This window comes from Chlorocebus sabaeus, chromosome 15 (assembly GCF_047675955.1).
Source record: "Chlorocebus sabaeus isolate Y175 chromosome 15, mChlSab1.0.hap1, whole genome shotgun sequence".
NCBI lineage: Eukaryota > Metazoa > Chordata > Mammalia > Primates > Cercopithecidae > Chlorocebus > Chlorocebus sabaeus.
The window spans coordinates 2,170,235-2,746,950 of NC_132918.1; the positions used below are offsets into that span (position 1 = coordinate 2,170,235).

At 41.1% G+C, this 576,716-nt stretch overlaps 5 protein-coding genes, 3 long non-coding RNA genes, 2 other non-coding genes and 6 pseudogenes across 35 annotated transcripts; 7 read left to right on the forward strand and 9 right to left on the reverse strand.

The window, feature by feature from the left end:
• Nucleotides 1-232: 232 nt before the first annotated feature.
• Nucleotides 233-116,473, reverse strand: GOLGA4 (golgin A4). Of its 8 annotated transcripts, none has more exons than XM_037988455.2 (26): nt 116,283-116,473; nt 108,377-108,466; nt 95,827-95,925; nt 89,250-89,315; nt 83,262-83,549; nt 79,486-79,533; nt 76,253-76,309; nt 70,485-70,583; nt 69,345-69,477; nt 66,541-66,728; nt 66,185-66,268; nt 63,256-63,403; nt 49,770-49,948; nt 46,176-46,307; nt 43,501-43,656; nt 37,681-41,915; nt 36,987-37,108; nt 36,428-36,558; nt 30,407-30,520; nt 28,405-28,425; nt 27,834-27,902; nt 26,470-26,545; nt 19,473-19,576; nt 11,609-11,695; nt 5,438-5,500; nt 233-905 (listed from the first exon to the last, which is right to left on the reverse strand). In XM_037988455.2, the coding sequence occupies exons 1-25, from the start codon at nt 116,352-116,354 to the stop codon at nt 5,471-5,473; spliced, it is 6,828 nt and encodes a 2,275-aa protein (XP_037844383.1). In that variant the 5' UTR covers nt 116,355-116,473; the 3' UTR covers nt 233-905; nt 5,438-5,470. The 8 variants fall into 8 exon arrangements, with proteins under 8 accessions (XP_037844383.1, XP_007969971.2, XP_037844385.1 ...); XM_007971780.3 differs by having other exon boundaries at nt 83,262-83,576; XM_037988457.2 differs by lacking the exon at nt 95,827-95,925.
• LOC119620695 (uncharacterized) lies at nt 116,353-179,281 on the forward strand (annotated as a pseudogene).
• LOC119620696 (uncharacterized) lies at nt 148,549-155,933 on the reverse strand. Its single transcript, XR_005237241.2, has 3 exons — nt 155,672-155,933; nt 153,383-153,484; nt 148,549-150,495 (listed from the first exon to the last, which is right to left on the reverse strand). It is a non-coding gene; the product is annotated as an uncharacterized lncRNA (long non-coding RNA).
• Nucleotides 164,595-164,698, reverse strand: LOC119620785 (small nucleolar RNA U13). The gene has a single exon (XR_005237334.2). It is a non-coding gene; the product is annotated as a small nucleolar RNA U13 (small nucleolar RNA).
• Nucleotides 179,282-185,114: 5,833 nt separating the features above from the next.
• LRRFIP2 (LRR binding FLII interacting protein 2) lies at nt 185,115-317,303 on the forward strand. Of its 14 annotated transcripts, XM_073023372.1 has the most exons (28): nt 185,118-185,418; nt 186,854-186,920; nt 212,053-212,197; nt 238,918-239,004; nt 246,794-246,850; nt 246,949-246,993; nt 250,600-250,668; nt 253,377-253,418; nt 255,514-255,579; nt 257,442-257,516; nt 258,796-258,846; nt 259,812-259,859; nt 260,368-260,424; nt 263,614-263,682; nt 266,597-266,686; nt 273,373-273,417; nt 275,050-275,166; nt 278,534-278,605; nt 284,693-284,863; nt 293,978-294,070; nt 296,521-296,613; nt 303,106-303,207; nt 303,488-303,620; nt 305,667-305,716; nt 310,944-311,064; nt 314,775-314,854; nt 315,434-315,538; nt 315,967-317,303. In XM_073023372.1, exons 3-28 carry the CDS (start codon nt 212,108-212,110, stop codon nt 316,075-316,077), a joined length of 2,139 nt encoding a protein of 712 aa, XP_072879473.1. In that variant the 5' UTR covers nt 185,118-185,418; nt 186,854-186,920; nt 212,053-212,107; the 3' UTR covers nt 316,078-317,303. The 14 variants fall into 14 exon arrangements, with proteins under 14 accessions (XP_007969991.1, XP_007969992.1, XP_072879473.1 ...); XM_073023361.1 differs by lacking the exons at nt 296,521-296,613; nt 303,106-303,207 and adding an exon at nt 207,006-207,053 and having other exon boundaries at nt 185,120-185,418; XM_037988462.2 differs by lacking the exons at nt 296,521-296,613; nt 303,106-303,207 and having other exon boundaries at nt 185,120-185,418.
• LOC119620697 (NEDD8-conjugating enzyme UBE2F pseudogene) lies at nt 220,756-227,004 on the forward strand (annotated as a pseudogene).
• LOC119620761 (U6 spliceosomal RNA) lies at nt 227,035-227,138 on the reverse strand. Its single transcript, XR_005237313.1, has one exon. It is a non-coding gene; the product is annotated as a U6 spliceosomal RNA (small nuclear RNA).
• Nucleotides 232,298-234,553, reverse strand: LOC140713524 (ubiquitin-conjugating enzyme E2 D3 pseudogene; annotated as a pseudogene).
• LOC103221080 (cyclin-dependent kinases regulatory subunit 1 pseudogene) lies at nt 264,651-265,587 on the reverse strand (annotated as a pseudogene).
• Nucleotides 317,304-317,550: 247 nt separating the features above from the next.
• On the reverse strand, nt 317,551-374,323 carry MLH1 (mutL homolog 1). 4 transcript variants are annotated; one of them, XM_007971804.3, is made up of 19 exons: nt 374,014-374,323; nt 370,954-371,044; nt 367,321-367,419; nt 363,887-363,960; nt 361,325-361,397; nt 359,498-359,589; nt 356,748-356,790; nt 356,512-356,597; nt 354,364-354,476; nt 351,351-351,444; nt 348,518-348,671; nt 342,973-343,343; nt 340,045-340,193; nt 328,993-329,101; nt 326,944-327,007; nt 322,235-322,399; nt 321,326-321,418; nt 320,919-321,032; nt 317,551-319,438 (listed from the first exon to the last, which is right to left on the reverse strand). In XM_007971804.3, the coding sequence occupies exons 1-19, from the start codon at nt 374,127-374,129 to the stop codon at nt 319,271-319,273; spliced, it is 2,268 nt and encodes a 755-aa protein (XP_007969995.1). In that variant the 5' UTR covers nt 374,130-374,323; the 3' UTR covers nt 317,551-319,270. The 4 variants fall into 4 exon arrangements, with proteins under 4 accessions (XP_007969995.1, XP_007969994.1, XP_007969996.1 ...); XM_007971803.3 differs by having other exon boundaries at nt 356,512-356,600; nt 374,014-374,322; XM_007971805.3 differs by having other exon boundaries at nt 356,512-356,600; nt 370,954-371,039; nt 374,014-374,319.
• A 137-nt stretch (nt 374,324-374,460) lies between these two features.
• On the forward strand, nt 374,461-380,107 carry EPM2AIP1 (EPM2A interacting protein 1). Its single transcript, XM_007971802.3, has one exon. The coding sequence runs from the start codon at nt 374,602-374,604 to the stop codon at nt 376,423-376,425; it is 1,824 nt and encodes a 607-aa protein (XP_007969993.1). The 5' UTR covers nt 374,461-374,601; the 3' UTR covers nt 376,426-380,107.
• Nucleotides 380,108-380,373: 266 nt separating this feature from the next.
• LOC140713461 (uncharacterized) lies at nt 380,374-383,106 on the forward strand. The gene is made up of 2 exons (XR_012095537.1): nt 380,374-380,715; nt 382,453-383,106. It is a non-coding gene; the product is annotated as an uncharacterized lncRNA (long non-coding RNA).
• Nucleotides 383,107-391,113: 8,007 nt separating this feature from the next.
• LOC119620743 (protease-associated domain-containing protein 1 pseudogene) lies at nt 391,114-397,506 on the reverse strand (annotated as a pseudogene).
• Nucleotides 397,507-420,794: 23,288 nt separating this feature from the next.
• TRANK1 (tetratricopeptide repeat and ankyrin repeat containing 1) lies at nt 420,795-538,451 on the forward strand. 3 transcript variants are annotated; one of them, XM_007971810.3, is made up of 24 exons: nt 420,795-421,081; nt 458,103-458,234; nt 462,941-463,067; nt 466,937-467,087; nt 470,459-470,577; nt 473,262-473,345; nt 473,885-474,023; nt 476,270-476,401; nt 490,864-491,034; nt 500,558-500,719; nt 504,192-504,446; nt 506,732-506,908; nt 507,568-510,444; nt 513,315-513,514; nt 513,805-513,942; nt 518,302-518,448; nt 519,252-519,408; nt 522,776-522,864; nt 526,772-526,875; nt 526,983-527,115; nt 530,278-530,423; nt 531,296-534,342; nt 535,560-535,658; nt 536,900-538,451. In XM_007971810.3, the coding sequence occupies exons 1-24, from the start codon at nt 421,059-421,061 to the stop codon at nt 536,998-537,000; spliced, it is 8,910 nt and encodes a 2,969-aa protein (XP_007970001.3). In that variant the 5' UTR covers nt 420,795-421,058; the 3' UTR covers nt 537,001-538,451. The 3 variants fall into 3 exon arrangements, with proteins under 3 accessions (XP_007970001.3, XP_037844402.2, XP_007970004.3); XM_037988474.2 differs by lacking the exon at nt 500,558-500,719; XM_007971813.3 differs by lacking the exons at nt 420,795-421,081; nt 458,103-458,234; nt 462,941-463,067 and adding an exon at nt 463,128-463,579.
• Nucleotides 441,067-443,986, reverse strand: LOC140713525 (uncharacterized). The gene is made up of 3 exons (XR_012095640.1): nt 442,854-443,986; nt 442,625-442,772; nt 441,067-442,350 (listed from the first exon to the last, which is right to left on the reverse strand). It is a non-coding gene; the product is annotated as an uncharacterized lncRNA (long non-coding RNA).
• LOC103221086 (chromobox protein homolog 3 pseudogene) lies at nt 484,683-490,857 on the forward strand (annotated as a pseudogene).
• Nucleotides 538,452-576,716: the final 38,265 nt, after the last annotated feature.

Consider the following 576,716-nt stretch of genomic DNA (forward strand, 5'->3'; position numbering starts at 1 on the left):
AGAGGAGGCGTTTCCAAGTTGTCAGAATCCTAAAACAGACATCATGGGGGTATTATTTCCATGCTCCTTCTAACTTGGTCATACCAAATCTGAACACGAAAATTCTTGTCAAATGCTCAGCATTTAGTTATATTGACAAATAATTCCTCACTATATTCATCCAAATAGAATATGCATTCTTAACCACTGTAAAACTAGATCTCAACTGAGGAAGAAGTACAATAAACAAATGTTATATAGTAAATAAACTTTATTTATCTGTTTCTCAGAGATGACACTGCCAACAATCACAGATCTGCATACAATACAGTTATGTATTGGCTATTCACAATTTACAGTAGTGTTTTTTTCCTCTGAAAAATATAAGTACAAAAGCTAAGTAAACAATGAGGTACTGCCATTTGGGATTTATTACATGTCTTAGCTTAAAGAACTGGTCTTTAGCAAATATTCAACAGATCAACCTGAATAAAATAGTCAATTAAATGCTCTAATTTATCAGAAAAAATCCACTAAGTTTCACCTCAAAATGTATTGCACAAGTCTTTTTTAAAAAATCACCCTAAAAATAAATAGGAAAGGTAAGCCGTTCTTTAAAAAGAATGGATGAAAGGAATATTACGTAAGCCCATAAAGCAGGTTAAGTCATTCAAAATATTTTTTAAACAACATAAAACTCTTCCCAAGAGAAAACTGAAGAAAAAACTATCACCATTTCTCCACTGATGAAATCTATTTTAAAGGCAGTCTGCAACATATCTGTGGGCCAGATTTTTCTTGGTCTTTTGGCTACATGAGGGGCCCTGAATGACAACTTCATTCTCAAAGAGTAGCAAGTGTGGACAGTTTTCCAAGCAGCAGTCGCCCAATGTCACTCTTCTTCAAGATGAAGATCGGAGCCATGACTGGAAAAGAAAAAAAGGAAAAGAGAATAAAGGGGGGGAAAAACCCCAAAACATTTAGGTTGACTTTTTGAGAGATGTGCTTTTTCAAGTTTGAAATAAAATTCTATTCCATAGTCTAGAGACTGCAGTAAGGAAGGAGAAATAAGGCTAGGTGTGGTGGCTCATGACTGTAATCCCAGCACTTTGAGAGGCCGAGATGGGAGAATCACTTGATACCAGGAGTTCGAGACCAGCCTGGTCAACACAGCAAGACCCCATTCTTAAAAAAAAAGTAGAAATTGTTTAAATACTAAATCTTAAAGGTTCTTCTAAAAATTAACATTCTTGCAATTATGTAAACCAACCTATAGTCAGCAATCCTGGAAAATGGCATTTCTAAGTGAAATCTGGAACTGCAACCATTCACCACATATTGAATGCTACCAGTTTATACAGTAACCCAGGAGTAAACACGCTGACTTGGTTGAATCTCACAAATATTGGATTGGAATGAAAGATGACAGGCTGGACATGGTGGCTCATGCCTGTAATCCTAGCACTTTGGGAGGCCAAGGCGGGCAGATCACTTGAGGCCAGGAGTTTGAGACCAGCCTGGCCAACATGGCAAAACCCTGTCTCTACTAAAAATACAAAAAAATTAGCCAGGCGTGGTGGTGCTTGTACTCTCAGCTACTTGGGAGGCTGAGGCAGTAGCCTCCTACTTGGGAGGCTGGGTTCAAGAACCCAGGAGGTGGAGGTTGCATTAAGCCGAGATCACACCATCGTTCTCCAGCCTGGGCAACAGAGCGAGACTGCCTCAAAAAATAAAAAATAAAGATGAGAAAGAGCTCTTTCCTCTTATCCAGTATGCTGATTATTCTACATATTGCAATTCTCCCAGCATGACATAATAGCAAAAGACAAACAGCATTTTGGTGTGAAAATTTATGTCTCATCTGGAATTAAGAAATTTAATTTAAAAATTAAAAATAGCCAGGGCAACATAGTGAGATCCCATCACTACAAAAAATAGAAAAAATTAGGCAGGTATGATGGTGTGTGCCTATAGTCCCAGCTACTCAGGAGGCTGAGGCAGGAGGATCACTTAAGCCTGGGAAGTCAAGACTGCAGTGAGCTGTGACTGTACCACTGCACTCCAGGCTGGGCAACACAGCAAGACCTTGTCTCAAAAAATAAATTAGAAATGCTGGCTGGGCATGGTGGCTTATGCCTATAATCTCAGCACTTTTGGGAGATCAAGATCGGAGGACTGCTTGAGCCCAGGAGTTCAAGACCAGCCTGAGCAACATGGCAAGACCCTGTCATCTACAAAATTTTTTTTTAAAAATAGTTAGGTGTGGTGGCATGTGCCTGTGGTCCCAGCTACTCAGAAGGCTGAGGCGGGAGGATTCCTTTAGCCCAGGAGGTCAAGGCTGCAGTGAACTGTGTTCACGCCACTGCACTCTAGCCTGGTATGACCATGCGGAGGGGGGGGGGGCGGGCGGGGAAAGCTATGACAAAGCCAAAGTCTTCCTCATAATGTTTCTCAAATGAAAATGCTGGCCAGGAGTAGTGGCTCACACCTGTAATTCCAGCACTATGGGAGGCTGAGGCAGGTGGATCACCTGAGGTCAGGAGTTCGAGACCAGCCTGGCCAACATGGTGAAATCCTGTCTCTACTAAAAATACAAAAAATAAGCTGGGCGTGTTGGCGGGTGCCTGTAACCCCAGCTACTCAGGAGGCTGAGGGAGGAGAATCACTTGAACCCAAGAGGCAGAGGTTGCAGTGAGCTGAGATTGCGCCATTGCACCCTAGCCTGGGCAACAAGAATGAAACTCCGTCTCAAAAAAAAGAAGAAAAAAAAAGAAAAGAAAAGGAAGAAAAAGAAAACGCTAAAACCAGTAGTCACATCGAGGTATGAGTTTAAAATCCCATAAAAATAAATTACCAAGTAAGATTAATAGAGGTAAACTTTCCATATATATTAAGTGGATAGGGGAAGGTTTAGTCTTCTCAATTTGTAAATGAACAATATGATTCACCACTCATAATATACTACTAATAGTATATTATTTATAAAACTAGTTCAACAATCATGTTGATCCTAGGAACCTAAAGAAGACATCAAGAAGATCTTCTGTTATATGTAAATTCCTTTGTCAGTTATCATTTTGAAACCTTAGCTTGATCTGTTGTGGGAAACAAAATTCAAGATCAGTTCAACAATGCTGCATCATGAAAGACAAAAAAGCTAGGAGAAGTTTCTAGTTTAAAAAAGACTAGGAAAATATGACCACTAAATGTAAAGTGAAATCTCTTGAGTAGATCCTGGATTCTAAAAAATTATGGGAGACATTATTTGGAAAACTGGAAAAAACTGAGTATTATGTACTATATATTAGTATGAGCCAATATTAAACTTCCTAAGTGTAATAACTGTACTGTACGTAGGAAAACGTCCTTGTTTTTAAAGATACATGCTAAAGTACTATGTTTACAATTGTCAAATGCTTGCAAGCATGTCGGTAAATAATTGCCAAATGTTACAAATGGGGAATAATATATATGGAGAGAGAACAAGAGTGAGAACAAGTGAGAAAATCTGGCCAAACATTACTAGGTGAAGGGTATATGGGTGTTCACTGTACTATTTTTGCAAATCTTATGTCTGAAATGTTTCAAACTAAAAGTTGAGGAGACAGTCAATTAATAGAAATGCTGCACAATATATATTTCCTGTGATAATCGATATTTAGTTGCAATAATATAACAAGTGCAATGCAGTATTTATAATATTGTTTTTAAAAGGAAAACATTAAGACTTAATGGGTTAGCTATTGAATTAACAGTTTTTCAATGTTCACATTTATTATCAAAGTAACCTAACAAAACTATGCACTGTACTGCCAGCCATTGTAATGTGGATGACAAAAATAAGACAGTTCTGGGTAATCACTAAGGCAAACCAAATAATATATATTAAAATCAAAAGGAAGCTCAAATGTAGGCATAGAAGACTTTTAAAGATAAACGCTTAGAGGGCCAGGCGCAATGGCTCACGTCTGTAAATCCCAGCACTTTGGGAGGCCAAGGCAGGCGGATCATGAGGTCAGGAGATCAAGACCATCCTGGCTAAGACAGTGAAACCTCGTCTCTACTAAAATACAAAAACTTAGCCGGGTGTGGTGGTGGGTGCCTGTAGTCCCAGCTACTCGGGAGGCTGAGGGAGGAGAATGGCACGAACCCAGGAGGCGGAGCTTGAACCCAGGAGGCGGAGCTTGCAGTGAGCCAAGATTGCGCCACTGCACTCCAGCCTGGGTAACAGAGCGAGACTCTTTCTCAAAAAAAAAAAAAAAAAGCTTAGAAGCTGAGGTAGGAAGATCACTTGAGCCTGAGGTAGGAAGATCACTTGAGCCCAGGAGTTCGAGACCAGCCTAGGCAAGATGGTGAGACTCCATCACTATAAAATAAAAAAAAAAATCGACAGGAGCCTTGTAGTCCCGATTACTTGGGAGGCTGAGGTGGCAGGATCCCTTGAGTCCAGGAGCTGAGGCAGCAGTGAACTATGATCACACTACTGCGCTCCAGCCAGGGTAATAAAGACTCTCCTTATTTAAAAAAAAAAAAAAGAAAAAGAAAAAGAAAAAAAAAGGTAAAAGCTTAAAAGAACGGAGAAATGTTGTATCTTGCCATTTTAAACCTTGATAGTATTATTAGCTGGATATTAACAATCACTGAGAGTATTTATTTTAATTATAGTGAAGCCCTATTAATTGTGATCTGTTTTGGTTTTGTGAAAATTCTAGCAAAGGCTGAGTGAGGTAAAGATGTATGCTACATTTTTAGGGGGTACTAAATCAACCTAACAGCATGAAAAATATGTAGAGATGAGGGGAGAGGGTTTAAATCATGAAGACAGTCAACTGCTGAAACGTTTTGTATGCCTCCATTTCACTGTAATATGTTAATCAGAAAGAATCACGTACAATTAAAGTGGGCTGCCTAAGGGTCTCTCCTCAGGACAAATGTGTTGTCTTGTGTTAAACTGTCTGATCCCAGGAAGTAATAAAGCTATACTTTAAAATCAATCTTACTAGTTTTCATTATTTCTGACTAGCCTTGACTCTACTTAGGCTAGTAGGATTAATTCTCACGAAATATACCACTTCACTTTTATCTAGAAAATGATTTTCACTTCTCTCTCACAATCATAATTTCAAAGATCATTCTTGGAAAATTAAAAACAAAAGGGAAAATAAGTTACATAAATACTTTTTTGGATTATTTAACAAAATTTCAAAGAGTAATTTTCAAACTTTCAATTACTCTTTAAAGAAATGAAATTTCCTAAAATTATATAACTCTTACTGGTGGTAATAATTTTTAACTATTATTGATCCATATAACATAATGAACAGAAAATACTTGTATTAACCCATAGCATAATCATATGTTCATTAAACAAGAGCAAAAGAATTCCAGCAAAATGGTTAGTATCATGCAACACATTCGATTTTTGCACAAAAGACACAAGACATTGTTCTTCACTCACCACATGCTAACTAAGCACAGACTGATGGTTTACTCAGAAGATACCACTGCGAGGTGAAGTAAACTACAAAGCCAGGAAGAAAAAAAGCTTATTGGGTTAGTTTTAAGACTTAATATAACACATAGATTCTATGTGTATATGAAGTTCATAGGATTACAGACTATACTTAAATTTTTCTCAAATCTCCCCAAATCGAGGGTGCACAGGCAAGGAATAAGGAATCTGTAATACCTCCCCCCATATCCTAGGTAAATAAAATACTATGTCGCTGAGATTTTACTTGCAACTTTCATTTAAAGACTTAACATAATGAAAGGTGTACTGCATATTTTAAGTACATATTTACCAGTTAAATTATGGGGCAATTATTTGCTTTACAAAAGGATCTTTCACAATTCCATGAAAGTACACATTAAAATTTGATTTGCATAATCCCAATTTACCCTAAAAAGTTTTTGGGAAAATGATGATGAATTTGAAGAGACATGTGTCTATATGTTGAATTCTCATTCCTAACATATGTCAATTTTATCACTGAATAATTATCTTGTAATTCAACAATGTATCAGAAATGGTTTCAGGAACGGTGACCCAAACTGAAATTTCAATTTAAGGAAACTCAATCTCAAATACAGTTTTTACTGTGACAAACTTTAAATAAATTCTATGCCCAATTGTAAGATGATCATAGTCCAAAATCATTAATTACCTTCACGGTGATTTAAAATGGCAGCATTAAAAACAAAGATTGTTTATAAAATCTGAGTCTATTCTTGGACAGTGTGGCCAACCTCAGAAACCTCATTTTATTTATTTTTCATATTTAAAGTTAGTAAAAAGCAGCAAAACCAAAAGACAAGCTAGAAAATAATATGTACAACACACACAACACAATGAGGTTAATATATCCACTCTGGCAGAAGTATACAAAACCCATGTATATGGATATTCCCTATGTCTATGCTTGTTAAGTACTGAAAATCTTGAAAACAACGTAAGTAAATGGAATGAGCAGGAAACTGGTGAACTAAACTGTAGGACATCCATCTAATCGTACAATCAGCCATTGAAAAGAATGAGAACAATTTGTAATTAGGTAGAATAATATAAAAATATATTAAGTGAAAAAAGCAAGCCATTGCATACTCTCATTTTTATAAAATAAGTGATAAAGGAATAACTATAAATATGTAATTATATGGCTTAGAAAACATGGAGATATTTCCCAAGCTGTTCACAGAGATGATACTGGCATACCAGAAGTAGTCTGGAGGCTGAAGATCATGAGGGACTCCCTTTCTATGTTTCTGGCTTACATTGTTTTTTCCAATGATCACATATTACCTTATTCTACCAATACCAGAATAAAAATCACTCTCAAGAAAACAAATACGTATTTGACACGTGCAATATTTTCTACAATGTGTCAGTTTTATTTGTATGTGTTTCCTGAACCCACCTTGCATGCATCTTCTGAGCCCATGCAAAGGGAAAGGGTAAACCTTGTGTAGGAATGGAAAACTTCTGTACCTAGCAGTGCTGAAAAGTTCTGATGATTTTATTAATTCGGAGGAAATTTTGAAAATTCCAACAAAGGAAGAAAATGAGACGTTAATAGAATACAAGACTGGTCCAGGGCAAGGAATGATGAAGAACTATATACAACACCAAGAATCAGTGTGAAAGCAAAGCTGAAGGAGAGTCAACAAAAGAGCAATTGAAATACATGACTAGAATGGACAGAGAACACAAACAAGCCAACCTTCTCCATCAAAGAAGAGAAATTTTCTTTAATAGAGTCATCAGGAAGACAGTGGTGTCAGTTTATGTCATTACATTTTGGCTAGCACTCTAAAGAGAAAAATGTCTAAGAAAACTTTTAAAGAGGGGTTTCCATATAACAAAGGACTCTCTCAATTCTGAAATTACTTGTTACCCAATTGCAATAAACTTTCCTAATGAAATTATCTTAAAGAATGTAACAACATTCTCCTTTAAGAAAAATTAGGGTGTACTTCTAGGGCAGTTTTATTCAATAAAAACACAAACAATTAGACAAGCCAAGGACTTATGTATTCACTCTTGCCCATACTGTGGTACTCAAATATCCAGTCTACTCTGGCCATCTAAGCTACCTAAACCATCACAAAATGAAATAGCAAGGTATAGTAAACTAAAAATTGAGAGGAAGGAAAAAAGGCTGTTCTAGGAAAAAAAGAGATATGTGCATTTGGTATGTGCATTTTGTTTTAACTTCTGCCTGCTGTTTAGAGGCAATTCTTTTTCCTACTTGAAACAAATCTAAAACAAAATTTTATACTTTATGGGGAAAGAAACCTTAGAGAGAGTATAATCCAACAATCTCATTTTACCAATGAGGGTCAAAAATATGAAAATGGTTTGCTCTAAGTCATACAGCAATCAAGCTGTTGAGCTCTAGGCTTTCATTCCAGCAATATCGCATGTGGTTGGCACTCTAAGGTACTGAAGCTGGAGATGCGGGCATTTTGTGGGCTGGTGTCATCCTGTGACTTGACTCTCCTACTGAGGTCTTTAATGGTTTTTATTATACACATAAATGATTTGTTTACCTTTCCAGTCTCTTTTTCCAGAAAAGACTAGTTCTACACATTGCTATAAGGAGGCTAAATAATCATCATCACCATCCCTACATTATCACTCAGCACAGACAACTGTACTATAGTTCCCCGACAATCCTAACAAGATTATGTTAGTTTTGTGAAGAAAAGAGGCTCTGAGAATTGCCTGAGTTTCCACAGCAAGTCAACAAAGGACTAAGATTCCTTCCCTATACACCAAGACCCTCAAATAAACCAGACTGTAATTAGGCTCTATAATTTAACCTTACTTAACAGACAGTGATTTCTCATCTATAAAATCTACTCGAGATTAGGTTAAACTCTGAAAACAGTAATAACTTGTATCCTCTAATGAGGTTTTATACATAAAGGGTATAAAACTCACTGAAGAGAACAAAGTATAGTAAAGATAAGATATATTGAAAAGTACCTCACCAGCAGTCATAGAAAGTTTCTGATTAGTGCTAAAAAGTAAATGTATAATCATCATGGTCAAAAAGCAAAGTTTTAGAATGTATTCCTCTGATAATAGCTGATAAATAATGTAAAAACTAACATGGGCTGTATACTGTCAACAAGAAGTACGACCCACACTCTTGTAAGCATCCCAAATATTAATCTGACAGAGGGGGTAGCTCGGCAACATATTTTAGGTTTGTTTTGGTTTTCTTATACCACCTTTTCAGCCCTTAGGCAAAAATAACAAAACACTTAGGATTGCTGATTTTAACAGAAGTGAAACCATAGCTGCACAGTTACAAAAACTTACAGAAAAGATCCATTTTGATGTATACATTTAAAATTAATGTGATTAAATCATTTAAAAATGATTATTTAATAAACTCCTACAGTTTTGTTTTCTATACATTTCATCATGTGCACTTTCTATTGGAAAAAGAAAAGTCATTTTCATACCTGTGTTTTGTTCTAATGAGCTACAGCTCAATGGACAGAGAGGTATGAAATTAGCTGAAATTTCTTCAAGAGACTTATTCAAAGACAGTGATTCTTATTGCTCATTTTATGAATGATGGCAATCTCTCACAAAGGTAACTCCTGCTTCAACTTTCTTATACTCGTGAAACAATCATGAGTCACATTATCAAGTATCAAGAATCTCCTTAAACTGACAAAAGTTGACTCAAATTGATTAATTCATGTCATCTCATATTTTGGGGACTTCCTCATTTCATGTTCATCATAAAATTTCTTATTTCCTAAGCATCTTTATTATTTGAATAATATTACTTAAGCATATCTTTTTATTCATGTATGAATGGATGAATGGATATTACCCCTTCCCTCTAAAATGAAAAGTTCCACAAGGTCAACAACTAATGTCTTCTATATCTTCTATTTTCCTATATTTCCCGTAACAACTAGAAGAGTAGACGACTGCTGACTGAACTTATTAATTAAGCAAGAGATAATGATGGATGAGACTTGCTTAAAGGAGTAGTAGAAAAGTAGAATATTCTTTCTGGGCAGGTCAACCTCTGGGATAAAGGAAGATTGTTTCAGGAAGGATAAGTCAGCCACCATTTCATCCCTACCTAGAATGAATACCACTGTATTCAGGAAGAAAACAGTCTGTTTTTCAAAGACTTTTTTAAAGTTAACAAAAAGAAACTTTTTTATCTGCTTTAAAAGAGTTTTATTGATTCACTACCTACATTTACCAATTTGATTTGTTTTTCATCAAAGCAAATCAACCAAAGACTGCATGTGTATATGGAATGAAGGGGAATGTTTCCTACCACATTTGCTACAGCAGTGACTTAAGATGAGTCTACACTATACAGCAAATCCTGAGAAAATGCAGTAAAAGTAAAGTCTGCCATATTCCAACATCAAGATGATAAAGCAGCTATGGGAGAATGAATACAGATAACTATATAAAAGCCCTTTTGTATCATTTAAAATTATTTTCTTAAACTGGACCATAATGACAAAATTATGTCAACAGGCTCAAACTGTATTAGAAATTTTTATCTTCACAAAGATAGCTATTTTACCCAGTAAAGGAAAAATTTCTACTCATGGATACAAAATTTCACACTTGTAGAATTAGATGTTCATTATAATTTAAAATAACATTCTACTGATGAATGGTATACATTATAGTGACATACTTCGTTATCAAAAATATTTATAACCAGAAATAACTAGAGCAATGCTTTTCAGGCTACTAAATGCCAGGGAGTGGCGGAGGAGGGATTTTTACAAAAAACAATTAAATGCTAATATAATAGCAATTAATAGCAATTACCTCAGAAAACAGGCAATGAAGTATGTAATACAAAACAATAGCAATTACCTCAGAAAACAGGCAATGAAGTATATAATACAATACAATATACAATGAAGCATTGGGACAAAGGTCAGGGAAAGCTAGGATGAGCTTAGAGGAGACCAAGAAGTGGTCAGAATGTGCCTGAGACATTGGGGTCCCTTCAGGGCTGACCTTGTGCAGAGGGTCAGAGGAACCTCATAAAAGGCTGTAAGTGTAAGAGGTATTATTTAGCCGGAATGGGGAAAACCCCTCCATCTAGGTCATCCCCAGATTTTTGGTTGAGTTCTATGAGTTAGAACCAGAACAAATAGGTGATCATGTAGAGAAGGAGATTTGGGTTCAAGAGAATCAAGAACTTTTGTAAGAAAACAATCTGTTGGGATATGATGAGATGCTTTGGGACTTACTGACTTATGCTCTTTATTGGAGATGCTCAGACACACGCTAACCCACCATTAAGGAAAAGATGTTGGCTTGCTTTAGTGAGGGGAGAGAGAGAAGAAAACCAGCGCTGGTATGATGAAAGAGGTTAAGAGATTGGGAGGAGGAGGGTATTCACGGAGGGCTCTACAGGCTACTATCAAGACAGGGAAAGGAAGCAGAAAAAGAGAGCTGAATGCAGGACCCAAATTTTTCAAGTTTTACACTCTGCCTAGAATGGATCTTATTAAATTACTGGCCCAGGGCAAAACTAACTGTGGCATGGAGAATTTTGTATAATTTACACAGTGTGTGTTTCTTTCATTTTTCAATTACAGCTGACTTCACACTATGTTTTTAAAAATAATTCAGTCGTTTGTCTGATTTCCCCTGTAAGGTATCAAAAGCTCAAGAATGCTTAAATTATTTCACCCAGAATTAATGTATTTGGAAATCAATTGGAATGAAATAAAGAACTATAATATATAAAACATCTAACATCATGATATAATTTGGTTTAAAAAATTAAAAAATTATTACTGGATATCCCCGAACAAATGTCTTTTCCATCCTTTCCAAAAAAAGCCCAAGTTCTGGAAATCCCATATGGCATATACGGGTGTCAACCTCTTATATGGTATTAAATTAGACTGTTCCTTCCCTTGAGGGCATCCATTCACATTTACCCTTGGTTAAATGTCTTAGTGTAAATTCACTCTCATTTTTCAGGCTGTGATATAATAAAGATTTGAAATCTTAAAATTTATTTTACCAACTCAAAAGTCCTTATAAATGAGACAGAATATAAACAGATGGGATATCATCTTCTTCTATCTAGAGCCTACTTCTAGAACTTACCATTAGCCGAGCATCTTCTCTTTCCAAAATTTTCTGGGTCTGATCATCAGGGAACTTCAGTACAGTGGTTATAACTTTTGCCATGGTCTATAAGAAAAGCAAGAGATGATCACTAACAGACAGTGAAGCACATAAAGTCTCAACCCATTCTGACATGTTCTGCTGGTGGGATTCTTTAGTGCTCTCAATGAAAGCCACGAACAAAGAAGTATGATGTGAAGGTATTAAGTCAAGGAAATAACAACACTAGAATTTCAATTTAAAAGGACTCCTTACAATGTCTAGATTTATATTATTTTAACAAGATGCATTTATAATAGCATGAAGCTATATAAAATTCTAATGCCTTGGTCCCTTTATTAAAATAAAACTTTATTATACATTCATTTTAAAAGGCTTATTTGCAAAAATCTATCTGGTAAGTGATGTATTGCCAAAACATATGCTCTAAATAATCAGATTTTAAATACCCCCATGTTCAGCTTTAACTAAATCACATCATATATCTCATAAACACGGCTACTGCATGAACATGAACATGCTCAGTAGGTATTTTTCAAGACATGCAGCACATCAACCTAATAGAAATACAAATTACATTTTAAATAAACACAAGATGTTTTATTTGGTAGAAAACATGATGAATCAAAACATTACACATGGCGGCTTGCAAAACAAGATTATAAATTGTGCAGATCTAAATAAATATACCGTAAGTCAGACTGTCACCCATAAGCTCCTGGAAAATTCTCCTCAAAGGTTGAAACTCCCTATTTTGTATCAAGATGAGATGTTTTGAGGGAGACAGAGAGGAAAGAAGATACCACTTATGAAATAAGTAGGATAACAACTTCAGTGCTTACATACAAAATCAGGTGGTAGTATTCTCCTAAAGATTCCTACAGCAGATGGAAGGGTAGCCCGGAAAACTGACTCTAACATTCCTTGATCATAGTTACACAGACTTTGCGTATGGGGGAAGAGGGAAGGGTGGAAGTGATCTGGGGAAGGTCATGAAGGAAAAGATAATATAGTTAACCAAAAATTTTGGAGACTCATGTCATTAGGAAAAAAAGTATCAAAATTATTTCCAGGAAGGAAAGGAACTAGCTTTTTTAAAGTTCTTATTATATACTAAGTCTAGGCAAGACACTTTACATATTTCTAATATTTATTTCTACTAACAGATCAACTAATACTATTCCTCACTCACAAATCCCACACATGGCAAGATTTTAGTTTCAGACCTCTTCTTCCTTTTGTCTTTCGTCTTCTCCCATTTTGGTCATAAAAAAAAAGTTTAGTCGGGTATGGTGGCTGACAAATATGTAATCTCAACACTTTGGGAGACTGAGGTGGGAGGATCACTTGAGGCCTGAAGTTTGTGATTAGCCTAGGCAACACAGTGAGACTCCCACCTCTACAAAAAAATTTTTTAAATTAGCCAGGATTATGGCTATTTTATTTATGGCTATCTCTACAAAAAATTTTAACAATTAGTCAGGTGTTATGGCTCATGTCTGTATTCCTAGCTACTTGGGAGAGGTGGGAGAATTGCTTGAGCCCAGGAATTTGAGGTAGCAGTGAATGATGATTGCACCACTGTCACTCAGGTGATAGAGTAAGATCCTGTCTTAAAAACTACAACAACATCAACAACAAATATATATATATATATATATATATATATATATATATATATATATATATATATATTTAAGACAACTCAGTTCTTGGAAAATTCCAAAGGCATTTTACAAAAACCCTCATCATTTAAATTGTACTGCCTAGAATCTTGTGTGTTAAACTGCAGTCCAGAAACGAAGTACAGGCATACCTCATTCGATTGCGCTCCACTTTACTGAGCTTCACGGAAACTGTTTTTTAGTTTTTGTTTTTATTTTACAAATTGAAGGTGCGTGGGAATCCTTTGTCAAGCAAGTCTATTGGTGCCATTTTTCTAGCATGTGATCACTTTATATCTCTGTGTCACATTTTGATAATACTTGCAGTATTTCAAATCTTTTCATTATTATAATATCTGTTATTGCACTCTGTGACCTTTGATGTTATGATAGTCACTGTGTTGGGGCACCACAAACCATGCCCATGTAAGACAGTAGACTTAATCCGAAAATGTGGTTTGTGTACTGCTGAGCCCCCATCTCTTTCCCTTTCCTTGGGCTTCTCTATTCCCTGAGTCACAATAATATTAAATTAGGCCAATTAATAACCCTACAATGATCTGTAAGTATGCAAGTAAAAGGAAGAGTTGCATGCCTCTCACTCTGAATCAAAAGCTAGAAATGATTAAGCTTAGTGAGAAAGGCATTCTGACAGCCAAGACAGACTGAAAGCTAGGCCTTGTATGCCAGTTAGCCAAGTTGTAAACATTAAAGAAAAGTTCTTGAAAGGAAATTAAAAGTGCTACTCCAGTGAACACACAAATCAGAATGAAATAGCCTTATTTCATTTAATGGTCTGGATAGAAGTTTGGAGAAAGTCTTAGTGGTCTGAAGAGCAAACCAGTCACAATATTCCCCTTGCCAAACCCTAATCCAGAGCAAGGCCCTAACTCCCTTCAATTCTATGAAGGCTGAGGGAAGTGAGAAAGAGGTAGAAGAAAAGTTTAAAGCTAAAAGACTGGTTCAGGAGATTTAAGGAGAGAAGACATCTCCATATCATAAAATTGCAAGGTAAAGCAGTGACATGGTTTGGCTCTGTCCCCACCTCAAATCTCATCTTGCAGTTCCCATAATCCTCACATGTTGTGGGAAGGACCCAGTGGGAGGTAACTGAATCATGGACACAGCTACCCCCATGCTGCTGTTCTTGTGATAGTGAGTGAATTCTCACGAGATCTGATGGTTTTATAAGGGGCTTTTCTCCCTTTTGCTGGGCACTTCTCCTTTCTGCCATCATGAGGAGAAGAATGTGTTTACATCCCCTTCCACCATGATTGTAAGTTTCCTGAGGCCTTCCTCATGTCATTAGTTCAGCCCTGCAGAACTGTGAGTCAATTAAACCTCTTTCCTTTATAAATTACCCATTCTCAGGTATGTCTTTATTAGCAGTGTGAGAAGGGACTAATATAAGCAGTAAGTGCTGATGGAGAAGGTACAGTAAATAATCCAGAAGATCTAGCTAAGTTAACTGATGAAGATGGCTACACTAAACAACAGATTTTCGGTGTAGATGAAACTGCTGTCTATTTGAAGAATATGCCATCTAGGACTTACATAGCTAGAGAGGAGAAGTTCAAAAGCTTCAAAGCTTTAATACATAGGCTGGCTCTCTCATTAGAGGCTAGTGCAGCCTGTGACTCTCAGCTGAAGGCAATGCTCATTTACCATTCCGAAGATCCTAGGGCTCTTCAGAATTATGCTAACTCTACTCTGCCTGTGCTCTAGAAATGAAATAAGACCTGGATTACAGCATGGTTTACTGAATATTTGAAGCCCACTGTTCAGATCTACTGCTCAGAAAAAAAGATTCCCTTCAAATATTACTGCTCATTGATAACGCACCTGGTCACCCAGAAGCTCTGATGGAGATATACAAGATTAAATTGTTTCATGCCTGCTAACACAACATCCATTTTGCAGCCCATGGATCAAGAAGTAATTCCAACTTTCAAGTTTTCTTACTTAAGGAATATATTTCATAAGGCTGTAGTTGCCATAGGTAATGATTCCTCTCATGACAGTGGGCAAAATGAAGAACTTCTGGAAAGGATTCACTGTTCTAGATGCCATTAAGAAGATTGGTGGTTCATGGGAAGAGATCAAAATGTCAACATTAATGGGTTTGGAAGAAGATTCTAATTTTCATGGATGACTTGGAGGGATTCAAGACTTCAGTGGAGGAAGTAGTTGCAGATATAGTGGAGCTATCAAGAGAACCAGAGCCTGAAGACATGACTGCATTGCTGTAATCTCATGATAAAACTTTAATGGATGAGGAATTGCTTCTTTTGGATGAACAAAGAAGTGGTTTCTTGAGATGGAATCTACTTCTGGTGAAGATGCTGTGAACATTGTTGAAATGACATCAAAGAATTTAGAATATTAAATAAACTTAGTTGATAAAGCCACGGCAGAGTTTGAGAGAACTGACTGCAATTTTGAAAGAAGTTCTATGGTGGGTAAAATGCTATCAAACATGCTCATGAAAGGAAGAGTCAACTGATGTGGCAAATGTCACTGTTGTCTTAGGAAAATGCCACAGATACCCCAACCTTCAGCAACTACCACTCTGATTAGTCAAGAGCCATCAACATCGAGGTAATATCCTCCACTAGCAAAAATATTACGACTTGCTGAAGGCTCAGATGAATGTTAGCATTTTTTAGCAACAAAGTATTTTTAAATTAAGGTATACACTTTTTTGAGACAAAATGCCTATTGAACACTTAATAGGCTACAGTACAGCATAAATGTACTTTATACGCACTGGGAAACCAAAATAATTTGTATGATTTGCTTTATTGTGATATTCGTTTATTGCAGTGGTCTAGAACTGAACCTGCAATACCTCCGAGGTATGCCTGTAAATATGTGGCATGAAATGGCAAGAGAAATATGAAGTAGTAATCACTTCCGTATTTTAGTTTCTAGTATACTATCTGTAAAGGTTTTTTTATAAGTACCAAAAAATCTAAAATTCAGGGATTCACAATTATAGGAAGCATTTCTCTAATATCAACACCATGTAAAGCTCCAAGGACCAAAAAGTCCATTTATATTTACTATGAAACAACATATACATGCATGCACAAGCATGTTTGGGGGGGAAAAAAAAGAGCTGTGGCTAATTGTCTCTTCATATTTCTAGACGACATTAAAAGGTAAACCCACCTCTAAATTCATCAGCGATCCAGAATCTGCAGCTCATTACCCAGCAAAGAGTTAAAGCTCGTCCCTGGCTTGCCAGAAAACACTTTGAGAAGCCCAGGCTCTTTGCCACACCTTGGAAAAGATATCAGACTGTCTACTCTACATACAATATCCTCAGGCCCTGGGAAGTAAGGAAAAGTTCAAATGAGCCACCTGATTTAGAAGTGACCTCTCCCGCCAGGTATTCCTTAGGGAGAGGCATCTGCAGAAAAGCTTAGGATGAGAAACACTTTATGTTGAAAAGGAGAACAGGCTGAATTTCAGGTTCAATATTAGCATGGAGGATCAAAACCCAAGAAAAAGAAGTATACGGACAGAAGGAAGGAAGGGAACTTACTTAACTCCATACTACAAGAACGTATGTACTATATACAATCTTCTTTTAAAAGTCATCTGCCTCATAAAATAAAGAACACTGTGTACAAAAGCAGATGAAGAAACACAGGTGAGAAGACATATCAATCCTGCTAGACAAGAAACAACTGCAGATGGTAATCAAATCACAAAGGGCACAACATAATCTGACTTATTCTAAAACCGAAACCTGGTCTCCATTTCAAATTCTTTGTTAATGTATAGAAATTGGGCAAGCCCACAAAAGATGTGTCTAAAAACAGCTCTGATCTTGTCAATCCCTACTTGAAAATTTTCAGGGCTACCCCCTCCCAATACCTACAGGTGAAATTCTGAAAACATTCAAGGCCCTGCACTCAAGTGCAGCCTTAAGTGAAATCACTTCCTCTTCATAAATCCAGTGTTTTAGTTGGACCAGGCTACTTGTGATTTCAAAAACCCACATTCTATTTCTTGCCTTAAACCTTCTGTCTGGGCTACCCCTTCACCATCTGGGCTCATATATCAAAATCTAACATCCCCCCTTAAATCCTAGTATACACACCACCTCCTCCATGATGTTCTCCTTGATCTTCCCACAAGTAGACATGAGGACTCTGTTTCTCTCTTACAGCACTTATTACATTCATCATCACATTACGGTTAAGTGAGAATGGTTCCCTTCCTTACTGCACAGTGAACACCTTAAAGTTAGAGATGGTATCAAATGTGATCTTGCTATCCACCATGGTGATAAAGGGTCATGCTCAATAAATGTGCAGCAACTTAAAAGTAAATACCTGGTATCAATTTTCTATTAGTCTATAAAATGTGATGGCAGAATGATAGACTACCCTTCATTTTTAAAGCCAGAAAAGGAGAATCAGTGCTGAAGATAAGAGGACAGAGGACTACTCCTCAACACAGATTCCCAGCCAGCTTATTAGAAGGGGTTGCTTGTGCCATGAGACATCCCTTTCAGCTACTTCCCAAGTCACACTCTAAGATTAACTGCAGAGCCCTGAAGCACAAGCTTAGACTTGGCTGAACTGGTACTACCCCATAAGCCACTTATGCTAGGACTTTCTTCAGGGTAGTTAAGCTCTGTAGCTATCTATCTCATCTCACATACATTCATAACCTTCAGAAGAAACAGGTTGAGGCAGTCTGTGTCTCCATTTTACAGATCAAGAAAGCTAAATAAAGTATTTAGCAACAACCTTTGCATCATAGCTTTAGATTCACTGATGAGCCAAAGTAGCTAAAGTTCTGAGGAGCTTTTTGTTTTTTAAAGACATGCCTCTCCTCCCCACCCCCAAAACAATAACAAGGTAACTTTAAACAATCTATCCCACCTCAAATATCCCCCCACAGGGACGTAATATACCCTGTATTTGAGGTAAGATAGTGTATGTCCCATAAGGACATAAGAGAAAGCTGTTATTCTGTTAGTTTTGTTTTTAAAAGATAAGGAGAATATTAGTTTTATCTATCCTTGAACTTTTTGAAAAATGGCATTGAGAAAAAAAAAAGACACTGAAGTGCTGTGATTTAATATCTCCCTTCTGTGATACATGTTCACAAAATTAGATATTACTTTAATTTGATATAATGAAATGTGATTTCTACAGATATTAAGGATTCAAATGACTTCTAACCCACTCCTGGTATTTAGTTGAATCTCCAATCTATACATTTAAAATATTATTTTAAGATATTTCCTTTTATAATACTATTTTAAGGTACTTGCTTTTTAGGTTTTAAATATATTTGCCAAATCAGTGCTTGAACCTGCTTAGTATCCTATGACTCAGCAACTCCCACACACCTACACATTAAAACACCAATTGCTTCTGAGCATAGAAAATTCATTATCCCATTCTCAGTCAAGGCACACAGATAATCAAAATTCCTTGAAGGTAAAAAATGTCAAAAACAGAAACTGCTTTAAATGAAATATTTTGTTTGAGGAAAGGCTCATGAATTTCCCTAGAAGCATTTAACTCAATTCAATATATATTTACCAAATGTCCAATAAGGCTCTTTTTAAAACACTGCAAGGGATACAAATAAGAATAAGACAAGACTCTACATTTAAGAACCTTACAACAAATGCAACATTCTAGAAAACAAATTAGCCAAGCATTATTACTTACATGGGGTAATTTTTAAATGATCAATATTCCACAAGTGCAGAAATGATTTTCTTACAGTAACTAAAGTACAATGTTTCTAAATCTCTCCAGGTAGCTATTAATTATTACTATTTCCAATATTATTCATAATATCCTAAAGTCTCCTTGAAAATGAAACTTATTCTGCTAACTTAAAGATACGAAATCAAGAAGAAAAAAAGCCACATGGTTCACCAATTATTCTTACGTTAATGAAATTTTAATGTTTAGTGTTCAGTGTTACCCACAGTATTTTAAAAATTAATATTTTATAAATTTAACAAATATAAGCAAGATCCACCAATTCACTTTGTAAACAGCAATAAAATAATTATCTATTACCTACTATTAGCATGTCTGATGTGCTAATAGTAAACATATGGCATTCATATGTATATTAAAAGTGGAACATATTTCTTTTAAAATTAAGCCACACACCAAATCACAAGACATGATTTATACCTTAGTCTCACGACCCATCATATACTCAAAAAGCACTTTTCGCAAATACTCAAATTCGGTAGGTTCTCCAAAGAGTGAGACATCAGTATGGTACAAATTGCCACCTGTCAAATAAAAAGCAGACCAAACTGTAAAGACAAAACCAGGTAAATTACTTATTACTTATAAAAACAGATTTTAAAAACAACCAATGGAACAGAGAGGCATTGCTTTTACATTGTATCATATTGCATTGATACACATGCACACTAAACATTCCAATTACTATTTTATACTTGGAAGAGAAAACAAGAATCACTATAACAATTTTATTTCTCACATCTCTTTCTCTTCCTCCTCTTTCTTCTGGCCTTTTATTGTAATTATACATTATCTCGGGTTTAGAATTTAAATAACCATTTCTTCAGTGAAAACAAACTGTGTTATGTGTCATTTACAGAGTCTGATGAGCAAAATCTTAAAAATCAGATAATACAAAGCACTGGTGAGGATGTGAAACAATGGAGACTCTTGTGTACTACTAGGAGAGGAAACTGATAACAAGCACTACAGATGACAATTTGGCATTGCTTTTAAAACTGTGTAACATAGATAATAAGCATATTATATGACACAGAAATTCAATTATTAGCAATATAACCTACAGAAACACTTCACATGTACAGTAGGAGTCAATGTTTATTTACACTGTTTATAAAAGCAAAATTGAAACAACTCAAATGTCCACCAAGAGAATATACTGTGACATAAAGATATAATGTATTATTGTTAAATTCAGTGTTGAAAATGGTCAAATTATAGCTTCACACATTAGAATGAATCTCAAAATAACAATATTGGGTTAAAATAAGTGATTTACATAGGACACATACAGTACGATGTCATTTCTATACAGCCCAAAACAAATAAAACATTAAAATCTATTTTTTTTAAGGAACTAGTTATGTTGTAATATAGTAACAGCAGTTACTCTTGGGAAACAACAGAGATATAAGGACTACAGAGCAGCACAAGAAGCCTCAAAAGAAATGGCAATGTTCTGGACGGTGGATTCTGAGGCGTTAAACAGCCTCCATACATTACACGTACGTTACATATACTCACATGTTTGGAATTTTTTTTAAGTGCATACTTTTAGAAGACTCAACTCACTCAAATTATACTTTGCAAGTATAGAGTTCTAAGAACTAAATAATGAAAATACATTATTTCCTATGGGTAATATATCCTTCTATATATTATACTTAATTGTTTTATTCCTCTAGATCTATACAAAATGCAGATCTTTTTTCACTTTTCAGAAGATAAGTAATTTTATTAAATAGGCAGAGTACTTTTTTTTTTTTCTTTTTTTTGAGACAGTGTCTTGCTCTGTCGCCTAGGCTGGAGTGCAGTGGCGAGATCGTGGCTCACTGCAACCCCCACCTCCCGGGTTCAAGTGATTCTCCTGCCTCAGCCTCCTGAGTAGCTGAGATTACAGGTGTGCGTCACCATGCCTGGCTAATTTTTGTATTTTTAGTAGAGACAGGGTTTCACCATGTTGGTCAGGCTGGTCTTGAACTCCTGACCTCACGATTCGCCTGCCTTGGCCTCCCAAATTGCTGGGATAGCTATTTTCCAGGAGAGGGAATTAATATTTTTCAATACTTGTGCCTCTTCTTGATTTCTCCCAAACAGTGGTACAAAAGACTTTATAGCTCTTATTTCTGGTTTTAAGCAATTATTAGAGGAAATTAGTTACTATTCAAATAGGCTTTCCAAATTGTCTACTCATTGCCTCTAATGGGTCTTCCCAAATAACTTCATCTACGTATCACTCAGCATTTTAAAATCCACACTTTATCTGGGCCAAATTCCAAAGTAACTGAAAAATCCACTTGACATTTGACACAATTTTATCTGTGTGTTACAGATAATTTTAAAACATAAGCTTGCTTGGATTTTCCTCAAAAAATGCATCATGCCGTAATGCCTTTAAAATACGCATTTAGTTAGAAAATAAATATTACATTTACAATCACATCTACAAATAAATGTAATAAAAGAGGTGCAAGATTACTACTGAGAACAATAAACATTATTATTTTGAGACAGGGTCTCACTGTCACCCAGGATAGAGTGTAATGGTGCGATCACAGCTCACCGCAGCCTCAACCTCCTGGATTCAAATGATCCTCCCACCTCAGCCTCCCAAGTAGCTGGGACTACAGGTACATGTCACCATGCCTAGCTAACTTTTTTTTTCTAGAGACAGGGTCCCACTACACTGTCCAGGTTAGTCTCGAACTCCTGGGCTCAAGTGATCCTCCCACCTCGGCCTCCCAAAGTGTTCAGATTATTGGCATGAGTCACTGTGCCCAGCCAAGAAACACTATTGACAGATATTGAAGACCTATGTAAATGTTGATGTATACTGTGATTATGGATTGGAGAATCAATACCATATAAATTCCAATTCTCTTTAATTTTTCTATAAATTCAATATAAGCCTAATCAAAATCCTCCCAAGAATGTGTATGTATGCATGTATATAACTTAACGAGGTGATTTTAAAATCTGTATGGACATTCAAAGAGCTAAGAATAGTTAAACAATTCTTAAAGAAAAAGTGGGAGGACTTCCCCAGCCAGACATCAAGACTTATTATGAAGTGACGGTTATTAAGATAGTGAAGGTTGGGCATGGTGGCTCACTCCTGAAATTTCAGCACTTTGGGAGGCCAAGGCAGGAGGACCACTTGAGGCCAGGAGTTCGAGACTAGACTGAACAATAGAGAGAGACCTCATCTCTACTGAAAAAAAAAAAAAAAAAAAGACAGTGAGGTATTAGAGCAGGCATAGACAAACTGATCAATGAAACACACTAGAGGTGCCAGAAACAGATCTTCAAAAATACAGACTAACTGGCCAGATACAGTGGCTCATGCCTATAGTCCCAGCACTTTGGGAGGACAAGGTAGGTGGATCACATGAGGTCAGGAGTTCGAGACCAGCCTGGCCAACATGGCGAAACCCCGTCTCTACTAAAAATACAAAAATTAGCCAGGCCTGGTGGTGTGCGCCTGTAATCCCAGCTACTCGGGAGGCTGAGACATGAGAATCGCTTGAACCCAGGAGGCAGAGGTCCCACTGAGCCAAGGCTACACCACTGCACTCCAGCCTGAATGACAGATTGAGACTCTGACTGAAAAAAAAAAAAAAAAAAAAAAAAAAAAAAAACAAGAAAAGCAGGATAAACTCTGTTTATCAGTTTCAGACTAACTTTACTGTTTACCAGTTTCAGACTAACTGAAATTTATCCTGCTTTTCTTGTTTGAGTTGTACCTCAAGGTAACCATATAGATAATGTGGAAAAGTTCCTATTTATAGAAGAATTCCAATTAATATATGCACAAGAAATGGTGGAATTTTACTAACACCATTATGCAACCACTACTGAAGTAACAGATCAGGGAAGTTACCAATGGACGCTAAAATCTGGTGAAAAGTGATGGCTCACACCTGGAACTGGGCGGCAGATCTTAAAATTGTAAATATGTCATGAAAGTTTTGATATAAGACAACAAGAATTACACAACTTCCTTTATGAGGCACTACTGTCAATGCAAACCTAAAGCTAATCAAACCTAAATCTGATCAAGCCTCTAGTTCTACCTACCAGGGGACAGAGGACTCCATGGAGATGGAATCCAGAAAATTAAGAACGTGGTTCACTCTATATGACAAGTAAGTTGGTTTTCTCATCAAATAAATGATAAAAGCAAAGGTGAAGAAGGACCTAGAGTTCAAAACAGACTTAAGTAATTTATCAATCAAATGTAATGTATGAGCACTGTTTGGCTCTTGATTCAAATTAACCAACTATTTATCACCACCAAAAGAGAACATTTATGAGGCCAGGCACAGTGGCTCTCACCTATAATCCCAGCACTTTGGGAGGTCGAGGCAGGCAGATACCTGAGTTCAGGAGTTCAAAACCAGCCTAGCCAAAATGGTGAAACTCTGTCTCTCCCAAAAATACAAAAATTTGCTGGGCATGGACCCCTGTACTCCCAGCTAGTTGGGAAGCTGAGGCAGAATAATTGCTTGAACACAGGAGGTGGAGGATGCAGTGAGCTGAGACCACGCCACTGCACTTCAGCCTGGGCAACAGAGCGAGACTCCATGTAAAAAAAATATATATATATACATATATATATATATATATATATATATCCAGCACTGATGAGGTGCTAGAGTGGTCAGAAATCTCACCCACTGCTGATGGAAGTGGAAATTACTACAAAAGATATAGTAAACAGTTTGGCTTAACCTAATATGGGATATGCACAAAAATATATCCTATGACTTAGCAATTCCATTCTTATTATATATTCTAGAGAAAAATTTCCACATGTGTACTAGGAAAAATGAAAAAGAATGTACAAAATTAATACAATGGAAATGAGTGAACCACAGCTACACACAATCTGAGTAACTCTCAAACCTTATATTAAGCCAAAGACATAGGTCATACAAGAATGCTTATGGTATGACTGAATTACATAAATTCACAAAGCAAACAAAATCTAAACAAAATATTGCTTGAAAATATAAATACAGGTGTAAATGATAAAGAACAAGATAATGATTAAGAAAAGTCAGGGGAAACAGTAAAAATGATGAGAGGGATAAAGATATTGTAAAGGCAAACACACAGGGACTTCTAAAGAACTAGGAATGTTTTATTTTGTACTACCAGATAGGTGCTCATTTTACTCTCTATTTGTTTTTGAGACAGAGTTGTGCTCTGTTGCCCAGGCTGGAGTCCAGTGGCATGATCTCGGCTCACTGCAACCTCCGCCTCCCAGGCTCAAGCGATTCTCCTGCCTCAGCCTCCCAAGTAGCTGAGATTACAGGTGTGCACCACCACACCTGGCTAATTTTTTGTATTTTTAATAGAGACAGGGTTTCGCCCTGTTGTCCAGGCTGGTCTCAAACTCCTGGCCTCAAGTGATCCACCCACTTTGGCCTCCAAAGTGCTGGGATTACAAGCGTGAAACCCCCCGTCTGGCCTCATTTTACTCTTTAAAGAGGCAGCATGATGAAGAGATTAATGTGCATACTGCACCAGACTGCTTGGATTTTTAAGAGGATTAAATGAGCAGATAAGCTATATTATCCTTGAGAAATCTGAGAAAAATAATGTTTTAAAAAAGACAAAAACGTGTTTATAAGTGTTTAGCACTTAGTATTATGAGTTAGCTATTAAATTATATACATGTATTCACAAAATTGAGAAAAAAAAAATTATGTAGGAAATTCTTAAATGGAAAATAAAAGGAATCGACACTATTCTCCATGCACTGCTGAGTACTGATTCAGTATAGTTCTCCCACCCAAATATTAACCAGGCCCAACCCTGCTTAGCTTTTGAGATCAGATGAGATTGGAAGCATTCACGGTGGTATGGCTGTAGGCTGATTCAGCCTAGTTCTATGCTGAGAATCATATACAGTGACTTAGCTATAGTAAATAATTTTTGCAGCAAGAATCATCTCGGCAGTGAGCATAGGAAACTTCCAGGCTGGTTTTTTCTTCTTTTTGAGGAGCTCCAGTTTGGAAAGGATCGACAGCAAGCCTTTTAATTTAGTTAAAATTTGTGTAGTGTAGTATTTTACATTATTTGATAGCAACGAGAGCTTTCAAAACCACAAAAGAAAAGAATGCCAAATGGTTTTTATGTCCTCATGCTTCCCATGAGAAAGCAGAAAGGTTTACAAAACATGTAGCAAAACAAAACTATTCTTAATACACTGAGGTAGCGAAACTGAACTTTAGAGAATGGTAAGTGTTATATAAGATTATTCAATGATCTCGATTATCTCAAGGGAATTACCACATAAAGACTCAAGCTCATCTTTAAAATCCTTTGGGCCAGGTGTGGTAGCTCACGCCTGTAATCCAACACTTTGGGAAGTGAGTGGATCTTTCCTTTTTTTTTTTTTTTTTTTTTTTTTTTTTAGTGCAGTGGCGTGATCTTGGCTCACTGCAACCTCCACCTCCCAGGTTCAAGTGATTCCCCCTGCCTCAGGCTCCCATGTAGCTGGGCCTACAGATGCACAACATCACGCCCAGCTAATTTTTTTTATTTTTAGTAGAGACGGGGTTTCACCATGTTGGCCAGGATGGTCTTGATCTCCTGACCTCATGATCCACCCGCCTCGGCCTCCCAAAGTGCTGGGATTACATTACAGGCATGAGCCACTGCACCCGCCAGCTTACTATCTTTCTTTCCTTAAAACCAGCTGTTAAAAGGTAAAATATATTCATTGTTGAAAACAGATTAACCACATGGAATACTATTCGGCCTCCAAATAGAAGAAAACTCTGTCACTGGAACAACATGGTGAAGCTAGAGTACATTATATTAAGTGATATAAGCTAGGTGCAGAAAGGCAAATACCACATAATCTCACTTATATGTGGAATCTAAAAAGCTGAACTTAAGCAGGGTAAACTGGTGGTTATCAGGGACTGTGGGCGGTGGGAGATGCTGTCCAAAGGATACAAAATTTCAGTTCAATAAGGAAGAATAAGTTCAAAAGATCTATTGTAAAATATGATTATAATAGTTTGAATAAGAATAAAATTGACTATAGTTAATGTAATAAATAAGAATAAAATTGACTATAGTTAATGTACTGTATTATTCCCCATCCAATATACCGTATTCTTGAAAATTGTGAAAAGAGTAGATTTTAAAGTGCTGTCATCACACACACACAAAAAAGGTAATATGTTAGTTAGGTAATGCACTTAGTTTAACCATTCCACAATGAATACATAACTCAAAATATCATGTTGCACACAATACATATATGCATTTGTCAATTAAGAAAAAATAAAAATTTTTTAATGAGAAAAAAATATAAATTAGCAAAGACAAAAATAAAAATCATGCATGAATCCACCAATAAGAGATAATGGTGAATAACACGATACGAGATCATCCTTACCTTTGTAAGGTGTCCCCACAGTTGTTGCATATACATTCTTTTCATATTTCTTCAAACGGTCTTCTAAATTATGAATCTAAAAATAACAAATAATCAGACCATGTAAGATTCGCAGGGAAAGTGTATGAGATCATGCCACTGCACTCCAGCCCAGGCGACAGAGCGAGACTATATCTCAAAAAATAAAAAAAAAAAAGCCCAACATAAAAGGTCAGGTATTGTATTATTCCATTTATATGAAATACCCAGAATAGGCAAATCCATAGACACAGAAAGCAGATTAGTGGTTGCTAGGTGTTATGGGGAGGAGGTAATGCAGATTAGTGGTTGCTAGGTGTTATGGGGAGGAGGTAATGGGGAGTGACTGCTTAATGGGTATGGAGTTTCCCTTTGGGGTGATGAAATATTCTGGAACTGGGTAACAGTGATGGTTTCACAACACTAAATAAACTAAATGTCAATGAAATGTGTACTTTACAATGATTAAAATGGTAACTTTTAATGTGTATATTCGCACCATAAAAATAACTAATATAAAAATTGTTATGCTAGGGCAGTTTTCAAGATTTGATGTTAAAAGAATTTTAAAGCAGTAATCTTGAGAATAGATGGGAAAAGTTAAATCACTGGTGAAACAAAAAATAAAGTCACATTGGGACCTATCTTTATGAAATTTTTAGAAATATTATGAAAAATTTCAAACATATTCCAAGGAAGTATAGCACAATTAATGCTCATATACCTATCCATCACTCAGTTCTAACAATTATCAAGATTTTTGTCTGTATGAATTTTAAAAGAACTGGGAAAATCCCAGGAGATTTAGCCTTCAAACTCAGTCTGCTGATTTGAGGCACTATTTCTCCTAGAGTTTGGAAAAAGACTTTACTAAAGATCATATACCACATATTCTGGTATGTGTGTACTGCGCATCCTTGAAGGTGTACCACATGGTCCTGTTTAAATTGACTTACATATATTGTCCATCAATAATATATGGGCGAATTAAATTAGGACAATTAAATCACTCGGAAAAAGTACCAAAGATAGATGACTATTTTCTCTCTGATAAAAGCAAAAAATAACTTCTTTGTAGAACATAAATTACTATACATTATACAAATTGGTATAAAAAAAGTTAGGCATTAAAAATAACATGATACAAATGTTCTTGCTTAAATATATATGATCATGAATTTATAAAGAAAACCTCTAGTACCTCTGGATGTGGACATAAAATTTCCTGTGTGTAAGACTGAAAAATTTCAAAGCCAACTATTTAAAAATTAGCTGAGATCCAAGTACATACTAACGTAACTTTAGTTCAAAATAAAAGATACCAATCTTTCATTTTAGGCCTGTACCTGTTCTCTGAACTCTTGCTCTTTCAATTTCGAATCACTGATTAAAGTCGTCTTCTGTGCTAGCTGTGTCTGAAAGAACAAAAAGTCAGATCTGAAACGCACAGAGGTTTCATTATTGCCCAGACACATTTCTGTACTGCTTGGAAATTTTTCCTTGTTAAAATAGTCTCTTTATGTTTTAACTTATAACACTGAATACTCCTAAAATGCACAACTTTCAGACAAATTCAAAGAAGAACTAGTCTTGGTTGGGTGGGGTGGCTCACATCTGTAATCCTAACACTTTGGTAAGCCGAGGGGGGTAATTGCCTGAGCTCAGGAGTTCGAGACCAGCCTGGCCAACGTGGCAAAACCCCATCTCTACTAAAAAAAAATTGGCCAGGCGTGGTGACACACATCTATAGTCCCAGCTATTTGGGAGGCTAAGGCATGAGAATCACTTGAACCCAGGAGGCAGAGGTTGCAGTGAGCCGAGACTGCACCACTGCACTCCAGCCTGGGCAACAGCCTGGGTGACAGAGCGAGACTCTGGCTCAAAGGAAAAAAGAGAAAAAAAAAGAACTAGTCTTACCTGTAGCTCCGTAATTGTTACCTGAAAAAATGGAAAAGAAAGAACATGAGTGTATACAATAATAGCTATAAGAAACAGTAAAAGCACTATAAAGATATAAGGAAATAAGAAATCAGGGTTAAGAGTCTCAAGGAAGTGGTCAGACTTGAGGTAAGGCAACTTTAAATATGTGCTTCTAAACAAATGGTCTGTTTTGTTTTACAAAATATTATACTCTAAATACATATTGCAATTTAAGATATCGAGAAGCACCAGAAGATGCTCCAGAAGGAAACAAATTTATGAAGAATAAAACAGAAAAAAAAATGTTTAGAGTAGGAATAAAAATTAAGTCTTCCTTCCTCCCTCCCTCCTTCCCTCCCTCCCTCTCCCCCTCTCTCTCTCTCTCTCTCTCTCTCTCTCTCTCTCTCTCTTTCTTGACAGAGCTTCACTCTTGTTGCCCAGGCTGGAGTGCAATGGCATGATCTCAGCTCACTGCAAACCTCCACCTCCCTGGTTCAAGTGATTCTCCTGCCTCAGCCTCCCAAGTAGCTGGGACCACCGGCATGTGCCACCATGCCCAGTTGATTTTTTTTTTTTTTTTTTTGTATTTTTAGTAGAGATGGGATTTCTCCACGTTGGTCAGGCTGGTCTCGAACTCCCAACTTCAGGTGATCCGCCCACCTCGGCCTCCCAAAGTGCTGGGATTACAGGCATGAGCTACCACGCCCCGACAAATTAAGGCTATTTTCTTACCTTAATTATGACACAAGGTAAAGGACTCAGAAGTCCTTCTTAATATCTCATAATGTTTCAATACTCTATGGCATCCTGACACAAGTTAAAATGTTACTATATTCAATATTAATACTTTGATACTAAGGAAAAGTTGGTTAAAAACATGTATTTTCTCAAAAGAAGTAATATATAATAGCACCTGGAATACTCAAGTCATGACTACATGACTAAACGGCAAAAAAAGAAAAAAAGAAAGTAAAGAAAATTTAAACAGAACTAACCTAGCTATTAAAGAAACAGAAAATGGTCCTCTCAGCTTGCTCAGTGCTTACACCTGACATATGCCTACTAAGTGACAGAGAAGGAAAGCTCTTTATAGAGGCCCTTTCTCTGCACTGTGGGTAAGTCATCCATGTAACTGGTTGTGTAAAAAATTGTTATCTGGTAACTGACATTCTCTAACAAATCCTCTCCAGGATAAAGTCATAGTGACCACCCACTTTCCCATTACCCGCAAGACTGTGCTATGAAAAGACCATCCTGGATGAGTGAGAACATTTTAGGCAGTAGAAAAGCACAGTGGCAGCCTTCTCCAACTGTGGGTGTGTGCTGCTGAGGTGCACAGCAGGACAAGAACGCACGGAGTAAACATGGTCTACCTTTCATAATGACGATTTTACTTAAGGATTAGGACTCTTTAAAATAAAAGCTTAGATTTGCAAGCCAGTTCTCTTTAAATTCAGTCCAATTTTCCCAAATCATCACATTGTATTTGCATCTGGTCCATTGGCCAAAAAGAAAGAAATTGTTTTTCTTAATGGTATACAACTAAAAACACCATTTTTATGTGACTACAACTAAGGATCTATTATAGAGTAGGATATAAAATTAACGTGAATTTTTAGCACAAAAACCCAAAAATCTAAACGTATTACATTTACGATGGACTATTTTTAGCTATGCTCCAGGGTTATAAGATTCACTTTCCTCCGCTATTGTTTCCATGGAAAAGATGGAGAAGCATTGGTATAACAAAATGCCTAGGCTTTGACGTCTGGTAGATTTGGTTTAAATCCTCACCACAACATTTATTGTGTGAGCTTGAACATTTTATTTAATCTCTTTGAACATTAGTTTATTTGTCTATAAAACAGAGGTAAAAATCTCAAAGGGTTTTTGTTAGGATTAAATGAGATAAATATGTATGTATGTTAGTAGGCTAGTCAAATCACAGAAATGACAATGTTTTCAAGAAACCTGTGCAACAAACTCAAACTCCTCTCACATTATCATTGCCAGGGTTCTCCTCCTGCTCTAGCTTTTGCTGATATTTCTTCTGCAGCTCCTCAAGTTGAGTCTGCAGCTCCATTACTTTTGTGGTCATTTCTTCTTCACGAGCCTTTAGGATTTAAAAAAAAAAAAAAGAAGCGTTAATAAATGAACACATCAAAAAAGCACTCTGGAGAGGCAACATGGTGTGGAGAAAACTATCTCTGTAGGGAAACAAACATTTAAGTTTTTGAGACACACACTACTGTTTTTATTTTAATTCATTATTGTGCTCTAAACACTTTCCTTCATGCCTCACTTTATACTCCAAGCCCTTTCCAATGCTCATTATTCATAGGATATCATTTTTCTCACCCTCACTCCCTCTCTCCTCATCCCAAAAAAGCTCATCAAGCTGTTTATTTCCCCTTAAACTAGGGTTCCCAGGTTTAAGCAACAATTAGGTATATAACAGAATTGTGACAGAACTACAATACATAGCCTGTGTTTTAAGATTTCAGCCTTTTCTATATTGGAATTTGATTTCTAGAAAATATTCATTAAAATAAAGTAGTAGACATTTTTATACACAACATTACCCAATCAGATGGCAATTTACAGATCACAGAAGTTACGGGGTTTTCAGTTTTCTCACCCTCTTTAGTTAGGCTGCGTAAATCAACAGATAGTCCTTTGTTCTAATTTGACAAGCCTGCACATCTCCTATATATCTACCCCCACCAGTGGTTCTCTGAGGTAAAATGTTCTACTAAAATCTATTTTTGAAAAAAAAATTAGTTACTGTCCAATGTGCTGGTAAGCAACGTAATGACTTCCTTTGCCCCAAACTGCAAAAAACAAACAAGGCTGAATTAGAAAGAGCAATATGTGACTTATTGATTCAATACTCCTACTTACAAAATTTGGCATACGAACTGTCCTCTCTTCTGTTTTGACTGCCCTGGTAAAAGGCTGTTTTCCATCCTTACATTCCTTCATTTGTCTTGGTCATTGCCATGATTTATGGTACAGAGCAACCCAGACTTCTCTTTATTCTTATAAATCTTGCAATAACCTTTGTGCTAAAATAATATTTGGAATTGGAATATTGATCTTATTTGAGTAATGAGGGCAAGTGTTTGCTGAGCAAGAGACTTAACAGGAAAAACAATCACAAACAGGTATCTGATTTAACAGATCCTGACTTGCCAAAAACAGAAACATCATTCTCAAAAACAAATGCAAACATAGGCCCTATGGCACAAAATAAGGCAATGAATCATAGGACATCTGGAAAATCTAATTTTAAATACCACTTTTCATGAAATTTTCTTAGACTTAATTGCAAAAACAAATCCCTTTTTTCAACATAAGTATAGCAGAGATCTCTACTAGATATCCTCAGATATCTTAGATATCTTCCCACTGAGGCACACATGAATTTGGCCTCCACCTCTAAAACACCATCAACCCAAAATTGTTGTAAATATGTCACTGCTGTCTTGGTTTGTTGACATTTCTTGTATGGTTGTGTCAATGTGGTTTAGCCTTGTTTGAAAGAATAACCTCTAGAGCTACTTGTTTAGTCAGGCTCTGTTTCTAATATGACAATTAGCTATGTCTGACATTTCCTTTGACATCTGTGGGATACTAATCTAAAGCAATCCCCCCAATAATTAGAAAAGAATCTTTGATGTGTCATTTCTAACTGAAGTAACAGTTATGTAATTTCCTTTATAAAGGCCTTCTAGTCTTCTTTTAAGATTAAAAAAAAGTATATTATTGCTTTGAAGTAAAAACACTAAGAAAAACTATGTTGAATCTTTATGTATATACATGACAGGTTATGCTTTGAAGACTAGTTATTATGCCAAAACAAAATCACTAAAATACAGTGTTAAAAAGAAACCAATTTTGTATCTAATGCAGCCTTTTGTATCTAATATAGTCTCCAAGTGAGACTGCTCTGAGATTGAGATTACGCACCCTTACTTGTGAGTCTCCAACTTGTAAGTCACCATGCCCTCCTCCCAAATGAATTCCACCATGTGTCACCTCCTTCAAATTTATCAAGTGCTAGTATGTGCCAGGCACTAGGCCAGATTCTCAAGACTAGAGAAGAAGAAAATCTCTTCTCTAGAGGGATGCTTATAATCTAAGGGAGAGGACAAATTTATTAATACATTCCTACACACATATGTGTATATGACAAAAATCACATAAGTAACAAATATAGATGAGTACCAAGGAACACAGATGCAATTAATTATATTTAAGAGGTTTCAAAAAAAATGAACAAGTGAAAAAACAACATAGAAAAGCATATTCAAAAAGCTACCTTTTGAGTAGGAAAGGGGAAAAAATAAGAATATATTTCATTTTTGCTTGTTTACATAATGAAACACTGGAGTATAAGAAACTAATGGTTGCCAGTGGAGGGAGAAGAGGGAGAGGACACAGAACACAGAAAGGAGGAATGGGTACAATTTTCATTATACATGTATGCCATCTCCAAGAATACTTTTTAATATTATTTTAATCTTTAAGCCATGTGAATACATTTGATTCAAAAATTTTTTCTAAATAAAAATAAAAATTAAAAATTTTAATTTTTTGTTGTTGTTGTTCTTTTGAGACAGGGTCTCACTCTGTCACCAAGACTGGAATGCAGAGGCACGTTCACAGCTCAGTGCAGCCTTGACCTCCCAAGCTCAAGCAATCCTCCTGCCTCAGTCTCCCAAAGTGCTGGGATGACAGGTATAAGCCACTGAGCCCAGTCACACACATCTGTTCCCCAACATTTTTTTTAGCCAAAAGAGAGATGGTAACGCCTGCATTATTTTATGAAGCCTGAGAATGTGATTTTTAGGCACACAGAAAAGCATGTACAAAGGAAACATCTGGAGAACAAGAAGCTATGGTTGAGTTTGGCTGGAACACAGACCAAACTGGACGAGGTATCACTGTGACAATGGGAAACCACTGCACATATTTAGGAGAAGTAATAAATTCACAGCTTTGTTTCCAGACAGACAATAACTCTGACAGAGATGACTATGTTAGGGGAAAAAAAAAACTGCAGTAAGGGAACTAGGTAGGACATTAATACAACAGATCGGGCCAGATGAAAAAATGGCAGCACAGACTGTGGTGGCAGCAGCAGAGTTCAGAGAAGAGCAACAGGCAACATGACTCTCAGGATGTTTCAAACCATATCCTGTGAGCCCATTATACGTCAGATAATTATGCTGGGGAGAGAAGCAGATTTAATGACCAAATAGGTTCATGAATATATATGTGTATGGTGTTTAGAAACATAGGAAGTGGGAACTAAAGATGTCAAAAGTTTCCAGCTTCTTCAAATGGAATGGTAAGAATGTCATTCAAAGTAGAAAAATGAAAATGTGCCTGTGTTCAAACTTGCTATTAACAAATCACAGAATTATTTTAATAGGTGACAAAAATGCAGCATTCTACAACGTCATCACTGAGACAAATCACCAATCTGATAATAGCTTTTAAGGAGTAAAAAACACTACTACATAATACATACAAATCCCATACGAAATTCCAATCCCAGAAATTTCTAAATGAGAGAATCATAGAGACTATGTCTTTGAATCAAAGCAATATGGTGTTTGCTGAGAACTGCTAATAGCCCTTTTTAGTAGTATTTACATTTTTAAAAAAATTTCTTCAGGATAAGGTATATCTGGGGATATCTGGATGGGGACTGGCTATTTAATTACAAAGTCAGTCCTAAGTCCTGGCAGCTGAAAGTCTAAGCCTACACTATTCAATATGGTAGCCACTAGCTACCCTAAAACCGTGGACAGTGAGAACTTGAAATGTTGCTATTCCAAATTGAGATGAAATGTAAAAACACAGTGAATTTCAAATAATTTATATGTATGTATATATTTTTAATATTGACTACATGTTGAAATGATACTATTTTGGTTATATTGCATTGGTAGCAGATATTATTAAAATTAAGTTTACCTGTTTCCTTTTTTTCTTAAATGTGTCTACTAGAAAACTTCAAATTACAATATGGCTCACATCTGTGGCTTGCTTTTTTTTTTTTTTGAGATGGAGTCTCTGTCGCCCAGGCTGGAATGCTGTGGCACAATCTCGGCTCACTGCAACCTCCGCCTCCCAGGTTCAAGCGACTCTCCTGCCTCACCCTCCTGAGCAGCTGGGATTACAAGCACATGACACCACATCTGGTAAATTTTTTGTATTTTTAGTAGAGATGGGGTTTCACCATGTTGCCCAGGCTGGTCTTGAACTCCTAACTTCAGGTGATCCACCCACCTCAGTCTCCCAAAGTGCTGGAATTACAGGCATGAGCCACCGTGCCTGGCTGGCTTGCATTATATTTCCAAAGGCAGTGCTGGTCCAAGGCACAGGAAGGAACTTGGAAAAGAGTCCATGCCAATCCCTTGCCCACCCTCCACTTCCTGTCCACTTGCTCTACTACTCTAAGCCTGAAGTTCGAAGGACAATTTCATTAACTTCCCTAAAATACAGCAGACTTTTAAGGAGGAACCATGTCAAAGGGTATACAGTAACCTCTTTGTTCCCTCACCTTCTACCTAAAAGGTTTGTCCTGACTCTAGAAAAGTCTACCATCTGCTACCCCACACATCCCAAGACAGAGAAATAGCTCACAAAAGGGAATTCTAGAGCTATGGCACAATTTACTCCCTGCAAATGAATCTCCCTGACTTAATTATCCATGATATATAACTGACTTCTCTAAGTTCCTTTGTTAGGAAGAAGCCTTTTTTTACAAAATGTGTAAAGCTAATGAAGAATCACTGCTCTACCACTCACTATGTAGTTTTAGCGAAATTACTTAACTATACTAAGCTGGCTTTTCCTTCTGAAAAACAAAAACAGAAGAAAAAAAAAAAAGTAGAACTAAACTAGCTTTACTGTATCTTCCAATTCCAACATTCTCTAGGCATTCAAGAAATAATACTGTTTTTTTAAACTTAGCACATATATCCTCTATGGAAGTGTAAGAAAGCGTGAAATTATTTAAATCTTTTCATAATGATATATAAAGCTCAAGAATTATAAAAGGTGGCATTTATAGGTATGTGTCATATCTTGGAATTTTAGCCATTTCAATTACATTTAAAATAATTATTAGAACCTGTTCCTGACTCAGACTTCTGCTGACACAGTCAGTTAAGGCATGATTCTTTGATTTATAAATTCTTAATCACCAAAAGATTATCAGCATATAGTGAAATAAGGCTTAGAGTAACTACAGAATCTGTAAGCCAACCAAAAATAATTTATATTGTGTTACATTTGAAAATGTTTTCTTAAGAGTCCAAAGTACTAACTAGCATTTATGATTTATCTTCACGGTGTATCTTCAGGGCTTATCTTATTTTGCTAATGGCAATGCATTAGTGGCATATTCTACGAACTGCAACATGGCATAAGTAGAGTAAGTACTTTGAAATAACCTTCCATTAAATATAAAAGATTTGGCTTACAAATTCCATTTTTTCCCAGATTTTTTCTCTTGAGACCAATACAACCTCCACATACTGGGTAGAGATAAAGTTAATTGGCCCTCCCAGAAAGATTCCAGCTAAGTTAAGCAGCCACATTTAAATATACACTCACTACCCCATTACTTAAGACTTCACTGAAGCACAAGGTCTTGATTTTTAGTCTGGTTCCCTCATAGTTCAGTCAGACTCTGTGAGGCAGATGGGAAAGAAACTATTCTTTCCTTTAGTATCTATTGTTGCTTCAATACTAGCAACAAGGGGACTGTGCTGCCAGGTTAGCAGAATCTCATCAGGAAACTACAATCCCAGCAGAAATCAACTCAACTTTATAAATCTGCATATAACAGTACTAATTTGAATAATACTGAGTCAAAAAAAAAAAAAAAAAAAAAACACTTTTCGTTCAAAAAAAACACATTTGAAAAGGAAATCTTCGGCACTACCACGAAATCCATTACAGCTAAATTTCAAAAGTGAGAGAGAAGAAATAAGGTACAAACATCAAGGATTTCTTCATATCTTTTGGCTGTTCGTTTTAGATCATCATCTTTCTCGGCAATTTTTTTAAGTAACTGATTTGTCTCTTCTTGATGGCTTTCTAAAAGTTCAGCCTCCACCTCCTGGGCCTTATCTAATAAATAAAAATGGACACAGGCAAGAAAACACATTAGTCAAGAGTTAATATTTACATCTCAGTTTCAGTAACAATTCTCATTCCAATTAATTTTGATGATATTTAATTTTATATAAGCATTATAAGATGTTTAAAGAGACATCTAACTCAACAGTGATCAAACGTTTCCTTTCCCTGAGCAAAAGTGTCTTTACAAGGTAATTATTTAGCTAATATTTTCCGATTGTTTTACCTGCTCCCCCTCTCCTTAAGGTAAGTCATTGCCAGGCAGGGCAGGTTCCCAATAGAGAACGTTATTGGGCAAAGATTATTTCTTCTCCAGTTTAATGACTTAATGCACTTACCACAAAGTGCAGAAACAATAAGCTTAAATTATAGCCTCTGCTGATGTAATTGTTCCTTCTGGAACTTAAACTTTTACTTACTGATAGTTTCTTTTATGGTCATTTCCAGCTCTTGCTCCTTTTGTGCCAGCTGCGTATTAAACTCCCTCATCAGCTGTTTTAATGTGGAATTGTGCTTCAGTTCAAGATCTTCCTGCTCCTGTCTGAGGAACAAAAATTTACAGTTAACTGTGGCCACACAAAGAACAAGCTGCAAGGAACTACCTGGTCTTCAAAACAGTGCATTGAGTTCACTGTATGAAAACATTTTTGAGAGACAGAGAGAGTGAGTGTGTTGTGTGTCCAGGTACAGAAAACACTTCTGGAAGGACACATCAACTATGATTACCTCTAAGGGAGTGGGCCTAGGGACCACAGAATTTTTGTTTTCCATTTTAATTACTTTTCAAAACACATCTATGTTATATAATAATACTGCTAATACTAAAAACAATGAAACGAAAAGAAAATAATTACTTGGATATGTCCCTAATAACCAGAATCTTGTACACAAGAAAAGGTTTTTCTCCCCTAAATGGACATGGAATAACACTGTCACTTGCCCTAAATTGTTTTTACTTCTCCTCATATTTAACATACTGGATTTATGTTTAATACTTTGGGTTGGTGAAACTTACCCAAATAATTTAAAATAACTGTATTAGGCACACACATACAAAAAAGGAGACTTCATTAAGGACTGCCATAAAAATATTCAAGCTGATATAAAACTTACTTGATTTTCTCTTCCCTTTCTTGTTCATATTCTTTCTTTAGTATTTCCAATTCTTGCTGATGTTCCTTTCTCAACATTCGAAGGTCTTTCTGCAGTCTAATAACCTCTTTGCCCAGTTTCTGTTTCTCCTGTTCTGCCCCTGCTAATTTAAACTCCAGGTCATTGTGCTGGGCTTCCATGTTACTAAGCAATTTGGGTTGGACCAAATGTGATTTGGACTTTTCGTCAGTGTTTTCTTCCAAAAGTTCTGTGGGTTTATTTTTTCCATCCATCTGTTGTAAAGCCTGTAATTTTTCATATTTTGAGGTCAACGCTTCCATTTCAACTCTATGTACTTGTTTCTGTCTTACTAAGCAGGAATCCAGCTCTTTTATCTTTTGCTCCAAGATTTGACAGGTTAGTTCCTTCTCCTGGAGGATTTTCTGGACATCGTCAAACACATTTTCCAAGTTTTGCTTTGCCTGTATGTTATTTTTACCTTCTTCTTCCACATGCTGGGATACTATCAAGGAATATTTCTTGTTTTTTTCTTCAAGTTCTTCTTGAAGATGACCTATCATAACTTGATCTTCATGTTGCTTTGCCTCAGCATGTTCTAGCTTTATTAAGAGCTCCTGGTATTTGCACTGCATTTCAGAATGAGAAGAAATGGTCTCTTCTTTTTCCTGCCCTACCCTCGGCAATAGCTTTTCTTTTTCAGTTAAATTTCTTTGTAAAACACTGATTTTTTCTTCATGTGTCTTCTGTATACAGCCTTGGGAATCTGCTTCTTCTTGTTCAGTACATGCTGCCACATTTTTTGCTGATCTGGGTACAATTAATGTTTCTGATTGTGAACTTTCCACTGACTTAAGTTTTTCTTCCAAGATGTGAACTTCCCTTTCTCTTTCCTGCAATTTTGTATTTAACTCACTCAAATGGCTTTCTGTATCTTTTTTATACTGCTCTTCTTTCTCTTCCATTTGAGATAACAACTGCTTCCTAATGGCAGCAATTTTTTGTTCAGCTTTTTTCTTCAACTCTGCTAATTTTGCAGCACTTTCTGACTCAAGCCTATCTTCCAATGCCTTTAACTCCTCCTCTTTGCTTTTCACACTTAAATTCACATGTTCTAATTCTTTCTTCTTAGTTTCAAGTTCAGCTTTCATGGAATAAACTTGGTTTTCAAGTGTTAAGATTTTTTCTTCAGCTTCTTTAACCCTGTTGTCCTTTTCCTCTCCTAACTCTTGAAAATGTTGAAGTTTCTGAACCAATTCTTTGTGTTCAATATCCTTTTGTTGATTGTAATTTTTAAGAACTTCATTTAAGGACTCTATTTCAATCATTTTCTGGGTAATATGGTCCTCTAATTCCATAATTCTTGCTGTTTGAGTCTTTAACTCTGTTTCTAAACTACACTCCTTTTTCTCCATCTTGCTCTTCTTGTCTTCCATTTCACCCCTTAAACAATCAAATCTTTTATTTTGTTGATCAAGGTCTTCCTTCAATAAATTTATCTTCTCATCCTTTTCATGAGCTTCCTTTGATTTTAACTCAAGCTGAATCTGCAATTCTTTAATAGTGTTTTGATGCTGTGTAAATCTTGACTGCGCTTTCTTCTTCCATTCTGAGAATTTATTGGACCAGTGATCTACCTGCTCAAGAGCAGAAATTTTCTCTTTACTCAGAGTATCAACTTTTAAAGATAAATCTTGCACCTGATCCAGCAATTCATGTTTTTCTTCATCATATTGCTTTCTTAGTGATGAAATGGCTGCTTCTTTTTCGGATAGGCTGATACTATTTTGAAGCTGAACATTCAAATCAGTTAGTTGTTTACTAAGACTGCTAATCTCAATTTTTTTTTCTTTAAGCTCTTCTTTCATCAATGTGACAGCATTGATGTTTTCAGATAACTCTTTCTTCAACTGTGTTATACAAGACTCCTTTTCAGAAGCAGCCTGTTGCTGATTGCCTCCTTCCTTCTGTAAGGCTTCTTTTTCTGTTACAAGACTTTCAATATCAGCCTTCATGCTCTTAATTTGATTTTCTTTTTCTTCTAACTGATAAGTAGCCTGTTGAAAAGAAATATTTAGTGCATTCTGTTCCTCTGTCAACTGTCTAAGCTGTGCTTCTAATTCAGAAACTGTGCAAGTTTTAATTAACAGTGCCTCCTTAACTTTAGTTGTATGGTGCTGACAATGAGAAATCCTAGAGAGAATGGCATTAGTTTTACTACTACTAATGTTGATTAGCTCATTTGTTTTAGCTTCTAATAAGGCTTCGGTTTTCTTACAGCAAATATCTAGCTGAATCGCTAGTTCCTCAGACAGTTTTTTAAATTCCAAGCTCTTGTCCTCTAGGCTTTTGTTACTGCTTTCATGTGAAGATTTCAAACTCTGGAATTCTTCATCTGTGGTTTTCAACTTGCTTGTCAACTCAGAAACCTTCTGCTTATCTTCTTCTGCCAGCATCTTCAGTTCAACTAGCTGCTCTTGAAGAAAAGTATTTTCCTTCAGAGAATTATTCAAGTCAACCTCCAGCTTTTCAAGGTGGGCTTTCAGTTTAGTTTCATCTTGTGCAAGAGAATTCACATGGGCAGACTTCTGCTTTAACTGTTCCTGTAATTCATTTAATGTTGTATCCTGTTTAACACCTTCTTCCTTCAGCCATGTTATTTCCTTGTTCATCTCTTCTTTTTCACACCCAAATAGGAGGATCTTCTGTTTCAGTTCTGCTACCTCTTGTTCTTTTTCCTGTAATTGGATTTCATGTATTTCCTGAAGTTCTTCAGCTTGCTGATTAAGTTTCTTTTCCCAGATTGATATGACATCATTGAGTTCTCGTTGATGAACCTCCGTAAGACTTTCTATTTGTTCCTTTTGGTTTGTTTCCAGTCTTGACACTGCATCACTGATTCCAGCTGAGTTAGCCTGTGCCATTTCCAGCATTTTGGCATTAAACTGTTTTTCTTTCTGACTAAGTTCTAGAACAGTATTTTCAAGCTCTTTCTTAAGTTTGGCTTCCTGATCCAGTAATTTTTTCTTTAACGTTTCTTGCATCTCCTTTGCTTTCTGCTTAATTTTTTCCATCTTTTTTTCTTGGTTTTTAAATTTGGTTTCATATTCCTCATTCAAAATATGAATACTGTCCTCCTTGGCTGACAATTTCTGTGTGAGTATCTCAATTTCTTTCTTCTGTCCTTCTCTCATTTGTAAAATCGTATTTTCCTTTTCCACCAAGATTTGCTTTGTCTGTTCCTGTTCTCTGTTACTATCTTCAAGTTTGGACTCATAGACTTGGGTTAAAGATTTTACCTTTTGCTCCATTTCACTATTCTGTTTTTCAAGTTGCTGCATTAAGTCCTGCACCTGGATTTTGTGAGCATCTAACTCAGTACAAACATCTTTCTTTTGTGTTTCAACTTCAGCTACCTGTTTGGTAAGAAGAATTCTTTCTGTTTCCAAATCCAACAACTTCTGCTGCAATTGGGCCAACTGTTCCTCATATGCCTTTGTCTGCTCATGTGTGGCACTCTGGTAAGACTGAAAAACATCCAGCTTAGCAGATGCCTGCTGGAGTTCCCCTTCAGACCTTTTAATATCTGCCTCTAAATTTTCTACATGAGTCTGATGCTCTTTCAAATGCTTGTCCTTTTCCTTCAACAGAAGCTCAAGTTGATTAATTTGATCTTTTAATGCCTTCTCAGTCCCCTGGATAGATACCTCGTGTTCTTTAATGATACTGTCAACTTGCTGCTGGTGATGATTTTTCTGTTCATCCATCTTGGCCTCTAATTCCTGCTTCATTTTATCTGTTTGATCTTTCAGAACAGAAAGTTCCTCTTCTAGCTTCTGACGGGCTTTTAATACCTCTGACAGTTCAGAAGATAATGATTCTAGTTCTGTTTGTTTCACATCAAGCTTCTCTAAAGTCTTTTCATTCATTTCTTCTATGTGGGCCTGGAAGAGAATCTCTTTGTCTTTCAACAATGTTTCTTTTTCTTGTTCACACCTTTCCCTAAGTTTTTCCATTTCTGTCTGATATTGTTGCTTTAAGACTTGGAGTTTTTCAGTCCAAAGGGCATCCTGCTGACGCTTAAGGCCTTCCAATTCTGTCTTGTGTTTTTCAACCATGACTGTAATCTCCTTATTGTGCTTATTTTTTTCAGCTTCCAGATGAACAGCCAAATCTTTTGACTGTATTTTGTTTTCTTGTAAGCTTTTTTCCAAAGAACTTTCCAATTCAAGAATTCTCTGTTAATTAAAAACAGATGCATTTTTATTAAAGTACGTACTTATCTATTAGCAATGATACACAGACATGATGTCTACCACCTACCTGAAGATCAAAATTTACATAAATAGCTTAACATATCATACCAAACACTAGAAAGGACAAAGAATCTGTGCTCAATTACTAAAGGAATCATATAACAAAGAAAAGATTATGGCCAGGCATGGTGGCTCACGCCTGTAATCCCAGCAGTCTGGGAGGCTGAGGAGAGTAGATCACTTGAAGCCAGGAGTTTGAGACCCAGCCTGGCCAACATGGTAAAGCCCTGTCTCTACCAAAAAAATACAAAAATTAGCCAGGCGGGGTAGCGTGCGGCTGTAGTCCCAGCTACTCGGGAGGCTGAGGTTGGGGAATCCCTCGAACCCAGGAGGCGGAGGCTGCAGTGAGCCGAGATTGTGCCACTACACTCCAGCCTGGGCAACAAAGCAAGACTATCTTGAAAAACAAACAAACAAAAAAAAAACAACAAAAAAAAGAAAAGATTATATGCTTAACCCAACTCATAGTTCCAGCCTACATACTATTTTATTATTCTCATAATTTTAGAAGAAAAAGAACATATGATTTTTCCACCTTCAAAATTATCATTTAGAAGGTTCTTTCTTTTTTCAAAAAGAAGGAACTTGCACAAATATAACAAAGATTATTATTATCTCATGAAAATGTAATTTTGACTCTGAAGGAGTTAAGTAAGGCAGACCCACAAAATGTCAGAGCTGGAAAGGTCCTAGGGTCCTAAGGAATTACTGAATCTAATCTCTTCATGAGACAGGTGATGAAATTAAAGTACAATTAAATTAAAAAGCTAACAAGTAGAAGATCTAGGCCTCCTAAGTGTCCATTTCACCCACCACGGAACCTTTTGTAAGTGTTAGTAATGGAAAAATTAAGGATGGTTTAGAACTATGAGTAAGAAGTATGGCTGTTTTACTATCTAAATCAGAGGAAAAAAGCTAACAAGTCTAAACATCGTCAGTTTTCAAAACAGGTTGTACATTTCAAATACTGCTAAGGAAAGGGTCAGATAGGGTCTTTAAAATGTACACTCTGAGACATATATACAAATATGTTCATTACGGGACTATGTTTAGTATGGAAAAACTGGGGAAACCAAATGCAAAACAACACACTAGTGTAATTAAACTGTGATATAAGCAGAGACTGGATTACGTTCAGGACATGGCATAAGATAAACCTGGACAAGCAGGAAGGTGCCAGAACAAGTACTGCCTATAGAATGAGCCCACTTCCTAGACATCAAGGATGAGCACGCAATGGAGATGCTGCAGGGTCAGTGAAAAGCGGCAGACTCAGTGGCTGACAGAAATACAGCCAGCTAAAGGCAGAACCAGGAGCACCATGTAATAAACAGAGCCCAAAGCCAAATCCACTCCCATGCATAGCTCACACTATCTAAAAATGAAGGGCACGTATACATAAATCTAATCCAGTAATCTTTGAAACTTTATACTGACTAGAGAGATAACAAATTTTCATATGCAAATAGTTTCACAACTCCAGAATCTGAGTATCATTAAAACTTACAGTTCTGTAAGTCTCTGCTTCTTGCTGAAGGTCCCGAAGTTTATTTTCACTTTCTGTGAGGATTGCTTTTTTCTGCAACTCTAACTCTTCTAGGGCCAAAGATTCTTGCTGTTCTTTTTCTTGGCTAATCTTCAAATATTCTGATTGACTCTTTTCCTGTGCCAAAAATAATTAATACCACCTTAAATGCATATAAACCTTCAGCATTCGCAAAGTACTTCCCCAGGAATCATTCATTTCTTTTGATCTGCACCCAGCCCTGCTGGATAGGTAATATCATCATCTCTCTCCTCCCATGCTCTAGTCTATACAAACAAGGCACTATGGTTTTTCCAGTGGGGTAATTGCCACAATTACTACTGATATGAAAAATTATGTTCCAATAACCCCACTATGTCTGCTATTTTTCCACTACTTAAATGTTTTACAAAACACTGCTGAATGTGAAAGGTCACCAGAGTTCGGAATTTCTACTCTAGGTCTAGAAACTAGATTTAAGTTTATACAGTTTGTGAGAAATACCTCATTTAGAAAGGGACCCCACAAGGAAAATCAAATTGAAATCAGAAGATTACTTGTGAATATATGGGTAAGATCAAGACAATATCTATAAAACAAAGCTACATTGGTTCTACCACCCTACCAATCCTTAAAAGCTTCTCTGATTGTCCTTACCATGTATCAATATTCAATTTAAAGTGTTTAGTGTTTTGAGAAGAGAAGCTTTAGAGAGTATTTTTAACGGTCGATTAACATATTAAATGTTAATTTCTTAACTGAACTCCAATTAAGACAAGTGTACTTATCTATACCTATTGCTTAGAGCAGATATTGCCAACGGCAATACTTTCAGTTCACTGTACTCAAGTAAAGTGCACCACTTTAATTAAGGAAAGATTTTGTACCATATTATGAGTAGGTTGATAAGAAAATATTAGTTTCCATAGCATTGATTTTAAAATATCCATTTAAATATATTATTTAATGTAAACTATATTTTAAATATATCTCTATATGCCCATAAAGGAGAAAATTTTAATAGTCCACTGAATTAAGAAAAGGGCAGGCACAGGTACCCACACATGTGTATATGAAGGCTGGCTCAGTGTCCCCAAAGGTCAATTACCCCAGCATGAAAACTCAGGGTAGGTCTTTATGACAGGCATTTTTAGTGCTATTTATTTCCCACTTTGTTCCTTAATTTTTTGCCCCTATTTTTAATTTATGTTGTACTGTTACAGTTTAAGTATTCTTGTAAAAGGCTTTAATTCTTTTCTGGATCAACAAAGAAAACAAGTATGTGGCCATATATGTGTAAATTTCATGACCATAGACACCCAATCATACTGTAAATCCATGTGCCCCCACAGAGCAGGTTAGAGAACTTGTTAACTCAATTCAAGAATCACTGCTGCTAGAAATTCTCGGGGCCCCAGAAGCAACTAAGAGTGAAAACAACAATATATGTAAGAAAGAAGATTAAAATCTAAAATACTATTTATTATCCTTTTACACTGAAAGCATTTTTGAGTTACACATATTATCTTATGGATAATAACTTCATACAAAAACATATTACATTTTTGTCACTAACACTTTTTTATGGCAACTTATGTAAAAGGCTTTCATAAGTGAAGAAAAATATTTTTTGTTTTAAACTTTCAAATTACGCTATTTTAAAAAATCTTTCAACAAAAATCTCAATCTGCTTTTCTGGTTTTTGTTAGTTCAGGAAGTTTTTAAATTTAACTCTATTTTTTAAGCCATCATATGGACTGAAAATTAGTACTGAAATTATTCCACTTAAAATAAAAATTACTTGGCCATTTTTATTTCTTCTTCTGTAAAATACAACTCAGCCAAAATTTTCTCAGACTTGAGCTCTGGGTACACTCAGTCTGATGAGATTTTTGACACTGTTCTTGAATTATGCACTCTCTTCTTGAATTATGCAGTCACTAGTTCAATTAATCTATCTTCTCCTTTTCTTGTCCCTAATCATAGCCTACTGCCAGGTGGGAGGGACGGATAAACAAACTGCTTAATGAAAGTGTGTTAGTTATACTGAATATTGACAATGAAACAGAACTACAAATATTGAAAGAAATTGTTAAAATTTTTTAAATGTTTTAAAAAGAAAGCGTGGGCAAGCACAGTGGCTCACGCCTGTAATCCCAACAACTTGGGAGGCCAATGTGGGTGGATCACTTGAGGTCAGGAGTTCAAGACCAGCCTGGCCAACATGGTGAAACCCCATCTCTACTAAAAATAAAAAAATAAAAATTAGCTGAGCTTGGTGGTGTGCACCTGCAGTCCCAGCTACTTGTGAGGCTGAGGCAGGGGAAATCACTTGAACTGGGGAGATGGAGATTATGCAGGCTGCAGTGAGCCGAGATCTTACCACTGCACTCCAGCCTAGGCGATAGAGCGAGACTCCATCTCAAAAAAAAAAAAAAGAAAGAAAGAAAGTGTGTTAGATCAGTAAATTTAATTTTCACACAATACCAAGCTAATAAGCTCTGACAGCTTGCCTACTCCCTATCCTCTCTTTATACCCAAACGTCAAGGCTGCCAGTAGTCTGACCTCTAACTGGAATGCAAGGTGGGAGGATGATAACTTTGTAACTCTGAGAAGTATATCTAGAGCAGGAAAAAAAAAAAAAAAAGGCACTTACAAGAGCTACTTTCATTTGCTCCTGAAATTCCCTTTCTCGGGTCTGAAGCTTCTTGGTCAGTTCCTGCTCTTTTCTGGCTAGCTCCTTTTCATGAAGCTTCTGTAGCTTAGCAATTTGTTCTTCTGAGGATTTCTGAAAATGAGCCAAATAGATAATATAAGGACACCCAGAATAAAATATGTAACTCCACAACTAAATACTATCATAATTTACTCAAACTAATAACTTTTTAAGAAGAAAAAAATCATATTCCTCCTAAAACACATTTCCTGCACAGATCAAAGTCATCAAAGCCATGATAGTTAAAAGAATAACCAGTAGTTTTCCTCTTATTTTAAGACAAGTGCTGCTGCTGCTGCAATAGACTTCATTTCCACATCTTGCAGGGATGTTCCCTACAAGTCAGGATAGGGGAGCACAGCTGAGGAATAAGGATGCTCTCAGAGAGGGCACTACACTGGTGAAGGTGCGCCCTGGCTGCACCAATCAAATTAGGCTTGTACTATTTATTAAAAGGTACAGGCCTTGTTCTTTTTTTTGGATAGGAAACCTCAATCTCATAAAAATGTCAAATCTCCTTATATAAATCTAAAAAGTTAATATATATTTAAAAAACCAGAATGGGGGAGCCCACTGGACAAAATAAACATGGAAGAATAACAAACACTATTCCAAGAAATAAGAGTAATAAGAAGAAGCTACCAAATAGCATATTATAAAATTAGAGTAAACAGCTGCACATGGTCAGACAAAGCAATAGAACAGCACAGAGAATGAAGGAAAAAAAACCTCACATTTAATACTTTAATAATTTAGTGTGTATTAAAGATAACATGGGCGGGGCACGGTGGCTTATGCCTGTAATCCCAGCACTTTGGGAGGCCAAGGCAGGAGGACAGCTTGAGCCCAGGAGTTCAAGACTGGCCTGGACAAAATAGGGAGACCCAGTCTCTACAAAAAAAAACAAACAAAAAAAGAAGATAATATGGCATATTGGAGGGAGAAATGTGGATTACTAAATAAATGATTTAGAGACCATTTAGTAGCCATCTGGGAAAAATTTAAGTTGAATCCTTATCTCATTCCTTACACTAAATAAATTTCAGTTGGATCAAAGATGTTAACAGTAAAAAAAAATGAAAGCATGAAAGTGCCAGAAGAAAAAATCAAATTTTAAAAAATGACCTCAGGACTGAACATGTGTTTAAAAAAAAAAAAATCCAGATAGCATTTAAAGAAAAGCCTTATAAATTCAACTACAAGGAAAAAAAAATTTCTACAAAAACAAGTTGTAAAGTCAACAAATAACAAACTGAGAAAACTATTTGGCTAAAAGGACCTATGTCCAAAGGGCTAATTCTTATAAACAAAGAGCTTCTACAAATCAATAAAAGACCAATAGCCCAACAGAAAAGTGAGTCAAGGATTTGGGCAAATAACTTAAATAGGAAAAATATGTTTATCATACAGGTAAGAATTATATATATTAGAATAATTTTTTTAACGTATAAAGTTGGAAAGATAAAGTTAGATAATGCCATCTTTATGAGGGGGGAAACATATTCTAACACATTGCTTGTGAGGGTATAAATTATCCTCCACAGACCTCATAGCAACTAGGCAACAATTAAAAATACGTATAGTCTTTGCTTGAGTAATAGTCCACTTGTAGTCATCTACCCTAAAGAAATACAAATGTGAACAAGTATGGATAAGAATATTCACAGGCCAGGCACGGTGGCTCACGCCTGTAATCCCAACAATTTGGGAGGCCGAGGCAAGTGGATCACCTGAGGTCAGGAGTTTGAGACCAGCCTGGCCAACATGGTGAAACCCCATCTCTATTAAAAATACAAAAATTAGCTAGGCATGATGGCACACGCCTGTAATCCCAGCTACTCAGGAGGCTGAGGCAGGAGAATCGCTTGAACCTGGGAGGCGAAGGATGCAGTGAATCGAGATTGCACCATTGCACCCCAGTCTGGGTGACAGAGCAAGACTCCGTCTCAAAAAAAGGGGGGGGGGGGGGAGTGATAATTTGCAATAGCAAAAACAGAAAACAATCTAAGTATCTATCAATAGGAAACTGATTAAATTACAGGACATTCATACAATGAAATCTTGAGCAGCCTTTAAAATAAATGGGGTATCACTATGAATTATCAACTACCAATGGCTAAGGAACAATCTCCTAGAAAGATTATTAAGTGGAAAAGCAAAATATAGAACATTCTATATAACATGCTATCTTTTGTGTTTAAAAAAAGAAAAAACTGAATTTTTAAAAATGATGTCAGGATTAACCATGTGGTTTTTAAGTTAAAAAAAAAATCCAGATACCATTTAAAGGAAGCCTAATAAACCCATCTATAAGGAAAAGAAAAAAAAATTAGAGGAGAAAAGAGAAATTATATACACAGGCTATCTATGGGAAATATACTCAAAAAGGAAAACAGCACTTTTCTGTGGGAAAACAGGGGAATCTTTTCACTATATACTTTATATCCTCTGATTTTTATACCATATGTCTATATTATTACCTTTCAAAATAATACATTATTTTTAAGTTGTTGGAGTCCATGGTAACATTACTTATCACATCATATGACTACTTTAAAACTTAAAATACAGTCAGGCAGTTATAGTTAAGGCCTTATATATCCAATAATTGGCCACAAATAATTTCTACTTTGAAAATTACCTACAGTTGAGCAGGAAGAAGAAAATGAAAAGAAATATAATTTGCCCCCCTCAATGCTTGTTATGCACTCATAAGTAAAATCACAGAAACCTTACCATGAGTTATAGAAATGCATACTGCAACTCTGAAATCCAAGCCTCATCTATTCAGATCTATAATTTATCTTGAGCAATTTTAGTGGCCATAATGAAATATCAAGAATATAAATGGGGAGTCAGTAAATAGGATAAAATGAGCAACGTGGCAAGAAAGGCAAACATGACAGGAGGAAAAACAAGCAAAAAAACAAAGCAGAAAAAAATGGGTGAGGAAGGAAGCTGGGAGCAGGGAGGGGCCATGACGATGACATGTTCATACTTCTGAAAAATTGAAAATCTATGGGATTTAAAAAATTCATTAATTTCTAAGAGATCTTTCCAAAAAGCTAACTTTTAAAGTAAGGTCTATCTATATTAAGAGTAACCAGAACATTAAGTAACAATGATCCTTTAAAACATTTGAACAATATAGTCCCTCAGTCACTACTCCCTCATTCCCTCAACACACACTAGGCAAGTACCTTCTTGGCCAAGTTCTTTGGAGGGTACGCTACTGAAGCAGCTAAGTAGCCTATCTTCAAGGTGCCTAAGCGTCGGGGAGCCACAGAACAGTTAAGGCACATCTCAGTTTATAACATAGTCCACTGGAGAGAAAGCAAAGCTTAAAAGGTTCCAAAGAATTACCTAAGTATTAAATGCATTTATCTATCAAAATTTGTACTATATCCTGAATATCAGGAAACAGTCAATATCTAAAATACAAACAAATTCTTCTTTAAAGTCAAAGAGTGTAAGGAAAAATACACTTAAATTTCAAATTTGTTGTAGCCCATTTCATTACAGAATTATTCTTACTTTCATTACATCAACAACCTCTTGTTTCACCCGACTTAATTCCTGTTGAAGACTGATGCGTTCCTCCTCACTTGTTTTTTCGATAGTTTTTATTTGTTCATCCATTTCTGCTTTCAGTTTTCTCCGTGCTTCCTCTGTTTTTTGGGCTGTACTCAAAGCTTTTTCAAGTTCCTCAAAAGCTATAATGAAAACAGCAGAAAACAAGTATCTCAAGAAATATCACTGAGCTAAAGTGTTTTACATTCAATTTTTGAGAACTAAGAGCAGCAGTAGCAGGACAGCTTTAAAAACTCATCACTGTTCTAAGCCAAGAGATATTGGAGTAGTTCAACAAAGCCACAAGAAATGTTCAGTCACCAAAACCAATTTGTCACTCAGTTCTGGATTAGGATATTAAGACTCTTTATATGAGTCTAAGTTTAGAAGTTTGGAAAAAATAAATGACTGAAGGCTCTCCATTCTCTACCAGTTTCTTTATGGATAGTAAATTTAGAGAAATGAAGACTTGTCCCTATTTCTGTACTGTATAATTTCAATTGCTTTTTGTTTGCTCTATAGTTCTTATCATCAATAATTATGTAATACTATTATATACTCACTATGACACTTTTAAGAACGAAAAAACTATTCTTAGGCATATTTTATTTTTAAAAACCTCTTAATTATATAATAAAAGAGCAGAGATTTTTGTTACTTTTTTAAACATTTACTGGCTGAATATTTTGAAATGAAACTTACTATTTGTATAAGTTTCAAACCAGAGCTGTTTCCAGGTGACTGGAAAGAAATCTTTACCTGATTCAACAGTATTATAGAAAGGCACTACCACAGCAGGGGGTTTTTGGGTAAGATAAGGAAGAATTCAGGCTCTGCAAAAATAATCATCTTGGCTAGAGTAGCAGGGTTTTTTTCGTGTGTGTGTGCGTGTGTGTGTGTGTGTATGTATGTGTGTTTGAGACGGAATCTTGCTGTCACCCAGGCTGGAGTGCAGTGGTGCAATCTCAGCTCACTACAACCTCCACCTCCTGGGTTCAAGCAATACTCCTGCCTCAGCCTCCCAAGTAGCTGGGACCACAGGCATGCACCATCATGCTTGACTAATTTTTGTATTTTTAGTAGAGATGCGGTTTCACCATATTGTCCAGAATGGTCTCAAACTCCTGACCTCAAGTGATCCACCCACCTTATCCTCCCAAAGTGCTGGGATTACAGGCATGAGACACTGCATCTGGCCAGGTCTTTAAAGAGGCCAAACAGCTCAACATTATCAAACAAAATCAGATAGGACGGGTGCAACAGGTGTGTAACTTGGCACCGAAAATACATATATGTGACTGGGCACAGTGGCTCACACCTGTAATCCCAGCACTTTTGGAGGCTGAGGCAGGTGAATTACCTGAGGTGAGGAGTTCAAGACCAGCCTGGCCAACATGGTGAAACCCCATCTCTACTAAAAATACAAAAATTAGCCTGAGTGTGCGGTAGCACACTCCTGTAGTCCCAGCTACCCGGGAGGCTGGAGACAGTGGAATCACTTGAGTCCGGGAGACAGAGGCTGCAGTGAGCTGAGATGGTGCCACTGCACTCCAGCTTGCCCAACAGAGCAAGACTTTGTCCCCAAACAAACAAACAAAATACATATGTGTGTGTTTACATATGTGTGTGTTTACGTGTATTTGTGTACACAGATGGTCCCTGATTTATGATGGTCTTGGATCTGTCAACTTCACAACGGTGCAAAAGCAATACACATTCAGTACACTCCTCCACTTAATAATAAAGTTATGTCTGGATAAGACCTTTACAAGTTGATACTGATATTTTCAACTTACAATTAATTTATCAAATTCTAACCCCATCATAAGTCAAGGAGGATCTGTATATGCCTTTATATATGTGTACATATATGTGAGTTGTATATGTATGTATGTATGCATGCACACACACACACACACGCATTATTAGCATAATGATACCCTAGGAAAGTCCTACTGCTACTGCCATCCTAGATTATTTCCTTTAGTCCTCACAGAAGTCTCCAAACTTCTCTCTACCACTGAGATGGACTATAAACAAAACTCAGTTTTCAAGATGGGTTTGTAATCCTACCAAGAAACATATGCCCCAGGGAGACAGTCGTTTATTGGCACATATAATATTTTCACTTCCAGTGGTATAAGAAATGTGGGAACTTCAACCTATGGCAGCTCAGAAAAAAAGGCCTTTCATTAACAATTTGGTTTAACACAGTGGTTTGGGTACAGGAATTGCAAACCTGAAGACAAACATTTAATCTAAAGCATTTTCTCAAAGGCAAAATTGCCGAGAGAAGAGTGAATTCTGGTAACAACTGGGAAATGCAACTTAGTTTGCTCAATCATTTAAAAAGTAATTTATCTGACAACCATATATATTTTTTTTCTTTTGAGACGGAGTCTCATTCTGTCACCCAGGCTAGAGTGCAGTGGGCGCGATCTCGGCTCCCCGCAACCTCTGCCTCCCGGGTTCAAGCGATTCTCCTGCCTTGGCCTCCAGAGTAGCTGGCACTATAGGTGCCCGCCACCACGCCCAGCTAATTTCTGTATTTTTAGTAAAGACAGGGTTTCACCATATTGGCCAGGCTGGTCTCAAACTCCTGAACTCGTGATCCGTCGCGTTGGCCTCCCAAAGTGATATCTTTTATATAAAAAGCAAATTATCCAATTTATTTATTTTATATGCCCAAAGTATAAAACTGATACTCAAATAAGGTCTAAATTTCAAAGGAATATTAATTAGCTGAAATCATTTATAAAGATTCCTATTGCCAGGTGCACTGGGGCTCACGCCTATAATTCCATCACTATGGGAGGCCAAGGTGGGAGGATTGCCTGAGCCCAGGGTTCAAGATCAGCCTAGGCAACATAGTGAAACCCCATCTCTACAAAAAAATTAAAAATTAGCCAGGCAGGTTGGCTTGTACCTGTAGTCTCAGCTACTCTGAGCAGCTGAGGTGGGAGAATCACTTAAGTCTGAGAGGTCAAGGCTGCAGTGAGCAGTGATTGTGCCACTGCACTCTAGCTTAGGTGACAAAGAGAGACCCTCTCAAAAAAAAAAAAAAGATTCCTATTCTAACTTTACTGGCATTTGCCTGCAAACCCCAAGATAATAATCCTTAGATATAAATATGTTGGAAACAAAAATGGTGTCTTTGGTTTACATATTCTTTTACTATAAATTCTGATGTCAACCATACAGAAAATACAGAAATAATGAACGCTTACTACTAACAAGAAATTAGTTTCCTCACTTAAAAAAATCAGTCAAGAAATAATGAACGCTTACTACTAACAAGAAATTAAGTTTCCTCACTTAAAAAAATCAGTCCAGTAAAGTGACTAATTATGGGAAAGATTCTGAAACAAAGTGCTTACTGCCTAATTAGTTTGTGTTGAAGGTTAAATGCTGGGGGAATGAAAAAAGGTATGATCAATGTCTTTTAATACTTAGATGTCATCAGTACCTTTTCATTATTATTCAGCATATAAAACTGCATCTCAGCATTTCTGAGTAATTCACAAAAATATCTTCAATCAGGCTCTGGAGAAACTGAAGAGTTTTGAAACCCTTTCAGCAAAATAAGAGTTTAAATGAAAACCTTTTGTCAATTAAGTAAAATAAAACAAAACTATGTAGTCAAATCTAGTGAATTTTTTGTTTTCATTTTTAAAATTCCAGAATCCAGCACAGTATAAAAAATAAATGTAATGTTCTCACCTTTTCAAACAACAAAAAATCCATGCCACAAGTTCCTGTTTAGATATAATTTTCTGCTAATTAAGTTTTCTAATCACATTCAATAAATTTCAGGATACTATTCTATATAGAGTCTAATTTTAGTGTTTAATCCACTAAAACAGTTTGTCCAAGTCACCTTATTATCCATTATACAATGATGAAAATAGGATGGATTTGGTTTCAAAGTTCTTTTCATCCTAATTTAACCCTCTCTCCTACTTTCCAGTACCATGTCAGGGAACCAAATAATTTCACACCTAGAAAGAAACCATTGAAATCTTTCATTGAAATATGGTAACTGAAGCATCCAATTTTTCCTTCAGATGATAAATCAACCTGAATATATAAGCCTGATGATAGAACTTTAAAATTGGATTTAAGCAACGATCCTTACCTTGCAATATTTTTAAAAACTAAGAATGCTGACATGGATCAAGCTCTGTTGGGCAATAATATTTCTTACTAAAGCAGAATTTCTGAACCAATCAATTACTAATGGCTTTTAACTCTCAACAAAATGCAATATGTTATACTTCTTTCTGACACAAAACTCACTGCTTTCTACCTCCCCATCCTGCTTTAAGGAAATGTTAAATAGCCAAAAAAGTGGTGGGGAAAGGTATTAAGATTATATATATATATATATATATATATATATATATATTTCCAAACACAGAAAACATATTTCAAACCCATTATGGATTCTACACTGTATCACAAATGAAGCCACTTCCTCACAGGAAGTCTGCCTCCAACACTGATTCTCATCACAATGTTTAAGGAGGATATACCAAGAGTTTACTTACTACCCAGAAACATCTCACCTGACCTTGTAACTCCCAGAAATGGCGTCCACAGCCTATAATATTATAAAAGTGAATTCCCTACTCTTTCCAAAGTGAAAATAGGATTTTAATGTAGTACTAAAAAAGTATGTTCAAAATGTCTACACAATTTATCTTTCAAATTCCCAACAAAAGATAAGTGAGTGAGGAGAAATAAAGCGTGCATCAGCCACAGCTGACAAGTCTTCTGCCAACATGCAAGAGTGCATGGGAAAACCACAGTCACGGCACACATCAATAGGAAGGCTAAGCATGAACTGCCACAGAATCTTGCAAGAACACACTGTGTTCTTCCAAAGCAAAATTCAATGTATCTCAGGCAATTTTTATTTTAAAAAAAACCCACACACTTTAAAAATACTTTTAGGTCAATTTTCAATGAACTGTAAGTATGATCCTCTGTCAGTTAAGTAAAATGCAGGGCAGACCCTTTATTGCTAGCTCCTCACTTTCCACTTCAGATGAGGTTCACTCACATCCATGGGAATTATAAAAATGGGCAAACGCTCTCTATAAGGGTTAAATGAGAAAGGTTGGCAATCTGTAGCTCAATAATCCAACCATTCAGTCATCAAATACATACTTAGCAGCTGTTTACCAACTGCCAAGCATATGCTAGGTATTAAGTGACAAAGAAAATATTTCACAAAAAGATAGCTGAAGCAGTAAGAAAGGGGAATAAAATAACTAATCCTTAGATACAGCTAGGAAGAATGTGGCATTGTTTTTGCTACTCCAGCACCTCTTAGAGGATACTCCTTATCCTGAGTAGCCTAATCAATTATAATAAGAAATGCCAGAATTCTGAGATTTCATGTAGCATTACTATTTTGTTACACTGTCCCAGAGAACACTTTACTACATGGTTAAGAAGACCCACTTCTACTCCCAGTGTAGGAAATAAACAAAAATGCAGAAGTGTGAAAAGGCTGTTAACCTCTAGATTAACTGATGATCCTAACAAGCTTGTTAATGACATGAAGAATGAATAAGTAAGCCAATGCCTGTCTCTATCCCAGCAAAAACAAACAAACAAAATGAGTGAATGAAAAGCACTACAAAATGAATGAAATGCAAATTAACAGAAAAAGCAACAAAAATAATTTTATCAGAATTCCCACTGAATCATCAAGCCTCTCTGGCAAATAAAATCAAAGTCTACAGCAGCAGTTCTCAATATGTGGTCCAAAGATCCTGGGGTCTTGAGACCCTTTCAGAGGATCTGTGAGATCTTCCCTTTTCCAAATACATGTCTACATAAGACTAGATTTTCTTCATATATTTCAACCAAAATAATATATCACAACAGATTAAATGCAGAAACAGGCATGAAAATCCAGCTGCATTGTATTAAGCCAAGCAATGAGATAACAAAAATGTAAAACAAGGCCATTCTTCACACTAAACCTTATTTTGGAAAATACAGGTAGATTTCATAAAAGTATTTGTGCTAACATGTAATGGATTTATAAATGGTTTGGGTTTTGTTGTTTGTTTGTTTGTTTTGAGATAAAGTCTTGCTCTGTCGGCCAGGCTGGAGTGCAATGGCACCATCTTCAACCTCCACCTCCCAGGTTCAAGCAATTCTCCTGCCTCAGCCTCCAGAATAGCTGGGATTACAGGCGTATGCCACCATGCCTGGCTAATTTTTGTATTTTTAGTAGAGACAGCGTTCACCATGTTGGCCAGGCTGGTCTCAAACTCCTGACCTCAGGTAATCCGCCTGCCTCGGCCTCCCAAAGTGCTGGGATTACAGGCATGAGCCACCACACCCGGCCTATAATTAGTATTATTATTTTTGAAACAGAGTCTCGTTCTGTCGCCCAGGCTGGAGTGCAGTGGCGTGATCTTGGCTCACTGCAACCCGCACCTCCCGGGATTCAAGCGATTCTCCTGCCTCAGCTTCCTGAGTAGCTGGGACTACAGGCACATGCCACCATATCCAGCTAATTTTTGTATTTTTAGTAGAGATGGGGTTTTGCCATGTTGGCCAGGCTGTTCTCAAACCCTTGGCACTCAAGTGATCCACCCGCCTTGGCCTCCCAAAGTACTGGGATTACAGGTGTGAGCCACTGCACCCAGTCTATAATTGTTATTTTAAAAACGAATTAAACAAATACTGTTAAAATTTTTACTTTTAGCCAGGCGCGGTGCCTCATGCCTGTGATCCCAGCACTTTAGGAGGCCGAGGCGTGCAGATCACGAGGCCAGGAGTTCGAAACCATCCTGGCGAACACAGTGAAACCTATCTCTACGAAAAATACAAAAAAATTACCTGGGCATGGTGGTACATGCCTTTAGTCCCAGCTACTCGGCAGGCTGAGGCAGGAGAATTGCTTGAACCTGGGAGGCGGAGGTTGCAGTGAGCTGAGATCGCGTCACTGCACTCCAGCCTCGGTGACAGAGTGAGACTCTGTCTCCAAAAAAAAAAAAAAAATTTTACTTTTAATTACTAATACAGTAAATATCAATACATATAACCCACATAAATAAAGCTCTTTGGAATCCCCAATAAATTTTAAGAGTGTTAAGAGGTCCCTGAGATCACAAAGTTTGCAAACTACTAGTCTAGAGCTTACATAAATGAAAATAAAATACTACCACCCAGTGGCATAAATTAGATAGTGCAATGCTTATCTATAAATTAGGGCCTTTGCAGAGATTTAATAAATATTGCATTTGCAAGGGAAATCTAAATTTTAAGCCATACTACAAAATACGTAACAAGATTCATTCTATAAACTGACTATGCTTTGACCTTCAAAAAATTTACCAATTTATCCAAATTTTCTTTCTCTTTCTTTTTTTTTTTTTTTTTTTTGGAGACAGTTTCGTTCTTGTCGCCCAGGCTGGAGTGCAACGGTGGGATCTCGGCTCACTGCAACCTCTTCCTCCCAGGTTCAAGTGATTCTCCTGTCTCAGCCTCCAGAGTAAGCTGGGACTACAGGCACATGACACCACACCCGGCTAATTTTTATATTTTTAGTAGAGACGGGGCTCACCACGTTGGCCAGGCTGGTGAACTCCTGACCTCAGGTGATCCACCTGCCTCAGCGTCCCAAAGTGCCGGGATTTCAGGCGTAAGCCACCATGCCCAGCCCCAGATTTTCATGTACATTTTACATACATATTTATCTATCAAATACCTTGAAAACATCAGGCTAATGTTGAAAAATATTAGGCTAAAGCTAAGTACATTGATTAAATTAGAAATATAATCTTGCACCAAAGAAATGTGTTTTTAAATTATTGATAGTTTCAAGTAATAGTGACATTGTTGGAGACATAAATAACTGCATTTTAAAAGCCATTTTAAATAAATTTTTCCAGCAGTTATTCATTTAGTGCCAAAATACATACATATTACTTATCTAACATGGCATACTTAAAATCTACTTTAATTCATACTTTTTTTTTTTTTTTTTTTGCCTGAGAAACATGGAATTTTCTTTGTAAAGCTTATTCTAAGTACCCATGATAAGAAAAAAAAATAGCCCTTACCCCAGTCCTGTTCATACAAGGCTTGGGAAAGGCACCATGATTCACTTATTGGCATGTGTGGATGCACAAAAATAAGATGTTTTGTGAGACTTAAGACTCCAAGAAAACTGTGTTACATAAATTATCAGCAACTAACAAAGCAGTTAAATACATATGTGATTTTGGTTTGTTATATAAAAATGCATAAATCTTACATACTATTTAAATACATAAAACTATGTTAAAGCGTCCTTCAAACATCAAATAAATATGTTCTAATGAATTTCTTTTGGTATATCAGACCTCTACTATAAAAATGAATATATGAATAAAAAAACATATTTCCTGCACAAACACAACATGACAATAAAAAAGCAAAGAATGTTATGAGTTAGTCCAAGTCTTTAAATGCCACCAATCATATAAAACACACAACTTCAGCAAAGACGAGGTACATGAAAAGGAAACGGGGTTTACAAAAGTTACTATACTCTAGAAACTTTCCTAATCTAAGCAAAATATTTTATTCATTTTGCATAATTGTAGGAAAAAACATTTTAACGGGGGGAGGATTAACGTTGTAGTCTGGGTTACTTTTTTTTTAATGGCTATATATATTTAAATCACTTAAAAGTGGCTAACGAAAACGACTAAAAGTCTGTGGTTAAGAATTTATCCGGAGATAAAATTCAAAGATCTAATAAGCTATATGTCAAAATTGTCACAATAGTATTTGTAACAAAACTATAAAATAATCTAGATGATAAACAGTAAGGAAATGATAACCAAGTAAATGATGTACATGCACTTTGACACAGCCATTAAAACACGTTGGTACTTCAGCAACACGTAAAATTGTCAATAACAATGCTAAATGGGGGAGAAGAACATACAAAATTGAATGTACAGTATTATTACAATAATATAAAAATAAAAATTAGAGAAAACACTACATGGAAATTTACTAAAACAACAGTGATGCCATTTTCTCTATTTTCCAATTTTTTGGTAATATACTGCATTAATAATTAGCTACCCCATCTCCTATCCTGATACACATACACACACACATACACACACACACACACAGAATAGCCAAGAACTAGTGTGAACTTTAGTAGCATTAACATTCCACACTGGTGCTACACTGAGGATATAACTTCCTGGAGAGTTAAAATACAGCATCAGGCACTTAAGCTAAATCACCAAACTTTTCCAAGTTTAAAATCTGGTTAATAGAAGATGTGACCATCTGTTCGTAAGTAACAACAAGAAAGAAACACTATCAACAATTGTAGAAGCGCTTATAACCAATAAACTTATTTTCTGTTTCCTTTATACACTAAAATACATATCTTTAACAAAACAAAAATGCTATGCTATCATACTTCAAAAAATATGCCTAACATTTCCACTAGAGAGGAGACTATTTAAGAACTACAGGTTGATACACCATCCTGAAATCAGTATACCACTGTATTCACAGTCTCAGTATTTTATAATAGAATTATTCTTTTTATGCCAGCATGCAAAAACAGAAAAAGAAAATAAAGAATCATTCTGTTTAAAATCAAAGACATTCAGATTTCCTCTGTCCTCCAACATATGAAAGGCACCACAATTCATCTAGAAAAAAATATGAGGAGCAGCTTAAGAGACTGTTTGCCAAGAAAAGTAGTGGGGAACGTTCTTGAGCTGATTTTGACATCCAGAATAAGTGAGCCAAAGGAATCAGTGATTTGTTTACTGATATCCACATCAAGAATTACTAGCAGTATCAGAATTAAATTTCTTCACAGTTGAAAACGCACTTGGAGAGTTTATTTTCTAGATAACAGTTTTATGTAGATATATCTACTTCTAAAATCCTAATGGTAAGCTGTAATGATATTAGTGTTCCCTTCACATGACCAGTTCTTATGTGTTTAACCTTTGAATTTTAAATCTAATAAAGAAAACAGATATTTAATAGAGCAATTGAATTTTCCAATAGCCAGACTATTTATAGAAATCCTACTTCCTTTACACTGAATTTTTCTTTTTTTTTTTTTTATTATACTTTAAGTTCTAGGGTACATGTGCACAATGTGCAGGATTGTTACATATGTATACTTGTGCCATGTTGGTGTGCTGCACCCATCAACTCATCATTTACATCAGGTATAACTCCCAATGCACTGACCTTTTCTTATGCTTAGTGCTTAATTGAAAGTTTTCTTTCAATTGGCATACACACTTTACATTTGAACTAAGAACCACTTCCTACTTGAACAGTTCTGTTTAGACTCCATTAAGACTATTAAATGAAATACAGTTTGTGTGCCTAAAAGTAGCTTTCACTATAGATGTAAAAGGCATTATCTTCAATGTAGAGCCAGTTTGTTACAACTTTGTATCATAGCCCTCATTTATTATGACTACAAATATAATTTTACGAAATCTATAAAAGCACTTACAACTTTGTTATCTAAAGACTTTCCAAAATAAATATATCCATTAATAATTTAAATCTAGCAGGGCGCAGTGGCTCACGCCTGTCATCCCAGCACTTTGAAAGGCCAAGGAGGGCAGATTACCTGAGGTTGGGAGTTCGAGACCAGCCTGGCCAACACAGTGAAACCCCATCTCTGCTAAAAGTACAAAAATTAGCCAGCAGTGGTGGCACACATCTGTAATCCTGGCTACTCAGGAGACTGAGGCACGAGAATCACTTGAACCCAGGAGGCGGAGATTGCAGTGAGTCAAAATTGTGCCCCCAAAAAAGTAATAATAATAGTAATTTAAATCTTAATTCTTTTAGTATTTATTAATTTTCTATTTTTGACAGTATTAATAGAAAAAATTTTAAACCTTTAGGCTATCAAATATTTATAAAAATATGGTTTATGAAAATCACACTTAAAGACAAAATATATCTGTCTTGGAGAAGCAAGCAAGGGAAGGAAAGCTGTACAACTAAAGGTTTAACTGGAACATATACATGGAAAATTTTATCCTGCATGTGAACGAACTATATATTTTGTCTACCTTTTCACCATTTACCCTTTCAACTTGATATTTATTCATCAGTTTCTATCTCCTCATTAAGTACACCCAATTTCAAAAGAAATTTAATCCCCTTACCAACATTTTCTCTTTACTGGCTACAACAGTCAACAAAAAGCAGTTCTAAAAATGGAAAGGCTTGATATGAGAAGCTGAGGCTCTGCATTAGATTTTCTGTTCACTGAAAGCAAAGCTGTTGAACCAATGTCTTACAACACTCAAACTGGTTCCAGAAAGTCTTCAAAGATTATATTCTGAAAGATGCCATCTACTCTCTCTAAAGGGAAGTTTTCTCAGGTTTGATGAGAACAAATTCATTAACTAAATTCCCCAGTCACTTTATCCATAAAATAACTGCAAGAAGATGGGGAGATATTTATGAAATAGTCAACTACTTCTCTGTGTAGAGACCCAGTCCCCTTCTTAACACCTTAAAATCTGGTTTGTAAAATCATTTCTCAAAACTGTATCTTCCAAATCATATCCTTACCAAATTCAAAGACCTTTTCAAAGTCTTCATCTTACCTTCTCCACTTCTTGAAACACATCTTATATTCCCCAAAAAACCTAACTATCCACAATTTCTATGACTTCATGAGGTAATTTTTTTTTTTTCTCATTTATGTCTCATTGCCAAACTCAAGACCTCTGTATGGTTAAGAGCGCAGACCTGAGTCACAATGCCTGGATTAAATCTTGAGTATATACTTACCCTCTGTGCATAAATGTGGGTAAATTACTTAACTTCTACATTCTTAGGTTTGCTTATTTGTAAAATGAAGATAACAGTATTATTTCACACACTTGTGAGGATGCAACACAAGTAAATACAAGCAAACCAATGGCTAGCAGCAGTATTAACAATAGTAGCAGCAGTAGTAGTAGCAGCAACAAGTGCTAAATAAGTGTCAGTAGAAGCAGCTGCTGCTGTTACTACCACGACTATTACTACTACTGTAAAACTTAACCTTTTGTAGAAATCAGCCTCTCCTAGAGATTTAAACACAGGTTTCAAGCCTAGGCTGACGACTCCTGAAAGATGTTCCAGTTTGTTATTTCCAAATTCCTGCAACTCAATTCCATTTGAAAAGTTCATGACTGGCTCAAATTCAATGTATCTAAACAAACCCATCATTTCACTCCAATTCTCAACTTCCCCATTTAGATTTCCTATTCTAATTCCACACTACTATTCATTAAGTGTCCTAAGCTTAAAACTTTGGAGTTGACTTAGAGTCCTTACTTTTCTTCTGCCTCCCTGAGTTGATCAGATACCAAATTCTATAGATTCTTTCTTCTCCTTCCCAGAACCACCATCCTAGCAAGGTGGCCAAAGCTCACAGTCCCTCAAATCTGGATTTCTGTCTTTGCTTCTAAGTTTGACTTCCTATTTCATTTATTTTCTATGTAAAACCCTAGCTCCCATCATACTATGCCTTCCTATTACTGGCTTCCTGTTACTTTGTATATCAAAGTCTAAACTCAGCTACCTACCTTTTAAGATTTCAATAGTCAGTTCCTTTACAATCCAACTGCATTTCCCACTTCAGCAAGAATGGTTTTCAGCTGATTCACACACCCACTATGATCACTGTGCCTGTTCATGGCATTGTAGCATCTGAAATGTGTGCTGCCCACACCTCTCTTGTTAGGCCCATTCTATTCATTATTTGAGGTCCAATTCAAAATTCACATCTTCCCTGATATGAAGGCACAGTTCATCCTGCCCTCCCCCTTTCAAACATCCCTCCTTTCCTAGCTTTAGTCAGTTTTGTACCTTGTTGAATACTATGCTGGGTTCTGTACTTTATAGCCCAGCATTTATTGTGTCAAAACATGCTATTAACACTAAAGTGCTCATTATTCTCCTTAAAAGCAGACTATAACTTATACTTTTTGTTTACCCTAAAGCAAATATAAGGTAACAATTATTTAATAAATACCATGCTGTACCTTACTGGGAAGTTCTAAAATTTTAAATGTGGATTTTGATACTCTGTCAGCAAACATTTTCTGTACGGGGCCAGATGATAAATATTTTAGGTTTTGTAGATCACATCCGATCTCTGTCATATATTTTTCTTCTCTTCAACTATTTAAAAATTTAAAAGTCATCCTTAGCCTAAGGGCCGTACATAAACAGGCCGTGGGCTGGATCTGGCCCACAGGCCATAGTTTGCCAACCTCTGCCTCCTCTAATAAGCAGATGGGTGTCTTATTAGGAGCATCTACAGTTAAGAATTTTTATCAATATTTAACTCATTTTTTAAAAATACTGGTCAAGCACTTTAAATAACTTTTGAGTTCTAACATAAAACAAGTAACCCTCAAGTTCTTACCAGCTCTTTCGGACTTTTCTTTCTGTTCCCGTAATTCCTCTCCCTGGGTAGTCATCTGTTTGATGCGACTACGGAGTTGAGCAATTTCTTCTTCTTTCATTTCCAGTGTTTCATGCATCTGGCGTTTTGTCTCTGCGATTACCATTCCCTGAATAGAAGTGAAGACTCTAAAACATTTGCATAACAAAACTGCATCAACAGCACAGATAAAACTTAATTTAAAAGGCAGAAAAAGGCCGAGCATGGTGGCTCATGTCTGTAATCCCAGCACTTTGGGAGGCCAAGCAGGGTGGATGGCCTGAGGTCAGGAGTTCGATACCAGCCTGGCCAACATGGCGAAACCCTGTCTCTACTAAAAACACAAAAATTAGCCAGGCGTGGTGGCACATGCCTGTAATCCCAGCTACTCAGGAGACTGAGGCAGGAGAATTGCTTGAACCCAGGGGGCAGAGGTTGAAGTGAGCTGAGATCATGCCATTGCACTCCAGCCTGGGTGACAGAGCGAGACTCCATCTCAAAAAAAATTAAAAATAAAAGGCAGAAAAAAATATTTCTTGCTAAGTACAGCGTAACAATTATTTCAGTACTTCATAAACTGAGATCTGTTTTCTGCTCTAATCCTATTACCTAGCATAACAGGGTATTTTTTTACATTAAAAAATTTTAATAGTTTAACCCTTAATGCATTAAACCATTACTACTTAAAATATTTAATTTATAACCTTTCTACAAATGTGCTATCTGTCTTAGTAAACAGTTTATAATGAACAAAATATAGTCTTCTGAACTTGGCTTGATGCTACAATAAACTACAAGTATTGATCTGTGCTATAACATGGGGATAACCCCAGAGACTGAGAATGGAAGGTGCCTGCTGCCACACGGGATAAAGCAAAATCCCAGGGCACGTCTACCTGGTTTTTCTCTTTCTTCCTGTGACTGTCTCTGGTATCACCACTACTCCTTACTTTGCTCAGTAAGGCATCCCCATTCCTCCAACTTGCTAGTTACTTCTGTTCCCTCTTTCTGGATAATCTACACTAGAAATGGAGCTCAGCAGCGGAAAAAGATAACCAAATTGTATGAAGTAAAAAAGTCATTTAGGACTAACAAAAAATGAGGTGGTTCACTTGTCTGTTGAAAAAATGTTCAGACTTTGTGACAACTATTTCATGGTCTTAAGATTAGCACCCTCTCCACAGGGTTTGCCAACCCTTACTTTAGAGTATGACTCTTCCAGGTGGCTAATATTAATGGAGAGATAGAAAGATAACAACCAGGTAAGTAAGACACTGTTATATGAAATCTCAAAACAAAATCATGGGACTTCAGTTTCTTCAAAAACCAAAATATAGTGGAAAGAGAAGGAGAGAAAATAATCGAACCTTGAAATTAAAAGCAATCTTGAGAGTCATACCAACCAATTGCAATGAAAAAACTTTATGAGGACCCTGATTCATAAAAAAATATATGAGAGACTAGAGAAAATCTGAAACTGACTAGATAGCAGGTCATATTAAAAAATTATGAAATTTTTAGATGTGATCATGATAATGTGGTTGTATTATTGTAAAAATAACATCTTTTATTTTAAAGATATACTAAAATACTTTTGGGAAAAAAATGATAAAATTTCTTGGATTTGCTCTAAAACAATTCTGGGATGAGTAGGACAATGAGAGTTGAGAAGGTACAGATGAAACGAGATTAGTCATGAGATGTTAACTGTTGAAGATGGGTGGTGGGTTCACAGAAATTCATTTTAGCAGCTTTTCTTTTGTAAATGTTTTAAGTTCTTAGTAATAAAAAAAAAATTTTAAATAGGCCCTCAAGAAGTTTATAATCTAGCAAAGCAATATTATCAAAAGGATGAAAAAGACTGCCAATACATTTTAACAGCACGACAGTTCTGACATGTTCTTAATTACATGACCACTTAAAATACTGTAGTGATAACCCAGCATATTAAAGAAACTGGTGGATGGTATGGAACAAACTGGGAGCTGCTTAGAAAAAGGACCCAAGGACTTGGGATTGAAAGACTTAGGTCAAAACTGTTAACCCATGAATTTTCTGGCTGTCTTTGCTGCATAGCTATAGCTGCTGCTCCAACTCCAAACTACCAAAGGTAAGACTCATTCCTTCCTCAATCCTCCAATCTCACCTACACATTCTAAAATTTATTTGTAGAAATTGTTATTTATGCTAATATATACATTATCACTTATTTACTTTTTGTTTTTTTAAGAGACAGGGTCTCACCCGGTCACCCAGGCTGCAGTACAGTAGTGTGATCATAGCTCCCTGCAGCCTCTTACTTCTGGGCTCAAGCAATCCTCCTGCCTCAGCCTCCCGAGTAGCTGGGACCACAGGCATATACCAACATACCCAGCTAATTTTTTACTTTTTGTAGAGAGGGGGTCTTGCTTTACTGCCCAGGTTGATCTTGAATTTCTGGTTTCAAGCAATCCTCCTGCCTCAGTCTCCAAAGTACTGAGATTAAAGGGATGAGACACTGTGCCCAGCCCCTTATTTATTTTTTAGGCAACTTATCTGAGAGATTAATCTGTTTCCATATTATTTGAAAGAACATACTGATATCATTCACATTTAGAATGCCTTAACTATAAATAATTTAACTTTTCTCTGTAAAGTAGTTATGTACTATAAATATAAACTTACTTTGCAACAGTTATTCTAGTCTACAAATCAAAATGCTGACTGGGATCAAGAAATCAGAGAATCAGTTTCACACGATACAAAACTAATGCTAGTAGTTACATAAATCTAGAAATTAAAAAGATTTTTCATGGAAAAAGCTGCAATAATTTTGGAAAATAGAAACAAGCATGAATGTTTCCAACTGTTTCCAAGAGTAAATGTTGGGACCTCTTGACAAATTTTAGTATCATAGGATTTGTTGTTTTACCTTATCTTGTTCAAGCTGTTCAATTAAGTTCTTTGCATCACGTAACTGAGTGATAAGTTTAGTCTTCTCAGCCATATGAAGGTCCTAAAAAAAATTTTGAAATTCATTTCCATCTCTAATAAAGCTTCTTCTCATTTGAGAACTCTAAACATTTATCAAATTTATATACATGTTACAGTGTAGAAGGAGAAAAGTACACAGGAAGTCTCAAGGTATAATAAGTGTTACGTAGGCCAGGGCAAACAAGAATGTCCTTTCCATCCACTCTCCTTTCCCGGAGGTACAAGCCATGCTGTGGAGCCTGTGGATCTAACTTTACAGCATTAAATTAGAACAAAACTCATCTGCTCTTTTACCTTTATCTTTTCTAGTTCTTGAAGTCTTTCATCCAGTTGTTCTTGCAGAGCTTCTTTTTCACTAGTTAATAGTGTACATTGTTCCTTATGTGACTGAATTGTTTCCTTACAACGCTTAAGTAGGTTCTCTTGACGCTTAACTCTTTGCTGGAGTGTTTCCAGTGTTTTAGCAGAAGTTCCATCTTCCACTAACAATAAAGCAGCATAAGGAGGGGCCATCAGTAAGGAATATGAAACTGCCTTTGGAAAATTAAGACTGAGACAGTGAAAGAGATCTAACCTAACTGACTCCATCTTGGTTCTAACCTTTAAGCTGTCATTGTTCGTTCCTGAGTGTAGGCCGAACTAACTTTGGGAGAACTTATAGTTTAAAATAAAGACAATAAAAGCCATTTCCCAAACAAACCTCCTTCTTGCCTGGGGACTAGACTGCCTTTGTAGGACTAACAAATTAGCCAAAAGATTAGAAATTATCATTTAGGAGTCATGCAGCCGAAGGCCACAAGATTCTGACCACCACTAAACGGCTCCTAATATCACTGCTTGAGATATTTTGCAGACCCTGCACTTGATGGATCAGCTGGCAACACCCAGATCGATAAATTGGCTCATCTGATCTTGTGGCTCTCACCCAGGAAGTGACTCAGCATAAGAAGACAGCTTTGACTACCTATGATATCATCTCTGACCTGAACAATCAGCACTCCTGGCTCACTGGCTTCCCCACATCCACTAAATTGTCCTTAAAAACTCGGATCCGCAAATGCTTGGCGAGACTAATTTGAGTAAAAAAAAACTCCGGTCACGTGCAGTCGGCTCTGTGTGAATTACTCTTTCTCTACTGCAATTCCCCTGTCTTGATAAATCAGCTCTGTCCAGGCAGTGGGCAAGGTGAACCCATTGGGCAGTTACAAATATAAGGGTGCTCCAGTAACAGTCCATTAGTACACAGGAGTGTATTCCTTTTTTTTCTTTTTTTTGAGACGGAGCCTTGCTCTGCCACCCAGGCTGGAGTGCAGTGACGTGATCTCAGCGCACTGCAACCTCCATCTCCCTGGTTCAAACAATTCCCCTGCCTCAGCCTCCCGAGTAGCTGGGATTACAGGTGCATGCCACCACGTCCGGCTAATTTTTTTTATTTTTAGTAGAGATGGGGTTTCACCATGTGGGCCAGACTAGTCTCGAACTCCCGACCTCAGGCAATCCGCCTGCCTCAGCCTCCCAAAGTGCTGGGATTACAGCCGAGAGCCACCATGCCCAGCCAGGAGTGTATTCTTACACCAACATTCTGCTATACTCTTAGTCAGATGAAGAAGGGACAACCCTAGTCAGCTAATAAACTGGCACTCTTCCAAAACTCTACTTAGTATTAGTTGTTTAATCTTTATCTGAAGAAGCTTAGTAGTGAATTCACCTCTTTGTGGTTCAACCCCATTCAGAATGGCACAGTAGTCGTTAACTGAATCCACCCTCCATAAAATGACAGTTTGATAATCATCTTTTGTTATTCAAAATTATGTGTCTTAGCTCACCTCCCAAAAGGATGAATAAAGTATAATGTTCTTTCCAACCACATTCTAACATCTTTCTGAGAGAAGTCTGGTAAGTGCAGCTTTCTCCATCACTTTACATTTATGAGTCTGAAGTTTCCACATGTTTGGCGAATTTCGGGAACGACCCCCCGCCCCACCACCCCACCACAGGCTGGCTGCTCAGACAGTTAACTGCTCAACTACTTACTCCAAGTTTATCCTAAGTCCCTTTGAAAGAAAAAGCTAGGAAATAAAAGATGAGAATTTTATTGCGTATATACCTCCAAGCCTCAAAGCAAAGAAGGCTATAACTGAATTTTAAGACAAAATATAGCTATTTCTTCTTTTTCCAGTTAAAAAGCAATTAATAGGAAATAGGACAAATACAAATATCTATGAATATAGAAATATTTAAGCAATATTATTTAAAAACGAAAATATCCAAACAATTACACATAGCACATTTATTAGCATGTAAGCAGAACTGGCCTGTTCATATGACATCTAGCTACTGCTATTAATAAAAGAGTGTAGCATAATAAATGAATTTCAATTACAATGAAAATGTGGTGTTACTCACAGACTATGACATTTTTGCATAGTAAAACAATTATTTTGGTTGGGCACAGTGACTTGCGCCTGTAATCCCAATATTTTGGGAGGCGGAGGCAGGCAGATTACTTGAGATTAGGAGTTTGAGACCAGCCTGGCCAACATGGTGAAAGCCTGTCTCTACTGAAAATACAAAAATTAGCCAGGCGTGGTGATGCACACTTGTAATCCCAGCTACTCAGGAGGATGACGCAGGAGAATCACTTGAACCCAGGAGACAGAGGTTGCAGTGAGCCGAGATCATGCCACTGCACTCCAGCCTAGGCAACAGAGTGAGACACCACCTCAAATAAACAAACAAAAAAAAAACACTTATTTTCTCCTAAATAACAAAGAACCAAAAACAAACAAACAAAAAAAAAAACCCTTGCATCTTCCTGAAACTATTAGGAACACGGACATTTCTACCTCAGCCCACATCTATCAGCTCACATCCTGGAATCTCTCAAAATCCTCCTCTAGGTTTTCTTGGGGTTTCATTTTCGTTTTTTTTTCTTGTGGAGAAGGGTTTTCTCTATGTTGCCCAGGCTGGTCTCAAACTCCTGAACTCAAGCGATCCTCCCACAATGGCCTCCCGAAGTGTTGGGAATACAGCTGTGAGCCAAGGAGCCCGGCCCTCCTCTAGTTTTTAAATTAACCTTCTGACAAAATGAAGCTTACCTACTGGCTCTACATCACTCTCTGGATTCTCTTCTTTAGTCAAGAATTCAGCCTGTGGTTCCAGCTGAGGAAGTGGTTTCAGTACATCAACATTCATCGGGCCATTTCGTAATCGTTGTTTCAGCAGAGAAACCTAATATAAATGTGCTTCATTAGAAAAAAGCCAAAAAAAACTATGGGAGTAGTACAATTGTCCCTTGGTATCTGTGGGGGATTGGTTCCAGGATTCCCTGTCAATACCAAAATTTGCAGGAGCTCAAGTCCATTATATAAAATGGTGTAGTATTTGCATATAGCCTGCATACATCCTCCAGTATACTTTAAATCATCCCTAGATTACATAAACTACCTAAATAATGAAAATGCTATGCAAATAGTTGTTATACTATATATATTTTAGAAAATAATGACAAGAAAAAAAGTCTACATGTTCACTACACATGGTTTTTTCCCCCTAAATATTTCTATCCAGTTGGTTGAATCCACACATACAAAACACATCAATGTAGACAGCTTATTGTATTTTCTTTAAAACAGAGAGAGGATGGATTAAAGGATACTCTTCTTACTAAAGTGGGGGAAAATAAAACAAAAAGTTTACTCCCAATACAGTCGGTTTTTGTATTTGCTATTATTATTATGCAGTTAGTCAAAAGATACAATAAATAAAAAAATATCCTTAACATTAACTGAGGAGCTAGGAGTGGTGGCTCATGCCTATAATCCCAACACTTTGTGAGGCCAGGGCGGAAGGATCGCTTGAGCCCAGGAGTTTGAGACCAGCCTGGGCAACAGAGTGAGACCCCATCTCTACAAAAAATTTTAAAAATTAGCTGGGCACGGTGGCATATGCCTGTAGTCCCAGCCACTCTGGAGGCAGAGGTTGGAGGATTGCTTGAGTCCAGGAATTTGAGATTGCAGTAAGCTATGATCATGCCACTGCACTGCAGCCGGGGTAAAAGAGCAAGACCCTGTCTCAAAAAAAAAAAAATTAAAAATTAAAAAATTGAGGAAAGCAAAAAGTTTTAAAAATAGGTCTTAAAAAAGAAAAAACTTTTGGAACCTTGCAGATATCCAAATCAAACCCCCTCTATTTTTCCTTATCCAAAAAATTCCATACTTTTTCTTTTATTCTTTTACCTGAGTTTGGAGAACACTGATATATTGATCTTTCTCCTCTAAAGATGCATCAAACTCCTCTTGGAGATGTTTCTTTGCCTGCTGGTCCATCTGGAGCTCCTAAAACAAAACGATTTACAGGCAATTTTCAGTATAAAACAAAAAATATAAACTTAAAGTTTTCAAAATTTAAAAACATGTCGAATACAGATTTACATTTCCCTTAAGGTATCAGCGACAATAATTAGAGAATAATCAGCATGTAAAACATTAACATTATTTAAAACATTTGCATCAACAAATGATTTTGTTCCTTAAAGAATGTGAAGATCCAAGAAGAAAAATGTATACTTTCTGGAGCTGTAATGATGGCTGCATTGATAATAATGTGGAGAAAATAAATAATCACTTAAGATAGGCCAGGTGCGGTGGCTCATACCTGTAATCCCACACTTTGGGAGGCCGAGGAGGGTGGATCACTTGAGGTCAGGAGTTCGAGACCAGCCTGGCCAACATGGTGAAACCCCATCTCTACTAAATATGCAAAAATGAGCTGGGTGTGGTGGCAGGCATCTGTGGTCCCAGCTACTCGGGAAGCTGAGGCAGGAGAACCACTTGGGGGCAGAGGTTGCAGTGAATTGAGGCTTGCCACTGCACTCTAGCCTGGGTGACAGAACAAGGCGTGGTCTCCCAAAAAAAAAAAAAATTACTGAAGATAAAAGTAAAACTTTGAGACTCTTACTACTTGTATTATATTATATTCATTTGATCTGAAACCAAATTATTATATACCAAACAGCCAGTAGAGTCTTCCTCCTCCAATATATGAAAGTGTCTGATAGTCAAACCAAATGCTTTCTCATCTGTAAAATGAAATTTCTAGTCCCTGCAATTAGTTAAAATGCTGCTTTCTTTAGGTCATCAAGCCTTCCTAACCAAATCCACTTATTTTTATCTCTCTGCAATACCAGCCACCAGTAATCACCCTTTCATTTTAGGTATACTCACATACCACGTAACAACATTCTGGAAAATGACAGACCACATATACGACGGTGCTTTCATAATATTATAATAACGTATTTTTACTGTGCTTTTTCTATGTTTAAATAGACTTGGATATACAAATACCATTATGTTACAACTGTCTACAGAATTCAGTACAGTAACATGCTGTACAGGCTTATAGCTTAGGAACAATAAACAATACAATATTGCCTAGGTATATAGTAGGTTATACCATCTAAGTTTTTGAAAGAACACTCTGTGGTATTCGCACAATGACAAAATCACCTATGGAAGCTTTTCTTGGCTATATCTGCTGACCATGGCTTTAGGGCTCTTGGCTACATTCCTGTCAATTACAGTTTCCTCTTTGTCCTTCACTGATTCCTTCCAGCCCTCTGGATTCAATCTTGTGTCTTCTATGTTTCTCCCTTAGAATGCCAGAGGTTAGCATATGGAAATATCAAACACTCCTTTATCATTCTGGGATTCCTATACTTCACTAGTTCCCTAAACTCAAAATATTCAAAGTCACATTTTACTTATCTTTGTTAATCCCTGCATATAATCAATACTTTTTATTACTTTTTCTAGAATGTTTAAATCCTATCTTTTACCATAACTATAACCAGAGTCCAGGTGTCTAAAACTTTAGATCAGGGATGTCCAATCTTTTAGCTTCCCTAGGCCACACTGGAAGAAAAAGAATTGTCTTGGGCCACACATAAAATACACCAACTATAGCTGATGAGCATTTAAAAAAAAAAAAAATCACAAAAAAAAAACCTCACAATGTTTTAAGGAAGTTCACAAATTTGTGCTGGGCAGCATTCAAAGCCGTCCTGGGCTGCATGCAGGCCATGGGCTGCAGGTTGGACAAGCTTGTGATAGTTAATTTCCTTCACTAGCCTTCTAGACAGATTCCTTACCTCAAGTCCTCCTGTAATTTAATCCATCCCTCACACATTTGCTAGAAAAATTTTCCTCAAACAATATTTTCAAAGACTTATAAGCAACTCCCTCTTCTTACATTGTTTCAAACTTATTAATTCTCAAAACACTGAGAACTGCCCCAGCAAAACACTGAGGCACTATCTGGTACACTTATAAGTGTTCCCTATTCTGCCCAACACCCACGTTGCCCCAACATCTCCAAGCATATTTTTTACTTTTCCTCTCACAAATGTCTCCTGACTTGACATTCCCACGGCAGTAGTCTCCAAATGCTGGTCATGTCCTAAATAAAGTTTTCAGAGATCCATAGTGAAATAAGAAACAAAAGCCAATGTGGAGAGATTTTCTTAGATCTAAATTCCTTTCATGTAAGTAGCTGTTACTTTGTCCTGGGAACATGTCCTTCCTAATTGCTTTGGTACTAAAACAACTTTTTTTTTTTTTTTTTAGATGGAGTCTCGCTGTCACCAGGCTGAAGTGCAGCGGTGCAATCTAGGCTCACTGCCAAACTCCACCTCCCAAGTTCAAGTGATTCTCCTGCCTCAGCCTCCTGAGTAGCTGGGACTACAGGTGCATGCCACCACATCCAGCTAATTTTTGTTATTTTTAGTAGAGACAGGGTTTCACTATGTCAGCCAGGAAGGTCTCAATCTCTTGACCTCGTGATCCACCCGCCTCAGCCTCCCAAAGTGCTGGGATTACAGGCATAGGTGTGAGCCACTGTGCCCAGGAGCCACTGTGCCCAGCCACAACTTCTTTAATGAAATAATGCCAATAAAAGAATCTGGGTGCTTATTCCTGATGTCTTTATTCCGAAATACAACAGTTAGTGGCCCTATGACAACTCCCTTCTCCCCCACTTCTGGAAGGAACTGGAAGGTAAAATTCATTTCTTCCGAATAATTTCCTACAACCTACCTTTCATGCTCGGCTCTGTTACAGAGCGGTCCTAACAGCCCACCAAAACAAAAAACAAACCAAAAATCACTCCTCGATTTATACTATAGTTTTCAGATTTTGCACGTTTTCATTTCTTCATCTAGACAAAGTTCTCTGATACAAGGGAGCATCATTTAATCATGTCCCCTTCTCCCTCTCCCGGCTACCTATACACTATTTTGTCAATATGTTAGCCCAGTGAGGCTTGGATCAAACTTCCAACATAATGTATTTGTGCTGTGTGAAGCCATTAAGTTGGTGGTAATTAGAAAACTAACACATGTAGGTGGATTAAAAAACAACAACAACACATTCTTCAATCTGTGATTCTGATAAGTATTAATATTTCCTAATAGAGGAAGACAAAGTTACTGCATAAAATTATGGATTTAGACAGGAAAGTTAAAATAGGCCCTTTAGTTCCACATTCCCTTACCTGTGGTCTTTGCCCCCAATATTTCACCAGCTCCTAAAAAATTTAGGTAGAGTTGCAAATCTAACTGGCAGCATTCAGAGTGCTCACAGAGCTCCACCCTCTTTGGAAGGTCAACACAAATGCATTTTACCACAGACAAGCATGACAAGGCATGCTTTTTAGCCAGTGAGCTCTCTCACAGTTTTTCTAAGTCCCTCAATAGCTGCAACTGAGTAGATGAGTAAGGCTGGGGCCTGCTAGCAAAGTCAATTCTTTTTCTTTCCCCATTTGATGTTGCCAAGGAATGCTGGTTCTATAATTTAAATTGGAGAATAGATAGGAGGCCTATCTTTACTAACAGCCAGCAATCACATGGGTGCTTACTCATCTATGAATAAAGTAGATGTGTTTCCCATTCAGCTGTATTTTCTTGAGTATAGCTGCCTCAGACGAGGGCTCCTAGTGGAGAAGGACTGAGCATAGGAAGGAAAAAAAACAGGTATTCCTGTATTTCCAGATGTAATAACATTATAAAGAGGTATTCCTGTCTCTTTATTCAATGCATATTTAAATAATGCGAATGTTTTAAAGAGGATTTATCAGGTTTTAGGCATCAAAACCTGATGCCTAATCTCTAATGTACACTCTCTGAATTTTAAACATGCCTGCTCTCCATTACTATGTGTATCTAATCATTAACTGCATAAAACATGGGCATTTAATTTCTCACCAGAAATACAAGACACCTATCATTAACACCCTTCATTTATTCCCAAAATACAAGACAAGTAAAAAAGAAATGTTAAGCAAAAAGATATTAGCTCAACAGAAAAATCTTTTGGGTAGAAATGCCGTATTATTTGCCCCTCTAGCAAAAGCAAAGGGGCTTTCAGCTGCTAAAAGCACTTTCTTTCTATTAATATAAAGCAGGAGAAACAAAAGAGGATACCCTAGCTATCATTTTCTCACTTTCCACAACCCCTTTGTTGCATACGCCTAACCCCCATGCATACTCTTCTGAGTACTAACACATTCCCAGTCCAACTAGAAAACCAGAATCTTGGGCAGACCAGGAGTTAAGGTTTTGTTCCTTCTCTATAACTTCCAAAGTGGGTATACATTTTTCTAAGTTATTAATCCAAAAGAAGTTACACAAATTTTCATTAATAAAGGACATCTGTAATTATTTGTATTACTGACGCAAATGCTTGGTCTTGTCAGTATAACAAAAGTAAATTAGCCTGGTTTTCAAAGTCATGTTTAGAATGTTTTAAAGAATTTATTTAGGAATTGTGGTAAATTATATAATCTTTCTTTTATATCACAAAAATTCAGTGATTTGGCTACATAAAAAATATTGCAAGAGACTAGAAATCAAACATGATAGGAATAAGAATAAAACTTTAGTGATATAATACATGAAATTCCTATATGATTAATTCTGATTGTTAATTCACGTAATAGTCTGTCATTGACAATAACAACAAAGAATATTCTATGGGACAATATGGCTATATTGATGGTATCATCCTAATCTATACTCCCTTGTTTTTCTTCTTTGTCTCCTCCCACAAATAAACTAGCTTTTCTCAATTACTATTTATAGATTTATTAATTTACCTGACCCTTTTAAGGCTATCTATACTTTTTAAATCTGTATCTTGGACTGATAAATTACACAGTTACAATACCTAAAACATTAAACTTACTTGGATTTGTCCTAAAGCTACCTGTTTCAAACTTCTCAAAATAATACTAGTTTCGTTAACGAATTACCAGAAAGTAACAAAAACCCATGAAGAACATTCATAACAAAAATAGGTAACAAGACATTCTTCAACAAACAATATAAATCAGTGGAGAGAAAGCACCAATAGCAGTAAAATATGCAATTGTTGGGATCTGTATAGGAGAAAGCAGAGGGAAGCAACAAGGTATCAGATGGACCTGACAGCAGGAGAACCCCAAAAGTCAACAGGTACTCATTACAAAATAATTTGAGACAGCGAGTCAAACCAGGAGTGGTCTTGCCTACTCCGATGGCAAGTGCGTACACATGGCCCGCGGGAAGACATTAAGGAATTCAAACAGTCTGCTATGAAAAATTACTCACCCCCTAAAAATTACAATAAACATAATTTATTTTATAAAAAAGACTGATGGTTAGGAAAAACAAAAAGAAGCCTGAAATACTTAACAGAAGAACCCAGTTAACCCTTGGAAGTTGACGCTGACTGTTCATGCAGACAAATGATATTCTGTTGCTAAGACCTTATTTCATTAATTCCGACAACGTATCTTAGAAAAATCATACAAATAAAAACTTTAAGAACTGACCCTCTGGTCTTGGAGGCTGGACTCGTTAGTTATTTGTATAACTAATGAGATGCATATGAAACTACCCTAGGACATACAACAGTTCTGATAAATATGAGATTTAATTACTATTTTCAAAATACTCATCACCGAAACTTACCTCTCTTAATTCTGCAATTCTCCGAAGTGATTTATCCTGACTCTGACTTAATATACCCTTTAATTGAGAGGGAAAAAAAAACTGGTTAAACAGCTAACTGTATGACATAGTAAATACAAAGCAAGTCAAAAATAATTATTTTTAAAATATTACAACCGTTTATCCAAAAATAACCTGAAGATAGAGGACAAGATTAAAATGTTAAAGATGTGACCATATTGAAAAATCTGTTAAAACTTAGATCATGATGTTATAGAACTGTTCTGCATCCTGGCAGTGGGAGTGGTTCAAAATCTATACATTTGTTAAAATGCATGGGCATGTAAACCAAACAAAAAGTCAATTTTACTGTTTGTTCATTTTAAAAAATAAAATTTTTAAAAATTAAATCAAATTCCAACTGCAATTTATTTCACTGAAACCTATAATGTGTGGAACACATCAATTAACAGCCTGTTCTAAAGGTTTTTGTGGCTTAGAAACAAAATAATTGTCTATATTTAAAAATACAAAACCAGCTGGGCACGGGGCTCACGCCTGTAATCCCAGCACTTTGGGAGGCCAAGGCAGGTGGACCACAAGGTCAGGAGATCAAGACTATCCTGGCTAACACAGTGAAACCCCTTCTCTAACAAAAATACAAAAAAAATTAGCCGGGCATGGTGGCAGGTGCCTGTAGTCCCAGCTGCTTGGGAGGCTAAGGAAGGAGAATGGCGTGAACCTGGGTGGTGGAGCTTGCAGTGAGCCAAGATCGTGCCACTGCACTCCAGCCTGAACGAAAGAGCGAGACTCCATTTAAAAAAAAAAAAAATCCAGAAAACTTCACAAAGAACATCAGAAGGCTAAATTAGTAACCATACATTAAAAAAAAATCAAGAAGCTGGCCAGGCATGGTGGCTCACGCCTACAATCCCAGCACTTTAGGAGGCCGAGGCAGGCAGATCACGAGGTCAGGAGTTTGAGACCAGCCTGGACAACATAGTGAAACCCCGCCTCTACTTAAAAAAAAAAAAAAAAAATTAGCCGAGCATGGTGGTGCGTGCCTGTAGTCCCAGCTACTCAGGAGGCTGAGGCAGGAGAATTGCTTGAACCCGGGAGGTGGAGGTTGCAGTAAGCCAAGATTATACCACTGCACTCCAGCTTAGGCGACAAAGTGAGACTTCTCAAAAAAAAAAAAAAAATTGAGAAGCTAATAAAAGACTAATATTGAGAGATGAAATGACTCACCCTTTCCTGGGGTAGGGTAAGGAAGGTACTTTTCTCTAGTAAAGGAAATTAAACTTGGAAAGTTATGGCCTATGGAAACAAAGTAACCATATATCCCTGTACAACATAAATACAGAGGTAAAGGAATAGAGTAATCTGAAGCTTCACTGGTTTGTGTGGACTAACGAGCAAAACAAGGGGATATAGATAGGCAAATGGCTTACTTATGACCAAGGGAGTATGACTGGATTGTATTGTGGGGACTTGTAAGTGAATAAAACAAAACCAAAGTTTTTTCCCCCAAAAAAACCCATGAACACAGGTTTTATTTGTTCAGTTTCAAATATAAAATTTTAAATGCAGGAACATGCCATGATGAGAATGATGAAAAACTGTAGTGCAGTAGTTACAAGCACATGCTCTGCAGTCTAACTGCTAGGAAAAAGATCCTGGCTCTCCTCCCTACCTCTTACAAGCTGTGCAACAATGAACAAGTCACTCTGCCTCAGTTTCTTCACAGGAAAGAGGCTAGAATTAAATATACCAAAATGCATGGCACACAGTAGGAGCTCAATAAATGTTAGCTAGTACAAGCAGCATAGGCAAGAGTGTTGGCAATACCCACAATTTTAATTTCATTGGCTCTATTGAAAAGATATTTGCCTATTTTAAAAGGTTTCTAGGCATGCACACACGTAGAAAAGAGAGCAAAGCATTCAATTTTATCTTTTTTTTTTTTTTTTTTTTTTTTGAGACGGAGTCTTGCTCTGTCACCTAGGCTGGAGTGCAATGGCATGATCTCGGCTTACTGCAACCTCCGCCTCCCAGGCTCAAGCTATTCTCCTGCCTCAGCCTCCCAAGTAGCTGGGATGAAAGGTGCCCGTCACCACACCCGGCTAATTTTTGTATTTTTACTAGAGATGGGGTTTCACCATGTTGGCCAGGCTGGTCTCCTGACCTCAGATGATCCACCCGCCTTGGCCTCCCAAAGTCTGGGAATACGGGCGTGAGCCACCACACCCAGCCAAATTTTATCTCTTAACATTATTGAAATTTGGAACTATGAAACCACAATTCTTTACTGTCACTTAGTGTCAGAATTACTTACCTACATCTAAAAATAAAAATCCATAGGCAATTCACAGAAGAAACACAAACAAGATACCAACCAAACTTAAGAATAAGGTAACCTTTTGAGAATGAATTCATGGAATATTAACAGCACAATGGGTTAAGTCAAAATTACCTCCCACTTCAATGGGCTGCATGTTTCAGAAAACATTATCAAGGCCAGGCGCAGTGGTGCACACCTTAATACCAGCACTTTGGGTAGTAGAAGAGGGTGGATCACTTGCGGTCAGGAGTTCAAGACCAGCCTGGCCAACATGGTGAAACACCGTCTCTACTAAAAACATAAAAATTAGCCAGGTATGGTGATGGACGCCTGTAATCCCAGCTACTCGGGAGGCTGAGGCAGGAGAATCGCTTGAGCTGAGAGGCAGAGGTTGCAGTGGGCCAAGATCACACCACTGCACTCCAGCCAGGGTGACAGAGCGAGACTCCATCTCAAAGAAAAAAGAAAGAAAACATTATCAAATAAACTAAAAACTCTCTGCAATCATCTTATTTCCTATGTTCTACGGACAATTAGAACACTGAATTAACAATAAATAACTGGTGTTACCACTCTGCATGGAAGGTTAGACATGTCTTTACTACTAAAACAAGGAAGCAACCTGTATAGACTGAGACACTAGAAAACATGCTTGAGAGAGGCATGCTGTAAATTCTAACTTCTTAAACATTACAGAGATCTGTAACTCAAGGAAGCTCATCCTTAACAGAGGTAAAATCTCTGGGATCTCATTCACTTTCTCTTTATCAAAACCTCCAATAATGTTAAAACAAGTTTAATACTTTGTTCATATGCACAATTATTTAAAAGGAAGGGTTAGAAATACCTTACTATGTAAGATCTTTCTGATTTAAAAATTACGACTTAATAATACAGTCGACAAATGACTTACTTGTAGCTTTTTCTTCTCTCTCTGAAGCATCTGATAAGCTGTAACAAGCTAAAATATAGTCATCAACATTAGTCATTCTTAAATAAATGCAATTATTCTAAAGTCCACTAAAAAATTCTCTTTATGAAAGTCAAAAAATAAATTAGAAGAGTTCTTATAAGATAACCTATGTATGACAGTCAAAACTAACATAGGACATACATTTCTAAAAAATAAAATGTAAATTTGACAGACATTAAATCTCCATATGACTTCATCTTAGAGATATACCTCTAAATTTTAGTACCTAATTCACAGGTGGTGATTCAAGCCAGCTTGCCTAAAGGCAGGAGGCTACTCAAACTATAGTCACAGACTAAATCAGCAATAGCATCACCTGCAAGTTTGCTTGAAACAGAAATTCTTGGACCCCACCCCAATCTAACTGAATGAGATTTGGGAAGGGTGTGGAGAGACAGGAAACTATGTTTTAATGAGCTCACCAGGCGATTTTTCTGCTTTGGACTATAATAATTGATTTCTAAAAGTTCCTTCTGGTTATAGGGTCTGGGACTATAGCTCTGCAAAAATCTAAGCAAAGAACCTCATAATCAACAGATGAAAACTGGTAATTCAAGTCCTTAAAGAGATATTTAACCATTTAACCTAAATACGGTATTTAAACATTCTAGCACACCCTGATGAAATTATGGATTAACACATCTTTTCAGCCTATAAGTTATAAAACATTACTCATCTAGGGCCGGGTACAGTGGCTCATGGCTGTAATCCCAACGTTTTGAGAGGCCAAGGTAGAAGGATCACTTGAGCCCAAGAGTTCAAGACCAGCCTGGGCAATTTAGTGAGACCTTGTCTCTATTATAATTAATTAAAAAAAAAAAAAAGTTACTCATCTGAAGGCTAAGTACATGGCTCCAGTGAATTCTTTGGACCCTACTTTGGAAGTGCTAAAGAGATAAGCTGCAGATTTAAGAGGAAGCATCCCCTATTAGAGCTTTGCCATTTACCTTGGAAGGCTATTGTGTCCCCCAAATGCCACTAGTGATATCCTGAATCAAAAGACAGGCAGCAATAGGGCCAGGTATGGTGGCTCATACCTGTAATCCCAGCACTTTGGGAGGCCAGGACCGGAGGACTGCTTGAGCCCAGGAGCTGGAGACTAGCCTGGGCAAAAATGGCAAAATGCCATCTCTACCAAAAATACAAAATAATTAGCCAGGCGTGGTGGTGTGTGCCTGTGGTCCCTGTTACTCGGGAGACTGGGGTGGGAGAATCACCTAACCCTGGGAACTCAAGACTGCAAGGTGAGCTGTGATCACGCCACTGCACTCCAGCCTGGGTGAAGGAGTGAGACCTTGTCTCAAAAAAAAAAAAAAAAAAAAAAAAAGCAGCAATGGAAGGTGAGTCTAGCAACAAAGAATATAAAAAACAAAATTCTGCCTAAGACCAGGACTCTCCACTTACTATTATCATAACACCACACAGAAAAACGGTGTTCACAGCCGGGCGCGGTGGCTCATACCTGTAATCCCAGCACTCTTGGAGGCCGAAGTGGGCAGATGACAAGGTCAGGAGTTGGAAACCAGGCTGGCCAACATGGTGAAACCCTCTCTCTACTAAAAACACAAAAATTAGCTGGGCATGGTGGCGCATGCCTGTAGGGTGAGGCAGGAGAACTGCTTGACCCAGGACCCAGGAGGCAGAGGTTACAGTGAGCCGAGATCACACCACTGAACTCCACCCTGGGCTACAGAGTGAGACTCCATCTCACAAAAAATAGAAAAATGGTGTTCACATTTACCAGTGTAACAGTCCTGCACATGCTGAGTATGTATCCCTGAACTAAAAATAAAAGAAAAAGAAAAATGGTGCTCAAAAAACGGGTGGAGGGGGGTGGTGTGTGTGGAAGAGTAACCCAAGAATCAGACGTCATTTACAACATTATTTCATCCTAAGCACTAACAATGCCAAAGAGAGGTAGAGACAAAGTCTATGAGTTCTTTTGATCCCAATAAGCTGCCTGACTCTGAGACAGCATAGAATACTAGAAACAACCAGAAAGACCTAAAATCAAATCCAGACTCTGCAACTACAACCTGTCCGACCATAAGCAAGTTACCAGGTAACATCAGCAAGTTACTATGACTCTCCAATTCTTTTTCTACAAAATTGAGCTAATTAACATCTACAGGAATGGTACAATATTACATGACATTATAAATATAAAATACACAGGACAGGTGTAGTGGCTCATGCCTATAAGAACAGCCCTTAGGAGGCTGAAGTGGGAGGATCGCTTGACCTCAGGAGTTCGAGACCAGCCTGGGCAACATAGCAAAACCTCATCTCTGTGAAAAAATACAAAAATTAGCTGGGTGTGGTGGTCTGCGCCTGTAGTCCCAGCTACTTGACGGGGCTGGGGCTGAGGCTGAAGGATCGCTTGAGCCTGGGACGTTGAAGCTCCAATGAGCCGTGTTTGAGCCACTGCACTCCAGCCTGGGCAACAAAGGGAGACCCTGTCTCAAAAACAACAACAACAACAAATAAATATAAAATACACAGTGTCTAGCATATTTAAATACTACTACCCCAGCTTCAAACTTAAAAGCCATGGTTAAGTTAGTGAAGAAACAAGACTAAAGATTCATGACCATTACTAACTTTGGTAGAAATTTAAAAATAAAAGTTAAAAAAATGTAAAGGAAAAAGGTGCTTGATTCTACAAGTGCCTCATGACATACATGGCTTTAATACCTTCTTTATATCTCTGGGTGGGTTCCAGCCAGCCTATATATTTAAGCCTGATAATTGCTTCCTATTTTATCAGCACTTCATAGTTTAAAAAGATATGTTATCTTGTATATTTCATTTGGGTTTTTGTTTTGTTTTTGGTTGTAGGATAAAATTACTCATATTGTAGTCATAATTGGAAACAGAAGTTACAGCCATCTTTAACATACTGACTCTGAACTTTAGTATTCATTAATTAAAATTAACTACAATGGTGATTTACAAACCATAAGACATTACACATTTTAAGATAAACAAACAAAAAGATATGGACAACTTACTCCAAAAAGGCTTTCCTGAGAAAGAACTGTTTTAACTGCATAGGATGCAAAGGGAATTGAGAGAGGGCAACAAATAAAATTTAGCCTGAAAGGAAGATGCTACATTCCTGAAGGAATGAAAAGCGAAATGGACTAGCATTGACTTCCTTCCTCCCTTAGACTAAACAGGGAGTGTCATTCTCACGGGTTTAGCAATGAAAAGATTGATCCAAGGCAAAGGTTTAAATGTAGGTACAATGAGAACGAACCAAATCTGTCAGATAATCAGGCTACCTAAAACAACTTTAGAGTCAGTAATAATGGGAACCTCATTGGCAGATGAGGTCATTTTGGAGTCGCATCAGTTAGAGAGGAATAAAGGAGAGGATATGAGAACAGAAGATGAACTCCGCACTGGATGTTCAAGTGACCTTGAACAGAGGGACTACGAAACGAGAGGGGAACAGAATATAAGAACCAGAAGGCTACAGACAACAATCTTTTCCAAACTTTTACCAAGAGTCTTGCCAAAGGGCCTCTGTCTTTACTTAACTAGATATTGAAAGTCTTTAACTAAATATTGCCACAAACTACATACCATTAGTAACCAGGATATATCTAGGGAATTAACAGTTTAGCCAATCACAGGAGTAAAGCAATACAGTAATGTGAATGAGAGAACAAGGGGAAGAAATTTTTGTACAGGCAAAAAGATCATGCTCCTACCTCAGAATATTTTCCTCTGTAGCTACTTAAGCTTCGTTCCATTCTTCGCAACCGCTGAATCAACTGTTCTTTGTTGAGACTGTCTGAATTCCCTACCAAGTCTTCAGCCTCGCTATCCATATCGGAGGGTGGATCAAAATTGGCAGTAGAACTGTCCAGGTCAAGTCGATTCAGGGATTCTCTGGAAGACGTTCGTACCAAAGACTCTTTAGAAGAAGACCGGAATAGAGATTCCTTTATTGGACTTCGAAACAAAGACTCCACGGAGGGCACCCGGAGCTGGAGCTTCTGCGCAAAAGACTGTGTGTCACCTGACTGCAACCAAAACCCAACAGAATGTGTGGGTTAAAATATACACATTTAGACTTCTATTACCCCTATCACCAGCAATAATCTAATAAAAGTTCTAACAAGTTGAATTTTACATTCCTGACATTTTACATAATACATTGTTTTCTGAAAAACAAGACACTTGGTTATTGCTGAAAAATTGTTGGACCTGGAGTCAGAGGACTGGGGTGCAGGTCCCACGTCTGTCACCTAGAGATAGAATGCCCTTCAGTAAGTCACTCTCCTTCAGTTTGCACATCTGTAAGAAAGAAAAAAGCAGTACTTTCCAAGCTGACTTCACAAGTGTATTGTGAGGATTCATCCACTAAACTGTAAGATCCTTGAAGGTAGTGATCATCTGCATATCCAGTGTCTAAAATGTAGGTATGTACCATGAAATGTGAAGTGTGTAACTGAACTCGAGTGGGCCTTATCTGGAGGGTCTTTCAAGAAAAGAGGCGAATTGGGGCAGGGGGAGGGTAATATGTAATGAATCCACTTTGTTTAATAAGGGAACGTGAGGCAGAGTTGACCAGTAACAGCCAACTCTGCTCTACTTACCATTTGTCTACTAGGAATAAAAATAGGCATTAACAAATCATGGAGGACAGTTGAAAGGTCTGAGTTAGAGTCCCTCTGCACAGATCAGTAACTCCAATGTTAGACAGTGATAAGCAAGACCTGTCCTCCTAATTAACTGGAATAACAACAAATTAATTTAGTCACAATGAAAAATAATATGACCTAATTCAACTAACTGTTCTAAGCAGTATTATTTTGTTCAGGTCACAGCAGTCAATATTCAACGATGTCTCCTAGAAGCTCATTCTCATTAGCTAACAACAGGGTCACTGTATGATCTCAAAGGTGCCAGGAGTGAAATACTCCAGGGAATCTGACATCATGTGGAGGCAAAAAACACAGGAAAAAAAAAAAAGATTCTCTTCAGTCTAGAGTTTAAAAAATCAAAACAGAAATGTTCTGCTCACAGATTCTAGAGATTTAATAATACTGGGCAAGGTAGGAGTAAGAGCAGATAATATGCCCCAAGCCCTTCATACACCCAGATATATCACAGGTGGTTTAAAAGAGTAAAAACCGGAAATGACCCAAATGTTTATCATTACAGGATACAGTTTATAAATTATAGTATATGGAGAGCACTCCCCAAGGGAACTTGAAAAGTATGTCCTGGGCTATAAAGTATTTTCAAAAAAAAGTTAAAAATAAACAATAATATATGGAAACAAGTTCAAGATATACTATTAAATGGGAAAGGCCAAATTATAAAACGATATATATATATTGTGAACTCATTTTGACTAAGTACTCCTTATCCAAAAACCTTGGAACCAGATTTTGGAATATCTGCATATACATAGTGAGATGTCATGGGGCTGAAACCCAAGTCTAAACATGAAATTCATTTATGTTTCATATACACCTTATACACATAACCTGAAGGTAATTTTTAATATTTTTAATCATTTCTGTACATGAAACGGAGTGTGCATACTGAACCGTTAGAAAGCAAAGGTGTCACAATTTCAGCCACAAATACAATCTGTGGTTGTCTGGCACCACCATCACTCCTGACTCTGAACTTACATGCTACTGATAAGCAATACTTTTCTTATGCTTATTCACCCATAAGTACTTCACAGTAAAAGAAATATATATATGACATACCATTAACACAGTAAAAAAAAAAAAAAACATGTTCAGGGTAACTAAGCAGCACAGCAGCAACATCAGAATATCTGTAATAGCTGTTAAGCAACAGCAACAACAAACAATGGTAAGCTTTCAGTCTCTATCTACGATGCTGTGTTTTGATTGAAAAGTTACTCTACACTGTATTTTCTTTTTTTTTTTTAGGTAAAAAGAAACACCAGAAGCAACTGAGGGACCAGGAAACGGGTCCACTAGGGAGGAGGAGGCATTCTGCTGGATGGCTTTTTAATTTTTTTTTTTTTTCTTTTTTGAGACATGGTCTTGCTCTGTTGCCCAGGCTGCAGTGCAGTGGCGTGATCTCAGCTCACTGCAACCTCCGCCTCTCAGGTTCAAGTGATTCTCGTGCCTCAGTCTTCCAAGTTGCTGGGAATACAGGCACGTGCCACCACACCAGACTAATTTTTATATTTTCAGTAGAGAGGAGATTTCACCATGTTGGCCGGCCTGGTCTCTAACTCTTGACCTCAGGTGATCTGCCCACCTCAGCCTCCCAAAGTACCAGTATTACAGGCGTGAGCCAACATGCTGGGCTTCTGCAGGCCTTTTTGACATTTTCAACAAATCTTCATACAACAGAGCAGAGAAGAAGGGAAAAAAAAAACAGCAAGTAAAGCACGTAAGTCTTGGACCCATGTGGAGCATCATGGGGAACCTGCCCTTGGCGCCATCTGGCTTGCACATGTGCCACTGTGTAACCCTTTGTGGACATACCCATATGAGAGAATCTGGGTATGCCTGGAAAAGAAAATCTTCCAGCTAGAGGGTGGGGAGAGTCTTTTTTCCCTTGGGAACACTGAATAAACTATGTTGTACACCAGTGTTTTGACTCCAACTCATCACGAGGCGAGGTGTGAAGTTTTCCACTTGTAGCATCATGTGGGTACTCAAAAAGTTTCAGATTTTGAAGCTTTATGGATTTCAGATTTTTGGATTAGGAATATTCAATCTGTGTAGGCTACTTTGCCCCAGACATAAGAGGGTCCACAGGCTGCTGTGTTTTAAGAACTCTAGGGTGTGCTTTTTACCATGTCTTCAACCTTGCTGTGAACTATGGTTTCCTGCTGCTGTCAATATGCCCAAATAGAGTAAGATTCCCCCTCGCTTCCTGTATAGACACTGGTTTTAATTTGGTAAACCCAAAATCCACTTTTTAGAAATTTGTTTAAAATAAAAGTAAACAAGCCAAATGTGATGGTTCACATTTGTAATCCCAGTCACCTGGGAGGCTGAGGTGAGAGCACTGCTTGAGCCCAGGAGTGTGAGGTTGCAGTGAGTTATGACTGCACCACTGCACTACAGCCTGGGTGACAGAGAGAGACCCTGCCTCAAAAAAAAAAAACTGAGGGAAGGCATCTTTTTGTTATGAGAACGAATGAGATCATATACGTAAAATGTTTCATATATGTCTAATACACAGTACACAATAAATACCATTTTATTTTTTAAGAAAATATCTGTAATATTTAAGAAAGCACAAAGCCCTCAGTGAGCTTATTTCCTGAATATCACCTACATTCACTCCTTGTCTTAATTAAAATTCTGAATTTGTTATAAAGTTGACTCATTCAAGTTTTTGCATTCATAACTATAGTCTTTTTGGACTATTCCATGAGAGAAGAAAATACGCATTTCAGGCTGGGTGCAATGGCTCATGCCTGTAATCCCAGCTCTTTGGGAGGCCGAGGCGGCTGGATCACCTGAGGTCAGGAGTTCAAGAGCAGACTGGCCAACATGGTGAAACCCTGTCTGTACTAAAAATACAAAAAATTAGCCTGCCATGGTGGCAGGAGCCTGCAATCCCAGCTACTTGGGAGGCTGAGGCATGAAAATCGCTTGAACCCGGGAGGTAGAGATTGCAGTGAGGCGAGATCACGCCATTACGCTCCAGCCTGGGCAAAGAGTGAAACTCTGTCTGAAAAGAAGAAAGAAAAGAAAAGAAAAGAAAAGAAAAGAAAAGAAAACAAAACAAAACAAAACAAAACAAAACAAAAGAAAACAAAAGAAAAGAAAAGAAAGGAGAAAAGAGAAAAGAGAAAAGAAACGAAACGAAACGAACGAAACGAAACGAAAAGAAAATATACATTTTAAATCATACTCTGTAATAGTATCATTTAAAGATCACTGGATATGTTCAGTACAGTGCTGTTTAGACTAATGCCTCCCAATATTTTACCCTTACTTCATGGAACTTATAGAAAATTACGTATTTGTAGAGAATTTGGGATTAACTGGAGTGGCTGCTCAAGACCAGAGTTAACAGACCCAGGGACTTGGGCTGTCCCCAGAACCTGACCAGCCTTACTCACAGTTATGAGGATCTAAGCTCACATGACACCCATCCACAGAGTTTGGGAAGCTCATTTAAACATTTGTTAGACAATACTTCCAAATGTTTTGTCTAGGTAATTTAGTTCACGAATCATTTAGCTCATAAATCAACTTGTCTAGACTCATGCCCTGGGTTCACAGAATTAGAAATACTACTATTTTACATTAGGGACTACTAAGAACAGACAGGATAATGACAATAGTCATCACTAAAACCAAAGTAAACAAATGTTCATCTCCAACACTGCTATCACAAGGTTTTTTTTTTTTTCCTTGAGACAGGGTCTCACTCTGTCATTCAAGCTGGAGCACAGTGGTACAATCTCAGCTCACTGCAGCCTCCACTCCCAGGCTCAAGCAATTATCATGCCTCGGTCCCCTTAATAGCTGGGATTACAGGCGCATACCACCCCACCCAGCTAATTTTTGTATTTTTTCAGTAGAGACAGGGTTCCGCTATGTTGGCTGGGCCGGTCTCGATCCATCCACCTTGGCCTCCTAAAGTGCTGGGATAACAGGCATGAACCAGCGCACCCAGCCTGCTATCACAATGATTTTTTTTTTCTCTTTTGGAAGGGTTCAAAAAAAAGACTTGAGCCCCTCTCTATAAATAACTTTTTAAAATCAAGGACAACCTAAACTCTAGTAGTAAAACATACTTTAAAGTAGAGAATATTTTAAAAGATCTCATTCCTTTATATTCCCCTTCCACCTTATATAACTCAGTATGTCTCTCAATATGGCTACCTCTATGATCTTTTGTAACTATAAACTCAGATCACAGTTTTTCAAAAAGTTTTTACTTTCTCATAATTATTATTATCCTTTTTTTTTTTTGGACAGAGTCTCACTCTGTCGCCCAGGCTGGAGTGCAGTGGCACAAACTCAGCTCACGGCAACGTATGCCTCCTGGGTTCAAGTGATTCTCATGCTTCAGCCACCTAAGTAGCTGCGATTTCAGGCATGTGCCACTCCCGGCTGACTTTTTCTATTTTTAGTAGAGACAGAGTTTCGCCATGTTGGCTAGGTTAGTCTTGAACTCTTTTTTTTTTTTTTTTTTTTTTTTTTTTTTTTTGAGACGGAGTCTCACTCTGTCGCCCAGGCTGGAGTGCAGTGGCGCAATCTCGGCTCACTGCAAGCTCCGCCTCCCGGGTTCACGCCATTCTCCTGCCTCAGCCTCCCGAGTAGCTGGGACTACAGGCGCCCACCACTGCACCCGGCTAATTTTTTTCTATTTTTAGTAGAGACAGGGTTTCACCATGGTCTCGATCTCCTGACCTTGTGATCCGCCCGCCTCGGCCTCCCTGGCCTCAAGTGATCCGCCCACCTCAGCCTCCCAAAGTGCTGAGATTACAGACAGGCATGAGCCACAGTGCCTGGCTTCACGTTAATTTTTAAAATGAGAAATAATACAATCCTGCTTTCATTTAAAACTTTTTCCAAGAAACCATGAGCAAACCTGTATTTACCATATACACTGTACTGAATATTTGGACATTGCCATTTCAATGTGAAGTCAGATGCTAATAACTAATATAGACTGACCAACACTCTGAAATGACTTGTTATTTTCTAAAGTAACAATTAGTAACAGACCTGAGGAATGCTTGGTTCACTTCCATTAACACTGTCAGGAGATTTCGAGGCATGAGTTGATGCATTCTAAGAAAAAGAAAGAAACATTGTAAAGCAAAAGAACAAAAAACTAAAGGTTTAAAACTGTTAAGAATAAAGCCCATATACCAAGATCTATTAGATACATTTATCTACTAAACAAAATTAGTAATTGTTCATTTATTAGAATGTTTTCATGCAAGGCAAAACTATTGTAGTATGGTAAGTATTTTAGAAAATTCATTTTGCTGTAATACATAGAACTCAACAGCAAAGATTAGTATGTAGCAAAACCTATTTCAAGCTAGTCACATACCTCCTCTCATTATGTCCCCAGTTTTTCCCCCATAACAAAAATCAACATCAGGGAATCAATTAGCAAATCTCACTCAAACAGAAAACTATCCAGAAAAGTAAGTAATGTCAATTTTTTCCTACAATAAAATAATACTCAAAATTATTTGGGCTAAGCTCTGAAAAATATATTGACAGCAAGAAATGGTAATGCCTCATTCATTTGAAGTTAGCAATCTAAATGAAATAATGATAATTTTCAGAAGAACTTAAAAACCTCTTCTTCCAGCTGTCAAAGATTTTTGTTTTATTCTGTTCTGTTGGTATGCCAAAGGCTACCAGTTAAGCAACATTCTACCGATTACATCATACTAGCATAGATTTCATGATACTAGATGAGATTCTTTGAGGTTCAAAATTCTACATTGCATTTATAATTCACTAACTAAAATTAGTTAGAACTATAGAAGTAACTCATGATAAAATAACTTCCATGTTTTAAACAAAACCATTCCACCAAATGCCAGCCACTATGTTTCAGTAGTTACATTTTGCAGTTTTGCAAAGGTGTTTTCTACTTTTTGAACACAGATTAGGTAGTTTAATGGTAAGAAATTACTAATTTTTAGGTGTGATAAATAATATTGTGGCTAAAATTTTTTAATCCTTTTTTTCTGAGACAGGGTCTTGCTCTATTGCCCAAGCTGCAGTGCAGTGGCATGCTCACAGCTGACTACAGCCTCAACCTCCCAGCCTCAAGGGATCCTCTAACCTCAGCCTCCTCAGTAGCTGGGACTACAGGTGTGCACTACCATGTCTACCTAATTTTTGTACTTTTTGTAGAAACAGGGTTTCCCCATGTTGCTCAGGCTGGTCTCAGGTGATCTGCCCTTCTCAGCCTCCCAAAATGCTGGGATTACAAGCATGAGCCACTATGCCCAGACATCTTTTAGAGTAGTGGTTCCCAACCTTTCTGGCATCAGGGACGGGTTTCATGAAAGACAATTTTTCTACAGACCAGAGGTACAGGGATGGTTTTGGGATGATTCAAGTGCACTACATTTATTATGCACTTAATTTCTCTTGTTATTACACTGTAATGTATAATAAATAATTATACAACTCACCATAATATACAATCAGTGGGAGCCCTGAGCTTGCTTTTCTACAACTAGACGGTCCCACCTGGGGGTGATGGGAGACGGTGACAGATCATCAGGCATTAGATTATCATAAGGAGCACACAACCTAGATCCCTCGCATGCGCAGTTCATAACAGGGTTTGCACTCCTATGAGAACCTAATACCATCACTAATCTAACAGGAGGCAGAGCTCAGGTGGTAAGGCGGGTGATGGGGAACAGCTGTAAATGCAGATGAAGCTTCACTTGCTTGCCTGCCTCTTACCTCCTGCTGTGCAGCCTCGTTCCTGACGGGCCACGGACCTGTGCCTGGAGGTTGGGAAGCACTGTTTTAGAGATATATACCAAAATATTTACTGATGGAACAGAACTTCTGAAATTTGCTTCAAATACCCAATGGGGTGGGAGTGGGGAAGCCAGGGGGAGCTGCACAAGTAGGCAAGATGGTAGTGGTGTGGTCAGGGAAGTGTGGGGTTAGGGTAATAGATAAAACAAGATGGCCATGAGTTATTAATTATTGGCATTGGGTAATGGATATGGGGAGGGGTTCTTGTACCAATACTATTCCCACTTTTGTAATATGTTTCAACTTTTCCCTAATAAAGACAAACTTTAAGTACCTCCTCTTCCCTCTAATAAAAAGCTTTCCAATTTTATCAGTCTAAGACATTTCCTTAAAGTTAGATAGGGAAGAAAGGTTGGGAGAACATAGGAATTAACTTTTATCTTCCAGTTGTATACACGGCATCTATCCATGTAACATCACAATGAATGCCTTCTAGGTCTAAAAATATAATATACTACACATTATAAAAGAGGGGTCACAAATATCTGGACCACAGTCCAGTATCAACTCATGGCCTTTTAGGAACGGGGCCACACAGCAGGAGGCGAGCGGCGAGTGAGCAAGCGAAACTTTATCTGCATTTACAGCTGCTCCCTATCACTCCCATTACTACCTGAGCGCTGTCTACTATCAGATCAGTGATGACATTAGATATTCAGAGAAGTGTGAACCCTGCTGCGAACTGTGCATGAGAAGGATCTAGGTTGTGCGGTCTTAATGAGAATGTAATGCCTGATGATCTGTCACTGTCTCCCATCACCCTCAGAAGGGACCATCTAGTTGCAGGAAAACAAGCTTAAGGGCTCCCACTGATTCTACATTGTCGTGAGTTGTATAATTACTTCATTACATATTACAATGTAATAATAACAGAAATAAAGTACACAGTAAATGTAATACACTTGAATCATCCCAAAACCATCCCTGTGCCCCCAGTTCATGGAAAAACTGTCTTCCATGAAACCAGTCCCTGGTCCCAAAAAGGTTGGGGACAACTGCATAAAATACAAAACATACTTTATAGAGATCAACAATTCTCTTGGTCAGTTAATATATTGAAAATTAATGGACCAATTATGGAGAAAGGAAATAAGGGGCTCCATAAAATATTTAGCTTAAGAGGAAGAACAGCAAGAGTCCGTATTCTGTTTGAAGTCAATGACTTGACACATGATTGTGGTCCATATAAAAAAGCTACATTGGGCTGGCACAGTGGCTCATGCCTGTAATCCCAGCACTTTGGGAGGCCGAGGCAGGTGGATCACCTGAGGTAAGGAGTTCAAGACCAGCCTGGCCAATATCGTGAAACCCCGTCTCTACTAAAAATATAAAAATTATATTTTTTATAAAATCGTCGTGGTGGCATGCACCTGTAGTCCCAGCTACTGGGGAGGCTGAGGCAGGAGAATCGCTTTAATCCTGGAGGTGGAGGCTGCAATGCGCCAAGATCACGCCATTGCACTCCAGCCTGGGCGACAGAGTGAGACTCCACCTCAAAAAAAAAAAAAAAGCTACACTGGCCGGGTTCAGAGGCTCACACCTATAATCCCAGCACTTTGGGAGACCGAGGCAGGCGGATCACCTGAGGTCTGGAGTTCAAGAGTAGCCTGGCCAACATAGCAAAACCCTGTCTCTACTAAAAACACAAAAATTAGCCAGGCATGGTGGCGAGTGCCTGTAATCCAAGCTGCTTGGGAGGCTGAGGCAGGAGAATCACTTGAACCTGGGAGGCAGAGACTGTAGTGAGCCAAGATCGCACCACTGTACTCCAGCCTGGGTGACAGAGCGAGACTCCGCCTCAAAAACAACAACAACAACAACAAAAAACCAGCTACCCTACAACTGTCAGAAATATCACCCTATTAAACACACAGAGAACAACATTTAAAAACTTCTCCCCACGTATGTATTTCGATTTCTGTATTAAACCACACATCTAAGTAAATGCAGGACAGCTTATGAAAACTATTGGCCTAAGTTGCCCTGTAAATTTACATTAGGAATCTCTAGAAGTAAAATTAGAGACCTGTCACTACTTGTAATGCCTTCTCCATTTCTGCCAAACTTCTGTTCATCTTTCAGCTTTCAAATTTTGTGAAGCTCTGTATGTGAAGCTTTATACGGTTCCTGGAAGGCTAACACATTCCTTATGCCTGTGTGTGTGTGTGTTTTTTTTTTCTATGAAGCCTTAATTCCTTTGTACTTTCAGTGTATGTTGACATGTTTGTCTCCAAAGTAAACTATAAACTCTCAGAGGACAGAGCCCTACATTTTCTTCTCTTTTTTTCTCCCTTCAACTTTTAAGTTCAGGGGTACATGTTCAGGATGTGCAAGTCTGTTACACAGGTATACGTGTCCCATGGTGAGAACGCTACCATTTTCATCTTAGTCCCCATGACCTAATATTCTGCCTGATTAGTAGTAAAGGCTCAACAAATGTATATTAAATCCTTATGCAATTGCTTCCTCTGAAGGCTTTCTCCTAGGGAGGTGCCTGCAGAACTAGCTCAATACATGTCAATACTCAAAACTCACCAATACTTTCTACTGGGGAAAATCAGATAAAAACTCTTTTAAAGTATATTCAACTGAAAAGCACGCACAGGTTCCCTGCCAGGCTTGTCTTCAATTACATATTGTTCCCATCTTTCAACCACCATTGTATTGACTGCTGAGCACCAAGTTTACAGTAATTTTAGAATTTGGGGTAAACAGCTGCATTTTTCAAAAAACTTAACTAAGGAAAAGTCAGTGCCTAGTGAGCCTATAATGGATTAGACCCTCACTAAATTTTTATTCTAATATGGGCTACGCTATGGTTTCCCTTGTTCCATTGGGAGAAATAAGTTTCTGACTAGGCTGGGTGTGGTGGCTCAGGCTTGTAATTCCAGCACTTTGGGAGGCCAAGGCAGGTGGATTGCTTGAGCCTGAGTTCGAGACCAGCCTGGCCAAGATGGCGAAACTCCATCTCTACTAAAAATAGAAAAGTTAGCAAGGTACGGTGGCATGCACCTGTGGTCCCAGCTACTTGGGAGGCTGAGGTGGGCAGATCACCTAAGCTCAGGAGGTAGAGGTTGCAGTGAGCCAAGATCGGGCCACTGCACTCCAGCCTGGGTATCAGAGTGAGACCCTCTCACTCAAAAGAAAAAAAAAAAGTTCTAAAGCCTCCACTTTAACATTAATAGCATTTTAAACAACAGAATAAGTACTCAATACAAATTACTTTTATGTACTTATGGAAGTGGCCCTAGGAGAACCTTTTCTGTTTTTTTTTTTTCTCTTTAATGGCTTCTATTACTACTACATGAAAATATAAAGCAATATCATTTTATGCTTTTCAAAGTAAATTGGGCCAGACACAGTGGCTCATGTCTGTAATCCCAGCACTTTGTAAGGCTGAGGCAGGAGGATCACCTGAGGCCAGGAATTCAAGATGAGCCTGAGCAATATTATGAGACTGTCTCTCTAAAAAGATTAAAATAAGATTAGCTGGGCATGGTAGTGTATGTCTGTGGTCCCACATACTTGGGAGGCTGAGGAAGAAGGACTGCTTGAGTCCAGGGGTATAGTGAGCTGTGACTGCACCACTGCACTCCAGCCAGGGCAACAGAATGAGACCCCACACAAACAAATATATATACATAAATAAACAAAACAGTAAGTCTCTCTAACTGGGACTTCTGACTCCCTCCCAAATCAGTTTTTAAAAACAGTAAGATATTACTTGTAGCCAGAGCCAAGGAGAGACCACTTTTCCCTGAGACCCAAGCTAAGGCATCACTAGAAATCCCATTATCTCCCTAGCTGCTTTCTTTCCTAAAACTGAGTTTACAAAGTAATTTAAGACTGCTGCTGGCCATATGCATACCAAGTCTTTACTGGCTACATGGTTCAAGTACAGAAATGTACTACTTCCATCACCAGCTACCTAATAAGTTAAATCAATTCTTATTGTTTAGAAAAACCTCAATCTGATGGTGTTTGCCACATTTCTCCATTGTAAACTCTGTTTTTGTAATTAATAGATTTGTGGAACAATTTTTTTAAAAAAGAAAGAAAAATCTCAATCCCAGTTCAGTCAGTGTTTAACATCAAAGGCTATCCTTACTGGGCAAACATCTCTAAATTCTAATTTGCTAAATTATGAGCTTACCAGATACTTTCAATAGGATAATATCCACTTTCCTAAGATGAAATTACATACAGGATTCAAAACCGTGTGACATCAGTCAGGTGAAAACAAATGAGACAATTCTCTTCTTTCAGATGTTTAATATATAAAAAACAGGTAATTGCAAAATAAGATGCAATTATCTGTTACAGTAGACTCTACCCACCTATTCAATGCTGTTTAATTATGGATTTACATAACAATGAATTTTTCCCCTAAAAATGTAAATCATATTTCAAAATATTCTTAACCTCCCATCAATAGTAGAACAGAGATATCTAGCACTGCATACCTTTTTTTAGTTAATGAACAAACATCCCCTAGGAAAAAAAGAGGTTAGAATAAGTGAAGGCAGCTTCATTACTAAAGTAGCTACATTAGCAAAAACAGTGTTATTTTTGTTGCAGTTAAAAAGCTACCAGGAAGCACACCAGCCATCAGAATTCAGCAATTTACTCTCTGATTTTTTTAGAGCAGGGTTAGCAACAGGACACTGAAGATACTTTGAGAGATAGTAAGTGGCAAGTAACATGAGATTTGCTTCTACATTGCCAAATTACTTTGCTTCCCCACAAAGGGAATGCAGAAAGCGGTGGAAGGACTCACCACACTGTCACTCTGTGTTTTAGGATGTTTGGAGGAATCCAAAGCAAAGATAGTATACTCAGAGAGAAAAGCAGGCTCTGCTATCATCCCGGCTAGTAGCTGTCTCATTCAGTGTAATAAGCAAAAGTATAAAAATAAAACAAATGATGAAAAACAAATCATAATGGCATGTTGCAAAGTGTTCTCACCACGCAGCATGCATAACACTATAATGGACATCAGTACCACCATCACCACCACCACCCCACCACCATCCCACCCACAGAAATAATAAGCTGCTAGATAAGATCAGGAATGGAGATGAGTGATCAGTTTAGGATCTCAAAATCCAACCTATGAACAACTTGCTTATTGGCATACAAATGATACATGCAACAGGAACCACTGCACACAGAGTGCCTGGCACTCTGTTATAAAAATCAATACCAATTAACAACAATACACGGGCTGGGTGTGGTTACTCAGGCCTGTAATCCCTGCACTTTGGGAGGCTGAGGTGGGCAGATCACAAGGTCAGGAATTCAAGACCAGCCTGACCAATATGGTGAAACCCTGTATCTACTAAAAATACAAAAATTAGCCAGGCGTGGTGGTGCGCACCTGTAGTCCCAGCTACTCAGGAGGCTGAGGCAGGAGAATCGCTTGAACCCGGGAGGCAGAGGTTGCAGTGAGCCGAGATCGTGCCATTGCACTCCAGCCTGGGTGACAGAGTGAGACTCTATCTCAAAAAACAAAACAAAACAAACAACAAAAAAACACATGACGGGACATAGTTTCAGACACGTGAGCTAAGTAAGTTATCGAGATCTTCTCTATAGCATAGTGCCTACAGTTAACAATACTGTATTATAATGTTTAAAAAAAATTTTTTTTTTTGAGACAAGGTCTAGCTCCATCGCCCAGGCTGAAGCACAGTATTGCAATCTCAGCTTACTGTAACCTCCACCTCCTGGGCTCAAGCCATCCTCCACCTCAGCCTCCTGAGTAACTGGGACTACAGGCGCACATCACTACGCCTGCTAATTTTTGTATTTTTTGTAGAGACGGGGTTTCACCACATTGCCCGGGCTGGTCTCAACTCCTGAGCTCAAGCGATTCACCTGTCTCGGCCTCTCAAGTGCTGGGATTACAGGCATGAGCCAGCACACCTGGCCTAAAATTTTCTCGAAAAGTAGATCTTATGTTACTTCCTACCACAAATAGTAACAGTGGAGGTAGGAGAAAACTTTGGGAGGTAATAGATATGCCTATGGCCTTGATGGTGGTGATGGTTTCACAGGTGTATACTTATCACCAAATTCATCAAATTGTATACATTAAGTATGCACAGTTTTTTACATGTCAATCATACTTCAATAAAGTGGGCTTAAAAATGCATAGTAAAGAACACAATGTCTTAGAATAACACTTACAAATACTGACCCATTCATTTTTACATATTCAAAAAATAGCATGAAAACACATGGAGAGAATAAAACATAAAACACTTTAATCATTTATTTGTACTTACAGACCACATTATTTTTCTCTAAAATATGTACAGAAGAAACATTTGAAACTTTATAATAAGTTTAAAGACATTTTCTGTTACACTAGTGCTTTTGGTACATATTATCTTCTGTGCTTTAGTTTTCTTTCAGAAACTGTATGCTACACACCAAAATACTGACAATCATGAATTACATGTATAATACATTATAATCAGAACGAATTTTTTGATGAGGGAGGTCACACAAATCTATCAATTTTTTGATGAGGGAGGTTACACAAATCTACACATTATAATCTTATAATCTTATTGTCATATATGCAGTCCATCACTGAACGAAACATCATTATGAGGCGTATCATATATTTTTCCTTAATCTTGGTGGTTTTGGTAGGATTACTCAGTCTTCTTTTTGTTTTTTAAATGAAAATAAAGAGACATAGGGTTTTGCCATGTTGCCCAGGCTAATCTTGAACTCCTGGGTGCTAGCAATCCACCTACCTCGACCTCCCAAACTGCTGGGATTACAGGCATGAGCCATCACGCCTAGCCAGTGTTCTTTTTGAATTCTATAATTTTCTCTGTAACTGGCATCAGTCTGAGTTTTATTGTGATTTACATGTTTACATCAATTTTTTTTTCATTTCCAGGATTTTTTTTTCTTTCTTGTTTTTTTTTTTTTTTTTTTTTTTGGATGGGAGTCGGTGTCGCCCAGGCAGTGGCGCCATCTCAGCTCACTGTAACCTCCACCTCCTGCATTCAACCACTTCTCCTGCCTCACTCAGCCTCCCGAGCATCTGGGATAACAGGTATGCGCCACCATGCCCAGCTAATTTTTGTAATATTAGTAGAAATGAGTTTTTGCCATGTTGGCCAGGCTGGTCTCGAACTCTTGGCCTCAAGTGATCTGCCCGCCTTGGCCTCCCAAAGTGCTGGGATTACAGGCATGAGCCACCATGCCCGGCCAATTTCCAAAATTTCTAATTAGTTCTTTTTCATATCCATCTAGTCTAGCTTTGTTTTGGCCTGTTTTTCTCCCACAATTTTCTATTCTTTTTAAGAAAATTATTACTTCCTTTTCCTTACTGAAGAAAGTTGTTTTAAAGTAATTTCCAGACTGTTGTATTACTTTAATTTCATCTGGAGTAAATATGTCTTAATCTCTGTTTTTACTGGTTGCCCTCTTAACATTTATTTTAGAATTTTCATTTACAGGCTCATCTTGAAAAAGGTATTATCTTTGTCCTTCCTCCTGTGCTCATCCCTCCTTATCCAGCCAATCTGATACCCAAGGCCTTGGTCCGGGTTTCTTACCTTATGGCAATATAGGGGTTATCACAAACTCAGTCAATAAGCTAACGCGAGGTTGGATTCGATTCTTGGTCATGAGGCCTCCTTAAGGAGAGCAGTTTCCCATAATGGACAATTGAGAGCACTAGGCAGCAGTTAGCAACAGCTTTTTTCAACTTCCTTTCACCAGTGGTAGAAGCCCCACATTAGCTCTCAGCTTGTAACACAAAATCTCCTCTGTATAGAACATCTCCAGTCCTTCTCAACCAGAGTTCAAAGAGAAAATTAAATCCAAATGCCTGCATACAATGAATTAATGTATTTACTATGTATATATAGCATGGTAATAGTTTCATACAATACTTGGAAGAATAAAAAATGCAGTTACTCAAATCATTTTCCACAGAGCTTAATTCTCTCACAAAACCCTAGTTGAAAATGGCTGCCTTTGTCCCAACCCCAAACCCTCTAGGACCAGGGATTCACTCCCTCTCAGCCCACGGAGATGTTTACCTTGTTTGTGAACTCAGATACATGTCTCAATGTTTTTTAAGTTTTATCTACTACTTCTGCGACTAAAACAGTAAGGACGCCTCAAGGGTCAAATCACAGCACAATTTGACTGAAAGTCCTGAAGTCTTCTGGGGAGGAATTAGCATGTTAGGCAGCATGCCATCGTGACTGATTATTTCCAACAACAACCAGCAGCCTTTTTTGTTTTTGTTTTTGTTTTTGAGACAGGGTCTTGCTCTGTCACTAAGGGTGGAGTGCAGTGGCACAGTCATGGCTCACTGCAACCTCGACCTCCTGGGATCAAAAAATCTTCCTACTTCAGCCTCTTAAGTAGCTGGGACCACCGGTGCACACCAGCACACGTGGCTAATTTTTTTGATTTTTTTTTTTTTTGGTAGAGACAGGATCTCACTATGTTGCCCACACTGGTCTCCAACTCCTGGGTTCAAGCATTCCTCCTGCTGCAGCCTCTCAAATTGCTGGGATTACAGGTGTGAGCCACCACATCCAGCCTAGAAGTCCTTTCCCATGTGAAAAAACTTCTTTGAAATTCCTTGAAAAACTTATTTATTTCAGTGATTTTTAGATTCCTTTTTACTCATAGGCAACAAAGGCTTGATTATCATCTCTCATGTATAATACTGGGGGAAGGGCCTAAAAAGTTTAGTGCCTTAGCAAAAAAGTTTAGTGTCTTAGCAACGGTGTAAATCCCTCTTCCTCAAAGACAGATAGCCCTGTTTCTTTTTTTTTTTTTGAGACGGAGTTTCACTCTTGTTGCCCAGGCTGGAGTGCAGTGGCATGATCTTGGCTCATTGGAACCTCTACCTCCCGGGTTCAAGCGATTCTCCCACCTCAGCCTACTGAGTAGCTGGGATTACAGGCACCCGCCACCACGCCCAGCTAATTTTTTGTATTGGCCAGGCTGGTCTCGAACTCCTGACCTCAGGTAATCCACCATCCTCGGCTTTCCAAGGTGTTGGGATTACAGGCATGAGCCGCCACGCCTGGCAGATGGTCCTGTTTCTATCTTCTCAGACACTGTTAAGTACAACTGTTAGTAGAACCCTTATGATTTTGGGTCAATTAAATTCATCCAATCTGTGACCCAGGATGGCTTCGAATGAGACCCAATACAACTTCATAAACTTTCTTAAAACATTATGAGACTTTATTTATTTTTTTTTTAGTTCATCAGCTATTATTAGTGTTAGCGTATTTGATGTGTGGCCCAAGACAGTTCTTCTTTCAATGTGGCCCAGGGAAGCCAAAAGATTAGACACCCCTATAAAAAGTACCTGTGATAATATACTCTACAGAAGATACAAGAATAAAATGGTTTACAGTAGCAGCAGGTGAAGAAATATCCAGTACAGACTGTGGGTAAATCATGTTGATCAAATTCAAGATCACAACTCAAGGCTCTATTTTGTCTATATGGATAGTTTTACTACATAGAAAGCCTTTAAACAAAATGACAGCATAAAAGGACAAGGTAAGTAACTTTCCCTAGTCTTAATCGCCAATGAAAAGACCAAGGGTATATAAGATAGGAAAAAACATGTATCAGCCCAGAAACCAGGAAAGAAGACGCAATTTAGATTCAAGGAAGTTTTGCTAAGTCCAAGACTCCTCAAGCTTAAGTAAAATAAATTATGAAAGATCAGCTTTCCACTCCAATTACGAAAATACTCAGCATATGCAACCAGAAAGTGGAACCAAAGGTTTGTTCTTCAAAAGATCAACAAAATTGACAAACCATTAGCTACACTGACAGAGGGGAAAAAAGAAGACTCATATCATGAAAATCAGGAATGAAGAAATTACCACTGAATTTGCAGAAAAGGATTACAAAGCTATACTACGTGTTAAAAGCAAAGGTTTTTGCCTCATTTGAGAATGGGCTGCTTAGTTAGCAGCCTGCAACTGGCAGACTTGACTACTGTGACTGCCTGAGACTCAGGAGCTGTTACAAAAACTACATTCCTAATTTAGGATTTCAGTTTGCTTATGTACTAAGTTAGGCTACAGTTCCTTACATAGGGACTCAAGATACACAGGTAGCCTCAGGCCAAATTTAGTTTAATTTATGCCAACAAATGAGATAAATGAAATGGACAAATTCCTAGGGATACACAAATTACAAAACTAACTCAGGAAGAAGCAAAATCTGAACACAGCTATAAAAAGTAGATACTGAATTAGTTATCAAAACACTTCCCTCGAAAAAAAGCCCAGGACACATGATTTCAATGGTAGATTCTACCAAACATTTAAAGAAGAATTAACAGCAATTCTTCACAAACTCTTGAAAAAATACAAGAGAAGTGAACACTTTCCAACTCATTTCATGGGGCCTGTATTACTGATACAAAAACCAGGTTATCACAAAAAAAGAAAACTGCAGACCAGCATTTCTTATTAATATAGACAAAAAAATCCTCAACAAAATACTAATGAATCAATCCAGTAATATATAAAAAAATTATATATCAGAAACACGTGACATTTATTGCAGGAATACATGGTTAATTTAACCTCTGAAAACCAATTAACACGACATTCAATATAATAAAGGATTTAGGAAGGAATGTTTATCATGTACTACTTTGAAGATACTTACCAGTAATCTCTAAAACGATGCCTTTAAGCCATATAAGCCTTGAAACATAAAATAAATCTCTAAAATGTGCTTAAGAATGCTCAAAAACTGGGGCCAGGTGTGGTGGTTCATGCCTGTAATCCCAGCACTTTAGGAGTTCAAGGTGGGTGGATCACTTGAGCGCCAGGAGTTCCACTCCAGCCTGGCCAACATGGTGAAACCTCATCTCTGCTAAAAACACAAATATCAGCCAGGCATGGTGGCACATGCCTATAATCCCAGCTACTCAGGAGGCTGAGGCACAGGTTGCAGTGAGCCAAGATCATGCTACTGCACTCCACCCTGAGCGACAGAGCAAGATTCCATTTCATACATACATACATACACACACACATAAAAATCATATAGATATATATATATGTATATGAAAACACACCTAATTCTGGAATTTAATTTAAAAACAATATGCAAATTGTTCATGGATGAGTCCCCAGGATAACAACAGACACGTTTACTATGGCCCCTAATAAATGAGGAAGTGTCTCAGGAAGACAGCAAACCGGAGAGAGCAGGATAGGAGGCAAAGTGAAGCTATCAATCCTTCCTTCACAAATTCAATAGGCAAAGCGACACAGAGATAACATCTCTAGGACCTTAATCCACATAAAGTCCACCTGTTCCCCTCCCCTAAAAAGAGGAAGCAGAGCAGGCCCTCCCCTCTTCCGAGGCTGTCCCTAATAACTTAGTTAGTGCCCACTATGTGCAAATTACCACACTAGAGATTTACATGCCATCTTACTGATAATCCTCAAAACTTCACAAATTTCTCATTACACAAATGAGAAAACCTGAGACTGAAAAGTTAACTTTAATAAATCTTTCGGTCAGCAAATGGCAAAGCCAGGATGTAAACTTAGGCTGATCCAGGTAACACCAAAAACCATCCTTTCTTCATCAGTCTATTCCAGGTCTTATTCCAAACTAATACAGTATATAGATTTTTACTCCCTTAAAAAAAAATCATTAGACTCAGTTATAAAAAGAAAGTAGATACATGCTACAACACAAAAGAATCTTGAAAACATTAAGCTAAGTAAAAGTGGTCAGACACAAAAGGTAACATATCAAATGATTCCATTTATATGAAATATCCAGAAAGGGTAAATCCATTAAGACAGAAAGCAAATTAATGGTTGCCAGGGGTTGGAGGAAGGAGGAATGGGAAGGACTGCTTAATCAGCGTGGGGTTTCATTTTGGGGTGATGGAAATGTTATGGAACTAGATAGATGTGATGAATGTACAACACTGGGAATGTACTAAATGCTACCTGTTTGCTTTAAATGGTTAATTTGTTATATGAATTTAAACTCAATTAAAAAAAAAAAAATCAGGGTCCCCTGAGCCTAAGAGTTGGAGGCCAGCCAGAGCAACATAGTGTGAGACCCTATCTCTGAAAAAGTCCAGGTCCAATCTGGAGTGGGGCAGAGGATAGGAGGATGTTAGCTTCATTTGCTCTAGTTAATCCCTTACAGGATCCTATATTACATATTGCTCTAAAGCAACCCAGACCTAGGAAAGCAAAAAAGATTAACCTCAAACAACAACAAGGACAGGAAGCCCTACTCTGAGGATAGTGGGGCTATGCCTAGGATCACCAGTAGAGAGTGCTATGATCAAACAGACAGATCTGTCATTTGCGCAGGATAGGAGAGTACCCAGAGTAGACTTATGTAGACTTCAGAGTCAATGCAAATTCAGTCTACTCTCCTCTGCCTTCAATGTTTACAATAATACAGATTTTTTATGTCCCTTTTTTTTTTTTTTTGAGATGAAGTTTTGCTTTTATTGCCCAGGCTGGAGTGCAATGGCACGACCTCAGGTCACACTGCAACCTCTGCCTCCTGAGTTCAAGCGATTCTCCTGCCTTAGCCTCCCGAATAGCTGGGAGTATGGTATTGAATCAAAGACAAAGAGAACAGTGGAACAGAATACAGAAAGCTCAGAAAAAAAGCCACTCAAATATGGACATGAATATAAAGCGTGAATGCTGGGAGTATGGTATTGAATCAAAGACAAAGAGAACAGTGGAACAGAATACAGAAAGCTCAGAAAAAAAGCCACTCAAATATGGACATGAATATAAAGCGTGAATGTAAAACGATACTCATTAAGACAGTGTGGTATCAAAGACAAAGAGAACAATGGAACAGAACAGAGAACTCAGGAACAAAGCCACTCAGATATGGACATATGGACACAATTAATGAAAAAATGTACAACAGTAAAGCAGTGTGAAAAAGATGAGACAACTGGATAAACATATTGGAGGCGATGAAACTTGATCCCTACTTCACACCATATTGAAAAATCATTTCCCGGGCTCAAGGGATCCTCCTGCCTCAGCCTCCTGAGTAGCTGGGACTACAGGTGCACACCACTGTGCCTGGCTTGGATTTATTTTAAGTGTTAAGTGTGTTTTTTCTGTTTGTTTGTTCGTTTTGGCCCTGTGTGGTGATTCATGCCTGTAATCCCAGCACTTTACAAGGCCAAGGTGGATGGATCACTTGAGCTCAGGCGGTTGAAGCTGTGGAGTGCTGAGATTGTGACACTATGCTTCAATCTGGGCAACAGAGTGAGACCCTGTCTCAAAAGACAAAAAAATGCTTTTTTTTTTTTTTTTTTAGAAGAAAAATGTGGAAATTTAGCTCAAAACATAAATATTTGTCCATAGCAACAGTAGACACCTATAGTCTACATATCTGGAATGCTTAGGTAGAAGAATGGTTTCATTAAGTTAATTTCCTTGTCAATTAAAAAAAGTTTTGCCTTTTTCTCTATTGCTGAAAATACTAACACGTCTACTTTCCTGTGTTGGTAAATACTGTATATAAACCCAAATAAATCTGCCTTTGTTTGGAGTGCCTTAGGCTTCTTTATAAAAGGGACACAAAGGCCGGGCGCGGTGGCTCACACCTGTAATCCCAGCACTTTGGCAGGCCGAGGCAGGTGGATCACCTGAGGTCAGGAGTTCAATACCAGCCTGGCCAACATGGTGAAATTCTGTCTCTACTAAAAATACAAAAAGTTAGCTGGGCATGGTGGTGGGTGCCTGTAATCCCAGTTACTCGGGACAATGAGGCAAGGAGAATTGCTTGAACCCGGGAGGCGGAGGCTGCAGTGAGCTGAGATCGCACTACTGCACTCCAGCCTGGGTGACAGAGTGAGACTTCATCTCAAAAAATAATAATAGTAATAATGATGATGATGACAACAAAACAAACCTATAAGGATTCTGACTGGGATCGCACTGAGTCTATAGATTAGTTTGGAGAAAATCTTAATATTGCAAATCAAACTTTATCATCTTTTTAGTATTATAAATAGCTTACTACAGTAAGCCTTGTGGATATACATTTAAAATGCTATTGTTCTACAGGACAGATTTCTAGAAATGGGATTTCTAGATAGGTATAAGCTAATTTAAAAATTGTAAAAACACGGCCGGGCACAGTGGCTCGCACCCGTAATCCCAGCACTTTGGGAGGCTGAGGTGGGCAGATCACAAGGCCAAGAGATTGAGACCATCCTCAGCAACATGGTAAAACTCCGTCTCAAGTAAAAATACAAAAAATTAGCTGGGCGTGGTGGTGCCCACCTGTAGTCTCAGCTACTCAGGAGGCTGAGGCAGGAGAACCACTTGAACCTGGGAGGCGGAGGTTGCAGTGAGCCAAGACCGCACCCCTGAACTGCAGCCTGGCAACAGAGCAAGACTCCGTCTCAAAAAAAAAAAAAAAAAAAAAAAAATTGTAAAAATACATACAACTTGTCCTGATGGGGATTACTTTAAAACAATTAAAAAAACAAAACAAAACACCTTTATTTAGATGTTGAGAGCAAAATAAACAAAAGGTACATAGTACAGCTTTTACACTCAAAGTTCATGTCACATACGCTATATCCTTGGTGCATATACTGAAATGATCTGATAAAGTTGCATAAAAGTACAGAGTATATATACAGTCTCCTGAGATCTTATTTTCTTAAGCATTACTTACGTTATTGCATTTACGATTTCAAATACAATACTGTTGAACTCAGTCTATACATGTAACCAATTCGAATGAAAGCTGCAGTACTGAGTTGTAATGCTTTTGCAATCAGTATTAATGGCATCATTTCTATACTCAGCATATTGATTGACATTATAGTATATTAGTTTGCATACAATAAAGTGAAACACTGAAAATAGTGCAGAATTATGCTGATTGCTACCATTGCTTTTTTTTTTTTTTTTTTTTTTTGAGACAGAGTCTCGCTCTGTCGCCCGGGCTAGAGAGCAGTGGCACAATCTCAGTTCACTGCAACCTCCACCTCCTAGGTTCAAGCGATTCTCCTGCCTCAGCCTCCCAAATAGCTGGGATTACAGGCACGTGCCACCGCACCCGGCTGACGGCTACCACTGCTTTTTAAAAATACTTTTTAAAAATCTAGGATGCTTTAAAACAATTTAATTGAATATACTGTTACAAAATAATTACTTCTGAAAGATTTGGTTTTAGTACTCTTTTACAATCGATCAAGTCAGCTAAAGGTATTTCTTTCTTTCTAAATTGTAACAATCCTAGCTAAGAGATGGTTTCGGATAGAATGACAAAGCATTGTCATCACTTCATCTCCTTGCTTTTTAAGCTTTTTTGACAACTTTAACAGGTACTTTGGACCACAGAGTGCAATCTAAACCTTACTTCAACTTATTTTATAATAAAGGATTTTTCAATTATATAAAGTTTTTTATTAAAAGGACATTAAATTAATTTTTCATCATCTCCCTCCACCCTATCTGGTTTCTCATTTTGTTAAACTTCTAAGATAGACGGTACTGTCAGGGATGGGACATAGATGGGACCCAGGCGTTTTCTTTTTTTTCTTTTTTCAAGGAAGCCTAGGTCTTACTGTGTCACCCAGGCAAGCGCAATCATGGCTCACTGCAGCTTTGACCTCCAAGGCTCAAGTAATCCTCCTGCCTTAGCCTCCTGAGTAGCTGGGACCACACAGGTGCATGCCACCATACCTGGCTAATTTTATTTTATTTTTTTTGTAGAAACAGGGTCTCACTCTGTTGCCCAGGCTGGTCTCAAACTCCTGGACTCGAGCAATCCTCCTGCCTTGGCCTCCCAAAGTGCTGGGATTACAGGCATGAGCCACCACACTTGGCCTAAAACTAAGAACTTCTGTTCATCAAAGGACATCGTTAAGAAAATGAATAGAAAGCCAGAGTGGGAAGGTATCTGCAAGATACATATTCAACAAAAAACTCCTATGTATTCTATATTTTTTAAAAACTCCTACAAATCAATTTTTAAAAAAGATAATCCAATAGAAAAATGGGCAAGGGACTTAAGCACTCACACTTAAATGGCCAATAAGCAGATGAAAATGCTCAATCTTGTTAGTTATCAGAGAATGCAAATTAAAACTAAAATGAAAGCCCACCACCAGAACAGCTGAAACGAAAAAGACTGTTTTCCAGCATATTTACAGAGTAGAAAAATAAAGACTCTCAAAAATATAGGGGCAAAAGCAACTTTCATTGGAAAACCATCAGCATTATCTTAAGTGTTAAAATGGAGCACTGATTCTACTCCAAAGTATATACCAACAGATATGCAGGTACATGTACACCAAAAGAAATGTACAATAATGTTGATGGCAACATAATTCATAGTAGCCAAAACCTGCGGACAACCCAAATGTTTAACTACAATGTCTACATTTAGAAAGCATATTTAAGAGGTAAAACTATTAAAAAAAAAAAAAAAAAAAAGCAAGCAAGCAAATACCAAAAATTCAGGATGGTGGTAATCCTTCAGGGGAAAAGAGGGAGCACTACAGTGCTGACAGTGTTCCTTTGCTTGACCTGGGAGGATTCACTTCATGATTAATTTGCTGATCTGTGCATTTATGTTTTACCTTCTTTTTGTACATGTGTTACACTTCACAGAAAAACAAAGTTGGAAATAATGAGTTTTAATGCCAGCTGCTGGTTACACGGAATACGTTCAATAAGTTACTTCTCAGTTTCCACTCACCAGCTTGAAAAAATGATGCTATGTTGAACAAATTTATCAAATTATTCTGAAAACTTCAACTATTAAATCCAGAATGTATTATCCTCTCAAATTAAGGTTCTCAACAAACCAAGTTTACAGAGCATAACTGGAAGAATCACTTGAGCCCAGGAGTTCAAGACCAGCCTGAGCAACACAGTGGGACCCCATCTACAAAAAATTTAAACGTTAGCCAGGCATAGTGGCATATGCCTATAGTACCAGCTACCCAGGAGGCTGAAGTTAGAGCATTACTTGAACCCAGAAGGTCAAGGCTGCAATGAGTAGTGATGGTGCCACTGCACTCTAGCCTGGGTGACAGAACCACATCCAGTCTCAAAAACATACATACATACATATATACATACATACATAAATCATAACTGCTATTTGTGGGAAAAAAAGACTAATTGTGTTACTAATAAAACTCTACCTAGGAATTAAATAGCTGACTTGTCAAAATAGTTTCCCATTTTGTTATCAACAGCATTACATTTTAGATTAATTAGTTTCTTGTGAGAGGTATACTAGAAAAACAATTCCAAACTTACCTCTCTATTGGGTGTACCTTCATCAAGTTGCTCTGTAAATGAAGATGTCCTGCTCCTCGTTCTTGTTGGTGTTGAAGAATTGGAGGAAGCCTAGATTTAAAAATTATTGCACAAATTAGCAAGACTATATCGACTAGTGAACTATGTACTAGGTAGTCCTTCTCTCAGTTCATGCCCAAAGAATTCAGTGAAAGAAAGGAAAAGAGCAAAAACATGAAAAGCAGAAAAGGATAACAAATATAATCAACTAGAAAACCCAGGCTACCTACCAGGTCCCTGGCCTAACTCTGCCACCAACTAGAACTATGATCTTAGCTACATGAACTTTTTGAGGACTATGTGTCTCCAAATATATAAAATACAGTCATGATACTAATGTAAGATGGTAATATTAGAGAAAACTGAAGCCAGGTGAGGGGTACATAAAAACTCTCTGCACTACCTTTATAACTTTTCTATAAACCAAAATTATTCCAAAATTAGAAGTTCATCAAAAAAAGGCTGCCAATTCAATCTTTAAGATCCCTTCTACCTTCTAGCTCTAACATTCAATAGTATGAAATGCAGATAAACAGCACTTGCCCACCTAGTTAATGGCCTTGCTTTGAGCCTACTTTGAATACCACTGCTAAATACTGAGATGCTATTCCATTTAGCTCTGTAATTGACAGCCTGACTCCTATAATCCTCAATGCAAAACAACTCAGGAGAAAGGGCTCAAAATTTAAACTAGGGGTCTGGGGTCTACTTTAAGGTGACCTAAAAACAACCCTAGAAGTATAAAACCAAAACTTCGAGATCCCCCTACACCCATAGCAAAATAGATCTGAACTCAGCTCTATTTTGAGAAATGAATGAGTCATGATACCTTACCTCTTTTTGTAGTCTGCACTTTACAAAAGGTAGTTAATAAATATTTGTCAAATAAATGAATGAATGAATAAACAAATGGAACTCTGGTCTGTCATATCTGTGCACAAATTGCTGTGGCTAGGATGGAACTGAGAGGTTGTGAGGAATAGTATACAAACATACATATACTCTATATACACATATATACACACATATATACATACTCTATATACACATATATACATCTAGACAGACATACATATTTAGCTTATGATAAAAATAACATTTTGCATCAGGATAGACATTCAATAAATGTTGGGACAACTGGCCATCCATATGGGGCAAGACACACATATCAGATTCTTACTTCATATTTAAGCTATATTAAAGATTTAAGTTTTTTTAAATTGAAATACAAAAAATACAAGAGTCTATTTCTACAACCTCTGAATGGGAAAGAGATTTTTACATGAAAAACAAATCAAAGCAGCAGTTTAATTGGGAGGTGAGGAAAAGCATCTACAAATATGACAAAAGTTTAATAACCTTTTTTCTATAAATAGCTCTTATAAGTCCATAAGTTAGAACTCAGAAAACTTACTAACCCAATCTTCTTTTTATCTGAGACAGGGTAACCTGAGCTCCACCAATGAAACACATGAGACTTCGAGTCATAAGTGAGTGATGTGAAAAAACAGACATGCAAATAAAGTTCATCATCTGATGACAACGGAGACAGAAGTTCATGCATCCACGCAGATATAAGCTGTGAAGTGAAAGACGCGATGCCGGTGCCAAGATGAAGCAGCTGCAACACAGAGCAGTCTCCCCAGTATAACTGAACATAGCAATCAGCTCAGACTTTTAGGACCTCAAGGAAATTCTGTAGGCAAAAGAGTCTTCAATAAATTATTTTTCTGCTTAGACTGACTACGTTTTTGTTGCTTACAAGTAAGAACTCCAACACCTTCTAAAAGATGAACCAGAAAAATCAAGACAACAGATGAAATTAGCTATGTGCAGAAGTCACTTTCAGGGATGAGATATCCTCTTCCACCAAAGACAAAGCAGGAAGAATAAGGACTTAAAAATACAAACAAGAATGGTGGTGCACGCCTGTAATCCCAGGTACTCAGGAGGCTGAGGCAGGAGAATCGCTTGAACCCAGGAGGCAGAGGTTGCAGTGAGCTGAGATTGCGCTACTACGCTCCAGCCTGGGTGACACAGCAAGACTCCATCTCAAAAAAAAAGTATATAAACAAGAAAATTAATGAATGTGAAATAAAGTTGAAGCCTTAGCAATGGTTTAAATGTCTAGAAAATATGTGACTAAAAGTCAACACTGCATTTAGAAAACAGCGAGGGAAAGCACAGTCACTGTGTAGTGTTAGTCTCAGTCTTGGAGATAATTTGAGCCTACCTTGAACACCACATTCAAATTACAAATGTTCAAAGAACATCAGAAATAGCTTTCATTAAAGCTGAGATAAATTCAGTAAACCCTTCCCACACCTAGAGCCATAATTTGCAAACCTTGCCAGCGCCAGCTTCAAAGGCTGTAGGTGCCTCAAAGGCTGCCACTATGGGGGCAATCTTTTGTATCTATGTATTTATAAATGAGTATATGTAAGAACTCCTTTAATAAAATGGTCACTGGGTGATAAAAAGTTAGAAAAGTAATTAGAAAAGTACTACTAGACTACAGGAAATATCTCTTGACTAATCAACTCTCTCTGTTGTGATTCCATCAAGTCTAAGATTCAGCTTTTTTATTAATTCAGCTTTCCAAATATCCAGATGCCAGGAAAGGGCTACCTTAGACAGTGACCTTCCAACTGCTTAAAAAGTATACCTCACTGCAAATCTTTAAAACTGGCATTACGTCTTACACTTTGGCCTCATATGTTCTAATCAGTAACTGAGAGCCTCATCAGCTCTGGAGAAACTGACAAAAAATCAAACAACAGGGTTTACAAAGTTTAACAGGTTCTAAAACATACTCTCCCGAGAAAAGTAGTACTATCTGGCAAAACGTGGCCTGATGGCTTGTTGATCTTCCTCCAGAGTTGTAAGAGTAAGGATTATACGGGAAAATGGATGTGAGTATAAAGTATAAAACAGTGCATAAAGAACTAACTACTTGAGCATTTGTCCCAGGTGCCGGGTTCCTTAATGGGCTATCCTCACTTCAAGATATAAAGGGATTTAGGTTCCTTCAAACCAAACTTGAGCTGATTAATTGCAATAGCCATAAGAAATCTGAGTCAGCTTTCTAAGCTGCTAACCAAAAAACCTGACAGCTACATCCAGACCCACAATTAATATTTTATCGCTCACTGCCTAATTATTAACTGACCACAGTTATACTCAATTTCAGTATAAGAAAAACCATTTTGGCCATGCACAGTGGCTTATGCCTATAATTCCAACACTCCGAGAGGCCAAGGCAAAAGGATCACTTGAGGCCAGGAGTTCAAGACAGCCTGAGTAACATAGTAAGGCCCTGACTACAAAAACTTAAAAAAAGAAAAACCATTTTAGTCATTGTAACAGGCAAAATCGTAAGATGACCCCAAATGACCCCTGCCCTGTGAATATAATGAGATACCACTCCCATAATTGTTACATTACAGGGCAAAGGGATTTTAAAGGCATATTTAAGGTTACTAGGTTACTAATCAGTTGACTATGAGTTCATCAAAAGATTACCTGGATAGGTCTAAACTAATTACATAAGCCCTTCAAATATGGGTCTAGAGGGCAGAGAGATGTACTTCTGCTGTTCTGAAGAAAGCAAAATGCCTACACGGGCACGTGGCAAGGAGCTGCTGGTAGCCTCTAGGAGCTGAAAGTGGTCAGCAAGAAATGAAGGCCCCAGTCCTACAACCAGAAAGGACTGAATTCTACCACAACCACGTGAGCATACAAAAGGGTCCTGAGCTCCAGATGAGAACGCAGCTTGGACAACATATTGATTTTAGCCTTGCAAGACCCTGAGCAGAGAACCCAGTTATGCCATGTCAGATTTCTGACCTACAGAACTATAAAATAATAACTGGGTTATTAGGCCTTAAGGTTGTGGTAACTTGTTATGCAACATTAGAAAACTAATCCAGTCATCCTTAGGAGGAAGTCTTGAATCCCTTGTCCCTATACCACGACTTTTCATTATCCATCGAGGCTCTACTCAAATGTCACCCTGATCTTCTCCAGAAATGCCTTATTTTGCACAACCACAACACCCTGTACATACCACCATTACACTGAAAGTACTTGTCTCACAACTCCATTGTGTAGGGACTACATAGACCCTTCAAAGCAAATGCAACATCCAGCAGAGGGCCTAGGCATTCACCGTTCATAACTAATATCTGGTTCATTTCACTCTCCCTGCAACAACTATGAATTAGTCACGGCAGAGACATAGCCATTGACTCCTCATCACAGCACTGTTGTAAGTCACTGCCAAACCAATTTGACATCCCAGTTCTAAAAGAGCAGTCAAAGTAACTTGAGGTTAATTCTTCAAATAAACCTTTATATTTTAGGTACCAAACTTATTAAAGCCTTTCATCATGTTCTTAATAAACTCCTTCTGATCTAAATGTTTTCTCTGGGACTCATGCTTTCCCCAGTTTCATGACTGAAACTATTTAGTAAACCTGGATTTACATTAAGGCTATGTCCTTTCAGAAAGGACTCTTTTCCCTGTTATCTGTGGAACTGTTTGCTGGTTTTGTTTTTGTTTTTTAAATTTGTATCACAAACTATTATTTTGCGGTCTCACTCTAAAAGAGTGAGGTCAGCAGCCATCTCTGAGCTGAGGGAAAAAAATAAGGGATGATTCTGCAGGCGTAAGGAGGGGCCCATATGTTGATTTTTTTTACTTAATTTTTTTATCGTGATAAAATATACATAACATAAAATTTACCAGTTTAAACATTTGTAGGTATACAGTTCAGTGGCATGAAGTACATTCACACTGTCGTGGAATCACCACCGTCCATCTCCAGTACATTTTCATCTTTCCATACTAAAACTCTGTACCCACTAAACAGTAACTCCCCATTCTCTCCTCTCTCCAGCCTTTGGCAACAACCATTCTATTTTCTGTCCCTATGAATTTGACTATTCTAGGTACCTCAATTAAGTGGAGTCATGTATTCATCCTTTTGTATCTGTACTTCTAAATTTTTAAGTTTTAGCAGTATTTGAAAAGGCTAAAAATGTTTTAAAATATTGTATTCATATATCCCAAGAAATTACAATGTATTACTTCTTAATGTTTCTTTCATTGACTTAGTTCTGCAAGGAGTTTAAAAATCCAAAATAGGTATTTGTTGTTAAAACATAATTTTTTTTTTTTTTTTTTTTGAGACCGAGTCTCACTCTGTCTCCTAGGCTGGAGTGCAGTGGCACGATCTCAGTTCATTGCAACCTCTGCCTCCCAGGTTCAAGCAATTCTGCTGCCTCAGCCTCCAGAGTAGCCAGGATTACAGGTGTGCGCCACCACGCCCCACTAATTTTTGTACTTTTAGCAGACCTCAGGTGATCTACCCGCCTTGGCCTTCCAAAGTGCTGGGATTACAGGCGTGAGCCACGGTGCCTGGCCAGAAATGGGATTTTGCCATCTTGGCCAGGCTAGTCTTGAACTACTGAGCTCAAGTGATTCGAAGTGCTGGGATTACAGGTGTGAGGCCACCATACCAGGCCACATTTTTTGTTTCTAAGATCATAACAATTCACAAGCAAGGAGAAAGATATATGGCAGGCAGAAAGGAAGGTTACAAAATAATTACCAAAAGTAGACCACGAATGGCCAGGCGCAGTGGCTCACGTCTGTAATCCCAGCATTTTGGGAGGCCGGGGCTGGCCAATCACCAGAGGTCAGGAGTTCAAGACCAGCCTGGCCAACACAGTGAATATACATATAATCCAAAAGGATTATTTTAAACCTTTTGTACACAAAGTGATTTTATTTGATCCAGATGCCCTGTCTCACCAGAAGCATTAAGCTATAGAAACAGAGCTCTTACATCTTAGCTTGTGACTAGCTTATTACTAAAAACAACCTCTTTGTTAATGAACAAAAACAACTCATTTTCATGAAAAGCTAAACGCTACAAATAAGAAAAAGCACACTCAGTAATTCACCAGCACCTTAAAGTATATTACTCTTAAACTAGTTTTACCATGTGTATATATAAACACACTTACATACAGATTCTTTTTCCCAAAACTGGGATCACATTTTACCTGCTGCTTCTGTCTTTTAACACAAATATCTTTCTGTGTTAATACTTTTCTGAAGTCTCTAACACTAGCTGCGTAACATCAAGCAAGTTACTTCACCTTTTTGAGCCTCACTCCTTCATCTATAAAAGAGGAATTATAGTATTATCTACCTCACAGGCTTATATGAGATTAAATAAAATAATCTGCGTAAATACTAAGCAAAATATCTGGTACATACTAAGGACACAATAAATGCTGACTTTTTATGGCTGCATAATAACCTATCAAGCATAACTAATTACCTGATAAAATTTAACCAATTCTCTATTGGTGGACATTTCTGGCTAGTTTTTAACCTATTAAAACAACATTGACATGAAAATCCACAGAGCTAAATCTTTAATACATCCTAAATTTTCTTAGAATAAATTTCTAGAAATGGAATCCTGGCTCAATTACATTTTATACATTCCCAAATGGAAGTGCCTTACATTCACTAACATGCCCATTTCCTCACATTCCTCATCTCCACCTCACTTTTAAAGTTTATCTTTGTTTCTTAATTAACAGTGTTTTGTAAAATTTTAAAAGACTGCAGTAAATGGTATGAAAAGGACAATCTTTACCACTTAAATTTTAACCACCATTTACACTTGAGGAACGAAGCAACCCTTCAGTGCTGTGTTCTGATGTTTTTCTCAAGCACTGTTTTACTACACATGAGCTTTAAATTTAAAAATAACAACTTCAATTTATAGTTTCCGAATAAACCTAATGCAATCGTTGTATGTTAAGAATTTGGAAATGCCTCCAAGTTAGTCAAAACTTAGCTTTTCTTGCAACCGCAAGCAAAGACCAAAAACCCTAAAATTAAGGGACAGATCTGCTCAATCTGTTGCAATTCAAAAAGGCTGGGAAGACATAAAGCAGAAACCATCATCTTCGCTGTTAAGACCCTGTGCTGCCAGCATCGAAACATCTCCAGTTAACGCTTAGGAAACTGTATCTTTAATACTACTAACACGCCTCCTTTCCCCTGGAAACGCATTTCCTAAAGCAACAGCATTCCTGAAAAACAAACATAACCCTGTCCGCAGAGCAGCAAGACTCAAAAAGCAGAGCAGAGTTCTGGACAGGGAGAGTGTCTCCCCCTCCGCCCGCCAGTCCCGGATCAACCGAGTTATGCGAAGTGACTAACTCGTGACAGCCTCGGGCGCTGGACGCCGGCCACGCCGCCACCTCTTTCATGTCCCACCGCTCCTACCAGCAGCCTGACCCAGGATGGCTCTATTCCCCAGCCTTCAATCCCTAGACCTGGGTTTGGATTTAAGAGACTTCCGTCAAGGGTCAGTTGTGCGGGATCCTGGCCATTTCACACAAAATCTCACGATGGGCATGAGAGAGGGGGACACCTCGAGCAGAGGTCAGATATCACAAGGGACCCGGGTTTTCCAACCCCGCCCTCATTCCCAGCGTGGGGTCTCAGATGGGCGGGGGAACCTCAAATACGGATCAGAAATCATGCAAGTTCGGAGTCTGGCCTTAGGAGAAAACTCTTAACGGAGATGGGACGTCACGAGGGATCCAGCCACCCCCATCCACTCATTACTGGATGGAGTTTTGCGATGGGAAAATCCAGGTCAGGAGTTATGGACGACCTGCACCGCCCAGAGCTCCTTCTGGATCCGGAGTTTGGGAAGAGTCCCGGGCTAGGGGTCAAAGGTCACGGAAGAACTTCCCCACTCCCCCCGCCTTTTTCGTCCGCGGGCTGGTTCAAGGGGTATCGGGAGCCAGGGGAGGAAAGCTGCGGCCATCGTACCTGACCAGGAGCCAGCGCCTGCTGGAGCTGCTGCTGCTCCTCGCTGATCTTTTGCTTCAGTTTCTTGAACATGGCGCAGCGTACGTAGGGTCCTGAGTGTCAATGAGACCTGAGGGGCGAGAGCCCGGGGAGTCCCGGCCGCGGCGGCTACGGCGACTTCTCTACACCAGGGACCGCGGGGACCCGGCCTCGCCGCCTCCTCCTTGAGCCTGCGGGCAAGTCCGGACACTCGTCCTGAGGATGTCGGCGTCGCCGCCGCCGCGTCTCTTTCTTCCGGGTGCCACTGGCTGGCCTCGGGCCCCCATCCAGCCCCTGGAGCCGCGGCGGCGACGACAACGGCAGCAGGTGAACTGTGCACCAAGGGCGCCTGCGCCGCCTACGTGGAGCTCTCCGAGGCTAACTACGGAGCACCGGAGGGGACAAGCACAATGTCGGGGCCTGCACATGCGCGCTCGGCCCGTCGCTCCCGAACTCACTGCACTGGAGGACACAAGGTTTGGGGCTGCCTGATTTCGTTGCGTGCGGCCCTCGCGGCTCAGAAATGGAGCCAAAGCCCTGACTCTCACCTGGGCTTTGGCCCTGCGAAATCAGACGGGGAGAGTACTGCTTCTATTGATGGCAGCAGGGCCGACGGGCCCACTGCAAAGAACACAGGGATGAGCGTCCAGGATGGGAGAAGGGGAGATCCAGAGAACCTGACGCGGGCCCTAATTGATAGTGTACTTTTCTTTAGTAGCTGTAGCTAGGATTCTATGTCTTCGGTTCCAGAGGGGCCCGCTTCCCTTCCCGGAACTCTTCCAGCCTCGGGAAGTCCCTGATACCGGCCGCCAGGGGTCCAAATGTTTTATGCCAATACCGTAAAACCTCAACTGTTTGGACACCTGCTTTATTCTTTTCTTCACCGAAATCGTATATTTCACAAATTCATTCAGAAACCTTTATCAGGCCTTGGAGATTTCACAGCCTAGTGGAAGACACAGATTCCTAATGAGTCCAAATTTACTGCTAACACCTGCAGTCATCCTACAAGATTTTAACGTTTCTGTGCCTCATTTATCCAAAACCCGAAGTTTGGCTGCCTGCGAATCCTCAGGCCCAATTTCAGCAACCCACTTTTGCATGCTGTACCTTTGGTATCATCTGAAACTGCTTACATTGTCTGAGGCATCAGAATCTAACAGTATATGCTGATCTCCACGTTTTAGCAAATTTTGTTTTCCAGCAATAATAGGGGGAACCTGCTCTCGAGAGTCCATGTTCTGATCCCTAAATGTATTAGAGCCAAAGTGGGGCCTGGAACACTGCCTTAACACCTGGGCTAAGTCCTCTTATATCTCATAGTGAACACCTTATGTAAGGGGTCCCCAGCCCCTGGGCCACAAACGAGTACCAGCCCATGGCCTGTTAGGAACCGGGCTACACAGCAAGAAGTGAATCTCTGGCACGCCAGGGAAGTTTAATCTGTATTTACAGCTGCTCCCCATGGCTCATATTATCGTCCGAGCTCCACCTCCTGTCAGATCAGCTGTGGTGTGAGATTCTCATAGGAGCTGGAACTATTGTGAACTAGGCATGAGAGGGATCTAGGTTGTGTGCTCCTTATGAGAATCTAATGCCTGATGATCTGTCACTGTCTCCCATCACCCCCAGATGGGACCATCTCGTTGCAGGAAAACAAGCTCAGGGCTCCCACCGATTCTGCATTATGGTGAGTTGTATAATGATTTCATTATATATTACAATGCAATAATAATAGAAATAAAGTGCACAATAAATATAATGCATTTGAATTGTCCCAAACCATCCTTCCCCATCCCCCAGCCCCACCCCCAGGAAAAAATTGTCTTCCATGAAACAGGTCCCTGGTACCCAAAATATTGGGGACCACTGCCTTATATAATTACTGAGGTTTTTTTCTGGGCTGTTTTGTTTTGTTTTTCAAGAGTACTTAACTCTCAGCCGGGCGCAGTGGCTCATGTCTGTAATCCCAGCACTTTAGGAGGCCGAGGCAGACAGATCATTTGAGGTCAGGAGTTCGAGACCAGCCTGGCCAACATAGTGAAACCCGGTCTCCACTAAAAATACAAAAATTAGCCAGGTGTAGTGGTGCATGCCTGTAATCCAAGCTACTCGGGAGGCTGAGGCAGGAGAATTGCTTGAACCCAGGAGGCAGAGGCTGCAGTGAGCTGAGATTGTGCCATTGCACTCCAACCTGGGAGTCAGAATGAGACTCCATCTCAAAATAAAAATAAAAAGAGTACTTAACTCTCAACTGACTGAAGTTCAATAGGCCTTCAGCTGCTCCCAGCTCCGGATGCCCAATAAACATCTTTCTCCCAACTTTCACAATTGTACATCAAAGTTTGCCAATTTTATATGTATAATATATATGCATGTATCTGTGTTTGTACATATATGTGGGCCCTATCAAAGTCAACTACTATAAATAATAAATAAAAAGGATCCAAGATATCACTTAGAGAAAGACATCAGAAGAGTGCTAATTATGTGAAAAGGGGGATAGCTTTGCCAGGACACAAATAAAGAGACAAGGTTGAAACCCTTCATCACATGTAACACAATGTTGTTAAAACATAAAACCTCCTCACAGCCACATTCTGCTTCACGTCTCTACAAATTAACATGATTTCAGTCAGAAAGAGCAGTCTTTCTGACTGCTCTTAATTAAACCTAGAAATTACTCAATTCTTCAGCTCCTCTGGGTGGCACAAATTTGGATCCAAATCACCTTCTGTAGTGTCAGGTTTTGGCCCACTTCTCAGAATTCTGCACCAATCCAGCTGAAGCACACGGCCTGCCCCTATTTTCTATGTTGGTAATTTGAACTCATTTCCCATCTAGCTGCTCAAGGATTAGCACACCTCACTGCAGAGCAGGACATTTAAAACAGGCTTGCATCTCAATCATAATGATCAAAGACCTCATGAATTTATTTTCCTAGTGGAACTAGTACCCATCTTTTTCAACACAAAGAAGCAATTCTAATAGTTATAGACCAAGCCTAATTGTCATTCTTCCACCCCTTCCAGTTGCACAAAATGCAAATACTATCTCCATGATTCAGAAAATGTTGAGAATAACATTATTGCTAGGGGTTCAGATTGCTTTCCAAGCCTTAGATAACAAAATAGCATGTCAGAAAATGCTTTTAGTCAAGAACCAATACACATCTGAAACCTTCAACTGATTTCCTACTTTCTGACCACAAATGTGTCATCAGTCCTTTTGCGTCGCCACACAATGCATTTTCTTCACCTTTATCAAGAATCCTTGTACCTGCCAACCACAGAGTATAGCATAATGGTTAAGAGCACAGTTTTTGGTTTACATAAAAGTTATCAATTTTTAGGCTGGGCGTGGTGGCTCATGCCTGTAATCCCAACCCTTTGGGAAGCCAAGGGGAGTGGATAACCTGAGGTCAGGAGTTCAAGACCAGCCTGGCCAACATGGCAAAACCCCATCTCTAGTAAAAATACAAAAAAAAATTAACCAGGTGTGGTGCGGGTGCCTGTAATCCTAGCTACTCAGGAGGATGAGGCAGGGGAATCACTTGAACTTGGGAGGCAGAGGTTGCAGTGAGCCGAGATCGTGCCACTGCACTCCAGCCTGGGCAACAGGAACGAAACTCTGTCTCAAAAATAAAAAATAAAGTCATCTATTTACTAGTTCTTTAACCTTTGGCACTTAAGCAAACCACAGTATACAAAATCAAATGCCTAAAGGGAACAGGAGGTTATGAGTAAAGCACGTATACATAGGATTTCAGACAATGGAAAATGTAGGAAAGTAACAAATGACAGTGTGAACCCGTCTAAGAGGATTTTTAAATCAATGCAACGAAACAACTCTTAGAATAAAATTCAGCCCAAAAGCCAGATTGTGACCTCTGAGTCTTAGCTCTCTGCATTCATTTTCCTCATCTGTAACATTTTAATAGTATTTCATAGGATTGTTGTGAAGTTCAAATGAGATGATATGCATAAAGCATACAGTTCATAGTAAATGAAACTTATAAATTCTAAGAGTTTAATTCTCACTCTCCCCCTGTATGTTGAGACCTCCAGCCTACACCTTTCCCCTGAGCTCTAGATCAAGCTTGTCTAACCCGCGGCCCATAGGCTGCCTGTGGCACAGGATGGCTTTGAATGTGGCCCGATACAAACACATAAACTTTCTGAAAACATTATGAGATTTTTTTGTGATTTTTTTTTTTTTTTTTTTTTTTGGCTATCAGCTATTGTTAGTGTATTTTATGTGTGGCCCAAGACAATTCTTCCAGTGTGGTCCAGGGAAGCAAAAAGATTGGACACCCCTGCTCTAGATTATAGTGTCTCTACTGGGCTCTCAGGTTGAGCAGGGCCAAGGACTATGTCTGTCATGCAACTCAGCCAGTGCTAGTACAGAGCCTGACACTACATTTCTACAGAGTTAGTCTTTTTTTTTTTTTTTTTTTTTTTTTTTAAGAGACAGAGTCTTACTCTGTTGCCCAGGCTGGAGTGCAGTGACACAATCTCGGCTCACTGCAACCTCCACCAAAGGGTTCAAGCGATTCTCCTGCCTCAGCCTCCTGAGTAGCTGGGACTACAGGCCTGCACCACCAAGCCCGGTGCCATCAAGCCTGGCTAATTTTTGTATTTTTTAGTAAAGATGGGGTTTCACCACGTTGACCAGACTGGTCTCAAACTCCTGACCTCAAGTGATCCATCCATCTCAGCCTCCCAAAGTGCTGGGATTACAGGAGTGAGCCATCATGCCAGGTTTTTTTTTTTTCAATACACTGCCAATTGGGGAAAAAAAACAGTTAATTAATCTTAATACATCCAATTGCCTTAATGGCCAACTGGGCAACTTCCCTTAATGGCCCTCCTTAATGGCCCATAGGCATCTCACCTTCAACATCTCCAAAAATAAAATCATCTGCTACTATCCCTCTACCATCACCATCGGGCTTGTCACTTCTGTGTTTCCTCTCACCCTCCTGCTGCTTCTCCTTTTCATAAGCTTATTTTTTCATATATATTTTCTACCTTGGCTGGTGTCATCTCCATCTTCCCGGTTACCAAAGCCAAACGTTTGGAAGTCAATCAAGACATCCCTCTCTATACACCACCAGTATCCAGAGAATCACTAAGTCTTGTGTATTTTCCTCGGAAATACTTCTGAAATCCATCTGCTTTCCTAATTTACCCTGCCACTAGTTTCAGTCTTCATTATAGCTTATTTAAATGGCCCCCCAGTTTCCAGTTTTGCTTCTTTCCAATCCATCTTCCACATAGCTGATGTTACTCTCCTGCTGCAACCCCATCAGTGGTCACCTTGTCCTACATGACAGTGTTCGTACTCCCAGGCAGTACTAGAAGCCCTCAGCAGCCTGGCTCCTGCTTTCCCTCTTACTAAACCCTTGCCACTCTTCACGCTTCAAAACTCCAGAAATATCAAATTGACTCAGGGTTCCCTTGGCACATTCTGCTTTTTCTTAAGAGAGGGAGAGAGACAGGGTCTCACTATATTGCGCAGGCTAGTCTCCAACACCTGGGCTCAAGTGTTCCACATTGCCTCAGCCTCCCTGAAGTTCTGAGATTACAGGTGTGAGCCGCCGCACCCAGCCACATCCTGCTTTTATTTTATTTTTCGAGACGGTGTCTCACTATGTCACCCAGGCCAGAGTGCAGTGGCATGATCTCGGCTTGCTGCAACCTCTACTTCCCGGGTTCAAGCGATTCTCCTGCCTCAGCCTCCCTAGTAGCTGGGATTATAGGCAGGTGCCACCATACCCCGCTAATTTTTGTATTTTCAGTAGAGGCAGGGTTTTGCCATGTTGGCCAGGCTGGTCTCGAACTCCTGACCTCAGGTGATCCGCCTGCCTCAGCCTCCCAAAGTGCTGGGATTACAGGCGTGAGCCACCACGTCCGGCCCACAACCTGCTTTTATGTACATGCTTGCCTGTCTTTTTTTTTGGTCTACAAATTATAGACAGTAGTTGTGAAAATCGTAATGAGTATGGAAGTACACTCATTGTCTTCCTTGACAGTACCTTTCCTCCTTTTCCACTTTTCTTCTCTACCCTGGACAACGCTGTGCTCACATTTCATTATCTCTTTCAAGCATTCTCTAATTCCACTCCCCAAACCACTCCCAACACACACATATCAGTGGAGTTAATCATACTCTCCTCCATACAGCCTCAGTCTTACATGCTGTTAATGTATGTATCACACTGAATTTTTATCTTCTTTTCTTACAGAAGTAATATGCTCACTGTAACAAATATAATCTGGTCCCTGCAAATAACCTCTATTAGTAATTCAGTTTTCATTTTTTCAATTTTTCTGTATTTGTGAAATATGTACATTGAATTGTCTATACATAAAATATATGAAATATATACATTTAATTATCTACTTATACATAAATATATTTAGTTTTAATTGTTTTATTTAATGAAAAATTGATTCTACAAAATCCATATCTTACATTCTTCAATTAATATGCCATGAATATCATTTCTAATCAGTATATGTATTTCTTTTTTTTTTTTTTTTTGAGACAGAGTCTCGCTCTGTTGCCCAGGCTGGAGCGCAGTGGTGCGATCTTGGCTCACTGCAAGATCCGCCTCCCGGGTTCCCGCCATTCTCCTGCCTCAGCCTCCCGAGTAGCTGGGACTATAGGCGCCCGCCACCACGCTCAGCTAATTTTTTATATTTTTAGTAGAGACGGGGTTTCACCGTGTTAGTCAGGATGGTCTTGATCTTCTAACCTCATGATTCACCCGCCTCGGCCTCCCAAAGTGCTGGGATTACAGGCATGAGCCACTGTGCCCGGCAGTATATGTATTTCAATCTCTTTAATGGCTGCATAGTATTTTATACTACATATGAATTATAATTTAAGATTTCTAATTGGTAGGCATTTAGCTTCTGTCCTATTTTTTGCTAATAAGAAACTATTAGAAGGCCGGGCACAGTGGCTCACGCCTGTAATCCCACCACTTTGGGAGGCCAAGGCAGGCGGATCACGAGGTCAGGAGATCGAGACCAACCTGGCAAACATGGTGAAACCCCGTCTGTACTAAAAATACAAAAAATTAGCTGGGCGTGGTGGCGGGTGCCTGTAGTCCCAGCTACTTGGGAGGCTGAGGCAGGAGAATGGCATGAACCCAGGAGGCAGAGCTTGCAGTGAGCGGAGATCTCGCCACCGCACTCCAACCTGGGCAACAGAGCGAGACTCCGTCTCAAAAAAAAAAAAAGAAAGAAAAGAAAATAAACTATTACAGTAAGCAACTTTATAAATAAATGTTTGTATACTAGTGTGTATGTTTCTGTAGAAAATAATGAATTTCTGGCCAGGCGTCGTGGCTCATGCCTGTAATCCTAGCACTTTGGGAGGCCAAGGCAGGTGGATCACGTGGTCAGGAGATTGAGACACTCCTGGCCAACATGGTGAAACCCTGGCTCTACTAAAAATACAAGAATTAGCCTGGCGTGGTGATGCATGCCTGTAGTCCCAGCTACTTGGGACGCTGAGGCTGGAGAATCGCTTGAACCAGGGAGTCCGAGGTTTCAGTGAGCTGAGATCCGGCCACTGCACTCCAGCCTGGCGACAGAGCAAGACTCTGTCTCAAAAAAAAAAAAAAAAAAAGAAAAGAAAAGAATGGATTTCTAGAAGTATAATGGAGAGTTCTATCCAATGAGCATGGTTAATGACAACTTGATCTCCAAAATATATAGCAATTTATATTTCTACTGATAGTGTGGGAAATGCCCTTATGAATATATTTTTAATTTTTTGTCAATCAAAAAGATGGTGAATGGTATTTTACTTTTATTGTAGTTTCCATTTGTTTAATATAAGCAATGTTAAAATATCATCTTAAGTGTGTATGTTATCAGAGTTCCTTCACATTGTATTATACAATTCATGTAACCCAGATATTAGCTCTTCCTTTTACCCTAAGGGACAATTCCCTCTAAGTATATTTAGGGAAGTAAAATAGTCCTTGATCTTCCAAGTTGTGTGTTCTTCTCATTGTCTCTTTACTTTTGCTCAATCTCCACTCTGCTATGGGACACTTCTCCGTTTGTTACTGGTCTCAGCCTGGAAAGCATGATTACAGTTCCCTGGGGATCTTGATGCTTATGCTTCCAAGGGCTTTACAGGATGGGAGTTGGGGGAGACGGGGAAATGAGTTGCATTTAGGGTAGGTGTCACGTATTCAATGACCCCAGCTCTTCCTTCCTTCCATTACAGCTATACTCAAGACATGGAGGTGGGAGGAGAGACATTTGTTGTAACAAGTAACAAAGATGTAGAGATTGAAATATTTGTATTACTATATTGTTTTAATATATTTCATCAGAATGCTTCAAAATGTTATGTTGCTAATATTTACTTTTACAAGAGAATATTGTAAGGCTATGTAAATTTCAATTATAAACCCGTTGGAAAACCTCCCATGGAAGAAAGGTCTACACATCGGAGTCTGAACTCAGACCCTCTGGAATTTAGCCAACTTTTCAGCCTAGTATAAGTTATCTTTAAAGGGTTGTTTAAGATGTTTGTTGTTGCCAGGTGCGGTGGCTCACGCCTGTAATCCTAGCACTTTGGGAGGCTGAGGCAGGCAGATTACGAGGTCAGGAGTTCAAGATCATCCTGACCAACATGGTGAAACCCCATCTCTACTGGAAATACAAAAATTAGCTGGTCATGGTGGCATGTGCCTGTAATCCCAGCCACTTAGGAGGCTGAGGCAGGGGAATTGCTTGAACCTGGGAGGCGGAGGTTGCAGTGAGCTGAGATTGCACCACTGCTCTCCAGCCTGGGTGACAGAGCAAGACTCCGTCTCAAAAAAAAAAAAAAAAAAATTAAATTTAAAAATTAAAAAAAAGTTTGTTGTTAATTTAATTCCCATTATTGGCAGAAAGTAAATAAACTACGGAAACATGAAGAGCTACTTCTTACTCTTACTGGCTCTGTTTGACAAATAGACACAAAGAAGAACCAAAAAATTACTTGTCCATAGTAATATGATCTCAGAGATAGAATTGGAAAGTGACTCCAGGCCTTCTTGCCCTCTTTCCTGGTCTCCAGCTGTGTTTAACACTTACTTCACTTCACTGAGTCCCAGTCTACTAATGTTTTTAAGCTGTTCAACTTAATTTTTAACAGTTTTGCATTTGTTTACATGACATGTTCCAGAAATATTTACGTGGCTGATGACTCAAAAATTGAATCAGAACAATCATTTGAAGAGAAAACAACACTGGGCTGATAAGTAAATCTTATTTCAAGAATGAGGTCCCTTGATAAGAGAACTGTTGATGACATAGAAACGAGAAGGTGTCAAATTCCCTACTCCTTACTAAGTAACTACTTGCTAATTAGACTCCTAAGTAACCTAATTCACTCTTGCAAACATTTAAATACAGTGTTTCTGTTGTGTGTGTGTGTGTGTTTTTTTTTTAAAGAGGTGCTTGCCAGTCATGTTGATAATGGGTGATGGGTTCCCGTAGAAAGGCTGGATAGAGTAATGAATAAGCACATTGACATTAAAGTCAACTGACTGTGTTCAGATGCCAACTTTGCCATTGGGGAAAATAACTTCTGTATGTTTCAGTGTCTTCATCTCTAAAATAAAGACATGTAATTGTATCCACCATAATTCCTGTAAGGATTACATGAGTATTTGGGTAATAAGTTAATATATTTTGGTGGTGGGGTGGGAGTGGGAATTAAGTTTGAAAAAAATGAAATTATTGGCTGGGCACGGTGGCTCACGCCTGTAATCTCAGCACTTTGGGAGGCCAAGGCGGGCAGATCATGAGGTCAGGAGATCAAGACCATCCTGGCTAACACGGCGAAACCCCTGTCTCTACTAAATATACAAAAAATTAGCCAGGCGTGGTGGCAGGCGCCTGTAGTCCCAGCTACTTGGGAGGCTGAGGCAGGAGAAAGGCGTGAACTCGGGAGGCAGAGCTTGCAGTGAGCCGAGATTGCGCCACTGCACTCCAACCTGGGCGACAGAGCGAGACTGTCTAAAACAAAAAAAAAGAAAGTATTAAAGTTCTAGGAGAAAATGTAAGATAATTTTATAATCTTGGAGTGCTAAAGGCCTACATATAACACAAGATCCAGAAACCATAAATAAAAAGTTTGTCAATCTATGCAAAAGTTTATTTTGAATTCTTTATATCAAAAATACTGTAATGAAATATGGTGCAATTCATTGCTCTATAGTAATCATAAGACAATATAGATAAATCTTACATTATGGTGAACAAAAAAAAGACAGATGAAAGGATGTTTTAGTGTATATGATTCCATATACAATTCCATATAAGCCAGAATTAATTTATTGTGTTAGAAGTAAAGGAAAATATTGTCTTGGGGTATAGGAAAGGCATAGCAATGGAGATGAGGGTTTCGGAGGAGATTTTCGAGCGCTGGTAATATTTTGTTTCGGTCATTGTTGGAGATTACACTGATATATTTGAATTATTTCTGTTTCCTGATTGTAGTGGTGGGTACACAAATTTATGCATGCATTACAACTCATAGAGCTGTAAATCAAAACTGGAGTTCAGTTTTTCTATATGTAAATTTTAGAATAATAATAGTTAGGCAAGAAAACTAATAAATAGGCACAAAATAAAAAAAGAATGAGGCAGCTCTATACATATGGGTATGGGAAGATCTCAAGATTAATTGTTAAGTGAGAAATCTATAGTGTATACAGGATGCTAGCATCAGTGTGATTAAAAATTATATGCATAAGCATATGTTATACACATTATGTTAGATTGAATCTCATGGAATTGCTGATTTTTTTTAACTTCAAAAATGGCAATTTTGGCCAGGCCCAGTAGCTCATACCTGTAATTCCAGCACTTTGGGCAGCCGAAATGGGTGGATCACTTGAGCCCAAGAGTTTGAGCCTGGCCAACATAGCAGAACCTTGTCTCTACAAAAAACATAAAATTTAGCTGGGTTTGTGGTGTGTACCTATAGTCCCAGCTATTCTGGAGGCTGAGGTAGAAGGTACAGTGAGCTAAGATCACGCCACTGCACTCCATCCTGGGTGACAGAGTGAGACCCTGTCTCAAAAAAAAAAAAAAAAAAGTCTGGGCACAGTGGCTCACACCTGTAATCCCAGCACCTTCGGAGGCCGAGGTGGGCAGATCATGAGGTCAGGAGTTCGAGACCAGCCTGGCCAACATGGCAAAACCCCGTCTCTACTGAAAATACAAAAATTAGCTGGGTGTGGTGGTGCACGCCTGTAGCCCCAACTCCTCGGGAGGCTTAGGCAGGAGAATTGCTTGAACTCGGGAGGTGGAGGTTACAGTGAACCAAGATCGTACCACTGCACTCCAGCCTGGGCGACAGAGCAAGACGCAGTCTCATTAAAAAAAAAAAAAAGAAAAGAAAAGAAAAGAAAAAAGAAACCAGTAACAGTAGTTACAACCAGCGATGGAACTAAGCAGATGGCAGGATCAGTGGTGAAGAGACTTATTTTATATCCTTTTTACCTTTTGAATTCATATCCCAAGCATGTATTAACTATTCAAAAATTAATTTTAACCTGCTAAAGAAGTAGGCAATGGACTGATACCATCAAAACTTTAAAGGAAAATTATTTTCAACCTTGAATTCTTTTTGAGCCAAATATTCAATTACATGTGTCCATAAATGCTTAGGAAAAACATTAAAGCACCAAACCATTAGTTGTGGATAAGTTAACGCTGAACAATGTAATTAATCAGAATTGGAGGGTGGGGGGTGGGAGAGTGAAAATTTCTGAAAATTTCACTTTTCACTTTGTGTGTTTCTGTATGTTTTGAAATTTTACCATGAGAATTTAATACTTTTGTGTAGCCAACATGTAGCTGAGCCCCAAGGGCAGGAGCTATACCCTTCTTGTCTCAATCTTGGAACCAAATCTCCAAAAGAAAACAGACTCTTCCACACACTATTAAAAAATAGATATTTTTTAAATGTAGAATTTGAATGGAGAATTTCTACAGTCTAGGTTTTCTATAAGGAACAAAGGGCATAGTCTACATTGTATAGTGCACAGTATTTACTCCGAATAATCTTATTAAAAGTATCTTTTCTCCCCAAACAACTCTCCCTGCTGCCCTTTGGGTTGCTGTCTTAATCTTTCCCATGCAGACTTTGGCCTTGTTTGGCTCAGCCTTCTCTACCCAGTACAGAGACTTTGGTCATCTTTGTCTCTCCCTTCCTGAAGCAGAGTTTTCTCCACCCCACCTCTCCTGCATTCCTATACTTATCACCGAACCCTGTCCTCATGTGCGGGAGAGGCAATTGTTATGAGGAAGTTACAAGAAAGATTTTGCACTTAGAAAAAAAGAGAAAAAAAAATCCTCTTATTACTAGGAACTGCCTCCCGAGGAGGAAGGAAGGAAAATTTTTTTCTATCATCAATAATTTTTAAAGGGTAGCATTTACAATTTAAGAAAATTAAATCTTAAAAAATAAAGTATTTTCACTGACATTTTCCTAATCATGGAACTTTATTTTCAACACTAAGGATTTTTACAATACTCTTTCTTTTCTTTCTTTCTTTCTTTCTTTCTTTCTTTCTTTCTTTCTTTCTTTCTTTCTTTCTTTCTTTCTTTCTATCTTTCTTTCCTTCCTTCCTTCCTTCCTTCTTTCTTTCTTTCTTTCTCTCCCCTCTTTCCCTTTCTTTCTTTCTTCTTTTCTTTCTTTCTTGAGATGGGATCTCATTATATTGCCCAGGCTGGTCTTGAACCCCTAGCCTCAACTGATCCTCCCACCTCTGCCTCTCAAAGTGCTGGGATTACAGGCATTAGCCACAAAATCCAGCTGAGGATTATTTGTCTCAAGCAGGGTTTCTGGGGTGCTAGGTTTCCTTCTCCTGGGGTGCTAGGCTCTTATAGGAATGGATGAAGTTCAAGGCATTGGGGCATTATTAAAATAATTAGGCTGGACTTTTCAACCCAGGTGCAAAAGGACAAGTATTTCACATTTGAGAGTCTGGGATGTTTATGTCTGCACTTTACAGACCTTCAGAGGGGAATGAGCATTTATGCCCTCCTTCAGTCAGGGGTAATTCCTCAACAGCTGCCCTCCATGGTTCCTGTGGCAGCAGGAAGAGGGTAGGGTCACCCTCTCCTCACACTGGGAGGAGAGCTGGGCCTTGAGTCTCAGCTGAAAGCTCCACCCATGCCATCCCCAAGCCAAGCTGTCTTTTCAGCCTGGGAAAGGTAGAGGAGAGGCTTTTCTTCTCGTGGGTAGTGATTTCACCCCAGATAGCTCCTACACCAGTTAGCTCCTCAACAGGGCACACCCAAGAACTGGTCATTCCAGATTCAACCTCCAGAAAACTCCAGAGACACCTCGATTGAGGACATTCTTACATGTGGAACTTCAAGTCTGCCCAACACTCTCGGACTCAATATTGTCTATACTTCAAGCACAGTATAATTCTCATCTCCTGTCTTGATCATGGGATGCTTTAAAGGTAATAGATTTTTTTTTTTTTTTTTTTTTTTTGTTGAGACAGAGTCTCGCTTTGTCACCCAGGCTGGAGTGCAGTGACCGGATCTCAGTTCACTGCAAGCTCCGCCTCCCGGGTTCACGCCATTCTCCTGCCTCAGCCTCCTGAGCAGCTGGGACTACAGACGCCCGCCACCTCGCCCGGCTTGGTTTTTGTATTTTTTAGTAGAGACGGGGTTTCACCGTGTTAGCCAGGATGGTCTCGATCTCCTGACCTTGTGATCCGCCCGTCTCGGCCTCCCAAAGTGCTGGGATTACAGGCTTGAGCCACCGCGCCCGGCGGTAATAGATTTTAATACATATACACAAACACTTATGCATTTTCTGAATAAATATATTTTACTTATTTCAGACTTTGAAGATGACATTTCATTACAAATCATCTTGCAAAAGTTATGCTCAGTAAACTGGTGTCTCTAATGGTCCCAGAAGTGTGTGATTTCAGAATTCTATTTTTTCTCCATTTGAAAGGGCATTATTCAGAGTACAATAACCTGCTACTGACTTGAACACTCTTTGAGAGAAAAAGACAGTCTCTCTTCTATCTTTTCCTGTTATGTATGAAAGAATTGCCTGTCTTCCCAGGGCCAAAGGACAAATGCCATAGCATAGCAGTGTGGGATGACTGTGAAAATATTGACATTTAACAATAGGCGCCAACCACAAACTGTGACAACTCAGCAGCTGGCCCAACCCAGGACAGGTTACAGATGCAGCCAAAAGAAGCTGTGCTCAGCTTGTTCCCAGATAAAGAGGTTTTTGCTGTGGGGCAAGTCCTCTGACCCCCACCCCAGGAAACTAGATGACAGCACTGACTTATTTGTGACTTACTAACAACCAGAGAGAATCGCTCATATACAGGGAGATGGGCTGTCCTCTGTAACCTGCCCTTTTCTCTACTCATACAACTTCCCCACAACCGCTAGTGTGGAGGACATCTGCTTTCACAGGAAACTGAATGATGCCTAGGTAAGAGCTCATAGACATCAATCTACTGCCATTGCCTCCTGGTCTCTTCTACTTTCCCTGAGGTACCTTGACTTCAAAGTAATCTACCAAGTCAAGTAAATTTTGCCTGTTTCTCAAATGCTCTCCTTCCCCCTATTCCCTATTTTCTGATATTTCCATGTATCATCATCAGTTAGGGTCAAATCAGGAAAACATAGCTTATACCAAGTAAGGGGAACTAATTAAATAGGTATTGGAAAATCAAACGGGATGATTAGCAAGAGCAGGGAGCTGCTACCACCCCTAGGATGAGGAAGGAGAGAGAATACTTGAAAAATAGAAGATTCTTAAGAATGGATGGAAAGGAAAATAGGGTCCTAGGTATAAATGGAGAGATTGGCCTTAGGTGGAAAGAGACAGATCCTGTGTGAAAACAGGAGGGAATAAGAGAAGATATATATAGAAACAGCAGTTTTAAGGTCCAGTAATTTTGCTAAATCCTTTTGATCAATGTTAAATGGATTTTACTTAATATAGCTTTCTCTGCTGATGCTTTTTTTTAAAAGACAGCATCTCGGCCGGGTGCGGTGGCTCATGCCTGTAATCCCAGCACTTTGGGAGGCCAAGGCGGGCAGATCACAAGGTCAGGAGATCAAGACCATCCTGCCTAACACGGTGAAACCCCATCTCTACTAAAAATACAAAAAAATTAGCCGGTCATGGTGGCGGGCACCTGTAGTCCCAGTTACTCGGGAGGCTGAGGGAGGAGAATGGCGTGAACCCGGGAGGCGGAGCTTGCAGTGAGCTGAGATTGTGCCACTGCACTCCAGCCTGGGCGACAGAGCAAGACTCTGTCTCACAGAAAAAAAAAAAAAAAAGACAGCATCTCGTTCTGTTGCCCAGGCTGGAGTGCAGTAACATGATCTTGGCTCACTGCAGCCTTGAATTTTGAGGTCAAGTGATCCTCCCACTTCAGACTCCTGAGTAGCTGGGACTATAGGTGAGCACCACCATGCCCAGCCAACTTTTTAATTTTTTGTAGAGACTGGGTCTCTATAAGCCCAGGCTGGTCTTGAACTTCTGCACTCAAGTGATCCTCCCACCTCGGCCTCTCAAAGTGCTGGGATTATAGGCATGAGCCACTGTACCTGCCCCATACAGAGTTCTTAACTGCTTCCTTCAGAACCTTTAGCATACTAACATATATTGGAAATCACTCAGTCTTCCCAATCATAACTGACCACAGAACGCCTTTTCATGAATCACCTAGGAGTTGTGTGTTCTGGAAGACATTCCTTGAAAAACACTGACTTACCCAATGTATGCCTGGACCTTCCTAGCTATTCAATGGAGACAATAACATCTTATCTGACTATAGTTACTTCATTGTGATGTTGTAAACATGAGTTTGAAAAACGTATACGTTTCATTAATAGGTTCTTAGTGTAGAGATTTCAGTAGGGAAAGGCTTATAGTCTAGGTGGTCATCTAGAACAGACTGTTATCCAGGAAACCTTCAAAGGTGGCATTTAATTACCTTCTGAATTTACCAAAGCTTGCAGACTCAGAAACTGTTTCCTCAAAACACTGACAGCAGACATGTCTCAGAAGCAAGCACACATGGACCAGCATCTCCAGATAGAGATGTAAACTAAAATGTATTAATTTACAACAATGAGAGCTACGTCTGTCACATTATTTATGAAAGCCTTACTCATACATTCAAGAGTATTTATTGATTGTCCATGACATGCTGGGCCATGAAATGGGTGTAAGATGTAAGCAGCACTAATCAGTGTCCTCCAGGGATGCAATACACAGATCTCTTCCTGCTGGCATTCCCCTCCCATCACCCCCCAGGATCAAATCAGTGGTGGAGCAGGGCAGTGAGGACCTGACCTGAGCTGGCTGAGCTGCATATGATAGCATGTGACTCAGGCTGCTGGGGAGATTAAAGGTATTGTAAAGTTCTGTCTGCAGTAAGACAGGAAAAGGTAAATATGTCAAAAAAGTTGTGACAAACTGGCTTGGGAACTGAATGGAGAGAGAGTCTGGTTGACCTTGAGTCCAGAGTTCAAGTCTCTGAGGCCCTAGATTCTTGGGCTCTTCCTTCCACCCTCTAAACTAGCCCAGGATCCTTCCCAGTTATCCGAATCAAAAAAAAATCTCTTTCTGCGTAAGCTGGTTTTACTCAGGTTTCTGTCGTTCATAACTGACCAAGTCCCGACATCCATACCTGGTATGCAACTCGTTTGGATCAGGCAAATTTGAAGTCATTTAGAGCAGCTGGTATTTCGTCGTGATGCATGAACCTCAACAGAGAAGACAAAAGAGACAGGTTAGGCAAGGAGGCTTTTAAGTCTAATATCTGCAAAATCTGAGAAAAAGGACTAAAGAATGGCATTTTCCTTTGTGGCTTTATAAAGCACAGTGTTGCCCCTTTACAAATAAGAAAAATAAGGCCAGGTACATGGGCTCACGCCTGTAATCCCAGCACCTTTGGAGGCCGAGGCGGGTGGATCACCTGAGGTCAGGAGTTCAAGACCAGCCTGGTCAACATGGTGAAACCCCATCTCTACTAAAAAATACAAAAAAAAACTAGCCAGGCGTGGTGGCGGGCGCCTGTAGTCCCAGCTACTCGGGAGGCTGAGGCAGGAGAATGGCGTGAACCCGGGAGGCGGAGCTTGCAGTGAGCTGAGATCCGGCCACTGCACTCCAGCCCGGGTGACAGAGCGAGACTCCGTCTCAAAAAAAAAAAAAAAAAAAAAAAAACTTAGCTGGGCATGGTGGCAGGAGCCTATAATCCCAGCTACTTGGGAGGCTGAGGCAGGGAAAATTGCATGAACCTGGGAGGCAGAGGTTGCAGTGAGCCAAGATCATGCCACTGCACTCCAGACTGGGTGACAGAATGAGACACCATTTCAAAAATAAAACAAAACAAACCAGAAGGATAGAATTGCGCCAGTCTTTTAAATGCTTGATTGCAGAACCAATCAGTACCAGCCTGCCAGCCTGTTTCCTCAATGTCTGTCCACACCTGGGTTTACCATGTCCTCAGCTGCGCCTCAGCCTACCACCCCTAGGTCCAATCATAGCCTGTTAAGAAAGCATTTGACTTGCTCTTACCTCACAAACTATGTCTCAGCATGGATTACTCTATTCTGGTTGCAGTGACCCAGTTCTGATAATTGAGCTCTAGTTTCAACAGGATCACATCCAGCATCCCCATGTGTTCCAATTACTTGACTTCTGCCTTCTCTTTATTTCTAAATTCTTATTCTCGTACTCTACCTAGTACCTCATTATACCTCCTCCTTTGTGGACTATAGATTTGCTCCTTCCCTCAGCATCTAGCCATCCTCTTTCCAATCTCCCTGGATTGTACTCATCCTGAAGTCCTATCTTTCCACCATGCTTATTTATTTATTATTATTTTGATACGGAGTCTTACTGTGTCGCCCAGGGTAGAGTGCAGTGGCATGTTCTCAGCTCACTGCAACCTCCGCCTCCTGGGTTCAAGCAATTCTGCTGCCTCAGCCTCCCTAGTAGCTGGGATTATAGGCACACATTACCACACCTGGATAAATTTTGTATTTTTAGTAGAGGCAGGGTTTCACCCTATTGGCCAGGCTGGTCTTGGACTCCTGACCTCATGATTCGCCCACCTCAGCCTCCCAAAGGGATTATGGTCGTGAGCCACCATGCCCAGCTTACCATGCTTATTTTTAACAGTTTCAGGAGGCTCAATTAATGACCTTCTACTTTCAAGTTCTGAACCAGTTGAGAGAAAAACACAGAAGTCAAACAGATGGCGAACAAAATAGCAGTTTTAGAACTGATAAGAATTATATGGAAGGCCAGGCGCAGTGGCTCACAGCTGTAATCCCAGCACTTTGGGAGGCCGAGGTGGGAGAATCACTTGGGCTCAGGAGTTCAAGACCAGCCTGGGCAACATAATGAAACCCCATCTCTACAAAAAATACAAAAATCAGCCAGGCATGCGGGCGCGCACCTGTAATCCCAGCTACTTGGGGGCTGATGCAGGAGGATCGCTTGAACCTGGGAGATCAAGGCTACAGTGAGCCGAGATCGTACCACTGCACACCAGGCTGGGTAACAAAGTAAGACCCTGTCTCAAAAAAATGAAAATTAAAAAATAAATAAGTAAGAGTGATACGGGAGTAAGTAGCTTGTTGTATGGTCCATATATTTGCTAGTAATCTTCACTCCAGATTTAAACTAACCATGCGGAAGATGTGGAGGCAGAGTGTGCTGCCCCAGTCTCTGCGCCCTGATGATGGTCCTCGGGGTTAGGCCAAGCAGCAGGCTGCCAGCACTATCAAATCACCCAGCCCCCAGTGACAACTGCTCTTGTAGACTTCATCTAATGCCTTAGTTGGGTACCCCCAGAAGCAGATGCTGAGAGTGCAAGGAGTTCATTTGAGAGACAAAGAAACACCAATAGGAGGGGAAGTGAGAAAGTACAGGAAAGGCAGCCAAATAAAGGAGGCATGGGCATTACCCAGTCAATTACCATGAGGACAAATGGAGCTCAATCATGATGGGAAACGCTGGGAGCCAGTGTAGACTTGTACTCAGGTATCCCACCCAAGGAACGATGAGCTTTGGTATTTACACACTAACTTCCATTACTCATTAGCTGAAGTCTACTGGGAGTTGTGGGGAGGAACAGTAATTCCTGGACATCGGCAGCTTGCCACACAGGTGAGCAAAGTGGGCTTCAGTGACCAGAGAACAGCCCTTAGCCAAAGTTGCAGGTGCCAGCAGTTGGAAGTTGGGCTGGTGTGCCCTGAGGGGTGATGTGGTTTAGCCTCTGGATTCTATCTTTGACCTCAAGGAGAAGAATCTGAACGAGAAGCTCCTCTGCTTCCTGCTCAGGGGCGACTATGACTTAGGCTCATAGTTACTTCTCCTGCACCCCCAAGCCCCTCCTGCTTACCCCCCAGGACCAAACCAGTGATGGAACAGGGCAATGAGGACCTGACCTGAGCTGAACCAGCAGCTATTGCTCTGGTAGCAGCTACTGGGAGGACATGGCTAGGAAATCTGAGGACTTCCCTCCAGGCAAGAAGTAACCCCTGATCAAAGAACTGAGAAGGAAGGTAAAGATGAGGCATTTCCCATAGTAAGTTGTGAAGCAAAAAGAAATATTTCTAAAGTAGGAATAATAGGCAAGGCACAGTGACTCAAGCCTGTAATCCCAGCACTTTGGAAGCCAAAGTGGGAGGATCACTTGAACCCAGGGGTTCAAGACCAGCCTGGGCAACAAAGCGAGACCCCATCTCTACAAAAAATTAAAAAATTAGATGGCCGTGATGGTGCAAACTTGTAGTCCCAGCCACTTGGAAGGCTGAGGCAAGAGGATCACTTGAGCCCAGGAGGTCAAGGTTGCACCTATGATCATACCACTGCACTCTAGCCTGGGCAACAGAGCAAGACCCTGTCTCAAAAATAATAATAATAGTAAAATAAAAATAAATACTATTGATAGCACAATAAGGTGATTATAGTCAATAATAACTTAATTGTCTATTTTAAGAATATAATTGGATTGTTTGTAACTCAAAGGATAAAGGCTTGAGGGGATGGATACCCCATTCCCCATGATGTGCTTATTTCACATCACATGCCAGTATCAGAACATCTCATGTACCCCACAAATATATACAGCTACTATGTACCCACAAAAATTTTTTAAAGTCATAAAAAATAAATAAAATTAAAGTAGTAATAGCAAAAAACAAATTGTGGCCAACCATGTAAGAGGAAAGACTGAATTATCTTCTATTCTCTTTCTAGAAGATGGCATTACAAAGTTGGTGTCACATGAAGAGATAACCAAAGAGTAGACAGACATAAAACATACGAAAACATACTATAGAAGTGAGATGGGCAGGGTGGTTGGATTTCAAACGGTGCCAGATTACAGGCCACCACGGGTGCAGTGGCTCATACCTGTAATCCCAGCACTTTGGGAGGCCAAGGCGGGTAGATCACTTGAGTCCAGGAGTTTGAGACCACTCTGGGCAACATGGTGAGACCCCCTCTCTACAAAAAAATACAAAATATTAGCCTGGTGTAGTGGCACGTGTCTGTGGTTCTAGCTACTTGGGAGGCTGAGGCAGGAGAATCGCTTGAGCCTGGGATAGGGAGGTTGCAGTGACCTGAGATTGCACCACTGCACTCTAGTCTGGGCGACAGAGTAAGACCTTGACTCAAAAAAAAAAAAAAAAAAGTGAGATGAACATAGTGAAAAAGTGAAAATATATACCCTCTTCTTTCTTTCCTGTAGGACACAGTGGCTGGATGAGACAGTTCCAGCAGCAGCTTCAAGTTCTGTCCAGAGTCAGACCTCTGTCCCCACCAGTTCTCTTTGACATTCAGGCACTTTTTTTCTAGTTCTTACTCATTGCGCCAGGTCCCTTTCTCCCTTTGAGTCTGCTCTCTGAGCCTCCATTGTCCCCCCTGCAATCTGAGGATCACTGGAGTGACCCGCCTATCAGATATGTTTATATAGTTGGTATGTGTCTGAACTCTACGGATTGTTAGGAAATAAAGGTGCTCCTTAGGAGCAGTCTCGGGAGATTCTAAATTCCCAATGTGGATTAGCAAAAAAGGAGTGTTACCTAACCTCTCCGCCCATAGCATTGCGTGCAGCCCATGTCTGCTTACATACCATGGGTAGTACTCATGATTGGTACTCTCTCCAGATACCTTTAACTGATGGTGAGTTTCGGGCTCCTATGTTTGATGTGGCTGATGACTTTACCTATGAGTTTCTGTGGTCATCGAGCACTTGGCATGTGACTAAAGAACTGAGCTTTAAATTTTAACTCCTTTTAATTAATTTAAACTTAAATAGCTACATGTGGCTGATGGCTACCATACTGAACAATACAGCCCCAGAACCGTCCATGGATCAGGCCAAAGCGAGACTTCACATGCAACCACATCCTTGCTCATCTCTTCCCTTTTTCCTTTTCTATTTCACCTCCTGCTCTACCAGTCTCCTGAGAGCATGACCTCAATAAATCATGTGCACTCAAATCCCTATCTCAGACTCAGCTTCCAGGGAACCCACCTGAGACACTGTTACAATTATTTAACAGTGAATTACAGAAAGCTTAAACCCTGAATCAAAAGTGCACATGCAAATTCAATGCCAGTCAGAATGTTTTTAGCAGAAGGTATAAGAGTCCCAAGCCCATCTGGCTTAAACAAGGAAATGTGTTATTCTACACCTACAAGTCCAAGAATAGGACAGCTCCAGGGTTGGGTAATTCCATGGCTCAATGACATTTTCAAGAACCAAGTTCTTTCCATCTTGTTGCTCTGTCATCCTGCTGGGCAGGCTTCATCTGGGGGCTCGCTTTCCCCTTCTTGTTGCAAGGTGACTGCCCTAGTGCCAACCTTCATATCTGGATACAATCATATTCAGAATAAGAAAAGGCCATATTTTCTTGTATGTCTTTTATTAGGAGCAAGAAAGTCTTTCCCAGAAACCCCCTGCAGATTTCTCCTCCATTATACTGGTCAGAGCTGCATCGATTGGCCTTATCTAAACCGGTCCCTACAATGGGAAATGGGAAGACCATGATTGCCTTTGAACAATCAGGATCTACCCCCTGGGTCTGTGACCATCCTCTCCTGAAGCACATGGTTGAGCAGAGAAGGGTGGGTACCTAAACACAACATAGCATCTGTTGTAGGGGTTGAGGAACTGGATAAAATGAATGGTAACCACAGTATTGGCTGGTCACAGTTTCTCATGCCTGTAATCCCAGCACTTTGGGAGGCTGAGGCGGGCGGATTGCTTGAACCCAGGAGTTCAAGACCATCCTGGGCAACATGGTGAAACCTCATCTCTATTTTATAAAGAAAGAAAATTAAAAAAAATTTTTTTAAAGATAACCACAGTATCAATTACAGGTTTCTTTAGGCCAGCTTCTACAATGTGTTCTTTGAACCACCTACCCAAAGATCATTTAGAGGGCTTGTTAACATGCAGATGATGAGACCCAAACATTGTCTGATGCATAGCAGGAGCTTAAAAGATACTTGTTGGTGAGATACTTTCTGGGAAGCCAAAAATAAAAATAAAAGAGATTTGTCAGAAGGAAGGAAGGGTGGGAAAGAGAGAGACCTTCTGAGTTAGAATCACCTGGCTGGGAGCAGTGGCTCGTGCCTGTAATCCTAGCACTTTGGGAGGCCACGGTGAGCAGATCCCTTGAGGTCAGGAGTTTGAGACCAGACTGGCCAACATGGTGAAACCCAATCTCTACTAAAAGTACAAAAAAATTAGCTGGGTGTGGGTGCACGCCTGTAATCCAGCTACTCAGGAGGCTGACGCAAGAGAATTGCTTGAACCCAGGAGGCGGAGGTCGCAGTGAGCCAAGATCATGTCACTGCACTCTAGCCTGAGACTCTGTCTCAAAAAAAAAAAAAAAAAAAAAAAGGAATCGCCTGCAGATGGTTTTTCTACTCACTAATGCTGGAGAACCACTCACTTAAGTTGAAAATTAAAAATTCACCTTCAGTCCCTTCATTACCAGTCTCTTGGCAGAAGGATAAAGAATGTGATCATGTTGCCACATGTATGCCTCTTTACTCTAACACTCTCAGCGATGTCAAGATGACAGTGGTGCCTATCAGTTGTACTTAACTTACATTATTTACATGGCTTTGAGCTTCACTTGCTGAATCCAGGATTCCTGTTACAGCACCTCATGAAAAATAAATGAATGTGATAATGGATTCCACTTTGTGGACTAATATATTGAAAAACCATCTATGAAGTTTGTGGAAAGCAGCATCTGGGATCATTTTTTTAATGCAGTAAAAGATCTTGGAGGTGATTTTGGCATCTGCAAAGCAGCTGTCACCAACAGGAAAGCCTAGCTGTTTATCTTCTGGACTCTAAATGGAGTTTGATAGAATGCTCACTCTCCAGTTAACTAACATCAATTGCCAGGGGAAAGGGAGCTTGAGAAGGGAGGAACTTGTTGCTAGAGAAGTCAGTGATCAGTTGTGTTTCTATTTACTTTTATTTATTTATTTATTTCTCTGTTTTGAGGCAGAGTCTCACTCTGACACCCAGGCTGGAGTACAGGGGTGCCATCTCGTCTCACTGCAACCTCTGCCTCCTGGGTTCAAGTGATCCTCATGCCTCAGCCTCCCAAGTAGCTGGGATTACAGCCATGTGCCAACATGTTCAGCTAATTATTTGTATTTTTAGTATCCTGGGATTCTTTTTCTTTTTTTTTTCAGATGGCGTCCTGCTCTGTCACCTGGGCTGGAGTGCAATGGCTCAATCTCGGCTCACTGCAACCTCTGCCTCCTGGGTTCAAGTGGTTCTCCTGCCTCAGCCTCCTAAGTAGCTGGGATTATAGGTGCGTACCACCACGCCCAGCTAAGTTTTGTATTTTCAGCAGAGACAGGGTTTCACCATGTTGGTGGTCAGGCTGGTCTCGAACTCCTTTCCTCGTGATCCACTTGCCTTGGCCTCCCAAAGTGCTGAGATTATAGGCATGAGCCACCATGCCTGACCTGTGTCATGGGATTCTTGGGATGTCACTTCACCAGCTGGAAACTTCTGAGGCCAGTGGCTTTTTTTTTGCCTGAGTTTTGCTCAGGCCCACTGGGCTCATTCTGGCTGCTCAGCCTAGCAGGCTGTGCTCATTTTGTGTTATTGACCTGGAGCCCACTGCCTGCCAAGGGCAAGCCAGGCATGGAGCAGCAAGGGGTGTGTGAGCAAGTGTAGGGTCTGGCCATTGCATACAACCAGGCACACCAGCTATAGCAGAGTGGGCAGCTCCAGGTGCTGGCATGGGTCCCAGCTCCCTGGGAGGCTGCAGCTGGACCAGGCATACTGCAAGCAGCTTCCATGGCTGGCACCAGGGAACACAGTGGTGCCCAGAACCTTGGAGATGCCAGGAACCCCAGAGTTCCAAAGAGAGTGTCACAGCCCTGGCTCAGGAAGCTCCTAGATCTCCGCTCCCCAAAGGGCCACAGCTCTTCTCTCCTTCTCTCTTCTCTCCTTCTTGTCACCTGCAATGTGGCAAGCAAGGGGCATGTTTCAGCCCTGTTTGTGTTACAGCTCTTTCAGCCCTGCCATTCGGCAGGTCCTAAGTTCTTGTCCTGTGTCCAGAAAGAATGAGGTATGCAGACAAGTGGAGGGTGAGCAAGGCAAAGAGGAGCTTTACTGAGCGACAGAACAGCTCAGAGGAGACCTGCATTGGATAGCTCCTCTCCACAGGCAAGAGGTCCTGATGAGATTCAGCTCACAGCAAAGAGGAGAACCTGGAGTGGGTAGCTCTTCTCTGTAGCTGGTAGTCCTGACATCTGCTCAGCTCTCAGCAGAGAGGAGACCCTGGGGTGGGTAGCTCCTCTCTGCAGCTGGTCATCACATTGTATCTTCAGCTCTCAGCCAAGAGGAAACCCTGGGGTCAGTAGCTCCCCTTCACCACTGGTAGTCCTGTCATGTCCCCAAGTCTGGCTGAGTCTGGGGTTTTTATGGGCTTCAGAGCAGAGGACGTGCATGCTGATTGGTCCATAGGCAGCCATGGGCAGGCCCAGAAAAAGCACCACAAGTTTCCACTCTGGTCCATGGGACCAGCAGCCTGGCCATCAGGCTTCAAGCTCTCCCCAGCTTGAAGGTGGAGCTTCACTGGAGACCTGTCCTCTTCTGCCCAGGAGCCTCTCTGCCTCTTGCCACAGTTCATGGCATGCCAGGCTGTTTGTGCCAAGGGGTGCCTGCAGACCAGCATCAAGCTGCCCTCAGCCCCCACCTCAGCCTCCCTCCTGTACTCATCAGTGCCCAAAATCCAGAGGGGGCCAACACAGCAGGGGGCTGCTGTGTCACAACCTGGCTGGGCTGTAACAGCATCCAGGCTTGACCCCAATCTTGTTCCAAGATCAGAGTGGGTGCCAGGAGCAGGGAGAGGCCAGGCAGTGGGAACAGACACCTCTGAGCCTGCAGGAACAAGGGGGCCCTTCCTGGCCCCGGAGAGTGCAGAGATGCCTGGATCTATAGCCGCAACTTGGGCAGCTGCAGCTGTGCCCAGGAGGGTGGGGCTCTTGCCTGCTCCCTGCAGAGACAAGAACTTAACTTTTCACTGTGACCTTTTGTAACCTGAATGTTTTGGCCTAGTTAAAAGATAATTATCTGTTTTAAATGTAGACAGACATAGTGACTCTGAAATCAAGACAGGTTAGTTAAGCCATCCCAATACGAAATTCATCTTGTGCCTGCATTTGGGGGAGTACATTCAAAAGCAGGCTGCTCTTCATCACTGGAATCTCTCCTTGATATCATAATTTGTTTAAGTTGCTTTGTAAAGAGAGCCCAATATGTAGAGACCTACTGAACTTGGTGGGCAGGTAACAAATGAGAGAACGTTGGTCACATGTAAAGCTCATGCCTCTAACTAGGATAGAAAAAAGTCTACTTTGTGGTTCAGAGGTGACAAATGCAATAAGTTTCTAATGTGGTTTCTACTGTGCAGTCTTACTGCTCTCAAGATTTTTAGGTCTTTGGTCTGGGAGGATGGGGATGAGAGGATGGAATAATTAGATGATTCTCCACTCCAGAAAATATGCTGCAACTTGGTGTATCCCAAAGGTCAGTGGGACACACATATCTCTGGGGGTACATAAGGTGATTTTAGGTGCTCTTTGGTATTTCCCAAGTACGATCTGCCTTTCATGGTGACCCTTTTCATCTACTGCCCTTTAGGGGAAAAGGTTTGCCAGTTGTCGACAAGGCTGGCAGAGAGAAATATGCTTGCAGAACTGCTCAGAAAGATGGCTTCTTCTGCTAATGGAGGCCTGGTGAGAAAAAACTGTCTCAACACCTCAATCAGGGTCGGAGGAGGGGTGACTTTCCCTGCCCCAGGGCCAGTTAGATGTGTGAGCCCTGGAGCTGATGGAGGGAGGGAGAAGGTACCATGCTACCTGCCTCCTCTGGGTCTGATGCTGCAAATGATGGTGCAGTTGGATATGTGGAAAATGTTATCCTAGATGATGTATAATTCTCTGCAAATTATAAAGTTTAAGGTAATCATATGCCACTCTACAACTCATTTAAATGAGTTGAATATTGGCTGAATACATTTCTTTTTTCTTTTTCTTTTTCTTTTCTTTCTTTCTTTCTTTTTCTTTTTCTTTTCTTTCTTTCTTTCTTTTTCTTTTTCTTTTCTTTCTTTCTTTCTTTCTTTATTTTTTTTTTTTTGAGACAGAGTTTTGTTCTGTCACCTAGGCTGGAGTGCAGTGGCACAATCTCAGCTCACTGCAACCTCTGCCTCCTCAAGTGATTCTCCTGCCTCAGCCTCCCAAATAGCTGGGACCACAGGCATGTGACACCACGCCCGGCTAATTTTTGTATTTTTAGTAGAGACAGAGTTTCACTATGTTGTCCAGGCTGATCTCAAACTCCTGATGTCAGGTGATCCTCAGTCTCCCAAACTGCTGAGATTACAGGTGTGAGCCACCGCATCTGGCCCGAATACTTTTCTTAAATTATTTTCAGATACCTTCCCCGCACTGTCAAGCTACAAGAAGGCTCAGGGCTACTGAGCTGATATTCTCAAGTTTTCTATATTGGTCACATAACATTAACTACATAACCACCTGGGTTCCGGGCTGTCTACTTATTTCAGACTCATGTTTCCATTAAACCTTGGCTTTCTTTCTACGGCCCTGGCCTCAGGCTTGCTGCTGACTGTTTTCAACCAAAGTTCCCTCTGTGGTTCTGTTCTGCAGATAGCAACAGAACAGATATCATCAGGCAGGGGCACTGACAGCCAGACACTAAGAGATGACCAGCCCTGGCTAGGTGCTGTGGCTCACGCCTGTAATCCTAACACTTTGGAGGCCAAGACAGGTGGATCACCTGAGGTCAGGAGTTCGAGACCAGCCTGGCCAACGTGGTGAAACCCCGTCCCTACTAAAAATACAAAAATTAGCCAGATGTGGTGGCACGCACCTGTAGTTCTAGCTGCTCGGGAAGCTGAGGCAGGAAAATTGCTTGAACTCGGGAGGTGGAGGTTGCAGTGAGCTGAGACTGTGCCACTGCACTCCAACCTAGGCAACAGAGCGAGGCTCCATCTTAAAAAACAAACAAAAAAAAAAAAAAAAAGAGAGAGAGATGACCAGCCCAAAGGACAGATCGTCTGCAGAAGACAGAGCATAGAGTGCTGGATTAGATGATAGAATTCAGTTTCAATGAGGGCTTAGTTAGCTAGAATGTGAGTCCAAACTGACAGGAGGAAATTTTAAAGGAATACAATTTTACCTGCTTTTGCTTTTGGTATCACCGTGCCATAGGCATTGATGGAAGACACTTGGCCTGGGAACAATTTTATGTGAAAAATTTCTTGGGGTTTCGATCAGACAACCCAAATGTAAGCCTAGACTATTAATACTGGGCTCAGGAGAATGGGATATAATGAATCCCTTGAACTCTTTTTTTTTTTTTTTTTCCCCCCCCAGACAGGGTCTCACTCTGTTGCCTTGGTTGGAGTGCAGTGGCTTGATCTTGGCTCACTGCAGCCTCAACTTCCCAGGCTCAAGGGATCTGCCTGCCTCGGCCTCCCAAAGTGCTGGGATTATAAGCATGAGCCACTGTACTCGGCCTGGATCCCTTGAATACTACACTTCAGACTACCCCTGGGATATTTGGGTCCTGGTCTGACTATAATGACTGAAATGAGATATGAGCAGAAGGTATACAGATCCTCTTTCCTGGTCACCCATTCCCCACATGCTGTTGAGCGTTGGCTGCTATAGCCCTCCTGAGAATTGCCATTCACTGGGGAAAGTTTCCTCCAACTCCCCTCACCCCCAAGAGCCAACGACTGAGTGTCACAGTATACAAGACGGAACCCCTTGCCTCAAGGTGAGACTCATTCTGTAGTACCACTCAGGATCCAGAGCTCCCCGTGGCATCAGGCTGGGCTGGTCTCTGGCTAAACTGCATCCTTGCTTAGCTCTGCCCTCTTCACCATCTTGCTTCCCTGGCTTCCCTACAGGTTTCTCCTGAGGCCACTCCCCAGTAAATCACTTGCACCAGCATGCCTGTCTCAGACCCTAGATGATGAATGAGGGCTCTGGGAATCATATTATTTAGGGAGAGATAAAGAAGCTAAAATATTTAGGAAAAAAGATTTAGGGAAATATGATAAGCAGCTGCCTCCTTTTTTTTTTTTTTTTTTTTAAGAATTAGAGGGCTGGGTGCAGTGGCTCACACCAGTAATCCCAACACTTTGAGAGACCAAGGCAGGAGGATTGCTTGAGCCCAGGAATTCAAGACCAACTTGGGCAACATAGCTAGATCTTCTCTCTACAAAAAATAATTTTAAAAATCAGCCAGGCAGGACAGCTGTGGTGGCTTACATCTGCAACCCCAGCACATTGGCAGGCTGGGGCAGATGGATTACCTAAGGTTAGAAGTTCAAGAACAGCCTGGGCAACATGGCAAAACCACATCTCTACTAAAAATACGAAAATTAGCCAGCGTGTTGGTGCACACTTGTAATCACAGCTACTTGGGAAGCTGAGACAGAAGAATCACACTTGAACCTGGGAGCTGGAGATTTGCAGTGAGCCAAGATTGTGCCACTGTACTCTAGCCTGGGTGACTGAGTGAGACTCTGTCTCAAAATAATAATAATAATAATAAATTAGCCAGGTGTGGTGGCACACACCCGTAGTCCTAACTACTTGAGAGGCTAGCTAGGAGTATCCCTTGAGCCCAGGAGTTTGAAGCTGCAATGAACTATGATCATGCCATTGCACTCCAGGCTAGGCAACAGACCAAGACCCTGTCTCAAAAAAAAAAAAAAAAAATTAATTAAAAAAAATACCATATGACCCAGCCATCCCATTACTGGGTATATACCCAAAGGATTATAAATCATGCTGCTATAAAGACACATGCACACGTATGTTTATTGCGGCACTATTCACAATAGCAAAGACTTGGAATCAACCCAAATGTCCATCAGTGACAGACTGGATTAAGAAAATGTGGCACATATACACCATGGAATACTATGCAGCCATAAAAAAGGATGAGTTTGTGTCCTTTGTAGGGACATGGATGAAGCTGGAAACCATCATTCTTAGCAAACTATCACAAGAACAGAAAACCAAACACCGCATGTTCTCACTCATAGGCGGGAACTGAATAATGAGATCACTTGGACTCGGGAAGGGGAACATCACACACCGGGGCCTATCATGGGGAGGGGGGAGGGGGGAGGGATTGCATTGGGAGTTATACCTGATGTAAATGACGAATTGATGGGTGCTGACGAGTTGATGGGTGCAGCACAGCAACATGGCACAAGTATACATATGTAACAAACCTGCACGTTATGCACATGTACCCTAGAACTTAAAGTATAATAATAATAAAAAATTTTAAAAAAATTATAAAGTAGAAAAAGAATTGTATAGAAATTGAATAAAAGCAGAATTTGACTCAGTTTCAGAAAGAACTTTCTAATAAGCAAAACTTTACACCATAAGTAGAGCCTGCCTTGCAGAATAATTGGAAACCTGCTATCGGAAATATTCACCCAGAGGACCTTCCTACATCGCCTGGTGAGTCACTGACTAAAGGCACATTGTGATTGTTATTACTCCAAGTGACCACAAGATGGCAGCAGCAGAGAACGTCCCACCGGTGATCAAGTAGAAAAAGTAGAAAATTCTAGCTGTTTCCACAATTTTTTTTTTTTTTTTTCAGGTGGTGTCTCACTCTGTCGCCCAGGCTAGAGTGCAGTGGCACAACCTTGGCTTACAGCAACCTCCACCTCCTGGGTTAAAGCGATTCTCCTGCCTCAGCCTCCCGAGTGATTGGGGTTACAGGCGCCCACCACCATGTCCCGCTATTCTTTGTATTTTTAGTAGAGATGGGGTTTCACTATGTTGGCCAGGCTGGTCTCGAACTCCTGGCCTCAGGTGATCCACCTGCTTCAGCTTCCCAAAGTGCTCGGATTACAGGCATGAGTCACCGCGCCCGGCCATTTCCACAAATTTGATTCTGAACTCTAACCGTGATGATAGGTGTTATGTCCATTATTATAAGCCCTTATAGATTTCTGATACACAAAACTGAGAAAGTAGAAACATTTCCCCCAAATTTTACATCTTACTATTAGAAAATAAGGAATCTGAAGGTCGGGTGCGGTGGCTCATGCCTGTAATCCCATCACTTTGGGAGGCTGAGGCAGGTGGATCACCTGAGGTCAGGAGTTCCAGACCAGCCTGGCCAACATGGCAAAACCCTATCTTTAGTAAAAATACAAAAATTAGCCAGGCGTGGTGGTGCACACCTGTAATCCCAGCTACTCGGGAGGCTAAGGCAGGAGAATCGCTTGAACCCAGGAGGCAGAGGTTGCAGTGAGCCAATATTATATCACTGCATTTGGGCAACAGAGCAAGACTCCGTCTCAAAAAAAAAAAAAAAAGAAAGAAAAAGAAAAGAATCTCAGAGGTAGAAAGAGGTAAGCCCTGATCAGTGAGGTTTATCCTGAATCAGAGAAAATATGCTTCTTACATTCTGATCATGGTGCTACTTCCATCTGACTGCACAGTTTCCAAGCCTAATCATTGTGTACCTTCCAAGAGAGGGAGTCTGTATTTGAAACAGCCTCAATAATGAGGCTGCACATTAGTCTCAGCCTATGTTGGCTTATGGTTCTCACAGAAAAAATTATCCACACTGCTAATCTTCTTGCTGCACCAGCCTCAAAGTCTACAGAAAGACGTCTCAGCTCTAGGAGCTTGAATAACACCTCTACTGGGGAGCTGAAATATACCAGTGATTCAATGAAGCAGATTAGTATCAGAGTTCTCTTTGCAACCCTGATGCCAGTCAATCCTACCAGCCCTTGCCTCCATCTGTGGTGGTCAGCCTCCAAGATGGCCCCCTATGATCTTTTCCTCCTGCTATCTATGCCCTTGTATCGTCCCTATCACACTGAATAATGGCTAGTCTGAGTGACTGACAAGATATGTAGAAGTAGTGGTGCATTTCTGCTAAGGCTAGGCCATTAAAGACACTTACAGCTTCTTCTGCCTTGCTATCTTGGATCATTCACTACAGAGGAAACCAGCTGCCATATTGTGAGGACACTCAAGCAGCCCTATGGAGAGGTCCACATGGGGAAGAACTGGGGTTTCCTGCCAATGGCCAGCAGTTTGCCAACCACATGAGGTCCTCTAGCCCCATTCAAGCTGGCAGATGGCCACAGCCCTAGGTAACATCACAAGAGACCCCAGGTCTAAACTGCCCAGATCTGTTTCTCCTGAATTCCTGACACACTGAATCTGAGATGTTTATTTTTGTTTTAAGCTACTGTGTTGTTTTGTTTTGTTTTTGAGATAGGGTCTTGCTCTGTCACCCAGGCTGGAGTGCAGTGGCACAATCTCGCTCACTGCCACTTCCACCTCCTGGGTTCAAGGGATTCTCCTGCCTCAGCCTCCCAAGCAGCTGGGACTACAGGCCTGTGTCACCACGCACAGCTAAATTTTTTTTTTTTTTTTTTTTGAGACGGAGTCTCGCTCTGTCGCCCAGGCTGGAGTGCAGTGGCCGGATCTCAGCTCACCGCAAGCTCCGCCTCCCGGGTTCACGCCATTCTCCTGCCTCAGCCTCCCGAGTAGCTGGGACTACAGGCGCCCGCCACCACACCTGGCTAGTTTTTTTTTTTTTTTTTTTTTTAGTAGAGATGGGGTTTCACTGTGTTAGCCAGGATGGTCTCGATCTCCTGACCTCGTGATCCGCCCGTCTCAGCCTCCCAAAGTGCTGGGATTATAGGTTTGAGCCACCGCGCCCGGCCAATTTTTTGTATTTTTAATAGAGATGTGGTTTTGCTATGTTGGCCAGGCTGGTCTTGAACTCCTGACCTCAAGTGATCTGTCTGCCTCGGCCTCCCAAGGTATTGGGATTACAGGTGTGAGCCACTGGGCCCGGCTTAAGCTACTAAATTTTAAAGTAATTTGATATGCAGCAACAGGTAACTAATACAACACCCCAAATGCCACCATCCCTGACCATATCCACTGTCTTCTCACTTTTCTCTCTGTACTCTGGCCACTGTCCTTACTATTCTGGCTAAGTAATAATAACCTGCTAACTTTGAAACATAATAGACATTTTCCAGACCTTGCATTACTGCATCTCTCTGCATAATATTTACCATGGGAAGAATCTTCTTGAAAATTCCTATTCTCTCACTTCCTTGACACTGTTCTGACCTTGTTCTCCTGATTTTCTCATTCAGGTCTTCCTGTCCGAATGAAAAAATCATTCAGGTTTTCTCCTGAATTGTTCTCCTGAACAATTTTTCATTCAGGTCTTTCTCCTTCAAAGATGCTCCTTTTCCACATGATACATAACATGTTGGCCTTATGTCAAATTCGATTCCTGTTCTCTCCTTTTGACCCTGAACAAACTCCTTGGGCTGTCTTGCTGTTCCTCTAGTTCCAATGACTGTCACTTTGAAGATGACCAGCAAATCTATCTCTCCAGCCCACATCGCAGTCCTGAACCTCATACCCTTAAATCCACCTACCCACAGGCAGTGGTGTGCTGGAGCCTGCTTGTACCAACTTGTGAGAGCCAAGAGTGCACATCTCTTCTCAATTCTATATTTAGCAATGCCACGTTGGCAGCTTGAATACCAATGTGGGAGTGTTGACATTGTGGAATTCAACAAATGCTACAAATTGGAACTTTTTCCACTATGAGCCAGTTGATAAACATTTGCCAGCACACCACTGCTCTTACCAGATGCTTCTGCCTTCTGTGTCCCATAAATACCTCAATTCAACATGTCCCAAAATGTATTTTCTCATTCATTCAAAAATACTGGCTGAGTGTGTTGCCTCAAGCCTGTAATCCCAACACTTTGGGGGGCTGAGGCGGGTGAATCACCCAAGATCAGGACTTCAAGACCAGCCTGGCCAACATGGTGAAACCTCATCTCTACAAAAATACAAAAATTAGCCGGGCATGAAGGCAAGTGCCTGTAATCCAAGCTATTTGGGAGGCTGAGGCAGGAAAATTGCTTGAACCCAGGAGGCAGGGGTTGCAGTGAGCTGAGATCCTGCCATTGCACTCCAGCCGGGGCAACAGAGCAAGACTCTGTATCAGAAAAAAAAAAAAAAATTATAACTGTTTTTTCAAGTTCTGTGTGAAGGATAAATATTCTCTGCCTTCAATAAACTTATTCTCTGTTGAAGGAGGCAGAAAGGTTCAACAGGCAATCTCAATAGCATAGTAAATGCTGTCTCACGCGTTCTTGTGAAGAGACCACCAAATAGGCTTTGTGAGCATCAAGGCTGTTTATTTCACCTGGGTGCAGGAGGCGGGCTGAGTCTGAAAAAGGAGTCAGCAAAGGGTGGTGGGATTATCATTAGTTCTTAAAGGTTTGGGATATGCGTGCAAAGTACCTTCTTAAGGGCAGGAGGAGAATATTACAAAGTACCTTCTTAAGGGCTGGGGAGAATGTATCTTTTCCGTTAGGGTAGGGCAGGAACAAATCACAATGGTGGAATGTCATCAGTTAAGGCTATTTTCACTTCTTTTGTGGATCTTTAGTTGCTTCAGGCCATCTGGATGTATACACGTAGGTCACAGAGGATATGATGGCTTAGCTTGGGCTCAAAGGCCTGATATTCCTGTCTTCATATATTAATAAGAAAAACAAAACAAAATAGTGGTGAAGTGTTGGGGTAGCAAAAATTTTGGGGGGTGGTATGGAGAGATAATGGGCAATGTTTTTCAGGGCTGCTCCAAGTGGGATTAAGGGCGATATGGGAACCTAGAGTGGGAGAGATTAAACTGAAGAAAGATTTTGGGGTGAGGGGTGATACTGTGGGGTTGTTAGAAGGAGCGTTTGTAGTATAGAATGATTGGTGATGGCCTGGATGCAGTTTTGTATGAATTGAGAGACTAAATGAAAGACACAAGGTCTGAATAAGAGAAGGAGAAAAACAGGTATTGAAGGACTAAGAATTAGGAGAACCCAGGACATCCAATTAGAGAGCGCCCAAGGGGGTTCAGCATAATTATTTGCTTGGTTGGCGAGTTTTGGGGCTCTATCCTTGGGTTTTTTTATGTTGTCATATACCAGGTCAGATTGATTTAGGTAAAAACAACACTCTTCATTTAAAAATATACAGAGTCCTCCTTTTTCAGCAGTGAGTAAATTGAGGCCTTGGCGATTTTGGAGGAAAGAGAAATGCAAAGCCAGCAATTGTTTGTTGTTTGTTAAAGAAGGATTAGAAATGGCTAGGAGAGAGTGAGTGAGATTGATAGTGTGGTGGAGATAGCTGGAGAGAGGTAGACGGTGGCATAAGAACAGGAACGAGAATAAGAGTGAGTATAACAGTAAAGAATAGGACTTCATCAGGGTGAAAGTGTTGGAATGTGTCCTGTCAGCAAAGATCATCTATCCACTCCAAGAGGGAGTCAAGAGTGGAGGATTGGGGATAGATATTCACGATGGAAAGGAAATGACAGGTTTTAAGAGGTGGACTAATGGCTTGTAACCTACATGGAAGAGGTTATGAAATGACGACAGAATAGAATGGGTCTGTGAGGCTGGAAGGAGATATTTTCCTTCGTTCAAGAACAATTTGCCCTGTGTGGGAAGAGATTGATAGGTAGAAACTTCAGTAGGAGAATAAATAGGAGTGACCAACTAGAAGGTGAAAAACTGGCCATGAGGGACAGAAGTTGGAATGCTAGCTGCTTCTTTAGCTACCTTATCAGCATAAGCGTTGCCCTGAATGATGGGATCTGATGCCTTTTAGTGGCCCTTGCAGTGTATGACTCCAGCTTCCTTTGGAAGTAAAGTGGCCTTAAGAAGAGTTTTTATTAAAGAGGCATTAATGATGGAGGACCCTTGCATGGTGAGGAAACCTCTTCCAGCCCATATAACAGCATGGTGGTGCAGGATATGGAAGGCATATTCAGAGTCAGTATAAATATTGACACATAGTCCCTTTGCAAGAGTGAGTGCTCGAGTTAAGGCAATGAGTTTGGCTTGCTGAGAGGTAGTGGAGTGGGGCAGAGTGGTGGCCTCAATGATAGATATGGAAGATACTATAGCGTCACCTGCCTTTGCTGGTGAGTGGCGATTAGGCCTGGTGGAACTGCCATCAATAAACCAAGTGTGATCAGGGTGAGGAACATGAAAGAAGGAAATATGGGGAAATGGAGTGAATGTCAGGTGGATCAGAGAGATATAGTCATGGGGGTGGGGGCCAGCCTAAAACAGTAAGGTCAAGTTGTTTGGACAGAAAGGCTACAGGGCGTGGTCCCGGTTCTTATGTAATAATTTTGGCCACACAGCCCTGTACTTTGGCTGTGTGTAATGAAAAGGGTTGGGATGAGTTAGGGAGAGCTAGTGTGGGGGCAACTTCTAGGGCTGTTTTTAAGGAACAGAAAGAGGAGTGGCGAAAGGATTTAGGATCTATGGGGTCAGCTAGGCTTGGTTTTGTGAGTTTATATAATGGTTTCGTTAGCATGGCAAAACCAGGTATCTTAAGGCAAAAGTATCCTACCATGCCCAGGAAGGAAAGGAGTTGCTGTTTTGTAGAAGGGGTTAGGGCTTGGGAGATTAGCCAGACACGATCAGCAGGGAGAGCATGTATGTTTTCATGAAGAACTATGTTGGAATAGGTAATAGATGAGGAAGAAATGTGGGCTTGACTGAATGGGAGCTGTCTGTGAAGCCTTGCGGCAGTACAGCCCAGGTAATTTGCTGAGCCTGATGCGTATCAGGGTCAGTCCAAGTGAAAGCAAAGAGAGGCTGGGATGAAGGGTGCAAGGAATAGTAAAGAAAGCAGGTTTGAGATCTAGAACAGAATAATGGGTTATGGAGTGGTTGTGGAGGGAGGTATTGAGGATAGGAGAGTATATGGCTTTGGCACCATGGGGTGGATAGGCAAGACAATTTGGTTGATAAGGCACAGATTCTGAACTAACCTGTAAGGCTTGTCCAGTTTTTGAACAGGTAAAATGGGGGAATTATAAGGAGAGTTTATAGGCTTTAAAAGACCATGCTGTAACAGGCAAGTGATAACAGGCTTTAATCCTTTTAAAGCATGCTGTGGGATGAGATATTGGCATTGAGCGGGGTAAGGGTGATTAGGTTTTAATGGGATGGTAAGGGGTGCATCATCCGTCACCAAGGAGGGAGTGGAGGTGTCCTATACTTGTGAATTAAGGTGGGGAGATACAAGGAGAGGATGTGAAAGAGGCTTTGAACCAGGGCAAAAGACGGCAATGAGGTGTGGCTGTAACCCAGGAATAGTCAGGGAAGCAAATAATTTAGTTAAAATGTCTCGACTTAATAAGGGAGTTGGGCAGATGGGGATAACTAAAAAGGAGTGCATTAAAGAGTGTTGTCCAAAGTGGCACCAGAGTTGGGGAGTTTTAAGAGGTTTAGAAGCCTGGCCGTCAATACCCACAACAGTTATGGAGGCAAAGGAAACAGGCCCTTGAAAAGAAGGTAATGTGGAGTGGGTAGCCTCCGAATTGATTAAGAAGGGGATGGACTTACCCTCTACTGTAAGATTGACCCAAAGCTCAGCGTCCGTGACGGTCCAGGGGGCCTCCAAGGCGATCGGGCAGCATCAGTCTTCAGCTGCTAAGCCAAGGAGATCTGGGAAGGAGTCGGCCAAGGAACGTTGGGTTTGGGCTCCAGGGGCTTTAGGAGCGGCGGCGATGTGAGTTGGACAGTCTGACCTCCAGTGGGGGCCGGCACAGACAGGGCACGGCTTAGGAGGAATCCTGGGCTGCCGGCACTCCTTGGCCCAGTGGCCAGGCTTTTGGCATTTGAAGCAAGGTCCACAAGGATGTTTTGAAGGAGGCCCTGGGAGCTGTGGCTTGGATGTTCTGAAATTTTTGTATGTTGGAGACGTGGTTGTGGGTTGTTTTACAGCAGAGGTAATGTAACTCAGAAATGCATTGCTGTCTGGCTACCTCCTCTCTATTATTTACACCTTGAAGGCGAGGTTGATTAATTCCTGTTGTGGGGTTTGAGGGCCGGATTCCAATTTTTGAAGCTTTTTTCTAATGTCAGGAGCTGACTGGGTGATAACATGCATATTAAGAATAAGGCGGCCTTCTGGCCCCTCTTGGTCTAGGGCGATAAAGTGTCTAAGGGTTGCTGCTAAGCAGGCGATGAACTGGGCTGGGTTTTCGTCTTTACCTTAGGTAGTTTCTTTAAGTTTATCATAATTAACAGCTTTGTAAGCTGCCTTTTTAAGCCCTTCAAGTCGGCAGGAAACCATGTAATCTCGCCTAGCTATACCTGGGGAATCTGCCTGACAGTTCCATTGGGGATCTTCTCGGGGACCTGCTCTAATGCCTTCCTGGAGGTCTGGCTCATGAAGCCGGCGATTATCAGCGTGAGATTGGGCTACAGAAAAAACTCCCCCTCATCTGGGGAGAGGGTAGAAGTTAGGATGACACTTAAGTCACTCCAGATCAAATTGTAGGACAGAGATAGATATCAGAATTCCTGTATATATTTAGTGGGGTCTGATGAGAAAGAGCCTAAATGCTGGCTGATTTGGGAAAGGTCTGATAGAGAAAAAGGCACATGTGCCCTGACTATGCCTTCAGCTCCAGCCACCTCTCTAGGAGGAAATAGTTGGGCAGGTGGGGGAGAGCTAGGTGCAGAACGAAACTGTAAACCAGACCAGGTGTGAGGAGGGGAGGTGATAGAAAGATTAGAGGGTGGGGGAGCAGAGGCTGAGGAAGAATTGGGGCCTGGCTCGGCCTGGCGAGGAGCAGCCTGGGGAGGAGGGGAGAGGCCAGATGAGTCTAGAAAAGGAGGATTCAAAGGACTCAGAGCTTGGGGTGGAGACTGAAGGAACAGACAGGAGAGAAAGAAGAGCTATTTGGGATGAGTCACATCGGGAGCAGGGACTAGGGAGGGACCAATGTGTAAAAGAATGCCTGGACATCAGGCACCTCAGACCATTTGTGCATTTTTCGACAAAAATTACCTAGACCTTGTAAAATGGAGAAATCCAAAGTGCGGTTTTCTGGCTATTTCGAACCATTATCGAGTTTGTATTGGGGTCAAGTGGTATTGCAGAAGAAAATAAGATGCTTAGATTTTAGGTCAGGTGAGAGTTGAAGAGGTTTTAAGTTCTTGAAAACACAGGCTAAGGGAGAAGAAGGAGGAATGGAGGGTGGAAGATTGCCCATAGTGAAGGAGGCGAGTTTAAAGAGAAGGGTAGAGACAGGGAGAGAAGGGGTGGGGGGTGCTTGCCCCCCAGGAAAGTGGAAATGGGGTGGGAGGTATTTGCCCCCCAGGAAAGTGGAAGAGGGGTGGGAGGCACTTGGCCCCCAGGAAAGTAGAAAACGGGTGGAGACAGGAAGAGAAGGGGTGGGGGGTGCTTGCCCCCCGGGAAAGTGGAGAGAAAAGAGAGGGTAGAGACATGGAGAGAAGGGGTAGCGTGAGTAGTCCTGGGCTGCAATGTGGTTGAGCAGCCAAAGCAGGCGTCCTCGCAATTGACTTGCCACCAAGGGAATGTGGGTGAATGATCAAGGCAGGCGTCCCCGCGGAGATCAGACACCAATGGAATGTGGGTGAATAATCAGGCAGGCGTCCCCGCAACAACTAAACACCAAGGGAAGGCTGCCTTCCTGAGTCCGTGACCGGCGCCGGAGTTTTGGGTCCACGGATAAAATGTGTCTCCTTTGTCTCTATCAGAAAATGAAAGGAATTGAAATTAAGAGAAGGGAGAGATTGAAGGGTGGCGCCAAAATTGAAAGGAGAAAGAGGCTGAGGGATAGTGAGAGAGGCTGGAGAAGAGAGTAAAAAGAGGTCGCTTACCGGATTTAAAATCGGTGAGATGTTCCTTGGGCTGGTTGGTCTGAGGACCCGAGGTCGTGGGTGGATCTCTTCACGGAGTGAGGGTGAGGACAGGGGACTGGTCTCCCGAAGGAGTCCCGCTGACCTGGGTCTTCGGCACCAAATGTCTCACGCGTCCGTGCGAGGAGACCACCAAACAGGCTTTGTGTGAGCAACAAGGCGGTTTATTTCACCTGGGTTCAGGCGGGCTGAGTCCAAAAAAGGATTCAGCAAAGGGTGGTGGGATCAGCATTAGTTCTTTTTTTTTTTTTTTTTTTTTTTTTGAGACGGAGTCTGGCTCTGTCGCCCAGGCTGGAGTGCAGTGGCGGGATCTCAGCTCACTGCAAGCTCCGCCTCCCGGGTTCACGTCATTTCCTGCCTCAGCCTCCCGAGTAGCTGGGACTACAGGCGCCGCCACCTCGCCCGGCTAATTTTTTGTATTTTTTTAGTGGAGACGGGGTTTCACCGTGTTAACCAGGATGGTCTCGATCTCCTGACCTCGTGATCCGCCCGCCTTGGCCTCCCAAAGTGCTGAGATTACAGGCTTGAGCCACCGCGCCCGGCCGGGATTATCACCAGTTTTTATAGGTTTGGGATAGGTGTACAAAGTACCTTCTGGAGGGTGGCCGGGAGAATATCACATAGTACCTTCTTAAGGGCGGGAGGGGGAGAATATTACACAGTACTTTCTTAAGGGCGGGGGAGAATATATCTTTTCAGTTAGGGTAGGGCAGGAACAAATCACAATGGTGGAACGTCATCAGTTAAGGCTGTTTTCACTTCTTTTGTGGATCTTCAGTTGCTTCAGGCCATCCGGATGTATACATGCAGGTCACAGGCGATATGATGGCTTTTGGGCTCAGAGGCCTGACACATGCTCCGGCTGGAGTAAGCGGTAGATGTTCAGGGAGCACAGAGCAGGGGAAGACTTGAAAGGCGGTGTCTCATCTCAGCCAAGACCTGAAGGATTGACAGGAAGTTTCCAGGCAAAGGAAGAACTATGGAAAGACTCAGTGTTTAGAACAAGCACCCCATGTTTGGGGAGCTGCAATTGCTTCAGGTAGGGATGGGCTTGGTATGAGACAAGCAAGGTCAGTTCATGAAAAGCTAGATAAGTCCTGATAATTGCCTCGGGCTATTCCTGAAAGTAGTAAGAAGTTTTTCGAGGATTTTAAAGGACTTGATATGCTTTGTGGAACATTCACTGCAGTTGTAGTCTTGGAAGGGGGGCCAAATACACCCACTCCCTCCTTTGAGAGACTTTCTTCATTTTGGCTTCCAGGAAAACGTACACTACAGTTTTGCTCCTACTACCTCTGTTCATTCCTTTGCTGGCCTCTTGTCTTCTCCCTGATTGTTCATGTTGGTGGGTCCCAGGGCTTCCACTTTTTTTCCCTCCAATCTACTCCCAATATGGCAGCCAGATTTAAAACATGAGCCAGATCAGTCCTTTCTCTGCTAAGGACTCTCCAATGGCTTGCTGTTCTACTCAGAGTAAAAGTCAAAGTTCTTACAGTGGTCCCCGAGGCCCTACATGATTGATCTCCCTTTCTTTCCACCACCAGCTCACTCTGCTGCAGCCACCCTGTCCTGCTTGCTGTCTCCTGTACACACCAGCAATGCTTCCACCTCACGGCCTTTGCGCTGGCTCTTCTGTCTGCCCAGAATCCTCTTTGCCCAGATATCCTGCGGTTCTGTCCCTGATCTTCAAGTCTCTGTTCAAATGTCACCTTCTCAATGAGACTTTTCCAGACTGCCCGATTTAAAATTGCAACATTTCCTTCTATCCTGACACTTATGATACCCATTTCCCATTCTCTTTTCTTTCTTTCTTTGTAGCCCTTATAACCTTTTCACATCTTATATAATCTCTGAATTTGTTATGTTTATAGCTTATTGACTCTTACTCCCACTAGGATGTAAATTCCACAGAGATGGAGCTCTTGGTGTCTTGTTCACTGATACAATCCAAAAGTCTCTTAGGATGTCTCCAGCTACACCCTGAGGCTTTCCCCAAGAATTCCCCTCTACCTGGAGGGGACTGTTCCCAAGTCCATGAGCCCAGAAGATCCCTCAGAGACCATATAACCTGGAGATGATAAAGCTGCCTAAGACATAGCTGATTATGAAGGAGAGAACCCTGGAATTTGAGCAGATAAGGTGGATGTGGAGTTAACTGAACATTTCCCAGCTCTGTGATCTTGGGCAAGTCACCCCACCTCACTGAGGTTCAATTTCTTTGCCTGTGAAATGAGGTTAATATTTGTCCCTCCTGCCTTGCAGCGTGTGGGGGAAGTGTGGCCTTTTAGTTTAAATCTCTGTGCTTTGGCAGGGCTCGATGGCTCACACCTGTAATCCCAGCACTTTTAGCTGCCGAGGCAGGTGGATCACCTGAGGTCAGGAGTTTGAGACCAGCCTGGTCAACATGGTGAAACCCTGTTTTTACTAAAAATACAAAAATTAGCCAGGTGTTGTGGTAGGTGCCTGTAATCCCAGCTACTCAGGAGGCTGAGTCAGGAGAATCGCTTGAACCCGGGAGGCAGAAGTTGCAGTGAGCCAAGATCCCGCCACTGCACTCCAGCCTGGGTAACACAGCAAGACTACGTCCCCGATAAATAAATAAATAAATAAATAAATAAATAAATAAATAAATCCCTATGCTTCGATATCCTAAGGAAAAGACCCACCTGCAGCTTATGATAACACAATGGCTATGTCTATATTTGTGCCAATTGGCCTTGATGATAAAATGTCTGCTGTGGGGGAGGATATATTTGTGTTCAAAATTCAGAGATCCTGAGAGCATCAGGATGAGGTGGAGAACGAGTGAGATTATGGTGTTCCAGGCAGAATGGGCAATATTCACAAAGGTGGAGGAGGGATGTTCATGCCACGGTCAGGGGCTACTGATATGGGAAACCTAGGCATTGAGAGGATCAACCACTTTCCAGAAGTCCTAATAGACCCTCCATGGACTCTAGGATTTTCAAGTCCCAGGCCAGCACCTTCCTGATCACTCTGTCTTCTCGAAGAGTGATAAATGAAGTTGTTTTCATAATACAGTGACATTTTCAGGTCCATTTCCTCAGACTCACTGCGTACTTCATGAACCATCGCACTCCTGTTCAAGCATCTGGGCTGCATCTGCATCCAGTCTCCAAGGGTCTTATCAGAACAGGAGGTAAACCCAGGTTATTGTCCCAACTTTGCCAGTCACTTGGGTCCCTGACTATTCCACAGCTCTGAGTCATAGATCACCATTTCTCTTTTAACCTAGTGACAGAAGTTTATGACTAGTTGGATCATTGCTTTTTATACCTTATTAGCTTTGTCTAGGGTTTATTAGTCTGTAATTTCAGATTGGGCCCCAGGGGTATTTCTGAATATAATTGTGTGTTTTGTGTGGGGGTGAGTATGCATGCAGGGATAGTCTATGGCTTTAAATCTGAAGTTTAACTGGAAATAATAATAATAATTACTAATTAACAATGTAGATTAATATAAAATTTTATTGATGAAAATAATAGCAGCAGCCATCATTTATTGTGTGCTTATTATTTGCCAGCCACCATATTAATTTGAGGTAGGGACCATTTAAGGGTAAGAAAATCAACCACACAACATCAGTGATGGAGCTGGGATTCAAATCCAGGCTGACCAAAGAGTTCACTCTATTCTTTACAATCACTGCATCCTCAAACAATCCCCTCCTCCATAGCTCTTTTCTTCAGTAATGGTTCCCAACTCTTTGCTGTCTGGACACACTAGACAGATGATATTTGGCCAGAATAACCCAGTTCTGAGGCCCAGCTCCAATTTGTAGTGCATCCTGCCAAGTTGTCTGTTGGCTGGCTCTACCTCCATCTGCAGCTCTCACTGACTATGGCCCAGCAGTGTATCCAACAACATTGTGTGAACCTCTGCTTTAGGAGACAGGCCATACCCTCCAGTCCACTCTGGCTCCACTCCACATCCCCCTCCTAACTTCTCATACCTCCCCCTTTGAAATCTCCCCTTGAGTTAGACCAAGTATGGTTCTGGAGAGGCCTTACAGGTGATGTTCTCCTGACCTGGAATAAGCTCTGTGTCCTTTTCAGCTATTCATGCCACCAGTTCGCGTTCCTACATTTTCCAGGAACCCTTGTTGTACCAAGCAGGGTTCTCAGGTTGCCAACCACAGAAGCAGACCCTTAAAAGATCTTATTGGAATGATATGGGAAAGCTCACAGAATTTACAGAATCTGAACCAGCAGGCCCCAGGAAGAGCAGTTAGGGGACCTGAGGAGTCCAAGTAGCAGGAGTTAATGGGAAGTCCCTTCAGAGAGCTTCCATCCAGGATAGATTTTCCACCCTTATGTTCCTGTACTCAAGATTCAAATCCCAGCCGGGTGGGGTGGCTCATGCCTGTAATCCCAGTACTTTGGGAGGCCGAGGCAGGCAGATCACGTGAGGTCAGGAGTTTGAGACCAGCCTGGCCAACATGGCAAAATTCTGTCTCTACTCAAAATACAAAAATTAGCCAGGGTGGTGGTGTGCACCTGTAGTCCCAGCTACTCCAGAGGCTGAGGCAGGAGAATCACGAACCCAGGAGATGGAGGTTGCAGTGAGACAAGATCATGCCACTGCACTCCAGCCTGGGCAATGACAAAGCGAGACACTGTCTCAAAAAAAAAAAAAAAAAAAAAAAAAAAGATTCAAATCCCTGGAAGAGAGAGTGTGAATGGCCTAGTTTGGGTCTTTGGGCCACACATACCCATTGACCATAGCACTTTAATTCATAGTCCCACCAAGTCCACCCACATGCAACTAGTTGGGGACAGTTTATTAAGGGATAATTAAAGTGCTGCAATCAGGCTGGGCTCAGTGGTTCAATCCTGTAATCCCTGTACTTTGGGAGGCCAAGAAGGGCAGATTACTTGAGGTCAGGAGTTTGAGACCAGCCTGGACAATATGGTTAAACCCCGTCTCTACTGAAAATATAAAAATTAGCCAGGGACGGTGGTGCACACCTGTAATCCCAGATACTTGGGAGGCTGGGGCATGAGAATCACTTGAACCCAGGCCAGCCTGGGTAACAGAGTGAGACCTTGTCTCAAAACAAAAAGAAAAAAACAGTGCAAAAAGAAAAAAACAGAAGAGGGGAGAAGAGATGCTGAGCAGGCTGGACACTAAGGCCACAGCCTTCTCTCCCTTTTCTCAAGCCTTAGACCCACACTGCCATTTTCCCTATTGATGGGCTCTCACTGACCTGCCTTACCTAGTGTTGTTATTTAAACGTGTGCTGCAAAATTCCTGTCATAGCCATCATTGTGCTTGCTTCAGAGCACATATGTTACCTTCCCCCAAAGTTGGGAAACTCCTGGGAGGCAAGAGCTGAGGCTCCTAAGTCCACAGGTTTGCTCAGAGCCAAACTATGGGCCAATTAACAGGTTTTAGGGACTGGCTGAGTGACCAGCTGCATGTTTGCATGTTGGGTGGTAGAGCAGGATACCAAGACGGTGAGGTAAGCGGGAAGCTTTCCCTGGAGAACTTTTTAACCCCCAGAATACACCTATTCTCCAGTGAAAGCAACTAAGTCAAGGGGTTCTGGGAGAATTAGATAAAAGAATTGCAGCTCAAGACTGGCTCCATTAGGCCGGGTTCTTCTAGACTCCCACCATGGCCATATATACTTCTGAAAACTGTTGCTGTCATTACATCTCCTGTTGTGATTCTTTTTTCCCTCTTAGTTTCTTGTTAAGAGCCTTTATGGGGGCTGCGTGCATGGCTCACACCTGTAATCCCAGTGCCTTGGGAGGCCAAGGTCAGAGGAATGCTTGAGGCTAGGAGTTTGAGACCAGCCTGGGCAACATAGTAGACTCCATTTGTGTGTGTATATATATATTTAAAAAAAAAAAATTTTTTTTTTTTTAAATTAGCAGCACAAGGATTGCTTGGGCCCAGGAGTTTGAGGCTGTAGTAAGCTATGATCATGTCACTGCACTCCAGCCTGGGCAAAAGAGTGAGACCCTGTCTCTAAAAACAAACAACAACAAAAACAAACAGAAAAAAAGAAGGCTCTTACAAAAAACATTGGCTTTCCTTCTGCTAACCTGCAGTTTGGGAGAGAGCCTGGATAAAGATTCAGGACATGTGACAACTGGGACCAGCTCTGCCCTTAACTGCTTAGCTGGTCATTCATTCAACAAATAAATACTGAGAACCTACTATGTGTCAGGCATTGTTCAAGACACTGCTAAGGATATAGTGGTGAACCAAAGCGACCAAATCTTCTCCATTTCTGTTCTTTCTTGGAGACAGGAGGCCTTCATCAGCTCTCATGGCTTTTTCAGAGCTATCATTCCACAATTATATGAATGAAGGAAAAACAATTTTCTCTCTCTCATTCAAGGCAAAGTGGTATTCAAGGTGCGTCAGGAGATGAAGCAAGTGGTGGCATTTTCTTGGAAATAGTTCAGAATCTGGATGGATGGAGAGAGAGAGAGATTACGTAATTAAAAGTCCACAAATGTTCATTCGTTGCTGGCACACAGTGAACACAGTGAACACTTAATATCTGTTTGGTGGATGAATCATGTGGGAAAAAGAAGGGGACTTAATGGGTGGCTGCAGGGAGAATTTCCTCACTTTGACTCGAGGCCCTCACATGTCCCTCTTTCCCTCTCTCCTGTCTTGGGAGTACTGCTCCTTCTGTAACTCCCCCATCTCCTCAGGCATTTGGACCCAAGTGTTCCAGGCCTGAGAGTCCAGAATTTCCACTCTCTGTGATACAAAGAAGAGGCCCTGGCTCATTATTGACTATAACCCTAGGGGTTTTCCTCTTATGAGGGAAACCTTCCCTCTCTTAATATGCCGGGTCTTCCTAAGAGGAAAGAATGTCTGCTTCCTAGGCACCTAATATAAACATCCTTAATGGATTTAAGCCTGGGGTCACAAGTTCAAAGGCACACAGAAAAAGGCCAGGCAGGTAATGTCAACTGTGACAGACAATAAGGAATGCTGGGGGCTGTGGTGACCTGGAGAACTGAGCCTCATGTGAACAGAATCATACTTTTAAAAAGTACTGTGTGGGCTAAAACAGTGGCACTCATGTGTGGGTGTTCGAAGATCAGTGAACTATCAGTTTATGGCATCTATTATTAGAAACAAGCCAGAAAAACTTGTCAACTTTTCATTCTTCTCTTTGCGGCATGTCTCCCTGAGATCACATGGCTGCTTGAATGGAGGGAAAGAAGAGGAGGACATGCCCATCGGAGAATGTGGGTTAATATCTTAAATAGTATTCTACCATACCCACGTTTGGCTTGGATAGAATGTTTTCTTGAGCTAAACTCCATAAAATTCCTATAGAGGCACAATTACTGATTCAAACAAAAGCTGCCTTTGACTATTGAGAGAGGAGTGTCTGGGTCAGAAGGATCAATTTTCTGATGAATCAGTGAGCAATTCTGAGTGGAACTAATCAGGTTTGTGTTGTGTCACCCTTTATTTATAACCCACGGTTCAGTGATCTGAAATCTGACCACTCCTCCTCTGACTTCCCCCCACCTCCTTCTACTCTCCTAACGTTTGCAAATGTACCACATGTGTACATACACAGAGAAATACAAAGATGAAGAAAAGCATTTTTCAGAAACAAGAAGGCTCAGAGAGATGCTAGAGCCTTCCTGAACAGTACTGGAAACAACAAAAGATGCAAGGGTGTGATGGCCAGTGGAAGTAATTTAACTCCTCTACCTCCAGGGAATCACAAGGTCTCAGGAAAACAGCCATGAGTAACAAATTAGTTCCCCAGCAAGGCAAATTCCTGGAGGATTAAAGACAGGGAGTGTTCCCAGTAACACTTCTAGCTACTGATGCCTAGGGATAGTAAGGGCAATCAATTAATTTTTCCCTCAGGATTCCAACTGAGATGTTATCCTATAAAGTACTGGGTCATATTTCCAAAGCCACGTTAGGTCAGGCCTTGGTTACCCATCACATTAGCTAAGGTTATATTGGTTTCAGGGAAAAAAAGGAAACTTTGGCTGACTTAAACAAAAAGGAGGATTATTGGGAAGCTCCTGTGGGCTTTGATGAAATCAAAAAGAAAGCTGGATAACCACAGCTCAGCAAGGGAAGAAACTGAGCACCAGGAGGAGTTCATGGTTGTATTGCCATTGATATGATTCTGTTTCAGTGTGCCCAGGCTTCCTGGTTCTTTGGGATAAAAGGATCTTATGGGTCTTGTGACTTAGCTTGGGTTCCCCAAAGGCAGAGGGATTCTGGTGTGATGTACGGAGAGAGTGCTCTCAGGAGAAATCTGTTAAGGGAGTGAGGGAAGCAGGGTGGTACAGAGCTAAGCACAGGTAGACAGAGCTAAGCAAGCCTAGCCTCAGCCTGATCCCATGATGGGACCTGGAGAGTGAATGACATGACTGAGTTATCCCACTTTGAAGCAATGGTGTACCTCTCCCTCCAGGGGGAGAACATACTTTCTCAAGCATTTTTGGGCAAGATGATTCAATAGCAGGGCCACCTGTGAGGTGTTCACAGCTGACATTCACAGCAGCTGGGGGATGGTACACTGCCTAGTCAAGGAGCTCTGGGAAGAGCACCAACAGAATCCACTGCTCCTGGCAGTGGGTAAGGTGTCCACTCAACAGCAATTAGCCATTGAGAGAGAGGCAAAACCTTGAAGTCTAGACATGGCAGCAGGGGCTATTTCCAGAGGAAAGTAAACAGGAGTGATGGGTAGTTATACCAAATGGTGTCCACAGTACTCACTTGAATCACTTCTAATGAAAATGCCCTCCTGGTCAATGTGTACAATTGGCCAGGTGTTTCTTCCTCAGTAAGAAGAATATTTCCCAGGCACTTAACATAATCTCTTTTTTTTTTCTTTTTTTTTTTTTTGTTTTTCTCATGTCAGACAGGTAATATGTTGACATGGTAACAAGGTTCGAGGATGGCTTATCTCACATATGGATGGGAACACCCAATCATCATGCTCATGAACTACAAAAGGATCATCTATTTTTTAAAAAATCTCTCAAACATTGTTTATCATACAAGTAAACCCCAGTTCTCATGATGGGCTTATTGGTAGGATTTCTGGTAGGAAGCATGGGTACCAGGGTCTCTCGATTTTTTGGATTAGTGGTGGTGGAGGTCGGCCACCAGCAGGGTCCAGTCATACTGTATGAGAATGTCTTTGATCTTTGTCTTTGATCTCCTCCTTGGAAAACTCATCCATATACTTCTGGTAATAGGACATCAGGGCTTTAGAGCTAGACTGATGGACAGCATATATCTAGGCCATGTGATCACCACCTTTCACATGGACATGTCCATACCAGCAAATCACTCCTTGTCCAGAAGCAGAACTGGTTCCAGCAGCTCGTATATCAGTGTGTACAGCTCGATCATCTCCAGGGGCCGCCCATTCACCTTGATTGCTGTGTTTGCAGTGTGCCACAGCTGTGGCTGTCTTCTTGCATCTGAAGACCTGCACAAACTGCAATGAGCCCTTGGAAAGCATGGCTACAGGTGTGGATAAGAACTCCTCTCTTTTTTTTCTTTTTGAGGCAGGGTCTTGCTTTGTTGCCCAGGCTGGAGTGCAGTGGAGCAATCTCAGCTCACTACAACCTCTGCCTCCTGTGCTCAAGCAATTCTCCTACCTCGACCTCCCGAGTAGCAGGGATTACAGGTGCCTGCCACGAAGCCTGGCTAATTTTTGTATTTTTAGCAGAGATGGAGTTTCACCATGTTGGCCAGGCTGTCTATTTCATTTTTTTTTTTAACATAATCTTAATAGGGAGCTCTCCAGTTTAAACACAGTGCTTGACACTCCCTATCATCTACCACAATTGATGATATGATAGACTCTTTCTGTGTGCATTTGAGTTTGTGACCCCAGGCCTAAACCCATTAAGGAAGAGTATGTTAGGTGCCTAGGTACATGTGTAGAAGTGGAATTTATGGATTCTGGGGAATGAATGTGTTCAACTTTAGTGTATATTGCCGAAGAGTTCTCCAAAATGGTTGTACCATTTGATACTGCTTTTAACAATATATGAAAGTAGGCTGGGCATGGTGGCTCATGCCTATAATCCCAGCACTGTAGGAGGCCAAGGCAGGCAGATCACCTGAAGTCAAAAGTTCAATACCAGCCTGGTCAACGTGATGAAACCCCATCTCTACTAAAAAAATACAAAAATTAGCCAGGCGTGGTGGTGCATGCCTGTAATCCCAGCTATTTGGCAGGCTGAGGCAGGAGAATTGCTAGATCCCAGGAGACAGAGGTTGCAGTTAGCCAAGATCACACCACTGCATTCCAGCCTGGGCAACAGAGCAAGAGACTGTCCCCAAGCAAACAAACAATGTATGAAAGTTTCACTTGCCCCACATCCTTGTCAGCACTTGGTATTGTCTGTCTTTTTCATTTTACCTATTCTAGTAGATATGCAGTATTGTCTTATGGTGGTTTAAATTTTTATCTCTAGGCCAGGCATGGTGGTTCACACCTGTAATCTCAGCACTCTGGGAGGCTGAGGCAGGTGGATTACTAGGAGTTTGAGACCAGCCTGGGCAACATGGCAAAACCCCATCTCTGCTAAAAATAAAAGGAAATTAGCTGGCTACAGTGGCACATGCCTGTAGTTCCAGCTACTTAGGAGGCTGAGGTGGGAGAATCGCTTGAGTGTGGGAGGTGGAGGCTGCAATGAACCATGATCTTGCCACTGCACTCAAACTTGGGTGACAGAATGAGACCCTGTCTCAAACAAACAAAAAAAAAAAAAAAAAAAAAAAGAAAGAAAGAAAAGAAAAGTATTTGGCATCTGCCTAATAAGTAATGAAGTCAAGCACTATTTGATGTCTTTTCTTGTTGGTTCAGGTGAACTGTTTATGAATTCTGTATATTAATATACAAAGCTCTTGGCCAGGTGTGGTGGCTCATGCCTATAATCCCAATACTTTGGGAGGCTAATTCAGGACAATGGCTTGAGGCCAAGAATTTGAGGTTACAGTAAGCTATGATAGTGCCACTGCAATCCAGCCTGAGTGACAGAGTGAGACCCTGTCTCTTAAGAAAAAAAAAAAAAAATGTTCTTTAAGTAAAAAAAAAACCAAATCCTCTGCACTGTGGCCAATGAATAATTTCATGGCAGAAGGGTGTTGTGCCCCTCCTTTTACACTAATATATAATTATTACATATTGAACATAATACTGAAGCCCAGTGCATTCACCCATTTGGTGAAGTTGAGATTATAGCCCATGTTTCCTGACAAGCTGTGCACACATCTGTTGGTTCTCATTGGCCTGGCATCCCTTAATCCTACTAACCTTTCCTTTCTTCCTTCTCCATTTCAACCAGGGACTCCGGGGAGGTTACCAATCACATTATTCCCTCCCTTTGGCTACCCAGCCATAAACTGGACCCGTCAATTTATTTCTCCATAAAGCTTGAAACTCAAATGAAAGGCTCCTGAAGTCTCATAGATGTGCCCTGAGAAGAGACCCAGGGTCTCCTGCTGGTAAGGACCTGGAGCTTCCCAGTTTCCTGTCCTTCCAAAGATCATGACCTCTAGCTCTTCCCTCAGTTCTGGAACTATTCAAGAATCCTCTTTCTAATAAACCCCTTCTTCCCTTAGTCAGAGTCAGTTTCTACTGTGTGTTAGAGAACTAATATAATCCCAATTCTCTTTTTTTCTGCCACCATCAATGAACAAAATGGGAAATTTTAAAATTATTTAATTGCAATATACTTATTTATATTTTATTTATTACATTTTGTAAATAAGATTTTCATGGCCGGGTGCAATGGCTCATGCCTGTAATCCCAGCACTTTAGGAGGCTGAGGTAGGCAGATCACCTGAGGTCAGGAGTTCGAGACCAGCCTGGCCAACATGGTGAAACCCTGTCTCTACAAAAACATAAAAATTAGCTGGACATGGTGGCGCGCACCTGTAGTCCTAGAAACCTCGGAGGCTGAGGCAGGAGAATCGCTTGAACCAGGAGATAGAGGTTGCAGTGAACTGAGATTGTGCCCCTGCACTCCTGCCTGGGCAATAAAGTGAGACTGTCTCAAAAACAAAATTGGCTTTTAATTTCTTAAAATTGGCTTAGTTGGTCATTGCATGTTAAAACCATAACTGTAGCTACTCAGAAGGCTGAGGCTGGAGTATCCCTTGAGCCCAGGAAGGAGTGGTTGCAGTGAGCCAGGATTGCAACACTGCACTCTGGTTGACAGAGTGAGATCTTGTCTCAAAAAAAAAAAAAAAATTGGCTGGGCATGGTAGCTCATGCCTGTAATCCCAGCGCTTTGGGAGGCTGAGGCGGGTGGATCACCTGAGGTAGGGTATTTGAGACCAGCCTGGCCAACATGGTGAAACCCCATTTCTACTAAAAATACAAAAATTAGCCAGGTATAGTGGTGCATGCCTGTAACCCCAGCTACTTAGGAGGCTGAGGCAGGAGAATCCCTTGAACCCGGGAGGCAGAGGTTGCCGTGAACAGAGATCATGCCACTGCACTCCAGCTTGGCCTGGGAGACAGAGTGAGACTTTGTCTCAAAAAAAATATAAAAATAAATAAAAAATAAACGTAATTTAATTTAAAAAACCATAACTGTAACTTTTTGAAACATGCATCATTTGAGTACCTATATCCCAGGTTTATTTATACTAACAGGGAGCTAGCAACTTAGAAAAACATTTTTATTTCCATCCCTTTGAATCATCTAGTCTACGGGGAGGCAAAATTTTCTATAAAGAGCCAGATAGTAAATATTTTTGTCTTTGTAGGCCACATGGTTTCTCTCATAACTACTCAACTGTTGTTGTAGCCACAGACAGTACATAAATGAATGGGTGTGGCCATGTCTTAATAAATAGACACTGCAGTTTTTGTTTTTGTTTTTGAAATGGAGTTTTGCTCTTGTTGCCCAGGCTGAAGTGCAATGGTGCGATCTTGGCTTACTGCAACTTCCGTCTTCTGAGTTCAAGTGATTCTCCTGCCTCAGCCTCCCAAGTAGCTAGGATTACAGGCGTGTGCCATCACATCTGGCTAATTTTGTACTTTTAGTAGAGACGGGGTTTCTCCATATTGATCAGGCTGATCTTGAACTCCGGACCTCAGGTGATCCACCCACCTTGGCCTCCCAAAGTGCTGGGATTACAGGAATGAGCCGCCCGACCCGGCCTTTTTTTTTTTTTTCCTGAGATGGAGTTTCACTCTTGTTGCCCAGGCTGGAGTGCAATGGCAGGATCTCAGCTCACTGCAACTTCTGCCTCCCAGATTCAAGCGATTCTCCTGCCTCAGCCTCTTGAGTAGCTGGGATGACAGGCACGTGCCACCACGCCTGGCTACTTTTTGTATTTTTAGTAGAGACGGGGTTGGCCAGGCTGATCTCGAACTCCTGACCTCAGGTGATCTGCCCGCCTCTGCCCCCTAAAGTGCTGGGATTACAGGTATGAACGACTGCACCTGGCCAACACTGCAATTTGAATTTTATATAATTTTCAGGTGTCGTGTCATAATATATTCTTCTTTGATTTTTTTTAAAAGACCATTAAAAAAATGTCAAAATGATTCTTAGTTTTCAGGCCATAGTGGCCAGATTCATTCTATGGGGCACACTTTACCAACTTCTGCTCTAATCTCCTGACTGATTATACATTATTATTATTATTTGAGATGGAGTCTTGCTCTGTTGCCCAGGCTGGAGTGCAGCGTTTGATCTTGCCTCCGCCTCCTGGGTTTAAGCGATTCTCCTGCCTCAGCCTCCCGAGTAGCTGGGATTACAGGCACGCACCACCACTCCCAGCTAATTTTTGTATGTTTATTTTTGTATTTTATTTATTTATTTATTTATTTTTGAGATGGAATCTTGCTCTGTTGCCCTGACTTGAGTGTAGTGGCACGTTCCGGCTCAGCCTCCTGAGTAACTGGGACTACAGGCGAGTGCCACCATGCCTGGCTAATTTTTGTATTTTTAGTAGAGACAGGGTTTCGCCATGTTGGTCAGGCTGGTCTCAAACTCCTGACCTTAAATGATCCACGCACCTCAGCCTCCCAAAGTGCTGGGATTATAGGCATGAGCCACCAGGTCTGGCCTGATTATACTTTATTGAGCAGAAGAAATAGTGACTTCTTAAATTCAGATTGTAAAATAATTGGCACTATTTATGGAATAAATAGTAACTTATTTGTCTCCTAAATTGATGAGAATATACTCAAGGATATAAGTATAAAATAGGAACTGGATAAATTTTTTCTTATTCCCAGGAATTCCTATGTAACATAGCAGAACGTAAAAAGATCATACCATATACTAAATTTCTTTGTCGTTGTTTTGGGACTATCTAATTTTATAGCATACTAATTAAACATTTATTGTTAACACAGAATCAAGGAAAATAAGGGGCTTTAAGATGTAAATCACTTAGTCACTTACAATAATAATGATACCTTAGATTTATACAGCATTTGCTAGTTTACAAAAATTATAGTTTTATATATTATCTCTTATGATCCTCACAACAACCCTGGAGGTAGACAGGCAAGGTCTTATTATCCTAATTTAAAGAAGATCAACCTGTCCAAGATTACACAAGTGACAAGGGAGTGGGAGAAATACTCCAGTCACATCTCTGAATCATAGTCAAAAGTTGTTTCCGTAAAATATAATGCTACAATCATACAATTCAAGAACAGGTAATGAGTAAATCCTGCTTCACTAGCTGAGGAACATAAGACATCTCACCATAAGGATTCCTTCAGTTTGTCAACTCAAGCTCCATGTGCCTAGATTAGTGGAAAATCTAGACCTTTCCTTCCCCCATCTTAGCTCAACCTGCTTCCCCTGATAAGCTTAGGAATCACAGTGGTCACAACCACAGCTGATTGCTCTGGAAGGTATCACCCTAACTGCTGCAGAAGTTGACAGCCTGGTGTCACTGCTGATTCTGAAATGTTTTAAAGCAGTATCTTTGTCAAAGTTATACCCTTGAAAAGCCATGCCTTTTGTCAATTTCCACTGCGGACCACAGGATTTGAGCACAGTGTCCTTATGTCTGCTAAAGCCCCAGTCAGAAATAATTGCAGCCCATCTCAAACCCAAGTGACATCTTGCTGACACATAGGCCATCTGAAAGAAATGACTGGATTGAGATTTGTGTCCTTGCTGTGGCTGATGTTGGTACAGCTTCCTTCAAGGCTTCCATTAAAAAAGGAAGAGAGAAGCCTTTTTCCTCAGGATTACACATTTAGACAAGAGCACTCAAAACCAAGTGGTACAGGGATCCCAATATTACAGTTCTTTGGATTCATTCATTCAGTCTCTTCCCCAGGGCATAAGACAAGAGCTGACATAAATTGCACTAAAGCCTTTATTTATTTACTTATGTAAAATTTAACTTCTTGTTATGAAAATGTCCAAACATACCAAAAAAAAAAAAAAAAAAAAAAAAAAAAAAAAAGAAGGCCAGGCGCAGTGGCTTATGCCTGTAATCCCAGCACTTCAGGAGGCTGAAACAGGTGGATCACTCAGGAGTTCGAGACCAGCCTGGCCAGCATGGTGAAACCCCTGTCTCTACTAAAAAATACAAAAAATGACCCGGGTATGGTGGTGCACACCTGTAATCCCAGCTACTTGGGAGGCTAAGGCAGGGGAATAGTTTGAACCTGGGAGGCAGAGGTTGCAGTAGGCTGAGATTGCACCACTGCACTCCAACCTGGGCAACAGAGTGAGACTCTGTCTCAAAAACAAACAAACAAACAAAATGGTATTATGCTTCTCCCCTGCTCCCATGTACCCATCACTAAGCCTTAATATTTATTGACTGGTCAGGCACGGTGGCTCGCGCCTGTAATCCCAGCACTTTGGGAGGCTGAGGCGGGTGGATCACGAGGTCAGGAGATCAAGACCATCCTAGCTAACTCAGTGAAACCCCATCTCTATTAAAAATACAAAAAATTAGCCACATGTGGTAGTGTGCATCTGTAGTCCCAGCTACTTGGGAGGCTGAGGCAGGAGAATGGCGTGAACCTGGGAGGCAGAGGTTGCAGTGAGCCAAGATCATGCCACTGCACTACAGCCTGGGTGACAGAGTGAGACGAAGTGACAGAGTGAGACAAAAAAAAATTATTGACTCTCTCCTAATGTTCTGTGCTGCCACTTCCTTCCCTCAGAAGTATTTTGAAGGAAATACTGGAGATCATATAATTTCATCCTTAAATAATTCAGTATATGTCTCTAACAGAAAAAGACTGTTTTTTGTTTTGTTTTGTTTTGTTTTTCCTTTTTCTTGTCTGAGACAGTCCTTTTTCTTGTTTGAGACAGAGACTCACTCTGTTGCTCTATGGCTCCATCTGGGCTACTGCAACCTCCACCTCCCAGCCTCAAGAGATCCTCCCATCTCAGGTTCCTGTGTAGCTAAGACTACAGACGTGCACCACCACGACCAGCTAATTTTTAAATTTTTTTTGTAGAGATGGAGTTTCACTATGACACCTAGGCTGGTCTTGAATTCCTCCTAGGCTCAAACGATCAGCCTGCCTCAGCCTCCCAAATTGCTGGGATATAGGCATGAGTCACCACACCAGGCCAACTGTTTTCAAAAACACAACCACAGTATCATTATGACATTGACAGAAGTATTAATCTGTAATTAATATTAATTCCTTAGTATCATCTAATATCCAGCCTATAGTAAAATTTCCCCATTGTCTCAGAAATTTATTTTTAAATAATTGGATTATGAAATAAATAATATAAATATAAATAATATAATATAAAATAATATAAATAATATATTCAATTATAAATAATATATTCAAAATAATATGAATAATATATTCAATATAAATAATATAAAATAATATAAATACTATATTCAATTTTTGTGTTTCTTTCTTTCTTTTTGAGACAGAGTCTTGCTCTCTTGCCAGCCTGGAGTGCAATGGCACGATCTCGGCTCACTGCAATCTCCGCCTCCCAGGTTCATGCCATTCTCCTGCCTCAGCCTCCTGACTAACTGGGACTAAAGGCATGCACCACCATGCCCAGCTAATTTTTGTATTTTTAGTAGAGATGGGGTTTCACCATGTTGGCCAGGATAGTCTCAATCTCTTGACCTCGTGATCTGCCCGCCTTGGCCTCCCAAAGTGCTGGGATTATAAGCGTGAGCCACCGCGCCCGGCCTATCATTTCTTTTCAATTTATTAGTTGAAAATAATTTATACAAAAGGACTTTTCCTTTAAAACTCATTGGCTACACTGAAATACAATTTGTACAATAAAGGCAGAACAAATGTTTAGTTATTTCCCTTTGTTTACCAATTACTATTACCATATAATTAGCAACTTGCCATGGCAACTTCTATAGGCAAGTAGTGAATTTCTTTCCTTTTTAAAAAATTTTTGTAGAGACAGAGTCTCATCATGTTGCCCAGGTTGGTCTTGAACTCCTGGGCTCAAGCAATACTCCTACCTTGGCCTCCCAAAGTGCTCAGATTACAGGTGAGCTACTGCACCTGGCCTGAATTTATTTTCTTAGTATCATTATGAACTTGTCAATTTTAATGTCATTGATGTGATAAGTGATTTAAAATACATTCTGTGCTTTGGGAGGCCAATGTGGAAAGATTGCTTGAGTTCAGGAGTACAAGACCAACCTGGGCAACATGGCAAGACCCAGGCTCTATTAAAAAAATAATAATAAAATAAAAATCTAACAATAGGCCAGGCATGGTAGCTCATGTCTGTAATCCCAGCATTTTGGGAGGCTGAGGCAGGTGGATCACCTGAGGTCAGGAGTTCAAGACCAGCCTGGCCAACATGGTGAAACCCCATCTCTACTAAAAACACAAAAATTAGTTTGGTGTTGGCCGGGCACAGTGGCTCACGCCTCTAATCTCAGCACTTTGGAAGGCCGAGGTGGGCGGATCACGACATCAGGAGATCAACACCATCCTGGCTAATGGCTAACACGGTGAAACCCTGCCTAGAGAACCTTTGCCTTAAGCAGAAATATTTTCCTGAAGAACTAAAATGTAAGACCAAAATCTCTAAACATATTGAGCAATATTTCCAGGATTTTCTACCTGTTCTCTGATTTTCTCCTTTTCCTTTATCCAGTTTACTGGCTTTTATTTAGTGAATTTTTGGTGTCTGAGGCAAAAGATTGACTGCTCTGGCACCCCTACTAATGATTTCTTTTCTTTTCTTTTTTTTTTTTTGAGACGGAGTCTCGCTCTGTTTCCCAGTCTGGAGTGCATTGGAGAGATCTCGGCTCACTGCAAGCTCCGCCTCCCGGGTTCACGCCATTCACCCACCTCAGCCTCCTGAGTACCTGGGACTACAGGTACCTGCCACCATGCCCAGCTAATTTTTTTTGTGTGTGTATTTTTAGTACAGACGGGATTTCACCATGTTTAACCAGGTTGGTCTCCATCTCCTGACCTCGGGATCTGCCCGCCTCGGCCTCCCAAAGTGCTGGGATTACAGGCGTGAGCTGCTTCGCCTGGCCCTACTAATAATTTCCATCTTTATGTCATTCATATTACATTTATAAGACCTACTCTTCCTATAACTAGTATTCGCATCTGCATTTTCATAAAATAAGAGTAAATAAATATTCCAATAATTGAACACTACTCAACTAACTGAACACTACCATACCATGTGGACAACCACAAGGATGCTGCTTAAACTGAAGCAATGACTGACAGTCAGTGCCATTGTATGTGAGTACCCCTTGCTTGGTAGCTTAGCTATCAAAGCCAGCATTTGATGTGAAAAGAAGATTTCGGCATTTTGATGGAGGATGCATAAAACCCTGTTATTGACTGACATACTGGATTGTTTCTGTTAGCTTACTTGTTATATCTCCTCTAGACAGTTAATTCTGGGGGAACAGGAGCCACATCTGTATATTTTACTCCTAGCATCTGTACAAACCGTATATGCTTTTTTTTTTTTTTTAGATGGAGTTTTGCTCTTGTCGCCTAGGCTGGAGTGCAATGGTGCAATCTCGGCTCACTGCAACCCCCGCCTCCTGGGTTCAAGCGATTCTCCTGCCTCAGCCTCCCGAGTAGCTGGGATTATAGGCATGCACCACCACATCTGGCTAATTTTGTATTTGTAGTAGAGATGGGGTTTCACCATGTTGATCAGGCTGGTCTCGAACTACTGAGCTCAGGTGATCTGCCAGCCTCGGCTTCCCAAAGTTCTGGGCATGAGCCACCGCACCCAGCCCTGTACATGCTTTTTTTTTAAATGAAAGAATGAATGAAGTATGCAAGACAAGAGAGAAATCTTCCATGGTTTTGAGCAGTGAGAAGCATAATTAGAATTTTTTTTTTGAGACAGGGTCTTGCTTAGTCAATCAGGCTGGAGTGACACGATCACAGCTTACTGTAACCTCGAATTCCTTAGCTCTAGTGATCCTCCTGCCTCAGGCTCCCAGGTAGCTAGAACTACAGGCACATGCCACCATATGTGCATACTTTTTAAAAATTTTTTTGTAAAAACAAGGTTTCCCTATGTTGCCCAGGCTGATCTCGAATTCCTGGGTTCAAGTGATCTTACCATTTTGGCCTCCCAAAACATTGGGATTACAGGATTATAGCCACCTCGCCCAGCCTAGATTTAATTTTTAGTTTTTTATTTTGATTCTGTGGTATTGGTATTTCTCTTAGTCCATTTGGGCTGCTATAACAAAATATAGCCTGGGTGGCTTATCAACAACTGAAATTTATTTCTCACAATTCTGGAAGCTGAGAAAGCCAAGATCAAGGTGCCAGCAGATTTGGTGTCTGGTGAGGACCTGCTTCCTTATAGACAGCTGTTTTCTCATTCTAATAGCACATAATGGACCAGGGAGGGGTGTCTCTTAGGCCTGTTTTATAAGGGCACTAATCCTATTCATGAGTGCTCTGCTGTCATGGCCTAATCGCCTCAGGAACGCCCTATCTTCTGATACCATCACCTTGGGGGTTAGGAGTTCAACATATGAGTTTTGGCAGGACAAACCATAGCAGACCACAACATTCAGACCATAGCAGTAATAGACAACTTTTTTTTTTTTTGAGGCAGAGTTTCATTCTTGTCGCCCAGGCTGGAGTACAATGGCTCAATCTCGGCTCACTGCAACCTCTGCCTCCTGGGTTCAAGTGATTTTCCTGTCTCAGCCTCCCAAGTAGCTGGGACTACCAGTGTGCACCACTACACCCAGCTAATTTTGTATTTTTAGTAGAAACAGAGTTTCACCATGTTGGCCAGGCTAGTCTCAAACTCCTAAACTTGAGTGATCTGCCTGACTCGGTCTCCCAAAGTGCTGGGATTACAGGCATGAGCCACCGTGCCTGGCTGCAGATGTAGTACATTTCACCTTTGAGTATTCTAGAAAATAAAAATAAAATAAAATAACTGATAATTCCATTCCTTCAGGTCAACATTTGGGTGTGTTTTCTAGTATTTTTCTGTATTTGTATTGTTATTATTATTTGTGAGAAGGGGTCTTGCTCTGTCACCCAGGCTGGAGTGCAGTGGTGTGATCAAAGCTCACTGTAACCTTGAAATCCTAGAATCAGGCAAATCCTGCCATCTCAGCCTCCTGAGTAGCTAGGGCTACAGGCACAGGTCACCACACACGCCTGGCTAATTAAAACAAAAATGTTAAATGTTCATCTAGAACATATTGTTTAATAACCTATTGTTTTACATTAAAACATTATCCACTTTCTCCTACAATAGAAATTGTAATGGCTATAATACATGATTATTTCATTATCACATCTCTTTTTAAAGAAACCAGGCCCAAATCTAGTTTCCATAATGTGAAATTCTGATAAACAGGACCACAGAGCAGTGATTTTGATCAGGATCGTGCCTGTTAATAGCTGGCTACCCCATGGCATGCACAGCTCCAGGATGGGAGATTAACTTCAACAACTATTCATTTAGTTTGGTTTGATTTTCTGCCAGTCTTATGACCCACTTGAAGCACGTCCTAGAACAGAGAATGTTATGTTTGGTGTCCAAGGAAGCAGCAAACTAGAGGCGCCATCCCAAATTCTAGAATAATAATCAACAATCATTTCACACCATGAAGTAAATTTTGAACTAAAATGTTAAAAAATGTTATGTAAGGTAGATTAAACGTCATGTGGGGAAAATAACTTGTTAGTGCAAAAAGGAAAAGAAACTGAAGAGAAAACAGACGTATCTGTAGATAAATTTTCCTTTCAAGTTTCTACAGTGTAAATGTACATCTAGAAGTCCATCTAGAAATGTCCATTGTCACTTGCTTCTGAAGTGTTTCCCAGGCACCTTAGTTATCAGCCACCCTGCCCCTAGGGTATCGAGGACAAATAAATATGTTTCAGGTAGCTTGACAGTAGGAAAGAATTATAAGGACAAGAAACTACCTGCAATACCAGTTGGGAGTGTCCCGAAAAGTGATGTGCTAAAATACTGACCATTCCAGCTGGTTAACTTTCATAATCATGCATTTACTTTTCAATGGCAACTGAATATATGACAGCCTGATGATTCAGGGGAAAAAATGCAGTATTGTGTGTGGAATTGGAAGAGATTCAAAGTGAGTGCCATGGCAGTGACTAACTTCTTTCAAAAGCTTAAGGAAGAAACAATGCATAGGCCTTTGAGTTAGTTGGTGTAATAAGTATTGTGTTTTCACCATCAGTGTCCATTTCCATATTTTGGTGATAGTACTCCATTTTTTTCTTCCGGGAACCACTCCTCTCCTATAGTCCATGATCTTTGGGTGGACCAGAGGTAAAGCATATTACTCAAATTTGGCTAATCACAGCACAAGAGTTTTCCTTGCTACAGTAATTTGTTAAAGGATGGGAAGGTAACTCCCTATCCTTTAACAAATTACTGTAGCAAGGTAATTGGTTCAGTGAATCTAGGAGCTACTGGAAGGGATCTCTTTCTTGCTGGACTTGGACCAGAGTGAATTTAGAACTGAAGTTTTTGAGAACTGTCTTGCTGCCACATGATGAAGTCTGAGTATAAGCCAATATGGAGAAGAGCTGATTGGGTTTTTTTGTTTTGTTTTTAAAAGAAATGGGATCTTGCTATATTGCCCAGGCTGGGGTGCAGTGGCTATTCACAGGCACGACTGTGGTGCCATATAGCCTTGGACTTCTGGGCTCAAGCTTCTTAAGGTAGCTGACACTACTACTACAGGCACACACCTGGGCCTTTTTTGTTCCCCCCCAGAAGGCTCTCTTTTTATTTCTCTGACCTGAAATGGGCATAAGTTGCAACAGACTGAAAATTCTAACTCTACCTTTATTTTCAGAAGTGTCTAAATTAAACATTTATAAGAAAATTGATGTTTTATAAAAACAAAAGACATGAAAAGCTCTGTATTCAAATTTTTTATTCTGTGAACACTGTAAATGCCTTCTAGGAATATGGTATTGCGGGGTGTATACAAGAAAATAGATCTTTTCTCAAAAAGCATATACGCTGCTTGGGAAGACAAGAACAACATTTTAAAAATAGCCCTTTAGAACATAAGTGAGTTGTGGACAGTAATACATATAAATAATCTGAACAACAACATATAACTGATAACTATCTACAACCAAAACCAGCCTAGAACAATAGCACGAGTAAGAGGCTTTAGGCTACACTCCTGAGCATTTTCTTTTAATTCTCAAGACATTTGTCCTTGTTTTCCTAATCTTTAGGTGGATTCATACATTTGTATTTCCTACCTGGGTATTTCCTCTAAATTACTAACTTGTAATTCAAACACCACATCTACCCCCAACCACTTCCTACCACTTCCACTGCTACCTGAATTATTGTGATAGCCTAACTGGTCTTCCTGCTCTCGCCTCTGCTCCTCTAAAGTCTATTCACAATGTATCAGTTTAAACTATTCTTATTTTATTAGGAAAAATTTCAAACACACAGCAAAGTTGTGTGTTTTACAGCAATCACTTCTACATCTACCACTTACATTCTACTATTAACAGAATAGTCCTTTAAAAAAATGGCAGATGGGTAGTTCCTCTGCTCAAAACTCTCCCACAGCTTAGCTCTCTCAAAGAGTTTAAAAACCAGGCTGGGTGTGGTGGCTCACGTCTGTAATCCCAACATTTTGGAAGACTTTAGGAGGCTGAGGTGGGAGGATCACTTGTGGGCAGGAGATTAAGACCAGCCTGGGCAACATAATGAAATACCATCTCTTTTTTTTTTTTTTGAGACAGAGTCTGGCTCTGTGGCCCAGGCTGGAGTGCAGTGGCGCGATCTCGGCTCACTGCAAGCTCCGCCTCCCGGGTTCAAGGCATTCTCCTGCCCCAGTCTCCTGAGTAGCTGGGACTACAGTTGCCCGCCACCATGCCTGGATAATTTTTCGTGAAATACCATCCCTTAAAAAAAATAATTAGCCGGGCGTGGTGGTGGATGCCTGTAGTCCCAATTACTAACGAAGCTAAGGCAGGAATATCACTTGAGCCCAGAAGTTCAGGACTGCAGTGAGCTATGAGCAAGCCATTGCACTTCAGCCTGAGTGACAAAGTGAGACCCTGTCTTAAGGGAAAAAAAAAAAAAAAAAGGAGAAAAGCCAATTTGTTACCATGGTCACCAGTATGATCTGGCGTCTATTACCATTCTCCCCACTTGTTCTTTAGTCTTCAGCCTTGTTATTGCTCCTCAAACATGGCAAGCACATTTTTGTTTTAGGGCCTTTGCACTTGCTGTTCCTTTTCTTGAAATGCTCTTCTCCCAGGTATTTACATGGCTTGCTTCTCTTTCTTTAGATCACCTCATTAGTTCTGACTCTTCCAAGTATTAAGTTGAACCATATGACCCTCATGTCACAAAACTGGATTGAACCATTTAAACCTAAGGTGTAATGTCATTCTCAGGTCAAAAATTATTTTTAAAAATCAGTAATTTCATAGGGTTCAAGTTTATAAAATAGCAACTCCACCCTACCCTTTCATTCTCACCCTGTTTCAATGTTCTTATAGCACTATTATCTTATATATTATTTGTATATTGTCTGTATGTAAGATCCTCACAGATAGGGAATTTGTCTGTTGTCCACTGCCGTGTGCTCTGTGTGCAGAATAGGATTTGGTCTATAGCAGGCCCTCAGGATGCATTTATTTAAAGAATGAGTAGCTGGGACTACAGGTATGCACCACCACACTTGGCTAAGTTTTTCATTTTTTAAAATATTTTGTAGAGATAGGGTCCCACCATATAGATTAGGCTGGTCTCAAACTCCTGGGTGCAGGCAATCCTCTCAACTTGGCCTCCCAAAGTGCTGGGCCTCCCAAAGTGCTGGGCTTGGTACCTCCCAAAGAGCTACCACACCTGGCCAAGAATGAATTCTTTTTTTTTAAATTTTTCTTTTTTGAAGCAAAGCCTTCCTCTGTGGCCCAGGCTGGAGTGCAGTGCCATGATCTCAACTCATTGTAGCCTACACCTCCCGGGTTCAAGCGATTCTTGTGCCTCGACCTCCCGAGTAGCTGGGACCACAGCTGCATGCCACTATGCATGAATGAATTCTTAACATTGAAGTCAGAGTGAGCTTTTGAAAATACAAACCATGTTGCTCTCACGAAAAACTCGATTGGTTTGCAGATTTCATAACAAAGATTAGAATCTTTACCACAGCCTCTAAGACCCTGAATGGTGGGCCCTTAACTCTCCAGACTCATCTCACATTCTCTCATTTCAGCCCCTGGGACTCTGTTGGTTCTATCATGAGCTCTGTATGTGCTCTTTCTTGCTCTCCTCCACTTCCGCACGTAGTTTATACTCTGAGGCACTTTTAAATCTCAGCTTGAAACATCTCTTCCCAGAAGAAGGCATTTCTGACACCTCAGGTTAGGTCAAGTCCCAATGCTTTTATGCCCTCATGGCCGCACATACCTACACTTTGTAATACCTGTTAGATTTTAAAGGTACTTTTGTGAGATTGTCTCCCTTACCAGTTTCATGAGAAAAAGAAACAGCTTTGTTTTTGCTTCCCGTTGGATGTCTAGCATTTGCAAATTATCTAGCACATAGTGAGAGCTTAACATGCATTAACAAAATATGTATCAACAGAAACTCTGGCATTCTAGCTCCTTAAGGGCAGAGATTGTTTTGTCCCTGTGTCAAGTACCTAATTGGGTGCCTGATACACAGCAGATAAATAATAGTTTGTTAAATAAGCTGTAATATGAAGGGTGTTTTTTACTCATTTATAGTAAGTATATAATGCAGAAAAACCATCACTTGATAATAAGTGATTAGGTGTTCACAACATAATTGATACCTATACAAAGTCCCAAATTTTCCCCTCTCATTAACCTTTCCTCAAGACTAAGATTGAACAAAGTAATTTACCCTTCATTTTTTTCCTGTTTATTCTCTGGTGGAGGAAAGGGTGAGTGCCCTGGGTAGGAGAATCCATGTAGAACCAGAATTAGCCATAAGTGAGATTTTGCACACTAACAAACCATAGCATTTTTTTTTTTTTTTTTTTTTTTTTTTTGAGATAGGATCTTGCTCTGTCACCCAGGCTGGCTTGCAGTGGTGTAGTCATGGCTCACTGCAGCCTTGACCTCCAGGACTCAAGTCATCCACCCACCTCAGCCTCTGGAGTAGCTAGGACTACAGGTGTGTACCACCCCACTAGCTTTTTTTTTTTTTTTTTTTTTTTTGGTAGAGACGGGATTTCACCATGTTGCCCAGGCTGGTCTTGAACTCTTGGGCTCAAGGGATCTGCCCACCTTGGCTCCTCAAAGTGCTGGATTACAAGGCGTTAGCCACCATGCCCACCCAGTATTCTTGTTTTGACAGTTAGATGTTTAGAAACTTTTTTAAAAAGCCAGTCAAAAATGAGGATGTCTTGTATTCCTCTGTTTTCCTTTGATAACAATCTGTGAAAAAACTGCAGTGGTCAGAAGATGTATTAAAATATACACACACAAGCTGTATAATTTTGCAGGTTTATTAGGGCAGGATGACATGGAACAGTATGACCAGAGAAGGCAACAACCTTACAAATGAATCACTTTCAATTGTGTTGACCCAGATAATTTTAAAAATAAACTTGTAATTCAAGATGAGCAGCAGGACAAGCTTATTAACATTTGCTAATTTAGGAGAGGAAGGGCCAAGTCAAATATAATAGAAATGAATTATTGCAAAATGGAAACTTTTTGATATGAAACATAAAAATAAATTAAAAACCTAAAGAAGACTGTAGTGTGTCAATTTCCTGGTTTTAATAAGGTATGTAAGATACCAATAGGGTATTATAGGTATGTAAGATACCAATAGGGTAAACTGGGCAAATACTACACAGGACTGCTGTACTATTTTTGCAACTTTTTAATAATTATTTCCAAATAAAAAATAAAAAAGAGAAAAATAACAACATGAAAAAATAATAAATCTAGATAGGAATTCTTACAAGGAGAACTTAAAACAAATATACATAGTAAAAGACAGTTACAGTGCCAGGTTTCCACAGACTTGTAAGGAGTTAAATAAAATTAGAAAAATGTTTCTAACACACACACAGACGCACTTTTTTTTTTTTTTTTCTTTTTGAGACAGGGTCCTGCTCTGTCATGCAGGCTGGAGGGCAGTGGCCTGATCACACCTTACTGCAGCCTTGACCTCCTGGGTCCAAGCAATCCTCCCACCTGGGTCTTCCAAGTAGCTGAGACTAACAGGCACATGCCACCATGCCCAGCTAATTTTTTTGTAGAGACAAGGTTTCACCATGTTCCCCAGGCTGGTCTTGAACTCCTGAGTTTACGCAATTCACCTGCCTTGCGTCCCAAAGTAGTGAGATTACAGGTGTGAGTCATTGCGCCTGGTCTAGACACACTTTACTAATAAAAATATTAGGCTTTCAAAAGTGGTATTCTACTTTTAATGTATGAACTAATGATCTTTCACATCTTAGAGATGTGTTTTTTTATTATTATTATTTATTTATTTTATATTATTTATTTATTTTATATGATTATTATAAATTTATTAATTATAATAATAATATACACAGTATTATTGTGTTTGTGAAAGACAACTTTTGTGAAAACCACAAAAATAAGTATTTGCTCTTAAGAAAGGAAAAAATTTATTTCTTGGCCTCATCAAAGAAAACTGAAGAATTTGCTATGAAAGTAACAAAAATGTACAAATTGTACCACCTCATACCCCCAAACTGTATAAACAATCGCAAAATTTTCCTTCATCTATTGATACAACCCCAGAGAAGCCAGTCCTCACAGACCTGGGGGCATTCCCATGTCAGAATATTACAAAAAGATCTAGGAACACATACATTTGGCAGAAAGAAATCAATTAACGTGCCGGGAAGATTGCCCATGAAATAATTTATGGTGATGCATTTAGTAGGGCCAGAGAGATCTGAGTTCAATTTTTGGCTCTTCCAGCTACTAGTTTTGCTACATTAGGTATGTCACAATCTCTCTGAATCTCAATGTCTTTGTTACTAAAATGGGTACAATGATACCCATATCTCAAGGTTAGTCCTAATACTGGAAGAGATATTTAAGTTCCTAGCACAATGCTGTGTAAATAGAAAGTGATCAGTAAGTAAACGGACTACCTCCCAGTCCGTTTTCCCAGAAACACAATGCAAAATATTTCTGCTGGTTTGCATGAATTAAAACAAGTGGCTAAGGAGTAAAATTAAAAGGGCAAGAGAATCTAATGAATTATCCAGACAATCTTTCTTTTTTCTTTTTTTTTTTTTTTTTTTTGAGACGGAGTCTTGCTCCGTCGCCCAGGCTGGAGTGCAGTGGCGCTATCTTGGCTCACTGCAAGCTCCGCCTCCCGGGTTCACGCCATTCTCTTGCCTCAGCCTCCCGAGTAGCTGGGACTATAGGCGCTCACCACTATGCCCGGCTAATTTTTGTATTCTTCAGTAGAGACGGGGTTTCACCGTGTTAGCCAGGATGGTCTCGATCTCCTGACCTCATAATCCGCCCGTCTCGGCCTCCCAAAGTGCTGGGATTACAGGCGTGAGCCACCGCGCCCGGCCCTGACAATCTTTCTATTAATTATGTCGTTAATATTTAATACATGTTGGGTTTTTGGTATTATTCAGATACTGCATCTGAATAGATCCTCTTCGTCTTCAACAAATTTGGCAAAATATGGCATTAATCATTTTATTCAGATCATAACATACCAATGTAAAAATCATAGTTTTAATGTTTACTCATGGCTCTGAGAAATATAGTGACATAGAAACAGTGAAAAGGTAAAGAATTTGTTTCTCAAAGCTGATGGGTATAATTGTCCTTGTCTCTCGAACCTTCTCCATTAGTGCCACAGTGGCAGCCCCCATAAACTGTAAGGGTGATCAAGCCTTCTGAAATTGCAGGGGAAGTGGGCAGCACAGAAACAGTCCTTAGAAGGCTTTAGAGACAGGTACTCAACATGGAATTAGTGGGCTTATTCAGGGGCTTCTGGAATCTGCAGTCCCTGTATGTAAAGTTGTGGTTAGGTGTATTTCGTGCCTTTTTTGTTAGAAGGCTCCTCAACTATCACTTCCTCCTAGAGGTCTTCTCTAGCCATCCTATCCAGCCAGAGGCCTCGTCCACAAAATCTTTTTCATCACTCTGTGTGTTTCCTGCAAAGCCTTACTACACCTGTCATTACCTTGTTTGTTTGCTTCAGTCCGTCTATTCCACTAAGGTGAGCTTTCCAAATGCACAACCCTGGTCCTTCCCCAGTGGCTTGAACCTGGTGGGCCTCGTTAGATACTTCCGGAATAAATGACAAGTCCGTGTCTATCAGATTTTTAACAGACTTTATACTCCTCCATCCATCCCGCTCTCCGTTCCCCACTCCACCTCTCGGGCAAGTATTCTTCTCCAGAAATAATTTTAAGGTCATGGTCTTCATTTTTGAAATGAAGCTTAGGCATTTCGACCACACCCACCCTCCCTCCCTCGCATACTCGTTTCCTAACAGAGCGTTACTCCAGCCCACTTGCCCAAGCCCACCAGGCCGCAGGGTTTAGGAGCAACCAGGGTAAGGGCAGCCCTGAACCGGAACAAGTGTCAATTCACATTACCGGCACTGGTCCTGGTTCGGAAAGTCTGGGCAGGAACCGTGAGACCCAGAGAAGCCACCCGCCCAAGGCCGCCTCCAGCCTCCCCCCCACCAGCAGCCCAGGGCCCCGCCCTACCGGCAGCCGCGCCTCGCCGCCCTTCCTCCAGCTTGGCCCTAACGGCTCGCAATGGCGGAACAGGGAGGCAGGAGCACTGCCGCTTGGGGAACCTCACCCGCCGGCCCAGGGCTCAGCTCGCCGTCTGACAGCCCCGGGTACCTTGCCCAGCGGGGTGCAAGGCCGGCCTGCGGCAAACGCCACTACCGGGCAGTCACGGCCACAACTGCTTCCGGGTGAGCGGGTCGTCGACCCTGTGGCCCCGCCCATCCTTTGCCTCCTCAGTCGGCCGCTCAGGCTGCGGCTCCTCCCGGGGCCGGTTCCCGCTGTCTCAGCCGCGGCGCAGAGGGCACTTCGGCCTGACCGACTAGCCGGCTGCCGGTGCCGGGAGCCGCCGCGTCCATCCCCGCCCGCCTGGCCGGGGGACCCAGGACTGAGTCGTCCAGCTGCGCCCCTCGCCCCTAGCCCCAGCGGGCGCCGGGGCGGGCAAGCCGCTCTTCGGCCCTTCCCGGACAGCGACGCAGTCACAGCGCGCGCTCTAACCCAGGTAAGGGCCGCTCCTCCCGCCAGCCCGGTGGGAGCAGGGAGCAGGGAGTTGGGGACCTCCCTCCCGGCCTCCGCAGTCCCGTGGGATCCGCGCCGCCTCTGACCTCGGCTAGGGGGCCGGGCTTCCCTGGGGACTGGCCGGCCCCCGGCGGGCTCCCGGACTGGGGTCGCCCCCTGCCTGCGGCGTTCTCAGACATCCCGTCTGATTTCTAACGCTCACCCTTCCTCCGCGCAGGGGAAAGGTACGTGTTACTCCCACTGTGGGAGAAATTAAATTGGGCAGCTGTCCCTCCGTTTCGGGTGCCCCAGGCGCCTCCTCTTCCTCCCTAGATGCCACACTCCGGTTCTGTCCTGGGACTAGCACCCCCAGGGAACGGTGTCAGGACGGTGTAGGGCGTAGCATTTTTTTGGGAATTTTACTTCTTCCTTGACCTGAGCTGGAGCGCGGGTTTAACAGGCCCTAGCTGGGTTAATACTTGACTAATATGAGGCGTTGTTGACACCCAGATTAAGTTACAGAGCTCCAGTCAACCCTGCCTGTGAGTAACCAGCAGGATGCAGGAGGACCTAAGGAAACCCACTTCTTTTTCTTTCTTAGAGAGAAAAAAGTTCAAGTGTTTGCTTTACTTTTTCCACCGTGGGAGATACAAATATAGGCTGCTGAGACATGACTAGATAAATATTGTATCCTAAACCTTAACTGTTAGTAGCTGGTTTTCTTTGAGTTTCCATTTAATAACTCAGCATTTCTACTATAAACAAAAAAATTGTAGAGTGGATTGATTGACTAAAAATGATATGTAAGGATAAGAGAGTGGTACTTAATTTTTTTATGTTGTCATAGTTGGAAGAGAATGTGGATGCAGTAATGGAACAGAGAGGGAGAGCAGGGTGTGGATGTATAAGTTCTTAATCAGTGTTTAAAATAATATTTTTTCAAGACAACATTTTATTTTGGGGATAAATCTATATGAAAAACTGCAATTATTGGAGAATGCAGTGTTGCAAATAGAGTTAGTTGGCAGGGACTCCAAGGTTGTTGCAGCACTAACCCTGTTTAACCAACATCATGCTCTGTTTAACAGATACAGAGATAATGACCTAGTATTATAATATACTTATGTAGAATAAGAATTTCGGAAAGTGTGATTCATTTCGAAGGTAGATCACTCACTTTGTGAATCATTGCTATGAATCTGAAAATTGAAATAGAGAAAAGCTAAGTTCGTGTCTGCCTAATGAGATGGCATTCTTTACTCATTTAATAGAAAGTGTTGTATTATGTTTTGTTAGGTCTGTTGCTGGATATTTATCATCATGAAGAATGGTAATGAAATAAAAGTTGAAGTATTTGCAGAATGCTCGAATTTAGAATAGTCTGTTGGTTTTTAAGTGATTGTTTTGGTTTTACCCTTCCCCCCACTTTTTTTTGCCAGATGTGGGAAGATAAATGAAGGGGTCTAGAAGTAAGTGTCAGTGGAAAGGAGAGCTACCATCACTAAGGTATGAAAATGTTCACTGAAAGAATTTGCACTATACAAAATAGTCTTTTGAGTGGAAAGCATCACCTATTTTTGTGATTATGTCTTTAAAAATGTAGAATGAAACTACATGAGTTTTAAGTTCTGTTCTAGAAGAAATTGTGTATTGAAGTTGTGATTGGAATGGATTCACTTTAAACTAGAAATAGCTTTTTATTGCTGAAATATAATTTGATCATTTTTGACTTTCAAATGTTAAGTAAAATAAGGTTGAAATCACAGAGTTCTTGATACCCTTAGCCTTGTTTTTCTTTTCCTTCTGTTGGAGTTCAGCTGATTTTTACCTTGATTTTCATTTATGAAGAACTTTAGCTAGTTATAAAGTAATGGCAAGTCTGTCCTGTTGGTCTAGCTTACTAACTTCCTTTACTTCTTTCACTAAATTTTGACATCTTTTTTTACTTTGGGTATCCATTATATTCAGAGTGTTCCCTAATGTTGCTTTTGATTTTTGTCCAGCTAATAGTGACTAAAGAGTTTCAGTTCTCTGTGAACACAGATTCCCTTTTGGAAAATCCTTTGTGGAAATCACCGTAACTGACAGTCTTGATAGGTAAATATGCAAGGGAAACCTTTCCAGGTCAGGATTTAAGTATCTCCGTAATGAAAGGAAAAGGTGATATGGAGAATGCATTTGGCAAAGTATTTCTGTCTCTCAAAACAAAAACAAATCTTTGTTAGATGTGAATTTAGCAAGAGGGAGGGAGCAATTTCTTGCAAAACTGTTTGTGGATTGTTTAGCCTGTTGCTAGTGTGAGAAGGAACAGAATTGATGATATATAGAAAAAAATAATTCTTGTAGTATGTTGGGAATGTTGACGAGTATCATTCAAAACGAAATAAAATTCTTCTGTCTTTACCTTAGGATCATTATCCATTGCACCTGCAAAATAGAGGCTGTTTCATAAGCTTTTTCCTTTTAGGTAGTTGCTTTCCATCTGGAACATCTAAATTGAGAGATGGTCCTTTAATGGGGAAAATGTACTACTTTGTCCAGTTTGCAAATAAAGAATATAATCTGTGATCATCATTTGAAACTCAACTTTTGGAGGCCAAGGCAGGAGTGCTTGAGCCCAGGAGTTCAAGACCTGTCCTGGCAACATAGTGAGACCCTGTCTCTGCAAAAAAATTAGTTGGTCGTGTGTGCCTGCAGTCCCAGTTGCTTGTGAGGCTGAGGTGGGAAAGCCACGTGAGCTCTGCAGTGAGCCCTGAAAGCACCACTGCATTCCAGCCTGAGAGACAGGGTGAGACTCTGTCTCAAAAATAAATAAATGAAACTCGACTTTTTTTTTTTTTTTTTTTTTTTTTGAGACAGAGTCTCGCTCTGTCGCCCAAGCTGGAGTGCAGTGGCGCAATCTCAGTTCACTGCAAGCTCCACCTTCCAGGTTCACGCCATTCTCCTGCCTCAGCCTCTTCAGTAACTGGGACTACAGGCGCCCGCCACCACGCCTGGCTAATTTTGTTTTTTTTGGTAAAGACGGGGTTTCACCGTGTTAGCCAGGTTGGCTTCGATCTCCTGACTTCGTGATCTGCCTGCCTTGGCCTCCCAAAGTGCTGGGATTATGGGCGTGAGCCACCGTGCCAGCCAAGAAAACTCAACTTTTAAAACTTCAGAAGGAAGGAATTGAACAAAACTTACCTTGTGAAGTTTTCGGCTTACAATAAATTATGCTGGACTTCAAAGGAGTCAAACACTAGGCTAAAAACTGGGTTGATCATGCATTATACTTTTTCATTAGTTCTGTTATTCATTTATTTTGATGGGGAGGTCAAGAGATAATTCCATTTCATAGGGAACATATGTATGCATTTGTTTTAGCCTAGTGGTAGGGAGCGCAGTAGATAAAAGTAGAGATAATTAGGGAGGGGGAAGAAATGGCATTATTTACTTCATAGGTTCAGTAGATGTTTATGGGACTTTTAAAAATTGATAAAACATTTTAAAATGTGGTATATGATGAAAAGAAAGTCTGCTTTCCACCACGAACTCCCAGCCTTTCCTTACCCCAACCCCCAATCCAAGCAACCATATACAATCACATATGTCTAGGAGAAATATACTGTATCTTTCATTCTTATCTTTGACCTATGAAGATCTTTTTGTATTTAGCACGTTTCTTACTTTTTTTTTTAAAGACTGCATGTCTTGCTAGTGTAGATGAACCATAATTTATTCATTTTCCATAATTTATTTTACCATTTTCTACTGACAGATATTTAGGTTGATTTTAGCCTGCTACAAACACTGCTCTAATGAACAATTCATATATAAGTCTTTGCACTAGTTAGTAAGTGTCTATACAAAATGTATTTTCAAAGTGTGACTGTAAGATTGGGACTGAAGTTATGAAAAGTTAAAATTATTTCAATCCTATATTGGCTTTATTTATAATGGAATTTAACTTATTTCTTGGGCTTGTGGAAAGGGAAAGGAGCTCTTACTTACTTTGTATTCTTAATCCATCTCTCCATTTAAAAAGTATTGCAAGTGTATTTTATAAGGTACTTGAAAACATTTGAGTGTCAGGTGATTAATTTTATTTGTATTGGTAAAAGTAGAAATATTGTGGTTTGAAAACTGGTGCTGTTATATAGAAGCATTTATATTTGAAAATAGTTAAATGACTAAATCTTATAGTAGGTTGATTGTTTCAGAATTTTATGACCAGTATCAATTAAAAGCATTGTGTATAGTTTAACTTCTTGCCCTGCATAAGTCGGCTACTATGTTATTAGTCAGGAAAGAAGTAAATAATCTACCTTCTCTTTTCCTTTACCTTCCACATCCTAATCTATACATGATAAAATAAACCTCTGTGGAGTTTGAGATCCAAAAATCCTTTTGCAAACCATAGTGCTATTGATGGATTACTTTCTCAAGGCAGGAAGTAGGTACAGATTCAATCTTTATTCTGCAAAGTGTTTGTAAACAGAATAAAGGAGGCTTAGGTTTTACATTTTAATGTTATACAGGTTACTTGTGGCCAGGAGGAGGTTCAGGATTCTTTGCCTTTTTGAAATGAGAGAGACACTAGAGAGAAAAAAAAATTACATGCTGAAGGGCTATAGTTTGATGAAGCTGGAACTTGTGAGTGGTAGCTTCCCTGGCGTTTGCCCAGGGTCTATTTTGAGACCTTGTCAAAGCTTGCCTGACAGAACCTACCACATAACCATAATCTGGCCTGGTCCTGCTGCAAGTCAGGAAGGCCTGTGGTTTAGGATCAGTAGCAACCGCAGAAGGGGGAGTTAAAAGGACATTTTGCCTTCAGAAGATTAAGGCTAGGTTTTGGGGTGAATATCTACTTAGCCTGTATATCCGAGGATCCAAGTTTTTGCTGCTACCTCCTCCTCCCCTGCTTCTTCCTCTTATTAAGGAAAACTAAGGAGTAAAGGTTTTGTTTGTTTGTTTGTTTGTTTTGAGACAGGATCTCACTCTGATGCCCATGCTGGAGTCCAGTGGTATGAACACAGCTCACTGCAGCCTCGTCTTCCTGGGCTCAGGTGATTCTCCCACCTTAGCCTCCCAAGTAGCTGGGACTACATGCATACACCACCACACAGGGCCAATTTTTGTATTTTTTGTTGAGACGGAGTGTCCGCATGTTGCCCACGCTGGTCTCCAACTCCTGGGCTCACGTTGTTCACCCACCTTGGCCTCCCTAATTGCTGGGATTACAAGCATGAGCCACTGCGCCCGGCCAGGAGGAAAGTTTTTAGAAAAATGTGCACAAGAAAGAGCATAGGGATTGTGCCAGCATTGATGTTATCTTCTGGTTATATGAGAGTGTTTGCCAAAACTCAGTCGAATGTTTTACAATAGGGAAAAAGCATTATTGTTACTGGCATACGGAGGGCCCCAGTTAAAATAGCAGTCCAATTCAGAGACCTTCGTATTTGTCGATAGGATCAAAAGGACTGTTGGAATAATGGACTATTCTACAGGATTATTTTGAGTTCAGATAGATAAATTAGCTTCTTCCCAAATTCTCATTCTGTTTTTCCTGTGGTACTATATAGTATCATGAAGTTTTATCTTTAAACTCTTAGTTTGTACTATGTGGTGTCTTATGAAAACCTTGATTTGTTTATACTTAGTGAATGAAACACTTGAGTTTAAAGTTCTTTGACTGATGTCACTTCTTAGGCTAGAAAGCTGTTAAAGAACTTGGTGTTCCACCCTTAGACCAAGGTTCATGTCACCATATTTAACTGCAGCTTTGTATTACAGTCAAGATTGTTTGAAGAATTTGGCATGGACTCCTTCACCCCCACTTTTTTGCTTTAGATTAGATTGTGACTAGAGGAAATTTAGTTTTCCTTTGCCGTCAGTTATTTGCGGTTGTTCACATTTATGATGATGAGAATGATGGATGATAATGTGTTTAGGATTCAGTGTGAGGAGAAAGAATAAACTCGTATTTTTCTTTCTTCGTCATCAGTTTATTCCCATTTTCTTATTTTCCCTTCTCTGTCTCAGCCTTCGTTTCATCCTCAGGGGAAAAAAAAAGAAAAAAGAAAAAGAAAAGAAATAAAGACCAGCAGAGAAAGAAAGTGGTAAAGAGCTGGGGAAAGCCTTGGAATACATATCAGGGTGCTTTCTCAGAGGTGGACTATAAACATCTTCGTTAAAGAATCATGGATTATCTTTTTCCATTGTTTTCATTTTGAACCCTGTATATCTTAGTGTTCCTTCATTACCACATTTTAGCTACTTTTGATATAACAGATAACTTTACTGCTTTAGGGAAGCAAATTTAATTTTTATGTTACTGTTCTGAGCATGTTGTTCCTTACATGCCCACTTTCCTAAGTAGAAATATATTAATAGCTAGGAGCAATCTTTTGGCTTTCTGTTTTGTAAGTTAGAGTATACTGTACTGTATGCAGAGGATTAGGATGTTAAAATATTTATTTCCCTGTTAAATGGCTTAAATCATGAAGAAACTGAATATATAGCGTTGCCTTTTTTAAAAAGTAAGTATCCCAGTTAAGTGACCCAAGGATTATAGGACTAAATATAGTAAAAAATTCAGCTTTAGATTAGATGTTTTTTCCCCTGTCACAGATAATGCGGTATCTAGGTGAACAGTCAAGGAAATGAGAGGGCATTGTTCTTGTTGTCTTGCCAGATTCATCCTTTGCAATCAAATAAAGTTTGTTTTGTTTTTAAAATTGTGGTAAAATATAGATAATATAAAATTTACTCTGTTGACCTTTTTTAAAATTTTTATTATGGTAAAATACAGTTGTTTGTTGCTTAATGACAGGAATGTCTGGGTAATGCATCATTAGGTAATTTTGTCATGCAAACACCACAGAGTGTACTTCCACTAACCTGGACAGTGTGGCCTACTACACACCTAGACTATATGGTATAGTCTGTGCTTCCTAGGCTATAAACCTGTGCAGCGTGTTACTGTGCCGAATACTGTAACTGTAGACAATTATAACACAATGGTAAATTTTTGTGTGTCTAAACATAGAAAAGATACAGTTAAAATATGATATAAAAGATTAGAAAATAGGCCAGGCATGGTGGTGTGCACCTGTAATTCCAAGGCTGAGGTAGGAGGATCACTTGAGATCAGGAGTTCTAGGCTGTAGTGTGCTATGAGCACACCTGTTAATAGGCAGTGCGTTCCAGCCTGGGCAACATAGTGAGGCCCCATCTCTTAAAAGGGCACACCTGTATAGGACAGCTCCATTATAATCTTATGGGACCACTGTAATATGTGTAGTCCGTTGTTGACTGGAACATCCTTATGCAGCACATGACTGTATACATAACCTAAAATTTATCATTTAAACCATTTTTAAGTGTACAATTTGGTGGTATAAAGTACATTTACATTATTGTGTAACTATCACCTCTATGCATGTCCATAACTTTTTCGTCATCCCAAGCAAGCTCTGCCCATTAAACAATATCACCTCATGCTCATAGCCCTTGGTAACCATCGTTCTACTTTTTGACTCTATGAATTTGTGTACTGTAAGTACCTCGTATAAATGGAATTATGTAATAGTTGTCTTTTGTGTCTGGCTCATTTCTCTTAGCATGATCTCTTCAAGATTCATCCATGTTGTAGCATGTATCAGAATTTCATTTGTTTTAAGACTGAATAATATTCCTTTGTGTGTTTATACCATATTGTTTAATCACCTGTTGATAGTTGGGTTGTTTCCATCTTTCTGCTTTTGGGAATAATGCCACCATGAATATGAGTAAACAAATATCTGTTCGAGTGCCACATTCAATTCTTTTGTGTATGTACCTAGAAGTGGAATTGCTAGTAATTTGATAGTTATCAAATTTTATTTGGTAATTCTATGCTTAGTATTTTGAGGAACCACCATACTGTTTTCCATAGTGGCTACACCATTTTACATTACCACCAGCAATGCACAAGGGTCCCAATTTCTCCACATCCTTGCCAACACTTGTTATTTTCTGTTTTCTTATTGATTGATTTTTATTTATGTCGAGCCAGGGTCTCACTCTGTCACCAAGACTGGAATGCAGGGGCCCGACCACAGCTCACTGTAGCCTTGATCTCCCGGGCTCAAGTATTCCTTTCCACTTCAGTCTCCTGAGTAGCTGGGAGCACAGGTGTGCACTGCCGTGCCCGGCTAATTTTTGTACTTTTTGCAGAGGCAAGGTCTCTCCATGTGGCCCAGGAGGGTCTCAAACTCCTGAGCTCAAGTGATCTGCCAGCCTCGGCCTCCCAAAGTGCTGGGATTACAGGTGTGAGCCATTGTGCCTGGTCCTGTTTTCTTTTTTTCTTTTTTTTTTTTTTTTGTGATGGAGTCTTGCTCTGTATCCTAGGCTAGAGTGCAATGGTGCAGTCTCAGCTCATTGCAACCTCTGCCTCCTGGGTTCAAGCAATTCTTCTGCCTCAGCCTCCCAAGTGGTTGGGACTACAGGCACCCGCCACCACACCCGGCTAATTTTTGTATTTTCAGTAGAGACAGGGTTTCACCCTATTGGCCAGGCTGGTCTCGAACTCCTGACCTTGTGATCTGCCCACCTCGGCCTCCCAAAGTGCTGGGATTACAGGCGTGAGCCACTACACCTGGCCTGATTGTGCCTGGCCCTGTTTTCTAACAGAAAAATGTCTAGAGATTTTAAAATAAAATCTCTAATAGGGTGGTATCTCACTGTGGTTTTGATTTATATTTCCCTGGTGATGAGTAATATTGTGCATTGTTTCTTTTTCGCTTTTCTTTTCTTTCTTTCTTTCTTTCTTTTTTTTTTTTTTTTGACAAGATTTTGCTTTGGCACCCAGGCTGGAGTGTAGTGGCACAATCATGCCTCACTGCAGCCTCGACCTCCTGGGCTAAAGTGATCCTCCCACCTCAGCCTCTCCAGTAGCTGGGACCACAGCACAGGCATGTACCACCATGTTCAGCTGATTTTCTTTTCTTCTTTTTTTTGAGACAGAGTTTTCCTCTTGTTGCCCAGGCTGGAGTTCAATGGCATGATCTCTGCTCACTGCAACCTCTGCCTCCTGGGTACAAGCAATTCTTCTGCCTCAGCCTCCCAAGTAGCTGGGATTACAGGCATGTGCCACCACGTCCAACTAATTTTGTATTTTTAGTAGAGATGGGGTTTCTTCACGTTGACCAGGCTAGTCTTGAACTTCCGACCTCAGGTGATCCGCCTACCTCAGCCTCCCAAAGTGCTGGGATTACAGGCATGAGCCACAGTGCCCCGCCTCTTTTTTTTATATTTTGTAGACACACGTTGCCTAGGCTGGTCTCCAACTCCTGGGTTCAAGCAACTTTGTCCAGGCTGGTCTCCAACTGCTGGGCTCAAGCAATACTCCTGCCTCAGCCTCCCAAAGTGCTGGGATTACATATGTTGAGCCACCAGGCCCGGCTGAGCATCTTTTCATGTGACCATTTGTGTATCTTGTTTGAAGAAACGTCTACTTATGTCTTTTATCTTTTTAATTGGGTTTTTGTTGTTGCTTAGTTGTAGTTCTTTATATCATTCCGTTATCAGCAATATAATTTGTAATTTTTTTTTTTATTCCATGGGTTGCCTTTTTACTTTCTGATAGTGTGCTTTGATGTACACAGTTTTTATTTTATTTTATTTTAAGATGGAGCCTTGCCCTGTCACAGCCTGGAGTGCAGTGGACCAATCTTGGCTTACTGCAACCTCCACCTCCCGGGTTCAAGCTATTCTCCTGCCTCAACCTCCTGAATAGCTGGGATTACAGGCACATGCCACCATGCCTGGCTAATTTTTGTATTTTTAGTAGAGACGGGTTTTCACCATGTTGGCCAGGCTGGCCTTGAACTCCTGACCTCGTGATCCGCCTGCCTCGGCCTCCCAAAGTGTTAGGATTATAGGTGTGAGCCACCGCACCCTGCCTAAAGTTTTTAATTTTGATGAAATCCAACTTACCTTTTCTTTTGTTGCTTATGCTTTTGGTATTATGTCTAAGAAATCATAGCCAAATTCAATATCATGAAGTTTTTCCCATATATTTTCTCCTACGAATTTTATGGTTTTAGCTCATTTGTTTAGTTCTTTGATCCATTTTGAGTTTTTTCTTTTTTCTTTCTTTTTTTGAGACAGAGTTTCTTTCTTGTCGCCTAGGCTAGAGTGCAATGGTGCAATCTTGGCTCACTGCAACCTCCACCTCCTGGGTTCGAGTGATTCTCTGGCCTCAGCCTCCCGAGTAGCTGGGATTACAGGCGCCTGCCGCCATGCTCAGCTAATTTTTGTAGTTTTAGTAGAGACAAGGTTTCACTGGTCAGGCTGGTCTTGAACTCTTGACCTCAGGTGATCCACCTGCCTTGGCCTCCCAAAGTGCTGGTATTACAGGCATTAGCCACCATGCCCGGTCCCTGAGTTAACTTTTCTATATGGTGTAAGGCAGTGATCCCCAACCTTTTTGACACCAGGGACCAGTTTTGTGGAAAGCAATTTTTCCGTGGACGGGGGTGGAATGGGTGGGGGAATGGTTTTGGGATGAAACCATTTCTTCTCAGATGATCATCAGGCATTGGATTTTCATAAAAACACACAATCTAGATCCCTCACATGCACAGTTCACTATAGGGTTCGTGCTTTTTTTTTTTTTTTTTTTTTGAGACAGAGTCTTGCTCTGTCACCCAGGCTGGAGTGCAGTGATGCAATCTTGGCTCACTGCAAGCTCCGCCTCCCAGGTTCACGCCATTCTTCTGCCTCAGCCTCCCGAGTAGCTGGGACTACAGGCGCCTACCACCACACCTGGCTAATTTTTTTATATTTTTCGTAGAGATGGCGTTTCACCGTGTTAGCCAGGGTGGTCTTGATCTCCTGACTTCGTGATCCACCTGCCTCGGCCTCCCAAAGTGCTGGGATTACAGGCGTAAGCCACCACACCCGCCCGGCTGCAAGACAGTCTTATATAATGTAGCATAGTTATGGGAGTAACATCCTATGTAACCTTTGCCATATTCTGTTGGTTAGAAGTAAGTCACAGGACTCACCTACATTCATGGGAGAAGTAATTATACAAAGATGTGAACACTAGGAAGGGGGATTACGGTGGGGAACCACCTTAGAATTTGTTGACCATAACTGATTACAAAATAGCATGTTTTAGAAACTTTTTTTTTTTTTTTTTTTTGAGATGGCGTCTTGTTCTGTCGTCCAGGCTGGAGTGCAGTGGTGTGATCTTGGCTTACTGCAACCTCCACCTCCCGCCTTCAGTTTTCCCACCTTAGCCTCCCATGTGGCTGAGATTGCAGGCACCTGCCTCCGTGCCCGGCTAATTTTTGTATTTTTGGTAGAGATGGGGTTTCACCCCATGACCAGGCTGATCTCGAACTCCTGACCTCAGGTGATCTGCCCACTTCAGCCTTCCAAAGTGCTGGGATTGCAGGCGTGAGCCGCCGTGCCCGGCCATATTAACCAATTTTTGTTTAAAAAATAATGTTATTAAAATAGGAGTATCTTCAGATGATGGGGCTTACTGGTGGTTTTATTGTTGTTTTGCGTTTCTTCACTATTTCATCCCACTTTCCCTCCCTGCAACATTCCAATTTTGAAATTTTAAAACAATAGTTGGTGTTTTCATTATAATGAAATAAATATTGTTTACTGATCAGCCATGTAGTATATCATACTTGTTTCCTTTCTTGTTTAACTTTGTTTTTTCAGGGAGTTAAAATTTGACTTTGACGTTTGCATAATTTTCTGTTTACCTGTTGCTTTCCCCCTAAATGCTCCAACAGATTTTTCAAGAGCCTTTATCTATCTTGTCTGTTTATCTGTTTATCTATGTGTCCATCCATCTATTCTAGCTTACAACATCAATTAATTTATAAGTTATAAAACTAATTTATAATAATTAGTTGTGAACTATAGAGAAATATAAAACAAAAATATAGTTTTAGGAAGAGTAATACATGAACACCTGTGATCTCATTACCTAAGTCAAGAAATTACATATTACAGTTATCCTAGAAGTTTCCTCAAGATATCCTTTAATGGCACCCCCTCCCTCTCAGGAAATCACAAGCCTATTTTAACACATTATTCATTCTCTTGGGACCATTCTCTGCTCAAGCCTGCAATATCCTCCATGTCCATACATGTATTTTTGGCCAAAATGTTTAATTTTGAAAAACTGAAAAGCTCTACTACCTCTCTGAGTCTGTTAGTCAGGATAGGGGATAGGCTGAACTACTTTAGTGAATAATTACCAAATCAGTGGTTTTTAATGCAAAATTTCTCACTCACTTCTTTGCTGTGAGTTGAAAAGCAGTGACAGAGTGGTAGTCTGTTCCACAGAGTCATTGAGGGACTCAGGCTGCTTTCGACTAGTGATTCTACCAACCCCTGGGGCCTCAGAGACTTTGAGTTTCCTGCATCTGGCTGGCAGATGTGAGGACAAAGAGAGGGACTGTGGTAGATTGCATGGCAAGTTTGGTGGGCCAGGCCAGGATGTGGTATACATCTGTTTTGTCCACATTCCACTGGCTAGAACTGAGTCAAATGGCTACACTTAACTGCAAGGAAGAAAAGGGAAAATGCCTTGGTGAACAATAAGCCAATCTCTGCCATGGTATGTATCCCTAAGAAGTATATCATTTTGTTTTGGAAAGCTGAATAGCAAGCATCAGCTGAGGCTGTGAAGGGAAAGGTACATACTGCTGCTATTAGATGAAAGCTCCCAGCAGATAAGCTGAAAAGAGTCTTCCTTGATCCTTTTTGGCAAGTCATTGGGAAAGTTTGTTAGTGAGTCTGGAGAAACACAGGCTCACCATAATCAGGGAATCTGGTGAAACTAAAGTGTTTACAGGATACTATGGTAAATATCTAGAAGAAATGTGATTGGGAGAGTAGATTGCTCTATGTGGTTTTGCTTCTAAGCTAAGCTCATCATGCTCTAGCTCTCAAGAATAAGGAAAAGCAAAACACATCTGTGCTGTGAAATAAGACTTCAGCCCATCTAGGCTCCAGGAACTTCATCAGCACGGGGTCAAGACAAACTAAATTCTAATGAAAACCTGGACCAGGCACATCTCATGTTAAATGGTTGTGCCCCAAAGGCTGTGGGGATTTTGGTAATGAGAGTCCTTCATTGTGTCTCTTGAGTCATATTGCTCTAATCTGTAGCTTTCTTTCTGAGATACCTATTATTCTTCTGGAGATTCCCTTTTGCCCCTCTTCTTTGTTTATTTCCTGTATGCTAAGTTTCCCTCTCTGTGGTTTTTCACTTTTACTTGGTGAAGCCTATCTTCTAGTAGCTTAGTGACAAAGAGTGTAAAAGAGGTAAATTTTTGAGACCTTTCATGTCCGAAAATGTCTTTAATAATCAAGTATGAGAAATAGAGGGATTTGACTGATACAGGCTACTTATAGATCATCTATACTTTTCCTTCAGGAGTTTGAAGGCATCATTCTATCGTCTTCTTGTTTCCAGAATCACTTTTGAAAGTCTTGAAGCCATTCTTAATCCTTGATGTGTGGCCTGACTTTCCCACCCCATGAAAGGTTGTAAAGTCATCTTTGTTCTCATTGTTTAAAATTCTCTAAGATATGCCTTGGTGTGAACTCAGGACTTGTGTTGAACACTTTGGGCCCTTTTAGTCTGGCAACTCATGTTCTTAACTTCTGGGAAGTCATTTGATTAATAATTTATTTTTGTTTTCTTTTTCTCTCTCTGTCTTTTCTTTTTTTTTTTTTGAGACAGAGTCTTGCTTTGTCACCCAGGCTGGAGTACAGTGGCATCAACATGACTCACTACAACCTTGACCTCCTGGCCTCAAGTGATGCTCCCGTCTCAGTCCCCACCACGCCTAGCTAATATTTGTAGTTTTTGATAGAGATGAGAGGAGGTTTTGCCATGTTGCCCAGGCTCGAACTCCTGAACTCAAGGGATCTGCCCGCCTTGGCCTCCCAAAATGTTGGGATTATAGACATTAACCACCACACCCAGCCTGTTTTCTCTTTCTCTAGTTAGTTGAATGTTGGTCCCTCTGGACTGATACTTTAACCTTATATATTTTTCTTTCTTATTTTCTACCTCTCTCTTTTTTTTTTTTTTTTTTTTTTTCCTGTTTTCTGTCAGACTTCCTGAACTTTATTTCCCAACCTGAGTTTTCTAAAACTAATTTTTTTATTCAGGTACTATTCATGTATCATAAAATTTTCCCCTTTAAAGTAGTGACCTTTTCAGTGGTTTTTTAGTGTAGTCACAAAGTTGTGCAGCCATCAGCACTAATTCCAGAAGTGTTCATTACCCCCACAAAGAAACTTCATACCATAGCAGTCCTCTCCATTTCCTCTTTACCCGAGACTGTGGAAAGCACTAGTCTATTATACTTTCTGTCCTTATGGATTTACCTGTTCTGGACATTTTACATAAATGAAGTTATTCAATATGTAGTTTTTGTGTCTGGCTTTTATCACTTTTCAGGATTTACTCTTGTTGTATGTAGCACGAGTTGATACTTTATTCCTTTTTGTTGTTGTTGTTGTTTTCTTTCTTGAGACAGTCTTGCTCTGTTGCCCAGGCTGGAGGGAGTGTAGTGATGCGATCTTGGCTTACTGTAACCTCTGCCTCCTGGGTTCAAGCGATTCTCATGCCTCAGCCTCCCGAGTAGCTGGGATTACAGATGCGTCCCACCGTGCCTGGCTAATCTTTTTTTTTTTTCAGATGGGGTTTCACCATGTTGACCAGGCTGGTCTCCAACTCTTGACCTCAAGTGATCCCTTTGCTTTGGCCTCCCAAAGTGCTGGGATTACAGGCATGAGCCATCATGCCAGGCCCAATATATTTGTTTTTATGGCTGAATGATATTCCATTGTATGGATATGCCACATTTGCTTATCTGTTCATCAACTGATGGACATTGGGATTGTTTTCACTTTTGGCTGTTAGGAATAATGCTACTGTGAATATTTCAGTTACAAGTTTTCGTGTGGACATAAGTTTTCAGTTCTCTTGAGTATATACCTAAGAGTGTAATTGCTGATTTCTACTATGTTTTTAATTTCTGCTATCATGTTTTAATTTGCAAGATCTTGTATTCTCTGAATTTTTTTTTTTTTTTTTTTTTTGAGGCAGAGTTTTGCTCCTGTTGCCCAGACTTGAGTGCAATGTCATGATCTCGGTTCACTGCAACCTCTGCCTCCTGGGTTAAAGTGATTCTCCTGCCTCAGCCTCCTGAGTAGCTGGGATTACAGGCGTGTGCCACCATGCCCAGCTAATTTTGTATTTTTAGTAGAGATGGGGTTTCACCATGTTGGTCAGGGTGGTCTCGAACTCCTGACCTCAGGTGATCCGCCTGCCTTGGCCTCCCAAGGTGTTGGGATTACAGGCTTGAGATACTGTGCCCGACCCTATTCTCTGAAAATTTTAATAGCCTCTTGTTCTTGTTTCATGGCTATAATTTGTCTTAATTTTCTGAAGATATTAATGATGGTTAATTTTGAAGTTTTCTTCTTCCTGTGCAGTTTATTTTCACAAAGTTATTCTTTTGAGTTAGGGGATTTTCACAGACTTCTTGGTTTGAAAGTAGGTGGGGTTGGTCAATGTTGACCTCCCTCGAAGAGCGGTATATATTTTGGTAGCAGGGTGGGTGATTTAAAGGTGGCTGAAGCAGTCCCACATTTCAAAATGCATACTTTCACCTAAGCCCACACTTCCTACTCCATTCCTATTCCCATTGCTCACCCTTCCCTTCCCCAGAGCTCCTTTGTCTTCTAGAACTTCTGATATCCTGGGGAATAGGAGATAAAGTTGAAGCTGAGGTAGTAGCCTAGCAATGGAAAGGGGGACCTGGAGGTCTAACTACTTAATATAAAGACTTTTAAGTGATTTTTTTTTGTTTTGTTTTGTTTTGCCTAGGGCTTACTCATTGGGCTCACGCAGTCCTTCTGCCTCAGCCTTGCAAGTAGCTGGGACTACAGGTGTGAGTCACTATACCTGGCTAATTTTTGTGTCAAAACCCCAGCTGCCTTTTTTTCCCCCCTCTTTTTCTTTCCTTTTTTTTCCCAGAAATTGAGAAACTCAGGTTGGGTACAGTGGCTCACGCCTGTAATCCCAGCACTTTGGGAGGCGGAGACAGGTAGATCACCTGATGTCAGAAGTTTGAGAACAGCCTGGCCAATGTGGTGAAACCCCATCTCTATTAAAAATACAAAAATTAGCCAGGTGTGGTGGCACATGCCTTAGTAATCCCAGGTATTCAGAAGGCTGAGACAGGAGAATTGCTTGAGTCGGGGAGAAGGAGGTTACAATGAGCCGGATCGTGCTGCTGCACTCCAGCCTGGCTGATAGCGAGACTCTGTGTCAACGAAAACAAAAAAGAGAAAGTAACAAACTCATTCTAAAATTTATATGGGAATGCAAGGGCCCTAGAATAGCCAGTGTTAGAGGAAGAACAAAAAATTTGGAGGACTCACTTTTCCCAATTAAAAAATTTACCTCAAAGCTATGTTAATCAAGATGGTGTGATACTGGCGTAGGATAGCCATTAAGCTCAGTGAAATAGAATTAAGTATCCGGAAAGTAAATCCTTTTATGGTCAGTTGATTTTTGACAAGGGTGGCAAGATAATTCAGTGGGAGAAAGAATGGTCTTTTCAACAAATGATGCTGGTACAAATAGATATCCATGTGCAAAAGTGTGAAGTTGGATCTCTGCCTCATACCATACACGAAAATGAACTGAAAATGGATCACAGACTTAAATATAAGAGATAAAACTGTGAAACTCTTAGAAGAAAATGTAAAAATAAATCTTCATGGCCTTGAGGTAGGTTTCTTGGATATGACATCAAAAGAAGCAACAAAAGAAAAAAATGGATAAATTGGACTTCTTCAAAATAAAAACTTTTGTGCTTCAGAGAACCTTCTCTCTGATCTCTTTACCACTTTTATTTTCCCAGTGTTCTCTTTTGTCTACTTACAAGGCAGTGACAGTGCTATGTAAATAGTGCCTTGCAAATTCTCAGTAGATATTTGTTGAAAAGGGAAAAATTAAAGGTACGTGATAGGTTTTATTTTATGAAAATTTCTAGTTTTAGAGCCTCCTTCATATTGATTGCACTTTTTTTAAATATTGAAAAATTATATCCTCCTTACATGTGTTCCCGTTTCTCTTATTTTTTGTTTCATCTTGATTCTTTGGTTCTTTGCTACCTGGGCTTATATTTTTCTTTCTAATACTTCTAGTCCTTTCCTGTTTTCTGCTTTATTTCACGCTTTTTTTTTTTTTTTTTTGGATGTGGGATCTTGCTCTGTTGCCCAGGCTGGAGTGCAGTGATACGACCTTGGCTCATTGCAACCTCTGCCTCCCAGGATCAAGCAATTCTCCTGCCTCAGCCTCCCGAGTAATTGGGATTACAGGCATGCGCCACCATGCCTGGCTAACTTTTGCATTTTTAGTAGAGATGGGGTTCCACCATGCTGGCCAGGCTGGTCTCAAACTCCTGACCTCAAGCAATCCCCCTGCCTCGACCTCTCAAAATGCTGGGATTACAGGTGTGAGCCACCACTGCCTGACCTGTTTCACACTTTTAAGTCTTTCCTACTCTTAGCAATATGTAATTGTCAGTCTTCCTTTCTTTTATCCTCTGATTGTATGTCCATACATCTCTGAGATACTTTAAAAGGTATCAAGAAAGGAAGCTATTTGAATGGTACTAGAAAGTGGTTTGCTTCTCAGAAAATACAGATAAGTGAATTGTTGTTTAGTCTATCTTCCTAATTTGGGTTCTGCACAGTTGATGAAATAGTATAAAGATTTATGTCCAACATATAGCCCATTTATTCTGTAAATGAACATTAAATGAACATAAATTTACCAAGTAAAGAAATGCAACTGCTGGCATGTTATCGTATGAAGAGAGGAAATGGAAAGATAATCAGTTGCATTGGAGATATGAGGATAGTGGGTAGTCAAAATATGAGACTTTAAAAATATCTTCGGTAATTCTTAGGACAACTGACTATAAAAGTAGAAGGAATGATTATGTAGGTTCTCATCTTTGTAAGCATTATTCTTTATGAAGTATGAGTTTAAATGAACCATTATAGTTTCTAATGTTGTTCTGACATTTAGTTTGTGTTTAGCATTTGCCTTTCCTTGTTTTGCCAAGTTTTCCAGTTTTGCCTGTATATATTTTTTTCATTTTGTACTTTGCCTCAATTTCTGAATATACCTTCTATATTCTTCCTGTAGGTTCTGCTAATGATTTATTCATTTTAATGTAACGATCTCATTTAGATATTTGCAGGATTGATGTCTTTAACTGTAATCCCTCCCTCCCTCTTCTTTTCCCCCCTCTCTCCTCCCTCTCCTTCTCATTGTCTTCCTCTCTCTTTCCTTTCCTTTTTTCCTCTTCTGGTTGGAGCCATTTTCTGCCTGCCTATAATCTTTATTTTATCTTACTTTTTCGAGACAAGGTCTCACGCTGTCATCCATGCTGGATTGCAGTGGCGTGATCAAGGCATACTGCATCCTCTACCTCCTGGATTCAAGCAATCCTTCCACCTCAGCCTTCCAAGTAGTTGGGACTATAGGTGTGTGCCATCACGCCTGGTTAATTTTTGTATTTTTTGTAGAGACAGGGTTTCACCGTGTTGGCCAGGCTGGTCTTGAACCCTTGGGCTCAAGTGGTCTGCCTGCCTCAGCCTCCCAAAGTACTGAGATTACAGGCATGAGCCACAGTGCCCTGCCATAATCTTTAGTTTGTTTGTTTGTTTTGAGACAGGGTTTCATTCTTGTTGCCCAGGCTGGAGTCCAATGGCACGATCTTGGCTCACTGCAACCTCTGCCTCCCGGGTTCCAGCAATTCTCCTGCCTCAGCCTCCCAGATAGCTGGGATTACAGGCAGGTGCCACTATGCCTGACCAATTTTGTATTTTTAGTAGAGACTGGGTTTCTCCATGTTGGTCAGGCTGGTCTCGAACTCCTGACCTCAGGTGATCCTCCTGCCTCAGCCTCCCAGAGTGCTGGGATTACGGGCGTGAGCCACCACACCCCACATAATCTTTATTTTTAATGTGCATGTAACTATTGGGTGTTCTTCAGTGCTATGATTACCTCTGCCTTCCTTTTCTTTTTCCCTCAAGATTTTTAATTGCAATTCCTAATTCCCATGCCTTTTTTTTCACCTAGTCATCCACACTTCTTAAGCAGTTACTCTTTCCCCAACATTTTATTATAAAAAATAAAAAATTTTTTTTTTTAGAGACAGAGTTTCACTTTGCTTTCCAGGCTGGTCTCAAACTCCTGGGCTCAAGCAATTTGCCTTCCTCGGCCTCACAAAGTGCTGGGATTACAGGAGTGAGCCACCATGCTTGGCCGATGATAAAAAATTTTAAACATAGCCTGAGCACGGTGGCTTTCGCCTGTAATCCTAGCACTTTGGGAGGCTGAGGCAGGTGGATCGCTTGAGCCCAGGAGTTCAAGATGAGCCTGGCCAACATGGCGAAACCTGTGTCTACCAAAAATACAAAAATTAGCCAAGTGCAATGGTGTGGGCCTGTAGTCCCAGGTACTTGGGAGACTGAGGCAGGAGAATCGCCTGAGCCTGGGAGGCAGAGGTTGCAGTGAGCCGAGATCGAACCATTGAACCATTGCTCTCCAGCCTGGGAGACAGAGTGGGAGACCCTGTCTCAAAAAACAATTTTTTTTAAACATACAGAAAAATTGAAAGAGTTGTGCTGTGAACGGTAATGTACCTACCATCTGGATTCCGTCATTTAATCTTTTGTTGTTGCAGTTTGAAGTAGCAGATCTCAGTACACTTCAACCCTAAATATTTTAGCATGCACATGATTGGCTAGAGTTTAATATTTGTATAGAGGACTTTTTTCTTTTGAGGTAAAATTTACATAGAACAATATGCAAATATTTTAAATACAACGTTTAATGATCTCTGTCTTCTGTTTCAAGTCACTTGTGTTCTACTAAGAAGACTAGCATAACTATTATAAGGCTGCACTCCCAAAACTTGGTTATTCATTTAGAGTTTTAAAAATAAACTTTGATACAAAGTTCCTTAAGAATTTCTCCTTTTTTGTTTTTATTATATACATGTGCTAGACAGCAAAATGATTATAGTTAAGGCATTTATTTTTTCCAAATTGTTCTGTACTATAGCAGAAACTCTTAGCATGGTTTAATGCTATTAGACAGTGCATGCTGGAGGAAATCAAGGATATTTTTGTTTAGTTAAAAGTATGAAATTATAAAGGCCAGGATTGCTTTTTTTTGTCAATTTCACAAGCTAAATATGAAAAACAGGTAGTTAATTCAGAATGCTTTAAATATTTATGGAGTGCTTTATAGTTTGTTAAATGCTTGGATTTTTCTTCATTCATTTGAGCCTCACATTAACCATGTTATATTGATGAAACTAATAAAGAGATGGAGGCATAGAAAGTGGGGAGGGTAACACAGCAAGTGGTAGTGCAATCAATTGAACTTGAATCTTTTCATTTTAAGTTTTGTCAAGTGGCAACAACTGCAATCACACTAAGTCTTTAGTTCAGGGACAATTCCATGTACTGAGATTTGTTTATGAATAACTACAGAATGTTTTCTTGTGCAGACTAGTGTTCACAGTAATGGCAGCTGTGATGCAAAGACATATAGGGACAATATTTTGAATTCTCCATGATGCAATACTTAGATATAAAGGAGCTGTCTATCAGGATCCAGATTAGGCACAGAACTTTCTAAGTGTCCTATATTTAGAATGTGACATACTGGTGCTACATGCACATTCTGTTCTTACAAAAGTGGACAATATCATGATTGAAGTGCCACTTTTACTGTGGCAAAATGCCTGTTGTTTCAGATGTGTATTATATGAGAAGCTCATTGGAGAAGAGAAAGCCTAATTGAAATATCTGTCTGTTTTGGAAGGTTTATATTCCACAAGATCCTGAAGATCCTTTCCTTCTTTTCCTTAAGTAGACAAATGCTTCATGATAAAACCATCCGGGGAACATCAACTTGACACTGTGTGGGTAAAGGACTTGACAAAAATACAGGCAGTTTTGTTCTTATCAATTGAGGAAAAGGTTTAGCTCTTTAAGTTGTTTGATACCACCAAGGAAACACTCGAAGGAGTTAATGTGCTCCTGAAGAAAAGTGTTCTTGAGGAAACTTTGGGGTAGAAATTTACGGCAAGTCCTTTAGGATCAGAAACAAAATAATCTATTTAAGGTTTCCTTTGAGTCTACATTCTCAGTTTTGTCATTTTGTTGAAAGATTTCCCACTGGCTATGTTAGGAATCTTATTTCTTTCAAGGTTTCCTCCATCACTGATACAGAATGACCTGGAGTTACTAGAAAATAGATTGCATGAGAACTGAAAAACCTTTCCTTTTTCCTTTTTTTTTTTCTTTTTTTGAGACAGGGTCTCCCTCTGTCACCCAGGCTGGAGTGCAGTGGTATTATCATGGCTCACCATAACCTTGACCTCCTTTGGCTCACATAGTCCTCCCACCTCAGCCTCCCAGGTAGCTGGGACTACAGGTGTTCATCAACTTGTCTGGATAATTTTTTCTTTTTTTTTGTAGAGACAGGATTTCACCGTGTTGCCCAGTCTCGTCATTTTTCTAATACTGGTAAGGAAACCTGCCTGCAGGGTACAAATAATACAGTTCTTTTAAAAGTGCTAGGTTATCCTTTGAGCTAGGTCATTCTTGATCTGTGTTATGTGAACTGAAAAAGGCAGCTGGACCTGGCCAATCAGTCATATAAACACCTAGGTGCCCTCTGTAGATATGACAAGAAGGATAAGGAAGATAGGAAGTTGTTCCTATTTCCTGCTTATCCTGTGCTGCTTTTTCCTCTCATCTCTTTCTCAGTGCTGCCTATTCTGGAGCTTGTTGAAACCATTTTGTTTGGAAGCAATTTTAAGAAAGAATTTTTTACATAAATCTGTGGTCCAGGAGTACTCTGGCAGGTGTAAGGCTTAGGCATTGTTAGTTGAGAAAGAAAGAAAATGGATCATGGGGATAGAGGAGAAAGAAAAGAAAGATTCAAAAGAATGCTACCAGCGGTGGTTTCAGATTGGTGTCTCAGTAGTATAGCATATTATGTTTAATTTGGATGTGATCCAGTTGGGGGCTAGTTTATTTTTTGCACCTTAGATTGGAATGTTTTTATTTTTATTTATTTATTTTTTTGAGATAGGGTCTCACTCTGTCACCCAGGCTGGAGTGCAGTGATCATGGCTCACTGCAGCCTCGACCTCCCAGGCTCAGTCAGTTCTCGCACCTCAGCCTCCCAAGTAGCTGGAATTACAGGCACATGCCAACATGCCTGGCTAATTTTTTTTAATTTTTGTAGAGACAGGGTTTTGCCATGTTGCCCAGGCTGGTCTCAAACTCCTATGCTCAAGCAGTTCTCCTGACTCAGCCTCCCAAAGTGCTGGGATTATTAGACGTGAGCTACCACGTCTGGTTTCAAAATGCGTCTCTTTTTCCTCAATGCTATTGAAATTTTAGAGAATTAAGAAAAAAATGCATCCATAATGCTATCTTCCTAACAAAACCACTGTTAAACTATTGATATACTTCTAGCCAAATCTATTTTTATTCTCTAATTATTTTTATGTGCCTGAAATTAGAAAATGCTTACATTTTTTCTCCTGCTTCTGTGAAATATCTTTCATTGTGTCCTTGGAAAGCTGACTGATGGACAAATATTGGATGATACCACAGTGCATTCACTAAATTGTCACTGTAGTCTGAAAAGGAACATTGTGTTGCATGTTGCTTTTTTTTAGTAGGTGGCTAATATTTGTATACACCATTACCATTTTTTTTTTTAATTTTATTTCGGCTGGTCATGTGGCTTATACCTGTAATCCTAGCACCTTGGAAGGCTGAGGCGGGTGGATCACCTGAGGTCAGGAGTTCAAGACCAGCCTGGCCAACATGGTGAAACTCCGTCTCTACTAAAATTACAAAATTAACCAGGTATGGTGGCACACACATGTAGTCCCAGCTACTCGGGAGGCTGAGACAGGAGAATCACTTGAACCCGGGAGGCAAAGGCTGCAGTGAGCCAAGATCGTGCCATTGAACTCCAGCCTGGGCAAGAAAGAGCGAGACTCCGTTTCAAAAAAAAATTTGTTTCAATAGTTTTTGGGGTACAGATGGTTTTTGGTTACATGGGTAAGTTCTTTAGTGGTGATTTCTGAGATTTTAGTGCGCCTATCTATCACCCAAGCAGTTTATACTGTACCCAATATGTAGTATTTTATTCCTTACCCCCCTGCGCTTGCCCCCACAACCAAGTCCCCAAAGTCTATTATATCATTCTTATGCCTTTGCGTCTGTATATTTTAGCTCCCAATTATAAGTGAGATCATATTATATTTGATTCTCCATTGCTGAGTTACTTCACTTAGAGTAATGGCCTCCAACTCTATCCAAGTCGCTGCAAGAGGCATTATTTCATTCCTTTTTGTGGCTGAGTAGTATTACATGGTACAGTGTATATACCACATTTTCTTTATCTGCTCGTCGGTTGATGAGCACTTGGGTTTTTCCCGTATCTTTGCAGTTGTGAATTGTTTTGCAATGAACATGTGTGTGCATGTGTCTTTTTCGTATAATAACTTCTTTTCCTTGGGTAGAGACCTAGTAGTGGGATTACTGGATCAAATGTAGTTCTACTTTTAGTTCTTTAAGAAATCTTCGGGTCATGCCTGGTGGCTAACGTCTGTAATCCCAGCACTTTGGGAGGCCAACATGGGCAGATCACCTGAGGTCAGGAGTTTGACACCAGCCTGGCCAACATGGCGAAACCCTGTCTCTACTAAAAATACATAAATTAGCTGGGCATGGTGGCGTATGCCTATAGTTCCAGCTACTTGGAAAGCTGAGGCAGGAGAATTGCTTGAACCTGGCAGGCGGAGGTTGCAGTGAGCCGAGATTGCACCATTGCACTCCAGCCTGAGCGACAAAGCGAGACTCCAATCTCAAAAAAAAAAAAAAAAAGAAATCTTCATATTGTTTTCCTTAGTGGTTGTACTAGTTTACATTCCCACCAGCAATGTATACACTATTACTATTAGTTAAGTGTATAATCTTTAAAATTATGCTGAAGATGATTGGAGACCCCTGAGAAAACTTTTCTGTCCTTTTCAGGAGTTGTTCTAATTTGTATCTGGGATATATCAGCTGCTACATTAAGAAGTACATTTTTTCATGTTTCCTTTTTTTTTTTTTTTTTTTTTTTTTTTGAGACAGAGTCTCGCTCTGTTGCCCAGGCTGGAGTGCAGTGGTATGATCTCGGTTCACTGCTACCTCCACCTCCACCTCCTGGGTTCAAGCGATTCTCCTCTCTCAGCCTCCCAAGTAGCTGGGATTACAGACATGTGCCATCTCACCTGGCTAGTTTTTGTATTTTTAGTAGAGATGGGGTTTTGCCATGTTGGCCAGACTGGTCTCGAACTCCTGATCTCCTGTGATTTGCCCGCCTTGGCCTCCCAAAGTGTTGGTATTACAGGCATGAGCCACCACACCCAGCTGGTGTTTCCATTTTTAAATGAGTTCTTAATAATCATATCCAGATATATCTTCTCTAGTGAAATAAAAGTAATAAACCATCATCAGTCTTTATTCTGGTGGACAGAATAATAAGCTAGCTCTGATGAATGAGAAATGGTGTCAGATAAGTTGCGAATGTCCTGAATCTTTATTGGAGAAAACTTCTTGGTGGAGTAGTTCTGCTTTATTTAGCCTGAATCAAGTAAATTCCAGTACATTAAAGTCATTTAGAATTTCAATATAGCCAATTCTGTGAGGACAGACTTACTTGAGAATTCTTTTGTGATTCATACTGTAATGAAATTTTGCTGGTTTATTTTGTTAAAGGAAGTCAAAATATTTTTAAGTTACGGAATATTTAGCTAAATGAGCTATACTTGTTAGCAATGTGTATAGAAGAAAACAGGTCACGAAATTTGGCTTGCATTCTTTCATGGTAATCTTTAATCTCAAATACCATGTGTTAGAAAGGTTAGATGGTCTTTTTCATCCTTATTATTTAATCCTGGCGGTTGGGTTTTTCTTCTCCCTTTTGTTAAAATAGGTCTAATAAGTAATACTAACAGGTTCACAGATATATTCTTTTTTTTATATTTTGAGAAGGAGTTTCCTTCTTGTTGCCCAGGCTGAAGTGCAGGGGTGCAACCTTGGCTCACTGCAACTTCTGTCTCCCGGGTTCAAGTGATTCTCCTGCCTCAGCCTCCCAAGTAAGCTGGGATTACAGGCATGTGCCACCATGTCCCACTGATTTTGTATTTTTAATAGAGATGGGGTTTCACCATGTTGGTCAGGCTAGTCTTGAACTCCTGACCTCAGGTGATCCACCCGCTTTGGCCTTCCAAAGTGCTGGGATTACATGCATGAGCCACCGCGCCTGGCGATATGTTCTTAATAATTTGACTACATCAGTTTTGTTCATCACTGTACCTTTAGCACCTCCTATAGTACCTGGTAACAACAGACACTCAGGTATTTGTTACATGGACAGTGTTGGTTATCATTAATTGCAGAATAATAAACTTTCATTTTTTTCTTTTTATGGTGGTTGGGTTTTTTTGTCCTTTTTTTTTTTTGAGATAGAGTCTCTGTCACCCAGGCTGGAGTCCAGTGGCATGATCTTGACTCACTGCAATCTCTGCCTCCTGGGTTTAGGTGATTCTTGTGCGTCAGCCACCGGAGTGGCTGGGATTATAAGCATGCACTACCAGGTCCGGCTAATGTTTGTATTTTTAGTAGAGATGGGGGTTTTACCACGTTGGCCAGGCTGGTCTCGAACTCCTGGCCTCAAGTGATCTGCCCGCCTCAGCCTCCCCAAGTGCTGGGATTACAGGTGAGAGCCACCGTGTCTGGCGTTGTTGTGATTTAATTGGAATTTTTCTTAAATTACACTAAAAGGCAAAGTTAGTTTTGTAACTATAAGGCTTAGTAGTAAAACCTCTTGAACATCTTCTAAAAGTTTAGGCTGAGTAACTTCTGAAATGTTTTTCATTCTGGGATGGAAATTGGTTTTAGAAATAACTATAGTTATTTATTTATTTATTTATTTATTTATTTATTTATTTATTTAGAGACAGAGTCTCACTTTGTCTCCAAAGCTGGAGTGGCGCAATCTTGGCTCACTACAACCTCTGCCTCCTGGGTTCTAGTGATTTTCCTGCCTCAGCCTCTCGGGTAGCTGGGATTACAGATGTGCGCCACCCTGCTTGGCTAATTTTTGTATTTTTAGTAGAGACAGGGTTTCACCATGTTGGCCAGGCTGCCCAGCTATAGTAATTTTGAGTGGTTAAGTAGAATTTCTGCTGATGGCAGCTTTCTGAGGCTAATATTATAATACACTCTCACAGGTTGCCGTGGGTAGCATAGTGAAAAGAGTTGGGAGATTTAGTAATTAGTATAAAATTAAATATTCTAAAATTTATTGGAATAATTTGGTAATGGGAAGAGGTATTTGGTGACTGATTTCTCTAAGAAAATATACAATTTCTCTTTTAAAAGTGAATGTATAAATGAACATGAAAATAGCACAGAAAGAAATAAATTATTATGTTTTTGTTTACTTCAGGGCTGAAAACACAGTTAAATCACTTTCAAAGTTAAAAGACTGTTAAGAACACAAGATGGGGACTCCTGGTTCTGGGAGGAAAAGAACACCTGTGAAAGACCGATTTTCTGCAGAAGATGAAGCTCTGAGTAACATTGCCAGAGAGGTATGTTTGGTAAATCCCCTCTCAACACTGAGTTGCACAGATGTATTGTAAAAATGCCGATTTGACAGAGATAGATGTTTACTAATTGAACTAGTTTCAGATGTTTATCATGAGCAAGATGTTATAACTGGTCTCTAAAATAGTGTATTAGAATAAAATATAGTTGGATATTATCAACAGAAATCAAATATAGAGATGAATCTCTGAACAACACGTTTTATTTGAGACAATAGAATTGTAATTTGGGCATACACACAGACTGCCTTGGTCTTTGGTATGTCCAAAGAACAAAGAAAAGATTGAAGTTTTTATTAGAGAAATGTTATGTGTTGTTTTGAAAGAAAATGCATTGGCACTAGCGAAGTTTTTGGGAGCTGGCATGCTCTGATTTGTGAGTGACTGTGGAAGGTAAAACTAGTCTTAGAGTTACAGCATTTCGTTTCCGCAGCTACTCGGTAAAACTGATCTTAAGGTTATAATAGGTCACTTCAGCAGCTGGCTTGCCAGATAATCCCTGGGCAGGTGCTTGTTCCCTAAATGCTTTTCGTTTCCTTTTCTTCCCCCCGGTCTCGTGACTCTAATTTAATTGGGTATGACAAGATAATTCCAATGTATATAATCAATTTTCACAATATCCAATGCATCCAAAATTAATTTTTCTTTATATTTTTGTGGGTTACTTGAGTTCCATGTACTTGTTATAATGTATTGAAATTTATAATTAATCTTTCGAATGTAAACTTAGGATAATTAGAATGTTGAAGATATGAGGACTATATAGACATACTCATTGGGCTATTCTGTTAATATGCTTTAGAGGTGGTATATAAATGTTGATGGAAACAATATTTCTTGTCTGTTCAGATTCAGTGTTTTATTTTTTGAAACATTGCAGTGGAATTTTTATGTTTAATTCTTTTAGTTGGTAACAGAACTTCTGGGGCAATTTTGTTTCAGTTTGTTGTAACTCAGAAAAAAGAAAAAGGGAAGGGGTGTCACCTGTTGAATCACTGGCAACATTTCCTGCAGTATATTGGAAATTTAACATGACTACCAGCTGGGATTTCTTAGTCAATTGCCAACTTTGTTTCAGACTCTATCTGCAACTGCAGACTGACCGTAAACTAATATGGTATGAGAGTTGCTTAGAGCATCATTAAGAGCATCATTAAATTATATTTTTTTTGGTGAGAATTATTACCATAGCACTTCCTCTTTGTTATTAGTAAATAACTCATTTAGGAATAGTGTAGTTTCCTTTTGACACATTACACACTCTTTTGATCCAGCTCATTGTTATGATTTTCCTTTTGGAAGCTACTCAGTTAGCTTTTGAATTAGAAGTCAAATGCTGTAGGAGGCTATTTGAAGCAAAGGAAAGTTACTACCTAAAACCTGATAAGAAATTGTGATATTACTATAACAAAAATACATTAAAAATCAGTGAGAGCGTTTGGATTGATTCCATGTCTTTGCTGTTGTGAATAGTGCTCCAGTGAACATACATGTGCAGGTATTTTTATAATAGAATGGTTTATATTCCTTCAGGTAATAGGATTGCTAGGTCAAATGGTATTTCTGGTTCTAGGTCTTTGAGGAATCACCACACTGTCTTCTACAATGGTTGAACTAATTTACATTCTCACCAACGGTGTAGAAGCATTCCTGTTTCTCCACAGCCTTGTCAGCATCTGTTGTTTCTTGACTTTTTAATAATCGCCATTCTGACTGGTGTGAGTGGTTTCTCATTGTGGTTTTGATTTGCATTTCTCTAACGATCAGTGATGTTGAGCTTTTTTTTCATGTTTGTTGGCTGCATACATGACTTCTTTTGAGAAGTATCTGTTCATGTCCTTTGCCCACTTTTTAATGGTTTTTTTTTTTTTTCTTGTAAATTTGTTTAAGTTCCTTGCAGATTCTGGATATCAGATCTTTGTCAAATGGATAGATTGCAAAAACTTTCTCTCATTTTGTAGTTTGTTCACTCTGATGGTAGTTTCTTTTGCCTTACAGAAGCTCTTTAGTTCGTTAGATCCCATTTGTCAATTCTTGCTTTTGTTGCAATTGCTATTGATCATGAAATTTTTGCCTGTGCTAATGTCCTTAATGGCATTGCCTAGATTTTCTTGTAGGGTTTTTATAGTTTTGGGTTACATTTGAGTTACATCAACTCTCAAATGCCCATCAATGATAGACTGGATAAAGAAAATGTGGTACATACACTCCATGGAATATTGTGCAGCCATAAAAAAGAACTATATCATATCCTTTGCAGGGACATGGATGGAACTGGAAGCCATTATCCTCAGCAGACTAACACAGGAACAGAAAACCAAACACCACATATTCTCACTTATAAGTGGGAGCTGAACAGTGAGAACACATGGACACAAGAAGGGGAATAACACACACTGGGGCCTGTGGAGAGGGAGCACAGTGGGGTGAGGGAGAGCACCAGGATAAATAGCTAATGCATATGTGGCTTAATACCTAGGTGATGGGTTGATGGGTACAGCAAACCATCATGACATATGTTTACCTATGTAACAAACCTGCAGGTCCTGCACATGTATCCCAGAACTTAAAATAAAATCAAAGAGATACTTTTCAGTTAAAAAGATACTTAAAAATGAAAAAGTAGATACGACTTTACAGCGAGTGATCTTAACTATTTGCACAAATGAAGCATTTTGGAAGCAACATAATTGTAGTTGAAAATTGAAACTACCCAGAATGTTTCCTTTCAAAATTGGCGGGATTTACCCTGATTTCTATAAGGGAGGAAAATGCCACCACCTTCTAGTGTCCTTTTGTGTTGTCACTAAGTATTTGAACTTTTTTTTTTTTTTTTTTAAATGTGATGCTTTCTTTAAAAAATTGTATAGGATTCTAACATCCAGCACTTGTTGAGTGCTTACTATGTGGCAAACACTATTCTAAGCATTTTACATGCATTAATTCATTTAATCCTTATAAAATTCTGCAAAAAATTCTGCAATCAGTTTTTTTATCTGCATTTTGCAGATGCAGAAACCGTTGCACAGAAAAATTAAGTAACTTCCCCAAGGTTACATAGCTAGGAAATAGTAGAGCTTGGATTCAGACCCTGAAGCTCCAGAGTCTGTGCATTTAACCTTTTACTATGCCAGATTGTTTCTCAGTCCTCTCTAATTCCACCATTAATAGCTTGTTTTTTGTTTTTCAGTAATTTTTCATGACTTTGAACGCAGTTTCACATCTTGATTCTCTCAAAAGTCTTGAGCTAAGTAGGATAGATATTATTATTAGCCATGTTTACAGCTGAGGAAACAGATGATGTTCAGATAACTGTCTAAAATGTATCAGAAGCAAGGCTAAAAATACAGCCATTTGAGTCATTGTTCATGTTCCAGGAGAGGTAGGCTTTGGAGACTTACAAGTGTGACTTTGAATTCTGGCTATACTAGTTGCTGGTTGAATAATTTTGTTAAAACTTCTCTAGACTTCAGTTTCCTCATCTGTAAAATGGCAGTAATATTATTTTCCTGTCTCACAGAGTTGTGATGGTTAGAGAAGATAAGGCACATTAACCTTTAGAACAGTGTTAGGCTTGCAGTAGGCTATTTGTTGCTTATTAAAAAACAGAAATTGGGCTGGGCGTGGCGGGTCACGCCTGTAATCCTAGCACTTTGGGAGGCTGAGGCAGGTGGATCACGAGGTCTGGAGTTCAAGACTTGCCTGGTCAACATGGTGAAACCCCATCTCTACTAAAAATACAAAAATTACCTGGGTGTGGTGGTGGGCGCCTGCTACTCGGGAGCCTGAGGCAGAGAATTGCTTGAACCGAGGAAGCGGAGATTGCAGTGAGCTGAGATTGCACCACTGCATTCCAGCCTGGGCAACAGAGTGAGACTCCGTCTCAAAACAAAAAACAGAAAAGCAGAAATTGAAAATGATAATAGAAGACTGGTAGAAAGGTAAAATGGACTCTTTTTGTAAAATAAACTTATTACGGTAGGTTTTCTAAAACATGACTGATCATCAGAGTCTCCCGGGGAGCTTTATCAGTGTACAGATTCCCAAGCTATACCTCATACTTAGTAAATCTGAATCTATGGGGGTTGAGTCCAGAAATCTGTATTGATTGGTTGATTGAAGGAGATGAGGTCTTGCTATGTTGTCTAGGCGGGACTTGAACTCCTGGGCTCAAGTGATCCTCCTGCCTCAGCCTCCTGAGTAGCTGGGGCTACAGGTTCGCACCACTACACCCAGGCAGAAATTTGTAGTTAAATACACACATACACACTCTCTCTCCTCCCCGCCCCAACTCCTTCCTATGAGATTCTGATGGCCAGCCAAGTTTGGGGACCATGAACCCAAATATACAGATGATCCTATCCTGAATGGTCACTTTTTAATACTTCCAGGTTATTATCCTTCCTTTATGCAATTATTTTGTTATGAAATAACTGAGTTTAATAGTTATTCTATTAGAATGTATGCCATAATAATAAAAATTACTACTATAAAAGGATATAAAAAACCAATAATTCTAGTTTTTATTTATATCTTCAGAGCTCTGAACATGCATATGGCAACTTTAGTAACAAGATAAAAAGGCTCAAGTTTAACTTGAAACCTGGAAAAGGACCAGTTTTCATTGTTAAGATTCAGGACTTTATTTGCATGATGAGTGTCTAATATGTGATACAGTACTTTTAAAACTGTAGAGGAAATATGTTTAGCTGTTTTTTGTTTTGTTTTGTTTTGTTGTTGTTGTTGTTGTTTTTGAGATGGAGTTTTGCTCTTCTTGCCCAGACTGGAGTGCAATGGTGTGATCTTTTTTTTTTTTTTTTGAGACGGAGTCTTGCTCTGTCGCCCAGGCTGGGGTGCAGTGGCCGGATCTCAGCTCACTGCAAGCTCCGCCTCCCGGGTTTAAGCCATTCTCCTGCCTCAGCCTCCCGAGTAGCTGGGACTACAGGCGCCTGCCACCTCGCCCGGCTAGTTTTTTGTATTTTTTAGTAGAGATGGGGTTTCACCGTGTTAGCCAGGATGGTCTTGATCTCCTGACCTCGTGATCCACCCGTCTTGGCCTCCCAAAGTGCTGGGATTACAGGCTTGAGCCACAGCGCCCGGCCAGTGGTGATCTTGGCTCACCATAACCACCGCCTCCCGGGTTCAAGCGATTGTCCTGCATCAGCCTCCTGAGTATCTGGGATTACGAGCATGTGCCACCACACCTGGCTAATTTTGTATTTTTAGTAGAGACAGGGTTTCTCCATGTTGGTCAGGCTGGTCTCGAACTCCCAACCTCAGGTGGTCCACCTCCCTCGGCCTCCCAAAGTGCTGGGATTACAGGCGTGAGCCACCGCGCCCGGCCATTTAGCTGTTTTAATAGTTCTTTCATATGTTCCTTGTTAGTCTTTCTTTTTCCTTTCAAGTTTTCATAGCGATTCACCCATACACTGTTTATTCATACACTGGATGGTTGACATTCACATACGGTTCCTAGTCCTCATTTTCTTTAGTAGGATTGTCCTTTTCAGCAAAAACATTGCCTTAAATTGGAAGCAAACAAAAACTAACAAAATCCCCACAACAACAAAAATGACAAACTGCTTAATCTTTTTTGTTGTTGTTAAATCTTAAGAGTTTAGTTTATCTTTTCCTAATTTCAGATTGTTTTTTGAATTGAACAGGGAATGCCATCAATAAAGAAAAATAGCCTCTTTTTCTCTTGCTGCTTAGGATTTGCTCAGGTTTCCATGCTTCTCAATTGGCCAAAAAGCAGGTAATCTGAATAAAGAGGAAAAGAAGCAAAAAGCATAAATATGGTTTATAAACGGAATAATTTGTGTGCTAAAATATGGAACTGAATGCATTTTAATAATCTTAGTAAAATAAGCATAATAGAAATTTTACCATTTTAACCATTAAGTGTATACTTCTGTTGCATTAAGTACATTTACCTTGTTGTGCAGCCATCACCACATCCATCTGCAGAATGCTTTTCTTTTTTTCCTTTTTTTTCTTTTTTTTGAGATGGAGTCTCGCTCTGTCGCCCAGGCTGGAGTGAGTGACGCGATCTTGGCTCACTGCAAACTCCGCCTCCCGGGTTCACGCCATTCTCCTGCCTCAGCATCCAGAGTAGCTGGGACTACAGGTGCCCACCACCACACCCGGCTAATTTTTTGTACTGTTAGTAGAGACAGGGTTTCACCGTGTTGACCAGGATAGTCTCGATCTCCTGACCTCGTGATCCGCCCACCTCAGCCTTCCAAAGTGCTGGGATTACAGGCATAAGCCACTGTGCCCAGCCCAGAATGCTTTTCATATTGAAAAACCTGAGTGCATTTTTATGTTTAATTTTATTATTGTTTTTTTTTTGAGACAGGGTCTCTGTCGCCCAGACTGGAGTGCAGTGGCATGATCTTGGCTCACTGCAACCTCTGCCTCCTGGGTTCAAGTGATTCTCCTGCCTCAGCCTCCTGTGTAGCTGGGACTACATGTGAGCACCACCATGCCCAGCTAATTTTTTACTTTTAGTAGAGGTAGGATTTCGGCGTGTTGGCCAGGCTGGTCTCAAACTCCTGACCTCAAGTGATCTGCCTGCCTCCACCTCCCAGAGTGCTGGAATTACATGCATGAGCCACCGCGTCCGGCCTCTGAGTGTGGTGGGGTTTTTTTTTTTTTTGAAACGGAGTGTCATTCTGTTGCCCAGGCTGGAGTGCAGTGGTGCCATCTCTGCTCACTGCAATCTCTGCCTCGTGAGTTCAAATGATTTTCCTGCCTCAGCCTCCCGAATAGCTTGGATTACAGGCATGTGCCACCATGCACAACTCATTTTTGTATTTTTAGTAGACACAGGGTTCTACCATGTTGTTCAGGCTGGTCTCGAACTCCTGATCTCAAGTGATCACCTGCCTTGGCCTCCTCTAAGTGCATTTTTAAAAGATATTGAAATGTTTGAAGACTATTCTGTGAAGGCAGGAATGTGAGTAGATTTATAAGTCCTGTCTGTCTGTAATAGGCATGTTGCTGTTTAGCTCTGGGAGCTCAGGCTATTATAGCTGTAGGAAGAACTCAAAAGAGCAAATGTCGGAAGGGATCATTTTCCCTAGGGTTTCAGAAGACCAATCTGAATGCTTACCTTTTGTGTGTGTTTGGCTTTGATATTTTCATGGGCTTGTGAAAAATGCCATTTCAGAGTTGACTTTCAATGAAATTGTCTGAAAGCACATACCTGGTGTATCAAATTGGGGACCCTTAGTTACCTAGCCTCTCAAAAGGAGAATGATGAGGGTAGAGTGAAAGCTAGTTATGCTTCCTTACCATAGTCAGTTTGGTGAGTGTTAATGGTGAGTTTCCTTTTGAGAAGAAATCGAAGCCTCTTGAAGGGTTTGCAAAGTCTTTTTAAGGCATCACGGAAGCCTGGAGTATTATTGCTTTTCTTGTTTTAGAGCTGAAATTATGAAGAAAACACATTTTATGCATACTTCTTCAAGTGAACGTCACAAGAATGTTTTTTTTTTTTTTTTTTTTTTTTGAGAGAGAGAGTCTCACTCTGTCGCCCAGGCTGGAGTGCAGTGGCGCCATCTCGGCTCACTGCAACCTCCGTCTCCCAGGTTCAAGTGATTCTTGTGCCTCATCTTCCCGAGTACCTGGGATTATAGGCGTGTGCCACCACACCCAACTAATTTTTGTAGTTTTAGTAGAGACAGGGTTTCACCATGTTGGCCTGGCTGGTCTTGAACTTCTGACCTCAGGTGATCACCCGCATCGGCCTACAGGCATGAGCCACCATGCCCAGCCACAAAAATGTTGCTGATTTTTGTCCCTGATGATCTGAGATTTTTTTTTCTGGGTCTAAAATTCTGTGATTTCTTCCAAAGTCCAGAACCCAAAGAAAATTGATGTTCTTATGCATAGTTCTCTTAAATCTAGAGAATGAATGTCAGACATAGAAACTGATTATCTTTTCTAGATTAGAGGATAGGATCCTGAAGAGGAAGTCGTAAGTGACTTCCCCGAGGTTACATAGGTAAGAAATAGCAGAGCTTGGATTCAAACTCGTGAAGGTTGGCTCCAGAGTCTGTACATTTAATCTCTTACTATGATTAATAATTATTTAATAATAATTATTTTTAATAGAGACAGGGTCTTGCTGTGTTGCCCAGGCTGGTCTCGAACTCCTGAGCTCATTCAGGAAAAGATCATAAGAATTGGAGTCTAGTAAAGAGTATCCAGAGATTTTTTGTGTTGAGCAGAATTTACACATAAACATAATTGGTTTAACTGAGTGTGGTGACATGTGCCTGTAGTCCCAGGTACTCAGCAGGCTGAGGTAGGAGGATTGCCTGAGCCCAGGAGTTCAAGGCTTCAGTGAGCTGTGATCCTGCCACTGCACTCCTGCTTGGGCAACAGAGTGAGACCCCCACCTCTAAAAATGAAAAATATGGCGTGTAAATTTACTTGTAAGAGGTAAGAAAGGAAGCTCCATGGCTGTTTCACATTTGTGTCTGCTAGAACATTTGGATTTTTTTTTTTTTTTTTTTTTTTTTTGAAGCGGAGTCTTGCTCTGTTACCCAGGCTAGAGTACAGTAGCATGATCTCAGCTCAGTGCAGCCTCTTCCTCTCAGGTTCAAGTGATTCTCCTGCCTCAGTCTCCCGAAAAGCTGGGATCACAGGTGCGCGCCACCACACCCAGCTAATTTTTGTATTTTTGGTAGAGACGGGGTTTCACCATGTTGGCCAGGCTGTTCTTGAACTCCTGACCTTAGGTGATCCCCCCATCTTGGCCTCCCAAAGTGCTGGAATTACAGGCATGAGCCACTGCACCCAGCCTGGATTTCTTTTTTTAAAGTGTGCAGTTCAGTGATATTATCCCATGTGTTTGGTTCGGATTATTCTGTGTAAATTGGATTTGTCTGAAAAGAAACTCCACAGGAGGCAGAATTACTCTTATTTAAAATACTCATGTTTTCAGTGGTGGTACACAAAAATTCATAGAAGATTATGAAATGACCGGGTGCAGTGGTGCATACCTGTTAGTCCCAGCTACTTGGGAGGCTGAGGTGTGACGATTGCTTGAGCACAAGAGTTCGAGACTAGCCTCAGCAACATAGCAAGACCCTGTCTCTTAAAAAAGAAAGAATATTATGAAATATGAGGTTTTTTAAATTATAAAAAGTGAATGTTTTTCTGTTCATTTCTACCCGGTTAAAAAATAATTATCCTCCTTTGTGCCGATTGTTTTTATTAGACAGATTCTTTGAAAGAGCGAATCTAAGTTGTGGTTTTAGTCATTTAGGATTCCTTCAGGTGGTGTTAGTACATGAATTCAGCCAATTCTATTTGTTTATTTGTTACTATTATTAATAATAACAATAGAGACAGAGTCTTGCTGTGTTGCCCAGGCTGGTCTCAAACTCCTGAGCTCAAAAGATCCTTCTGCCTTGGCTTCCCAAAGTGCTGGGATTACAGGCCCTCAGCCAGTTTTCTTTGAGTGCAGACTCAGTGTTTTCTCCATTTACACACTGGAACTAAGGCAAAAGAGGAGGGTAAGGGATGTGATTGGGGTTACACTTTGCTTGTACTTTTTCCCTACTTCTAGAGCCTGGTCCTGTACACTTTTTGTGATAGCCAGTGTTACTCTCAGCATCTCACTGTCCCTTGATTTGTTCCTCTTACTGGAATTAAGGGAGGATTATTGAGCCTTAAAACTTAGTTTTGTCTTAGTGTGACTGAAAAGTATTGGTATAACTTTCCTTGTCATAATCTTTGCCATTCATGTGACTTATAGGGATTTGGAGAAAAATATTCAGATAGCACAATATCATTAACCTAAATTTGAAGACATTACTAGCAACACCTTTTTTTCCCCCATCACAAGTATTTTTGTTAGTCCCCAAATTAGTATTTTTGGTTAAATATGTCATTGCAGATCCAAAGTTTTACTTTTTATATACTGTTTATTGGGTTGTATAAAGTCGTCTCTCATTCCAAAAGAATATTTTTGCTGTCAAAAAGTCTCTGAGTAAATGGAAGATATAGTTGTTTGACATCAGAAAAAGATGAGTTATAATTTCTATAGTTTATCTACTACATGTTGGTGTTTATGCTCAGAAAAATTTAAATATTTGTCCTCAACTACCAAAAACTTAAAGTGGTTAAACATAATCATGTTGTAAGATTTAATTAAAAATTTTTGTACTAAAGGGAAGTTGCTAGGAAATAGAGCAATAATTTTTGTTAATTTGGAAACCATGGCAACACAGTAAATATTATGTCTCCTAATTTGTCTTTCAGTGTTTTTTTGGCATGAGTGTCATGGAAGAGTAAACAAAATTAAACACAGTGAACTCTGAGTCTTTGCTACCTGAGTTAGTCATTTTCTTTGAATGTTTTACTTTCTCAAATTTTGTATTTCAAATTTCTTGAAATTAAAGCATAGTCTTTAAAGGCCTAAATTGTACATTATCTCTCTTTTGTCCATGCCAGTTGCATAGGTTTTATATTATGGATGTATGTGCGGCTGGCAATTCCAGACCTTGTTGGCTCAGTTTGGTGCATTTCTGTCAAATTATGAGTTGTAAATTTGCCTCCTGTAAAATAGCAGTTTTAGCACCATCAACACTGTGATACAAAAGTTTTAAAGCTAGAGGATTTTCTTCTTTTAAAGTCATTTGAGTGTGTTTTCATTTACTACTGTAGTATTTTGTTTTGTTTTGTTTTGTTTTTGACATGAGGTCTTGCTAGGTTGCCCAAGCCAGACTCGAATTCCTAGGCTCAAGTGATTCTCCCACCTTGCCTCCTGAGTAGCTGGGATTACAGGCACCACTACCATGCCTGGCTTGTTTTTGAAAAACATTAAGATTTTGGCAATAATATAAGTATCCATGAGTCCAACACCCAGCATTATCAAATGTTAACATGTTGTCACAGTTGTTTCAGATCTTTTCTTTAAAATATTAGGAAGAAAGGAAGGGAGAAAGAGATATAAACCAAGTTTAAGGTCCTTTGTTTCGTTCCCCAGGCCTATCGCCCTCCTTCCTCCTATTAAGGAATCAGTGTGATAAAATAAAAATGTGCCCTTCCTGTTCATGTTTTAAAAGTTCTAATGACTTCTGGTCCTGCCACCTGGAGCCAATGTCGCTATGAGGGGCCGTGTCTTGCCACCACTGCCCAGGCCAGGCATGGCGTTGGGTGTCAGGCCTGCCTCACATGTCTTGGGGTGCCCAGGGTAAAGGCAGGAGTAATACTGACACCTGTAAGCAAACTGAAGTGCAATGACAGTCTCAAAGGGTCTGGGATGTCAGCCATAGCATCTGGCCCCACTCAGAGGGTTCTGTGAGAGACAAGTTGATTGTTAAAGAGGTTGCAGAGCTTGAGCTTATTTACCTTGTACACGTCAAGTGTATTTCCTGATCTAAAAAGCTTCATTGCTTTCTGCTGACTGTAACCCCAGACAAGGGTTACTACCAGGGTGGAAAATTTCAGCTCGAAACTGGACTTCCTAATGCATGTAACATGGTGCCTTCCAAAGTCAAATGCCTGACCAGGATCTGGTACCCCAACATCACAGAGATGGGGGAAATACATCTAAAGTTTACTGAGGACATTCGATTGACAGCACTGGCTGGGCTCCCACGAGAACATTGAAGGATGTTGTTTGGAGATTAAATTATTTGTTTACTAATCTTCTGAATTTTGACGATCCACTGAATGTTGAAGCTGCAGAACATCATTTGTGGGACAAGGAGGACTTCTTGAATAAAGTAGATGACTATGTCAAGTGTTAATGCCAGATGATAAAAGAAGATTGCGGGCCCGTGGATTGTGTGTTATAGTTTGTCTCTAGCGTGAAAAAGCAGCAAGAGGCAGCGCCTCCTCTCCCCTGTCCCCTGATTCTCCCTCTCAGTCCCCCTGCATTGTCCCAGTCCTGTGACCATGTTGTCCTGAAGAAGACCATCCTCATGACTGCCCATTGTAGATGGAGAATTCAACATAAAGACAGCAAGAAAACGTATTTGGGTTTCTAAAGAATTATCTGCTTACCTTATGTTTTAGGCTGTTCTTTCATTGCTAATAGACAAGACTGAGTAATTTATAAAGAAAAGAGGTTTAATTGGCTTATCGTTCTGCAGGCTGTGCAAGCATGGCACTGGCATTTACTTAGCTTCTGGGGAGGCCTCAGGGAGCTTTTACTTATGGTGGAAGGTGAAGCAGGAGCAGGCACGTCATGTGGTGAGAACAGAAATGAGAGCGCAAGGGGGACAGCCAGATCTCATGAGAACTTAACTGTTGTGTGGACACACCACGCTGTGAGGGATCCACTCCCGTGACCCAAATACCTCCCACCAGGCCTTACCTCCAAAACTGGGGATTACATCTCAACATGATATTTGGAAGAGACATCTAAACTATGTCATCTTAACATGTTTACTTTTTTGAACTCATATTGTTTAGGCTGTTGGTGATATTCTTGAGAAGTTGTAATGGACCCAAAATTGAGGCTGGAGCTTTCTTATTCTTTTCCCAAACAAAATTGGTTTTCTGCTGAAGTGATGCTCATGATGTGTTCGGTGTAACGTGCAGATTGGAATAAGAAACCTGCTACAAATTGTGATTGGATGCAAATGCCCTTAGTGTCCTCTGTGCATGTTGGCTCTATCTAGATGTCGTGAAGTTTCCCAGAATGCATAAAGTCTTTCACTGTAGACATTTTTATTGAAATGCATATTTTATTTAATTTAAGTATATTTTGAACCAATTAATTTTTTACAATGTAATGCTTTATTTTTTGTATTCTCATTTTGTATTTTGTATTTTCATTGTATAGGGCAAAGATGTTGGGTTGGCCGAGGGTGGTGGCTCACACTTGTAATCCTAGCACTTTGGGAGGCCGAGGTGGTGGGCAGATTGTGTGAGCCCAGGAGTTGAGACCAGCTGGGGCAATATGGTGAAACCCTGTCTCTACAAAAAATACAAACATTAGCCAGGCATGGTGACATGTGCCTGTAGTTCCAGCTACTCAGGAGGCTGAGGTGGGAGGATTACCTGAGCCCAGGGAGATCGAGGCTGTGATGAGCCATGATCATGCCCTGGGCAACAGAGTGAGACCCTGTCTCCAAAAAAAAAAAAAAAAAGGAAAAATGTTGGGTCAGCCACCTGTTGAAGAGAAATACAAAGAAACTATGAAAGACATTATTCGTTTTGTCCAAATGCAGCAAGAATATGGCTCTGAAAAGTCATCTCTTGCTCTCAGGTCCACATGTGGCAAGTACATTTTGGAGCTCTTTGAAACTAGATCTGGATGATAAAAATAAAAACAAACAAACTGAAAGGCAGGAAGCCCATTCTCACATGCCGCTCAGAGGAAACTGGCTGGAGCTGGGACCTGCTGGGGTTGGTGTTCCTGCAGTGGTCATATGATCGTGAGCCAGTAGCTACTCTAGAGTACCAGACCCTGACTGTCCTGAGGGACAGGAGAGATACCTCAGGAATCAGCCCAAACAATGTCTGATGCTACTGAGACTGTACCTGTGACCACTTTCTTATTTGCTTTGACTCCGGGCCCTGCCTGGGGGTGAACCTCTTAGGTCTTGGAGGACCAGGATTCAGCGGCAGCATATGCCATACTTGGCCAGGTTAACACACATTGGAGGAAGAGCCCAGAAAAAAAACAGGTGGATTTATTCCAGTTTTTAAACATTTGAACTAATGAAATCAAATGAGAAATAAATGTTTGTCTGGTTTCAAAAAAACATTTTAATATGTATCACCATAAACCTTGTTTAATGGGTTTTTGTATATTGCCTTCTAAGAGCTCTATAGACACAGGGGTGTAAAGCAGGTAGCACTATGGTGGAAAACTGCCAGAATAGTAACTAGTTCAGTATAACTGGAGAGGGGCTAGGGAATGGGAGGAGGTGATGTTAGAGAGGAAATAGGGACCAATCATGAAAGGATTTGTGTGCTGAGTAATTTACTTTTGATTTTCAAAGCTGTGGGGAGCCATTAAAGGGTAAATCCTTTTTCAGATTTGAATTACAGTATAATTGCTTTAGCCACCCAGTGGAGAGTGAGTGGTGGAAGGTAGAAGGCAGAAAACAGTTAGGAAGCTGTTATAGTTTTTGATTTATTTTTTGAAACAGGGTCTCACTCTGTTGCCCAGGCTATAGTGCAGTGGTACAATCTTAGCTCACTGCAACCTCCGCTTCCTGGGTTCTGGGACTACAGGCATGCACCACGACACCCAGCTAATTTTTGTGTTTTTTTTGTAGAGATGGGGTTTTGCTTTGTTGCCCAGGCTGGTCATGAAGCTGTTGTAGTTATCTTAGTGAAAGATGATGAGAACATGAAATAAGACAGTGACAATGGGAATGCAGAGGAAGGTCTGGATGGAAGAAATAGTAAAGAGAATCTTGATGGGAGCAAAGTAGTTGAGACTTAGCAACTGAATATGGAGGAAGAATAGAAAAGAGGAAAGACCCTTATGATGAGTCTTCGTGTCATATTTTGGGTAATGGGGTAGTTGATGGGGAATATAAAAAAGAAGAGGAAGGTTAAGGGAACGATTATAAATTAAATTAGGGTTGTATTGAGTCTGAGGTTCTAGTGGGAGAGCCTCAATTTTTTTTTTTTTTGGATACGGAGTGTCACTCTGTCGCCCAGGTTAGAGCACTGTGGCAAGATCTTGTGCTACCATGCCTGGCTAATTTTTGTTTTTAGTAGAGATGGGGTTTTACATGTTGCCCAGGCCGGCCTTGAACTCCTGAGCTCAAGTGATCTGCCCACCTCTCAAAGTGCCAGGACTATAGGCATGAGCCATTGTGTCCGGCCTGAATAAAAAAATAAATAAATAAAGATGCTTTACAAATTTGTATGTCATCCTTGCACAGAGGCCATACTAATCTCTGTAGCTTTCTAATTTTAGTATACGTGCTGCCATAGTGAACACAGCCTCAATTTTTAATAGCCAGTTGGATCAGGATTGTGGGAGAAAATTCTAGCTTGGGCATAGAGATTTACAGACTAACAGTATGACCCAGAAGAGAATATAGAATGAAATGAGCAAGAGCTGAAGCTTGAAAGCTTTGGTTATATTAACATTTAGGATGCTAGCTTATGAAGGATTCTGAAGGAGAGAGAAGAGAGAATAAAGAGGAAAACCAGGAGACACTAGTATTGGAGAAAGCTGAGATGAGAGTTTTAAGAAAGAATGTGTGTTTAGTGATAGCAGAAGTCCAGAAAAGACAGATGAGATAAGAATAGAAAAATTCTATTGGGTTTGGTAGTTAGAGGTCATTAGTGACTTTTGTGATGAGCAATTTCAATAAGGCGATGTGAGCAGAAGCCAGATTGTAGTCATTTGAAGAGAGTGAGAAGTGAGAAGGGAGGTGTGAGAAAGCTTAGCTGTAAAGAGAAGATAGGGTAGAATTGGACCAGGGTGAGATTTTTTGCTTGCCTTTTAAAGATCAGAGAGACTTTAAACCTAGTTATGATGAAGAGAGTGAACGAATAGAAGTAGAGAGCAAAGACCCAGAAGAGAGATCAGATGATTGGGACAAAGTCCAGGGAAGGACATTATAAAATGGAGGGCGTGTATGGGTGTGAGTGTGTGTGATGAGGCTTGGGAGGGTTTGACTTTCAACAACAGAAGAGACAGCTCTTCCAGTAGAACCACAGGGAAAGTAAGAAAGAAGGGAAGACTGGGAAGTCTGTTAGTGGCTTTGGAGGGTGTGAAGGGAATGCCTTCTTCAGACCTTAAAATGCCTTCTGTCATGAAAACATTGGCACAGGAGGTGAAATACTAAAAGTATCAGAACTGGAATAATGAAAGAAGTGCTGAACTGATAAGGTCTTGCAGAGAAACTTTTTCCATTGATAAATCAGATCATTTACGTTATATATCTTGGAAATACCTTCCTGTTTTTGTTGTTGTTTTTTAAATAGGCTACACATTGATTGGTACCCATTTTGTTTTTAAAAACCTTGTATGGTTCATTGTGCAGTAGTCTCTTCTTCATGTGATTTTGCTTTCTGAGGCTTCAGTTACTTACGTTTGACCATAGTTTGAAAATATTAAATAGAAAATTTCAGAAATAGTTTGTTTATTTTTGTTTAAATTGTGCGCTGTTCTGAGTAGCATGATGAAATCTCACATCATCCTGTACAGGACATGAATCATCCCTTTGTCTAGTGTATCTACACAGTGTACGCTACCTGCTAGATAGTCTCACGGGAGCCAGCTCTGTTATCAGGTTGACTGTCATGGTATCACATTGCTTGTGTTTGAGTAACCTTTAGTTTATTTAATAATGACCCCAAAGAGGAAGAGTGATTCTGGCAATTTGGATATGCCAAAGAGAAGCCATAAAATTCTTCCTTTAAGTGAAAAGATAGAAGTTCTCAACTTAGTAAGGAAAAAAAATTGTGTGCTGAGGTTGCTAAGGTCTATGGTAAGAACGCATCTTCTATTCATGAAATAGTGAAGAAAGAAAAGAAAAATCTGTGCTAGTTTTCCTACTACATCTCAAACCGCAGAAGTTATAGCCAGTGTGTGTGATAAGTATATTATGATGGAAAAGACTAGATTTCTGAGTGGAAGACATGAACAGAAACATGTTCTGATTGATGTCAGTGGGATAGGGTTTGGTACCATCTGCAGTTTCAGGCATCTATGTGGGGGCTTGGAACTTACCTCCCTTGGATAGGGAGGAACTACTACTTAGAGTACATACATCCTGAAGAAATACACTTATTTGTGGTTCATTAGATACAGTACTTAAATATACATACCCTTCTCCTCCTCCCAGATAGTAGTCTCAAGTGAAATTCAATTTATGGATTATATTTTAGGGAAACAGCACTGCCTAGCCCATTGAGTAGATTCCTCCTACTTGTAGACCCATTGGATGGATGGAAAATTTAGAATACGATTGATTGGCCTCACAGGAGTCTCTGATTTGGAATGCCACCATGAGCCACAACAAGTTAATTTTAGCCTATTCCCCTCTGTTTATTTAACTGAAGCAGTAACAAAATTCACATTTAAATATCAGAAAGTTTAAGAGTGCTTTGGGTATTGGGCATCACAGAATATAACTAATCACATTTTACTTTGAGACATTTTTACCTCACTTGTTCCTTGTTTCAGGTAAATTAATTCCACAATGGAATAGTAAGGATGGGGATAGAGTTGAGATGGAGAAACTTGTTAGAATTAGAAAACTTGATATATTGTAAGTGAAAGTACTAGGAGCCTGTTTGGAAGTGGAGGGAGTCTGTTGGAGTAGATGGAGAGGATGGATTCAAGGGATGTTGTAAAGGAAGATTTGTTAAGGAAATAGGAGGTCCTCAGACCTTGGGTTTGAACAAGAGTGGCAAGGTTCCATTTCTGGAGACTGGAAAATAAGGAAGCAAAGCCTGTTGGCTGGGGGAAGATGAGATTGATTTTATTCACTCTGGTTTTGGTGCTGACAAGACAGATGTTAGAAATGTAAGTTTTTATTTTGGTAGAGAAGTCAGAGCTTGAAATGCTAGATTTGAGTCATTCTCATTGGCTGGTAGTTGAAACTGTGGAGTAAAAAATGAGAGTAAAGCCTGTGTACAGTAAAAGGAGATATCTACATTTGGTTAGTAGATACCGTGTATAGTAAAAGGAGAAGATTGTCTACATATCTAGTTCTCTATTCAGAGAACTAGAATAGTATTATTTTATAGAAAAGAGATAATCTGTGCTAAGTTGAAAATCCTAGGATAATTATCCAAAGTAAGCTTTTATGATTTGTCTAAGTATATGCAATTATACTTGGACTATAAATATGTAAGTTGGAGGCAATGCGGTTAAGAGTGTGAACTGAAGTAAGATTCTTAGGATGTAGATCTTAGCTCCAATATTTGCTTGTTGGGGGAAGGCAAGTTACTTAACCCTTCTGTATTTCAAGGGGTTATTTTGTGGAATAAAAGAAAATAAGGCCAGGTATGGTGACTCACACCTGTAGTCCCACCACTTTGGGAGGCCGAGGCAGGCAGATTGCTTGAGTCCAGGAGTTCAAGACCAGCCTGGGCAACAGGGTGAAACCTTGTCTCTACAAAAACAAAACCAAAAATTGTTTGGGTGTCGTGGTGCATGCCTATAGCCTCAGCTACTCAGTAGGCTGAGATGGGAAGATCACTTGAGCCTGAGAGGTCAAGGCTGCAGTGAGCCGAGATCACGCCACTGCACTCTAGCTTGGGTGCCAGAGTGAGAGCCTGTCCCTGCCCCCCACCCCCAACCCCGCAAAAAAAGAAAGAAAATAAGGATTTATCCTTGCTAAGTAAGTGATCAAACCATGGTAGATATATTATCTGGATAGTTTGGGTTTTCTATTGTGAGGTGGTTATTCAGATAATTTAGTTTAATTTTATAAATATCAAGAGCAAAGGTAAGATTTAGTACAGTTGTAATTGGATCCTGATGTATTATTTAATCATTATTTCCCAAACTGTGTTTCTTGGAGCATGACCCTTGAAGTATCATTTAGGGTTTATTTAGTAATGTGGTCAAGTCTGAGAAATACTATATATTCTATCCTCTTCTTTGAAATTCATAAAGCATATTATTAAGGACTGTGATTTTAAAAAAAGTTTAACTTAGCATTTTCCAAACTTGTTATTAATAGGTTATAAACTCCCCTTTATCCCATTTTATATATTAAATTTTATATATTAGAATTTTATGTATTTTAGTATTTATTTAGCTGAGGCATTTTTGAGCATTCAGTCTCATCTATTTAAAAAATTTAAATTGAAATATAATTCACATACCATCAAAACCATTCACCATTTAAAAATATTGTTTTTTAAAATATATTTACAAAGATGCGCAACTATCACCTACCTAATTACATAATATTTCATCAGCGCAAAAAGAAACCTCATACTACTTAGCAGTCACTCCTCATCTTCCCCTTCCCCAGCCCCTGGCAACCAGTAATCTACTTTCTGTCTTTATGTTTTTGCCTATTCTGGACATTTCATACACATAGAATCATGCAATATGTGACCTTTTGTGTCTGGCTTATTTGTCTTAGCAAAATGTTTTCAAGGTTCATTCATGTTGTACCCTGTTTCAGTGCTCCATTGCTTTTTAAGGCTGAATAATACTCCATTGTATGGATAATCTCCCTTGTTTGTTCCTTCATCAGTTGATGGATATTTGGGTTATTTCTACTTTTCGACTATTATGAATAATGCTCCTATGAACATTCATTTACAGGTTTTTGTGTGGATATATGTTCCCATTTCTCTTAGGTACATATTTAGAGGTGGATGGATGGTATCACTGTATTTAACTTTTGAGAAACTGCCTCAGCAATTTACAAAGCAATTGTGCCATTTTACATTTACCCCTGTAATATATGAGCATTCTGATTTCTCCTGTATGAGCATTCTGATTTCTCCACATGCTTGCCAATTTTGGTTATTTTTAGTTGAAAAACATTTTTTGTTATAGCCATCCTAGTGAATATCGAGTATCTCAATATGGTTTTAATTTACATTTCTTTAATGACTAATGATGTTGAGCATTTTTTAATGTACTTATTGGTCATTTTTACGTCTTCTTTGGAGAAATGTCTATTTAAATCCTTTGCTCATTTTAAAATTATTTGTGTTTTTATTGTATCTCATCTACTTTTCTCAAATTCCAAAAGAACATAATACAAAATTCTGCTGGTAAAGGAAGTATCTAATGTAGAAATACATAAACCATAGTACATGTTTAGTTCTCTTTTCCTGGAAGTTCTGTTTTTTTTTTTTTTTTTGAGACTGAGTCTTGCTCTGTCCAGGCCGGAGTGTAGTGGCATAATCTCGGCTCACTGCAGCCTCCACTCCTGGGTCAAGTGATTCTCCTGCCTCAGCCTCGCAAGTAGCTGGGATTACAGGCTCATACCACCATGCCCAGCTAATTTGTGTATTTTTAGTAGGGACAGGGTTTCACCATATTGTCCAGGCTGGTCTTGAACTCGTGACCTAGTGATCAGCCCGCCTAGGCCTCAAGTGTAATCCCAAAGTGCTGGGATTACAGGTTTGAGCCACCACGCACAGCCTTTTTTTTTTAAAAAACAGTAATTTAAAGTTTATTCCAGCTATAATGCAGATTATTCTGACTTTAAGGTAGCATCATATGGCATTCTTCTGAGTCCATTCCTGAGATACTCTATTGTACTTTTATGTCTGTCCATTTTATGGATCCATGCACTCTCTGGCACTAGGGGGTCATCTGGATTTGGATCACATAGCAGTGAACAAATGGATAAAATAACTTTAGAAATAATTTTAAAGCAGGCAACCACTGTGATCTTAGAATATCAGACAAACGCTGCCATTGCTGTTAATATTTGGATAATAAATCCTTGTTGCACATGCAACCTTAGGTGGTTTGAAGGGGTAGTGTGTTGAAAAATGAATTGTCAAAAAGAAAACACTGCTTTGATATGGGCTGTCATTAGGTCCCATAATTGTGGCTTGCCAATGGTTTCATTGGCAAGTATCTGCAGTATCATCCCCAACTGAACCTGCAGAACATTGTGCTGGAGGATCATGGGCCAAAGCACTAAGTTCCTTATTAATCTGTCTTAGTGCCATGGTATGTGCTTGTCCTCTGGCTCCTCACTCTCGGTATGTGCTCAAAGATCTGGACAAAACTCTTGGTTACGCCGGAGGTGGGACAGCATTGTCTCGTCTCACACCGGCTCTGCCAGACACAAGCTGTTGGTATTGTGGAGACAACTCTCACGACAACTTCGTGTCTGGCTAACTGTAGCTGTAGCTCTGCAATGACTGAAGAGCAGTTTTTTGTGCTCTTCCTGATGGGGTTCCACCCCCAAATCCACAAATTCTTGTGAGCTGCAGTGAGGTACTGGCTCGAACTGGGACAGGCCACCGTCAGGCCGAGAAGTTCTTTCTTAGTGCCCATTATATGATTCCTAATTATTCATTGAGTGATAAAGTGAATATTCTACAAATTTAAAAGTTCTGTGAGTTTAAATACAACCTAATGCATTTGTTCTGGGAGTGATCAAAGCCCATGATTTTCACTGTCTTTTTTTTTTTTTTTTAAACGGAGTCTTGCTCTGCTGCCCAGGCTGGAATGCAGTGGTGCCATCTTGGCTCACTGCAACCTTTGTCTCCCAGGTTCGAGTGATTCTTCTGCCTCAGCCTCCCGAGTAGCTGGGACTACAGGCACGCGCCACCATGCCTGGCTAATTTTTGTATTTTTAGTAGAGATGGGGTTTCACCATATTGGCCAGGCTGGTCTTGAACTCCTGACCTTGTGATCCGCCCGCCACGGCCTCCCAAAGTGCTGGGATTACAGGCGTGAGCCACCATGCCCGGCCTCGATTTTCGCTGTCATTTTATGTTTCCATTTGACTCAAGCATGTAGTGAGAAATGAATGTAATTGTATCTAAATTTTTTTTGTGTGTGTTATCATTTTTACTATAGGAACAATAAATTTCTATAAATATGCAATAGGATATATCCTTTATAATCAATCTTAATATGCCTCGTATTTAGAAGCGTAATAATCTGAATCACTTTTAGAAACCTGGTCATATGACCTATCTGACTTCAGGTAACTTCTGAACCTGAATTTTCAGTTTCTGAATTTCTATATTAACTTTATTATAACAGTTGGGGTCATATCAGCCTAAAGACTCTAAAAGTATTTAAATAATTTAGGCTTCTGAATACTTCTAATTTATATCTTATTCTGACTTTTAAATTAGCCAACCTATTTTGGTAAAATATATGTAACATGAAATTTATCATGGTAACTATATTGAAGTATATAGTTTAGTGGCATTACATTCATTTTGCATTGTCATGCAACCATCACCACTATCCTTAAGAACTCTGTCATCATCCAGTACTGGAACTCTGTACTCATTAAATAGTAAGTCCCATTTCCCCCTACACTCAGTCCGTGGCAACCACTATTCTGCTTTCTGTCTGTATGAATATGACTACTTTAGGTTTCTCATTAAGTGGAAGTATACAATATTTGTCCCTTTGTGTCTATCTTATTTCATTTAGTATAATGTCTTCAAGATTCATCCATGTAGCATGTATCAAAATTTTCTTTTTAAGGCTGAATAATCCAAAGTATGTATATGCCATAATTTGTCTATCCATTCATCCATTGATAGATATTTGGGTTGTTTCTACATTTTGACTATTGTGAATAATGCTGCTATGAACACTGGTATATAAATATATGTTGTCTCTGCTTTCCAGTTCTTTTGTATATATACCCATAAGTGGAATTATTGGATCAAATGGTAATTCTGTGTTTTAGCCAACTTTATTTTGTTTTGTTTGTTTGTTTGTTTGTTTGTTTTTTGAGACGGAGTCTCGCTCTGTTGCCCAGGCTGGAGTGCAGTGGCCAGATCTCAGCTCACTGCAAGCTCCGCCTCCCGGGTTTACGCCATTCTCCTGCCTCAGCCTCCGGAGTAGCTGGGACTACAGGCGCCCGCCACCTCGCCCGGCTAGTTTTTTGTATTTTTAGTAGAGACGGGGTTTCACCGTGTTAGCCAGGATGGTCTCGATCTCTTGACCTCGTGATCCTCCCGTCTCGGCCTCCCACAGTGCTGGGATTACAGGCTTGAGCCACCGCGCCCGGCTGTTTGTTTGTTGAGACAGAGTTTCACTTTGTTGCCCAGGCTGGAGTGCAGTAGTACAATCTCGGCTCACTGTAACCTCTGCCTCCCGGGTTCAAGTGATTCTTGTGCCTCAGCCTCCCGAGTAGCTGGGTTTACAGGTGTGCACCACCACACCCAGCTAATTTTTTCCATTTTTAGTAGAGATAGGGTTTCGCCATGTTGACCAGGCTGGTCTTGAACTCCTGGCCTCCACTGATCCGCCCGCCTTGGCCCCCCAAAGTGCTGGGATTACAGGGGTGAGCCACCACGCCCAGCCTTTACTGTGAATTTAGTTAAATCTTGGTTGTCCTTTATTGTTGTATCCCATTTGTTTTGTATGTATGAGGTGTATATTAAAATGATTCTGTAGCAGCTCTTTCATGTGATTGTATTCTGAGGTGAAAATGCTAGTGTTAACTACCTAGAAGTGTGTTTTATGTACCCATAATTGTCTATTCAAAAATAATTTAAAAATATATCATAATATTTTGTCTACTAGGTTGGAATCAGTGTTGGCTCCTTGCTGCTCCTGCTAATCCATGTTCCTTCAAGCATCTAGTAACAAGTATAGAAAGAACCAGATAAAGTAGTTTTAAATCCCGTTTATTTCTTTTAAAGCATGTAGTTTTAGTGGCCTCTCTTCAACACAGTCTCCAAGGGAGGTAACACTGAGTTGGCTGAGTAACAAAGGGAAGGGTGTTTGTGTGTCTCTGAAGCCCATGTTCTTTCTGTTCCTTTCCTTTTTGTAGTTAAAAATGTCTTATTAAAGAATATATTTTAATTATCTCTAAGTTGGGTTTTGTGAAGGAAGTCTCATTTTAGTGTAGATTGTACAGAATTGGCCACAGACAAATCTTAGAAGGATAAAATTGGCATTCTTGAATTAAATTTCTAAAGGAGGCTTCGGGTACAAAGCTAATATACATGTAAATGAAAATATCTATACACTGATAGGGCTTTCTTAAAAAGGTTTGAAAGTTTTGATGCTTTGTGATTTTAAAATATATTTGCTATCTACTTAAGCATAAAAGCCTTGAAGTGTTTTCCTATTAAAAAAAAAAAAAAAGAAACTCTAATAAGAAAGTAGTGCCTACTCATAGAGGGGAGAAGAAGGCGGATAACTTGAAGCAGAGCACAGGTTTTGAAAAGATGGAGGCCAGTGTAAAATTCATGGGAGAAAACTAATTGCTCTAGATTGTTAGTGGTTACAGCTTACGGCTGGTAGATTACAATTTACTTTGCAGGGGTTTTTCTATTGAAAGACCAGTTACACAGACTGGGAAATTGCCAAAATTGGAATAGTTGAGTAGCAGTTAACTATTTAACTCTCTCTGCTTCTTAGAAGCCTGCTATGACTTTGCCAGGCGAAACTAATTTCTCTTTCCTACATGCTTCCTTCCCATAAGCATTGTGTTTCTGTATCCTTCAACTTTGTGAGTTGCTTTAGGGCAGAGATGTCATATCTTACTCTGTATTTTCAGCACCTAGCATAATTGCTTACATGTAGTAGATCCTTTTAAACATTGGCTGAGTTTATTCTTATGAGACTTGGGCACAAATATAACAAAATGGGAAGACAACAACTATTATCCAAGGGAATAGTCTGAATCAGAATTAAGATGTGACCAAGGACAGAGGAAACCATTCCACTACCATATAGAAACCAGACAGTAGATTTCTATGAGTTTCACGTGGCACATTAAGCTACTTCCTTATCTCATTTCCTTTATACTGTGACCTTTGCCCTGCAATTCATTTTTTTTAAGCAGACATTAAGGCGTAAAAGTTGTGGGGTGAGAGAAGCATGGAATTTTAATACAACATAATAAAGCCACAATAGAGACATGGGTATAGAGCCTGACTTTATGAAAGAGGGACTGGGAGGAATCTTCATAGAAGGTAATATTTTACTGAATAAGAGAAGGGAGAACAGCTCCTGCCAAACAGTTTGTGAAGAGAGGCATAACAGAACACAATAGAGTCCAGGAATGGAGAGAGATGGGATGCATCCAGTACACGTGGAGCAAGTAGAGTAGTCTCCACCACCCCCATCCATGGGAGATACATTCCAAGCCCTCTAGCAGATACCTGAAGCTGTGGATAGTAGCAAAGTTGATTGCTATCAATCGGAACACGTTTCTGTTCATGTTTTCCACCTACAAATGTAATGTCTTTTCCATCTTAACTGTCATGAACTGTGGCTGTAACTTTTGCAGTTTGAGGTGCAAAATCTAGCGCAAATTTCTTTTTCCTTCTTCACGATTTCATGGATAGAAGATTTGTTCTTACCATAGATCTTAGCAACCTCAGTGGATGATTATTTTTTCTATTAAGGTTAGAATGTTCACCTTTTCACTTAAAGGAAGCACTTTATGGCTTCTCTTTGGCATACCTGAATTGTCAGAATCACTCTTACTCTTCAGGACCATTATTAAATAAAATGAGGATTACTCGAACACAATCACTGTGATTTGATAACTGAGACAGCTAACAAGTGGGTAGCATAGACAGGATGGATATGCTCAACAAAGGGATGATTGACGTCCTGAGAGCTTTTATCATACTACTTCGAATGGCGTACGGTTTAAAACTTATGAATTGTTTATTTCTGGAATTTTCCACTTAATATTTTTGCACCTTGGTTAACCATGGGTAACTGAAACCACAGATAATGGGGGGACTACTGGACTTGGAAATAAGATGGGGACCTGACGGTGAGGTGCCTTATTTCATTTTTGCCTTTCTTCTTTCTGTTCTTCCCTTTGTGCTATTCTGTGGAGTTTTTGCTTTAACCATAAGTAATAAGGAGCTGGTGGAGGATTTTGTGCAGTGGAATGACGTGATCAGAAATAATACGTTTTGAAAGGCTGATTTGTCCATCATATAACCATACAGAAGATAAATTATAAGGCAGATTCTGGAAGTAGGTAGATGGATTTGGAGGTAATTGCAGTAGTGCAAACAAGAGATGAAGAATTCCTATGATATGATTCCATTTATATGAAATGTCCAGAATAAGTGAATGCATAGATACAGAAAGTAGATTAGTGGTTGCCAGGAGCTGGGAGGAAGGGTTAATGGGGAGTGCCTACTAATGGGTACCAGGTTTCATTTTGGGGTATGAGAATGTTCTGGAATTAGTCATGATGATTGCACGTCCTTGTGAGTATACTAAAAACCACAGAATTGTATACATTTATTTATTTATTTTTGAGACAGGGCCTCACTCTGTCATCCAGGCTGCAGTGCAGTAGCGTGATCTCAGCTCTCTGCAGCTTCCACCTTCCAGGTTCAAGTAATTTTCCTGTCTCAGCCACCCAAGTAGCTAGGGTTACAAGTGTGTGCCACCACGCCTGGCTATTTTTTTTTATTTTTAGTGGAGACAGGTTTCATCATGTTGCCTAAGCTGTTCTCAAACTCTTGGCCTCTTGTGATCCTCCTGCCTTGGCCTCCCAAAGTGCTGGGATTATAGGCATGAGCCACTGCACCGGAATTGTATACATTTAAATAGTGAATTTGATGATATGTGAATTCTGTCTCAATTTTAAAACAGAGAGTTGGGGAATGGGGAGATGAAGAGTTCTTGAAATGAGCAGGAACAGTGAGAATAAAGAAAGCTGAGATGGGTTTGATAGAGACTCAGTGGTGGAGAATTGTCGGTACTTGGAGACTGATTATTGGCAGTGTCCAAAGTGAAAGAGAGGTTGGTTCTGAAGTTTCTAGTTTATATGATTGAATCAATGGGGAAAAATGCTGGAAAAAGAGTAAGTTTGGAGAGGCATATGACAAACTGTGTGAAAGTGTGTTGAGTGTGTAATCAAACAGGAAGTTAAAGGTAAAGGCCCGGATTTGAGGAGAGACTTAGGAACTAGAGAAAAAAGTGAGTTTGTAAGAGTTGATTAAAGCAATCAGTCAAACTTGCTGATAGATAATATCTTGTCCTCCCCACCCCTTTTGCACAGTAATGTCCCATTTGTTCTTTATTTTCAAATCTGGTGTACAGGTTGTTTTTGTTTGTGTTGTATAAAGCTGAGTTTTATATTACTTTTCAGGCAGAGGCAAGGCTGGCAGCAAAACGGGCTGCCCGGGCAGAAGCAAGAGATATACGCATGAGAGAACTGGAACGGCAACAAAAAGAGGTAATTTGAGGGAATAACCCTAATTTCATGTTTGTCTCCCTGAAAATCAGTGCTTGGCTAGTTTATTCTGATGTGAATCTGGTTTCCTTTGAAACACTGAGAATAGTATAAACTGATGTATGTATTTTATCAAGCCATTCTGTGCCAGCAAATTAATTGTGATATTTGTTTTAAGTAGTAACAACAAACACATATATAGCTATTATCGTGTACATTGTTATAAGTTATTAGTATTACGAGTGCTTTACTTATGTTAGCTAAGGTAACTTTAGCAATGATAAAGTGTAGTATAGCTCTAATTGTCCTAAAATTTGGATTAATTATATTATGGTATCTATATATATGGTAAAACCTTGTAAAGTCATTCAGACTTACAATTTTAAAGCATATTTAATAATAGAGGAAAATATATAAGAATATGCGATAAAAGCAAACCAAAACAATACAATTTGTAGAACCCCAATTTTATGTTACAAAATCCAGTATCCATATATAGCATCAAAAACTACTAGAAAGAAGTGATTATCAATACGTGGTTTGTCTATGGTGGAATTATTGTTGGTTTTACTTTCTTTCTATACTTTTCTGTAATTTACAAATTTTCAATATGCTTTTATAGGAAAGGAAAACAAGAAAAAAATTTTAGGAATAGGCATATGGAAATTAGGCTGATTAAAATGAAATAAATATGCTTTTACTTTTCTGGCATTGACTTGGTCCTGAAAAGTTCCATAATAAATATTTTTGATGTTGTAGTAGTGTGAAGGGGCAAAAGCCTGTGGGACAGTATTAAACACTTTCTTTTGATTTTGGTGGTGAATTTTCTGTGAGCAGGTTAAAAAGCAATGTAAATATTTTATGTTGTCACAGCTCAAGAAAAACACTAAAATTGACATGTTGCTAATTTTCTTTTAACCTCATGTATAGTTTCAAATATGGAATGCAGTTCTCGACTTGAAATGGAAGTGCTGCAATCTGTTGTCTTTTTACTCCTAAAATTATACTAAATATAATAATAAGTGAATGAGCTGAGGTGGAGGATCACTTGAGCCTGGGAGTTTGAAGTTACAGTGAGCTATGATGGCACCACTGCACTCCAGCCTGGGCGACTAAGTGAGATCCTGTCTCCAAAAAAACAAATAAATAAGTGAATGAGACAGTTATTAAATGTAACTTCTATTTACAATTCTCTTAACTACAGGGAACCATCCGTCTCTTATTATTGAACATATTTAGCTTACTAATTTTCTGTATTTTGAATGTGTAACTTTGAGTCAGCTATCATTGCTCTTTAGGGAAAATGTGTATGATTAAGGTTTTTGGAGAATGCAATATGTTAGAAACGATTTGGTTTATGAAACTTTTGCATTTCTAGCACTCTCATCATTCCTTTGATCGGAAATGGGGACAGATTCAGAAGTGGCTGGTAGGCCAGTATTGCCTGTCCTGCATGTTGTGATCAGTTGCTGAAATAATGCAGTCTTGAAGTAAAACATTAACTAATCGTTTGCAAAGTAGGAGTGTTTGGCCTGTGTGAACCTAAAGGTCAGAGTGTCTGTTCTGTCTATAGTGGACCAGAGGTATATTTGGAGTCCAACCATTTTGTGTTGTAGTCAGTATCTTCACCTTCATCTCATGAATGCTCCTGATCAAGAAAGAGTGAGAAAATGAATGTGTTTTCTTTTTATGGATTTGTTCTTTTCTTCCCCGCTCTCTCTCCCCTTTTTTTAAAAAACTAAGTCCACGTGGTCTTCATTGAAAGATGACCTAGGTAATTCTTTCATTTCCTCTGAAAATTACTCTTATTATCATCAACTCCTTCAGGTCCTTTTTAAGTTCTCTACCACTACTCTCAAATGTGTCAGCTATAAAAGCAAATTGTGAATCAGTAAAATGTTAGTTAATGTGAATCATTCCTAAATTTGAACTTTTTTAAAGCTTGGTAAGTTCCCCACTGTTTCCTATTACAGGGCTTCTTAACTTGTATATGACTAGGCTTGGGAGATGGGGTATGAAGCCTTAAATTCTACTGCAGACTTTCAAATGTAATTATTTTTATGGGAAATGCCCACAGGTATTTTTGTTGTCAGATTCTCAAAGTAGTCTGTGATTCCTAGAGGAATTACAGAACCACTGTCTGATTGCTGCTAAACAAGCAACTTTCCTTCTTTTTTTTTTTGAGACGGAGTTTTGTGCTCATTGCCCGGGCTGGAATACAGTGGCACAGTCTCAGTTCACTGAAACCTCTGCTTCCTGGGTTCAAGTGATTCTCCTGCCTCAGCCTCTTGAGTAGCTGGGATTACAGGCGCCCGCCACCACGCCCAGCTAATTTTTGTATTTTTAGTAGAGACAGGGTTTCATCATGTTGACCAGGCTGGTCTCAAACTCCTGACCTCTGGTGATCCACCCACCTCAGCCTCCCAAAGTGCTGGGATTATAGGCGTGAGCCTCCATGTCCGGTCTAAACAAGCAACTTTATGAGCAAATCTCTTCTCTAGCAGCATTTTAAGGTACAAGCAGAATTTAAATATTTATTACTATAATGACTTTCAAATTTAAAACTTTATTGTAATTCTTGTTGTGATAGTGTTTTAGAAAAAAAGAGAAAGAAGATGTTTGGTTACTTAAAATTAAATGACCCCTCAGGTATGTGTGTGTTATTTTGGAGTGGAATCTATCTTTTCTTGTAACTAGAACTTGCCTAATTAATTTTATTTGAAGTGTCTTCTGCATGTAATTGGGTTAATATTATTGATGATGCATTAAGAATGTTTTGTGTGAATAAAAGAAATCATTTTTGTTGGGAGCTATGGCTTGTACCTGTAATCCCACTACTTGGGAGGTTGAGGTAGGAGGATTGCTTCAGGCCAGGGATTTGAGACTAGCTTCGGCAACATAGCAAGACCCTGTCTTAAAAAAAATTAGCAGGGCTTGCTGGCATGAGTCTGTAGTCCCAGCTACTCCAGAGGCTGAGGCAGAAGGATTGCTTGAGCCCAGGAGTCCAGGCTGCAGTGAGCTGTGATCACGCCACTATACTCCAGCCTGGGTGACAGGGCAAGACCCCGTCCCTTAAAAAAAAAAAAAAAAAAAAAAAATCACTTTGGCTTACAAAATGTCTTTGGAAATGTTAGTTTGTTCTTTTAATTATGCATTATAATTCTAAAATTAAATTGCCTAAGATAAGTCTAATGTTTGATTTCTATGTTCACAGGCCAGGAAGATGAAATTTTTCTTTTTTCTTTTACTTTATTTGTTTATTTTTGAGATAGAGTCTCACTCTGTCGCCCAAGCTGGAGTGCAGTGGTGCGATCTCGGCTCACTGCAACCTCTGCCTCCCGGGATCAAGTGATTCTTCTGCCTCAGCCTCCCGAATAACTGGGATTACAATTTTTTTTGTATTTTCAGTAGATACGAAGTTTGACCATGTTGGCCAGGCTAGTTTCAAGCTCCTGACCTCCGGCGATCCACCCACCTCGGCCTCTCAAAGTGCTGGGATTACAGGCGTGAGCCACCGTGCCCAGCCAAATCTTTTTTTTTTGTGAAATGTGTGCAGTTTAGGCAGTGAGTATGCTAGATTTTCATTGAAAGGGGTGACCTTTGGGCTAGAGTTTTAAAATTCAGGTAGTGACTAATCCAAGTCTTGAGATTTATAGGCAGGACTTGGACATGCAGAGAAAGTGGCATTGCTTTTCAGATGGGAATAATTATCACTTCTAACCCCTTCTGACACTTGCTTTTACACTGTTAAAACTGATTGTTTGGGTCTGGGCACAGTGACCCATGCCTGTAATCCCAGCACTTTGGGAGGCCGAGGCAGGTGGATTACTTGAGGTCAGGAGTTCAAGACCAGCCTGGCAACATGGTGAAACCCTGTCTCTACCAAAAATCCAAAAATTAGCCAGGTGTGCTGGCGGGCACCTGTAATCCCAGCTACTCGGGGAGGCTGAGGCAGGAAAATCGCTTGAACCTGGGAGGCGGAGGTTGCAGTGAGCCAAGATTGTTCCACTGCACTCCAGCCGGGGCAACAGAGTGAGACTCTGTCTCAAACAAACAAACAACAACAACAAAAAACTGATTCTTTGGTGTGAGTTGGTTGACAGTAAACAAATAAAAAGAAAAAGAAAAAAATTAAACCGATTCTTCTTCTCACTTCTTATCTTTGTCTCTCTGGCTGCTTTATCTATGACCCCATAAGAAGAAGTTGGCATGTAATAGTTACAATACAAAATATAAATGGCTAATATTTATAGTAAAATAAATGATGCATACACACACAATCCACAATAGGATTGTCAGTTACTAGAAGGAAGGAAATTTTCCTGTATTTACAATTTCCCCTCATTATAATACCTTTTTTTGGAAGTGTGATGTTGGGACATGAATAGGGAGTGAAAAGGAAGGAATCTCAGAAATGAATACAACTTTGAGTGCAAACTGTATATCAGCACTGCGCTAGTGCTTTTTACGTAGGTTTTATTTCACATTGTAAGACAGGTATTACTGTCCCAATTTTATAGATATGTTTATAAAGAATTGGTGAAGTAAATAACTTGCATAGTCATTGGCAGAACCAGTATTTGAAGGTATGAGAGAGTGCCACACCTGGTAATGTGTTGGAAGGATGAAAGGACCAGGAAGAAAAGGACCTATGCCTTCCTGGGCCTCCCATTAGTGTTAGTTTATTCAACTTTCCATGAACCTATTGATTCTTTTTTAAACTGGGTGTCTGTCTTAATCATTGTTGTATCCAAAAGAGTAAATGCATGTCTGGAAGAGTAAATAATGGTTTTTGAAGTTCCTCCTAATTTGAAACTGAAGGAATGACTTTAGCGTCAACTTAATAATAAATACTATTTGTTGACAGAAAAGATGGCCAGGTATATTCATAGGACTGTGGTTTTCTTTTAATAAAACCATTCATCCTCCATTCAGGTGAACTTTTAAAAACAAAGAGTATATTTCATTTTCATTAAATGTATCAAAACATCATTTTGAACAAACATATGTCTATTTTTTAAGGCATTGCACTGTTTGTTCAGTCTTTAGTGCTTTAGTATTAATAAGGACTTTTGGGATAATGACGATGTATTATTTTCCTCATTGTGGAATAGAGGGATACACCTTGTAACTGGCACCTAAGAACATAGTTTGCTGTAATCTTTTCTCTTTGTCCGCTGGTATAATTTATTCAAGAGAAACCAATTGGCAATGTAAATAGTACTCTAGAAATACCTGGGAAATGAAGCTTTTTGTTCTTCCAGAGAAGGGAGAATCTCTGAGTAAAAACCGGAATACCTTGCCATTTTCTTTCCTCCCTTCCCTCGCCTCCCCTCGCCTCCCCTCGCCTCCCCTCCCCTCCCCTCCCCTCCCCAGGGTCACTTTATATCATTGCTACCAGGGTCTGTTTCCCTCAAGTTTGCCGCTGTGCAAAAGTATTCAAGGTAGAAGTAATTAAAAACGACCCAAATGTTTTGCCTTTCTATATCAGAGTGGTCCTACTTGGCAGGCTCTTAGTAGAATATGTGTTTTGGAAGTTTTTGGTGTTATTAAAATTTGCCTTGAGCTTGCCTTACTGTTTTACCTAAACATATTTGTCAAATAGGTTTAGAGAAGTGCTATCAGGTATGGTAGCCACATGTAGGTAATTAAATTTAAATTTAAATTGACTAAAATTAAATAAAATTTAAAATTTGGTTTCTCAGTTGCATTTCAAGTGCTCAGTAGCCACATGTGGCTAGTGGATACTATATTAGCACAAATATAGAACATTTCCGTGGTCAGAGAAAGTTGTATTGGACAGTGCTTATTTAAGGTATAGTTTATGACTATAAGTATACTCTCTGTCCAAATTAACTGACCTGTATGGGGGTTTATATTTTATTCTGTAGTTTTTGGAAATCTTTTTAGGCCAATTTTTCAAATGGAGCAAGAGAAGCTCTTTAAATATAGAGGTACTATATATCAATATTTAATAAGGTATTTTAATTTATAATTATTTTTATTAATATAAGGGACATAATTGAAACTATGACTTAATCTGTCTTTGCTGCATCTTTAATGGAGTGTGCTCTTTAGATGAGGTTTTTGAAAATGCTCTTATGTGATAGATGGAATGGAAAAAAGGCTAGAATAAAGGGAAGATTAGACATTAAACCATATATTTACCCTAGTACCCCAAATAATATTGGAAGGGGCATGTTGAGTTAACTCACCTTTATGGTAAAGGCTTTTCAAACTAACCAAACTAAGTGGCCTAGAACTGATTACCACTTAATAAGCTGTACCCGTCCTGCTAGGCTAACACACATGCCCCCAAAACTTTTGTGATATCACTTGATAAAGAAAGGGAAGAAATTTTCTTGGCTTCTTGCAGACTACATGTGTCTATTGCATAACAAAAAATGTAAATCAGTGGCCAGGCATGGTGGCTCACACCTGTAATACCAGCACTTTGGAAGGCTGAGGTGGGCAGATCCCTTGAGGTCAGGAATTCAAGACTAGCCTGGCCAACATGGCGAAACCCCATCTCTGCTAAAACAAAAATTAGCCGGGTGTGGTGGTGGGTGCCTGTGGTCCCAGCTACTTGGGGGGCTGAAGCACGAGAATTGCTCGAACCCAGGAGGCTGAGGTTGCTATGAACTGAGGTCACGCCACTGCATTCCAGCCTGGGCGACAGAGCGAGACTCCGTCTCCAAAAACAACGACGACAACAACAACAACAAATGTAAATCAGTGATGAATTCCTAAAGATCAGAATATCTGATTAGAAATTGAGTCATAACAGAGTCATAACAGACTCATAAACAGACTTCAGCATAGAGTCATAAACAGACTTCAGCATAGATTTGGTCAAGGGCATCAGTCACAACAGATGTCAACCAGGGAGTTTTGAGGCATTGATTCATTTTACAAAAATACAGCATTGATAAGCCATGAACCCAGTTGATCAGTAATGTATAGATTTTCAGTCAGTGCACATTAACACTTTGGACTTGAAATTCTGAAAGATCAGAAATTCCTTACTGTTTGAGATGAGCAGGTTTTAGGGACTAGCCATTTTATCCCGCATGACTCAGGCCTTAATGCTCCATTGCTAATAGCTAAATGTGGAAAAGTTTAGAATTACATTTAATTTAGTCAACTGTTAGGCTGCAATCATTTTTAAAAAATAATCTGTTTATGGCATTATTTGAGATAACTTGACCAACTCTAAAATATATATGTAATTATTTCTAAGTATAAGTAGTTTTTCATATTAACAACACACAGGCTCTGTTTCAGGCTCTGTTTCAGTTCTTTTCTAGTTAGAGTGGTAAAAGAAAAAAAAAGAAATCTTTACAGTAAGCGCAAAATTATAATCCAAGTATTTTTAGAATCATATACTGTCTTGTTAAAATACATCAGTGATAATGTAAACACTTCTTCCTACCTGCATAAACTGATGAGCACAATGAAAAAAATAGATTAATGTCTTTTTTTAATGCTGAACTCAACTTCTCTTTGTTGAGTATACTTGCACATTTTTATCTTGGTATATTGAACTCTCTTGGTCTTATACAGACCATTCCAAGTGGTCTGACATACATACTCCTGATAAAATAAGAGCATTGCCAAGATTATTTCTACTTTCTTTCCAACCAAAGAATGTGGCTGCCCCAAAGATAAGTTGTCCAAACCCACCTGCTCTCAGGAGTTGTTGCTGTGCTGCTAACTGACTGCTCTTTGTGCAGTTCTGATAAACAACTGTCTGTTCAGCGATTAACTCTACATGTACTTTCTCCTTTCCCAGGAAGATTCGGAAAGGGCCAGGTATTCCCACCGGTCCAGTCACCATCGTCCTTATCTGGTTTGTAATAACCTATAAACTTGCCTCTGATACTTTTCCTCATTAGCTTAATGCAGTCACTCACAAACTTTTACTGTGTTTATTTTTATTTTTATCAGGGAGTTGAGGATGCGTTGTCCATTCGAAGTCTTGGCAGTCACAGGGTTGGTATTTTAACTTGTCTACACAATACAAAGCTTACATGTGAACTTTCTTCAGTTGCCTAAACAATCTGACAATGCTCATGTATTTCTTTGCCTTTTTAAAAGAAGTATAAAATATTGGCAAAGACCTTTCATTGGAAAATGATGCTTTCTTTCAAATTATTGTCATAAGTAAATCAACTCTAAAATCATGAGTACTTTAATCTATTAACATGGGTCTAATCTCTTTTTCTATAGAAGGACCTTTGATTTTGGAAAAAAATAATTAAGATTGATCTTGTAGAATAACATTTGTTTGGTTCTAACTTTCAGACTTTTCCTACTTTCATATCTTAAAAAATGACAGTTTATTAAATGCAAAATAGCTTTGGGGCTTGGATGATTAATTATAATTTTATTATGTGGAAAATTTGAACATCTGATTTGAGAAATTCCCTGAATATGTATAGGAATTATCATGCTTTGACATTTTGATTAACATTTTATAGAATGCCCCAGGTTGTTTTTTGCATGGATTGTTATACATCAGGAGGAAAAAGAAGCTGCTCCTTAAAAACCCTCGTATTATGCCAAGACCCTAATTTCTCTCTTAAAAAAGTATACTTTAAACCTTAAAGCGGCACTTTTATTTTACACATTGATAATGCTATGTGTATACTTGCTTTTTTTCCATTTTATTTTATTTAAATTTTTTTTTATTTTAATAGCTTTTAGGATACAACTGCATTTTGGTTACAATGTTATATGTATACTTCCTGTAGTTTTTTAAATCAGTAAGATGATCTTTCATGTTGAAGTCTCTATTTGTTAGTTTTCCCTGACTGTAATTTTCTTTCCACCTTGTATAAATGATAAAAATAGACTCTAATAAACTGAGTGTGCTCTGGCATACTAGTTATTGACATGTTTATATTCATAAATATAAACTCCAGGCTGGCTATTTTTCTTGGTGAATGTTCTCCAGGCTGGTTATTTTTCTTGTCGAACGTAATGTACTGTCTTTTTAGAGTAAGTTACTAAACTGGTTACTAAATCAGGAATATTTTAGTTATAAAACTTTAGATTTTAAGAATATTGGCCAGACACGGTGGCTCACACCTGTAATCTCAGCACTTTGGGAGGCCGAGGCAGGTGGATCACCTGAGGTTGGAAGTTCACGACCAGCCTGGCTAACATGGTGAAACCCATCTCTACTGAAAATACAAAATTAGCCTGGTGTGGTGGCACATGCCTGTAATCCCAGTTACTTGGTAGGTTGAAGCAGGAGAATTGCTTGAATCTGGAAAGCGGAGGTTGCAGTGAGCCAAGATTGCACCATTGCGCTCCAGCCTGGGCAACAAGAGCGAAACTCCATCTCAAAAAAAAAAAAAAAAAAAAGAATATTAACAGATCGTTACAGAAATCTAAGATAATTGGCAGCCTATAAATGATTTTACGGTGGAAAAATTTTAATAGTGAATTCATCATACTTCTCCCTGGAGATATAGTACTTTGTTTTTTTCTCTTTAAATATTTTGAAAAGGCCGGGAGCGGTGGCTGACATCTGTAATCCCAGCACTTTGGGATGCTGAGGTGGGCAGATCACCTGAGGTTCAGAGTTCCAGACCAACCTGGCCAACATGGCAAAAACTCCCGTCTCTACTAAAAATACAAAAATTAGCCAGGTGTAGTGGCTAATGCCTGTAATCCCAGCTACTTGGCAGGCTGAGGCACGAGAATCAGTTGAACCCGTGGGCGGAGGTTGCAATGAGCTGAGATCCTGCCACTGCACTCCAGCTTGGGTGACAGAGTGAGCCTCTGTCTCAAAATAAAAATTAAAATAATTATTTTGTAAAGAATGATATAGGGAGTCAGTCAATAAAAGCTTTAAAGTTGAGTCTTAAAGGCTGTGAAAATAATCCTCTTCTTGTATTTATGGCTTTTTCCTTTTGCTTTTCATTATAACGTTCGTAGTGTGTATTTTTACACAGTTGTTATTAAGCTGCTTATTTGTAAATTTGCATGTGACCTTAGGAAACTTGATTATATATTTGTTTAACTTAAAGGTAGAACCAGCAAAATTTGAACATTTGGGAGCCTTTAAAACAAATCTGCAAAAAAAGAGAAATCTGCAGTTAAACTGATAATAACTGTATACCCAGAATGTATATAAAGTAATCAGGTTGATTTTATTTTTATGGCATTTGTATCATTAAACAAATTTAAGATATAACTGCAGTATTTAATTTCATTATGTTAATTTTGAAAATTTGTTAATATGGGATATAATAAAACTCCCAGTATTTAAAAACGTCAATGTATAAATGTAAAAATTAATAAAAGTTTTACATCCTAGAGGAGATTCTAGTACATTACTCTCTGTAAGTGTACATCTAGCACAGTTTAAATGTTTAGATTTCCCTGGAAACAAGTCTGAAAGCTCACTACTAATTTCATTTAAAAGAAATATAGTTGAGATAAAACATTTTCTGTTTTACCCAAATAATATTGAGAGTTCTAAGTTTTCATCAAATTATTTGCTTTTAAAATAACTTCTCCTTTAAGCTGAATATGTTAGACAACTTTTGTCCTCTGTAGAAAGAAATGTGATGGCCTAAAACACTGACCTAAATTTCCTTGTGGTTTGCTATATAATTTTGGAGTTATGCATTTCTCAGCCAGTTATTTTTAAAAACTTAAGGCCATGTATTAAGAGGTCTAATACTTTCTGAACGTAATATTTGATGTGTGAACATTAGCAGTACCTGAATGTGAGGTGGATATATTTATGATCTTATGGTGCATTCTTAGGACTTTAGATTTCTCCTTTTGTCCAATTAACTTTCATATACTATCTTTTTGAAAGGTGGCTTACCAGAAGCTATCTGGGCTAGAAATGTTGGTGTCAGTGCTATAGACATTATGTATAAAAATAAAAACAGCAAAGGTAGTTCTAGACTGTGAATAGTAGGATTGGGGGAGGGATGATTACATCAAAGTTAGGAATTTAGAATTGAAACAGTCTGTGTCTATTAGTTTTATATAATGATTGGATTATTAATAGTGCAGAACATTAGTAGCTGCTTGGTCATTGCTTTATACATTGAAATACAAGAAGACAGTAAGGTGGAGATCCAAAATTAGAAAATGAAGTGATCTTGACCAGACACAGTGGCTCATGCCTTTCATCCCAGCACTTTGGGAGGCTGATGCAGCAGAATCACCCAGGAGCTTGAGATCAACCTGGGCAATGTAGTGAGAACTTGTCTCTACTAAAAATAAATAAATAAAAATAAAATAAATTAGCTGGGTATGGTGCTGCACGCCTGTGGTCCCAGCTAGTTGGGAGGCTGAGGTGGGCGGATTGCTTGAGCTGTCCAGGAAGTCGAGGCTGCGTTGAGCGTTGATTGTGCCATAGCATAAAAATGAAGAAAACGATCTTGATTGAATCAGAGCAGTAGGGATAAATTGCCTTTTCTCGTTGGTGGAGATTTTTACTGTTGCATGTATTTAGTTATTATTTATATACCAGTAGCCTTGATATAATTTTAATGAATTTAATTTTTAAAATATACTTACAATTTTGTGTTTTATCATTTACTATTACACTGTTTAATTCCATTGAAGAACCCATCGAAGGATATAACTGGGACACTTTGGAGCAGAGCCAGTACACCCAAAAGGAAAGACACCATGGTGTGTAGCCTAGGAAAATGTGTGGTATTAGTGTTGTGCATTCACTTTTGACTTCCAGCGTCCTGGATATTTGAGTAATAGGTACATTCTGATAGAAATTAACACTTGATTAACTTTGTTTGCTGTATATATTTTCTTTCTAGTTTGTTTCCTAATGAAAACTTTCAGTCAAGTTTGACAGTTAAAATTTCTTTAAAAAGATTACAATAGCAAATTTTGGATTTTTTTTGCTCTATAGTTATAGCATCAAAAATTTGGAAATGAGCCCTTACTATTTTCACTTTTCCTCCTTTGATAAATCTTTCTTATTTTACAACAATATAAATGCCAACTTTTACTTATTGGGGTGACTTTTTTTGTTTGCCCATTGTTTTAGTAGCAGTTGGTATGCCCAAATTATGGATTTTCCTACCAGATAGATTCAACATTTTTTTAAAAACCAGCTGAATTCTACGTTATATTTTGGAAAAGGAAAATTGAAACAGGTTAATTCCAGTTTGGCTTGTTAAATCCTGTGCCTGTGTAAAATGCCACTGGTGCTACAGAAAGGATGATAAGAGTAAAGACAGCTACCCTTTTCCATGAACTTACCTGATTTGGAGGATGGAATAGCTTGTGTGCTAGAATGTGTGCCTTGAGTAATATACGTTTTGGTCATGGAGGTTTTTTTTGTTTTGTTTTGTTTTGTTTTTAACAAAAGGGTTAGATATAAAATATTTAGAAATTTCCATAGAGAAGCAACTTTATTTTTGGGGAAGTGTCACTCCATGGTAAGTGACATTTTACTACTACACAGTTTAACAAATGCATACTATTATGTATTTTGGAAAATTTTGTAACAAGATTTTGTTACACATGTATTAATAATATTTTTTTATTGCTTATGTTAGTTTCGGGATAATATAAGAAAAGCATTCGGTACAGATATTTTGCTCCAATAAAATTGGTGTTTATTACAATAACATTTTCAATGAATTTATACCAGTGGTAAAATGGTACCACTTAGTCTGATACTTATGGAATTTATTTTTTGAGGTTTCTGCAATGTTTTTTATAAATGACCGTTTCATTAGGCATGAAAGGAAGGGCTTTATTTTGACTGAACTATTATTTTAATGTTTTATTAGAACTAGATTATATAATTTGATTTTGTGATATATTTCAAGCTTTTTAAAAATTGTGATCTCTACAAGGAATACATTTTACACCGTAAGTCAGTATACACATGAAGATTCATGCATGTGAATTTGTATATATGTAAAAGTATAGAAAATACATTATTGAAACAAAAGTTTCACGAAATGATATTTACACTTACTTTGCACAGCACCCTCTAATTTCTCTTCTAGTTTAGTTTTTAAAATGCTGGTTGAGGGCAGGGTACAGTGGCTCTTGCCTGTAATCCCAGCACTTTGGAAGGCTGAGGTGGGAGGATTACTTGAACCCAGGAGTTCAAGGCCAGCCTGGGCAACATAGCAAGACCCCATCTCCTAAAATAATAATAATAATAAAAAAATTAGCTAAGCATGGTGGCATGTACCTGTAGTTCTGCAGTTCCAGGTACTTGGGAGCCTGAAATGGGAGGTTCACTTGAACCCAGGAGTTCGATGTTGCAGTGAACTGTACTGTACTCCAGCCTGTACTCCACTGTACTCCATCCTGGGCAAAAGAGTGAGACCCTGTCTCAAAAAAAGCTGGTTGAAGCTACTAAGTTGATTTTATGAACTACTGATGAACTACAACCTATTGGGTTTTTGAATAGTATTCCTTAAAATTTTAAATGAATATAAGGGTTGGAAAAGAAAGATATTTTTACCAAACAATTAGTATTTAAACTACCTAAGGAAATTGTTCATTGCTTTTATTTATTTTATATATGACTTTCTGGGTAGATAGCTTACAAATATAAACTAGAATGTTTAAGAAACGATGTGTGAAAGCCATAAATCTATGTAGTTGCTATTTGGTTTTTTTTCCTGGATTTGAAATGTGGTATTACACATACTATCTTTTTAAAAGGCTCCTACATGAAATATGCGTGTTCTGGTCTTATGACTTTTGTATATTTTTCTTTGATTTATATTCTGTGTCACACCTGTGTGATACTGTGCAGTTCACACTTTGACCAGATTTCTCAAAGTGAGAAATCAGCATTTTCTTGAGGAAGGACAATTTTAGGTGTTTGTTCACAAGCAGATCCAAGGGAATGTTCCCCATCTTGGTGCTGCAATTGTTCTTTTGTAAGCTTGACCATGCTAGTTATGTGTGTTTGCCTTATTGCCTGTTCATTCTTTGCTTTTGCCATTTTTCAAACAATAGGAAATGATGTTAAAAGTGATAATAATTTTCTTAAAAAGCACTTTTGACTTTAGAATGCTTAATTCTTGTATTTAAAGGCTCCCTTAGGATGTTTTGTGCTATAGTGTACTGAGATTGAATCATATCACTATTAGTGGTTATGAATTTTGTTATTTAAAAGAAAAATAAACATACAATTTTGAATGTACATGCAGTTTAGCAATACTTTATACTAGGAAAGAGTAGGAGGAAGAATATATTTTTTAATTCAGCTGGATTAGCTTTCATGTTTAATAATTTTTTCTTTTAAAATAGTGCTGGATTTTTAATAACCTCAAATATTACTTCTTCTCTTCTTTATATTTCTGAATTTGGAAACAAACCAACTTTCATGTTCTGCTGAAACCCAGTATGATATGTTCAAGGATAGATCATCAAGACTTTCATCATTAGTATGTAGTGCATGACTTTGTGTTGTATTTGGAGTTTTGCTTTATAAACATCTGTTGATGCTAATTATAGAATATGACTAACTTTCATGGCTTTATTATGAACTTTTGGGGAAAATGTGACTAACAAAGCAAAAAGCTAATGTTTTGTGGTTGTGGCATGAATAGTAATTTTTTTCTTTAGGATTTCAGAATTAGACACAAGTTATTCTTATCTATTGAGGACTAGGATTGGTAGTAATATCTTTTTTTTTTTTTTTTTTTTTTTTTTAATTTTAAAGATGGGGTCCCTCTCTGTCAACCAGGCTGGAGTGCAGTGGTGCAATCATAACTTATTGACTGCACCTTTGAACTCCTGGGTTCAAGGGATCCTCCCATCTCAGCCTTCTGAGTAGCGAGTACTATAAACATGTGGCAACATGCCCACCTAATTGGTTTATTTTTTTTGTAGAGATGGGGTTTTGCTATGCTGTACAGGCTGGTCTCGAACTTTTGGTCTTAAGTGATCCTCCCACCTTGGCCTCCCAAAGTGCTGGGATTACATGTGTGAGCCATCATGCCCAGCTGGTAGTAATGTATCTTTTCTTAAAACGATGAGCCACCCACCTAACATATACTAATTGTCATTCTAACACTGTTATAAACATGTCTTAATGTTGAGCACAAGCCCTGTGTTTTATGTCACATGTCACAAGCTAGCAGGTGTGAAGTTGCTAGATAGAAAATATCCAGTAGTGTTAGAGGACACCTAAGACATCAGTTATGTCCATACATTTTGGTTTGATTTGGTTAGTTTTTTATGGTATGTCATTAACCAAGGAATTTAAGTTATAGCTTGTTTTTCTTGGGTTAATATTTTGTCATTAGGTTGCCTGAGTTTCTAAATTACATAGACATCTCTTAAAATGTTCAGAGTAATATATAAAAAGATGCATATTCAAAAAAAAGAAAAATGAGTTTTTAATCATTGATTGGGGATACAGCCATATATATGTGAGATGGTTTACCTAGAGCAGTTTGTTGCCTTTGGCTCTTGATAGGTAGGGCACTTCTAGCCACACCTTTTTATTTCAGGCAAGTAGTACGTACCTAGATTAGATTTCTTATCTACCAATTTACCTATTTAGTAGTATTGCTGGCCTTAATTTCCCCATATGTACTTGGCTCTGTACTCCTAGGAAAAGTTAGATATTGAGACAATCCTGCCTTCAAGGGACCCTTTTATAAGGTGACCATTTATGGTATGCTGGGCAATCCATACCATGTTGGTTGTTTCCCTCCTGAGCATTACATACTGTGGATTCACTAATTTGGGTTAAGAGTACTGTCTGGGACAGTTTAATGTCATGTCCTTCGTTCTCTCAGTCCTGTTTTAATTGTTCCAAAAGATTGCTATTTGACGTTTAGGTAAGGAAGACTATAGAAGGAAATGAATTATCTTGTTACCTATATCCTTATAAAGAAGATGGGGGAGGGCAGGAGTGGTGTCTCATGCCTGTAATCCAGCATTTTGGGAGGTTGAGGCAGGAGGATCACTTGAGACCAAGAGTTCAAGACCATCCTGGACAACATAGCAAGACATTGTCTCTACCTGTCCCCCCAACCCCACATTAGCTGAGTGTAGTGGTACATACCTGTGGTCTTACCTACTCAGGAGACTGTGGCAGGAGTCCAGGAGTTCTAGGCTGCAGTGAGCCATGATTGTGCCACTATACCCCTGTCTGGGTGACAGAGCAACACCCTGTTTCTACTGAAAAAGAAAAAAAAGAAGCCAGAGGGACTCAAGTGTGGCATGAAGGTCTCCACAAATATCCTGCCTGGCTCTTAGTTCTAATCAGGTTTTCTTTAGCTGGCCAGACACACAGATGCTTGGCACAGAGGGAGGTGAGGGAGGAATGCAAATGTGTAGAGGGGCCAGGTAGCCTAGCTAGTAAAGTGCAGTGAATTGTTTACTAACCTTTGGGAAATAAATTGCATGTAAACTATTGTGTATCTCATATAGACCTTTGTGCATATAATTTCAAGATGAATTTTATTAAATTATTTTCATAACTTCCCTATGCAATCATTGAAGTTAACTTGAAATATTTACTTCCAGAATCATTCTTATAGTCACTCTCATGGAATGAAGAAGAGGTCTTCTGGTTCTCATAAAGACCCACTGGTTAGTTCTGTTGTGTCTCATATCACAATTCACAAAGTACTATTAGGAACTTAAGGATTATGATTATGATTGCTTTGGTGTGCTACTAGGGCATTATTGAAACTTGATAATCTGCTGAAACATGATTTATCAGAAATTTAAAAATAATTTTGTTTTCATTTGCAAGTTTTAGTATTAACAAATGCAAACCCCAGCAGGCAGAGTTAGTATTATATCACAAGAAGCTCATTAACAAGTATTTTCATTTATGAATTGTCCTTTGGAATATACCTGAAGAATAGGTTTAGTAAGATTCTCATCCTTATTTTAGGAATTTGAATTGATTTAGTTGTGGTATTATGGGCAGTAACTAAACTCACAAATAGGTATCATTCTAAAAGTTTGTGTTTTGGAAACTTGGAATGCATTTTCTCGTTTCTACAATAAATGTGTAATGGCAAAGTTTCCATACTAGCTTGCTGAAAACTCGTTAATCTATAATGTAATTAAACTGCAGAATTAATATACTCTTTATTCTAGTCACTTTGCAAAACATTTCTTTTTTCTTTTTCTTTTGTTCTTTTTTTTTTTTTTTTTTTTTTTTGGTGAGTTGGAGTCTCGCTCTGTCTCCCAGGCTAGATTGCATGGTGCAATCTCGGCTCACTGCAACCTCCACCTCCCAGGTTCAAACAATTCTCCTGCCTCAGCCTCCCAAGTAGCTGGGATTACAGGCATGTGCCACTATTCCTGGCTAATTTTTGTAGAGACGGGGTTTTGCCATGTTGGCCAGATGATCCTCCCGCCTCAGCCTCCCAAAGTGCTGGGATTACAGGCATGAGCTACAGTGCCTGGCTGCTAAACAAATTTCTGTGAGGAAAGTAATATCTCCAGAATGCCCACTTGGTACATTGGGAACACCCATTTCCTGTTAGGTTGCAACAGTACTGGCAAAGGAAGTGCAGTCCCAACTCTTTGCTAATTCATAATTCAGGGTTCCCATGGGTTGGATGGGGAGAGGGTTGGAAGGCTTTGGTTGGTAGAAGGAAGGAGAGAAGGGAGAATGTAATGGGGAGGACATTAACGAGAGGCCCTGGAAGGTAAGGTCTTGGGATCTCTGGGGAAAGGTGAACCTTAGTGCCTAGTTGAGGGTGTGAGTTGGGAGTGAAGAGTGGTATGGGAAGGCAGGGCTAGGGGTGGTAGGGGTGGGGTGAGAGTAGGGGTATCCTCAACTGCAGTGTCAACACTGGCGGAGTCTTTAAATCAGAAATCGCCTAAATTTGCTTAACCTTGAGTAAAAAAGATGGCTAGAGAAGTTGGGAAGGGAATTTTATAGATGGTTTTCTCTCCCTCAGTTAGCTATAATGTATACTATTATTGTCTATTTTGTGCATTGTATAAATGAACCTGCCATAGTGTTTTAGATCAAACCACATTTATTGTACTCTCTCTTTCGTTTTGGTTATTTGTCAGTTTATTTTGACAAGTAATGGGACTAGGAAATGTTTGGAACCAAATACATAGCTCTTTAACCACTTCTGTGGCTTTGCCAGATGGATTGTAAAACTGGTAATTATTCAGTGGTCCAGGAGTGTTCAAGGACATGCTTAAGAATGGCAAGAGAATAAATTGTTTTCATTTCATTTTGTCTGAGAGTTTATTGTCTTGTTTTTAAATTTAAAAAGTTAATAATATCTTTGTTTTAGGGGCTTGAAATAATTGTTACTTTGACTTAATGTGATATGATGATTTAAAAACATTATTGTAGAGAAGAAGGGATTTGGCAATATCATATTTTGCCTTTGTGTGTTCAGTTTTACCTTTGTGTGTTGTTAGGTTATTAACATTTAACCTAAGAAAAATGTGTTTAATTTTGCTTTTTGCAGAGTGGCCTCTACTTTGACCAGAGAAACTATAGCAGTCTTAGACATAGCAAACCCACCTCTGCCTACTACACTCGGGTTTGTCTAAAGTTTTTTGGCTTTATGTGTTTTCTAATCTCCCTGTTTTGCATTTTGACTAGCTGTAAATAATCTGTAAATGGCTACGTATATACTAGTTTTTGGTAACTGAATTTATATAGTCTGTGGGAGTCTCTTTAAACAACGGGAACTATTGAATCATCATGTTTATAAATCAGTACCATTAAAAAATTTTTTAATGAAAATGTTTAAATGTACAAAAAGTTCAAAGACTAATATAGTGAATATCACATACTTGTCATTTAGATTATATAATTCATTATATTTCCTTTATCACATAAGTATCTATTTGTCCCTCTAACCATCAATTCATCTTAGTTTTTGATGCATTTCAAAATAAGTTGTAAGCTTCCATATACTTCAGAGTGGGTACCCTTTTAAAAAAGCTTATATATAAAAATGTAAACTACATGTGGCATGAGAAGAATGTAGTTATTTAATGTTAGAATCTCCTGTTTTTTTAAAGACATTTGACACATCATACATTTAAGACACATTAAATGTATGGCACACAGTACATTTAAAATAATTTTGTTTAAAAAACCTGCACACACAACTTAAGTACTCTTATTTTTCATCTCTGATTGGGTTTGGTGAAAAAGAACTTGAAAAGTATGTCCTCAGATGACATCAGGAAAAGCAAGATTTAATTCCTTTAAAAACATGCTGTGTCCTTTTAGTGCATGTATTCATTGACTAGTACAATTTATCTAATTCAACTAAGGCACTTTGTCAATGGCTTGTTTTGAAGAACAGGTTGTCTAATCTATATGGAAAAGAGTGTTTGTAGCGCTAACTTGGAGCTTATTTATCTGGTTCTCCAAAAATCAGTCTAAGCCAATTAAGAGTTGGTCATAAAATCACTGAAAATATCATAGGAACTGGGTGAGTGGGATGTGGCCACTCTTTGCCACACTTCCAGTGCCATGGCCCTCTTTCCCTCAGTGTTTTCTTACTTACCATTCCATATCCTAACAATAATGCTTGAAGACCAATAGGACATAAACATATTTATAATTTATAGAAAACTGTTCCAACTGTTTTTCTTTCTTATCCTTTACAATTGATATTCAAAACAGTTTCTAATGACTTAAGTTTTTCTTATTTCTTGTGTTTCTTAACTACCTTAAGCACTCAGGAATTGCTAATGAATTATGGAGTATAAAATCATAAACTTAAATCCTCTGCATTTGTGATGGTGAGACCAATTCATCTTTGTTTTTTGTTTTTGCTTATTTATTTTGTTTTTGTCTCTTAGCAGTCTTCTTCCCTGTACAGTGACCCTCTGGCAACATATAAGAGTGACAGGGTTAGTACTTTCTGAGGAATTTTCTGCCTTCAGAGCTACCAGTTGCTTTTTTTCGGGTTTAATAATGCACTTTTTTCTTAGGCCTCTTCTACTGCAAATTCTGGTCTGCTGAGAAGTGCCAGTCTGGTTTGTATTTTCCTCTTCCAGTGTGTGCAGTGCTGGTGGGGTCAATGTCATGGTGCTAACTCTGTGGCTTGACAGCTTTTCTCCAAAATAGTTAAGGACACATGATTTTAATGTCATGTGTACTTCAGACTGTGCTGCCTGTGCTTAAAATATAAAACTTCAGGCTGTTAAAAATGAGCATATTCCCTTCACAGAGGGCTGTTGGTAGCCCTTGCTTAGAATCAGCTTTCTCATAGAGAAGGTAGATTTGCTTGAGTCCCACCACACTCACATACTTTTGTGAGATGGCTGCTTATGGAAAGGATGTTGTTTTTCTTTGGGACAGTTATGATCTTGGCCTCTGATATTAGGATCTAATAAAGCAAGCTGACTAGAACAGTAAAAGCAATAGCTCTGTGTAATGTGTGAGCTGTGAGTTTGTTGCTTTCAAGCTGTTTGTTGTGTTGTGGCCTGTTCTAGTGGACTGGGATCCTGAGGTTTTATAACTTAATTTTATTGTTGTAGTGGGCAAAATACTCTTTGTACCTCAGTTTCCTTTCCTGCTCTGTTTCCTCTTTTGAGGAAATACATTTATACGTGTTAATTCTCCCAGTTTCATAACATGATGGTGAAAGAAAATACTGTAACCCGGGGTAGTTTTTTAAAAAATGAAGTGTAAAGTTGATAGCAATTTATGCATATAAATGAGTATTACCGCCCTCAGGGTTTTCACTTTGGGAAGCTATACACTTATATCATTCTCCAAAACTTTTTTGGTACCGAGTATTGTGAAAACATTAAGTCATTTTCAAAACAACCTTGATGCTAAATAGCTAAGTAATATTTCCTTTGTTCCTTAGGCGTCATTGTACAATGGTGGATTATATAACCCTTATGGTTCTCGAACTGTAAGTCTAAATAGGGGAAGGTGGTGAGGAGGAGGGAAATGTGGGTGGGCACAGTTTACTTTCAAAGAAAAAGTCAAAAATTAAAAAAAAAAAAGGAATACACAAAGAAAAAGTTATTTAATCTGACCTATAATTACTCTCTAAGCTGTGATCAAGTCATTCAGCTAGCCAGTTGTGACTCTCACCCAAGCCGTGATAAAATGCCTGCTGGAAATCATGGCTTCAAGTATTAGGGAAATACATAGAAAAACCACTTTTCTTGTTCATTAGTTCCTCCTGAAGAAGTTCTGAGCAGCACTTCTCAGGGCATCCCCTTCTTCTTCTCTCCCTCTAGCCAAGGGCGGGTCGATCTTGAGGGTGGGGATGAGGTAGAGTTCTAGACCACTGAATAATAGTTAACTTTATCTTGAGAACCAGGGGCAAGTTAGGTCCATGATCCTTAATGTATTCTCATTAGAAAAATGAGGTGTTCATTGTTGTAAAACCTTTCTTCTTGGAAACTTTATAGCCATCTGAATGCAGTTATTACTCATCAAGAACAAGTTCAGCCCGAAGCAGTCCAGTGGTGAGCTGTCTAGTCTCTGCATGCTTTGTAGAAATTTTTGATTGTTGCATTAATTTGTACTCACTGTTTAGAATATTGAGGATATGGTGTGATTCACTTTATTGTGTATGGATTAGGTGTTCCCTTAGTACATAAACTCAAGCACTAATTTGTCCTAATAATTGGTAATTTCTGTATAAATGTGACTTAGCATGTAATTTCTTAAACGAGTCTCTAACCAGTGCCATTAGAATTTTTTAAGTTTTTATATTTAATTTTCATTTGTGTAGAACTTCTTGTCTTTCAGTGGTGATAATTCAGTGTATAGGTTGACTATCCTGTGTTTCTCCTTTCCATCTTTACATTCTGCACATTCAGCCATTTCACCTGCTTGCTAGCACTTCTATCAGTGCAGTGAAAGGAGAAGAAATAAAACAAACTGATTAAAAAAATATATTATACAAAAGACAAAACTGGGACAATTATAATTACCTAATCTTTCTGGAGTATTTTTTAAAATTTGTAAAAATAATATTAGTTAAGGAAAATTCAAAGTAATATTCCCCAGACCCCTCCTTCCCCATTTTCCTTCCCCAAATATAATCTCTGTTCTTCAATAACCTTTCATAGATATTTTATGCATATATGAGTGCTCTTTATTTTGAGTGCAAATAGGTTCATATTACATATTGCTCCTCAATATATTTTCTTTCTTTAAAGTAGCTTTCTGTATCAGCACCTATAAATTTATTTCATTCTTTCTTTTTTTGATAAAAATTTTCAACAAGTAAGCCGTGTCCCTTAGTTTTTCCACTTCATGTCTCTTAGAGATAGTTTCATATTAGCACATTCTTTTTAATGGCAATATATTCCGTTAGTGCATAAGTATACATTTTAAAAGTCATTTCCTGGCTGGGCATGGTGGCTCACACCTATAATCCCAGCACTATGGGAGGCCGAGGCGGGCAGAGCACCTGAGGTCGGGGGTTCAAGACCAGCCTGACCAACATGGTGAAACCCCACCTCTACTAAAAATACACAATTAGCCGGGTGTGGTGGCACATGCCTGTAATCCCAGCTACTTGGGAGGCTGAGGCAGGAGAATCGCTTGAACCCCAGAGGCAGAGGCTGCGGTGAGCCAAGATCGTGCCATTGCACTCCAGCCTGGGCAACAAGAACAAAACTCCATCTCAAAAAAAAATAAAAAGTCATTTCCCTGTGATGGACATTAGATTGTCATATTTTTGCTACTATAGACACTTACACAATGACCATTCTTATCCAAGTATATTTTTGTGTACTTACATGGGTAAATCTGCAAGGTAAATTGTGAATCATGAAATGATGGGGTCAAAGAGGATATGCATTTGAATTATGATGTAAAGTACCATGTTGTCTACCAAAAGGACTGTACTGATTTACATTCCTAATGGCAAATGATGACTTTACGAGCTACCTTGTTATCCTTGATAATGTCAAAACTAGAGAAATAATTAAAGCAATTTTTTAAAGGTCATCAAAGGTTAATTTGTGAAGTGGAATAGGTGAGCTATATGGGTTTTCTTTTACATATATGTTTGTCTCAGTTCTACCATTTCCAAGTGGCACTGCTTAAAAATGCCACTGCTGTATTTAACAAAAGTTACACAGGGATGTTTAAGAAGGTAAGAACTTTTTTCACGTAAGAAGGAAGTTCACTTCTAACCTACCCTGTAATAAAATTCCACTTGGCAATTATTGGACCTGGTAGCATTTTTAGTTTCCTGAGTGTGGTGGTCACTTGCAAATAAAATTTGATTTTATACACATACACACATAATTTTTAAAATTTTAATATGTATATATTTTTCTTTAGAGACAGAGTCTCGCTCTGTCACCCAGTCTCTGAAGTGCAGTGGTGTGATTTTGGCTCACTGCAGCCTCCGCCTTCCAGGTTCAAGCAATTCTCCCACCTCAGCCTCCCAAGTTTCACCATGTTGACCAGGCTGGTCTCAAACTTCCGACCTCAGGTGGTCCACCCACCTCGGCCTCCCAAAGTGCTGGGATTACAGGCATGAGCCACCATGCCTGGCCTAATTTTAGTTTTTATTTAGAGAGGGTAGCTTTCTATGTGGCCCCTGCTGGATTCAAACTCTGGAGCTCAAGTAATCCTCCTGCCTCAGCCTCCTCAGTAGCTGGGACTGCAGGTGTGTATTACTGTACCCAGCTTATATTTTCATTCACTTGTAGGATCTTGTCCTTATAGGCTGGCTAGATCCTATTTCATTTGCAGGTTGGGGTCAGAATAACTATTTTAGTGATGCCAGAATGGTTTCTTAGTGATGTTAGAATGGAGATAAACTACACATACTGAAGATGAGTCTTTGGCTGGTAAAGCAAGAAGATGACAGAGCCATGTAGGGTGATGTTAGCAACATCTCCACTAGTTGCATAGTAATGAATAAAGGAAAATAAGAACCATCACTTCGTTGTCCCTGTTGTAGGAATTTCTGTCATTGACTTACATTGTTTCGCTTTAAAATATTATTTTATTTTCTCTCTCAAGCAAAAACATTAAGTATATTTATTGACCCCTGATAGGATCACAAAGGGCCCAGAGGTTTAAAAGTATGAAATCCCTAGCTGGTTTCAGTTGGCTTACTTATACACCTCCCCTTCTTTAATTTTTTGAGATGGAGTCTTGCTCTGTTACCCAGGCTGGGGTGCAGTGGCATAATCTCGGCTCACTGCAACCTCCGCCTCCTGGGTTCCAGCGATTCTCCTGCCTCAGCCTCCCGAGTAGCTGGGATTACAGGCATCCGCCACTATGCCTGGCTAATTTCTGTATTTTTAGTAGAGACGGGGTTTCACCATGTTGGTCAGATTCGTCTTGAACTCCTGACCTCAAGCAATCCACCCGCCTTGGCCTCCCAAAGTGCTGGGATTACAGGTGTGAGCCCCCGCACCTGGCTTTCTTTAATTTAACTTAAATAAAATGTAAGGTTTTACTTTATTTGTGCTTTTTGGAAATGTCTCCTGATTTTTAATAGCAGTTTATTATGCCTTGTACCAACTTTTCTATTAATATATAGGGTGCACAATAGATTATACCAATTATGCTGCTTATATCATTATTCATATGCATCTCAAAACCTTCCTTAATGTGCTTATAATGAGGTAACACCATAGCAAAATTGCATATTTGTCATTATCTGCATTTAATATCTATAGTTTACCAATGATGACACCGCAAGCATTGTGTCTTCTGATTGTGCCAGTCATGGACAAAGGGAGAGTGTGGTGAGCGTGATTTGCATGCAAAGAAATAAGATGAGTTTTAAATAACAACAATGCATGCTCATGTGAAATCTGTTGTAAAGTGAAATTTGCATTTGACAATAAGAGCATTTTCCTCAAATTTAGTTATATAAATAATTTGCCTTATAAAACATGTTGAGAACACACATTCTCTGTGGGCTGTGCAAGCTTTCATTAATAACTTGTCTTTTTACATCTCTTAGGAGTGAGTCATTATTTGAAAAGTTTTTACTGGTTATTCTTTGTTGCTGTTTTATGCACATGTGTGTGCAGTTCACCAAAGACAAATTTCTTCAGCAAAATTAATGTTTCCATATTGTATAAAACTCATAACTATGGATTACAAATCATGTTACCATTAATTGCTTTCTATATTGTTGTATTTAGATTTAATCGATGTTTATCCATCTGTTAAGACCTGTAATCCAGGCATGGTGGCTCATGCTTATAATCCCAGCTACGTGGGAGACTGAGGTGGGAGGATTGCTTGAGCCCAGGAGTTTGAGCCTGCAGTAAGCTATGACTGCATCACTGCACTCCAGCGTGGTGAGCAAAATGAGCCTCTGCCTCTCAAAAAAAAAAAAGCTGGTGAATTTAAGAATTGCTGATGACAAAATTTAAAAATTCTAGTCTTAGACATTCAATTGGATAATAATTGTAGAGGCAACAAATAGCTATATTAGAATACAAATGATATAATTTCAGGTTATTCTTTAATGAAGCTGGAAATTTTACAGAAAACTGATGACATTTTAGTTATATTTAAGAAATTGGTTTGGAAAATACATTGTTGAGGATGGTATGTCAGCTTAGAGCTAGAATAAAGAGCATAAGAGGCTGTAATTCCTTAAAGAAACATAGGCCATTTAACATGAGTTACGTTATGTGAAAGATTATAAACCCGAGTTTTCATAGAGAAGGGGAACATTAAATGTTGGAGAGATTTGTTACCAAAATTCATTTATTTAATTAAAGCAGTTGTAGTTCCTTAGCAAACCAGCTAATGATCATGCTTACAATTGAAGGAGAAATAATATACCACAATACCTAAAAACACCTTGGAATGCAGTGGAGTGGAAAGGGCAGGGACTCTAAATAATGATGTTTGGGCTTGTATCCACTTCTACTACCTATTAGTGTGTAAATGGCAGTGTCTTTATTTGTACGTTGGGGATGTTAGTACTATCTTTGTAGGTAAGCTTAATATATGGATTAAATGGAATACTATATAGAAAATACCTATCAAAATTCTCAGATAGGTGCCAATAAATATTAGTATCTATAAATGCAAGTTATTATTACTGTGTATAAAAATACCATTGCTTGATTGTATTGGTTATTAGCAAAACTTCATACTTGTAAGCCTGTTTTATCTCTTGGATGGGCTTCTGAATTCCCTTCCTGGAGAAATATTTTTTTTTTTTTTTTTTTACCAGTACATTCAAACAGTGTATTGAACATCTTTTAAATATCAAAGTGAGAAACAAGAAGGCAACATAATAATATTATCAGAAAGATGTTAGGAAGTAAGGACAGCTGTGTAAAGCTTGAGGCTGAAAAGTAGCTTGCCAGCTTCATTTCTTTCGCTTCTTGGGTAGTGGGCGCCGGAACAGCAAGATGTGAGGTTCTGGTTCATGGATCATATAATGGACCCATCCCTGACTCTGCTGAACGCCAAGATTCCTCCATTCAGATTCAGACATCAAATGAGTTTTAGGGACCAGCTTGGCTATGTCCTTGGGCAGCATGACATGTCGATACTGAAACTCCTCGTCGTCGTATTTGTCCGAATAGTAAATCTGTTTGTGCGACATGATCGCTCGGTTTGCTAGCCTTCAGCCCCGCGCCGCCAACCTCCAAGCAACTCCCAGCAGCACGCCCCTTGAGAAATATTTTAAAGCAAGGCAAACAGTCAGCTGAAGTAAGGAATAGATAATGAATGAGGTAAAAAAAAAAAAAATCACTTACTTTAAAATTAAATAAATGTTTGTGGAGTGCCTGTTGCATTCAAAGCCCTGTGTTGAGTGCTAGGAATACTATTTTAAGCCAGTCAGACTAGATTTCTGACTTTATGGAGTTTATATCCTAGTGAAAGAGATGGAAAATAAGCTAGTAAAGAAAGAAAAAGAAAGAAATGTCAGGGAGTGTGAAGAGAACAGGTAATGTGATAGGGAACATGGAGGGGCCGGTATGTATGTGGGTGACCCTTTGGATGGGGTGATTAGAGATGCTTCTTTGAGAAACTGACCATTGAGCTGAGACCTGAAATGTGAGGAGCCAGTTGCTTGAAGAGCTGGGAGAGGAGCATTCTAGGCCAGTGCCAAGGCCTAAGGTGAGGGAGAACTGGTGTGTTTGGGGAACCAAAAAGAGGCCAGTATAGTTCATTTCGTTCTTTATTTTGTCCTACATTTCCTGGTCTTTGGGAATATGAAAAAGAGGGAACTGTGTAAACTGAGAAAAGGTGCAGTAAACACCCTGCAAATAATTCTGCATTCAGCATATATATTCTTAACAGAATTGATAGCTATAATGAATTATAAATTTTGAGAATTATAGTAGAGGTAGATACTAACCTCGAAATGCTTCTGTTCAGGGTGATGAGTATCTTAAACATGAGAGATTTGCTGGTCCTCAGGAAGTAAATGTTCTCTGTAGCATAGGACTCTAGTTAAGATGAGTAAAAAAGCTGATTGTAGAGCTGTGATTTCATTTAGGAACCCCTTTTCTTTATTTTTTTGAGTAGGTTAATTGCAGCAGTTTCCTCATTTTATTTCTTGATACTTTATCACACATCAAAATTTTAAAAAGCCTTTCTCTAATTGTCCAATGTTCTTATTTTTTTTCTTTCTTTTTTTCTTAACTTTTAAAGCATCTCATTTTTTTTTCTGACTGAAAGGTTTCTGCCGCCGATTATTTCAGTCGCTCCAATCGTAGGGGAAGTGTTGTCTCCGAGGTGGATGACATCAGTATCCCAGATTTGTCCAGCGTGAGTGTATTGCATGGGGTGGTTGGTTATGTTGTCCCAGGCTTGTGACTAACAGCTAATATGTTAGCTATTTTATAATAAAAGTGGGAACTTGATTTATTGTCTTAAGAAATATTTGTTTGGGCCGGGCACGGTGGCTCACGCTTGTATTTCCAGCACTTTGAGAGGCCGAAGCAGGCGGATCACCGGAGGTCAGGAGTTCGAGACCAGCCTGGCCAACGTGGTGAAACCCTGTCTGTACTAAAAATACAAAAAAATTAGCTATGTGTGGGGCTCACACCTGTAATCCCAGCTACTCTGGAGGCTGAGGCAGGAGAATTGCTTGAACCCAGGAGGTGGAGGTTGCAGTGAGCCGAGACCATGCCACTGCACTGTATCCTGGGCAACAGAGCGAGACTTCATCTCAAAAAAAAAAACAAAGAAAGAAAGAATTGTTTGAACATGTTAAAATCAAATACATTTGCTCTGTTTTGGAATGTATTTATTAATATGTCCTTTCTTAAAAAAACTTTTTCCCCCTCTATGGAAAAATCTCCACATAGAACCCATCAGCATCTGCAATAATTATCAATATTTTGCCAATTTTGTTTCATTAATTTCTTCCCCCTTCCCTCCTTTTTTCCTTGAATTATTGTAAAGCAAATTCCACGTCATGTCATTTCTCAATAAATAGTTTAATACGTATCTGTAACTGAACATTTTTTCAGATCTCTTATATCATTATCATCACTAATGAAATAAGTAATTCCTTAGTATCATCTAATACCTAACCCTTATTCAGACATTCTTTATTGGTTAAAAAAATTATTTTCCTTTTTGATTTTAGTGAATCTATAAAGTGATAGGTAGACTTAGAAAGTTGAATAATGAAATATACCACTTAGTAAAGTGTCACTAATTTGTACTAACCAGGAAGAATCTGAATATATTTTAAATATTTGGATTATGGCATTGTTCTGAAGAAGTGTGCCTACCCATTGCTTCCATATTCATCAGGAACTGAATTTAGGAAAGGTTGCCCTTCAGGCATTTGTCTTAATGAATGAACTCCAGCCAACAACTTAGGATCTACCTGCTCATCTCAAAATAACAGCCTGATTATCTCTCTGACGCTTCTCCTCTTGCTGGCTTTGTGTTGTTTTGCCAATGGACCAAGGCTATACTGACTGTACTGATTGTCAAGCACTTTGGAGGGGGTGAGAGGTGCCTTCTTTCTTTCTTTCTTTCTTTCTTTCTTTCTTTCTTTCTTTCTTTCTTTCTTTCTTTCTTTCTTTCTTTCTTTCTTTCTTTCTTTCTTTTTCTTTCTTTCTTTCCTTCCTTCCTTCCTTCCTTCCTTCCTTCCTTCCTTCCTTCCTTCCTTCTTTTCTTTTCTTTTCTTTTCTTTTCTTTTCTTTTCTTTTCTTTTCTTTTCTTTTCTTTTCTTTCTTCTTTCTTTCTTCTTCCTCCTCTCCCCTCCCCTCCCCTCCCCTCTCCTCCCTTTCCTCCCTTTCTTTCCTTTCTTTCCTTTCTTCTTTTTTTTTCTTGGTGACAGGGTTGAGACCTGTTGCCCAGGCTGGAGTACAGCAGTGCGATCACGGCTCTCTGCAGCTTCAAATTCCTGGGCTCAAGTGATCCTCCCGCTTCAACCTCCGAAGTAGCTGGGACTACAAGTGTGTGTCATCGTGCCCAGCTAATTTTTATATTTTTTGTAGAGCCAGGGTTTTGCTGTCTTGCCTAGGCTGGTCTCGAATTCCTGACCTCAAGCAATCCACCTGCCTCAGCCTCCCAAAGTGTTGGGATTACAGGCGTGAGCCATCACTTCTGGCCAACATTTCTTTTTTTTTTTTTTTTTTTTTGAGACAAAGTCTCACTCTGTTGCCTAGGCTGGCATGCAGTGGCATAATTTCGGCTCACTGAAACCCCCACCCTCTGAGTTCAAGCGATTCTCCTGCCTTAGCCTCCCGAGTAGCTGGGATTACAGGCACCTGCCACCGCACCTGGCTAATTTTTTGTATTTTTAGTAGAGACAGGATTTCACCATCTTGGCCAGGCTGGTCTTGAACTCCTAACCTCATGATCCACCCGTCTCAGCCTCCCAAAGTGCTGAGATTACATGCATGAGCCACCGCACCCAGCAAACATTTCTTAATAGAAACATTAGACAGTAGTTTTTAAATGAAGAAATAATTATTTATAATTAGCATTTCACTGATGGTATTTAAATAGCAATTTCTGAACTATTTTAATTCTAGAAGATAATTTTATTTGTGGTTCTTAAGCATTCCAGATCATTGGTTCTCAAATCTGGCTATGCAACAGTATCATCTTGGTGTGGATCTAATCAATAACTCTCTCTGCATACAAAGTTAGAAGACTGGTTTCCAAGCCATTCCCCTGAAATATTGCCCTTATTATTAAATTGGCTAGTAATCCCCTTTTTTCCCCTGTAAGTATGGACAATTAAACTTATTGTTTACATCTGTTCTCTTAAAAACTGAATTCTGTCAGCCTCTTAATTTATAATATCTGAATTAATAGTTATGTCTTCCTTACATTTATTTTGTGATGATTTACTTTAGTAATTACATATAAGTGAAAATGCTGACAGTTTAAAAAATCTCCCTCTGCCCCTACTAGTTAACTATAACTCTTTAACATAAGGTAAAGTTCTCTAGAGCAGGGATTTACAAATCTGGCTAACCCCTGTTATTTTATAGTCTGCAAGCCACTGGTTTATTTATATGTATGTGTGTATCCACACACACACAGACGCACACATATGTATACATATATGTATGTATACATATATATACACATACATTATATATATATTTAAAGAGACAGGGTCTTGCTCTGTCTTGCAGGCTGGAGTGCAGTGGAGCCATCATAGCTCACTGCAATCTCAAACTCTTGGGCTCAAGTGACCTTCCTGCCTCAGTCTCTCAAAGCACTGGGATTACAGGCAATTTGTATATTTTTAAATGGTTATATATAAGTACCTTATCCTTAATTTTGCCTCCTGGCAAAGCATACAGTATTTTTGGGCCTCTCTCTGGAGCAAGTAACTTTCTCTAGTAGTATTTCTTTTAAAGAGTATGCTGTAGTCCAGCTCATCTTGTAGATGAATACAAAGGGGACTTCATGTTGGTAGACCTCCCTTCCCTCCCACTTTCAAAAAAAGATGACCTGGAAATACTTCAACATGAAATATGATTTTTAAATGCTGGCAACGAATTCAGAATTTTAAAAGACATTTTCTGGTTACCTCATTGTGTACTAAATATGTTTGTAGGCTGATAGTTTATAACTTCTGAGCTAGGAGGTGCTGAGAAAGGGTGCCAGGTCATGATTCTGCAAGCCTATATAATATTTTTGGTGGCTCTAGCCTCTAATTTTCTTTTTTTTTTTTTTTTTTTTTTTGAGGCAGAGCCTCGCTTTGTCGCCCAGGCTGGAGTGCAGTGGCCAGATCTCAGCTCACTGCAAGCTCCGCCTTCCGGGTTCACGCCATTCTCCTGCCTCAGCCTCCCGAGTAGCTGGGACTACAGGCGCCCGCCATCACGCCCGGCTAGTTTTTTGTATTTTTTAGTGGAGACGGGGTTTCACCGTGTTAACCAGGATGGTCTCGATCTCTTGACCTCGTGATCCGCCCGTCTCGGCCTCCCAAAGTGCTGGGATTACAGGCTTGAGCCACCGCGCCCGGCCTCTAGCCTCTAATTTTCTTCTGCATTGGCTTTGTTTCTGTTTTGTAAGTCAGGCTACAATAAAGCAAACAAATGTAAATGTGTTTTAATTAAAACTGAAATTTTGCTGATTGTTAATAATTAAACCCATTTCTAAATGGAATCCTTAGCCAGTTTTGCTTTAGGGAATTGTTAAAATTGATTGATGTCTTCCCTTCTGTGGTTGTGGACTCAGGTATTTTTTCAAACAATTTTTGAGTAGCTTTATCAAGTTAGTATGTATATAAATTAGAAATTAACGAAGGATCAAGACCCAATGACTGCATTGAAGAAACTGCACTGTAAATACTTTATTAAACTACAGTTTTACATGTTAATATATTAAATATGATTAAATATTATTCCATTTAAAAAGCTTTTTTCTGGATCTGGCAGACTCTGGATCATCATTATGAACATTAGCTTGTTATTACATTGCAGCCACATAGAACTCTTGGCTGTTGGATCCTATTGGGCTTTTAGAATACCAAGTTTCAACTAGGTTTTTGTCTAAATAGAAGACAGCCTGCAATATAGTACAAGTCTCAGAAGTGAGAACTGGCCAAGTTAGTATAGCCAAAATAAGAGAACTGTGACATGGTTGCTTTGGGTGATTTTTGCTGGCTTGACAGTCTCTGAGGTTTGGTGCGTGATCAGTTTGAGTTGCGACAGTTGGGATCTCTCAGAAGACAGTGAAAGCAATAGAGTCAACATTGTGATGGATTAGTTCAGTGATGCAACCTCTGAAATGTAAGATTATTCCAGGGACAGTCTGTTAAAAACTGGGTGAGTTTGGAGGTCAGTTTTGTGAGAAGTGGGTTTGAGGAAGGATTTCAAATAAGCTTAGAAGACTTTTAACTTTGAATGCTACGTGCTTTTCTCTTTAACACATTAGCAGAAAAGACTTGGAAAATACTCAGGAAAATAAGGCAGTTTATTCAAATATAATATTTCTTTCATCTTGAAGAATAATACATTAAATATTGGGCAATGCAGTATAGATGTGTAAAAGGATTATTCCTTTTTATGGCAATAATTACCAATATAGTATTTAAAAACAAATTTTAGGACAGGCATGGTGGCTCATACATATAATCCCAGCACTTTGGGAGGCTGAGGCAGGCGGATCACTTGAGGTCAGGATTTTGAGACCAGCCTGGCCAACGTGGTGAAACCCCATCTCTTCTAAAAATACAAAAAAAATTAGCCGGTCATGATGATGGGTGCCTGTAATCCCAGTGACTTGGGAGGCTGAGGCAAGGAGAGTAGCTTGAACCTGGGAGGCAGAGGTTGCAGTGAGCCAAGATCGCACCATTGCACTCCAGCCTGGATGACAGAGTGAGACTCTGTCTCAAAAAAAAAAAGAAAGAAATTAAAAAAAAAACCCAAAAAACCATTTCAATCGCTGAAACATTTGTATGTTGTTTTAAAAATCAAAATGAACTAAAATTAGTTTTTCAGAGTTTTTACAGCATGAAGTAACAAAGAGTTAAATGTCTAAAAATAGTGTTTATATTACTGATGTATTACTATCATCATAATAAAGAATATTTATAAACATAAGTGTGGGTAATAAAAAGAACACTAAAAACTTTCAAATATGTGGAAGTTAGGGTGAAGTGATCTGAGTAGAACTAGAAATGATGTTTCATGTTTTAATAATTAACTGAGAAATGTTTTCAGATCTCTTCTCTAGATTGGGCCTAGAAGGTTTGTGTCAGAGTTGGAGTTATTTTCATTTAGTTACATCCCTATGTGCCTTTTTTCTCCTGGTGATAATTGGAATAGCATATATATTCAGGTAAACAATATGAACACTGAATTGAAAATTTACAAAACTAAGGGTTGGATTCAGCTCTGCAACCTTCAGCAAAATCTTTCACCTCTCAATTTCTTTTTCCTTAGCTGTAAAACTCAGGGTTTGGACTAGACTTTTAAGGTACTTCCCTTCTTGAAACACTGTCTGAAACAACCTTAAGGCCTACCGCAGAAGATAGGTTAACTTAATTATGGCAAGTTGAGATAACAGGCTACTATGAAGCTGTTTAAAATAAATGAGGGAAGTCTATTAGTATAGATGGGGTATGATTTATTCATTCATCCAACAAATTTTGAGCCCTTCTGTATGCCAGACACTATTCTTGATACTAGGAGTACAAAAAAGAACATACTGATATAGAGCTTACATTTTAGAAAGACAGCAGACAATAAATAAATGGATAAATACCATAGTGTCAGGGAGTGATAAATGCTATGAAGAAAGATGAAGTACTTTCTCAAATCTCTGAGACTTGGTAAGGGGAAAAAGAAGGTGTAGAACACATATGGGACACTTAATAGAATTTTTTAAAGACTTTGTGGTTGGTTGCTATTAGAGACTGGTGGTCAGGGTATGGCATGGTAGGGAGAGAGCCCTACTTATACCCTTTTGTGCTGTTTGATTTTTTTTGGTCACATGTGCATGTATTACTGAAAAAACAAAAAATCCTTGATGTGGGGAAAAATATTTTGGTGACATATTTAACATGCTTTAATCCAATCTGAACTTTCTTGACTGAGTGTACTAATCTTTATCTATGTGTCCTGTGTCCTAATAATGCTTAGAAATAAAGGTTTATCACTTTTGGTTTTATCAGACTTTTCTTTTTGATATGTACAAGGTTTTTTTGTACTAACATTTGCAGTGCTAAAACTTTATATGTAGCCTTCTTTAATGTGTTTTAAATACCATAAACAGAAAATTTACCCAAAAGTTCTAAACTTTTGAGTAAACATAGATTGCTTACTCAGTGTCTTCCTTAGGATAAAAATTAAAGTTGCCAACATTTTGTCTTATGTTAAACTGGAATTTTTATTTCATTTTTAATATGTTTATTTTTAGGCTTCAAACATCATTGAACTTGGAAAACTCAAGATCACTTTTTTTCCTCTTAAAAAAAATCAACTTGCTAAGCATCTTTCCTGATTTTTATCTTTGTTCTTTTCTAGTTGGATGAAAAATCTGACAAACAGTATGCTGAAAATTATACAAGAGTGAGTATGTAAATTCCTAAGGGAAATTCTCAAGGTCAATTAAACTTGCTATCTGTAACTTGTTCATTATTTATATTACAACAATTGGTCTGATGTAGCTGCTTTTCCTCCCTTTATCTATTTCCTGTCCTTGACCCTCCAAAATTCCTTCGAAGTTAAATCATGTGAGGCCCTGGGAAGAGAAAAGGCACTGCATTTTATTTCCTTGAATGTCACCTCTTTAGCTTTTGGCTGCTCTTTTGATTTTCATTCCTCTAGAAATTGATCCTAAGAAGCCAGTAAACACTGAAAATGAAGTTTCTTTAGGAATGATGGTGGCAGACTCTGAGATGTTTTTTCCTTTTATATATAAATTGTTTCTTGAAGTAAAATAACTCCTTTCTAGAATTTGCTTTGTGTTAAAGTCTCTTCTGAAAGTATTTTTAGAAAGTCAGGGAGATGATTTATCAAGATTAATTTTATGCTATACCCAAGAAAAATTAGCTCTGTCCAGTTGAAATGTAATGCAAGCCCCAAGTGCAAACTTATATGTAAGTTTAAATTTTCTGGTAGCCACATTTAAAAAGTAAAAAGCAGGTAAAATTAATTTAGGTAATATATTTTATTTAATCCAGATATCTAAACTATTTCAACATATAATCAATATAAAATTACTAGACCAGACTAGGTAGCTCATGCCTGTAATCCCAACACTTTGGGAGGCCAAGGTGGGTGTATCACTTGGCCAGTCATGGTTTTGCATGCCTGTTGTCCCAGCTACTCAGTCTGGGAGGCTAAGGCAGGAGAATTGCATGAATCTGGGAGGTAGAGGTTGCAGTGAGCTGAGATCGTGCCACTGCACTCCAGCCTGGGTAACAGAGCGAGACTCCACCTCAAAATAAATAAATAAATAAATAAATAAATATAATAAATATAAAATTGTTAATGAGATATATTTCATTCGTTTTTCTACACTACGCCTTCAGAATCTGGGATGTATCCTATACGCAACTATCAATTTGGACTAACCACATTTCAAGTGTTAGTAGCTGCATGTGGCTAATCGCAAGTATATTGGACAGCACAGATTCATGCAGTTTATTAATCGATAGCATAATCTCACGTTTAAATGAATTTTGGGAAGAACAGTCTACATTCATAGTGATATCCAGTGTTGCTGCTCTCCGCTACAAATAGTATCTTCATCTTTATCAACTCAACACAGTATTAGAGAAAGAAGAGATTGATAAGCAGTTCAGAAATTAAAAAGGGGAAGTGCTGTTTAGCGTATCAGTTATAAAATGCTAAAACTGCTTTAAGTTAATCTGATGTGCTCACTTCAGTATTGTTTACAGGATAGCAAAGATAAACTTAGAAAATAACCCTTATAAAAACTATTTTCTTTGTAGTTATGATGAATTACAGATTTTGATGAGGTATTTGTGTTCATGAAATTTTGCTTAGTATGCTTGGGCCCTTCTCTGGATACCTGGATACCTGCAAAGCCAATCTAAATTGACCATTGATTACACATGGTAATTTCTTCATCTGAAGCCCACATCTTCCCCCAACCACCCTGCCCTGTTTTTAGTTTCCACTACAAACATATTTTTAAAGAAATGAGACTTAGAAGGGTCATATTTCTCTTTCTAGCCTTCATCTCGAAATTCTGCCTCAGCAACAACCCCTCTAAGTGGAAACTCATCCAGACGAGGAAGTGGGGACACCAGCAGCTTAATAGATCCAGACACCTCATTAAGTGAATTGCGGGTAAACTGAAATTTTTGGTTTTCTTTTTAAAAGCAGTTTTTTGACTTCTTGGTGATATACTGGAACTTTTAACCTTTAATGTGACTTAGTAGAAAGATGGAATATGATTTCTGTATTAAAAAATAAGTACAGTACAAAAGTGTGACTCAGGTGTTTCAGAGCTTGAAAGGAAGGAGATGAGTTAATTCTTTTTTCTGTCCTCTTTCCTGAAAATTTGATGGTGTTGGAGTTTCTGCTAATTTACAGATGCCAGAAAAAACCACTTTGTAATGTATGTAAAATTAATTCTCTCAGAAACAACTGGCCATGTTTTAAATGGAAAATATGTGGGTGTACAAAGAACTAGATTGTGGGAATTATTAGTTTTTTGAGCCTTGATGGTATTTAGCTGCTTGAACATAGTTATCTCTCAGTTTTTCATAGTAATAGAAGTGTAATAATATTTGGATAACAGAAATACCTGAGATAATGAAAAGCTTATTTGACTCATTAATTAAGTCTCCATCTTTATTAACCCCTTTACTTAGAAAAAGAGTACTTTAAAAAATATATATTTTATTTGCTGAACTTGCTATTTGTGAAGCAAGGGGTAGTAAGAGAAATTGTATACATTCGTTCACTCAAGATTTATTGAGCACTTGGCCTTGGAGATTTAAGAGGCAAAATACGTTCTGGCCTTCAGGATTTCCCTGTTTCATAGGGAAGACAAACTGATACAAACCAATAAAACCAGGTGGTGTTATACAATGGTAGTAGCAAGAATGGGGCTGTTAAGGTAGTTCAAAAAAGCATGATCTAAATTGGACCAGGAGAAGAGATAACAAAAAGCTTTTCAGAAAAGACAAACTCTGAGCTAAGATTTAAAGGAAAAATAAACATTAACCAAGCAAAGAAATTGAAGGGGAAAGGCTTTCTCAAGGAGATGCATTCGGAGAACCCAGAAAGCTACCTGTATAGCAAAGTTGCCAGAGGGTAGGATGAGAAGTGAAGAATAGTAGCATGTAAGAGAGAAGGCTGGAAAAGTAGTGGGGGGCCAAATCACAAAGCATCTTATATGCTAGCCTGAAACGAATTCAGTTTTACCCTGACAATTATGGGATCTATCTAGGAGAGCAACACTATCTGCTTTGCATTCTTAAAAAATAACTTGATCACAGTCAGAGGAAGCATTGCAGGCCAGAAGAGCAGTTACCCTGTGGTTCAACAATGAGGATGAGGTGAGCAAGTCAAAACTGCAAGGGGAGAAAATGTGATAAACTTGCTCTGGAGTGAATACGAGAGACTGGGAATTGGTTGGGCAATAGGTAGGGAGAGAGAAATTTAAGAAAAGGTTTTTAGCTTTCTTTTGAAGGTGAGATCGATTATTATTTTCTTTGGTTGGGTTGAGCCAGTAGAGAGAAGATGAAGGTTGAGGAAGGAGAGGGGTAACTGACAGATCAAAGTGCCTGAGTGGGTGAGAGGAGAGTCCAGGACTCAGATGGATGAGCTTGCCTGGACTGGAGGTCCCCTCTTCACTGGAGGGGAGGTAGAGGACAGGTGGTGACTGAGATTGTAGGTAGGGGCTCATCTGAGTGCAGTAGTGTTTACAAGTAATTGATCACAAGCAGTTACAGATTTATTTGTTCCTTCTCCACCTTCATTGCTTCGCTTGACTAGCCTTTTAAAAAAAATTTGTCACCCCTGTAATCCCAGGACTTTGGGAGGCCGAGGCAGACGCATCACAAGGTCAGGAGTTTGAGACCAGCGTGGCCAACATAGTGAAACCTTGTCTGTACTAAAAATACAAAAAATTAGCTGGGCGTGGTGGTAGGCACCTGTAATCACAGCTACTTGGGAGGCTGAGGCAGGAGAATCGCTTGAACCCAGAAGGTGGAGGTTGCAGTGAGCTGAGATCGCGCCATTGCACTCCAGCCTGGGCGACAGTGCGAGACTCCATCTCAAAAAAAAAAAAAAAAAAAGAAAGAAAGAAAAAAAGATTGTCGGTAGGATTGGAAAAAGAGTCTGACTTATGAAAGTGGGTTAGGGGGTTGGGGAGGATGGAGAGACTTGCAACAGTGGCAGAGAAGGAGAGCACCTAGGCCAGCATGGCCATTGGTTTGAAGGTGTCAGTATTAATTGAACTCTTAACAGCTCTTACTGTGTACCAGACATAAGTGCCAGGTGGAAAGTTGAATAAGATGAACTCTTGCCATTAGCTGCTGCATTCTAATGGGACAAAAGGATATGAGGACAAGGCCTTCCAGCGTTAGACTTAGCTTGCTTTTGTCAACAACTTGTTTTTTCTTCCTTGAGAGAATGACCTTCTTGAAGGAAGTGTTATTTTTGTATCATAGCATCTGCCTCCTAATAGGTCCTTCGTAAATGTCTATTGAATGAATCAATGAGTAAAAGACAGTCAAACCTATTGGAGAGGCAATGAAGGAGGCAGGGAAAGTATAATACCAAAAATGTGTATAATCAGCTTTTAATAATTGATCCTGCTTGTAATTGCAGAATTGTATTTAGGGCCCTGTACAGTTATTTCAGACATAAATCGAGCACTCAGAATAGACCTTATATAACAAGGTCAGGCACAGGGAAACAATATTTTCCATTTAAAATTTGACCAGTTTCACTTTTCTTATAAGGATTATGGTGACATTTGGAGCAAGTGCTTTTCTCATCATTTAAATGGTATCCTCAGGATAGAATATCTCATTTGACATTCTGTTCAAAATGTTTAACTTCCTTTCCTTTACTCCCTTTCTCTCAAGTTAATTGTGGCCAGTAACCAAGTCATTGAAAGAAAACTTTGTTCATATTCATTTATTATATTTTTTAAAAACTTTTGCATGATTCATTAAAATTGGCTCCTTATTAATTTACTGTATATTTTACTAGTTCTAGATGAAGCATTATGTTAAAAATTTTAAGTGATTTATAAAATATTAAGTTGTATGATTTTAAATGTTATTTGCTGTCTCTTATTTACTGTATATTTTACTAGTTCTAGGTGAAGCATTATGCTAAAAATTTTAAGTGATTTATAGAATATTAAAAGTTGTATGATTTTAAATATTATAATTTATATAGCTTTTTCCTCCATGTATAGCCCTGTCCCCGTTTGCTATGCTGTTATTAACAGAATTTAATGCCAAGAAAATATTTAACATTAGATTGATTACTCTAGACCTTCCCCCAGTCCTACTATCCCCTGACCTATTTGCCCTTTTCAGTGGTTGGTAGTGGGAGTTATGTTTTTGTACTTTGATTTCTCTGCTTTTAGTCTGGAATATACAAAAGTGAGTCACATTTCTTCTGAATCCTTTGTGATTTAAGATATGTTTGTGCATGGTTTTATGCAATGGTTCATTCCTATGTCCTGCAGGATATCTATGACCTTAAGGACCAGATACAGGATGTAGAAGGGAGATACATGCAGGGGCTTAAAGAACTGAAGGTATCAGGGCCCATTCTGCAGCCCAAGCATGCTCTGTATGCAGAAGTGTTGGCAGTGGTGGCCTTGCAAGTTCTATTAACCAACTGCACATAGCTTTACTAACAGTGTTTGTCTTTCAAGCATGTGCTTAACCTGCAGTGCATAGGAATGGTGAACTTTCAATCTCTGCTTATGTTTAAATGTGTAGTACAGTTTTTAAGTATTCAGCAGAAGATATCATTTGCAGTTTTTTTTCTCTTTTTTATTTTTTCTTATAGAGACAGGGTCTCACTATGTTGCCCAGGCTGGTCTCGAACTCCTGGGCTGAAGCCATCCTCCTGCCTTGGCCTCCCAAAGTGCTGGGATTACAGGCATGAGCTACCTCGCCCAGCCTCTTTTACAATTTTAAAACCTTGTAAAGTACATGCATATCCCTTGTGTCTTAGCCATACAAAATTAAATTGGTCAAACACCTAAAAAAATACTAAGAATATTTTTATTGAGAATTGGACCTCAAAATTCTTCCACGCTAAATGAAAAAGTGTTGCATATTTCTGTTACCAAACTCAGTCAGTATTAAATGTGGGAGGAAGTAGCAACTGAGACACCATTATTATAAATATCCCCCCCTGGAGGAAGGAACATGAAGACATGAGGCCTATATTTTCTTTTGGCTTGGATTTTTTTAACCTATAGGTCAAAAATGATGACACAGATCTAGTGCCTTAAAGAATTTGGAGGTAAATGTAAATGGTCTTTATCTTTTCCCAGAAAGGATGACTAACATTTTTTAATGTAAATGTGTGAGGCAGACAGTTTGGTTGTAAATAGCATTGGTTATCATGCTCTTCTTTCCTCACATTTCATTCTGAAGTTCAAGCCTTGTGTTACGAAGAAACCAGAAGTTTATTTAAACACATGTATGTCCTGATTTGAAATCAAAATACATACTACAGGCCAGGCACGGTGGCTCACGCCTGTAATTCCAGCACTTTGGGAGGCCGAGGCAGGCGGATCACCTGAGGTCAGGTGTTTGAGACCAGCCTGGCCAACATGGCGAAACCCTGTCTGTTCTAAAAATACAAAAAATTCACCTGGCATGGTGGCAGGCGCCTGTAATCCAAGCTACTTGGGAGGCTGAGGCAGGAGAATTGCTTGAACCTGGGAGGTAGAGGTTGCAGTGAGCTGAGATGGTGCCATTTCACTCCAGCCTGGGCAACAGAGCGAGACTCTGTCTCAAAACAAACAAAAAACAAAAAAGCAAAATACCCACTACACCTCTAAAAAAACAAAAAGCAAGACATTTAGAAGATGACTCAGGATATATCCAAAGGACAAAGCATGGACTTCATGGGCAAGGATTTTGTCATCTTCCCTGGCATGATTTGGAGTAGCCTCACTATCAGCCAAACTCTTCATGCAAGTGATATGGTTCATGAGAAACAGAGTAAGACTCAGGACCCAAAAAGGTGAGAAGTCCAATGGGAAGTACCCATGAGGGAAGCCTGCAAGTTGCTGATAGGGCAGCATGAGTTTGTCGGTAAATATCAGAAGAATTACAGAATTAGTTGATGTTCTCATTTAATCTTACTCCTTTAATCTTCAGGATTTAATCTCTCTTTTAAGGTTTTAGAGATACGACTTTTGGAAATACCTTGGATCAAACAAATCGGTACATTAAATAAATATGCTTATATTAAAGTCACATGTGTAACAGTGTATCAGGAAAGCAATTGTGTGATTCAGGGGCATTCTTACTGTCATTTTATTTTTCCTTTCATGTTAGATCTACCATTTATTGCATTCTTTGACGAATACAAAGGAACAGATTAGATTTGAGATTTGAACAGATGAGATCCCTTTTCCTAATTCATGCCAGAGTATAATTGAACTTGACTTCAGATTACATTTATCCTTGACACTTGAAGTGGAAAAAAAACCCATAAAAATAAAGAAAAGATTGTCTGATTGGTGACCAAGCATGGTGGGATGATGCATCCTATTGAAAAAGGATGTTGGCTCATTGCTTGTGACATTACTCTTAACTATGTTTGCCTTTGGGATGTTCTCTACCACTCTCCCCTCCATCCTTTTATCGGGAAAGTTTATTATTACTAATACAGCATTTGCCCATGCTGTACTAGTATATAGTGTACACTGTTACCCAGAAAATGCAGTAAAATATTAATTGTAAAATTTAACTGATCTATTTCTTAAAAGATTAATGATTTTGTAAGTCAAACGACTAAACCCATTAACCCATTTTAAAAACTATTAAAATGAATACCTTATTAAATTTAAGTAGAGTTACAGCAATAAATAACAATAGTAAATCTATATCTAGTGACTGAAAACTTTCCAAGATGTATTGAAAAAAGGCAAACTGTAGAACAAAATGTAGAGTATATAATTTGTATTAAAAATATATATGAAGTCAAGGGTATATATTTTATACTGTAAACAAATAGGAAATAGCCTGAAAGATAATCTGCCAAACCAATAGCGCTTGTGCCTCTGGAGAGAGCATTGTCAAGGAAGACTTTTGCTTTATTGATATTGATATTTTTTCTGCTATTAGCCTCTCAGATGGATGAGAATTATTTTAAAGTCTGCATTATAGTAAGATACATTTAGATATATTTAGAGCACTGTATAATTGACTTTGCTTACATTCTTTGTTTTGGTTAAATTTGTTTCTAATCATAGTTTAAATCTTACCTGACAACTTAATTCTGGTTTATGAAGCATTATTAAAAGTGTGTGTGGCCGGACATGGGGACTTATACCTATAATCCAGTTTTGGAGGCCAAAGCGAGTGGATCACTTGAGCCCAGGAGTTTGAGATCAACCCGGGCAACATGGTGAAACCTTGTCTCTACAAAAAATTAGCCAGGTGTGGTAGCACATGCCTGTGGTCCCAGTTACTTGGGAAGCTGACATGGGAGAATCACCTGAGTCTGGGGAGGTTGAAGCTGCATAGCTGAGATTGTGCCACAGTAGTCCAGCCTGGGTGACAGAGTGAGACCCTGTCTCCAAAAAAAAAAAAAAAAAAAAAAAAGTGTGTATGTTTGTATTTTTATTTAGATGTAATTCACATTCCATAAAAATTTACCCATTTAAAATATATAATTCAGTAGTTTTTAGCATACTCACAGAGTTGTGCAACTAGCACCACAACCCATCTTTAGAACATTTTCATCACCCAGAAAAGAAACCCCAATCACTAACTTTCTGTCTCTGTAGATTCGCCTATTCTGGAGATTTATTACAAATGGAATCATATAATATGTGGTCTTTTGTGATTGGCTTTCATTTAGCATAATATATTCAATATTCACCCATGTCGTATTATCTGTCAGTCTTTTTTTAGTGGCTAGATAGTATTCCACTGTATGGATTTGCTGCATTTTGTTAATCCATTTGTCAGTTAATAGGCATTTTGGTTGTTCATACTTTTCTGGCTATTATGAATAATGCTGCTGTGAACATTTGTGTACAAGTGTTTGTGTAGACATATCTTTTCAATTCTCTTTGGTAGATTGCTAGGAATAGAATTGGTGGGTCATATGGTAACACTATATTTAACATTTTGAGGAATTGTCAAACTGTTTTCCAAAGTAGCTGCACCATTTTATGTTCCTACCAGCAATGTATGGGAGATCTAGTTTCTCCACATCCTTACTAACACTTGTCTTCTGTGTTTTTGATTATAGATTATAGCCATCCTAGTGAATGTGAAGTGGTATCTTATTTTGGTTTTCATGTGCATTTTCCTAATCACTAATGATGTTGAGCATGTCTTCCTGTGCTTATTTGCCATTTGCATATCCTCTTTGGAGAAATATCCAGGTCCTTGCCCATTTTTAAATTGATTTGTGTGTCTTTTATTGTTGAGTTGTAAGAGTTGTTTATATATTATTCTGCATGTAAGTCCCTTATCAGATATAAGATTTATAAATATTTTCTCCCATTCTGTGGGTTATCTTTTTACTTTCTTGATCATGTCATTTGCAGCATAAAAGTTTTACATTTGGGCCAGGCGTGGTAGCTCACACCTGTAATACCAGCATTTTGGGAGGCTGAGGTGGGCAGATCATGAGTTCAGGAGTTTGAGACCAGTCTAGCCAACATAGTGAAACCCATCTCTACTAAAAAATACAAAAAATTAGCCGGGTGTGGTGGTGTGCGCCTGTAATTCCAGCTCTGCAGGAGGCTGAGGCAGGAGAATTGTGTAAACCCAGGAGGTGGAGGTTGCAGTGAGCCGAGATCGTGCGATTGCACTCCAGCCAGGGCAACAGTGTGAGACTCCATCTCAAAAAAAAAAAAGAAAAAAAGTTTTATATTTGGGTGAAGTCTCTTTTTGGTTTATAATGCTTTTTGTTTGTTTGTTTTTGAGACAGGGTCTCACTCTGTTAACCAGGCTGGGGTGCAGTGGCATGATCTTGGCTCACTGCAACTTCTACCTCCTGGGTTCAAGTGATTCTCCTGCCTCAACCTCCCGAGTAGCTGAGATTACAGGCACCCACCACCATGCCTGGCTAATTTTTGTATTTTTAGTAGAGATAGGGTTTCACCATGTTGGTCAAGCTGGTCTTGAACTCCTGACCTCAAGTGATCTGCCTGCCTCAGCCTCCCAAAGTACCGGGATTACAGGCGTGAAGTACCACGCCCGGCTAGTTTATAGTGCTTTTGGTATATCTAAAAAACCATTGCCTATCCCAAGGTCATGAAGATTTATCCATATTTTCTTTGAAGCGTTTTATTGTTTTAGCTCTTACATTTAGATCTATGACTCTTGGTGAGTTAATTTTTGTGTATGGTGTGAGGTAGGAGTCCAACTTCATTCTTTTGTTTGTGGGTATCCACTTGTCCCAATACCATTCATTCTTTTCCCATTGAGTTACATGGATCCCTTTGTCCAGATTAACTGATTGTAAATGTAAGTTCTGGGCTCTTAGTTCCATTTCATAAAACATTTACACTAGTAGTTTTAAAATTTATTTCCATAAATGATTACTTTTCCTGTGTGAAACATTTTTTTTTTTAGCTTTAAAAAAAGTCACTAGGCAGTAGTAATTACCAAAGTAGATACAGTTACACACACAAAAAATGTGAGCTATTTTAGGCAGAAAATTTTGAGATATGTAACATTTCAGGCATTTTGTGGTACCTTTTCTTTTTTTTACATCAAACTGTGGCATTAGATCAAACTCTTTATTTTATTTTGTTTTATTTTATTGATTGATTGATAGAGATAGGGTCTCACTCTGTCACCCAGGCTGGAGTGCAGTGGCACGATCTCTGCTTACTGCAGCCCTGACCTCCTGGGCTCAATCAGTCTTCCCACCTAGCATCCCAAGTAGCTGGGGCTACAGGTGTGCGCCACCCTGTCTGGCTAATTTTTGTATTTTTTTTTGTAGAGACAGGGTTTTGTCATGTGGCCCAGGCTTGTCTTGAGCTCCTGGGCTCAAGCAGTCTACCCACCTTGACCTCCCAAAGTGCTGGGATTACAGAGATGAGCCACTGTGCCTGGCCAAGCTGTTTTTTTTAATATTAATTTTTATATTGCTTAAACATGACTGAAATTTGGATAATTGCTAGAAAAAAACATTTACCTTTACATTAGCATTTTTATGCAGAACAGGAAAGTACTAAAAACAACTGTCTAGAAAGTGGCAAAATTCAAATGAGTATGAAGTCCACTTATGTAAAGAGAGGCTGTATTTTGTGGTATCACTGCATTCTGAACACCAGTCTGTTATTAAAATTATAAGAGTAAAATTTCTGAAAATATTGACGATTTTTCATTTTATGATTCTTACAGATATATGTTGTTTGCACTCCTTTTCTTCTTTCAGAGGCTATATTGCTGCTTAATTTTGTTTTCTTGGGGAACAGCACATATTGTTCTTATAAAGGCATTATTGGCTTATTATTGTCTTCCTGTTTCACGTGCATGTTACTAAACAAGGAGTTTCCCCAAACCGCTTGTATTTTATGAAAATGCATCTTTATGTGTTTGTGGCAGTGCTATAATTTCCTGTTATATTGCATATATTCAATTAACATATTTTAGATATCAGACTGATGACTTCAACTCTCATTTAGGAATCTTTGTCTGAAGTGGAAGAAAAATACAAGAAAGCCATGGTTTCCAATGCACAGTTAGACAATGAGAAGAACAATTTGATCTACCAAGTAGACACACTCAAGGATGTTATTGAAGAGCAGGAGGAACAGATGGCAGAATTTTATAGAGAAAATGAAGAAAAATCAAAGGTAATGCTTATCTTGTATAAAGTGATGGAAGTGATATATAAAGTGATGGAAGATTGCAGCATACGTACTTAGGAATGATGTTTCAGTCAAAACTGAATGGCCCAAGGAAATTGACAGAACACCATGAGATATCAGGCCCTGAAGTAATTTTTTTTATTAAAAAAAAAATTTTCTTAAGGAAAAGCTTATGTCTTCTGTTAAGTTTCTGAAAATAGAATACAACTCAAGTTTTATCTTCATTTTTTGTCTCTTAATTGGGACTGTAATTACAGTGTGTTACTTACTTCTTCCGGTTACAAGTGACTGGAGCTCCCGCAAAGTCACTTTGGAGCAAAGCTCCAAAGACTGTCAGTAAGATGATTCAATGAACTTCTGAACGGGTCAAGAGAATCCATTTTCTTTTTTTTTTTTTTTTTTTTTTTTTGAGACGGAGTCTTGCTCTGTAGCCCGGGCTGGACTGCAGTGGCCGGATCTCAGCTCACTGCAAGCTCCGCTTCCCGGGTTTACGTCATTCTCCTGCCTCAGCCTCCGGAGTAGCTGGGACTACAGACGCCCGCCACCTCGCCCGGCTAGTTTTTTGTATTTTTAGTAGAGACGGGGTTTCACCGTGTTCGCCAGGATGGTCTCGATCTCCTGACCTCGTGATCCGCCCGTCTCGGCCTCCCAAAGTGCTGGGATTACAGGCTTGAGCCACCGCGCCCGGCGAGAATCCATTTTCTAAGTAATTGGATAGAAGTCTTTAATCAGTTATTTTAAATCAGCAACTTGGAGATGTGGGTCAGAAATTGAAAGATATTTTCTTTAGAGGTTAATAAGCTGTAATGTTAAAATGTACAGATGGAGAATAAAATGCATTGTCCAAGGCCCAGATTTGCTCTTTGATAACTGCAGAAAACAAATTGGGTTCTTTTAAAAGCATATGTTTTAGACTTTTTGAAGGGTTGATGTCAGTTTAAGCAGAGGTCAAATGGGTATTATTGCCAGAAATGGATTGCTACTACATTGCCAATATAAAACATTCAGAAAATAATTTAGGAAATGCGTGTTGATAAATTGTTAGAAACAACAATCTGAATTTGTGCATAATAAAGGGAGAGAAGCTGTTTATATAACCTCGAAGAGGCCAGCATTATTACTGTAGTCTTTATAGGAATTTCTTTTCTTGAGGACTAGAAATGCCCATTCCAGCCTGTTTTGGTCACATTCAAAAAGTGTTAGGAAGTGTGCCAGGCGTTTGGAGGAGAGGGATGAATAGACCAGAGCACAGAGGATTTTTCGGGCAGTGACACTATTCTGCATCGTAATGGTGGATACATGTTGTTATGGTACATTTGTCCAAAACTATCGAATGTACAATACCAAGAGTGAACCCTAATGTGAGCTCTGGACTTTGGATGATAGTGATCTGTCAATGTTGGTTCAGTGATAGAACAAAATGTACCACTCTAGTGTGGGTTGTTTATAATAGGGTAGACTGTGCATGTGTGGGGACAGGGAGTATATGAAAACTCTCTGTACTTTAAACATAATTTTACTGTGAATCTAAAACTGCTCTAAAATTGTTTATTTAGGACTGGTATTTAGATGGTGAAAAAGAGTCTTCTAGTTGTTTTCATATTGGACTGACAGTGGCCCACTGAAGAGCATTATATATGTTAAATATGTATATCTTTGATTCTTCTTGTATATCCAATAGGCCATTTTTGGAGATTTTGAGCCATCATGCTTTTCCTAGAGCCTCTGGACTCCTTTTTTTGCTGTCCCACATATTTTTTCTTATCTATTTTTGCCTCTTTGTTTGTAGCAGACCAGAGTAAAAATCTCATGCTAAGTATTTAATGGTCACTACTAAAATGAATTATCTTTCCATCATCTCAAATATCCTTCAGCATTTTTTAAAATGAAGAAAACCCTTATAATTAGCTATTTTAACCAACTTAGTTTTTCCCTCCATCATTTTAGAAGGCAGTAGAGTTATTTTAGTATGCATAGAGTTTTTTTCTTAATCTTGTCCTTTTTTTCTTTTGGAGACAAGGTCTCACTCTGTAGCCCAGGCTGGAGTGGAGTGGCACAAGTATAGCTCACTGCAGCCTCTGTCTCCAGGCTCAAGTGATCCTCCCACCTCAGCCTCCTGAGTAGCTGGGACTACAGGCATGTACCACCATGCCTGGCTAATTAAAAAAAAATTTTTTTATAGAAACAGGGTTTCACCATGTTGCCCAGGCTGGTCTCGAACTCCTGGGCTCAAGCAATTCACCCACCTTAGCTTCCCACAGTTCTGGGATTACAGTTGTGAGCCACCATGTCGGACCTTGTTGTACTTTTCAAACCTAAAATGTATTAAGTTTTTTTTTAATACCCTGGAAATTTGCTTCATGTAGTGTGATGCAGAAGACTTTGTGACAGTATCTCTCTCTAACATGTCTTTATCCCGAGCTCTCTCGTTCTAAACAACTATTGCTTTATACAGTAGAATGTTTATATTCAGAGATACACAAAGAGGTCAGGCACTCTGGTGTATTTCATTACAGAAGCAGGTAGTGAGAGTAGAGAAAGACCGTTCAATAATAATTATACAGTATTAATAAAATTTTTCAAAATGTCTTTAGTGTCTCCTCCTGGAATTACAATAATTATTTTGTTTTATATTTTAATTTAATTTAATTTCATTATTTTTACAGACAGGGTCTCGCTCTGCTCCCCAGGCTGGAGTGCAGTGGCACGATCACAGCCCACTGTAACTTTGATCTCATGTGCTCAAGTAATCCTGAGTAGCTAGAACTGTAAGCACATGCCACCATACCTGGCTGTTTTTTAAAAATCTTTTTGTGGAGATGGGGCCCTGCTACATTGCCCAATCCTCCTTCTTTGACCTCCCAAAGTGTTGGGATTACAGGCATGAGCCACTGCGCCCGGCCCATTGTTTCTCTTTTAAAGCGTACTCAAAAGACCGTTTCACACCTGTAAAATTAACAATAATTCATATTACATATCCAATCAATGTTAAAATTTCAGTAGTTTCAAAATGTCATAAATGATTTTTCTTTTTTACACTTAAAAAAATCAGGATCCAGGTATGTTTCACACCTTGGAATTAGCTGATAAATCTTTTAAGTCTCTTTTCATGTATAGGTCCTCTTTCATGTTTTTTCTCCTTATAATAAATATGTTGAAAATATAAAATATTAAGAAACTGGGTTGCTTAATATTTCCCAGTCTTACAGGTTTTTCCATTTTCATCCCCTTAGTGTCTTTACTATGTTCCCCTTTCCTCTGTATTCTCTGTAAGTAGGTAGTTAGGCATAGAGGCTTAATCAAATATAACTTCAGTTTTTTTGGAAAACCTGCTTCCTAGATGGTGCAGTTGTCTTCCTTTAGGAGGCCCAGATGTGTGGCTGGCTGTTAATGCTGTAGATACATGCTTAGATCCTTCAGTTGACTAGGGACTGCAAAATGGGATGTTCTGATTTTGTCATTACCAATTTATTTAATTTAATTTAATTTAATTTTATTTTTTTATTTTATATTTTATTATTATTATTTTTATTTTTATTTTGTTTTGTTTTGTTATTTATTTATTTTATTTTATTTTTTTAGACAGAGTTTCGCTCTTGTTGCCCAGGCTGGAGTGTAATGGCGCAATCTCAGCTCACTGCAACCTCCGCCTCCCTGGGTTCAAGCGATTATCCTGCCTCAGCCTTCTGAGTAGCTAGGATTACAGGCATGGACTACCACACCTGGCTAATTTTGTATTTTTAGTAGAGATGGGGTTTCACTATGTTGGTCAGGCTAGTCCCGAACTCCTGACCTCAGGTGATCCACCCACCTTGGCCTCCCAAAGTGCTGGGATTACAGGTGTGAGCCACTGTGCCCAGCCTATTTAATGTTATTTTTAAGCAACTTTATTGAGATATAATTCAAATAACATACAAATCATCCGTTTAAAATGTACAATTCAGTGGTTTTTAGTATATTCATATATATGTGTAACCTTCATCACAGTTACTTTTTAGTATCATCCTCCTTTCCCCCAAACCCCTCAGTTGTAAGTAACCACTAATCTACTTTCTATCTATAGAGTTCCCTATTCTAGACTCATATGAAAGGAATCATATAATACATGGTCTTTTGTGACTGGCTTCTTTCACTTAGCATGATGTTGTACCATGTATCAGTACTTAATTCCTTTTTATAGCCTATTAATATTCCATTTTTTGGGTATGCTACATTTTCTTTATCCATTTGTGCATTGATTGACATTTGGGTTGTTTATACTTTTTCCTGTTAAGAATAATGCTGCCATAAACATTTGTGTACAGGTTGTTTTTGGGCATAAGTTTTCTTTTTCTTTTTTATTTTAAGAGATAGGGCCTTTTAAGAGATGTTGCCCAGGCTGGTAACTCCTGGCCTCAAGCAATCTTCCTGCCTCTGCCTCCCAAAGTGTTGGAATTACAGGCATGAGCCACTGCTCATGGTCTGGACATATGCTTTCTTTTTTCTTAAGTATATACTTGGGAGTGGAATTGCTGATTCATACGATAAATCTGTGTTTAACCATTTGAACAGTGCCAGACTGTTTTCCGAAGTGGCTGCACCATTTTCTATTCTCACACCAGCAATGTATGCAGGTTTTGATTTCCCCACATCCTCATCAACACTTGTTATCTGTCCTTTTTATTCTAGCCATCCTAATAGGTGTGGTTTGATTTGCATCTCCCTGGTGACTCATGATTTTGAACATATTTTCATGGGCTTATTGGCTATTTGTGTATCTTCCTTGGCAAAATGTCTATTCAGATCCTTTGTCCGTTTTAAAGTTGGATTTTGCCTTATTATTATTGACTTGTAAGGTTGTTTATATATTCTAGATATAAGAATTTTATCAGATATATTATTTGCAAGTATTTTCTCCCTTTATGAGTTTTCAAAAAAAAGGAATTGGTTGTCTTCTGACAGTGACCAATTACTTTTCTCTTGACATATCGGTGTGAAGTCGTAAATTCAAGCATTTGATGTCTTCAGTTGCACTGCAACTTTCATTCTTTTTGATGATAAAATTGTCCCATCTTTGGCTAATGTGAACCTCTTGAGGTTGATTCCCAAGTGCTTCTGGTGAGTCTAATTGTTTTGGATAGCTTCCTTGCTTTTTGGCAGAATATGTTCCAGTCTCATCTTGTACATTTTCTGCCACAGACCTGGAATCAGCCATTTGTCCAGGGAGCCCTGGTTCTGTTTAGCGTGAGTGCTAGAGACGCTCGTTGCCACCAAGTAGGTGGCTGTTTATGGGTCTTTTCAGTGGATACATTTGGGAAATAGGTGTGTGAAGTTCTTTATTTGTTTTTAACGACAAAATATTATGAGATCATGCTGATAGTTCCAGTTCATATGCAGGACTATAGGGTTTTTATTTAACCTCTTCTGTCTTTCATCTGTATCTTTTTTTGTTTCCCCTACACTACAATTCCTAGTTCTCAAAGTTTCTAGGGATGATAGTAATTATGTTACGTTCTGTTCTCTTTGCTTTATCCCAAGTTGCCTAGAATAGCAATACCAACATTAACACCAACAATTTAATTACTGAAAATAGTTAAAAGGCCGAGACGGGTGGATCACGAGGTCAGGAGATCGAGACCATCCTGGCTAGCACGGTGAAACCCCGTCTCTACTAAAAAATACAAAAAAACTAGCCGGGCGAGGTGGCAGGCGCCTGTAGTCCCAGCTACTCGGGAGGCTGAGGCAGGAGAATGGCGGGAACCCGGGAGGCGGAGCTTGCAGTGAGCTGAGATCCGGTCACTGCACTCCAGCCTGGGCGGCAGAAGGAGACTCCGTCTCAAAAAAAAAAAAAAAAAAAAAAAAGATTTTTATTTTGTTTGTTTTGCTTGGCTGTTATTTTTGCCACTAGTCAGTGTATAGCCGAACTGTTGTTTTTAGAAGTTACTTGAAATAGTTTCTTTCTGTGCTACAAACTGGATGTATAGTTAGGTTCACTGCATTTTATTTTCAATATTTAGGAATTACTTTTAAAATTACTTTTATTTAAAAAATTTTAATTGTCATCACAAAACACCATAAATTTATTATCTTAACTGTTTTAAAGTGTAGAGTTCAGTAGTGTGAAGCATATTCACATTATTGTACATCAGATCTCCAGAAATTTTTCATCTTTCAAAACTAAAACTCTATACCCATTAAACAATTCCCCATTTCTCCCTGCCACCAGCCCTTGGCAACTGCCATCCTACTTTCTGTCTCTCTGAATTTGGCTACTCTATGTACCAAACTCATAAGTAGAATCATACAATAATTTATCTTTTCATGACTGGTTTACTTCATTTAGCATAATGTCCTAAGCCTCATCCATTTTGTAGCATGTGATAGGAGTTTCTTTTTTCAAGCTGAATAATCCACTGTATATATACCACATTTTGTTTATCCATTCATATATCAATGGCCACTTGAATTGTTTCCGCTAGGAATTGCTTTCTAAATTTAATTTTGTTTCACAATTTTGTAACTATCTAGAATAGTTACATAGATCTTGAGTCAAGTTAACAAAGAAAATATATTTGAAGAAGTCAATCTTCTATCTCTGTCTCTTTATCTCTGTTTTCTCCTTCCTTTAAGGAATTTTAAAATTTAATGGTTTATCTTTCCATTTTTTAAATCCAAGAAGATAAATTAGGTAGCCATTTTTAATCTAAAAAGATATATATATATATAAAATCATTCAAAATATATGTACAAATATAAGTATTTCTCACTCTCCTTAGAAAATGGTAGCATACAGTTAATATAAATGCTGTTCTGCATCTAGATTTTATCGCCTTATGAATGTCACATAGAGATATCTTGCTCATTCTTTTTCACCACTGCATAATTATTCTGCAGTATGGATGTACCATGCTGTATTCCAGCAGTTCCCTGTATTAATAGACATTCAAGTTTGTCACGTTTTGCTGTTAAAAATAGTCCTGTAGAAATGACATACTGCATAGGTCTTTTTGTATTTTGCCAATGTATCTATGATGAAGGGTGAGATTGCTGGGTCAAAAGGTATGTAGTTTTGTAGATACTGTCGTGGTCTCCTTTGTAAGCATTATACCATTTGCATTCTCACCAAAATGTATGAGGGCCTATTTCTTTCCTCATAGTTCTGTCCTGGAATACGTTGTCAAGTTTTTGAACTTTTATTAGTGTTTTGGTGAGACAAATAGTTTGTTTCCATTTCTCTTAGTATGTGTATCTTTTCATATTCAGAGCTATTTCTATTTCTTTTTCTATAAACTGTCCATTTCCATAGCTTGTTATTCTATGCAGTTAGTGCTTTTTTTCTTTCTAGTTTTTTCTTTTTAAGACAGAGTTTTGCTCTTGTTGCCCAGGCTGGAGTACAATGGCGCAATCTTGGCTCACTGCAATCTCCGCCTCCTGGGTTCAAGCGATTCTCCTGCCTTAGCCTCCTGAGTAGCTGGGATTACAGGCGTGCGCCACCACGCCCAGCTAATTTTGTATTTTTAGTAGAGACAGGGTTTCTCCATGTTGGTGAGGCTGGTCTCGAACTCCCGACCTCAGGTGATCCGCCCACCTCGGCCTCCCAAAGTGCCGGGATTAGAGGCATGAGCCACCGCGCCTGGCCTAGTTTTAGAGATTCTCTGCCATTCAAAGGTTTTGTTTATTTATGTATTTATTTTTTGGAGACAGAGTCTCACTCCGTCATCAGGCTGGAGTGCAATGGCACCATCATAGCTCACTATAGCCTTGACCTCCCCAGGCTCAGGTGGTCCTCCCACCTCAGCCTCTAGAATACCTGAGACTATAGGCACACGCCACCAACCCTGGCTAATTTTTGAATTTTTTTTTATAGAGATGGAGTTTTGCCATGTTGCCCAGGCTGGTCTTGAATTCTTGGGCTCAAGGGATCCGCCTGCTTCAGCTTCCCAGAGTGCTGGGATTACAGGCATGAGCCACCACGCCCAGCCTAAAATTTTGATTTTTATATAGTCTAATTTATTGTACCTTTACCTCATTGCTTGTGGAGTTTTGAGTCATTTTTTTCAGTAAAGATTGCCCCATTCCTTGGTTACTTATCTTTTCTTTTATTCCTGTACAGTTTGTTCTCCCTTCCCTTCCCTCTTCCCCCATTCACTCCCTGGCTTTCTTTTCTTATGTAAACCTCTGATTGATTTGGAATTTGTCCTGGTGTGTGGTATGGGGTATAGTTCCAATTTTATCTTTTTCCAAATGAATATCCAGTTATCCCACCATTGCTAATTTAAAAGTCTTTCCTTCTCATTGATTTGAGATGCTCTTATTTTTGTGGTTTTTAAATATATTTGTATATGTAAATGAGTGTTTTCCTGAATTTTCTATTCTGCTCCCTTGGTCTATATTCATGTACCATAACAACGTTGTTTTAATTATAGAAACTTTATAATATGTTTTAATACCTAGTAGGGCCGGCTTTCTTCTTTTTCAGTATGTATTTTTCTGGCTACTTTTTCTTGTGTTTTTCTTTCAAATCAACTTGCCTTGCTCTGATGAGAAAAGAAAAACCTGATGGTATTTTTATTTGTGCTGCATTAAATGTATAGATTAGGGAGAACTGGCATTTTTATAATGTTGTGAGACTTTTAATCCAAGAAGACGATATGCCTTTCCATTTATTCAATCCTACTGCTTTGTCTTTTGAGAATGTTTTATATAATTTTCCTCATATAGGTTTTGGATATATTTTATAAGTTTACATGTATGTATTTTATTTAATGTTGATTTTATTTTGATATTGTATTTATTATTCCTTCTTTGAATTTTATTTGTATATGAATGTCATTGAATTGTATGTGTTCATTTTATAACCTGTTACTTGACTAAATTATCTTTTGTTTTTAATAATTTTGCCATTGATTAGTTCAAGTTTTCCAGATAAATAATTATACAAGATGAAATTTTAAAATTTTCTTAACCTTTCTATAGAAGATACAATTTTTCTAAGTTACTATGAATCAGGAGTTTGGACATGTTTCTGGAGGTCATTCTTAACCTCTGTGTTGTATTGTATATGTTCAAATTTCTTGTGTGCCATGACCTGTGTAAATGATATTATTTGTTTAATAACAGGAGTTAGAAAGGCAGAAACATATGTGTAGTGTGCTGCAGCATAAGATGGAAGAACTTAAAGAAGGCCTTCGGCAAAGAGATGAGCTTATTGAGGTACGTACATGAACTATGGGAATACTTAATTTTGAAAAAAATGAGTTGAACCGGATGAAGATGTGTGTGTTGGGAGGGAAGGAAAGTTAAGATGCATCAGAGTTTACTTGTCTCTTTATATTTGACTGTACGCTAAAAGTTTTCAGACATAAACCAGATCATGCTTAAAAATTAATACTGTAAATCCTATGAACATTACCCCACTTTGGTAGCAGAAATTTTTGTGTCTTTTATTCCTAAATACAGTTTCCTAAAGATATCTTAGGAAATGGGCAAAAGGAAAAATTATAGAATAACATTATTCTTTGGAATTAGTGAATGCCATCTTTTGGGACATGATTCTTGAGGAATAAGTTTGATTTTCACTCAGGTAAATACATTTCTCAGGTGGCTAAATGAAAAAGAAGAAATGTCAAGATAGTTTCTATACAAAAAGGTAAAGAATAGCTAGTCTGAAGGTTCAGGTTTCTGCAAGCGAAGGGACTCTGCCGCATTGTTGGCAACGTCTTAGGAATGGAATGAAGCATAGTCTACCAAGAACTCTTTGAAAACATTAGTCATCCTTGCAGGCCTACTACATTGCATCCATCTTTTTTCTTTAAATGTGGTTTTCCCTCTTGAGACGATGTTTTAGATAAATATAGAAATAAGTTTGAAGGGGGATCCTGCCCACTATCTAGGTGTGGCTATCAAAGGCATCTAATGTTAAGTTAGTGTTGACATGCCAGAGATGTCAGGAAGCATAGATGTTAACGATCCCAGGAGAGAGATCTCACGTACCACACTTGTCCACCTTCCTGGCTACTCAGACCTTAGCTTTCTTTTTCTCTCCCTCTTTCCCTCTTTCCCCTCAGACCTACCTCTTAATATCTCTCTCTACAAATGATTTTTAAAAATCATTTAATAGAGAAAAAGAAATGACTTTTTAAATTTGAAGACTGGTGTTAATTTTTGTCATTATTAAGAATAATTGGGCCGGGCGCGGTGGCTCAAGCCTGTAATCCCAGCACTTTGGGAGGCCGAGACGGGTGGATCACGAGGTCAGGATATCGAGACCGTCCTGGCTAACACGGTGAAACCCCGTCTCTACTAAAAAATACAAAAAACTAGCCGGGCGACATGGCGGGCGCCTGTAGTCCCAGCTACTCGGGAGGCTGAGGCAGGAGAATGGCGTAAACCTGGGAGGTGGAGCTTGCAGTGAGCTGAGATCCGGCCACTGCACTCCAGCCTGGGTGACACAGCAAGACTCCGTCTCAAACAAAAAAAAAAAAAAAAAAAAGAATAATTGAACATACCCAGAATTTGTGGATTTCAAGTGCAGATACAGATAACCTTGTGGATCTATCAGATTACATGTGAGGTTAATTTTCTTAGTTTTTCTCCATATAAGGTAGGAAGCATATTTTCCAGAATCTGTATCCTGCTGGTATTTTAAAATACTGTGAAATTCTTTCCTTTTTTGTTCTTTTATCTTTCTGTGCCAAAATGCCAACCACATAAAATAATAAACCTGCTTTGGGGGCTGCTTCTCAAATTCAATAGCTTAAGTTAGGATTGGTAAAGTTCTAGTTTTTCATTGTAATTGCATTTAAGAAGAATATAATGCTTGATTTCTATAGTTTGTCACTGTGACTTCTTTAAAAGCTTAGGGTGCTAGGTATACAAACTTTGAAAACTATAGTTTTAGATGTTTTTTACATCTAGAATGAACATCTTTTAGATGTCAGTATCTATGGTTATGCTGAAAATCTTTAAATATTACAAATAATGTTTTTTGGTCTTTGGAATGGAAAATTCCATGGTAAGGTACCTAAGGTATGAGTAGGGGAAGGAGGAGATAATAATTTACCAATAATGCATAAGAAGAAAACCAGTTAAGCACCATTGACAATTAAAAAGGTCATTTAAGGATTGTTAAATGCTAAGTTTAAATGTTTCAAAATAATATAAATAATTTTAAAATAACACAAAATTCATGGTGTTCTTGCTGTCATAGATTCTGCTAACAGAAATTCAAAATGATCAGTTCTGCTTAAAAAATAAAATTCAAAACTGCTTGTTCTCTAAGATAAAAGGTCATTTGTTCATAAGCAAATCCAAATTTCCCTCTCTAGGAATGTAAGTTCTTGCAGTTATCAAAGAAAGAATATACATACGGAGCTGTATGTACACAGAAATTCTAGCTGGCTTGCCGCCACATAGCTGTGGTTAGAACAGTTATTCCTGGTTCCTTTGCTTACTTTTGTAGGGACAAGCCAGTGAGAATCTTGTGGCCAAGACTGTGAATGTCATCTTTTCTTTTGGCAAACCAATTTTGCTTTTCCTGTTCATCACAGACTTTCCCTTTTGGTTAAGTTTCTTTATCGGCTTTATTTTTGTTTCCTCCCTCAAACCTCCTCTCCCTTTTCTTTCTGCTCTTTTATTACTTCTCTTCCCCTCTTCCTCTGCAGGAGAAGCAGCGCATGCAGCAGAAAATAGACACCATGACAAAAGAGGTGTTTGACCTCCAGGAGACACTTCTTTGGAAAGATAAAAAAATTGGGGTATGAGATGAAATTGGGCTTTGGTTAGAAGCTCATTGATGAGGACTACAATAGAATTTAACCTAGAGATTGAAAAAACCTGTCCTTTTGATTATTCTTGAGCATTTACACAGTATGAAAAATGAGTAAGTAGAAGATAGAAAGAGACTTCCATAGAAAAACCTGATGTCGTGCCTGGAAAGAACTCTTCTTTTCAGCCAACAAGTTTCTCTGTATTCCCTTAGGATTCTTTTTTTTGTTTTGTTTTGTTTTTTTTTTTGAGATGGAGTCTCACTCTGTTGCCCAAGCTGGAGTGTAGTGGCATGATCTCGGCTCACTACAACCTCTGCCTCCTGGGTTCAAGTGATTCTCCTGCCTCAGCCTCCCTAGTAGCTGGGATTACAGGCACACACCACCATGCCCGGCTGATTTTTTGTATTTTTATTAGAGACGGGGTTTCACCGTGTTAGCCAGGCTGGTCTCTAACTCCTGACCTCAGGTAATCCACACACCTTGGCCTCCCAAAGTGCTAGGATTACAGGCGTGAGCCACCACCACTGGCCTCCCTTGGGAATTCTTACCCAGAAACAGCCACAAGCATTCAATTCAAACTCTGTGGTTAACTCGATATCCTTACATTACAGGAATTTGGATAAGAAGAGAGTAGTGGTGGGGAGAAAGTTATTAGCATCCTATAAATCCTTGGTGAATAAAATAGGAAGAGATTAAGATCAATTCAATTACAGAAACAGATAGGAAAGTAAGACTTACTAGGGTGGCTGTCTCTAATTATAACCACAGAACTGCCCCAAGTAAGGGCCCAGATAAATGAAATGTCTTCATTGCTAGTTTGCTAAGCTCTGCAGGTGGATTCCATATACACCAAAAACTGGAGAAAATTCCCTCCAGTTCATCTCATGTGGCCTTTGATTGGCAGTCCCATCACCTGGCTGAGCTCTCTGTTCTGTAGTAGGGGAACCACTTAGCCATAGTTGCCAGAGGCTTACCTTGTCAGGGAAGGGCAGAGGAAATAGAACATGTAAGAAACGTCTTGTTCTGCTTAAGGTTAGAGGGGATAGGGAATAGTTGTTAAAGATCCCTGAGACCATCTCTGAGAGACAGGCCTGGATATGAAACCCTCTGGATCATACCCTCAGAATGTTGTTAGGAACATTCTGAAGCCCAGCCGGTGGTCAGCAGGATCCAGTCTTTTTCATCACTTCAAAGACCTCTCTCATTAATATACACATGGGAAGATTACATTACCTCTTAAGAGTTTGTAGGCTCATGCCTGTAATCCTAGCACTTTGGGAGGCCAAGGCTCGAGGATCGCTTGAGGCCAGAGGATTGCTTGAGCTCAGGAGCTTGAGATCAGCTTGAGCAACATAGTGAGACCCACCCTGTCTCTCCAAAAGAATTTTAAAATTTGCAGAGCATGCACCTGCCCCAACTACTTAGGAGGCTGAGGTGGGAGGATCACTGGAGCCCACAAGATGGAGGCTGCAGTGAACTATGATCGTGCCACTGCACTCCAGCCTAAGCAATAGAGTGATACCCGTTCTTTAAAAAAAAAAGTTTGTAGACCAAAAATTTAAAGAACAAAAGCTACTTTATAGATAATTCTCTGACATTCAAGTTGCTGATTATTAAAAATTCCATCTAAACCTAGAAAAGCCTTCTGGGGGATAAATCAATGTATGTTTCAAAACATGTTAGGTGTTTTGAAATTATGATTTTAAAATTGAAATTTGAAGTTGGAAAGTGAAATTTAATTGTTGAACCATTGATTTGATTTAAATTTTTGCTTGGGAGATACAACATAAGATGTAAAAAAACATGTGGGACAAAGTAGGTAATTTTAAAATTTTAGTTAAAATCTGGTCACTATCTAGAATGGGCTTCTTTTAGGACTTTACATAATTTTCTTTAACACAGATCTGTAGGCCCAGGATTTCTAGCTTGTATGAGTGCCTTAGTATTTTAAAATGATAATCATGGACCAGCCATAGAATCCCCTCAAATGTCTCAGTTTAAAATATAAATTATTTGGCTTTTATTTGGAGAATATTTTATTTTATTTTAGTATCCCTTTTTTGAGATGGAATCTCTCTCTGTCCCCCAGGCTGGAGTATAGTGGCGTAATCTCAGCTCACTGCAACCTCCCGGGTTCAAGCAGTTCTGCCTCAGCCTCCTGAGTAGCTGGTACTACAGGTGTGCACTACCATGCCCGGCTAATTTTTGTATTTTTAGTAGAGATGGGGTTTCACCATGTTGGCCAGGCTGGTCTGGAACTCCTGACCTCAAGTGATCGGCCCATCTCGGCCTTCCAAAGTGGTGGTATTACAGGCATGAGCCACTGTGCCCGGCCAGAATTTTAGAATTACGTGCAGTCGTATGAAATTAAACAGGGCTGGGCATGGTAGCTCATGCCTTTAATCCCAGCACTTTGGGAGGCCAAAGAGGGTGGATCCCTTGAGGTCAAGAGTTTGAGACCAGCCTGACCAACATGGTGAAACCCTGTCTCTACTAAAAATACAAAAATTAGCTAGGCATGGTGGCACACACCTGTAATCCCAGCTACTTGGGAGGCTGAGGCATAAGAATCACTTGAACCCGGGAGGCAGAGGTTGCAGTGAGCTGAGATTGTGTCACTGCACTCCAACCTAGGCAACAGACCAAAACCCTGTCTCAAAAAAAAGAAGAAGAAGAAAAGAGAAGAAATTTAACAGAGAGATCCTATATATTCTTTGCTCAGTCTTCCCCAAATGTAACATCTTACAGAACTATAGTACAATATCACAACCAGGGTATTGACCTTGATACAGTGAAGATACAGAACATTTCTATCACTATAAGGGATTTCTCCTCCTCTTGCCTTTTTATAGTCATAGCCTTTATCTCCCCTTCCCCTCCCAAACCCTGAGAACCACTAATCTTTTCTTCATTTGTGTAGTTTTGCTATTTTAAGAATGTTATAAAAATGGAATTATATAGTATATATTAACCTTTTGGAATTACCCTTTTTCACTCTGTATAAGTCCCTCAAGATTAGTCCAAATTGTTGAATCACTAGTAGACTCTTTTTTTTTTTAAATTTGAAAAATTGTGCTAAAATACAAATAACATAAAATTTACCATTTTAACTATTTTTAAGTGTACAGTTCAGTGGCATTTAGTACATTCATGATGTTGTGCTACTGTCACCACCATCAGAACTTCTTCATCTTCCACAGCTGAAATCTGTACCCATTAAACAACTCCCCATTCAGTCCCTTCTCCCAAACCCCTGGCAACCACCATTCCACCTTCTGTCTCTGTGAATTTGACTACTCTGGGTACTTCATATCAGTGGAATCACACAGTATCTGATTTATTTCACTTGGCATAACGCCCTCAAGGCTCATGTTGCAGCATATGCCAGAATGTCCATCCCTTTTAAGGCTGAGTCATATTCCATTGTACATACATACCACATTCTTCTGTTGATATATCGACACATCTACCTTTTGGCCATTGTGAATAATGCTGCTGTGAACATGGGTATTCAAATAACTCTTCAAGACTCTGCCTTCAGTTGTTTTCGGTATGTACCCAGAAGTAGAATTGCTGGATCTTATAGTAATTCTGTGTTTGATTTTTTTGAGTAACAGCTATACTGTGTTCTGTAGCAGGTGTCCCATTTTACATTCCCACCACTAGTGAACAAGGGTTCCAGTTTCTCCATGTCCTTGCCAATATTTGTTATCATAATACAGGGGCAGTGGTCCTCCCTTGACTTTTAAAAGACACATTTTCAGTATGGACAGTAACTACTTGTCTCTAGCTTCATTTTTAAGATTTACATTTAGTAACTTAATGAAGAAATATGTCCATTATTCCCAGGTTAAAGTTCAGTTCATTAGTGGTCTTGCCTCTAGCTCCACTGCGGTTCTAAACACCAGGAGCCCATGTATAGAATAGGCGTATACAAAGAACTTGCATATCTCTATAGCCCAGCGTAAACTCACTTCCATTCTGACCAAAGATATTTGTTCCCCAGTACAATTATGTGGAGAATTAACCCTTTGCCCAAAAGTTCAGCCCATTATACACATCCTTTTGGCTTCTGGATGGTAGGATTTGAGGTTAGGTCAGGGATAAAGAATTATTTTGAACTCTACAAGCATGTACTTTTTACCCTAAAAAAAATCTACTCTAGGAGCTATTGTTGTACACGAACGCAAGGGTAGTGGTTATATGGTCAGGTAATATGGAGGATTTTAGATCCAGCGTGAATACATTTGATCCAATTATAAGGTATTTTAGTAGTCTTCAAACTTTGTGGTGAAATGGGTGAATTTACAGGATGTATTTTATTTTCCCATCTGTAATTATGGGAAGAGGAAATTAAAAAGTCCGAAGGTAAAAATAAAACCCAGTGCAATAAGATGTGGAAGAGGAGCAGATGTCATGTATATCATTTGCTAGAATTCCTAGTTTCAAACTGGCCTGTTCCTCAGAGGTCTTTTATATTCAGTGGTGTTGTTTATATAGAGCATGTGTGGCAGTGATCATTTACCTACTTATATGTGGTGATACATGACATAACTATGCATGCAGATACCAGTAACCAAAAACACCTAACCCATAAAGACTAAAGCGACACTCAACACATGGGAAAGTATTGTTGTGGTTTGTTTTCCCAATGTTTCATTTATTACTAATGATTAATGTAACGGAGTGTTAATACTAGCTGGATGGTGCTGAACCCACATTGTCAATTCACAGGCAGACTTGAGACACACCATATAGTCTGACTGTAAATTGTTGAAAAGAAGTCAGATACTGACATGGCAGTTTGGATAAGTAAAGAGTAGGATTTGCCCTATGGGCTCCTTTCCTAGCATCATCTGGGCTAACAGTAAGGGAATCTAATGTATCCTCCACAGGGCCGTGATATTTAAAAAACTATTTAAGGGCTTTGGAAACAAAAACAACCAGATTCATTTTCTGATTTTGCCACTTAATGTGACTTTGAGCAAAAAGTATAACCACTCTGAGCCTCAATTTTCTGATGTGTTAAATGGGGATAATACAGGTACCTCACAGGGTATGTAGAGGTTTCAAATACAAAATAATGTATGAGAGAGAAATTATATAAAATAGTACCTCCCATATAATTTGTGCTGTACAAATGGTAGTTGCTATCATCCCTTATTTACTTGATCCCTATTTGGTTGCAAAATAGGATTATAATGATTTTTTAAATTGCCCAACTATTCAGCTATCAATTTCTCAGCAATTCTCTGTCCCACTTCCAAAGCCCATGAACTGAGAGGAAAGTTACCTGTTGTAGTTTAACTTCTTGGATTAATGGGAATGCTGACAGAAGACATTAAATATATGAACAAAAATATGTGGGGAAAGGCTTTTTCAAATAGGCCAGTTATCAGATTCCTGCATAGACTACTTACTTTGGGTATATTTTTAATTCTGGGTTATTTTCTTTTACAATAGATTTTATTTTTTCATAGTAGATTTTATTTTTCATCGATAACCAAAGTGTGTTCCTGCTTCTGCATCATCCTCAGCTGACAGTTGTGAGATTAAGGGAATGGCAGGGAATTTACAAATGAAATCACCAACCTGCTTCTCCTGAACTGTCCCTGCTATCTAGGCATTACAGGCAATGCTTTACCTTGATTTATGCCTCTGCCCTTGGGATGGGTGCTATTATCCCTTCTGTTTTTCAGGTAAGGAAACTGAGGCATAGGATGAGTATGTGCCAGGGCCCAAAAGCCTGATTCTGAAATCCATATTCTGTGACTCTCCATAGCTTGGCTGTATTTATGTTGTCAGGGTTTTGTTTTTTCACATTTTGGGAATATAACAGAAAGCCAATGAGTCTCAGTTATATTTAATTAAATGGTCAGAAGTTGATCTTTGAATTCTTTTGTAGGTTAACTACTTTGAATTAAGTGGTATTTGAGTATTTTGCCACACTACTTGGAGAACAATCTACAGCCAATATTTAATTAAAATATCTTACATATAATAGTTATTTTTATTCCAGAACTATTTTTTTTTTTAAAAACTCAACTGTATTATTGAATAAACTAGTTTAGTTAAACATGAAATGTGGGATTCTTTTTGTTCACCAAATAAAAATGTACTGAGGCAGTCAGTAAGGAAAGCTTTGTTTTACTCTGGCTGCTCTCTTCATCTTCCTTTTCCTGTTTTATTTTTTTTTCATTGACTGGAAAAGAAAGATTTATTTCCCTGCTTGATGTGATTAAACATGTTTTGCCAAATTGATGCATGAGAACCAGTTTCTATGAGAACTCTCTTCTGGAGATGTATATCCATGTAACTCTGTATTTCCTCCCATATCTGACTGCTTGTTTCCAATCTTTTGACTGCTTCCTTGCTTTTTATGCTTTTATCTTTGCTTATTTGAATTAGGTACTTCTCTGCTACCTTTCACCTGCTCTTTTTCTCTGCCATTGTTTCCCTTGCTACCTTACCTAAAACCAGGCCCTAGAGAAACAGAAAGAATACATTGCCTGCCTTAGGAATGAGAGAGATATGCTCAGAGAGGAGCTGGCTGACCTGCAGGAGACAGTGAAGACGGGAGAGGTATGTTAGCATTAGCCTGGAGTTCAGGTCCCTCACTGCTTTACCCGCTGTCTTCCTTCTTTTCATCCTGCCATCTTTCCTAGCCCAAATACAAACTACAATGTTTATTCCCTAATCCAGATTTGGTAGGTTTAAGCTATTTCTTCCATAGAGCTATATTCCATGTAACTGATTCTAACCAGGTTTTACCTGTAGCAAACATGTATTGTTGCAGTTACCTCACAGAGCTTACTGTTTCCTTATGGGCCTTTTGTGATGATGGGTTTTTCCCCCCTTGCAGAAACATGGCTTAGTTATAATCCCCGATGGCACTCCCAATGGTGATGTCAGTCATGAACCAGTGGCTGGAGCCATCACTGTTGTGTCTCAGGAAGCTGCTCAGGTGTTGGAGTCAGCAGGAGAAGGGCCATTAGGTAAGATACTGGTTGCTATCTTGACTTGGATTAATGTTACCCTATTGGGTTTTCTGCTTTTTCATATCCCAGCTTGGAAAACAAAAACAGCATAAGGGCTGTCTGAGACTCAAGTAGACACTTAACCAGAAGAATCTGGGCACATTGGCCCATTTTCTTCAGACATCCTTGGCCTTGGGAAACCAGCATCTGTGCCATTGTAAGGCAATAAGTGTAACTGTAAGGCCCGTGGATGGAAGTACTATGGGCCTATACGCATTGTTTTTTACTTAACTACAAACTTTTCTGCAAAGAGATAGTCTAGTATACCTGTGCTAGGGGAGCAGTAGGCTAGCAGGAGACTTCTCATGTGTGCTATAAGTTTCTCATCCTTGGAACATCTGGTTTTATGTTCCACTACTTACCCCAGGGTTCTGTACCTCTTTTCTACCACATTTCTTAAGCCAAGAAACAGATGACCAAAAAGACAGATATGAGAGAAGTATGACTTCCAGAGCAGGGCTTCCCAGACTCTTAAAGTCTAAACCTCTTAAATTTAACCCTTTGAGAATCTGACACGTCTCTCCAGGAAAAAACAAAGTTGCTGACACCTCTCTCCACGAAACCAAAGTCGCCCATCTATTGACCCCACTAAGAAATCTACTCTAGAGGAAGAAAAATGGCACAGATAGATACTGTATCATTAGCTGACTTTTATTTTTTAAAAAACAATCTTTTTTCATTTTTCATCTTGTTTTCATATATGTGTAAGCTTCTTAGAGGAGTGAGAGATATAAGTGTAAAGCAAACTGAAAAACATTTTAAAAGTTAGCACATTCTCTAATGTGGAGCATTCCAGAAATGTGATTGTAAGGCACTTTGAATAAAGCAAGATGCTGGGTGAGCAAGAGAGATCTGGAGAATGGAACGAGAGTCTGGCTATAGGCAGCCCAGGGTGTTTCCCTGCTGTTGTTTCCCTCGTCTGCAGGTCCTAGCAGGCAGACCTGCTTGAAAGGTGCAGAAGAAACCAAAATCTGTATTTGGCTGTGACCCTCATCATTTACAGAGGGTAGTGGTCAGTCAGGTGTCAGCTGCTTTTTTAAGTGAACAATGGTGTCTCCTCAGCTGAAGGGGCCTATTTTAATGCAAGCTTGGGAAGAGTCAAATCTCCATAGGCCAGGAGTGAACCCTGATGCTGCTACCAAGCTGCAGATCCACCCATGGATGCCCACATTTTTTTTTTTTTTTTTTTTTTTTTTTTTTTTTTTTTTTTTGAGGCAGAGTCTCACTTGGTCGCCTAGGCAGGATTGCAGTGGCGCGATCTCAGCTCACTGCAACGCGCAACCTCTTATCTCCCAGGTTCATATGGCTTCCTGAGTAGCTGGGATTACAGGCGCCTGCCACCATGCCCGGTTAATTTTTGTATTTTTTTAGTGGAGACGTGGTTTCACGATTTTGGCCAAGGCTGGTCTCAAACTCCTCATCTCAAGTGATCCACCCAACTAGGCCTCCCAAAGTGCTGGGATTACAGGCGTGAACCACCGCACCTGGCCCAGCTGCCGACATCTTGGAGTGGGCCCCCTTCCCTCCCTACTAGCTTTTGGGGCCTTCGCTTCTTCCAGCATTGTGCTCCTCTCTTTTCTCTCCTCCAGCTTCCTTTGCCCAGTCCTGCTCTTACCCCATCTTCTTTCACATATTTGAATCTCTCCCGCTAAGGGCTCAGCCTTTGGGAGCACACTTGACATTTGAGTTGTCTACTAGTGAAAGCTTGAAACAAGGAAATGACCTCCTTTGTACTTCAGTTTGTCTTTAAGTGGCAAATCACTGCTGTGGGGAACAAATGTTGCATTTGGTGCCCTGATAAGTATCAGTTGTGTGGAAATACGTTTTAGAGAGTTAAGAACTTTTCCGTAATGCTATTAACACCTTTATTTCTTTAGATATTCAGAGCTGTAAGTAATGTAATTTATCAGATAATATTAGCTGTTTATGAGTTTGAAAAATTTTTAATTGTTTATATACTACATCATCACATGTTTAGTTTACGATCTTTTTCATTTGTTTTAGATGTAAGGCTACGAAAACTTGCTGGAGAGAAGGAAGAACTACTGTCACAGGTAAAGGCATTCTTAATGGAGTGTAAAATAATTTTAACGAAGTTACATGGTAAAATACTAGCTAATTGAAATGTTCATTAAAAAGAAATATGCTTATTTCAAACATCAGTACTCTAGTGAGATTTGAAGGATAATTCATATTTTACCTCTTTGTTATTTTCTGTTCTTAAAACATTTTTTTAAGGACACATAGTTTAAGGAGTCATATGGTTTTCTACAAAGTTTGTTATGAACACAGCAATCCCCTGGCCTGGCTCCTCTGTCCTCACCCCTGACCATTTCTGTTAAATGCTTTTAGCTGATTCTTGGGTACTGTCCTTGTATCTCTGTGTAACATACTTGCATTGCATCTTGATTGTTCTGCTTCAGGCATTCTATGTTGACATCCTTTTATGGAAGATGAGGGTTTAGCTGTTTTTCATCCTTTGTCCCTGCCACACATATACATATTTTCCACTCCCAAATCCTCCTAATAAAGGAACGGTGTAATTCCAGTCTGCTTGTGTCATTAGGACCCTCTAAACTCTACTCACAGTGGAGCCAGGTTGCATTCTAGGATCATCTCCCTTGGAACTATTAGTTTCCTCTAAGTTAATGTTATAGTTTTTCTTTGTATTTGCTTGGTTTTCTATCATCAATTTAACCACAGACTCTCCCCAAACCCACTCAGTATTTTCAGATGCATCTGGCATTCTTTCAGTTCCAGTTTGTCGAATCTTGGTGCATCTGACTTGTCCCTTTCTAAACTAATGGCTTGGTCTCTTGGTACATAGATGTGGTCACCCTTCATTGGCATCTGGGGATTTTCTTTGCATGTGATTTAGGTTGGGTTCCCTTTTTCTGGTATCTCATGTCTTTCTCCTTATTTATTTTCTAGTTTTGGTACATCTTCCAGTAGCTTCCTGAGAAGAGGGTTTGTGGATTGTTAATTTTTCATGACCTTGCAGGCCTGAAGATGTCTTCATTCTACCCTCTTACTTGATTAAAATAGTTTGGCTAGGTGGAGAATCCTGAGTTGCCATTGTTCTCCTTAAGATTTTTTAAAAAGACATTTCTTCATTGTGCTGTGACTTCAAGTATGGCTGTTGAGTTTTCATGAACATTTTGAGTTCTGATCTTTTCTGGTTTGTGATCTATTTTTCTCCTCTTTGTAGAAGGTTGTATCCTATTCTCTTTCTCTCTAGTGTTCTGGTGTAATTTGAAGATAGCAATGTGATTTGAAGTTTTCATGTGTGATGCTGGGCCCCTGTCAATTCTAGGAGCTCCCATTCTTTAGTTCTGGGAAGATTTCTTGAATGATTTTGTTACTGATTTTTTTTCCCTCCCATATTCTGTGTTCTCTATTTTGGAAGTCCTATTCAGTCATTCAACAAATGTTGGGTGAGATTCTACTATTTAACATGCACTATTCTAGGCACTGGGATATTTCAGTGAATAAGTTAGTTTAGAAAAAAATTCCTGCCTGAGGGACATTCTAGTAGGAAGACATCAGACAATAAACAGTATTATATGATATGTTAGGTTTGTGTGAATGCATTTACGTGTTTCTCTGGCTACTTACAGCTGCATAGGGGCAGGCATGGAGTGAGTAGAGCGCTAGATTTTACCAGGAAAGTATTAATGGGGCAGGAGAGGTGAGGGAGTAAGAAAGAAAATTATTATAATGATGGACCTTGAAATTAAACTGGATGAAGAGGATTCAGGAGATATTCAGGAACACATCAAGGTACAGTAGAAAGATGATGTAATCTGTAGATTAGTGGTACTAGTGTGGTTGAAGGGTTGTTGGAATTTGAGTCTAGAGAGAAAGACCTAGAAAGATGAGGAATGGTGGTTAGAGAGAGGATACATGGAACTAAATTGTGTAGGGATTACAATTGTCTAATGATAAGATCCAGTATATGATTGTGGGAGTGAGTAGCTGAGAGCAAGAAGGGATAGATGGCAAGATCCTTGGAAGGGAGGTGGGTTAGTCCATTTTTTGCTTGGCTATAAAGGAATACCTGAGGCTGGGTAATTTATAAAGAAAAGAGGTTTGACTGGGCGTGGCAGCTCATGCCTGTAATCCCAGCACTTTTGGAGGCTGAGGCAGGTGGTTGAGGTCAGGAGTCGAGACCAGCCTGGCCAACATGGTGAAACCCCAACTCTACTAAAAATATACAAAAAAAAAAATTAGCCGGGTATGGTGGTGGGTGCCTGTAGTCCCAGCTACTTGGGAGGCTGAGGCAGAAGGGAGGTGGAGGCTGCAGTGAGCCAAGATTGCACCGCTGCATTCCAGCCTTGGGTGGCAGAGTGAGACTGTCTCAAAAAAAAAAAAAAAGTAAAAGAAAAGAGGTTTAATTGGCTGTAGTTCTGCAAGCTGTACAGGAAGCATGGTGTCAGCATCTGCTCAGCTTCTGAGCTCATTTTCCTGAGGCCTCAGGCCAGGCTGGTCTTGAACTCCTGACCTTAGGTGATCCACCCACCTCGGCCTCCCAAAGTGCTGGGATTACAGGCATGAGCCACCGTGCCCAGTTGGCCTCAGGAAACTTCTAATCACAGTAGAAGGTGAAGGGGGAGCAGGCATGTCATATGTCAAGAGCAGAAGCCAGAGTGAGTGAGTGGGGAGGTGATGTACACTCTTAAACAACCAGATCTTGTGTGAACTACCAGAGCGAGAACTCACTCATCACCAAGGGAACGGTGCAAAGCCATTCATGAGGGATCTGCCCCATGACCCAGATACCTCCTACCAGGCCCCACCTTCAGCACTGGGGAATACATTTCACCGTATGAGGAGGTGTACGAGGCCCCACCTTCAGCACTGGGGAACACATTTCACCGTATGAGGAGGTGTACCAGGCCCCACCTTCAGCACTGGGGAACACATTTCACCGTATGAGGAGGTGTACCAGGCCCCACCTTCAGCACTGGGGAACACATTTCACCGTATGAGGAGGTGTACCAGGCCCCACCTTCAGCACTGGGGAACACATTTCACCGTATGAGGAGGTGTACCAGGCCCCACCTTCAGCACTGGGGAACACATTTCACCGTATGAGGAGGTGTACCAGGCCCCACCTTCAGCACTGGGGAACACATTTCACCGTATGAGGAGGTGTACCAGGCCCCACCTTCAGCACTGGGGAACACATTTCACCGTATGAGGAGGTGTACCAGAAATCGAGAGATCATTTGTCAGCGAGATCCTCTACTTAGATATACATTGAAATTGCCAAAAATTAAGACAGGAATAGTCTAGAGGGAGTGCAAGTTGGGAGCTATTTAATAAATGGTGATGAAGGAATGGGATTTTGGCAATGATAAGTAGTTAGTGTATATAATTTGAAGAGATGAGATTAAGACCTGGGACTTTTAGGGAAGATGTAGGGAAAATACCAGCAAGGAAAGCAAGAGGACACCTATTCCATCTCTAGGTTCAGTAGTAGGAGGCTGTGGAAGTACCAAAAAAAAAGGGCCGGGCATGGTGGCTCATGTCTGTAATCCCAGCACTTGGGGAGGCCGAGGTGGGCGGATGACTTGAGGTCAGGAGTTCAAGACCAGCCTGGCCAACATGACGAAACCCCATCTACTAAAAATAACAAAAATTAGTCAGGTGTGGTGGCATGCACCTGGAATCCCAGCTACTTGGGAGGCTGAGGCAGGAGAATCACTTGAACCCAGGAGGCAGAGGTTGCAGTGAGCTGAGATCACACCACTGCACTCCAGTCTGGGCCACAGAGCGAGACCCTGTCTCAAACAAACAAAACAAAACAAAACAGTGTTTGAGAGAGCTTCAGAAGCAGCAGGATTCTTAAGGGAGAGGGTTCTCATCTGCTCAGAGAAAAGACTGAGGACAGAGGGCATTTGCTGATGATGGACTGTTAATTCTAGAGGGCACAGTGGAGAAGTTTCAGGCATTGGGAAAGGTTAGGAGATGAAGGTTAGTGGTCCTACAGACCCTTGTGAGGAAGAGTGCAGAGGAAGAATATGACCCTTTGCGAGATGCACATAAATAGGAATGATGGAGACAATGAGATCAGTCCTGGTTCTCTCAAGGCAGCTAATGACGGTGATCCTGTGTGTTGAAAGGGCAGAAGTGTCTGGGAAGTATAGAGTTAGTCCCAATATAGAGCTTACCCCTTTCCCATTGGGGAGTGGCAAACTTAATCTTAGTGCAGAGGCTTCCCTTTGACCCCTGTTGATGGAGTTAAGGACCACTGGGGAGTCATCTCTATATATCTTCTTCTTCCTTCTTTCTTCTTTCTTCTTTCTTCTTTCTTCTTCTTCTTTCTTCTTCTTCTTTCTTCTTCTTCTTCTTCTTCTTCTTCTTCTTCTTCTTCTTCTTCTTCATTATTATTATTATTATTATTATTATTATTATTATTATTAACAGAGTCTCACTGTGTCACCAGGCTGGAGTGCAGTGATGTGATCTCTGCTCACTGCAACCTCCACCTCCCGGGTTCAAGTGATTCTCCTGCCTCAGCCTCCCAAGTAGCTGGGACTAAAGGCATGAACCACCATGCCCAGCTAATTTTTGTATTTTTAGTAGAGACGGGGTTTCACCATGTTGGCCAGGATGGTCTCGAACTCTTGACCTCGTGATCCGCCCACCTTGGCTTCCCAAAGTGCTGGGATTACAGGCGTGAGCCACCACACCTGGCCCCAATTATTTTTATATACAGAAAATTTAACCTATGTCTAAAAGTAAACAACAAAAAACTGCTCATGGAATCTTCCATTTTAAGAAATAATCCCTTGAATATACCCTATCAATTAACTGTTTATAGTTTTGTTTTATTTTTTTAGAGATGAGGTCTCACTATGTTTCCCAGGTTGGTCTCGAACTCCTGGGCTCATGTGATCCTCATGCCTCAGCCTCCCAAGTAGCCGGATATATAGGTACATGCCACTGTGCCTGGCTGGAATTTTCCATTTTAAACAAAAGTAACAAAAAATACTCCAAAGATGTACTGTTCCATAAAGCAGACACAAATTTAAAATATGGCTATTTTTTATTGGGACACCTGGTCCCGGGGCTCGCTCTTTTCAATGTTTGTTCATAGCTTATCTTTAGCACCTAGGACAAATGGGTGTCTCCTATTAGGCACTCAAGAAAATAGGTTCTGAATGAATGTGGCTGATATGATAAGGATCTGCTTTGTTCTATGATGTGACCACAGAATAAGCATCGGCTTTGTTTCAGAGACTGGATCTTGCTGATGAACCTTTATTTTCATTTCAGATTAGAAAACTGAAGCTTCAGTTAGAGGAGGAACGACAGAAATGCTCCAGGAATGATGGCACAGTGGGTGACCTGGCAGGACTGCAGAATGGCTCAGACTTGCAGTTCATCGAAATGCAGAGTAGGTACCAGGGGACAGGTCAATCCCAGTCTGTATATAGACTGTCCCAGGGGTGGGTTTGTCAGCAGGTTGCTGGTGTCTTGTAGTACTTTTCTTTCTTTTCTTTTCTTTTTTTTTTTTGAGACGGGAGTCTTGCTCTGTTACCCAGGTTGGAGTGCAGTGGCACAATCTCGGTTCACTGCAGCCTCTGCCTCCTGGGTTCTAGTAATTCTCTTGCCTCAGCCTCTGGAGTAGCTGGGATTACAGGCACCTGCCACCTGGTGCCTGGCTAATTTTTTACGTTTTTAGCAGAGACGGAGTTTTGCCATATTTACCAGGCTGGTCTCGAACTCCTGGCCTCAGGTGATCCACCTGTCTCAGCTTCCCAGACTGCTGGGATTACAGGCGTAAGCCACTGCGCCTGGCCGTAATACGCTTTTCTTAAGAAGAGCTATGCTACAAAGATTGGTTAGTCCTTGGCTAGTCCAGAAAAACAGTCCTAGTCAGTAAGATAGCTGAATAGAAGCTCCACTAGCCTGTGTGCTTCAGGGGATGATGCTCCTTTCTGGGTAAAGTGATTTCTAGGAACTTTTTGCACATAGTGAAATGCCTTTTGACAACCTGGCACTGTCCTTTTCCATACCCATGTGTCATCTTTAAGCTCCCGTACAGCAAGCACCCTTCCCCATTAAAGTTTTTCCTCTGGAATTTATCTTGGATATTGGAGGAATCTATTTGGAACTACTTCACACTAAATTGCATAATTTCAGAATTTTCCTAGAAGTATTTTTGTTAATCCAAGTTTATTAGATGAAATTTAAAATAAGTCCACAAAATAAAGTCTATTCATTTTACCCAGATTATTCCGGTTTTTCTCACTTTCTGCTTTTGACCTCATGATAAAATGATCACTGTAGTCACACTAATTCCCATAGTAGGAAGATTTCAGCAGGAATTTGTAGTTACCCTTTGTTAGTGATTATGTGTAATTCTGGGACAGAGGAGATTTGTATTTTTCCAATAAGAAGAGTGACTTTTCTGATAACTAGTATTAAAATCTTATTTATTCCATGGACTTTTCATCTAAACCTTCTGAGATGGGCTGCCAAGACTTCCTGGGGCCAGGCGTGGTCACCCACGCCCATAATCCCAGCATTTGGAGAAGCCGAGGTGGTAGATTGCTTGAGCTCAGAAGTTTGAGACCAGCCTGGGCAATGTGGTGAAAACCCGTCTCTTCAAAAAAAAGAAAATGCTTTCTGGATTAAGGCTTATTAATACTAACTTTTGATATTGGTATTATCTTTTCTGTTGGACATCAGTTAGGACACTTGTGACATTTCCTGGTGAATATTTTATTCAAGAATGTCATTTTGGTGTTGGGGGTAGATGAGAACAAGGACATGGGAAGAGGCAGGCTGACTAGTCAGGAAGCTACTACAGTGGTGAGCCTGAACCAGTTCAGTGGCTGTCAGCACTCTTAAAGAGAGGGTAGGGGATAGATCTGAGAGATTGTCCTGAAGCAGCAAATTTAAAAGGAAACAGATTTAGGGGGGAATGGGCTTGCATTAATGTGTGAATACTTCCTGGAGTAGGTAGGTGTAGTATAGCTGGTATTTGCAGAAGGTAAAGTACCCAGGGAGGAGGTGTAGAACCAAGTGAGCTTTGCAGGACTGTGGGAAAGCTGGCAAAGACAAAAGCAAGCAGCTCCCCTGGACCAGAAGACCAGGAGTGTAGCAACTCTCGGTTCTGGACAATGCCTTGCCTATTATGTGAGTGTTTTGGAATGGGATTTCAAAACACACATGAAATTACTGAGATAAGAGACTTAAACTTTTGAAAACAGGAAGGGAAAGGTGGTTTGGAGAGTGAGAAGGAAGCAGTATATTTGGATAATAGATTGCTGAGGATAACAATTTAAAAATAAGATCCTGAAGCTTGTTTTAGAGCTCAGAAATAAGAATACTTCTCTTTCACTACCAGATATGGCTTTTGGGGAGATGGTAACCCTGTTCCTTTTAAGGTGACAGTAATTGTCCAATTAGAAAAACCTCTCACCACTCTAGGAGGCTGAGGTGGGCAGATCACCAGATATGGCTTTTGGGGAGATGGTAACCCTGTTCCTTTTAAGGTGACAGTAATTGTCCAATTAGAAAAACCTCTCACCACTCTAGGAGGCTGAGGTGGGCAGATCACAAGGTCAGGAGATCGAGACCATCCTGGCTAACACGGTGAAACCCTGTCTCTACTAAAAATACAAAAAATTAGCCGGGCGTGGTGGCGAGCGCCTGTAGTCCCAGCTACTCGGGAGGCGAGGCAGGAGAATGGCATGAACCCGGGAGACAGAGCTTGCAGTGAGCTGAGATCGCGCCACTGCACTCCAGCCTGGGCAACAGAGCGAGACTCCGTCTCAAAAAAAGAAAAAGAAAAAGAAAAACCTCTCACATTGAAGACTGTATAAGTAATTGTAACCTTGGTCATGTGGAAATGTAGCAAAGTTCTTAAGTTAGATAAACTGAATATTTACTGTGGTATGTTAGATTTGGTTTATCTTTTGCAAATCTTAATACTCTAATCATGCCAGAGACTGATTTTTGCTAAACTTGGATTCTTGCAGGGATTTTAAAAGTCCCCTGCCATCATTTCTAAACTTTTCATTTTAAGTGAGTTACTTCCTAGGTCAGATGTTCATCTAATAACTTATAGCTCTACCCATAACACATTATCATGTTACTGAACAGCATTTATTCCAACATATATGTATTTAGGCATACACTATGTGCAGAGCACTTGGCTAGGTACAGAGGTAGATTTAGGAAGGCCAAGACAGAGCCCCTCTCCTTCCTTACATATACGATGTTTAAAAAGCATGACAGATGTCATAAAAATGCCAATAAAATACAGCAAGGGAAGGAGTTATAATTAACTAAGGAGAGTCATGAAAGAGGTGAAAATTGAGATTGTCCTTGAAGGTTAAGACTTAAGTCAGAGGTGGGAGAAAAGGACCCTTACAGTATTGGATAGCAGAAGTAAAGCCTGGGAGATGGGAAGGTATGGGGCCTAGTTCAGGGAATTAGAGGGCCCAGTACTATGGGCATGGAGGCTCCACAAGGTCACACATAAGGTTAGTAGGGGCTGCTGCTGAATTGGCAGGGCTCCTTTTGCAAGCCCTGCTCACACTTATCATAGGGTAAAGAATGAATTTTCTTGTAACTCTTGCTGCAAGGGATACTGCAGTAACATATATGCTAGAGCATCTTGTAGTATATAGTCCAGAAGCTGGGCTGCTGAAGATGCTATGGTTGTTGTGTGTGCATTTGTATTTTGTAATTTTTGGGGGGGGGGGGGGCGCGGTGGAGTCTCACTGTGTCACCAGGCTGGAGTGCAGTGGTACGATCTGAGCTCACTGCAACCTCCGCCTCCCAGGTTCAAGCAATTCTCCTGCCTCAGCCTCCCGAGTAGCTAGGACTACAGGCCTGTGCTACCACGCCCAGCTAATTTTTGTATTTTTAGTAGAGACAGGGTTTCACCATGTTGGCCACGATGGTCTCGATCTCTTGACCTTGTGATCCGCCCACCTTGGCCTCCCAAAATGCTGGGATTACAGGCGTTGAGCCACCGCACCCAGCCCTGTATTTTGTAATCTTAAGATTGCATGGTCCTCTCTACTGCTTGATGGCTCATACCGTCATCTCTGACAGGTGAAGATAATTTATTGTCTTCTTCTGTTCTAGGAGATGCCAATAGACAAATTAGCGAATACAAATTTAAGCTTTCAAAAGCAGAACAGGATATAACCACCTTGGAGCAAAGTGTAAGTACTTCTATATGGTACCAAGTGATTTAAATGTCCCTCCTGCATCTAAGTGGCTAACGACCCCATGAGTGCCTGGGTTGCCTTTACAGTTGGATCAATAATAGTTCTGTATTAAAATAGAAAAGCCAGCAGAGAGCACTTATTGGGGCATTTTAGCCTTCTGTTTTCTCTAAAAACATAGGAAACTATAGCTGTCATTGTTCTTTGTAGATATTTCAAGAGAATTCAAGATCATCATTTGTAACAAAATCCCTTACACATTCCAAAAAGTCTAAGAACTTTTCCATTTAGTGAGTCTCCTCCTGTATTGCTTTGGCACTTAAACAATATGGTCATAATAAAACTTAGCATGGGAAATTGGCCCTAAAATGACTCTACAGCTGTAATCCTCTCTGGGGACATTTCTTGATTTTATAAATAGCAATTGAGTTCTAAGAGGACTTATGACTCACCCTTAGGGGACTTGTTAGTGTTAGATTACTTTGCATTTATAATGACATTGTATTTCCATCTTGGCTACCAAAAGTGGTGACTTCTAGTGCCTAGTACTAGAGGCCTATGTTCTCATACTTACAGATTAGCCGGCTTGAGGGACAGGTTCTGAGATATAAAACTGCTGCTGAGAATGCTGAGAAAGTTGAAGATGAACTGAAAGCAGAAAAAAGGAAGCTACAACGAGAGGTACTTCTTTTAATATGCTTCTTGGAGAATACATTCCTAAAAAGAAAGAATCTTTTGGAAATAAATTCTTAGCTGTGTAAGAAATGTGATACTTAAGGAAACAGCAGTGGAGTCACTTAACTAATTTGTGTTGGTTTTTGACCTGCATAGTGACTGCCATTTACTTTTATGTTTTGGTCAATTAGATAATAAGTAAAAAGATAGTTTTTATTTCTGCTTCAGATCAGGTCTATTTCTCCAACTTCTATATGTCCTTTCTGTGATTAAAACAAACAAACAATCCTCAGTATCATCATTTAACACCTCTGACAGAAAAAATGAGGCTGTGGGTCCTGCGCAGTGCTTTCATTTCCCAGGAAGTTGAAAATAGAGTAGCACTGGATGTTGTTTCTGACCACATGTAGTGACTGCCTTCTCCCTGTCTCCAGTTACGAACAGCACTGGACAAGATTGAGGAGATGGAGATGACCAACAGCCACCTGGCCAAGCGGCTGGAGAAGATGAAGGCCAACAGGACAGCACTTTTGGCCCAGCAGTAGGAAAACCATCCTTCAACCTGGGTGATGCTCCTTGGGGCCCTACCTAGAGGGACTGACTTTTGTCCATTGACACAAACCCCTTTTAGTACTGTTTTGAGTTTTGTCATTAAAACAGCCACCTTTGTATTTTATAATTTATGAGAGAATGAAGCCAGTTTGAATCTTCATGAATGAACACTTTGGATTTTGTTGTAGTTTGATTCTAGGCTAGAACCAGTCCATGCTGTTTTTATTTTTTATCTCCGTAATTGTAGAATCATGTTTACTCAACATTTTTCCCCAGCTGCCTCAGTAACTGGGCACTCGGAGGCCTTGGCACGGGTTCTGGAGGACAGACAGCAATTCTATGAGTGCTCACTGAGATACTTGCTGGAGACCTCAGAAAACACAAGTGCCTTCTCCACGGTGCAATTCAGACTTCAGTGATCTCCAGTGGTCAAAAGACATTTACCCTTAATATCAGACGACATTTGTATTTTAGTGAAGAAACAAGTTCTTGGGTGGGGAATCTATGTTTCACTCAAATTTATATGTTTGGAGGAAAAAAGCCTTTTTTTGGTAAGATATTTAAATTTATATAAGAAAATGTTAGAAAAAAATATGGGGGAGTGTATATAAAACTCGCTTTATTGCATGGGGCAGGGGAAGTCCAGACCTAATACTCTTAAAGTTTAAGAGTTGGGTCCTTTTTTCTTCAATACAACTGTGCTGTACCTTGTAAAGTATTTTATCTGCTGCTTATTTGTGGAATGAAACCTCAAACAAACCCAAAGGGGGAGGGTAGGGCAGGGTGGGCAGATCGGAAATCTGCCTGCAGATTCTATTAAATACACCCTTTTGCCAACCACAATTGGCTATTGACATGTTCATTTTGTTACAGGGGACTTTAAAACAAATCATGGCAACCACATCCCTCTTCTTTTGTCTCCTTCTCGAGGAAAAACAATCTGGAATGTAGAACTTTTAAAGACTTTAGTTTCATCTTTAGAGGTACCCTGTCCAAGAGGTTTTTTAAAATCATGAAGTGCAATTACTTTGCAGAATTTATGCTTCTCTTTTGCTCTTAGTACCCAGGTGGTTTTATTGAAATGATTATTGTATCTTTAAAATGCTTACACAGAAAATATATTGGGGAAAATCTAGTGACTAAAGGCACATAAGATAATAAAAGTAGACTTTAAAAGGGTAATTCAAAAGTGAATAAAATCTCTAATATTTCTTTCTTTTTTAATTAGCCATTTAAAAAATATGGATACCAATCTCCTGAACTGAGATGATTTTCTATAAATTTTCTTTTTTTTTCTTTTTTTTTTTTGAGACAGAGTTCTCACTCAGTGACCCAGGCTGGAGTGCAGTGGCATGATCTCGGCTCACTGCAACCTCTGCCTCCCAGGTTCAAGTGATTCTCCTGCCTCAGCCTCCTGAGTAGCTGGGACTACAGGTGTGCACCACCACGCCCGACTAATTTTTGTATTTTTAGTAGAGACGGGGTTTTGCCATGTTGGCCAGGCTGGTCTTGAACTTCTGACTTCAAGTGATCCGCCTGCCTCGACCTCCCAAAGTGCTGGAATTACAGGCATGGGCCACTGTGCCTGGCCTCTTTTTTTTTGAGAGAGAGTCTCGTGCTGTCACCCCTGCTGGAGTGTAGTGGCATGATCTTGGCTCACTGCAACCTCTGCCTTCCGGGTTCAAGCTTGATTCTCCTGCCTCAGCCTCCCAAGTAGGTGGGATTACAGGTGCCCACCACCACACCCTGCTAATATTTGTATTTTTATTAGAGATAGGGTTTCACCATGTTGCCCAGGCTGGTCTTGAACTCCTGACCACAACTGATCTGCCTGCCTCAGCCTCCCAAAGTATTGGGATTATAGGCATGAGCCATTGTGCCTCAGCCTATACCTTTTCAATAGCAAGTTGTGTGGCTGGGGGTGGGTGGAAAGGTGTTCTAAAGTGCAGGTTTATTCTAGAACTCCCTCCCAGCTAGAACCAACATACTGTGTGGCCCAGCTCTTGAAGCTCAGAAAACCCCCTATTCCTCTCCACTAAAGGTCACTGAGCCTGTGCCCCACCTGGGCTCATGGAACCTCACTTCTGAGATGTCCTGGTCTACTTTGTGGAGTTCTTATTGTTCAAAACTGACCTTGCCTATTTTGTGGCACAATAAATGTGTGTGTAACATTCTGTCGTCCTAGTCTTTCCAAGTGAAATTGCTCCGTTTCTTCATAAGATGAGAGTAGTCTGTTCTTTATCACTGAACTGTCTTCACTGAGTCTTGGAATCTGGATTTGACCTTCAAACCACAGACATTCTTCCTTCCCGAGCTGAATGCATCATTTCTCTAAATGTAGGCTAATATTTATTAAGGAAGCTTATTTTGTCACTCACAGTTTAAGTTTATATTTTTACATCATCCTTCAAAAAAGATTACCTAGAAACTTCTTTATCTTAAGCTATTAGTACTCATAGTCATTAACAAAGTGGGCTAACTTAAAAATTCATACTTTTGCCGGCCGTGGTGGCTCATGCCTGTAATCTCAGCACTTTGGGAGGCCAAGGCAGGGGGATCGCCTGAGGTCAGGAGTTCGAGACCAGCTTGGCCAGCATAGTGAAATTAGCCGGGCATGGTGGCAGGTGCCTGTAATCCCAGCTACTTGGGAAGCTGAGGCAGGAGAATTGCTTGAACCTGGGAAGCGGAGGTTGCAGTGAGCCAAGATCATGCCACCGCACTCCAGCCTGGGCAACAGAGCAAGACTCAGTCTCAAAAAAAAAAAAGAAAAAACCCCAAAATCCAAAAACTCATTATAGATGAAGTAAGGACTATTTTCTTTCTTCAAGTTTTTTTCCTTAATAATTAGCTTTGGTTACTGAAGACACTAGATGATCAAATCCAGCCTTCTCCATGGTCAGCGCCGTCAGAGCCTGCGACATGTTCAAGAGCTCTTTTTGGCCTCTGAACTGACACAATATATAAATAATAAAATTAAATAAGAAATTATGTTAGGATACAGCTGACTATTTATTTATAATTAATCCACTGTGTATAAAGGAATGCTACCAGCTAGAAGGCAAGTGTAAGTCTTAAGTGCTACCAACACTTACGTTGGTACACTTTGTATACCACACTTTGATACAACACTTTGTATCAGAATACAGAGAAAGAACAACACATCCCACAGTGCATAAATGACCATATTTAACACCTCTCAAAGACTTTGTATAGATCAGGCAGGTTAGCAAGTTGCAGGATATTTCCATCTTCTGTGAAATGTTTAGGAGGCAGAATGTGTGAGCGCAAGGCTTTATAAACAATGTGTTCCACAGTCCACTTCCAGGAGTTTGGAATGGAGCCAGGCACTTCACTCTGGAAAACACATTAGATGTCATAAGCCTCCCTGTTTGCATCCCAACATATACTGGTGTCCTGGCTGATGGGATGTGCACTGAGCCTGGAAAGACTTGGTGTTATGTAGGGCTTTTGAAGTGAATCTTGTGCACCAACCTCTCAGGCCTGAACACAAGAGGATTTTTTTTTTGTTGTTTATTTAGAGACAAGGTCTTGCTCTGTCACCCAGGCTGGAGGGCAGTGGCGTGATCATAGCTCAATACAGCCTCAAACTCCAGAGCTTAAGCCATCTTCCCACCTCAGCCTCCTAAAATGCTGAGATTACAGGTGTGAGCCACTGTGTCCAGCCAACATGAGGTTTTTAAGGGGGGAAAAGAAGCCACTACTCTGTGGGACTGTCTCCTGTGGAACCTTTTGTTTTCATTCAGGGAGAAAATGGTTTTATTGTAGCAGGAGCTAACATCATGTCTGATCCTGACTGATATTTGGATGGCAACCGTAGGAAGTACCTAACTTACCATGAAAATCGGGTCTGAAAATAGTTCTAATCCCCAGGGGAGGAATGAAAATATTAATGAGGATTACTTTGCCTCATTATTCCTCTCCTTCTTGTTTAAGCCTTTGCTGTCTCATTTGTAAGAAAATGTTCTTTCTCAACTGTCCTTCCTTTGCCTGAGGTAAAATTTCCAATCAAATGAGATAGTTTCCACACATCAAATGAGAGAGTTTCCACAGAGTTTGGTAAGTGTGTTGCCTTCTCCACTGGAGTGAGAAACTCCCTAGAGGCTTGGCCAACAGGACTAAATCTCTGCCCTCCCACCTACAGACTTGGAATCCTTGAGCATGCCCGAGCGGCCTTCGGCCTCCTCATCTGAAACTGGCTCACACTGCTCAGGAGATGACTGTGAGCAATCAGGGGTCATACTCTGATTGAAGTGGGCTACCCTTTGATTCTTAGGATATTTCAACTCTCCCCTCCAACCTCCCCCCAAATATATGTTGATTTTAAAAGCATTATCATCTGACTGGGAAAAGTGACAATGGAACATTAGGAATCCAGGCACCCTTTTTGTGTCAAGTTGACCTGTCAGAGGAATTATAGAGCCTTGTTTTCCTGGCAGGGCAGTGGTTGGATAGAGAAGGCAAAAAGCTAAGAGACACAGGGGCGACTGACCCAGAATCTGAAGACTGGCTACACACTTCAGAGCTAACAGTGGGAGTATATGGACTCTCCAGCCTTAGACAATCTAACTCAACCTCCTATTTCTCACTGTGATGGCTTGTGCTTTCACATTAGACAATTTCTGAGGTCACTCTGGAGGTATGTTCTACATCAGCAGATGGAAGTAAAACTCATGAATAAAAGCTGACTATTGTGTTTGAACCTTGTTGGGTATAAAGAAATCCCAAAATTTTAGAGATGGGCAAGTTTCATTTCCTAAAGATTGTATGAGGGCCTGTCCTAGTCCTTGGGTGCCAATGTGCATCACCAACGTACCTGCTGGCCTGAGAGGGTCGACTCCTCAGATATGTACTGCTTCCGGATGGAGTAGAACATAGCACATTCTTTACTGAGGCTTTCAAAACATTCCTTTTCTTCATCCCAATTCACCTGGTCCAAAGAATTCAATACCTCAAAATAGGTATGAATTTAAACATTTTCATTCTAAATGGAGATCACAGACTACTTAAAGCTAAAAAACTAAATATGACATTTTAGGCATTAAAACTATAAATGAGACTGCTGAATATTGCTGGGGATGAATATTAGTGAGGATGAGAGCAGGCCTTCAGCTGTCCCACCCTTATCATCTTTATCATTCCATATCAAAGGGTGGTCATGTGCCCTTTCCCTCCAGCACACATGCACGTACCGAAATGCTTAGTATCTGCTTGATCACTGACCTCAGTGGCTAGTCGAAGAATGAAGATAGGCAGTCCCTCCAAAGGGGGCACATAGTTGTCAATCAGAAGGGGTAATCCAATCAGGTTCCCTTCCTGCTTGCAGGAAAAAGACAGGACAAGGGAACAAGAAATAACGCTGTCATAGTTTAAACAAATCTCATTTCTCCAGTGCTTTCCCAGGCCTTGTCCTCCTCTCTGCCACTCTGGGCGACCATGTTACTTGATTGGGCTGGGCACTGGGGACAGACCTACACACTTAAAGAGTTTTTCATCCTGACACACAGCACAGCAGAACAACCTTTTCTTTGGATCTGTTCATGATCCAAAGAACACATCAAGATGGAGAGCCCCAAAGATCAAGGAGTAAGAAGAAATGGGAGCAAATGGCATAATCTCATTTACAATGGCCTGCAGGGATTCGACTCTCCATGTCTGGGTCCTTCACCCTGGGAACAGAAGTAGGCATGAATGGATAATAGTACAGTTATGTAACCTAGAAATGCAAATAGGGAATGGAGAGGATGTCACATATGTCACTTGCTGCTTCTGAGGGGAGGCCTAGTCCTGATCTTGGAACTTTTTTTTTTGAGACGCAGTCTTGCTCTGTCGCCTAGGCTGGAGTGCAGTGGTGCAATTCCGGCTCACTGCAACTTCTGCCTCCTGGGTTTAAGTGATTCTCCTGCCTCAGCCTCCCAAGCAGCTTGGATGCCACCACGCCCGGCTAATTTTTCTATTTTTTTAGTAGAGACGGGGTTTCACCATGTTGGCCAGCTGGTCTTGAACTCCTAACCCCAACTCATCTGCCCACCTCAGCCTCCCAAAGTGCTGGGATTACAGGCATGAGCCACCATGCCTAGCTGGAAATTTTATTTGAAGAATACAACAGAAGTATAAGAATGGCTGTCATACCTCATCAATTTCCAAAGAGAAATAGTCTGCAAGCATCTCGGCCTTCTTCTTCAGAAACTCAACAATGTATTCAGCAAGTCCTTCTTTGGGACCATCTTCCTCTGTCCAGCCACTCTCTGGACTATCTAAGGCAAGCATGGCGAGGTCAAAGAGTGGTGCTGGCTCCTAGGAAGAAACAAGAACATGAAGGAGCAAGCTTTAACGGGGTGTCCAAATGAAGCCTGAATTCCCACAAATCCACTATCAGAACAGCAGGTGAGAAACCACAAATGTAACACTCATCCCCCATATACCCCAAAGGAAGTGCCCGAACAATCCACAACAAAATCCCTTTCCTCCTCTTCGTCAATGGCCATTTCAACAGAGAAGATATGACAGACGAAAAGCCTGCTGAACGGATGAGAAGGGTGAAGTCCTGGGGAGGTACTTTCCTTCTGTGTAGCCTTAAGGACTCAACTTTCATATTTCTAGAAAACCACGAGGCAGATCATTTCTTTCTACTGCCTCATAACTAAAGTGCGGGGGTGAGGATGGAGAGTAAGTTAAATTGAATGACATTTCAGGTCAATCATCTAATGCAGAAACAAAGGGAAAACTATGCTTAAAAATAAGACGCCTAGGTTATCTTCCATTTCTCCCCTTCTGATGTTGTTACTCATACTTTTACATATGTTATAAACCCACAGGACATTATTTTTTCATAATAGAAGAGTCCATTATCAAAAGGATTTAACAATCCTAAATGTTTATGTACCCTACCCAGTAACAGAGCTTTAAAATATACAGGCTGGGCGCGGTGGCTCATGCTTGTAATCCTAGCACTTTGGGAGGCCAAGGCAGGTGGATCACGAGGTCAGATTGAGACCATCCTGGCTAACACGGTGAAACCCTGTCTCTACTAAAAACACAAAAAATTAGCCGGGCGCAGTGGCAGGCACCTGTAGTCCCAGCTATGCAGGAGGCTGAGGCAGAAAAATGGCGTGAACCCGGGAGGCGGAGCTTGCAGTGAGCCGAGATTGTGCCACTGCACTCCAGCCTGGGTGACAGAGTGAGACTCCATCTCAGAAAAAAAAAAAATTATATATATATATGTGTGTGTGTGTGTGTGTGTATGTATGTAAATGAAGGCAAAAACTAAGAGAACTGCAAAGAGAACAGACAAATCATAATTATAGTTGGAAGTTTCAATACCCCTTTCTCAATAATAGAGCAGGCAGAAAATCAGGAAAGACACAGGAGATTTGGGCATCGCTATCAACTTGATACTTAGAACATTCGACTCAACGAGATCAGAATACCAATTCTTTTCAAATACATATGGAACATTTACCAACACAGACCATATTCTGGGCCATAAAAAAAGTTTCAGTAAGTGTAAAAAAAATGGCAAGTATGTTCTTTGACCAAGATGAAAATAAATTAGAAATCAGTAACATATTTTTTAAAAAATCCTCAAGAAATTGGAAACTAAATAACACGGTTCTAAATAACCTGTGGGTCGAAGAAATCGAAAGGGAAATTAGAAGGTATTTTGAACTGAATGAAAATGAAAACAAACGATCAACATTTGTGGGATGCTGTTAAAGCAGTGCTTAAGAGAAATTTGTAGCACTTAACACCTGTATTAGAAAAGAAGGTAGGTCTCAAATCCGTGACCTCAGCTTCTACCCTAAGAAATATGAAACAGGCTGGCCGCAGTGGCTCACACCTGTAATCCCAGCACTTTGGGAGGCTGAGGCGGGTGGATCACCTGAGGTCAGGAGTTCGAGACCAGCCTGGCCAACATGGAGGAAACATCTCTACTAAAAATACAAAAACTAGCTGGGTGTGGTATACTTACCAACTCATTCTATGAGGCCAGCATTACCCTGATACCAAAACCAAAGACTAAAAGAAAACTATAAACTAGTAACATTCATGAGCACAGATAAAATAATTACAATAAAAATTTTAGCAAATCAACTCCCATAATATATAAAAAGGATTATATATTATAACCAAGCAGGGTTCATCCCAGGAATGCAAAGATTGGTTTAACATACGAAAATTAATCAATGTAATTCACTATATTAACAAACTATAAAAGAAAAATCTTATGATTATCTCAGTAGATGCAAAAAAAAAAAGCGTTTGAAAAAAATTCAACATCCAATCCTAAATAAAGTCTCTAGCAAATAAGGAACAGAGGGAAGTTTCTCAACCTCATAATGGGCATCTACAAAAAACCCATCTATGGCTAACAGCATACTTAATGGTAAAAGACTTTCCCCCTAAGATCGGGAACAAGAGAAGGATTTCCAGTCTTACCACTTCGTTTTTCCTATCTTTTTTTTTTTTTTTGAGACAGGGTCTCGCTGTGTTGCCCAGGCTGGAGTGTAGTGGTGCATTCTCAGCTCACTGCAACCTCTGCCTCTTGTGTTCAAGCATTTCTCATGCCTCAGCCACCCAAGTAGCTAGGATTACAGACGTGGACTGCCATGCCCAACTGTATTTTGTATTTTTAGTAGAGACAGAGTTTCACCATGTTGGCCAGGCTGATCTCAACCTCCTGGCCTCAAGTAACCTGCCCACCACAGCCTCCCAAAGTGCTAGGATTAGAGGCATAAGCCACCATGCCCAGCCCATTATTACCACTTCTATTCAACATTGTATTGGAGACTCTAGTCAGTGCAGTCGGACAAGAGAAAGAAAAGGCAGCTGGGCGCAGTAGTTCATGCCTGTAATCCCAGCACCTTGGGAGGCCAAGACGGGCAGATTACCTGAGGTCAGGACTTAAAGACCAGCCCGGCCACATGGTGAAACCCCGTCTCTACTAAAAATACAAAAAAATTAGCTGGGCGTGGTGGTGGGCGCCTGTAATCCCAGCTACTCAGGAGGCTGAGGCAGGAGAATCACCTGAACCCGGGAGGTGGAGGTTGCAGTGAGTCGAGATCCAGCCACTGCACTCCAGCCAGGACGACGAGCAAAACTCCATCTTAAAAAAAAAAAAAAAGAAAGAAAGAAAAGAAAAGAAATGAAAGGCATTCAGATTGCATAGGAAGAAGTAAAAGTTTCTTTATTCTCAGAAGACATGTTCATATATAGAAAATCTGATAGAATCTACAAAAAATCTATTAGAACTAATAAGTGAGTTGAACAAGGTTGCAAGATACAGCATCAATGTACAAAACTATACGTATTTCTATATACTAGCAAATAATAGGAAATCGAAGTTTTTTGGCTGGGTGAAGTAACTCATGCCTACAATCCTAGCACTCTGGGAGGCTGAGGCAAAAGGATCACTTGAGGCCATGAGTTTGAGATTAGCCTTGGTAACACAAGACTCCCGTTTCTATGAAAAAAAATTTTTTTTTAAATTAGCCAGCTGTGGTGGTACGCACTTGTATTCCTAGCTACTTGAGCCTAGGAGTTCAAAGCTTCAGTGACCTATGATCACGCCACTGCACTCCAGCCTAGGCAAGAGTGAGACCCCTGTCTCTTAAAAAAAAAAAAAAAAAAAAAAAATTTGAGGCCAGGCGCAGTGGCTCACACCTGTAATCCCAGCACTTTGGGAAGCCAAGGTGGGCAGATCACCTGAGGTCAGGAGTTCAAGACCAGCCTGGCCAACATGGTGAAACCCCATCTCTACTAAAAATAATTTAAAAAATTAGCCAGGCATGGTGGCAGATGTCTGTAATCCCAGCTATTTGGGAGGCTGAGGCAGTTTGAGAATCACTTGAACCCAGAGGGTGGAGGTTGCAGTGAGCTAAGATTTTGCCACTGCACTCCAACCTGGGCGACAGAGCAAGACTGTCTCAAAAAAGAAAAAAAAAAATTTTTGAAAAACACCATTTAGCATTTAAAAATGTGAAATACTAAGGGATTTATCTAACAAAAGTTTTTCACCCTAAATTGATCTAGATTCAACATAATCCCTATCAAAATCTCAGCAGGCTTTTTTGTAGAGTATATCACATGAAAAAAGAAGATATGAAACCATATAAACAGGTAGTATATTTTTAACTCAGAACTAAAATTCGGCATTGAAAAAGTTTTTGACAGTTTTCACAAAAAGCATAGGAAAAAAAAAAGTCTTGGAAGAAATGGACTAAAATTGTTGGTAGGGGTTGCATTTGGACCATGGCTTTAGACAATGTTTATTTTTGTCCCTTTCCAAGTATTAAGTGCCAGTAGATACTTATTTTTTTGAGGGAATCTTGTTCTGTTACCCAGGCTGGAGTGCAGTGGTGCGATCTCAGCTCACTGCAACCTCTCCCTCCTGGGTTCAAACTATTCTTCTGCCTTAGCCCCCTGAGTAGCTGGGATTACAGGTGCCCACCACCATGCTAATATTTGTAATTTAGTAGAGACAGGATTTCATCATATTGGTCAGGCTGGTCTTGAACTCCTAACCTCAAATGATCTGCCTGCCTTGGCCTCCCAAAGTGCTGGGATTACAGGCATCAGCCACTGCACCCGGCTGAGTATCAGTAGATATTTATTAACTTCTGTACTAATAAACATTTGTTTAAGTTGGCTACCAAATGACTATTTTGCTAAAAAGTATAAAACTTCTTATAGACACCTCCATATGCAAATCATACAATACAGCAACTATCCTAAGAATTTTTAGAAAAATTTAATATACTACAAATAAGATATTAGTGGAGAGCTACTATTTTCAGAAATGATCAGTTGAAATTTCAGAAGTAAAAAGGATCTAAACTTACCGATAACCTCAGAACACCAAAATTGGCAAAATCATAAATGAGTATCTGGTAGAACAGTTCTTCACTGAAAATAAAAATGAAGTGAGTTTAAGGAAAAGCTGAATTCATGCTTGAGATACAAGCAGTTGGGACAAAATGGGAGAAATAATCCCTGAAACATGGATGAGACAGAAATAGTTCTGCCTGGCTGTGGAATCTGCTTAACAGTCTAACAAAATCTCTTACCCCTCAAAGAGCTGGGATTCCCAACATCTTCAGCCAGGGCTTTGAGTGGCCAGCCTCTGACAGACATCTTCAGCCAGGGCTTTGAGTGGCCAGCCTCTGACAGACAGGTTACAGCACTAAAACCAAGTCTGGCTTGCTACCACTCATGCTCTGTCCCTACCTGTCTGGTGCTATACAAGGTTTCTAACACTCTGCAGTAAAATTTAGAAAGTTTTTTGTCTGCTTACCTTTCCCCCACTTACAAAGAATCCTATAAATCACTTTTTTTTTTTTATAACTTATTAAAAATTATATGAAATGTACAGGGAGTCTTCCTAAATAATGAAAAGTAGACCTAAGGCAGGATTATACTACGCTGACATGTAGTTTAGGATGATACATACTGGCTGGCAATAGTCCAAAAGCAGCTATGAAGTACACACTATATTGAATTACTTCCAAAAACACAATGGGAATAAATCCACATTTATATGGTACTTTATAGTTCTTAAAACACACTGAACCCCACAGACTTGCTTAAAGACTTCTTCTCATCAAAGCAGACAAAGCACCTGCTATGTCTGCATTTTGGTGGGGAAACTGAGGCACCTATTGAGTAGCTGAGTTATTCTATGTCAGTTAGTAAAGTGCTAAAGGAAGGACTTGAATCCAGATATTGAACTCTGAACCCAGTTCTCTCCCTATGTTTTTCTACCCCCTTACTGGAAAACCAATTCACATTTTGCAAATCTGGGACTGGCCTGAATTTGTATCTGTGAGATGAAAGAACATGAATGCAACTGTGATTTGGGGCCTTGGAGGTCATTCCCTTAGACATGCTGGAAAAGAAAAAGCAAGGGGAGTAGAATTCCTAACAAATTGAAAAGTGACAGCTCACTATACAAGCCCAAGCATTCTCAAAGCAGACAATGGAACTTGAACAGAGTTGCACCAAATGGGTTTCTGAGCCTAGGAGGAATGAGTTCTGAATACATACAAGGAGGTACATGTGCTAACAGGAAGCTTCTGGACTGGGGCAGTTTCAAGGGATGGCAAATAGGTTTCTATCTCATGTACCAACTCCATGCAATATAGTGGCTGCCCCACTGACAGGGCCAATAAGTACTCTGAGGCCACAGCAGGGCTTAGAGGGAGAGTCTCACAGTAGGTAGGTGATGTCTAGTATATGCAAGGTGGCAGCATCCTCCCATACGCATTACCTATTTGAGAATAGATTTAATACAGATTCTAGACTCAACAGGAGCTCATCCACCAAGGTCCCTGGAAACAATCAATAGAAACGTTGGCAGCCATCCAACAGTCAAATGAAACTGATGGGGTCACCTTTCCTGTGCTGATCAAGCCCACTGGCTTGCTTGGTGGCTGGAGTAGGCCTTTGCTCCATTCTCAAAGCTGGGAGGAAAGAAGGCATCAGGTCTTCTTTCTCTTGCATCACCTACAATACTCTGTTGCATACAGAGAATTCTCTAGCAGCACCAAACCCTCACCACCTGGTTCACAACATTTACAGGATGCTGAGCAACTACCAAGGACTAGGCTTCTTGGGTTATTTCTTACCCTTACAAACAAACAAACAAAACCCCTGCACATTAACTAGTAATACCACAACTTACAGATGAGAAATCTGAGACACAGTTTAGGAAAGTAACTTGTCTACAGTCAAATAAATGGGAAATGGTCAAACTTGGATTTGAAACCACATCTGTCTGACTCCAAAGCCTGTGCCCTCCCAACTACCTCATGCTGCTCTTCTTAGCTTTTGTGCCTGTGCTCCCTGGACCATTGTTCTAGTGGCTCTGCTTGTTCACACACTCACTGATTTACCTAAGCTTGGTGGTATTGAGAAGGTATAACTTGGTCTGATGCTGTGCCAAGGCCCACTGAGGATTCACACAGCCCACGAAGGAGTGGTTATGCAACATCTCCCGGAGAACTGCAAAACAAAAAATAAAACCAAAAAACAGGTAAGTGATGGAATCCTACCAACCCCACTTCATTGCCCAAAGCACCAAGCACCAGAGCTAGAGACACCAAGTAAGCAAAGAAGCCTGAATTAAGCCTCCTGGTGAAAACAAACACAAATGAGGAATAAAATAGAACTAATCTTTTAACACACAACAAGGAATTGCTAAAAGATTAAAGACACCCAAGGATCAAAATCTAAGACAAAGTAGGAACTCAGGTAACGAGATCTCTGAAGTCAACTTTATCCAAAGACATTTGAGAAACCTCAGGAATCACAAACATTAGTTTTCACAGGCTCTGAAGGTGGCAAAAGGAGGACAAAAGCATGGAATGGTTTGAAATAGAGAGTCTACTAGGAGGCCACTTTCTCAACACATGAAGCTGAGACTCCAAAGGCTGCACCCCCAGTGAAAAGGAAAACCATACTACTATGCCCATGCCCACTTCCCTGCCCCTCCAAGGGCAGTAAGCAAAATTGCCACCTCTAGCATTGGTGTTGGAAGAAAAAATGACACCCCGTGAATCTGTAATCATAAACTGGTCCTCATATGCTTTTCCAGTCAGGATTCATGCTAAGCAGGTACCTGAAAACCTTAAGCGGAGATTTTAATTTAAACTGATATCGGGGCTGACTGTTCCTCCAGTTTCCTAGTAGAATCAAATGCAAATTCTCTCTGCAGAATTTCACTGTCAACCCAGGCTTCAAGTAATTCCCCACAGATAAAGTATGAGGAATTAACAGTTACAAAATTACAAAAAAAGCCCCATGAATTAGAATCCGGAAGAATCCACAGAATGAGACCTGTAAAGGTTTCAGGAATTGGAAAGATCAACAAATAACATAAAATAAGTATGTTCAGCATGCTCAAGAAGTATTAAAACCATGAGTAAGCAGCAGGACACTATCCACTATCTCCTGGGATCAAGATTTCCAAATGAGCACATAAAGTTTTTAAAAATGAAAAATACAATAATTGAAAAGAAAACTCAAGATAAACTTAAAAACAGAGTTGACAAAGTTAACAAGGTAATTAACTGGATGGTAGATCAACAAAATTATCCAGAATGTAACACAGAAAGATAAAGAAACTGAAAATATGTAAAGATAACTTATGTACATGGGAGATAATAAATACATAACTCATGTTCCAGAAGGAGTCAGAGAGAGGGCAGGAAGAGGACAGTATCTGAAGACTTCGAAGACAAAATACCTGAGAATATCCCAGAAGTGATGAAAACTGTCAAGTCTCAGCTAGCAAGCCCAACAAAATCCACACGTGACACACAAGGTTACTACGTGGTATTTTTAAAAGGAGATCTTAAAGGTACTCAGAAAGAAGAGAGATTACCCACTAAGTAAATAAAATATAAGACCGGTAGCTGAATTTTCAACAGGTAACAAATTTTAAGACTGATAGCTGAATTTTCAAGAGCAAGAGTAGAAATCAGAAAATGATACACTATTACCTTCAATGCACTACGAAAAAATAATTGCCAATCTGGAGTTTTAAACCCAACACAAATACTTTTCAAAATAAGAGTGAATTAGACAAAGCAAAAAAGTTTGCCATGGCTATTGTTTGAATGTCTGTGTGGCCACAAAATCCACAGGTTAAATCCTAACTCCCAAGGTGACACTATTAGGAGGTGGGGCCTCTGGGAGGTGATCAGGTCTTCCCTCATTGTTGGGATTAGCGGGATTAGCCCTTATGAAAGAAACTCCGGAGAGCTAGCTATCCCCTTCCACCATGTAAGGATACAGCTAGACGGCGCCATGCATGAGGAAGCGGGCCCTCACTAGACACTAAATCTGCTGGGGCCTTGATCTTGGACTTCCCAGTTTTTAGAACTTCTATTGTCTTAGGCGTGAAAGGACTAAGCCACTAAAGGCCCCACTAAAGGTTCAGGCAGACCATAAAACAGCTACAGGAAAGAATTATGATCAGATAATATGTGGCAAATCCAAACAAACTGACAATAACAAGTATCACAGAACAAGTAGATACAGGCATACCTCTGAGATATTGCAGGTTCAGTTCCAGACTACAGCAATAAACTCAATATCACAATATAGCAAGTCATGTGAAATTTTTTGTTTTTCAGTGCATATAAACTTATGTTTACACCACACTGTAATCTATTAAGTGTGCAACAGTATTATGTCTAAAATCAATGTACGCAGCTTAATTGAAAAACACTTTTTTGCTGGCCGGGCACAGTGGCTCATGCCAATAATACCAGCACTTTGGAAGCCCGAGGCAGGCGGATCACCAGAGATCAGGAGTTCGAGACGAGCCTGGCCAACATAGTAAACACCTGTCTCTACTAAAAATACCAAAATTAGCCAGGTGTGGTGGCACATGCCTATAATCCCAGCTACCTGGGAGGGTGAGGCACAAGAATCACTTGAACCTGGGAGGTGGAGGTTGCAGTGAGCCTGGGCGACAGAGTGAATCTCTGTCTCCAATAAATTAAATAAATAAAATTAAAAAGGTTTTTGCTAAAAAATGCTAATAGTCATCTGAGCTGTTGGCGAATTGTTATCTTTTTGATGGTGGAAGATCTAGCCCTGATGATGGCTGTTGACTGATCAGGGTGGTAACTGCTGAAGCCTGAGGAAGCTGTTGCAATTTCTTGAAATAAGACAACAGTGAAGTTTGCTGCATCAATTGATTTTTCCTTTCATGAAAGATTTCTCTGTAGTTTGTCATGTTGTTTCATAGCATTTTACTCACAGTAGAAATTCTTCCAAAACCAGTGTCAATCCTCTCAAACCCTGCTGCTGCTTTACCAATTAAGTTTATATAATATTCTAAATCCTTTGTTGCCATTTCAACAATATTAACAGCATCTTCACCAGAATTAAGTTCTCTCTCAAGAAACTACTTTCTATGCTCATCCATAAGAAGCAACTCCTCATCTGTTCAAATTTTATCATGGGATTGCAGCAATTCAGTCATATCTTCAAGCTCCACTTCTAATTTTCTTGTGATTTCCACGACATCTGCAGCTACTTCCTCCAATGAAGTCTAGAACCCCTCAAAGTTATCCATGAGGGTTGGATGCAATTTCTTCCAAACTCCTGTTAATGTTGATATTTTGACTTCCTCCCAGGAATCTCGAATGTTTTTCAGGGCATCTAAAATGATGAATTCTTTCCAGAGATTTTCAATTTACTTGGCATAGATCCATCAGAAGAATCACTATCTATGGCAGCTAGAGCCCTATGAAATGTATTTCTTAAATAAGACTTGAAAGTCAGTATCACTCCTTGATCCATGGGTTGCAGAATGGATGCTATGTTAGTGTTCATCTCCTTATATGTCTCTATTAGAGATCTTGGGTGACCAGGTACCTTGTTAATAAGCAGTAATATTTTGAAAGGAATCTTTTTTTCTGAGCAGTAGGTCTCAACAATGGGCTTAAAATACTCAGTAAATCATGCTCTAAAAGATGTGCTGTCATCTAGGCTTTGTTGTTCCATTTATAGAGCACAGGCAGAGTAGAGTTAGCATAATTCTTAAGGGCCCTGGGATTTCTGGAATGGCAAATGAGCACTGGCTTCAACTTAAAGTCACCAGATGCATTAGTACCTATAAGAGAGTCAACCTGTCTTTTAAAGCTTTGAAGCCAGGCAGTGACTTTTCCTCTTTAACTATGTAAGTCATAGATGGCACCTTCTAATAGAAGATTGTTTTGTCTACATAGAAAATCTGTTGTTTAATGTAAGACACCTTCATCAATTAGATCTTCTGGATAACTTGCTATAGTGTCTACCTCAGCACTTGTGGCTTCTTTCCTTAAACCTCATCAGTCTCTGTTGGCTTTCAAGTTTTCTCCTGAAGCTTCCTCACCCCTCTCAGTCTTCAAAGAATTGAAGCAAGTTAGGGCCTTACCCTGGATTAGGCTTTGGCTTAAGGGAATGCTGTGACTGATTTGATCTTCTATCCAGACCACCAAAACTTTATTATAGCAATAAAGCTGTTTCGCTTTATCATTCATGTATAACTTGGCTAACCTGCACAAGAGGCCTAGCTTTCAACCTATACTGGCTTTTAATATGCCTTTCTCATTAAGTTCTTGCTTTCAGTTTTTTTGTTTGTTTTGTTTTGGTTTTTGTTTTTGAGATGTAGTCTCACTCTGTTGCCCAGGCTGGAGTGCAATGGCATGATCTCGACTCACTGCAACCTCCGCCTCCTGGGTTCAGGTGATTCTCATACCTCAGCCTCCTGAACAGCTAGGACTACAGGCGACCACCACCAGGCCTAGCTAATTTTTGTATTTTTAGTAGAGACGGGGTTTCACCATGTTGGCCAGGCTGGTATCCAACTCTTGACCTCAGGTGATCCACTCGCATTAGCCTCCCAAAGTGCTGGGATTATAGGCGTGAGCCACTGCACCCGGCCTCATCCTTTCACTTAAACACTTGTGGACACTTTGGGGTTATTGATTTGCCTAGTTTCAATATTATTGCATCTCAAGGAATAAGGAGGCCTGAGGAGAGTGAGGAAGACATGGGAACACCCAGTCAGTGGAGGGGTCTGAGCACACACATTTATTAATTAAGCTCACTGTCTTATGTGGGCATGGTTTATGTCCACATAAGACAGTGAGCTTAATGGTGCCCCAAACAATTACAATAGTAATGCCAAAGATCAGTGATCACAGATCACCATAACAGATAAAGTAATAATGAAAAAGTTGCAAATATTGTGAGAATTACCAAAATGTGACAGAGACACAAAGTGAGCACAGGCTGCCATAAAAATGGCACCTAATAGACTTGCTCTACAAAGGGGCCAATCTACAACTAGTAAAAAATGTAGTATCTGTGAAAATCAACTCCAGGTGGGCTAGAGGCTTAAGTATGAGTCTTTTAGGAAACAATCTAAGAGCATATCTTTAATTATCACAAAGTTAGGATGGATTTCTTAAGCTAAAAAGCCAATCTGTAAAGAACAATTGATAAAATCTGCCTACGTTAAATCTAAGAATTTCTGTTCCTAAAACAAGTATTCATTTTAAAAAGTTACTAGAGGATCCCTAAACTAGGGGAAGATATTTTCATGTAACTCACTACTATCTAGAATATATCAAAAACTCCAAAAATTAGTTAGGAAAGACAAAAAAAGAGCCCATCAAATATTGGGTAAAAAACTTGAACACACACTTAACAGTTGATGAAATATACTTAATTTATTGATTGATTATTTATTTATTTATTTATTGCTCTGTTGCCCAGGCTGGAGTGCAGTGGTACAATCTCGGCTCACAACACCACCTACCTCCTGGGTTCAAGTGATTCTTATGCCTCAGCCTCTCAAGTAGCTGGGATTACAGGCATGTGACACCATACCCAGCTAATTTTTATATTTTTAGTAGAGATGGGGTTTTGCCATGTTGGCCGGGCTGGTCTTGAACTCCTGGCCTCAAGTGATCCACCCACCTCAGCCTCCTAAAGTGCTGGGATTATAGGCATGAGCCAATGCAACTGGCTGAAATACATTTAACTTTACTGCAACCAAGAAAATGCAAATAAAAACTACCATCAGATATTGTTTCACAATCATCAAACTGGTAAAAATCTGACAGAATAATTATTGGTGATAATGTAAATGAATATGACCCCTCTGGAAAATAATCTGTCATTTTATGACCCAGCAATAACTCTCTTAAATATATGACCTAGAGCTTCTCATCCAGTATGCTAGGCCACCAATCAACTCATATGAGGCTGGGACGCAAGGTGGCATGTGGGGACACAGGGACTGAGACCATATGAGTCCTCCAACTGTCCTTCAACAGAAGAATGAATGAACTGTAAATTCATGAAGGAGAATCTGTATTATACAGAAAAGGTAAACCAGAGCTATATGTAACAAGATGGATGAATCTTAGGAATATATGTATAGCCACATGTAAATTGCAGAAAAACTAAACTTACAGTGTAATTCTACTTTTATAAAATCTAAAGCTTGCAAAACTAAACAAATTTTTAGGACTACAAATGTAGGTAATAAAACTGTAATAAAAAAACTATAATAAAAAAAGGAAATAATAATCCCAAAATTTAGAATAGTAATCACTTCTAAAGAAGAAGGGAAGGGAATGGCACAGGGGAGCAGCACATAAGAGCCTCAAAGGTGATGGCGATGTCCCATTTCTTAGGCAGGTGCTGTTGTCACAAGTGTTCATGTTCTTCTCTAGACGCTACATATATTTTATAAATATGATTTTTAAATTTACCAATGTATATGTATGTGTGTGTTATGCACATATATATACACTTGTGCATATATCTATGTGTGTGTATATGTATCTTTGTTTTCATGAAATAAATAAAAATATCACCAGCAAAAAGGAAGAGTGGGGACAAGAGAGGTTGGAGAAAACAGCGTGGGTCATAGCACAGCAATAAGCCTATACATTATGTTTTTACTATACTTTTCTTTTTAAGCTTTGGCACCACAAGTGAATTATACTATTATAGAAGTTCTGCAATAGTATCCCCCACTCCATAAAAAGAGGTTTATTTTCTTCATTTTTAGAGTAAGTATTCCTCTCTGTTCCCACTGGAAACTCGATGTCTCTACAGGATGTTCTGCGTAGGCGGAAAATGATTATTTTAAAAGCTGGAAAACATCAAATAATCCTGAATAATGAGGCACTGGAGGAAAGGGAGAGCAGTGTAATCCACTAAAACAGAGATTTTCCACACAGAATGTTCATGGACTGCTCTGATGCATCCAGAGCTACTGAAGCGCAGGCCTGCCAGCAAGACGGGGAAGGGAAGCAGCAGCACCAAGCACAGGGCTTTTCTTCACTGGGCATTGTGAGGCTTCTTGTACCTCTTCACAGCCTCCTATCAGGACTTAAAACAACTTTCAATTCGTCCCTAACCTAAATATCCCCATAGTGCTGGTCTGCAGGCATTTCCCTGCCAAAATCGGACAAAATCCGTCTGTACTTCAAAGCCAAACCACATATCTGAGTTCATACCTGAGGCCTTGAGTCTCAGCATCTTTTTCTGAGAAGCAGCAAAGGAAACCAAACCTGAAGAAAGGGCGACCAGTCCTCTAGCTCCTAATGCTCACTTGCAAGGGTAAATGCCCCCGTCCCCTGCTGGCCGCCTTCCAATGGCCACTGTAAGCCAGTACCTTTGCTGTTACCAGAGATAATCAAACACCCTTCCATCCCTCTCAGGAGATCTCACCCTGGCTTTCTGCTGAACTGGCCTCATATCTCTATTAGAGGATTTCTTTCATTCTACCTAAACAATTCCCAGATAGCACCACGGTGTTCTTTAAAGCAGGGGTCGCAGTTGATTCATTTCACTTCCTACTTCTGAGCTTGGCACAGCACATTTGTTACAGAGAAGTCACGTGACAGATGCTCGCCAAACTGATTTCTTGTCCCAGAAAACCTGTCACCTGGTGACAAGCCATGAATGTACACGTTCAGACCCAGGACTGTTCACCAAAGAGCAAGAAAATGAAATTAAGTGTGGATATCTGGAGGCAAAAAATGTTAAGGGTATTTTCACTCTAAATGGTAGCAAATAGCTTATGACATTTCTTAACCCCATTAATTAACAGATCAAAATTATGGGACTAGCAGTAAGTAAATTCAGTCATTACTAATCCCTGAGATGAGCCTTATTCCATAGAATGCTTGCCTGGATACTGGAACCTGTCAAAATTAACCTCACTTGTTAACTCAAAATGTGTCCACCATGGATGGGTAAATCCCTAAACTCAAGAGAACTGTCTGATTGAACGTTCAACTTTGACATCCCTTTAAAATAAAGATTCTAGGGCTTTACCTCCCAGGCTGCTCCTCTCAATCACTGACTTGCTCCCTTAGCAAATATCTACTGAGTATACATGCCAGGTACTCTGCTCAGCACCAAGGACGAGGCAGTGAGCTCCACAAACATGATCCCTGCACAGACAACACACTGCTCAAATAATCATACAGGTCAGGTGCAACTAAGAAAGCTGTGACAAGGAATGTATCTCTTACTTCTTTCATGACCTGGGGAACTTCATCAGGGAGTAGTCAGCCTGCTGGTCTATTAAGGCTAGTGGTATTCCTCGTCAAATCTGAGCCTCAGTCAAATCCCCATACAGCATTCAACTCAAAGAGAATCAGCTTCTCCCAGGCTGGGGCTTTGGGTGTCAACCAGATACCAGCGGGTAGGGGCTCATGGCAGAGGTCCCTCTCCTTGAACAGTGCCTTACAGATTATAAAGCACACACACAGTATCTTAAGTGTTCATCACCACAGCCCAGTAAAGGCTGCAGTGTAGCACATTTTACAAAGCAAGAAAATCATGCCCAAAATATTGAACAAATTTCTGTCTGGTCTCTGAATAGTGTAGGTGGTGGGAGCTTCAGAGGAGTTCTGGCTCCAAAGCAAGAGCACATTCCATTCCCCACAGCACAGGCGACTCCGTCTGTAAGACCTACACCAGCATGTTTGAAAACACCAGCCCCAGTCGATGGAATCAGAATTACACGGCATGCTTGTCCTGCAAGGGCTGTTGACCTGGTTATGCATCTAGCCTTCCTGCATGAAGCACTGCCAGTAGCAACCCACCACCACCAAGGCAGGAACCTGGGCCTGTTTTTGATTGTGGAGATGTTGCAATTGGTCTGTCCTCTCCATTTTCCCTTCCATTTTCCTCATCTTTAAAATAGAGAAAACGGCATCTGCTCTGCCTCCCTCACAAGACTATTCTATAATTAAGGGAGATACTATGTAGGAATATACAATTTTAAATCATTTAGATTTATCATTTTAGCCTCAGCAAGACTCCAAAGCTGACCAAACTTGAGGCAGGTTAGCTTTGTTAATACACTGCACTAAAAACAGTTTGATACTATTCAGAAAGTTATTGACATTGTAACTTTCAACAGCCTGCTATACATGAGGGAGACAAACCCTTAAAGAAAACTCATAATTTCCAAACTGAGGGAATCTGTCCATCAAAACCACTGTGAGGAAGACTGCTAAATGCATCAAGTAACAGCTCACCTTTTAAAAGCATTTTAAAAGTTCCTAGCTTGAAAGCTAACAATGATGGAAGGGAAGAGCAACTGGAGCAAATCATGGAAATAAAAACCAGAAGCCAATTGGCAGCCACTTCTACAGCTAGCAAAACCTCAGTCACAGGAAGTTTGTATCCTGCCCAAAGGGAGAGACGACCTGTGGGTCTTTTCCCACATGTAAACAAAGGCCCAAAATGCTAAGAAAAGGGAACAAATGTAGAAAGGCAAGTTGAAGCTTTCCTGAATTTGCTTAGACAAGTGGTGACTGAGACTGAAAAAATTAAAGAAGCCACTGAATCAAAAGCAGATGGTTTTGTTTTGTTTTGTTTTTTGTTTTTCTTTTGAGACAGAGTCTCACTCTGTCGCCCAGGCTGGAGTGCAGTGGCGCGATCTTGGCTCACTGCAAGCTCTGCCTCCCGGGTTCATGCCATTCTCCTGCCTCAGCCTCCTGAGTATCTGGGACTATAGGCACCCACCACCCTGCCTGGCTAATTTTTTGTATTTTTAGTAGAGATGGGGTTTCACCGTGTTAGCCAGGATGGTTTCAACTCATGATCTGCCTACCTTGGCCTCCCAAAGTGCTGGGATTGCAGGCGTGAGTCACTGCACCAGGCCAAGAAGCAGCTATTTTAAAGGGTTAGGGACTAGTGGGAAAGGCACAGAATTGCTCCTTGGCTACTCACTTCTTTTAAAAATTAAACCAGATTGTCATATTTTAAGATACACTTTGTAACAGTTTTGAAATTTGACTACCTTAATTAAGAAATGTGTAATAGGCCAGGTGTACTGGCTCACACCTGTAATCCCAGCACTTTGGAAGACAGAGGTGAGGATCACTTGAGCCTAGGAGTTCAAGACCAGCCTGGGAAACACGGCAAAACCCCATCTCTACAAAAAAAAAAAAAAAAATTTCACTGCAGCCTGGGTGACAGAGTGAGACCCTGTGTCCAAAAAAAAAAAAAAAAAAAGTATAATAGATGAAAAATAGAAGGGTCACTGCTAAGTTCTCAAGTACAGAGCTGCCTACTGGAACCCTGGACAATGATGTCTACACTTAGACCATTACTGTCTCACTCATAAAATGGGGTCAGGATTGTTGCTTGGGCCAGTTCACTGTTACACACCTAAATCCCTGAGTCAGTTCATCCCTTGGAGGTGACTAGCCTCACCTTTTAATTCCTAAAACTATTAGTTTAGTTTTGAAGTAACAGGGATCAAGATAGTTCTATACTCAGGTATTCTCAAAACCTATTTCTGACAAAGATGATAATGATTTACTACTTTGTCTTCAGAATGTAAGTGTCAGCTCCTTACTCTGTAACAAGTGTTATTATTTACATTTTATCTCTAAACAGCACAATGATCTTTAAGGGTAAAATTAATTTCATTTTATAGGTAAGAAAGAACTGAGGCATAGAAAGGTTAGGTCAGGAGTCTAAGGTCACAAAAGAGACGTGGTAGTGCCAGAATTTGAGCTCATGGCTACCTCCCAAGCCTGTGCACTTTCAGCAACAGGACATGCCATTCAGTACACAAGATAAGAATTTTGCTGACCATTACATTGCTTTCAGCTAAGACAGAAACAAACTGAAAATTGGTGAAATGACTGATTTACTCTGACTCCTATGGTTTAACAAGAATACCAATTAAGGCTAATTAAAATAAACAGAGATTATTTCTCTCCCTTTTCTCCCAATCAAAAATTGTCTTTAAGCTGATGCTATTGTGGGTTAGTAAAGGAAGAGGAGCTTGCCCAGCAAAACTGTAGTGGCCACTCTGACAACATGACTGCTTTCTCCATTTCCAGAACCTTGGCAGTTGAGGCCCTATGCATCCCAGGCAGGCCGCAGCGTTTACATACCCTCATGTCCCCGCTCATTAATTTCTTCCTGGAGACTCAAAACACTGGTGAGGTTAATGATCCTTCTCCGGGGGGTACAAGCTGCAGTCATTTCCTTTCGGGAATCATCTTCCACCATTTCCACATCAGAATCTTCCCGATGTCTCTTTCTGCAATGAAGAAAAGGAAGTGCAGATCATTACTATTCTTGTTTTTAAACTTAGCCAAATTTTGTGGGTTGCATTTTGGAGGAGCAAGCAACTTCTCTGTGCTGGTTCCACAGAGCTGTGGATGAACCCCTGTGCTGGTGGCAGGCCAAAAAGATCAGTCTGTTCTCTGATAGACTGCTTATCTGACAACGCTCAGATCCCAGCAGCTGGCCATGCAGCCCATGTAGCAGGACTCTGGAGTATAGCTTCATCCTGTAGAGCTGTAGGGCGTTGAACAAGTGAGCTGAATTTGTCAAGTCTCATTCATTTATTCCTCCATCTATCCATCCATCAGACACTGTTATATACTAACCACATCCAGCAATGAACAAAACAGATAAGGTACCTGCCCTCACAATGCTTACTCTTTTTTTTTTTTTTTTTTTTTTTTTGAGAGACATAGTCTCACTATGTCTCCCAGGCTGGAGTGCTGTGGTGTGATCTCAGCTCACTGCAGCCTCTGCCTTCCAGGTTCAAGCAAGTCTCATGTCTCAGCCTCCCAAGTAGCTGGGATTACAGGCACGAGCCACCACACCCAGCTATTTTTTGTATTTTTTTGTAGAGACGGGGTTTCACCATGTTGGCCAGGTTGGTCTCGAACTCCTGACCTCAGGCGATCTGCCTGCCTCTGCCCCCGAGTGCTGGGATTACAGGTGTGAGCCACAGCACCCAACCCACGATGCTTACTTTCTAGTGGGAGAGTCAAATAGCAACAGAAAAGAGATCATTTTAAGTATCAATAAACACAATGAAGAACATAAAACAAGGTAGCATAACAGAATGATGGGGAAATGAGAGGAGAAAGAACTTCAGACTGAATGGACAAAGATGGTCTCTGGCAAGAGGTGACTTGCTGGTCTCACACTCCCGACCTCAGGTGATCCGTCTACCTTGGCCTCCCAGAGTACTGGGATTACAGGTGTAAGCCACCACGCCAAGCAAGCCAAGAGGTAACCAGGGGGTTCCCAGGCTGAGAGAACAGCAAAGGCAAAAGGGTAAAAACCTCAGTCAGTTCAGATCAGCCACAAAAGCTGTATGGCCAAAGCACCATGTGGGAGGAGGAAAGGGGAGGGCTGGAGCAAGGGTTGGGTGAGGGATTTAAGTTTTATCCCAAGTGCAAAGGAAACCACTGAAACATTCTCAGCAGAAAAGTGATACCACTTGATTTTGGGCTTAAAAATATTTGACTACTCTGTGGTAAATATCACTTAGTTCTGCAAGTGATAAACAAATGTAATACTTTCCCTGCAGGGATAAGACCATTAAATGGGATAACGTATGCAAAGTATCTGGCACACAGGAGATGCTCCATAAATATTAGCTTCCTTTATTATTCCCTGGAAAAAAATCTTTTTTTTTTTTTTTTTTTTTTTTTTTTAAGAGACAGAGTGTTACTCTGTCAGCCAGGATGGAGTGCAGTGGCTTGACCACGGCTCACTGCAGCCTCAACCTCCTGGGCTCAAGTGATCCTTCCACCTGAGCCTCCTGAGTAGCTGAGACTACAGGCATTTGCCACCATGCCTGGCTAATGTGTGTGTGTTTGTGCAACTCTTAGAACTCAAGTGACCCTTCTGCCTTGGCCTCTCAAAGTGCTGGGATTACAGGCCAATGCGCCTGGCTGGAAAAAATTCTTAGAAGTCATCTTGCTAGGCTGACTCAGAAATGAGCAAACTGAAGTAATGCATCTCAGTTCACATGGCTAATTTGTGCCACGATAGTGCACGTGCAGCCTTGGGCAAATTCCTTCACCTTGAGCTCCAGGTTTCGTATAAGTACACATTAAATAAAGAATATCCACCTTAGAGATTTTGTGAGGTAATGTCTTACAGTACCTGCAGAATGTACACTGGAAGTGCTCAAAATCAAATGAGCACTTTTTTTAAAAAATAATAATAACATTTATTATTATTACTATTAATATTCCCACTCCTTCTCTCCAGCTTTCTTTCACCACTAGCCCACATACTTCAGGGAGGTTTTTTTTTTTTTTTTGAAACGGAGTTTTGCTCTTGTTGCCCAGGCTAGAGTGCAATGGCATGATCACGGCTCACTGCAACCTCTGCCTCCTGGGTTCAAGTGATTCCCCAGTCTCAGCCCCCCGAGTAGCTGGGATTACAGGCATGTGCCACCATGCCTGGCTAATTTTGTGTTTTTAGTAGAGATGGGGTTTCACCATGTTGGTCAGGCTGGTCTCGAACTCCTGACCTCAGGTGATCCACCTGCCTCAGCCTCCCAAAGTGCTGGGATTATAGGTGTGAGCCATGGCACCTAGCCAGGAAGTTTTATAAATTAGCTTCAGAATATGTGTTTTTTCCTGAAAAAAAGTGAAAGCAGCTTTAAGTAGGATGAAAAATAATCCTCCAGATATGTTAGGCTTCTCTCTCTAGCCATTTCTGGTGTTGAGGCTCTATCAAAATTCTTTACTAAAAATAAAAGATAAACCTGCTTTTTTTCTGGTATGTGTGTTTATTCAATTGAGCAACTATTCCACAGTCTGAAGTGTTTTTAACTCATGCTTAGAACTGTGGACATTTAAGTTATTTCGAAGGACATTATGGTGGGTGACTCTCAAGTTATGGTCAAAGGCAGACAGTGGACAAGGCCACAGCACCATTCCAGAGGAAGCAGAGGGCAAGTCAGGCAGAGAGAAGGTGCAAGTGATTCATGAAAAGCCAAAGTTAGAAGGCAGTTTTATTACAGAATAAAGGAGGTAGGCTGCACTTTTCCCAAAAGGCCATACCTGGGGTTGCTGGAAGTGGGTCCTCTCTTCTCTGACATTTCTGAAGTCCCCTTTGTTGTATCCCCCTCCAGGCTCTGATTTTTGGCAGCCACTTCAGCAGGGGATGGGAGTTCAAGCATCTCCTCATCTTGCTGCCTAGCCCTGCCACTAGAAATATCTGTCTTATCCTCTGGAACAATGGCCTGGGGCTGACTGGACAGGGGTTTGCTCAGAGGCTGCAGAAATGCATCAAGCTTCTGTTCCCGGGAATCTGTACGAACCATCTGGTGGGCATAGACCTTGTCACTACTTCCAGAAGTAGAAGAGGAGGTCAGACTTGCTGTGGATTTAACCATCTCCCCAGAGGGGCCAGCAAGTCCTGGTAGCAAAGTCTGTATCAAAAAAACAAAAAAACAAACAAACAAACAAAAACATATATACATATATATATAGTGGAGAGACTCAGAATAAGCAGCATAGATACACAGGTCTCCAAATGGAGCAGTACTAAGAAAGAAGCTAGAATGAGGTATAATTATGATTGTTATAGAAGCAATTCTGCCCAAAATTTGAAGTATAAAAGGTTTACAGGTATAAAATTCAAGAATTAAGCAAAATACTTATAATCCTAAAATTATCTTGAAATGGAAAAATCAGTGTAAAATTTTCATACTTTTGTCTGGGGGGATGCTGCCAGAAGACTTTTTATTGTGGTAAAATATATATGAAATTTACCATTTTAACCATTTTTAAGTGAGAGCTCAGTGGCATTTACATTGTTGCACAACCATCACCACCAGATATCTCTAGAACTTTTTCATCTTCCCCAAATTGAAACTCTGTGCACATTAAACAATAATTTCTCACTTCCCCTTCCTCCCAGCTCCTGGCAACAACCATTCAACTGTCCATTTTTAAATACACATATTTCCCAGCTCTGACCACTGGAAAGGCCTAAAAGTAATGACTACCCAGTAGCAATGAGGACTCCCAGATCCCAGATTATAGTCTCTAAATACCATTTCCCACTAAAATGAACTACTGCTCCTTGGAAAAAAGGCCTATTCCAGCACTTGGGCTGGAAAAGTATAAAATATGCCTGCAACATCATCTTGTCAGAAACAAGGAAATTATCAAGACTAATGGAATTCGGTCAAAAGGTAGAGGGCCCTAACTCCAAGGGCTTGGTTCCACTGGACTAAGATGGGATAATTTGAGCATCAAAAAGAAAAATGACTATAATTTATTAAAATGTGTTGCTCTGTTAATAGCTATGACAAAACACTGAAAAAGCAAAAAACTGAAAGTGAGGAGGGAGGAGATGGAGAGGGAGGGAATAAGAGGAGAGAAAGAGAAGGGAAAACATCATTAAACACCACTGGAAATTACTAAGACATCATTCATTCCTTTGAAACTTGATAGCTAGAGGGATATAATTCAGCATTTGGTCTTACTTTCTAGTAAGAACTGTACTTCAGGACAACCAAATAGCTATAATAAGGGAAAGTTCTTCTATACGAAAGAATTACAGTCAATACAGAAGAAATGATAAAATCAGAAAATCATAATCTTGCAATCTAATGAAATAACCGATTCAGGTAATGGTCATCAACGAAAGGTGACACCATTAAGCTACATGTTGATGGGTAAGTTTACAATGAGGGAATCAGGCTGTCACCAGTTGAACCCACTTATGAATCTTATCACCAAAATGACATAACAAGACATTATGCACCTCCTGCTGGGGTATATTAGGAAGTACAGGGCCAATGGAAACAAAAAGGTACAGTGACTTTTCTAACTTCAAACAGACTTAAAAGATTTTTAAGAGTAGTTATGGTAATTTCTGCTTCCCAAAATGCACCTGTAAATTAAAAAAAAAAAAAAATATATATATATGTATCTACACACACACGTATATACTTAATATACATAAGTACGTTTACACTTAATATTTAATATGTATATATTTTTGTCCAAGGTTTCCAGCTCATAACTCCCATAGTCCTGTTATAGTCTTTTGTCACAACGTTGGGGTGCTGTAGGCCTCAGAAGGTCTTAGGAAACAGAATTTCTCTACCTTCTCCTGCTTTCCTTTCACTTGCCCAAGGCAGGACTCTAATCTGATTGTGGGTCATAAGACCCTCATTCCATAGGGGTCCTGCCCCATATCCTGGAGGAAAGAATGGCCACAGAGAGGCCAAGAAGAATCTGAACAAACAGGTCTTACTGAGTTTAGACCCCTTTATGTCCAATCATATTTCGACACAGTTGTCTACGTTTCAATCATTCCTGCCTAACGATGTCTCCATAAAAGGCCCAAGAAGACAGAGTTTGCGGGCTTCTGGAAAGGTGAACATGTTGAGGCTGACAGGAAAATGAACAAGAACTCATCCATGTGCTGGGAGCCAAGTACATGGGGACAGAAGCTCCTGCGCTTCAGACCCTTCCAGACCTAGCTTTGCGTATCTCTTTATTTGGCTATTTATTGGTATCTTTTTAAATCTTTGTAATAAATCCAGAAAACTAAGTACGCGTTTCCCTGAGTTCTATGAACCACTCCAGCAAATTAATAAAAAATAAAGTGGGGGGTCTTGGGAACCCCAACTTGAAACTGGTCAGAACTTCTAGAGTCCTGGACTTGTGACTGGTACCTGAAGCAGGAGACTGGGGGCAGTCTAGGGGACTGCACCCTCAACCTGTGGGATCTAATGCTATCTCCAAGTAGACAGTGTTGGAATTAAATTGGAGGAGACCAGCTGCTGTCCACTGTGGAACTGACTGCTTGTTTAGTGTGTGGGGAGAAACCCCCACATAAGTGGTTATAGAAATCTTCTGAGTTGATTGCTGTTATGGTGAAAGATTGGAGAAAAACACGGCAACCAAATATGATATGTGGAATCCCCAGGGTTCCTCATTTCCACACCAAATGCATTCACTGCAAACCAGGGCTTCTGATGTACTGGCCATGATCAGTGGAGTACAAGGCACAATCTGAGAAGCAGAAAGATGGTGGCTCCATGGGCCAAAAAGTCAGGAGCCAGTGTGACCTGCTGCTGGCAGGGAGAGAAGGTATTCTGATAATCCATGAAAACAGGGAGCAGCAAGGAGCCCACCAAGCTGGTGTCATGCACCAACCGACAGGGGCAGGCCCTCTGATCCTTCTGAAAACACACTGGTCAGGACTTACGCAGAGTTCCACCAGAAAAAAAATGTAATCTAATAAAATGAATCTGACTAACCCAGGATAAAACAAGCAGGCATGCTGAGAGGTTCTTTTCCCCATGGAGCCACAGACTCCATATATGATCTCTGGCAAACCCCTTGGACCTCAACTGGGACAGAGCAAACGGCAATCACTCTGTGCTAGGCAATGTGCTCTCCATCTTCATTTCACACATTGGGCCTTTCTTCCCACTCCCCACCAGCCAAACCATTTCCAGGTCTTGGCAATTCTACATGCTCAACTATTAGTGAACGGGGCTACTTCCTGTGTCTCAAGCCCCTCACCACTTCTCCCAAATCATTGTAGGATTCTATCTTGCTCCTCTCCAGTCCATTCTGATATTGCAACCAGGGAGCTCTTCATAAAATGCAAATAAGATCCCACCCATTCCCATCAAATTGAAATCTAAACTCTTTAATATCCTGATGAAAACCTCTCTATCTGGCCTGAATTCTGCAGCCTCAACTCCACCACTGCCGCTTGTCCTAACAGATCCATACTCAGACCCCAGCACAGCTTAACCCCAGCTGCACATGACAGTACCTAGGGAGGGTTTTAAACAATCCTGAGGCCCAGACCCACCACCCAAGAATGATTTATTGGTTTAGGCAGGGCCCAGACATTGGAATTTTCTAAGTTCCCCAGGTAATTCTAATGGCAGCCAGGGTAGCATATACTGGACCCATTGCACTCAACTTTCAGATCCTCAAACACATATTCTCTTGCGCCTCTAGGCCTTTATCCTTGCCACTTCCTCTGCCAGAAACACACTTTTCATTCCCCCTCCCCTTTGGGTCCCAGGCTCCATGTCTCTTCCCTCCCTTTCCTAACTGACCAAGTCCAGGACAAGGGCCCTTGCTATATTCTCCCGAGTCTGTTTTTCTCTCCCATGGGATATATTCTCTAGTAGTCCATGAGCGCTTATGTGGAAGGCAGCAACATCTATGCTGCATCCCTGGGCACCCAACACAGTGTGTCTCAGGATTCTCGATGCACATGTGCGGAGGGAGGCAGAATAAAAGGAGCAGTAAAGGGGCACTGAGCTTAAGTGAGCAACGGGAACAGATATCAAACCAACTAACAGTTACTGGATATTTTCTGTGTATCACAGTGCTCCAAGAGCCTTACTCACCCTAGACACGTTAACCCACTGGGGGCATGTGTGGCCTCATCTCATCCATGGGCACTAGAAGGCATAGGGACTTAAGGCCTCTGTAAGACCCAGGGCTCATGTTGGTACCAGGAGTCAATCAATAATGGAGGAACAAGGGTTGGTTTCCAGACAGAACTTCTTCCTCCCACCTGCCACATATCCCTTTCAGGTCTGTCACATATCCCTTTCAGGTCTCACCAGTAAGAACCTTCCTCTTTGCATCAACAATCTCCAGGTGTTGGGGGGTCCAAGGCTGGTGGGTCTGCCCTAGCTGGGTTTAATCTCACCGCTTAGTGCCCATGCCACTTCCATCTAGATTCTTTCCAGGTAGGTAACTGTGAGTGTCCTTCTGAGACGCATTCATCTGCTTGGGAATTTTAAGTTTTCTGTGAAGCAGGGTCTCACAGAAGTCCAGTTTCTGCTTCTAGGATCCAGCATAATTTAATGCAGAAAATATTTATATTTATATTTCGTAGTTTCAGTGTGCTTATGATGAACATCTTCACCATGATTAAAGGGCTGTCCACAATCACATCATCTCAGAACCAGGAGTATATTGGAGAGCATTTTATCCAACCTGCTTATCTTATAAACCGCAAAACTGAGAACTCAGGTAAGTGAAGTGACTTAGAAGAAGTACTTAGAAGCTGTACCAGAGACTTTCTGTTCACTGACTGCTTGTAACTGTCCCTGGATGTGGGGATGATCCATTCCTCCATTACGGAGAGGGATATGGAGGCCAGGGAAGGTTAGTCGCACAGCTGGTAAGCTAGGTCTGTCCAACAGTAGAGCCTCTGCTCTTTCCACTCTTCTCACTGCCTCCCTGGGGTCCAGCCCCTCCACTGTGCCATGTGTAGGTAGGAGTAACCTCCTCCTGAACATCTAAAGTGAAGAGCGCATTGAAGAGGCACCCTATTCTGTTTTCAGACAGCTCGTTTTCCTAGGAAGTTGGTCTAAGGTTCCAGATGGAGGCAAAGTGAGGAAGTGAGCTCAGGCCTTATGACTCTAAGCCTGGGAACAACAGCACAATACCTTTATAACTAGGTTCAAAGAAGGAAATGTTAAAACTATCAAGGTAATACTTGCAAAGAAAGTTCCTAAGTAACAGGCAAAAATCTGGGCTCTCATGTCTGGCAGGGCACATTTCAAAGGCCCCAGAGAAGCAGCTGGATGAGAAGCCCCCTGACCTGGGTGAAGTACATCCTGGAGGAATTGGAGCCCAGGAGCTTGCTCTCGATGTGCTGTTGCACCCGCTCCAGGATGCTCTCCTCGTGCAGGAAGTGAACTTCATGCTTTGTGGGGTGCACATTAACATCCACATTCTGGGGACTGATTTCTAAACTGGCAGGAAAATAAAAGAGAACAATTACCTTAGATAGTGGGAAGGGGAGAAAAAGCCCACATATGGCACATATGGTGTATGTGGTGGCCAGAAGATTTGAGGAGGCCAGATGACACAGTGGTCAAAACCTCAGGATCGAGTCTGAGTGTGTTCAAATATTGGCCATACTACTTCAGAGCTGTGTAGCTTTGCGTTGTTACATCATCTTTCTTTGCCTCAGTTTCTTCATTTGTAAAATGGACATAACAGAATTACCTATCTCACAGGTTTATGGTGGGAATTAAATTCATGCCAAGTGGCCGGGCGCGGTGGCTCAGGCCTGTAATCCCAGCACTTTGGGAGTATCAGGCGGGTGGATCACGAGGTTAAGAGATCAAGACCATCCTGGCCAAGACCATCCTGGCCAACATGATGAAACCACATCTCTACTAAAAATACAAAAATTAGTTGGTGGCACATGCCTGTAATCCCAGGTACTCAGGAGGCTGAGGGAGGAGAATCCCTTCAACCAGGGACTCAGAGGTTGCAGTGAGCCAAGATCGCACCATTGCACTCCAGCCTGGCGACGGCGCAAGACTCCGTCTCAAAAAAAAAAAAAAAAAATTCATGCCAAGTGCTTTATATGTACCTGCCACATATAATATATGTGAACTGTAATTACTCTCATTTTAGAACTAGTGGAATTTTTTTGTGTGATCTTGGGCAAGTCACTTAACTTCTTAGGATCTGTTTTCTCATCTGCAACCATGAATAAGTAAGTCCTCTATTATGTGAGGAAACAATATATGCAAGAACACTTTCTATCCATAAAATGTAGTCATAAAAATCAGTTTAGAGGCTATGCTAGCTATCAATTTATTGCCTCAGCTCCGAGTCCATCTTTCATTGCTTGCTCTGTGATAATGGAGGTTTGCAATGTGAAGCTTTGCCAGTAGAAGGCGCTAGAGGGACTCAGCAGGAGAAAGGGGTTTCTATGCCAGGTTAGGGTGCACTCCTATCAGACTTCAAGTTCTTCAGCACAAGTGGCCAGCAGCACGTGTACTCTTCCCACGGGCAGTTTTTCCCAGCATCCCCTCAGAGTGGTACTGGGGTGCGCCTCATTGACTTTACCTCGCAGCGAGCCAGTTACGTTCTCTTCAATAAGTTATGCATCTCAGACAGTAGGTGGGGGAGTGTGGTGAGGGGATGCTATCTCAGCCCTAGGAGGAAATGGTTGTTCTTTATATATGCTGTTCCCTGTGTCTTATTACTCTATTCTCTATTACTCTAATCTCCAGTTTGTAATTCTTTATTCATCTATTCAAATTGTTGCATGGTTTCTATCTCCTGTTTAGACCCTGACTAAACCTAACTTTAGGCCGGGTGTAGTGGCTGAGGCCTGTAATCCTAACACTTCAGGAGGCCAAAGTGAGAGGATCACCTGAGGTCAGGAGTTCGAGACCAGCCTGGCCAACATGGCAGAATCCATTTCTACTAAAAATACAAAAATTAGCTGGGCGTGGTGGTGCACACCTGTAATCCCAGCTACTCGGGAGGTTGAGGCAGGAGAATTGCTTGAACCTGGGAGGCAGAGGTTGCAATGAGACGAGATTGTGCCACTGCGCTCTAGCCTGGGTGACAGAGCAAGACTCCTTCTCAAAAATAAAATAAAATAAAACTACCTTTGACCACAATTTTTATGCTCTCCCCTTTTCAATCAAAATGAAAACAATGATAAATTAGGATAATTAGGACATGAAATAGACAAATTAGTAGCAGAGCCAGAAATAATACAAAGAAATCCTCCATAAGTCAGCTCTGGACTGTAAATTCCTTTAGAGCAGGGGTACCTCACATTTATTCTGTATTTCAAATACCTACTATGGGGTTTGGTCTCTTTAATGCAAGTGCTAAACTGTATGACTGCTAAACTAATTACATCAACATCTGGGCAAACAACAGTGGATATTTTAAGACAAGAACCTCCACAGAGCAGGACATATTTTTTTTTTTTTTTTTTTTTTTGAGACGGACTCTCGCTCTGTCACCTAGGCTGCAGTGCAGTGGTACAATCTCAGTTCACTGCAACCTCCACCTCCTAGGTTCAAGTGATTCTCGTGCCTCAGCCTCCCGAGTAGCTGGGACTACAAGTGCCCGCCACCATGCCTGGCTAATTTTTGTATTTTTGCTAGAGACAGGGTTTCGCCATGTTGGCCAGGCTGGTCTTGATCACCTGACCTTGTGATTCACCCACCTCAGCCTCCCAAAGTGCTGGGATTTACAGGTGTGAGCCACCACGCCCGGCTGATTGTCTTTTATGGAAGAAAAACAGTAGCTGTTGTGGTTTCCCAACTGACCCCAGCAGAAGTAATATTTAGAGCCTTCAGAGCACATCTGTTTCCACTCTGCCTACAAGCTGTCAGCACCTCCTGATGGGGTGAGGCATGGCATTCCTTTTTTTATTGCTAACACAGAGCCTGGCATATAGGAGGCTCTTAGTGAGGTTCTACTAAATTAGTGAATACATGAAGGAAAACTGTGCCTTGTACCTGTAAGAAGGGACAGAACATCCTTTTGCCAGTGGTGTATGGGATTCACTCTGATTGTACTATTAGCATGCTCATCTCTTTCAAAGAGGAGAGCCTGAGAGAACATCTGTTCCCTGTGAGTCTTGGCTGAGGAGTTTGGTACTACATTACCTGAGGTACAGGAATGGGTGTGTGTTTTTGGGCAAGTAGGCTGCATACACTGTTTCTATGGCTTTTCTCAAGGAAGTTGATTCTACCAGACGATCTAAACAATAAAAAGAAAGCAACCAGTTCAAAACTGTCCTGAGGGGTGAGGTCACAGGTGTACATTCATACGAAGTCATGAAATCACCTCAGGAAAAACATTTCTGTAGTGATACGCACATCACATCCCCAGGAAGAAAGGTGCACCTTTACCTGTCACCACTTCCCAGCCCAGTATCTTACTATCGGCTTAGGACTGTTTTACTTCAGTCAAGTAACAGAAAACATGATAAGGTAATACATTCTCCCTCCTCACTTCCCTTTGCACCCATTAGCTCATGTGGACTAACTGTGCTTTTGCTGGGCACAGAGGGAAGTATGATGCCAGCCCTCAGACTTTTCATTCGGCAAATACATACTGGATATCACACACACCAACTGCTGGGAGACAACATGCTGATAAATAAAGCAATTCCAATCCCAAGTGGCCAGCACTATTATAGAGCTATGTGTGCTAAAAAGTGAGCCGAGAGAGCAACTAACTTTGCTCAGGAAGTTCTGACGGTGGAGCAGCCATAATGAGTTTTCCAGAATTTTGGGCAGTACAAGTGTCAATGCACATTCAAAGTAATTTAGGAAATGAGGCTAGTTTGGAGAGGGTAGAAAGCAATAAAGGCAGAAAAAAATAAGACTAAAATCAGAGGAAGATGTATTTTCAGGAAACACAGCTCTCCTTTCTCTCTGGACAGATTTTAGATGACCTGCTGATTATCTGTTGTCCTGTGTTGTTGTAGACAAGGATATGTCAAATCTTTTTATTTCCAACAGGAAGAGTGGTTGTGACTTTATCAATGAAGAGACTAACATCCTCTGAGTGCTCACCACATCCATGGCCCCACCATTAATGTCACTGTACTCTGTAACATGTGTCCTGACCACACAGGCCTGGAGCAGGCGTGGGCACCTGACAAAAGGACAGCTGGAGCCCCTCTGCTGAGAATTCTGAACTTGAGATGCGCCAAAGGAGTGTTCTTTGTCTCTGCCACCTGAGTGCGCCTGCACAGTGTAGATAAATGAATGGCATGCATAAGAGCTCGACCTTTCTTTGCTACTGGGAACTTGGTATTGTGAACACATTAGCTAATCATAATGCAGAGGCTGTGGTAAGCAGCCCCAACAGAAACACGGACAGAGGAGAGTCAGAGAGCACCTACATTGAATTTTTTGTCTGCTTTATAGCCAGCATATGTGTTACAAAGCAGTTATTCTTCAAGGTTAGGAAAAAAACTAATGAAAAACATTTTCTGAGCCTTGATTAACACAATCTTTGTTATATATCAGGTGTAAGTCCTTCCTAATAAAATAGGAAAAACTCTGCTAATAGACATCAGTTTAACAGAATGTGTTTGTAAAATGATTGGCTCTGTCCTTACTCTTCCTGTATTGCTTTGAACAACTGCTGTAAAACTGCATATTTTGAGACATTTACGACTGGTTAGCACTCTAAATGGAAGGTGGGAATATTCCATTTCCAACAGCAAACAAAACAAAAACTATAAAATTATTATTAAATGCTTTAAAACAATAAAGATAAGTAATCTATAAGATAAAAATGATGAAAACTGAAAACACAGAAATGGAAAGATTCATCTTATTTCTGGATGGAAAACGAAAAATTCAGACTGTGTTTGGGATTATTTGTTGTTGCTAAGTCACCACCAAAACCTTGTAATAAACAAGTTATAAGGAGCAGAATATAAAATAGCATTTGAGGCCGGGCGCGGTGGCTCACGCCTGTAATCCCAGCACTTTGGGAGGCTGAGACGGGTGGATCACAAGGTCAGGAGATCGAGACCATCCTGGCTAACATGGTGAAACCCCATCTCTACTAAAAAATACCAAAAACTAGCCGGGCGAGGTGGCGGGCGCCTGTAGTCCCAGCTACTCGGGAGGCTGAGGCAGGAGAATGGCGTGAATCCGGGAGGTGGAGCTTGCAGTGAGCTGAGATTCAGCCACTGCACTCCAGCCCGGGCGACAGAGCGAGACTCCGTCTCAAAAAATAAATAAATAAATAAAATAGCATTTGTTTAGTAAATAACAATCATGTAAACACTATGTCAGCAGAGAGATAAAAACTATAAAGGAGGCCGGGCGCGGTGGCTCAAGCCTGTAATCCCAGCACTTTGGGAGGCCGAGACGGGCGGATCACGAGGTCAGGAGATCAAGACCATCCTGGCTAACCCGGTGAAACCCCGTCTCTACTAAAAAATACAAAAATCTAGCCGGGCGAGGTGGCGGGCGCCTGTAGTCCCAGCTACTCGGGAGGCTGAGGCAGGAGAATGGTGTGAACCCGGGAGGCGGAGCTTGCAGTGAGCTGAGATCCTGCCACTGCACTCCAGCCTGGGCGACAGAGCGAAACTCCGCCTCAAAAAAAAAAAAAAACTATAAAGGAATCTGAGAAATATCCTAATTAATTTAGTTAATTTCCTCCCTAATTTTTAGAACTTCTCTTTGTATCATAAAGCTCATTCTTTAAAAAGGAAAATCTCAAGTATCTTAGCAATTTCTTTAATGACAATGCCTATACCTAAGGTACTCCTTTTCCGTGTCCTGTTGTGCAATTTCAAATGTGGCCCTTGATCTCTTGCAGCAATGTTCTGGCTAGGGCTTGCTTGTAAAGACTCTGACACCATCAAAGGAAGGTGTGCTGGCTCACAGGAGCCTGTTATTCCCTCTCCTGCGCTTCCTCTTAGAGGTGAGAACCAGACTCCAACAGTCAACCAGCAATGAGCACATGTGGGAGGGCTAAGCGCAGACTTAGGACAAAAATTATACATGCTTCCCAATAAAACCAAACTTGGCCATGAGGTTTCTCCATGTTTAATCAAACCTATGGATCAGAAATTTTTCCATGGTCCCATAAAATTCCCTGTGGGTGTTTCCTATGAATGGATTTCCCATGTGGTTCTTTTTCACTTACGGTTGATGAAGAGTAAGAAGATGCATTTCTTCACTGAGTAGTTTGCATTGGATATATAACCATTCATTTTGAAAGCTAGGGTTTTATCCTCACATCCAATTTCTATCAGTTCTCTGGTTAGAAAAGAGATTCCGAAGCTTTTGAAAATACTCAAAACTCAAACATTACAAAAGAATCAGAATTTAAAAACACAAGGTTCCTTCCCATAAACTAACTTTGTGAAATGAGGGCCCCGGAGACTTGGTCCATTTGAGGTCCTCCTGTGCCTGTCCATTCATCCATCCATTTGTCTGTTCATCCATTCACCCAACAACCATCCCATCCATCCATCCATCCATCCATCCACCCACCCACCCACCCTACTCGGTCAGTGTTTTCAAGCACCTGTGCTATGCACCAGGTACTGCTCTAATTGCTAAAACAGAACAATGAGTCCAAGCTCTGAGACCTTATTTTGCTGAAACTTGAATATATCTTAGTAAACAAATCCCAAAGATGAGATTCCAAGAACTTATCTCCGCTGAATTACTTGCTATACCGAATAGCACCACAATGTGGTTCTACAGTGTGTGTTGTTCCCAGGAGTGTCTATTGGGGAGGGAAGGTTAATAGGTGAAAAAGAGGTCCTCAGACAAGCAACACTTATTTCTGTCTGGAGACCTTCCGAAGAACTAGTCCCTGTCTGGAAAGCTCTACTCTTAACCTATTGGTACCCAGTTAATTCCTATTTATCTTTCATATTTCAAAAATTATTTCTTTCAAAGAACCTTCTCTAATGATCCCTTTCTCTGACCCTACAGAGTTTCCCATTATGTCCTTTATTTTTCCAGTGAGGCATCAAGGACAATCTGCTAATGAATGGCATAATTATTTCATGTGTCTTTCCAACTGAAAAGTCAGCTGAGGGCAAGCATCATTTCTTCTTTATTCACTACTATATCCCTACCATATAGCACAATACCCAGGAAATAGCAAACATTCAATAAGGGTTTGCCGAATGGCTGGTGGAAGCTTTTTATGCAGTAATGTGTGGTCTGAGTGTCTTCAACGGAGGGTATGGCTTGCAGCACTTCCCATACACACTGAACCAGCAACTCTTTTTTCCCAAAATGCCTCAAGAAGCTAGTGTTCTGGAAGCCTGCTTTGGGAACTGCTGCTCTAGAGGATTTCTAAACTTGTACAATCCCTAAGATTTCCCGACAACTAATTCTGATCTTAAAATCTAGTTAAAGAAGCTCTGAAAAGTTACACTGTACAAGCAGAGCTCTCCCTTCGCTCTGGGAGCAGTTTTAAAAAACTAATTCATTCGCGATTAGAAAGAAAATAGCAAATTAAAAGCAAACTAATTGTTCCTTAGTCGGTTTAGCTCAAAGAATAAAAAATTTGTCCTTCAAAGTAGAAACTGGGCTCTGGAATGACTGCTGCTGCTTTTCAGATTTCTGGGAAAAATGAAGTCAGGAGCTGTCTCATCCATATACCTCCCATATATGGAAGGGTCTCAGTATTTTTCCCCTCAGATTATGACATAGGCACTTTGGGCTTTATAAAGTCCTGAGACAGCTAGGAATCTATGATGGAAATGGTGGTTTTTATATGCAGAGAGGAGCACTATGAGGAATCCATAATGCAAGCACCTTCCCCTCTTATGCTTTTCTTGATAATGAAGATTTAGTGACACGAATCTAGTCTTCAAGGGCAGGAAATATTTTATTTGTCTTTATATCCCAATATTTTATTTGTCTTTATATCCCTAACTTCTAGCACAAAGCCTGGAATATGAGAGGCAATTAATAAATGTTGAATGATAAATAAGTGAAATCCTAAAGTGATGATACTGGAAATACAAGGAAAAGAAGGAGCACTGGAGGATAAAATAATTCTACTACACTACAAATATTTTCAAGACTAAGACCTTGAAAGAACACGATTCACGCCACAGCATCTAGAAGATTACATGCACCCAGAAAGTGTCGATTACATGAAATAAGAACTCCATTAACAAACCTGAAGCATAAAACAAGCCTGTGTATTTGACTAAAGCAAATTCTTAAGGCAGGTACTATCTTGAAAGGTTCCAAAATAATGTGATGGAATGATAAACCAAGATAAGAAATGTAAAAGATTTTTTTATATAGGTTATGGACATACCGACTAACAGCATTTCCAAAGATGGAGCGAATATTGTCCACAGTTGAGGCATTGGGTAGTGTCCTAACATCAGCTACTGTCTCTCCCTGCTGATAAACAAACAGCAGAAGACACAAGGATTTATTCTCTCACGGTTGAGACTGAAAACATCATAACCTTATCTACACCAGCAAACTATTAAAAATCCCTTCTTCTTTTCATAAAACAAAACCATCCCCCATAAACCAATAACTTACTTTTTTAACTGAGAAACTAATGCCTGCATTATGTATTGAATACCTGGAAAAGAAAAACAAAAGAGTAAGAAAAAAGTTGCCAAAAACACACACTAGATGGCAGAGGCCCCTTTTAGTTAAATAAGTTGCTGGAGTTGAGTAATCTAAACAAAGGTGCGCATAAAGAAAAATATCTCCATAAAGCCTATTAATATTTTACCCACAGAAAAATAAACCAGCAGAAACTTCATAGAGATATAAATGCTAAATGTGACTAAATCAAAACACAGGCTCCTCTCTGCTTTTATAGGTTGCTGATAGAATCCAGGATATCACACCACAATCTCCTTTTTATTTATTTTTATTTATTTTTGAGACAGAGTTTCACTCTTGTTGCCCAGGCTAGAGTGCAATGGCACAATCTCGGCTCACTGCAACCTCCACCTCCTGGGTTCAAGCGATTCTCGTGCCTCAGCCTCCCGAGTAGCTGGGATTATAGGCGCCTGCCACTAGGCCCAGCTAATTCTTTTTGTACTTTTAGTAGAGACAGGGTTTCACCATGTTGGCCAGGCTGGTCTCGAACTCCTGACCTCAGGTGATCTGCTCGCCTCGGCCTCCCAAAGTGCTGGAATTACATGCGTGAGCCACCACATTCGGCCCACAATCTTTTTACTTTCAGTTTTATTTTCAGAGTGTCCCAAAGGTCTGGTTTGCCTCAAGGACATCTTGAGAAGCTAGCTATAACAAGCCCTGCTTTTACTCTCTCTCTGAGCCCTCAATACGCCCTCCTCACTGGCTTCTTCCTGCCCCTGGGTCTTATTCCAGTATCTCCCAACCTTTTCTTGGTTGGCAGTCATTTATTTCTCTTTTCTCTACGGAGCTTGTGAACGGAAGGATTGTGCCTAGCAAAATGCATTTATTAAGTAACAATGTTTCACTTTACCACACCTAGAACCAAAACAGTCAACTAGAACTCCTTTATTTTCAGGAGGTAATGAATATTCTGACAGATTTATAAAATTCCAAGAAAAAGCAAAGACACTTAATGTATAAACCTGTGTCATTTTATTGAGGTGAAATGTTTGACTCATTTTAGATTTTTTTTAGAAATACTGAAAAATGGGCCAGGTGCAGTGGCTCATGCCTGTAATCCCAGCACTTTGGGAGGCCGAGGCGGGCAGATCATCTGAGGTCAGGAGTTCGAGACCAGCCTGACCAACATGGAGAAACCCCATCTCTACTAAAAACACAAAATTAGCCGGGCATGGTGGCATATGCCTGTAATCCCAGCTACTCGAGAAGGCTGAGGCAGGCAAATCGCTTGAACCTGGGAAGCAGAGGTTGTGGTGAGCTGAGATCACACCATGGTACTCCATCCAGCCTAGGCAACAAGAGTGAAACTCTGTCTCAGAAAAAAAAGAAATACTGAAAAATGGTCAGGCGTAGTGGCTCACGCCTGTAATCCTAGCACTTTAGGAGGCTGAGGTAGGTGGATCACCTGAGGTCAGGAGTTCGAGACCAGCCTGACCAATATGATTAAACCCCCTCTCTACTAAAAAGAAAAAAAAAAAAATAGCTGGGCATGGTGGCATGTGCCTGTAATCCCAGCTACTCGGGAGGCTGAGACAGGAGAATCGCTCGAACCCAGGAGGCAAAGGTTGCAGTGAGCTGAGATTGCACCATTGCACTCCAGCCTGGGCAACAAGAGCAAAATTCTGTCTCAAAATATATATACACATATATTGAGGTGAAATGTTTGACTCATTTTAGATTTTTTTAGAAATATATATATATATTATATATCCCAATCAATGATATGTGGGTTCGGAGAGCCTATACTGAAGCCATCTGTACCATCTGTACCAGCAGAGTCAGTCTATCATGGATATAATGTTTTCATCTGTCCTGAATCCCTTCTCCTTTTTATGGTAACAGCCTCTCATCTTCCTTTGGGAAACTACCTCTATTCCATTCTATTTGATATGCACCCTTAATAAGACTGCCAATCAAGAAACCTTCTCCCCATAGATATGGACACATGATCATCGAATGCACTGTTAGTAAACTGACTCCAGAGCAAAGTCAGGAAAAGAATAAAAACAACTGGTGTACAGTAATGACATTAAGTCCCAGAGGCACCCTGGTTCTTATTCTCTCCAAGGGGCAACTGCACACACTTCATGTTGTAACTCAGCCTTCCACTAAATTTCTTTTTTTTTTTTTTTTTTTTTTGAGACGGAGTCTCGCTCTGTCGCCCAGGCTGGAGTGCGGTGGCCGGATCTCCGCTCACTGCAAGCTCCGCCACCCGGGTTCCCGCCATTCTCCTGCCTCAGCCTCCCGAGTAGCTGGGACTACAGGCGCCCAACACCTCGCCCGGCTAGTTTTTTATATTTTTTAGTAGAGACGGGGTTTCACCGTGTTAGCCAGGATGGTCTCGATCTCCTGACCTCGTGATCCGCCCGTCTCGGCCTCCCAAAGTGCTGGGATTACAGGCTTGAGCCACCGTGCCCGGCCTCACTAAATTTCTTTTTAGCTCAAGTTGGCTAGAGTCAGTTTGTTTTGCGGCCATCAAAGAGCTCTCATTGACCTAAAGACCAACTGCTCTTTCCTGGGGAGATGAGAGAAAGTGCAAAATTGGTGGCTAAACCTTGACCAGAAACTAGTTTTACTTTTCACCATCTAGTTCAGCAACTGTTCACAATTTATGAACACTAGAACATATTACCTTGGTGACAAATCTCAGAGACCCACTCCCAGATTTTGGACTGTACCTGCCAACAATTTCCAAAATTTTCCCATATTCTTCACTTGGATTTTTTAAAGCTTTTCTCCTCGTGGCTATGTTGTAAAAAAGGTCCTCCACCTGCACAGAAGATCGATTTTTCTTGTAAATTCATAGAAGTATATGAAAATACAACCCAAGCTGTCCTAGCAAAAGCTAGGTCTTAAGATAGTGAATCCAATTATATTTACCAACAGCTCAGTTCTAACAACTGACTGAGGCCAGGGATAACACAGCATTAACAGAAGAATTAAAGGACATTTTTCCTCCCTCCCACATTCATTCACTGATTTCTCAACTATGCACTGGGGGCTATCTTTGTGTCAGGGTCTTTGCTTTGTGCAGAAAATATGAAGACAAAGCATGATCTTGCTCAGAAGAGTACATGATTTAGTGGGACACACATGTAAACTGAGAAGTATAATTTCACATGGCATTCAAAGACAGGCTGGGTGCAGTGGCTCACGTCTGTAATCCTAGCACTTCGGGAGGCCAAGGTGGGTGGGTCATCTAAGGTCAGGAGTTCGAGACCAGCCCGGCCAACATGGTGAAACCCTGTCTCTACTAAAAACACAAACATGAGCCAGGCATGGTGATGCATGCCTGTAATCCCAGCTACTCAGGAGGCTGAGGCAGGACAACTGCTTGAACTCAGGAGGCAGTGATTGCGGTGAGCTGAGATCACGCCACTGCACTTCTGCATGGGCAACAGACTGAGACTTTGTCTCAAAAAAAAAAAAAAAAGATATTTTTTCAACCTAATAATAATCACAAAATTTCTTAGATCATTTGAAGTTCTTGGAAATCACACTGTGGTCACTGTGGTATAAGATCTCTCTTTTTTTTGAGACCATGTCTCACTCTTGTTGCTCAGGCTGGAGTGCAGGGCCGTGATCTCGACTCACCGCAACCTCCACCTCCCGGGTTCAAGCAATTCTCCTGCCTCAGCCTTCCTGAGTAGCTGGGATTACAGGCATACGCCACCACACCTGGCTAATTTTGTATTTTTAGTAGAGATGAGGTTTCTCCATGTTGGTCAGGCTGGTCTTGAACTCCCGACCTCAGATGATCCGCCCGCCTTGGCCTCCCAAAGTGCTAAGATTACAGGTGTGAGCCACTGTGCCCAGCCCAAGATCTCTCTTAACATGTATTGCAAAACACACATTTTTTTCTGCCTCCTGCCTGCCTTGTCACACCTAGGATTAGGCAGGTTACAGTGGTCTTCGAGAAGACATGCTCTAGATGTGACTTGGGTGGAGGGGCAGGATGCATAACATGACAGCAGGGTGCTTTGTGGAATCACAGAAGGGAAAGAGACCAACTTGAGGCACTATACATAGGCAGCATGATGGACTTTCTCCCAGCTAATGATATAGTCATATGTCTCATCAGACACCCTTTAAGTCAAGAGAGCAAGTATTCTTTGCTTCATTTGATAGATGAGAAAACTGGGGTTAAGGGATGTTAAGTGACTTGCCTCTGGACGTACAACCATTGAGTGACAAGGCTGGGCTCTAACCCACACCTCTGGAGTCAAGCTTAATCTTCTTTCAATGCCAACTACCCTGCAATTGATTTTTGCCATCCCAGTGAAGAATCTCCTAGCCCTTAAAAAAGACAAGGAGGTCGCAGGCTGCCATGCCACAAAAGCCAATAGTCATTTATCTTGCTTGGAGGATGATATCTTGGGATCTCCAATGACTAGTGGAAATTCATTTTATTATGACCCTGAAAACTCAGAGACAATTTTAATTTTTATTCCAATATTTATACAAACAAAGCTTCAACAATTTACACTCCCATGTACCATTCTTACCGTGATCTGGGTCCCTTGATTGCCAGCACATGGTTTAGGAGGACCTTTCAGTTTTCCATCTGAGTAACTTGCTCTAATGAGAAAATGTAACAAATTAATATCTAGTAGAGAGATAGATACTAATCCCAAGGGAAAAAAGAAAACCATACCAACAACAGATTAAAATATAGCCATATTACATATTGTCTTAATTATTTATCATTTTCCTGTTTATTTCTCCACTACTTCCATAATCATTTGAATTTGATTTTTTTTTTTTTGGGATGGAGTTTTGCTCGTTTCCCAGGCTGGAGTGCAATGCCGCAATCTCAGCTAACTGTAACCTCCGCCTATCAGGGTTGAAGAGATTCTCCTGCCTCAGCCTCCCAAGTAGCTGAGATTACAGATGCCCACCACCACACCCAGCTAATTTTGTATTTTTAGTAGAGACGGAGTTTTACCCTGTTGGTCAGGCTGGTCTCGAACTCCTAGATACGCCTGCCTCGGCCTCCCAAAGTGCTCGGATTACAGGCATGAGCCACCACACCCAGTCCTTGAATTGGATTTTTAAAAATATCTGTTTTTCTAGCAAATGTTCCTATTTACTTGCTGGGTTCTAAGCTGCCAAACAATGGTTTTGCCACTGCCTAAGTTAACAGTAAAATTTTCCAGTAATTCTGCAATTATTTATTGAAGAGCTACCATGTGTCAGGTCTGTGGAAGCCCTGGTAATAAAGAAAGGTCTTGGGAACGGGTGCGGTGGCTCACGCCTGTAATCCCAGCACTTTGGGAGGCCAAGGTGGGTGGATCACGAGGTCAGGAGATCAAGACCATCCTGGCTAACACAGTGAAACCCCATCTCTACTAAAAATTCAAAAAATTAGCGGGACATGGTGGCGGGTGCCTATAGTTCCAGTTACTCGGGAGGCTGAGGCAGGAGAATGGCGTGAACCCAGGAGGCGGAGCTTGCGGTGAGCCAAGATCGCACCACTGCACTCTAGCCTGGGTGACACAGGGAGACGACGTGTCAAAAAAAAAAATTAAATTAAAAAAAAAGAAAGCTCTTCATCTAGTGATGCGTAGACTTTTTACCTAACTGTAGAACTACATGCTAAGTGATCTAGAGAAGGGTCCATTCAGCCTGGGGTGGGAGTGAGGGTGAGTAAAAGCATCCCAGAGAGCCGGCAATTCATCTGTTCTTTAGAGAGGAATAGTTTCAGGTGGAGACAGCAGGAAAGACCATCCAGGAAGGCAAAAACAAAAATGAAAGCATAGAGGCTTTAGAATACATGGCAGCTGGGAATAGGTAGAGAGAAGGGGCTGGAAAGGCAGACTGAGAGCACATTGGAAGGGGCTGGTTGCCAAGATAATGAGTCTATTTCATCCTGCTATGGAAGGAGAGCCATTGTAGTATGCAGGGGCATACTATAAATCTAGGTTATCTAGGAAGGCATTAACTCACAACTCTCTCTTCAGTTAGTGACAGGGGATTCTAATATTATCAGCCCATCTAGATCTAGGGCAATTATAATTCACACAGAGTCAGACGCCCCTAGCATTAATGTTGTGTACTCTGAAATTTCCACCTTCCATTACTTCACACATTTATCTGTTGAGGAAGACTGAGAAACAGACAGAACTATCCTTTGTTGAAGATATTTTCCCCTTTTTATTTATTTATTTTTTAAGGGTGGTGTACAGTGGTGTAATCATAGCTTGCTGCAGCCTCAAACTGCTGGGCTCAAGCAATCTTCCTGCCTCTGGAGTAGCTAAGACTACAGATGTGCAACACCATACCCAACTAATTTTTTAAAAATTTTCTGTAGAGACGGGGTCTTGCTCTGTTTCCCAGGCTGGTCTCAAACTGACTTCAAGCAATCCTCCCACTTCAGCCTCCCAAAGTCACAGGCAAAGTCACTATACCCAGCCTATTTTCCCTTTTAATCTACAATCAATCTGTGTGATTTTTAAAAATTATCTTTTTTTTGGCATGAATTAGGTACTCCCACCAATCTTCAACTAGTGAATGGCCAGTGCTTATAAAAACAAAGGTGCGATTTTGTTATCCTGAATCCCATTTTTGTTCTGTTTCAAGGCCATTCATCAGCTTCTGAAAACTGTGCCAGCATAACAGATAGAGAGCAGCTACTTGTGGGAAGGCAAACCAGCATAGGCATACACAGGTGGTGGGAGCTGGTGGCTCAGGAGCCAGCTAAGGAAACATGAACCTTTAGCATCCCAGCCACAGCCCTCTAATCAGTCCAAAGCAATACCCCAACTGAAGGGCAAAGGGGCAGAAATTACATTAGCAGCTACCATTTACTTAGAACACCTATGTGTAACAGACAACTTGCTAGGCACTTGTAATATGTTATATCATATCTTTTAAGAATCCATGAAGTAAGAGTATTACCTAATAATCATCGTCGTGGATTATCAATTTATCAATAGGGAGAAAAGAAAACGTACCCAAGATCTCTGCCAAAAAAGATAACACTGGTGTTGAGGCAGGATTACTCTGAGATCCAGGCAAAAAATACATTCAGGATGAATATGTATGAGTAAAAGAAGTCAGTACTATACCTGTATGCACACTTTCCATCAGCTGTTTTTGTTGTAATAGTAACATGAGCCACATGGCTTATGCTGGCCAAAGCCTAAGGAAGAAAAGAAAATAGACTGAAAGAAAAACTCACTGCTGGGTCACCCACTGTCACCTCATCAAAGGGAGAGGTTATCTGAACTGCCTCTTCCATTTTTTATTAGTATGTGGCAATGAGAAGCACTTTGCTCACTTTGATGACATGCTGAAAAAAAAAATGATCAAACAATCTGCAGCATAATTACTAGAACAAGTGAAAAATATGTATTAAAAAGTCCAAAACATTAATGTGTTAATAAGCAATTGTGTTCAGGTGGTAGAACTATAGGCATGTTTAATAATATTCTCAATGAAGTATCTTCTAGTACTTTTCAAAACTTGCCTTCAGAAGTGGGTAAAGGAATCACTCCAAATAGCGTTTTACGTTGTTACTCAAAACTGCTTTATATAAGCAATTATTCATTTAGAAATGTAAATTTGAAATTATGCTATTAAGACAAAACAAATTTTAAAAACCCATGACCATTTTTCCCCTTTATAACCAAGATTGGTTGGAATCTGTATCTTTTTTCACAAGAAGGATATTACAGTATGTAAAGGTGTAACTCAGGAACTGTGCTATGATGGGGTCTATGTGACAGCATCTCATTAGACAGTAAATACAGCTGTGGCAAGTTCAGTTCATTGAAAGGCACATAGGTCAGGCTCAGAGATCACCAGGTCCTAGCTGGATTTTCCTGGTTTATGTAATTGAGCTAATTTGCACCATTAAAAAACATAAGGCCGGGCACAGTGGCTCACGCCTGTAATCCCAACACTTTGGAAGGCCTAGGTGGGTGGATCACCTGAGGTCAGGAGTTCAAGAAGAGCCTGGCCAACATGGTGAAATACCAACTCTACTAAAAATACAAAAATTAGCCAGCTGTGGTGGCATGTGCCTGTAATCCGAGCTACTTGGCAGGCTGAGGCAGGAGAATCACTTGAACCTGGGAGGCAGAAGTTGCCGTGAGTGGAGATTGTGCCACTGCACTCCAGCCTGGGCAACAGAGTGAGACTTCGTCTCAAAAAAAAAAAAAAAGTAAATGATTTCGAGACCTGTATAAGGAAAGACATGAAAATGCAGAGTAGAACACAACATCACACCAGGAAGACAGACTGCCATTACACACGGCACAGCCGATGGTCCTGCTGCTTCAGAGGCCTCTTCCCCAGCAGTGGAGCCAAGTGGACAGGGGCACAGACTCTGGAGTCAAACTGCCTAGTTTCTAATCCCCACTTTGCCATTTTCTAATCCCCACTTTGCCATTTTCTAACTGTGTCCTCTGGCCATGTTTCCCTCATGTAAAACTGGGTAACAGCAGAACCTCTGTAGAGTTACTGTCAGGAGTAAGAGTTAATACAAAGTGCTGAGAACCATGGCTGGTACACAGAAATCCCTCAATAAATCTTCCCTGTGTAATTACAGTGAAATAATAGCCACAAAGATAACCTACAGCTAGGCGAAGACTCCAGGAGGCCATGGGCTTGGAAAATGACCCAGGTAGCTGCAAGGCCAAAATGAAACTGCCTTCCTAGAGTTTGATCTAAGGTATCCTTAAAATCAGGGGCAGTCTCAGTGTAAACCAAGTCTTAGAAATTGTCCCTTCTTGGAATAATCAAGGGGTCACTGTGAGTAAGACGATATATGAGACCACCCTAGTTTGCTGTAAATTGATCTAAATTACAGAGACTGAATCACACCTGCCTTTTACTTTTTAAAAATTAAAGTAATACATGTATATGATAAAAAAATTCAAACTACTGAAAGGCCAAAAATGAAAAGTAATAGCCTCTTTGACTGCCCAACCCCATCTTCACTTTCATTCCCTTAAAATAACTACTGTAAAATAGTTTCTCTGGTCCCCCGGAACCTCCATAGAGGAACACAGCCCTGCTAAAACCTTGATTTTAGCCTAGTGAGGCCTAGTAAGACCCATATCTTCTGATCTCCAGAACGGTGGAATGATTAATTTGTATTGTTTAATGCCACTAAATTTCTGGAAATTTTTTGACAGCAACAGGAAACTAATACAGTTTTTAAAATATATATATTTTTTACCAAGGAATGTTATTTCTATAAATTTATCCTTAGGAAACAATTAAACGAAACACAGTATACCTACAAGAATACTCATCAGAACCTTAAACAGGGTCAGATGCAGTGGCTCATGCCTATAACCCCAGCACTTTGCAAGGTCAAGGCAGGCAGATCACTCAAGGTCAGGAGTTCAAGACCAGCCTGGCCAACATGGCCAAACCCTGTCTCTACTAAAAATACAAAAATTAGCCAGGCATGGTGGTGCGCGCCTGTAATCCCAGCTATTCAGGAGGCTGAGGCAGAAGAATAGCTTGAACCTAGAAGGTGGAGGTTGCAGTAAGCTGAGATGATGTCACTGCACTCCAGCCTGGATAATAGAGCAAGACTCTGTCTCAAAAAAAAAAAAAAAGAAAACAAAAAACAAGAATCTTAAACAGGAAAAAAAGTCAAAGAGCATAAATGTTCAACAGGAAACTAAACCAACTATAGTACATACAGGTAACAGAATACTAGGTAGCCATTAAAACCTAGATAGGCCTATATTTACTGGGTAGAAAGATATCCATGAGGAAGTGAGTCACAAAATATAAGATCATATTTTATCCTTTTATATTTTAATCTGTTTTCTAAATCATATACTCCTATGATATGTCATATAATTTTACCCACAAATACTTTAGGATATATCTTAAAAGATAAGGACTCAAAAAAAACCCCACGACAATATTTTTATACCAAGATAATTCATAATTTCTCCTTAATGACATCAAATAGTCAACCTGTATTCAAATATTTGTCTCAAAAAAAAATGTTGTGTAGTTTGCTCCATCAGGATTTAGGTAAGAGTCATACACTGGACCAGGTTCATATGCCCCTTAAATGTCTTTTAATCTACAGGTTCTCTACTCCTTTCTCTACTCTTTTTTTCCCTGCCGTCTATCTGTTGAAGGGAACAAGTCTTTTTTCATGTAGTCTCCCAATCTCAGAATTATTTACCACCTTCCTTGTCTCTTATATTTTTCACATATTGGTACTTAGATCTAAGTAATGATAAGATTGACATTTGATTTTTTCACAAGAAAACTTCATCGGTGGTATTGGGTACTTCCATCAAGAGACATATAATATCAGAGGTCTCTGTAGGTAAAATAGTTTATTTATGAACAATTCTCCATCTTAGAAAGTTAAAAGTTCACTAACTTTGTTCAGATTTGCATACATTTAACAAGCAAAAGGTACCAAACCTTATTTAACTATGTTGAGAAATAGATACTAACAAATGACAGACAATGTCATCACAGGAGGATATTTTGCACATTTCTTGAATATTTAGCTTACCTCACCTCGAAAGCCATAGGTAGAAATACTGGCTAAATCCTCAAAGGACTGCAGTTTACTCGTAGTGAACCTTTCACATACAATATCCAGATCTTCTTTCTGTTAGATACCAAAAAGATGAATAAATAATTATGTTACTCATTTTTCCAAATCTTTTTGAATTCCCATTTTCTTGATTTAATCCAGGAAAAAAAATCTTCTTAGAAGAGCTTTTTTCCTTTTTTCTTTTTCTTTTTTTTTTTTTTGAGACAGAGTTTGTGTCACCCAGGCTGGAGTGCAGTGACGAGATCTCAGCTCACTACAACCTCCGCCCCCCAGGTTCAAGCAATTCTCATATCTCAGTCTCCTGAGTAGCTGGGATTACAGGTATGCATCACCATGCTCGGTTAATTTTTTCTTGTATTTTTAGTAGAGACGGGGTTTCACCATGCTGGAGATGCTGGTCTCAAACTCCTGACCTCAAATGATCTGGCTGCCTTGATCTCCCAAAGCGCTAGGATTACAGGCATGAGCCACCACATCTGACCTAAATTTCTTATATTTTTAGTGGAGATGAGGTTTCATCATGTTGCCCAAGCTGGTCTCAAACACGAGTTCAAGTGATTTACCCACCTCAGCCTCCTGAAGTGCTGGGACTATAGGTGTGAGCTACCATTCCCAGCCTGAGAAGAGCTTTAAAATTAGCAGTAACTTCCTTGTTTGGAATCCAGAATACCACACTGTCCTGGTGTTCCTCCTTTCTTACTAGGTGGCTCCTTCTCAGTCACTGCTGTTTCTGCCTCATGTCCTCACTTCTTGACATCAGAGTCACCCAAGACTCCGTCCTTGGACCTCTTCTCTATCTACACATACTCTCTTGATTATCTCATTCAGTCTCAGGGCTTTTTGTTGTTTGTTTAATTGACAAGCTTCTTTATTAGAAATCTCCGGCCGGGCACGGTGGCTCACGCCTGTAATTACAGCACTTTGGGAGGCCGAGGTGGGCAGATCGCAAGGTCAGGAGATCGAGACCATCTTAGCTAACACGGTGAAACCCCGTCTCTACTAAAAATACAAAAAATTAGCCGGGCATGGTGGCAGGTGCCTATAGTCCCAGCTACTCAGAAGGCTGATGCAGGAGAATGGTGTGAACCCAGGAGCGGGCGGAGGTTATGGTGAGCCGAGATCGTGCCACTACACTCCAGTCTGGGCAACAGTGCAAGACTCTGTCTCAAAAAAAAAAAAAAAAAAAAATCTCCAGGGTTGGTCGCAGTGGCTCATACCTATAATCCCAGCACTTTGGGAGGCCTCAGCAACAAAGCAAGGCCTTATTTCTACAAAAACAAAAATAAAAATAGCCAGGCATGGTGGTGTGCACCTACAGGTACTACTTCAGCTGGCTGAGATGAGAGAACTGCTTTAGCCCAGAGTTTAAGGTTACAGTGAGCTATGCTTACACTACTGCACTCCAGTGTGGGCAACAGAGTGAGATCCTGCCTCTAAAAAAGGGGAAAAAAAATTCTAATTTTTTAAAATTGCAGTAAAATACACGTAACAGAAAATTTTCCATCCTAACCATTTTTAAATGTACCGTTCTGTGGCATTAACTACATTCACACTGCTGCGTAACTATCATTATGATCCATCTCCAGAATTTTTTCATCTTCCCCAAACGGAAACTCTGTACCCATTAAACAATAATTTCCATTCTCCCTGCTCCCCCCGGCCCTTGACAACCACCACTCTACTGTCTCTATGAATTTGACTACTCTAGGAACTTCATAACAGGAATCACACAATATTTGTCCTTTAGTGACCGACTTATTTAACTTAAGATGATGTCTTCAAGGTTCATATATGTTGCAACATGTGTCAACATTTTCTTTCTATTTAAGGCTGAAATTATTCCATTTTGTTTATCCATTCATCCACAGATGGACGCTTAGGTTGCTTTCACCTTTTGGCTACTGTAAATAATGTTGCCATGAATATGAGTGTACAAATATCTGCTTGTGTCCCTTCTTTTGGGAATAACTCAGAAGTGGAATTATTTGATTATATGATAATTCTGTTTAATTTGTTGAGGAATCGCCACAGCATTTTCCATAGCACCCTGCACTATTTTACATTCCCACTAGCAATACACAAGAATTCCAGTCTCTACATCCTTGCAAACATTTGTTTTTGTTTTTGATAATAGCCATCTAATAGGTATGAAGTGATACCTCACTGTGGTTTTTACTCATTTTCCTAGTGACTAATGATGTTGAGTATCTTTTCAGGCGAGTCTCAAAGCTTTTTTTTTTTTTGAGATAGAGTTTCGCTCTTGTTGCCTAAGCTGGAGTGCAATGGCACAATCTCAGCTCACTGCAACCTCTGCCTCCTGGGTTCAAGTGATTCTCCTGCCTCAGCCTCCCGAGTAGCAGGGATTGCAGGCATGTGCCACCATACCCGGCTAATTATGTATTTTTAGTAGAGATGGGGTTTCTCCATGTTGGTCAGGCTGGTCTCGAACTCCCGACTTCAGGTGATCTGCCTGCCTCGGCCTCCCAAAGTGCTGGCATTACAGGCATGAGCCACCGCGCCCAGCCTTCTTGTGGCTTTTAATACCTTTACAATGCAGACAACCACCAAATATTCATCCCTAAATCTCCACCCTGCACTCCAAACTCACATAAACATCCAACTAACAGGCATCTTAAATTGAACATGCCCCAAAATGAACTTCTGATCTCTCCGAAAATCTGCTTCTTTCATAGTCTTTCCCATCTTAGTAAATGGCAACTCCTCCTTCCGTTTACCAGACCAAAACCTTGAAATCATTCCTGATTCCTCTTTCTCTCACAACCTATATCAGCAAATTCTGAGAGCTTTGCCTCCACAATCAACCCAGAATCTCACTGCTTCTTACATCTTTACTGCAACCAAGCAGTCTGCAGGACAGACTGCTTCTGCCCTGTCCTGCTATTTTCCACATAGAAAGACAATTTTTTAAAAACTCACCACACCATGCAACCTCTGCTTAAAACCCTCTAATAGTATCCCACCATATTCAGAAAAAAAGCTAAAGATTTTACCTTGGCCCACAAGGATTTACATGTTCTCACTTAGACCTCATCTATTACTCTTTCCTTTTCAGCCTCTAGACAAACTGGCCTCCTTCATAGTCCTTTAACACGTCAGGTATGCTTCCATTTAATAGTCTTTGCATATATTGTTCTGTATGCCAATACCTTTAGGTAGCCTCATAATTTGCTCCTTGACTTCCAATGGTCCCTCAAATATCACATCCACATGGAAGCCTTCCTGAACCACTCAATTCAATTGCATCCTTTCCAGCTTGCACACTATCTTCCTCCCCACTTTAGTTTTCTCCACAGTACTTAATGCTATCTGATATACTATTTATTATACCCATTTTGTCTCCCACCACTATAATGTAAGCATCAGAAAAGATTTTAATCTATTTTATTCACTGCCACATCCCCTGAACAGTGCCCAGCAAAGAACAGGTACTCAATAAATATTTATTGTTGGTGTTGAACTTTTCAATGAAAAAATCCCATCTGCAAAAGCCTAGTTTCCAGAACAGAGAAAGGTCCTGCCTCTTCCATGAAGTGCGCAAACATCCTGCTACTTTGAGGTTTTACTTACCCTGATCCCAGTGCCATTGTCTTGGATCTGAATCAACTTCAGGCCTCCCTCTTTAACAATCACTTGAATACTTGTGGATTTTGCATCTAAACTGGCAAATCAAACAGAAAATAATTTATCAGTCTGCAACTACTCTAATGTACATATTTTAATATGAGCCAAACAATGATAACAAACTCCAAACAAACACAATAGTGTCTCATTAACATGTTTTTCCTTTGTCTTACAGGCTCATACACTGTATGAGTTTACACACTGTGTGAGAGAGGGAACAGACGGTACAGCAACCATCATTTCCAATAGGACATTCAGCACTATTTCTGTTCCTCTAGGAAAGACAGCAAGAAGTTAAAAATAGATTTCTTTTGGCAGATGCCTCTTCTTAACTAATTTTACTTTTACCTGAACTTTATTCAGCCTCAGGTTCCTTAGTGACTCTAATAAAATGTCACTAAAAAATACTAATTCTGAACGATTTTCTCTACTATTCCCTTTTATATTTATGATGGAGGTTAGAAAAAAAACAGTAATGCAGAAAGTTAATAAACCTTTAGGAAGTCAATCAATTTTTTGGCCAGGCACAAGGGCTCACGCCTGTAATCCCAGCATTTTGGGAGGCCGAGGCGGGTGGATCACCTGAGGTCAGGAGTTCGAGACCAGCCTGACCAACATGGAGAAACCCCATCTCTCCTAAAAATACAAAAGTAGCCGGGCATGGTGGCACATGCCTGTAATCCCAGCTACTTGGGAGGCTGAGGCAGGAGAATCACTTAAACCCAGAAGGTAGAGGTTGCGATGAGCTGAGATCACACCATTGCACTCCAACCTGGGCAACAAGAACAAAACTCCATCTGAAAAAAAAAAAAAAAAGAGAAAAAAAGAAGTCAATAAATTTTTTGTGCTTTCAAAGAGTAGCCTACAAGCATAGACCACCTGCTAGAGAAAACAAATTTTCTATCATGGGCAGCACGAGAAAGAGTTATCTCTTCCCCACATAGACAATTCTTTATTCAGAAACAATAGGCTAGGCATGGGGGCTCATGCCTGTAATCCCAGCACTTTGGGTGGGCGGATCACCTGAAGTCAGGAGTTCAAGACCAGCCTGGCCAACATGGCGAAACCCCATCTCCACTAAAAATAAAAAAATTAGCCGGGCGTGGTCGTGCACGCCTGTATTCCCAGCTACTTTGGAGGTTGAGGCAGGAAGATCGCTTGAAACCAGGAGGCAGAGTTGCCGTAAGCCAAGATCACACCACTGCACTTCAGCCTAGGCAACAGAGTAAGACTTCATCTCAAAAAAAAAGAAAGAAGACAGTAAGTTACTTAAACATTATAGACCTTTCTCATGGGCCCCTGTATTGAAGTTGTATTAGTCAGCTCAACTTAAATGTTAAAAAGAGTATAGCTGGACTCCATATAAAAATCTCCACTTGAGCCAGGCGCGGTGGCTCACGCTTGTAATCCCAGCACTTTGGGAGGCCGAGGTGGGTGGATCACCTGAAGTCAGGAGATCGAGACCATCCTGACTAACATGGTGAAATCCTGTCTCTACTAAAAATACAAAATTAGCTGGGCATGGTGGCACATGGCTGTAATCTCAGCTACTCGGGAGGCTGAGGTAGGAGAATCACTTGAACCCAGGAGGTGGAGGTTGCGGTGAGCCGAGAGCGTGCCATTGCACTCCAGCCTGGGCAATAAGAGTGAAATTTCATCTCAAAAAAATATACAATAATCCAAAAAATTAGCCAGGCGTGGTGGCACACACCTACAGTCCTAGCTACTCCGGAGGCTGAGGCAAGAGAATCTCCCTTGAACCCGTGAGGCAGAGGTTGCAGTCAGCTGAGATAGCGCCACTGCACTCCAGCCTGGGTGACAAAGTGAGACTCCAACTCAAAAAAATAAAATAAAATAAAATAAAAAATCTCCACTTAAGGAATTAATTACAAGCCACCAAGCTAGTACGTTCAGTTTTGTTTTACAGTATTCTGGCACAGTACAATAATAGGCCCAGTTGTTCTGTCATTCATTCTAACATAGTAGAAACAAACGCAAGTCTGCCACTGCTTCTGTTACTACTATTACAAGTGAAAAGGAGAAAACATCCCCCCATTTCTTGTTCCTTCTTTCATCTACCTTCCAAATTCTCTTCCTTTCCTTCAGTGGTCCTTTCTACCCACTGTTCTTTCAGTCCCATTGCCCTGAATAGTTTATACTTTCACAATAAATCCCTCTAGAAACCTACCACTCCTAACTGAAGCATTCTTTTTTTCTATTAATATACGGACTTCACTAACATCAACTGATTTTAACAAAATGATCTGACATAACGTTTAGGTGTATTTTGGGCATGTCTTTTTGGAAGTTTATAGTCCACACTCACTTTTCCTTCCACATGTTTCAAATTTCTTCCCTCCACATTTTTTGTGACAGTTATAAGCTTCAAAATCCACGGATGACCCATGAAATCTGGTATCTTCGAATTGCGCCCTCCCAAGTAAAGGACAGGAAAACACTAAGTGGGGTCACTAATCTAACAATAAGGTAATCAGAAGTCAAGCCCAGAGTGCACCAGCCTGTCCTAAAACTACAAAAGATTTGTTTTGAATGAAACTCAAAATGAATTGTGCCTTTGGATGTGTACAGATGATTTCTGGAATGAATGAAAAGCAAGAAAATAGTAACGCAGTATCCTCCGAAAACAAGGTTTTTTTCCCCATCCTAAGCTTTTATACATCTTTCAACTTTGCATCTTCTGCATACCATCATTTTAAATTAAGTGGCTTCCTTAGTTAACGGCACCATTACGACAACACTGAGTATATTTCTCCACTTGCACTCCAAACAACCCTTAGAAGGTCTCGCGAGAGCGGTAAAGAAAACACACGGTTTGTGGAAAGGGAGAAGGCCTGACCGGCACGTCACGGAACCCCGCGGCCTCCGCCGTTGTGGGCATGCGCTGTACATGCTTCTGCTCGGGCAAGGAGGCGTGTCCGCACCATTGAGAGGAGCGACCCGTTACGTCGTAGCCCTTAAGTGAGCCCGGCTCGACTCCCTCCGTACCAGTTCTCAATCATCTCTTTGATAGCATTAGCTGGCCGCTGGATAACCTCCCCCGCCGCGATGCGGTTCACCACTGTCTCGTCCAGCCGCCGAATAACCCCTGCCACGAACGACATTTTGGCGCCAGAGGAGTCTAGGAAACGTCTAGATGCTCAACGGAAGTGCCTTCAGCCAATCGCCTCAGTGCTTCGTGCTCACGTTCTTCCTTCAAGCTGTAGCTTACGCCGCCCAGACCCACCCTCAGCGGCAGCTATTGATTGGGCAGCTTGAATGCCAGTCAAATTTCTCAACTCTGTGGGTTGCTGGGTCTCCTCGTCCCTCCCTGAAGCGGTTGCTGCCCGCTACCTAGAAGGATGTGCGCTTGCGCGTTAGAGAGATCACTGTCCGCTCTTCCTATTGGTTCGTTTTTGGAACTCGGAGAGTACGAAATATCCAGCCAATAGGGGCAGAGATTCCAGAGCTGGGTTTGTGTGCCTCCGCTGAGGTGATCTGTCGCAGAGCGGAGGAGGTGCTTTGGCGCTTCTCAGGCTCCTCCTCTACCCTTGCGGCCTTTCTAACGTTGGCCCTGCTCTTGTGGCCTCCCGCAGAATGTGGATGACGCCCAAAAGAAGCAAGATGGAAGTCGACGAGGCTCTAGTTTTCCGGCCCGAGTGGACCCAGCGTTATTTGGTGGTGGAGCCTCCGGAGGGCGACGGGGCCCTGTGCCTGGTCTGTCGCCGCCTCATCGTAGCTACCCGCGAACGCGACGTCAGGCGCCACTACGAGGCTGAGCACGAATACTACGAGCGGTATGTGGCGGACGGCGAGCGCGCGGCCCTGGTGGAGCGTCTGCGTCAGGGCGACTTGCCCGTGGCCTCGCTCACTCCTGAAGAGAGAGCTGCTCGTGCAGGCCTCGGGCTCTGCCGCCTCTTGGCCTTGAAGGGTCGCGGCTGGGGTGAGGGAGACTTTGTATACCAGTGTATGGAGGTATTGCTGAGAGAGGTACTGCCCGAGCATGTAAGCGTCTTGCAAGGCATTGACTTATCTCCAGAGATCACAAGGCAGAGGATCCTGAGCATTGACGGGAATCTACGCAGCCAGCTTTTTAACCGAGCCAGGGACTTTAAAGCCTATTCTCTTGCCCTGGACGACCAGGCTTTTGTGGCCTATGAGAACTACCTCCTGGTCTTTATCCGCGGGGTAGGCCCTGAGCTGGAGGTGCAAGAAGATCTTCTGACCATAATCAACCTGACTCATCATTTCAGTGTTGGTGCGCTCATGTCGGCAATCCTAGAGGCCCTGCAGACAGCAGGGCTTAGCTTGCAGAGAATGGTTGGACTGACTACGACCCATACTTTGAGGATGATTGGTGAGAACTCAGGACTCGTCTCATACATGAGAGAAAAGGCTGTAAGCCCCAACTGTTGGAATGTGATTCATTATTCAGGATTTCTTCACTTGGAACTGTTGAGCTCCTATGATGTAGATGTTAATCAGATCATAAATACCATATCCGAATGGATAGTTTTGATTAAGACCAGAGGCGTTAGGCGACCTGAATTTCAGACTTTACTAACTGAATCTGAATCAGAGCATGGCGAAAGGGTTAATGGACGATGTCTGAACAATTGGCTTAGGAGAGGGAAAACTTTAAAACTAATATTCTCTCTAAGAAAAGAACTGGAAGCTTTCTTGGTTTCAGTAGGGGCAACAACAGTCCACTTCTCAGACAAACAATGGCTTTGTGACTTTGGCTTCTTGGTAGACATTATGGAACACCTTCGAGAACTCAGTGAAGAATTACGAGTTAGTAAAGTCTTTGCTGCTGCTGCCTTTGACCATATTTGTACTTTCGAAGTGAAGCTGAATTTATTTCAAAGACATATTGAGGAAAAAAATCTAACGGACTTTCCTGCCCTCAGAGAAGTTGTTGATGAGCTAAAACAGCAAAATAAGGAAGATCAAAAAATATTTGATCCTGATAGGTATCAAATGGTGATCTGTCGTCTACAAAAAGAATTTGAGAGGCATTTTAAGGACCTCAGGTTCATTAAAAAGGACTTAGAGCTTTTTTCAAATCCATTTAACTTTAAACCTGAATATGCACCTATTTCAGTAAGGGTGGAGCTGACAAAACTTCAGGCAAACACTAATCTTTGGAATGAATACAGAATCAAAGACTTGGGGCAGTTTTATGCTGGATTGTCTGCTGAATCTTACCCAATTATCAAAGGGGTTGCCTGTAAGGTCGCATCCTTGTTTGATAGTAACCAAATCTGCGAAAAGGCTTTTTCATATTTGACACGAAACCAACACACTTTGAGTCAGCCATTGACAGATGAGCATCTCCAAGCCCTGTTTCGGGTTGCCACAACTGAAATGGAGCCGGGTTGGGATGATCTTGTGAGAGAAAGAAATGAATCTAATCCATAAGACTTTGTAGTACAAGATTGAAAAACTCAACAAGAATTTAATTCTAAAAGCAAAAATCGGTTTGAGTTTTCAAGTTTACTAATTTGGATTGTGAGAAAGTACCAAGTACCAGCCGTCCAAACTGATCACAATTAAAATTCTGACAGTTGCCTTTTTTTTCATCTCAAATGGCAGCATGGGACTGAAACATGAGAATGCCACCTTTTTTAAAACTTAGTTTAATGACAAAGTCGTTGTCTTTTATGATATAGTTAATTTTAAAGAGATTTAGTATTAATGTGAGTTGAATTTGCAGTCTGTTTTTTAGGTGTTCTGAAGATATATGCCAAAAATTTCAGCTCTTGTTTTAATGGAGTGTTAAAATTCTGTTTCATATAGTCTTAAATTATCAACTCTTTAAATGTGCTTTTGAACCAATTTGCAGAAACTCACATAGCAAGTTCATAAGTTTCTGAAAAGGAAGACCATACATACAGTGGAGGTGTTTTGTCTATCAAAATGTTTGAGAGTTTTTTTTAAACATTTCTGAGTCCGAAGGTAATATTGACAAATTTCTTCCCTCTTCCCTCCCCATCACCCACCTCAGTGATACCGACATTACTGATAGAGGAAGTCATTAGAATCATTTTTAAGTTGCTGATATAGGAGATTTCCTGCAATTTGGAGATAAGACTAATTATTGGGGGTTTTCCTTGGATTTTTTTTTTATAACTGGGGGCTATTTTATCAGCTTGCCTATTAAAGGACTATGGTAAGTATAGAATCTTAATGGTTGCCAGTTAGTAATTATTTTTTTTTTTTTACTGTAGACGCAAGTTTGGCCCTATCAAAAAGGATGAGGAAAAAAGATTTTTGCACTCCGGGATTAGGAGGTGTGAGATATTTTAGCTTTTTTGTCTTATCTGCGTGGATGTTGCTGCTGTATTTTTAAAAATCCTGCTTAAAGTAAACACTTTGTTTTAAAATGATACAGTATCAGATTTTTTTAGATGCTAGAAATGGATTTATTCTAAAATTTGGAACTGTGGAACACGTTCTATATTTAAGATAGCACACAAGTAGAAATATTTAAAAGCAGTCCTATTCACAGATTTCAATAATTCTGTATTTCTATTAAGATAATCTGCTTTGTGCCAAAACGGTAGTTTCTAAACCTCTGTTAACCGTGAAAAGGCACTCTTAAAGTTTGCTATGTAAAACTAATTATAAACAGGACCCAACTTATATTCATAGATCCTCTCAAGTATTATACAGTTTAAAAATTCTTGTTCCAAAGTCCTGTCTTAACTATTGAAACACCTTCCAGCAAATTCAAGGAACCAGGCTACGACTAAGAATTTAAATGGAATTGATGTCTGGGCAATTAAAAGAAATGCCATAAGAGCCTGAAAACCAAAGTTGTGCCAGTGGCTTTCAAATAGAGGCAGTAACCTGTCCTTACAGAGGATGCTGAGAAATGTGTAGGGACACTTTTGGTTGTCATATTTACTCGGGGCTTCTGTTGGCATTTAAGCCTAAAGACAGTCATCCACTTCAGTGCATGGGACAGCCTGGCACAATGAAGAATTATCCCTCCCAAAATGTAGATTATTTCAAGGGATAGGGCACTTTACAATTAGAAGCAAAATTAAAAGTGCAAGGTGAACAAACTGACAGAATACTACATAGGAGAGACTTAATTCCAACCTTCTAAATTTGGCTGGTAAAGTACAATAAAGGCATTGATAAGTTCTGTTAGCTCACAATAGCACCTGTAAATCAGGAATTAATAATTGAATCAGATTTAAGGGCTCTGTCCTGTTATACATATTTAAGGCAGAAAAAAAATTGTATATCGATTAGGTACTTATCAAGAATGATCAAGCTGAGATTTTGGTTAGTAGAGTAAGCTTACATATCTAGAAAAACAACATAGTGGGAAACCGAAAAAAAAAAAATCTGCAGGTAATTTCCCAATAGCTTTGAATGTTCACAGCAGAGCTTTATTACTTGAGAGAAAGATTGGAAGACCTGAAAGCCACTTCTGCTTTCTAACACCAGTTCCTTAAATATTGAAATCTTGTACATTTTGTGAAATTCTACTATGTTTTGCTTAAGGTGTTAATAAAATTAGTTTGCATCGTATAGTCATTGAGTGAGGGGGAGAGATAAGCCAAGGATTTTAAATTGACCCTTAGCTATAGAGAATTTGCTATCAGCTAGTCTTGTTTGTAGAAAAAAAAAAAAAAAGTGTATTTTAGTGTTTTCTGTATTAAGTATTAAGTAATTCTGTAACTGCATGGCAGTTTTTGTTTTTGTTTTTGTTTTTATAAATACAGTTGGTACTGGTCCTGTTGTAGCAGTGAATATAGTTAAAATAAGTACCTTTTAAAAAAAAAACAATAATCGGCCGGGTGCGGTGGCTCACGCCTGTAATCCCAGCACTTTGGGAGGCCGAGGTGGTGGGATCACAAGGTCAGGGGTTCAAGACCAGCCTGACCAACATGGTGAAACCCCATCTCTACTGAAAATACAAAAAAAAAAAAAAAAAAATTAGCTGGGCGTGGTGGTGTGCGCCTGTAATCCCAGCTACTCAGGAGGCTGAGGCAGGAGAATCACTTGAACCCAGGAGGTGGAAGTTACAGTGAGCCAAGATTGTGCCACTGCACTTCAGCCTGGGGGACAGAGCAAGACTCCGTCTCCAAAAAAAAAAAAAAAAAAAAAAAAAAAAAATGTCCTTACCAGTTACTGCCCTGTAGCTCATTCCTACTAGTTTTCTTGACAAATTTGTATTCCCAGTCTCCCGTATTGCTACTCAAATTGCTCCACTATGCTCACTAAGTCCTTGTTAATAGTCTTACCCTCCTTGAAACACTTGAACACTTGATTACTTTAGCTTTGAGAAGATACCATCTCCGGGTATGCTGTCTTAGTCTTTGCAGGCACCTCTTCCCTTAAATATCTGTTCTTCGTATTTTTTAAAAAATGTGTTTTAGACTGGCTTATTCTGTGTCATCTCGCTAGCTGATCTTATTTCCTTCCATGGTTTCATTACCACTTATATGCAAATGACTCTCAGATTCATTATCTCCTTTCTAGACCTTCCCTAATTGATATATCTAATTGCTAACAAATCCCCTTTGCTGTCTCAGGCACTATGTGTTACTGATCTTGCCCCCAATCCTGCTTCTCTCATGTTTCCTCTTTCACTAAATGGCATTACCACTACCAACCATTCATTTGTCCTTTTTCCCAGTTCTCCAATGCTACCACTTTAATTCAGGCCATTAACCTACCTAATTATAGCAACAGCCTCCTTATTAGTCTCCCTGTTTTTATTTTTATTCCTTTCTACACTACAACTAAATTGCTCCAAAAGACTTACTGATCATATCACTGCACTGCTTTCATCATTGCTCTTAGGGTACTATACAAATTTATCTTCATCTTTAAGGTCTCAGTATGCCACTTCATCTAGGAAACCTTCATTGATGCCCTCTAGATTAGGTGCCCTTACTCTCCGTTCCCTATACATCCTGTTCTTTCCCAAACATACACTTGGCACACTTTATTGTTACTGCTTATTGATCACTGCTAGACTGTAAGCTTTGTAAGGGCAGGGACCATATAAGCCTTGTTCACTGTTATATCTCTAGTGCTTAGCACAATGCCTGGCATTTCAATAAATGTTTGGACAAACGAGTATTTGTGTAGTGTTTTACAATTTTTGAAGCTCTCTCACAGTCTTATTTGACCTTCACAATCATTCTGCCTTAGACTGTCCATTGGGTAACTTTTATCCTCATATTACTAATCGAAAAATGAAGAGAAGTTCTTTGTAACTAGGGACCTCATTGTTGTATTCCCAGAATTTAGTGTAGCGCTTAGCATGTGACTCAAATATTTACTATGTGAATGTTAAACAAATTGCGGTTTTCTGTGGTAAACACAGTAAGTAGTAAACTCAGGATTCACAACCAGATATACACACCAAATCCACTATGTAATATTAAGTTTGTGAATCATTTTTATTTTGCCCTTTATGAACAGTGTTTCATATATATATGTGTATATATATATTTTTTAATTTCCAAAGGAACCTACATATAGAGGGAAAAGATTGGACAACTAGTGAACTAGAACAATATATAAGTGATTAAAATGTTACGTTTAGTATTGGAAAAAGATAATGCCGCCTAAGAGTTAATAATCATTTTTCCTTTTGTAGGCATCAACACTAGGAGAAAATGACATGCTATTTACTTGCTACTTTCCTTTACAGATGATTTTTGGCTCTTCTGGGATTTAAAAGTAAGTAAATTTAACAAAATAGAAGACTGACTCAGCCCTTCTGGTCACTATATATTCAGTTCACTTGTTTTTGTACCTGCAGAATGTCCTTATCACCCAAAGGGAGATGACCCAAAAGTAACATCTAGTTAATGTATACTTCTAAAGTTTGTTGTATTTCTTTGCCTTCTTGTTCCCATGCCTCTCTGAACTTAATTTCTGGGTAACTGAGGCTTTTCAGGCTTGAGTGGGAAAGCCACACCCTTAGTCTATTTCCTTAAGCCTTTCTGACCAATTTAAGGGATTAACTAGTATAATCTTAGTTGGACTTTTAGTTTGAGGCATACTAAGTCATTCAGAGATCTTAACAGTAGGTGTCATAGTCATCCAGTGATTTGGTCCTTGCTGCAGGGTCTCACTTTGTCACCCAGGCTGGAGTGCAGTGGTGCAATCTCAGCTCAATGCAATCTCTGCCTTCCTGGCTCAAGCAGTTCTCCCACTGCAGCCTCGCAAGTAGCTGGGACTACAGGTATATGCGACTACACCCAGCTAATTTTTGTATTTTTATGTGGAGACAGGGTCTTGCTATATTGCCCAGGCTAGTCTCAAACTCCTGGACTCAAGCAGTCTGCCCGCCTCAGGCTCCCAAAATGTTGGTGTTACAAGTGTGAGCCTCTGCACCCGGCTGCAAAACTGGCTTTTAATCAACCTTTTGGCTAAAGGATTTCTCTTTTTATTTATTTTTAAAAAGATTTCTTGCTGGGCGTGGTGGCTCATGCCTGTAATCCTAGCACTGGGAGGCCAAGGTGGGTGGATCATGAGGTCAGGAGATCGAGACCATCCTGGCTAACAGAGTGAAACCCCGTCTCTACTAAAAATACAAAAAATTAGCCAGGCGTGGTGGCGGGCGCCTGTAGCCTCAGCTACTCAGGAGGCTGAGGCAGGAGAATGGCGTGAACCCAGGAGGCGGAGCTTGCAGTGAGCCGAGTTCGTGCCACTGTGCTCCAGCCTGGATGACAGAGCCAGACTCCGTCTGAAAAAGAAAACAAAAAAAGATTTCTCATTTTTATCTTTTTGTTATTAAAATGTTGCCTCATCCTACCCAGTAACTACTTGAATTTGTGAATTCTGTATTCCTTTTCATTTCTGCCTGCAAACTGACCCATCTGTTCTGAGTTCATCTTTTTTCTGTACATTTTGTCAAGTGCAGTAGACAGCAACCACAAAATATTTTGTTTTTCTGTCTTTTTCTTTAGTAAAGGGTAAGATGATCTGCCTTTGATAGTAATTTCCTTCTTTATATCCTTTGATATCCTTTGATAGTAATTTCCTGAATGCCTTCCAGCTAACCATTAAGCCAGTATTCAGTATTTTAGCATTTTAAAAAACAAGGGACCAATTTCTGTATCAGCATGGGCTAGCTTGCCATTGGATAACAAAGGCAAAATCTTACTGTCTCACACAACTTTTCTATTGCAACTTGCAGTAGAAGGGACTTTGGTTTAGATCATAGGTTGGCCATGATCAAACTATGGCCCACGGGCAAAATCTGTCTAGCTCCTTGTTTGTCTAAATAAAGTTTTACTGGAATATAGCCTTGTCCATTTATTTATATCTGTGGCTACTTTCGTTCTACAATGGCAGAGTTGAGTAGTTGCGACACAGTGTGTGTACATCTCACAAAACCTAAAATATTTATTCTGTGGCCCTTTACAGACAAAGTTCACCAATTTGTGCTCTAAGTTGCCTTCATTCTAGGTCTCAGGCTGACAAAGCAGATACCATCAGGAGTGTGGCTGCTAACTGGGAAATGAAAAAAGAGAGTATGGCAAATCACTTAAGGACTCTCAAAGCACTTTCATTGGCCAAAGCAAATCACATAGCCACATTAAAGTTCTAGGAAGAGTGTGGTCCTTACATATACCTGGGAGAAAAATCAGAAATATTTGGAAGACACTACCACTTCTTCATTTATATGCTTGCTTCCAATATATTTTTAACTTGTTATTGAGGTAAAATTTTAAAGTGTACAGATATTAAGTGTACAACTCAGTGGATTTTTATATATGCCCTTGAATGCACCACCCAGGTCAAAATGTAGAATATTTCTAGCACTTCAGTAGGTGTGTTTATGTTCCCCAGGCCCCCCCACCAACCCCTTTTATCACCACGGATTAGCTTTGCCTGTTTTAAAACTTTACGTAAGTGAGATAATTATATGCACTCTTCCGTGTCATGTTCAACATTGTATCTGTGAGAGTAATCCATGTTATATGTAGTAGCAGTTCATGTTTTACTTCTGTGTAGTAGTCCATTGTGTGACTACATCACAACTTACCCATTCTACTGTTGATAGAAATTTAGGTTGTTTCCAGCTTGTGCTCGTTATGAATAAAGTTACTATGAAAATTATCACCCTGTCTTTCAGTGAACATGTGCACCCATTCTTGGCATACTCTTTGGTGTATACCCTGCTTCTATATTTTCCTCGTGTAATTTATTCTCTACATAGCATTCAGAGTGATCCTTATTTTAAAATACAAATTAGGCCAGGTGCAGTGGCTCACACCTGTAATCGCAGCACTTTGGGAGGCCAAAGCAGGTGCGTCACCTGGGGGCAGGAGTTCGAGACCAACCTGGCCAACATGGTGAAACCCCATCTGTACTAAAAATACAAAAATTAGCCAGGCATGGTGGTGCGTGCCTGTAATCCCAGCTACTCAGGAGGCTGAGACGGGAGGATCTCTCAAACCCAGGAGTTGGAGGTTGCAGTGAGCCGAGATCATGCCACTGCTTTCCAGCTTGGGTGACAGAGCAAGGCTCCATCTCAAAACAAAATGAATGTGTATGTGTGTATATACATATAAATCAGACCATGCCAGTTGTTTGTTCAAAATCACCAATGGTTTTGTATTACAATCAGACTAAAGTCCAATGTCTATCACGGCCTACAAGACCCTGCATAATCAGTACCCACACATATTCTGCACCCTTTTTCTTCCTACTCTGTCTTACTTCATATCCTTTATCCCTTTCCCTGTTTCTTCTCACTCTCCTCTGTACTGGACATGGTGCTTGTAAACTTGGGAATCAAAATTAGTTATGTGGCCTTGTCCTTAGATGGTAATTTAAGTAGATGGTTTTGACATAAACCATAACACTGGTTTATGTTAAAATCAGTTACCCCAGTTTATACTGATGTTTAACTCCTGGAAGGGATTTAGAGATTAAAATGCAAAACCTTGACAAATTTGAGGAACATATAAGATCTTGCATCCTAGTTCTACTAATTCTGAATTAGAGTTTACCAATTTTTTTTTTTTTTTTTTTTTTTTTTTGAGTCTCGCTCTGTCACCCAGGCTGGAGTTCAGTGGCGTGATCTTGACTCACTGAAACCTCCGCCTCCTGGGTCCAAGCGATTCTTCCACTTCAGCCTCCCAAGTAGGTGGGGCTACAGATGCATACCACCATGCCCGGCTGATTTTTTATATTTTTATAGAGATGGAGTTTCACCATGTTGGCCAGGCTGGTCTTAAACTCCTGACCTCAAGTGATCCACCCGCCTTGGCTTCCCAAAGTGCTGGGATTACAGGCGTGAGCCACTGTGCCCAGCCCGAGTTTACCAATTTTGTTATGGCATTCATGATTGTTCACTTTTATGGGAGCAGAGGGCAAAGGGAGTTGGCAAAGCAGTGGAATAAATCAGTAAGTGTTGATATTAAGTCCAAAATAGCACAGTCATAAGGGACCACCTTAAATGTTGTTCCATTATTGGTACATTACTGGTTGTTCTAACTAAAATCAGTTAATAAGTGAACTCTCCACATTTTTAGCAACTTTCATGTACAATTGAAGTACAAGAAACTGCATGTATTTAAAGCATAAATTTTTATTGGTTTTGACATAAACCTATGAAACCATCACAATCAAGAGCACTAATCCTATCATGAGGGCTCCACATTTATGAACTAGTTGTGAAAGATCCTACCTCGAAATACCATTGGAGGTTAGAATTTCAACATATGAATGGGGATGTGGGAGACACAAACGTTCAGTCCATAGCAGGAAAATACGGGGATGTCTCAGAACCACCATTGTCTACTTTCCTCTCTGTGTCTGCTTTCTTATCACTTCACCTGCTGGCCAGCCTTTATGCACTGCATTGATGTCGGTCACCACCTTTACTCTAGTGCCGCTGACCGACCTAATCTCATGTGCCAATTCTATATTCGTGAGCGGGGAACGTGTGATCCAGTCTCTGGTGTTGTATTTCCTGAGGCCTGACATGTACCTGTAGTGAAGTAAGTGGTGGTTATGAAGGGGAGAATATCATAGTGTATTTGGAAGAACTTTCTGGTTGTAAGAAAGCAACTTGCACTAGTTTAAGGGGGAGGAATAATGGAATGATTAGAGAAATACAGAAGTATCTCATGGAAGCCACATGAGGGAATGAAATTCAATGGTCATTCAGTAATTATTTCATGAAAGCCTGCTAGGCCCAAGGCACTGATCTAGGCACTGGAGATTCAGCAGTAAAGCAAGATGTATTTCCTACCCTGATGGTTGTGATCCCTTTGCACATCTGCGTCATTCTCTCTAAACAGTAGCTTCGCTTGCTCATTTTTCTTAAAGGGAGAACATAGTTGTGACTAACAAGATACTTTTTCCTAAAAGGATCCATAATATGTAGCTCATCCCTGTGGTTGGGATGAGTTGAGGTTGGAGACTTTATAGGAGGATTTGAACTGACAGGCACACCAAAAGTCATCTTACTCAAAGCCATCCAGTGAGTTGATTGCCTCCCAATGATCGGAGTTCTCACTGACCCCTCTGAGTCAGAATTTGTGGAACTGAGTATTAAAGGGTCCACAGAAAGATAATTTATTCCAACTTCTTTGCAATGTAAAGAAGTTGGGCCCCAGAGAGGTGGTTAAAGTTATCTTGAATTGTGTAGCAGAACCAGGAAAAAAAAGCAGGTTTTTGACCTGTTGCAGTACTTTTCTCATTCTGTCATTGCTGTCATTACCTAACTGCCTTCATGCCTCCATTTCTTTTAAGAAACTTTTCTTGGTGGAAGACCTCAGAATCTTCATGGTATTTTCTTTGGTTCTGACTAGCAATGGCTAAGACAGGTTATCTCTCAGTGCTTACACAGAAATCCTTTAGGAATCTAGAATTCTTTGAGATTATCAATATGTTATATACATAATAAATATTAGAAACATTTTATATTTTGTGTGTATTATGAACTGTTTAAAAAGCACAAATATTACCTGTTTCTAGAGGATTTGAAAAAATTTATCTGAAAATAATGGAACTAGCTGGGCACAGTGGTGCATGTCTGCAATCCCAGCCACTCAGGAGGCTGAGGTGAGAGGATCACTTAAGCCCAGGAGTTCGAGACCAGCCTGGGTGACAGAGCAAGACCCTTATTGCTATAAAAATAAATTTTAAAAATGTAAAAAAAATAAACATTTGAAAGGAATGGTACTGGCCAGAGCAGTTAGGCAAGAAAAAAAAATAAAGGGCACCAAAATGGAAAAGGAAGGGCCAGGCACCGTGTCTCACGCATGTAATGCTAGCACTTTGGGAGGCCGAGGCAGGTGGATCACCGGAAGTCAGGAGTTCAAGACCAGCCTGGCCATCATGGTGAAACCCCATCTCTACTAAAAATACAAAAGTTAGCCAGGTATGGTGGCGGGTGCCTGTAATCCCAGCTACTCCTGAGGCTGAGTCAGGAGAATCACTTGAATCCAGGAGGCAGAGGTTGCAGTAAACCGAGATGGCACCACCGCATTGCAGCCTGGGTGACAGAGCAAGACTCCATCTCAAAAAAAGAAAAATGGAAAAAGAAGAAGTCAAGTTAGACTTATTCACAGATGACATGATATTATATTTAGAAAAACCTAAAGACTTCACCAAAAAAAATAGAACTGATAAGTTTAGTAAAATTGTAAGATACAAAAAACAGTAACATTTATTTACACCCAAAGAGAACAATTTGGAAAAAAAATGCCATCCCATTTATAGTAGCTGCAGAGAGTATTAATTACCTGGGATCATTTTAATCAAAGAAGTGAAAGATCTATACAAGGACAACTATAAAGCATTAAAGAAGTTGAAGAGGACACACACACACAAAAGACATTCCCTGTTCATTGACTGGAAGAATTACTGTTAAAATGATAGCTGGATGAGATGGCTTGCACCTGTAAGCCCGGCACATTGGGAAGCCAAAGTGGGAGGGTCACTTGAGCCCAGGAGTTTCAGAGTAGCCTGGGCAACATAGTGAGACCCTGTCTCTATAAAAAAAATTTTAAAAATTAGATGTGGCGGTATGCACGTGCTGTCCCAGCCACTTGAGGGGCTGAAGTGGGAGGATCACTTGAGCCCAGTGAAGGTCAAGGCTACAGTGAACGATGATCATACAGTGAGCCATGATCACACCATTGCACTCTGGACTGGATGACAGAGTGAAGACCCCATCTCAAATAAAATGGTGATTCTACTCAATGCAATTTACCAATGCAATGCAAACCCTATGAAAACACCAATGACTTTCTTCACAGAAATAGAAGAAAAAAAAAATTCTAAGATTTATACGGAACTAGAAAAGACCCCAATAGACAAAACAATCCTGAGCAAAAAGAATAAAACGGAAGGCATTTCACTATCTGACTTCAAAATTTACTGCAAAGCTATATTAACCAAATTAGCATGGTACTGGCATAAAAATAGACACATAGACCAGTGGAACAGAATAGAGAACTCATGTAAACCCACCCAGCCAACTCATCTTTGACAAAGGTACCAAGAATATACAATGAGAAAAAGACAGTCTCTTCAATAAGTGTTACTGGGAAAACTGGATAACTATGCAGAAGAAGTAAACTCTCTCACCATACCAAAAAAAAAAAAAAAAAGAAAATCACATCAAACTGGATTAAAGACCTAAGTCTGGGCCAGGCGCGGTGGCTCACACCTGTAATCCTAGCACTTCGGGACGGTGAGGCAGGCAGATCACGAGGTCAGGAGTTTGAGACCAGCCTGGCCGGTATGGTGAAATCCCATCTCTTGAAAATACAAAAAATTAGCTGAGCACGATGGCGTGCACCTGTAGTCCCAGCTACTCAGGAGGCTGAGGCAGGAGAATTGCTTGAACCACACAGGCCAAGGTTGCAGTGAGCCGAGATCGCGTCACTGGACTCCAGCCTGGGCAACAGGGTGAGATTCCATCTCAAAAAAAAAAAAAAAAAAAAAAGACCTAAGTCTAATGTGAAACTGTGAAAGTATTAGAAGAAACTGGAGATATGCTTCAGGACAGTGGTCTGGGCAAAGTTTTTTTGTGTAAGACCTCAATGGCACAGGCAACCAAAGTGAAAGTAGACAAGTGGGCTTACATCAAGCTAAAAAGTGGCACAGCAAAGGAAACAAACTAAAGAGACAACCCACAGAATAGGAGAAAATATTTGCAAACTACCCATCTAACAAGAAATTAGTGACCGGAATATACAAGGAGCTCAAACAAATAGGAAAAAAAAAAGCTGTTTTAAAAGTGGACAAAAGATCTGAATAGACAGTTCTCAAAAGAAGACACACAGATGGCCAACAGGTACATGAAGAAGTGCTCAACATCACTAATCGTTAGATAAATGCAAATCAAAACTACAATGAGAGGTCAGCTTACCCCAGTTAAAATGGCTTTTATCAAAACACCAGGCAGTAACAGATGCTGGTGAGGATGTGGAGAAAGGGGAACCCTTGTACACTGTTGGTGGGAATGTAAATTAGTACAGTCACTATGAAGAACAGTATGGAGTTTCTTCAAAAAACTAAAACTAGAACTACCACATGATCCAGCAATTCCACTACTGAGCGTATATCCAAAAGAAAGAAAATCAGTATACCAAAGAGGTATCTGCACTCTCATGTTTGTTGCAGCATTACTCACAAATAGCTCAAATATGGAATCAAAGTGCTCATCAATGGATGAATAGGTAAAGAAAATGTGGATGTGGGCCAGGCACGGAGGCTCATGCCTGTAATCCCAGCAGTTTGGGAGGCCAAGGCGGGCAGATCACGAGATCAGGAGATTGAGACCATCCTGGCTAACACGGTGAAACCCCGTCTCTACTAAAAATACAAAAAAAAAAAAAAAAAAAGAAAAAAGAAAAAGAAAAAAATTAGCCAGGTGTTGTGGCAGTTGCCTACAGTCCCAGCTATTCAGGAGGCTGAGGCAGAATTGTGTGAACCCAGGAGGCAGAGCTTGCAGTGAGCCTAGATGGCGCCACTGCACTCCAGCCTGGGTGACAGAGCGAGACTCCATCTCAAAAAAAAAAGAAAAGAAAATGTGAATGTGGTACATATACAAAATAGAATATTATTCAGCCATAAAAAATGAAATCCTGTCATTTGTAGCAACATGGATGGAACTAAAGGTCACCATGCTAAACTAAATAAGCCAAGCACAGAAAGACAAATATCATATGCTCTTACTTATATGTAGAAACTAAGAATTTGGATCTCATGAAGATACAAAGTTATGGTTACCAGAGGCCAGGAAAGGTATCAGGAGGAGGGGAGGAAGAGAAGTTGATCAACTGATAGAAATACATGGTTTTATAGAAGAAATATGACCTAGTGTTTGATAGTTTACAGTAATCTTGTACATTTCAAAGTAGCTAGAAGAGAATAGCTTGGATGTTTCTAGCATAAAGAAAAGACAAATATTTGAGGTGATGGATATCCCAATTTGAACTTTGTAATCACATGTACTCCAAATCTATGTACACCTATTATACATCATTAAAATAATTCTTTTTTAAAGAAAGAAAGAATGAGAAAGGTGCTACTTTGGTTTTTTTCGGTTTGTTTTGTGTTGGTTTTTTTGAGACAGGGTCTCGCTCTGTCACCTAGGCTTATGCAGTGGCATAATCACAACTCATGCAGCCTTGACCTCCAGGCTCAAGTGATCCTCCCACCTCAGCCTCCTAAGTAGCTGGAACCACAGGCACACACCGCCACACCCAGCTAATTTTAATGGTTTTTTGTGTGTGTGGAGACGGAATTTTCGCCATGTTGCCCAGGCTGATCTTGAACTCCTGAGCTCAAATGATCCTCTCGCTCCCAACCTCCCAAAGTGCTGGGATTACAGGTGTCAGCCACCACACCCAGCTTCACTTTAGGTAGTTCTTTGACAACTTTTACATTTCTTCTATCTTACACATATTGAATTAATTTCAATTTTAACAAATTTTCCTAGGGAGTTTTTCATTATGGTTTTCAAATTTATTGAGTTATTTTTAGCATTTTTTTTCTCTGTATCTCAGGTTATGCTCCCTCTCTCATGGGCTTTCTCTTTTTCTTAATTAGGCTCACCACAGATTATTTTTGTCTTTTTCAAAGAATTTGTTCTTGCATTTATTTATTATTATTATTATTATTGTTGTTGTTGTTGTTGTTGTTGTTTCCTTCCTTCCTCTCTTCTTTCCTTCCTGACAGGGTCTCCCTCTATCACCCAGACTGGAGTGCAGTGGTGCAAACATGGCACACTGCAGTTTCAAGATCCTGGGCTCAAGTGATCCTCCACTGCAGCTGGGTCTACAGGTGCACACCTCCGTGTCTGGTTGATTTTAAATTTTTTATAGAGATGGGGTCTTCCTATATTGCCTGGGCTGGTCTCCAACTCCTAGGCTCAAGCAGTCCTCCTGCCTTGGCCTTCCAAAGTGCTGGGATTACAGGCATGAGCCACCACACCCAGCCTATATATCAGTATTATTATTTTCTATTTCATTGACTTCTGCTTTTTAAAATTAATTCTTCCTATTTTGTTATTTTTATTAGATTATTTTTCCATATCCTTGAATTGAGTGTTTTTATACCTTGTTTAATAACTAATGTATCTTTATTGTACATAAAACCCGTTATAAATATAAAATAAATTTCTAAAGCCTATATTATGCCTTTTATTGCCTTGAATTATTTTTATTTTTATTTTTTATTGCTAAAAAGTCAGTGAGGGTTTATTGAGTCCCCGAACACCAGCTCTTTAAAACACTCCAGCAACTGCTGTGAAGGTCACTGTGCAGAGACCCTGGGTAGGGGAGGCTGGAGCCAAATGAGATGTGACAGGTCACAGATGGCTCTCAGGCCACCTACCTTCAGCGCCTTTTGTTTCAGGCTCTAGCCAGAAGCCCTGGGGCCTGTCTCTTGCCTCTTCTGAGACACGCTTGGGGGCCCTGGGGAAGGGAAGGCCAGTGGTGTGGTTTCCCTCTTTCAGGCTAGCAATGCCCAAACCCTTTTCCTCTACCTGGCTCCACTTGTCCCCAGATGCTATCCTCAAATTCCAAATAGCAAAATTCCTGTGTTTCCCCTTCCCATCTCAGAGTCACTTATGGCTGGAATGTGGGACAAACTCTTCTACCAGAAGGACCAGAGCGGTTACAACAGCTCAGAGGTGGGGTTACTGGTGACATTGACTGGGATGGAAATGATGGCCCGTGGCGCATGCTGTTCCAGGGAGCGGCGGATCATGTAGCCCTCTCAGGACAAGGAAGAGGGCGGGGATGTCAGCTGTGCGCTGGGTACTGTCCTGGATCATCTCCACGTAGAAGCTGTCATTGTCAACCGCGTTGTCAGAGATGATCACGGCCCGCCCGCCATGCTCCTGGACCACCGAGTCTTGGAGAGGAGGGAGCACTCCTCACCAGAGCGATCTGGTCCTGCATGAAGAAACCGTTGCTGAGTTCCCCGCAGGCCTCTGGAGGTTCAGCGGGGACAAGGTGAATCTGCTCATACCTTGTGTGAAAGATACCACCGAAGTCCTTGGCAGGTGTGGCTGTGAAGATGTATCGACTGTGTCCAGGACTCAGCACTTGAAAGTGCAAATAATCATGGATACGGAAGCAATGGGGAGCCAGAGCACCAGACAACACCCGCCCCCGCCGCGCCGGGGACTAACTCCAGGGCCCGGTCCGGCACCACGTTTTCTCCCGCCTCCCAGCTGCGCGTCGCTCGCTGGACTTTAGCTAGACAGCTGCCTTGAATTCTTATTTGACTGATGATGTAGATGCTGTGCTGTGCTGTGCCATGTGCCACTGTGCCCTTCTTCAGCACTGAAGGTCTTATTTTTATCTCTAAAAACAATATAATTTAAATAAATAATTACAATCTTACCTAATTACGGTACCATTATCCCACCTAATAATAATTCTTTGGCAAAAACTAATGCCTAACCCATATTCAGATTTCACTATTTGTTTTCAAAAATGACTTTACAATCAATTTCTTCAAATCTAGATCCAAACAGGGTCCACACGTCATACTTGGCTACTGTCTCTCTTAAATTTCATTCAATCCAGAGGAGTCCTTTTGCCTACTTCTCATTTTTTTCCATGCCATTTTCTTGAAGAAACCAGCTCAGTTTTGCTGAATGTGGTACTCTCTAGATTTATCTGTTTTCTTCCTTTTTGTGCTGTTGACTTTGTTCCTCTGCTCTCCATATTTCATCCAATCATGAAGGTAATTCTAAAGGCTTGATTAGATTCAGATTTAACTGTTTTGGCTACTGAAAAGGTGGTGCTATGTACTTCTTATTGCTTTACATCAGGATCACAGACTATGTGGTCAGGCCCGTTTTAGTAATGCCGAGATTGATCAGTGGTTTCAGGGTTACAGCCCAATCTTGCCATTGACAGGTTCCGTTTGAGTGTTTCACCTGATATTTTTCATCTATCGGTCATTGTTGTCTGGGTCTGTTGTGTCATTAGGACTCAAAATATAGTTATTTTTCTAACTTTATCATTCCCTCTACATTTATTAGCTGAAAGTTTTCTGTAAGATGGAACTTTTTCTCATCAACTGCAACTATTTTGTTACCTTGAAATACAGTGTGAAGCAAGCATGCAAAGGAGTCACTGACAAGATCAATGAGGAAATGTATTTTACTTTATTGCTGAATCTCCAGTGCCCAGTGCCTGTCCCCAGGGGGCCTTCATTTAAAAATTATTGGCCAGGCATTGTGGCTCATACGTGGGAGGCCAAGGCAAGAGGATTGTCTGAGCCTGGGAGTTGGAGAGCAGCCTAGGCAACATGGTGAGACCCCATCTCTACAAAATAGAAAAAAAGAAAATTAGCTGGGCATGGTGGTGCACACCTATGGCCCGGGCTACTTGGTAGGCCTAGGTGGGAGGACTGCTTGAGCCCAGGAGTTGGAGACCAGCCTAGGCAATATAGTGAGACCCCATCTCTACAAAATTTTAAAATCAGCAAAATGTGTAGGCACACAGCTGTAGTCTAAGCCACTTGAGAGGCTGGGGCAGGAGGATTGCTTAAGCCCAGGAGTTCAAGGGTGCAGTGAGCTGTGATTGTGCCACTGTACTCCAGCCTGAGTGACAGAGCAAGACGCTGTCTCAGAAAAGAAAAATAAATTGCTGAAGGCTTATTTCCCTTTAATTACTGATTTTCAGAATTAGGAGTTAGTGTCTCTCTCCTCTTTTTTACTTGTGGGCTTTTAAATAAAACCTTTTATTTATCAGCTTGTGGACTTTTATCTTTTTATGTATTTTGGTTTTCAGTCATCATTCTTTTTAGTGCTTATTGCTTATATTGCCTCATCTTTGACTGGTAAGAGCTTGTTTTTTAATTTTTTTTAAGTTATGAGGTCTCACCATGTTGCCTAGGCTGGGGTGCAGTGGCTATTCACAGGCATGATCATAGGGCCCCACAGCCTCAAGTGATCCTTCTGTCTCAGCCTCCCAAGTAGCTGGGACTACAGGCATGTGCCACCACACCTGATTAAATTTACTTTTGGCTTATGATATTTTCAACTTCTGATGGGTTTATTAGGATGTAACCAGGTAACTCTCTGGTATCTAGTCCCGGGAATGATTAGAACAGAGGAACATTGCCCCCTGGTGTGGAAGATCTTGCCAGGTAAAGGAAGTGGTTTAGAGTATGGGCTCTGGATTGATTGGTTTGCATAGGAATGGCATGCTTACAGGGGAGTGGTTTGATATTTCTAGGAATTAGCTAGTCCTAGGAGGGGAAGTCTCTTGGGTTAATGAGGCACCTGATGCCAGAACATCAAGAAGACAGAAAATAAGGAAATACAGTTAATATACGTGGTGCCTGCCATTTTTGAACCCATGATTTCCTGGCAGGGAAAAAGGCAAGTCTCAGCTCAGGTGTAGCTGATCATACTTGCAGATGTTCAGAGGACTCATTTCAGGAGCTTCCTATTAATGGTCACTGGCTCTTTTTTTAAGCATCAGCTTGTCGAGGCTACCAGGTGACTTACTGGAGAATTCAGTCTTGGCTTTTGTGCTTGGCTTGGGTTTCTAGGGTTCCCATGTAACCAGGAAAGCCCGCCAGCCCACTAATACTGTTGGATTAAGTACTACTTACACATAGCATCTGGTTGAGTCCCCTCTCATGGATCACGTGCACCACAAACACAAATAAACACCTCAGCTTTCTTTTATGAAAGGAAAATAACTTGTAAGCATATGAAGCGAATGGTCTGAATGCTAAGTGATAGTGAGGGTTCTCTTATGGCCTATCGATTGTGACCTGTCTCTGCTGCTCCTTCACCAACTATGCTTTACTGTTATCCCGTCCCTTGAGCACAGGCTGAAGGACTGGCCATTAGTTGTCTAACCTTATTCATCAGGCAGCCTATAAAACACCATTCTTAGTTGGCAGTTCCAAATAGATCTCTGTTTGTCCCTGATCTTATAGCTGCTATAGAGAAGGTATATCTTTGTCCACCTGCTACCAAATGTTAATCATTATTAAAGCTTGTGGTGGGTACCTGGAGATCTCTCATCTTTTGTGTGTGTTTGAAAATTCCATATTAAAAAGGTTGGAAAAATGAATCAAGTTTACATCCAGTAGGATGGCTACCACCAACAAAACAGAAAATAAGTGTTGGTGAGGATATGGTGAAACTGGAACACTCATGTTCTCTTAGTGGGAACGTAAAACGGTGCAGCCACTATAGAAAACAGTATGGCAGTGACTCATATTAAAAATAGAATTGCATATAAATATAATCCAGCATTTCAGCTTCTGGGTGTATACACAAAAAAGTGAAAGCAAGGACTTAAACATGTTCACGGCAGCATTATTCACAATAGACAAAAGGTGGAAGCAACCCGAATGTTCATTGACAGATGAAATCATTAATAAAATTTGGTATGTACATACAACGCAATATTATGTTGTAGCATGTATCAAAATGTCTTTCCTTTTTAAAGCTGAGGGCACTATCCTAAGTGAAATAAGTCAGTCACAAAAAGACAAATACTGTTTGATTCCACTTACATAAGGTTATGTACAGTAGTGAAATTCGGAGACAAAGTAGAACAGTGGTTGCCAGGGGCTGGGGGAGGGGGTAATGGAGATTTTTTGTTTAATTCTTTTTTTCAAAATTTACTTTTTACTTTTTTCTTTTGTTAAAAAAATTGTTTACGCTTAGTGCCACTCAGTGACAGATTACTGTTTAATAGATTCAGAGTTCCAGTTTTGGGTTTTTTTTTCTGTTTTGTTTTGTTTTTGTTTTGGTTTTTTTTGAGATAGGGCCTTGCTTTGTTACCCAGGGAGAGTACAATGGCATGCTCACAGCTCACTGCAGGCTTGAACTCCTGGGCTCAAGCCACCCTCCCACCTTATCCTCCTGAGTAGCTGGGACTACAGACGTGTATCAATCACCATACTTGGCTATTTTTATTTTATGTTATTTATTTATTTATTTAGAGACAGAATTTCACTCTGTCGCCCGGGCTATAGTGCAGTGGCACGATCTTAGCTCACTGCAACCTCTGCCTCCCAGGTTCAAACGATTCTCCTGCTGCAGCCCCCAGAAGAGCCGGGACTACAGGCAAGCGCCACTATGCCCAGCTAATTTTTTGTATTTTTAGTAGAGACGGGGTTTCACCATGTTAGGCAGGCTGATCTTGAACGCCTAAGCTCAGGCAGTGTGCCCGCCTTGGCCTCCCAAAGTGCTGGGATTACAGGCATGAGCCACCGCGCCTGGTCTATTTTTATTTTATTTTTCTAGAGACAGTGTCTCACTATATTGTCCCAGCTGGTCTCAAACTCCTGGGCTGAAGCGATCCTCCTGCTTCAGCCTCTCAAAGGAGATGACAGTCATGAGCCACCACCCCTGGTTCAGAGTTCCAGTTTTGCAAGATAAAAAGAGTCCTGCAGATGCATGGTGGTGATGGCTGTGCAACAATGTGAATGTGCTTATACCACTGCACTGTACAGTTAAAAACAGTTAAGATGGTCCACTTTATGTTATGTGTATTTTATCACAATTTTAGATAAAAGAATCAAGTTTAAGTACTCTATAAAGTTAAGCATAAACCTATACCATACCTGAATAATTTCACTCCTAGGTATTTACACAAAAATATCAAAACATATGTTCACAAAAATGTTCATCGTTCAAGAATGTTCATAGCAGCTTTATTCATTATAACCCAAAACTGGGAACAAGTCAAATGTCTCTCAACAGGAAATGGGTAAACAAAATAGGCTCTATCCATACAATAGAGTACTAATCTGGACACATAACAATATGGATAAATGTTAAAAACATTATTCTGAGGAAAATAAACCAGACACAAAAGGAAATATACTGGTTTGATGAAGATCAACAGCAGAAGAATCTAAACAATGGTGATAGAATCAGAGCAGTGAGGGGTGGGAGTGGAGATGGGAAGGCAGGGAGACCAAGGGTTGGGGGCATGGGGGCGTGAAGTGCTACTGACAGAAGGAACTTTCTGGGTCAATGTATTTTTTTTTTTTTTTTTTTGGTGAGACGGAGTCTCGCTCTGTTGCCCGAGCGGGAGTGCAGTGGGGCTATCTCAGCTCAATGCAACCTCTGCCTCCCGGGTTCAGGCGATTTTCCTGCCTTAGCCTCCCAAGTAGCTGTGATTACAGGTGCCTACTGCCACTCCAGTTAATTTTTTGTATTTTTAGTAGACAGCCAGGATGGTCTTGATCTCCTGACCTCATGATCTGCCTGCCTTGGCCTCCAGAAGTGCTAGGATTACAGTTATGAGCCACCGCGCCCAGCTGATGTAAGTATTTATATCTTGACTGGGATGTTGGTTCCACAGGTATATATATTTGCCAAAACTCATCAAACTGTATACTTAAGGTCTGTGAACTTACTATATGTTCTTTATACCTCAACAAAATCAGTATTTAAAAAAAGAGAACGTCCTCTCCCTGCTCTCCCCTCTTCCCCTGGGGTCAGTGAAGAAAGTATGAAAAAACTAATGTGGTTTTGATGTTATTCTGTGTGCTGTGATGCATATAATTTATAAAACAACAGAAGATCATTTCTTGTGAACAGGTTGCTTATAATAAACCAAGGGCAACAGGTCACTGCTGACTGGCCTAGCTCCCTTAGCCAGCATCACAGGTGACTAAGAAGGAAGTGAGAGATAGCAAGTGTACGCTTCGTGCAGCAGGACAGTATCATACAGGGGCAAGAGACAGTTCAGGAAGGTGAGGTCATAGCTCATGAGGAAGGTTGCTTGGTGAGCAGCAGGCCTCTGCATTATCTTTGGTATCAGTGAAGAGCTGGTTTCCCTGGCAACAGGGGCCTACTTAATGAATGGTGCCTGCCAGGCAGCAGGCATGAACATGTCCATAGCAAGTGTACATAGTGAAAAAAGATCTCTTCACCAAATATTCCCTTTTAGTCTACATACTCAGATCTGTTGATGGTTTAAGAACAATCAGAGAATGCTGAAAGACATAAAAAGCTTCAGTGCCATTACCCACTTCTCTTCTCACCATTCCTAGTAACAACCACTTGTAATATTTTATCCTTCTCCTCCTCTCCCTCCCTCTCTCCACCTCCTCTTCCTCCTCCCCCTCCTACCCCTCTCCTTCCCTCCCTCCCTCCCTTCCCTTCCTTTCTTCTTCTATTTTTTTTTTTTTTTTTTTTTTTTTTGAGCTGGTCTCACTCTGTTGGCTCACTGTAGCTTCCACCTTCTGGGCTCAACTGATTCTCCTGCCTCAGCCTCTGAAGTAGCTGGAAATATAGGCATGCACCGCCACACCTAGCTAATTTTTCTGGGTTTTTTTTTTGTAGAGATGAGGTCTCACTACTGGTCTCAAACTCCAGGACTCAAATGATCTGCCTGCCTCTGCCTCCCAAAGTGCTGGGATTACAGGCACCTTTTCTTTCATTAGTTATTTTGGTTTCATATATATTTCTGTACATTGCTAATTCTTAATTTATCAACTGTAGGCATTGTCTACTTACTGTTTATTATGATTAATAAGGATTTAGCTAATTGATACCACCCCATTTCTCCTTTTCTTCTTTTTACCATAACTTTTGTTGTATCATTGGTTTTCTTTCCATTGGTTACTTTTATACATTTAGATTCTGTCCTCAAACTCTTCGTTTTTAATTCTGTCGATTTTCACTAACGTCTCTTGACGTTTTTCCCCGACCCTTTGCTTCTATCTCTTTTCCTACTTCTACCTTCTGGTTTCTGTGAACTTCACTTTGATATTTACATTGTTGAGGTTGAAAATATTTACATTCTGCTCAGAAATCATAACTGAATCCCCATGCTTTGTCTGTAGGTCGATGACACAAATTTAAAATTAATAAAAATATTAAATTGTTATGACATTATGTTTTCCTCTATAATTATGTCATGACCCTAGACCTCTCAAAGGACAATATTCCTAGAAAATTGTATGATGGGCCAGGCATGGTGGCTTACGCCTGTAATCCCAGCACTTTGGGAGGCTGAGATGGACAGATCACTTGAGGTCAGGAGTTCAAGACCAGCCGGCCCAACATGGTAAAACTCTGTCTCTACTAAAAAATACAAAAATTAGCTGGGTGTCGTGACAGGCACCTGTAATCCCAGCTGCTTGGGAGGCTGAGGCATGAGAATCACTTGATCTCAGGAGGCAGAGGTTGCCGTGAGCTGAGATCACCACTGCACTCCAGCCTGGGCGACAGAATGAGACTGTCTCCAAAAAAAAAGAAAAAGAAAAAGAAAATTGTATGATGGATTCTCTTTTCTTAAAGAACCACAGTTACCCAAATTCATACCACATTAGTTTACTTCAAGTTTGGATCATAACTTTCCTGTCTTAGAATTTTTATAATAATTTTTCCCTCATTAGGAGAAGCAAAAACCTTCTTCATGAAAGCACTGATATCTATTAGTTCCTTATTCTAAAATTGTTCAGGGTCTATTCTAGAATTCTCAAGAATATCTTTTTGGGGCATGTGGACCTCCTGTTTTAATTTGAATAGATTTCTTTCAAACCCCACTGCAAGCAGTCATCCTAGGGTTTCTTTTTATTAGATTAACAGGGTTAGTACTATCATTTTCTGTTTTCTACATGCTCCTCACACTTGATTTCCTGGCCAACATATTCAATTATCTCCTTCAGAAAACATAAATAGTAGAGAAACCCTGAATCCTTACAGGTGTAAGAATGGCTTTAGTTTGTCCTCAGTCTTGATAGCTAGCTTGTCTAAGTTTGGATTTCTAGGTTCAGAATTATTTTCCCACCCAACTCTGAAGGTGTGCTCCATTAATTCCTTAAGAAACATTTAAGGTTGTGAAATAGAACACATATATACATAAAATACAAATGTGTATCTTAATGAATTGTTATAGAGTAAATATCCATATAACCACCATCCAGGCCATAAAATAACATTTCGTCAAAATCTTAGACATCTACATCAACATTTTCCACCCTTGGCTCACTGGTCTCTTTCCAATTCCAATGTTCCTCTTTCCTCTTAGAAATACCCACAATTATCAGACTCTGTCTCAAAAGAAAAGAGGACGGGTGTGGTGGCTCGTGCCTGTAATCCTAGCACTTTGGGAGGCCGAGGTGGGTGGATCACGAGGTCAGGAGATCAAGACCATCCTGGCCAACATGGTGAAACCCCATCTCTACTAAAATATAAAAAATTAGCTGGGCATGGTGGTACACACCTGTAATCCCAGCTACTAGGGAGGCTGAAGCAGGGGAATCACTTAAACCTGGAGGCAGAGATTGCAGTGAGCTGTGATCATGCCACTGCACTCCAGCCTGATGACAGAATGAGACTCTGTCTCAAAAAAAAAAAAAAAAAAATCTGAATTTTATGGAAATAACTTTCTTGCTTTATAAAAATAATGTTATCAAATAAATATGCTTCTCTACACATAATTTAGTTTGCTTATTTTTAAGTTTCACATAAATGGAATAATACAGAATATATTATTTTGAGTCTGGCTTTATTTGCTTAGCATTATGTTTTGAAATTCATCCATGTAGTTGGATGTAGCTACAGTTCATTCATTTCCATTGCTGTTCAGTATTACATTGGATTAATCTAATACAATGTGTATCTCTCTTCTACTAATGATAGATATTTATTAATAGGTTGGTTCCAGTTTGAGGCTGTCATGAATAATGCTTCTCGGAAGATCTTTGTATATGTTTTCTCAACCTGATGTGAAAGACATTTTTTTTTCTTTTTTTGAGACAGAATCTCTCACTGTCACCCGGACTGGAGCGCAATGGCGTGATCTAGGCTCCTGGCAACCTCTGCCTCCTGGGCTCAAGCGATTCTCTTGTCTCAGCCTCCCCAGTACCTGGGATTACAGGTGCCTGCCACCACGACCAGCTAATTTTTTGTATTTTTTAGTAGAGATGGGGTTTCACTGTGTTGGCCAGGCTGGTCTTGAACTCCTGACCTCGTGATCCGCCCGCCTCAGCCTCCCAAAGTGCTGGGATTACAGGCGTGAGCCACCACTCCTGGCTGAAAGAAAATTTTTGACTTCTTGTTTTATCAGTTACTGAGATAATTTTGTTCAAATCTCCCTTAAGCATTGTGAGTTTCTCTTTGTGATTCTGACAGCTTTTGCTTTATACATGTCAAGGCAATAATATTTGGTACATACATATTTTGTACCAATATTAATTATTACTGATGACTTGAAGCTTTTATCACAATTAAGTGGTCCTCACTCTAATTGTTTTGTCCTAAATTCTGTTTTGCCTCATATTAATAGACCTAGACCAGCTTGCTTTCTTATTTATTTATTTATTTATTTATTTATTTAGACGGAGTCTCGCTCTGTCGCCCAGGCTGGAATGCAGTGGCTGATCTCGGCACACTGCAAGCTCCGCCTCCCAGGTTCACGCCATTCTCCTGCCTCAGCCTCCCGAGTAGCTGGGACTACAGGCGCCCGCCACCACGCCTAGCTAATTTTTTGTATTTTTAGTGGAGACGGGGTTTCACCGTGTTAGCCAGGATGGTCTCGATCTCCTGACCTCGTTATCCGCCCACCTCGGCCTCCCAAAGTGCTGGGATTACAAGCATGAGCCACCGTGCCCGGCCTCTTTCATTTTTTTTTTTTATCGCGGCAAAATACACGTAATATAAAAATTTCCATTTTAACCATTTTATTTATATTTTTTAGAGAGAAGGTCTTGCTTTGTTGCCCGGGCTGGAGTGCAGTTGCATGATCATGAAACCACCTCTACAAAATTATAACTGAGGAAATTATGACAATGAAAGAAATCAGACCTAAATAACTCCATCTTGCTTCTAATGTTTAAGCTGTCTTTGCTCATTCCTGCGAGTAGGCTAAACTAACCTTGGGAAGGAATTCAGTTCATGGTTTGACCCTGAAACAAAATTAATAACAGCCCTTTCCTGAAAAGACCTCCTTCTTGCCTGGGGACCAGTCTGCCTTTGCAGAACTAATAAATTAGCTACAAGATTAGAAATTACAGTTTAGGGATCATGCCACCTCTGGCACCTAGAGTCTGAACCTCTCCAAATTGCTCCTGGGGATAACATCATTATTGTAAAACCTATGATCAGTGCTTGAGAGATTTTGCAGACCCTGCACTCAGTGGATCAGCTGACACCACTCAGACCAGGAATCTGGCTCAACCAGTTCTGCCATTCCATTCAGGAACAGAAGACAGCAAGAAAAACTCACTTCAACCCCCTATGATTCCATCTCTAATCTGACCAGTCAGCACTCCCCACTTCCCAAGCTCCTACCTGCCAAATTATCTTTAAAAACCCTGATCCCCGAATGCTTGGGGAGACTGATTTGAGTAATAATAAAACTCCGGTTTCCCACACAGCCAGCTCTGCGTGAATTACTCTTTCTCCATTGCAGTTATCCTGTCTTGATAAATCGGCTGTGACTAGGCAGTGGGCAAGGTGAACCCATTGGGTGGTTAAAATCAGAGTTCACTGTAACTTCGAACTCCAGGGCTCATGCCATCCTCCCTCCTGGTCCTCCCAAAGTGCTAGGATTAGATTACAGGCATGAGCCACTCTACCCAGCCCCATTTTAACAATTTTAAAGTGTACAATTCAGTGGTATTAAGTACATTCATGATCATCACTATCTAGTTCCATAACTTATTAATCATTCAAAAAAAAAAAACACTCTATATCCATTAAATAATAACTGCCAATCTTCTCCTTTGTTCAGCCCCTGGTGACCACTATTCCATTTCCTGTTCTTATGAAAATGACTGTTCTGTGTACCTCACATGCATAGAATTATACAATATTTCCCTTTTCGTATCTGACTGTATTCACTTAGCATAAAGTTTCCAAGGTTTATCCATGTTGTATGTGTTTGTACTTCATTCGTTTTATGGCTGAATATATCCCATTATATACCACATTTTATTTATCTGTTCATGAGTTGGTGAACATTTCAGTTGTTTCTACTTTTTGGTCAAGAAAAAAATAGGTGAATTGGACTTCATAAAATGAAAAACTTTTGTGTATCAAAGAACACCATGAAGAGAATGAAAAGGCAACCCACAGAATGGGAGAAAATCTTTGCAAATCATGTATCAAGTAAGTGATTAATATCCAGAATACATAATGAACTCCTACAACTCAACAGCAAAACCAAACAACCCAATTAAAAATGGACAAAGGGCTTGAATAGCCATTTCTCCAAAGATACCCAAATGACTAATAAATACATGAAAAGATGTTCAACATCACTAATCATTAGGGAAATGCAAATAAAAACCACAATGAATGTCACTTCCCATGTATTAGGATAGCTATGTTTTAAAAAGAAAAATAAGTATTGGCAAGGATGTGGAGAAACTAGAACTCTCACATTTTACTGGTGGAAATGCAAAATGGTACAACCACTTTGGGTACAGTTTGATATTTTTCCAAAAAGTTAAACAAAATTACCATATGATTCTACAATTCCACTCCTAGGTGTATACCCCAAAGAATTGAAAACATATACTTAAAACAGGTGTGCGTATACATGTGTTTATAGTAGCACCATTCACAATAGCCAAAAGGTGGAAACAGCCGAAATGTCCCTCAACAGATTAATGGATAAACAAATTTTGGTGTATAAATACTGTGGAATATTATTCAGCTATAAAAAGAAATGAAGTACTGATGCATGCTACAACATGGCTGAAACTCCAGAGCATTATGCTACATTATGAAAGAATCCAGACAAAAAAGGTCACATATTATATGACTCTGTATACTTGAAATATCTAAAATCGATAAATTCATAGAGACAGGGCCGAGCTTGGTGGCTCACGCCTGTAATCCCAGCACTTTGGCAGGCCACGGTGGGCTGATCGCCTGGGGTCAGGAGTTCGAGACTAGCCTGGCCAAAATGGTGAAACCTGGTGTCTACTAAAAATACAAAAAATAGCCAGGCATGATGGCAGGCATCTGTAGTCTCAGCTACTTGGGAGGCTGAGGCAGGAGAATTGGTTGACCTGGGAGACAGGTTGCAGTGAGCTGAGATAGCGCCACTGCACTCCAGCCTGGGTGACAGAGTGAGATCTTGTCTCAAAAAAAAAAAAAAAATCATAGAGACAGAATGCAGATTGATGGTTGTCAATGGCGAAGGGGAGAGGGAATGGAAGGAACAGCTTAATGGGCAAGGGGTTTTATCATAGAGTGATGGAAATGCTTTAGAGCTAGGTAGAGGTAGTGGTTGCCTAACATGGTGAATGTATTGAGTGCCAGTGAATTGTTCATTTTAAAATAGTTAGGGCCGGGTGTGGTGGCTCATGCCTGTAATCCCAGCATTTTGGGAGGCCAAGGCGGGCAGATCACTTGAGGTCAGGAGTTTGGGACCAGCCTGGCCAATATGGCGAAACACCATCTCTACTAAAAATACAAAAACTTAGCTGGGCGAGGTGGCGCACGCCTATAATCCCAGCTACTTGGGAGGCTGAGGCAGGAGAATGGCTTGAACCCAGGAGGCAGAGGTTGCAGTGAGCCAAGATCATGCCATTGCACTCCAGCCTGGGCAACGAGAGTGAAATTCAGTCTCAAAAAAAAAAAATCAATAAATATGTATGTATAAATTAGCTGGGTGTGGTGGTGTGTGCTTGTAGTCCCAGCTACCCAGGAGGCTGAGGCATGAGAATCACTTGAACCCGGGAGGCAGAGGTTGCAGCGAGCCGAGATTGTGCCACTGCACTTCAGCCTGGGAGATAGAACAAGACTCTGTCTCCAAAAAATAAAAACAAAAAATAAAATAAAAATAAAACATTATATTGGTCTATTAAGGCTGCTATAACAAAATACCTTAGACTGGGTAATTTGTAAATAATAGAAATTTAAGGCTGGGCGCAGTGGCTCATGCCTGTAATCCCAACACATTGGGAGGCTGAGGCGGGTGGATCACTTGAGGTCAGGAGTTCGAGACCAGTCTGGCCAACATGGTGAAACCCCATCTCTACTAAAACTACAAAATTAGCTGGGCATGGTGGTGCATGCCTGTAATCCCCAATCACCTGAGCTGGGGAGGCAGAGGTTTCAGTCAGCCGAGATTGTACCACTGAACTCCAGCCTGGGTGACAAAGCGAGACTATGTCTCAATACATACATACATACATAAAAATAAAAATAAATAGAAATTTATTTCTCACAGTTCTGGAGGTTGGGAAGTCCAAGATCAAGGCACCAGCAGATTTGGTGTCTGGTGATGACTTGCTCTCTGCTTCATCACGGGCACCTCTTTGCTACATCCTCACATGGTGGAAATGTAGAAGGGCAAAGAGGACTAACAGACTCACTCAAACCCTTTTATAAGGCTAATCCCTCATGGATGGGATTAGTCATGACCCAATCACCTCATAAAGGCCCTGCCTCTTACTAATATTGCATTGGGAATTTTCAGTATGAATTTTGGAGGGACACAAACATTCAAACCATATCAAATGAATATCCAAGTACCTTATTTTCCTTGGAGTGGTTGTAAATGGTACTGCATTTTGTTGTAGTTGTTGTTGGTTTTGTTTGTTCATTTTTGTTTTGAGACAGGGTCTTGCTCTGTTGCCCAGGCTAGAGTATAGTGGCACAATCTCAGCCCACTGCAGCCTCAACTTCCTGGGCTTAAGCTATCCTCTCACCTCAGATTTCTGAGTAGCTGCAACTACAGGCACACGCCACTATGCCCAGTGAATTTTTGTAGTTTTTGTAGAGACAGGGTTTCGCATGTTGCCCAAGCTGGTGTTGAACTCCTGACCTCAAGTGATTCACCTGCTTAGAACTCCCAAAGTACTTGGATTATAGGTGTGAGCCACTGTGCCCAGTGGTTCTGTGTTTTGAAAGTATGGGGTTTTTCATTTTGTTTTGTTTTGTTTTGTTTTGTTTTTGAGACAAAGTTTCGCTCTTTCACCCAGGCTGGAGTGCAGTGGTAGGATCTCGGCTCAGTGCAACCTCCACCTTCCAGTTTCAAGTGATTCTCCTGCCTCAGCCTCCAGAGTTGCTGGGATTACAGGTGCCCGCCACCACGCCTGGCTAATTTTTGTAATTTTTTTCTATTTCCAAGACCATCTCTATTACTTCTCGGGCCATATTTTTATGTTTATTTATCTTTGTCTTTCATGAATAGTTTTTCCTCAAATGTGTGGAGTCTCTTAGTTGACTAATCATATCTAACAATGAAGAGACAGGGAGGCTGAATGAGCTGGCTCTGCACACATTAAGCTAGTTGAATGGGTTTAATTGGCAAGGAGATGGGGAGGGAGCCAAATGTCATAAAGAGGAGGGCTTTACTCTGGCACATACATCTTTTCTAACTAGCATATTGCCACCATGAAGACCGAATCTTCCTGAGTGAAGCTCTGGGAACGCTGTGTCTGAATCCCACATTTTTCATTACATGAACCAGTACATCTCCATTTAAGCTAATTTGAGTGAGGTTCTCTCTTACTTAAAACCAAAAGCATTTTAACCTGCTTTAAATTTCCTTCACTTAACCCGAAATAAATCTCTTTCCATATCATATAGTGTCCAGCAATTCCTTATGGCTAATGGTCCACGGAGAGTAAAAACAAAGCTAGATCTTTTGTTTTGTTTTTTTGAAAACAAAACAAACAAACAAAAAAAAAACCAGAGTCTTGCTGTGTCACCCAGGCTGGAGTGCAGTGGCACAATCTTGGCTCACTGCAACCTCCACTGCCTGGGTTCAAGTCATTCTTGGGGAATCACAGCCTTCTGAGTAGCTGGGATTATAGGCATGCACCACCACTCCTGGCTATTTTTGTATTTTTAGTAGAGACGGGGTTTGGCCATGTTGGCCAAGCTGGTCTCGAACTCCTGACCTCAAGTGATCCGCCCGCCTTGGTCGCCAAAAATGTTGGGATTACAGGCGTGAGCCATTGCGCCTGGCCAAGGATAGTTCTTTTGAATTGTTTGCTAATCATCAATAGTCACTGTTTTAGGGTGGTGGAATTATGGGTGACAAATTTTTACTCTCACTTTTCTGAAAAAGTGATAAAATGTTTTTGGAACTTAAAAAAAAACCTTGCTATATCATCTTTATATAAGTCCACTAAGAAGAGATTTTTTTTTAAAAGCACCTGCAGTATGTAAGGCCCTGTGGAGAAAGCAAAGATGAATAAATCTCTGTCCCTAAAGAGTAGGAACACAGAAGGAATACACATGAAGGAGGGAGGGCCTGATTGATTATGAACTGAGTTGCGTATGGTCTTCTTTGCTTGACTTCAGCTAATGTAAAGATAAATCTCTATATGATATTTAGATGTCATTAAAGTTGGATCTGTAAACGTGCTGAGCTTGAGTACAATTTCCATCCACTTGTATTAAGGTAAAATGTGAGCCTGCCAGTAAGTCATGTAGCTGCACACTCCCACCACACGGTGGCGGCATACCTAAATGGAAGCAGCAGCTCCTGGTGTAACAAGTCCCTGCAGGACTGAAGCTAGGGAAAAGAAGCAACAATGATGTCACCATAGGAAACAAACACCTTTACAAGTGTGGCAATGGTTCAAGATGGCTGTCAGCAGAGTCCTGGAAGCACTTTCTTATTCTTATTATGCCACCACCTCAGTTGTCCCTACACAACTCTATCCTCATAGTTCCCCTTTAAGAAAACTTTATTATAATTATTTTATTTCATTTGTTGTCTTACTTGCCACCCCTATCATTCTCACCATCAGAGACCACTGCAGACTATCTGACCTTTGGGGCTTTAGTTTAATTTCCAGACTATTCTTCCTTTTTCCTCCCCTTCCCTATAAGAATTAGTTTCCCAGGTCAAATGCAAATTCCTTAGCCATCCTGCTGAAAATTATTTTCCTCCACTCCTAAGCTCTTATGATGATAAACTTATTGTCATGAATACTAATTTGTAATTATATCCAGTAGCTTCCTGACATTGGTTTAATTACTGATCTGTGCTGTTTATTCATTCATTCCACAAGCATTGTGTCAGCAAAGTGCCAGGGAGCTAGGAACATAGAATGAACAAGATAAATTCCTAGACTCTGAGGTGCTCACCATCTAGTGACAGATGACAGTTATAAAATGATGTGATAAGGGCTTTAATAGAGGAATGAATAAGGAGTATTGAGCAGGGAGTGGTGAAAATGGAGAGGCTGAGCTGGCTATCTGGGACAGTCCAGGTTTACACATGGGAGGTAATGATAAAGATGAGTCATAAAGGACTCATCACAAGCTTTTGGAATTTGCCAGATAGAAGGAGGTGGGAATGTCACATCAGGCCACAAAAATAACAATTCATGAAAATACCACTAGTTCTTCAAACTGGAGTTCAGTAAGGTCAGGGCAAACAAGGCGTAGGATAGCTTCAGCCTTCCTCAGCTTGTCAACTAGATCTGATAGAGGCATTTGGTTTTATTTGTGGTAATAAACTTGCCAACCTCTCTGGCCTGTCTGTGGCTGAGTTTTATATGGTAGACACTGTGCCGAAATTTTGAATTAGTTGAATAGGAACTTTCACATAATTAAATCAAGTTTTCCAGTCTCTGTCAGAAAATCAAAAGTTTTTTTTGACATCAAGCCCACCATCTCCATGGCAACTATTAGCTGGAGCCACTTTAGAAGGAGCCTGGCTGTCCCAGTTTGCTGTAGACCTTACCTCTCCTGGGAACTTACACCTACCTGGCCAGACACATTTAGTTATGATATTTGCCTGACCTCTGTAGACAGCTGAATGTGACCTCTGTTTTCAGACATCTGGGGGCCCCAGTTACAGAAGTAGGCCAAGATTCTTAAGAAATCTGGTGCAGATCCCCTTTGTGGAGGTGAAAATGAAGGGGAAGAAGGAAGCAGGGAGCAGGAGTTGACCCAGCTGCTGAGGTTGGTTGTGTAGAGCGCCACCTAGAGGGGAATGGGTCAGAGCATAGAAAGAGAAAGGCAGCAGTCCCTTCCTGTGGCTGGGGCCTACAGGAGGAACAGAATGATGCATGAAGATGCCCAGGACCCATTCATTGGACATTAATCCTGACCTGTGGGGGTAAGAGTGATAGGTCTACCCCGATTGTCCTGGGAGCTGGGGCAAGAGTTCAAATGGAGATCCAGAGCCCACAGCCTGCTCCCTTTCTCTTCATAGCCTTACCTCTGTCCTACAGACTAAGATACACATGTGTGTGGCCACCCCAGGCCATAAGTCCAAGTTCTGTCCACAGCTTCCCTAGTTGCTGGCAAATAGCTGGCCTTTGGTCAACCATTGAAACTGGGGGTATGTGCACTGGTACGTGGCTCACTCTCAGAAAGATAGACACAAAAACCAGGCCTGGCCAGACTCTTAAATAAGTCTCAGAGCTGTTTTGGCAGGGAATTTTGGGGTCTAGGTACCGCAAACGTGTTCTAGAAGCTAGGTGTGGACTCTAGATGGGCATATCCCCTTGGGCTGGTAGACTCCTCATCCCTTATGGAGGGGCATAGTCAGAAGACAGCCAGCGTCCTAGAGCCTTATAAACTCGAGGGCAAGGGCTGAAATATTATCAGGGACAGGGATGCACTTGGGTTACTATGGGTAATGGGGTCTGTGTTAGTTTGCTAGGCCTACTGTAACAGAGTACCACAAATGGGTGGCTTCAAACAACAGATACGTATTCTCTCACAGTTCTGGAGGCTAGAAGTCCAAAATTAAGGTGTTGGCAGGATTCGTTGTTTCTGAGGGCTCTGAGGGAGAATCTATTCCACACCTCTCTCCTGGTTTTTGGTGACAGCTGGCAATGGTTGGCTTGCAGATACATCACTCTAATCTCTGCCTCCATCTTCACGTGGCATTCTCTCTGTTTCTCTGTGTCTGCACATGGCCATTTTCTTCTAAGGATACAAGTTATATTACATTAGGGGCTCCTTCTACTCCAGAATGACCTCATTTTAACTAGTTATACCTGCAACAACCCTACTTGAAAATAAGGCCATATTCTGAGGTACAGGGAGTGAAGACTTCAACATATCCTTATTGGGGGAAACAATTCAGCCCACAAGAGAGTCTATCATCAAGTCACAGGCACCGACAAGGGAAGTAGGGCTCACAAGTTTGCAGAAACCACCTTGCAGCCAGGGCTCCTACAACTTCGGAACAAGGTGGATGCTCCCCCAGGACAGCTTGGTTCTCCGTGACTGTTTTTTTTTTTTAAACGGGGTCTCACTCTGTCACGCAACCTGGAGTGCAGTGGCATGATCTTGGTTCACTACAACCTCCACCTCCCAGGCTCAAGCGATCCTCCCACCTCAGCCTCCTGAGTAGCTGGGAGCACAGGTGCATGCCACCACACCTGGCTAATTTTTTGTCTTTTTGGTAGAGACAGGGTTTCACCATGTTGCCCAGGCTGGCTCATTGACTTATGCTAATAGATCATCTAATAGCACAGTGCCCCAGTCCCTCCTCATCAACTTCAATCACTCCTGCTGCTTTCCCAAGCAACTGCCTTCACTCTGTGTATCTTTTTCTTGACCTGATGGCTTCAGCTGAATCTGGCTCTGTGGCTCCTGTAGCTGCTCTTTCATTGTTTTTCATCTTTTGCTCCCACTACCAGTTGCCCCTAACCTGTAGTTCAAATTGCTGAGAGATGGTCTGGTCCAGAAAATTGCTGTGGTCTCTGTTGGCATAGCTTTCTCACCAGTTTGCCTCAGGGGAAAATGGATAATCTGCATATTGGCTGCCCTAGGGATAGGTGCCTGCCCACTCAGGCCCAAGTAGCTGTGTCCCTGGTATCCATGGCCAGTTATCTCGGAGGAAGCAGCCTAAGTGGTTTATTAGCGGTGGCTAAGGGCAGGACAGTTGCCCATTGCTCCTCCTAAGACAAGGTTTCCAAACCTTGGCCTTACTGTCATTTTCAGCTGAATAACTCATTGTTGTGGGGTACTGACCTGTCCGTTCTAGACTGTTTAGCAGCATCCCTGGCCACCACCTAACAGATGCCAGAAGAACCCTTTCCCCTTCCTGTAGAATTATGACAATTGAAAATGTTTATAGACTTTGCCAAATATTCCCTGGGGGAAAAATCACCCTTGGTTGAGAACCACTGTTCTAAGGGTATGGGAGGTACCAGAATTAGCCCATCCATGTGGGTGTAGTAGGTAGTTAGGACTGTGAGTGTGAAGGCTACTGATTATATATCTGCCCTCTCAGGGCTGGCTCAGAGACTGAGAGAAGTAGCTTCTGCTAAGGACAGGGGTCAGATAGAGCATTGATGGGTTCATAGATGAATGGCTGTGCTCATTCAAAATGGGGAAATCAAGACAGAGTTGTGTGTGTGTGTGTGTGTGTGTGTGTGTTGCAGCTTCACGGACTTGAGTGAGCATGTTCATTGGTTTACTCTTTGTGTATGTATACATTTTCAAGAATGTGCAATTCTCTGTGTGGGCGAAGGTATCTGTGTGAGGGCATACATATATGTGTGTGTGTATCTCAAGGTTGGACTATAAATAGCCCATGCTGCCCCTCCTATGTTATCAGGATAGATTAGTGTCATATGTGACACACCTCATTGGCATTCTCAGATTCTTACCCTTATACAAGGTAAGAATCAGTTCCACTGAAGTTGAAATGGAAAACAACTTCTGCTTCAGTGTTTTTGTTTGTTTGTTTGTTTTGTTGTTGTTGTTGCTGCTGTATAAACCTGTCTGCCTCTAAGCATATGTAATAGATAATGCTCCCAGTGGTCTCCAGTGACATCATACTTGAGCATCAGAATCCAGGATGGACTAAGCTCAGGGTCCAAGAGACACACAGCCAAGCCTATTCTGAACTTGTATCTATTTTCTAGCGTTAGCCTTTTAGCCAACTGGTTATATAGCAGATTGCTTAACTTTTAATTTCTTTAGTTTTCCTTTCTGTAAAATGCAGGTATTAATACCCTTCTTAGAAGACTGTTTTAAGAACAACTTACATTATCATAAGGAATTTAAAGAATAGTGCTTCAGAAATGTTGAGTGAAGATAAATTGTCCTTCCTCCTGTACTTGCATTATTTAAGTTCTTCTCTTTAAAAAAAATCAACTGATATTTATTTCTGTACTGCATGCTCCTGATCATGTAAGTAGTTGTCTTTTTTACTTGGTTAGCTATCTGGGTATATAGAGGTTGGTCTGTGGTCTTCACTTGATATAGTGTCTACCATGGCATAACTCAATAGTCATTTGTTTCTGTTGATTTTGTATTTTTGTTTGTTTGTTTTTGTTTGTTTTTTGTTTTTGTTTTTTTTTTAGACAGAGTCATGCTGTTACCCAGGCTGGCGTGACCTCAGCTCACTGCAACCTCTGCCTCCTGGGTTCAAGTGATTCTCCTGCCTCAGCCTCCCAAGTAGCTGCGATTACAGGCACCTGCCATCACACCCAGCTAATTTTTTTTTTTTTAATTTTTTAAATTTTTTATGTTTTGAGATGGAGTTTCGCTCTCATTGCCCAGGCTGGAGTGCAATGGTAGGATCTTGGCTCACTGCAACCTCTGCCTCCCGGGTTCAAGCGATTCTCCTGCCTCAGCCTCCTGAGTACCTGGGATTACAGGCATGTGCCACCACACCCAGTTAATTTTGTATTTTTAGTAGAGACGGGATTTCTCCATGTTGGTCAGGGTGGTCTTGAACTCCCGACCTCAGGTGATCTGCCCACCTTGGCCTTCCAAAGTGCTGGTATTACAGGCATGAGCCACCCACCACACCTGGCTGTTAATTTTTGTATTTTTACTGGAGATGGGGTTTCACCACGTTGGCCTGGTTGGTCTTGAACTCCTAACCTCAAGTGATCCACCCAGCTTGGCCTCCCAAAGTGCTGGGATTACAGGTGTGAGCCACCATACCCAGTCTGCTGATGTTTTTGACAGTGATGATTCTGGCCTGCTTACATCCCTAAGATTATCTGACAACTTTCAGTTATTCAGTGTTATTAAAATTGGTCCTTGGTTACTTTCAAATGAGAAGAGCTTACCTTTCTTTCAACCAACCACCACATGTGAGAAGCAGAAAGACAGATGGGGCAAGACAATGCCCTCAAGATATTATAGTAACGGATAAGCCACAGACTCAGAAGGTAGAGACCTGTGGACACCCTGGTTGGGTGATTTTCTTCGTTTTCTTATCCTTTGAAATTAATACTTTAAAATTTGTGTTCAGTCTGTCTATAGAGGAGAGACTGAGCAGTGTCTGGGCAAAGGCAGTGGACAAAGACTTTGCTGGAATATTAGCCTTTCCTCTGTGGTCCAGGGAATTTTATTTCAGACCTGACTCCTTACACTGCTTATCACAAGCAGAACCCTGCATCTAATAGGACCTATTCCCATTGAAAAGCAGTTGAGTCACCTTCTATTGTTAGTGAACTTGTCCTTTGGATTGGTTCTCTATCACTCCTGCCTCCAGCCTCCAAACCAACTGGTATTTCCAAATGCTCTTTCCAATCCCATATAAAACACTCTCCAGGGTTTTGGTAGATAAAACTACTTCATCTTGTTAGCTTTCCAGTAATGTTTTGGGGCTTGTTAGAGGTGAGTAGCATAGGCAGTTGCCCAGACAAATGACCCCTTGATCTGTCCCTGCAATCTAAGGCACTGAGCGCCAGAGAGCAAAAGCCTGGGGAGGCATGGGAGTGGCGGATGTGGAATGGGGAGAAGAAGCATTATTGAGCACATTCTCCAAAAGACAGGACTTTCAACCATTTAAAAAAATATTGTAGGACTTTGGTGAATTGAAAACAAGTATTTGTTTTTTTCTCCCTCCTGAAACCCCACTAAATTGTTAAAAGGCATACGGAGAGGAAGAACAGGAGAGTAGGCAACAGCAACAAAAGCCTGGAAGCTGGAAAGCTATTAGAAAAGTGGGAAATAGGCCGGGCACAATGACTCATGCCTGTAATCCCACCTTTTTGGGAGGCGAGGCAGACAGATGACTTGAGGCCAGAAGTTCGAGATCAGCCTGGCCAACATGGAGAAACCTCATCTCTACTAAAAATACAAAAATTAGAATTGGTAGATCGAGAGCAGGGATTCTTAACCTTTTATGTGTTATGAACCTCTTAGCAATCTGATGACATCCATAGACCCCTGCTCAGGATAATCTTTTTATTTTTATTCTTTATTGCTAACTTTTGAGAAAGTGTTTCACTCTTGTTGCCCAAGTTGGAGTGCAATGGCGCGATCTCGGCTCACTGCAACCTCCCTCTCCCAGGTTCAAGAGATTCTCCTGCCTCAGCCTCCCAAGTAGCTGGGATTTCAGGCTCATGCCACACGCCTAACTAATTTTTTATATTTTTAGTAGAAATGGGGTTTCACCATGTTGGCCAGGCTAGTCTCAAACTACTGACCTCAGGTGATCCACCCGCCTCGGCCTCCCAAAGTGCTGGGATTATAGACATGAACCACTGTGCCCAGCCAGGATAATATTTTTAAATGCATAAAATTAAATATATAGGATTACAGAGAAAACCATTTCTATTGAACTATAATTCTCAACGTATTAAAAATAACTCATTTGTGATATAATATATCTTCTTTATTAATACATTAAACAACAAGATCTAACAGTAGGTCTAATCATAATTATAAAGTAGGTAAACAAAAACAATATTCTGGGGTATCCACAACACTGTAATGGAATATGAAAGAATCCATGATTTCTATTGTTGACAAAGCTTTGGATACTGCTTTTATTGTAGTTTTAGTTTTTTCTTTGTTTTTGCCTACATGTGTAATCGAAGGCAAAGCTAAAGTTCAGTTAAAGAATAGTGCAGATAAAGATGATAATTATGTTCTTATTCAAATTCACAGACTTCCCAAATTCTGTGTATGGATTTCTGGTTAAGAACTTCTGGTTTAGAGCCTTGCTTAAATTCAGACTCAATATTTTTGGTAAAAGTTCTTCATTCGTGTTGCTGTGTACTTCCTTTTGCATCACATCAGGAGGCACATAAAATCTGGCTGTCCCACTTTTAATGATGTTGGGATTGGTAAATGAGATTTAAAAATCCCTGGCCAGATCTATCCTTTCTCCTAGTGTTTTTTGCTCCATTGATAATCACTGACTAGATGGGCTCCCACCTTTTGAATATGGGAAATCAGAGCATTCAGAAAAAAATATTGTAATGATTAAAGTACACCGACTGTATTTTTTAAATCCGTGAATCATTTAAAAAATTTGCTGAATCCTAGGGTACCAACTCCTTCTGAAACTGGTAAATAAAGGGAAAAAAGCATTTAACCCACTTTTTCTATATGAACTATTTTTCAGGGCAACCAAATGGGTGTAGATGGATAGTTCTTTATAAAATAATTTCAGCTAATAAATGCAGAAAGAATGATATAATTAGAAAAATGGTTTTTCTTTTTCTTTTCTTTTTTTGAAACAGGGTCTCTTTCTGCTGCCCAAGCTGGAGTGCAATGGGGTGCCATTACGTCTTACTGTAGTCTTGAACTCCCAGGCTCAATCTATCCTCCCACCTCAGCCTCCTGAGTGGCTGGGACTGCAGGCGCATGCCAGCATGCCCAGCTAATTCTTGTATTTTTTGTAAAGACGGGGTTTTTCCATGTTTCCTAGGCTGGTCTCAAACTCCTGGGCTCAGGTGATCCCTCCCCACCTTGGCCTCCCAAAGTGCTGGGATTACAGGCATGGGATTAGTCAAACCACCACACCAGGCCTGATTTTTCTTTTTTTTTTTTTTTTTTTTGAGACGGAGTCTCGCTCTGTCACCCAGGCTAGGGTGCAGTGGCCGGATCTCAGCTCACTGCAAGCTCCGCCTCCCGGGTTTACGCCATTCTCCTGCCTCAGCCTCCCAAGCAGCTGGGACTAAAGGCGCCCGCCACCTCGCCTGGCTAGTTTTTTGTATTTTTTAGTAGAGACGGGGTTTCACCGTGTTAGCCAGGATGGTCTCGATCTCCTGACCTCGTGATCCGCCCGTCTCGGCTTCCCAAAGTGCTGGGATTACAGGCTTGAGCCACCGCGCCTGGCCGATTTTTCTTTTTAATGCTTACTTTCTCATGTTTGAACAGTGGAAGCCCATTTAAGTTGCTTGCAGGATCCCTGGACACAATCCCATTACTCTTTGGTAGCTTCTTTGCTTTCTGGAACCACAAAATGTCCCAGGCTCAGCTTGTACATTTCTGCCCCATACTTAGAATCAGTAAATTTCTTTAGAGTCTTGGTTTCTTGTAGAGAAGAATGTTGTTTAGAGATCACTTCCTGGGTGCCAGAGGTGCCCATTGTTAATGAGCCCAGTAATACCACATCATATCAAAGATGGATAGAATGAATAGAGATAGGAAATAAATCATGAGTCCATACTGGTATTTCTAATTCAGTTTTCAGATTACAGATTTTTTCCCTCAACTTCTTTCATTTTATATTTGTATTTTTCTCTTATATTGAAAATCTTGGTTTTGAATGAGACATTGTCATAATTAATTATTTGCTTGTTCTAATTTACACTCATTACTAATAAAAATACTAAGCAATATTTTTAAATAAATGTTTTAAAAATAGTGTACCAGTATTACTTAGTAAAAATATGACTATGAAATTCAATATTTTTATTGTTTGTTATCTTTTTCCCTTAGAATACATCCCTGTAGTCAAAATATTGTGTCACTAGAAATAATTTTTGTGTAGTTATGCTATCTACTTGATATACAGTTAAGTTTAGTTTGTCTCAGTTTGTTTTCAATTTTAGGAACTGCTTTGAAAAACTTAAATATAACTTCTCAATTATGTTAAATACATATATGGTTATGAAGCTAAAACTATAAAACAAGGCATATTTAAAGAAGCCTAGCTTCCCTCCTGGTCTCCTCTACCCCTTACCTTCTTATAATCACATATCTCAGTTTTTAGTTTTCTTTCCATTGTTTCTTTCAGAAATCATAAGCAAACACATAAAAATACCCACTTCAACTTACTTCAAAGGTAGCACACTATAAACACTGTTCTCGTCTAGATTTTTCTCACTTAGCAATATTTCCTGGCCTTCAGCCCACAGTCTTATATAGAGATACTTCTCATTTCTTAGTACAGCTCCATATTTCCCCACAATGTGGATGTACTATAGTTTATTATCAGTTCTTTGTTGATGGATATCTTGTTCCCCAGTGTTAGTAATGAGTAGCTAAGCATCTGAGGAAAATCCATAACGAGGGGAACAAAACAGAAAACAGAAACAGAAAAAGGATCATGGAGAATGGAGCCTATGCAAAAGGAAAAAAAAAACCCTATTAGCATCTACAAGGAGATAATAAAAAATATGCAATCATGAAAAGACAATGGAGTACTCCAACAAAGGAATGCTTATAGAATAAAAAAGAGCTCTTAGAAAAGTTAAAGTATGATATCAAAAACAAAAAACTCATTAAGAAGAAGTGGAAGATAAAGTTGAGAAACTCTCCCAGAAACTAGAGCAAAAAAGGCCAAAAAAGATGGAAAATAGGAGAGAAGTGATTTGAAAATCAAGCAACTATATCACAGAGATCAGTCCTGGAAGTTCAATATAGGTTTAAATAATCCTATATTATAGGAATAATAGGATTAAAAAGAGAGAAAGAGAGAAAAAGAAAATAGGAAAAAAAAAATCATCAATAAAATAATCAAGATATTTTCCCAGACTGAAGAGCTTGAGTGTTGAGACTGAAAGAACCCACTCAGTACCCAGTGGAATCAATGAATGGGCCCACATCAAAGCAGATCATTGTGTAATTTCAAAACACCGGGGAGGAAAAGAAGATTCTTCATGCTTCCAGAGATTAAAAAAAGAAGAGGTCCTATAAAAAGATTGGTGACTGATGCTTGAACCCAGGAGGCGGAGGTTGTAGTGAACCGAGATTGCGCCATTGCACTCCAGCCTGGACGACAGAGTGAGACTCTGTCTCTAAATAAATAAATAAATAAATAAATAAGATTGGTGATTGAATGTTTTCAGAATTCCCAACAGCAGTACTGGAAGCTAGAAGTCACTGAAGTAATAACTTCAGAATTCTGAAGGAAAATGATTTCTTTTTTTTTTTTTTTTTTTTTTTTTTTTTGAGACGCAGTCTCCCTCTGTCACTGAGGCTGGAGTGCAGTGGCGTGATCTTGGCTCACTGCAATCTCCACCTCCTGGGTTCAAGCGATTCTCCCGCCTCAGCCTCTCGAGTAGCTGAGATTACAAGTTTCCACCACCACGCCTGGCTAATTTTTGCATTTTTGGTAGAGACAGGGTTTTGCCATGTTGGCCAAGTTGGTCTCAAACTCCTGACCTCAGGTGATCCTCCTGTCTCGGCTTCCCAAAGTGCTGGGATTACAGGTATGAGCTACCATGCCTGGTAGAAAATGATTTCTAGCTGATAATTTTATACCCAGCCAAACTATATTAGGATAAAGGTTTTCAGACAAGCACAGTCTCAAAAATTTTACCTGATCATGCATAAAACTGAGGGGAAAAAAGCCCCAACAACAAGTAGCAATACAAACGTTATTTAGAGATATGAGCATAGGCATCAAAATAATCAGGTAAAAGATGTAAAAGTGGTTGTTTCTAGGGAAGAAGTCAGGTGGAAGGGGAAAAGCGGCCTGTTCTTTTATTTTATTTTTATTATTTTTTATTGAGATGGAGTCTCGCTCTGTTACCCAGGCTAGAGTGCAGTGGCACAATCTTGGCTCACTGCAACTTCCACCTCCCGGGTTCAAACGATTCTCCTGCCTCAGCCTCCAGAGTAGCTGGGATTACAGGCATGCACCACCACGCCCAGCTAATTTTTGTGTGTTTAGTGGAGATGGGGTTTCACCATATTGGTCAGGCTGGTCTTGAACTCTTGTCTCAGGCGATCTGCCTACCTGGGACTCCCAAAGTGCTGGGATTACAGGTGTGAGCCACTGTGCCTGGCTGAGGCCTGCTCTTTTCACTGTGAATGTATAACTGATAAAAATATAAAAATAGAAGACAGAGAAGAAACAATTTTAAAAAGAAAGATAACATACTGATGTGACTTTTGAGGACTATGGTGAACATATCAAAAGAAGATGTATGACAACAAGATTCTGAGATGCTTATGAAAACTAGTGAAAGAGTGGTCAAAGTGTAAAAGGACCTTTTCAGTTTTTTTAAATCCTCCTCTCCTTCACTAATCCCTTGGCTTGCTCTCTTTGATGTAAGAAACTGGCTAGACTTTCTGGAAGTAGACGCCTTGTAGTTGGCAAAAACAGCAGCAACAACAACAAAACAAAATAACCCCCCAAAACAAAAAGAGAAACAAAACAAAAATCCAAAACCAAAACCAAAAATATCTCCAAAACCAAAAAATACCCCCCTAACCAAAAAACCCCAAACCAAAACCAAACCTAACCAAAACCCAAACTGAACAAACCCAAAAATCACAAATAGAAAGAGGTATGCTAGAAGAGGTGGCATGAGCTTTCCTAAATATAGAATTGAGGGATGCTGGGAAAAGTATTGGAGGAAGGATATGGAAAGTATCCTAAAAGTGAAAGGGCCAGTGATGTCTGGGAAATAGCAAGTAGCCCAACTATTTGGTGGCTAGCAGTGATTCCCAAACTTTGCAGCATGTTATAGTCTTTTTAAAATCCTGATGTGGCTGGCTGTGGTGGCTCACGCCTATAATCCCAGCCCCTTGGGGAGGCCTAGGTGGGTGGATAACTTGAGGTCAGGAGTTTGAGACCAGCCTGTCTAACATGGTGAAACCCCATCTCTACTAAAAATATAAAAAATTCAGTCAGGCAAGGCGGTGGGCACCTGTAATCCCAGCTACTCAGGAGGCTGAGGCAGGAGAATCACCTGAACAACAGAGCGAGACTCTGTCTCAAAAAAAAAAAAAAAAAAAAAAAAAAAAATCCTGATGCCCATGACATACCCATACCAATTAAATTAGACAATTTGGGAGTAAAAGCCAAACACTCGCGTTTTTTGTTTTTTGTTTTTCCTGTATTTTTAGTAGATATGGGGTTTCTCCATGTTGGTCAGGCTGGTCTCAAACTCCCGACCTCCGGTATTCCGCCTGCCTTGGGCTTCCAAAGTGCTGGGTTTACAGATGTGAGCCACCCGCCCGGTCTTGTTTCTGTTTTTAAGCTCCCCAGGTGATTCTATTGTGTAACTAAGACTGGGAACCACTGCAGTATAGAGTTTGCATGAGGAAGCCAAGATTGGAAATGTGGGGTAAGATTGTGAAGAAGAATCTCAAATGCCCGGCTACTTAACCTGATATCTAGGAGACAATGGAGTGCCACTGATGGCTTTTGAACTGCATGTGATTCATCGTGATGTTTGGGGAAGATAGATGCACAGAAGAAACCTCTGTGAGATTCTAGAAGCAAGGAGACCACTAGCTAGACTGAGACTAGTTTACAACTCAGAATGACCAGTGCAGAGAAGTACACTGTGCGCCTTAGGTGTGTCCATGTGTCACCAAAGCCTCTCTGCTTCACTGAAATGTGTGGTTCCCCTCGCTAAAGCTCTGGTGGTGTCCTCCCCGCCACCAGGCAGCCTGGTATGATGGTCCCCCAGAAGGATGGGCGAACCACTGGGATGCAGTGTAGGCCGAACCTTGCCCCAGGGGAGGGCGGCGGGCTTAGCTCTCTGATTGGGTGGATTCTCTGGCGTGTAGGAAAGTACTCCCAGGCCCAGAGAAGCTGTGAAGACCAAACAGGAGCGGTGGGCGGATGGACGTGCAGCTCCCCAGGCCGAGAACTACTGGGGAGGTGGCAGCCTGAGGTGGTCTTTTCCGACCCACAACTCTGTAGATCATCACCGCCCTTCCAGGAAGTGGAAGGACGAGGCAAGATCCTCATTTGGTTGCCTGCCTGTTCAGGCCTGTGCGCACTTACTCGCCATGGACACGACGGTGAGCTTGGAGCAGCCTGCGGTCCCACTGCCCCCTTCACTCCCGGACCCCCAGCCTCCCCAGAGTGAAGGGGCGAGCACACAGTAAGTACTTGATGTTCGCCTGACTCCTGAGCTCCTCCTCCGTGGGAGCTAGGGAGCTTGATCTCCGTACCTCCTTTGTTGGAGGGAGGAACGAGGGAAAGAGAAAAGCCACACTGAGGCCGTTGACTGATCACTTTCTTTACCTCCCGGACGACAGCGGTGGGCCCCTCTAAGGAAAGCCGAATTCTCGCATGCCGGAGGAGTGTCGGAGGTGGTTGTGTGCCTAGTCCCTGCTGGTAAAGGGCTCGAAGCACTCGTTTTTCAAAGGCGGCCGAGAGCCATACCCCTGGAGCACTCGCTTGCATGATGGGAGACATCGAAACGCCCCTTTTGAACGCGATGACAAACACCCCCTCCCACTTAGCAGCGACGTGCACGCGACAGTTTTTGGGCTCTCGCAACTACGTGGAAACTTGGAATAGGTCTGCGGCTGCACACAGCCCGGGCGCCGGGGTTCCTGCGCCCCCGCCCCCTCTGATCGCCGCTGGGTAGCGGAGCCCCAGCGAGCTGGGGGCCCCCGAGCGCCGCCTCTGCATCGCGCCGCCCCTGCCCCGGGCTCCGGTAGCTTTCGGGCTTCCGCACTGCCCGCCGCGCCCTGCCCACAGGGAAGCGCTTCCCGAGGCGGCGGCGGTCCTGGTGCGGACCCTCCGGCCGCAGCCATGTGGGACCCGCGGGCAGCTAGGTGCGTAGTGGCGCGGGAAGCACGGGGCACCTTCGGCCTTCCAGGCCCGCCACACTTCCCGGCGGGAGGCGGCCGCGCGCGGGGACTGGCGACCCTGAGGTAGCGGCCGAACGGGCCCGCCGGGACATCCCTGCGGGGTCCACAGCCATCGAGGTGCAGACCCGAGCCAGTCGCGCGAGGTCGGGCGCGGGGGACTGCTCCGGCCTTTCCAGTCCGGAGGGACCAGGGCGTGCGCTGCGACAGGACTGCGGCGGCGCGCGGCCTGCCTAGCTCCCACCCCGGCATCGAAGCCTCTGCTCTTGGGCCCACCTCCGCATCCTCGGGGGTTCCCGGGGGCTGCCGGCACGTTCCTGACCAGCGAACGCGCCCCCGGGGCAAGCACTCTTGGCGGGCTGGCGCCTGGGAGCGGAGCACAGCGATGCAAGGGAACCGTGCCAGGCGGGAAGGGCGGAATTTGCGGGGAACTTGGAGCGCGCTGGCCTCTTCCCGGCAGTAGGAGGCCTTCTTCCCTGCCCGCCGGATTGTGGGCTGCTGGGCTGGCTCAAACTGGACTGCACGGTCCATCAGCCTGGGCTCACGGAGTCTAGGGGCAAGGTAGTAGCAGGGACCCAAGGCTGGGAAGCGGAGTCTTTAGAAGCCTTTGCTTCTGCCTCGGAGCGTTTCCGAACCGGAGCTCGGAGTCTGTTACCTGGGAGGCGCTCTGCGTTTCCTCCCAAGTCCCTGTCTCCGTCCCGCGGGTAGCCCTGTGCACTTGCAATCCGACTGAGATGATAGAGCCCATCTTTGGCGTGCAGCGCGAGCCACATTTTCTCCCAGATGGGGGTGTTTCTGGGCGGTTGAAAGCTTTGGTGCTCCCTAGGAAAATTTTTATAGAAGTATGCAATTTGGAAAATGAAAAATTTAAGAAACAGAAAGAGAATGGGGCTCTGAGGTCTCTAGTCCCCTGACCTGCTCCAGCCCAGTTGCTGCTGGCTCAATTAGTCCTTATGCGGGAAGGAATAGCTGGGAGCAAAGGCCTTGTGTTCCCAGCATAGGTATGCTCTCCTGCTCCCTCGTGCTGAGCGTTTTGGGTGCCAGGATCCTTTTTGATACAAGGCTGTTACCCTGATGGCATCCTGTTTGGTCCTTTATAGAAAGAAAAAAAAAATGTAGTACCTTGTGTGTGTTGGAGGGCTGGGGCGGTGGTCATGAGTTTGTTTCAACTGTTTTCCAGGCAGGTCTGTTTTGTGTAGGATTGCAGGATAGGTGCTTGAGTTCATATGCTCTTTGCTGGCTTTTGCATCCTCTGCAGGGGGTGGGGGTGGGTGGGTAGAGGTGGGATAGGCGTGTGTGGCATTCACTCCCAGAGTCACATCCCACTGCCACTGACCTATGTATGGGTTTCTAAGTCTTTTTTTGATCAAGATCCACACCCACCCACCTATATGTATATAATGTATATATACATAATATGTGTGTAATATTATATGTATACACATATATATACACACACCCACACGTACACGTGTAAAATTGGAGCAAGAGCTTCATGGTATAGTTATTCTTTCTACAGGGTGAGGCACAATGATATTTTCCATTCTATTGCCCCCCCACCCCCCACCAGAGGGATTCTCACTCTGTCATCCAGGCTGGAGTGCAATGAGGCGATCTAGGCTCACTGCAGCCTCCACCTCCTGGGTTCAAGCGATTCTCTTGCCGCAGCCTTCGAAATAGCTGGGATTATGGGGCGGGGGGTGGGGTGCCACCACGCCTGGCTAATTTTTGTATTTTTAGTGGAGACGGAGTTTCACCATGTTGGCCAGGCTGGTCTCAAACTCCTGACCTCAAGTGATCCACCCGCTTCTGCCTCCCAGAGTGCTGGGATTACAGGCCAGAGCCACCACGCCGGTCCATTCTTTTTTTTTTTTTTTTTTTTTTTTTTTTTTTTTTTTAAAGCGGGTTGTAAATTGTTAACTTCACTTTATGACCGACTGACCAGCTTTATGGGGCAACTACAGGTTCTGTTTGGGCCAGTCTCCCAGAGTATGAGGAGACTGTCAGCATTTCACTGGGGAATTGACTTTGGAAGTGAGGACTTGGTGTAGGAGAGATGGAGACTGAAATTCATGCTTGAGTAATTAGAATACTGTAGGACATGGCTGTGTGGTCCAAGCCAGTACCATCTGCAAAGACAGACCGCAGATGCTTCTGGTTACTTTCGTTCTGGCTATGTGTCCACACAGAGCTGGCCTCCTGCGTGGATCCCAGTGGGGCCTTGTGTGAACGCTAGGGAGGTAGGGGCATAATAGCTCCTGTTCTTTTTTTTGAGGAAGAAGAAAGGAAGATGCTGCAATGCTACTGCAAACTTGGATTCACAGTTTTCTAAAAGGATTCTTTGGGCCTTGTCTCAGAATTTCACAGCTGCAATCAAGAGCTGGACCATGATCATTTTATAGATGAAGAAATTAAGGCCCAGAAAGGCCATCACTTGTTAGTCATTACCTACAAGTTAGTGTTAGATCTGGGATTAGACAACTTATCTCTTGACTTCCCAGTCCATGGCTCTCAGGAACCAAATAGAGACTGGCCTTGTGGAAATATTAAACTTCTCTCTGCTGGTTGCTTCCGTTTTCCTGAAGTTACTACCAAAGACCCATTTCTATAGTACATGCCCACATTATTTTGTCTTTGCTTTTTGGGGATGAAGATTATTTTAGTAGCCAAGTAGAGCCTGCAGGCCCCCTGTTTGGGGAAGGTAAAGTGATCTGAAGAGGAGGGTTTTAAGAACTGAAGTGGTGGTTGAGGTGTGGGCCTCTCTGGCCGTTATCAAGTATGTGGTGTTGGTTTTCTTGACCTTGAGGAATGAACCCTCCACTGCCTTTCCAGATAGGGAGGTGGGGCTGACCCGTCAGTGCCTTGCCCTCAGAGTGACCACAGGCTCATTGCTTTTAAAACAAATTTCCTTGGAGTGCCGCCTGAGGTTCCCAAGGCCAAAAGCACCCTTGTATGAAATCTTTACAAGAAAGAAAGATTTGGGGCAGCAAAGATGACACTGTAACAGTTACAGCAAAGATTGATACTTGGGCCGGTTACAGCGATGGGAAGAATGGTTAAGTTTAAGCTTTAAAAAAGAAAGTACTGAACCAGATAAACAGGCATCTTTGGAACACAAAAATGTCACAGTGCCCAGCCAAGAGTGGTTACTCCTTTGGTCACTCCTTTGGTTAGCGAAGTTCATTCTGCCTGAGCAGACATTTTTCTTGGTCTAAAATTGCATAAGTATTGCCTTGTTTGTTTTTGTTGAAAATCTGGAAGTGTGAGTAACCTTTGCCTAAGATACCCTGGACTCAGTTTACCTGAATCAATTCCATCTTTTGTTTAGATGTTGAGCCTCAGTGTCAGTGCCTATCCTGCACTCACCATAGCATGCTTGTCTCAGCTCCTGTGAGCCTGGTGGGCTGGTGGGACTCCTGTGTGTCTTTTGGAGCCAAGCCAACTCTGGGTTTAGCTATATCTGTCTTTGAAGTTCCAGCAACATTTAGATTGGGATGTTTTTATTTTTTAAGCACTGGGTCCTCCTAGCACTTGGAAAGAGGGCAGTATTCCCAGTCCTAGAAATCAGTGATGGTATTTTGGAGGAAACCAGGCCAGTAGTACACAACACATAAAATATAGAGAATTATAGCACTATATTGGGTGATCTTGATTCACTGGGACAAGAACGCACGGAGAACAGCCTTGACCTTGGATGGGCTCATCCTTCATGTTCAGCTGTGGCCACCAGGGCAATCTTTTTTGCTCACCCTTAGAATAGCTCATCTTCTGCCCATGAAGGTCCGCTCTACCCAGGGGCTCAATCATTGATGACTTCTAGGGACTCATTGGCCTGAACTCATTGGCCAGGTACTAAGGCCATCTATAATCTGGCCCCCAGACTGTTGCTGTAATATGCTGTTTCTTCTTACTTTTCTCACCTCTACTTGCTTTTCAAGTCAGTTCTGCTCCTCAGATATGTCCAAGGGTCCGTATTGGGCTATGGAGGATGGAAATACATAAGACATAGGCTCTGCTAATTGTGACAGAACAGAGTTAATATCATGTAGACCTGTGGGAAAGGATTAGTGGAGGTGCAGACAAGCACTCTAAGAGACTTCCCAGCTCGTGAATCTTTCCCAGAAGTATGGGAGGTCAGTTTTGAGCTGTACCTAAACAGGTGAAGAGCACTTCTAGCAGGCAGATTAGGGTTGCCAGGAGGGAGAGAGGGACATTCAGGTTAAAGGAGCAGCTTCTTACTAAGAATAAGGTGGGCCAGGTGCGGTGGGTCATGCCTGTAATCCCAGCACTTTGGGAGGCTGAGGCGGGTGGATCACCTGAGGTTTGTAGTGTGAGACCAGCCTGGCCAACATGGTGAAACCCTATCTCCACTAAAAAATAAAAAAAATTAGCCAGGGATAGTGGTGCACACCTGTAGTCCTAGCTACTCAGGAGGCTGAGGCAGGAGAATCGCTTGAACCCGGGAGGTTGAGATTGTAGTGAGCTGAGATTGCTCCACTGTACTCAAGCCTGGGCTACAGCGTGTGACTCTGTGTCAAAAAAAAAAAAAAAAAAAAGTGAACAAAAGGGCTTAGACCCTAAACATCAACATAATAATAATAGTTTACCCTGTGCCAGGCTCTATGTTAATTGTGTTTCATATATTATTGTATTTCATTCCCACATAAATATTTTGAGCAAGTCCCATTCTACAGACATACCTGTAGTGGAATGTGAGCTTCATGAAGGGGCAGCAGTGTTTTTTGTTATTGTTGCTGTTTCACATAGCTCAAGCATCTAGCAGAGTACCTGGCACACAGTAGGGACCAATCAATATTTGTTGACCGTCTGAGGAAACAAGGAGTCCAGTCATGTATGTATGTGATATTGTCCTTGTTTTCCAGTAAGGAAACCGAGGCCTAGAAATTAAGTGAATTTACCACCTGACACCAGGCCTGGGAGAGAGAAAAGTGGGACTTGATCCCAGATTTCTGGATTTTCTCTTCTATGAGGAAAACATATATCCTTACATCTTCCTTCTGGGACTGGTCCCCAACCCTGTTAACACTGCTGTGCAAAGTCATGTGAATGAGAGGGAGCCACATGAATTTGGGGTCATGTGGCTAAATTATGGTGGGCACATAGTGTTAGAGAATACTAGAAAGGTAAGCAGAGGCGCGTGTGTGTGTGTGTGTGTGTGTGTTAGAATGGGAATCTGAACTATTCGGGCTTTATTCTACATGAGGTTAGAGGCCATGGAAAATGTGTTTGTGTGCCTGTGTATACACACAGAGCTGTGTTTTATTTATTTATTTATTTATTTATTTATTTTTGAGACTGAGTTTCACTCTGTCGCCTAGGCTGGAGCACAGTGATGCGATCTCATCTCACTGTAGCCTCCACCTCCTGGGTTCCAGCGATTCTCCTGCCTCAGACTCTTCTGCAATTACCAGCACATGCCACAATGCCCAACTAATTTTTGTATTTTTTTTTTTTCTTTGAGACGGAGTCTTGCTTTGTCGCCCAGACTGGAGTACAGTGGCACAATCTAGGCTTACCGCAGCCTCTGCCTCCTGGGCTCAAGTGATTTTCCTGCTTCAGCCTCCTGAGTAGCTGGGACTTATACGTGCCACCACGCTCAGCTGATTTTTTTGTATTTTGGTAGAGATCAGGTTTCACCATGTTTCCCAGGCTGGTCTCGAACTCCTGAGCTCAGGCAATCTGCCCACCTCGGCTGCCCTAAGTGCTGGGATTACAGGGGTAAGCCACCATGCCTGGCTAATTTTTGTATTTTTAGTAGAGACAGGGTTTCACCATGTTGGCTAGGCTGGTCTTGGACTCCTGACCTCAGCTTATCTGCCTGCCTCGGCCTCCCAAAATGCTGGGATTACAGGTGTGAGCTATCACACCTGGCCAGCTCTGTGTTTTATTTAGAAGTTTTGACTCTGGAGGCTGGGAGTGTGGATAAATACATCTTCCAGCCTGGCCAAAGTCCACAGTTTTTTCAAGGTAAAGTTCAAGTCCCTATGTATGTATCAGGAAACTATGAACTAGTGTTAGAACAGAGGCTAGAATGGGTGGGCCCGGTGTCTCATACCTGTAATCCCAGCACTTTGGGAGGCTGAGGTCAGGAATTTGAGACCAACCTGGCCAACATGGTGAAACCTCGTCTCTACTACAAATACAAAAAATTAGCCGAGGTTGGTGGCGGGCACCCGAAATCCCAGCTACTCAGGAGGCTCAGGCTGGAGAATCCCTTGAACCCAGGAGGCGGAGGTTGTAGTGAGCTGAGGAGACCATGCCATGCCATTGCACTCCAGCCTGGGCGACAGAGAAAGACTCCCTCTCAAAAAAAAAAAAAAAAAAAAAAGGACAGAGGCTAGAACTCTGATTCTCCCAGTGCTGCTAAGGGGCTACCCTTCAGATGTCCTTGTCCATGGGAGATTGTTTCACCTATGGGGAGCTCCTGGACACCTCCAGACTCTCCCTGTGCAGCAGTGACAGGTGTTTTCACCTCTCTGCTGGGTTTGACTTGCCTCTCAGATTGAGGAGGAAGCAAATTGCTGTGGTTTCGGGGTTGGGAGGTGGAATGAAGGGCATTAGTTAGCATTTAAAGTGCTACATAAGAGGTTTGGAGAAGGTTCTGGGTGGGGAGATTCCTGGGCTGCTATTATCAAAGCCCAAGTTCTCCTTTGATTAGAAAACATCTTTTTAACGGCTGTCACTGGAGTACCTGGTGTACTCCCTTTTGGGGGCTGCTCCCAGCTTCATCACTCCTGGGACACTGCATAAACAATGGGAGCCATGAAGGAAAAATGGCAGTTATTGGGCAACCTGGGCCTAGCAAAGATACTTGAGTCAAGATTTATGAGTAACCTGTGGTTGGCCGATGCTTAACTAAATCATTTGTCTTGAAACAGTGTGGAATGCTAACTTATTGGTTATTCTTTGGGCTGGCTTTTGCAGGAATTTTGTTTTAATTTTAAAGGCCTCTTTTCTGATTTTCCCAATAACCTTTACTCTTTGTACACCTCTTCTGTCCTATGGGTTGTGAACACAGATTTTTATATCAGACTTAAGTTTGTTCCTTGCTTGGAGAAGTCCCTTCATTTTGTGTAAATCTATTTCCTGACCTGTGAAATTGGGATATTTGTACCTCTTGGCATTCTTAAATACATTCAATGAGAAGATTCTTGAGATGGGTTTAGGATAGGTCTGGGCACGTCGTAAGTGCTGAATACATTTTACTTGTTATCATGCAGCTGTCTTGAACTATTCATCCAAATAATGATCTGGAAAAACAACAGTCTGTGGCACACTGAGGAGAAATCATGTGTCTACCACTAGCCACACAAAGGGGGAGATGCCTTAGGGTCTCCTCTTTGGAGGTTGAATGACCGAGACTCCACTTCAGACCCAGGAGTTGAAATTGAATCTGTCTTTGGCCTTTGCCATTTATTTATTTATATATTTTTTGAGACGGAACCTAACTCTGTCGCTCAGACTGGAGTGCAGTGGCATGATCTCGGCTCACTGCAACCTCTGCTTCCCAGGCTCATCAATTCTGCTTCAGCCTCCAGAGTAGCTGGGATAACAGGCAGTTGCCACCATGCCTGGCTAATTTTTGTATTTTTAGTAGAGACAGGATTTCATCATGTTGGCTAGGCTGGTCTCAAACTTCTGACCTCAGGTGATCCACCCGCCTCAGTTTCCCAAAGTGCTGGGATTACAGGCGTGAGCCATTATATCAGTCTGTCTGCCCTTTAGCAGTATTTCTTGAGCATTTTCCTGGCTTGGTTTTAGGGAGTTGGAACCATCATCTGTCTTTCAAGACCCATCTCATCTGCACACTGTTCATGACTAAAACGTGGGGCAAGGCTCTCAGCTCATCATTCCTCGAGAATGACTGTTTTTAGTCTGAGTTTACACTCTTCATCCTTTTTTTTTTTGGAGTTAAAATAGTCCTTCTTTTGTGAAATTATTGGGGCAGTAGATGGTACTTTTTAAGAAAGTTCTTTTTTGGCAAAATTAAGTGTTGGCAACCCTATCTTAGATTCCCCTTTTTTTTTTGAGATGGAGTCTTGCTCTATTGCCCAGGCTGGAGTGTAGTGGTGCGATCTCGGCTCACTGCAAGCTCCACCTCCAGGGTTCGCGCCATTCTCCTGTCTCAGCCTCCCAAGTAGCTGGGACTACGGGCGCCGGCTACCAAGCCTGGCTAATTTTTTTGTATTTTTAGTAGAGGCAGGGTTTCACTGTGTTATCCAGCATGATCTCAATCTCCTGACCTCGTGGTCCGCCCGCCTCGGCCTCCCAAAGTGCTGGGATTACAGGCGTGAGCCACCGCGCCCGGCTTTTTTTCTTTTTTTGAGGCAGGGTCTCACTCTGTCACCCAGGCTGGAGTGCAGTGGTATGATCACAGCTCACTGCAGCCTTGACCTCTTCTGTCTCAAATGATCCTCTCACCTCGGTCTCTTGAATAGCTGGGACTACAGGCATGCACCACCATGCATGGCTAACTTTTACTTTTTTTGTGGAGATGTGATCTTGCTATGTTGCCCAGGCTGGTATTGAATTCCTGGCCTCAAATCATCCTCCCACCTTGGCCTCCCAAAGTGCTGGGATTACAGGCGTGAGCCACCACACCTATCCCTTTTCTTTTTTCGTGTGTGCAAATGTTACTGTTCTCCAGTTCCAAAAAGCTAGGAACCGCTGATCCTCCAGGATTGTTCTTTGCTTTTAGCATTTCTGAATCTCCAGGACTAGAATTGCTCCTGGGGATATGTGACCTTGTTTGCTGACCATTAGATTCGCAACAGGTGATTATTAATTTGTATACATCTTTTTCCTTTGTTTTCCCCAAGTAGCTAACAGCTTTGGTGATTGTATTTTTATTGGACTTACCTGGTTGTTTCTGGTTTGTACTTTGTGTGGTTGGCTTTTATTAAAACTTTGTATCTTTCTCCAAGGTACTGCTGACTCTTCAGCATTTCTTGGTTTTACAGGAAATGGCCAGAAATCCAATAACATCAGAAAATAATCTAGTTTGAATTAAATCCCCCAAACTTTTATTTCTTTTCTAGTCCTCCAGCTTAATCATCTGCCTCTGATAAGTAAGAAGTGGCCAGAGATTCATTTATTCATGCAACAAATGCTGAGCCCTCGGATTGCAGAAATAGTAAGGCTTACTAAGACTTAGTTTTTGCCTTAAGAATTCAGGCTTCGGTCATGTGCGGTGGTGGCTCACGCCTGTAATCCCAGCACTTTGGGAAGCCGAGATGGGCGGATCACTTCAGGTCAGAAGTTTGAGACCAGCCTGACCAATATGAAACCCCGTCTCTACTAAAAATACAAAAATTAGCCGAGTGTGTTAACATGCGCCTGTAATCCCGGCTACTCTGGAGGCTGAGACAGGAGAATCACTTGAACCCGGGAGACGGAGGTTGCAGTGAGTCGAGATCGCGCCATTGCCCTCCAACCTAGATAACAAGAGCAAAACTCCGTCTCAAAAAAAAAAAAAAAAAAAAATTCAGGCTTCTAGGGAAAGCAGTAAAACAAATTAGTGTCTGGCACAGAGCTGTTGAGACCAGCACAGTGCCCCAAACATACAGGCAGGGTGGGAAATAATATGGCAAAAGAATGAGTAAATCATAATTCAGGGGGTTAAGTAGTATAAAACCTACACGCAGAACCTTACAGAGGTGCGTTAAGAGCAGCAGCAGTGACTGTGGCCCCTGACCCTCCCAGGGTGGGCATGCAGGGAGACCATGAGGTTTGGAGGGGGTTAGAGTGGAGGGAGGGAGAAGGGCCTAGAGAATCTGAAAGTCCCTTGGGGAAAAGCTGATGTTCATGGCAATTGTGCTGGGAGGCAGATGGGGTTGGGGGCCTGGGTGATCTTGTTTTTTTTTTTTTTTTTTTTGAGACGGAGTCTAGCTCTGTCACCCAGGCTGGAGTGCAGTGGCACAATCTAGGCTCACTGTAACCTCCTCTGCCTCCCAGGTTCACATGATTCTCCTGCCTCAGCCTCCTGAGTAGCTGGGATTACAGGTGTGCACCACCACGCCTGGCTAATTTTTGTATTTTTAGTAGAGACAGGGTTTCACCATGTTGGCCAGGCTGGTCTCGAACTCCTGACCTCGTGATCCACCCACCTCGGCCTCCCAAAGTGTTGTGATTACGGGCGTGAGCCCCCATGCCCGGCCGATCTTGGGGTCTTTTTAAACCTGGACACATAGCACATGATCTGATGGTCTTGAGGACTGTCTTACAGATTGTGGCGAAGAGGCCAAGCTGGAGCTGGGTGAGGGTGGGCCAGGGAGAGCAATGAAAAGGCCAAGATTGTAGTAATCCAGCCTGGCAAGGAAGATACCTCTGGGGGGTGAGTGTGACCCCAACTCAGGGATAGCTATTCTGGAGCCTGCTTGCCTCCTAAGGGAGGCAAGCTGGGAATGAGCCCGAGAACAGGTGACTGTGTGTCTTTGGCTTGTTGTTTCCTAGCTAGGACATTCTGGATGCTTGTGCTTAAATGCACAAGTTGATTTTTTGGCCCAAGTCTTTGTTGTCATGTAAATTGGGAATGGCACATAGCATTCATCTGGGGCGTGAACATGTGGCCACGGAATGAATGTTTCACAAAGGATTCTGAGGCCTTGTCAGGTGCTGCAGGAAGGAGTACTCTGACTAGAGACACCCAGGGTGGGGTGAGGGTAGGACACCTCTGGTATTATAGACGCTTGTCTAATGTGAAGCTGTAGAGAAGGGTGAAACAGGCAGGTCACTTTTCCTTGCTTCCTTCCTTTTTAATGAATGAGAGAAAAAATAACCAAACCATTTGCCTAAATTTGGCCTCCTTCTGTCTAGAAGGAGGAAAGTTCTTGAAGGGTGCTTAGTAACCAAGGAAGGGATAGGGAGCAGCTGGGCCTCAGGGCAATGGAATGTGGAATTTGGGGGCTGTAGGAGCCCCACTTTCTGCCTTTCTTCTCTCTGGGCACAGGCATTGTATTCTTTCATCCCAGAAGTTGGCTTCTTCTTAGGGTAGGAAGTAAGGCTGCAACCCTCTGGAGCCTCCCATCTCAGCTTCCAACACAAGCGGACTCTTCCCAAAATTCTAGTTCAGAAACTCCTAGGAAAGGGCCTTGTCCTGGCAGGTCTGGCCCATGGAGCACACACAAGGCCCTGGCCTGCCTCTGTGTACCTTGGCTCTGCCCTGGAAGGCCTTTGCCATGAGCCGAGCAGCCATCTAGAGCATACCTACCATGGTGATACTGCCTTCCAGCTGAAAAGGATTTCTTAGGACCCCTGAGCAAGTGCCCTGTTTCCTAAAGGAACAATCACAGTAGAAAGAGTTGGGGCCATTTCCAGACATCACAGTCTGACCTGTCCCACCCCTCATCCTCACAGCCTAGCTTAGCTTGGGAAGTGGGGCAAGGTCTTGAGTCCCACAGACTTTCTCAGCTGTAGCTGCTTAATTGATTAGTGATTTCAGGGAACCTCTTTGAAAAATAGGCAAATACTAGGGCTATGTTTTTACTAAATATTTTCTCCTTACTGGGTAAACAAAGCAAAGGTTCTGTAAATGTTGCAGGGATTACACTCAAATAACATGCAGGGATCACCATGGCCTCTATGTCATTAACCTGAAACACCATGAACCAGGGGCAAGCCCTGGGATCTAGGCCTGTCTTTCCTGCCCACCCAGAAATTGCAGGTGACAGGTAGTGTGGACCAGGGTGCTGGGGTGGGTGCTAGGAGATAAGCCTGGGTTTCCCCTCTGGTGCTCACTGCTGTGGGCCTGACTCGAGGCCCCCTAATCTCTTAGCTTTGGGTTCTTTGCTCTAGAAATTGTAGTCCAACCATCTCACTTTTGTTGGGAATAACATTCAAAGTCCTAAGGAGATTGAACACTCAAACAGAGGATTCTTAGCAAAGCAATCGTACTTCTGCGCAGAGGGGTGCCTCCTTGGCCAGTCACCTTGAGGCAAGGCAGCCAGTCCTGTTCACCCTTTGGCCTTCAGGCAGCACTGGAGAGTGCCAGGGTGGTTACCATAGAAGCCAGCTGCTGAAAGACTGAAAAGAGTAAGTGAACCCAAGTCCCTCACCCTAACTGGGTAGTGATGGTCAGAGCACACCTGAACAAAGGAGCACGAGAGCCTTTATTCCTGATGCAAGTCCTGCCCCTGTACCCTTTCCCCATTGGCCGGGTTCGGGTCGTAAATTCTAAACTAATCCTGGTTGGCTAAACATTTGAACGTTTTTTAGATAAGGTGGGCACGTAAGGGAGAGAGGGGAAAGGGGAAAGGGGAAAGGGGAAGGGGTATCCGCAATGAGTAGAGAGCTAGTCTTCTTTCCAAATAAGGAAAGGAATGTGAGCTAGTACTGATAACGCCTGGTACTTTGGCATATCTGGGCATGTAACAAAGACAGAAAGGAGGAAAAAAAGAGAAAAAGGGGTTGGGAGGGTACTATGAATTAAAGAATAAAGGATTGATCAGGCTATTTGAAGAGAAACCTCATCATATCCCACACTTTATTGCATTTTTTTCTATTTATGTGGTTCTGTGAATGTATTCAGAGTGGTGGTATATTAGTTTCTTAGGGCTACAATAACAAATTACCACAAATTAGATGACCTAAAACAACAGAAAAATATACTCTCTCATAGTTCAGTAGCATTCTTCCCATTCCCAGATCTGTTCCCCAAAGATCACTGCTCTTACTAGTTTGTTAAGTCAGAAATCTCTCTATAGATGAAGTGTACACACATATATCCTTAAGCTCTTCAACTCGTTCTCCAGGTTGCTCTCCAGTTTGCTTTATTCACTTCAGTTGCATATTTTGACACTCTGATAGCTCTAACTCATAGAGAGAGTGTGTGTGTGTGTGTGTGTGTGTGTGTTTGAGATGGAGTCTTGCTCTGTCGCCCAGACTGGAGTGCAGCGGTGCAATCTCGGCTCACTGCAACCTCCACCTCCCAGGTTAAAGTGACTCTCCTGCTTTAGGCTCCTGAGTAGCTGGAATTAAAGGCACGCACCACCGCCCCTGGCTGTTTTTTGCATTTTTAGTAGAGACAGGGTTTCACCACGTTGGCCAGGCTGGTCTCGAACTCCTGATCTCAAGTGATCCACTCACCTCCGCCTCCCAAAGTGCTGGGATTACAGGCGTGAGCCACTGCAGTCAGCTGTGCATTTAACATTTCTACAGACAGATGCTGTACTGCTTTATCCTGCCATGGCAGTATGTGAGTGAATCTCTACCCATAACCATGTTGATTTAAAGTATTTTCAGTGCCTTTTGATATACAGGAGTTTGTAATTGTCATGGATTCATGTCTGTTACTTTCTTTATGATTTTTGCTTTTGGTATCATTAGAATGACCTCAGTTGTGAAGATTACATAAAACTACACTAAAGCTTTTTTGGATTTATGTAATTCAATAATCTAACAATATATGAAAAGGTTGTGAAGAAAAGTCTCTCTCCTGTGTTCTCTGCCCCACCCTCCCAATAAGGGTAAATAATTTTATTTCTAGTGGATCTTTCCAGATTTTTTTTTTAAGAGACAGATTCTCCTGCTCTGTCACCTAGGCTGCAGTGCAGTGGTGCAATCATAGCTCACTGTAACCTCAAACGCCTAGGCTTAAGTGATCCTCCCACCTTGGCCTCCCAGAGTGTTGGGATTACAAGTGTGAGCCACCACACCTGGCCCAGAATTTCTATATGCATATATAAGCAAATGCAAACATATATTCTTTCTTTCTTTTTGTGACAGGGTCTTGTTGTGTTGTCCGAGCTGTAGTGCAGTGGTGTGATCATGGCTAACTGCAGCCTTGACCTGGGCTCAAGTGATCCTTCTGCCTCAGCCTCTTGAGTAGTTGGGACTATAGGTGTGTGCCACCAAGCCCAGCTAATTTTTGTATTTTTTGTAGAGATGAGGTCTCACTGTGTTGCCTGGGCTGGTCTGGAACTCCTGGGCTCAAGTGATCCACCTGTCTTGGTCCCCCAAAGTGCTGGGATTACAGGCATGAGCCCCTGCACTTGGCTGCAAATATTAATATGTATTCTTATTCAGCCCCTCTCTTTCTTTCCGCACAAAAGAGAGCATAATATACACACTATTCTGCATTTGCTTTTTCAAATATATTTTGGAGGTTATCCTAGATCAATATACAGAACCGTCTTCATTCTTTTTTTTTTTTAAACATTTGATTAATATTTTGTTTTTGGGTGGAGATGCTGCACTTCAATTTATTGAACCAATCCACCGTTGATGGGTATTAAAGTTGGTCCCAGTCTTTTATTATTACAAGCAACATGACAGTGAATGATCTTATACATTTGCCATTTCCAATGTATGCAGTCAGTCTGTAAGATCCATTCCCAGAAGTAGAGTCAGTTGCTGGATCAAAGGCCATATGTATGTGTCACTTTATTAGGTATTGCCAAATGTCTTCCTAGAGTGGTTGAAGATTATCTAAAATCTGTACCTATATTTTCTCCTAGTGCTTTTCCTTTTCTCAGTGCTTTTTAAAAAATGAGATATTTGCATGTAATAAATGGCACAGATTTTAAGTTACTGTTCAATGAGTTTTAACAAACATACACACCTGTGTGGCCCCCACCACAATGTCAAAATACACATTTCCATTCTTCCAGAAAGTTCACTGATACCCCTTTCCAGTCAGTCCCCCTCTCTTTTTTTGGCAATCACTGTTCTGATTTCTTAGATTTGCCCGTTCTAGAATGTCATCCAAATGGAATCACACAGTTTATGTTCTTTCGTCTGGCTTCTTTTGCTCAACATACATTTTTTGAGATTCTTCTTGTTGCTGTTTTTATCAGCAATTTGTTCCTTTTTATTGCTGTGGTATCATTTTCACACTGACGTTTTTTATTCATTTGGAACTAATTTTGGTATATGATGTCTATTAGTTTCCTACTGCTGCCATAATGAAAGACCACAAACTTAGTGACTTAAAACACCATAAATTTATTATCTCACAGTCCATAGGTTAGACGTGTGGGCTAGCTTGACTGGTTTCACACGGCCAAAACCAAGATGTTGGCTAGCTGAGTTCCTCCCGGGAAAGTCTGCAAAGACTCCCCCCTTCCAAACTCACTCATGTTGTTGGCAGGATCCAGTTCCGGTAAGACTCAGGTCCCCGTTTTCTTACTGAGTGTCAGCTGGGAGCCTCTGTTCCTTAAGGTGACCCACATTCCTCATCACTCTTCCCCGCTCCACCTTCAAGGCCTGCAGTGATGGGCCCACTCCTTTTCATGCTTCAACTCTGTTGCATCTCAGCTGGGCGAAGTGGTTCATGCCTATAGTCCCAGCACTCTGGGAGGCCAAGGCAGGTGGATCACCTGAGGTCAGGAGTTTGAGATCAGCCTGACCATGGTGAAACCACATCTTTACTAAATAAAAAAAAAAATTAGTCGGGCGTGGTGGCGCATGCCTGTAATCCCAGCTACTTGGGAGGCCGAAGTTGTAGTGAGCCGAGATTGTGCCATTGCACTCCAGCCTGGGCAACAAGAGTGAAACTCTGTCTCAAAAAACAAACAACAGCAATCCGCTGCGTCTCTCCTGCCCTCCTCTTTCCATGAGCCTGTCTGACTCTGGCCACAGAGCCACAGTCAAAGAGTTCCTGTCATTAGATTGGGCTCACCCTGATAATCCAGGGATAGTATCCCTAGTTTATGGTCTGTAATCATAATTACATCGATAAAGTTCCTTTTACCATGTAATATATTCATAGTTTCTGGGGATAAGGATCTGGATATCTTTAGGGGAATTCATTACTTGGCCTACCCCATGGGGTGAAATAGGAATTTAACTTATTTTCCAGATGTTTAGCCAGTTGTACCAAATGATTCACTCTTTTTCAATTTACTTAAAAAGCCACCTTTATCACATATGGAATGTATTTCTGCATTTTATACTATATCTATTTATTGCTGAATATTCTACTTTGTTCCATTGATGTGGTTACTTTCATGTTAGTACCCGACTTTAACAATTTAATGTGTTATAGGCCAGGTGCTCACGCCTGTAATCTCAGCACTTTGGGAGGCCGAGGCGGGTGGATCGCTTGAGATCAGGAGTTTGAAACCAGCCTGGCCAACATGGAGAAACCAGCCAGGTGTGGCAGTACGCGCCTGTAATCCTAGCTACTCAGGAGGCTGAGGCAGGAGAATTGCTTGAGCCCAGGAGCCAGAGGTTACAGTGAGCCAAGGTCTTGCCACTGCACTCCAGCCTGGGCAACAGAGTGAGACTCCATCTCAAAATAAAAAAATTAATGTTTTATAAATATGTATTTTAAAATGTTAGAGAAGATTCCCTCATCTACTGTTTTATTTATTTGTTCTGTTTTATTTCATTTACTATTATCCTTTAAGCCTCACCTGGAAGAAGATTCCCTCTTGATACTTCTCTTTTTATTAAAAAATCTTTGCAATTCTGGCTTATGTATTCTTTTAGATAATCTTGACAACTGCTTCATTAATTTCTTTAAATGTTTTATTTTTTATAAATTGAAATTTTGCTGAAAATATACATTAATTCATTAACGCGGGAGGACTTGACATTTTATAATAGTGAATTTGCCCAAACCAGAAACATGTTAATATTTTAAAAATATTTTTTTAAAGTAAAGTTTTGTTTTTTCTCCATGTAAGTCTTGAAAATTTAAGGATATTAGTTCATATTTTGTAAGGAGCTTTTAAAAAATGCTCCTATGAGAATTATATGCATACTTTTTTTAATTAACATTTTTCTTATTACCTTGGTTTTTCTTTGAAAATCTGCGTCTATTTCCTCAGGTCACACAGATACAAGTTATTTTAGTCTTGCATTAATTTAAGCCTGTAAACATCAAATCATAAAGCAGTATTAGTGTAATTAAACTTCCCAGGAGTCCTGCTTCTGCTTTTCTCCCATAGTGAAATGTTCCATGTGTAATGAAAAATTTAATGAAAAACATCTTTTGAAGTCCTGGTTGGTGAAGGGACAAGAGTGAGTCACTGTGTGGTGAGTGAAGTCCTAATACGAATATCAAGGGAAACAGGACTTTAAAGTTGGCCATATTGAAAATTCTCAACAGCTAGTCAAATAGGGATCAAATCTGTAAAAAAAAAAAAAAAAAAAAAAGACTTTTTCCCCCATCCCCTTCTCAAACAAAAAAACCAAGTTGCTTCATGAAATCTTGTCAGAAATTTTTCTTCATTCTTGCTTTGCAAGGTCAATGGCAGTTTTATTGGGCATATCTTGGTTTTGCAGGCCTTTGCTCTAGTTTTCAAAGGAACCAGTAGATAGAAACTTAAAATTATGTATTTATGGGGGAGCTGTGGGGCAAGAAACTAGTTTCCAGTTGTAATACTGTGGGCACTAATCAAGGAATGCTTGGAGAGATATGGGCTGGGTTTGCTCACTACAACCTGTGACCCCACATTCTATATCAAAATGCGGCACAGAAGTAATTCCACGAGAATTTAGTTCCTGACTGCAGATATTCATCTTTATGACTTAGATATGTGCAGGCTAGAAAGATAGCATGATTCTCAGAGGTGGGAATAGGATGGAGCACGGACATACCCAACCCCTGGGCACTCCAAAATTTGGGGAAACAGTCCTCATACTTTCATACACAAGAATTGAAGGCTAAATTTCCACTGAGTAGAAAAATAAGATGTTTTTCTTATTTTAAAATATTTAAAATATTTAAAATAAGATGTTGCACCTGGCTTACTATTCTATCTGGAACTGCACTCTCCAAAACTTTCTGCGGTGATTGACATATTCTAGATCTGCACTGTCAAATATTGTTGGGGGTGAGCGACGACTGGGCTGGTGGTGTGCGGAGAAAATAATTTGTGGAGACAGTTGTAGGTGAAGAAGGGCAGATTTATTAGAGAAAGTAGGTAGGTATGCCGCAAGAGGGAAACGGTCAGAATCAGCAGAAGAGGAGCTGACTACCAGGAAACAAAGTCTTGCTGGGGATTTTATAGGATGGTTCTTAGGCTACAGGATGCTATGTGCAGTGCCAATAAAACACCAAGGTTGCAGTGAGCTAAGGTGCAGGTGTCTGGTGATAGTTGGGCGAAGGAAGATTGTAAGTTATTTGCGCAGGAGGGCTATGTGTCCTGGACCATGAAGAAAGGCAGACTTATAGCTTATCTGATGTCTGTTTTTGCTTTCCCTTGGTCCCGCCAGCCTGACTTCTTTTCTGTAATTAGGACTCCACATTCCTCCCCTGACAGGGCAGCGATGGCAAATCTTTGGCATGTGAGTGAAGGTCTCACCTTCACCTTCTTGTTAACCAGGGACGTAGAGTTGGCTTGACCTAGGATTGTTAGTCGGTCAGGAGGTTACATGGGCCTCAATCCCTGGGTTGGGAGATAAATTAGGCAGAGTCACTGTGAGACCATAGGGAAACAGCATTTGCAGCCTAAAATTTTGTTCTGCTGGCTCCAAAGGGGATTCATTAGTTCTTTTACTGGCTAATGCCCTTGCTGCAGTAACATTTTGGTTTGAAGTTGTTGTATTCTAGAAGACACAAAACAAGGTATTTCATGAACAATACAAGGTGCAAATAAACTAGTATAAGCATTATTATAGGCAGGAGAAGTGGGGCCTGGCCTGACAGATAAGGTTTTTAAATATTCATGGGATAAGGGAAAATTGAGGAACAGATATAGACATATTAGTGAGGTTAAGAAGTTGCCCAGTTTCGACCCTTGTTCCTCTATATTCCGTCCCATTTGCTGAACTATTAGGCATAAAGCAGTCACTCTAAATTTTGCTGGCATTAACTTTGTTGTTTCCCAACCAGAGAGAAAACCCGCAGAGGTACACAGTGAACTCGTTAGAGTTGTTGTTTGGCTACCATTCCTGTTGTGTTTGATTATAGTTAATGATATAACTATAATGGGCTTGTGTTAAAGCCCCTAGGAAAGGGCCAGACCCCTTGAAGTTTCTGATGCAGAGGCGAGCCTTACAGGCCATTTTTGGTGCCTTCCCTATTTGGTTTGTCACGGTGGATGATTGCCATGAGGGATTGATTGGCCTAGGTCCCTCTCCTAGACCTGTGTTTTTGGTGTGCATATAAACGGTATAGTCTAATCCACAGTATTGGGCTTAACAATTTCTTCTGTATATCATGGGACTGCTAAGAGTGTAATGTCATCCTCAATTACTGGTTTGTGAGGGCACATCCAGCAGTTAGTGCTGTGTGTTATGTTAGTAACCTGTGATGTTATACTGAGTGGAGTGGATGCCTGGGTACAGCCATTGAGACAGTAGTTAGCCATGATAGACGAATAAAACAGAGCCATATTTAGGGAAAATGACAATATATAGGAAACTCAAGAAGACAGGAAAGAAGAAGGGCTGTAAAGAGTGTAAGAAAAACAGTTAAACACCAAATACCTCAGCACATTGTTGTGGTGTGGGGGTATACGTCATTACTGGGACAAATATAAAGAAATTTTGCGTGGGCAGTAATCTTGGAAGTTTCCTTGCAAATAGCAATTGTATACCACCTCCCTTATAAAAGCATCAATATTAAGAGGGTGAAGCTGCTTAAGAGAGGTCGTTGGAGAATTACTGAGAGCCTGCAGTAGAACTGAATAAAAAGAGTTAGCTTTAAGAATAAGATTCAACAGCCAGGCACAGTGACTCATGCCTGTAATCCCAACACTTTGGGAGGCCAACGTGGGTGGATCATGAGGTCAGAAGATCAAGACCATCCTGGCCAACTTGGTGAAACCGTGTCTCTACTCAAAATACAAAAATTAGCTGGGTGTGGCGGTGCGTGCCTGTAGTCCCAGCTACTCGGGAGGCTGAGGCAGGAGAATTGTTTGAACCCAGGAGGCGGAGGCTGCAGTGAGCAGAGATTGTACCACTGCACTCCAGCCTGGGTGAAAGAGTGAGACTCCATTAAAAAAAAAAAAAAAATTCAAAAGAGGTGTTGGACTTATTTTTATTAACTTTTAAGGAAGGTTAAAAAAATTCTAGGTTGTTTGTTTAACAAAACTTCTTTTGCCTTTTTTTCTTTAACTTTAAATGAATTTCCAATGTTTACATTCTAGTTAGACCATAAATAACGAGTCTTATCTCAGCACCAGCAACTCGGTAACAGTAGATTTAAAGCAGAAAGAAAAAAAAAGAGAGGAAGATAGAGAACTTTAGATGATTCTACTTAACCCTATGGTGCAGGTTAACCATTTCAGCTCTGACTTTTTCTCATTGTAATTTGCCCACTAGTTTAAAATGTGCACAAAACAGGCCATAATATGTAACCAGCTGGAGTTTTAAAAAGAACAATAAAATCAGGGATTAAGATGTTGGAAACTGTCTTTTCAATCTGCACCCCTAGATTGAATAGAAAAAGAAATAAAAGGAACAGAGAGGAAAAGGTTAAACTTTACAGGCGTTTGTGTGCCTCCTGCAAAGTTTGTGTGACAGTGCCTGGGTTACCCCCTTTCAGCCACTGAATGGTATGAGGCCAACACCCCTAACACCCTTGCTTATCTCCCATCAGGGAGAGCCTTAGCACCCCAGACTTTATGGTGTGAGATGCTTCCTCACCTCTCCAAGTTACCAGTTAAGGTGAGCTGTTTTTAGCAGGAGCAGAGAGTCTCTTTAGCTTATGGCCATCGGGGTTTGGGATTCTGTCCTTGGGGTCCTTTGGCTCTCAGGGCAGTCCTGTTTCCAGTGGCCAAGCTTGTGGCAGAGGGGGCAAGCATGTGGGACTTTTTTTTCATTTATTCAATTGAGGTGCTTTGCCTTTTAGTGGCCTGGCCTTTTGCACAGATGGCAGTTATCTGGAGGAGTGTCCTTAGGTCAACGAGGAGGGGGCTGGGGTCTTGTGAAGCAGCCAACAGTTGAGCCTGTTTTTTGTCTCTGCGTCTTTCTTTTTGGCCCTGTTCTCCTTATTCTGCTCTCGGTTATAAAAGACTGAGGAGGCTAATTTGATGATTTTTTTTGCATAAGGTTTATGCTGTGTTACACAAGAAAATTACACATTTCTCTTTTTTGAGAGTCTGAGAGTTAAATTTGTTTTAATGCTTTAGAATGCAGCCTAGAGGTGAGTTTGAAGGATAGATGGGGTTGGTCCCATGGTGGGACTGGAAAACATGCTGCTTGGGGGCGGTGCCACTTGAGGGCACTAACTGCACTTTCTCTTGGGACTTCCTGCTGAGATGAAAAGAGGGTTCCACTTGTGTCTGCTGAGGGACTTGGGTGCACTTTCCAAAGGGGCGTTCCACCTATTAGAAAAGAGCACTTGCCTGCTTACGGGTCTTAACTTGGCTGCTTAGGACGGCCAGTCCAGGTACTCACTCTGGGTGATCAGCCCAGGTACGAGGAAAAAAGGGTAAAGGAAGATCTCACTTGGTGCCCACCTGGGAGAGGGGGTGGGTAAGGGAGCCCTCACCATTTTGAGGCTGTCCGAGGTCACCTGATTTAGCAACGTCCAAGACAGGATGGCTGGCTGACCCCACAGGAGAATGTAGAGTGAGAAAGAAAGGCCCCCTGAGTTACCCCAAACGTGTGAATTCACTTTGAATGAGCTTCTGCTGCCAGAGAGGAGAGAGCGTCTTCCTTTCAGGCAAGGCAGCCAGCCCTGTTCACCCTTCGGCCTTCAGGCAGCACTGGAGAGCGCCAGGATGGTTACCATAGAAGCCAGCTGCTGAAAGACAGAAAAGAGTAAGTGAGCCCTGGTCGTTCACCCTAACTGGGCAGTGGCAGTCAGATGCTTCCACACAGTCACCTTTCAGTCCCACCGGAGTGTAGCTCCTGCCGGAGACCTGCAGTTGCCTCCATGCTTAGAGCTGTTTCGGAGGGTGCTGACTTGAGAAAGGGAAAGAGGGGGGGAGAGAGTTTGCCGTGAGGACAGAGAGTTCCTGTCCAGAGAGAGTTCCCCCTACAGGCCACCAAAATGTTGTGGGTGAGCAGTGACTATCAAAGCTGGTGGCATGGGGGTAAAATAATTTACCAAGGCCAGGTGCGGTGGCTCACGCCTGTAATCCTAGCCTGTAATCCTAGCACTTTGGGAGGCTGAGGTGGGTGGATCACCTGAGGTCAGGAGATCGAGACCAGCCTGGCCAACATGGCGAAACCCCATCTATACTAAAAATACAACAATTAGCCGGGCGTGGTGGCACACGCCTGTAATCCCAGCTACTGGAGGCTGAGAAAGGAGAATTGCATGAACCCAGGAAGTGGAGGTGGCAGTGAGCCGAGAATGCGCCACTGCAATCCAGCCTGCGCAACTAGAGTGAGACTCCATCTCAGAAAAAAAAAAAATTACCAGACAGTTGTAAGTGAAGAAGGGTGGATTTATTAGAGAAAATAGGAAAATATGTTACAAGAGGGTAATGGTCAGAATCAGCAGAAGAGGAACTGACTGCCAGGAAACAAAGTCTTGCTGGGGATTTTACAGGATGGTTCTTAGGCTGCAGAATGCTACGTGCAGTGCTGATAAAACACCAAGGTTGCAGTGAGCTATAGTGCAGGTGTCTGGTGATAGTTGGGCAAAGAAGATTGTAAGTTATTTGTGCAGAAGGGCTGTGTCTCCTGGACCATGAAGAAAAACTGACTTGTAGTTTATCTGATGTCTGTTTTTGCTTTCCCTCAGCCCTGCCAGCCTGACTTCGGTTCCTAATTAGGACTTCACAGATATGATAGCTACTAGCCACGGGTGACTATGGAGTACTTGAAATGTGGCTAGAGTGACTGAGGAATTGAACCTTTATTTTTTATTTTTATTTTTACTTTTTATCGACAGAGTCTCACTCTGTCGCCCAGGCTGGAGTGCAGTGGTGTGATCTTGGCTCACTGCAACCTCCGCCTCCCAGGTTCAAGCGATTCTCCTGCCTCAGCCTCCTGAGTAGCTGGGACTACAGGTCACCACACCCAGCTATTTTTTTTTTTTTTTTGAGATGGAGTTTTGCTTTTTCACCTAGGCTACAGTGCAGTTGCAGAATCTCGGCTCACTGCAACCTCTGTCTTCTGGTTTCAAGTGATTCTCCTGCCTTAGCCTCCTGAGTAGCTGGGATTACAGGTGCCTACCACCACACCCAGCTAATTTTTGTATTTTTTTAGTAGAGACAGGGTTTCACCACATTGGCCAGGCTATTTTTGAACTCCCGACTTCGTGATCCGCCCACACTGGCCTCCCAAAGTGCCAGGATTACAAGTGTGAGCCACTGCGCCTGGCCTTGAACCTTTAATTGTATTTAAATTAAAATGTAAATAGCTATGTGTGGTTACCACATTGGACAGAATATTCCAGATAGAATAGTAATAGTAGCCAGATAGAATAGTAACTGTCACAGAGCTAATTGCTGTGCTTTCATTTATTATTATTATTATTATTATTATTATTATTATTATTTTTATTGAGATGGGGCTTTACTCTGTCACCCAGGCTGGAGCACAGTGGCTTAGTCATGGTTCACCACAGCCTTGACCTCCAGGGCTCAAGTGATCTTCAGCCTCAGTCTCCTAAATAGCTAGAACTACAGGTGCATGCCACCATGTTTGGCTACTTTTTAAATTTTCATTTTATAGAGATGGGGTCTCACTGTGTTGCCTAGGTTGGTATGGAACTCCTAAGCTCAAGCAATCCTCCCAGCCTGGCCGTCTAAAGTTTTGGGATTACAGGTGTGAGCCACTGTACCTGGCCTGGTGTGCTTTTAGTTGTAAGTAACAGAAAGCCTAACTTAAACAATAAGGATATGTACTGGCTCACCCTGTTGTTTGGCAAACCCAGCAGCTGCTACCTGCATCCTCTTCCCCGGCCACCCACCATTATGGAGCCACATACTTATTTTTCTAGATTCCTATTTCTGACTAGTGAAATGCAGAGAAGTCTACTTGGGACTTTGGGAAAGTTTTCCTGTTTTACAAAAGAGATATGTGGTTCCAGGTAGCCAGTGGTTGCAGGGACCCCTTCCTTCTTCCTGTCTTTAATGTGATGCCTGGAGTTAAAGCAGCCTTTGACCTTGAGGGGACAAGCATGAGGGCATAAAGCCAGTGTGCTTAGGATGGTGTTACAGAGAGATAAATAGCTGTACTCTTACTCCCTTCTGATTCTATGAGAATGTTATAAATAAATTTTTAGTGCTGCAAGGAAATAGCACGGGAACATAAATTTAATTTTCTCAGCAAGGCAATTTTTACTTCTATAGAAGGATGGGACTCATGAATGGAGTAATGATGAGAGCACACCTGGACAGGGGAGGGGAAGGGGTTCTTATTCCTGTCTCAGGTAGCCCCTACTGTTGTGTCATTCCCGTGTTGGCTAGGGTTGGACGGTACAGTCTAAGTTAATTCCAGTTGGCTATTTTAAAGAGAGCAGGAGTATGAACCAGAGTAGTGGGGCGAGCAGTTTGGCAGGAAAGACAGTTATGGAACAGGTAACTAAAGGTGACTTAGGTCAGAGCAGGTGACCGGGGTGACTCAGGTCAAAGCAGGTAACCAGGATGAGTCAGGATGGAGCAGGTGACCAGGGGAACAGATGTGAACTACTGATTAAAACTATGAGGAAGTTAAACTTTAAAATGGAGGACAAAGAACTGAACATACTGACACACTGATTCTTTGAAGAGAAATTTAGAACTCATTATAGCTAATAAGAAAATTACACACACCCCAACTCCTCATTTGCAGCCAAGGCATCCTAACTGATGCACTCATATAAGTAGAAGTCCAGAGATAGAGATAGGGCAGGCCTCAGGGTTCTCCCCAAATTGATGACTCCCCACTATTTTCGTTTATTTCCCTGGGCCCTGTCCTCTCATCCTGTGAGTGTTGGTTTCATCCTTATGCCAGAATCAAAATGCAGCTGAAATGTAGGGCCAAACATTTACACATCTCAGTGTCAGGATTCACAACTTCCCTATGTAATAGAGAGAATCTGTTCTAGAAGCTTATCCAGAATAATGATAAAACACTTTCTCAGAATCCTCCAATAAACATCTTTTTAAGTTTCAGGGGCCAGAATTGTGCCCTACACTCAATACTGAACCAGTTTCTCTCAGGGCGATAAACTTGCTCAACAACCCCTTAGGAAATAAGGGCAGAGTCAGCTTCCCTTAAGTCTAAGGAGCTTGGGGAAGAGAGGCAGATAACAGAAACAAAACTGGGACTCAGTGAGGAAGGAGAGACCACTTCAAAGGTCCCAAGAATGGTTCATTGTAGACAAATGGGTAGAGTGTCAGAGCTTCCTAAATTACAAATATCATTAATTATTACTAAGGGCCAACTTTCAAGTATCTGCCATAAAAGTTTAACCTGTTTTTAGTTTTTTACAAGAATATTTCCTGGCACCATGTTGTCATTATAATCTAATGAAATCTCCTTAGCCATTTATTGGTAAAGCATTTTAAGAGAATTTATTTCCTGAGCTTATTATAGTTTGTGTACCATATAGTTGAATGATGGCTGTCCAGTGTCCAGGTCAGAGTCCATTCTTTCCCCTGCTATTAGCAATATTGCAAGAACGTGAGCTAAAATGGGCCTGGCATATTGTCATCTAGTGGTTAATTATTAAAAACAAAACAAACAACTCTTCTAGGATTGGGTGTATTTGGAGCTTCACAAAAGAGGACACTCATATGGCCAATAAAAGGCACACAACATTATTAGTCATCAGGAAAATGCTAATTAAAACCACAATAAGATACCACAGTGGCTAAAATTAAAAAGACTGATAGTACCCAGAATTGACAAATGTTGGCAGTTTATATACACAAAACACTGCTTTTGTGAGTATAAATTGGTTTAACCACTTGGAAAACTGGCAGTCTCTACTAAAAGTAAATAACATATCTTCCCTGTGACCCAGCAGGTTCACTCCTGGGAAGAAAGGCAGACAAATAACTCACTGAAAGACATACATAGGATCATTTATAACAGGATTATTCACAGTTATCTCAAACCAGAAACAATTCAAGTGCCCATCAACAGAATAGGTAAGTAAATTGTGGTATAGTCATAAAATCAAACACTACACAGCAATAAGAGAAAGGAGTTACTGATGTATACAACAATATAGTTGAGTCTCACATAGATAATCTTTAAGGAAAGAGGGATCCCACTGTGTTATTATGGGGTTCAAGAACAGGTGAAACTCATTTATAGTTTACAGATCAGAATAGTGGTGAAGAAGGTGGGTTTAGACTAGGAATGGACAAGAGGGAACCTTCTGGAGACCTGGGAATGTTCTATATATTCACCCAGGTGGGAGTTATATGGGTATAAAAATCAGAACTGAACACCGAAGAGTAGTGCATGTTACACACATTATACTATGTTTTGCCTCAATAAAAATGTTAAAACCAATTGGGCCCATCAAGATAATGGGATATGACAGACCTGTACTGTATGTCTTTGTTAATATTGCACGGTAATTGTTGCTGTATGTTTTTGACCATTTGACTGTAACCCCAAATATGCTTATTGCATAATATAGTTTTTTTATGGTCATATAAATTATACTTTGAATACTGCAAACCTACCTGCCTGTGATGGCTGCTGGGGGATATTTTAACTGTCATCTTGTCAGTGGGCCCAGGGTCTTAGGATGGCTCTGTAAGTAATTAGTTTCTTGGCTGCTCCTGAATGTGCATGTAAATCAGTACTACTACAAAACCAGGGAAACTTTGATATCCTGCCATCTTTTGGGTATCATGTTGTAACATAGTGTGCATAAGGAAAATCAGTAATGTTTCTTTTTTTTTGAGACGGAATCTCGCTCTGTCGCCCAGGCTGGAGTGCAGTGGCCGGATCTCAGCTCACTGCAAGCTCCGCCTCCCGGGTTCACGCCATTCTCCTGCCTCAGCCTCCCGAGTAGCTGGGACTACAGGCACCCGCCACCTCGCCCGGCTAATTTTTTGTATTTTTTAGTAGAGACGGGTTTCACCGGGTTAGCCAGGATGGTCTGGATCTCCTGACCTCGTGATCCGCCTGTCTTGCCCTCCCAAAGTGCTGGGATTAGAGGCTTGAGCCACCGCGCCCGGCCAAAAATCAGTAATGTTTCTGTCAAACTTGGAGTACAAATACAAGTCCAGAACATATTCGTTTACATTGGTGTTTATTATTATTTTTTTTCTTTTTGGGTTTTTATTTTCTTTTTACTTAAAACAAATTTTAACTGTGATAAAAAAAACACAAAACATAATTTGCCATCTTAATGCTTTTTAAGTGTACAGTTCAGTAGTGTTAAGTACATTCATATTGTGCAAACGATTTCTGGAACTTTTTCATTTGGAAAACTGAAACTCCATATTCATTAGACAACAACTTCCCATTTCTCCTTCCTTGCAGTCCCTGGTAACCACAGTTCTACTTTCTGTTTCTATGAAATTGACTACTTTAAGTAGCTCTTGTAAGTAGAATCATAAAATACTTGTTTTTTGGTCACTGGCTTATTTCACTTAGCATAATGCCCAGAAGGTTCATCCATGTCGTATCTTGTGTCAGGATTTCCTTCCTTTCTAAGGTTAAATTATATTCCATTGCATGTATATACCACATTTTGTTTATACATTCATCAGTAGATATTTTGTTTACTTTTAACACCCTTTCCTCCGTCCCTCAATTTCCTCTAGGGTAGTGTTACTCAAGTATTTTTTCATTATAGCTCCTTCCAACCTTTTGAGACTTTTAACTAATCTAGCTTCCCACACCCCATGAAATTTAAATACCAGGGATAATCTGTATATCCTTTTTTTGGTATTGTATGTATATCTGTACTTTGTACATGAAAATAATAAACATTTTTACTCCCCGGTAACCCATTTTCTTTCCTTTGGGGGCAATATTGCCCCATTGAGAATGCATGCTATAGGGAAAACCAATTCCAGATTAATACATATAGAGGTAGCACCAAGTTTACTAAATACTTGGTAATGAAAGAAATGGTACTTGGAGAAAATCTTAAACTCTCCCTTCTCTGCTCCCACCAAACTTCCAACATCTCCTGCCCTTCCTTAAACAAACACATAAATACACAAGAAGAAAGAAAGAAGTTCACCTCTTGATCTTTCCTGGTCCTCATATGGGGATGACCTCTCTTTTAGAGGGGAGACTGGTTCTCTGTGTCTCCTGCCTCCTCCCTCCCCTGCTGCTGTTGCTGAAACACTTTAATGGGTTGATGATGCCATATTTAGCTCATAACGTATATTGTCCTATATAATATATTTCTTTTTTTCCCATTTCGAGGAAAAAATATAGAATATATTTCTATTTGGTTCATCTTTGACAGTTTTAAGGTATCTATTCGAGGCTTTTGTGTATTTCCCAAATTTGTGTACTTTATAGAGCGTATACTTTGCCCCATTAGATGCAGTGGTATCGCAATAGTTATCCTCAGGGAGCTAGGCTGTGTGTATGTGTGCGCGTGTGTGTATGTATTTGTATAAAAGAAAATCCAATATTACACGCATTTGGCTGGGCACAGTGGCTCACACTTGTGATCCCAGCGCTTTGGGAGGCCAAGGTGGACAGGTCATTTGAGGTCAGGAGTTCAAGACAAGCCTGGCCAACGTGGTGAAACTCCAGCTCTACAAAAAATAAAAAAATTAGCCAGGCGTGGTGGCGTCCATCTGTAATCCCAGCTACTTGGGAGGCTGAGGCAGGAGAATCTTTTGAACCTGGAAGGTGGAAGCTGCAGTGAGCCAAGTTTGCACTGTTGTACTCTAGCCTGGGTAACAGAGCAAGACTCTGTCTCTTAAAAAACAAAAAACAAAAAACAAAAACAAAAAAACATACATTTGTATTGGAAACCAAAGCCCCTGTTTCTATAATGCAAAGTAAAGTTTGACTAAAAGCCTTGGAGTTGATTTCTTCTGCCCCACTCTCACGCACACGAAATTCATCAGGAACTCTTATTGGCTGCTCATTCTGCATTCATTTTACATTGGCCCATTTCTCTCCATCTTGCCTGCAGCTAGGATGATCCGGAAGTATCAATTGGATCTTGTTTTTTAAATTTTATTTTACTTTTTGAGACAGAGTCTTGCTCTGTCACCCAGGCTGGAATGTAGTGGCACGATCTTGGCTCACTGCAACCTCTGCCTCCTGGGTTCAAGCAATTCTCCTGCCTCAGTCTCCAGAGCTGGGATTACGGGCACGTGCCACCACGCCTGGCTAATATGTATTTTTAAAGTAGAGACGGAATTTCACCATGTTGGCCAGGCTGGTCTTGAACTCCTGACTTCGTGATCTGTCCGCCTTGGCCTCCCAAAGTGCTGGGATTACAGATGTGAGCCACTGTGCCAGGCCCAATTGGATCTTGTTAATCCCCAACCTAAAACCCTCTAGTGCTTTACTGTTCAATACGGTAGCCACTAGCCATATGTGACTATGTCTAGCAAAGTTAATTAAAATTAGGTTAGATTTGAAATTGAGTTCTTCATTTGTACTAGCCATATTTCAAATGTACAGTAGCCATGTGTGGCTAGTGGCTTCTGTATTGTATAGTGTAAAATTGAACATTTGCATTATCACAGAAAGTTGTCATAGACAGTGCTGCTTTCCCAGTTGCATTTAGATGAATTCCAAGAACTTCTGATGGCCTTCAAGATCCATCATGTACTTACCGCAGCAATCACCTACTCTTTCAGCTTCACTTTTGCATCCTACTCACCTGGCAGTTCTTGAACTGTGAAGCTCAGAGCTTTTGCATGTGCTGTTTCCATGGCCTGGACACCTACTCTCCTCTTCACTGGGCTAAGTGCTCACTATTTAGATCTTGTCTTAAATGTCAATTCCAACAGACTTGCCTTGATCCCTGCGATCTAAGCTGTGATCTCCTGTTACAGGCTTTCTTATACCCTATACTTTTTCTTCATAAGAAGAAAAATATTTTAACTGTCATATTTGTGTGATTATTGATTTACTTAATGTTCATCTCCCTAACAGACAGTAAACTTCTGGAAGGTGGGGATAGTGGCCATCCTTTCACCGTCAGACTCCTGATCCCCAGCACAGTGCCCAGCACAGGGTAGATGCTATATGAACAATAGGACTGCGGTGTGCTGAAAGTTCAGATTCAGTGGGAAGGCACATATGTGTCGGGTGTATGAAAATTAAAAACAGTTCTTTATCACTGTAGGATGACTGTAGTTACCAATAACATATAGTTCAAATAGCTAGAAGGAGGATATTGAACATTCCAAACACAAAGAAATATTAAATGAGATGATGGATATGCTACATACCCTGATCTGATCACTATACATTATATGTATCGAAACATCACTATGAATATGTACATTATTAATATGTCAATTTAAGAAATAAAATAGGTAAGCCAGGCGCGGTGGCTCATGCCTGTAATCTGAGGACTTTGGGAGGCCAAGGGGGGCAGATCACGAGGTCAGGAGATTTAGACCATCCTGGCTAACACAGTGAAACCCTGTCTCTACTAAAAATACAAAAAATTAGCCGGGCGTGGCGGCAGGTGCCTGTACTCCCAGCTACTTGGGAGGCTGAGGCAGGAGAATGGCGTGAACCCGGGAGGCGGAGCTTGCAGTCAGCGGAGATTGGGCCACTGCACTCCAGCCTGGGCGACAGAGACAGACTCCTTCTCAAAAAAACAAAAACAAACAAACAAAAAATAAAATAAAATAGGCCCGGCGTGGTGGCTCACACCTGTAATCCCAGCACTTTGGGAGGCTAAGGCGGGTGGATCACCTGAAGTCAGGAGTTTGAGACCAGCCTGGCCAACATGGTGAAACCCTGTCTCTACTAAAAATACAAAAATTAGCTGGGTGTGGTGGCAGGCACCTGTAATACCAGCTACTAGGGAGACTGAGGGAAGAGAATGGCTTGAACCCGCGAGGCAGAGGTTGCAGTGAGCCGAGATCGTGCCATTGCACTCCAGCCTGGGTGGCAAGAGTGAAAACTCCGTCTCAAAACAAACAAATAAATAAATAAATAAACAATCTAGAAAAATATTGCCAGGAGCTGGCGGTGGGGGATTAGGGGTGTTCTATATCATGACTGTGGTTGTGGTTACATGACTGTAAATTTGTTAAATGAATTAACACTTAAAACGGGTGAATTTTATCATATGTAAATTGTACCTCAATAAAATTTATTAAAAAGAAGAAGAAGAAACCAGCTGGGTGCAGTGGCTCATGTCTGTAATCCCAGCACTTTGGAAGACTGAGGGATCAACTGAGCGATCATCTGAGCTCAGGAGTTCACGTCCAGTGTGGCCAACATGGTGAAAACCCTTTACTAAAAATATAAAAATTAGCTTGGCATGGTGGCGTGCGCTTGTAATCCGAGCTACTCAGGAGGCTGAGGCAGGAGACTTTCTTGAACGTGGGAGACGGAGTTTCCTGTGAGCCAAAATTGCACCATTGCACTGCAACCTGGGAGACAGAGTGAGACTCCGTCTCAATAAAAAGGACCCAAAAGAGACCCCACATATTGGGGAGGGAGATAATTCCTTATGGAGTTTACTTTTTGGTGTCATAATGACTTTTAGGCTACAAATTTTACAAAAACAGTTCGGAGCTGGGCTAGTCAACTGGTTTTAGAAATACCATCTTTGGTGTGCATGTAGTTGGGTGTAATTGAGGCTGTAAATAAAGGAGGAATAACTTAAAGTTGACGGGCAAAGGGGATAAGTTGTACTGATAATGCCCTAGGTTTAGTGTAGGCCACTTGTCTGGGCTTTGGTCCGTGGGGGCAGGATGGTGAGACAGCTGAGGGGGGTTGTGGCAAGGTGTTCTGGTCTTGTCCTATTTAAATGCCCTGGGTAGCGAAGACTTGGGCGCAGCACCTCATACTTTTCCAGGGGCTTTATGAAAGATTTTGGGTGAGTTTCTTAAAAAAGTTCCTGTTCTTCTCTTCCCACATTTGTACCCCTTTCCCCAAGAAGAAGAAGAAAAAAAAAAAAAAAAAAAAAAGCAAACACACACATTGAAGTCCCCAGGATGTATTCTGACTTTGGATTTTTATCCTTTACTGTCTGTGGCACCCTTCCTGTGGGGAAGAGGAAAGAGTCACTTTTAAGAGAGAAAGAGAAGAGAGGAGAGAAAGAAAGAGAAAGAGAGAAAGAAAGCAAGTAAGAAAGCAAGCAAGCGAGCAAGCAGTCAAGAAAGGAAGATAAAAAGATAGAAGGAAAAGGACAGCCACGGTAGCTCAAGCCTGTAATCCTAATACTTTGGGATACCGAGGTGGGCGGATCACTTGAGGTCAGGAGTTTGAGACCAGCCTGGCCAACATGGGGAAAGCCCATTTCTACTAAAAATGCAAAATTAGCCGGGCGTAGTGGCGCACGCCTGTAATCCCAGCTACTCAAGAAGCTGAGGCAGGAGAATGGCTTGAACCTGAGGGGTGGAGTTTGCAGTGAACCGAGATCACACCACTGCACTCCAGCCTGGGCGACAGAGTGAGACTCCATCTCACACAAAAAAAGAGATACTCTTTCTAGCTTCATCTTGGATCTATTGCTACTGCCAGCATTCCAGAGTTAATCTTGGATCACTGACTGCTTTTGGGCTCTTTTGGCAACCCTAAACAAAAAAAGCAAGCAAGCAAACAAAAAACCCCAAAAAATAAAATTAAAAAAGTAAACACATTTGTTTTCAAGAATTCAAGTAGTACCCAGATAATGTATGAAGGGAAAGCCATCCTCTCTGCCCATTTCAGTAATAACTCCCCCATATGCCATCCGTGTTGCCAGTCTGCTCTTTGCTCTAATCCTGTACGTCACTTACAGAACTTCATGTGTATATGTATACACAATGAGTCATAAAAACCACAACCACTTGGATCTGCTCTGTTTCAGACTTCCTTGTTTCAAAATCTACTCAGTGCATTTGCATTTTTCTTGCATCTTCTTCCTCATGTGTAGCCTGTGACAGCTTCCAACAACTAGAGTTTGAATTCTCATAGAGACATAGTGAAAACTTCTGAAAGCCAGCCAGGCAGCTGTGTAACTGTCCTTAAGTATTTTGTAGCTTTTACACCATTGATGAAACTGAAAGTGCAGGGTGGAGTGCTCAGTGCCAAGCCAAAATATCCCATACCCTAGTGATTTTACTGGGTGCTGATCTTTTAACCTCTGTCTTGGCCCTTCAGAGTGTAGTTTAGCTCTTAAAGTGAGGCCACCTAGGTTGGAATTCTCACATTACCAATTTCAGTGTGACTGTGGCAAGTGGGAAGTGACTTAACCTGTCTTTGCTTCACTTCCCCTATGTGCAAAATAGAGACACGGTCACGCTGACCTTATAGCACCTTTTTTTTTTTTTTTTTTTTTTTGACAGTCTCACTCTGTTGTCCAGGCTGGAGTGCAGTGGCTTGATCTCAGCTCACTACAATCTGCATCTCCTGGGCTTAAGCAATTCTCGTGCCTCATCTTCCTGAGTAGCTGGGGCTATAGGCATGTGCCACCATGCCTGGCTAATTTTTGTATTTTTAGTAGAGACAAGGGTTTTACCATGTTGGCCAGGCTGGTCTCGAACTCCTGACCTCAGGTAATCTGCCTGCCTTGGCCTCCCAAAGTGTTGGGATTACAGGTGTGAGCCACTGTGCCTGGCCGAGGCTTCTTATAAGAATGAAAAGATATAGTGATGTAAAGCACATGGTAGGTACTTAGGAGATATTAGCTATGAAGAGTATTGTCATTGTGGTAAATTATTACCACTTTTATTTAATAATTTCATCTTATAAATAAATCGTCAGTTGGTGGTTTTTTTTTTTTTTTTTTAAAAAGACCCAACAACTGAGCCATCTATATTCTGTTATAGAGATGTAAAGCGTTCTTACATGTAATGAGAATGTAACTCTCAATGAATCTTATTAGGAAGATAAAAGCCTTCCGTATGGTTGGCATTCCTCCTTTCACCTTTGATGTGATTGTATCAAGAAGAAGCAGAAACATAGGTGGGTAAATACATTTGTTGTTTGCCCATATAACATTAAGAGCTGACTGTTGGTTTCTAGAGGAGTATGAAAAATAATCTTGAAATGAAGAGTTTTTTTTGTATTTGTAAATACAGTGGAAACATCTTGTGTTTGAATTCTTCAGTTAAACACTTAAAGTCTGTTTGATAACATTTATGGTCTGATTAATAAGGGGGTACATTGTAGAGTGATTGGAAATTCAGAAAAACAAGGAGGAAAATGAAAATTCTGCCAAATCCCAATGGTTTGGCTTTTAACATTGTGGCATAGTTTCAATACATTTTATGTATTTAAAACAATTTGGGATTATATGACTTTTCCACCCTATAGGCCTATGTTTTTCATTTACTAACTTGCTCTGTCATTAAATGTTCTTTTACAATATGCCTTTTCAGCCCTATAGACCTGTATTTTTCATTTACTAACTTACTCTGTCATTAAATGTTCTTTTACAACACAACTTTTTTTTTTTTTTTTTTTTTTTTTTCAGATGGAGTTTGCTCTTGTCACCCAGGCTGGAGGACAGTGACATGACCTTGGCTCACTGAAACCTCTGCCTCCTGGGTTCAAGCAATTCTCCTGTCTCAGTCTCCCGAGAAGCTGAGATTACAGGTGCTCACCACTATGCCTGGCTAATTTCTGCAGTTTTAGTAAAGATGGGGTTTCGCCATGTTGGCCATGCTGGTCTCGAACTCCTGACCTCAGGTGATCCGTCCGCTTCAGGTGATCGAACCCCCAAAGTGCTGGGATTACAGGCATGAGCCACCGCACTGGGCCTTTTACAAAATGATTTTATTTTATTTTATTTTTTGGAGATGGAGTCTCACTGTCACCCAGACTGGAATGTAGTGGTGTGGTCTTGGCTCACTGCAACCTTTCCCTCCTGGGTTCAAGCGATTCTCCTGCCTTAGCCTCCCGAGTAACTGGCATTACAGGTGTGCGCCTCCATACCTGTCTGATTTTTGTATTTTTAGAAGACATGGGGTTTCACCATGTTGGCCAGGCTGGACTCGAACTCCTGACCTCAGGTGGTCTGCTCGCCTCAGCCTCCCAAAGTGCTGGGATTATAGGTGTGAGCCACCGTGCCCAGCCACAACATGATTTTAAAAATAACTGTGTGGTGTTCTAACATATGGATCTTCTATAACTGATTTAAACCCATCATATATTATGGAACATTTAGAGTTATTTCCGCGTTTTCGAGGTGGTGAACGTCCATGAGGCTAAACCCATTTATGATGTATTCTATTTCCCCTGTAAGTACTGTCCCCAACATTTTGTGTCATTTTAAAAATTATTTTCCAATGATATTTTGTTGTTCAATTTTTGATTTACTTATGTACTAGTGAGGGTTATCCTATTTACCCACTTTTCATATATTTAGTATCAATTACTTGGTGTTTCTTTGTGAATTGTTTTTTAGCACTCTTATACATTTTGGTGAGAATGTTGGTCTTGCAGTGGAAAACTATTTATAAAGGAGGGATATGAACTGTTTGTCAGTTATTACAATAATTTTCTTGTTTCAGTTGTTTGACCATGACCAGCTTAAAGAATATTTATTGGACAAATGGTCGACAATATTTGAAATAAATCTTTATTCCCTAGTACATCCGTTCTTTATGTTGTTTTTCATGTTCTTCTTAGTCATTTCTGTGTAAATAGTAGCCATACAATTTAGAGATTACTAAATGAAAAGGATAGGTAGAATTTTGTGTTCTGACTTAAGAGTCATGTGTCTCCTTCTGTTAAAGCTCTGCCTAAGAAATGGAGTACAGTTCAAAAACCCCATTCCCAAGAAGTCAAAGTTTAAAATAAATCACCACTTATGTGTGCTTGGGTCTGTTTCCCCCTCTGACCCCTTACTAGGATTTGAAATGATAAAATTAATAATTACTATCTATCCAAGAACTGTGTTGGTCATCCAGACACCTAATAAATTTTATGACCCCATAGGTACATGTCATCTGTGAACACCCAAAACGGTCCACATATTTAAGACCTACCCTACCCTACCAATTTGCCTTTCCCTCTGCCATCTTGAGAGGAAGCAATCCTAAAGGACCTCTCCTCTGACCCCCACCTTTTTCCTGTCTCTATGGCAGCTGCTTCTTAAGGTCTTTCTGGGCGCTCTCCTCTCCTGCCTTTGTTCAGCACACTTACCAAGGCCCCCCATGTGGGTCAGGGCTGCCAGGCAGTTCTCTCCAACCACCCAGGGCACACTGGAGAAAATCAGTAATGTGCGTCTTCTGTGGGTCTGGCAATTCAAACTGTTATACCAGATATTTAAGTACTCCTTATGTTTGAGGCCATGTGGCTACAAAAATAAACAAAATAGGGGTATGACCTGAAAGAGGAAAATACCCTTGGGGGACACAAACAAGTAGGCAGGCAATGGCTGTCTCAGGACAAATATTTCAAGGCTTATTTTATAGTGTTTTAAGAAAGGAGGGGGACAGGAGAGACAGAGGTTATGGTTCTGTGGCCTAGCCTCTTGTATATCGAGGCCTTCATCTCCCCTCCGTGTCCCATCTTCTCAGAGAGTGGAAGTACTATCAGCTGAGTTTTGTTTTTACCAATACGTGATGTGGTACAGTGGTCAAGAGCAGAAACTAGGAATTAGTCAGATCTGGGGTCAGAAATGGGAAATGCCATTAGCAGATTTTTAGGCAAGTGACTTGAACCTCTGAGCCTCAGTTTCCTCATCTGAACAGTAGGGACAATGCCTTCCTGTGGGCTATGGTGATGGGTAAATGAGATTAATAATAATGCCAGTTACAGGGATAGCACTCACTACCTACCAGGTTTATGTTGTCTCATGCATGGAAGCAGCCTCCTCCAGATCATTAATGCTGAATAAATGGAATTGGTCTGACCACCCTTGAGAATAGAAAAGAACTAACAAAGAAATGGTCTTGTCAGACACTCTGCCTGGTTTCCTGGTGGTGAGAGGCGTTGCCAAGATATGCCCTTCGAAGGTAGGTGGGGCCATAGTGAACAAACTCCTCCAGATTTCAGCAAGGCAGACAGGAAGGTGAACATGCCCAGCACTGGTCTGGCAGCAAGCCTCTCCCCCATCTCCTCACAGGATGGACCTGACAGCTTATGCTGAGCTGCTGAAAGAATCCGGCAACCAGGTTCTTAAGAATGGGAACTTCTCTTTGGCTATCAGAAAGTACGATGAAGCCATCCAGATTCTCCTGCAGTTATACCAGTGGGGGTAAGTGCACTTTCACCTCATCTTTTCTTTTTCAGTACATGGAGACTCTGTTCCTTATGTTTTCTTTTCATTTCTTATCATTCCACCTGGTTTCTGTTTTCTTTCTCCCTCACTTCCTATTTATCTTCTCTGCATTGTCAGCTTAAAAACTGAATGGGGATTGTGTAAGAAGGGAAATAGAAAGTGAAACACAGAGAACTGTTGATAAAACTTCCCCTTCTGGCTGGCTAGGTGTCAGATTTAACGGTATGGCTGAAGTCCTCGAACAAACCTCCTCGTTGTCATTCATTTCATCTTCTTTATTATCTATGCCATTTACTCCCTGGCCACAGTGCATACTCCGCTGGGCACTAAGGTCCACTTTCTCTTTCCCTGCCCCTTCAGCTCCTTGTAGATCTGTTCTCCAACATTGTAGTATCACAACATGCTTAAGCATTGCTGAGGAACCTAAAGAGCTCCTTCTGTTTATGTAGGCTATAGCTGTCAATACAATATGTTAGAACTTAAAACTGATGGAAAAAACATGTATTTATTTAAAAATATCAGCTGGGCGCGGTGGCTCACACCTGTAATCCCAGTACTTTGGGAGGCTGAGGCGGGCAGATCATGAGGTCAGGAGATCCAGACCATCCTGGCTAACAGGGTGAAACCCCGTCTCTATTAAAATACAGAAAATTAACCGGGTGTGGTGGCGGGCTCCTGTAGTCCCATCTGCTCCAGAGGCTGAGGCAGAAGAATGGCGTGAACCCGGGAGGAGGAGCTTGCAGTGAGCCGAGATCCCGCCACTGCACTCCAGCCTGGGTGACAGAATGAGACTCCATCTCAAAAAAAAAAAAAAAAAAAAAAAATCAATACATTTGCCAGGTACAGTGGCTCACACCTGTAATCCCAGCACTTTGGAAGGCCGAGGTGGTCAGATCACCTGACTTCAGGAGTTCAAGACCAGCCTGGCCAATGTGGTGAAACCCCATCTCTACTAAAAATACAAAATTAGCCAGGCGTAGTGGCGCACACCTGTAATCCCAGCTACTCGGGAGGCTGAGGCAGGAGAGTCACTTGATCATGGGAGGCAGATGTTACAGTGAGCCGAGGTGTGCCATTGCATTCCAGCCTCAGTGACAAGAGTGAAACTCTGTCGCAAAAAAAATAATAAAAAAAAATCAGTAAATCTATTACATGTTGTATTTTTAAAGTATACTTTCCAAAACAAAAACTTGCACATTTCTGTAAATCTCCTTCTTAATGTCTTGTCTCCATAAAAGACAGCTGGCTTCTTACATCTGTATTCAGTCTGTTGCAATATCACATGTCATATAGCTTCTGGAAAACTCCCTGTGTGAGTGTGAGGGAATGAGTATGAACAAGGCACATAGTGTCTTACTTACTGTATTAGTTTCCTGTTGCTGCTATAACAAGTTAACCACCAATTTAGGGCTTAAATCAATACAAATTTATTCTCTTGCAGTTCTGAAGGTCAGTAGTTCTAAATGAGTCTAATGGGGCTAAAACCAACGTGTTAGCAGGGCTAGTTCTTTGTGGAGGCTCTGAGGATCTTCCTTGCCTTTCTCAGCTTTGACTGGTGGTGTGTATTCTTTGGCTTATGGCCCCTTCCTTTATCTTCAAAGCTTACCATTCCAGTCTCTGCTTCTGTCATCACCTTGCCTTCTCCTCAGCTGTGCTCATGTCTCTCTCTGTCTCTCGTTCACAGGGACCCTTGTGATTTTATCATAATTCAGGACAATCTCTTATTCCTATAATCCTTAAATTGATCATATCTACTCATTGTTTGTTAATTACAGAAGTTTGTTTTTTCCATAAAAAGAACAGTATTTGGGGGCTATTATTCAGCTTACCATGACTGTGTAAGTATTTTCACCTTGTGGATCACCTGCAGTGACCTTAAAGGTCCCCAGAAGTTCCCAGATCATCCTTTTGGAACAGCTGCAGTAGAGCAAGCAGAGGTTGGCATCTGTAGGGTGCACACAACCTAAACTTGTGCTAGGAAATGACACCAAATTAAATTACTGAAACATGGCTCCACCTCCCACTCCCATCTCCTTGATGTCTACACTCTAGTTGAGCTTGAGTTGAGTGTAATTGGCTTGTGTCTGCAGTTTCTGCAGTTCTGCCTCGTCCTGGTATATACCAGAATTGCGTCAGAGCTGGGTCTAGAGATCCTCGATCAAGGCAAACATTCAGCTTTCTTAGAAGGAGGTAGTATTGTATAGTGGTTATGGTTGTAGACTGACCCCACACTATGTGTGTTCAAAGCTCAGCTCCACCACTTACTGTGTGACCCCTACTGGGACTTCTGCCTAGACTGTCATATTGCCTTTTATGGGGCCTTTCTGACACCGTTCCCCTTGCCCATCGCCTGCTTCTGGCCTTCCTGCCACAGCTAGCTAACGCTGAGACTCAGGTGCACGTGATTTACGGCATATTTGTAGGAGAACGGGGACTGAGGGAGGCAGGATGGCACAATGGAAGGCTCTAAGCAGGGATGGTGTCTAAACCAAGCAAGATTCACCTGATCCTATGGGCAGCTCTGGATCATGAATCATACTGCAGAGCTGGTTCCACTTTGAGGCAAGGAGGTTAACCTTTTGATTCTTGTATCAGTCAGTCACTGGTTTTAGGCTGTCTGGCTCCTGGCAGTTATCCTAGGGAGTGGGGCTATATTAGTCTGCTTGCGCTGCCATAACAAAATAGCATAGACTGAGTGGCTTAAACAACAGAAATTTATTTCTCAAAGTTCTACAGGTTGGGAAGTCCAAGATCAAGCTGCTCCCTGTGAGGGCTGTCTTCCTGGCATGTAGACATTTGCCTTCTCAGTGTGTTACATGCAAAGAGGGAGAGAGCAAGCTGTCTAGTGTCTCTTCTTATTCCGTCATGAGGACGCCACCCTCAGGACCTCATCTAAACATAATTACCTCCCAACGGCTCCATGTTCAAATATTGTCACATTGAGGGTTAGGGCTTCAACACAGAGATTTTTTTTGGCAGTTGGGGGCAGGGGAAGTTCAGTCCATAGTGTGAGTGTAACCTCCTGGGGAGAGGGTAGCTCTCGTTAGGCTGAGGATAAATCTCTAGAGAACAGGGTGCTGAGAACTTCTATTTGCAGCCAACAGACACTGCAGCTGGGAATGGCTGCACTGGCCAGAGTCTCTGGGATGGACACCATGGCATCTCTTACACTCGTCACAGCTCCCTTGCTGATCCCTCACTGCCTGACCCACTGCCTCCTGTGTGCTTCTGGGGCCTTATCCCTTCACCTAGAGGGAATATTGTGCCACAAAAGAAGCCAGACACAAAACATTGAGGGTGGGGACAGTAATGGAGATGATTTTTCCTTTGTTTATTAATATTTTTGTGCTTATCTGCATTGTCTACAGTGATTTTTGTATTATTCTACAGCGATTTGTATTACTTTTACAATTAAGATTTTTTTTTTCTTTTTTTGAGACAGTCTTGCTCTATTGCCAGGCTGCAGTGCAGTGGTGCAATCTTGGCTCACTGAAGCCTCTGCCTCCTGGGTTCAAGTGATTCTCCTGCCTCAGCCTCCCGAGTAGCTGGGACTACAGGTACGCCCCACCACACCCAGATAATTTTTTGTATTTTGGTAGAGATGGGGTTTCACCATGTTGACCAGCATGGTCTCAAACTCCTTGCCTTGGCCTCAGCCTCCCAAAGTGCTGGGATTACAGGCATGAGCCACTGTGCCTGGCCTATTTAGTATCTTAATTGTGTAATCCCAGCACCTTGGGAAGCTGAGGCAGGCGGATCACAAGGTCAGGAGTTTGAGACCATCCTGGCCAACATGGTGAAACCCCATCTCTATTAGAAATACAAAAATTAGCTGAGTGTGGTGGTGCAAGCCTGTAGACACAGCTACTTGGGAGACTGAGGCAGGAGCATCGCTTGAACCCAGGAGGCGGAGGTTGCAGTGAGCCAAGATTGCACCACTGCACTCCAGCCTGGGTGACAGAGCGAGACTCTGTCTCGAAGATATTAAATAAAAAAGAAGTCATAAGGCTTGCTTTTTTTATTTGTATGTCTTATATTCCACTGGTAGCTGGGCTTCTCCTGACATATTGTGGTTTGCTTTGAATTTTCGTTCTTCTTCTGGCCTGGTTGCAGCATTAACTTGCAGCTATGTTACCTGTAGGCCAAGGCCAGAGCCATCCCTGCCCTGCTACGCTTTAAAGGGCCCTCCTTTGGCCACCTTCCAGCTGTGCCCCTCCTCACAGGCAGGAGTCTGTGGGGCCAGGGCCGTACTCACCCAGAGTTCTTGCCTCCCCTTTAGTCTACACTGTGAGTACCAAGACTATAGAATTCCCTGCCTTATAGGCCCTACTCCCAGGGGCCTGCACAGGCCTCTTACCTGCAGCCCATTCTTCTGAGGGCTAGCAATGGAGATGAAATGATTAAGCGTGGAGATCAGTGAGAGATGAAATCAACATGTTGAGAACGATTGTCTTTAAAACATGGGAGCAGAGTATTTGGGAGTGAGGAAGGACAGATTTATATATTGTAAATGTTCCAGGCTTTTTTGGGGTCTGGGAGACTGATCTGATAAGCATGAATGAGTCATTTCCTACTAAAACCCCGTTCCTGATGGCAGCAGCCAGCATCGAATGGGGGGGGGGCTTCAAGGACTGTTTTCTGTATTTGCAGAACCATGACAGACCACCGGTTTGTTCTTACAGGGTTCCCCCGAGGGACTTGGCTGTGCTGCTGTGCAATAAATCAAATGCATTTTTCAGCCTTGGGAAGTGGAATGAGGCATTTGTTGCTGCCAAGGAATGTCTCCAGTGGGATCCAACCTACGTGAAGGTATTGGGTGGGAGGGTGAAGGTGTGGGGAGATGACTTGAGAGTATTGGGGTAGTGGATGAAGGTATGAAAGGATGAGTGAAGGTGTGGTGGGGCAGTGGCACCCGGGGGTGGCAGCTGCCTATCTCTTAGCCTGCCTCTTTCCATTCCTTTTAAAAGTGGAAATGCTAGGAGTGCTTCTAGTTCAAATCTCTTCAGACAGATGCCCATGGGGCATGTGATCATTATCTGGAGAAGAGTAAAAACAGTGTTGAAATGCACTTTGTAGGAATGCACTTGGCCTCATAGTGGATGGAGCACAATGGAAGTCACAGAGGAGCTTGTTTTGTTCTGATGTAGTTACACCCAAACTCATAATCTGTTCACTGTTCACGTTCTTTGCTGTTCACAAGTTTCATTTGAGCAAAGCTTTACTTCAAATGCAAGCTGGGTGGATGACACAAAACCGATTCTTCAGGAGGCATTTCTTATAGTAGAAACCAGCTCTTTGGAGGGATCTTGGAAATTTGAGAGGTCAGTAAGACCATTTATGGTTGTTAACAAAGGTCAATAAACATCATTTGATTGTTTTTTCATCAAAAATGCCCTGAGTGCCACTCTTCATGGCACCTTTACTGTTCTTGGTGCCTCAAGGCAGACAAAAGGAGCAGAAGACTCATCCTAGCTCTTGAGTCATTTGCATTCAATCTGGGGAGAAGAAGAGCATTACAATCAGAGTCCTTAAATTCAATAGCCACTCTGGAGCATCTGAAGCAACACACAATGTGTGACTGCTAGAAACAAAATACAATGGGAAGGGAGTGGTGGAGGTTTGACCTATAGAGTACTTTAAGAGAGGGATTCGGATATTTTACATAATAAGTGACACTGACTCTTAAACTTCTTGTTGAAGGGTGAATACTTTAGAACAAGCTTGTCTGCCGGATGAGGTGGCTCACGCCTGTAATCCCAGCTCTCAGGGAGGCAGAGGCGGGAGGATAGCTTGAGCCCAGGAGTTCGAGACCTGCCTGGGTAACATAGCGAGACCCCCGTTCTCCACAAAAAGGAAAAAAAAAAAAAAAGACAAGAACAAGCTTGTCCAACCCCTGGCCCAGGACAGCTTTCATTGTGGCCCAACACAAATTCATACACTTTCTTAAAACATTGAGTTTTTTTGCGGTTGTTTTTTTTAAGCTTGTCAGCTTATCGTTAGTGTTAGTGGATCTTATGTGTAGCCGAAGACAATTCTCCTTCCAGTATGACCCAGGGAAGCCAAAAGATTGGATACTTCTGCTTTAGAATTTATTGACTAGTTTTGAAAATGGGAGTGCATTCCTGGGAAATTTCTTCCCAAAGGTATTGTAGGATATTCCCAATCCTCTCACTGGTACAGTATTAATATTTGGGTTTTGCCCACATCCTGGAAGTGGAGGCTGTGACTGTGGCCCAAGGGTCTTGATGCTGTTACATCAAGGGGCTTCTTCCTTGATTGGCCAAACCTGCAGCAGCCCCTGACAGCACAGCAACCAGGGCCACTTCCCAGCTCTTACGCAGAGCTCCTGGGAGTCTCTCTCCATCCTCTCTCCCCTTCCCCGCCGCCATTGTCCTCTATAGGGGAGGCAAAACATTTACCTTCTACCTTCTTTTGGTTCTGTGGCTGAGGCCCTGCAAATTAGATTGACAAGAGACAGATTAACAGGAGAAAAGCATACATATTTCGTTAGATGTTAACTTTTATGTGTCAAAGGAATCTTCCTAGAAAAGAAGTAAAGCTCCAAAAAATGTGGACAGGCCTGAGATCTTCTGTGATATTTGTAATAAAGAATAATAAATTGTGGGGATGTGACAAGACAAAGGAAAAGACTGCTAGGTCTCTAGGGGCTGTAAACTGTGGGAAGGTGCAGATATGTGGGAAAGTAATGAAGATAAGGGTTATCTTAGCAAGATTTGTTCAGGCCAGTCTTTGTGCTCAATTTCTCTCTTCTTCCTGGCCATAAAACTTCCCTGGGAGAAGAGATTTATGGCAGTCCTCATTTCTTCACAGTTTCTGCTTTTTAGTCAGTTAAGTGAAGCTCAGGGGAGGCTTCTTTTTGCATCTGTTGAATCTCAGATACCTTCAGCTCGAAATAATCCTTATGCCAAAGTGGCATATTTTAGGGTGGCATATTCTGATCCCCTTCATCTTCCTCAAAACAAACAAACAACAACAACAACAATAAAAAATCTTGAATCTGAGGAAGGCAAAGAAATGGGAGATTCTCTACCAGCTTGCCTGGTTAGAAAAAACAAAACACAACTTTTTTTCCCTCCTCTCTTTGTTATTTGAGGTCTTCAGGCTTTCAAAATGAAGGTTAAAACAAGTAATTAAATAGTCAGAAATTTGGTGTTATGTGGAATTTTAAAGTACTTCCTTTTTTATGAACCCAGTTGGTGGACACCTGTTATCTTCTTCTTCTTCCTTTTTTTTTTTTTTTTTTTTTTTTTTTTTTTTTTTTTTGTGACACGGTCTTGCTTTGCCACCCAGGCTGGAGCCTCACCTCATGGGCTCATGTGATCTTTCTCCCTCAGCCTCTGAAACAGCTGGGACTACAGGCTTGCACCACCATGTCCAGCTAATTAAAAAAAATTTTTTTTTGTAGAGACAGGGTCTCACTATGTTTCCCAGACTGATCTTGAACTCCTAGGCTCAAGCAATCCTCCTGCCTTGACCTCCCAAAGTGCTGGAATTACAGGCCTGAATCACTGCACTTGGCCTTCTGTCATCTTAGACAGAAAATTGTTTTGGTAGATCCCTGATGCTGATTCAGGTGATCAATGTGAGGTAGGCAATTGCATTTTATTCCCATTTGAGAGTCATATTATTTGTATATAGGCAAAACTAGACCATTTTCTTCTATTGATCATTGTAATTTTCTTCTTTCTATAGAAATCAAGTATTTATTTGGACTCTTGTGAATATCACTTATAATGTAGAACTCAGAAAATCTCAGTGTTTGTCATTACAATTTGTTTTCTTATGCACCCAGTAGAAATTGTGTTTACTTTGAAAGGGACAGGAAAAACACCTTTGTTTTCATATCAGTCTCATTCTTTTCCTGAACACCAATCAAAGGACTGTTTTCATTCTTCTGTTCTGGCCCAAGCTGTGACTTGAAGTATGAATAAATAAAGCCTTGGGAGGCTAGGATGAGAGGTTAGTTTGAGCCCAGGAGTTAGAGGGTAGCAGTGAGCCAGGATCATGCCACTACACTCCAGCCTAGGTGATAGGGCAAGATCCTGTCTCGATCAGTCAATAACAAACCAACCAACCAGAGATGTAACTGGAAGCAGACCTGCTTTCTTCTCTCTGTGTCATATGTTAGATGCTGCATAAGTCATGGATTTGAAAGTGATTCTTTTCTTGGCAGTTAAATGACAGAGCAATGTGGCACAGAATATAATGTGGAAACCCTGTATCCAGTGCTGGTTAGAAATCCCTGTTTACATAGAAGTAAGACAGGATATGAGTCTGTTGCCCAGGCTGGAGTTCAGTAGCACGACTGTAGCTCACTGCAGCCTCGATCTTCTGGGCTCAAGCAATCCTCTCACCTCAGCCTCCTGAGTAGCTGGGACTACGAGGTACATGTCACTATGCCCAGCTAATTTTTCTTTTCTTTTTAGTAGAGACAAGGTCTCACTATGTTGCCCATGCTGGCCTGCAACTCCTGAGCTCAAGCGATCCTCCTGCCTTGATCTCTCAAAGTGTTAGGATTACAGGCATGAGCCACTGTGCTCAGTCAGACGTGAGAGTTTTAGAGTTGGATTTCCCATGTTGCCAATCTTGTTTTTTCTTTCACCAGCAGGTTAAAGGAGATGTGATACATGACAGTTTTGCTTTTTATCATGTTCCAGGGATACTACCGAGCTGGTTATTCCTTGCTGAGGTTACACCAGTCTTATGAAGCCGCTCGCATGTTTTTTGAGGGTCTGCGACTTGTGCAGAGAAGCCAAGACCAGGCACCAGTTGCTGATTTCCTTGTTGGAGTCTTCACCACTATGAGCAGTAAGTTGGAACTGGGGAAACTTTTTGTAAAGTCCTTGCTATTTTATTCAAATAGCTCCTGGGGACTCAGGCTCATGGGGAGATAATTTCTGGGTGTTTCTTTGTGGCTGATTTATGTAATTTAATGAAACTAGTTCACACATTAGAAAGCATTTTGGATGCTTCGGTGGCTTCTGCCTTTGTGAAAACAATGAGATACTTTTTGCATAAATAACTAAAAGCTTTGGGTGTTTGGTTTCATTTTTTTTTTTTTTTTGAGACGGAGTCTCAGTCGCCAGAGTGCAGTGACGCAATCTCGGCTCACTGCAACCTCCGACTCCCGGGTTCAAGTGATCCTCCTGCCTCAGCCTCCCGAGTGGCTGGGACTACAGGCACACGCCACCACACCCAGCTAATTTTTTGTATTTTTAGTAGAGATGGGGTTTCGCCATATTGGCCAGGATGGCCTTGATCTCTTGACCTCGTGATCCGCCCGCCTTGGCCTCCCAAAGTGCCAGGATTACAGGTGTGAGCCACCCTGCCCGGCTGGTTTCAGACTTCTTAAGTGTTTTGTGTTGCTATTCATAGGGATTTCCGTATTTATACTACTCACCTGATGTGACTTTTGCTGTTTCCTGTGATTTTTCTTTTCCTTTTTTTTTTTTGAGACGGAGTTTCACTCTTGTTGCCCAGGCTGGAGTGCAATGGCATGATCTTTGCTCACTGCAACCTCTGTTTCCCGGGTTCAAAGAAGTCTCCTGCCTCAGCCTCCTGAGTAGCTGGGGTTATAGGCGCCCACCACCCTGCCTGGCTTTTTGTATTTTTAGGAGTGATGGGGCTTCACCATGTTGGCCAGGCTGGTCTTAAACTCCTGACCTCAGGTAATCCACCTGCCTTGGCCTCCCAAAGTGCTGAGATTATAGGCATAAGCCACCGTGCCTGGTCTTTCCTGTGGTTTTTCACATGTATTTTTCCACTCTATTGAGAAAATATTTGTTTGCTATGAAAATAACCTGGAAGGGCTGATGGAGGGTCCTGTGAAAGCTGATAATGGGTGCTCCGTGTCAGGGTTGTGAAGCTCACTGCCTGGCACTGCAGAATCAGCAGAGGACTCGTGTGTTCAGCCTAGCAGGGAGGGGAACTTTTTGTGTCACTGCATTAAGCTACTACTTTAATGACCTGGCCTAAGACATAGCTTTGTCAGTGGCCTGGATAAGGCAAAACCAGAAACTGGTAAAGCACAGTGTAATAAACTTCACTCCTTGCCAGTGATGGTGCAGTCTAAAGAACTGCCAATACCTAGGCTGTTGTTTTTAAATATGGTGTTTGATCAAATTTAAGTTGCACTAAGATGTGCTGTTAATTTATGCTGTGCCAGTGAGAGACAACATTGATTGTAAGACACATCCTGATTTCAGAGATGTTAGAATATGAAAAATGGCACGTTAGAATTTCTGAAAAATGGTCTTTGTCTTTTAAATGTGGGGAAACCACAGCTGACAATTGATAGACTGTTATCAATCAAACTGTTCCCATTGCAGTTGTGGGAAAGCAACTTTTGTGGTCTGTGGGTGGAATCCCACAGATTTTGACAAGTTCGGTTCAGAGAGGGGACCAGAGGAGTAGCAGGCAGTGGGAAGGAGTTAGAGGCAGGTGCAGCCATGTCCCCTAGACACGGAAGTAGAAGGTCTCTTGATAGGTGCTGATGAGTCACAGCTCTTCAGTCAGTCTTTTGCCAACAGTGGTCAGGGCTGGTTTCATTTTCTTCCTAACCTGATGGCTTGGCCTGCACTTCCCCATTGCCTTCTCTGCATCTTTTTTTTTTTTTTTTTTTTTTTGAGACGGAGTCTTGCTCTGTTGTCCAGGCTGGAGTGCAGTGGTGCAATCTAGGCTCACTGCAACCTTGGACTCCCAGGTTCAAGAGATTCTCCTGCCTAAGCCTTCTGAGTAGCTGGGACTACAGGCGCGTGCCACCATGCCTGGCTAATTTTTGTATTTTCAGTAGAGCTGGGGTTTCAGTATGTTGGCCAGGCTGGTCTCGAACTCCTGACCTCAGGTGATCCACCTGCCTCGGCTTCCCAAAGTGCTGGGATTACAGGCGTGAGCCACCGCACCCGGTTTCTCTGCATCTTTTTTTTTTTTTTTTTTTTTTTTTTTTTTGAGATGGAGTTTCACTCTTTTCCCCCAGGCTGAAGTGCAATGGCACGATCTTTGCTCACTGCAACCTCCAGCTCCTGGGTTCAAGTGATTCTCCTGCCTCAGCGTCCCTAGTAGCTGGTATTACAGGCTCTGCCACCACACCCAGCTAATTTTTGTTTTTTTAGTAGAGACGGGCTTTCACCCTGTTGGCCAGGCTGGTCTCAAACTCCTGACCTCAGGTGATCTGCCTGCCTTGGCCTCCCCAAGTGCTGGGATTACAGGTGTGAGCCACCCCACCCGGCTGTCTGCATCTTTTAAATGTCACTATTCTGTCAGAAGCCAGGCCAGAGTTATGGGAATTCCAAACAACTGCTTCTTGATGACTGCCCGGGTGGTTTTCATTCTGCCCCCAACCTGAAAGGTGGCAGTTAACAGGACTTCTTAGGACGACGCATCCAATACTTTATTTACCAAAGCACTCCTTTTTGGAAGGTAAAGAAATTGGCATGGCCCAGTTTCTAAATTTGAAAAATACATTTATGGGAAACTTCGTATCCTTTCATATGGTATACATTTGTTTTGATATTTACTTGTTTTTTGAAATTAATAACCTTGGAAGAGGTGCCAAGTTATTCTGACTCTTGACCTGTCCCCTCGGACATTCTCATCCATGAATTTGAGAAATGTGGTTGGAGGATCACAAGGTGCAGTAGGTCAATAGGCCACCAGGTCAGAAGAATGTGTATTGATGACAACAGTTGGTAGATGTGGGTTCCAGTCTTGTTTCTTGTCATGAACTAACTGCATGATATGCCATGAAACCTATCTTCATTTGTCATAGTTTCTAATGTTTTGGGTAACAATAATATTTGTCACATTTTTCTTAAAGGAAATGAGTATTGTAACTTAAGCTTCCATTTCCTCCTCTGTAAGTGGAGATAATAGGCACTTCCTTAGTGGTTTGTTTGAGGGATTAAATATAAGCATGTATCACTGTGCTTGGTAACTAGAAAGGCAAAGCGAATGTTAATTATGCTGCCTAACTCTTAGGGGATTGATTTTATGACGAACTGGAAATAATGGCCACTTCAATCAATCATAAAGGGCTATTTCATACTACTTTGAAAATGCCTTTCTTTTGGGTGTCTTTAATTTACCATTTGTCTATGTGTGAACTTAATTGGAGGACCTTTTCTGAAATGCTGTAGACTTTCCCTACATTAAAATCCCTAAATTATGAAACTTTCTTTCAGGTGACTCCATTGTTTTGCAAAGTTTCTTGCCTTGCTTTGATCATATTTTCACAACTGGATTCCCAACAGAAGTGTGGCAATCTGTAATAGAAAAGTTGGCAAAGAAGGGATTATGGCATGTAAGTAAAAGGAGATGGCTCTCTCATGGGGAGAGTATATTCTTGATTAAATGATTTCTTTCCATTGGCATTGAGGGATTGTAATTTATTATTTGTTGATCTTGATGCCAGGATAAATTTTTAACTAGGACATCATTAAAGATGAAAAATCTTTGAGATAGATTAATTAACCAGTTTCCATTTATTTTTAAAAATGGGCAAAGCACTTAAGACTGTGGTAACCTCACTCCTTGCTTTGTGTCTCAACCGTCATTAAAGAAATGTAAAGTACAGGTGCTAACGGTAATGCGGAATGAGAAAAACAAAGCTGTGTATTCATTTTCACAATCATTTTTTATACTGCATTAGCTAGTGTGTGCCCAGATGACCTATCTGGGCTGCTCACAAGGGCTCCCATGTGGTTTTGAGGGACTGCTAACATTTGGATAGTGGCTAAGTGAGGTTGTAGGACCTGAACCCAGGGCCAGGAATCCATGGAATGGAGGAGTGGGTGGACTCTGGAGGCCTGGGCTTCAGTGCCACACAGATGTGTCCTTGAATCAGAATCCCTCACTTACTATTTTGGCCTAATTACTTACCCTTTGAGTCTTACTTCCTCATTTGTAAGTTACATTATATAAACCTATTTCTCAGAGTTTTGGTGAGAATCAGAAATAATGGACAAGAGCACCTGTCAGGTAATGTTTGTTGAAGGCTTACAGTGCCAGGCATTGAGCTGAGGGGTTTTATAATACCTGGCATATTCTAAGTGCCCAGTGAATAGTAGTTGTCATTGGTGATAGGCTGTAAGTGCTCATGAGAATGGGCTGGCCAAAGCTAGGAGTTTGGTTAGAACAGGCCTGCTGGGCTTTCTAAAGCTGGGCAGTCCAGAAAAGTCAGCAAAAGCAAGGCCAACCTATTAAGGACTCCTGATCCTAGCAGATTGGATGACTTTAGAATAGAGAATTCTTAAATTTTGGACAAGGTAATGGATTCTATTGGAAATGTAATGAAATCTATGGGGCTCTCTTGTCATGCACTGATAATTACGTGTATAGTTTCAGGGGGGTTCATGGGAAACCTCCTGGAGTCCAGCCAGGAGGCTTACCCCTATATTAAAAAATCTTGGGAGGGCAGGTAGCAGGGATGAATGAGGAAGGCAGACTGAACTCTTGGGGAAGCAGTAGTCAGAAATCCAGGGTCCTGTTAAAAGACATTTGAGATCTTTTCTCTCTTTGGATAAGGTAGCTGGACTAAGAGTTCTATAAGGATCCTTCCAGCTTTATTTTTTAAAAAGTTTTGAAATTCTGTGATTCCAAGTGCTAGGGTAGATCTGTGAGTAGGAGGCCTTAGGCCTCATTAGCAGGAAGATAGTTTAATTTACTGCACTCAGGAAAAGAACCTTGTCCTCTCTTCCCAGTGTGGGGTGGACATGAATAGAGCTCCATGGCCTAGGTAGAGAATAAGAGAATGGGAGACAGGCAACTCCTAATAGATTATTATCCCAGCCAGTCAAGGGAGGGCCCAGGAATCCAGCCCAAGTGGCAGGTCCAACATCCTACCCGCAGTGAGGCTCTGGTAATTCCCAAATACTGCAGACAGAAGCATCTTTTTAAAGGCCAGCAATCTGGACCACTAGAATGCTGAACTTATCACGTGGGGTTGAGTGTGGGCAGCGAGGCTTGTTTAGGGCAAAAAGTTAAGAATGGGCATCACAGAGTTTGCAGTGAGATTGCACCAATGCACTGTAGCCTGGGCAACAAGAGTGAGACTCCATCTCAAAAAAAAAAAAAAAAAAAGGATATCAATCTGAAAGAAACTAGAAGCGAGATGTGGCTATGGGCTCAGTTCCTGTGGTCCTAAGTCCACTGGCAAGAGCCATACATGAGAGAGGTTGGAGCTGAGACTGGGTCTCCAGTCATGATCATAACAGAGCTGGGAATTCTTAGACCTGTTAGCATACCTGAATGATCTCAGTAGGGGCTTCTCAGGATGTGCTGTGAGACCTATGAAAACTGGCTTAACTTCTCTGGAATTTAGTCTCTTCAGCAACTTTAGATAGGGTCAGTAGTTTAACAACTGGGTCTCTGAAAAGAAAAGGTCCCGATTTGTAGCATTTGCTAATTTTGGTCATGTAAATACTCTCACCATGGCCAATTTCCAGCTACTCATATGACATACAAGACTTGGAGTTAGGAAGAGATGTGCACCGTCAGCTCAGTAGCTGATAGGAGCTGGCTCCAGCATACCATTTGACAGGGTCTAATGGGCTCCAAGTACTTGGGGCTTTTAGAATGCTGATGTGCTGAATAATTGATTGGGGTAGGGTATTTCTAAAGGATTTGAGTCTTCCACTTGTTAAGCCTTAAGAACTTGGCAGGGAATTACTCTTTTTTTTTTTTTTAAATCCCATTGCAACTATACTGTGAAATGCGCATGACATCATCTGCTCCTGTCCTCAGCAGGCTTTGAGGAAGTGTGGAGAGGCCTTAGTCCTCAGCAGGAACAGGAAGTTGGCTAGACAGAGACTCTGATTGTCACAGCAAATAGCTGAAAAACTTGGCAAGCACTTTAAAAAAAGACAAAGCTAGAGAGTGGTTTTTTTTTATTTGCTTGTTTTAAAGCTTAAAATAACTTTTTTGCTTTAATAACCCATGTGGAGAACATTATTATTCCAGCCTTTTCTTCTTGTCTTCTCCCACCAGTCATTTCTACTTCTGTCAGCAAAAAAAGACCGATTACCAAGAAATATTCATGTCCCAGAGTTATCACTGAAAAGTCTCTTTGAGGTAAGGTGTTTTTTTTTTTTTTGTTTTTTTTTGTTTGTTTGTTTTTGAAACTGAGTCTCGCCCTTTCTCCCAGGCTGGAGTGCAGTGGCACGATCTCAGCTCACTGCAACCTCCGCCTCGTGTTTCAAGCAATTCTCCCTGCTTCAGCCTCCCGAGTAGCTGGGATTACAGGCGCCTACCACAATGCCTGGCTAATTTTTGTATTTTTTGGTAGAGATGAGTTTCACCATGTTGGCCAGGCTGGTCTAGAACTCCCGACCTCAGGTGATCCACCCACCTTGGCCTCCCAAAGTGCTGGGATTACAGGTGTGAGCCACTGCGCCTGGCCTTGTAAGGTGATTTCTGGAAACATAACTTCCTTGTGTCTGGTACTTTCTCCTTCAGCTGCCTTACCACAGATTTGTTATTTATAATAATCCTAGGCTTGGACCACAGCTAATCCAAGTGTTACTGATTCCATACTTTATGGGTAAAGGAGTTTGAAGCTTCATATTGATTAGTGACTTCCATAATTTCTCTTGTGTTGTTTTTTTCCCCAGAAATACGTTTTCATTGGACTTTATGAGAAGATGGAACAAGTGCCCAAGTTGGTCCAGTGGCTCATCTCCATTGGTGCAAGTGTTGAGACTATAGGACCGTATCCCCTTCATGCCCTCATGCGACTCTGTATCCAAGCCAGTAAGTCTTCTTCCTGTTTTCCACCCTCCAAGCTGCCCTTCTAGCCGAGTTCTGGGACTCTGTTGAGCTCAAGTGAAACTAGAATTAAGCCACTTGAATGCAGACCGTTTGAATATTCAAATGATCTGGTTATTCAAATGAATGAAGCAGCAGGGAAGTCGTATCATTTTTATCTTTCCTGGCACCTAGTAGCTGCAGGAGGTCCAAACGGAAAGGATTCTGTGTTTCTAGACAGATCCTGGCAGGAGGGTGGAGTCCTGGTACCTAAGGAAGGGACTTAGGACGGACAGCTGTTGCTGGGCAACACTCCCAGGAGACCTGCAGAGTTTCTTCCTTTCGGCATAGGCAGCTTTGGTCTTTTTCTCTAGGTTCATCTTCACTCTAGCCCAGAGGGCTGACGGCTGTGTTGTGGGACACACAACACAGTCCCTTGGCTGGGGGGATCCCAAGTGAGACATGAGCTGTTGCTGATACAGTTTGGTTGTGCTTCTTTTAAAAGACTGCTATTTTCATGAAGTTCTTTTTTAAGCTTTGCCATCTGGTTATAGGATTTAACTTTAAAAATATTTTTATTTTATCATTAACACACACATACACACACACACACTTTAGATAGAAGTTTGTTTTTCTTTCCAAGCACACGTGGCATCACTGTGGGACATTCACCCCTAGCATTTTACCGCCAGAAGGGGCCAAGAGAACTTGTCCAGTCTACCTCTTGTAGGCTGTATTGTCTCCCCAGGAATGGGGGAGTGGGAGGTGGCCATGGGCTTGAGGCCTGGGACCCCTGTCTTTGCTGTAGCCAGATTTGTCCTGCTGTTATTCGTTTCATATAGTGGGGAATTTTATAAGATGTATATATATATTTTTTGAGACTGAGTCTCACTCTATTGCCCAGGCTGGGGGAGTGCAGTGACGTGATATTGGCTCACTGCACTGCAGCCTTTGCCTCCTGGGTTCAGGTGATTCCCCTGCATCAGCCTACCAAGTATCTGAGATTATAGGTGCCCGCCACCACGCCTGGCTAATTTTTGTATTTTTGGTAGAGACGGGGTTTCACCATGTTGGCCAGGCTGGTCTCAATTTTCTGATCTCAAGTGATCCACCCACCTCAGCCTCCAAAAGTGCTGGGATTACAGGCGTGAGCCCCACCATGCCTGGCCAAGAGATTTTATTCTTACACAGAGATTGGCAGATAAAACATCTAAAAGTAAAGCCTGATTCAAAGCTACTTAATCTAATCCTGCCAGTTTCAAGTGAGGAACTGGAATGCAGAGAAGTGTGGCTCTGGTTATGAATGTCATGGTTCCCCATTGTGTCTCCTTTTAAGTTAGTTCCTGTGATTGTAGGGAATATCAGTAAGATTGAGCCTTCAAGTTGGTAAGTTTTAGTCCTTCATTTGTTTCTCAGAGAACTCTGACATGGTGACAAATGGGAGTCCAAAGAGTTGGCAGAGGTTTGTGGCTTTCCTAGATCTCAGGAACTTCAAGGAAGGAATTGAATATATATGTCCCATGGATAATAATGCAGTAGGGTAATCTCATCAGAGATACTGGCTTGATTATTAAAGTGGAGGCTGTTGCGCCTCACCCAGATCCTCTTTGCCACCAACCCCCTCACCCCCACCTGCTGTCAATGTTAGCTGCTAACAACTCACAGCTGGCCCCTTGGGCAGAGCGTTGCTCTTTGTCAACAGAAACCACTTCCCAGAGAGGTTCTCTCTGGACCTTGCCTCTCTCCCTGAGTGCATTCTGTAGCTCTTGATTGACTGACATGGGGATTCAAAAGGCCAGCCCCAGTGCCTCAAGGTGGGTCTAGGCTGTGGTGCATTCCTGCTGCAGAGCTGCTCATGAGGTCAGGCTGGAGTGACCCTACTAGGATTACTACCTTGCGTAGCTGCTTCCCCTACCTGTCCTGCCTCCCTCGCTCTTTCTCGTGCTATCTCTAGCTCAGTCACATGTATAAGAATACCTATCGCAGGCTTCTAGGGAACCTGACCTCCATTGATTCTGGGTCGCTTTCTATAACTCATCCTCTTACTTGACAAACACCCGTGTCTCCCCACACCTGTTTGTGGTGAGTGGAAACGTATGTTGGATTCCTCATTTGGTTACCTTAGTGTGGTCCACGTTGACTTGCTTTGCTGATTTTCTTTCTTTCTTTTTAATCTATTGCTGCTGCACAAATGAACTTTGCTGACTTTCTATATGTGGAAAACATTAGTAAGTCATTCTAATTCCCTTCAGGGGAAAACCATCTTTTCCGGTGGCTAATGGATCACAAGCCCGAGTGGAAAGGCCGCATTAACCAGAAGGACGGGGATGGCTGCACTGTCCTGCACGTCGTCGCTGCCCACTCCCCAGGATACCTCGTCAAGCGTGAGTAGTGGCACCTCACTACTCACAGTAGTGACTTCAAGTGTCAGAGGGTGCGCTGTGGCTGGCTGGTGTCAGGCTTTGAGGACCCGCAACTGCCTTGTTTTACCCATTCTATCCCTAGCTGGTTCAGAGGGCTAAACTTCCCCTTGAACTAAACTTGATTTTGGTCGGTGGGTGGGTAAGCTGTATGCAGAAAGAAGGTGAGGTGAGAGAAGGAAGAATTGCTGGGCTTCAAGATCTCTTTCACCTTGAAATGGCTTCTGTGGGGTTGAATGGTTTCAAGAAAATGGGCTCCTGGCTGCCTTTGTTCCCTCCTTCATCACATGGTTACTCATTTTATTTTATGCCAAATCTGTGTTAGCTGCCAGAGAGGAATTATGAACTGAACTGCACATGGTTCTGTCTTCATGGCACTTAGAATGTAACACAGGGATTGCATCTTCCCTTACCTGCTGGGGCCAGACCGGGCACATGAGGGAGTGAGGCTGGCACATGCGAGGAGAAGCTGGTTCTTCTGACACCAGTGCACCATGTTAGCCTGGGAAGCAGAAAGGCTGTGTTCACTCTTACAGAGCTCTCTGATGTCACTCACTTTTCTTGAAACTCTCAGACCCCTCAGTTTTTGCTTTCTGTTTGGGACAGAGAAGAACATACTATTTCCCATAATGATAATGGACTCTCAGCCTCTGTGGAAGGGAGGTGACAGGGAGTGGTGAGGAGCTTGTGCTGCTGCAGCCTGGAGCTGATCATAGGAACAAGGCTGGGCTGTCATATTCTCATGGCAAGAGATGTTGGACATCTGGATTTTTTTTGAGACGGAGTCTCGCTCTGTCGCCCAGGCTGGAACAGTGGCAACATCTTGGCTCACTGCAACCTCCACCTCCCGGGTTCAAGCGATTCTCCTGCCTTAGCCTCTCCCGAGTAGTTGGGACTACAGGTGCACACCACCATGCCCAGCTAATTTTTGTAACTTTAGTAGTTATGTTGGCCAGGCTGTTCTTGAACTCCTGACCTCAAGTGATCCACCTGCCTTGGCCTCCCAAAGAACTGGGATATAGGCATGAGCCACCATGCCCGGCCAGAAATCTGGATTTTTTAAAACTGTGAAATCTTGTGATTTTTTTCAGCTGTCTGCTCAGATTTAAACATGCCTGTGAACTAGAATCAGCCTGAAGGCCTCCTTTTGGGGACCTCTGGTCTGGTGGTTACTCGTAGGAAACTGTCCTCCCTTCAGCATCTCTCAGGAGGAGCCCAGTGAGGCTGGTTTCTCTAATGTCATTCCCACTGAACTGGGACCTAGGAACCTATATCTAGGGAAACAAAGGAGAAGGGTTCTGTGGATTTTTGAGCTTTATTGAAATGTTATTCATATACTATATAATTTACCCGTTTAAAGTGTACAGTTAAATGCTTTTTGATCTATTCAGAGCTGTGCAAGTATCATTACAGTACATTTTAGAACGTTTTTATCCTAAAAAGAAACCCTGCATCCGTTAGCAGTCATTCCATTTCCCTCATCCCCAAGCCCTAAGCAACCATCCCTTTTTGTCTCTATGGATTTGCCTATTCTGGATATTTCATGTAAGTGGAATCAGAATATAAGGCCTTTTGTGACTGGCTTCTTTCACCAGCATGTTTTCAAGGTTTATCTGTGTTGTAGAATGAATCAATACTTAATTCCCTTTTCTTGCCAAATAATATTCTATTGTATAAATACACCATGTTTTGTTTATTCGTTCTTCAGTTGACGGGTGTTTGGGTTGTTTCCACTTTCTGGCTAGTATGAATAATGCTGCTGTAAATATTTGTGTACAGGGCGTTTGTTTTCATTTTTCCCAGCTAGATACCCAGGAGGAGAATTGCTGGATCATATGGTAACACTATGTTTAACCTTTTGAGGAACTGCTAGACTGTTTCCCAAAGTGGCTGTACCATTTTACAGTCTCAACAGCAGTGTATGATGATTCCAGCTTCTTCACATCCTAACCCTTGTTATTTATTATCTGTTCTTTCGATGTTCTCTGTGTTTTAGTCCCTTCTTAAAGACAGTGATATTCTGGCAAACAACTAGCTCTTCAAGAGAAAAGCCCTGAATTGTAGCATTTCTTGAGTTCCATGGTATAATCAGGAGTGTCTGATCTTTTGGCTTTCCTAGGCCACATTGGAATAAGAATTGTCTTGGGCCACACATAAAATACAGTAATACTAAAGATGGCTGATGAGTTTAAAAAAAAAAAAAGAAGGTCCGTGCACAAATCTCATAATGTTTTAAGAAAATTTACAAATTTGTGTGGGCCATGGGTTGGACAAGTGTGGAAATACTCCCATGGTGGCATAATTCATGCTACCAATGTGATGTCATGCAACACAGAGTTGGGAAGAGATGTGTGGTAGGACGTTATTATATTTTAGTTTTATCATACAGATACATATTAAGATAGAAGTAAAGAAACCTCATCATAGATAATAGCAAAATATAGTAAAAATTATTAGGAAGTGATGGGTTTTGTTTGTCATACAATTTTTTAAATTATAATTTTTATCAACCAGCTTGCAATATTTCTGGACATTAAACAATTGGCTCTTGTGAACTGATATGAACTGGGTCTTAGCATACCACTGTGCTAAACCTAACATTAGCCTAGTAATTTATGGTTAAAGAATGTGCCACAACAATCATTGTGCTCTCTTTACATATCTCTACCCTGCCAATCTTCAAGAAAAAATACTTCCTGTCTGACTCTTTGATTTGCAAAAAACACATCTCCAGGTCTCCTGACATGCATGTGGCATAATGGCACGCACTTGTAGTCCCAGCTACTCGGGAGTCTGAGGTAGAAGAATCGCTTGAACCCAGGAGGTGGAGCTTGCAGTGAGCTGAGATTGTGCCACTGCACTCCAGCCTTGGTGACAGAGCGAGACTCCATCTCAAAAAAAAAAAAAAAAAAAAAGCCAAAAAAACCCCAAAACAAAATAATAAACATAGACAGAAGGAACAAAAATTTTAAATCAACATTAATCAAAGACCATAGTAATACCTGTGGCTGTCAACACCTACCTCAGCCTCCCAAGCAGCTGGGAGTACAGGCACGTGCCACTATGCCCGGCTAATTTATTGTATTTTTAGTAGAGATGGGATTTCAGCATGTTAGCCAGGATGGTCTCGATTTCCCGACCTTGTGGTCTACCTGCCGTGGCCTCCCAAAATGCTGGGATTACAGGTGTGAGCCACCACGCCTGGCCATTTTTCTCTTTATTTTTTGTTTTGTACTGTCTTTGAAATCTAGCATGTGTTTCACTCTTTTCACCACATCTCATGCATTTCAAGTGCTCTATAGCCATATGTGGCTTAGACTCTAACCTGTATGTGGCTTAGAATAACAATTTTATACTAGTTCTAATACAGAAAAATCAAGTTGGGAGGATAAAATGTGAAGTAAAGAGAGGGCTGGCTGGGTGTGGTGGCTCACGCCTGTAATCCTAGCACTTTGGGAGGCTAAGGTGGGTGGATCACTTGAGCCCAGGAGTTTGAGACCAGCCTGGGCAACATGGCAAAATTAACTGGGAGTGGTGGTGGGCACCTGTAGTCCTAGTTACTCGGGAGGCTAAGGCAGGAGAATCACTTGAACTTAGGAGGCGGAGGTTGAAGTGAGCTAAGATCGCGCCACTGCATTTCAGCCTGGGTGACAGAGCAAGTTCCTGCCTTAAAAAAAAAAAAAAGGAGGACCTTTTCTTCCTTCATATAGATGTTAACATAGGCTTCCACTATGACCTCCAACGAAGGAAGCTTCTCAACTCTCACAGGCTCCTTCTCCTTCTTCTGCTTTCTCCCAAACCCTCTTCATCTTCCTCTTTTTTCATCAGGGAAAATCTTGTCTCTATTTTTTAAAATGTTTTATTTTGAACTAATTTTAGACTTACAGAAAAGTTGCAAAAGTATTTCAGAGATTTTCTGTACTCCCCTCACCCAGCCTCCTCATAGAGTTAGCATGTTATATAATCAAAGGTTAGGCCAGCACAGTGCCTCCTGCCTGTAATCCCAGCACTATGGGAGGCCAAGGTGGGAAGATCACTTGAACCCAGGAGTTTGAGACCCGCCTGGGCAACATAGTGAGATCCTGTCTTTATAAAAATGAACATAAAAAATTTAGCTGGGTGTGTTGGCACAGGCCCGTAGTCCTAGCTACTCAGGAGGCTGAGGCGGGAAGATGGCTTGAGCCCAGGAGTTCGAGGCTGCCGTGAACTACGATCATGCTGCTGCATTCAGCCTGGTCAATTGACTGAGACCCTGTCTCTAAAAAATAAAATAAAAGCAAAGTGTAATTATCAAAATGAAGAAATTAACATTGATATAATACTGTCCACTAATATACAGACCTCGTATGAGTTTACCAGCTTTTTTTACTAACGTACCTTTTCTGTTCCAGGATCCCACATTGCATTTAGTTTTTGTCTCCTTAGTGTTCTGTAGTCTGTGACCATTCCTCAGTCTTTCCTTGCGTTTTGTTACCTTGACCCTTTCGGAGAGTAGTAGTCAGTTATTTGGTAGACTATCTATCAATTTTGGTTTGTTTGATATTCTGTTATGACTGGAATGAAGTTACGTGTTTTTGGTAACAATATTACAGAAACGATTTTGTGTCCTCAGTGAATCGTACCAAGGGGTTCATGATGTCAATAATTCTTATCATATTAACCTTGGTTATTGGTCAAGGTGTGATGTGTAGAGCTTCTCCACTCTAAAATTACTATCTTTTCTTTTGTAGTTAATGAGTATCTTGGAGGGGATACTTTGAAACTGTGCACATACCCTGTTTCTCTTCAAACTTCTGCCCACTAATTTTTTTATCCATTGGTAGATCTTGACAGCTACAGATATTACTATGGTCTTTGATTAATGTTGATTTAAAGTTTTCCTTCGTTCTGTCTACATTTATTGTTTGAAATATTTTCTTCCCCCTTCCCCTCCAAGACAGAGTCTCGCTCTGTCTCCAGGCTGGAGTGCAGTGGTGCAATCTGGGCTCGCTGCAACCTCCGCCTCCTGGGTTCAAGCGATTCTCCTGCCTCAGCCTCCTGAGTAGCTGGGATTACAGGTGCATGCCATCACGCGCAGCTAATTTTTATATTTTTAGTAGAGATGGGGTTTCACCATGTAGGCCAGGATGTTCTCGATCTCTTGACCTCAGGCGATTCACCCGCCTGGGCCTCCCAAAGTGCTGGGATCACAGTCGTGAGCTACCACTCCCACCCTATTTCTTGGAATTCTTCTGTAATGAAGAGCTGTTCCTTCTCCCTGTATATTCGATTATTTAATGATTTCAGTATGGACTCGGATATTTATTTTATTCTATGGGATAAAATCCAATGCTATGATTATTTATTTTGTTGCTAACATTGCTCCAGCTTTAGCCATAAGGCATTCTTCAGACTGGCCCCTGTGTTCCTTCAAGTCCCCGTCTTTATTTGAGCACTTCCTTACTTTCAGACACCACAAGGTGTTCCACGTTCATATCGCGTGTTCCCTGTCCCAGCCCTGGAATCATCCACTTCTCTAAGGATCTATCGGAGAATGTTAGAGGAAACAAGATCTGGTACTAGGTATGCCATTGCTAAGTGGAGTGTCATTGTTTCTAGGACTTCTCGGCAGATAAGAGCTAGGACATATGTGTATGTGCACTAACTGATGAAGTAGTATGTAATCAGATGTAGGATCTGTATAATACAGATGTACATCAATAATACAGTTGTAGATCTGTATTATTGTATCTCTCTGCATATGTCTATGTTAAAAACCATGAGTTTATAGTGATACCTCTGATTCCAGTCCAAACACCATGATCATTCAGCCTTTTTTATTTGTAACATTGTTCATCTACAATATATTTATACTTACTCAGTCTATGAGTTTCAGACTAGGTAACCCATAATACCTCTGTGGGAAACACATTTACTGACTAGATTTATATTCATTTTATGTTCATTTATATTCAGCGTTTTTTGTCTTTAGCCTTTGAGCATCCTGTTAAGATACTGGTAGTTCTTTTCTTTCCCACCCCCTTTATTATGGTTTTGTTAGTAATTTGTAGAACACTCAGGCTCATTATTTTAGTGATTGTGTTCCATTTTTGGATTTGCCCCACATCCTGATTGATTTTGTTTGTAGTTTGGGTATATGAAGGGCCTGTGAAATATTACCATCATTCTAGGAGTCAGAACTTAACAAAAGATAGGCTTAGAGAAATGTCACTTCCTTCTCATCCTTGCTCCCCGGCCATTTCCATTTCCTCCTCCTTTCTGCCCCCTGCCCATCCAGTCTTATAGATTATCAGTTTCTTTAATTTCAGGCCTATTCTTTCTGGATTTCTTTTGCAGCAATGAGCACATGCATGCTATTTTCTTATACCCCTTTTTTTTTCGTGAAGAGTTACGTTGTGTAGTTACTCTTTGGCACTTTTTCTTTCTTCTCTTTTCTCTGTGTGTGTGTGTTTTTTTTTTTTTTTTTTTTTTTTTTTTTTTTGAGACAGCGTCTCACTCTATCACCCAGGCTGGAATGCAGAGGTGCAGTCTTGGCTCACTGCGGCCTCACGATCATTTATCAATTTATTGTTTATTGCCCCCAGATTTGGAGTTACAAAGTCTTTCCTTACACCAAAGTTAAAGAGGAACTCACCCGTATTGTCTTCAGGTGCCTGTAGTGTTTCGTTTTTTTACATTTAGATTCTTGGTCCATTGTAGTTTATTGTAAGAATCTAGCTTTACTTTCTTCCAAATGATTACCTATTTGTCTCTGTACTATTTATTTAAAAGTCTGTCTTAACCTCAGTAATTTGAGATGCCACTAATGCTGATCTTTCTGTTTTATTCTATTTATCTCTTTGCCTATTCATGTGTTATAGGTGTCTTTGAATCACCTTTCTAAAAACCAGTTTAAAAATTTTCAGTATGCTTTATACCCACCAGGATGACTAAAACAAAAAAAGATAACAAATGTTGACAAGGAAATGGAAAACTTGGATCCTTCATGCATTGCTGGTGGGTAAGAAAAATGCTGCATCTGCTTTGGAAAACAGTTTGACAGTTGCTCAGAAAGTTAAACAGTTACTATAACACCAAATATGTCGCTCATAGGTATATACCAGAAAAAACGTAAACATGCCCAAATAAGAACTTATACATGGTTATTCATACCAGCATTATTCATAATAGCCAGAAAAGTGGGAACAACCCAAATCTCTGTCAACTGAGGAATGGATAAACAAAATATGCCATATCCATGCCAGGGAATATTATTCAACCATAAAAAGGAAGTACTGATACATGCTACAACACAGAGGAACATTGCAAGCGTTATGCTAGGTGAAAGAAGCAGACAAAAAAGACCACATGTTGTGTGATTTCGTTGATATAAAATGTCCAGAATAAGGAAATCCTAGAGACAGAAAGTAGATTACTGGTTGCCAGGGGTTGGGGAAGGGGAGTAGAGAACGACGTAACGTGTATGAGATTTATTTTAGGGGCGATGAAAATGTTCTGGAATTGGATAGTGGTGATGGTTGTACAACTTCATAAATATACTAAAACTAATTAAATTATACAGTTTATATTTATTGAGAGAGATTTTCCTTCTGTCGCCCAGGCTGGAGTGCAGTGATGTGATCTCGGCTTATTGTAACCTCTGCCTCCTGGGTTGAAGTGATTCTCCTGCTTCAGCCTCCCAAGTAGCTGGGACTACAGACATGTGCCACCATGCCTGGCTAATTTTTTTTTTTTTTTTTTGCAATGGAGTCTCGCTCTGTCACCCAGGTGGAGTGCAGTGGTGTGATCCCCGCTCACTGCAAGCTCTGCCTCCCGGGTTCATGCCATTCTCCTGCCTCAGCCTCCCGAGTAGCTGGGACTACAGGCACATGCCACCACGCCTGGCTAATTTTTGTACTTTTAGTAGAGACGGTGTTTCACCATGTTGGCCAGGTTGGTCTTGAACTCCTGAGCTCACGTGATCTGCCTGCCTCGGCCTCCCAAAGTGCTGGGATTACCGGCATGAGCCACCACACCCGGGCAAATAATACACTTTAAAAGAACGGATTTTATGTTATATGAGCTGTATCTCAACTGAAAAAATATTTAAAAGGGGGAAAATATTGAAAGTTCATGCTTTTGATAAAAAAAAGTTCATTGGATCTGGCTTGAGCTTAAGGTGCACAGGGTTGGAGATGCCACAGACCCATGACCTAGAACTGCTGAGAGGCAGTGAATAGTGGCTCTTCAAGTGTGCAATAAGAAAATGGCCTCCAATTAAACTACATTGCCAACAACGGGAAAAAAAAAAACCAGAATGGAAAGAGTAAAAAAGGTAGAGAATTTGTGGTGGAAAAAGTAGTAGATTGATAGGTAGTGAAAGGGAAAGTGGCTGTTTCTTCAAGTGGAAGGAATTTACAGATGCTACAGACCTGCAGATGGAAGAACATCGTGAAACAATGCTTGGTTACCTGAAGAAAATTTAGATTCTCCAGAGTTAATTGAAGCATTTATTAATTCCCAAATTAAGTAAAGAAAAGAAATTACAAAATACTTTATCTCACAGTAAATCTGATGACAGCAAATCCAAAAAGGAAAAAGATGCTGCTGAGAAACCAAGAGGGCTTGCTAGAGGCCTTAATCCTGAAAGAATAATTGGTGCCACAGACAGCAACGGAGAATCGATATTTCTCACGAGATGGAAAGATTCAAATGAGGCCAACTTGATGCTGGCAAAAGAGAAAAGTGTGGATTTTTCTTAAATTGTAATTGTTTTTTATGAAGAAAGACTAACTTGGCATTCTTGTCCAGAAGATGATGATGTGTGTGTGTGTGTATAATATAAAATATAAAATCTGGGTCTTGGTTTTTCATTTACTAGTGTGAAGAAATAACTACATTGTAATGAAAATCAAGTTTGATATGTTCATTTTCAAATGGTGTTGGGAGAGTTGTTGGGTTTGTTGTTGTTTTTTTCATCAATAGCGCTGGTTACTTTGAACAAAGAAACAAAAGCTCTCTGTAGTTGCTTCCTTTATCAGTAAAGAGCATTTGATACCATGGTATATTATTTCCTCTGCAGTAGAGGACAGATTTTCTAAATGTTGGGGGAAATTCTCATAGTCATTAATCATAACTTGGCTTCTCATAAGCCTGAGGATCATTCTGGTTGTTTTGTTTTGTGTATGTATATATGTAAATAGTTTTCTTTCTTTTTCTTTAAACAATTGCCAAAATAAAAGTCACAGGGAAGCCCGTGTTTGTAGTTTGCAATCATTCTGAGCAACCCAAGGGATAAGTCACTTCCAGGCACATTGAAAATTTCCCTGAAGCCATGTGTATCAAGTGAAATAAATGATTCTAATTAATCAGGCAATTTAAATTGACAATTTAAAAGCATTTATATCTAAAAATGCAATGGTTTGTTAGCAAAATTCCTTAAAGAAAAATTTTATTATTGCCAGCAACCCAGCAGCCTCCCTATCCCGGATGAGGAAACTAGGAAAATCCTAGTACGTTTTAATTAAACAAGACAGTTAAATGGGCATTTAAAAAGATTCTTTTAGTGAGCCATTTTTTTTCTTTCTTTTTTGTTTTGAACTTTTATTTTAGGTTCAGGGGGATACATGTGTAGGTTTATTATATAGGTAAACTGCATGTCATAGGGGTTTTGTGTACAGATCATTTCATCACCTGGGTAATAAATATAGTAGCTGATAAGTGGTTTTTTTTATCCTCCCCCTCCTTACACCTTCCACTCTCAAGTGGGCCCTAGTGTCTGTTGTTTCCCTCCTGGTATCTGTGTATTCTAGTTGTGTAGCCCTCACTTACAGGTAAGAACATGTAAGTTGAAATCCCTGTTGCTACATTGACTAAAAGGTCATGATTCATGGAATATCTAAGATGTGGCTCATGGAAACTAATCAGATGGTTAGAGATGTTGGCAGTTTAGGACCTGCAGCTGTAAATGAGTGAACAAACTCTTATAATCTAACCCAGCGGTCCCCAACCTTTTTGGCACCAGGGACTGGTTTTGTGCAAGACAATTCTTCCACAGATGGTGGGGTGTAGTTGGGGGTGGGAGACGAGGATGGTTTTGGGATGAAACTGTTCCACCTGAGATTACCAGGCATTAGTTAGATTCTCAAGGGTGGCAATATAGATCCTAGATGCCTCACATGTGCAGTTCACAATAGGGTTTGCACTCCTATGAGAATCCAATGTTGCTGCTGATCTGACAGGAGGTGGAGCTCAGGCGGTGATGCTCGCTTTCCTCCACACACCTCCTACCATGAGGCCCACGTCCTAACAGGCCACTGACCAGCACCTGTCCACAGCTGGGGGGTGGGGGACCCCGATCTAAACTATTGACTCGCATGTTTTTTCTTTACCTCAACTCATTCCTCACATGTACGCTCAGTCTTTTCAGTATTTGTTTTACTGGTTCAGCAGAAGCCAGGAAAAACAACTTGGTATTAATCAGAATGTTATCCAACTGTATATCGTTTATTATTTAAAATCCTGGTGAATGATGGTCAATATATAGTTTCATAGTTTTATACTCCTTTAAAAAATTCAGACACTTCCAAAGAATGTGATAAAAAGTAAATCTCTTTCTACAAAATCAACTACTAAAACATTTTTTTGTGAGTTTTGCCAGTAATGTATTTTTATAATGCCAGTATTTTCCCTTTTAAATATAAATGTAGGTAAGCTCTACCTTCTGTTCAGCAACAATGTATCTTAGTCATCTTTCCCTAATAGTATCGGCATGGCAGTTTCATTTTTTTAACAGCTCATACTGATAGATGGTTAAATGTATTTTAGTTCATTTTGCAATTGAAAACAATGCTTGGAGACCATTCTTTTTTACGTATATGTTTGTGAATCAGTGGGGTTGTATCTATAGGATGATTTCCTAGTTAAGAAGTTGGTCATTTGAAGGAATTGTACATGCTATTTATTTGGATATATTTTAATTTTATTTAAATTTTAAATATATTAAAAAATCAAAAGATACAAAATGTATACATCAAGGGCCTCTATTCTTCTCTGTCCATTAGGCACCAAGGAATGAATGTTACTAATATCTTAGATTTTTTTTCTGCAAATATTTTATGATGTACAAGTAAAAGCATATATGTTTAAGATGTGCTAGCATATTGGTATGTATTTGGATTTTGAAAGCTATTGATAACTTAAACCCCAGAAATGTTGCCTGAACACTGAGTTTATTATCTCCTTCTTAAGTATTTTTTGGTACATACAGAATCAAGAACTCTCCAGATTATTTAAGTTGGCCTAAATTTTAAACCCATTTGAAAACATTGCAGCATCAGTTGGGCCTTAGAAATCTTCAGCTTTGTTTGTAGTTTGGTGGGTGCTTGTTCTTACAATGGTCTCTTTGGCTCTGGTGCATACAGATTTGAGAGGCCCAGGACGGCAGGGGCTCAGGAACTCACCAGAGCTGGGCAGCAGCAGAACCCAAGTCTAGATATGGTTAGCTCCTAAAATTGAAGAAGTGAGGTTGGATCATTGCATGTGTCTTGGTTAGAAGCTACATTCAAACTGGTTTAGGCAAGAAAGAGAATTTATTGTCTCATATGACTGAAGACTCTAGAGTTTGGTTCAGTTGCTTGCTCCAAAGCTGTCTTCAAGAGTCTGTCTTGCCTCTTAGTCCTTTGTGTGAATAAATAATTATGTTCTAATGAAAATCAAGTTAGATATGTTCATTTTGAAAGTGTTGTTGGGAGAGTTGTTGCGTTTGTTTTCATCAATAGCGGTTTGTGGTTATTTCTTCTTTCTGTTAGTTTCGTTTTTAGACAGGCTGCCTTTCAGTTAAGGCCACCAGAACCTTCAGGCTTACTTTCTGCCAATTTGTCAATCTCAGTCAAAGAGGATGCCTCCTCCCAATAGTTCAGTACAAGTCCTCCGAGTGTGTCTTAGTGACCTGACTTTGGTCACATGTCCTCTATGAACCAATGAATCACTAGAGCCAGAAGAATGGAATGATCTGATTGGCAAGGCCCTGGCCAGGATTTAGCCCCTGGAAGAGGGTATGGGACAGAGCCAGAAGAACAGAATGATCTGAGTGGCCAGATCCTGGTTAAGTGTTAGCCCCTGGACCTGGGCGTTGGTGAAGTGGTAGAGAATGTGGTTGTCACAGGGATGTGCGTCTGTCTTTCTGGTGTTCAGACCATCAAATCAGGTAAGGCTGAGAGAGAGGAGGTGCTTTCTCAAAGGAAAACTGGGTGGTTCTCAGAAAAAGGGAGAATGGATACTGACGAGACAAAAAAATAAGTCTAATTTGTTGGCGGTTTTCAAATTTTGCTTCCTTATCCCCTTAAAGAATTTTGAAAATCTGTGTACCTCTCCGTAGGTATTTAAGTTGACATGTGGAATTTTGAATAATTTTGTACACATGGATATTTTAAAATAAAACTGTTACTTCACTTCTTTTTTTTTTTTTTTTTTTTTTTTGAGACGGAGTCTTGCTCTGTAGCCCGGACTGGAGTGCAGTGACCAGATCTCGGCTCACTGCAAGCTCCGCCTCCCGGGTTTACGCCATTCTCCTGCCTCAGCCTCCGGAGTAGCTGGGACTACAGGCGCCCGCCACCTCGCCCGGCTAGTTTTTTGTATTTTTAGTAGAGACGGGGTTTCACTGTGTTAGCCAGGATGGTCTCGATCTCCTGACCTCGTGATCCGCCCGTCTCGGCCTCCCAAAGTGCTGGGATTACAGGCTTGAGCCACCGCGCCCGGCTACTTCACTTCTTTACTTGTATTTAATAGAATGGAAATGACGTCCTTCCAACGTTTCTGTGATTGTAAGGCTGTAAGCGTTACTTTTTTTCTGGATTGAATTATTACTAATTATCAATATGAAGCTTATCAAAACAACATAAATATAGTAAAATTTCTATAATTGTTAAACATAAAAATAAAATTCTGGGGGGAAGTAGGTAAGGATAGATTATGTAGTGCCTTTTAAAAGAGGTTTTGCAGGTATCAGTTAGTTTTAATTGTCTTTTGGGTTGATACCTTGGAGGTGAGGAGTTTTTAACCTCCTTTGGGCAGTATATTATAGTTATACTGTGTCACCATACACTTAGTGGCTTGAAACAATACCCATTTATTAGCCTACAGTTCTTTAGGTCAGTAGAGTGACATGATGTGACTGAGTTTTCTGCTCAGTGTCTTGCAAGGCTGAAGGTGTTGGCTTTGACTATGTTCTCGTCTGGAGTTCTGGGCCGTCTTTTAAGCCCACATGGTTGTGGAAGAATCCAGTTCTTTGCCATTGTTGATTGAGATCCCAGTTTCTCTGCTGGTTACTAGCTACAGGCTGCTCTGGTTATTAGCCAGAGGCTGCTCTTGGCTTCTGCAGGCCACACACATTCCTTGTCCTGTCTCCTGTATCTTCAAAACCAGCAGAGGAGAATTTCTTGTGCATCAAATCTCTCTTATACTCTGAATCTCTGACCTCTAGAACTTTAACCTTTAGGACTCATGTGATTAGATCAGGCCTCTCTGGATAATCTCCCTATATTAAGGTAAACTGATTTGGGACCTTTGTTTCATTTGCAAAGTTTCATCACAGCAGGACCTAGGCTGGTATTTGATTGAGTAACTGGGAAAAGGTGTGGATGCACAGCAGGTCAGAAATCTTGGGGGCTTAGAATTCTGCCTACCACAGTGAGATTCTCGATGGGCAGGAAATATGACTTAATTTTTTTTTTTTTTTGTAAAGTGGGAGAAGGGCAGTTGGCTTCTCAGGAGGTGAATTTTAGGAAAGCTTACATATGGAAGTTGGAGATTAGGCATTGATTCATTTAACTTTCTGTGCCCATTTAAGTCTGTGTACCCCCAGGGATATACCTGTTTCATTCTGCAAACAGTTGCATCTGTGAGCACAGACATACCTTGATGCTTGGCAAATAGATACACCAGAGCAGCAAATGGAGTTGGCATCCAGGGAGTTGGGGCTAGGAGGGTGGTAACAGTGACAACAAAACAGCCGCTGATGCCAGAGCAATCACTGCTTTCATGTCCTGTCTCCAGGCAGACTTTTCTCCTGGAAGAATATTTTGTTTCCTCTCTAGGGAATAAAGAAATCTGAAGTCACAGCTTGATGTTATCCTTACAGCTGTAACTGTTGCCTAGTAACAAGATTCCCCCTCTACTTGCTTGTTACCAAGGAGAGGGGAGAAAGGTAGAGAGAAGCGCACTTCTGAACCTCTTGAAAGCTATTGTCCTTCCCACTCTCCACAGAACTCCTTGCTTCAGGGAGTTGGGTGGACTACCTGAGGCTAGCAGTTGAGGCTCCACAAACAGAGGACCCTAGTCCTTTTGCCCTGGGCTGCTTGGGAGGAGATTGAGAAGAAGAACACTCATGGGGACATCTTATGGAAGGAACCACAACAAACCCCCCTTCTCATTTTGGCCTGCCCTAGGACAAACAGAGGATGTGCAGATGCTCCTGCGCTTTGGAGCAGATCCCACTTTGCTGGATCGACAGTCTCGGTCTGTTGTGGATGTCCTGAAGAGGAATAAGAACTTCAAAGCCATCGAGAAAATCAACAGTCACTTGGAAAAGCTAGCTACGTGTTCTAAGGACCTATCAGGTACAGCTTCCAGTGTATTAACTTTTGGGGGGGATAAAACTGGTTCTGTGACATTAGATACAAATCCGTTTATCTCTTTTCGGTATATATATGGAAGTGAGACCTACCAATCTTTGGAAAACTTGTTTGCTTTTTTTTTTTTTAAAGGTAGAATGAGACAGCTCTTATTTAGAGAGATGCTATGACATTCTGGGAACTTTTCCAAGTCTACCTTTGGACAGTGTAGGTGATTTTTTTTTTTTTCCCCATGCAAGTACACAGCAAAAAAGGAGAAAAATTAGAATATGAGATAACAAAAATGAAGTCTATTCCTTAGAAACAATTATGGCCAACAATTTAAAATATGCATATGTCTCTATTTCTTGGTTTATCAATTTTGGACAGCATCTGCTGACAAGACCGCGTAAAAGATGAAGTGCTTGGCTGTGTCAGTCCCATTTGTTGGGTTTTGTCTAGTAATGCTATTTGTATTATTTATATTCTGTTTCTTAACTCTTGAGATTTTCATGCTTCATCTACAGATTGCTTCTAAAAATTGCAAATTAGTGAATGACATTTGCATGGTAGTAAGATTATGTAAATGTTACTCTTTCTACAACTGGTAGCATGGGCAGACCCATGGAAAGGAATCACCAAATGTCCTGAAAACTTTGCTCTTTAAATGTGATACTCTTTAAGCATCTCAGTTTAATGAAACATGTATATATTTTTATACTTCTTGTAGTTCTAACACTCATACATGACTCCTATGGTACTGTTATCCACATAGATTTCCTCCTTGATATGTTGGAGTACTTGGTCAAGTAAGTTTTTCATGGAAGAGGCATAGATAGTAGACTTACAGAATTTTTGAAAATGTCTTTCTTTTATCCTCATATTGATGGATAATTTGTCTGAATATAGGCATTGTTATTTCATCAATAGTAAGTTACACTCCCTGCCTTCCCACCTGCCAAATTTTAACTTCTTTGAAATGGGAATGTGTTTTATAATCAGTGACATGTCATAGTTTAATGGCAGCCTTTTCTGTTTTGTTCCTCAGTATCTATGCTATCTTAGTTTTATGAAATATACTGTAAAACCTTGTTCCTCACAACTTTGTATAAATTATTTCATTATCTTCTAGCCCCCACTACTACTGATAGAAGTCTGGTGTCAGTCTCATTTTTTCCCCCTCTAGAATTTTCTCTGTCCTTGGAGTCCTGAAATTTCCCTATATGTATCTAGATGTGGGTCCTTCCTCATTCTTTTGGCTTGGCACCTGTTGGCCCCTTGCATTCTGTTTTCTTAGCCCAGAGGAATTATCTTCTATTATTTTGTTACCATCCAAGTCTTTTTCTCTTTGCCACTGCTATTAAATGGATGAGCTTCTTGAATTTATAATATATGTCTCTGTACCTTTCCCTACCACTCTCTATCTCCTTTTCTCTTCCCAGATCTTTAAATTCGTCTAAAGCTTCTACTTTTATAATTCATCTTGTCCATCGCTGCATTTTTTAATTTGGAAAATTATAGTTTTAATTTTGAGAACTCTTTGTGTTCTGATTGTTTCTTATCTATAGAAGCTTATTCATGTTTTATATTTGCCACATCTTCTTGAATTGCATTTAAAAAAGCAAATAACTTTTTTAAAAAACCTTTCTCCTTTCTTCCCTGAATTATTAATGTTACTTTTGGGGTTAGTTGACTCATTTTCTTTTTTTTTGAGATGGAGTCTTGCTCTGTTGCCCAGGCTGGGGTGCAGTGATCCGATCTCAGCTCACTGCACCCTCCCATCTCCCAGTTTCAAGCGATTCTCCTGCCTCAGCCTCCTGAGTCACTGGGATTACAGGTGCGCACCACCACACCCGGCTACTTTTTGTATTTTTAGTAGAGACTGGGTTTTGCTATGTTGGCCAGACTGATCTCAAACTCCTGACCTCAAGTAATCCACCTGCCTCGGCCTCCCAAAGTGCTGGGATTACTTACAGGCATAAGCCACCGTTCCTGACCTGACTCATTTTCTTGCTTCTCTTTTGTGCTATTCCTTTTCCCTAATTATCTTCTGATCTTTGGATGGTTTGTATTTATGATTGAAGGACTAGATTGATTAATACTTAATAGTTGGTTAGCATGCATTTCCTGCAGTTATTTAAGTGTGCTTCCCTAGAAACACTCCCTCCCTTGAATGTGCAAGTGGGCAGCAAATTGCAGGCAACCTGAAGAGGGCATGTGTTGGGGTCAGAGATAGTCTGTCAGGCTGTAGATGATTGCAATTGCTGGAGTGAGAAAAGTTTTATGTGAGGGAGATTAAAGCTGCTTTTAAAAACACTTCTCCCTCAACTCCATTTCCCCATTTATGTTTTAATTTTTAATTATTTATTTTAAAGGTGTCATTTCTATGAGACTGTGAGAACAGGAGAGAGGGGTAGAGCCCTCTTTTTTTTCCCCTCTTCATGGGTGTTCTTTCAAAGCTTTGACATACCGTGTTTAGTTTTTAAACGACCTCCTGTTTTTAGGAATACTAATTTCTTCTGTGAGACAGTATAATGAATAGATTACTGTGGAATGCTTTTTGAGAGCTTATGCATATCATCTCAGTTTCAGAATGGTTTCCATGATTTGAGAAACTGCAAGTAGCCAAACAGGTCAGTGAATTTTCAGATTTTAAAATAACAGCAGAAGAAGAACTACTACTTAGTGGTAGAAAATGGCTGACTTGTTTGCAACATATATATGTATATATTTATGTGTGTGTGTGTGTGTGTGTATATATATATATATTTTTTAAGAGACGGAGTTTCACTCTTGTTGCCCAGGCTGGAGTGCAGTGGTGCGATCTTGGCTCACTGCAACCTCTGCTTCCTGGGTTCAAGCGTTTCTCCTGCCTCAGCCACCTGAGTAGCTGGAATTACAGGTGTATACTATCACACCTGGCTAATTTTTGTATTATTAGTAGAGACGGGGTTTCAGCATGTTGGCCAGGCTGGTCTTGATCTCTTGACCTCAGGTGATCGCCCGCTTCGGGTTCCCAAAGTGCTGGGATTACAGATATGAGCCACTGTGCTGGCCTGCAAATTTTATCTTCTATTAATTTTAATCTCAGGTCTTAGAATACTGTGTATGTTCTATTTAGTGTTAAAGTCTTTGACCTAAGTCATTTGTGTTGGTTTAGTTTTTGAGGTTTTAGGTTTTTTTTTTTTTAGTTTCCTTGTTTAATACAATCCTTGAATATCTGTTAATCCTGAAAATGCTTTGTCTTCTGAGGCAAGGTTCTTGCTCTCGCTTCTCTTCTCTCTCCTTCACCAGTTAAATGTGACCCGGTTTTGGAACCAAGAGAAAAGACTTAGTAGAATCTCAGCGTGTCCCCTTTTCACTCATTAGAATTCACCTGTACTTGCTTGGCAGAAAAGCATGCATGAGAGGACTGTGCATTGTTCCAGGCTTGCCATTCGGCTCACCAGGTAGCCTGTGATTGTAGTGGATGCAGTCAAGCCTAAAGCCTTCCATGCTCAATGGTAAACTTGTTGGATGTTTGATTTCTGTAAAGTTTTCCAGACCATTGGTCACAAAAATTTTCTTGCTGTGCTAGAGGAATATTGAAAGACTATAGAGAAACGTGAGTGAAAGGAACTAGTAAAATAAAATCTATAAAGAGGATAAGTTAATCAGGAAGGGCTGGCAAGGTGGAGTCGTATATTTCCCAAAGTATTCTAGGCAGTGGAACTCTTTTTTTTTTTGAGACAGAGTTTTGTTCTTGTTGCCTAGGCTGGAGTGCAATGGCAGAATCTCTGCTCACTGCAACCTCCGTCTCCTGGGTCCAAGTGATTCTCCTGCCTCAGCCTCCCATGTAACTGGGATTATAGGCATGCACCACCATGCCTGGCTAATTTTGTATTTTTTGTAGAGATGGGGTTTCACTGTGTTGGTCAGGCTGGTCTCCAACTCCTGACCTCAGGTGATCCACTCACTTCAGCCTCCTATAGTGCTGCGATTACAGGCGTGAGCTGTGGCTCCTGGCCCAGCAGTAGAACTCATGGAGAAGCCTAAAGCCTATGTGAACTCCATAGGTGATGATCTTCAAATGAAATTATATACTGAATATCACTGTTCCTTTATACATCCAGAGAGTTGTAGAGAGTTACATGCATACATTTTGTTTCTAAGATTTTACCGAGTGCACAAAGTTTAAAACCCCACTAAGCGGGGGCTGGGGAATCTTTCTAGACCTTGTCCATGAAGTATAATTTTCTTAGATGATGGACATGTCCTACACCTATTCTGTCTGATATGATAGCCACTCATCACATGTGACTGTTGAGCAGTTGAAATATATGTGGCTCATGCATCTGAAGAACCAGACATTTAATTTTATTTAATTAACTGTAATTTTATGTAAGTTAGTGGCCATGTATGGGATAATGTAGCTTCAGACTTTAGCTCCCAGAAGGTGTTTCTATCCAGAACAGTAGCTGAGGAGACTATGGGAGAATCAAAGGAGGAGGCGCAGGGCCATGGGAATGAAGGAGGATCCACTTTGTTTTTATGGACCTTAATCCTTCCCCATCCTAATCCATTAAAGGGACAGATGGAAGCATTATCTTTAGGAAGAGCTGCTGCTAGGGAGCTGTACCTGTGCCTAACATTTGTTTTTCGCATCTATGGTCCTGAGTATAAAATAACATTAGAATATGAGTTGTTTTACACTTAGATGAATGAACATTCCACTTTACAGACCATGATGAAAGATACTTTCTCCCTTGACTCTTCCTCAAGTTTGCTGTACCCATTTTGCTGATAACAGTGGTCCTCATCTCTTCGGATGGGGCTGCTTTGGCATCTAGGTGAGAAATAAAGGGTCTTGCTAAATATTTCTGCTGTTCTCTAAACCAGTGTTTCTCCATCTTAACATGTACACGAATCATTTGGGAGCCTGCTAAAATGCACATTTTGATTCAGCAGATTCAGGGCAGAACCCGAGATTCTGTATTTCTCACTAGCTGCCAGGGCATGCCAGGGACCACTTTGAGGAGCAAGGCTTTCGTCCTAAATAGTCAAGATTACAGAACTGTCTTTATCCAGTTTTCACAGCCACCACCAGATGGCAGCATGTCCATTTTCTCTACCTGCTGTTGCTGCTCAGCTCTTTCCTTAGGACCAAGAACCACAAGATTGGAGCCTTTGTTTTCCTCACAGTTGTTTGTGATCTTCTCTCTGACTTACTAGTTCTTGGCCTTTTCGAGTCAGCTTACATCAGGCCTCTGAAACCTCGTCTCTCTGGTCCTCCAAGGGGGAGCCAGCTGCTTTCTGCTGTGCTCAGCACCAGAACAGTGCCTGTTTTCAGTTAATGCAGACTTAAAGGATGTCTGTCATACTTGTTCCTTTTTATAAAACCAATCTTTTTATATATTTAGAAAATTTATGAAATGTAGAAAATAAACTATTAATTCTCTGTAATTGTACCTGCCAGAAAAAAATTAATGTATTTGTTATATGGTCATTTAGTCTTACTCCGCACATTTTTAGTTACATATTTATATTTTATTTTATAAAATGTGATGAGAATATAAATTTAAATGGATAAAAATATGTGTAATAAAACCTAACAGTTTTGCTTTTTAAACCTTATAAAAAGATTTTGGACAAAAATGAAACCTCCTTTGAAATAATTTATTTCTATTTTCTATTACTTCTGACTATGGTTGCCACTTCAGAAGAGCTTTTTAATTTGTAATTTCAAATCTGCATATATACACAGCAAGTCATCACTTAACATTATTAACAGGTTCTTGGAAACTGACTTTAAGCAAAATGATGTATAACGAAACCAGTTTTACCATAGGTTAATTGATAACAAACAAGAGTTAAGTTCTTAGGGCATAGTTTTGGTCACAAAAACATCACCAAACTTCTAAATAAAGATCTAATATTAAACATGGAAATAAATGTGAGCTATACATACATTTAAGAAACGTTAGTAGAAACAAGTAAGATATTTATTTACCCAGTTATTCCAGTTCAGTGTTGAAGGTGGCCAGTTTATTCTGGCAGCTCAGGGAGCCAAGTGGGAGCCAGTCCTCCACAGGATTCCATTCAATTGCAGGGCTCACTCACTCACATCCACACTCACTCAGACTGGGACAATTGAGATGTGCCAGTTTACCTATCATGCACATCTTTGGGGTGTGGGAGGAAACCTGAGTACTTAGAGGAAATCCATGCAAAGATGGGAAGAACATGCAAACTCCACACAGTGTCCCTGGTGAGGACCCAATTTGTTTTCTCATCCATATTATAATGAAACTATTGAAGAGAATGTTATTTGAGGACCTGCTGTATTTGCTAAATGTGATCATTGTTGAAAATTTGTAAAAGTATAGTTTTATGTAAAAGGAAATTTATTGTAATTACATGTTAGCACATTTGTATTCAGTCTTTTGTTTTTCAGTACTTATGTAGTCATCTTTTAAAAAACTCTTGATTATAATGCATAAGCAACTTTGTTTCCTGATCTTTCTTTTGACTCTTTTTAAGCTTAATGGAAATTTAGAAACAAAATCAGAAAAGATCAGTGAAGTAAACAAGTCACCCACAGACCTCCTACCAAGGGATACCATTTGTCAGTATTTAGCAACTTTCCATCTGTATCATTCTCTGATTTCTTTCGTGATGTTTCAATCTTTTCCTCATCTATAACTGCCTTCTTAACAAGTCTGAACCATGTAATCATGTATTTATTATGCAGCTGCATCTAATTGTTTCTTTTGTTGAGCTTAGTATGTTTCTGTTCATTTTCATGTGAGTTTTTTACTAAACTTATTTTCCTGGGGGAAGAATGATGTTTTTGCAAAGATTTTATCAGGCAGACAAGCAGCAAGTTTCCATCAGCTTGATAGTGAAGGAAGTTTATCTTTTACTAAAGGTCCTATTTTTTTTTTTTTTTTTTTCTGTACTGTGAGTTTTCATTGTTTTTTGTGTCTTCATAGGTATTTTATGATGAAGATGGGAGGGCAAAGTTCAGGGATGCTAGCCAGATACTGCTTTACTACACAACGATTTCTATCTCAGTGAGCTTCCAGCCAAGGTGATGTGGGTCTTTCTTTGCCAAATGATTATCATTTTCTGTTCTCTAGAGGATGATGCTATAGTGGATCCTCTTTCTGCCTGGCACCTGAACGTCTCTTGATTAGAGTGGGCAATGAGTACTTGCCCCAGAAGTGGATGTGTGTATGTTTCTGGTGTTCTGACTTGAGTTTTTGAAATGTAATTCAGATGTGTGTCAGAAGGTGTGGCAGATGTTGGAGAGCTCTGTCTGGCTTCCCTTGGATCCCTTTTACCATTTCTGGGTGCCCCCTGACATTGGTGTGTGTGCAGTTTGAAAAGTCAGCACCCGAGGCTTGTTTTCAAGAGACTGCCTTTGGGCTTATAGCAGCTGTTTTGCTCATGCTTCTTTTTAAACCAGAAATGTCTGGGAATTTATATTGTCCAAAGGCAGCCTGTAGCTAGCAACTGATAGATGTGAGAATATGAAAGCCCATTTCCTTTGCCTTGCAGAGGGACCTCTCTGAAGTGTGACTCACACTCCAGAGCCTTCTTGTGGGATCAGGCTGAGGCCACCCTCTGTGGGACTTTGCCTGAGTGCATACGTGGGTTTGGCTTCCTCTCTCACCCTTATTGTGCTTCTCCTACTCCCCTACTGGTCTTCCTTCTTAATAAACTTCCTCCTTAAAAAATTGTGAGCAAATCTAGTGTCTACTGCTGGGGAACATGACTGAAGGATGCTTTTAATTTTTTTTCCTATTTTCGAATAGCCTATCTCTTTTAAAGTATTCCCATTCTGGTAGAACATGACATTGGACATTCATTCATCTCTTCACAACCATGATAGTGCCACTCTGGGCCAGGCTCTTTTCACTTGGTGTGAAAATAAATGTCCAGTCCTGCTCCCTTATCTGTTCAGTAAGATTCCATTTTAATTAAGAATAGTTTTTGATACCTAATAAAAAAATTTGTCTTTTTTTCCAACACTTCATCAGTGACTATTTTCTTTCTTTCTTGTTTCTTTTCTTTTCTCTCTCTCTTTCTCTTTCTTTCTCTCTCTGTTTCTCTCTCTCTCTCTTTTGAGACAGGGTCTTGCTCTGTTGCCCAGTCTGGGGTGCAGTAGTGTAATCATTACTCATTTTAGCCTCAAACTCCTGGGCTCAAGCAATCCTCCTGCCTCAGCCTCCCGAGTAGCTGGGACCACAGGCATGTGCCATTATACCTGGCAAATTTTTGTATTTTATTTGTATATATGAATATGTGTATATATATGTATATGTGTGTGTACCTATATATGTTTTGTAGAGACGGGGTTTTGCCAAGTTGCTCAGGCTGGTCTTGAAGTCCTGAGCTCAAGAAATCCACCCATTTCAGCCTCCCAAAGTGCTGGGATTACAGGTGTGAGCCATCGCACCCAGCCACTGGGTGTTTTCTCATCATGACTACTTTATCAAATAAGTTGAATGAAAAAGATACTATCTTCCCTTCCTCAGCCAGAGAGATGGCTCCTTACTTGGCCTTTTCCGCTTGCAAATAAGATATAAAAGTTTGGGTGGCTGACATGTAGTTGGATGTTGCTGTGTGCTAAGCCATCTTTCTGCTATCACTCCCTGAATTGTTGTATCAGTTATCTATTGCTGCATAACAAAATACCCTAAATTTCATGGCTTAAAACAACAAGCATGCTGGGTGTGATGGCTTACACCTGTAATCCCAGCACTTTGGGAGGCTAAGGCGAGTGGATTATGAGGTCAGGAGTTCAAGACCAGCCCGGCCAAGATGGTGAAACCCCGTCTACTAAAAACACAAAAGTTAGCTGGGCGCGGTGGCAGATACCTGTAATCCCAGCTACTCGGGAGGCTGAGGCAGGAGAATTGCTTGAACCCCGGTGGCAGAGGTTGCAGTGAGCCGAGATCATGCCACTGCACTCCAGCCTGGGCAATAGAGTAAGATTCCGTCTCAAAAAAAAAACAAAACCCAAAAAACCAACACGCATTTATTTAGCTCCTGATCCTACAGGTCAGCAATTTAATCTGGGCTGTTCTTACGGCCTTAATTGAACTTATTCAAGTGTCTGCAGTCTTTGCTGATGTTGGCTGGTTTCTTTCACATCTATAGGGCCTCAGTTTAGACAACTAGGCCGATTCCTTCCTATTCTATGTTGTCTCTTGTCTCTCAGCAGGCTAGCCTGACTCGTTTACATGATGAAGGCAGAGCCTCAAGAGAGTCAGCAGAAGTATACAAGGCTTCTTGAAGGCCCAGACTAAGAACTGGCACAAAAATCACATCTACTGCATGCTATTTGTCATAGCAAGTCATGAAGCTAGTCCAGAATCAGGGGAGGGTGGAGCGGAAAGAGGCTCCACTTCTTGATGGGAGGAGTGACGAAGTCACATTGCACAGCATGTGAATATATGGAAGGTTGGAGAATTGTGGTTATTTTTGCAATCTGTAACAGCTGCAATTTCTGTATTCAGAAGCATTACCTGGTGCTGTTTTGTAGGATTCAGCAATGGTGATGGACCCACTAGTGAAAATGACATTTTCAGGAAGGTCTTGGAGCAGCTGGTGAGGTATATGAACTCAGGAAACCGGTTATTGCATAAAAACTTTCTGAAGCAGGAAGTAGTTCAGAAGTTCTTGCGCCTCCTTTCTACTCTGCAAGGTAATTTTTTCCACAACATTCAATTATGTTAAAAGTGATGATTTATGTTCATTAAAATTCTTTTCTAATATCTGTTCAGAAATTAATTTTAAAAAATAAAGATAATGTATCTACATGTAAAACATTCACACAGTACAGAGCATTCTTTTTAATAGGCGTAAAATCTATTACATACCCCTGAACTTCAACCCCTAAATCCCATCCCCAGAAACAACCTGTTACTAGTTTTTGTTTTTTGAGACGGAGTCTTCCTCTGCCGCCCAGGCTGGAGTGCAGTGGCCGGATCTCGGCTCACTGCAAGCTCCGCCTCCCCAGTTCACGCCATTCTCCTGCCTCAGCCTCCCGAGTAGCTGGGACTACAGGCGCCCGCCACGTCGCCCGGCTAGTTTTTTGTATTTTTTAGTAGAAACAGGGTTTCACCGTGTTAGCCAGGATGGTCTTGATCTCCTGACCTCGTGATCCGCCCGTCTCGGCCTCCCAAAGTGCTGGGATTACAGGCTTGAGCCACTGCGCCCGGCTGTTACTAGTTTTTTATGTGTCCTTCTAGAAATACTATTTGCATATACAGTCATTTAAAAAATACTATAGATATTTCTCTCTTCTATACATATTGGCTAATGTTGGAGTATAAAGTTATTGTAGAATTGAATGTTCTTTTTCATTATGGGGAAATCAGGAAACTTCCTGAAAAGAACTTTAGATGACAAAAATTTAAATAATTTGGGAAGATTCTAGAAATTCTAAGTAGGTAAAATTTAGTATTTTTAAAATGAACACTTCATAAGGCTGAGATGTCTCCATTTTACAAAGAGAGCAGGAAGGCATGGCCTGAGAAACCTCAAATACTCAGGGTATGCAGCAGATGATAGTATTTAAGGCTTGGAGTCTAGCATTCAAGTCTTGTTTCCACCACATACCAGATCTGTGACCTTAGGCCAATTAATTAACCTCTTTAAGCTTCAGTTTCTTCATCCCCTTGCCTTGGCCAGGGGACTAACCTCATGAGATAATGGATATAGAACACTTAGTCTAATGTCCTGCACATAAAATGCTAGTACTCATTAGCTGTTACGATGGGATGAGATGAGGTTAGGTTGTCAGCCTTTCTTTCCTAGGTATCAGTGAGTCAAAGATAACCAGCATACCTGTTAAACACACTCTAGGATGGGGCCACATTGTATGGGATCAATTAGATGTAGACATTCTGTACAAACCACATCTAGGGAGCCTTTGGTTTTTGGACTTAATGTCATTTGATCCATGGCCCATGAAGACTGTCCTCATTTATATTTAGGGTTGTGAAAATAAAACTTTATTTAATGGTATTTGGTAAAAATCTCATAAGAGCCCATGTGATGGGAATGCTGCTTCTCCAATGTCCTTTGTGTCTTATGGACTATGTTCCTATGCCTCCTTTGTTTCTCTGTAGGGTATTGTAAGTGTTGGTGTGGGTTCTTCTTTCACTTTGGCTTGGTTACTTTCCCCTTTCCTCTTATTCCTTACTCTCTGTACCTTTCTTGAAGGTCTCTCCCTCAACTGTCTTCCAGAGTTGAGTGGGTCTCTAATCCACCCAACCTTTTTGATGTTTTTCTGTCTTCATTTTTCCTTTTTTTTCTCTTTGTATCCTTAACTGGCCATAGGGTAGGCTATTTATAGGTCTTCCTATTGAAAATGACAGACTCCAATGGGCTAAAAATTGGCAAAAAAGTTACTTTTTTGACTCTCATAATAAAAATGCCAGGCTGGCTTCAAGTACAGCTGGCTTCAGGGAGCTCACCAATGTCATTACGACCCATTGTCTCCCATCTTTCAACTCAGCTCTCCACTAGTTGGCTTCCATCTCAGACTCTCTGTGGAAATGTGATTGAGGTCTCTAATCTCTGACTTGTCCCACATTTCTGGACTTGTGGACCCATCTGTCTCTCTCTCTCAGTGGTTCGAACAAATGTCCTAGGCTTCACTTCGGATCGTGATGTATACCTCTGTAGCTAAATGTGATCAGAAGGATGGAGATTCTTGATTGGCTTAGGTCCAAATCACATGCTACCCTATCCCATCCATACGTCAACGAAGAGTGCCAGAAGGTGGGAGAGGGCTGTTACCAGATGATGAGCGAATAGATTCTGGGGGACAAAAATTGCAAATGCCTATTTAAATAGTTTGCCTTTTACACTTTTATTTTGATTCCTGTTAAAATAAGATGATAGACTAGCCTATATTTAATTTCTTCTTATTTTAAAATGAACATTTTAAATATTAAAATGAATATTCATTTTAAGAAAACTTGGAAAAAGATGGGAAGCAAAAACTAGCAAATGCAAATCAAGTTGCTCTTATTTAGGTAATCCTTGATTTTTCTCCCCTTCTGCTATATCTCCCTGCTTTCTTAGTGGTAGGGTTGCTAGACAAAATACAGAATACCCTGTTAAATTTAAATTTCAGATAAGCAATGAATAATTTTTTAGTATAAATGTGTCCCCAAATATTACATATATATATATACTTATACAAAAATTTCTTTGTTGTTCATCTAAAATTCAAATTTAATTGGCATCCTATGTTTTTATTTGCTAAATCTGGCCATCTACTTGCTGAAGATCTGATTAAAATGTTTTCTACTCTTGGCCGGGCTCATTGGCTCACACCTATAATCTCAGCACTTTGGGAGGCCAAGGCAGGTGGATCACAAGGTCAGGAGATCGAGACCATCCTGGCTAACACGGTGAAACCCCGTCTCTACTAAAAGTACAAAAAAGTGGCCGGGCATTGTGGCGGGTGCCTGTAGTCCCAGCTACTTGGGAGGCTGAGGCAGGAGAATGGCTTGAACCCAGGAGACAGAGCTTGCAGTGAGCCGAGATCGCACCACTGTACTCCAGCCTGAGTGACAGAGTGAGACTCCATCTCAGAAAACAACAACAACAACAACCAGTTTTCTACTCTTAAGATTCACCAGCAGTATGAAGTGGAATAACTTTTATCCTGTCTTTAGACATCAAAGATGAGATGGAAACTTTTGTTTATCATGATAAAAAATCAAGAATTAAGAGATAAACCATCTTCTCATGGTTACTTTGTGGCTCTGGACTTTTTAATTTTTCTGTAGTATCTCTCTGTATTTCAGTATTTGTTAGGAAAAGACACTCTTAATATCACGCAAAATTTAAGTCCGGCTTTTGCCCTTCTGATCTCAGCAGAATACTCTGAATTCAAGTATTCTGTGTTAAGACACAGTCATCATTCTTCTGTCTCTTGGGCCGGGGTCTCTACCCTTCATAGGGTATTTCTAATCTTCCCATGAAGTCTGAAGGTCATTACACTGATGTTCACGAGTGGCTAAGCAACATGACCCAAATAATTAATTACTTGTTTATATAATCCATGTTAATTGTATATGGATGTTGGGTTGTGATTGGGGAAAGAAGAGAAATCATATGAACGTTTTTGGAATGTGTCTTACTCTTATTTTTGAAAGAAATTCCTCCTGACCTGGTCTGTGATATTAATCAAGACTGTGCCACCATCGTCTTCAAATTCTTATTGGAAAAACAGAAATGGCCTGAGGTGCTTCTGCTGCTGACCCGCAAAGTAAGTGGAGAGCCACCGCTTGGAGATTGCCTCATTAAAGACTGCAACTTCTCAGACCTCGACATCTGTACTATCATCCCCCACCTCAGCACCTGGGACCAGCGAAAGAAACAGCTTCTGGGCCGCCTGATAGACAGTGGAGGTGAGAGTGACTGGATGCTAAGCGTTGGAGACTTGTCCACATTCTCCATATGATGGAGTCCAGGCCACTGCCTGCCTTTCCCTTGCTTTTGGAGGCACCATGAAGTTCACCCTTATTGTCTACCCTGTATATTCTTGTTTTGAAACAGTGATGAAGGTTACTGCCCTGTAAGTGAGTTGCCCTTGAGGAACTCTGCATTTTTTGTGAATTCCAGTTACTACTTTTCTCTTTTGTATGGGAAACATCAGGTGTGTGAAGGGTCCTTGGCTCTGGTTTAGCCTACAGCAGTCATTTCCTCCTGACCTCTGGCTAGACTTTGACTGGCAGTGGATATACTGTGTGGATCCTTGTCTACTCCTGTGACATTCTTTTCTGATCAACGGATTGGGATTCAAGATGCTTGTTTTTAAAGAAACAGTCAAGTAATTGGTGGGTGGAAGCATCTGCTGCTTTAATGAGAACTATCACGCATGGCTGGGTGTGTGTCTGGAGTTTGCAGACATCTTGCTGAATTGGCTTTTATTTCCAAGCTGATTTAGAAACACCAACCTCCTCCTACCTCTGTCCCTCACACCTCCACTAATGCCACTACTAACCGTGTGGCCTTGGGCATGCCATTTATGCCTTCATCTCCTGATTGGTAAAATGGGAATAAATAGGCCTCCTTTCTTAGGGTTGTTTTGGATATTAAATGAGTTAACGTGTGCAGGCTTTCAGAAGGGTGCTTTGGCTATATCGTTCTCTGCTTGCTTCGTGCTGTATGAGGAAATGTCTTTCATGAGAAGAGACATTATGTGTTATCAACAACACATAATATGTAAGATGTAACAGTGACACACAAGACGTTGTGTCTATCAATAGCACATTGATCCTTAGCCCTCAAAGTGCCACACACCTTGCAAAGCCTTTGGGTGTTGGCTCCGTCCACAGCTTTCAGTAGGTAGATGAGGCGGCTTCTACAATTTATTTTTTTAAACTCCTTTCTTAAGTGGAGTGTTACTTTCTTTGCCTGGAATCCACAGCTGTCATGAATTCCTGTTTTATTCCTTGATTCAGCCAGCACTTATAGAGCACACCTCAGGATCAGGTGCTAGGAACCAAGCCCACAGAGGTGAGTGTGCAGCTGCTGGAAGTGTGTGGAGGAGACTGCCGATCTACCATGGGTGGGTCTGCCTTCTGGTGGAGGTTGGAGGCTGGGGAACTTCGATGCAGAGGAGTTGTGTGGACTGAGCTAAAAAGAAGGTGATTTGGGGCCGGGCGCGGTGGCTCAAGCCTGTAATCCCAGCACTTTGGGAGGCCGAGACGGGCGGATCACGAGGTCAGGAGATCGAGACCATCCTGGCTAACACGGTGAAACCCTGTCTCTACTAAAAAATACAAAAAACTAGCCGGGCGAGGTGTTGGGCGCCTGTAGTCCCAGCTACTCGGGAGGCTGAGGCAGGAGAATGGCGTAAACCTGGGAGGTGGAGCTTGCAGTGAGCTGAGATCCGGCCACTGCACTCCAGCCTGGGTGACAGAGCGAGACTCCGTCTAAAAAAAAAAAAAGGAAGGTGATTTGGGGTGGAGAGATGTGAGGGAAGATGAGAGTTGAGAATAGGAGCTCGGTAGAAGCAAGGGTTGTGGCATGATCTCATTCAAAAGTGGGAGTTGAACAACGAAAACACATGGACACAGGGAGGGGCACATCACACACAAGGGCCTGTTGGGGGTGGGGGGCTAGGGGAGGGGTAGCATTAGGAGAAATACCTAATGTAGGTGACAGGTTGATGGGTGCAGCAAACCACCATGGCACATGTATACCTATGTAACAAACCTGCACGTTCTGCACATGTATTCCAGAACTTAAAGTATTTTATTTATATATATATATATATATATATATATATATATATAGAGAGAGAGAGAGAGAGAGAGAGAGAGAGAGAGAGAGAAGCAAGTGATGTAGAAAGTGCCCTCACACTGATGTTAGGCAGAGTTTCAGTTCTCATGCCCTGTCCTCATGCCAGGACAGTGGGAATGATGGGAACTATGCTCCTGTGGTGGGGAGCTGGAGAGGAGGTGGGGGCAACGCTCCCGGACAGCATGCTTGAAGGAGCTGGGCTTTCACCGTGTGGCTACTGGCAGAAGCCTTTGCCTCCCAAAATGGGCGCTGGTAGGAGGATCTTGGAAGTTAGGTAAACATGAGCTCTCTTCCCTTACAACTGAATAACTGAGGCAGTCCTTCTCTCGTCAGGCGAGCCAGGCTGTGCCTGCTCACATTGCCCTTCCCTTCTGCCCTCTCCCAGCCTTGCCTGATGGTCTTCAGGGGAGCCAGGAGAGGCCACTTGTCATGTGTCTGAAATACGAGGACTTCGAGTTGGCTTTCCTTCTCTTGACCAAGGGCGCAGACCCCCGTGCTATTTCTCTCATGGAAGGTGATACTCCTTTGCATGCAGCACTCCACATCTTTCTAGAGATCAAAGGTAAGCCCTTGTTTTTTAAGCAGCCTTTTCCTTGAGGAGGAAGCTGGATATTAGAACTGATGCTGTTTTCTGGTCTTTCCTTTTGTTTAAACCAGTGATCTGAAAAAGGCCCATTTCTTGACCAGGCCTGCCCATGTCACCTGGCCCCTCACTTGTAGCATGATGGGAAGAACTGACCACCATGGTGAATGGTCAGGGTGGGTTGATGGAGGATTCTTAAGTTCCAGAGTTGACTGTTGGTAGTTGAAAAGTACTTTCCATTTATTTATATCATTTTCATGAGTCTGCATATGAAGGATCTTGCTAGAATCTTATATGGTTATTTCAGGACATTTGGACTGGATAATTATTTGTTGCATGGCACTCTCCTGTGCATTGTAGGATGTTTAGCAGCATCCCTGGCCTCCACCTACTAGCTGCCAGTGACACTTCCCCAGTTGTGATAATAAAAAATGTCTCTATCTATACATTGCCAATGTCCCTTGGGGAGTAAATCACCGTTGGTTGAGAACCACTGAGTTCTTTAATGGAGTTCAGATTTTTGGGGGAGTTCAGCATTCTGAGATGCCCCTGACTGGCATCACTCTCAAACCCCAGGGTCTGCTGTCCCCTGAGAAGAGTGACTCGGTGCTCACAGGGTTTTTGTTTGTGCCTTTCAGCTGACATTGGTTTTAGCTTCCTCAACCATCTGTTGGATCTGTTTTGGTCCAACCCCACCGAATTCGACTACCTCAACCCCAATGTCCAGGACAGCAATGGGAACACGCTAATGCACATCCTCTTCCAGAAGGGCATGCTAAAGCGCATGAAGAAGCTGTTAGACCTGCTGGTGAAGTTTGACATCAACTTCAACCTGAAGAACAAAGAGGGCAAAGATGCACGGCACCGGATTAAGAAGAACGATTCTCTGCTCTTGGCCTGGAACAAAGCTCTGATGGAGAACAGGCGGAGGAGCCGGCAGGACTCTGCTGCCCACCCGGGGAAACTCCCAAGGTCCACTGCCCCTGGTCACACATCTCAGCTCAAGTCCCAAGGTTCATTCAAGTCAGTGCCATGTGGTGCTACTGCCAGAACCCTGCCTGAAGGAAGTGCAGTCCCTGACAGCTGGGAGACTCTCCCAGATACCCAGGTGACCAGGGAGAAGCCTGGAGCTCTTAGGCCATGCTCTCTGAGAGACTGCCTTATGCAGGACATCACAGTTTTGATTCAGCAGATTGAAGTGGATCCGTCTTTCCCAGAGGACTGTCTTCAGAGCTCTGAGCCTCTGGAGGCAGGAGCTGGCAAGGAAGGAAAGAAAGATGAGCTCCAGCTGACCCTGGGTACAGGGGCCCCTGACTGTAGTGAGGCAGGGGAAGGACATGCTCAGGTGGGCCTTGGGGCCTTGCAGCTTGTGCCTGCTGATAACAGAGGGAAGGAGGGCAATGACGATCAGGATGACTGGAGCACGCAGGAGATTGAGGCCTGCCTCCAGGACTTTGATAACATGACGTGGGAGATCGAGTGCACTTCAGAAATGCTGAAGAAGCTGTCTAGTAAGGTAATGACCAAGGTCATCAAGAAGAAAATCATCCTTGCCATTCAGCAGCTGGGAAATGGTGAGTGGACCCAGGGCCTGCAGAAGCGACTGAAGCACCTGAAAGGAAGCATCCAGCTCTTCGAAGCTAAGCTAGACAAAGGAGCCCGGATGCTGTGGGAGCTCGCCATTGACTTCTCCCCTCGATGCAGTGAGAACCCTGAGAAGATCATTGCCACAGAGCAGAACACGTGTGCAATGGAGAAATCAGGGCGAATCTACACAGAAATCATCCGGATTTGGGACATCGTCTTAGATCACTGCAAACTGGCTGATTCCATCAAGGCCATCTGCAATGCCTACAACCGGGGCTTGTCCTGTGTCCTGCGGAAGAAGCTGAAGGGTATCAATAAAGGCCAAGTGTCAGCTAACATGAAAATTCAAAAGCGTATACCCCGCTGCTATGTGGAGGACATGGAGGCCGAGAAGGGCAGGGAGCATGTCAATCCTGAGTACTTTCCCCCAGCCAGTGCAGTGGAGACAGAATATAACATCATGAAGTTCCACAGCTTCAGCACCAACATGGCCTTTAACATCCTCAATGACACGACAGCCACAGTGGAGTACCCCTTCCGGGTGGGTGAGCTTGAGTACGCGGTGATCGACCTCAACCCCAGGCCACTGGAGCCCATCATCCTTATTGGGCGAAGTGGAACTGGGAAGACAACCTGCTGCTTGTACAGATTGTGGAAGAAATTCCACGTTTACTGGGAAAAAGCTGAGCAGGCAGGAAGCCCGTTGCTGGCCAAACAGGTCTGGCTGAAGAGAAGGTTGGAAGTGGAACCCGGAAAAGAGGGTCCAGGTGGGGAGGAAGAGGAGGAGGAAGAGGATGAGGAAGAGGAAGGTTCTATTGAAGTGGAAACAGAAAGTATAGATGAGCAGGAGTACGAAGCCTGCGCAGGAGGAGCCAGTGTGGAGCCAGCAGGGGATGGCCAAGCTGCAGAAGTATGTGCACCAGAACATCCCCACCAGCTGGAGCATTTACATCAGATCTTTGTGACCAAGAACCACGTCCTATGCCAGGAGGTACAAAGGAATTTCATTGAGCTTTCCAAGTCCACCAAGGCCACCAGTCATTACAAACCACTGGACCCCAACATTCACAAACTCCAGGACCTGAGGGACGAGAACTTTCCTCTGTTTGTCACTTCCAAGCAGCTGCTTCTCCTGCTTGATGCTTCTCTGCCCAAACCTTTTTTTCTGAGAAACGAAGATGGAAGCTTGAAAAGAACCATCATAGGATGGTCCACACAGGAGGAGTCAACCATCCCCAGTTGGCAAGAGGATGAGGAGGAGGCTGAGGTGGATGGGGACTACAGTGAGGAGGATAAAGCTGTAGAAATGCGTACAGGTGACAGTGACCCCCGGGTGTACGTGACGTTTGAGGTGTTCAAAAATGAAATATGGCCCAAAATGACCAAAGGGAGGACTGCCTACAACCCCGCACTGATTTGGAAAGAAATAAAATCTTTTCTGAAGGGTTCTTTTGAGGCCCTCAGCTGTCCCTGTGGGAGACTCACTGAAGACGCATATAAGAAATTAGGGAGGAAACGGTGCCCCAATTTCAAGGAAGACCGGAGTGAGATCTACAGCCTCTTCTGTCTGTATCAGCAAATCAGGTCCCAGAAAGGTTATTTTGATGAAGAGGATGTTCTGTATAACATATCCCGGAGACTGTCGAAGCTCAGGGTGCTCCCATGGTCCATCCACGAGCTCTATGGTGATGAGATTCAAGACTTTACCCAGGCCGAGCTGGCGCTGCTGATGAAATGCATCAACGACCCCAACTCTATGTTCCTCACGGGGGACACGGCCCAGAGCATCATGAAGGGCGTGGCCTTCCGCTTCAGTGATCTGCGCTCTCTGTTCCACTACGCCAGCAGAAACACCGTAGACAAGCAGTGTGCTGTTCGGAAGCCCAAGAAGATCCACCAGCTGTACCAGAATTACAGGTCCCACTCAGGTAAGTCCAGGCCTTGGGCTTGCCTACTGGGGTGCTTAGGCACAGACTTTGGGCTGCCTTTGAAGCTGAAGACTAGCTCTTGTTAAGTTTTTACAGTTGAAGTAAGGGTAGTATTTTGGAATTTGTTAGTAAATACGCTCATGGACAAGAGATAGTATGATTTTGGCCACTGCTCCTTAAGTTGATAATTTAAGCTGTGGTTGGGTGGCAACTGATCTTTAAGTAATTGTATCTCAAGGAGTTTGCCATAACATGAGTACATTTCAGGGCGAACATTTAAGCTGTTTGAGAACTTTCATTAAAGCCCTTGGGAAGTACCTGCTCTTTCTTTATAAAAGTAATGTACCAGTTACAAGTCATTAATCCCTGAACCAGGTTTTCTCCCAAAGGGAAGGAAAAAAAAAAAAAAGGGAGGGTGGTAGGCAGTGGGAGTTAACACACACTTGGGTGCTTTTAATTTGTGTCTTAGTTTTGCCCCCTTTCTGTGCCAGGCACAACGCTAAACGGTTTATCTATAGTACCTGTGCTTAATCTTCATAACACCACTGCGAGGTAAGCATCAGTCCCATTTTATAAAGGAGAAACTAAGGCACACAAGTTTAAATAACAGGGTACCAATGCTAGAATATTTCGTTTGTGGTTTATAGATACTAACAAATTTACCTCCTTTGGCCTACAAATATCTGTGAACAATATGGAGTATTGCTTTACATGTTTAAAAACTTTAATGGGATCATGGTGGACATACCTTTCTGCAACTGGGTATTTTTGCCTAATGTTATATTGTTGAGATTTCTTTATTTCTTTTCTTTTTTTTTTTTTTTTGAGATAGAGTGTTGCTCTGTTGCTCAGGCTGGAGTGCAGTAGCGTGACCTCGGCTCACTGCAACCTCCACCTTCTGGGTTCAAGTGATTTTCCTGCCTTAGCCTCCCGAGTAGCTGGGTTTACAGGCGCCTGCCACCAAGCCCAGCTAATTTTGTATTTTTAGTAGAGATGAGTTTTTGCTATGTTGGTCAGGCTGGTCTTGAACTCCTGACCTCAGGTGATCCACCCACCTCGGCCTCTCAAAGTTCTGGGATTGCAGGTGTGAGCCACCATGCCTGGCCTGTTGTTGAGAATTTTGCATGTTGATAATGTGGAGTTCTAGTGCATTCATTGAGGTTCACATAGCATAAAAGGCACCCATTTGAAATGTGCAATTTAGTGTTTTTTAATGTATTCACAAGATTGTGCAACTATCACCATCATCTAATTCTAGAACATTTTCAGAAATTAAAAACCCCCTCAAAACCCATAACCATAGCAGTTACTACTCGTTGTGTCCTTCCTCCCACTCCATGGCAACCACTCATCTTTCTGTTTCTACGGATCCACCTATTGTGGACATTTCATATGGGCGGAATCATATAATGCATGGCCTTTTGTGTCTAGTTTCTTTCACTCGGTTTAATGTCTTCAAGGTTTATGCATGTATAGTATGTATCAGCACTTTATTTCTTTCTATGGTTGAACCATCTTTTATTCTTTGAGTATGGTTACATAAAAAATTGCTTGTCTAGTTCCTTAGAAGGCCATTTAAATGGATTCCACTGCAACTTTCGTTCCCTTTTCTGATTCTCCTGTTAATGTAGATGTATCTTCGGCCCCTGCTAACTCCTAATGGGAAGAGAACCACAGTAGAAGCTTATTTGTTTAGATTCAGCAGTTTCCAAAACCTTAGACTTATTGCTTTATATTGTATACTTTTAATAACAGTAGTATTGGATAGTCACATTTTCCTTTCACTATTTGGTAACCGCAATGGGGATACATATGCCCATTTCATGATGTTCTACCTAGACCATTGTATTCTATCTGGTGTTAGCAAAGGGCACATGGCCTCTAAGAGTAGTGGAGAGACCCAGGAAGGTCTATGTTCGAGTCCTATCACTTGGAGATATTTATTAACTTCTGAGACCTCAGAGTTCCTGTTTGTAAAAGTGCAGTTGTCTCATCTGTCTCACTGCATTGTTGTGAGGATTTGTTGTTGTGAGGATTAAATGGGATGACTTTCTTTTAAGGTGCCTGCTGTATGATAGGTATTCAGTCAATGTCACTATTAATGTCACTTCAGATGTTAGAGAAGAAATGGGACCCAGGAAAAAATCTCTTTGGAAAATCCTCTCTCCTGCTCTGACATTTTTTCTTAGTGTAACCCTCTTTCAACTGAGTATAAACCTGGGGGAAAAGGGTGGTGGAGGCCTTCCTTAGCTCACATGCAGCACTGTTTTTACCATGGTAATGTTGCTTCTGACTCTGTAAGCACCAATGGGAGAGGACAAAGTAATGGTGGTTTTCTTACCAAAGTCAATACCAGCCCCTTATAAGAGCATTCTAACAGCTCTCATTGTTTGTTTGTTTTTTTTTTCCTTTTCTGTTTTTGTTTTTGTTTCTGTTTTTTAGTTGAGACAGAGTCTCACTCTGTCACCCATGCTGGAGTGTGCGGTGGTGTGATCCCGGCTCACTGCAACCTCTGCTTCCTGGGTTCAAGCGATTCTCTTGCCTCAGCCTCCCGAGGTCTCATTGTTTATATTACATTTTTGCCTTGACTCTTCTTTGTGAGGTAATTTTCTCTAATATGAATATAGATTGGGGAGGAGATCCCACAAAACTCTCTGAGGACAGCAACATATATCTGCCTTCTCATCCACTGCACCCAGAGAGCTCAGCGCTGCAATGGTAATCAAATGGAAACTGAAAACAGGCTTGCAATTATACATACTCTAGGGGTCAAATCTGCTTGTCAGGAAAAACATGTCCCCCACCCCAAATAACCAAAAAACTCAGCCATGTTGTTCATTATCCAACTTGGGTTTTCTATTTCGTTCTAGGAATCCTCAATCTGGCATCTGGAGTGGTAGATTTACTTCAGTTCTATTTCCCAGAATCTTTTGATCGCCTTCCAAGGGATTCTGGCCTCTTTGATGGTCCCAAGCCAACTGTTCTGGAGTCTTGTAGTGTAAGCGACTTGGCAATTTTGCTACGAGGGAATAAAAGGAAAACTCAGCCCATTGAATTTGGAGCCCACCAGGTGAGCTGCTTGGGATTTTATGTTTTGAAATAAAAGATAGTTTGCATTTGAAAAAAGGTTTGAGAAGCTAAATTATTCTGCAAGGTAGCATTAAAAATAGTCCCTGACCCACAGTGGGTGAGTCCCAGAGATGGCTGAGTGAACAAGTATTTCAATCTTTCCCCTGGCCTGCCTGACCATGTTTATGCTGGCCATTTCTCTTTAAAAACATTACCTTTCTCCCGTAGAAACAGACTGAGGCTTACTGAGGTTTTCTCTGTAGAATTTAATATTCTTTTGTTTTTCTTCAGGTAATCCTTGTGGCCAATGAAATGGCAAAGGAGAAAATTCCAGAAGAGCTGGGGTTAGCACTTGTGCTAACAATTTATGAAGCGAAAGGCTTAGAATTTGATGATGTCCTCCTTTACAACTTTTTTACTGATTCTGAGGTATGCCACACCTAATTCTTTTCACACAATGAATATTTATGTATGAGCTGAACTTCACTCTGGGGAAGAGAATTTGGAGCTGAGGGTAAGAGAGTTTATCACAGGCTCCTGTTTGTGTTTTGGAGCGTCATTCATTCAGTATGAGGTTTTGTGTGTTTAGATGTGGGTTTGACATTAGCTGTGGGTTGTTTCACAGTGTGTCATGGGCTGGTTCCCCCTGTGCCCTGCCTTTCTTTGGCTCTCTAGTACCCAAGTGCCAGTGTACAGTTCTCATTAGCCACTGTTATCCTTGGCTCCCAGGGATGCCCAAGTTGGAGCAAGCTCTAAGGAGAGCCTTACAGATGAAGCCAAGGTTAGCAATGTCCACCCTGTGATGACAGAACTGGGTAAGGTCAGTTCATAGATAGAGACAATTCCAGGAAGACAAATGAGGCTTGGTTCCTGCCCTCTGGATCAGGTAATATGGGGGACAAGAACAGCTTCCTTGCATGGGAGACCCCTCTAGCATGGCTTTACTACCACTGCTTGCAGCCCATGCAGATGATGGCAGCCAAAGAGTCCCCACATTGACCCCCAGTGACCTCTGTATTGGTCCACTGCTTTCACTTGGCTCCTGAGTCCTTGTGGGTTTTTCTCCCCAAGCTTAGTTCATTATGGGTAGAGCCACCAACTCATGGCCATTGTCCTGGGTTTTCTAGCCACTGTTTTCTCTTTTCCACCATCGTTTGGTGGAGACTCAGGCTGGCTGCTGACTGTACTGTGGGGTCTTCTTTGGGGACTTAGCTGGCTGTGTGCCAGTCCTTGTTGCAGACTTCCATTGCACATGATGCATGCTTAAAGGGGCTATGTTATACCCAAGTCAAGAACACTGTTGGCTTTAACACTTTAAAAATTTGCCCCAGAACTGACCCTTTAGAGAGAGTCCTTCCTTTTTTTCTTATCATTTTTTAAATGTTATTTTGCCTTAATAGCACAACTATTATAATATTGCTATAGGCGCTGTGCAGTTTATAGAGTCATTGCCTCACTCCACCAACCCTCTGAGGTTATATGTATTTTTATTACTCTCATTCCATTTTTAAAAATTTATTTTTATTTTTATAGAGATATGGTCTTGCTGTGTTGCCCAGGCTGGTCTCAAACTCCTGGCCTTACGTGATCTTCCCGCCTTGGCCTCCCAAAGTGCTGAGATTATAAACATGAACCACCTTTATCTGTAGATAAAGCAGAAGGTCACTGAGATTAGTAAATTTCTCATAGTTATAACGTAGATGGCAGAGCCTGGAAATGAACTCAGATATTTTGAGTTCTAAATCTCTTTCCATTTTCCTTCCTTTTAAAGACTTGCATGCGAATTGAATTCCAGAACCTTCCACAATTAGCATATCACTGCGATTCCTTATGTACATTCCTTTCCTATTAAATTTTGCTAATAAAATCAGATGCACACTCATTAACCCTGGAACCATTTTTACCTCTGAGGACTAACTTTTTTTCCTAATGATACATCCATCGGTCATGGTTGGACTGAGGCTCTCCTAAAAGAGGAAGGGTAAGACTTTGTTGTTTCTGTTCTTTATTAAGTACCAGTTGTATGCTTGTGTGAGTAAGAAACTCAAGGAGCTCTGGACTTCAGGATCTGTAAATTGTGATTGGCTTTATTTGTGAAAGAAAAATCCAGTTTTGTGTCTTACCTTGATCCTGGAAGTGGCGAAGGCTCAGGTATCTTGACCCTGTGCCCCCACCAATGGCTCAGGGAGTTGCCTGAAATTAAAAAAATCCCAAACGGAATCTTTTGTTAACATCCACTTTATCCTGTGTACACAGTAAGACTTCAGGAAATACTTTGGTTGGGGTTCTTCCTGGTGTCAATGTGACCATGCATTGCCTGGCCCAAAGCACACCCTCAATTTATCATTTACAACCTCCAGGCCAAAGGGAATCGGTCAGCAGATGAGAGGAAATGTTTTCATAAACAGAGAGGAAAGACAGTTCCCATATATCCTCAGCCTCTTCTGGTCTGGCTGCTTACATGGGGTTTCTTTCGAGGTAGCTGAAGGCTGCTGAACAGTGATTGCTATTTGAACTTGGAGAACTGTGGAGAGCTCTTCTCTCTCCTTGACCTCTTCTTCTATCTCATTTATATTTCAGGCAAGCTCTCTCTTTGAAGCAGCTGTTATCTGGGCTTATATGTGAGTGGGTTGAGGGGTATGGTGCTTGTTGGCCTGGTTTGTGATTCTTCTCTCTAGAGGGTTTATTGTTACCTGTTGAACCACATGGTCACCAGAGCCATCTCCTGAGATGTGAAAGGGACCACAGAACGGGCACCCCAAAGCTTTTTGTAGGATGTTGTCTTCTTTTGGGGGAGAGGAAGTCATTCTTCCAGTCACCCTCAAGCTATCCTTTGGTGGGGACTTGGAAGGGTGACTGGCATTTATACCTTGCCCCAGTGGGACCTCCTTTGTTTCATACTTGTGGCAGTGGGACAGGAGGGACGTTGAAAACTACAACCTTTATGGTTTGTCTAATTGACCTAGAGAATAGACCCCTCAAAGGTAGACTTGCTAGTAAAATCCAAGCCTTTTCCTTCACAATTGATGTTACCAAGAGAAGAAACTGGAAGACTTTAAATTTTCCTACTTCTATTCCCACAAATGCTGTAGGCCTGTATCCTTGCTACAAGTACATAAGCGCACTCCTAAAAGGGCCCACCTTGGAAATAAAATATGTTTGATTCATGAAACAGGCCATTCATGTGCCATCTGAGCAGCTTTTGCTTCTCTTACAACTGTTTTAAAATACACTGTGTTTCCCTAGCCCTTTCAATGTTAGCCAGTCTCTGTCTCATACTACCTGCCAGGAGGATCCTCTCAAACGTCAAGTACTTGGGTCTTCTGCCTACTTTCCTTGGCAAACAATTTTGTTGTCTGCATAGCTTCACAAAGAGGCCAGTCATAAAAATTACTGAAGATCGTTTTAAACCTTCCAACTACTTAAGTGATTTCATGATTTCAGAACATGGCAATTAGTACTATAATTGATTGGTAGCATAACCATTCCTATTTAATAGACAGTGTTTAAGGCATTTAACCTTGTTTACATAGTTTAAGTGATGGAGTAACTTAAGGCAGGTAATAAACTCTATCCACTTCACCTTTTCAGCATGCTTTAAAAGTTACATAGATGGCAAGTAGCACCATTTTATAAAAAGAAAAGTAAAGGCTAGGAGAGCTACTCTCACAAGACACAGGAAAGTATGAAATATGAAGTTTCTTAAGAATTTTGAGTTCTAAATTCTGCATGTAATCTGGGCACTTCAGTTTTACTGGGGTCTGTAAACTACAGCCTGCTGGCCAAATCCAGACTACTGGAGTTTTTTTATGGCCTGTGGGCCAAGAATGGTTTTCACATTTTTAAATGGCCAGAAAAAAACCCAAAGGAGAATAATATTTTATGGCATATAAAAATTATATGAAATTTAATTCAGTGTTCCCAAATAAAGTTTTATTGGAACATGACACATTCATTCATTTACTTGTTGACTGTGGCTGGGTTAGCACCAAAATGACAGAATTGAGTAGTTGCAAGAGAGATCATGTGACTTGCTATGATAAGAATATTTATTATTTGACACTTTCAAAAAAAAGGTTATCAATCCCTGGTCTTCATAGTCACTTTGGTTTTGGGGTTTGGGTAAAGGAAAAAATGGGTAAAATATCAGCTATTAAACATTGTACTAGTCATTTGACACTGATTATCTGTTTTTATTTTCTCAACAAAGTTGGGTAGTATTATCCTCATTTTATAGAGCAGGATAAGAAACAATGTGTTCAAAGTTGCATAATTAATAAATGGAAGAACTGAGACACAAATTTCTTCTGTCTGATCTCAGAGTCTACCTTGCACATCACAGAACTGGATTTTCTTTATCCTCAGTTAAATCATGTAGTTAGAAAATTCTACCACATGTGTCTTAACTGCTGCCCTTGCGTGCATCTCTTAACCACGTGGTGAGAAGGGGTGAGGATTCACTCCCCTGTCCGCACTGACTGTAGACATTCTTTCAATGAGAATAACTCCCTGAGCCCTTAGCATTCTTTCCTGGAAGTGGTCATGTGTGCCTGGCTTCTTAGCTGTCTTGGTCTAGTGTGTGGGGAATTTTCACAGCTTCCCTGATCTCTGGTTGTGCAAGCTAATCTCCCTCCTATCCATTCTAAGATCACAGGATGGATCTTCTTCAAAGTTGGGGTTGAAAGCCTGGTCCCCCGATGAGGCTTAATTTTCCTTGAAGCTCAGGGAGGCTGTATGCAGAGTTCAAAAGCATATTCTGTTGGTCTTCACTTTTTTGTTGTTGTTCAGGCTTATAAGGAATGGAAGATCATTTCCTCATTCACACCTACATCAACTGACTCCAGAGAGGAAAACCGGCCATTGATTGAAGTACCCCTGGACAAACCAAGCTCTTCTCAGGGTCGATCTCTCATGGTGAATCCAGAAATGTACAAGGTGAATTTCTGCCATTTGTCAACATGTGTACTTGACATGGAAGTAGTAAAAAAAAGGCCTGGAAGAGAAGATGAGAAAGAAAAATGGAGCTTGTACTTGGCTGGTTTTCCTCAGCAACAGGGAATGGAGTATAAGAAAGGGAGGGGCAGGGATCTCGGTTTTGGTAAATTCCCTTTTTCTTAGTAGAGAGCTGGGCTTGATGGGTGGGCACTGTCTGAAAATGGAAGGAGGAGGGTTGTACTTTCTAGTTCACCTCTGGAACTCAGCTTTGTTCAGAAATTTTGATGCAGTCATAAGGTAGGTGGAGTAATTCAGTACTAGTGATAGTTATAATAGAAGTGTATGATGGTCTAATTTTTAAAAATAAATCACAGCAATCGTGTAAGATGTAACCTTTGGGATAAACTGAGGACATGGGGTCTGTCTGTACCCTTCCAGTGAATCTTCCACTATAACTTTCAGTGAATCTATAATTATTTCAGAATTAACTCAAAATACTTATAGCAAAAACAGGAAAAAAACAAAAAAAAATTATGGCTGATTCAAAGGTCATCCTATACAGATAGCATGCTCACTTCCTGCTTAGGTGGGAAAGGGGTGGAGTTTCTCGTAGCCTCACTGGAACCTCACTTACCTGTGTTGTGGCCACAGTGAGTTCCTGGTATCCTGTTCTCAGCTGTGCTATGCTTCTCTAAAATTTAGTTTTTTTTGTTTTTCCAAAATCAGAGTAAGCCCATTGAAGTGTGTCACATTGTAGCTATAGGCAAGTGGCTCATCGTCTTTGTCCTCAATGTTATCTTTAGCTCCTCAATGGAGAGCTGAAGCAGCTGTACACTGCCATCACACGGGCTCGGGTCAACCTCTGGATCTTTGATGAAAATCGAGAGAAACGGGCTCCCGCATTCAAATATTTCATTAGAAGAGATTTTGTCCAAGTTGTAAAGACAGATGAAAATAAAGGTAAGATCCTGTTAAAATACTCTCACTGTTGGAGGAATCATGTTTCTCTCAACCATTCTTCTGGTCAGGAATAAAAGGTGTAGTTTTTTGAAAGTGCTTTCTTTCTTTTCCACAATCTTCTGAGAAATGAAAGTTGTGACTCATTTGCCAAGCTGTGTGGGAAAGTGTAGCTGTAGTGGGATTGGGAAGGTTAACTCCTTCGGGGAGTCACGTAGGTACATGCCTTTGACCCAACAGTTCCACTTCCAGGGATATATCTGAGATATTTGTGTTCAAAATCTCAAAGATACCTGCATAAGTATGCTCGTCACAGCCCTGTTTGTAATTACAAGAAACTAAAAACAATCTTAATGTCCTCCAATGAGGGAAAGGCTAAATGCATTTCTTTCAGGGGACTACTATGCAACCATTAAAACGAAAAAGGAGGTGGATTGTCATTTACTGATAAGGAAAGATGTTCAAGATGTATTTGGTGAAAGAAAAATTTTAAACAGTATGGGTAGAATGATATAATTTATAAGTAACTTTATATTATGCAAATATAAAAACCATTTATGCTTATCAGTATATATCAGAATAGAATGTTTATGCATGCATATGTATGTATGTGTATATATACAAATACCTATTGAAGTGTCTTTAACCATCAAATCCAATTCAGTTCCTGAGTTTGTTTAACACGAACTGGGTTTGTGAGAGTTCAGCTACTGAGTTAACAGGTTGTCTGAATCTGTTTGGTTTCCGAGTTTCACAAAACAAGGAAACTAAGAGTTCAGACAGTAAGAACTCTTATTTCCGATAGTAAGAACTGATAGTTCAGACAGTAAGGAATTAATCAGAAAACTTATCTGTATTCCATTCCTGATTATGGAAATAGCAAGAATTTGGAGAGATAGCATGCATATAAATTCATGTATACACCTATTATTTCTGATGCAAAACTGTTTATAGTGATTACCTCTGGTGCTAGGATTGGTGGGTATGGGGTTGTCGAGTAGACATGGACACCTTTTACTTTTCTATTTGTGTGCTATTGGCAGGGTTTTTTTTTTTAATTGTGTATTTTTTTTTTTTCATAATTTGCAAAGACTACCTAACGAAGTGAAGTTCTCCTGATAGGATAACTGAGAAGAGAAATAATCAGCCCTTCATGAAGGAGAAAATTGTTGTCTTTCTTGAGGATTAGTTGTCAAGTCATCTCCTCAAAGCCATTGTTCATTTCTATAAGGGTAGGGCAAGGAGCAGGGTTTGGCTGCTGGAGAGAGGTTTGTCCTGAGCATTCCTCAGTCAGTTTGGAGGCTATTTCTGGTTATTACTGATGGCTCGGTTGGGGATTAGGATTAGATTTCTTATCCTAAGACTTGACTATTGTGATGGAAAAGTCAAAGGCTAGGAGTTAAAAAAAACAAAACATAGGTTCTCACAAAAACTCTTCACCTGTGTAATGACAGGACCTTGTTCAGGTCCCATTTTCTCTCTCAAAGGAAAATGAGTGGATTGGCCTAGTATGGGCCTTCTCGATCTTTCCTGCAGCTCATTCCCCTTTATTCCCCAAGTATGTTCTGACATCCACTATAAGAGATCATATGGCCGGGCGCGGTGGCTCACGCCTGTAATCCCAGCACTTTGAGGGGCCGAGGTGGGCGGATCACCTGAGGTCAGGAGTTCGAGACCAACTTGATCAATGTGGTGAAACCCCATCTCTACTAAAAATACAAAAATTAGCCCAGTGTTGTAGTGCGTACCTGTAGTCCCAGCTACTCAGGAGAATGAGGCAGGAGAATTGCTTGAACCTGGGAGGCAGAGGTTGCAGTAACCCAGGAATGTGCCACTGCACTCCAGCCTGGGCGATAGAGCAAGACTCCATTTGAAAAAAAAAAAAAAAAAAATCATAAGATAGTTGACTTTTTAGATTTAAAAAATTCAAAATGAAAACACTGCAATTTATTTTATGTTTTTGGTAGCATTAAGAATGCAAGAAAAAGTGCAGTCTTAATTACAAATTTTAAGTTGTACATAGTAAATTCTTCTAAAGCATCTGTTCCCATTGTGTTTGGATTGAGTATAGTGATTATGCGATTTGTGTTTCTTTTGCATGGCATCTGCAGAGGTCACTGGCCTCATTCTGAGATAATATGGGATGGGCTTTTGCCGTGGGAATTGAATGTCACAGGGGCACTCATAGCAACACATAGGGAGTCAGAATAAGATGCTGATAAGTCATCACTGTACTGCTACACAGCTCCAGCGGAGCGCGAGCAGGGAGGGATCAGGCTGTGATGCTTAACATGTGTTTTTTCACCTTTCAAACAAATCTGGCCTGTCTGCCTCACTCCCTCGGTTGACATCCATTGGCCTAGGTGTCTCTGATTCCTTTAGCTCTGATTTGTCTGCCATATTGCCCTGGAATTCACTGTATTTTGTGTGCTTCATGAAGCTGTGGCTCAGAACCTGCAGGGATTGTCACCCGTTGTTAGTGATACTCTGGGGGATAGCAGGTGGCAGGGTGGGGGTGGGGTGCGGTGCGGTGCTGAAATAGTCACCAGCAGGCTAGTGACGATAACAGAAGGGATGGACAGCAGGTGGTTACAGTGGTCCCTGTCCACTAATAGGAATGTGTCAGATTGCTTATTGTGATGAGGGCAAAGTTTGCACATTTGGAAATAGTGTAAAATTTTGTCACCTTTTTTTCTTGCTGAAGCCCTGGCCTGGGAGCTTGCTAAAAGCCACTTGACTTTGGGTTTTCAAGGAGGAATTTTTAATTTCTGTCTTCTGATTTGTAGCCATAGAAAAGGAAAGTAGACCAAAATTTAAAAACCAAACCACATCCTTTCTCCCTTCTACCTCCTCCTTTCAATACCCTCAGAAATGTGGTTTGGTAAGTTAAAATATATCTTACATGAATACTAGAAAGACAACAGGTTAGTCTGCTCTGACTGCCATAACAGAATACTACAGACTAGATGACCTAAACAACAGAGATGTATTTTCTCACAGTTCTGAAGGCGACAAGTTCAAGATCAGGGTGTTGGCAGGGTTGGTTTCTTCTGAGGCCTCTCTCCTTGGTTTGCAGCCAGCCACTCTGTGTCCTCACGCTCTTGCCCCTGGGGTTGCCTCGGATTCTAATTTCCTCTAAGGACACCAGTGAGACTGGATGAGGGGCCATCCTAATGGCTTCATTTCAACCTAGTCACCTCTTTAAAGGCCCTATCTCTCTCCAAATGCAGCCACATTCTGAGGTACTGGGAGTTAGGACTTTAACAAGTGAATTTGGTGACTGGCGGGGGAGACACAATTCAGCCCGTAACAACAGTTTTAAGTGCAAGAAAGCCCAGAGAAGCAAACACACTTTTCTTTCTCATTTCAGACTTTGACGATAGCATGTTTGTTAAGACCTCAACTCCTGCGGAGTGGATTGCACAGGGAGATTACTACGCCAAGCACCAGTGCTGGAAGGTAAGGGGTTGGACTAGGAGCCGGGTGATGAGGGATCCTTGTCATTGGTGCCCTCGTCAGATCTCACACTCACAGGCAGGTTTCCCAACGTAGTGTTTGTCACTAGGAAAGGATGAGGGTAATGGTGCTTGTGCCATGTGTTCTGAAACGTCAGGTCACCTCAAGATGAGGAGAGCTTCCTGTCCTGCTCCTTTTCTGGTCAGCGCAGGCATGACAACTCTTCATTTTGGCCAAGTGCCAGCATGTGCTGATGGATCATGGAGGGCTGTGGCCTTTGCCCCACCAAGGAATCCTTCTATATATTTTCTTTCCCTCCTGTACTCTATGCCTAAAAGCTTTGCTGTCATCATACTGCATTTTAAAGCTGTGAAAGATTGATCTCTCATTTGATTTTTTTCAAATTGACCAAACAGATTTCATTGCCAATCTGAGTCTGGTGAATATAGGTTAAGCTTTATTATTACACTGCACTGACCAACTTCCAGCTACAAGCCATCTTAGTGGTCCTGAACAGTCTTCTTCCAGGAAGTGTTATCTCTGCAGCAGACCTCTTGAAATTTTGAAACTAGGTTAAACAGCCGTGTTGCTTTTCCCAAAGTCAGCATTCCTGCATATCACAGGGTCTCGGGTGGGGCACCATGGCTGGGATGTGTCTCCCTTGAGATAGTGGTGATGACTTCACCTGCAAGTTTTCAACGCCCTACTAAAAAAAAAAGAGTGCTTTTTTTTTTTTTTTTTGCTTTGATCTAATGACAAGAAGTCAGGTCTTAGGATTGGTTCTGCAGTTCAACAAAGTCTACATGAGCCCAGTCTCATTCCATCTCTTCCTTGTGTCATCTGCAGCTTGTCTGAGATGTTCCCTTTCATTGGTTGCCGAATGGCTGCTGTGGCAGTTGCAAGTGCTCCATTCCCTCTGCAGCTTTACAAGCAGGAATGAAGTGCAGGCACTTTCTTCTTGTTGATCTCTCTCTTTTTTTTTTAATCATGAAGTCCTCGGTGGTCTTCCTCCTATATCTCATTGGTCAGTACTAGGTCACATACACCTTTCTAGCTGCAAGAGAGTCTGGGAGAGCAATCCCATCTGGCAATTTTAACCTTTTGTGGGAGATAAGTTCCGCCAAAAGGCAAGAAAGAGACGAGGAACTGCTGTGGGTAACTAACCAGCAGTGTCTGACACCACAGGCATGGCCATACCAAATGCACATTTCCCTAAGATTTCTCTACCCCAGGCACCTGAAGTGCCCCATGCATGCAGCTCCAGATGATGTTTTCTGAAACAACAACTGGATCTGGGTTTTGGAAAGATCACCACCTTTCTTTCTGCACCTCAGTATTCATGTTAGGAGGCTTCAGCTCCTCAAATGTTACAGGAAAAGTATCTACAGTTTCTCTTGCCACTTTGGAACAAATGTGTTGAAACAGTGTTTTCTATGGAGGGCTTGTCCTGCTTCTAATTGGAATTTCATGGAGTTGGGCCTGAGTAAAGGTACTGGGAATTGATGAGGACAATGAAATCACAAGTTCAGGACTTAACGAAAGCCACAGTGTGAGGTATCTGTGATCTGACATGCCTGGAGAAGGAATTTAATGTTTTTTCAGCTCCAGTTCTTCGAAGAGTTTTGTCTATTGTTTCAGGGAAATTGCTTTAAGTCTGTAGCATGTAACTTACATCTGGGATTTATCAGTTACTTCTTGCTGCATAACGATCCTGAAACATAATGGCTTAACACAAGTCATTTATGTGGCTCACAGTTCTATGGATTGGCAGTGCCGAGTTCAGCTGAGTGGTTCTGGTCTGAGCTGGGCACCTCATGTGTCTGCAGTCAGCTGGGCAGGTCTGCCTCTGGGGGTTGGCTGGCTCTTGGCTTGGGGGACAGGGGTGACTGGGGTTCCTGGATCATATTTCTTTCCTCCTCCAGCAGGCTAGTCTGAGTTTGTTCACATGATGCCTGAGCAGCGTTCAAAGAAAGTGAATAGAAGCACACAAGGCCCCTTGAGGCCTGGCCTTGGAACTGGCCCAGTGCCGCTTCTGCTGAATTCTGTTGCCAAAGCAAATCTCAGCCTAGATTAGATGGGAGGGTAAATAGGCAGCACTCTTGATGGGAGAAGCTGGAAAGCTACACTGTAAGGAGCTATGGACAGATACAGAGAGGAGTAAAGGACTGTGGCCACCCTGGCAATGTATTATATGGGGTGAAAAAAACAATTTACGCTATTGTAGGTTTGGGTGTGTCTGGAAAGTATTTTCCTAAGTATGTAGTATTTAGCTGCAGAAGTTGACCAAGCCTCACAATTTTATTCACTGCCCATCCTTGTTAGAATTGGAAAGAAATATTGAACATTTGGGTGTTCAATATTTGAACTTGGGAAACCAAGAATTTTTTTTTTTTTTTGGTGGGGTAGGGGGTGGGTGTTAAGGAGGGAAGGGAGGGATAATATGGGCAGCAGGTATGGGTCTGAAATTGGAAAACTGTGTAACATCTTACCCTTTATTCCCTTCAGAACACTGTTGGTGTTACCCATATGTATTGCCCATGGATATCCAATTATTTATCGCTTTAAAAATGCCTTTTGAATATTTGAATCTAAAATCTTTTTAGGGGAGCCAGCACAGATGAGAATGTTATAAAAAGCCTTCTCTTCCCCTGACTTTATTTTGATCCTGCTAAAGGACTTCAAGACTCAGGTGGTTTATTGAGTTTTTGGCTGCATGTCAATAAATGTTTCAGAACCACCACAGAAGATTCATTCATTCAACAAAAAGGGTTTTTAGAATACCCCTTTTCTTTCTCTATGTTCCTAGTCTTCAGCAGCTATGGGCCAAGAATTATGTTTAGATCCCAGTAATCTGGTGGTGAGCAAAACAGGCACATAGACCAATGCACAGTTCCAGCTGTTGCAGGTGTCACAGATGAGAGACCAGCTGCTCCCAGAACCAACTTCCTGGAAATGGAGGCCTGAGAAGCCTTCTTTGAAGAACAGAGCCTTGAACTGAAACCTGTAGAATGAATGAAGTTAACAAGACAGGGAAAGGACAGAAGAGCATTTCAGTTAGAAGGAACAGTGTGTGCAAAGGCCCTGCAATGGGAAGGAAATGACACAGGTCACAGGAATGAAAGGAGATCCACACAGAGAGCATGAAGGGGAGAGTGGTCATCCTGTCCACCTTATCAGCATGTACCACTTAGTCCCTCCCTTGCCCACACTGAGACCTAATGTGTATGCTGGGCAGAACGTGAACTTCCTGCCCATGTATTGTGTGCTTTAAGACATAGCATCAGCACCCCTGTTTTAGAAAAGCAGCTTTCTGCTTGCAATGATCAGGGTGAAGCCTGACTCCTCTGTGACATTTGTTTGCCTATCTTATAGTCAGAGGACTTGGTAACAGATCTGCATGTCCCAGGGATCTGGACATGTTGTGATACCATCTCTATCCCCATTTCTGCCTCCAGTATGTGTACTCCAGCTGTTCTGCCAACACTGCAAAGTAGCTGTTGTACTCACCAACTGGGTCAAAGCCCAGAAGAGCCACTGGGTAACTTTGGGCCAGTTGCTCCATGACTCTGACCTGAAGTAGCAACTGTATACAATGAGAAGGCTGATACTTATTGCTGTGACTGTTGGAAGATTAAATAAGGGTGTTACTATGGTAGCTTGAAAAAATACGTATTCTATACCTTTTCGATGAGTGCTTCTAAAAGATACCATTCAGTATGAATACTGTTGGGTTTTATCCTCCAAGACTACTTTCTTTAGAATATCTGCACTTTCCTGCTCCTCCGTCTCAGATTGGGCTGGAGCAAGACTTCGTGTTTTATCAGTACAAATTTATAATGCATACTTTAACTCTTGTTCTGTCTGTTACCTCCATTACCTTGCTGGGAATAAAACTTTTTGCCTATTCCAGGTTGCAGCCAAGTGTTACCAGAAAGGAGGTGCATTTGAGAAGGAGAAGTTGGCCCTAGCCCATGACACTGCCCTGAGCATGAAATCCAAGAAAGTCAGCCCCAAGTAAGAGTCTTGGGATCACTTCTGGTTTGCTCCGATGAGAGCAGCAGTTAAATATTGGTGTTGGGTCAACGTTCCGTGGAAATATTATTTTGTTTTCCTTCCCCTAGGGAAAAGCAGTTGGAATATTTGGAATTGGCTAAGACCTATTTGGAGTGCAAAGAACCAACTCTGTCCCTTAAGTGTCTGAGCTATGCCAAGGAGTTCCAGCTCTCTGCCCAGCTGTGTGAGAGGCTGGGAAAGGTATGGCTCCTAATCCGCTGCTGCTCCAGGGAGAACTGGGGTTCACTTGAGCAGATTGAGGGGTAGGCTCGAACTCTACTCTAGCAGGAAGAGGCTACAGTCTTCCAAGGAGGGAGACGCTGGCCCTGCAACTCTAAGGGAATCCTACTTTCACTACTTCTGCAAACTTTTAGTAGGCTCTGAAGACAGTATGCATGTGCATGTGTGTGTCTGTGTGTTAATGTCTGTGTTAATATTCAAGGCCTAATATTAACCACAGGGAAACCAAATGCTCAAGCCAAAGGACAGAAGGGTTTTGGAATATACTCCTTTTCTGTCTCTGTGTTCCTAGTCTTCAGTCACCTTGCCTGAGTGGCCTGGCATTTAGATGGAGGTTCCTTGACTGTGTTCCTAGTAATCACTCTAGATCTGCACTGTCTAATTCAGCAGTCACATGTGGCTATTTAATTTACAATTTAAATTAATTAAAATACAATAATATTAAAAATTCACATCCTCAATCTTACTAGCCACATTGCAAGTGCTCATTGTTAAGAGAACATTTCCGTCATTGCAGAAAGCTCTGTTGGACAGAGCTGCTTGTCTGGAACACAGCTACTCACAGAGTGGTCAGCAGGCCACAAACTATTATTTGTCTACAGCAAGATTAACAAAAAAGATAAAAGTAAGCAGTTAGAATTTTTTAATTGCCATTTGGCTTTGCTTTGACATCCAAGTGGTGATAATTTTCCCATCAGTTCATTTTTTAATGTATCAACTGTGATGGATTAGAAATTTAAAATGATTTGGTCGCTTCCCACAGATAGTTGGAGATACTGTGCTTAAGGAGCTGTGGGCCGTTGCGTTTTCCCCTATGGGGTGTTACTATCCTTCAGTAGGAAAGGGGGTTTCCTTGTCTGTATGTGAAATATGGTGACTCCTGGTATTCTCAGAGCACCCTGGGCATTGAGAGGGGTAGGAATGGTACCTACTGGGAAGTTTGAAGTTTGGCCCCAAGTCAGTGCGAAGAAGAGGACAAGGCCCTCCAGATGCTGCCTACCCTGTTCCATGTTTATTATGGGATGTGACTTCTTAGGATGTGGGAGATGGGAATGGAACAGGGATACAACGCTACTCTCTAGAGGCAAGAAGCAGGCAAGGCACAGGAATCCCTGAAAGGAAAGCTTTCACTCTCTTGGCACCTGGATAAACATTTCTTACCATGAGTAGAATGCGTCTGGGGACTGGGAAAAGGGAGGTGTTGTGGCCTGAGGATCCAGAAGAAGGCTGCTGCCAAGTTGGTTGATTTGAATCTTGCCAGTCAATTTGGGTGAGATGACCACAAGCAATGGTAAATGAGTAAGAGAAAGTGGCAAGGCCAGATCAGTAGGGCCTTGGTGACTGTGGCAAGGACTGGGCTTTGTTCAAGCATGATGGGAAGCCAGTGGAAGACTTTGCTGGGAAGAGTGACATGAAGCTGATTATCTGGATGCTCTGTGAAGAGGTCTATAGGGCAACAAGAGCTGAAGCAGAAAGGCCAGTTAGAGTCTAGCGTCAGCTTAGGCAGAAATGATAGGGCCTGGACTGCCATGGTGGTAGTGGAGGTGGTGGGATGATGGCACATCTGGGAAATGTTAGGGAAACCGAGCAGACAGGATTAGCTGGTGAACTGGATGGGAACTGTGATAGGAAGAAGAGTCTAGTAGACCCTTCTGTTCATGGCAAGCCCACCATTGGTGGGTATGGGGTCCAGTCATTGAATTTTATTTCATTCATCCTCTTCTTCACAGCCAGTCTCCATTGCCATTCTTTTCTCATTAGTAGTCATTCTACTATATTTTATGTATGTGCTCAAATGCATGCATTATTGAAGAATGAATAGTGGTGTCTTCTATACATATATACTTTAGGCTTATCTAGAAGACATCTTGCTCTGTGTTTTACCTTTTCCATCACTTGCTGTGTAGTGTTAGATCTGGCCATACTTCTGACAGTCATGTATTCCTGAGTGCATCCACTACATTGACGAATTCATTTCCCTAGTGATGCACGTCCAGGTTGCCACTGGCTCCTGGCTCCCACACACAGCACCTTGGCACAGTATGTCTTCTTAGGGTTCTGTGAGATACTTTTTCAAGATGTGTTGCCAGAAGCAGGCTTGCTGGCCTAGGGTATGCACATGTTTCACTTCACTAAGTGCAATCCCTTCGCTTTCTGGGATAGCCATTCCACTTTGTGCACGAGGGTTCTGCATTCCCCACATTCTTGACCACAGTCAGCAGATTGTGATTTTCTCATTTTTCAAACCTGGTGGATGTATTTCACCGTGGCTTTCATTTGTATTCTTCTGATTGTCAGTAAAGTTGAGCATTTTTATTTGTTTGTCAGTCTTTCAAGTTTACCTCACTGCAAACTGCCAGTTTGTTTCCTTTGCCTAGCTTTCTGTTGTGTCTCAAGGAAAGTCTTTTTCTTGTGGTTGCAAGAATTCTTTTTGTCTAGACAGGCCCAGTCTAGTACAGTAGCCATTAGCCACGTGTGACTTTTTAACTTTAAAATAATTAAAATTAAATTAAATTAAAAGTTCAGTTCCTTGGTTGCATTACGCACATTTAAAGACTCAATATTCAGATCTGACTAGTGGTTAGATTGGATAGCAAAGAAACAATACATTTTCATCTTCACAAAAACTTCTATTGGACAGTACTGATCTAGGTGTTTTTTTTTTTTTTTTTTTTTTTTTTTTTAATTTAGCTTATTTCATGTGTCTTTTGTTGAGTGGTTTTGATGGATTAGTTTGATCTGTCAGTTTTTCTCCTGAAATTTGTGTTTTGGGTTTTGTTGATTATGTCATTTTTGGAAGTCACATGAAGACTCCTTCCACTTGAGTGTGACCTCAAAGTCACAAAGATATTCTCACACATTTTCCCACAATAGTTTCCACATTTAGATCTTCAATCTACCTGGGGCTTACCTTTGTGTTTGGTGTGAGGTTGGGATTTAACTTTATTTTTCTCCTTTCCAATAATTGGTTTTCCTAATATTATCTATGTTATAGGGTTTTTAACTGGATTCTAACAAAAAGCAGACATATGACTATCCTCTTTATTATTTGTGGTATTGGTTTAAGATTAGAAAGTTAATTATGAATACTCTAAATAAAAGTAAAATTTTACTCCATCCTAGATAAGAGATGCTGCCTATTTCTATAAGCGAAGCCAGTGCTACAAAGATGCTTTCAGATGCTTTGAGCAGATTCAGGAATTTGATCTAGCACTCAAAATGTACTGCCAAGAGGAGCTTTTTGAAGAAGCTGCTATTGCAGTGGAAAAGTAGGTGGTTTTATTCTCTCCCTTTCTCCCTCCCTTCCTCCCACTTCCCTCTGGGGGCAGCCTGCTCTGGGTGGTGCTATACTGCTGCTTCTGACATGGCTTGACCACATTGCTCTCTTTCCACTTAAGTGGTGGCCTCGGTGCTGGGTCAGCAGCTCTTTGAGAGCAGGACTCTGTGTTTTCCAGTCTCTTTATAAGCTTTGACTCAGTGTCACAAAGAAAGGGGGCTGAGGAGGATGGGAGTATGTTATGAGTATGTATATAATGACATATTCTGACTCCCCTCAGCAGAATAAAGGGGAGTCCTTCAGAGCTTCATTAATTTCACAGGAACCCAACTAAGGCACACCTGCTAAAAGAGAAGAATCACAAGTAATTCTTGTGATTAATAAGAGGGTAATAAGAGGAAGACTGGTGTAATTGCTGATGCATGTGCAGCCCCCATTTTATCCTTTCTCATTTTATCAAACTGAACAGAGTTGTAGACTCAGATGATTTTGATGCTTTTATGAGAACCAAAGAGATGTTTTTCAAGGATAATTTAGACTATGCATAACATTTGCCCTATAGATTGACTTTCTGATTTCACTCCCACTTGTTTGAGTTACACCTCCACTATGTTTCATTAACTAAGCACACCAATTCCTGATTGAAGCATAAGGAATTTATTCATTATTATTATACTGGTAACAGTGTAAAATAAGGCCTTTGTAAAAATACTTGAATGCTTGACAAGTTTAGGTTTTATTTACATGTGGGAGTTTTATCTACATGTGGGAGTTTTATTTAAGTTGCTCTGTGCTGTATTTTGGAGGAAATTTTCTATTGATTGGGTGATGCCAAGTTGACATTTGCGTCCTTTGTCTTTGCAGGTATGAAGAAATGCTAAAGAACAAGACCCTTCCCATTTCCAAGCTCTCCTATTCTGCCAGTCAGTTTTACTTGGAAGCTGCAGCAAAGTATCTGAGTGCAAATAAGATGAAGGAAATGATGGCTGTCCTCTCAAAGCTAGACATAGAAGACCAGCTGGTGTTCTTGAAGTCTCGGAAACGCTTAGCAGAGGCTGCAGACCTGTTGAACAGGGAGGGTAGGAGAGAAGAGGCTGCCCTGCTGATGAAGCAACATGGCTGCCTCCTGGAGGCTGCCAGGCTCACTGCTGACAAGGACTTCCAGGCCTCATGTCTGCTGGGGGCTGCCCGTCTCAATGTGGCCAGGGATTCTGACATAGAACACACCAAGGACATTCTGAGAGAAGCACTTGATCTCTGCTATCAAACTGGCCAATTGTCTGGCATTGCTGAGGCCCACTTTCTGCAAGGGGTAATCCTGAGAGACTTTCAGAAGCTCAGAGATGCCTTCTTCAAGTTTGACACGCTCAACCACTCAGCTGGAGTGGTGGAAGCACTCTACGAAGCAGCCAGCCAGAGTGAGGCTGAGCCTGAGAAGATTCTGGGCCTGGCTCCAGGGGGCTTGGAAATCCTCCTCAGTCTGGTCAGGGCTCTCAAAAGAGTGACCAACAATGCTGAGAAGGAAATGGTGAAATCTTGCTTTGAGTTTTTTGGGATTTCCCAGGTGGATGCCAAGTATTGCCAGATAGCTCAGAACGACCCTGGGCCCATATTAAGAATAATTTTTGACCTGGATTTGAACTTGAGAGAGAAGAAAACAAAAGACCATTTTTTGATAATGACTGATCAAGTGAAATTAGCCCTAAACAAACACCTTTTGGGCAGGCTGTGTCAGATCACACGAAGCCTACTTGGGAAGACCTACCGAGGAGTCTGCATGAGGTTTATTGTAGGCTTAAAATGCGAGGATGAAAACTGTGAACATTTTCACAGGCCTCTGCGGCGTTGTGAAGCCAAGTGTTTAGTTCAGTCGAAAATGAACTTGGTGGCAATCAACGGGTTGCTTTTGGAAGCCAAAAAAGTATTCCCTAAAATCTTAGCAGAAGAGCTTAAAGAAATTGATTATATTTTGTCTACAGATATGTATGGCCTTTGCAAGTCCATTCTGGATGTCCTTTTCCCTAAGCATTTCCATCAGAGAGTTTTGTCAGAAAACCCCATGGCATGCAAAGAAATCCTTAAACCAAATTACAAATCTTTCCGGTTCTACAGATTTGCTTTAAAAGAGTATATCCACTTTCTGTTTGAAAACGAAAGCGCACGCAACCGCCGGGAATCCACAGACCTGTGGCTGAGTGCCATGCAAGCTTCCCTTCTCTCTTCCAACTACCGGGAGGAGTTTGAAAAGCTGCTCCACCAGGAGGAGGACAACTACAACAGGGAACTCAAAGCTCTAGAGTCTGAAAAGGATGAAAGGGGCAGGGGGAGAGGCAGCAGGATAAAAGGAATAGAAGGGAAATTTGGCATGCTGGCACCCAACAGGGATGATGAGAATATGGACAAGACCCACTTGTGCTTCATCCGGTTGCTGGAGAATTGCATTGATCAATTCTACGTGTACAGGAACCCAGAAGACTACAAGAGGCTCTTTTTCCGTTTCATGAATGTCCTCATCAAGAGGTGCAAAGAACCACTCATCCCCAGCATTGGAAACACAGTGGCCCTCCTGGAGTTCCAGTTCATCCACTGTGGGGTGGTGCTGGCCCGCCTCTGGAAGAATGTCATTCTGTGCCTCCCCAAGAGCTACATTGCACTCTTGCACTACTGGGAGTTTCTATTTAGCAAGAAGGACAAGGAGCTTGGGGATGTATTCTCCATCATTCAGGAATACAAACCCAAGGATGTGACAAGAGCCATTCAGGATTTCCGGTTCCATCTCTCTTACCTCGCCAAGGTGCTATGTGGCTATGAGAATGTGAACTTCAATGTCCTGCTTGATGCCTTCAGTGAAATAGACTATGTGGTCTCGGGTGAGGCTGAGCGGACGCTGGTGCTGTGCTTGGTGATGCTGGTGAATGCTGAGGAGGTCCTGCAGCCGTACTGCAAGCCTCTCCTGTACCGCCACTTCCGGGAGATTGAGTCAAGACTGCAGCTCATGAGCATGGACTGCCCTGGCCAGGTTCCCGAGAGGCTCCTGAAAGTGGTGAAGCGGGTGTTGGTGGCAGTCAATGTGAAGTCTGTGGCTGAGGCGCTGCAGGACCTGCTCTTTGAGCGGGATGAAGAGTACCTAATGGACTGTGACTGGCGGTGGGACCCTGTACACACCAAAGGGTCCATAGTCCGTGGCCTCTATTATGAGGAGGTCAGACTAAACCGCCTGCTCTGTTTGGACCCTGTGGACTACTTTGCTGAACCCGAGTGTGAATTTGCCCAGGATGAGATGGATGAACTGGCATTAGAAGACCGAGACCATGTGCTGGCCACCATCCTTTCCCAAAAGCAACGGAAGGCCTCCATACAGCGGAAGTTGAGAAGGGCATGCCTGGTGGTGTCTCTGTGCATCAGTTGGAGGAGAAGAGTGGGCACCCAGATGGAGCGTGTCAGGGAGGAGGCCAGGGAGCCCAGGGCTGGGAACTTCAAAAAGGCGGATGTGGACAGGACCCAGTGTGACCTATGTGGAGTGAAGTTTACCCGTGACCCAGAGAACTATTTCAGCCCCAGCAAAGCATTTGAGGGGGCAGCTTCTGAGGTGGCTGTCCTTTCCAGGGCTGAGTTGGAAAGGGAGGAGTGTCAGGAGAGGAACAGTGAGTCTTACGAGCAGCACATCCATCTAGAACACCACCAGAGGCAGCAAGTGGCCTACCAGAAATACTCAGAATTTTTCCACGAGAAGGTGGACCCGGCCATTGATGAAGGCAAGCTGGTGGTGCAGGACATTGAGCAAAGCGTATGGATCCACAGTCACGTGGGCTCCAAGGAGCACAGTCACATGCTGCAAAAGGTCCAGGAGCACATCAAGAGGGTTTCGGATATGGTGGAGGACCTCTACAGGAGGAAGGCCTGGGCTGGCGGTAAGGGTCTGCAGAGACAAGGCCCAGGTGGGGTGAGACCTGGGCTCTGAGAACATTTCTCAGGGTTAAGTTCCTTGTAGTGGCTTCTGACTTGAGGATGGTGGAATCTTGGCCTTAGAAAAAATACACATGAGGAATATATGTTCTCAAGTTACAGCAAACCTCATTGTTTGGATTACCCCTCCCCCAGTTAAAAGTTTGTCATTATCCTTGACTTGGGAGGGTTTCCCCAGGTACTCCAGAAATTTGCATGCCTCTTCCTACAGAGGGTTAAAAGCTTGTGTAGAATGAAGTGCTTTCTCTCCTGGCAGTCAGAATGACTCTTGCCAGAATAATCTTCTATGGAGAAGATACAGAGAGAATGTTTAAAGTGTTGAGAAAACTCTTTAAGGTTCTCTTGACCCATTCATCCCCTGATTAAGATCTGGAAGTGTGTAGCTGGTCTAGCTGGTCTCTTCCTTTTAGGAGGGTCCTTAAGTCCTACCCAGTGTGAGCCTTTAATAGAATTCTTATGTCATTTTAGAATCAGATTTCCCCTGGTTTTTTTTTTTTTTTTTTTTAAAGAGACAGAGTCTCACTGCCTTGCCCAGGCTGGAGTGCATTGGCATGATCTCAGCTCACTGCAACCTCTGCTTCCTGCGTTCAAACGATTCTTCTGCCTCAGCCTCCCAAGTAGCTAGGATTACAGGTGCCCATCACCATGCACAGCTAATTTTTGTATTTTTAGGAAAGACAGGGTTTCACCATGTTGGCCAGGCTAGTCTCAAACTCCTGACCCCAGGTAATCTCCCTGCCTTGGCCTCCTAAGATGCTGGGATTACAGTTCCCTCACTTTCTTACTAGCTACTTCCTTTCAACACTGAGTAGAAGTTATGTATAAACTTAGTGAAACTGCATATTTTAAAACATTCCATAATTCAGATACTCTTTTCAGTTTAAGGTTTAATGACATTTTGAATACAAGTGTCTTAGAAAGGTTTGCAATTGTGGCAGTCTCTAGAGACACACAGTAATGGCGTCAGGCTAGCCTTTAGTTGTATAGCTTATACTTGTAGCTACAGAAGGCAGCTTTGGGTCCCTTACCCCATAAGGAGGGCTCTTTTCAGGGAAAACATAGAGACAAGCTCTTGGGATGTGGAGGCTTTGGGTCTAGTAATTGGTATTCTAGTCCCTGCAGTGGCATCTTTACTCAGCGCCCTCTTCTGTGGTTTCTGTAGCGGAGGAGGCAATGACTCGGCTGGTCAATATTCTGATCCTGTCAGTCAGGGATGCACGAGACTGGTTGATGAAAACAGAGGCCCGCTTAAAGAAGGAAGGTAAGGAGTCTTGATTCTGGGGACAGGTAACACTTTGGGTTCTGTGGTTCTTATTACTGCTGGCTCCCGGGGGAAATCTGAAGTGGGGCAGCCCAGCGATATCAATAGTGGACTCTCACTGTCTAGGAGCATCACCTCCAGGATGCAAATTACTAGCAACATAATGTCTGCGTTTTCCTATCTGACTATGAGGGCCATTATTCTGGGCATGTGTTAGTTGCCATACACCTCTTGCTGCTCATGAGCTGTACTGATAGTGCCCAGTCACTGCACATACTCAGTACAGTGACTACCAAGGATGGACGAAGCATTGTGAAGCTATCCCTTGAGAACTGTTTTCCTGTGTCAATCAGTCATTTAAGTCAGTGGATAGTTATTGAGTTTCTAGTATATATTAGTGTTGTTCTGGGCCTGGGAATATACTTCTGAATAAAACAAACAAAATCACTGGGGAAACTTAAGTGCTTCTTCCTACAGAGGGTTAAAAGTTTGTGTAGAATGAAGCGCTTTCTCTCCTGGCAGTCAGAATGATCTTGCCAAGTTATATGTGATCCAGAATGTCTTTTCTTTTGCCCATTCCAGCCACAGGACCACATTCCTTCTTGCTCTGAGTATTTCATCAACCGCAGATGCCCCTGGAAAATCCAGACCCCAGAGGTGGGGAAAACTTGAAGGGACTTGGCACAAATGTCTGTGCCAATAAAAAATCTTTAGCATTTAGTCCCTTCTGGGGTCTTGGTTTTTGTGATATGTATTTCAAAAGGAAGAGAATTGGTATACCAACTCAAGTGTATGGTTGAGTTTATGTTTTGCTTGATTTTTTTGTTATTTAAAAGGCCTCCAAAATAGGGCCAGAGGAACCAGCCTATAAAGGAACTTAATTCTGGAGAAGGGTGTTTACTTTGACTCTTTTTGGGAAGCAACATCAGTACTCAAAGGAAACCTTTCTTTCTCTGGCACCCTGGCAGAAAGCTTTATTTCATTAATTTAAACCAATGATTACAGAGACACTAGGTTTTACTAGGATGCTATATTTTACAGTGGATTGGGAAAAAAATCACCATTCTGCCCTCCCTCTCCTCTCCTCTCCCCTCCTCTCCTCTCCTCTCCCCTCCCCTCCCCTTCCCCCTTCCCCCCTCCCCCTCCCCCTCCCCTCCCCTCCCCTCCCCTCCCCCTTCCCCCTCCCCTCCCCCCTCCCCTCTTCTCCCCTCCTCTGTCCTCTCCTTTCCTTTTTTTCACAGGTGTTGTTCAGGAAGATGATTATGAAAATGAAGTTGAAGACTTTGGTGAGCTTCGTCCTAGAAGGCGCTCTCGGAAATGTGGAAAGCAGAGAAAATACTAACGTCCATACAGCTGCTGCCTCCTCATCCTTCGGAACATTCCATTCTGACTTAGAATTCTGAGTGCTGTGCCAGAGGACAAAAACAATGTGACTTAGCATTTTAAAAAGTAGGGGAGTCTAATAACATCATTTTTGTTCTCATTACTTCTCTTTCAGTGGCTTAGGATCTGGTTGCTTCCTCACCTCTAAAGTGTTTCCAAGTAGAGTCTAGCAGTATTAGTTCTCCCCAGAAGCAAGTTCAGGTAGAGGAGTTGTAGTTGAAGGGAATGTTGGGACTCCTCATTGCATGGTCCCTGGGTTGCCTGGCTCATCCCCATCATGACATGAGTTGGTAGCAGAGGACTAGGTGTTAAGACAGACTTTCCTAACCTCAGTTGCTGCTGCTCTGGGCCAGGAAATCTCCCTGTGGATTCCCTCATCTCCTGCCACACTGCTGCAGCATCAAGTGTGCTCTGAGAGCTGCATGTGCCCAGGGGTGGGCTCTGTCACTGGCCATCCCGAGCCCAGGACACATTCTGGTCATCTCTGGGCCCACTTGTAGTGTAGTTTCTTCTGTTAGAGGTGTTAGCCTTTTCTCTCTGTGGCAACTTTTCTGCCTTCCCTCCCTCTGTTTTTTGTGATCATTCTTAGCTACCTGTGCCAAGTCACAGTTAGACTACCTCAGAATGTAGTCAAGAATTCACCCAGTGTTCTTCGGATGTCCCTTCCCTAGAGGGAAAGGCTGGGGAATGTTGCTGGGAGCATTTCCAGCTGCCTCTCCAAAGTGGTCCTAACTCTGCCTTGGCTATGGTGCAGACATTCCAAAAAGTGTTTTGTACACAGCCCTGTACATCTAGTTTTTTTGGTTCTCCCTGGCAAGTTTGCTACCCTAGCTTAGGTTGACATTCTGATGAGTTTCTGCTTGCTGAGCTCATCACTGTGGGACAGTGACCTGCAGAGCTTCAGGCTGGAGCAAGTGGACAGAGGAGGAAGCCAGCTAAGCCAAATCCGTCACTGCCACATGGCTGGCAGGCCTTATAAGAGGGCGGATCTGGGCCTGTTTGCAGGAGGCCATTGCCTACCCTCTCCGCACGGTGAGCCAGCGGCCATCAGTGTGGTCCCACCTGGGAAGCCTTTATGCCTCTCTGATGGTTACTGCCCACCCTTACCCCACCCCTCAGCTCAGCCTGGTGTGGAAGGCCAGGTGCACGTTGGTCTTTGATTGTTCTGTCCTCACAGCAGAGCCAGCTTCCCCCCATGTTGCTGCTTTCGCTGCTCATGCTGCTCATTGTTTTCTCTTCCTTGTCTTTCCAAATTGTTTCCTTGAAATGCTTGTTTCCAATTTTTCTTAGATTATGTTTCTAATTTTTATTCCAGGTATTTTTTTTTTTTCTTACTTGACAGAAAAAAAGAAAACCCCAATAATATCTTGCTGTATTATCACATTTTTTTATAAAGTGAAAGCATTTCTCTTACATGCTGCTGTTTTATTTCCAGTCTCTACTCAGAGTAAGGGGGTAAGTCTTGGAGCTCGTTCCCCCTGGTCAGCTGATTGATGCTGGCTAGGACAGAAGCTTTCTCTGCCTTCAGAGATTCAGAAATCAAGGGACACAGAAAAAGCCCAGTCCAGGACTCCCAGCTGGTTGGTGTTCTCAAGGGCCTGCCTCGTGCACATTCTTTCCAATCTGGATGCTCCCAAGCATGCACGGATTGGACAGTAAGGAGTTTTGTCTGTACCATGTACTGGGGCTTTCCCAACAAGGAACATTGCCCTGGAAGGCAGGAGACCTGGAATAAAACTCCTCTCCTGTTCCTAACGAGCTGTGTAATGCCGGGTGAATCAGGTCTATTCAACCCGGAGCACCTTCATGCTGCATTATGTAGGAACCTCATGATCTAGTGTAGGAGAGATATGGAAATGTGAGAAAAGAGTGGTGATAGACCTGTGTATTGCATGGGTGGTAAATGCATTTACATAAGCCAGCTGGGCCTCAGTTTCCCCTTTTGGGAAAGTGGTCTAAGGTCCCTGCCTGCCTGTTCCAGAGTGGTTCTGTAAGCTGTTGCCATGGTTTTGAGTACTCTCCAGTCTTGGTGCTGTGATGCCTGTGTTTGCTTGCATCAGGTGAGCAGGACAACTGAGTCTTAGCAAGCAAAGCATCTGATCTTACCCTTTAAGATTAAAGAGGCTCAAAATGAGACAGGTGATCTTGCTGTCATATCTTTATTAGCACTGTCCAGTAGAACTACCTGAGAGATCCACCCCCAAAAATCTGACTCCTCAACTCATAAAGCTCCTTAGAGTGGGGGTGTGGAGGTTAGGAGAGAAGAATGGAATTCAGCAGAAGAGTCAGTAACTTCCCTTAATGACCAGAATCCTGGGCCCAGTTCAGTAGCAGTGGCTTTGGTGTCTTGGACTTGCCTGGAAGTCCAGGATGGGGGATGTGTATCTGGGGTCCCCCAAGATCACCACTCTTAGTCTTCGTAATTCATTAAGAGGGCTCACAGGACTCAGCATGTAGTCAGAGTCATGGCTCTGATTGATTATAGCAAAGTCATACTAAGCACAACTAGCAAAGGGAAAGGCCCATGGGGCCAAGTGTAGGGCGTAAGCTTCCAGAGTCACACAGAATAGGCTTCAGTTCCCAGCAATGAGTTGTGACAACTTGCTGTGTGAAATATGCCAATCTGGGGAGCTCATCAGAGACTCAGAGCCCAGGGTTTCTACTAGCAGCTGGTCATATGGGTATCTTCTGCCTAGCATATACCAAAGTTCCAGAGTCTCAGAAGGAAAGTAGCATTCAGCATAAACCACATTGTTTATACAAACCGCTTAGGCACTGTGAGCCACGTGGATCAGTTCTGGGGGTATTGGGAGCCATCCTAAAATCCAAGTTCCAAGACTCAGTAAGCAGACCCTTCAAAGGGCAGCAGTTAGGCCTGCTGGGACATTTTCTGCACAGAGGGTTCCCCCAAGTTGGGGCTTTGTCATGATATCCCACTAGCTTGCCTCACAGGCATCCCGTGTATCCAGTCACTGGATAAGCACGTATGTACCTCCTATCTATCTTCCCAGTCAAGGAAGTGAGTCTTCAGGGATAGTTCATTTTCTAAAAACCCATCATGATGAAGTAACTGTTTTTCTAAGTGCTTTAGACATTTACTTCAGTTCCTTGCAATCAGTGTTAAGCATTCAGAATGCTGTTTGGGTTCTTTGAGGCCTGCTGGGGAAAGGGAGAGGGCCCTATAAACCTCTGGTGAGGGCCCTATAAACCTCTGGTGACTGTTCCCTCCTTCCACCAACACACACACACACACACACACACACCCCCTTTGGCCTGATTAGCCAAGAGCTCTTGTTCTCCTCACATTCTCTCTCTCTCTCCACACACACACACACACACTTTGACCTGATTAGCCAAGAACGCCTCACATTCTCTCTGCAACAAGAGTCCAGTCTTCTAGGAAGAACAAACTGACACGAGCTAGCAGCATCCTAAGCTCTGTGCTAGCACCTCAGTACTTTACCAAATCACTGGTGGGGAAACTGAGGCCCAGATGATACAACTTGCCCTGGGTCACAGAGTTGGTTTGGGGCAGGGCTGATACATGGACCTGGGTTTTCCGATTCTAACTAGCACCCTTTCTACTAAGGACTCAGGTGCCAAGTCTGAGCAGATGCCAGCAATTCTTTCTTAGATGCGCCAAGGTCAACAGCAGATGCCAGCAATTCTTTCTCAGAGCCTATCACTCCTGCCTACTAGTGCAGAGTGCGCCAGCTCTTGGGCATTAGAGAGCTCATTCTCTTCAGTCTGTCACTCATCTTTTGGCAATAGTGTTTTCCTATAGAAAAGTGGGACCCACAGGGAAACTTGTGTGCATTCTACCTGGAGCAGCTTGGCCTCTGTCCTTCAAGAACGGGACAGAGCAGCTGCCCAGAGTCATTCCCAGTGGATGGTACAGCACAGAGTGCGCTGCTCCCACAGTTGCCAGTTTTACTGTCTTCAGCACCCTCAACCTTCACTACCCTGAGCATTGTAGTTTACATACACGAGTCATCCACTGCACCACTACTCCCAAGCCTAGGGACGAAGATGCTGTAATTCACCTTTTCCTGGGGAGCCTGCCTCTGGTTCCCTGGAGTGGTTACTTGTAGTCCAAAATGAGTCCCAAAATGCTGGACATCCTGGCCAGCACCAACTGCCATGAGCTCTGTATGACTTATAGCTTATGTTGCACCTGCTCTCAGGTAGTGTGGAAAGAGGAAATACTAGTGTTCATAATAGGTTCTAGTTGTCACCAAGGTCTCCCACTGGCCACCAGAGTACATCAGCTATTAATCTCTCTAGTGACGTCAAAGAGGCTTTTCTGGGCTCTTCCCAAGGGGCTGAGTCTAGTGCTGCCAGATGGGCTCCCAGTTCATGGAGATGTGAGAGGGATGAGGCTGGCAGATGGACAGGGCTTGTACTTCGCACTCTGGAGCTCTCAGAAAGAGCCCTCCAGGCCTGGATAGGAGGATCACTCCTGTGGCCTAAGAAAATGACCAAGGCTATAAATATCTAATCTCAAATCTCAACAAAGCAACTTCCAGGTTTTACCTTATATACACATATGAGGCATTCCATTTTATTTGTAAATGTTAATGGCATTGGATATGAGCTTCCTCTGTTTCCTTCTGATTTCAGTATGGCTTTGATAATGTTGGGGTTTAATGGTCTAACAGTATAATACATGGAATCTCAGTCATGTAAGAAATGTCACATTTTATTTAAATTAATTCAAATCCTACTCTGGACCATATTCCTCCTTTGGTGGGAAATGTGGCCTAAGTCATTAGACCTTTCTGTTTCCTTGGGATCTCTGAAGTATTAGGAGGCCAATCTGGTATGGGGAAAATGAGGGAGCCCCTCTTTCCTTCAGTTCATCATGGCTGCTGCTAACCCGTTCCTGTCCCAGCTGATAGGGTATCTGAGAAGATGGGTGATTCTTCTCCCTCCAAGTCAAGCTTGGAAAGACTAGAAGCTGTGGGGTATCTGGTCTGGCCTCTGGAGATGAACAATTGAGCCACCCCCTGAAGTTTTCTCACCTCCCCATTGTATTGCCATGAGGATAAGGACAGGTCCCTATTGGTCATGATATCCCTTGGCCGCTGCCTCACCCATGAACAAAGAAGGCCTAAAGTCCTAGCTACTTTCTTGAAAAAAAAAAAAAAAAAAGGTTGGAAAATACACAGAGAGCAAATGCAAATTCATAACTGAACAAAGAGTTGAACTAGCCTGGGCAACATAGTGAGACCCTGTCTATCAAAAACACACACACACACACACACACACACACACCCCAAACAAAAAACTAGCTGTGTGTGATGGCATGCGCCTATGGTTCCAGCTACTTGGGAGGCTGAGGTTGAAGGATTGCCTGAGCCCAGGAGGTGGAGGCTGCAGTGAGCCATGATTGCGCCACTGTACTCCAGCCTGGATGACAGAGCAAGACCCTGTCTCAAAAAGAAAAAAAGTTGAGGGATAGGTAGATTTCAAGGATGGCCACTATCAATTCCTTCCCATCTCTATGTCACTTCGCCCATCCAGAGGTGGAGTCTCTCTCCTCTACAACTGGACTTGCTTCAGCCAACAGAATGCAGCTGAGGTGATACTGTGCCATTTCCAAGTCTGGCCTTTGAGAGGCTTGGAACTTTTGGGGTAATCCAGCTGCCATGTGAGAATTCGAATACCCTGAGACCAACAGGCTGTGCAGAAGCCACAGCTAGCCATATGCAGAGGCCACGCAGAGGTGCCCCAGGCACCATTCACGTGAGTGAGGCCCTCCTGAACATTTCGGCTTAGGTGACAGCAGGATGCGACTGAGTCAGTGACCCCAGCTAAGGCCAAATGAAACAGAAAACCACCTGCTGTGACTTGCCCAAATTTCTGACCCCCAGAATTATGAGAATTAATCATTATTGTTTTAAGTTACTAAATTTTGGGGTGGTTTGTTACGCAGCAAAACAAGGCCTTCCAGCATGTCCGGTACTCTTAGGCATGTCACATCTGTGACCTTTCAATCTTAACAATTCTCCAAAATATAGAATGAGAACTACTCATTTATATATGTGTGAAGTGAGGGGTGTTCTGAGGTCAGTGAGCAGGTAGGTGGCAGAGCAGAACTACTGGATCCTATGTATTACACAGTCAGCATTGGAAGAAAGGGCTTCATCCACCTCATTCATGGCCTGAGTGGGATCCTAGTACCATAGTACCTAGGACCCTAGTGCCCTGAAGGAATCCTGGAACCCACCCTAGAACCAAGTATTTGTCATTTGCCTCCCATGTGCACTTTGGCAACTACCTAGTTGTGCAGGCCTTCACCAGCAGCTGAGACTTGGTTGCGGGGACAACCTGCAGGAGGGGTGGGTCCCTCTTACCAATGTTACGTGGTTCTTTCCACTGAACTCCTGGGTTCTGGTTCCCCTGGGCCACTGGCAGCCAACACTTCTGGCTGTTACAGATGGATAGGCCCATTCCTAACATTTGTGGGGTCTGGGATAAGAACATGGTGTCCTTTCCCCTCTCCTTCTCTTCCCACCCTTGGCTTTATCCTATACCATGAACAGCCTCCCTGGCATGTGTGTGAACATTTCAGCCATATATCCAAACTCATTACATGGCTGCACCCCCTCTTCCCCAACCAGCCATGCTTGGCCTCTGCTTGGGCCCAGTACATCAGTGGCTCAGGGCTATTTGGGCACGGGACTCCTGGGTACTGAAATATGATTGGTGGGGGCCTTGGCTGTATACGTTTATTACAGGTCTGGGGTATGGTATATAGCTAACGAAACAACATTGTGCTACTCTTCTTGGTCATTTCTCCTTGTGCATTTTTCTCCTTCAGGGTCCTTGCAGGACAAGAAGCCAGCTTTCAGAGATTCTCCAGCCATAACCATCATAATCTGCTCCATGCCCAACATCTCGCTCCCATGCTCCCTCCCTCTCTCATACACACATAAAGTAAATAAAATAATAAATTTCTCCCTGGCCTTCTCCAGCAGCCTAATCTGGCGTCTGGGATGCCTTAAACATGTTCCTGGATCAATACCATGTAGCTGTGTCCCAGGTCTACAGTACCAGGTAGAAACCTGTGTCCCGGGTCATCTGTAAGTTCATGATTCAGAGGACGGTAAATCAATTCAGCAGGAAATTACTCTCCTTTCTGCCACAAATATCTCTCCTGGACTGTGGAGACTGGCTTCCCCTGATCTTGTCACTCTAAATCTGCTTCAGAGATTTTAACTGTAGAGCAAAAGCCCAGGTGGGTGCTTGAGGAACCACCTTCCCCTCCCACAACCACCACCATAATGGTGCAAAACTTAAGAAGAGTTCCCTGGAAAACTCTGTGTAACCCGATAGACTTTAATTCCTTTTGGTAGCGGAGAAATCAGGCCTGCCAACAACAGACAGCTGATCCTTACTCCCACCCGCCACCCAGGAAAATGCATTTCTCTGCTCATTAAGGAGGAGGGAGAAGCCATCAGCAAGGTACCAGGCGTTCTTGAGATGGGTTGTTTAGAAGCCTTCCTCCTGGTGCTGCAGAATTCTAACCCTGTTCAGAACTTTATGTCCTCTGTTTAAGACTCAGAATTTACTCTTCTCATAGATGATGTGACCTGAATATCTGATAGGACATTTTGAGGGGATGGGCTGCAATGGGGAACAGGGTACTGTCATCACAGTATCTTTGGAGCAAGACCTAAGATTAAAATGTGGCTTCTCATACTGACTGTGAATTCAGACACCTTACTTACATTTTAAATTCTCTGAACGCCTTTGGGAATTTATAAAATGGAAATAATGGCACAAATGCATAGCTTGGTTGTAATTGCATTATTCTCCCTCTCTTCCGACTTCTGTTTCATAGATGGACCAAGCATGTGAAAAGATTTCAGGCAGCTTCTCTGTTCTCCACGGTGGCAGGGAGGGTCAGGATTGATGAGGAACCCTGGGGCCACGTGGGTCAGCTTTTGTGTTCCCTCTGTGGAGGTGGGAGCATTTCTAAGAGGGCTTTGTTCCAGGGACCCAGCCTTCTTTTAGAGACTGAGACTATTTTTAACCCAAGTTTTAGTGATTCTGTAGGACAGCTGTTTAAGGGAATTATGTAGGCCAGTCTGAGATTTTTGGAGTCATCATTTTAAGGTTAGGGAGTGGGATGGGGGAAGAGAACGAGAATAACTGGAGTTTCTGGAGGCAGCACAGATATCTGTACCTACCCTGCAGAAAGCTGCAACCCAATTTACTTTGTGGCCACTCTTGAGGATCAGGACACAGCTGAGCAGACAAACATTGTTTTGTTATACTTCAAGTAAAGTGCATCAGTTTCTCCGCGCTTTCTCTCCTATTCGCTGTTACCAAATGATGATGGAGAAAAAGTGGACAGGGAAGTCCCTCACACACTGTAACGAGAACAAAAATCAGTCTAGCTTTTCTTGAGGGCACTTCAACAATATTTATTAAAATTGAAAATGGACTCACCCTTGGATCCAGCATTCCCAATTTTTGTTTTGGTCAGTCCGTTTCTCTTTTTTATTGTTAGTTTTGCCTGTGATAAAATACAAATAACAGAAAGTTGACCATCTTAATCATTTTTAAGTATACAGTTCAGTAGTGTTAAGTATGTTCGCATTGTTGTGCCACAGATCTCTAGGACTTTTTCATCTTGCAAACCGGAAACTCTCTAGCCACTGAACACCAGTCCCATTTCCCCTTACCCACAGTCCCTGGAAGCCACCCTTCTACTTTGTCTCCGTGAATTGACTATGACCTCATGTAAGTAGAATCATATGGTATTTGTCCTTTGGTGACTGGTTTATTTCACTTAGCACAATGTCCTCAAGGCCCATCCATGTTGTACCAGGGGTCAGAATTTCCCTTTTAAAGGCCGAATAATGTTCCATTATATGAATATAACCAGCATTCCTACTTTTTAAGAATTTATATTAAAGAAACATTTCTACAAATTTCCAAATAAATGTCTACTTCAGGAGTGTCTGGGAAAGTGCAAAATTGGAGACAATCCATGTGTTCCTCAGGGGCATGGCTGACTACCATGAACATGGGTTGGTTTCTACCTAAATTTGCTGGCATGAAAATATGGCAAAGATCACTTGCTCACTGAAAACTCAAACCACAGAGAAGCCTTCATGGTTCAATTTATTTCTTTACTTTGTAAAACGAACACAAAAATTCAGTGCCAAATTGTTGTTGCTGGTGTCCTTGCGTATTCGGTAAGAGTTAGATTTTTAAAAATAGTTTGGATTATGTTTGTGGTCACAAAAAACAACAAAGAAATTTTTAGACAGCAAAATAGAGAGGTTCAAGAGGGAAAACATTTGTGGCCCAAAGAGGTGGTCAAAAGAGAACCCTCTCTCTGCACTCAGGCGTTTGCAAAGCAATACTGAGAGCCAGTGTTGTGCGCTCCATGGCGGTGATATCCTGGCAGGAAAGGATGCTCCTCTGCATCCTTTGAGGTCTCACCTGGATCTAGCTTGGCCCTGTGCTTCTCATCCAGTTGACCTGAAATCAAATTTATTTCAAAGGAGCTTCGAAACAAAATTGTTGAAGAAGCAGAAATCCTGCTAAAATGAAAGTAGACTCTGGAGAGTCTGGACTGTGAGGCTGTATGCGCTGGAGGCCGTGGATTGTGGCCTGGGTTCCAAGGGCATACCTGGTATGCATCTCCACCCACCCGTAACTGAAAGGGAATCCCTTACGCTGTTTGTTATATACCACTTGAACATTATCACCAGATCCTTTGGTGTCCTGCTCTTTGTAATCTTGGCTTTACACCTCCTATTTTACTCCATGAGAGCATCCTTGCCCTTGAGTCTTGGGACTGATGGCATCCTCCTGCTTCCTTCCCTGACCTCTTTCAGCAGTAACAGCTGTCGTGTACTGGGATGAGTCCTTTGGTACTGGTGCATACAGGGACTGGCCCTGCGTGAATACTCACGACAACCCCATGAGAGAGATGTCTTTGTACATCCATTATGCAGATGGAAACCGAGACCCTGAGAGCTCTGTCTAGCTTTGTCCCCCAGGACCTCCACTCCAGTAATTAGCCCAGGCATTGGTAAGTTTGTTTGAACTGTACGGATACAGGGAGGACAGAAGTTTTCTTGAGAAGTTTTCTTGAGACCTATCTTCTGTCTTCTACCCCACCACTTTCCTCCTTTCAGTTTCCCTTCAAGCAGATGTCAGCTTGCATCCAATGATCCAAAGTCCTTTGGCTATTTTGACGCAGGTCTGGCAGGTGCTAATTTGCCAGTGGGAAGGAGCTGGGGCCACCCCACAGATGTTATCTGTCAGCTGCAGGCTCAGCTGCTCCTGAAGTCCATTTTCCTGAGTGAGAGCCATGGTGGTGAACCCAATGTCAGGGATTCTTTCCTGCTGTCCCATCTCGTTGGCCTTAGAGAAGGACCCCTGGGACAACAGAGGGCTTAGTCAGATCCAAGGAAGGGAAAGAGTCCCTTGCATGGATATTCCTAATTTCACAAGGTGGGTGGGCAGAACTACAGATCAAGTTGGTGACTTTTTCAACTTCTCTCAGAGCTTGGTCAGGGCAAGGGGTAAAACATGGATCTCCTCTGGCGAGGGCATCGAGATGTCAAAACAGCTGGATGAAAGGCAGAAGATGCACCCTGCCATCCTGGGACTTGGCATGCCTGATGCCAAGCATCAGAGTCCTTGGAGAGTTGCTGCCCTTGATCACCAACTCTTCTTGCTTGTCAGAACTCAGCTCTTAGGACCCCAAGTCAGGTCAGGGCTGTCAGGGAGACCTGAGCTTGAGCGATGCTGTGCTGTCAGGCTGTATGTGCTGGAGGAGGTGGAAGGTGGCCTGGGTCCCAAGGGCACAGCTTTTGAGTGAGAGGACACTTGCCAGGGAAAGGGAATGCACACGCTCTCCTCTCTCTGTGTGTGGTGCATTTAGGGGGCTGGGACACAGAGGAAGAGGATGCATGCGGCTGAATTTCTTATCCCTCTGTTTCTTCTTTGCATTTAATTCAAAGGCCAGGAAAAAAAAAATGCATAGGCTGCCTGGGGGCGTCCAGGTGGAGTTAAAGCAACTGCAGTTTAGTGCATGTGAACTGCAAACTGGAAATATATCTGAGGAGTCTTTACCAAAGGACAAACACTGTTTTGTCTGCCCATATTACAGGAGATATTTTTAAAAATAAAGTGAGAAACTGCAACCTGAAGGGCTCTAAAAATCCTTTTATCGCCCTTGTCGGGATGAGAGTAGGTGTGTGGGAGTGGGGTCCTGTGGGAAAGGGGAAGGGGAAAGGAAGTTCTGCTCAGTGGGGAGGGCACGGCCTGTTTGGCAGAAGGAGAAGAGGATTAGAGGCCTTCTTGCCTAAAGCTGTCACTTGCTGAACAATGGCCAGGTGTGTTAGTTTGCTAGGGCTGCCATACAATGCACTGTGCAGACTGGATGGCTTAAACAGCAGAAAGTTATTTTCTCATGGTGGCGAGGCTAGATGTCCAAGACCAGGGCATTGGCAGGTTTAATTTTTTGTGAGGCCTTCTCCTCAGCTGGGAGGTGCCTGTCTCCTCCCTGTGTTTTCACAGGGTCTCCCTCTGAGCCTGTCTGTGTCCTAATTTCCTGTTATAAGGACATCAGCCATGTTGGATTAGGGCCCACCCTAATGTCTTCATTTAACTTAATTACCTCTTTAGACGCTGTCTCCAAGTACAGTCACATTCTGAGGTATGGGGGGTTAGGACTCCAACATGAATTTTGAGAACACAGTTTAGTCCATATCACTGGTAACGGTGTTGGTTTTTTTGAGCAACACTTAAAGGAGAATGGGTTTGGTTGAGTCCATTAGCCCCACTTGGCAATCACAGAGACCAGAGCCTGTGACGTGACAGGGGAGCACGAAGCCTGTTCTCTGGGCACTGCCTTCTGCCTCCATTTCTGATTCTACTTCCTGGACACCTCTACCCCTCCTGCTCCTTCTGTTTCTCCACTGGGCTCAGGACTTCACAAGCGAAGACTGTGGCGCCAACACCTATTCTAAGGACTAGCTGGGCCTCTCCATCCTGATGTCTCACTGGCACACTGAAGTTAGCACGCCTCAAAAAATAATGCTCTGCCCGACCTGCCAGCTTTTCCTCCTGACTTCTCAAATTTCATTAGGGGCCATCCTGGATTCAGACAGGAGCCTCAGAAGCTGATTGCCTCCCCCAGTGAGGCTGTGATCTCCCTGAGCACAGGGCTGGGGATCTTTTATACCACATTCCCCGTACCCATGTGTGCAGCCCTCAGTGAGCACCCAAGAGCTCTCTGGAGTTCAAGGGAATGAAAATCAATCCCCGTTTCAGCCCCATGGCTGCATTCTAACTAATCATCATACCTAAGAAATTGCTCCATTTCATCCTTCCCCGCTGCAAACATTTATTGGCCACTTACTATGTGCTCTGACTTCCTTTTATAGTCTGAAACTTAGCTGGGTGCTGGGGATGCAAATACAGAGAAGAAGGTGCTAGGAGTGGCTTCGAAGGAACACTCACACTCCCCCTTCCCCAAATCCTTACCTCTGTCCCGACTCAGGTCTTCATTCCCTCTCGCTTGGATAATGGCACCCACCTCCCAGGGCTGCCCAGCTTTCCCCCTTGTTTGTCTTAGACATAGCTGCCTGCTTCTTCAAGCTTACCTTGGCTATATCGTTTCATTGCTCAAAGCCAGCAGGGTACCTGCAGCGTGCAGCCTGACAGTCAAGCTCTCCTCAGCCTGCTAGTCCAGCCTCATGTCCCATTTCAACCCCTTTACCCCTAAGGAACTGATGTACCAGCCTCCCCCTTTCCTCACAGCCCCCTGGAGATACACCCCACTTCCAGCTTCTGCACCTTTGCCCAGTGCTAGTGTCTGCCTGGAAGTCCCTTTCCCACCTAGACTCCCCTGTTGAAATCCTCTCCCTCCTTTAATCCTCTTCTGCCAGAACACCACCTCCAAGAAGCCATTCCTAACCCCTAACCCTCATGCTCTCCTGCTCCCCCAGCGTGTGGTCTCCATACCTCTATTGTAGGACTTTGGAGTGGAAGGTAGAAGAGAGCTGTCGTGCACACGCGTGCGTCCTTCTAGCCTACATTCTCCAATGTAGCAATTACTGGCCACCTGTGACAATGAAATTAAAAATGAAGTTAAATGGACAGTTTGGTTCCTCAGTCACACTAGACACATTTTAAGTGCAGTGTAGCTATGTGTGGCTAGTGGTTACCATATTGGACCACCCAGGTTTAGAACATTATCATTGCCCAGAAAGCTCGGTGAGGCTGTGCTGCTCTGGTGAAGAGCTCCTAGTGGCCCGCCCTGGCATTAAGCAGGGGGCTGGCCCGCAGTAGGTGCTCATTTTTTTTTCAGTGTTTATTGAATTCTTTTCAATGTTTGTTGAACTGAATTGGACCTCTGTTTCCGAGGGTGTAAGAGAACCAGAGGATGATCAAAGAGAATTCTTTGGAGCCCTTGAACCAGTTCTGCAGACTTCCAAAGTGAAGTTACAGCTGGCCCTGAGTGGCGGGAGGCAGGAGAAAAAAGAGGGGAAGGCTGGGAGTGGAGCACCTACTGCTTGCCAGGCCTAGTGTACAGTCCAAAGTTTGGTGGGGCTGGTGGGGTGTGTGTGTGTGGGTGCAGACAATGCTATTCTAGACACATTTTCCCGTCTACATGAGACGTATTTTTGGCTCACAGCTTAACACAGAATCAGGGCCAAGAGTGTGCACTTGAGTGGGTGCATCTGAGACTGTCAGCGTTTGAGTGCGGCCTCCTTTGTTCCCTGTCTCAGCAACTCCTCTGCTCTGAGAGCAAGACGGGTGAGGGACCAGGCTTAGCTAAGTTCTGAGAGGGGACTTGGGGAGAGCAAAAGGAACAGGGGGAGGCCCATGGGGAGGAGGAAAGAGCAAGGCTCCTGGCCTTTTTCCAGTCTGAATCTGGGGCTGTGTGTCAGTCTTAGCTTCAAATAGAGGCACCTCCCTTGCAGCAAGAACTGGCCGGTTTCTCTGGGAAACCCAGTCTGCAGGTCGTCTGCTATGAGTGGGAGGCTCTGAGCTCTGTCAGGTTCAAATCAAGAAGTGGATCATCTCCCCTATCAGACTCTGTTGCTTTCCCTGTAAATGCTCCCAGGAATTAATATTGTGAGATGATGTTGACACCTGGGAGTCAGTCTATTTCTGGGCAAAATACTGGCACTTAGTTCCTTTTCCTTTGAGAAGGCTCATGAGAATCCAAGCATAGCAATCATGGCCTCTATGAGGAGTGTCCACTAACTGGCGTTTGTAACCAAATGTCTCAGGTATCCTTGTACTTAATCTTCCTGGTGACCCTGAAAAGTAGGCAATGTCCACCTTGCAGATGTGGAAACTGAGGTCAAAGACATTAAGTGACTGCCTTTTCCTCACCAGCTTCTAGTACACTGCTCCATGCCTCCCTAGCACTGTACAAATAACAGGGATTTTATTTGTTGCCCCCACTGTGTCCATAATAGCTTTCAGATTTGCCCCTCCTGCCAGCCAAGCCTGAGCCCAGGACGCTCCGTCTGGGACCTGATGCAGCATCAGGTACCACTGACTCCTGTACCTTCAGCCATACTTTTAACCTCCCACCACACCCTGGCATCATTAGTCCTAAGCAGCACCCAGCACAGATGACACTAAAGAAAGGTGACAACTGTCAGGCAGGCCATGAAAGCTCCTCCTTGCTGCTTACCAGCATCTCCAGCTCACTTTCTACCACAGGCAGGCATTGCTTGCCTGCTTCTCCCAGGCTCTTCTTCACAGCCAAGCTTAGTCATGCCCCTACTCTCTTCTCTCACCTCAGAGACACCGCCTACCTCATTTTTCCTGTGCTCCCCCATCCCCTGAGGCAGACTGTATTTTCCAAAAACAGACACAGCAGTATTTCTAGTCCACATGCTGTCCCAGCACTTTTACACTCCTCATCGAGATGGAGTCTATTTCCCCCTCCTCGAACCTGAGTGGGGCTTTGTTACTAACCTAAGGCATAGAGTATAGCAGAAGGAAAACTGCATTATTTCCAAGGTTAGGTCGTTTAAAAATGATATGGCTTCCACCAGTATATGTAACAAATCTCATGTTGTTAGATATTTAGATTATTTACAACATTTCCTATCACAAGGGTCTGGAGAACCCAGCCGCCATGTTATAAGGAAGCCCATGTAGCCAAATGGAGAGGCTGCATGTAGGTGTTTTAGCCAACAACCCCAGCTAAGGTGTCAGCTCACAGCCAGCATCGACCACTAGACACATGAGTGATCAGGACTTCAGATGGCTCTAGCCCCTGACCCTCAGGCTGCCCCTCATGATGCCAAATAGAATGGAGACAAGCTGTTCTCACTGAGCCCTACCCAAATGGCAGATCTGTAAGCAAAATAAACCAGTGTGTTTTGGGGTAGTTTGTTATGCAACCATAGCAACTGGAACACCCTCAAAGGACTTTTAATCCAAATAGTTAATAATTCATATACCCCTTATCTGATTTTTTTTCCCCAGGATGCGTGCCTCTGGCTGCTCCTTAGTACATATTCTGTGAGAAAAAAAAAAAAAAATCCATAAGACCACAGGGACTACGAACTTGAGTATTATAGTTTTCTAAAAATACTGTCTTAATCCAGGGTTGAGGCCCTGGCTAGAGGCTGGTCAGTTCTCTGTCTTGAGCACCCAATTAAATCCACATCCTCAGCCACCTCCTCTACTAGGCTCTCACACTCAGGGCTTCCATACACCTGAATTGCTCTACCCCTGCCTTAATCACCCCATGGCCAGGTATCAGGTGACTAGGGACAACCACTATGCCCCAGAAATTATTTGAACTAGCTAATTCTGGAATGGCTCAAACTAGCAAAACTAGCTTGCTTACCCTGCCTCATGCATTCCTTCCCACAGAAACCATAATAAAGGCACCTGCCCACAGGTGCCCTTTCTCCCTCTGCCTCATGATCAGCACAGAGTTTCATCTGAGCATCCCTGAATGGTGTGCTGTGTTTTCCCAGGGACCTGTAAATACAATAACTGTAGAATTATTTCCTGTTTCTCTCTCATAATCTGTTTCTGGCCTTACCACACTCCATTCGAGATAATATGGTTAAAACACCTTGACACCATCCCTGTTGGCTGGCAATTGTCATGTAACAAACCACCTTAACAATTATTTATTTATTTTTTAATAACAGACAAGCTTTATTTTATCCTTACCCTTTTCACAAAAAAGGAAACTGAGGCTTCTTTGCTCCTCTGCCCATTTGCATTTTCTCACTGCACAACTTCCTGGCCAGAAGTCAAAATGATTGACAGGCAAGAGTGAAGGTGTCAGGGAAAAGACTACTAGATGATCTATAATTTCATTTATGTATCCACAGTCACTGTTCCAAAATCCCCCAGGTAGTCCTAAACTTTCTGAATCATCCAATTATTCTAATAAGCATTTATTGAAAATCTGTGTGCTTTATTAGGCTACAAGAATACAAAGAATTGAGACACAGAGTATACCTTGGAACACATTGGGAGTTTGTGATTGACACTGGGTTGTTGTTCGAAGGGCAATTCCTCTTCCCTCTTCCTTTTTAAAAAAAATTTATTTCAATAGCTTTTGGGGTACAAGTGGTTTTTTTTGTTACATGGATGAATTATATAGTGGTAAATTCTGTGATTTTAGTGTACCCATCACCCCAGTAGTGTACATTGTACCTAATGTGTAGTTTTTTATCCCTACCCTGCCTCCCACCCTCCACCTTCTGAGTCTGTAAAGTCTGTTATACCACTCAGTATGCCTTTGTGTACTCATAGCTTAGCTCCCACTTATAAGTGAGAACATATGGTTTTTGGTTTTCTACTCCTGTGTTACACTTAGAGTAATGGCCTCCAGCTCCATCCAAGTTGCTGCAAAAGACATTATTTCATTCCTTTTAATGGCTGAGTAATATTCCATGGTGTCTATATACCACATTTTCTTTATCCACTCATTAGTTGATGGGTATTTAGGTTGGTTCCACATCTTTGCAATTGTGAGTTGTGCTGTTATAAACATATGTATGAAAGTGTCTTTCATATAATGACTTATTTTCCTTTGGGTAGATACCCAGTAGTGAGATTTCTAGATTAACAATTATTTAAAACAACAATTCATTATTAAAGCTCACAGGTTATGAGGTTGAGCTTGGCTGATCTTAACTGGGCTCGCTCATGAGTCTGTACGTCCCCTGGAGGTTCTACTCAAGGTTGGGGTTGGCCCAGGCTGCGGTTGGATACACAATCTTAGCTGCAATCAATCTGATCCATATGACCCTTACTCTTCTCCTGGGACAAGTAGGCTACTTAGGCATGTCCTTCTCATGGAGAGAGCAGAAGCACAAGGAACAAGCTGAAACACACAGTTTCCGAAAGCCTGATTTTACTGCTGACATCTCATCACTTCCATTTTATTGTATTAGCCAAAGCAAGTCATGTGGATGTCAGGAGTCGAATTATGTCCCACCTACAGCGAGAAACCACTGAAAGTTACCTGACAACAACAAAGGACATGGATACAAGGAGGACTGAAAAATTGGAGTCATTACTACAAATATACAATATTTCCCAACAGCTGCCGCACTTGGAGAGTTTGGTCTGGTCTTGGTTTGGATTGGTTCTCAAATAACCACCTCTTATTATTTATCATTGAGCTTAAAATGAGCTTATCATTGAGCTTAAAATTGGATAATATATTTTAAAATTAATTATTTTTGACTGGGTTTTTATTTATAGGGCAATCAATTATGCTTATAAGGTAAAATATTAAAATCACACCAGAAAGTATGCTATGCAAAGTAAGTCTTCTTTCCTCTTCTCACGGCTGACTTCCTAATTTTCTTTTCAACACTATTACCTTTGAATTTTTCACTGAATAACATATCTTATATATATGAGTATATAATGATCTACCTCATTTTTTTCTACCTTTACAACATATGTAACAAATTTTATGTTGATAGATATTTACCTTGTTTCCAATTCCTATCACAAGCAGTGATGTAGTTAATAACCTTGCACATTCATCTCTGCATACATATGAGAGCAAATCTACAGGATACCTTCTTAGAAATAGAGTTGGTAGGTCAAGATACATGTGCATTCGAGATTTTGATAGGTTTTACAAATCGCCATCCACTGATAGTTAATTTATGCTTCCTTTGAAAATGTATGAGAAACATATTTTCCTATTTCCTTGCCAATGTGTTATATTGCTTTTTGACCTTTGCCAATGGAGTAGTTATAGCTAGCAATCTGAGTTTTAATATTCACTTTTTATACTATTAGTTTGTTTATGATAACTTCTTCAGACATTTAAAATCCATTTGTGTTTATTTTTCAGTGAGCTGTCTATTCATATTCTTTGATGATTTTTCTTTTGGGTTTCTGTTTTTTTTTTCTTATTTACTGTATATATTTGCCATGGACTGAAATGTTTGTGTCCCCTCAAATTCATAACCACCAGTGTGGTGGTATTAGGAAATGAGGTTTTGGGAGATGATTAGGTCATGAGGGTGGAACCCTCAAGAATGGAATTAGTGCTCTTATAAAAGGGACCCCAGGGCTCTCTCATCCTCTTTCCTCCATGTGTGAGCAGAGTGAGCAGTCCAACCGTTTGCGAAATGGAAGAAGGCCCTCACCAGAGCCTGACCATGCTGGCATCCTGATCTTTCAGGTTACCAAACTATGAGAAATAAATTTCTGTTGTTAATAATCCACTCAGTCTATGGTATTTTGTTATAACAGCCTGAAAGTACTAAGACAGCATTCTTTTTATTTGTTTGTTTTAAGATGGAGTCTCACTGTTGTCACCGAGGCTAGAGTGCAGTGGCACGATCTACACTCACTGCAACCTCTGCCTCCTGGGTTCAAGTGATTTTCCTGCCTCAGTCTCCTGAGTAGCTGGGATTATAGGTGCCCACCACCATGCCTGGCTAATTTTTGTATTTTTAGTAGAGACGGGGTTTCACCCTGTTGTTGGCCAGGCTGTTCTCAGACTCCTGACCTCAGGTGATCTGTCTGCCTTGGCTTCCCAAAGTGCTGGAATTATAGGCGTGAGCCACCATGCCTGGCCAACATTCTTTATATGAAGGAAAATTAGCTTCTTACTCATCATGTCTTGCTACTATTTCTTCATAGTTTGTAGTTTGACTCTGTTTAGTTTTTAATTTGTCTTATAGAATTTTCTTTATTTTTTTCTCCCTTCTTTGTTCAGCCTTCTGTGTCTGTTTTGCTCCTTCCAAATTGGTTTATATTTCTGCAATTGCTTTTTTCCTCTTTCCTAAGTTTTGATGTTTTTTCACATTATGTTGAAACATCTTCCAGTGTTGTTTCTTCCTTGAATATTTTATTTGGTTTTGCGCTCTTGTTTTAAAGGGGTGATTATTTCATTAATTTCTTAGGTTGTGTTCAAATATTTGGTCACAGTTTTCATTGCTCCATGGCAGTATGTTTCTGATATATGCTATTTTTGCCCTGTCCTGTTCCTCATATTTCTTGCTCTTCTTTGCAGCTGTTGTCAGGAGAATCAAATGGCAGGTCCCAGCTGATGGGTTCATAGTGAACTTGGTCATATAGCAGTGTGTGTGCGTGCGTGCGTGCGTGTGTGCATGTGTGTGTAATTTGTTAAGCTAATGGAGATTGGCAGCTGCAAAGATGCTCATAATTGAGTCTTTCCTGTATCCACCTTCAACTACAGAATTCTTCCTTCAAGATAATGTGTCTCTTTATTCCTGTCTTTGTTTTCAGCCTGTTTCCCATGCCAGACAGAATCCAGGGAATCTCTTATAGCCTATAAGCTGATCCCACTGTTCCAGGGACAGAGTATTGATTCTGCTTTCAGAGGTATGCCACCAACATTAGAGCTCTGTTTTTCAGGATTTGTCTGGGAAAGCAACAATAGCAGGTATTTTTGCTCAGTGTCTTCCTGGTGTAAGAAAAATAGGACTTCATTTACTTTCTGTATTGTAATTTAATGTCCAGTACAATCCCCTATCCAACCAGTTAGTAGGAAAATTCAACTTCAGTTCTTTTTCCATGTTTCTCTACATTTTCCTGAGATTATGTCAATGTTTGGAGTTATGTTGATGTTAGATCCTCCAGCAACACTTACTGAGTCCCAATACTTATTAGAAAGAGTCCTAGGAGTGGAGTGGCGAGAAGAAACTTTAGAGCAAGTGAAAAACATCCATGAAGCAGCTTCTGAGGTCTTCTTCTTCTGTGTTTTTATATACTGGAGCATCAGAAACCACAAGTGATTCTGCAGTATTCATTTTCCCCTTCTTTTATAGAAATAGAATCCCTGGTGTTTAACATTCTGGTGTCCTAAGTTCAAAAGCCTATTCCAGCTGCATAGGTAAGGTCAGCGAAGTTGGTTGGGCGGGGAGTGTGATAAATAGGACAGCATGTGACCTTTCTAAGAAGGATAGCTATGGTCGTGTTCTGGCAGCCCAAGTTAATAATCTCTATTAGCTTGGCATACTACTGGCATTTCCAAGTAGTAGTAACCTGGTCAACATTGCTAATAAAGAGTATGCCTCCCTTTTATCTAAGGGTAACCAGGTGGTTATGTTCTGATCAGAACTGGATGGAAACAGGATTAGTGTGTTTGTTTAATTTCCAGAAGTTGTTTAAGAAAATAAAAGCCTAATGTTCTTCTTTTCCTCCTTCTTACTGCCTGGGATGTGGACAAGATTGCTAGAGACAGGGGGACATCTTGGAGCATAAAGTGACATAGCAGAGTTCTAGATACAAGGAAACTGGAGACTCACCATGAGGAGTGTCATACCAGCTCTGGATTGTCTGCTTCTGAACTTCCGGGAAAGAGAGAAATAAAATTCTGTCTAGTTAATTTAAACGTGCTTTTGGGTGATGTGTCATTTGCGGCTAAACTTACACTTTATTATATTGGAGTCAAACTTCTAGCCTATATCAGTCTCCCTCCTAGGTCTCTCTGTGAAGGGCACAATTATTATGTACCAGGGAAGCTAATGGGAAAATTAAATATCTTTATTTCTTCCAGGCTTACCACGAAGGCAAGTAGATCTTGTTGCCTTGGAAATTGAGGGTCTCCTTTGGATTGGAAAAGGTTGTATTTTTAAATGCCGAACCAGGTCCTAGGTTCCAATGCCTATTCCAGCTGTATAGGCAGAGTCAGTGAGGCTGGTTGAGTGGGGATTGTGGTAAACAGGGGAGCATGTGACCCTCCTAAGAAGAGTAACCATGGCTGTGTTCCAGCAGTCTGTTTCCAGGTAGTAAACAGTGTTGCCAGCTCTGGTTGATCAAAAGAAGCCAGAAATTCATATTTGTCAGCAAAATCTCCCAATTATAAAATCTTGGCACAAATTGAAAAAAATCCATTGTACAGTCCAGACAAAAGATATCAGAGGGATGAATCTGGCCCTCTGACCTATGGGAGAAAGAGAGGGAGAGCAAGAAGGCAGACAGAGAAGCTTGCTGGCTCAAGTTGGGAGGGATGATGAGGGGCTCTTTTTGGGAGGGGATGTATTCCATTCCCAAAGAGCCATATATAGAAGGTTTCTGGACTTCTGTTGGCTTAGTTAGAAGGTACAGATTGAGTACTATGAGCTCATTTATTTATATAGTCAACACATATTTATTAATAATTCACTATGTGCCAGATACATGCCCGATAATACATGTACATCCAGTGGATATAGGAGAAAAAGTTTCCTGCTCCATGTAGTTTGTATTCTGATGAATAAGATAAGTAATAGCTAAGCAGAGAGACAATGAGCAAAATAATTTGAGTGTGGTATGATTTGTGAAGAAACAAACAAGGTGATGTAATGAAGAGTATTTAGGGTACGATTTCTGCTTCTGATCAGGATGGAGTAAGAGGAACTGAATTTACCTTCCTACTTTAACCAAAAAACATGAACAAAGTAAAAGACACAATTGTATACCATACTAAAAATCAAAAAAGTGATCCTCGAGAGGTGAAAAACAAATGAGGTGAGCCCTATGATTGCCCCAGCTTCCTGCCTGGAAAAAGTTCTCAGGTGCTTTTTATAGCTCCCAGAATTTTTGCGTTGTTTTTAATGTAAACATAGTAAGCAAAGTTATTCTAAAGTCTGTGTTTGATATTCCAGAATCTGGAACTCCTGTGGGTCTGTTTCTATTATTTGTTCTTTCTGCTAGTTCTCATCCTTGCTTTCTTATCTTCTCTTTTGACTGATTATCTTTGATTGCATACCACAAAAAACATTTGAAAAATTGTTCATAGAAATAGTTGAAGCCTAGAATAATGCAAGTTTCCTCCAGTGTGGATTTTAATTTGTTTTGGCTTGGGGCACTAAAAATCCAAGATCACCTTAATCTGCAATCAGGGACTGAATTTTTCTGTATCACTCAGATGACTTCCACACAATGCATATTTTGCTTCTGATTCACTCTTAATCCTGGGATCTAACTTTTTGGGTCCCCAACTTAAAAGGTAGGAGTTTACCAGTGACCTCACCCTCGGTGGGCTCTAGACTCTATTTTGTGCCCCTAGATCCAGGAAGGTGCCAATGTACAACTTACCCTGTTAATAGGCTCTTTTGGAACTGGCATGTGCTACCAGAAGAAGAGCAGCCCCAAATTCTGGGCTCCCCTCTGTTTTCTCTAGTCTCTTGCCAAGTATTCTCCACTAACTTCTTAGCTCCCTTCTGCTTTCATACTTTAACAGTTCTGGACAACCAGGAGGGATAGATAGAGGTTTTTTCTACACAAAGATCTAAGGCTGGTGGTTGGCCACATGACATCAGAACTAAAACTCTTGAATAAGAAAAGAAAGAAATGTTGCCCCTTGATCTCTGAGAAGGCCCAGGCAGTCGGCAAACACACCCTCAGGCTGGCCAAGGTGGCAGTGTCTAGGATGTTGATTGATCATCAGTAGCAAGAGATTCTCTGAGTAGCACCTCTCATGTGCTCCTTTACTGAAGCTGAAGAAGCTGCCTGAGAGGCTTGTGGTTGAGTGTGTGTCAGAAGTAAAAAGGGGGCAGGAGAGGCATCCCCTTTGCTCAAAACAGGTCTCCATATCTCAGGCCAATAAATAGAGCCTTCCAGTGAGAGCCCCTGCTTCTAGGTGCTTCTATGACTGCGTGTCAGTTTGCCAGGCAGGGTGTGGGGCCAGGGAGCTCAATGAAGACACAAAGGCCAATCAGCTGAAAGACCGGCTATGAATAGGAGACATCCAGTGATTTTTCTGGTTAAGGTTTGCTTAGTCTAGTGCTAAGCATAGTTGCTGTTGACATTGTTGCTTTTAGTCTTGTCTTCTTCCAGGTACCAGGAGTTAGAACAGCTGACTCTGCCCACTCACAAGTGCTTTTCCTCCTTTCTCTCCTTCAAGGCCCTACTGGCCAAGACCACCTAGGCACCAAGATCCTCTGGGTGAGCACTTTCCTGCTCAGCAGAAATTGGCTTTGTTCACCTGGGCGCTAAGCTTTCCACCAGGTTTGCCTGTGGCATGGCTGGGTTGCCTGGCAACGGGGCTCAGATGACAACAATCTGCTAAAATGACAGGGATCCACCCCCATTCCACCCCCGCTTCCCCAAGGTGTTTCTCTTCTTCCCTTGGAGGATAAGGATTACCATCCTCAGCTGCCGAGACCATGCTGGGCCAGGGGCAATTGAGGGCCTTCCCCTTCGTAGCTCCTCAGTCACTCTGTCACAGAATCTGCTTTATCAAACCTTATAGCATTTACTACAATCAGAAATTAGTTTTTTTTTTTATTCTTTATTATCTGTATTCTTCCACTGGAATGCAAATTCCTTGGGCATTAGACTGTTGTCTATTTTATTTACCTCCACCTCCTCAGCACCTGGAGCCTATCTAGATGACCTTTCCTCCTTTTCCAAGTGTGCAGAGAGGCTGGGTTGTCAAGGTTTAAGAATGAGAGGCCATATCAAAGAAGAGGAGGAGGCAGAAGCTGGGGAGAGGATGCCAGGTCAAGTAGAGGGGTCTGGATTGACCAGGGTGTGATGACCAGTAGGTACAACGGTCAGAATGATGGCAGTTGACAGTCCCAGCAAATAGCTCGGTGTTGGCTGCTCACACAGCTTCCTCTTCTAACATTCCCAGTTCTATCTGGTCTCCTCATGCCCTTCCTAATTACCTTCCACTGGAATAGATTGGGTATAGCCCCCATGATCATAGACACACATCTACATTTTTTTCTGAACAAGGTCCCATAGAGAATTTAGTGCCCCATGACTGGCATGCTGTTCCTAACAAGAAAACTGGGAAGACATTGTTGCTGTGGAAATAATATTTCTGTCTTATGTTTCTGTCTTTTTCTTATATGGACCAAGAGTTAGAACTGCTGACTCTGCTCCTCTTGATAAATGAAACCATGTAACCTGGGCTGCAAGACTGCATTGGGTATGCTCCAAGTACAAACTGCGCAGCAATTTCACATGTAGGAAGCCTCCAAGTCCTGAGTTCATGCTGATTCATGCACAATTACTCCTCGGACTCATTAAGCTTTAACTTGTTAATTTAAGACAAAAACTTATCCCTTTATATTATGAGATTCTTTCCCAAATTCTCTGGCTCTTCCTCTTTTTCTTCTCTCACACACCACATATCAAGTCTCCGTAACCACCATCTCAGCACAGACCTATGCACGTGTCTGGTCCCAGCACAGCCTCCATGAGGGCAACATTCTGGACAGCATGGGTGCACAGCAAGCGGCTCTGGAAAAGCCTGCTGAGATGCACGCAGTTGGTAAATGCCTGTGGTGTTGTCTTAGCAACTGTTTGTAAGACAGCACAGATAGATCCCCAGAGCATTACTTCGTCACTTTTAGAAGATGGCTTTTAGCCTAACATCTGTACCCACTCCATAGGATGGGGAAAGAAGAATGAGTCTGCTTTGCTGAGAATTAAATAATACCTGGTGTCGACTGGGTGTGATGGCTTATGCCTGTAATCCCAGCACTTTGGGAGGCCAAGGCGGGCGGATCACCTGAGGTCAGGAGTTTGAGACCAGCCTGGTCAATATGGTGAAACCCCGTTTCTACTAAAAATACAAAAATTAGCAGGGTGTGGTGGCGGGCACCTGTAGTCCCAGCTACTCAGGAGGCTGAGGCAGGAGAATCGTTTGAACCTGGGAGGCAGAGGTTGCAGTGAGCAGAGATAGTGCTGCTGCATTTCTGGGCGACAGATGGAGACTGTGTCTCAACAACAACAACAAACCTTCCCAAAACCCAACAATACCTGGTGTCCTGGGCTGCTATGACAAAAATGCTGTAGACTGGGTGGCTTATAAACAGCAGGAATGTATTTCTTACAGTCCTGGAGGCTGGGAAGTCCAAGATCAAGGTGCTAGCAGATTTGTTGTCTGGTGAGGTTCGCTTTGTGGTTCACAGACTGCTGTCATGTCACGGTGTCCTCATATGGTAGAAAGGGCAGGGGAGCACTCTGGGGTCTCTTTTATAAGGGCAGTAATCCCAAAGGCCCCACCTCCATATACCACTCAGTCATCTCCCAAAGGCCCCATTCCAAACACTATTACATGGGGAAGTGGATTTTAACGTATGCATTTGTAGAGGACACATTTGATCAATAGCACCTGGAGAGACATCCGTAAAGTAAACATTGTTGCTCTGGTCAGATACTTGCCAAATCAGATTGATGACTCCAGAAGATGTTAGATTTTAATATTAACTATCCCTGAGTCAGACAACACATAAAATGTAATATATAGTTATGAACACTTTAAATCACCCTCCTTTCTAGTATTTTGCACAGTCTCTGGATGTTATATCCTCTGGGAAGACTACTCCATACTCAAGTCTGGGTTTGAGCACTTGTCTGTGCCCATAAGACATGCTGTCACTGCCTCTTTCTTGTCTGTAGCCTTAGCTCGTCCATTGATTTCTGTAGACTGGGGATCATGCCTACTTTGCTCACTCTTGTATCCTCAGAACACAGCCTTGACATAGCATAAATTTGGACATGGAGAATATTTGTTGTAGGAACAAATTAATGTCATCTATTCAGACACCTATTTTAGCCAAACCACTGAACACAGAGATGACCTCTGAAAGCAGATCTTGTTCCTCTTTTACTCCCTTTGTAAATCAGCATGCTGAGATTTTTTTTCCCAGCTTCCCTCACTCTGGTTTTATTTTTAATACTTTTATTTTGAACAACCTCAAATTCACTGAAAAGTTGTAACAACTGTGTAAAGAACTTCTTTTCCTGAACCATTTGAGAATAACTTGCTGACTACTGCCCATCATTTTCCGAGAACTTTAGTGTGTATCTACCACAAGAGGACATTTTCCTACATGACCTCAATATAGCCATCAAAATCAGAAAATTAAATTGACACATTACTACCCTCTAATCCTCTCATCTCATTCAAATCACCAAATGCTGCTGCCACCAACCCATTCAGATACACTCCTTGGCCGGTTTGAGCTCTGAAATCCTGTAATGAACTATTCCCAATGTGGATAGACCCTACTCCCAGCTGATCCCTGGCACCGAGTTACTGCTTCCTGCACCCCCTCTCTACTCCTTTACACAGACACCTTTCTTCACTCTGCTTCAGCTCCATGTCAGCCCCGCTCCCGGCCCCAACTTCCTCCTTGCTCTGCTAGGGCTCCACGGTTTCTTTCTGGGTCAACATGCCTTGCCCCCAACCCTGACACACACATCCAAACTCTCACCTCGCTTGGCTCCATCTAATGGTTTTTGTATTTAATTATTCAGAAAGGGAAGATAAGTGATGGGAAGAGAAATGAAAGAGGAAAAGGAAACCCTCATTTGACTTTAAGACAATTTTTAATTTTTGAAAAAGTAATATATGCACATGATAAAAATTCAAAATACTGCTCTGGCACTGCCTCTGTCATAATTGCCATTATTAATCATATTTTAAATTTTTTTCCTATGTTTTATGATGCTTTGACATCTTGAGGGCCTTGCTAAATGGAGAGAGACTGCCCCTTCCAAAACTAGCTAATTCCTAGAGATGGCAAAAAACTTGTCTGTGAGCATGCCTTTCATATGCAAACCAACCAGCCCAAGGCCCACATCCTCACACCTCATTTATCTAACTCTCACACACCAAGCCAATATCTCTCCCATCCCAATCACCTCTGGGCCAGGTACCAGACAACTAGAGACTGCCCCTACAGCCCAGAACCCTGAAAGTACTCATACTATCTAATCCTCAACTTGTTCAAGCTTGCCTGCTGCTTGCCTACGGCTCCCACTCCTTCATGCAGGCATCACAGTAAAGGCTACACTTTTGCCGTTTCTCCTCCTGTCTCCTGACTGATCCTGATGCTTCCCCACGTGGCCCTGCATGGCATGGTGTGACCTCGTCTTGAAGGAACCATAAAACTTCTTTCAATGACATTGACCTCTCCAGGTTATCACTTGGTCACTTTTATGAATTAAATCCTAGGTATAATCAAAACATGCCCTTCTCCCACTTGAACAAAGCTTACCTCTCACTCATCCTGTGTCTTGTTCTGCTGCATTGCCCTAAAGTATACAACTATTTAGGGCATCAAACAAATTTAATTCACCATTTCCCCTTGAATCTCATTAAGAGAAGCATTCTCAATAAAAGTTTAAGTTTTTAGTTTAATAATTGCTTATCAAAACTAATAGGACCGTTTATGTAGTTTTAAACAACTGTGTCCATATAATATAACTATCTAATATAATACAATTGCAAAATAATATTATATTAACAATTAAATTACATATTAGATCGGTAGTTATATATTACATGAATCATTAACATAATTACATTAAAAAGACTGATTTCATAGTATATACATTTTTATTGCAGACAACTACGGCGTAATGATCAGTTAAAGGTTTCCTAGTGTAAAGGTAGAATGGAATTCTGTGGGGATATGCGATGAAAGTATAAGTTAAAGGAGAAAAAGGAATGATATAATTTCCAATTGTTAACAAGGTATTTGTTTACATATATATTTTTAAATGTTAATGATGAGTCTCAAATTGCTTTGGTACTTATACTCTTTTGGATATTTAAAAGACCAATGTGATAGTTTTATTTTAAAAGTCAGTATCTACAATGCACTAAAAATGACATTCCTTACAATAAAGCAGACTCATGTTGAAAAATTTTAGGTGACATTAAAAATGTATGAAGATGTATATAATTTTTCAAAATTCTTTTAGGGGTATATTTGCAGAAAAGTTTAAAGGAGAGACAGAAACTGGTACCGCATCAGGGATCTTAGCAGCGAGAATTCATGGACTGTTTGAGGTATTAACATCAGATGATTCAGCTTCAACAAGCTTCAGGCATTGCGCTTTTCCAGTTAAGAGTCATACCCAGGAGAGAGAATCTGGTTGTCCAAGCATGAGTCATTTGCCCTCTTCTATGGTCATAAAGGCAAGGTCACCAACCACAGTGGAGAAAGGTGGGTGTTCCTAGAGGAAGTGATGTTGGTGGACTGAAACAATATATCAATACTGTATTGGATTTCTAAAAAGACGCACTTTTTCCCTTCTCTCTCTCCACTTCCCAGGACCTGAACAATTACATGCCTTTGATAAGAGTATTTTTATCTTAATGGCCATAATGTATGTCTTTCCCATCACTATGGTAAAAGGAAATGAGGATATTTAATAAAGTCATTTTGACCCACAAAAGAAAATATAGAAGGGAAGAAAGAATATGGCTCAGAAAAATCTGCGGTTCATGCTGAATGTAGTGCTTTCATCAATCATAAAACATGCAGGCATGTTCATGGGCCATTTTATAATTACCCATGATAAAATCACTATTTAACTCATTCCAGGTTTTTAAAAAATTGCTATTATCATTTTTAACTAAAGGAATGTAGTCCAAGCATGCTGTTTTCTTGGATCTAAATAATTGTAGAGAGAGAGACGAGAAATATTTAGAGAAATGGAGAGCTAAGAAGTTCCTTGGGCCAGTTTTCTCAAACATCTGTTGTCTCAACTGTGCTTTTGACAAGCAAGTCTGAGAAGGCAATTGGAGATAGAGTTTTCTGGCAAGTGCCTCAGAAGAGGCATTACATTTTAAGTAAAAAATATTTATGTTCATGGTCCAAATGCTTTTACACACTTACTGAATCTGCCTGCTGGGATGCTTCTTATAAATCAGTAGTTTTCACTGAGGGCTGATTTTGCTCCACGGAGGACTATGTCTGGAGACATTTTTGGTTACCATAACTGGGAAGGTGTTACCAGAATCTTGTGGGTGGAGGCCAGCAATGCTGTTAAACATCCTACAATGCACAGGACAGCCTCCACAACAAAGAATTGTCCAGCTCAAACTGTCAATAGTGTTCCGGTTGATAAAACCTTTTGCTAGTCTTGGTTTTGAGTGACAGGGGGCAGTAAGATCAAGAAGAATCATCTATTAATTGTATTATATACATGGATCACTGGTTTTCCAAGGTAATATCTTTTGCATGTTGGGTTCCATGAGAAACTGACTCTGAGATAGAGTTTAGCTTGCAAGATGTTTATTAAGTAGAGCCGTGGGGATCAATGCTTACGAAAGGGAGAGGCAGAAAGCAGAAGTGAGCCAAAGGAAGGTCCAATGACAGCCATGGCTCTATAACTAGAATGATGCTTCAAAGTCATCCAAAGTTGGGTCAAGAAGGCCAGGCCTTTATACCCTACCTTGATTAGTCATTGAATGTTGGCTATCCCGGGAAGACTGTGACCTTGGGTGAAGGGACTCTGAAGCTGAAGCAATATCTAAAGGGGCTGAGGGCTCAGGACTGTCCACCTACAGGCTTCCCAGCAGTTGGGGCAACAAGTTATTCTCTGGAGGGGCTTCTGGGCAGGGCATCACCATCTCCATCACAAAATATGGGGGTTTCAGGATCAGTAGGAAAGATAGGAAAGTGGAGGAATTGTGCAGGTGAGGGCAGGAACTGCTGACACTACCATCCCCTCTTTCAGGGAAGGATGAAATCAAAAGGCTCTTTTGGAAGCTGGGGTCATTCTTCCTGGGTAGCAAAGAGAACAGCATTTCCAGGTGAGGAGCTCCCACATTCACCCTCCCTCGTGGAACCAGAGCCTTGCTCACAAGCTGTTGCAATGGTCACCCACTTGGGGCACAGTAGACGTTTGAAAGATTAGGAACTGTCTCCTTCTGTGGGAAGGGTGGGGTTACCTGAATAAGGTAGCAGTTGGGTGCACCAAATTGAAAGACATTGAAGTGAATGGACATGGAAAATGAGGATCCATTAGAAAAAGAGACTGAGTTAGGAAGGGAGGGAGGATCATCCACAGTGGTCATTCCTCTTGAAAAGACCAAAAACCCTTTCAGATGGAGCTCCTCCTTTGTTTCTCCCTCAAATTTCTATTGCTCTGAGGTTGTTAAAACCATTTGGTACAGAAACCTAGATGTGTGTTGTGATGCTGTGGTTTGGTCTGGGTGGGGGTTAGCAAGGCCAGATGACTTAAGGAAGGATGGATAGAATCTGTCCTAGTCATATCCTCATGGCAGTGAGGATCTCAAGGGGAGTCACCAGTAATTATTAGCAACAGTGGATGAAACCAGGAGCTGGTTGTGTTAGCAGATGCTGATGTGTGAGGGGCAGTAAGCCTGAACGTCCTAGTTGCCTCCTTAGGTGAGCAGGACTACATTTGAGTCAGTAAGAGTAGGGGAGACAAGTAGGGGGCACTCTGCTATTTCAAGTCACATGTAGAACCAATGACTTATCTTTGTAAAGCTGGGAATGGTTACAGGATATGTTGTACATGGAAACTATCAGTCTTAGGTGTAAGGGGAAAAAACTGAAAACAGTTGGTATATATTAACTGTTCAGATTAGTGTGTGAAGAGGGATTGAAATCCATGGTTCTAAAACCCAGCTGGACAGGCAAGAGGGGAATTCAGGTATTGGAGTGGGACTGTATAAAACTGGAAAGAGCCTTAGATGTTCACTCCTTTCAGCTCTGCACCCTGAGCCGCCCCCCCACCCCCACCCTGCCCACACACACTTTACAGCTGAGAAATTGAGGCCAGAGAAGAAAGAGCTGAGCCAAAACTTGACACCCATTGTGTTAAATCAGATGATCATTCCCAACTGTTGACTGCTGCTCTCCACTGGGTTTACGGCCACAGTGTCCCTCACAGGTGCCCCTGTCTGTGGATGGATTACATTTCTGCCAAGGACATGAGGGTTGGCCATTTTGACTTGCTTTGGCCAATACACTGTTCTATTTACCATATGTAAATATAAGCTCTAAGTGCATCGGAAGGTCGACCATTGCTCTTTCCCCTCTGCCATGAGATTGGTGTTCATCTCAGAGAGGGGCTGCACGTTTAGCCTAGAGCTCAGAATGAAGAAGACATGTGGACCAGGCGCGGTGGCTCACACCTATAATCCCAGCACTTTACGATGTTGAGGCAGGCAATCAATTGAGGTCAGGAGTTTGAAACCAGCCTTGCCAACATGGTGAAACTTTGTCTCTACTAAAAATACAAAAATTAGCCGGGCATGATGGCACATGCCTGTTAATCCCAGTTACTTGGGAGGCTGAGGCAAGAGAATCACTTGAACCCAGGAAGTGGAGGTTGCAGTGAGCTGAGATCGCACCACTATACTCCAGCCTGGACAACAAAGCTAGACTCCATCTGAAAAAAAAAAAAGAAAAAAAAAGACACATGCAGCAGATCTGTAGTTGACTCATGGCCCACACGTAACATGAATAAGTAATAATCCTTTGCTGTTGTAAGTCACTGACATTTTGAGATTTTCTTTTATTTTTTAAAAAAATCACAGCATAACTTAACCAAAGCTGATTCTTCCTAAAAGTGGGCTCAGCAGGTTAAAGACAGGATGGGGCCAAGGCGAAGGTCTAGTTGAAAAGAGGTCTCAGAAGAACCTAACTAAAGTTTGGTGAGGGAGAGTGTCTTTGCCATTATATAATACAAGAATAAAAAAGACAGCGTCCACATGACCATGGCAGACATTGCTAATCAGCTATGGCACTTTTCCTACTGAGTGCCCCGGAGAAGGTTCAGACTCCTCAGTAGCACCGTATGTTAATCGGTGTTTCAAGCAAGATTGAACCCATTTGCTCAGAGCGTGGAATTTGAGGCCACTGCTCTGATTTCACATTCAGGCTTCACTGCACACTCTTGTGTGAGCTATGTGAGTTTAAGTTACCTAGCCAATCTGTGCTTCTTTCTTTGTAAAATGGGAATGGTGCTAGCATGTACTTCCTAGGGTTGTTGTGAGGATTAAGTGAGTTAAATATATAGAGTACTTACAACAATGCCTGGCACATAGCGAGTACTGAATAATGATGATGTTGATGAAATTAGAGAAGAAGAAACTGAGACCTAGTCATTGGTGGAGTCACTCATACGTACCTCCCCATTCCCAGTCTGCCTTATTAACAAGGGGTGCTGGGCAGAACCAAGACAGTGATGGAGAGGTGTTCCCCATGCTATGGGAGATCACAGTTGAGGAAGATTGATATGGTCAGGGACTGATATGTACGCCTGAATGCTGCGAAATCACTAAACCATGTCAGAAAGAGACGTTGAGAAAGGACCCTGCTGTTTCTTTTGCTTCATTATCTTCCCTTTCCAGGAGTCATCTTTTTAGATTGAAGTCTCCTGATCAATGTAGTAGTTTGTTGTTTAATAACAGAAGTGCATTCCTGTTATCCTAGGATCCCTATGCCCCTTATTGGTCTCTTGCTTCCTGAGGACTGACACCTGCCCTGTTTCTTGGCTGGCGGGCTGGGGGTGGTGGTGCTCAGGGTCTGCCTATTACTGCCCCTCCCTTGAACTATGGGTATCCTTATGGATACCAAGGCATCCGTAGCCTGGGGAGATGCCTCTTGGCCAGCAGGTCTTGAGCTCCCCTGTGGGAGAAGCAGATTCCCAGGCTGATCTAGAAGGGCCCCTCTACAAACCAATGCAGATGGTGCAGGGAACTGAGCCTGCAGGCGAGTTATTTCTTGAGCTTCCCAGGTTTCAGTTTGGAAACTGTTGTCTGGATCCAGGTAGGAGCCATCTCCTTCCCTCCTCTGGCTATGCCCTGGATCCCCCCTCTTCTGCCTCCATCCATTTTGGCTCTTACTTCTCTTTTTTTAAGTGTGCTCTGGGAAAAGACTATAAGGGTCTCATCCACATGCAGTGTAAATATATTCATTCAAGGAATGTTTATTGAACTTGTATTCCATACCCTGGCTAAATCCTGGGGACACAGTTGCTCTAGAATGTAAGGACCGTGCAGTATAGTTCTCCTTGGACTGACCTAGCTTTTCCTCCTTTCTCACTTGTAGTTCTCAAGAATAACTGGCACGTGCTGGAAATATAACATCCTGAGATAAGGAGGAACTGGCCAGAATACCCTGGGCTCTGATCTTGTCCTTCCTAGAACAAGATGTCCTTCAATGCCTTAGCCCAGCATATCATGTTGTTCCCAGGGTATAAAACCCAGAGGGACTGCTTTTCCAGCCCTTCAGCTGTGGGGCAAGTGGGGCACATGAAGATAGGATTCCATCCACTCAGGACAGCCTTTTTGAGCCTTGGAAACTGACTTGCTATGAATTCTAGGCTTTTACTCTTTCTTGCTGTCTATCTGTGAGTAAAAACGTCACCTCACTTAACTCGTGTGAGTGTTCTGTCTCACTGGACTCAAGCAAGTAGTAGAAATTGCAGCCCAAGATGCAGTGGGCTAAAGTGGTAAGCAGTGCACCGTGAGCCAGCTTCGCAGTCCATGGAGGCAGAGATACTCATCTGTTTTGTTCACTGATGACTCCTAAGGGCCTAGATCAGTGTCAGCCATATAGAAGGTGGTCTATAAGTATTTGTTAAATGAAAAGACATAAAAGAACTATGGGATACAGATATACAAAGGGCTAACTGTTGCGAGGGAGTGACAACTATCTGGGCTGGTGGAGTGGGGGTAAAAAAATTTACCAAGACAATTGTGGATAAAGAAAGGCAGATTTATTAGAGAAAGTAGGAAAATACTTTGTTGTGATGAGGCAACGGGCAGAATCAGCAGAAGAGGAGTGGACTGCCAGGAAACAAAGGCTTGCTGGAGATTTTATAGAAGAGTGTTTATGCTGTGTGCTGAAGAGGGCTTTGTGCAGTACTGATGATGCCAAGGTTGCAGTGGGTAATTTGCAGGTGTCTGGTGGCAAGTTGGGTGCAGGAGGGCTGCATGTCCTGGACCATGAAGAAAGGCAGACTTACTCCTTATCTGCTTTCTCTTTCCTGCTCTCCCCTGCTCCCACCAGCCTGACTCTTTTTCCCTAATTAGGACTCCGCACTAACTGCCACACTGTGGCAAATACACAGACGTTGTAAGGATTGGGGATTATGGAATTCTGGCTGCCTAGTAGGAGCTTGTTAGGAAGGGCTTCATAAGGAGGAGGTGATTAGGTTGAATCTTAACGAATGAGTCAGAGTGGAGCTGGGCACAGTGCCATGCACCTGCAGTCCCAGCTACTTGAGAGACTGGGATGGGAGAATAACTTGAGCCCAGGAGTTTGAATCCAGCCTTGGCAACATAGTGAGATCCTGTCTCTAAAAAAAGTGAATCAGAGTGACTTGTGAGAAGTCTGAGGTGAAGGGGAAGAGCATTCCTTATTGAGGACCATACAAGCAAAGGCCCACAAGTGAGCAATTCATAGGCTATGGGGGCTAAGGAAGAGGGAGGCATCAAAATTGACTCCAAAATTTTTGATTTAGGCAATTGAGTTGATGATATTGGTTCCATTCACTGAGCCAGGGAGCACTGGAGAAGGAGAATGTTGGATTTGAGATGCTTGTGTGAAAACTAGATGGAGACCCTATGGGTGATAAGCTGATGGATGAGTATCCAGCTTGGGGGAAGGGGTGGGATGAAGGTAAGGGCATGAGAGGGTGGCCTGAGGAGCGTAACTGCGGGCTAGAGCCATGGAGCAAAGAGCATTTAAAGGATGGATGAGGAAACGAATTCTGTGAAGAAGGTAAAGAAAGAATGGCTAGAAAGGTAGGTACCTACAAATGTCAAGGGTATGGAGGGATTTTAGGAGGTGAGAGGGGTCACCTGTGCCAAATGTAGGAGTATATGAGGCACACTGATTGCAACATTCCCACTAGGTTCAACAGTTAGAAGGTCTTGAAGCCCTTAGCAGGAATTGTTTTAGCAGAAGAGCAGAAGCCATTGGGTTGAAGAGTAACCTGGAGTAGAGAAGGTGGCCCTGAGCAGTGTCAACAACTCCTTTCAAAGGACTGATGAAAAGCTGGCAACAGCTAATCCTTCTCACCATCCTGGACAAATTAGCATTTCGATAAGGGCAAAACTTGCTTTGCTTTAAGTTCACAGAGTGCAGGTCCTGTAATAAAGCATGAAGTGTCAGTGTGTCTGTGGGAGGTGAGTTTTCTACAGGGTGGCGGGGAGGGACTTGATTCCAGTGCAGTGGTTCTCACGGCATCTAAGTGCTGAACCAGTAGCATCAGCATCACCTGGAAACTTGGTGGAAGTGCCATGCCTCAGCCTCACCCTGAGGAATTCTGCATCAGAACTCTGGAGGAGACCTAGGAATCTGTTTTTACAAACCCTCCTGATGATTCTGATGCACACCAAAATTTGAGAACTGCTGGTCTGGAACCCTCTTTGAGCATCACTGTTCTAAGCATTTTATTGGATTTATACATTATTGGGTCAGAATTGGCAGCTTTGCCATGTTAAGTCACCCTAGCGATGAAGATTGCATAACTCTCCTTTTAGATACTTCTTTTATGTTCTTTATAGCATTGTAAAGTTTTCTCTGCCGGTAACTGGGTCATTCCTTGTTGTTAACTCTGATTCTTGAGTGTTTCTGTTGCTAGTATGAATGTTATTTTATTCCCTACAAGATTATCTGATTGATTTTTGCTTATGTAAAGAAATGGAGCTATTTTGAATTTACCATACAGAGAAGTGAACAAAAGGGGACAACTCAGTGAATTTCCATAAACTGAGCACTTCCTGTAACCAGCACCCCAGATCAAGAATCAGAACGTGACAAGCACCTAGAATCCACACTTGTGCCTTCTCTTAGTCACAATTTCCCCAAGGATAAATACTGCCATGACCTCTAACTTATGTTTCTTTTGCCTGTTCTTGCTCTTTATATAAATGGAATCATATGGTGTAAAACAGTTTGTATATGACTTATTTTACTCAATATTGTGTTTTTTCTTTAACTTTTAATGGGCAAAAATTATGTAAATTTCTTGTGTACAACATGATGCTTTGATATATGTACACATTGTGGAATGGTTAAATCAACTCCATCCAGCCTGTATCCTGCCCTTTTGATTTCCGTGGTGGGAATCAGATAAGAGCCCATCTTATCTCCCTAATTTTAAGGTAGTGAGCTTTCTGACGTCCTCTTTCTTGTCTTTAAGCAAAGTAAAAATTGCAATTCACCTTTACCTCTGGGAGCCAGATATGAGTTTCAAAACCACTCTCCAAGACATACTCCTCAATCATACTGTTTATAAATTGAAGTAGGTGAGGACTTACAAAGGTCATGTATTCCACCGTGGGATATCTACTTTGAAAGGGGTGGTCTGTCCCTCAATTTCACTTCATAGCTTGGGCACTCATTCCCAACTTCCATTTTAACATTCTGCCATATAACATTTCTTCAAGAAATCCTAAAACTTTGCAATAAAGATATTTTCATCTCCATTTGATAAGGAAACTTCCTGAGCCTGAGGCTAGGTTGTTAGGAGTTCAAATTACTTTCCCAAGGCCACCAGGTTGGTGAGCACCAGTGCTAGGATTCCAGCCCAGGCCTGTCTGACTCCAAATTCTGTGTTGAATCCATAATAATACAAAATAAATGTTGCAGGTTGGGTTCTCTAGAAGCAGATGCTGAGACAGAGCACGGAGTTCATGGTGTTTATTAGGAGTCAAAATATGTAAAGGGAGGGGGCAGGAAACAAGATTGGGAAGACAGAGAAGTCAAACTGCAATGCAGGCTGGGCACAGTGGCTCATGCCTATAAGCCCAAGACAGGCAGATTGCTTGAGCCCAGGAGTTCAACACCAGCTTGGGCAACATGGTGAAACCCCATCACTAGTAGTCTCAGCTACTCTGGAGGCTGAGGTGGGAGGATCACCCGAGCCCAGGAAGTTGAGCCTGCAGTGAGCTGAGATCACACCACTGCACTCCAGATGGGAGTAAGACCCTGTTTCAACAAAACAAAACAAAAACGTTGTGATGCAGGCCTGACAAGGCCTTGCCCTCCTTGGCAGGGTGTTCTGGAGCAAGAAGAGCTATCTCCACATGTGCTGAAATGCCAGGGCCTTACTCAGTCTCTGATGTGGGTTGCCCCCAGAAGGGCATGACTTCCGCCAAGGTGGCTTTCTGCGGCTGAACCTGATCCTGAAGGAACTGGCAGCTGGAGGCAACAAATCCTGCATTGGTGGGGGCTCTGGGTGACTCATCTCTATGCCTGAAGCACCGTGAAGATTTGAGACTTCTCCTGGACGTGACTCTATTGCCTTCCCAGTGAGAGGCAGCACCAGTTCTGAGGTAGGGCAGAGGGCAGAGGGCAAAGGGCAGAGGGCAGAGGGCAGGATATTGTGGGGGCTATGTCTGTAACAGTCATCAGCTGGGAGAGGGTGAGCGGAGAGGTCCATTCTGAGGAGCCTGTGGTGGGCTCTGTGAGGGGGTTGTGGTGCCTGAGAAGTGGGCAACCTCTGTGGAAGGGAAAGGGGAAGCAAGATGCAGGGGCAGGTGTGGGCAGGGCCAAGAAGAGTCTGTCTTTGAAAGAAGAAGCCGCCTCAGGATCCCAAGCTGAGAGAGGAGCCTCCAGCACTTGGCTGTGGTAACCCTCTATGAGAGTGGCCTCTTTTTCATTAAGCCATCTTTTAGCTGACATGTGAAGAGTGAGCAAATGCTGGCTGGATGAGGAATTGGGAAAGAGCATGTGAGGCATGTGGTACAGCATGGCAAAGGCTCTGAGGCGCAGAAGAACTTCACCAGGTCTTAGAATGAGGCTATAGTTATCAGATCAGAGCAAGTATAGGAGAAAAGGCCAAGAGGTACACAATAGGCCAAATCACACAGAGGCTCGTAGGCTGTGGGGAATTTTGCATTTCACTCCAAGAGCAAGGAAAGCCATTGCTCTGCTGATCGGAAGCAGGGGAGAGCCCTGGAAGAAAAGTCCAGGAGTGTCCAAACAACATACGGACTTAGGCTTCTTTCAGCAAAGGACATGTTTGTTTTTTCTCAATTCTGAAAGGTGAGTAGGAGTTAGACAGATGGGGGTAGAGGAGGCACGTGAGAATGTTCTAGGCCAGGGGTTGGCAAGGTTTTTCTATAATGGGCCAGATAGCACATATTTTCATCCTGTGGACCATATGCTCTCTGTGGCTGTTACAGTACCAAAGCAACTATAGGTAATGTAGACGTGCATTGGCATGGCTGGATTCCAATAAAACTTAACTTACAGAAGCAAATGGCAGGCAGTATTGGCAGAGTTGCCCTGTGGACCATAGTTTGCCAGCTGCTATTTTAGGCCAGGGGGACAGTAGGTACAAAGGCCCCTCAGATGGGAAGGAATGAGGTATATTTAGGGAACGGATTCATGGCCAGTGTGGCTGGATTTATTAAGCAAGGGGGTTAGCAGCTCAGAAGAAGTATGGAGTTAAGGGCAGGTGCCAGATGATTTTGTACTCTTGTAGCCCATGTTAAAGGTTTTGTATTTTACCTTAATGGGAAGTCATTGAGTAATTTAAACACTTTCAATTTAGCTATAAACATATACAGAAAAATGCACATATGATAAGTGCATAGTTTACTGAATTTCTGCAAACTGAATATCCATATAAACAGCATCCAGACCAAGAAACGAAACATTATCAGAAGCCAAGAAGGACTCAACTTGTACCCCCTGCCAGTCCACACCCCTCCAGTAAGCACTATTTTGACTTTCCACAACATATATTTGTTTGCCTGTTTTTCTATTTTAGGTATATGGAATTATCTGTTATCTGGCTTTCTTTCACTCAAAGTAATGTCTATGAAATTTGTCTATAGTAGTTGTAGATTGTCCATTCTCATGATACGAATACACAATTGGGTTGTGAATGAGCATTTGCGATGTTTTCAGTTGTGGGCTGTTATGAATTGTGCTGCTCTGAACATTTATGAACATGTCTTGATAAATACGCATTTCTGTTGGATGAATATGCTTAATGGTATAATTGCAGGGTCACAGGATGGTTGTATATGCAGCTTTAGCAGATATTATAGAATCATTTTCCAAAATGATGATACCATTTCACATTCTCACTAACAAGGTATGAGAGTTCCAATCTCTTCTCACACTCACCTACACTTGATATTTTGCATTGAAAATTTTTTAGCTATTCTGTTTGTTTTGCAGAGATATATCACTGTGGTTTTAATTTTCATTTTCCTAATGAGTGAACAGGGGAGCATCTTTTCAAAATTTTATTGGCCATTGTAGACTTTTCCAAGAGCATAAAACGATCATATGTGCATTCTAAGTTTTCTCTGGCTTTTGGTGTGGAATATCTATCTGTGGATGCAGCAGGAATCCAAACAGGGATTTGAGTTAGGAGATTGTGGCAGTGATCAAGGCCAAATGTAATGATAGCTTGGACTAGGGCAGAGGTAGTTGAGTTGGAAAGATGTAGATGAATTTGAAGGCC

What these genes read in the sequence shown, in the direction of transcription:
- EPM2AIP1 (XM_007971802.3), top strand. Translation starts at nt 374,602, where the DNA reads ATGTGGATGACGCCCAAAAGAAGCAAGATGGAAGTCGACGAGGCTCTA.
- LRRFIP2 (XM_073023372.1), top strand. Translation starts at nt 212,108, where the DNA reads ATGGGGACTCCTGGTTCTGGGAGGAAAAGAACACCTGTGAAAGACCGA. An exon ending in CAGCCCGAAGCAGTCCAGTG is followed by an intron (nt 260,425 to 263,613) that starts GTGAGCTGTCTA and finishes TAATATCTATAG; the next exon opens with TTTACCAATGATGACACCGC. An exon ending in AGGGGCTTAAAGAACTGAAG is followed by an intron (nt 278,606 to 284,692) that starts GTATCAGGGCCC and finishes ACTCTCATTTAG; the next exon opens with GAATCTTTGTCTGAAGTGGA.
- MLH1 (XM_007971803.3), bottom strand. Translation starts at nt 374,129, where the DNA reads ATGTCGTTCGTGGCAGGGGTTATTCGGCGGCTGGACGAGACAGTGGTG. An exon ending in AAAGAGATGATTGAGAACTG is followed by an intron (nt 371,045 to 374,013) that starts GTACGGAGGGAG and finishes TTGATTTGCCAG; the next exon opens with TTTAGATGCAAAATCCACAA. An exon ending in ATCAAGGGACCCAGATCACG is followed by an intron (nt 359,590 to 361,324) that starts GTAAGAATGGTA and finishes TCTTCTGTGCAG; the next exon opens with GTGGAGGACCTTTTTTACAA.
- GOLGA4 (XM_007971780.3), bottom strand. Translation starts at nt 116,354, where the DNA reads ATGTTCAAGAAACTGAAGCAAAAGATCAGCGAGGAGCAGCAGCAGCTC. An exon ending in AGGCGCTGGCTCCTGGTCAG is followed by an intron (nt 108,467 to 116,282) that starts GTACGATGGCCG and finishes TTTTAAATCTAG; the next exon opens with GCTTCCTCCAATTCTTCAAC. An exon ending in AGCAAATGAAAGTAGCTCTT is followed by an intron (nt 43,657 to 46,175) that starts GTAAGTGCCTTT and finishes TTTTTGGCACAG; the next exon opens with GAAAAGAGTCAATCAGAATA.
- TRANK1 (XM_007971810.3), top strand. Translation starts at nt 421,059, where the DNA reads ATGTGGGACCCGCGGGCAGCTAG. An exon ending in GTGTTCTAAGGACCTATCAG is followed by an intron (nt 491,035 to 500,557) that starts GTACAGCTTCCA and finishes GCTGTTTTGTAG; the next exon opens with GATTCAGCAATGGTGATGGA. An exon ending in GGCCCGCTTAAAGAAGGAAG is followed by an intron (nt 535,659 to 536,899) that starts GTAAGGAGTCTT and finishes TTTTTTTCACAG; the next exon opens with GTGTTGTTCAGGAAGATGAT.